A 576716-nucleotide genomic window follows, 5' to 3' on the forward strand; every position below is an offset into this window, starting at 1 on the left:
TTAAGCATTTAATGCGGCATTTAATTACACAAGTAAAGAACTGAGGAACAGTAATGTGCTGTTCAGATGTGAGGTGCTGTTTGCCCATGTTTTCTGCAGCAATTTTTCAAAATAGACAGCTCTTCTCAAACTGGAGACATATTTCACTCTCTTTAAGGAACTTTTACTCTTGTCTTGTGTTCACAGAGATATAAAAGTTTGGCATTCTTTTTTATAATGTCTGAGCTAGCAGGGTTTCTGAGACAAATCTAAAAATCCTTTCTTGTTATTACATTACATGCCTGAATTCCCACTGCTATATACCACAAGAAGTCATTTACCCTCTGTGAGTTGGTGTAAAATACTACTTCTGGTGCAGAATTCATATCTAGGCATGTTTTATTTTTGCCCAAGGTAAATGAGAATGTGGGTGCAGGTTGGAAAGGACAACTTTCTTCCCTGTTTTCTTCATTAACTTAAGCCGAACCTAGTGATTCTTCTGGCAATCGCCTCAGAGCTGGTAGTTATGGGAGGTTTACACAAGCATCTCTTTTTGCTTTGCAAAATTTTCTTTGCTCCCTGAGGTCATGGTTTCCCTCCTTCACTCTCCCTGCAGGTTTCCAGAGATCTCTGCTTCCCCAGGGGGTACGCTGGTCACAGAGCACTAGCCACGTGAAGTATCAGTGCTCCCTTTACATATAGACCCTCAAATAAATCAAAATATTTTGGGACAGAAAAGTTATTCGTAGTATCCCTGTTTCTTTGCCACAGCCACTGCGAGGAGCACTGACCGCTGTGCCATTAGACAGTTTTGATTGACAAGTCCCACTAAAAGACATGACTCCTCAAAGATGAAGCCAGGAAGTTACACATTTTAACAGATGCTCACCACCCCCTTCTTTTCTATAAACAGAGAAGACATCTTGGAGGGGCAGGCTGCAGATGGGATTGTTTGTCTCTTAGTGATACTCATATCCCAGGTTGAAGTTTCACGGGTAATTGTACCCAGGCCACTGGTAAGTCAATATCTCTGATGTGGCATCCATTTAAGGGGCTGCTTTCTAACTGCACTCTTGGGCAGAGGCCTAAGGTCTTGTGGCAGATCAGGGAAGACTCATATCTTGTGGTCTCATGTTCCCTAAAACTCTTCTGCTGGATTTCCCAGCCCATTACCCACACTTTCTGTCAAGGTTGTCCAGATTTCTAAGAGCTCTGAGCCAGATGATACTGGGATGATTTACTGAGGGTATGAGATGACAAACAGACTGGCAAGCATTTCCTTGTGGCCTTGGCCACTCAGACAGCTTGAAAAGTGCTTGGGGACTGAGAGAAGCTATGAAGCATGCACAGCACAAACTTCCAGTGCTCCAGCCTATTCCATCTATGTCTGCACAGAAATTCTCACAGAGCATACATATCGAAGAGAGAAGCAGATTTTTTTTTTCATATATTAAATAAACTCTTAGATATAAACTAGGACCAGAATCTCAGAGCTTGCCCACCCATTGATCTATACACTGCATCTATGCAATACAACTCTGTGTAGAAACTTGTATTTGAAACAAGTTTTTTTCTTTGCTTACCTTGCTTTCTGGAGTACCAGTGATTTTTTGTGTTCAGCCAGCGCTCTCCCCAGTACAGGAGATCAGCAAGGGCCTCTCCCAATTGAAAGGGTTGTGTTGTGTTTGTAAAGATCTTGGGAGCTCTGGTCTCTAAGTGCAAAATCATCACTTTCTTGCTCTCACTTCCAAGCACTACAGTTCTGTGGGCCAAATACAAGTTACTTTTACACATACAATCCAAGGGAAAGTAAAAGTATGGCTCAGATCTTCAAGCCCTTTTCTATACATACAGAGCCTTCCTGCTCTGGGGCTCTTCTGCAGGAGGGACTCGTATGGATCAAGCTATTGGGGCACCGAGGCTTTGGGGCCACCCGTCTTATGAAGGCACAGAGCAGCTATAAAACATCTACACTGAACACTTTATCCAACCTCCATCCTGGGCCATCAGTTCATCACAGGATGTACAGTTGCTGGTACCATTAAAACCATCTTTTTAAATGCAGAGTCCCCAGGGTCTCTTATGGCAGGATGAAAGGGGGCAGCCCAACCTTCCAGGAGCCAGGAAAATCCCCAAGTGCCCATGACTATGGCCAGACTATCCAAGTATAAGTCCAGGAGAAATGGAACTGGAAAATTACCTTCTAACACTCTCCTGTCTTCCAACTGCTGCCTCAGCATCTTTCCGCTTGCACCATGGCAAAAGGCATGCCATGAGACCAAGAAGCTTCTTTCACTGGTCTATCCCAGACATGCAATGAGCGAGGGGCAGAAGTAGAGTGATGTGCTGTGATGCCAGGCACTGAGAAGCTCGGAGTGGACATGGCCTTGCTGAAGCCAGGAGATGTTGGGAGGCAGAATCTGCCTCAGGAGGCTCCCACATTGCTTCCTAGACAGGGGTGAAAGACTGCAGAAAAGACAAGTGGAGGGCTGGGAGAGGGCCAGGCACGGTCCTGCAGTGGGACTGCAGCCTGAACCTCTTCAGCCATGTTAGCTTGCATGCTTGACCCTGGCTGATCAAAGCCTCAATAGGACATTGCCCTCATCTTCCTGCCCTGCCACTGCCAGCGGGAGCACAAGTTATTTGTCTTTTGTGTGTGAGGACCTCCTCCTGGGGACCTTGTCTTCCCTCTAATCAAATAATCAGATGTGTTTATTGTTGTGGAAATCATGCCCTCCCCTGATATGCCTGACCAGCAACAGCTTCCTGGCTTTGTCCGCAGGCATGCTGCCTGGATCCCACCTCTCTCCTGGTGTGGCCTGGGGGCTGCATGGGGGCAGCCAGCCACTTGCTCAGCCAGTCCTGTGTGTGCTGTGTCTCTGACAGAGGGCACCTCTGAGGGGACCCTCGCAGACAAAAGTAAAAATGCACCCACACCAGGGTTACCCTCTCCACGACCAACCTCTGCCAGGGGGAAAAGCAGCTACATCCCAAGAGGAGGTTTGCATTTGGAGCAGATACTATATCACTAGGACACATGGGTAGAGGATGCTCACAACCATGGAGCTTCCCCTGCCTGTGTGGAAGCTGGCTGAGGAGGCTGGAGGCTCTCCTTACCAGCCCACAGTGGCCATGGGGCATAACATGGCCATCCATCCCCTGCGTCCCTGACTGTGAGGGAAGCGGTCAGGAACTGTTTGCTCATGGCCATCGCACCCACCATGCGGGGCTGCCCCTGAGGCTGGCTGGCCCTGTGCCTGCGGGGCAGCAGCTCTGTGGTGCCATTGCCCACAGCTGCCCTGGCCCTGGCTGTGGGTGGCCCTGCAGTCCGGCCCAGCCTCACCTCAGCCAGGCCTGCGCGGCCTCCTGGCCCACCGGCAGCCATGGCTTCAGGGACACTGCTGGCACCTGCTGCTGAACTGTCTCCTCTCTCAGCCTCTCCTGCTCAGCCAACAATGGGCTTGATTTCTCTACTGACCCCCTTGCCCCCAACACACCTCTCATAATGCATATTTTTAAACTCTGATCCCATATCCTGTCAGGAAAAGGAACATCCTTACTGCACAGCACCAGTCTGAATTTTTGAGTGTTTTTTTTTCTAGTCGAGTTCTTTTCCTGTGTTTACACTCTTACAGAGCAGAATTTATTAATTTGAGGATAAGGATAACTTAAAACATCTTGGTTTATGAAGGCTGACAGCAGGGGTAAAAGTAAACTGAGCCCATGCTCTGCTTAACAATCTTCCAGTGCTGACACAAAGTGCCAGGGCGGCTCCATAGGCCTGGGACCCCACTGCTCTCCCCTGCACACAGACCTGGCAGGAGCCTGCATGTTTGTCTGCCTGCCGCTGAATCACTGTCTCTGGAGCCTGCCTGCCCTGTACAGGCACCCACTCAATGTGCCTGTCTGTGCTTGGCAGCTGTTGGGCCTATTTTATATTTTATATTTGCACCCTGACTGCTGTTCCGGCTTGTAAGCTGAGGCTTCTGCTATAGGACGTGTGGGAGAAGGGCAAGAAAGGAGCAGAGCGAACTAATTGGAAATGTGCAGTTTTTTAATAAATAAAGGATTTCTTAAAAATAAAAAGGCTTAGCAAATTAAAGCAGACAAGCAGGTTACTTGGCAGCTAGAGGATAAACTTGAACATCCTGGGCACACAAAGCATCAAAGCATTCCCCAATGCAGAGAGCCCCAAGAGCTGCCCTCTGGGCTTGGTACCCAGACCCATTCCAGTGAGGCTGTTTTACAAATTGTGTTTTCATTCCTGCTCCTGAGAGCACACTGACAGCAGGGTGTGCCCAGACCAGTGCTGTCCCCAGGCTCTCTCCGCATGGGGCTGCTGATGGGGGTATTTGTTGGCACTCGACACCTAAAGCACAAATCCAGCTGGACTCAAGCTCATTGAAGTCGGTGAGAGAACAAGTGCCTTTTGTTCAGCATAAACATCCAAGAGGAGACATGTAACCAAACAGCCAAAACAAAAGCTACACTCCTTGAAACACTGCCCCAAAACACCACCCGTGTGTGCCAAAGGTTCCTATTGTTCTCCCAGAGTTTGCAGGGCCAGGGAGGACCTGAAACTTAGCTGGCAGACATGCTCCCCTCTCATCTCCGAGGCTGGGGGAGCATTAGCTGAATGTCACTGCTGCTGGCCAGACCCATGACTGACACAAACCATGTTACAGGGTGACTTGAATCATTTGCTGGCATCCCTGAGCAGGTCCCTGCCAGCAGGAAAAAAAAGTCCTACAGAAAATCCACTGTGACAGAGTTGGGGCTGTGACAGTGAGCACCCTGACCACGCTTTGGGACCTGCTGGTTGCACCCTTGCCGACCCCTGTCCCCCTCTCACAGGAATCCTTGGGAGCAGCTGTCCTGAGCTGAGGAAGCCCAAGTACATGGAAACCTCAGTGTGCCCTCCATAACTGAGCCCATGACTGCCCTGCTTCCTGGGCACCCCTATTCCAGACCATGAAGGTGAGTGATGTGTGTGTTACCTCTGACCTGCAAGGGGTCCCAGGGCTCCCTGCTGCCTCCATGTGCAAGTAATCCCCAGGAAAGGGGAAAATCCACAACCTATGGGAAGCCTCAAGATTTCCCATATTTTCCTAATGCTAAACACAGAACAAAATCCACAAGAGAGAGCCTAAAGAAATCAAACTTGGTAAATGCTGCCTCTGCTGTCAGGAAATTTGGCCAAAAGTAAATGTGCAGAGGAATGTAACCCTTGCAGAAGACGGTGCTTGACTTATTAAATCCAAGCCCCTAATACACTGTGCTTTGGCTGTGACTTAGCATCCTCTCCTCTCCTCTCCTCTCCTCTCCTCTCCTCTCCTCTCCTCTCCTCTCCTCTCCTCTCCTCTCCTCTCCTCTCCTCTCCTCTCCTCTCCTCTCCTCTCCTCTCCTCTCCTCTCCTCTCCTCTCCTCTCCTCTCCTCTCCTCTCCTCTCCTCTCCTCTCCTCTCCTCTCCTCTCCTCTCCTCTCCTCTCCTCTCCTCTCCTCTCCTCTCCTCTCCTCTCCTCTCCTCTCCTCTCCTCTCCTCTCCTCTCCTCTCCTCTCCTCTCCTCTCCTCTCCTCTCCTCTCCTCTCCTCTCCTCTCCTCTCCTCTCCTCTCCTCTCCTCTCCTCTCTCCTCTCTCCTCTCTCCTCTCCTCCCCTTTCTTTTTCTTATTTTTCTTTTTTTTCTCTTTTTCTTTTTCTTTCTTCTTTTTCTTCTCTCTTTTTTATTTTCTTTTTTTCTTTCCCTTTTCTGTTTTGTAGCAACAGCAGCCTAACCACTCTCCAACCCATCCTGACCCCCAGCCTGGTTCCCTCACTGCTCTATCCACTCTGTTGTGCCATCAAAGTAATCTGAGGAACTGAGTTGGGAAATGATCCATGTCAAAAACAGCCCAGCAAAGAAAAAACAAATCAGTCTTTTTTTCAATAGCAGCTCAGTTTCCATTGTCCTTTCACAGCAATGAAAATCCCTACAATTGGAGAAGGAGAAAAGACTTGAGGATGGGGTGGGACCAAGTGGTAGGAGGGAGGGATGAGGCAGGAGTGCATTAAATGCACATTGGACTGAGGCCTGACTGTCCTCTTACTATATATAACGAAAAATGACTGGCCTGGAGGGCTTATTTTCAACAGAGGGGAGAGAGGCACAAAGAAGGAGGGTAGGAAAGACATCTTCCATGGTGAGGAGGATGTGTGCGTGAGCCTCTGTGAAGAGATAAGAAACACCCTTCTTGAACCTAACACTCCGCTAACTGAATTAGTTGTGATTAATTTGGCCAAATGTGAATACAGAGTGGAAACTGAGCATGCTTAGAGGGCCTTTGATTTCCTGTGCTTGCCAAATTAACCAATAGACTGTCAGGCAGCTTCAATCTTAAGAGCAGCCCCACAACTGCTCTAACTCATACTCTGGTTTCAATGTCCTGGAAGTGCCACCCACCCTGCCCATCCTGGCCGGGCTGTGAGCGCTGCGGCTGCCCCATGGCCCTGGTGCCCACCCAGGAGCCCTCACCCACTGCAGCAGCCTTGCCAATCCTTTCCACACCTGGGGCAGGGGCTGCCCTGCAAACACAGCCCACCTCTGCAAATTGTCACTTACAGGGATGCAGGCACTGGAGCGACAAGCAGCATGAGGAAATGCTGCTCTGGGAGCCGCCTCCTTGTTTTGCTTGCAGGGCTCAGCCCCTCTGCACATCCAACCACTCATGAACCAAGTGCTCACCATTTATACTGCCTTCCTCTCATGCATACATTGCTGTAAATACTGACTCCTTCAGGGAGAGGCTAGAAATAAGCTGTTAAAGTCAACTTGCTTTTAGATCAAAAGCAGCAATACCTAAGTGTGTGTACATATACATATACATTATGCATATCTATACCTAGGAGTAAGGGAGGGGAGGTTTATTTATTTTTATTTACCTATAAACAAATCTCTTCCTATTTGCTCTGTTTTTCCTTGTCTTTTTATTCCTAGAAAAAAAAAAAGGCAAATCAAACCTTTTAACATCATAGCTTGCTGGTTTGAAAATCTAGGTTGCAATTTTTAAGGTTTTTTTTTTTTCCTTTTGTACTCTGGATTGAAGGATGTGATACATGAAAACTCCAGTTTAACAGAGCCTAGAGACTAAATCAGATTGTGTAGGTAAGGTTTTGGCTGAGAAGCAGACACTTCCTAGTCAGTACCAGGAACTCAGAGAAGAACAGGGTAGGTTTTAATGTAAGTTTACTTTCCTTGCCATGAATTTTAATGACAGTTTTCACGACTGCTTCTGTGATTCGTAAGAGAAAATTAAAAACCTACACCTTGAAACTTATACGACAAAGCTGCTAACATCTCGCAGCTTCTGGCATTATCTTTGAGAACCCTTCAGTCCTTTATCTGTGCCACATTGTTTTCCACACAAATGTATTTTAAATATAAAACATTGAATGTTCATTGCTTCTTTATATAATTTGTATTCATTATCCACCAGAGGCAAAGGGCACAGCTTTATATAGAAGCCTCATTGAATGTCTCATTTTGCTATTTTACTGTACTGTACATATTTCCCAATAAATTATTTCTTTCAAATGCAGATATTCTTCTGGAAAAGCAAAGCAGGGCTGTTTCCTCTGCACAGAGGTTTCCTTTTACCATGAGCACAGCCAACTCATCTGGCTTGGGTTAGTTTGTCAGGCATATTTTGGGAACAGTTTGAGAATTAATTCTGCTTTAAAGACTATAATCACCTTTTTGGCCCTTGAAACTGGTTCAGGATTTTTGTACCACGCCAGCAATAAAATAGCTTTTGCACATGTCAAAGGTTTGTTCTAGACAAGCAAAAAAGCAGATGAAATATTTGTCTTACAATCTATACCCACAAAGCACTGACTCAGAAATGACTTGTCCCTGTATGTTATGAAGGCACAGTCCCACCCCATACCATGCGGGGTGGTCCTGGGGGCCACATACTTTGACTCTTTCAGGTGCCAGCAAAATTATTAGTGTTGGTTAGCTACGCTCACAGATGGCATGTGAGATTTCTCAGCAGCGAAGGCAAAAGTTGTACTGAAGGTCAATGTGGCTTTGGGGACATCAGTGATCAAAGGGAACCACTGGATGAAAGAGGCAGTCAGGAAAGGGGACTGTGATGTTGGTGGTACCCAGGGAGATAAAGGGGAGTGTGTGTGGAACAGGCTGTGAGATCTGGGTGCCAGCATGTGATCTAGGGAGGGAGCAGGGATGTGTGATGGGTGTCTCTCTCCCCACACTGATTGATGGGTTTCCTCACAATTCGTACTTGTTCTTTTGCCTTCTTGATAAGGCACAAGGTAGCTTTGTGCTGCTTTGTCCCAGGTCTTGACTCTGGAGGGATGTTACAAGTCTGGGATGCAAAACGGAAATTGGGGAGCATTATCAGAATTCCACCTTCCTTGTTGGTTTGTGAATTTCACACACCGGGGACAATCCCCTCTCCTTCCCACCTATTTCCTGTTCAGGTCTGACACACCCTGTACCCTTTTTCAATCTATTTTAATTCCTCATCCCCTTTCCTTTGCTCCAGTTGACTCTCCTTATACTTTCCCACTCTCCACTCCCTCACCTCTCCTTACCTATTCCCAGAGCAATCCTCTCTGGTGGCCTGTGTCAGATCATTCCCATCCAGCTCACTGAGAAAACCATCAGCCAAGATGTCCCCCCTGGAGCAGATCCCACACTTGGGAATTAGAATCCCTTCTGTCTTGTTTTCATCCATTCCAAGGCATGCCTCAGCACCTCCATATCTCCTCTGTAGGGATGAGCACACCAAGCAAAGGGAGTCTGAGTACCTTCCTGAGGAGACCTCCAGAGCCTTTGAGCCAGAATCCTCTGGGACTTACCAGAAGCCCTGAATGTTGTCTGGGAGGCTGCAGGAGCTGCTCAGCTCCACTTCAATCTTGATAATGGCACTTTGCTTCCTGAGAGCTTCCCAAGCAGCCCAGCTGCCACGTTCCTCATGCCTGAGAGGCTGTGATGCTCTGCTGTGGGTAGAGCACATTGCAGCAGGTCACTGCACTGCTGCTGGGGCAGCGCAGCTCCGAGAGCCTCCGTGCGGAAAGGCGCTGCATCCCACTCTGCTTACAGCGGATACCGGTCTCAGGAGGGCATGGTCTTGTTCATTACAATTAATGAACAGTCCAATGGCTCCACATACTTCTTTACACAGATAGAGCAGTCTGAAAAACAGATTTTAACTTGAGCCCAGGTCCCGGGGAGTGCTGTTGAGTGCTGTTGTGGGGAAACCACAGGAGACCACCAAGGCAGAAGGACTATGATCTCAAACTGTGGTCACCGAGTTTCCAGCTCTCAATACATTCTTACTTTGTCTTTTGCTACTCTGTACAGCTCCAGCAGGAGAAACTGAGGTATCCTTTTTATTTGTTCAGTTTTCAGCTGTGAGTGCAAGTTATGACCTGACTGGTTCAAAAAATGGCATCTATGTGGTTTATAATTTAATACATGCTAAAATTGACTGACAGTTATCCATGAGCTGTCTCGGCTGTAAATACTAAGACATGCATTCAAGATGTCTTGGAATGCAGTACACATGTATTTTTATTGACCATTCTGCCATTTCTATTACACCTTTCTGTCTATTTTGTTCTTTTATTCTTTCCTTTTTCTTCACAGTAACCTGTAATTTCCATCTTAAGCTTCATTATTCCTTCTCTCTGTACTAATGCCTTTTCACTGAAGTTTCTATTTTGAAAATTATTCCACCTAACATAACACTCTTGCCCAGATCTCACTGCAACCCACAGCCTGATCCTACAAAGATCTATCTTGCACATAATGTGTGAAAATAAGAGTTACCAGCTTCAGTTAAATGACCAACATACCTCATGTGAAGAGCCTGTGCAGAACTTTCAAGGCATCCTAAATCTCTGGCAGGGTCTCCAGCCCTCTCAGCCCTCTGGCAGCTGCTACAGGCTGCAGAACACCTCAGCTGGTACCAGCAGCAAGAGAAGAGCTCCATGTTGAGATGAAAGTGCCTGGGGAACTTCAGCAATGAACAAGCAGCTGCCTAAGATGAAATTTCTGAGCTGACAAGGGACTTTTTCTTGCTTCTCCTCTCAATTCTGGGGTATGGAATCAGGATTCAGGCAATACAGCTGAAGACAATGCAGATTTGAGACAGAATCAAGTTAAGCTCTGGGATGCCTTTTTTCCCCTACAAAGTAGCACATGGCTGCTGCGGTTTTGTTTTTTTGTTAAAAAAAGTCATTTTACCAATTCTAATCCAGCTTGATCATGTATCATCCTCTAATATCAAATCACATTCATGGCTGAGGATGACTTTGTAGACACAAAGAAGGGAAAAACTCTACATACAAGTACATAATCATATATAGTCTTAAAGCCTTTATTTTAATGCAAAATAAACCAGGTAAAATTTATATAGCCATATGTAACAAAAGATCAAAATCTCTGACGTGGTACTAGAAAAACCTGTCAAATTACGTGTTGAATTTCTCCCCCAAAACAATCACACATGATTTTTAAATCAGTTTTACTTAAACACACAGATATTGTCAGGATCACAAGTACCTCTCTCTCCCTCACAGTAACACAATAGTGTCTTCCAAAGCCTTCTTTCCTATGCAGAGATAGTGAATAGCACTTCTGATTTTGCATGTAAGGCTTAAGGATCCTGCAGGACAACTGTGATGGGGAGCACAGGTGTGGGGCCTTTTGAAAGTGCAAAGCAGCCCCTGCTCAGAGCAGTGTCAGGATGTGGCCCGGGCAGAGCAGTTGCTAGGATTCACTCACAGCACTGACTCTGATAAACAAATCTGTGATGGCTGGGAGGAAGAGGTAGCACAATTCATCTGTAAAAAAATTAGGCAGCATGTGAAGCTATTTCTAGATCAGGAAGCTGGAGTGAATTGGAATTCAGGACTGTATGCACTTTTTCAAGGCATGAGCCTTTTTTTTTTTCTTCTCTATGCTTAGTTTCCCCCACAAAGGGCAGTTGATGTTTCTTTACACATTTGAGGGGTGCCTAGAGACTTCTGCATCATAATATATCACAGTGGTAAAGTCAGCTCACAGGCCAAGATCATGGCTCACTAGTGGGTGGTCACTCAGAAAATCCACAGGCTCTTTTTTCTATCTCTTAATCTTTCAACTGCTGGGCCTGGCTGGCCCTGTGCCAGAGCCAGAAATGCAGGCTGCACGCCACCAGCTCAGGAAATCAAAGCTTCAGCTTCACGTGAGTGCGGGCCTCTCTCCCTCGGTCTCGATGCCTGCTCACACACACACACTCAGGGCTGCTCCCGTGGCAAACCCAACTCTCCCTTCACACCCACTACGTCAGGGACTCTGCTGCTGGACTGGCACATTTTGGATGAGGGAGTGCGAGGCAATTACGTGTCAAGAGCATTTCAGACTCATAATTTTCCCAAACATATGGACATATGGGAAAAGAACAACTTGTTACTTAACGGCTCTTTTGGATTTTGCAAGTGTGTATTTTCAACCGTCAGTTGTAGCACCTCGTGAATTCTGCACGGTACATATTTTTCCACAATATGGTGCTAAAATCATACATTTTATACTGCAGAAAAGCTGACTATATATACTGTAGTTACACATTATACTTTTGAAAATACTGTACCTCTACCAGATATTAAATCAGGAAATGGCAATTTTCTCCCAGAACAATGGCACCAGAGATTGATGAGATGCTCTGTAATACTTTTTGGTCTTGCTCCCCCAGTTAGGTCACACTGTTTTTCCTCCTTAGCTCCTTACCTGTAGGATGCATCCATATATTACACTTTTTTTTTTTTTTTTTTTTTTTTTTTTTTTTTTTTTATTGGAAGAAGCTCTCTACTGATTTCTGCTTACTGAGCAGAAGCATCATTTAATAACCTGTTGGGTAAGGTAAGATTAACAGCTCAGAAGGTGTTTGTTTGATTTGTCTGCCTCAACTGAGTGGAGCCAATACCATCAAGGGGAGCTCTTAAGGAAAGATTCAGGTTACGAGGAGACATTGGGCAGGTCCCTCAAAGGCTATAAATAATCTAGGAGCTGTTTCCATCCAGATTTTATTTGGCCCTGGCTCATGAAATACTGTAAATAAGTTCTGTTCACTGTGCTGTGATGCCATTTGAAGGGTTAGTTGAGAGTGATTTACAAAGGCAGTAGCTTATTTTCAGAGCTGTTTTTAATTGTGGCCTGGCTTGATAAAGCCACTGTCGCAAACATTAGTTTCTTTGCAGCTGGATCAAATGTATCAGGGGTTATATTTCAAGGAGGGAAAGGAAAGTATTTTAATTTGTTTTTGCTTCAATTTCAACAGGCCTTTATAACACCAGCGGCTATCCTGTGGCTGCCAAGTCCTGGCTGAGTATCCTACAGCATCTAAAGCTTTCTGAGAGAAGTACAGGGCTGTGCAGAGCACGTACATGACAGGCACAGTTTCCTTGGGGAACATGCCTTATTTATGGAAGGTACTTGGAGACATCCAGCTTTACACCCAACACTCCCTCCAGAGGTTTTTCCCTCCTACATTACTAGGGAAGCGAGCAGAAAGAAATGGAATAAGAAGCAAAGACTCTTGCTTCATAATCAGTTGCATTCCTCTTCCTCTCTCCCTCCCACCAATGCTTCCTCCTGACTGGATTTAGAGCTGTGCCTGCCCCTGCCCCAGGGAGTCCAGCCCCTTATGTGAATCATGGAGGTGCTCCTCTGCCATGGAAAGCTGTCTCCTCTCTCCTGCTTCCCAGCCTGTGGTGGGTGGAGGCTGATGGGAATGCAAGCACTAGAGCCTGCCAGCCACTCAGGCAGCTGCAAGTGCTTCTTGTGCCTGAGGGTTACGCCAGGCTCTAACCAGCACCATCAGCGGAGAAGAAAGTAGGCTGGGATTAAATGCTGCTTCTCATCAGGGCCATTACCTGCTAGCAGGACATACTCCTAGCAGAAACCCTCCTGATGGTATTTAACACCTGGGAAGTGATCTGTGTGATTTGATATGTTGCATACCAAATGTGTCAAAATGACATCAAAGAAATCCTTACGCTTAATCCTTGGCCAGGTCACAGTCTTTTCCTGATGAGGAAAGGAGGCCTAGTGGTTTAGTGACAGTTCCAAAAGGCAGAAGTCAAGGAATTAAGGACACTTGGAAATAACATATTTCTAGGTCACAATACTGCATGGTTTCCTCCTGACAAAATCCTTGAGACAGATCTCTAAATGCTCAGAGCCCTCCTGGGTCAGGTCGCACAGGTCCCTGTGGCTGGGGACACACATTTCTGACTGCAGAGCAAACCCAGGCTGTTTGGGGCAAATGACTGAGCATGTACCCCACCACCCTGTCCCCCCACCATGGCTCTGCTGTGCTGCTGACACCCCCTCCCCACCCACACCTTCTCTCTTCCTATGCACAGCTGCAAATAACTTGCTACAAACAGCTCTTCTCACATCTTCCTCCTGGGCCCCAGGGTCTTGAAGCCCTTCCTGTTACTTTCCTTGTCTTTTCCCTCACCCCTTGCTGTGAAAAGCGCCTTTCCTCACAGACCTCATGGCCTCTGGTTGCAGGAACTCGAGTAGTTTGGCACTTGGCACAGTGGGCCCGGTGCAGCCCAAGGCTGAGCTTCCCCTATGCATGGAAGGCAGCCCCCAGGAACAGGTGCCTTGTGGTGGCACTGGGCTGGCTGGGACAGACACGCTGCTGGCAGGCACTTGGCTCCAACACCGCCTGGAGTGGGCCAGGAATGGGCTGCCTCGATGGAGCCAAGGCAGCACCTGACACAGTAACGTAATATGAATTATGGAGTCCATGCCCATAGTCACCCCCCAGTCACTTCCCTATAGGCCAGCTTCACTGAAACCCCTCAAGCGACACTTCCTGACAGCAGCTGAGGATCTGGTCTCCAGGGTTTACATTTAAAGACTGCACACTTTATAACTAACCAACACTCACAAGCACGCACTCCCCCCTCTACAGACACAGTTCTCAGGTGGATGCCTGTCCTCTGACAGCCTGCCCAAGCATAGGGGATAAGGCTTTTTACCCTACTCCAACTGCAGCAGGTGCAATAAGAGAAGACTCTTGATACACAGACTGCAAAAAATGAAGGCTACAAGATAAATGCTGCCACCACCAAAAAGACAGAGGAAGACAGAGGCCAGATCACAAATCTGGAACTGCAGCATCCTTAAAGCAGAGCTGTTGGTCAGGACGTGCCTGGAATGTGGCCACCATCTCTGTGGCAGTCCCTTGTCATGATCACACACTAGATACACAAGATGCCCAGCTCTGCAAGAAGTCCGTACTGCATGCTGTGTTCTCACTTAAAAGGCTCTACAACAGCACTCTGAAGTAAACTCTGGTGACTCCGCTGCCCTTACACAGACAGCTATGTACTGTAAAGGTGTAACTGGATTCAGTAAATAGCCCTGAGGTGTATTAAGTGTTGTGTTTCATTCCCAGCAGCCACTTTCTATTTTTAAAAGGAATTAAAAAACACTCAACTGTCTGGTACCTCACATACTCAAAACACATCGTACCTCACGTGGCTTTAGTTCGCCTGTTAGAAAGCACCTAGGCTGAGCCCAGCTCAGTAAGAACGACTCCAGGTCTTGTGTGCCATTCTTACAGGCAGCTACGCTTAGGAACAACTCTACAAGGATGATGTGCCCAAGTCCAGTGCAGGGCTATACAGCTGCAGTCATGGGGTTCTTGTGCCTGGGATCCTGTTGCCTGTACTGGTACTGGTCTGGACTGGTCCCACGGTGTCGGACCATTTCACTGTAAGCTGGTGCTCGGTGGGACTGCGGAGGGGAGGGCGGCACGTCCTGCCGGAGGGGTCCTTTATGCTGGTTTGCCACGGGCTGGCCTGGGTAATACTGAGGGTACCTCAGTTCTGCCATTCTTGTGTCCGGCACACGGATGTAGTTCCCCTTGGATGGGTGGATAACAGGCTGTCCTCCGTGGTAGTAGGGAAGATCTCTCTCTTTGTACGTTACTCGTGGCCCTGTTAAATATTCTAGTGGCTCTGCAGGTCCACGCCTGAGGAAGAGAAAACATAATAAAGCACATAAAAAGGCGGTCTACTTGCTCAGTGATACATTATTGTACATACAATCTATGTTTACTTTGGGAGAGGAAATGCCACCTCAAGCATGACAAGTCCTGATGAATGAAAAGAACTTCTGAAGGATAACAAGCTTCCCACCTGCATGCTACAAAAGTCTGTAACGTCCAGGACACTTGAGGAAGGGTCCAGTACACATCACAGCCCTTTTACAATGGGGGAGCACTGGAGCCCTTCAGCTTCCAAAGTCAGTCTCCTGTGATCCATTTGCCATAATGGAAACAAAGCTCCTTTAAACAATGCATATTTGACTGAATCTTATCTAGCCTGAGGATAAACAGATGAGTTGGGTCTGCAAGTCTGCAAATCCCATAAGCTTTACATGCACAAATATTCACGCTTTCCAGGCCATTTCCCACTATTCTCTCCCAATATGTCAGCCTGTAAAACTTTCCAAACACCATAGTTGGAAAAACTGGGGAAGAACACTGGGGATGTCAGGCTACAATACCTGTGTTTAATGGGCAAGTTGCCAGTGAGGTTTCAAAAAATCTGTGATCTAAAAGGCCTGATATTACAACAGCCCTGTAACTTGTCTGCATCAGTATGGATCTCACAAGCCCTAGTTCACGTGAAAAGCAACATGTGAATGTGTCATCCCCGAGGATGTGCCATCCCCAAGAATGTGCCATGGAGTCCTCTCTGTAGCCTTCTGCATCTTAATTTCATGATTTGCATTAATGAAACATTGATATTTTTTCCTATTACAACTTCACTTGTGATACTTTTGAAATGGCAAAAATAATTGTTCTCACAGACATGTCACCAGAGCATCCCCAAAAGTTTAATTTAATTAGGAGTTTTTGCCAGTCTGACTGCAAATGTCTTTGCACTTTGGACAAAACCCCTCATTGACTGCACAGGAAGCTTCTCTCCAAATGAGAGCTTAGGGAACAAGACAGAGGTTTGACCCAAAACAGGGGCTGGAAGTTGATCAATTATATAGATCAATTACACCTGCTCTGTGTCTTTGGGACTGAACTCATCAACTGTTTAAATATTCTTTGCATAGATTATGAAAAAAGTAATCATTCTGGTACAACAGATCAGGTGTTCAAAATTTGTCAATGACTCTCTTGTTCACACAGAGATTTTACAAGCATGCTCCTTCTTTCTTAACCTGGGCTCCCAGACTCCGCTGGAACTTGTTTAACATGTAGTAAAACAAAACATGTGGTTTTCTGCTGCACTCGTTTAAGCCCATGGGGTAAATCATGGACATAGGCAATGAACAAACATTATCTGCCTTGAAATGAACCTACAATTCTCCTCCTGGAATAACTTAGTGCAAATGTTTCCTGTTTAAAATGGAAAGAGCAAAAGGAAGCATTCCAGGCCTTGGACTTTTAGGACCCTATGCTCCCCAGAGACTTTCTGCTTTAAAAACAGAACATTATAAAAGACAGGCACTCCCAGCTTCCCCCCACCTCCTGGTGAGACAGTCCAGACAAAGTGCTGAAGGGCCTGAAGCCACTCTCTGAGATACCAAACCACTCTTAACCGTACGTACTGAGACAATTACCATCACTGCTCACACACCTACACCTTGCAACAAAGCCTCATTTCCAGAGCAGCCCAAAGAGCTGCTCCACGATTTTTTCCACATGCATGAAGGCTTGTTCACTAGTCAGTCCCATCACACTCAGCTTTAATCTCTGTGCACAAAAATGTACTTCCAATCATAAAAGGTAGGAACTGCTTTGTGTCAAGCAGCACACCAAGAGGAACAAATGTCAAACCTACACCCATCACCTTTTAATATAAGGATCATGCTCAAAATCATGTACATTGGTTTTATAAGGTGTTCTCATTGGCAGCTATAATCAATGAAATTCTTGTGGATCACATTAAAAAAGGACTGAGCTTGGAACCTGACCCAGAATTCACTGAAAACCCAGTGGTAGCTTTTGGACAGAGTTTTAACTGCAAATTGTATTACTCTAAAAAACAAATTCAGGATGAATTGGCACCAAAATGATGGCTGAAAATGGGACTGAGCCACCAGCATGACATACTGAGCCTCCAGTACATAACTCATGCCTCAAGTGACACCAGAGTTCCGCAAGATGCAGGAAAAGAGGGGTGCTTTGCCATCCAGCCAAAAGAGCTGTTCCCAGGAAAACTCAGCCAGCCCAGTTTTAGGAATGAGTATTACACTGCTGCCACAGAAGCTGTGACTGTGCAGAGGGTTGTGCACTCAGGCTGCTCTGGCCCAGGACTGTGAAGATGTGCCTGGGCAATCAAAGTGTGCCAGACCTGAGAAATGGCCCCAGGCTGCCTGAGCTGATGCCATCAGATCTCCATTGCTGTTCCCTCTCCTAGCAAACTAAATCCACCATCGCTTCACTTACAGCTAACACCATCTGTGGCTGGGTAGACAAACTGCAGAACAACATGTGGGGAAGAGCAAAATCTTTCTTTAAAAGATAGAACCCCAAGTTGTTCACTGTCAGCACCAGTTTCCTTTCTCTGAGGGCAAAACACCCATAGCTGGTGTAATTCTTGAGTGTCCTGCCCAGTCATGACAGGTTGTACACAGAGACCTGACAGAAATCCACTTTGCACAAACCTTTTAGGAAAGCCCCAGGAAGACAAGGGTATGTGAGTTATTTTAGAAGCCTTGGGGATAATACAAGCAATAGTATAGCCAACAATTAGCAGAATTTTTGCCTGAGTAAAACCTTGGGAAACACTGGTAACTGTCCAAAAGGCTGACTCTGGGCAGCATGACTGAGGGAGATTTCACAGAAGATATCCTCATGGTTGCTCCACACTCTCCAGGTCACTTTCCGTAGCGATCCCAGTGAGTGTTACACTCACAGGTACACAAGCTACAATGACAACACTTTTTTTTCCCTTTTATGACCAGCACAGCATGTTGAAGCCAAATTATTTCCCAAAGATTCATTCTTCCTCACCTACCACCCAAGCCTGGTGAAGTTCATTCTCAGGAGCTGCTCACAGTGCAACCAACCAGCCTACAGAGTCTCCATGAACCTCTACCTGACCAGTCTTAAAAAACAGGAAAAAAATGCCCTTCCCTCCTCAAGTGTGACAAATTAAGCATCAGAAAGTTAATCTTTCTAAGGTAAAAGAAACAACTGCAAATACCAAGCTCTGCCTGCAGAAATGCTGTCACCATTAGCAGTAAGTCTGGGACACTGAGGGCAGTTCCCAGGAGGAAGAGGACAGCTCCTCTGAACCAACACCCTTCTCACTCGATAGCTCACGGTGTAAAAGTACATGCTGTTGTTTATCCTTAAAGAAATTGCCAAAACAAACCGAATCAAACACTTTCTACTTGGCAGTCCCTTGTAGATGCTGTGCTTGTTTCTGCAAGAAGGAAAACAACTCCTACCTTTTCCCTCAGCAGACACTACCACCTCTGAGGAGGTCCTAATGAAATTCTTCTCCTCTCTGCACTGTTTTTGTTGGCTTCTGATGAGTTCAGAGTTCACAGGGCCATATCACACCTCCCCAGTGACCCATGGTGTGGGGGTCAAAACAATAATCTCAAGTGGAAAATCAGTGACCCAGGGGAGTGATCAAAAATCCACAAATTGGGTCAAGCAGGTCCAGCCACTCAAAAGGACCAGGCCAGGACCGTGCCCTCTGAGAGGACATGCTGAGTAGGAGCTGCTCTGACTGTCAGCTGTTTTCCAGATTTTTGGCCATTTGTTTGACCTGGGGATACAGTGCAATTAATGGCAGGCAGAAGGCAGGGAAGCTGACACAACATCCTGGGAAGGAACTGATCTCAGAGCTCAAAACCTGGTTTTGCTGATAGTTCAGCTCTGCTGGGTCCCACTGGAAAGTGCATTATGGATGTGGGTCTAGCTAAAAGCAGCGGCTGCTGCTGCAGGAAGCAAATGAATGAAGGGAGAGAGAAGCACCAGGCTCCACAAAGGACTGAAACTGGTGGGGCAGAATGAAAACACTTGTCAAAAATGTCATGAGCAAGGTGTCCCTTAAAATGGTGCCCCTTCTGCTTTGAGGAAGCAAAGTCTCATCCTCCTTCCCCTGCAGAGAAATTACACATCACATACAGGCAGTTGTGAACATGTTTCACTTCATATGCTGGTTTGCAGCTCTACCGGTTTATCTTTTAAAACGATTCACCAGTTAACAACTGTGATCCATTTTGAGCATTAGGAGCACAAAGTAGACTTGTCCAAGAAAAGCAGATAATTTGTGACTGATATTCAATTAATGTGTTGTTATTTTCTCTATGACAGGTAAAGCCTAAAGCAGGTTTGTTTTTCTCTCCGTTTTATTTATCTTCCAAGCACAAAAAATAGAGTATCTTCTAGCTTCACTGCAGAATTTTTAAGAGCTTCTGGGTTTATTTAAAACTGAACCACAGGATTTGGAACACCTAGGAAAGACTTCCTTTACCCAAAATACTATTTAGTGACAGGTATCTGAAGGTTTCCTCTTTTTTTATTTTAACCCCCGTTTTAGCTATTCTTCAACTGTGGAAAATCTTACAGAGTAGACTGGCATAAATACCTGATGCTTCAAAAACCTAATCAGAAAAAAAAATTACATTTCAGGTTTACTGCATTTCATTGATAACCTCCATTTGCAGGTCACCTTTAACATCCTTGGAGACATGTGCTTGGGCTATCTGAAAGGAAAGGAAAGCAAAATGAAGGTCTAACTGCTTGTGCTGTGCCCCATCACGTTGGGGGTTTGGATTTCATTGTGACAAAGGGTTTTTCTTCCCTCTGTTCTATAGGGAAAGTCACAGAGGTCACCCTCTTAGTACCTGGTAAAAAGCAAGGAAGGGAATGCTCTCTTCTTACATCACTATCTCCTCCTTGCTGCTGAGGGAATATTTTGCAAGGGATATAATCTCACAAGAAAACCTGCCTTCTTACTTTGTTAGAGAGTACTTGAAATAAACTTCAAAGACAGCCACAGACTAAGTAGCAAATGGAAAGCCCACATTTGGCTGCAGTCTCTTTCATGTCTAAGCAAGACATACAGAGACTCTGGGTGATGGCATCAGACAGCCCAGGCTGTGATTAAAGAACAGGAGAAAGCAACAACATCCTATCTGTGTCCAAATTCTCAGTGAAGAACTCCACTGTATGCAGTGTGATTGTGTGATGTTTGTTCTCAGCCAGGAGGAACTACTTTTAAAGAAGAAAAGAGAAGCTGATGTAAGAATTAAATTATGCAAACAAACAATCTTGAAGTATCAAATACATTACACTGTGTCTTTATAAAGCTCTTCTCAACAAACACTAAAAACAATTAACTGAAAAGATCACGTAGTGCCTATCTCTCCAGATAAAGTATTAAAGATACTGCAGTGCTGTTTGTAGTCAGTGGCTCTAAGAACTCCTGTTGCTTAATATTCAACATGCATATAACATAAATAAATTAATGAAATTTCAAATCACTGCAGATTTCAAAGAAATCACTGAGATGCATTAAGGTGGGTCTCTGTATCTTAATAGGTGAGATAATCCTATAATAAATATTCTTTGCCCTTTCAGATCAATACTTCCCACAGCCAAATAAAGGGTTTGCATTTAAAATTCACTGGGAATCAAATTTGGTATCTTAGTGCTGGGAAGAATCTGCAGCACAAGGAAGTGCTCCGTGGCTGCTGTCTGTGAGAGAGGCTTGTACCCCACAGAAGAAGGCAGATGTCTTGCAATGTCATACTAACCTCTACCACACCATACACACTTTATTTATGGGCTGAGCTGGTGGAGGTGCTTCCTTCTCCTGTTCTTTTATCAACAATACAAGGCTGAAAAATCAGATAACATAAACGAATACAATCCCTGGCTCTCATGTAGCACATGCCATGCAGAGAGAGCTGTTTTTAGTTTGAGGACTGTGTTTGGAATTCCTTCAGTGTCAGGTTTCCAGTTACCAGACCCTCTTCCCTGGGCCAGGCACGACTGCGGTCGGACTGGATTAGCAGAACACTCTGCAATGTATATTACACAGCTCTGACTTCTACAGGCTTTGCAGACCCATAAAAATAATGATCTTTTAATGACCTGCATTTCAAGGTGGTGGGGGTGTGTGTGTGAGTGGGGGGTGCAAGAGTGGAAGAATCTCTCTTCCCTTTTTAAAGAATTCCTATTTGGTTTTGGTTTGGAGAAGGACGAGTCCAGATAAGTTTGTTTGAAATTCGAGCAATACACTCCAGATGCAATGCAGGCAGGCCTGATTCTCCTGTCTTGCATACACTTTTGCAAAGTCTAAAGTGGTGCCAACTGGCCCAAATATAAGAGTTTATAAGCACAGTTTCTCTCTCTCTTCAATATTACAGCTTAAAATATTTAGAAACAAACAGTTAAAGCACCACAATCCCAGCAGGTAAGTGCAGAGAAGTGTTTATATTTCTCTAGTTGAAGTCCAGCCTTAAAGCAGCTGGAGAACTGAGTCCTTTATTGTTTGCAGAGGGCCACACCACAGAGGTGTTGGGACCCAGCTGCTCCCTGGGCCATTTTTAGCAATTGGAGATATTCAGGTGTCACGCTTGCTTTTACATCTAAGGCCAAGTGTACAATTTAGTCACGTACCAGCTTTCCATGCAGGAGAGCAGACTGCAGAAACAACAGTAAGACAGGCAAGCAGTGTCTGACAGGTCTAAAACTTTTCTGTAAGATTAGGTATGACTTCTTATGACAGCACGAACAACTTATTTTGTCTGCCAGAAAATAGATTGTTCTCAATCCCTAATGGAGCAAACTCTGTCACAGATTGGTTAACATCAGAATTTAGAGTGCCATTAAATTAAACTCCCTCCCATCAGCAACCAAACCATAAGACAGCATTGCTGCTTTGCTCCAGCATTAGTTTAGTTTCCACAGGAAATCTCAGACCAGTTTCTGATAATCTCATCCTGCAGACAAAGCTCCCCTTTCTCTCCTTCCCTAAATCCAACCTACGAATAGAGGAACTGTGACAACCAGGATTAAAACTCTGAAATTAACAAAAACAAAACTTGAAATGTGCTAGCTGGTGCTCTATAAATGCCTAAAAAGCATTCACAACAACTAGTGCAATAATCCTTCCTACTCAAGTCCTCACTTGTTTTGTTCATATGCTCTCAGGCATGGTACATCTCTTCTACCAGAAGGCATAAAATAAAGTAGCACCTATTGAACAAGACATTGTTATTCTGTGATCTCTTCAAGCTTAAAGGGATCTTAAGTAGATTGGTACTTTAAGTAGCGAGTCATTACAACATGTGTCATTTCAGATGTTCCTCATTATTCAGCACAACATAATGCCGTGTGAGTCATTAACCTCTGGGCACTGGTAACCCACTCTCAATGCTAAGCAGTCATGCTTATTGCTCAGGAACCCCCATGCTCTGCTGGGGAGAGACCTGGCTGAGATTTCAAGGTCCCTTTGGTCTTTTGTTTTGCAGATCAGTGGGGACCAAAAGCTCTTCCTATAGACTAAAAGAGTTCTTGGCCTTTGGTCTTCTGAGTCACATTTCTGAGAAGATGCTAACCAAGTTACGTTGGAGGGGAGAAAACTTCTTTTTAAAGGACATATGCTTCTTAAGCCAGCAAGAGAAGCAACTGTTTAGGCTTCTCGATTGAATTTTGCATTTAAATGCAAATTCAAATGAATACAAAAAAGTACTGCCACTACAGGAGCAAGATGCTGAAGTGAAAGCTGTGCTGCGGTAATACTTGCCCTGTCTTACTGTGTAGCAACTCCCAACAGACAGGGGGACCCTGCTCCCCCTGCCCTGAGAACAGGCAGCTGCTTTCCTCAAGAGCAGGCAGTCTGGGAGAGGGGAGCGAGATGCAGAGGTGAGACCCCAACATGAGCTTCAGTGCAGCAGCAGCACAAGAGGCAGAAATACCACCCAGACCCCTTTGCCTCATCCCAACCCCTACTGGAGGTCTCTGCTTTTTTGAAGGCTATCTGAGTAGAAATTACGGAGTCTGTGGTGATTTAGGAGCTTTTAATTTGATTTAAAAGAAATTCTGTTGCCATAGTCAAAATTGCTTTTCAGAAGGAATTGATCACAGTCCAGAAGAGCTCCTCCCCAGCAGGGAAACCTCTGCCCTTTGCCTGCCCATTCAGAGCACAACTGTTATCCACGCTGGTTTTGTGGAGTGCTTTCAGAAATGCATAAACCCAAATTCTACCCTGTTCTCATTTTTCATTCAAAATGAATTTAAAGCATGGTGACCATTCAGCTGTACTATTCAAATGATTTTCAACTAATAACAGAAATCATTAAAAGAATCTTCCTAAGTAATAATAGCCTGGGCCCAGGTCTTTACTATTCAGCCACTGGGACCTTAACATGCTGTCTGATCTTTAGTGGGCTAGTAAAAACCTGTAAGAAGTGGTTATTAATGTTATTACCAAGCTTTTAGGCTTTTTTTTTCCTCTTAGAGCATTTCTCATTTAAATTAAAGCACTCCTTGCAGCACTTTCTCCCATTGCCATGATGAAGTATGGCTGTCAATTCTGCCTCCAATGGCACAAACTGGGTAGTAAAACCATGCTTCAGTAAAAAAGGAATACGTAGCTGGTTATTTTTTCCTTCAATGTTTCTTTCTGGTCCAGACATTCTGTAAAACTCACTGTGACAAATCATTCTTTTTTTTTTTTTTTTTTTTCCTTTTGTAACAAAGGCAAAGCTCAAGACCCAGAGAAGAAGGATGGCTGTTTGGGGGGGGAGCAAGAGGTACCTTAAAAACAAGCAGCTCTTATTTCTTTCTTCAGGCAGTATTTCAGTCCCCATTGTTTCCCTACTGCTCATGTACTGATTTTCTCCTAAATAGCACAAACAGCCTGTAAGTACATCCTCCCCCCAATATTTTCTTTTGTTAGAACCTTTCATTTCTATACAGGCATTAGATTATACATTTCCTGGCTTGCCGCACTCCATTAACACTCTGGTAACCACCCATTTTCCAGCTAGCCATTAAACACCACCTTTCATAATTGAGATTTAAAGGCTCGGGGCATGATAAACAGCTGAAGTTATAACTTTACAGCTGCCTCTATAGAAGTGTGTAAATCTCCAGATTTGGATAGGCAAATCAGTTAATCAGACTTGCATTAAGCCACAAACTTTGCGGGTGCTCTGACAGCAGATGTCCTGAAGTTGTGCTTTAAATAACAAGGGTCAAACCCTCAATCCCACAGGGCAGGGACAGACGGAAATGTCCCACCCGGAGCCCAGGAGCGGTAGCGCTGAGCGCAGCTGCTGTGACTCGCAGCCGGCCCCAGCGCCCATCCCAGCTGTGTTTGTGCTGGCTCCTTCCTGCAGAGCTCCTGCACTTACACCAGCAGCAGCAGCTCCCAGCTGGACCCGCTCTACCTGCTGCCTCTGCTGGAGGCAGCCCTGGGCTTATCACCCCACCTTTTCTGCCTGTCAGCTCACAGGCTGCTCTCAAAGCAGGACCCACGAGATTTGGGACTGAGCAGAGCTTCCCCCTGCCCCCACCTGCAGCTGAGGACACTTCACGTGCATGACCCTGAGTCACTGCTGGCCAGCAGAAGCTCAGAACTGGTGGCATTCGGAGCTGCAGCCACCAGTCTCTTTAGGGGCATGGGCAGTAAGAGGTTAAACTCCGGTCGTGAGGCCCAAGGGCCTGTGCCCCACCTCTGCACGAGTTATCTCCCTGTTGCTGCATTTAAAAATACTGTATGTAATTAACGGTTATCAGGTTGTTAAGCAGCGTGCTGAAGTGTGAACTTATCATTCAATTGTTTCCTTTATTTACAAAGCCCTGCCATTCTCTTAGGCAGCAGCCTGGGACAGGCTGTTGACTTGCTCAGGAGTTGATGAGGAGGGTTTGGCGCGCCAGATCCTGGGAGCAGAAGCAGATTCTGGAGAAGTGAGACACAGACGAGAATCTGCAAACACCCCCTCAAGATGTCCTGTAGAACAGCTGTGCTTGAAAGAGACACGCACGCATGGCACCACTGCCAAGTACATCACTGTGAGGTTGCTTTGAGACCTGAACCACTGAGTATGGAGGAAATGCAAAATACAGCTTCCAACTGCTTAATGGGCACAGGTGGAGTTTTTACTCATGTATATGGTATTAGCTCTAATGCCTATAGATATACATAAATATGTTCCATTCCCACATGAAAACAACATAACTGCTGACTTTCATACACATCTGAGCTCATTTCTTCCCTGTTTAATTTGCTGGATATTGTTTCCTTAAGCAAATCTGGAAGTCAGAGGTGATCGCATTAGACCACAAGATGGAGGCGGGTGGACAGGACAACAGCACAAGATGCCACAGCCCCCACTGTCCTCTCTGCCTCCTTCAGCAAGGACTAGGCTTGGATTCCTAGAACCCATCACATTTTTTACCACTATCCTCTCCTGGCCTGGCTACTGCTCTCTTCTTCACTTTCCTTGCCAGCAGCGCCAGCCCTGGCAGTGCCAGCCAGGTGTCCCAAATGACATGAGACATCATCAGATTTGTGTGATTTTCTTCCATGCATTCCTGGCCTGGGGCAGCACCATGCACCCACAGCCGGATTTATGCGTATGGTCCCTGGGCATGCAGCATCCTTTGCTCTTTGGGAACTGCTGTATTCACCAATGTCCCTGATCTACATGCATCCTCCCCAACACTTCCAATAAATGAGATGTGTAGCTTCTAAACAAACTTCCGTGCCATCTGCACACTGTGCTGCATGACAGACAACAAGATAAAATTTGCAACAGCAAAGATCTTAGAGCAAAACAACCTTTTAGAGAAAGCAAGTACAGGCTGTTGTAACAGTTCTATCAGCTTAGTTATGTATCTAGAACAGAAGACATCAGGTTCCTGAAGTTGAAAGAGGAGCACACAGCTGAAGAAAGAAAAAAAAAGGCTTTAAAGACACACCAAAACACTGCATCCTTGGCAAAGGAATGTCATTAGCTGGGAATTAGTGATACCTGAGAGAGGTGACAGTATAGCACTTGGAATACAGGGTAGAGGCAAGCCAGCATTGAGACAGAGAGAGGTTTTGGACAGCACTACCTGGTATAGACTTCAATTTATTTTGAAAGGACACATCTGCAACAAAGTCTTACGTGCAGGACTCTATGCTGGCAGCAGCTTCAGCTGACATTACAAGGAACAGCACCACAATCAAAGAGGCATCCCCACCCACCCAGGAAGGCTGCTGTGTGCCATCACTGAGAAACAGAGAAGCAAGAGTGCTTCCGGATATGAACCTGGTAAGAACCTGGCCAAGATTCTCGACAGCATATCTCAATTTGTCTGGGAGAAAAAAAATTAAATAAAACCACTCTCTAACTTGAAACAATCTTTTACATAATGAATCAATCAATTATCTGTGCTCTAGTATGTTCAAATCAAGGGAATCATCATTGAAAATAACAACCAATTTATATAGCTCATTTAAAGCCACAGTAAGCTAGGCTGCTGATTCACTAATGAACAATAAAGGTCACTACTATAATATCTCTCCAAGTATTTTCAGATTGCGTAGTGTGATAGACTTGAAGTGGCAAGCTCATAAAAAGCCCATCAAGATACTTTGCAGGGGGAAGTAAAGATGGAAAAACATCTGTGCTTTGCCTGGATACCAGACTGAGAAGAGGGAATAACTTTGATGCAGTGAAGAACTTTGTGCCCCAGCCAAAGCCTCTGGATGTCAATGGTAGCATTTCAATGATCTTTGGATTGGGCTTTTGTATAGAATGGTATCTGCAAGGGGAGGAAAGGGCAGGGAGAGAATGAAACATCTGTATCCTGGAATGAAATCAGGAAGTTAAGGCTTGACAGCCTTAGACAGCAAATAAATTGTACCTCGGGTACTAAACGTAGGTTGCTGAAATGCCTCACTTCAAGTGGAAACATTCCTTTTCAGTTGTGTCTTTCAGGTATTCAGAGAAAAGCCTGACCAGAATGCTGCTAATTTATGCTTTACTTTTTGAGTGCCCATGATCTAGAAAATGGTACATACATGCAATTACAAAGAAATAAGATATTCTGCCAAGATGAACAGCACACCTCTGCTCTGTGGATGTTAGATCCATGATCATTAACAGTGTGGCAACTGGGGCAATGTAGCAGAGTGTGCCCTAATCTGCAGCATCATGTCTGGACTATTACCAGAACCAGATGTTTCAGAGGAAGCTGCAATTCGTGGACAATTAATAGTTTGCAAAGGTCTTAGAGCATAAAAGAACCTCACCCTTCCTCCTCAGATGTTAACTCAAACAAAAGCAACTGTTGGTCTCAGCTTGGGTTTGCAGAAAGGTGAAGGTTTCAGAAACACAAAACACTTGATGACATTTCTGTACTTGCAGATGTTGATATTAAAAACCCCTAAACATGATCATATTTAACTTTGACAGACCTACTATTTGAAGCCTATAGGAAAAAAAGGACAATGGAGTAGAGAGAGCCTGTGGTGAGTTGAGAAAGATGTCTTTTCCAAATCCCAATGTTAAATCTTTAATGCTGACTTGGATTCCTCTTGAAAAAAAAAAAAAAAGAAAGAAAAAAAAAGTGTAATTCTACTGCCAGTAAAATAGGATTTTCTTGAAAAGAACTTTGCAACATTTCAAAGGCCCTGCTTTTTAATGAACAAAAAGTAAAAGAGAGAAACATCATATTATATCAAGCAGCTACAATATAATCCATTTCTCAAGAACATCATTACAATTTCTAAATCAGAAAAGCACAAAGTAGCAATGCCATTTTGAGGATGCAAAATAGTCTCTGTATACTAAAGTTCCTTGAAAAACTTATAAAACTTGTGGTATAAACTAGCACAACTGAAAATGAAATATCTAAGGAGGAAAAGACCAGGGTTAAGGGTTCTGTATTGATTTTTTCTCCCTCACATTGAGATTAAAGCGATTTCAGCTGGGACCCAGAATTACAGATGTAATTATAATTTCCATTTATATTTTTAGACTGTGTACAAAGAAGTGTAATAATGGACAGCTGAACATTTTCCATTGTTCCTTAAAAATGAAATGTTTCTGATGAAATCTCTGTAAGACCAAGTACCACTGCAGCAATCTCTCAGTAACAGATCTTGCTTCTGATGTTTGGTGAGGAGAGACAAGGGAGAGTTGCCACCCCCTCATACAAAGAAATCAAACCAAAATGACATTAGGTTGTTATTCCCCTCAATAATACTGAAGAGATTTTACGTTAAGATTAGTAACAAGTCTTTTCAAAGAAAAAGTCAAATTATCATTAAATAACCTTTCCTGACATTATTTACAGAGTAGGTAACACAAAGCATTGCATTAAGGAGGCATTATTTAAACCACATAAGGTGCAGGGAGTGAAAAAGAGGAATTTCTCTAAGATGGCCTGTCTGCCATCCTTCCTTCATCCTTTACAATGTCCATTTAAGCCCAGGTTTCCTGGAGCTCTCTGATAGCAAATAACAGCTATTGAAAAGCAAATTGTATTCAAGGTAAAGCAGGTGCTTAAGTGCTCTGATGGATCTGGGCCTAAAAATTCAAGTTGTAAACCCCAACTCAATTTCAAATGACTAATTGAATTTGCCTTTCTTTTTTTTTTTTTTTAATTCCCTTTTGTTTTAAACCGATCTGCTCTGTGCTTTCTGCCACAAAGCGTGGTGCAGTCAGTACCACAGCACAGCCCATCCCACCACGCTGCTCCCTCTTGCCATTCCAGAGGGGCGAGGAGATCCATACAGAAACACTCAAAGATGCTCAAACCCAGCACTGGCATGTTCAGGCAGCCTAAATTCAGCCCAATTCCCGAGTCAGTGAGAAACCCAGATGCCTTCAGAGACCTCTACAAAGCTAATTAGAAGACTACCAGAAGTCTACACACAGAGAAGCCACATGGGTTTTCTGAGCACGGCTACTGGGACCCTCAAAGCTTTTAACTGATTCTGGAAATCTTTAATGTACAGCTGTAAAGTGTGTTTGCTGTCTGAGCATCTTTGGAGGAAGCACTGTTAGCATCCTTTTTCCTACATGCTTTGTCCCAGCTATTGTGTTGGCTGGTTGAGTTCAGTTCAAGAGCGTATCACTATTATCTCCTTAAGAAAGCAAAACAAGGGAAGAAACTGTGGCCATACCATGCTTCTAAAAATACATTCTTTCTATACTGAAGACAAGTCAGTTCTCAGTAAACAAACATACCTTTTCTTTAAAGCACAGGATCTCAGATTGAACCAAAACTCATAGCAAAAGTGCTAAATGAGGGTCCAAAACCTGGAGACACATGGGTATATATACAGCAGTGCACTAACTAGCCCCTAGATCCAAGCAAGAAACCAGTCAAATGAATTTTCACTGTGAAATCATCCTGAGATTGGTTTTTCTTGCCAGATTTTGCCATGATCTACGACAGACTGCTCTCAAAGCATCTCCCCTCACCTGTAAAACAAGAGATATTTTTCTACTTTAAATGAAGGAAAGTGCCAGCTACTCAATATCTAAGGACCCCTGTTGGCTCGGGGTTTTGCTTGATAACCTGGGCTGGGTTTTGTTCACACATTTCCTGCCCTCTGGATGGAACTCTGACTGCCAATTTCCAAGGCACGGTCTCAGACTATCTAGTGCACAGATCCAATCTCCTTGCTGAATTACATCTGGGGTGGAACAAAAATGGCAGATAATTCACTTTCTATTACAGTTAACACTCTCCTCCACTTGCTTCCCACGTATGTTATACAGTAGATGTGTTTGCATGTTCTGCTCTATTTTTTCAGCTGTTGCAAGCACATAAGCTATCAATTACACTCTATGCAGAGAGAAGATAGTGATTTGAGGAACGGCTTCCCGTTTATATAACTCCTCACCTCATCACTGCTCAAACATTTAAATGAATGCTTTTGGGCAAGAGGCCTGAAGTAGAGAGATTCCTTAGGTGCTCTCTCCCCTGCCATTTCCCCCCTCATTGAATGGTTAATCAGAGCAGCATAATTCTTTAAAACTAATATTTATTCAAACAGCTGCAGGATCCCATCTGCTCACACAGAACAGAGGACAGAAGCAGCGGAGGCCACAGCAATACCAGGCAGAAGCCAGCAGAAGTTGTGTCAATATCTCTATATCCAGCCTAAGTTATGTTCAGCAGACAAAGATTTTGAGTAAAAACATTACCATTACCCTAAAGATGTGGTAAAGTTTTTAGCATATGCATGATGGTATTTAATATATTTTCAAAATAAAGCTTGCTGAAAGTCTGACTAGTGGCCTATGTGTTATTTAAGACCAACCACACGCCTACAAAGCTTTGCATATCCATGACATGCTCAATAGCTCATGCATATTTTTCCAAATAAGCATCCACAAAAGAACAGTATCACTGTGCATCTTATGCTTTGTTTATGCCATATTTGAAAGAACTGTTCCAGCAAAAAATTTTGCACAGGTGCTAAATGACAAAATCAGTGCTAATTTACATAACTATTAAATGCTAGAACAATGCAATCTTTTCCAAGCCTGGAAATGAGGATAAAGATTGTTAAGAAAGCAGGAATTAATCTTCTCTAACAGGGTAGAATAGGAGTTTTAGCTCTGTGCTTGCTGTTAACAAAGTGACTGTTCCATAACCACTAGTGATCTGAATGTTTGCAATTCTTCAACAACCTTGAATCACATTCATTTTTAAGGACTACTTTTATTTCACTTATATCTGTGATAAGATTGGATGGGCTGAAGAAGAACACATAGAGCAGGAAAAGATGTATTTCTTTTGCTAGGATATCCAAAATCTGGAGAGAAATTGCTAACATTGGTGGGCAGAATTCTGGGGGAAAACAACAAGTAGCCTAATCAGAGTTTGTCAAATTACTACCAGATTGACCCAGACAGCAAAGAAATCAAAAAGTATGCTTCAACAGTGGTTGCATTTCATCCTAAACTGACTGCAATCATTAGGAACACATCCACGGATTGCAGCGGTTCTGGACCAGGCTCATAACTAGCTTCTAGTAGTAAATTTCTGGCTGTTCTCAAGCTGGATCAACACATCCAAAGCATGACTTTCTAAAGCATCATACTTGAAGAGCAACAAAAAAGCCTTCGGTGAATGTGAGCAAAGGCATTTGGACAAAGCCCTCTAAAATTGTGCATTTTCTCCTGATATATTTAAGACTTCTGTGAAGAGAAATTAAATATGTCACCTACTTATGAAATGGAAGCAGTTTGGCTGCCAATTGTCTGAACTGTGTTGAAACAGCTGCTCTAGCAACTGTTTTTACTATTAAATTCTTCAGCAACTCTCTTAATACCAAATTAGATACCTCTTTCCTTTAATCACCAGTTTATATAAAAGCTCTTTCCTCACAAGGCAGGGTTTCAGCAAGGATAACAAACAAGGGCATGTCTGCTCAGTGCGCTGCCCTTGTGTTTCTGCACTCCTCACATCTCCCCCACCCTGCTTCTCATTTCTCGGTGGGTGGCACACAGAGTGCTCACGACTCTGTCCCCTACGTTTGTAAAAGAACACAGAACTAGATTTGAGGTCTTAGGATTTCACAGCTTGTCATTACCTTGCAGCATGCAATTAAGACTGTCCACATACAATCCACTTTCCTACTTCATCATAATCTTTCCTCTTTCCTAAACATGCCCACAATTCATACCTGTAACTGACTCTCTTTAAATGGCTTGCTATTAGAGGCTTGAAACTTGCCATTGTGCCAACACACTGTCATGTAGGGCTGTGATTCTGGTGTGGGTTTTTTTTCTGGTTGTTCTTTTTTTTATTTTCTTTTTCTTTTTTTCTGAGTCTGCTATGCAAAGCAAAGACTGGATGGAGACAAAGGAATTGAGACCTAACATGGAGAACTAAGTGCAGTCTGCCTCTGAGCAAAGGGTGCCACCGCAAAGCTGCTGTTTGCTCACAGGAGCATAGCTGAGCAATGACACAGCGTACAGGAGGTTCACACACAAAAATGAGAGCTGCAGGAAGCTTGCTCAAAAATTCCTAACCCAACATCCTCAAAAATAATACATATTTACACCTGATACTGTTGGCTTCCTACACTTTTCCTTTGTTAGGCGTTTTTAAAGCACGTTTGCTGACAGCCATCTTTCAGCTGCACCTCTGGACGTGTTTATCAAGGGAAAGCCTAAGCCAAGAACTGCAGCAGAGTTGTCTTATTTCACAATGCTCTTTCTCACCTTTGCAGCCTAGAGCCCACACTTTTTGATGAGTTCTGAATTACAACCCAGCATAAGCAGCAATATTTTTATTCCAAATATCCATACCTACAAAGCAGCCAGCTGAGCTTCCCAGTCTGGTGGTCTCCTGAGCCATTTCAATATCCATCTTAACAATGCAATGGATGTATTTGCATTTTGGAGCACACATCTTATTCCCCAGGTTTCACTCAGCACATCACTCTGTTGATGCATTCTACGGGATATATGCTTTTGGTTTTTAATTTAATCTTCTTCCTAATTTGCATTCACTTATCTTTTTTCCACAGATCCTTCATCTCAACCTAACCATTTTGTACTGACACTTTTTTTCTTTCATTAATATTTTGTTCCCTAACATTTGTTTTGTTCTTTTACTCACTGGAGGCATAGTTAATACAGCTTTCTTTTCTGAGGCAATGTCTCCAAGACTTCATTAAATTTTATAATATTAATTCAAGCCCTTTTGTTCAAATGCAATATTTTCCTCCATCTCCCATATTTTTAAGCATAATTTGGTGCCCTCAGTTTGAGTGGGAGGTCCTTATGCCTGATTATACACTAAAATTCATACCAGATCCATGTTTTCTGTAAATGTGACACTTGAAAGTATTTTTATTTAGTCGGCATAGTATCTCCTTGCAAAAAGGCTGGCTGCTTAGTTTCAAAATATTAATTGACTTTTAAACTATTCCATATTGCATTAACTGGCTTTTTGCTATGAGGAGTTGACTGACTTATTAGGAAAATTGACAAACCCCATCCCTGTCTGCCTCCTTCTACACTTCCAAAGTATTCTTCTGAGACATCTGGCTTTTAGTGGTTTTTTTTCAAGCTATGTCCCAGTTGTTACAGGCATTTTCTTTAGTCAATTTTCTTTAGTTATTCCCATGGAAATTATAGAGGTGGCCTGCCAGCTGCAATCCATGATTTGATGTCATGAACCTTGACCTTTCTGACTTTCTAAAGTATACTTTTTCATTATTTAGACTTAATTTGCTTGGGTGGAGGCATCATGTTCATTTCAAGTGATATTTCTATTTTATTAGAAAGCTGGAGGTATGGTTTACAACTAAATCTCCTTCCTTTTCTATTCACCGCAGAGATTTCTGAAATTGTGATCCTGTTTACAAATTTCTTTCCTCCTTTCAGTCAAGTCTTTAAAGACACATGACTATTTTTTGAAAGGTCTGTAGTACACTGACCCTTTTCCTACCTGTTCTGCCTTTTAATGCCTGAGATTCTCCCTGTAGAAGGTGTACACAGGTTATTTATGAACTCTCCACATTTTTGGACAAATGTATTTTGACATGATATATGAAATAAAGTCTTCACACTTCACACATGGCACTGAGGTGATATTAGGTACCATGGCACACCTGAGCAAAGGGATTGAAACTGAGGTGGAACAGAAAAAGCTGCAACAGAGCACTTCCAGCTCTCTGCTGCATGTATGTGCCACAGATCTGCTGTCCTGGCAGTGGTTTGGGCTCTGGCCTTGATGTACAACGATTTCCCTGACACCTCCTGGAGCCTGGGTAGATCTACAGCTATCAGTTATAGTACCTTCCAGCATTAAGAAAAATTAGTTAGCTAAATCTTAAAACTGTTTGAAACTGGATTTAAGCTAATCTTTTAACAAGCACATCAGCTTGGTTCCCAAGCTTGGGCTCTAGCATATAAGAATGATCTTTTTTCTTTGCCTGTATTTCATCCTGGCTGGTTTATTGCAACATATCTTGGAGGTCCTTGACCAGTATTTCCATTAAAACTGATTCTAAATTCACCTGCCAGCACTCAAAATCCAACTAAAACCATACATATATTTCATTTGTAATGAGATCACCACACTGGAAGATACAGATAGACAAGGTTTTGCTGCATTTTCAATAAAAGCACAGCTGTCAAGATAAAAATCATATTAAAAAATATCCCTGAATTCACTTTAGATGATTAAAACAGAAGAGAAAGTTAATAATCAAGTATACTGCAGAATATACTGTTTGAATATTATTTATATTTCACATGACTAGGGTGATGAAGTTAGTTGGGCCATTCATTTTAAGTTCACCCTACTTATTTCCAATCCTGTTTAAGACACCAAATTATTAAGTCTTCTTAGTTTTGAAGTTATGCCAGGGGAATATTAAAAAATATATGATTTATGTCAAAAATTAAAAAAGACCATTTACAATTGGTTCTCAAATATTCCCCTTGACCATCTCCTCTTATTTTAATCAGTGTAAGAAACAAGGGAGATACGGACTTTATTCAGGCACCTGGAACTACACTATATTTTCCCATCAACCTGTTTTTCACCCCTTTGGAAGGAAAATCCTGGGCATTACTAAAAATCCTGGGTATTATATTATGCACCAGAAGTTAACATGCTCACCTTGTAGTTGTGCAATGTATGTCCAGTAATGTGGTTTCACTGACAGACTAAGATGTGGGTGATTCTGGACAGGGTTGATAAATTATTTCACTGCTATTAAAGTTTTGGCATCCCTGGCCCCTTCCAAGAGAGTGTAACTGCAGATGCTCTTTTTAGCCAGGTGAACAATGCTCCAATTTAAGCAATACTGCAAGGCAGCAATGGTATTTATTCCCTGCAGTCTGCATCAGCATTGTCACTCTGCCTGCCATAAAGGACCATGTTGGGCCAATAAAACCTGGAGGGAATCACAGTTTCAGTAGAGCCATGTAATGAAGCCAGCTGGTGAGAGAACAGTGAGACAGAGAGCAAAGCTGCTACCAAGGAGTGTCCGAGCACCAAGAAGGGGTCTGGAAGACAGCTTGGCAGAACAGCAGCTGTGTGATGGGACAGAGCAACACTGTCACTGAGAACCCCTGTGCCATCACATGGCACTTGTCAACAGCAGCACCAATGGGACGTACCCCAGCTGATGGCCAGAACCATGGCTGCACTGCAGGGTCAATGCTGTGACACAAACTGCTGTATGCCAGGCAGGAACATAAATGAAGTATACAAAATAAGAAAGAGGACAGATTTTCAAGTGATGGAGTAGGTTCAATCAAAGGGATTCCAAGCAAAAAAAAAAAAAACCCCAAAAAATCCAAAACCCAACAACAACAAAACCACCAACAAAACCAAAAAACAAACAAACAAACAAAAACAAACAAAAAAAATTCCCCAAAACAAATAAATTCTCGTGATTTAAACCAGCATGCAGGGAATTTTGATTTAAATAATTAATTTTAAACCTTGCTTTTTTATCTGTGGTCCTTGGCTAGTCAATTCCCAGAGGCTGGGAATGCTCTGACAAGTTGATTTACAGCTAATTATAGTCTGCACTAAAACTGTGATTTCTTTTTTGTTAACCAAGAGAATACACTATATACATATTTAAGTAATGTCAGTATATTAATTTCAGATTCTGCTAGACAATGGTGAATGATGAGTCTTATTTAATAGACAATTAACTTTTTCTCGTGATTTGTGTCAAGTCACTTTCTGATGATGTTTTCAGGATTCAATTAAATTACAGAAATCTTGCATTTTGAAATAAACTCAGTAAAATAAGGCAAGAACATTCAAGTGCAAGAAGTAGCTAATGAAACATGCTAAGTAATCCATTTCTTCTGCTGGAGGAACCTTATCTGTTGAGGACACAGATATTACCAAAACTTTACTTTTGATTTGAAGGGCTCAAAATGTTTTTGCTCAATTCTAGAGTCTACCTCCTAAATTGACTGCACGGCTGCTCTGGCCCCATGAGCCAATGCTATTTTCTTGCTTTACAGTGTAAGACCTATGTGCTCAATCTATTTAATTTATTGAAAGGAAGGTGAAAACATAACATAAATGATCTCTGCACAGAAACACTCCAAGGAAGGAATTTTGCAGGCTTGGCTCTTAAAATCTAGCAGAAAAAATATTTACCACAGTATCTAGAAATTGAAATGGGGTAATGTCAGACTTTGAGGGAAAAAAAAGGGCATAATCTCTCTAAGCAGTAAAATAATTAACCTCCAAAGAATGTAATGAATTCTCCACAATGTGACATTCTAATTCCAGGTTAGATGCTTCTGTAAAGACATTTACAAAAGTAATGGGATGGATCAAAATTGAAATTTAGTTTGACGCAGAAATGTAGAAAGTCTTGGAGGGCTCAGACAAGGTGACCAAAAATGTGTGTCCTTTCTGGCATCATACCTAGAAATGGAGAGTGTTCTGATTTCAGCTACTGCTTTAAGAAGTGTGTTGGAAAATCCCAGCTCTACAGAGACAGGGCAAAAGAGAGGCACTTTAGAAGATTTTATTCTGTTATCAGAATAAAGGCTGAGACATAAGAGATGTAAAACTCAACGCCATTCTATCAGAAGCCAGCCTATTTCCTGGTTATAATACCTTATAAATGCTTTTCAGCCCATTAGCTTTTGCTTCACAATGCTGCTAACACTTCTTCCACCAATCCTCTAATATTTTACCCCACGTGGTCTTGCTACAATGCATCTTTAACAGTTCTAATTCTCCAAAATATCCAGTCTTTTTGCAAGGCCACCATTTAAAACTTGTTGCTAGTTCAATCTCTCTCTCAACAATGCCATTCCACAGCCTTTCCAAGTCAGCACACCTTAGAGTTTGCATACAAAGGTACAAGACTCTGACAGCTTTCAGACAGATTTTGAGAATCCTTCACAAATCTGTTTCTCACATCATGCAAGTTGCATGGTCAACCTGAAGAGAAGCTTCCAGCATGGGAAAACTACCCATTGCCATTGTATGGCAAGGCTGGCTCCTTAATCCATTTCCAAGCTTCCCAGTTTCAGGATGCATGTTACATTTAAGACAGACTTGCGAGCAAATTAGCAGTTTGCTCAGCAGTCTCGTCCCAGCCACAGCAACACAGCTGAACCCACCTACACAGCCTGAACTCATTTTTCCATGCTAGCAGTTATTTTCTAATGTTCTCAGAGCCTTTCTGGCTCTCCCTGTTTTCTTGACATAAATGTGTTCTTCAATAATACGATAATTCCAGAGAAAGTCTGAAGTACTACTTTTCCATTGGAATCAGCATTTCTTATTGGAAAGATGGCTGAGCTTTCTAATCCCCACTCATCTTGTCAACCACTGCTGTCCCAGTGCCTGTCAGTCTGCTTCTGGTCACAGCCAGCTTTTCCACCACCACAGAAAACAATGTGTCCTTCAACACGAGGCTTCTCCAAACAAGGCTGCCATTAGCAAAACTGTGATTTACATTAAGATAGACTTCCATAAATGCAAGCTCAAAAATAGAACTATGAACAAACAGAGCAGCTTCAGCTTCATATCTGCTCCATAGCTCCATCAGAAAAATATTCTGAATTACATCAAGAAAGTACGCATTAAAAATAGTTTAAAAGATACAAATGTTTTTCTGGCTCCCACAACCTGGCCCTGCTCTTGTTCCCAAAAGAAGAGGCTTAAGATGTGTAAGAATCAAGATGTTCTCCTAAGCAGGAGAATTTAATATTGCTTAATACTACTACTCAGCACTACTTAGCAATAGCCTCAGGGCAACACATAAGTATTGAGTGCAAAGAACTGTATCTCTCTTGCAAAGCCTCCCATTTCTGTCTCTCCCACTTTGCTGCTTTTCTGCAGACAGAACAGCACAATGCAATGAGAGATGAAGACCTGCCACTCTGCTGCCACAGCCACTTATCATTTAATTCAGATGTTTGCCTCTGTAGACATTTCCAAAGTGAGCCTACAGGCTGGCATTATTTTATGTAGAAACTTAACTATGTAGCTCAGCTCACCACTCCTTAGACCAGTCAGACAGAAAGCCTTTCTCCAAAGGCTGCTGCCTCCTGTTTCCCCTTTTAATTAAACATGTAACCTTACACAGGAACAGATCCTCCACTCAAAGGAAAAAAGGACATCACTTACTTCAGTGAGAGCAGGACAGTAATTTGCTGCTGCACCTACTGAAAAGACAAGCACACCTGACAGCTGAATTCCTCAAATTGTGTTGATACAGACTTGTATCACCTGAATTTGGCCCATAATATCTAGACTTAAATTAACAGCTTCAGAGAAAAAACAGAAAAAAGAAAAAAAAAAAAAAAAGACAAAGCCACAATGATGCTTCAAAGCTTAGAATTTTTCAAGCCAGCAGCAGGTATGATCAGATCTGACTTCATGCAGGATGCATGCCTTTGCAAAGGAACGGGACAGTGTCTTAGGGGCATCAAACACTGATCAAGATTTTGCTAGGTGAACATTCCTCCTTCTTGTCTGGTGGGGAGGAAGACCAAAGCTCTCTTACTTGATTTTTCCATGCCCACACACACTGGCATGAGTCCTGGTGTCTTTCAGGTGAGCAGAACAGTTTCACTGTGTTGGTCCCAGCTACTCCTGACATAGCACAGATCTCCTCATCCCGTGAAACTGGCTGCAGTCCAAGCGCTTTCCTCTCCCCCCTTGTGTGTGCCACACCAGAGCGGCAGGCAAAGGTCACATCCTCCTGGACTCAACATAATATTGCAACAGGAATTTGTTTCCAAGCATCTACAACCCTCATCTGAAGCCTCTGTAAGTATCTCTTATTAAACTGGGCTTAAATGGCTAAGTATGTAGACAGCTCCATATGGCATCTGTACCAATGTGGCTCAGTGGCCTCACCACAGTGAGGACAGCACAAAAGCAGGGGAATAAACTCAAGGGCAGGAAATGTGAACTAATACTAAAATGCTTGAGAGAAGAAAGCTATTCTTTTGAGGAAATACTACCTCTTCATTTCTTTCTACATTTCTGTCTCTTTCTCTTAATTTATTTTCCTTTTTTTTAATAATGCTGCTCATTACAGCAGTTTTCATAGATCCTCCACCGCCGAGAATTGGTTGGCAAATGGGTGGTTTTTACCTGGATTCCTCTATACTCCTGGGCAGTCAGCCATGAGAACAAAAGAAATCACTCATTTCCATTAGTGGCTGGCAATGAGACTGCATCCCCTTCATCTGGATTTAGACTTCACTGTACATTCGAGTCATTTGTGACTGCCAGGGCTTAATTACTGCAGTAACATGAAACTGCAAAACTTACAAAACTGAAGTATAAAAAGCAGCAGCCGATTGCTGAATTGTAGGCACGCCCAAGGGTGTGTGATATCCCAAAGCTCTGCTCCTGCCAGGGTGGAAACCCTCTGGAGACACAGCTTGGCTTGCGTGCAGCAGTGTAAATATTTGGGTTGAGCAGCACAAATGGCCCTGCTGAAGTGCAGGTCTTCTCACTCTCCAGCATAATCTCCTTAGGCACAGAGAGAAAGGACACTTTCACACTGATCTTCAAAAGCTTAGGGAATATTTGGATGACTTTTTCAATGGAGATTTCCCACTAGTTAAATACTCAAACCTGTTCTAAGAGCTGGAGAGTTGTGTTTCCAGCAAGTTAAATGGAGGTTTGGGGAACAATACTGTAAAATTCATGATCTTATTCAGATAAATCTACTTTAAAAAAATACCCAAAAAACCCCCAAAATAAAACCCCCAAAACCAACCAAACCCCACAAAAGCACAGGTTGTAGAGATGAGCAGTATATACACCTAGGGAGCATGCCGAGGACGCAGCAGTTTGGAAAAGAATAGGACAGAAGGGATACAGGGAATGCTTACTACATAAAACAAGGGCATGTCTACATCTGTAGTGCTCACTTCTGGTCATTCCCCTTGAAAGAAATACTGGGGAAATCAAAATAATTCTGGCTTATGGAAGTTACTTCACTGGGAAATTTTCAGTTTACAACACCTGAAAAAATATGGTTAATTTTCTTAAAGGGAAAATGAATAAAAGAAGACATATGAATATAAAAATTTCTGTAGAGAGTTACACTGAGCACCAATTATGAATTTACTTTCTTGTAATCCACAAGGAAGTATTCAACAAAATGGCAACAAAATAAATGTTCAAAATAAATAAAAAAGGAGTGTGCAAAATTAAAGTACACCTAACTAACATGCAAAAATCACTGCTAGAAACACGATGAGGAAACAGGAGTGTTGGAGGACTGTAAAAAAATGATGGCCATTTACCCAGAAGAGTAAACACCCACAGTCAGCCAGGAAATACATGCAAGACACACTGTTGGAAAGCAGGACTCTGTCAGAAAAGCCAGCTACTGCAGAGGATGAATGTCCAAGAAAAAATGGCTGATAAATATAATTTAAAGGCAGGAAGTAAACTGCAGACACATCCTTTGGTTTAGAAATCATATACATTAAAAATGCCTACAGACATCCAACAGTGCCTTGTGAGACAGCCTTTATATGCTGGTTAACAAAAGCAAAATATTCTTTGTATTTTTGTCTGGAATTGGACACAGCATTACATATTTATCAATCAATCTTTCAGTGTTCACCTTTGAATGTAAATGGCTGAGTAGGAAAAGAAGCAGCAAAAAGAAACAATTCACCGATTTCCTAAATGCCAGCACTACTTCACAATAAAAAAATCTCTTCTTTCTTATAGATACCTATTTTTGCTTTGCTTTTACAAATCAGCCTGCCTGTAGGTCCAAGAAGTGGATTGGACCATGTTTCCTAGGACTTGCCCAACCCTCTAATTCTAAATGGAGAATATTTTTCTGTTTTTGTTTTCTTCTCCCTGCTTCCCACTATCTCTTCTAGCATCCTCTCACTCCCCTTTCTGGCTTGATTTGTGTTATACTCTGCTATTAGAACTCCCATAGAAATGGGGCTGAAATCCCTGAAATGCTTCCTTTTTGTTATACCCCACTGGTTTCAGACTAGAATTACTCTTCATTCAGTTGATAAGGATTAAAAATTAAAAAAAGCCCTCAGAGAATTCACTCACATATCCAGAGCATTTAGTAAAAGCACAGAGATGTTCTCATGGAATAGACTGCAGTCAGACAGCCCTTGTAGCAACAGTGGGACTTCAGTAGCTGTGGCTGCTGTAGTGGAAGCTTTCCACAGCAATGTTCTGTCAATGCCAGCTGGGATTATATCACTACAAACTCAGTCATTTATGCCCTGCTACGACCTGTTATAACTCTTGCAGAGCCAGCTCCCTCAATGTCATGTTCTCTAGCTATGGATCATGACTCTTGCTGACATGTTCAATGAGAGACCTGTTTTTTAAAAATTCAAAAGTCCAAATTAATAGTACAGGTATAAAATGGCAGTAAATCAGCAGCAAAAGATGACAAGACAAAAGTGCAGAATAATCTCTCATGTTAGAGCTGGACATCAGCTGTGGGCTGCCCTCCCTCCCCATTGGAAGGAGGCTTGGTGCTGTACCTGGGTAAGGATGCATACTGCCTTTCCACCCCCTCGAAGTGAAGATTGTAGGAGCTCCCATCTGGACCTTTTCCAGGCACCTGTGGAGAGGAGAGTAATTAGAGATGAAGATCAATTATGCAGCCCAGCTACTAACAATGCATCTCAAAATGATAAGCAGAGAACACATGATGCTGCAACATGCCAAAATCAACAAAAGAAAGGCAGGGGCTCAAAGAAGCTTCAAATGCCATACATAATCTTATCACTGCTAACAAGAAAGGCTTCTGTATCAAAGAAGTGTTTAGAGCAGGTACAATCTTCATCACCTTTCCCTCATCTGCCTACTAGCTGGGATACTCTCTCTTCTTCCCTGGCTGGCCTTTTTCCTGGAATCCAGTAACATGAGGACATCATCTAACTAAGCACACCCCTTCTGATTACTGTGGCATAACTACCTGAATCAAAGCTAACATCTTAGTACCAAGTCTGCTTTTTTCCCCTCCACTAGCTTGTTTTGCTTTAGCATAAAATATGATACAAACAGGTTTTCTTTTATTCTTAACATGAATCCAGAAACTTTCCCTAACGCCCCTGCAAAGCTTAGTATCCAGCTGGGAGTTAAGTGCATTTATGATGCTCTGGTGCCATTTCAAAAGTGCAGCGTTAGTGCACTCAGCCAAAATGCCAGCGCTACTTGGTTTGTGTTCAAGATGGCAACGGGCATTGGCTGGGGAGCACAATTCTATCAGGAAGGCTCCAACCGGGTACAAACGGTGAACTTCAATGCTTTTAGCACACAGGAGCTCTCCCAATTTCACTCAATGCCTGCTGATGGCCCAAAGTGTTAAGAGCCTTGTTAAAATGGAGCTATTAGTCTTTTCTTCCATAAATGGAGGAGCCTCTGACTGCCTTCAGTGTTTCCTACATTAGTATGTATTCCTATTCTGGTGCTGCTAGAATCAGCAGTTTTATAAAGCAATATACTAAGAGGCCATTTAAAATCCCCTTCCCCTTTTACAGATTAATAGCAGAAAGGAAGATTTAATGCCTTTTCAAACATTTTTAACAATTCATTAAAAAGAAAGTAATAAATCACACCAAGCTTTTGGCAAATGCCTGATTAGAGAAAAGAGAAAACAAAAATTAACATGATTTTTGCATTCTACAGGTTAAAGTACATTTCTGTCAGTCCTGTAATTTATGCACAATACACCATTTTCACTGAACAGATGATAAACCACTGCAATGAGAAAAGTTGTGCATTCAGGTGTATTAAGTGTTATCTACCTTTACAAAGCATTTCTGTGTACATTACATAAACTGAGTCCTATACAAAGAGAGGAAGTATCATTTGCAGCTGCTAGGCAGGCTGAGAAATTATTCCAGACAAATTTTGTTAAGCACCTTGGCACTCATCAAACATGCAAGATACCTGTAAATGAAAAAAATTATTTAGCATAGGCCTCTTGCAAGCTTCCTTTATCTCATTCAAAACAGAAAGGCATCCTCACAGAACTGTTGGCCACAAGAAAGAAACGCCTCTGATTTGAAATGACCCATGCTTTAGCAGTGCCTGACTTTGGATGAGCAAAAACAACAATAATTGCCCTACATTTCAAAAAGAGGGCAGTAGGCTAAAGGGATCATTCATTCATTTTGTTCCACGAGAAAAAGTAACATGCAGAGAGACTTTATAGAGTCACTTAGGTGAAGTCACAGCCACTTTGGCTGCTCTTACACTACTAATTTCATCAGGTTCATAATTTCCCTTAAGTTCCCAGGTACACTGGTAAGAGAAGACCCTCCAGATTTCTCCTGTTTTATGAAGAAGAATGAAGGGAAAAGAAACAAATGTATAATCTGGTCTCTCACCACAAAAACATGCAGTTTTTGATGGTCTACCTGTGCAGCTCTAGATAGGTTATTAATTATGTGCACGAGTCTGGTAGTGGTGTGAGTTTCCTGCATTCTCACACCTAAAGGGAGTAACAGCAGCCAGGCAACATGAAAAAACACAAACACCCAGAATTGTGCCAGCATCAAGCAGTAATACCAAAACTTATACCAACCACCAAAAGTAAAAAATATTTACATCACAAGGCCTTTTTTCAGCCTGAAAACACCCCTTTTTTGATGATTTCCTGCAGACCAAATAGAAGGCAATAGCCCCTGCCAGGTCTGTTTGTATATATGATTTGAGAGACAGTTACCATAGAAACACCCTAGTGGCGGATACACAATTTTGCTAATTTGGATCCATCGAGCGGCTGAGTCTCCACACCCTATATAAAACCCCCATTGCACTGGAAAAACATGCTCTGGCTCTGCACAGCTAATTAAAGGCTCAGCCATTTCTTCTGATTTTCCTTCTCCATCTGTCCATGCAACAGTAAAAGCGTATCATCACTCAGCCTGGAGTGCCAAAATGGTGCCTGGAATAAAATACTACCCTGATGAGAAGAGAAATTGTGAAAATAGAAACACCTCCTCAGTAGAAGTTATTTATGTTTCAGAAAGAGTCAAAGCAAAGGGTTCCTTTGCTGCCTTCTACAACAAACTAAGCTAAAAATCGGTGTGAAATGTACTAATTAGTAAGATCAAAATATTCCAAGTTCTCCTCCTTTCCTAAAACAGGACATATGCAGCTGGCCCTCAGACCAGGTGTGAAAGTTTTAACACACAGTTAATAATCCCAACAATAATATTTAGGCGAAGAAACAGTTATCTTAATAAAACAGGATTAAAACCTGGAAGTGCTGTCAAAGCCAAATGGGTGGTGACCACAAGGTGACCAGCAAGGGAGCTGACAGAAGGTGCAGTGCTCAGCTGAGTCCCTACAGAGGCAGCTGGAAGAGCTTAGGAGACCAACACCCCAATCAATAGAGAACATAGCAGCAGGTGAAATACACATTTCACAAATGTATGGTGAGGCATAACAGAAAAAATGATCCAAAATATGCTCCTGTATTTTTAGGGTTTAAATAAACAACATCAACTTAAATAAGTGGCATCATTATGAACAGTTCATCTCTTAAGAGCGGCCTCAACTAACAAGCAAAACATGAATATGCAAAAGTAATGGGCAGAGATAAACACAGAAACAGCCATCATCTTATCAGTGCAATTAAAAGAGCAGCACGCTTAAATCGAGGAAAGAAAACACTATCTTCATCAAAAAACAACAGCAAACAATTCCTGAAATGTAACTGTTGCAAAGTATTGGTATGGCCAAGGCCCTTGTGGAATGTAAAACAAATAAATACAAATATGAATCAAACCAACTAACATCTGGTTAGCAGGAGACACTAAAGTCCTTGGCAGGTGGAAGAAAGGCAAGGCCTTGGAGAGCTGAATGGGAGAGCAGAACTTCTGCACCAGCAGGCTGTTCTCCTAATTGCACCTTTGGGAATCCCAGTCACAGCAGTGGCCACACTCAGAGACAAGATACCAGAAAAACTGGCAAGACACTGCCTCCATGTAACTCAACGCCTTAACAGTCAGGATTTTCTATGTGCCAGAGAGGTGGTTTTTACACAAGGCTAGTTTATGTTTCTGTTGTTTAAGCCTCTCTTTTTAGAAACAATAATTTTCACTAGCTAACAAGATTTCTGTGATAGAAAGGTATCTCTTCTCAGAAAATATCCTGTGACAACTCTGCATCCTTAATTAAAAACCCCTGACAGTTCCCAGCAGAAGAACCAGGCTGGTAGAAGTGTAGACTGAAGGACAGCATAGATCAAGCCAGAAACAAATATCTTAGAGCATTCAAACACCTGCAAATAAATTTTAAGCTATAAATAGAATATACCTGTGGGCAGGTGTCTTGAGTAAGTCTGGAATTTGCCTACAGGAGAATTCTGAGGTTGCAGAATAACAATTCTTTAAGGGAAGAGAAAGCTGTACAGAAAAGTGCATGTGACTGTTTTTTCCCTAGGAGATCCTGCATTTCATTCCCTCTCACCTATCTTGCACTGCCTTCCTCTTGGAGCATTTGCTGAAGGCTACAATTCTAGCTGCTAGCAGAAAAGCCTCCCTTGCCCCTTCCTTATGGGTCAAGGTGTTAGGGGCTGGACAGATGCTGTGGTACAAAAAATAACAACTATAGCAATCTTTTTTGAAGTTTAAACTTCATGAGACCAGAATTTACTTTTTCTTGTGCATCCACACACAGCTCAAGGTGAGAGCTACCACACTGCAAATAGAAATCAGCAACAACTCCTTGCCCCTACCAGCAGAATTCAGCAGGACAGTGTGTTTTTGCCTGGGGCTCTACTTCTTCTCACGAATTCCCACCTGACTCCCTGCTCAATGTCCATCCTGAGTGAAGCCAGCACAGTGAAAACCCAAGACCATGGATACTGCTTATAAGGAAAATAAATGATGCAGAGACATTTTTAGGTTGGCTGTCTCATACAGTTGCAGTTGCTGTTCCCTCTCCTGCAGGTATTCAGACTTGTATATAGAAAACTTCATCAGCATTGCAGAGGTCAGTTGGTTAAAAAACTTCTTAACCAGCTACTCCTCTGCTCAGAGTCAAAAGTTTCGTACTGTTAAAACAGAAAAATATTCAGTGGGTGCTGTATTCAGGAGTATTAATTATTCATATGCTAAGTATCATTATCCTTTTACTTTTCAGCCCTTTTTTTCCTAAATTCTGAACAATAAGCCTCCTTCAAACATTTCAATTATCACTAAGATCAGAAAGAAAATTTGGACAGTGTTCTGCTCACTAAGTAAGTAGCAATAATGTAACTTCCTCAAGGCTGATGGGATTTTAGCTACATGTTTGTGAATCCAGGGCAAAACACTGCTGACTCCACTTGAGCCACACCTGACTTATTTAAAATTATGGGATATCAGAAAAAGCTTATGAAGATTGGAGTCCTGGGACTCCTAGCTTTTTCACTTATTCACTCTGTATGCTCAGAAAAGTCACTTGAGCTTGTGCACTGTGGTTTTCTACCCATAAAAATGGCAGGATACTACCACTGTATTTTATAGGACTGACATGCACTATAAGACAGGAGACACCCCAGGAAGGCTGCAGATTGAAGCTTCTGCTCTGCCATCAATCCAAGTGCTTTGAAAATGCCACCCACTTCTGCTTTTTGCCTGAAAGTCTGTGTATAAACATGACACATAGAACTGCTGCATTGCTTAGTGCATTTTTCAATAGTCTTGTGATCATCTGCTAAAGGACTTGATTCAGATGCTGTTTTGACCTCTGTTCTCAAAGCTCTTCTTTTGTCTGTGAGCGTTTCTAATCACATGGGTTGAGATTCAGCATGCCAAAAAGAGCTGTGGTATAACGGAATTTGCCCTTTAACCCTCAGGTCTCCCCTCTGCTGAGACACAGTTGGTTTTTGTTTTCAATTAAGTGAAAACTGAAGAAAAATGGAGAGGTAAAAGTGGATTTATTCCCCACCCTGGTCTCAATGTTTCATACACAGGTGAAGCATCAAAATTAACTGACTTATTTTTTGCATTTCAACTCTTCCTGGTTCTGGGAACTGCAAGTGAAATTTAAGAGCACAATTTAACTTGCTAACTCTCTTTAGCTGCTGAAACAGAGGCAGGAGATGTAAGGCAGTGAACTGGATGGTCCATGTGAAATAGAGGAAATTGATTGATGGGGACTTCTTAATTCCTTACTGCTGTGAAATCCTCATTACCCCACCCTTGGAGAGTCCAGCATTTCCACAGAAAGCAAGGATTCTTCCATCCAGGTTTTTTTTTTGTTTTGCGTAAAAAGGTAAAGATTAAAAATTCTACCACTGTCTACAATTCAAAAGAATTTTCCTGATGTTTTCCATACATTCACAAAGAGGGATATATTTTGCTTTCCTAGTTTTGCAATGAAAGTTGAAACAGTGATTTCACGTTATTATAACACTCATCATTTCTCCCTCTAATTTAGATGGTTTTTAATAAAGCTCCATTGATTCCTCTGAAAGAAATCCCTCCTGGCAAAAGCAGAACACACACGCTGATTGCTAAATATGCAGCAATTATCATATTCAGCGGCGCACTTTAATATCTTATTTATAGATGTATCTATCTATAATTTGCTTTAATTAAGTTGCATTGATTTTAATGGCAGAAGTAGTCCTCGAAGAGGAGTCTAATGTTCTATGAGCCCATTGGTACGGCTTTACCATTGTTTGGATACAAGACAGCACCTTTAATACTTCTTTTTGATATTCTTAGTTGTGCTTTTCTTCTTAGCTGCGATAGCAAGCCAAGATGATGTTCCACAGGAGCTCTTAAAAGCACCTCCACCACTGAAGAGAAAGAGCACTTTCAACTTCTCTGTTACAAACTTGTTTGTTACAAACAAACTTATTCCCAAGAATAAGGAAGGAAGCAGTATCTTCCCAGCAGATCCTGAGACACCTGTTCCTGCTCCATTTTACAGATATCTCAGGACTACAATTGTCAGAGCTTCTCAAATCATGGTCCAATGTCTTCAAGTTTGTTTTGGGTAGTGTGGCAGATGAACTTTTTTATATTTGTGTCAACAGAAAACACAGGTTAAATAATTTGGAAAGGTGAATCAATGGATGGCTCTAGATGCCTGTTCATGGCCCAATTACCAAGTCATGACCTTGCAGTCTCCTAAAGTTCTGCTTTCTGGGCTCAGTCCCAGGGAATGTTGTGCTTTCTTTTTTTAAGCACACACTTACTTTAAGCATTTTACACTAATCTGGTTTTGAGATTATTCCAAAGAACACTTGATAGTATTAGAACCATGACAAAGTTCATCAAAAAACATCTTGAAGAACAAAAGCAAGGTGTTGCTCACTAGGAGAGTCACACAGCCTTGGTTTCTGCTGGATGCCACCACATACCCTGGCCATGATTCAGAAAAGCATGCTAAATACTGAGGGGAGTTTTGTTTTAACTTCAACAGCATCTGATTCCTCTTGGAGGCATTCCCAAAGCTAACATATACCTGCATGTCTTGGTGCCTCCATCTCCTTTTTGAGCAAAAATACACAGGAAAAACATTTATCTCTCTGTATCCTGAACATGTCTTCACACATTTGAATACAGCATTCCAGTGATGATTTTTGCATCTTCACCTCTTAAGTAAATCTGTAAGATATTATTGGTTCATATAAACTGAGACTCTATCTCAGAGACTACCAAGGTAGCTTTATAACATTACTTATGCAGATCTTAATATATCATTCCCTGTTAGTATTTTTTTTTCAAGTGAAAAGTAAGTGCTGGCTTTTTAAATCACTTCCTACTGGAATATATCAGCACTAATTTTATAAGAATTGTTCATGTTAAAATGCAAGAGCATGATCTCAAAGAAAAAGCACCGAAGTAGCTATGCAAGTACATTTTCAGTTTCTGGTCATCATTTTTCATTCACTGATTATCACTTAAGTGTTGATTAATAGTTATGTTCATGCTGCTAGAATGCATTTCCCTTGGATGAGAAAAACACCCTTGTCCAAAGGAAAAAAGAGATAGTAATCAAACCAACCTTCCTCTTCCCTATAAGAAACACAGACACACACTCCAGAGTCACTGATGATCTTGGTTTTGCTGTTGAATAGGTTTGAAGATTTTCACTTAGAAAATCAGCTGTATGCAATCAGAACACTACTTGGTTGGTCCGATTGCAAGGCAATTAAATTCTCCCCTTCTGCCTGTCTCTCTCTCAAGATACATACATATACATACACATGCTCACACACAAATGTACATACTCAGAGTCACTTGTCCCTTCTCCCTATGCAATGAACACCAGGAACACTGAAAACAGCAGTGTTCCATGGTGAAATTAAGCAGGGCTGATTATCTCAGGATTTACTTTTCCTCCTCAGTAATGCCCTACCTCTTGTTCAAGGAGGTGAAACTAATGGTTTAGATTTAGAGGGAGCAGAAAATTCTCTATAAAGGCAATAGACTGAGGGAAATACAAACACAGATGGGAACTTTAAAAGGGAAACAGGCTGTTCCCATAACAGTTTAAAAACATGGCAATTGCCTTAGTTTTGTAGAAAACAAGCTCTCAGCATTTGCTGTATCTTGCAACACTAAAGAGAGAGAAAACAGCAAAGATGGAGGTGAAGCCAGAACTGCAAAGTGTTTTTACACAGTCCCACCAAGAAAATACTCTGCTTTCTGAACCCTTGCCCCACGATCCCCCAATCCCTGGTGCTGGAGAACTACGGTTTCCTTTGACCAAGCAAAATGAGATAATTTCCTGGCCTGTGTCAGTCTCTGTGGGTGGCTTCCTTCTCCATTAGTTGTATAATATGTTTTGGTTAATTCTATCTCTTAATTGTCCTTAATGAGCACCAGATTTGCAACACCCTCACTTGCAAACCTATTCTCAAATTAGAGACAAACAGAAGTTTCCCTTGAGTTGAGAGAGAAACTTAAAAACAGCAGAACAAAAACCCAAAAAAACCCACAGCACCCATCAGCACTGATTCTTTCCTACTAGAAGGAGGCACTTCAATTGGTCTTACCCTGAACCAGGCCAAAGTAATTAATCTCTTCCCAGCCACTAAAGAGTGTAACTTAACCTGTCACGGAGATACACTTGTGAGGCAATATACAGCGTACCAATCCATATGTGTGGATACATTTCTAAAGCAGATCTCCTTTAGTTGTTCTACAATACTGTGTGTAATTCCTCTCCCTCCATGAAACCAGTCCCCTGCTTTACCCTGTTTGAAACTAAGCTGCTTCTTGTTCTTCCCAGTCTTGCATTCTTTGCTTCTCTTCTCACTGTAATTAGTTTACAAGACTACTTATCCAGATGATTACTGCTTTTAAATGACAGTCATCTTTTCTTTTACTCCAGTTCATTGTTGTGCATCATTTTGTCTTGCTATCTGAATATCCAGTTCTCTAAAGCATTTTCTCATTATGTTATCTCCTGATATAAGGCATTTTGAAATACTTCATGAGAGACATTGTATGAAGTGAATTGAATTGAATTTTCTCTCAAAGTCAGGCTTTCAGCATCTTTCTCTAGCTAAGTCAGCAGAGTTCTTGGCACCAATGCCAAGGTGTAATGGCCATGCTTTGCAGCTCAGCTATAAGCTTGTGCTCTTTTTAGGGAAAATGAAATGACAGTGTCAGTACCTGGAAAGCAAACAGAGGACAGATCAATATTTCCATTTAAGATGAGGATGGCAAAATGAAAATGTTTGCTGTATTTTTGAGCATTTTAACGCACACATTGAGATAACGCTATTTTGCTGTGTCTACCTACATGTGGTGTTGGTGCTGAATGTGTACGCAGGGGGTCTATGCATGTGTATGTCAGAGAAGAAAAGAGGGAGGGGAGGGGGAAATAGCAGGGCATGGAACTAAATTGCAGAGCAAGTAGTGGAAATAGACAGTGAAAAGCTTCCTGCAGGCAGGCGGCTTCACAGGGGAGAGCAAGCCTTTCATTGTCTATAAAATCATGCCTTGCTGGAGGTCCTCAAGAGTAGAAGGGGTAGCACCTAGAGGCACTAAATCTCTCACTGTTGTATTATTGCATTCTATGCACTTAGCTACTGTACAAACCAGCGCACTGCTTCAAGAAAAGAAAAGGAGGAAGAAGGGGGAAAATGACCAGAGGGAAGAAGAGGAAGATGGCAGTAAAATTGGAAAACGACCCCCTGCCACAGCTCTTCCCAAGAATACTTCACATCAAAGAAAAGCTGCAGAGTAAATCGTCACGGAGTTAAAAGTTAACTTCAACTCCTTCCATTGTGATTTGACACCACTATGGAACAGTACTCCTAGAATCTGAATGGTTAGTCTGTAGCACAGGGTATTAAATCCACCTTAATCCTGTTAAACACAGATGCCAATAAAGAGAGGCACTCTCTCAATGGCATCACGACAAAAGCTCTCCACACAGCAAATTCAATATGGTTAACAACAAAAAAAAAACCCAACCAAAAAAATCACACAAAAAACCACAAAGAAACCCTCCAAAAACAACAACCAAAAACCAACAAACCCAAAACCCCTCCCCAAATCTGGATTAATACTGAGCAAACAACATCAGCATAAGCAGGCTTAGAGACAGGAATTGCTTTCCATATGCTATGGCATCAGGTTCCTCCGGATCTTCAGATACCAGTCTGTAAATGTTACAGACATTGTTTCTCCTGCTTGCAACTGCTGTTGGGTGGTGACCTTCTTTGCTTGCTGATACCAATTTAGCAGTTGGTACAGTTTTTCTGTGATTTGGTACTGTCTGTTGTTTGCTGGTACCAGATGGATACCAGATGGGTAACTGTGGGCAATGGTTCCTCTGTGTTCCAATCCCAAAAATCACTGCCTATAGGGTCAGTCTTGTCAGTTGACTCCAAAGTGGCACTTCAAAGCAGCATTCTGAAAAACCTCAACATCTGTTCCTTACTCCTAATGACCTTAAAAAAAATGTTGCAGACATACTTTCCTTTAGCCAGGAGTTACTGTGCATCTGCAGGAAAAATACAACCTTACAGATGCTCACAGCCATCAAACTCACTCTTGCTAATGGCAGCTCCAGGAGCCACCACCTCAACTCTGAAAGTCAGCACCGAATGTGAAGTATAATCAATATATTTTTTTCCATGGTAGCTCCAAAATGTAGGAGTTCAGAGATATTTCAAGGCATTTTTCAAAGAAGTACTTTCAGCAGTGAAGTGAAAGAACAAGAAAAAATAAAAAAGTGGCTTTGAAAGGCAGCAGGGATACCTGAGGGCTAAGTTTAAAGCATGGAGGAAAAGCAAGAAAAGATAAAGTGATGGAAGAGATCTGTTAACTATTAATTTCTGATTGGTCTTTCAAAATGTTGACCTAGTTGTCAAACAATAGACAGGAGCTGAAAGGTCAGTTAATGGAGTTGAATACTGCCAATTGCAGTTACCTCCTGTTACCTCCTGTGTTATTCCATACAACTGCTTTTGTTTCTAAGAACAGAAAAAAAGTTCATTTAGGACAGTACGCAAGTATTTTGGTAAATTCTCTATATGTGCTAGAGCAGAATGCTGTCTGCGGAAAAATATAGCTGACATCAAAGCATGTTCCCCACCCCCTGTCTTGCTTCATGGAGAAGTTATGATAAACAGGTTATGTGTTCCCTAAGGTTACCATGGAAACTCATTCTTTTCAGGCCATCATTTGCAAAGGTAAAATTTGCATTAAAATGTGATGGAATTTGATTTTGTGCATGTGTGTGTGAAACTCAAGTGGGGTCATGCTACCACGCAGTATAGCTGTTATTGCAAACCCAGGAGCATACGCTTAAGAGAGAGATCTATTAATCTGTGTAAACACCTCAGTGACCAAATTACAGTTTAATTGCTAACTTGACAAGTATCTTCCTAGCAAATTAAGAGAAATACATTAAAAAGTAGCTTCAAACGCAAATGTAAATGTTCATACTGATCCACTGGTGGGTATCACTAGATAGCATTTTGCTAAATTCCCCTATAATCACTGCACAGGAAAGAGTGAATTTAGATTGTCAGAATGACTTTGTTTTGATGATGGCAGACCAGAGATGGAAGGCACAGGCAAGTACTTCAAATTATAAATTTTTATCTTATCTTGAAGAAGTTATCATCAAATTATGACCTATAGAATATAATTTAATATAACCATGCTTACTGCATTACCAGCAACTCTTGAATCCAAGTGACTCCCTTCATTTTGGGTCACACAGTAACTTCAAACTTTCACTCTAGGTATCTGCTACTCTGGCTTTTCTTGGAAAAGCTGATGGTGGAAAGCATAACCTGATCCAGGCTTCCCTAGGGTCGAGGTTCCCTCAGAGATCCTGCCATTGTTTCTTGTCACATGCAGCCCTGGCATTCCTAACACAGAAGGGCATTATTTGCAATCATAATGTTGACAATCATTATTCCAGCCTAGCAAGAGAATGGATGAATAGCCTAATCTAGAAAGATCTTATAATTGGTGACGAGACTGCATTGTGGAGGAGATACCTGCTGCTCAGTTGTATGCATTCACAACTTACATGCTAAATTTGATATAGTACTTTATGAAATCTATGCTACTCTGGGTTATTCACATATCATCTGTCCTGAGCAGCAGGACACCCCTGGAGGCAGCAACTCTTATTTCTACTTGCAAGGTAGACATTCCACTATCACCTGGATTACAGCAGAGTCAGTAACTCCTATCACACAGGATTATGACGCATGTTCAGCTGGAATGATGCTACTTAATATTGGGCAACATGACATTTAACACAACAGTCAGGCCATCTGATGAGGAAATGCAGCAAAAACACAGGCAGGAGTATGTGTCTTAGTGTTTAGCATCAAAACCACTTGTTTAACATAAAAAAACTCCTTGATTAGTGTCTCAAAAACACACCAAGAAAATCAAATCAAAATCAGCCCTTCAGATTAGGCTGCATGGTGCCATTCTGCATTGGGAAATTTCTGCTTGCAAATTCAGTTTACTAAACCAAGCAAGAACACTAAAGAAGTTTTAAAAAACCAAGCAAAAACACTAAAGAAGTTTTAAAAAAACAAATGCAAACAAAGATTAAATTGATTATTAACTTTTGCAGAACTTCTCAACACTAAGCACATCTCATAGGAGGAATATGTTCTAGTCAGATTCTGTACGGAGCAAGAAGGAAGATAGTAGTACTCCCTTTTCCAGTGATTTTTAAGAGCCAGACTTAGAGCTGAACATTGAAGAGAGCTGGCCATGAGCAGAACAGTCAAAATTATGTTCAGCACCAGCCTTATGGGGTAAATGCAGTTCTCTTTTTCCATATTTTGTACTTTATTTTAATGCAGTCTTGATATTAGATTAGGATCTGCACAACAGACCTTAGACTGGGAACTAATAAAGTTATCCACCCAATCTCTCCATGTCTGAGTCACTGACTTTCTTTTTCATTTTAAATAATTATAGCAATGTCGCCTGTTTGTTGAGAAAAATAGGGCCTTTATATATTCACAGATAATTGCAAACGCCCAACACCAGTGATACATTCTAATTACTTTTCACACCTTGGCTGTGAAAAAATCTTGAACTTTTTAGTGGTTTTCTAACTGCAAGACAACAATGTAGCCAGAGCACTGACACCCTGACTGCTGAAGCTGTACGGAGCAGTTCTGCTAATGCATTTTGCAGCAAGGAACTTCAGCAAAATTCAAGAAGAGCCAAGGCCTCCCTCAGATCTTGTACTGCAGGAATGAGAAGTGCTGCACAGTAATACAACAGAAGAACTCAATCCAGAAATCAAAAGTAATGAAAAGTCCATTATTTCAGTTGGCTTCTGTCACATACTTAACTATAACAAATACAAGATCTGGGCTCTCTAACAGCCTCAATGACATAGTTGTATTACTTGACCCAGCTTCTTTCAAGCTCAGCCTTTGACCCTCAAGTTCTGCACACACTGGGCAATCATTGCTGTTTGCCTCACTGAGGTCACTCTGCTTTCCCTGATGTTAAATGAACAAATTTTGCAGTCCTTTCTCCAAACCACTCTCTGATTTAGCAGGGTATTATCCCTAGCAGGCTGAGCTGGACAGTGACCGGCATCTTCAGGAAAGGGGGTGCTGTCTGGGACAGCAGTAGCCAGGCAACTCTTTGGATCATAGGTATGTTTTAGAGAGGAGATTTCTTTTTAATCTGCAACACTGAACATGAACATGACCCAGGGAAATTAAGTACTAAGAATTGAAAAAGAAGTCAACCATGACAGCATCTATTTGACAAATGCACCGGATACCTGGTAGTAAAGGCCAGAGCTTGTGCCTGAAGGGGATCGGGTTTGAGGCCTGATTTCAGGCCTGATCCAATAAATAGCTAAGTGCATGCTTAGCTTCAGACATGAATTTCAGTGGCATAACAGATTTGTCTTGTGATTAAAAAATGAGTGTTGTAACTGGGGCCCCCTTCCACAAGTTGAAGCAGGCCTCTTACTAATGGCCCGAGGAAGAGGAGGTCAGTTTAAAAGGAAGCCAACTTTCCCCCCTCCCCTGCAGCCCGGCCCAGGAGCAGCTGTATTTGATTCTATTGGTGTATGGGGCACTGAGCTGCTGGGGGCCGGGACTACGCTGTCACAGAGCAGGATCACTGAGGCTAAGTAAGGGAGGGAAGGCTCAAGGTGCAAAGTACTGGCTTTGGCAGCCCCATGTGAGAAGAGTCAGTGTTAAAATCAGTCCTCTTGCAGCTTTACCATGTGATGCTGGCCTGAGATTTGGCAGAGTGTGCACACATGCTCAGGGAAAGTGGCCACACAGCCCCTTGTCTACAGAGTGACAAACAAGGAGATAGAAACTTGCTGAAGCCTATACTGGCAGGAGCTTGCCAAAACCAAAGCAAAGACCCAGCCACTACTGAGAACTGCAGTCAAGCCAGATTACAGCTAGCTCCAAAAAGGCTATTTGTGCCCATTTTTCCTGCCCACATAATAAAAAGCCAACAGATAAAAGCTGCAGAGCTGTGGGCTATATGCTTAAACAGAGTAACTGTTCAGCATACTAAACTGCATGGATTACCTGCTCACAGGCTCCCCTCATCAATATAATTATCAGTTAGAGATTTGTTTCTTGCCTCCCTTAACATACTGGCAAATTAGGCAAAATGTATACAATGGAAAACCTCTAGGGCCCTTCATATCATATCAAGTTGATCTGTGGCAGCTGTCATGATCTCTGCAATGCCCCACTCTAATGCTCCATTTGGGCAATATCAGAAGAACCTGTCCTAACTGCAAGAGACATGATTGCTCTCACATTTTGAATCTCTCAAAGTACTGTGAGCCAGCAAAGACAGCCACAGCCTGGCAGCACTGCATGTTTTTGTCTGATTTCTTTCAGCAACTTGTATGAAATAAGAGAAATGCTTAGTGTTTGTCATCCTCAGAATCACCCCCCTGCATTGAAAAACAACAAAACCCAGCTGTATGCAGAAGCACCTTGTGGAATAGATGTCATGATGAATTTCTGGAATTCACAGAATTCACAGGGTATAAACAGCACCAATGAGCTTTGATAAGATCACATATGGTACCAGAACTGACTCCCCTGGTAAATGAGAGCATATAGAAAGTGCATGCCTGAAAACATGAGCACTTCAGACTGCCCTCTGGTTCAGATAATCTGCACCAAATCTAACCTTTGTATAAGTAGGAATGATTCCAAACAAGTTATAGAAGTCACTCTTTATTACTAGTATTAATGGAATTGAATTTGGCTCTCCTTGCATGTGCCATTTGGAATAGTTTATTTTTCACATGAGGTTTGGCGGGAATTTCTCCCAAATAATTTCCCCCCAAAACTACCCCCAAAAGCTGGCCTGTAAATTACAAAATCACTCTGCTTAGTTAGAACAGCTCTGTGTAATACATCCCAATCTGAAAACTTCATTAAGGAGAGATAATTTGGAATCAAAAAGTTCTTGATCAGTAAATTAATCATACATTCTAATAAAATGTTTTGAGTACTCTCTTAATTAGTATTCTAACAACAAATACTTCTGATCTGTATTTTTCAAAGCAGCCATACCTTAAATAAGTTATTGTATTTTTCTTCTTTTCTTTTTATTTAATGTTTTCTACTAATAGTCTGTGGACTCAGAAAGTCTGGGATTTGCATCAGTTTCTGCTATATGGTTTCACATAAAATTGTCAGCTTCTCCCATTGCGCTAGAAGACAGGAATGTTACTATTCTAGAAGTTGGAATTCTGGTTTCTAACCATAGTCCAACACAAACGTTTGCGTGTTTTAGGAACCTAACCTATTTGAAATGCAACATCCTGAACATGGAATTAATTGATCATGAAAAGTACAAACAGCTCCTTATTCATCCTAAAGGAAGCGCAGAACCCTTTGACACATTATGGAAAAATAATGCAGTTATTAATGCTCCTTTCTTTGTTCTCGTTGATTTTTAGGCTTGGAATGCTGCCAGGCACACAATAAAGTACGTGGCCTTTAACACACACAGGCATGATTCTTTTTTCCTACTCTCAACTGGGAACTGACAAAACTCAGTACATTACAGGTTTAGTTCAATTGAAATGTTCACAGCCAGGATCCAGAGACAGGTTTTCTTGTATCTTTAGGTTATTTACAAGCTTGCAAATCCTATCTGCAAATAAGGAAATGGCTTTTAGAAACAGTTAACCCGAGGTTCTTTACAGTGAAACTGCTGTGGTCACTAACAGGTGAAGAACTATTTGCAATGTGGCTGGTGTTACATGTAGTCCTTGAATGTACATTAAAAAGATAAAGTTTCAAGGATTTACTGCCATCCTGAAGGAAAGAATTGATGTTTTAGGTAACTGGATTTGTACAAAGTCTGTAAGACAATCCAAGTAAATCCTCAAATAGATGATTAATTCCTCATTATTTAAATGCCCTTAAATACAAGTGCAGATGCTAACTGCATGGCTTTCTCTTGACAGCTCCTTAGCTATTTCTCATGATCTGCTATTAGGCTGTGACTCTAAAGCTCTGAAAAAGACTGCCTGTGGAAAACCCTTCCAGCTCCTAGAGAGACTAAGTTCTTGCAGCTTATTCTTACACAGTTCTTTCAGAGTCTGACTGATACTGCAGCTATGATAATAGTACACAAACATCTGCCTCATTTGGGAGACCTGGATTAGGTTTTTATTGGGTATCTTCACGAGTGCTTTGAGTATCTGATGTCCCACTAAGACATGAGCATGTATGCACATGCCTAAACCCTTTTTAGAGCTGATTTATCCCAATATTCCCTAGCTGTCAGAAAATTTCAGGGTAATCTCATTTTACACTGACAACAAAAGGCATTCATTTTTCTAGACAATATTTATGCTTATTATCAGCCTGTCCTTTGGCTAACTAGCTGAGGTTTACTTTAAGTCTTGTGATCCACCATACAGAATTTGGTTTATCATTTATCCTAGTTATAAACCTGAAAGAGGGGGTGGGTGATGCAGAGGCAGAGGGGGGGAGTGTGGAGAAAGTCCAAAGGATTAAAAACTTGACAACAAACCAAAGCACAATGGAATTGGAAAAGAATTTTAAAGGGTCTGGCTCTATAGCAGAGAGACATTTTGTCTGTTTATGGAGACACACTAAACTGAATTATTCAGTTTCTTACAAAAAGAAAAGGAATAGACTGTGGGGAAGAGAAAGCAGAATGAAGGCGCAAGAGAGCAAAAAATTCATCCAGCAACAGATGAGAAGAACAGAGGAGAATTGGAAAATGGATGCAGGGGGGAGGAATGGATGATGAGAGAATAGCAGGCCTATTTAAAATGAATTTTTGACCTTATTTTTAAAACATTTATGGATCCCAATTGCCTGTCATGAGATCATTTTCCCTTACAATGCTAGCTTTTCAGTTGGCTCTGCTTTAACTTGATTTATCCCACTTAAAAAAAGTAGATTGTTAGAAATACCCCTTCTATTAGAAATTCTGTCCCATTACAGTGTCAGCTAAAGGCCACTTGTCAATGTCAGCTTTATCAGATAGAAATTTGCTTCATGAGTTCTCAGATACTATTTTGGAGGACAAGACCCAGGGTGCGTTTTTGAGGCTGCTGATTTGCGATGGGATAGTGTCTTCTCAAATTATCCTCTGCATTTCCCAATTTATCTGCATGTTTCAGGAGATGGTGGGAAGTGATTACAGCAGCTGCTGTACATTAGAAAGACATCTTATAGGAAAGTTGGCTTAGGTAAAACAGTTGACTGAGAAAAGTAAGGAAAGGACTAATTGAGTCTTAAAAATACAGAGACCCAGCATCTCTTTTCCAGCTGCAGCTTCCCTGGTGCCACAACGTCACTTGGGAAGCAAGAAAACTTCTACCAGAAGGTTTTCTCCCTCCTCAGCTGTCTGTTGTCTCTCTAAAGAAAGACCTGACATCCTGAATATTAGAGTAAGTTTTTATTTATTTGCAATTATGCAATTAGTCATCAACATGTCTCTTCACTGATAGGTAAAGGTGGAAGAAAACCAGCTGCTGTTCAATCTGGGTTACCCCAGTACTGCTGAGGGTCAGCTGCCCAAGGTGGGAATGATGACATTGCTTAAAAGCTAACTTGAGGCAGCATTCTAGCAAGATGCTTTGAGACATCTTTTATTCTTTTTAATATTTTGATTCCATTTTTGTTCCTTCTTTTCTGTCTCTGTAGATTGCAACACAGGTATTTTAAGGGTAGAACTACACGCAGAAGCAGAACTTCCAGCCATGAGTCAAAAGACAGCAAGCTGCGGCTGCGGTGTTTCCCAGACTAAAAGACAGTGCCTATGAAAGCACGGCTGGCTGGATCAATGGATGATATTGTTGCAATGAAGAGACCAGAAGTCTTTGAAGTTTATAAACCGCTTCAACAAGAAGAACTGTTGCAGCAACAAACTTCAGAGTACTAAAGCTCTCAAGGTAAACTCTGATTTTAAGCAGACTGCCATTCCTCATAACAAAACTGTTTACAAATATTCTGCACTGGAAGGACAAAACCCAGCAATCCTGGTGCCACTATTATGAATCATTTAATGATTAAGGTACTTTAAGCACCCTTTCAGGTGGTTTGATTAAGGACAACATGCCTCATGGGAAAAGCAAAGCTTTGGAAATCAGTAATCTCTGGGCATTATACTTAACAGGAAAGGCTTATAGAGGATTACCTAGAAGAAACCTTTGTGAATCTTGTGAAACTACACTGGATAACAAATCCCAACCTCATCTGAGCATTAATAAAGTTTTATCAGTTTAAGATAAGAGGTAGAAATCCTCAGGCTGCTGAAAAGGTAGCACTGACCCAGTCTAAGGCCTGTGAGGACACTTACCACAACACAGAATTTCAACAGGAAGACATATTTGATGCATATTCTTATTTTAGTTTACAAAAGCAATTCAGAAGAAGAATGGCAGGTACATTGACTCACAAATTTGGGTCACAAAATTTAAGGTAGTGGATTAAAGTTAACTGCTTTAAGGAAAGAATTATTTTGCTGAAGATGACACTTTTGGTAATTGAATAAGAATAATATACACAACAACAGTTTTGGAGTTAATGAACAAATATATATGATAATTTATGTAAAAATACCCCCTTTAACTCTGCATCTCTCTGTGGTTTCAATAAAGTCTACTCTTGCATAGGATTTTTTATAATATAGCAGTTATTGCAGATTTCACTTCAGCATTTGTACCGATAGTTTGGAGACATTAAAACCAAAGTTAGTTCAAACTTCAGAAGTATATGCATTCTTAAGATTTTCACACAATTCTGTATTTTTTAAACTATAATTTTAAATTTAGCATAAATTGCATTTTATCAAAACTACATTTTTGAATGCTGGTTGATTATAATTACCTCTAAGGAGACAGTGTCCAAGTTCAAAACTTGCTCAGGCAGACCTCTTGAGTACCCATAGACTATGGCTGTTGCATTTATTTAACAGATTAAAAAAGCTAGCACTGTTGATTCAATCTCTAGTTTTTCTATAGGTTATGGGTTACTCTGCAGTAGTGGGGTAGATAATATGTCTCTGTGTAGTGTGAGGCCTAGATGTAAAACAGGAAATACACCATATACACATGCATACAACAAATATAGTTCTATAGTGTTCATAGAATTTTAAGAAATTTGATGCAGGGGAGCAAATTATTAAATTTTTCACTTTAGAAAAGTTACAAAGGTTGTAACGTGGCCAGATTGCTACTGTCCCATGTGCAGAAGGAAGGGTAGGACAGATATACCTCTATTTCCTTTCTCTCACTTCGCAGCTAAGCACAGTGAGAGGCTGCTCTTCTAATGCTCTTGTTAACCCAGATAATCGCTGGATGAACAGCCAGAGTACCAAAAATCCATCTGAAAAGCCCTTGACGCTACCACACATGACAAAGTTTGGCAGTGACTCTCTGTCTTGGGCTCAATGGAGGAAACCTGGGCCTAAATCAGACACAGTGAATGGACAAGTTAATTTTAGCCAAGTTCTAATTATTAACATTTTCTCTTAAAAAGAGACATTTCATTGGCGTGTTGTCTCTTTGGTGGGCTGGCATCAGGGATTTCTCTGCTTCTATGAAGTCCCTAAATTCACGTTAAACCAATAGAGGATTTCTGTAAAACACAAACAAACCAGAATCTTCTGCTAACTCTGAGTGTTGCCAAAGCCCTAATGATCCCACTGAGGACTTACCCAGCGCTGGTCATAGTCTGGCAGGGGTGTCCTTCCCTCGTCGTCCTCGTAGAAGGGCAAGCCCTCCCGCCGGGCCTGCTGGTACTCCTTCCGCAGCCTCTGGATCCGATCAGCGTTCCCGCCACCTGTGCAGCCGCTGGGGGAAAAAACAGCTGAATGAAACTCCTATCAACACACATATCTGACACCAGGTACACACAGAGAATTGCCAGACCCGAGACAAAGGGATTGTGTTTGATTTTCCTGATTTGCGTAGTTCCCACTGGTCCCTATAAGCCTTATTTTTGCTTTCTTATATTGGCAAAGCTGCTAATTGTGAACTTGATTCCTGTTTTTAAAAAAGGCTGTCCCTGTCCAAAGAACTTAGCAATTCCAGTACAAGACAAGAGACAACAGATGGATGCAGACAGATGGGGGAGCACAAGAAAACTTTTAACATTCCTGTGAGCAGCTATAAATGACTATCATATTTTAATAATAATAATGATGATGATGATAAGCTGACAAAAATGTTTCCTTTTGCTCCCATGCTAAATGTGGAATTTCCCTAAAATTACATATGTTCTAGGTAAAGAATAAACTATTATTCACAGAGAAGCACAAAAAAGTTTTGTCTCATAAAAAAACCACGAACTCCCTCCCAATTTTACAAAGAACTCAAACATCAACCATGAAAATCCAGGGTAGGCAAGAGAGATGGGAAAGCACACTATTAAATTTTGACACTACAGTTTTAAAGTGGTAATTAAACAGTAATTCACTTAGTAATCCACAAAGACTCACTTGTATGCAGAACTGCATACACTGCAAATTGCTCTGGTAAATCCGGTGGAGTTGCTTAGTTTATCAAGTTGAACACATGCCTTTCTGTGGATTTTGACCCTAGTGAGCCTTCTAAAACCTTACAGCTGGGCTTGTACAACTGTAGAAGCTCAAGCTATAACCAGGAACTATTAAATAAAATCCTGAAAATGGCTAAGAATTCAAAAAATGTTGCTCATATTTTAAATGAAAAAATTAAAAGTTTCCAGCAGATATTTCCAGGCCTGCTGTAGTCAGCACTGGGGTGAGTACTGAGTGAAAAGTTAAGTAGCATTTACTGGCATTCTCAGGGAATTATTAATTATACAATTGATTTGTGGCTGCTCCTAAACTCAAACCATTGTTTTTGCAGCACTTCACTGTATATTCACTTAATCTATAACCTTAACTGTGCCTCACCATCAGTGGATTAGAGACAGAGATTTGCTTGCATGAACACAGAGTCAGTGGAGCATCTTGCTACATTACACTCCTCTATGAGTATGCCAGAATCTAGGGAAGCCCTTTATAGGATTTGCATAGCAAACAGAATTTGGACAGCACACACAAAATATTGGACATTAACCCATCAGTTCAATAATACTTAGTTTCTAGTATGTATCAGCAATCTAGACTGGTTGGAAATTAGCTACCAATTAAGAGAAATTCCACATAGGCTGCAAATGCAACTGAATATGCAGTTAGGATTGGAAATGGTTACTTGCAGCATCAGTATGTTGCCATGAAAAATCAAATGACTTCCTTCCCTGAAGCCTAAGTTATCCATCCATTCTATAAAGTCCCAGAGGTTTCAAGCTTCTCTGGCTGACTTACTGAAATCTTCCAGAGCACAAGAGATTTTTCTCATGATCTGCCAAGACAGTGCAGAAAGCTTGCACAAACTCTGTGGACTATTGATGGAAAAAAGATATATTCCCTCCTCACCTTTATTCCTTCCATAGATAACTGCCTCTGTTCTTTGCATTAATTCTTGTCAAATAGTGAAGAACCATTTCCAGTTTGCAAAACACTGAAACTGAGGTCTAGCTAATGGAAACTATCACTTAGAACAGTGAAGCCTGGTCCATAGCTCATGAGCACTACAATACCTGTGAAATCCCCTGACATTACTTGTGAATAAAGTGTTTAATGAGGGCTGCTAACATACAGATAAGCCCAAAGTATTGTCCCTGTTGCTTTGCCAACAACATAGCCCAAAGCAGCACTAGTTAAGAGGGAAACACTGAAATACAGGCAATAGGTCTAGTTTGATTCCAGCCAATCTGGTTTCCTGCAGCTCTCTGCAAACTGTACGGCACCTGTCACCAGGGGTCTAACCCATTTTCTACCACCAGGTACTTTGGCTGAAGAGACAATCTGAAAATACACATACATTGGGTTTCCCCCCACCTTTTAAAATTAAATCTGAGATTGATACATTGCAAGACAATCAGGAGCCTGTGCTCCACTGTCAGTCTCCTGTAGGTGAACTTCCTTCTGCTCAAACCCTTTGAGCCAGCGAGTGGGAGTGGTGCTGCTGATTATATTTATTACAAGACAGGGCCTGACAGATTTTGCTTTGGCAAACCTCTGCCACGCAGTATTAAAATACAAACCCTAGCCATGAGAATAAGTAGGAACATTTAAATGAAAGATAGCAGCACATGGAAAGTTATCCATCTGGATTAGTGTGAAAACACAAGCATAATCTCTGTGGAAACAAGCAGCTCCGTGAAGTCTGATTTCCTGTGCCTCTCTCCTGTGGGTTCTCTAGTGTCTGATAAGAGTTCACACTGCAGTGTTTCTCCCCAGCATGAGCATTCATCCCGGCCTCTCTAGCAGGCTGCTTGCTTACTTACTGAAACTTTGTGTTCCATTATCTCCTGAACATCAAGTCACCAGTCAAGTCTGGTCAAAAATGGTCAGCAGGTTCAAAATTTCTTAGAAAAGTGAAGGGAACAGGTAGGAAGAGAGTTGGTCAGTACATCCACTTCATATTTTCAGGATACAGTTAAAGCTCCACATTTTTTTTTCTCCATTGCTTACAGGCACAAATGTAAAAGATATTGGCTTTTGAAAGAGCTGCATTCTAGCTTACCATGGAAGTTTTACCCACTCCTGAGTAAAGTGAGATAAATATGATGCCCTGTGCAATGCTCATGAAACAGCTCTGAATTTCAACTTGGCTCCTGACAATTATGTGAATATATGAACCACATTCAAACTCACCAGATGAATTCAATCAGCACTGTGCAAATATCGCATACATAATCTATTAGTTTACCCCAAAGAAACTGAAGCATTGAATTCAAACAGAATGAAGTCATCAGTAATAAAAAAAAGAAACTGATAAGGCAATATTAAAAAAAACCCAACACAATATTCCAAGATTTGCAGAGAAGATCATACATTGACTGTAAACTATTCTCCCATCTGCCTATAAATACATAATTAAAAAATATTGGTTTGATCAGATAGCAGTTCTCAGACAGGGAAACAGCAGATGAATACCAGTTCAAATGTTTCAGATGCATGACTATTTATACTGTAAAGGAACCTGTGCTTACAGAAGAAATACAGAAACAATACTCCAATCAAAGTCAGCGTATATTAAGGACACTTTACTGAAGCTTTTCAGCAAGCCTGGTAAGTACAGCAGACAGATTTCTTTTACAGTAGCTTTACATTTAATGCAGGGCTCTCTCCTTGAGGAGATATAAATATTACAGTCTTTCTCATATGTACAGTTTTGTGCACACTTGCTTCCCTGACATGGCTCTGGAGCCATGCTACACATTCTTCAGAGAACCATGCAACTACACTTTTACCACTCCCCCCACCATCACATGTTCCCAGCATCCAAAATTTAATGTACTCACTGACTTCTCTCTGTCACAAGACTGAGAGAACTGTTCGCTCAGCATTTTCCAGTTGTTTTCAGAACAATTTCCTGAAATTGTGCTACATGTAAGGAGACTGATTCACAAGCAGCTGACACTGGGAAGTTCTAAAATAATGTCTATGTGCAGGAATGAATCTCTGAGAAACTTCAAAGAATTGTGAAGACTCAGGTACTGATTTCAAACAATAGTAACAAGCACGTCCAAAATCCCAAGCCATAAACAAACTTAAGAGAAGTTTAACAGTTCTTCCAGTAAGCTGCACACACTGCAATGTTTTGGTTTTTTTGGTTGAAACAGAAAAAAACCCAACAAACTTATGTGAACATTCAAAAGAGGAAAGCATACATTCCTGTAGTCATTCTGTAGTTCTGTTAAATACAGTCCTTATTGGAAGAATAAAGACTTTTTCTGGCTTGGGAGAAGGAGAAAACAAGTCTGTGCTATCGTTTGAACCAACACGATCGTTTTAGTCCAGCAGCTGGGGCTGTGCCACCAACTGCACAAACAATGGCCAGAACTCACCGTCCCTCCCTGTGCCTGCACCTGTTGGAAGCACCACACAGAACCCACCTTGCCCACTGCAAGGGACAAGCTTCCAAACGGCCTCTCAACCAATACAGCTGGAACAGACAGCCCAAGACAAAAGGGGAACCATAATGTAGCAGAGACTGAGCTTCCAGCTCACTGACGTTATGTAAAATATGACGGTGAAATTTCACCCCATCACCTCTGAAGAGAGAGATGAACAAGCGCCATAGCAATAATATTATATATGACAGACATATTGAATAATATTCAATATGACAGACTAGGGTTTTTTTCCAAAAAATTAGAGTACCATAATCAGTATTTAACATGTATGGCTCAGGTTTAACACAGTAAAATATCCTCTGTGTTCTTCCTCTAAATTGCTAATCTGTATTTCCATCATTCAAGTTCAAATGCCATTTTTTAAATTAGTGACTTCTTACTGCAGCTTTCTTGATAACACAAATTAAAAGCAAGTGTTGCACACATGAAGTAAGATGAACCACTTAAAGCTATATATAAACATACATTTAAAGAGGCAATAAACATTTTGTTTCCAGTGGTTTTCTTAAACACATTAATATTGCACAGGGCTTTTTTGCCAGCCGCTTCTTTCAAACACTGATTTCACCCAGCTGACTGTCAGTCCCCTAAGCAAACAACTGGTGCTTCCAAGTTAAAATAAAACAAAACAAGCAAACAAGAAAGAAGAAAAAGAAAAATTATTCTTTTAGAGAATTTTCCATTAACAAACAAATCCAAGACAAAACGTGATTCACAGACTCTAGAGAATGGACAATCTTCCATTCATGATCTGCTAAAAAACAAAACTAATTTTACATACTAAAAGGAACACAGTGGTCTACAAAGATACACAGTATAAGGGCGTCCAACAGAGCATGTAAGAGTATCTACCTTTCACTAAAGATAAAACTTCCATTTTGAAGTTATAACAAATAAATATTTGAGTAAGTTTCTTTTTCAGTTCCAGTCCTTGCATTTCTACCCTGTATGAAGATATTTTTGCAACCTCAATAGTAAGAAGAATAGTGGGAAGTGATAAAAAGAAAATCAATGGTAAGAACATAATTCTACTGTAATTCAGCTTTCATCTTTGTGACCACCAAGAAAAAGAGATTTTAGAGAGATACGAACATTTGCTCTTTTCATATGCACTTGAGTAAGAAAATGGTATTGCTAGGAAAGACTTGTCAGAAATGCCTTGCTGACATCCCTGATGTTGCCTTGGAGGTTCAGGAACCACCTGTGATGTTCAGCCAAAGCCAGCCTGGGTTTTGACTACACACACTGAGGACTCAAGTTAGGAATGACATCTTTCTAGGAACTGGAACTGTGCATATGGCTTTATTTGTCTCCATAACACCTGCTTTCTTGCTGTGGGCAGGAACATCCTTGATGCATGCACAACTACTGTCTTTCTCAATGGAGAGGGGCTTTATGAGGACAATTGATTTGGACTCTTGTGCAGAGTGACTGGTAGGTAGACTTGGAGCCCTGTTCCATTTAGGCAGGACTGTCTGAGAAGGTCTGCAGAGATGGACTGACTGTGAGACAGCATTAGATGGATGTATTTCTCTCTAGGTACATAAATACATATAAAGAAACATAAACAAACTGCAGAAAAACAAATTACACTGAAGAAGTCATTTACATGTAGTTGAACCTGTATATTAAAGTCCCTGAATCTTAATCTGTTTTACAATATTTTAAAAACTCATAACTGTGCTTCAGTGAAACATATGCTGTCACCTTTCAATTCTTTAGGTGAACATAAAAGCAGTACAATCACTTCTGTCCAAAAGGTCAAAGCCTCCTAGCGCAGCACATGACTACCATTTGTCTGGAGGTAAATTGAGTCCTATTGACCCTGTAACATCACTACTGACCTCTTGACATTAGGAGCTTAGTGGAAAGAGAGAAGATGATATTCTCAGGTTCCTACAGACTCATTAGGAAGAAAGAAGGAAAGAGAACCTTGCATGATATGAATTAGCAATGTCATTAACCTTTTCTTTCCCCAAATAGCTCACAATATGTTTACAAAAACCTCAAAAGAACCATTTGAAGATTGAGACCAACAGATTTGTATCACTTTCAGTTTTTCCAAACTGTTTATAAAATATCTCTCAGTGGCTTGACACAAGGCAACCTTTTATGTTTCCCTTCCTTCACATGACATACAACACCTTTTCCTGTTTGTCATGGCAGACAGCCTAGACATTCAAATGAGCATCATCTTTTCAAACCAGCCACTTCTCATCTCCATTACTCTCTTTATAATTTATAGTTGACTACAACTGGACAGGAATAATGGGAGGTATAGCCAAATTTGTTGTTTTATGAAAACAAAATTCGCACACTGAGGTTTAACTTCACTGTAAACAGATATGGTATATGCTACTCTAACAGAAACACATTATTTGCAATCAAGTAGAAAGGAAAGAAAAAAAGGCAGACATTTTCTTGTTTTTAGCCAGATTGTCATCTTTATTTCAAAGAGAGGTCATTTTTTTCCTTTTCTCTGCTCAATGTATTGTGCCTCATCAAAGAAGGCAATCACCAGATCTTAACTAATAGTAAAAAAAGATGCCTTTCCAGTTTGGGCTGGTTAATGGCAATGTCTGTTTCTGGCATGGGACCAGTTTACTGCTGTCTTGTTGATATGAGATGTGCACTTGTCTCTGAAGGGCTAGGAAAGCAGGGAGATTAGGGACTCGGCTGCTGACAACAACCCAACTCTCTATAAACAACACACAATGAAAATAATGAAAAACAGATTTTCCTGGTATTTTCAGTAGCCTCTAGACAATGCAACAGTTTCTGGTTTCTTCACTAAAGATGATATCAATTATGCCTTTTATCCATCATGCAGAAGTCACGTGTGAGGCATAATTGAAGGCCTTCTCTCCAAGGTAATTTCATCTGGATTTACGCGGCAAAGTACTTAAATTGCCTTTTTTGGCACTTTGTATTACAACACAGCTTGGGAAGGGGTATTTTACTTTACTGATGTAAAGCAGCTGGCATATTTACAATAGATAGGTCACATCAACACAGAGCAGATTTTCAGCCCTCCAAACTCCATTGACAGCAGCTTTAACAATCCAACAAAGCAAGTGCTGAATGCTAAACTCCAGTGTAGAAATGTAACTCTATTTCTTAAAGACTATCACACCTGCCTGGAACTGGCAGCTAGGTTTTTGTTCACATACAGGCTATTGCTTTTTGCACTATTGTTTATTAAACTAATCACTAAAGCTGAAATAATAACTACTTTACAAACTTCCAATGAATTAGCCATTCATGAGTCCCGCAGGAATTCTCTTTACCACACACAAAGCAAAAGCAGGAGGGAGAGAAGGTGACTATTCAGTGCAGTCTTAATTTCTGCACTCCCTTGTGAGAGAAGAATTGAGGATCTAAGAATTCCCTCACAGTAGATGCCACTGCCCATGTTCCAAAACATTGTTGAAAATTTCAAAGCCCAGAGTAACCATCTATTTTCTCAGAAATTACTTCTCCAAGTTTCACACTAGACTCTGTATCATCTGCTCTTTGTTACATACGTGCCAATCTACACCACTGGCAGAGTGGCACCAACTAATCCTCTATGTGGTTTGCTTTTTTAATACCTGGCTAAGCGAGAGAGGAGGTAGGCAACTTGACCTCAACTAAAAAACAAGTTCTCTGTGTCTGTAATTCTGCGGCAGATATAACTTAAATTTTAAAACTGAAAAAGAATTCACATCATGTGCAAAGCATCAGGGTAAAGCACAGCTCTCAGAGCCAAAACACATCCTTACTATAAAGCTGGATTTTTTTGGGGTATTTTTAATAAATGGTCACTACAAGAATAACATTAATCCAGTGTTAGGACTTTTACAGGAAAAAAAATACAAATGTAATTTATCTTTTTTAACTGTCAGCCGCATTTCTAATGCTTTCAAATCTGCAGCTTCCAGCGGCCTTTTGTCTTTCTGCCATGGCAGGAGTATCTTGGACAGCTGTAAGAGCTTTGTAAGCTATCTTTCTCAAAATCCATTAGCTAATTCAAGGAACCTAATTAGAGCTGCCATTTTGATGGAGCATATTGAATGCTCTGTATAAACTAGTAACACCATCAATGTTTATTAAAAATTGCAAGAACCAAAGCTCTCTGTTCCATATAAATATTAATGGACAGATACACAATACTTATTGAAATATAGACGGCATTATGAGCACAGAAATACACACAGGTATACTTACAACCCCGTGTGATGCATTTATTCACAAAGGCTGAAGTACAGAAGCAAAACCTAGGGACAATTTTACACAAACTGTTGAAAATTGACCAGCTTCCATTTACACTGTCCTTATGTGCATTAAGGCAAGCAAAGCACACTAAAGATGATTTGTTTCTTGTGTTTTTTCTGAGTAGTGTGCTGACAATTTGGAGTGCATTTTGAGCTTACCTCAAGAATGCACTCCAGCTGGAACCATTTTATAGCTCCTCTTAAACCAGCCACTCCAATCACTGTACTTTGTAGACATTTACACATACTCCAGTACTATACTGTTTAAGGGTATCCAAAGATTCAAAGGGAATTTGCTCTGTAGAGTTAAAACTCAAATTTTGCTGTAGACAGCAACAAAGTCGGTGAAAGGAGCCAGACATCTGGAGCAGTGCTTTCCTACTTTCTGCTGTGTAAAAGCCCAACCATAATGAAAAACCAGCTCGCAGACAATGATACAACCCATGAAATACTGACCATTCTAAGAATATATCGGGACCTAATTACGTTAAGCTGTACAAGCATATGCCTTTGGCTGCAGAAATAAAAAGTTTTCTGGCTACTTCACAGCTTTGTTTTTAACTTGATACTTCATAAATGGAACTGCAGAAAACCTCATATGTTACCATTTCAATCTGACGTTCACTTTCATATGCATCTAACAGTGCCTGGATTCTATTTATATGCACAACTAAATATATGTGCATAGAAAAATCATCAGATTTGCTACAGAGAGACAGCAGATGCTCTTATTAAGCCACTGGCACATGCAAGGTGAAGCATGTAAGCCCTACACAGAAAGCATTCAACGCTCCAACTACAAGCTAAGGAAAAGCAAAGACAACAAGTGAAAATTTTTCTAGCTCATTTTGCTAGATGCAAGTGCAAGGCACAGCAAAGCAGAAGCACCCCTGGGTGTGCTCGAATGACTCTTTTCACATATGGGGCTTCTTGCAGAGGGGTATAATCCATACACACTCTTCAGAACATCCTAACTCCAGTGCCACGATCTGAAGTTCACTTATTCACAATATATACTAAAATGACACATGAAACATTTAACAGATGTGCAAAAGAAATAGGCATAGTTATATTTTCTACACCCTAATACTGCAAAAGGCTAAAAATTGTACGACAATCTTACCATGGGGACAGCCCTGAAGGTAAATTCATTTTGGTTCTCTGATAGGGCAGTATTTCCCAACTACAACTGAGATTTGAGCAGTTTCACAGGAACACATTCAAAAATCAAAATATCAGTTACCACTGACTTCTCTCTGGAATTATATATGGCAAATTTAGCTTGTGGTTATTGCTCAACAAAAACCCAGACAGATGCTGAAGTGATAGATGGATTTTTGCAAAGTTCTGCTGCCTCCAAGGCCACCCTATCTACCCTTCCAGCAGCCTCGCCCCTCAGGCATTCCCTCAGTGCAGCTGGCTCCTGGGACCCCTGTTGTTTAGTTTGCATTCACAGACTGGGGAGCACACATTCCTTCAACCCACTTCCATCACAAGCCCAGCATAAATAGAATTGAACTCTTTACAAGCCAAACTGCATTTTGGAGAAGAATTTCTGGACTTGGAGGCCTCAAGTTAGCAGTGCAACTTTATTGCTTTGCATTATGCAGGCAATAGAAGCTCCTGGACTTACTGATGTACATTGTTTTTCTAGCTCCTTCTTACAGCTGCAACTGCACTTCTGACAGGAAATTACCCTTGCTTTTCCACTTGGAGAACAGAGGTGTTTAAGACTGAAAGTAAGCCCCCTACTCCTTCTTAGTAATTGCTTTGAAAAATGCTAAATTCAAATGTAAAAAAGTTAAATAATGGAATCTTCAAACTCTACAGAACCATTTTTTGGCATACCTTGCCTGGGAAAGGAAGATCAAACCAATCTCTCTGTGTTTGGGTGGGAGTCCCAGAAATGCTGGAGCAAGTGTTCTGGTTCAGGCTCACCTCTGCCTCTACAGAATGATTCTCATATGCTTTCAACTGCCATGTCTAAAAACACACTTTACAAATCCTTTCCCAGCTCTTTTTGTCTTGCTGCCTCAATTCTCTGTTCTCATCCTGATGCCTGGGAGTCTTTCCCTTCCTTATCTTTCAGCCACGGATGCCAATTTCCTCCACCCATTATTGGCTCCCCATACAAGCAAATCTCTGTCCCACAGGCAGCTGTAGTACAGAAACACCTCTCCTGATGCACCTAGGTCAGCATGTCTCCTTCCAGCACTCCTTGAGACCCATCTCCCAGAAGCACCTCCCAAAGCAGCTGCCAGTGAGGATGGGGCTGCAGGTGGCACGGGACATCCAACAGCACCTCTTCCTTTTGGCACTGGTTCAGATGAGGTGCTCATGCCTGACACACCAACAGAGCACCAAACCTGCAGTACTGGTACACTTCTCTCTACTTTGAAGCATCCACAAGTTGTCCACAGCTATGGCCTGGCCCAGCAATCCCCTTTATTCTCCCCATCCTCTAGCTGCTCCAGCCTCTCCTCTGTTCCGATTCTTGTCCTATTCCCCATGGCATTTTTTAAGGCATTCAAAGCAGCTCACCCTTTTTCATCCTGGAAGAAAAGGTGGTGTTAGGGCCTGGGAACACTGATCATCACTGAACACCCTGTTTACCTCATCCTTCATTCCCACAACAGGAGTCTATCTGGTCCCTGCAGCCAGAACCTGCTGCTGGAAAAACATGTATCAGCTCTGGCAGCTCAGGACAAGTACTTTTGGTGAATTAGCAGCCAAGTTTCTATCATGTGTGTGGGAAGTACTCTAAATCTTATAACTTAGTCAAATTGTCACTGTTCAAAGGGTGGCAAAAGCCAGAGTCTGGTGTAAGACTAGGCTGTGTTCCCTTCCAAAATGAAAAGACCCCATTCCAGCATATGGAAAGACTATAGATTCATGTTGAAAGAATATATGCTGCTGCTTTTTACTTTTTGCACAGACAAAACAACCCCTTGTCATCTTCTTCCAGCTACACCCCTTGCCCCCAAAAAACCCAGCTGTAATCTGATTCCATAAAAATTCAGCTTCAGCACACGTCATACATAGATGGTTTCAACCCAAATGGATGAAGATTGGTTATCAACACGTGGAAATACAGTTTTCCAATGGAAGTCAGGCCAGCAGCTCCCCAGGCACAAGTGGCACAGCCTGTTTCCATGGCTGTCTGCCTCCCTGCCATATAGGACTGCATTCTCCCTGGTCCAGCACGTTGCTCCTGGCATCTGTGGGATGAGCATTCCTTGACAACAACTGCAACACCTCTGAGGGTACAGCCTGGTACAGACCCAGTACTCCCGCATGTGCTCCAGATTAAGCTGTAGTCAGCTTAATGAGAGACTTAATTGATGACTGCTACTTCCTTCACTTGTCCATTAAGATAAGTACAGCACATGGACATTTCAACCCATCAAAGAAGAGAAAATGCATTAATTTTGGTTTTCTTAGAGCTGTTAATAAATCTGACACTGTCTGGCAGTTTTCTTCATTTCCTACCATTTGACAGATACTGTGATCACAAGTTACAGAAGATGTTTTTCCTCTGAAATTATCACTCTGGTAATACAAGCCAGAAGGAAATTTTATCAAGATACCAAGAAGCTGGGTATTGGTTTATTTTTAACTTTATGTGGCTGGTTTGTGAATATCTCAATGTGATAAAAAAATAAATTCCATCCGGTACTATTAAAAATCATACACACACACACAGACACTTTACAAATGGCTGTATTACAGCAAATAATCACACTCTGTATTTATCAGTAAAAGCCAGTATTACTCTCATATAATCAGCCTGGCTCTACTTAGACCCCTTTACTGTAAGAGCTCCTGCAACTGTTTTCTTCCTCTTTCTCTCTCACAAATTGACATTTGTATGGAATCAAGAAAAATCTTCCTTAATAATTTTTCCTTACTAATGGCTTTTTTTGGTATGTGTATTTGAGAGGAGGGAAGGCAAAGGGCAGGAAAAAGGAGCTTTAAGTGCTCTGCAAATTATCCTCCTGAATCTGGGCCTCATAAATCCTATCAAATGTTATATTTCATCAATAGGCTGGAAAAGCTTTTTTCTCTGCAATGATGAAGCCTGGGTTTAAAATTTATGGTTTCATTTTAGAAATGGACTATAAAAAGAGTCTGACTTGGCTGTCCATCAACTGCAGCTGACATTAGCAAGTTAGGTGTGGACTTTCAAAGTGCGATATATATTTTTTATTTATTATAGAGGTACATACATATATATACATATATGAGGACATGCATATCATTGTGGGTTTGTGCATGCATAAATACACAGCTGGATTTAAAAAGAAATTGTCTTAAACCCACATTTTCTTTCAATGCAAGAGGATCTGAGATATTCAGCAGATTAGATTGCAAAGTGATAAAAGTGTCCAGAACAGAGTTGGCTCAAGGACCTGCAGCAACACAAGCAAATTGCATTTTGCTGCACAAATGATCAAGATAAAGTAGTTTAATTTGTTCTCATTCATGGGGTGGCAAAATGCAATTCAGCAGCGGCAGAGTAATGTTCATAGGGAGGCAGGGAAGATTCCAACAGGCTGTGAGGAGAAAAGGGGAGGAGAGCAGGCAAGGACCAAAAGATTTTAGGCAGGGGAAGACAATTAGTAAAGGACTGATAGACTGGGGAAGAGTGGGTGCAGAGCTTCTGCACCTGTTGCGCCTGGAAAGGGTGGGAAGGAGACAGCCTGCCCCATCTCCGTGCAACTCTCCACCTCTACTGCCTTTCTCCTCTTTTTCCAAGCTCTGGAAACAATTCTGACTCCCCAAAGAGCTGCTCCTACTTGCTCTCCTGCATTGCTGGAGGTAGCAGAGCACTGGATTATGGCTCCTATTCCAGTTACTGCCACCACTGACAGGAGCCATGTGGGTGCCACAGCTGTCCTCTACAAGCCCAAAAGCTTCCTCTGTTGGCAGCCACAACAGCATTTTCTTCAGATGGAGGAGGAGGCAATCTGTGCATGCTGCTGAAACACCCACTCCTCTCTTCCCTTACCCTCAGAGCCGGAGGACTGTGGTCAGTGATTATTACTTAGTTCCACTCATGCTGAAAGGAAGCCCTAAAGACAACACCTCTAACAGAAGCATTACTGCTCCCCAGAATCCTCATACTTGTAAAATGAAACCACATTTAAAATAAAAGTCAGATAAATAAAGCGACATAACTGAAGTTGGAGAAAGTGAAGTTTCCTTCTGAATGTAGGGGAGCCCATTTCCCTCCATCTGCTACTAAAAAATGTCATTTTGTAACTCAAAGAATTAATGATGGATTATGTGAAAACAGCAAATCAGATCATGCTGTTGAGGCATTATATGAACTAAACAGAAGAGCAGTTAATCTAAATCGCATGTGGGATGGTTATTATTGTGTGCTGCCATCATTGCTTCTGAGTCTGGCTGTAATATTGGTTTTGGTGGCAACACATGGAAAAACCTGAACGTCCTGTTCCTCATTATAAAACGAGGAGAAATCTCACTCTGGGGAACATGGTCAAAGCTGACGAGTGAGCACTGCAGAAAAGGCTGGGCAGGGGCTGTGGTTAATAGCAAAGGTACTCTGAGTCAACACTAGGAAAGCAAATACCATCTTCTACCACCTCTATTTTGTAACATGAACAAGACAAACAAACAAAAGAACCCATCATCCGTGCTCAGGACACTTGTATAGGGTGGCTTCAGATCACTGTTGAGCTCGCTGCTGAGCGGATGCTTGGCAAGGCTCCTGTCAGCAGCACAGCCAGGGCCAGCGGGCGGAGGCTCTGCAGGGCAGGCCCCGGCTCAGCTCCCGCTGCAGGGACCTGCCCTGCTCACCCTGCACAGGAGGGGACAGGGCAGGGACAATCACTGACCTGCCGCTATCCAGCACGGAGGGGAAGCACCACCCATCCGCATTCTGCAAATCAGAATGTGCTCGCTTCTAGTGCTAAGTTTCCACTGGTATTCAGCAGTGTCACACCACACAAACATAAGTTACTTAGAAACATGAAAATCTTGAACTCTTTCAGATTAATACAAGTTAACCTCATTTGACAATGACATTCAGGACACTGAAGTGATACTTACATGGCAGCATTTTAAAGCACAAATGCCCTCACCCCACCACAGATCTAGCATATTTCTAGCAGTATATTATTTCCATGGTTTCTCTGCATGTATCTCCTTGAAGATAACAAAGAAATTCAACTTTCCCTGAAACTCTTGAAATTTTTCCAACCCAAGTTTATTCTTCTGCACAGATAAATATTTCCACCATTCTATAAGAGAATATCCTGTCACTGTTCAAATCCTTAATTTTTTCTCTTCTAAAATCTTTTAATCTGCTTTTGCCCTCCCCCCAAAGGATGTTTTGTTTATTTTTGTTATTCCTTCTTTCCTTGTCTCCTTATTTCCTCACCTCTTTCCTAAGATTCCAGGGGTTTAAGAATTTTTTTAAATATATGTATAATTTTTTTCCTTGAGCTCTTGTGAAACCCTGACCTGCTTACAGAGGGCAACTCACAGAGCGTAAGGGCTAATGTTTTACCCCCTGCTCACCATTGTGGATCTGGCTGCAGTCATCAGTAACTAGAATTCATCATCATCAATGGATTTTCAGTGACAGGCACTGTATTTACTCAGATAATGGCCCCATATATTGCCTTTGAAATGAGGGTGTGACCACTAAGGATATTCTCAGGAGTCAGTAAATGGCATTGCTGCCGGACATGTTTGCTTCATGTTTCGAAAGCAGAGCTGCAGAAAAGCAAACTTTGAAGTTTTGGGGTGCTTTGGATGGTACAGCGCTCTCAGGACACACCAATATTAACCAAAACACATCACTGTGGGACTGGAGCAGGCCACTGGCCAGCTGGTTTGACTGCAGGGGAAGAACCCGCAGAGGCTGCCTCTGAAACTGTCCTTGCATAGTCCATAGATGCATAGTCTATAGATGTATAGTCCATAGACAGTCCTGTTCCCACGCACAGCAGAGCAATGGAATCAGTAAAAGCAGGTGGGGGAGCACAAGATAATATGGAAACAACACTGGTCCAAGATGCCTGACAATGATACTTGATGTTTTAGGAAGGAGGCAAATATAACATGCCCACGCAGGCTGTGAAGACAAATCCAGAGTCTGTGAGGCCTCAATGCTGTTTAAAGTCACTGTGGACAGAATATACACTTCTTTATGAAGAAGAACTAACAACCTGATAGAGCTATTGGACAATAGGACCAAGCTGCTTTGGTGTCAGGTAAGTAACTGTAAAGAGTATGCACTGAACACCTGTGAGAATGCAGCCTGCAAAATTACTATTTCTGGTGTAGGATAAACATCCCTTCACTTCCCTAGTCCTCAACTTTATAAGCTTGTCAACCATCACAAATGGGGATCAGAGTCTCCATTCCTGGAGCAGCAGATAGTTGGGTGTGCTGAATCAAGTCCAGGTCTGTACACCTGTCCCACCAAGAGAGAGGAGAGAAAGCTAGCCCAATGAAAGAAAGAGTGCTTCCATCTGTTGCTTTTTTTCTGCCATGACCAAAGTTAAAACCCCATTAATGTGCTCTATCTCTAACTTAAGTACATTGACCATAAGATTTTTCCTTCCCTCATTTTTCTGCATTCAAGTATATCCTCCACTAATGCACCAAACTACCTTTTTTCCTCCCCATTTAATTCACTGCTCCCCATGGGATAGCCACTAAATTTGATTCATGAATACAGTACATTTATAGGCAAAACTGGGAACAGAGAAACCCCCTCCCCATCACATCACTCTCCAAGAGGGAGTTTGAGAGACATCGAACAAAGAAGCCTCAAATCTTCTGGCATACAGCTTAGAAATTGGAATGTGATTTCCATTCTGTATCTCTTGCTTCATTACAGACGATATGGTCCCTAAAACAGGCAATTTGCTTTGGCCAGTAATGTTTAAGGTGCTAGCTTTCAGGTTTGTTTTTCTGTAGATGCCACACCGCAGCAGGCAGTTTCCTTCCCTCCAGTCCTGCCCCCCAAGCCCAGCTGCAGAATGAAGATATCTAAAGGATTCATGCAGCTGCAGAAAATGCAGGACTCTGGCTCTTGGGCCTCATCTCTGTTTCACTCCTTTCACATCCATCTGGATTTGACAAAGTCATGCTTATCAGTCAGATCAGCAGATAGTCTCCTATCTGTGTTGTGGTGCAGAATTAGGTCAGAAGAGCATTCTGCCAGCTTGTGTTTTGCTGTTTAATCCGGCATAAGTAGTTGTGGAGACAGCAATAAAGAACATCTCATCACACAAACCAAATTCTTCACCCCCTAATCCTGGTCAATTTTCCAACTTTGTGAGGAAAATACCATAAAAATCACACACTACTTCTATTTAACTGCCTATTCCAAGAGCATAAATTTTTGAGAATGCAAGTGGGGCCAGGAGGCAAGTTTATTTTATGAAAATATATCACATTCAAAGGCAAATGGAATGTTATAAAAATAAAGTCTGAAGAATAGTAGTTCTTAAGTTTTAAGTCATCTTCTTCTGTGATGCCATAGCTGGGTCTTCCAGCCGGCCTCACCAGATGGCCACGTTGGCCACCGTCAGAATAGCAGTCTGGAAACAAGTGCCCTACAGCCTCGCCTGAGCATCTTGGCTGGGATACACTCTGAGGCACCAGTTCTCTACTCACAACTCAGAGATATTCCCAGCGCGCTTGCTTAAGAATTCTTGAAATTTGTGAAGAGATTAAAGCCAAACTTCTGGTCCAGGACAGGTCAGGGAAAATAACAGAATGTTGGCTACTAGCTTTTAAATTGTAATTGTCGCTATTCACACTAAAAACAACCCCTCCCTATACCAGCACACAGCATGAAAATCTGCTCAAAAATAGTAATCATAAAGTAAAAAAAAAGGATTTTTCTCTTAAATAGTAGGTAAGCTCAGCTGCAGAGTATTTCATCAGCTACATACAATTTTTTGTTTCATGGAAGCTGTACTACCATTCCTCCTCTTACATACAACTGTGCAAACCAGTGTGTTAGTGATGCTTTTGCAAAGAAGGTTTGACAACAATAGAGAGTCCCCAGCCTGCTAAATAAGAAGTGACAACTCCATTTGAAAGCTGTCTCTGGATGTGTTTTATGTGCAGAAATTATCTGTGACAGTTCAGATCAAAATAGAGTTTTCATTTCATGTGGGAGGTAAATGGACGATAGAATAGGTTACTTTAAATGCTGCAGTCTAGTCCAATTAATGTTTCAGACTTTTCTGTATTCTGTGCTCTAAACTTTGGGGTAAAAAAAAGTAAAAATCATTTGTCTATAGCATGATGTAAAGAACAGGCCAAAAGGTAATAAAAGCACTTAACAAAAACAGTCATGCAGACGTATGGCAGAAATGCTCAAATTTCAGTAACCTGGCTATGAAAATAATAAGTATAAAACAGAAAAGAAAATATCACTTCATTCTGCCAGGGAGAACCAGGTAGGGAAGTCAATTCTGATTTCCCATCTCAACCAGCGGAGATTTTGCCATTTAGTTTGATGGAAACAGGGCTTGCATATCAGTTTTTTCTCTGAGCAGCAGACGCAAATCCACATGCTATCATTTGCTTTTCAAATTGTGCAACATAAATTTACAATTTCTGGCTTATATAACTATACAAATGACAAAATTTGTACTTTAAAAAAATGTCAAATCCAAGGTGTTCACATTTGTTACCTGTAAATCTGTCAGTTGTTCTCTGACTCATTTTAAAGAAACATGTTTTCTTAAAGGTTTGGACCTACTGCTGTGTTACTCAAGCACACCAGTGGCCATGGTGGGAACTGTGCTAATATAGTGCCTGTTCCTTTCTAATTATCTTTCTCAAAGTTGGTGGGGAAAGCAGTAATTCACGCATGGCCTTTTAGATGTAAACCTTAAGTACTGTTAGTAGAAAAGGTATGGACCCAAAAGTGAGTGATCTCATCCCAAACAAGGGCCCACGATTCTTACATAATCTATGTTGTTTATGCCACGCTTTAAACAATGCATATTTTGATCTTTTCTGAGAAACAGCATTTTTCTTGGCACGATTTTAAATATCCACCCACTTGGAAGAGCAGGTGTCTTTGTGTATCATTGCTCAACATTTTAAAAACACGTTAAAATTGTTTTCCTAAAGTCAAGGAATATTAATTTAAGGTTCTACGGGCATTAAAAAAGAACAGACCAGTCACTTTAAATGCACTGAGCAAGTAGAAACACTAACTGAGACAAAGCATTCAAAAGATATGAGACCTTAGTATCTAGCGGCCAAAGACTGAACACTGGTAATCTTATTCCTCAGAGGCGAGTTTTAACACAAAAGAGAAATTAACATCTATCTATGCACTAGAGTCTGGAAAAGAAAAACAACAGAACAATGAAGCTGCTCAGACATCTGGTATATTTGCCACAGCTAATAGTAATGAGATAGTGGGCAGAGTGCAGATTAAAGGCAAAAAGGTATGAAAGAACACTTCTTTCAGAAGCCACACAGACATAGAAAAAAATGCCAGTAGTCAGACTAATGAGTCTAAATTTTGGGAGGAATTCTCAAGCCCTATCACGTTTAGATTGATAATATATTTGTTACAGCATTCAAAGAAAGAGAATGAGACTTCTGCTTATTCACTTTTGGAGCCAGAACATGTCACTTAGAGCACAAGACTTTTCAAGCTCTGTAGTAAGGAGGTCAAAGCATCACCACCGATGCAGACAGTGGTATTTACAGAGAAAAGGAGGAAAAGATCAATCCCTTCCCCCAGTCCCCTTTACTCTCCCTTTCCGAAGCAGCTGCTGCTTAAACATTGCCATTGTATACAGAGCCACAGAATAATTGTCTCCTGGTTTGTTTTTTGGTTTCCTTTTTTTCTTTTAATCAGGAACGGCAGATGATGTTAAAGGAAGAAAACAACACATTATTCAGGTGAAGGACTACAGACTGCTTGTCATTTGTGTACTACCAATCAATAACAACTAGAGAACAGGTTTATTGCTCTGATGCTGTTCCCCAACCCTCCTCCACAGCCTCACACCCTTTTGCCACATTATGGAAGTTTCTGCTGGCATGTAAAGCAGGGACTGCAGCCAGAAGAGGCCTCCTCTGACATGACCCGAGAGCAGAGCAGAAGCAGCCCAGGTCCCCCGGTCTGCAGCACACTTCCAGCACATAAGTGCTCAGTTAAAGCAATCCTTTCAGACAATTATTGAGCACTATGGTGACTCAGGCAGAGAAAACAGCTGCCCCCTCCCTGCCTCTCCACAAGACTCATCATGTTTTATTGTGCTTCCATTCCTCTGAAGATGCCTTGCTGCTTACTTTTCAATTGCCAGGCCATGTACAACACTTGCATTAGAAACATGTTCCACGCTTAAACTTACATGCCAGTCTCAAAATAATTGTTTTATATGCATTTATGTAAATACCATAATTATAATTTACAGTTTAGTCCCATTACAAGGTAATAACCATATGCAGGACTAAGCAGGCATCTAAGCCTAAGGGCAGAAGTGTTTATAACAGATAAACTCCATGGCTGAAGGACATGTTCTGGCTAATACTGGTTTGAGAAGAAATGCCCCTAAGATACTATTATGCTGAAAAATTTTATTTAAGATTAAAATTAAGTGATTGGAGGCATTAAACCATAAATATGGGTCAAAGACTGAATGATAAGATGTTGTTTGAAATTTTAAAACATTAGTTGTCACTTTCTTGCTCCTCCTTACTGCTAAGAAGTCACTGGAGGGAGGGGGCTAGCAACCTCCCAGAGTACATGTTCAGCATAGGACTGTGACACTGCAAAACTGTCACACTGACCTGCTGGTACACAGGAGAAAAATAAATTAAGAGAACATTTATTGCTCTACAAGCATGTTATATTTATTGCAAATTTAGCACTTCCTAGAGGTATCTCACACTTACTCCTCTTGCATCTTTTTTATTGTGGGCTGTTTCTTTGTTTGTCTCCACTTCACTTTAGTGGAAAGGAAAAATGACGGCAGCTACCTGTTTTGCAGGCAACTGAAGAGTATAAAATCTTTCATGCAATAACCCTTCACTGCTTGCTAAAAATGGCCTCCAGACATCAAGGACAAGTTAGTGATAAAAAGAGATAACCAGTGTGGCTATCTGAAACAACATGGTTTTCTCATGTCTCTGTCCTAATGAAAGACCTCTCAGGTGCAGACCACGGTGTAGTTGAAGACAAGTTGTTTCTTTCATTTTCTATGAGAGTCTAACATGACTCTCCACAAAGCAGTCACAATTCTCTTAGACCATCCCAAGATCAATACTGATACCTTGATCAATGTCAACAAATGCCCTGCTGCTGCATGACCTGCCAGAGAAGCAGCTCCTTAGCCACAGTACACGTGGGCTCCAGATGGTGCCAGGTCCCCTTGTGGGAATGCAAGGGCAGTCACAGGGGTTCAGAGTATATACCAACTTAACTACATCAGAAGACTTGAGCTGATGAAACAATAAACTATTTCTTGGCTTACTATGACCCCTTGGATTACTGTCTGTGCCAGTGGATTTGTGATCATGGATTGAAAAACAGCACGTTTTAGAGTTTGTCATTGACTGTACACTCTGCACAGCTGTCAGACAATAATCACAATTATTGTCTTTTTATTCAGCATCCTGTTGCCTATTAAGTAATTTCCATCACATCTCATCATTCTTCCCAATATTTCTGCTAGCACAATATTGAGCGATTTTCAGCTTTTCTAACAACATCAGTTTTTACAGTTTTCTGCTAATCAAAAGATCTGGTTCATGCTTTTGCCTATACTTTCTGTCAACAATGCTGCCAACTAAGCACTTGGGTAACTATTTGCCCCTGGCATCTCGACACAAACAGGGAACAAGATCATGGATAATTTTTAGGAGCAGTCATTTTATCCTGCAATTAGATGCTTCAAACTTCCAGGAGAAGATTCCCACTGATTCATTCTGAAGTCAGATCTGTGTCCCCTTTAGACCTTTTATATCTTATTATGCTGCAACTAGTAGTAAAATCTTAAAGATCTGCTGGTGTAAATTCCAGGTGAACTGTGACTGCAGAAGAATCAGTATACAGTAAGAATTTTCTACATCTTATGGATATGGATACATAGAGATGACAAAGATTTCTACTGTGAGGCTTTCACTACACAGTTAAGCTGTATGAGTACCACAGGGTGCTGAGCACTTCGCCTGGACATGCCATGTTGGAAAACCCTACCAGAGTTCCTGCATTGCTCCTGGTGGCAGCAGAACCTGGTAATGCTGGTGGGTCTGAGGAGCACCCCATGGCTCCTTGTGCTGCAGCCTTCTCACTGAGTGTAAGTAGCTTTCCTGGGGACCTAGGAAAACCAATTTATTTTGAGCATGTATGAGAAATTGTGAGATGCTGCTTGAAGACTCTCAGGGCTCTGTTATGCTTCTCACTGCTTAATTAGGAGGAAGGCTAGGAATCGCTTTAACTGTAGCTCAGGGGAACCTGTCAGCACAGGTCTCACTGACCTTACATAACCTCAAGCAGAAGTGAAGACACTGAAAAAAAATTCTCAGGGCTCCAGTGAGTACATTCTCCCTGTCACATACAAGAGTTACTTCTCCACCCTTACTGAACAGGTATCACTACTCTCTTAACTGGACCTACTCAGCATTTTGAAGCAGTCCAGCAATAACCCTTTTTTCTTCCTCTTTCAAATAAATGTAATCTTTTCTTCATACTTTCAGACTTGGGGGAAATTATTCTTTGTGTTCCACTAAACTTTGACTACTTTTCAGAATAGTTTGATCACTAATTTATCTCAATGAAATGGAAAGTCAAGAAAGAGCCTGCCGAGAGCTCACGCCCACCACCTGGAGTGTGAACATACAGGTGCTAATACACACGAACAGGCTCCTCATGGTCGAACTCTTACACCTCCAAAATAGACACATTCATTCACAGACTTAAAAGTCTAGCATAACAAAACCCACACCCTCACCTTCAGTTTTACTAAGCCAAGATTATCTCTACAATGAAAGAAAGAATCCCCTTTTTTCCCATTTAACTAGCAGCTAGGGAAAACTGTAGGAGAGGATTTTTCTGAAAGTCATGATTTTGGATAGAGTGTGAGGTCCCAGAGGTCAGCAACCTAGATTCATCTTACAGTGGGCTACACAGCAAAGCTTGCACAAGGCCAAGTCACCAGGGTTTTTCTCTGAACTACTTGCATATCCAGAAGCTAGGAGATCGTATGGCAAAATGAGTATGTCAAGAAGCTAGGGAGAAAACAGGAGATGGTTAATAAAAAAGATTGGGAACTGGGCTGAGAGGGAAAACAAAAGAAAAACAAACAGTTTCTTGGCAAAGGACTTGCTGGAAGGACAAGCCTCACAACTGTGAGAAGCATAATGACCTTCTGCTTGTTTCTCTTCAGTCAGGGAAATGGGACGAGGCTCTCATTCATCATTTAACCAGAACTGCGGTACAGAATAAACCTGACTGAAAGATACTTCCTTTTTTTTTTTCTCCTTAGCTAGAGCAACTCTGCAAGGCTAATGATGGGGCCAAAGAGACTCATTCTGACAGAAGACAACCTGGAGGAATGAAAAGCTGGGTATTTTGAAAACCCTGAAGTGTATGAAATACAACAGACTACTGGAGAGTAGGAAAAAAAAAAGGGAAAACAGAATCACATCAGACTTAATCATGTCCCCTACACTTTAATTAAAGTAAGACTTAACAATTTTATTTAAGATTACCAAATTCTCAGAGGAAATGCATTTCTCTCCATGTACTGCTACCAGACAACTGTTAACTTGGAAGAAGAAAACACAGTACACAATGCTACATCCATACTGTGTATCCACTAAGGTAGACCTCTCTGATCAAAGAAAATGTCTAGATACTTTGCTTGTCTACTAAACGGAAATACCAAATGCTATTAGGGTTTGCACTTTCAGTATGGAAGTGGCTGGCCTATAAACAAGATTTTAACAGCTTCTCTATTAAACAACTCAGTTTAATTAATCGTCAACCATTAACCATTAATTTAAAATGCCACTTACAAAATCTTAATTTTGCACATTATCAGCTGGTTCACAAACAGCTATCTATAAGCAGAAGTGTAACGATCTTCCTCTCTCTTTCTTGGAGCCTTATAGTCAACCTTACAGTCAATTCTGGCTTCTTAATTAACCACACACACATATTAGCATTTAAAATCAAATGGTGTTTTGTTAAAAAAATTGCACAGAGAAAAGTTAATGTACACATCATTCTGCTGCTGGTTAAAGAGGCAAGCATGAAGTTTTGGTCAAATTACATCCTGCATAAAACAGAATTTAGCATCTTCTGATCACAGTAGGAAATACACTATGGCAGGAACACATGCAAGGCCATATGATTTCATTCCAGCTGCATGGACGATCTCACTTTGTCTTTATTTGTACATTTAAGAGGCTGACAACACCATCTGCATTTCACTACATCCTCTGCTATGGTCTCATCTTCCCAGTAACAGACCTGGCTTTCTCTTCAGGGACCTATCTTTTGCATTTGCATCCAAACAGCTGAAAGAATGGGACATTACCAGTAAATATGCAGAATTAATGTAAAATAATTCCACAGAATAATATATCACATAAGAAAAGACAGGGCTGGAGGGAAAAGCCCCAACCTAAACCTGAATGCTTAACACAGCTGCCAAAACTCAGGCTCCCCAGCATCTGCAGCAGGACACTCACAAGGGAGTTGTGGGAGTGCAGTATATAAAATTTTACACATCTGTCAATAAGTGAGGTGATCCAAATGCAAGCCCTAGCAGGCAGGATGCACGCAGGCAGATTTGTGACTATTCCTGACAGAATTTATTTCTGCTGAAGAATGCATGGCCTCAAACAAGCATGCACACATTACATGGCAGCAGCAGCAGTTTGACAACTTCCTTCTCCTTAGACACGCTCCAAAGTGCTCAGGGTCACCTGAGTTCCATGAAATCTGGGTTTTCATGAGAAGTGACTGATAGGACTTGGGTGCCAAAGTTGGAAGATTTGGATGAGGAGTTCCTGGGAAAAAGCAGAGCGAACTCTAAACATTAAGTAATTTTGCTTGAATGTTATCCAGAGATTTTAAATTTTTTCCCCATATAGGTGGGAAATAAACCCAAGGCTTGTTTAAACACGTCTCCTCAGGCAGTCCAGTTACCCAACATTTCCCCTGATTGGCACAGTGAGTATGCAGCACCTATGAACCCTTTCTGAGGAAGAAAACAGCCAGTAGTATTAGGACCAAAATACACAATACAAGTCTAACTCCAGTGTCACAGCCTACACTGGAACTGGTGGCCAAAGGGCTTTCTGGACTACCCTGCTTCCACGAGCAGGACAGCTCTACTGAGAGCCCCCCAAAACCATGGAATTTCTGCTGTACTGCCAACGCCACTCTAAATTTAACTGCTGTCAGAAATTTATCAGCCAGGACAGACAGTAAGTTGCCCAACACTACATTTTCAGTTTTAACATTATGGGAAACAGTGATCAGATGGCAGCCAAAGGTTCAGAAGGCCCTGTGGTATGTTTCAGAAAGAATAAATTCCAGAGGAATCAGAGGAGAGTCTTAGGATGTTGAGTAGTACAAGACAAAGAAAAAGCACAGATGATTTTAGGACATCAAGCAGAAGAGGTTCTAAGGTAAGAGAAACTATATACCTTGCTTGTAACTTGTTAAACTTGGTAAATCAAAACATTCCAATGCATGACCATATTTCTCTTTCCACAGCAATGCAAGGTACAGTTGCAAAGGGCACATAGATATTACACAGCCTCATTCACTTTCCACCTTGCCTCCATGATATCCATCTGAAAGAACAATCTTCTCTGAGTAAAGGACCATCCATTCCTAGAGCAGTGGATTGCTTTTATGCTAGTCACTGAGGAAAGGTTTGTAAATGGATGCACGATGAGCAATGCCCATGGTGCTCTGAACTGAGAACAAGAAAACTTCAGCTTCTGGCCCATGAGACACACATGGCCAAGTGCCACAACTGGGCAACCCCAGCTCACCCTTTTTCAACAAATACTTTTCTGTGCAGCTCAGGATTCCTATGGATTGAACAGGGTGGGAATGGCCCATACCTGCCCAAAAGACAAGCATTTAGTCTAAGTAAAAAATGCTCTTTTTGCTAAATTTTAAAACTCTGAACCCTTTTAAACCCTCCTCTCTGGCTTACACATTGCTTACATTTGGCACTTGGTTCATCAGGACATGCACAGTAATATCTTCCTTTGATCCTTTAGAGGGAGAAGCAGATTGCTCAGCATCTCTCTCCTCTCTCTGTCTGTTGACTCAGGTCAGCTCTGAGAGTGAGATGTGAGGGACACAGAGGTATGGGCTTAATTTTCCCATTTTCAACTTTGCATATTGCTATACTGAGAATTCTGAAAGATTGCAAGTTGCCATAAGGGAACATTCACCCTGAAACAAGGAAGATTTATTTTTCAATTAATTAATTATCGTTATAGAAATTAGGATCTTCCACAGTTGGCCCCCAAACAGCATCTCCAAAAAAAAAAAAAAGCTGGATCAGACTTTGGGGCTTTGGACTTTACTCCTATGTAATAAAAGAGCTCTGTTTTTTATTGGTATTTTTTTAAAACTGCAACAAGATACAGCTCTGAATCTATTCTTGCTAAACAAAGGAAAACTGTATTCGTTTTTGTCAGACCAGCACTTTGAAATTCCCCAAGATAAGTCACATAAATAAGTGAAGAATTATACTTGGCAATGAGTTTGGCATCAGACTTTAATGTTTCATAGTTCTGGGCTGAGAAAATAAGTTGAGCAAAGTCTCTAGAACCTTTCCAGAGATGTACTTGGGGTGTTTGGATATACTTGACAGCACCATCTTCACGGGAAGAAAAAAGACGAAATTGTTTATTCGAAATGCGAGAAAGGGTTTCACCGTGTGACATGCCTGACATTTAAGTGATAATAGTGTTGTGCATCTGCTCTTTTGGCTTTGGTCTGACACCTAGGCTCTGCCACAGTGCAGCTTAGCACTGTCATGGCACAGCCTTGATGACTAAACTCAGAGATGTGACTTACCACCCATTTCAGGAACATATGGGCCACAGATCACTCAGCCTCTGCTGCAGGCTCGGAAATGCAAAGCGGCTCAGGCAAAGACCCTGTGAGTTCCCCAGCTGCACAAGGTGGCTGTGCAGGCTGCACTATCCTTAGGGATGCCATTTGCATTACAGAAATTGTGGCTAATTAGGAATAAACAGAAAAATGCTTGATTTATAAAGAAATGTGTGATTTTGCCAGCTAATTTTTTTTCCACTCTAACTTAACATTCACAGAATACACTGATCATGCTAATGCTTTCACTATATTCATTAATAAGGAAAATTTACATTTATATAGCACCTCTCTTAGTTAAGAATTCCAAAGCTTTCAGCAAAATATACACAAAAAATTACTTCTATTTCACTGAATATAGTCATCGTTGGAATGAAAGTCAACAATTGTGAAGCAGTGCAGAAGAACATTACACAACAGTTGTAAATAAGACACAAAGTAAAGCCCCCAAAAACCCAAAGCAAAAAGCCCCTGAGATGCCAGATGCAAGTGGAGGTAAATGGGACATTAGTGCACAAGGAGCGATGTGAAGCAGATCTCTGTGCGCCCTGAGGAGCAGTGTTGGAGGCAGCAAACATACTTCATCCTGATTACAGCAACAGAGTCCATACATGTGCAGCCTGTTGCTTTCCTGCACGCTGAGGGATATTCTCAGCTTAAACTGTGAATCTACAGCAAAGAATGAACCAGGAATACCCGATGGATTCCTGGATGAGAAAAGGGAAAGCATGTGCAAAATGTGAACAGCTCTTTTCTGTCCACTAAGTTTCATACTTTACAAATGGCCTCCCATTTTTAGAAGGCATTAATTATGCTAAGACATTATTCTGCAAAAATAACATAAAATAAAAATTAACTTCTTGTTTCAAACAATGCGTTTTAATTCTCAATCATAATGATACATAACTGGAGCTCTCAGACCGAAATGAAGTCATCTATTCACTCTGCGTTCAAATCCTCCTTCTATTCCTAGCCCCATTTACTTTAGTCACTGATCAAGTCTCCATGCACTATATTACAACTTGAGAGTCACATGTGGGAGAAAAAAGCATCCATCTGAAGTAAAATTAATAGCAAAACTCTGAGAGAAAGCATGCATGTGCTAGCAAAAGCAAAGCATGAGTGTTTATGTGACCAATGTGTTGATAAATGTTCAGCCCCACAAACACAAAATAACCGTGGCTTGGCTTACAACCATCCATTATAACCCTTTCCCATCATTCTGAGGCACACAAGGTAGTTTTCATACTTGACCCTTGGAAGCAGATTGTTTTCTTAATTAATGTGTTATCCAGGGATTTTTCTTTCCACATCTCTTTCTCTTTTCAATACTCTCCCTCTAGCACAGAAAGATTTCCTTGCCTGAAGTTGACACTTTATTCAACAACTGTTGGCTGAGACCTCACGACCCACTGCATAAATTCACATAGAATTATTCATGTTTGGCACATTTCTGCTGGTGAATAACAACACCATTTTGTCTCTCAGACAAAGAAAAGAAAGATTTAAAAAAAGAACAAAGACAGCCTAATAAGAATCTCACATTTCCTATTTTTTTCTTAATCTGGTTACAAGCCTGAGAAATTCAACAAAGCAAAGTTAAGGACTGCTGGTCTTTCAGTACAGATGGAACAGCATCTCAAGTGTGACTTCTGATCATGGGCTCAGCTATAAGGTAACTTTTCCTGCCTGCTTGATGTTTTGGGTTTAGTTTTTCCAAGTGAGTATCATGTTGCCGTGCAATTACAGCTAAATCCACACTAAAATCCAGGATCCCAATACCAAATCCAAACTTGGTTGGGAATTCAATCTTGTCCCCATAGCAAGTCAAGAGTTCATACAGTGTAGTCAAAACCACAATACAAACAAAGCACTAGAAGAAGGCATTTCTTTTTTCTGCAAGGAAAGACAATCTATAGGCCTCACTTCAAAACTGATGATATATTTAAAACTTAAAGGTATAAAATCCTGTTAAAACTGAAATTACAAAGCAACTTTTATAACAATGTCTTAGTCTAGCTGAGTTACACATGTATATGTTCATATTTGGAGGATACACACACCTGAATTTAGACATCTTCCACTGGGAATTCTCAGATCTTGGTTTATTGAGTCAGCACAAACTCAGTTTCTGATCCCTTTACTACATGCAACTTTCGTTTGACTTCAGTTACAACTGCCTCAAGACTTTTCTAGTAAAGTGAAGCCCCCTAGCTGGTAAAAAGCTGGGATCACTACCTCTTTTTTATGTAGTAGAGGAGGAGTTAATGAAATGGAAGAAAAAAACCACCCCGTCATTATGTTTGGAAAGAATTTTACCATACTGTATTTTGGTGAGAAAGAGAGAGATACATGGCCCATTCCCTGCTCTGAACTTAGATTTACGTCAGAAGTGTTTTATTATATTTATAAGTATTTATAACAATGACTCAGTAGATGTTTTTAAAGTACTATGATGCCACAAACTGGAAACACTCCTGTATCTGTGCTGACATATTTCTCCAAAATTAACGAGTGTGGTATTACATGGCACAGATTGAGGCTATGGGGAGACACTACAGATTGTAACATGAACTCACAGCATGTACAGCTCCTGAAGTCCCCCATGTCTGTCCTCTGTCTGTCCTCTTCCTTTCACACAGACTTGCCCACACACTTGTACTTTGGTTTGAAAAAGCCAAGACTGATATACTAATGCCACAAATGAAGTCTCATGTTCTTTTAGCCCCAAATTCCAGAAGCAACCAGTTTTAAAATCATTGTAATGGTGGGTACTTATCAACTCAAAGGAATTTTGGTTTCGCCTTTAACCCAGAAAAAAACTTGACCAGCTTTCTTTAATGCTGGAAGCTTGACAGTAAGGATTAAAAATTGTTCTTCCCTTCCCATTTAGTTATTGGAAAGGCTGTGAAAGGCAATCAGTCTTGTGGAGCCACACTTCACAGTCTGCATAAAAATGCCATGATTCTCAGTCCTCTCCCCAAACTAATTGAAAGTGTGTAATATCACGCAGCTGGGAAAATCTAAACCATAAACATATACAATATATCATGCTATCACACAAAACCTGTTACTAATAGACACTTGAGGATCTACAGGATTGAAAGAGATCTGAAAACTGAGATTATTTTTGCTGCAGGGTAAGAACTTTTCCCGATTGAAAGAGGAAAAAACACTCTTTCAGCAGTGCAGGAATTGGACTGCAGTCAGTTCATTCATTCTGTTTGTGAAATATGGACTTTTCTTTAATGATTTCTGTTTGACTGCTGTCTTGCTCAGATGCTCTGGGGTTACTGTGGCAGCAAATCTTGCTTTTGGTAAGAGGAAATTCATGGCTTTCTAGCCAGTAAATTCAGGGGTTTGGGCCATCAAAACAGTCCCATGTCGGACTCCCCTGCCAAGGCCCAGGCTCCCTCCCTACCCAGATGACATTTTTTGTAATGCCAGGTGGCAATATTACCTGTCACCAGAAGTCTGTGGGTAGTGCTGCTTGTTTATTTTTGCATACAGTCCTTCCAAGTGCTCCCTCTCCATTGGTGCTGAGGAAGAATCCCGCAGATAAACAAAGGTTTCTCCTACTGCAGGTGATGAGGGTCTGTAGATGCCTCCTGGGGGATAAGCCTCTCGGAAGTGGTTCACTCTGGCATAGTTTGGATCCACCTCATCATCATCAATGTCAGGTCCTCCAGGACCAGCAGAAAAATCACTCAGGCCCCTCAGTTGCTTTTGCCGTAACTCCTGATGCTTTGCACCAATCCTAAAAATGAAAAGCAAAGAACAAATGTAAAATGGGATCTGCTTCAACAGTAACCATCATGGAAATCTGAAACACCAACCCTGAACCCAACCATTTAGAGCTTTCAGTACACTGTGAAACTGGTGCCAGATAAAACAGAGTGGTTCATGCAGGAATTTTGTTCTTTATCTCTGGCAAATCACCTTTGTAAACAAGCTTGGTCCCCATTCTGATGAAAAAAATTAATGCTGAATATAGTGAGGCTTTTCACAAGTGTGGATGCATGAACAAATACAGGTTTAATTCTACACCTACCTTCCACATGGCAGCTGCACAGACCTAACCAAATCCTGGAACTTTTTATCTAAATTAGCCAGTAAAATTGTTACTGAACCCTGGTTACTTGACCCACCACGGTTCTCCTAAATAGATTAACTTGTGAAAAGTAGATTATATGTGAACATAAATGGAGAGATGGCACATTTGTCTCAAATCAAAGTACCTCAATTAATCTGCTGAAGATTTAATTTTTACAAAAATGTATTTTGGGTAAATAAATGTGAAAATCACGCCTTATATAGCAGATAGGGACAAAATAAAACAGCAAAGAAATTAACAGAAATTTGACAGAAATGAATTGGTATATATAAGTGAATTAAAAACTGTTACTGGCAGTATTCCACTTAAATCCTTAAGTGGTATTACAAAATGCTGCTGCTAATCAGGGCCATTGTGTAATCTCTTTGGAATAGTACAACATATTCAGGTAAATTTCAAGTTAAGATGATAGTCAATGATTCAACATTCCTGCTGGAGAAAAAAATGTACAGCAAGACTGCGAGCTCTTCTGTTAACTGCTCAGCTATTCTTCAACAGAGTGTAATTAAGTGCAGTGAGATGGATCTGGCAGAATGCTGACCACAGTATGTAATAAATAGGATTTACAGAAAATAGAAGAGCATGGAAGAAGAAACAAGGAACAGAAGAAAGATACAGAGATGCAATGCCTGACAGAAGTCAACATTTGCTTTTGACTGTAACTGGAAGTGCAACAGCAGTGTAGAAAGAACAGAATAATTTGTACCACAGCAGTAAAAGTGAAAAGGGTCTGGCAGACTTGGTTAACCAAGTAAGGCTTAATGGCCTCAGAACCCTGCATATTGAAAATTGAAGGTGTTCAGGAGAAAGTCTTTAAAAGGCATGGAGAAAAATGTTCCCTAGAAAAATGACGAGCACACTGGGAGCTTCCATCTGACAGACAGGAACTACTAAGTGCAGAATGGGATTCATACTAGTTATTTTGTTTCACTAGATTTGTATCATAAAACAAATGCTAATACTTTGGAAATAATGTGTAGATAAAAAGGTTCACAAATAATTCTAACAAGAACAACATGCCTTTCTAGACAAGTACTTGAGTACATCAATGTGTACCACTCATACTTTCCCGTTTCACATCTCCATTAACTGTGCTGGGTGATGCTGGTTTTCAACACTTAAAATGTAATCATACTTTACAGCAGGAGGAGTTTTCACAGATGATACAATTGTCAAGGGGATGGGTGCCTCCTATTCATTCTGCCTTCCCTCAGTGAAGCAGATGAGCTTTCTCCTCTCTGATACTCAAATCCTGTGTGCCCCACCTTGGGTAGCATGTGCTTTGGTTGAGCTTTGGGTGCCTCAACATAAAAAGGACATCAAAATGTTGGAGTGTGTCCAGAGGAGGGAAACCAAGATGATGAAAGGCCTCGAGGGCGAGACTTAGCAGTGCAGCTGAGGTCACTCATTTTGTTTAACCCGGGAAACTGTGGAGTGTTTCATCCTCAATTAGAGACCAAAACCCCCTAAACACAGAATTCAGTGCAGGAATATAAGGAATGAGATACAAGTCCTATGGCACACATGGGTACACATACACACAGTACACAGGCAGGAAAATGGGAGCACACTACATTTCAAGGAATGGTGGTATCACATGTCAGTTCAGAAGGCACAGCACAGACCCGAGATGAGTCACAGCAATTTCTCAGAAAATGATGAGCCTTCATGTTCTCTGGACCAGTACATCACTGGTCCCCCAGGTATTTGAGACTGCTTTGAAAGCAAGAGTAGTGCAGCCAGCAGCATCACGCTAATCTTGCTTTCATGTCTGATAGAAAGAGTAATTTGTCCTGCTATCAATACTGGTATATTCTGCACAACAAAAGCTGGAATTAGGTCACCACAATTTTCTTTTGTTCCCATGAATAAGCCTAGCTTCTTCAGCTTCTCCTTCTGAGCACAATCTTCAATTGCTGCCAGTATTATAAGTCAAATTTTCTCAAAAACAATTATTTCCATTCTATATTATATGGACCAGTCAATACCTGGCTATGTGAAATTCTTTATGATCAATGTTTCATCCTTTCAATACATCTATTACAACTACATTATATTTCTTGTTTTCTTTTTACTCTTCTGCACAAATCTATAAAATTTGCTCAGTGATCTCTTTTTCATTTCAATCCAAATGTTCAAATATAGGGAAACAAACTATCAGATTGCTGTTTTTTTTCTTTGTATTTACCTGTCCTTTTATGCCTTCTCACATGTTTTCACGTGTGAAATTTCTCACATTTTTGTGAAGTTTTAAATTTCCACACTGTATTTTGGCATCGTGTTTTCGCAGTTTTAAAGCAATCTTATCCATAGCACATACCAGCAGGTCCTCAGGAGTTCTTTAGTGAGGGGAAAAAAAATTGCTGTTCCTCCTATAACTTCTTTAATGCTCTGCCAACTCTACTAAGCAGGTCATTTCTCTGTATCCCCCTCTAGTCATTCACCATTTCTCCGCCTGCCTTTGAAATTCTCCCTATCAGAAACAGCAAAATCTTTATTCCCCATCCCAACCCCTGCCCCCCAAACCAACCTACCAACCTAAAAATCCAAGACTTTTAAATTAACACAACTGTAACTCCAAACAACTCATTGAACAGTTACTACAAGACAGCCCCCAACTTGCAGCACTGGATGGGTCTGGTTAAACAGCTGGTGTAAATTAGTGAAGAAAGATAAAATGCTCCTCAGCACTACGATGCTGGCAGTAAAACAAGAGCTGAGGAGAGGTACAGATCACCATCTCAACAATTCAGTAAGGCACTAAAGTTTCTACAAACTTCCTGATGAAAGGGAAAAGAAAAAGTCATACAGAATAAAGGGAAATTAACATATTTCCTTTTGTATCTCATGACCACCTGCACACTGTGCTCTGCAGTTAAACCCCTGCACAATGGCACCAACTCCCCTTAGCTGTGTTTCTGTAAAAACAGAGCCTTGGCACAGAAGCAGCCAGGACAGGCAACAGCAGTGCCATATCAGGAAATGCCCTTTCTTTTTTTTCTTGTAACCCATCTTTTTCTCAATAGCATTCAAACATGTATCCTACTCTAGTCATTCCCCACAACAAATAGGTTGGACTCCATGATCTCAAAGGTCTTTTCCAACCTAGTTGATTCTAGGTGAAATAATTTCAGAAAATATACAGTTTGATAAAAACATATATAACCTTAATAGAACTCCAGACAACTTTCTGAAAACATTGTATTTGTAGAAGTGAAATGAAGACAGAATCCCTATATATACTGTACTTCTGGAAGTAGGACACTGTATTTTGAAAACTTCTGTATATCTCATGTGCATTTCAGTAGCACACCCCCAAAGCTATAAATCAAGGAATGCTCTCATTTATCCTTCAGATACTCTTCCCATCTGACATAGCTGCTCAAATCATACATGGTCAGTTCTCATCTAGTAACACATGAAAAGATGCACACACCTAGAGTGCAGCAGCCAGGAAAGGGTTAACAGCCCAAACAGCTCCTTCCAGCTGCAGCTCAGACACACGATTGAGTTACTGTGGCTTAACAAGTTATTGTGTTTCTGCTGAGCTACTGTCAATGACCACATATGTATTCACCGCCTGTGACAAACACAATGTAAAGTGCTTTAGCCTGACATCGGTGACAGAGACACTGACAGGCAAAAGCTGGATTAAAAGACTGTAGAATACACAGTGAAGCAGCTGCAGCAAGGGATGTGAACTACCTCAAGAAAACTTCAGAAGAGCTGAGCAGAAGTGACTTTTGGAGAAGACCCAGAAATGCTTTTGGGAATGGAATGTGGGGGCTATGAAAAGCTGTAAGAGATACGTCTCATCTCTTGGCCCAGCAGTTGTAAGCTGGGTGGGTGGGTTGTGAGTGGGCAACAAGAAAATGCTGAAGCTTCTAAGACTCTGTGAAAATTAAAATACAGGACTTAATGTTACTAATTCAGCTGCCCAAAGAGGGCCAGGGTCATTAAAAGCTGTGGAGCCAAAGATGGCCTTCACTGGGAAATAAACTGCAAGACACCAGCTGCAGCCCAACCTGCACTTCTGGGAGCCCAGCAGCAGCCCCAGCTCAAAATGAGCTTTGCACACTGAGGCAGGGGCTGAGGGTCCCTGTGCATCAGCTCGAGAGTCGGACACTCCTGTCCTCCTGACTCCTGTCTACCAGGCTGGACACAGGGTGCCTGCTGCCCAACAGGAGACACCCGAAGCAACTCAGTGGCATTGACAGCCACCAGGTCTGACCAGAGTGAAAAACCTGCACGTGGCAAGCTTGGCCCAGGAGGGACCATGGCCTCTCTTACTTGGAGACCTGCAAGGCTGCATTTCACATCACAACAGCTGAATGCAGGGATAACCAAAACAAGCCCGCAACAAAAAGCACATTTTCGAAGGTGTTTGAACTCCTCCTCCATGGCACTCCCCATGAGCTCTGAGAAAACTCTGTTTCTTCTGACTTTCCAGTGAAAGAGTAAAAGCGATGTAACCTTTTTTTTTTTTTTAATTTACCATGCACTGACCATGTATTTAGTACTGAGCAGAGCACAAAGAATGACATGTTTTGAGCACTAAGGTGCATATCTAAGTAATCAAACACAGGACCCAAAAACCAAAATAATGTATAAACAAAGGGACTTCATTTATACTTCAGACGAATATAGCAAAATTGTTGATATGGTGGTGTAAAAGAACCAGTCTTTGTGGAAGCATGAGCAGCATGAATGAGCAAAATGCTGTTGAAGTCAATGAAACATGTCCCTGGGGGAGAAGAAAGAATAAAAGCAGAGACAAAACATGTAAAAGAAAACGGGCCACAGGTCTTTAGGATAATTTCTATTCCATTTGCAATAAGAGGAGCAGAATAAAAGCAGCGAATTAAGTGTGCATACCACCACTTTAAAGTATACCTAAACTTAAGAGGACCTAATCCTTAAAGTACTCTGAGATGACAGAGATGCTAAACATTCTACTCAGTTATTCCTTGAGAACAGCAGAATAAAAACTACTTTATAGCTTTTTTCTCCACTCATGTGACTCTCTCTGAGATCTACATACTCTAATGATTACTCAATTTACATCTGATTTAGTATCTGCTTTTGTGTCTCATTTACCTAATTCATACATATATTGAGTAACGGGTTGTCTAGGGGCACGCGGCCTATTTCTGCAGGAGGTCACTTAGATTTCCACTGGGTTTAATGTTTTAATTCCTTTTTAGCTGCTAGCAAAATATATTTTGGTAACTAAAATATTGTTTTTTCATTCATTTACATAATGGTGAAATGAATACATCTTTTCTTCAGACATTCATAAGCTATAATCACTGATGGGAATGGGTACATTTCAGTTGAGTATCAGAGAAGATAATTTCAGTACAGTGCTTTTAATTTTTTAAAATTTCATAATTGTTTTACAGACAGGCATGGCCTATAATGACATTAACAATTCTATTCAAACCTGCCTCTTTTATCAGGAGAACACTCATTTTTATTTTTTCAAACAACATCACCTAACAAAACTCAAGCGGCAGGTGAGCCTCACAGTTAAAAAAAAAAAATTAAAAAAAACACCTCTTGCCAGCAAATTGAGGACATCTGATATGGACTCACAAAGAATCAAGCAATATTTAATATTATCTTTCAGTGTATTCTACTGGATCCATATTTGTCAGAAACATCCTCCCTATAAGCTATGCAAATCTTTCTTCATTCCAGCTCATTCTATTGTGCTGGATTTGAACATCTCCCCCATAATTAGTATCTGTAATTGTAAATAAGAATAGAAACAGTCTCAGAAATAAAGAAAGACAAGCCACAAATTCAAGGGAGTTAGAGACTCAGGGTAACAAGATACAGCTCTTGTAGCATCATTAAATGCCCCAAAGACAAAAACCCACCAATCCATAAAATGTTGCCTGTTCCAGAAAACTATCCTGTGCCTGTAAAATACTGAACTGACCAAAGAAGCTGCCTTTGGAGAGTTGTAAGAAAAGAAAGGGAGAACAGAGAAACCTAAGGAGGAGATAGAGCAATGCCGATCTTAAAATTTAAGATTATGAGAAACCAAAGATGAAACATAGCCCTTTCCTACCACAAAATGAGGAATGGGAGCTTTGGATAGACAAGACTGAGGTCTTAATGTTCTTCCATTTATTTCAGAGGTGACAAGGAGTGATTACCAGCTTACACAGGATCCTGCCCTCTAAAGAAAATCCTGGCTCTAATGAGGTCAGTGTTTTCTCCTGTCCTATGAACTTCAATGAGAACATGATTTTTACCCTTGCTGTTAAATCAGAGAAAGCTTTTCTGCCTGTCCACATTAGTTGTACAGTGGGTATGAAATGCAGCAGATTAAGAAAGCCAACTATCAGATAAACCAAGTATTTTATAGTCTATAGTTTACTGCATTATATAATTTTCTTTATTCACAACTACCCTGGAGTTATCATCTTGAAGTGACAATATCAGTAAAATTTAGACCCTCTGAAGGTTATCCTGCTCAATCTCCTGCTGAAAACAAGGCTGACGGCACAGATCAGGTTTCTCAGTCTCCTGCAAATAGGATGTTCCTTGTTTTGTGACAATGGCAATTAAGGAGTGGAAACATTCCAGGTTTGTCGGAATTACTTTGACATCTTTCACCTGAGATGTTGTTACACCTTTAAGAGCTCCTCCCTGCAAAATGGCCTCGAGTCTGCAGAGACTTTGCACCCCTTAGCTGCAGTTGCAAGGCCCAGCTCCCAGTGGTGATTTAAAGGAAGTCTCGGGCTGCTGTCATTTGCACTTTGGTGTTAAGAAGATATGTAAGGTGCTGTGCATATCATACCTGAGTCCCTTTTGTGAACATTAACTCACTCTGGAACAAACAGGAAAAGAGAATTAAAATAACAATACTCTTGGAAAAGAAGACTTAATTTTGCATATGCTTTGGATACTGAGAACTTAATGTCAGGAAGGCACATAATACCAATTGCAGTCAAAGCCACATAATCCTCCCTCCAACCTCTCCAACTGACACATCAAACAAACTGTTTCAGAGAAGTTCATCAGATAAACAGAGAACAAGTATAAAGCAACCACAGTACACCTGCAGAAAAGCTATGGGGAGACAGAGACATCCACCTATGAACTGAATTGCTGCCAGTGACTGTCTTGGCTCCAGCAATTGCTGTAGCAGGTATCAATCAAAACTACAGAGGATTGGTAACACTGTCTTAAGAAAAATACCAGAGACATTGTCTTGACCATGGGAAGGCACAACATTGATCTGACACCTCATGAAAACCCAACATTCACATCCATATCCTGTAACACAACTCAGGACAGACCCAGGAAAACTGGCACCTGCTGAGTCCCCAGGGCCACCTCTGTCAGTAAGAGAGTATTCCTGGGACATCTCCTGAGCAGGTACTTGCAGCTCCACTTCCTAGTGACACCTTATGAGTTCCCACAACCATCTCTGCAACTGCATGAACATTATGCCTTCATGTGAATGAAATCCTAGCAGTGGAAGGAACAAGCCTAGCTTCATGTGATATGATACTCCATGCACATTTCTTTATACTACACATGACACTGAACCTAGAACGCATTGAACAGAATTTCTCAGTACAAGAACAGGAACAGCCTCCATCTGTTAGTCTGGGATTCACAGGTTGCTTCTAATTAACATGCCTTGATTTGAAAGCAAAACTCAGCTTTGCCTGAGCAGTCAAAGCTTTAAGACTTTCAGGTATCTTGGTTTAAGATCACTATGGAGATTTACACATGCAAACAGATTTCCTGCCAGTCTATCCCCACGAGTTGCATTCTCATTTTTATGCTGTAGTAGCTAAGGGAGTCTGAGAACAGGAATTCTGTGCTGTGGCACTACTTCAAAGTGCATGCCAACGATTTATGATAGACTGTCACAAATCACAAATGGAAGGGCAAGGAATGAAATGCTGCTTCCAAGTAATTCTTATTGATTCTGGAGTGGGCAAGAGCTGACCTACATTCAGTACTGCATCAAAGAAATCCCTAGGCCAGGACAGTCCATCTCCTAGAAAACACTCATTTAGCCTGGTTGGCCAGTACCTGGGCCTGTTTCACTTCATTAGTTTGGTCTGTAAGTTTCTCGAGCATTTCAGGTTTACAGAACCAAAACAACCATCAAGTAATAAAACTCTGATATATACAGAAGAGAACCATGCATTGGCCCATTTAAGCCCTTGCCCCTGAGCTGCTCTGACCTCTTAGGTGGACAGGTGGCACACCTTGTGAAAACGTGTCTCCAGATGACACCAGTATCTCAATGATGAGCAAAACAAGGATGCTCAATGGCTTGGATGAGACTTCCATGCTTAGATTCTGAGAGCACAGCTATGACACCGGGAAGTGCTATTTCCATCAGTGTGCAATGCCTGGAATCACGCTGTCACAGTTAAAGAAGAAGGCAAATTCCTTTGTTCCACTCTGTTATCATCAGTTCTTAACCTGCACAATCTGGGACCAACTGTAGACCTAGGGGGGCTGTCTTAAAAATGTCCTCCAGCAGTAAAAAAGCCACATGGAACAGCTCTGAAATTGCTGTCTGGCTCTAAATGTTGCAACAAAACCTGTGGAAGTAGGTGAGACCCATTCACCTCGGCTACTCAGAACCAAACATCCATCTCCCAGTGTTCCATGGTAGGTTTTTATTACATGTTCTGGTATGCAGAGCAGCAGCAGATCTAAAATGAGAATCATTCAGAATCAATGGGTTGGGATTAATCTGTCCTCCTGTCCAGTGCAAGTGCTGCCACAGTAATAAACAGAAATCTGATAACTTCATACTGTCAGCACAAAATGAAACTATGACCTTGACCTGTGCAACAGCATCCAGTAATTTTTTCATAACTTCAACATAGCATACTATATGGCTATGATCTAATAAGAATCTAAAAGTAATTAACTGGAATTTTTGAAAACTGAAGCCTTAATCAAATATGTATTCTTATCAGGGTTGCAAGCCAGCAATAAATTGGGACATTTAAAAAACTGGGATCCAATCCAATCTGTGATCTGATCAGGGTTCAATGGTTATAATAAATTGGGAGTATTAAAACTGGGATCACATCCAACACTTTATTTTGTCTAAACCACAGGACCTAGCTGTGCTGTAAAGTCAGGAATACTCAATGAACAGATATACCATGTTGGATTAACCCTTAATAAATAATGATGCACAAGCTCAGGTGTCCCAAAAACATGTGGTTTAGCACAGAGCTTAATGGTGAGAATAGCAATTATGAACATTTTATCAGAGATCAATATGGACTTTAAACAGCCATAATAATGCTTTTAGACTTGGCAGGTGGAATGCACAGGAACAAAAGCTACATGGGGTCGCCAACAATGTGCATGTGTATGAACGTGCTCTAAGATGCACTATGCATTTAAAAAAAATCTTACTTTGACTTTTGCAACAGTCTGAATTTCAACTTTTGATTCAAAGCAATTTGGCTTTTCTACCATACTGCCATATATCCATCTATTTTCATTTTCGTTTCCAGTAATGTACAAACTGTTTGTAATTAAATATAATAAAACAAATGCTGACAGAAAGAGAATGAAGTTTCACTCCCAAGTACTCTCTCCTCTCTAAGTGGACTCTAAATGTTTTTATTTCTGTAAGAGGTATCCCTTCGTGCAGGGATCTTGCAGCTGCAAAATTAAACTGTTGTTTGCCAAATACCAAAACCATATGTATTGATTTTTTAACTATGGGAAGAGGCAACAAGCATCAGGGCTGATAAGACAAGAGAAATGCTCTTCAGTTGCTGGAAGGTTTCTGAAAAGTAAAGGAAAGTGATCTTTAACATAAAAACTGAAACCATTTAGTTTTACCCCTATCTGAGATACAGTATAACTTAAGCATTCAGTTCATACACTGAGAAAGCAGGGGCCAAATACTCCTTCTGCTTCTCTAACACTCGACTCAAACCTCAATACTACTAAAAAATTTTCCTCAATTAACTCCAATGTGGACTACAAAACCAAGACTGTTTTAACAAAACTACTCCAACAAAAATATGCAGAGGATTATTTTTCACATGGAGTGCCTCCTCATTAACTAACTCTCATGCTACTTTAAAAAATCCTCCAATTTTCAACAAGGTGCTTCATTTTGTAAATTTTATTCTAATGTCAAGTAAGCGTTCAATTCTGTTGGAAGAGAAATTTAGGTCTCAGTAGGAAAATCACAGTAAAATAATACTAAAGAAACAGGAAAAAATATTTTTCTTTCAATTGATAGTCACTTTATTTGCATTTAAAAGGCAAACAAATTATGATGTGTAAAACTCATGCATGTAATATATTTATCCAGTTCATTTTACAATGACTTTCAAATGTTAGAAAATGAAAAGAACCCTAAATGAGTGGGAAAGAAATGGAGGAAGGGATGAAATCTTTTTTGAGGGAAGGAAAAGACAAGGCCTCTTCCAGTATTTAATAATGTAGCAAACGTCCTATCGTTAAAATGATAAATTCTGAGTAATTTACACTGAACACACTAAAAATACAGATTTGAGTCAGCTTGATCAAAATAACCCGCAGATATAGCATTTGTTTCTTCCTTTTATGGGCAGATTCTCGACCTTTGGAGCACATGCTTTATTACAGCCAAACTCTTTGAAGCATGAACAAAACAATGAGTTTATTTAAAATAAGGCCTCAGTCCAATGAAGCATGTGACTTGTGTCAGGAAGGACAAACCATCACCTCAAAGAACTGTACCCCCAGTTAAGTCAATACTCCTGAACTATCATGAGGCTCCTGTCTTTTCCCCACTCAAAATTCCCTGACATTGCATCACCTTGGCATAATGAAAACTAAAGGAGGTAGGGGGAGAAGAAAATAATTTAAAGGAGGTGCTGAATTCATATTCAATTTGACACAGATAAGGCTATTACTAAAGAAGGAATGCCTAACATCCAAAGTTCCTGTTCACTACTTGAAGCTTGCAGAAGTAGTAGTTGTATAATAAAGTATTGGCTTTGAAAAGAAAGGAAGCCTGGGGCTGAGATCTGGAATCAATTCTTAGCTTGACAGGGACTTTTCAGGAACCTGGACAAGCAGTTGCACTGCCTGCATGTCACATTCCCACCCAGAGGACACTTTTTTTCCTGTCAGATTTTCTCTCTTCCACCTCAACTGTAAGTGCTTGGAGTCAGGCCCAAGCTTCCCTAACAGCAATGAACACAATGAGACCTTCATCTTGCTGGGGATTGCTAGGGAATACAAGCAGTAAAAAAAAAAATAAAAAAGATATAAGCATTTAAGTGCAGGATGTGGGGCTGCTTCAGAGAACTGCAGCTACATGGCAGCACTGAGAGTTGTTCTGAAAATTGAGACCGGGACAATGTGCAATAGAAATTACTAGGCTAGCAAAATAGTAAATTTATTTTCACTTTCTGAGGTTCAAATCTGAAACTTAGCAGCCCATAAAAAGAGTTGCCAGGCAAATTTATGCTGAGGACCAAAGTGCAAGCAAATCCTCTCCTTTTGGGAATCATCTGCATTACAGAGTGAGCACTGAATACTCTGTCTGCATACGCCCACTAGCTCTAACACATTCTGGATGTGCCAGACTCGTTGCACATGCACTGTTCAATTCCTTCTCTGTGCAAGCAGGAAATCCAACCTGTTCCAGGCATGATGGGCTTACACTCATGCAGCACACCTACACAAGAACTGATGTCTCCCATCAGAACCAGTCACTGAGCTTGTACTGCACAGCGCTGTGCACTGAACACATCTGACAGTTTTGCATGTCTAAAGCTTGTCAAAATTTCTGGAAGAAGGCTGTAGTCTGTACAGCAAGCCTATCCCTGGGATTTTGTGAAATATTGTTATGCCTATCCCATACCAATCAAAAAACTGCAAAACTATGAGACACAGCCTAGTCCTGTAAACTGAAAATGCACTTCCTACCAAAAAATATTTCTCAGCTGAGATCTTGGAACAGTATTCTGTTTTTTGGAGAGCTGCCAAGCATATATTGCATGCAAAACCAATACCCAAAACCAAGCGAGTTCCCCAGCTGCTAAGATGCTGAAAAGCACTTGATCATTAATCCTGTCACACCCAGCCCAAAAAGCAACTACTCTAACCTCTTCCACTAGTGTCCAAAATGGACAACATGGCCTCTGAAAAAAAAAATAACAGTCAGATGACAAATCATAGTATCTTTTAGTGTGGTAGGCAGTCAGCATTTAAGAAAACTGTTTAAACAAAGAATCTGACTTTAGGATTGTAATAATTGAATTGAGGATCTGAACAAGAATTAGTTATATAGCTAATCTTGGAAAAGTAAAATTAGATGTGCATTTTGTTATTCTAGAAAGGCTAAATGTTAGAAAAGCAATTTTAGCTTGTTCAAGATAACAAATATAGGATTTGATCACAGGTATCAGGGGACAAAACTTGCTGAATTTCTCTAGTATTTTCTACTATTACATCCCCCATAATTTTAACATACGCTCATCTCAACCAACAAGAACATATCTGAAAATATGAATGTGCTCTACTAAGCTTCAGTTTTATAAATATGAGACCAAATATGCAGGATTGCAGCTAGTGAAGTCATAGAAGCAGATGATCTATGGTGTGAATGTGCCACAAAGGTTTTCTTTGCCAATATGTGCATTAAAATCTTGGACTTGAATTACATTATAGAATTACTAAATCTTGGGACGAAGCTATAAAACTTGTCTTTACTGTCTTATTGAGCATCATCATTAGGTGAACAGTCAACAACTAAGCAAAAGGACTGATCTACATTCAAGTCAGGTAATGCTTCCTTAGTGATTTTAATCAATTTCCCAAACAGTTTTTACCCATATTGGAGAAGTAGCTTCTTTATATAATTTTTCTCTAACTAAAATAGAGCCTCTTCTATTTTATGACCAGCTCAAGAAAGGTTCAATAGTAAGCCTGTAGGCAGTCTAATGTGGACAAACACACAGCCATGCTCTTACTTCATTTAGAAAGTTGAAGCAAATTGGTTGTTTTTATGGCACATGTTGCATACCTTTGAGGATAACATAGGGCAAATTTCTTCGCTATTTTTCTGGGCTTTTAAAAATTTTTAAATTTGAATCCCTCAGAGATATAAGATATACTACCTGATACAAAAGTGTGATATTCCTATTCTTGTGCCTTACAGAAGAAGAATCAAATAAGTGAGTTAAAAATATCATCTTGGTTCATCCACTTCTCAATACACCTGCTGTTCTCCATTTCAGTCACAAACTCTTCCAGGTCAAAACTGAAATTATTACTAGAGAAACCAGGATGATGAAGACATTGAGCTGCCAGTTTCTAATGCAGCCGTACCAAGTTACTGTCAATCAGTGACTGTAATTAAAAAAAAGCACACAACTCTAAAGAAATATTAAGAACAATTATCTTGTGTCCAATTGGAATGTTAGACCTCTAGACAGAAGGGTTCATTCCTTCCAGCCTGCCAACATTTTAGTAAATGACACTGGCCCTTTAACAGATGGGATACATGCTTCTTAGCTTGCCAGGATCCTAATAAAAGACACTGGCTTCTTTAAAATGAAGGACACATACCTCTCAAATTGCCAGTATCCAAATTGGGAGTCAGCAGTTTAATATAAAGGCACTCATCAATCTGGCAAAAATCAAGGACACGGCACAGAAATTTTAAAACAAATGGTACAAAGTTTCTCCTGACACAACTTAGATGAACGAAATACTTAAGCACTGGCTAAGCATATCCAGTAGCAGTGCTGTAGTAACTAGATACCTTGCTAGCTTTTAAAGTAGTAAAAATTAGCAGCAGACTTCAAGGGTTTGGACTGACTTTCTTCCCCAATCAAATCCATTAGTTACCACTTATAGGGCTGACCATGCACTGCATGACTCAAATGAAAGCAGGGTGTCTTTTCCCTGGGCACTAAGCAGTACCACAAAGGCTGACCCATGTGGAAACACTGCACAAAAGGAACCATGTCTGCTTCCATTCTCTCCCAGGAGCAGGACATTTCAGTAAAGGAGAGAGACCTCTGACAAGTTTTCTGCTTGCACTGACAAAATGTATTACTACAACTTGCAAAGTTTTACAACATCTGCAGATACTTCTTGAGAGCCAGAAACTATGGGCTCTTCAACTTTTCTGACAGCAGCCATCAGAGGGAAACAAAGACCTTTTTCAGCATATGAGGTACTTCTGGATGTGTTGGAGAAAGGGAAAGAGGAGATTTCTGAACCTTGCTGACACTGACAAACTGTTTCCGGTTCCTGAAGAGTAGACATGGGGAAAAGCAGAAAACTGTAAAATCTCTTAATCTGGAAAGATAAGGAATTCAATACGACAAGGCATAGAAAAGTGTATTTTATGAACAGGACAGACTCAGAAATACAACAACACCTAACAGGCACTCACCCAGATTCTTGCCTTGCCCCTCTTGCCTGCCACCCCACTGCTGGCAGACTCCTGCCTCTGCAGACTGATTTGAACCATCTGAACCTGCTTTCTTCCAGGTGTTTCCTCAGCATATTCAACATTTGTTGCATATGTAGTTCTGCAACACGAGGCTTATCAACAAACGCTGTGCAGAAAAGAACACACCAAAGTACAAAAACTACTATCTGATGGCACAGCCAGCTGAAGCCAAAGAGGTCTGAAGTGCTAGAAAACAATGGCAGAAACTGTCAGGAGAGAAGGGAGGAGGTTCTTGCTGTAGAGAAGCTAAAGAGAAAATTACTAAGTCAGCTGGCCTTGGGAATGGGCAGAGGTGAAACAGGATTTGAAGGAACTGATTTTCACCAGCTAAAGCAGAAGCTGGGATTTGAATGCAACAGTGAAGTTCACAGAAACTGCAGAACAACAAGCTCCTGTCACACAGCAGCTCTGTCTCGGCCAGGAGCAGCCCAATGCTCTGGTTTGCCTGGACCTGACTGCAGTGGGCATTGTCTGGGACAGGCTGGCTGTTCCTTCAGGAAACCCCTTGCTCTGAGGTTTCTCACCTGATGAACAAAGATGCTCCTGCCATTTACTCACCTTTCACGCTCATCTTTCATTTTCTCCAGCTCCTCCTCTTTAAGCATGCCTTGCTTTGGAGTCCCCTTCTGATCTGCCTTGCCACTTTTATCTTCTTTCTTCTTTCCAAATCTGTTAAAGATATCAAAGAAGGAGTCATGAGGAAATAATTACAGAAGAAAAAACAGTACTTATCTATCATAAACCACAGAAATTTTAGGCAATCAAAACACTGAGTTTTTATCTTAGTGACTCATAAATTTCCCACATTGGAAGATATGGTATCAGTATTACCTGGGCCATATGCAAGAGGAAGGACTGGTTACAAATTGATTTGGACTCTGTACTTTTGGAAGCTATTGCTTGAAACTTAGTTGAAAAGCCCTGTCAAACCTGAAGTGCAGGGCATTGCAGAGCTGAAATATTACATGGCACATTTTAAAGTGGCTGAAGGCTCCTCTTGCCACATGACAGCTCTCTGAAAGTCATCTGCAGTGGCTGTGGTGTCAGCACCCAGACTGGGCCACCATTTTGCTCTTACCAGTAACTACTGTCTCTCATTCATGATGCCCCAATTTTAGCATTTGTTCTTTGTTTAAATAAGGATGCAATCAGAAAGAATAAAATCTTGCTTTGTTCTAAGAGTATAAATCTAGACAGTTCATAAGAGCTCTTTTTTAAACTTCTGGGGTTTTCTTTCTGCCTACTAATATATCATCATGTAATATTTATGCTGTGAAAGTCCTCCAGAGGCCCCAGTGGGTTTGGGGCTTGCACTGTTGTTTTATACACTGTACAAATATGCATAACAAGTCTGCTTTACCCAGCCTACAAAAGGTGGCTGAACTGGGGAGCTGCATTTAATTTCTGGTGGAGTTAGACAGAATACTGGGGTCAACTATGCTCATGAATTATGGACCAAATAAAAAGTTTAAAAACCTCCCCTTCTCTGCACAAATTTAAAATTCTCAGTTTCACAAGTAAATGATCCATCTGTATCTTCCACTGCAAATTAATGTGTCCTTATATGCATGACAACAATGTAAAGAAAACTAATTACTTCTTGATTAAATATACAATATTTATAAATATCACAAACTAATTACTCTGACTCAAAATCTCAAACTCTTCTGTGAAAGTCTGCAGCATTGCCCCCGTGATCTTTCTTATACCCTTTTTATTTTTCATGTCAGCCCAAACTGCCTCAGGTGGAACAGCTGAACTACTGTGACTATACTTAAGCTGTAAATCATTGACTTTATGCTTCTCCACAGGCAAAAGCAGAAATTTTGCAAACAGTCAGGCTCATAAGATAATGATCCAAATTTTTTGTGAATTTAATTAATAATTCTGAGCTTGTAGTCAAATGAAGGGACTGGGAACTCTGCAGCAAGTTTTCCAGACAATAAGAACTTGGTTAGAAAGGGAATGATGGATGTGAGAGACAGACACATAGCATGTGGTACTAATCAAAAGGGCAAATACTACAGGTAGTAACATGAGATGCTTTATAGTGCCTCTGTCATGGACTGTGCTGGGGAGCAGAGAGCCTCCATGATTTTCTCTTTTTTCCTATGTGCTGCTGTAGAGATAGATGGTGTCTTGCATTCTTTGAGGGATCCTTTGCTCAAAACACACACCTTGTCTACAAACAATCTTCAGATCTTTTTTCATGGTCCCTACTCATTTCAGCACTTCTAGAAATACAGAATATACTTTCCATGCTTTTCCTGAGTGTAGAGCAGCAGACTGATTTCACTGCTTCTTTCTGAGTTCCAGCAGTTCCAAGAGATTGGAATCACACACCCCATGAGAAGGTGGTGGTGGCAGTGAAGGCAACAGTCAGGAAACACAAGAGAGACAGAGGTTGTACATAGAGTGAGGAGAAACAAAGTAAGGTGGGTGCACAGGTATGAAATTACCCAGGTGAAAAAGAAAAGCCAAATGAAACTCTGCATATATTACTCTCTACAGAGATGCTGGGCAGCCAAACAAGAAATCACCTGGGTATGAGCACCAGCAGGCTGCTCCTGAAACACCCCTGCTTTCTGACACTTGCTCATGCTGGGAAGATCTCATTGCAGTTCTCTCAGGAGGCCATATCAACACTTGCATCTTGGTCATAATCCAGCTCTGGTACTTTGTTTATATTCAGGCTGCCTGCTTTTCTCTCACAGTTTCAATTATAGGTTTGTGGAGTTTCATATTCGACTGTAGCATGTATTGATTTTGAAAACATTATTCTTGGGCATTTTGTATTGCTGCAGGGAGTTGAAGTTGGATATGCTGCATACTCAAGAGAAATGTAAAAAACCCAAGTCTTTAACACATGTCCCTTCAAGTCTAGATATTATTTCTTGCTTACTGGAGAAATACATTTGAAATAAAATAAAGTGACAAATTTGATTGCAAGAACTGCCAACATGACAAACCTTACAAAAACAGTGCTGTTTGTTGGTAGAATTGCTCCTGCCATAAATTTGGCAAGTTTCAGTGTAATTATAAACTGGGAATAATGAGTTGGTCTTGATGAAAACAACTTTTGTTGTTGTGCTGCATTGAAGGCAGTGTGGCCAGCAGGCTGAGGGAGGTGATTTTGCCCTTACACCCCACTCTCATGGGACCCCATCCTGAGTGCTGCATCCAGCTCTGGGGGCCTCCAATGTACAAAAGAATGTAGAGCTGCTGGAGTGAGTCCAGAGGAAGCAACAAAGATGGTCAGAGGGCTGAAGCACCTCTCCTATCAAGAAAGGCTGAGAAAGCTGGGGTTGTTCAGCCTGGAGAACAGAAAGTTCAATAAGGAGAGATCTTATTGCACCTTCCAGTACCTAAAGGGGGCTACAGAAGAGATGGACAGGGACTTTTCCCAAGGACAAGGAGCGATAGGACACAGGGGAATGGCTTTAAAGTGAAAAGGGGTAGGTTTAAATTAGATATTAGGAAGAAATTGCTCACTGAGCATGGTGAGGCACTGGAACAGGTTGTCCAGGGAAACTGGAGTTGCTGGAGGTGTTCAAGGACAGGTTGGATGGGGCTTTGAGTAACCTGGGACAGTGGAAAGTGTCCCTGCCCATGGCAAGGTGGAACTGGTGATCTTTCAGGTCACTTCCACCCAAACCATGATAGGATTCTGTGACTATTTCTTTGCAATTTTTTGCTTCAGATAGATTTGTTTGGGCTTAAAATTTTGACTTGTTACACTAAGTATGCAGCATGTAGCTTAAGGCTAGGGAAATATTCAGATGTAGCTTTTTTTTTTGGCCTGTTCTGCCCATTGCTAAACATCCATTCTCTTATTATTACTATTTTTCATTCCGTTCTCTTATTATGTTTTTCAGCTCAACAAAAATCTTCCACAAATATTAGAAAATAAATCCACCACAAAATTTAACAGCATTAAGAAAAGAAATATACACAGACAGCATTAAACCACAAAGAACCCAGTATTATGTCTGCCTGAATTTATACACCCTGTCCTAAAAGTTATGGTCTGCTCACTGAAGTGTTCTAATTGCCATAGGCTTCTGATGATAAAATTAACTTCCAGCCATTGTAATTTTGCATGGGTTTGTGAGGTTTAATAGTCTCTGCTGCTTATTGGAACAACAAAAAAAAAAAAGAGGTAGTAAGAGTACTTGCTGCATGATCAGATTAGGTTTGATCATATTATCAGTATGAGGGCCTCCACTGACTTCAACAAGAACAGGATAAAATCTATTGTCAAATTATACTATGGAATTAATCAAGTCCATATTAAAATTCTATAGAAACTGAATGGCTTTAGGATTTGAAAATGCCAATTCTCCAGGCAATGAATAATTGGACTGTGGTAAAATCTGCCTTCCATATTAATACTATTGTCAGCAGAACAAAAACATTACTGAAAAATTGTATGGTACACAAATTTTTAAAATGTCTGTTTTGCTATACTGTGCACAGTGAAATTTGCTTCAACTTAATATCGGATAGATTCATTACTCTGAAAAGCTTTTATAACAAATGGAGAAATATAACTAGAAGAGCTGAAAACAAATGGATCAGCTCTATTTTCTCATTCTATAGCCATCTATAATCAATTAAAGTCAAATGAAGCCACTGGTCATTGCAATGACAGTAAGGAAATAAATCCATGCCTTCCCAGGTTGAGTGAATGCCCCAGTTCTTTGATTAGTCACTGTAAATGCCTGGGAAGCACAGTTAAAGATGTTACAGCCCTGTTTACCTTAGTATACTTTTCAGTTGGGAAAGTTAATATTCCAACTACTCAGAGCAGAGCTCTCCTGTAAATAAAAACATAAAGGGTTTTTCTTTATGTGAACAGATATTTGAGCGCTTCGTGCTTTTGGGAAAAGCCCATATACAGCTGCTGAAAATATGCTGTGCAAGAGTGAGGCATTATCCTATTTCTATTAATTTCAAAGGGTGCCCTGCAAACAACTGAAATCATTCCCCTCCGAAACATTAAGGAAATAAAGTCTCTAAATACCAAAGGTATGTTGTCTTGCAGTATTTATTGCCATTCTATTTGCTGTAGCATTAAAGCATATGTATGCTTCTTTCCAAGGATTCTAAGAGATAAAAATGAAAACAAACCTACTACAGAACCTGCTCTGTTATTACTTGGGATAAATGTCTTGCATGCAAGACCTAAAGCTGTGGTCATAGCAACACTTTGTTTCCGTGTGGAGCCAGATCTCAAATGTGTTGATATTTGCTTCAAGGATTAAAAAGCAGGCAGGTCTATAGACCCAGACTTCTAAGCAGCAGAAACATCTGGTGGGTGGAACCTTGAAAGCTGCTTGCTGACTAAATTCAGCAATTTGGATTTCTTAGCTAATGCAGTTGCCCAAGATCAGGAGGTTCCACCACAGCTAACAAGGTACATAATGGAAGTACAAACATCTGTGGGAAAATAATTCAGAAGAGCCTACGACACAGTCAAGCAAGGCACAAATCCTAACACTGTCAGAAAATCTTGACATCTCCAGAAATTATTTGTAAAAAACCAGAGTGATTTGTAAAGTACATATAACAAAAGCTCTGACTCTAAGTCATTTCACAGCAAAATGGGGAAAAATGCTGAGATTATTAAAGCAGGTCCCTTATGAAACGCTAGAAATAACTCTTAAAATTAAATTTAAATGTGAGTAAGAATGAATAAGTGAGAAAGAAAGATAAAGATACTAATAAGGTATGATTTTCAGGTCCACACAGGGACTATAAAAAGCTTATTAACTGCCACTACTGCGGTGTGTTTTAAGTTATTTTATCACTCAGCTTTTACAGTAGAAGAAATACTCTAGAAGCAGCGCTGTGCTTTGATTAATTGCTTTCATACATACACTTTTACAGAGTATTAAACATTGCTGTAAAGATCCTTAGTGAATCAGACTTGATGGTGATTACAGGCCAGGCTCATTTCACATTTATGTTAATAGCAGCATTAATGAAATACATCTTTCACATTTTTAGCGGCTCTCTAAATACCTAAAAGGTTTGTTACTAAATGTTTATTTACTGGGCAGAAATGTGCCATTGAGCATTACACCATTGGGATCAGGAGCTTTGCAACAGCTAAAAAAACTACAGAAAGGAAAGAACCTGTTTTGGTAAAACATGGAAAAAGGGCAGCTGAGTGCTGGGGGGCTGTGGACAGGAGGGGTTAAGCATCTCCTTGCCTGGTCCTCTGCCAGCCCCTTGCTGCCACAGAGTGGATCCTATTCCCTCTGTGGAGGATTTAGCCCCAGCAACATGGAGATGCCCCTCCCAGTGTCCAACACACATTACAGCAGAACCTCCTCATAACAAAGCCTTGCCCAGGAACAGGTTTGGACCCAACCTCCCTGCTTTAGCAGGGTGAAAGGGAGGTGACAATAAGATGATGAACACAGGAGAGGGTTATTTCAGTCCCTGATGCTCCCTGCTCTGGGGTGGGGAGTGCCTCCAATTCCGGGACAGTGCTCCGTACAACACCAATACTGTTGGGTAAATTGGAAAGGGAATTGGAAAATAAAGAGGAAAAAAATGACTTCTAGTTTGATTTGGTGAGGCTTGCTTGCAGGAAAGACTTTTGCAGTTGGGCTGCTGCCTCCCTGTTCTCCCACTACTAGGGCTCACTCCCGGGGCAGCAACAAGGGGAGGCCAGCGAAAGCAGAAGCTTTCCATGGCAAACAACAGGGCAGCTTAGGCAACCAAAACCAGCTCCCCTGCAAAGGGAAAAAAGGACCTAACCTCTGATTTATTACATCAGTGGAAGCATGGAACAAATTGTCCAGGTGTGCTATTCTACAATTATTATTTGTGTTTCACAAATGCAGCTGAACTTCCTGAATGTGAGAATCCTCATATTTAGCGATCTTCAGATTATTTTCAGAGATATCCACATTATGCTAATGCTGTGATCAGAATTATTATGATCAGCAGGAAGAGAGAAGTTATGCAGAAGTTGCAAATATAAAAAAATCCACCTTATTATGCTCCTGTACATCAAAATTAAGCAAACAAGTGCCATTTTTGTATTTTTTAATTTATTTTTTATTTACTGTATCAGACTGCTGGAGCTAGACTAAAATGACTGAACTTCCAGAGCCAGTCTAATGGGAGTAAAGCTTATCTTTTAAGAACTCTGATTAAACACAACCTCCCCCCACCCGTTTATTTCTTTGATGCCCAAATTAGCATCTTTTCTGCAGCATGCTGAATTAATTAGTACAGTGACAAAGAATTAGTCCAGATAAGATCAAAGCTGAAACCATATTTATCTGGAATTTGAAATTAAGAGCAGAGAGTATTAACCCTCAGCACTTCAAGGAGCTTTCCACATGGCACACTTAGTAAGACTTCTGTGAGTTCATTCAAAATAAATCAACAGTGCAATTTTTTTCCCCACTGAAGTTTTGCTAAAAGGAAAATAAATTTGCCATAAATTCTGCTACAATGCAAAACTGCCTTTAATGCAGACCCTGTACATGCTACTCATTATGTAACTTGTAGGCATCAGTAGAACAAAGCAAACAAAGCTGAGAAAAGATACTTAATCACATTTGTATTAATGCATGGATCATCACATTGTTCACAGACTTAAGGGCTACTGAAAGAATTCCCAGCACGGAATCTGAAAAGCTGCCTGCTGTAACACCTCACAGGTAAATAATCTATAATCTTCAGTGGAGAGGGTCACACAGAGAAATGAAATGTCAAACAGAAGCCCTAAATTACACACTGAAGTTTAAAGTTTACTTTTAGAGTATCAACCATGTGGACAGCAATAAAGGAAAATCTTCATTTCTGGTATCACTGCCTGAATGTTATCTGTTTCAGTACCAGATAAGACTGGATGCTGTTTCCCATGTGACATGCAGGAGGCTGATCTTTTGCCTAGAAATTGCAAAATGGAAGCAATTTAAATAGCACCCCCAAAATCTTCTCACCCATCTTTCCAAAGCCTTTGAGCCCCCCATAACCTTATTTTTTAAACACAGAACTTGGTCATAAAAAGACAGAGGTGAGTTACTGTAACTCACTCTGATAATTAGGTACTAGGAAATTCTTACCAGCAGAGCACTCTTGCTCATCTGTACCATATGCAAAATCTTACTTGTGCAGTATAAAAAATGAACCAAAGACAAAACCCAAGGGAATGTGATGGCACCCTAAGACTTGGGCCACCTGAGCTCAAGTGTAAACAAAGTCCATCTACTGAACCAATGGAATAGAATAACTCTCATCAACTACTGTGTTAACCTAGACAACAGAAGGCAGCTGTGAAGAGTCATCCTTCATACTTCAAGGAGCTTATTTTTAGAAAACATGCTGAGGTAGTCTGAGTCCTGGAGGTAGCATTTATGAAAGGGGGTCACTTCCATTATCTGACCAGGAAAAATGGTAATGTTCAATGCCAGCTATACACCTGTTTCCATCAAATGATGTTTTAATCATCCAGTGACCACATTGCTAGTCTTTTTGGTCATGGGACCAAAAATTCAGCATCCTATGTTACATATATCACAAAAGAAAAGTCTGCAGTAAACAAGGACAGCTGTGATTTACAGCTTGATCAGAAGGAGGAAAAAAAAAAATCAATTTATGGTCTGTCCAATGCAACAAGCACTGCCCATTTGTCCACCAGACTGTGGAACTACCCTGTACCAAAGTAAGAAATTATTCCCATATATTCTTATTTGTCCCTGCTTGCATAGAGCAGCAGTTATTTCCCCCTTCTGGTTTCCCTTTACAAGCATGCAATTTCTTCTGAAGCAAATACTAATTCTGCTCCAAACTGTGCAGAGAACATTGCTGCACCTTCCCTGTAAGGGCTCTGTTAATGGCAACCTGCCAGGGGAACAAGACAATCCCATCCACGTCTTGGGCATGGGAACTCCACATTCAAGACAAAAGGAAAAAAACAGCCCTTGACTTTGCTTTCCTAATCTCCATTTCATAGTCTCAGGAAAGGGAAAGGGAAAAGAAGCAGGCAGGCTTGCTATTAAATTTTCTGGATATTTGTTATCCTTTTCCATGCAGCAAAATATATATGCAGTTTCTGACTGAGCTATTCCTCTAAGGGGCAGTCATGAAGGCAAAGTAGGAGACGCAGAGTGGCTGTGCAGTCTGCTGAAGCTGCCAGCAGCCCCTCCAGAACCACTTGCTGACTTTGTGGTCTTCAAAATCCTGCAGTCAAGTGAGAGCCAGCACACCTCTGCCCCAGCAACACCTGCAGCCCTCTGCAGGTAGCTGAGAACCACTTAAAGGTGGGACAGGGAAAAGATCAATTGAAGGGAGCTAAAGGGTAGCTCTCTGGGTGCCAAACTTGACAAAAACAGGCCACTGAATTTTATCTTTTGTTCCAGGTTTTCTTCTCTGCTGGGTATCTCTTTTGCTTATTACCAGCCACATGACCCCAGACTTCACTAAAGTATCAGCTACATGCGTATGTATATGTATTATGCATGTTTTTCAGAGAAGGACTTTTCATTTTTCTCATGTCATAACTCTCACGGTATTCAGTGCTTTTCTTAGCATTTTAGCTGCTCATGCACTTCATGAGAATCTCCAGTTGCACTACAAAACTTTTTGCTCAGCCCTCTTGGCTATGGAAAAACAACATAGAACTGTGACATTAACAGAACTGCAGATACAAAACTCATGAGGCAAATTAAATACACGACATTTGCAAAACGAAACTGAAAACCTGCTACGTTTGCACTCAGAGCCATGATATTTTGAGGTGTCAGACTTGCTAATCATCTCACCACTGCAGGGCTCACCTTCTCACAGGCCTTCCTCCCCTTACATGGCACAGCGGGGATTTGTTGGGGCTTATCTGACTTTCATGAAGCAAACCTGCACACTGCAGGTTCCAAAAAGATCTCCAAGGAAAAAATCCTTGGAAATAGCAGGAATACAGAAGACTCCCCTCCCTGTTACAATCGAGACAACATGCCAGTCTTCATGAAGGCTCCATTCTGTGGAATCTAGTGACTTTAATTAGTAGTTAATGTTGAGCATATATCATTATATCCATTCCAGTACGAAGAAATCGAGTCACAAAGGGTAAAAATTATGTGCTCAGTTTAAAAGGTCCTATTCTCTTCTGATCAGCTCAGAGTTATGATTCCATTACCACTGCATATCCACCTGCCTCACTTTCTAGCCCATTTGCTATGATGCTTTTCCCCTTGACTACATCCCCATCTCCTTTAAGTTCTTTCCTCATCCGTTTCCTTCTCCCCAACACACTTGCTCTCCTCCTCTTTGCTCCACACTCCTTTCATATGCTCTACTGCTGCACTGCTACAGAAACAGCTCTTTCTGGGGATTTCTGCTGGAGACTGCCCAAAAGGAATGAAGGAATGTCTTGGGGACCAGCACTCTTGCTTCCGAGACACTGAGCAGCAATCTGCAGTGAGGACATGCAGAGACCTCTCCAGGGGCTGAGAGATCTCTCCAGAGAGATCTCTACCACTCTTTCTCAGCAAGATGCATTAGCCTTATTTGAACTCAGGCCCAGAGTACTTGATAAACGCTGAACTAAGAGAATTCACCGTAAAGAGATGCTTTTGAAGGGAGATATAAGAGGGAGAGAATGGCTCTTGAATAGGCAAGGGAGGTTGTAAAGGCAAAAAAACCCCTACTTGTTTTTAGGTTTCGTAATGGACTTCTAAAGATAAAGCAACACAAATTCCACCTCTGTGCCTTAACTATATCTGGCATTTTTACAAAGCAGTAACATTCAAAACAATGCCAAAGTAAGAGAGGAGTTATGTATATGCTGTATTTTGAAAGATGTGTTTTGGCATAACAAATAATAGATGTTTTTGCATTTTTAAACTGTCAAAATCAGTTCTTCTGATAAATAATACCTTCCCTCCCTGGCCTTGGCTATTGTACATTACTAATTAGACATAGTAGTTTGTGGTTAATATCCTTCCCCACAGATTTATTATTAGCTTGTATATTCTTTTCAGTAGAATTGTGCTATTGGTGAGGTCTGCTGGAGGCCAACTGCTTGAAGCCACTGGGAGGAGAAATCTGTTTGCCTGTCAAAACAGTGGCTATCAATTAGAACTGTAAATGTGATTCCTTTAAGTGTCTTGGATGGTAGCAGAGACTTTCAGTGATGGATTAGGGGGCTGAATCACTTTCATATTGTACTGAAGGAAGCTTTGAAGCAAACAGATATCTGCATGAAACAAATTCACCTTTTTTCTTTTTTTTTTTGAGCAAGTCTGGAAGAACCTGTCTGACCTGCCAAAATTCCCCTCTGCTATTTTCCCAGAAATTCCCAGAAACACAGCACTTAATGTGGCATACTGACAAAAGTGATACTAGATTATTCTGTGGTTTTCTTAGGAAAACTTGGCTTAGGATAGCTACAGCAATAGAAGAGAAAACCAATGAAGCTGCTGAAAGACACGATCCATAACAAAGAAGCAGTGAGACAATGCAATCCCACCGTTCAGTGATTGGGGATGCAGTTCGGGCACACGGATTGCAATTTCCCCTCTGACACAAGCACCCAGCTCTCATTAGCATCACTAAGAGTTGTGTGGACATACTGATGGGAATATGTTCCCCTGTATTTTGCAGGAAATTAACACCACTCGGGGACTGAAGGAGGCACTGAAGGAGTCACTCAGACTTACCCTCTGCCAGTTAATTAAGCAAAAACCTGTGCCACAACTCTCAAGAGGAAGCTCTTCCCTATTCTCAGTACAGCAAACCTGACACAAAGCAAAACGTCAAGAGCAGGACCTAGGAAATGGGGATGTTCAGGGAAGGTGAACTTCAGCCTGCATTTGCCAAGCTCTTCTGCCACCAGGTGCTGGTGAATTTTGAAAACAGTTATTAGGAATCAAATTGATTAGTTATGGCTGAATTTAAGCTTTAAGAAAATATTTTCAGCTCTCATACATTTTGGCTTTTGGTTACTGGTTATTTTCAGCAAGAGTAATCCTACATAGCACATATAAAAACCAGGCAGCCAGACTAACCCTCCAGGACTCCACTGCTATTTTCACGCCAAGAGAGAGTGACTAACCAACACAGGAAAAAGCAAAAGACTCAAACATACTCACAAAATGTGGCTCTAGCAGCTGAAGGACAATGGTTCAGGATGGGGAAGGTTTCATTTGGCATCATCAGGCTGATTAGCTAAACTGAACCTACTAAAATCCTTTCCTTGATACCACTTTATAAATAAAAAAAAAAAAAATAAAATCAGAACTAAGTGACTAAAAGTTTAGTCAATTCTATGAACTACACAGCTCTGTCACATCTGTTTGCAATAGTATTGGTCATGAACTGTGAGCCAGAATATTTCTTTGGAAGGTTTCAATAAAAACCTACCTAGCACTCACTCCTGTTTCTTGACTCTTAGTAGAAGTAATTCTGGTGCAATCAGATAAAGAAGTACATTTTTCTGGACAAAGTCAGAGAAAATTGCCAGAAGAGTGTTTAAAACAATGAAGTACCTTTGCTGGCTACTAAAATCATGTACCTTGAAATTGCATGAACACCATCAACAGCCCAGATTCCAAAAACTTTTTCCTTCTTGCATATTTCTTGTCTTTCACATTGACTCCCAAACACAAATGTTCATAAAGTATTTTAAAAATGGTTATTTGTTATTGCTGTTTATATTGCCAGACAGGTAATTTTTGTGTGACAATGCAGAGAAAAATCTCTGCTTTCTTGTTCAGATACAGGAAGGCTTTGTTCACCTAACAAAGGCTTTGACTTCTTTTCTCACAGCTTCACAGCTCCATGTGAATAAGGTTACATTGACTCATTCAAGTATCTCCAATACCAAACCACTGGTGCTAATTCTACCAAGAGTCCAAAATGAGAACAGAGACCTTAAAAATTCTGCATGTTACCGTCTTAGCTCCAAGAAGTTACTCTAAAAAACATTTTCATTATGAGGGTGGTTAAAAAAAAGCTAAATTTAAAGCCCATAGTGGCATAGAAGGCTGAACAACACAGATGAAGTCTGTCTATCTCTCTCTTTCTCTAAAACTTCTGCCACGGGAGCTGCCAGTACCACTGCATGAATAAAATCTCAATGGTGTTGATAAAAAACTATTCCAGGCTGTGTAGTCATTCAGTGAACCTGAGTCTCTTTTGTTTCCAAACTGTGCTTGATACAATCACAGTTTCTCCTGAATGTATCAGACATTAGCTGTTGTCCATCAAACAATTCACAGGGAAAAATTCTGGCTTACAAGTTACCCATGAATTACTGAATACAATCAGCATTCAGTACCATGAACATTCTGCTTATTCATCATGAACTGCAACTGATCACATGCACTGTTTCTATTTCTTAACTTGATAAATCGTTGTTTAAAAGCTACCTTCACAAACACAGGGGAGGAGAAGCCACTCTGCACTTCCTGAAAAACATGTTTTGGCAACAGGCCCAAAAATTTACTGCATTAAAAACCCCCACAACCATATGAACACAAATTGCACCACACGAGCGATCACAATTGATGAATTACATTTAGCTGAAAGTATTTAATCTGTAAAACAAACTAGAGACCTGACTGTCTAACAACTTAAGCATCTGCATTTCCATTTCTTTGCTGCATGCTTGGTCTCCTATGATAGGAAACAGTGAAAAGAGTGCCTAATTTATCAACTATATATACCACTCATCATTTGATCTCTCTATACCACTATTTATTTTGATTTATTAGTTACAACATTTAAAACAATTTTTTGTCATGATAATTGAGTTGTCTTTGTAGTCTTATTGTTGTCTATCTAGACAACTGCATTAAAGATGTAGAGAATTTCAGACAAAGTTGCATTATCGATTTAGAGTGCCATGATGATGTTATTTTGTTGTGTTCTTATAACTAAAAAGCCCAGTTGTCTGGCTTCAGTTTTTCTTCCCATGTGGGGAAAATGAAATCCTTTTACCCCTCTCCCAGCAGTCATACATCTTCCTGCCACCTCCTGTCTCACTTATACCACTGTCTCTTTTCCAGCCGCTGCTGGAATGACAAGTATCATTACAAATACAGTCCAGTGATTCTGGGCGGGGGGAAAGAAAAAAGCAACAGGATACAGGAATGTAAAGCAGAAATCATGGTCAAATTCAAGATCCTGAATTTTCAATAACTGGAAAAAAAATAGCTGTACATGTGGAAAAAAACATTCCCCTCAAGTCCACTCACAATAGTTGGAATTAACAACTAGATCTTTTGTACTGTTAGGTATACTTCCTCTAGCAATTAGCTGGCATATTCTCTAAATAAGCAGAGCTGTAAAAACCAGCTAATGTCCTAGTGCTTCTATTGGAAATCTTTAACAAAAATCACTAGTATTTAACAGATTGGTTGAAAACTGGTTTCAAATAGGGTACTTTATTGTTTCACAGAGGACAGTAAGAATTTCATCTTTAGGTACCTAATGTGGCTAGTGGTGTTTGGATCAAATGAAAAAGGAAAAGTAAAGAAATGAAAGTGCCCAAAGGTTCTTATCTTGCTCAAGACATATCCAGAAGGTGAAATGGAGAGCCTAAAAAGCAAAAAGCTGTGCACTAAATATCTTGACCTGTGAGTTGATTTTATGTTTGTTACCAGCATTTTCTAAAAATATATTTAGTTGACAGCACATTCCAATTTGACTTACTAGCACAAATAGTCAAAGCCAGATATGAACAGGGACATGAACAGCACCCCACCTGGGCATTCCTTCTTTTTCTAGTAGCTGCTCCCTGAATTTGAGCATGGCCTAGGAGACAAGCTCAAGACACACTTTCCATGTCATTGTGATTCCAATCACAGCCTATCCTAAGGAATGTTCATTTTTCTGAAGCAAGGCCAAAAGAGAAAGGTCTATTTCATTCCAGTTCATCTTTTTATATCTCCCAGTAGATGCGGAGTTTACCATTTCACAGAACAGCAACACAGAACCAAACTCAAAAACTGACAGTTGAAATTTGCTTACGTGGCTGGATCCTCACAGCTCTGCCTTTTCTGCTGGTTCTACCTCATCCAGAACTGGTTACCCTCATCCAGAACAAATTAAATGCAAAAACTGCATGACCTTTCCATTCTGTTAACAAACCAAAGTTTAATCCATATAAATTAAGTTATTGTACCAATTTCCACAACTCTTTAAAGCTCACAAAAGTCTGCAAAGCTAGAAAAACTGATGTTTTCAATTGGTTTTTGCCAGTGGTGTGAAACACATCCCTTTCATCCCTTCTTAATTTTGTTTACATAGCATGATTTCCAAGGGCCCAAAGTGTGGCCTCCCCAAAGCTGCAGAACCTGTCAATTCTATCCTCATACTGTTCCACGTGTTTTTGCACCAAAGCAGGAATGATTTATTTCCCTCTGCAGTGTCTTACAAAAGTGATTAAGGACAGATGAGTGCTTCTGAACTGAAATGCATAGGATCCTATGCAAACAGATTCTTTTTGTATTTGAGAAGAAGCCTCATCAGCAAAAAGCCCAAAACTCAATGACAGATGAAACTTCTTTATCTGGCTGGATCCTCACAGTTCTGCCTTTCCTATGGTTTCTGCCTGTTACCCTCATCTAGAACAAATTGCAAAAAAAAGAAAACAGTTTTGTTGTGCACAAGGTCAGTCAGCAAGTCTCCTGATCACCAGGAGAATGGGATATCCCACAGGCTTCAGACAGCGACAAAGCCTAGAACTCCAGTCAGAATGCCGCAGCAAGGGCTGCCAAGGAAGCAGTAGGATGCAAGGAGTCTGTCCCATAGTTTTTCTTCCGGACAAAGGCTGGAGTCCTTGAGGTAATGCTAAGGTTGAGGTAACAACCTATATTAGCTACTCTGAGATTAACCAATTTTCAGCTCTGCTGTCTGCATTCTGATCCACCATTATCCACACCCCTCACCTCACCTCAGTATTGACAGAAGTCAGTCAGTATTGGAACAAGTGAAACTGAAATCAGAATACACAGAATTGTTGTAAAATCTAATAAATCTGACATTTAACTGTAGAGCAGACCTTGTTTTGTTCAATGAGAAAATCAGGCATACCAAAGTTGAAAAAAAAGTGAATATTGTAAATTTATTCAGAACATTTTTTGATCCAATCTACTTTTACTTCAAGAGCTCCTCAGAACTTCTCATCTGAACTCTTTAAAAAAATCCCCACTCATTCAAGACTGTATCTTGTACAACATGACACTGAAAAAAGATGTTGCAAGACTGCTATCCAATTTTCTTTTTCAACACCCTTCTTCTAGGCAGAATGTGTTCATAGCAAAAATGTCATCTCTCCACTTATATTCAATGCCAGAAATGTACCTATACAAATCGAGAAGATCATAATGCTCTGTTTGAGAGTGCCTGTAGAGCAGGCAGACTTGATTATATTCCCTAATCTAGCCTAGCTAGTATTTTTTCCTGTTAGCAACTCATTGATGGTGTAGATTGCTCAAGAGCTGCAGAGAATCAGTTGCAGTGGGATAGAGGGGACATCTCTCCCAAGGCTGTCCTATGAACACATTCCTCCCAGTTACCTCAGACATCACTGTGCTCTCTCACTGCTAGAGTTGCAAAAAAACCCCATCCAAATCTTTCCCATCCCAATAGTCCCAGTATCTTCTCCTTTACACCTTGGATCTGCAACCAGTAACCGTTACAAGTTCTAATTATGATTATCCTCTTATCGAAGCTTGCATTAGTACTTGACCTTCCCTTCAAAGAATTCAAACCACCACCTGCCCAACACATCTCAGCCATTCTGCACAGCTCCAACCATGGCCCAGCACTGCAGAAATCAGGGCTGGCACAGCAGCCCCTGCTGATGTGCAGGAGAGGAGAGGAGAGCAGGGCTGCAGCCAAGCTCACGGTGGGCTGTGGCCGCTGACCGGCACCATCGGCTCCAACCAGCGGCAGGGCACACACACAGGCACCTCCCACAGCCAGCTCTGCACACACAGCCAGCTGCAAACCTTCTCATCTCCCTTCTGAATTAAAAACAAACCAACCAGCTGAAAGCAGGCTCTGGGGAGAATACATCTGGAAAGTTGTCACTCCCAAGTGTCAGAAAGCAGCAAAACATCTATTTTTCAAAACATCATTATTATCTCTTAGGTAGTCAGTCCTGCCCAATAGACTGGGGAAGGATGGTAGACTGACTTGGAAATTTAAGGAGTCACTTCTAATTAAGAGACAATCAGTGATCACTTAAATGATGATCTCTCCTGATCCTCATAAATGCCAGGGTCAGGAGGTATGGGAAGTGAGCCATGGTTTCCTCACGGCTGGGAGCTGCCCTCTGGCTGGAGGTGCAGCAGGAAGCATCTCCATGACCAGGGCAACAGGGTCCTTGTGTAGACATGATGTAAATAAATGTGTGCCCAGTTAGCTATACATGTATTTAAATATGCACATAATCATATCCATATATAAACACACCACAGTTTGCAGCACATACTTAATTAAATATGTACCTACTTAAAGAATAGAAATCTAAGTGGGAGTCTAACTTCCTTCTTTCTCTCATCACTGTGGGCCCAGACCAATTCCTGATGAAGCAAATAAAAATTTATAAGTAGTCTTCACTGTACATTAGGCCTCAGAAGTCTCCTGTTGTTCTCTCCTGTATAAATACTATGAAAATTCTTTAACAGCTTAATATTTCCTGTGGCCACATATTACAGTGATCAGCTCAGACAAGGGAATATCAGGACACAGAGGCCTTGTGAGCAGAGAGGCCTGGGAGCTTCAGGCTAGTGAGAGAGGAGAGATTTCTGCCTGTGATCCTTTCAGCACATACTTTTTCATCAGATAAATATAAATAAGTAGTACAGCAGTTGTTTAGTGAGCAGCTTAGGGACATATTGCTCCCAGTGTCCTAATTTTCCTGACACAATTGGTAAATTTAGACATCTAATTAACAGTCTGCGCCATTTATCAGGTTACTTGTTGCTGATTTTTTTTAAGGCCGTCAATTAAGCCTTCCATACCTCTGACATATTCTTCATTTCCAGACTGAGTCCTAGGCCTCTCAGAATGATTATGAATGCTTCTAACACATCCCTATTCTGTTTATGTGGGCTTTACACAGTCCCAGGGAGATGAACCAGGGTCATCTCTACAACTAGTTTCAAAGTAATACTGTGACACCTGCATGTGTGGGATGGAGCAGCCCAAGAAGGAGAAAAAAAGGAAAGAATTTACAGCTCATCTCTAAAAAGTCAGCTGGGGTACAAGTTCATTCAGTAAGAGCCATTATAAAACATCTGCATATTTGTTGACATTTTCATAATTACATTTGCAACTCTCACATTTTAGGCCTTGCTGCTCTACATTTAAAAATGCACATTTTTACCTTTGCTTATTTACCCTCTTTTGTCTCAGTAGCTCTTGCCTCTAGCACATAAGCTTTTCCACAGTGCAATATTTAATCCAAGTGGTGACATTATTGGAACAGGAGGAGAAAAGTAAGAGAATTCAAACAAAAAGGAATATCTATTACAGATTCACTGCCACACACACACAGAAATGGCTTGGAATGCTATGACAGATACATGTTTTGTTGGCAAAGTAGAGTCTTTGACCTGATCAATGCTGCAGACCTGCCTTAACGTGAATCCTCTTTACAAGCAGTGTGGTTATTGTAATTTCTTTACCAAAGAGTAACTAACACCCATGTAGCACATAAAGCATATCTCTCGCTCTCTCCACACAGGTAAAGTAAAATGGGTCTTTAATTTTATGCTTAGCTAAGAAAATACAGCTAAATGTGCATAGGTATCAAGCCTCTATAATGATATTCCAGTCTGAGAAAGGTAGATACAGCATGAAAAAAAAAAAGGCCTGAGAGAAAATGAAGCTCTCTTCACCCCAGATATTTTGCTCCTGGACCATCCTGATAATTGTCAGAAAACCACTACCAGAAGCAGGCACAGGAAGAAAACCTCTGCAGAAGAAGTATCTATTTGTACCTGCTCAAATGAGATGTGTTGCTTTACTCTGTCAGTAGTAACAATCAATTAAGACCTCAAGGTAAATTACCTTCTGGATCCTGTGCTGACCACATGAACCCTGTTCACAGAAATACAGGACACTAGAATTCAAAAATGACTGCACTGAATGTTTAGTAGGAAAAGACAGTCCATACCATTATGCAATGCCAAAGAAAGCTCTGCTGCACCTTTCTTTTTTGCACATGCATTAAATGTTCAATTTTTAGGGTGAAGTTGCTGTTTGCTCTGGCGGGTTCTATGAAGCCCCCCACAGACCCCTGCAAAACTGGAAGAAGAAAAAAAATCTGACAAAGATTTGTAAGACATTTAACACCTTGTAATGAAAAAGCCTGTCTGACACCAATCTAACATCAAATATAAAAAGGCCTCCAACTGTGTTTCTTAGCAGATCACCTGACCTCCTGGAAGGAAGTCTGACCTTACAGCCTGCAGCTCCAGGGCAGACCAGCCCTTCTGCTCCCCGGCATCCCAGTCCCTTGGAAGGAGCCTTCCAGAGCATCCCCCGAGTAGCCTGCTGGGATGCTGCTGCCCAAGGAGATGGGAGGAAACCCAATCAGCCTCTCTCCCCCCCCTCGCCTGCTAGCGGCATTGCTGCTGCCCTGTGGCAGCTGCACCCTGCCGGAAGAAGCCAGGGCTTCCAGGGGCCTTAACTCTACAACTCAGCACTTCTGAGCACTCCAGCTCTCTAGAAAACTGTAAAACTGTCTCAGTGTCAAGGCTGGGTACTCAGGGCAACCAAACTGAGCTTTCAAAATCATCACTAATGCTTTTCATTGCCTTCCTCATCCCTCCTAGAAATAACTCTGGCTGGGTTCAAATTTCTGTATCGTGCTTGGAAATTAGGACTCTTGAACATAATTCAGTAATAATAAACTGGACAGCATATGAGTTTTAAGGCTTTAAGGTCTTCAATTCGTTTGGTAGCTCCTTCATGCTTTGGACAGATTTCTACAGGAAAAACTAACCCAAGTTTGCTGGAATTGTGTCACACACATGCTGGGAATACAGTCTGGCCTGATACAAAGAAATCTGTAGTATTTCCTATCAAAATATTCACATTGGAGATCATCACAGAACTCCAGAAGTTCAGGTCACAGAGAATTTATTTTTCTGAAAGGGATCAAACATTAGGACTAAAATAGAAAAAGCATCTTACAAATTTAAGCACAAGGTTGTGACCAGTGGCTAGTGAAAATCTACACAATGTCTGTGAAGAAAACAATTATTCCTGGTTGCCAAGGTGAAAGGTAGCACCTTTGATTGAAGAGTAACAACTAACCTGGGCTAGCAGAAACCTTGATTGAAACCATTCTGTTTTACTCACTCTCTGTGGCTGATCATGCCTAGGGAGACTTCCTTCATTATATAAAGCGTGTAGGAGATAAATGGAACAAAAATCTCTAGGATAGTTAGGTCAGACAACATACACCACAGTGACACATTTTCCTCTATGAAGCCAGAAATTTCCAGTCCTCAGATGTGACAGATGTGTCAAGTTTACTTTTCAAGGAGAAGAAAAAGGTGCTGTTATCGTTCTGCCTAACCTTTGTAAAAACCCCTAATTCACAGAACAAGTGTGGAATCTTGTTTGGGAAAAGCTGATCTCCTGCTTCATGCCTTGAAGCTACTACATGCCTTAAGTACCCTGACAAGATTTTGAATCAGACAATAAGGATGAAACAGAGGAAGAGAGTCTGTTGGGGCATTGAGAGGGAAGGGGGGGCAGGATGACAACAGCAGATGGTAACATTTGTTACATTTCACTTTTACAGTCCAAATAATTCTAAAACCCAAAGCAACTAAAGCTGCTCCAATGTAATTAAACACTTTACTAATGTGAAAAACCTTTCTTTATGACACACATCAGAGTACAGAAGAAAGTTGCCTCTGAATGGCCACTCCAAGAAAACTCATCCTAATCAAAGCCATTTGCCAGCCTTATCAAATACAGATGCACAAAGTTAGGGGTTGGAGAACATCTCTGTTAGCAACAAAAATTGGCAGCAAGTCTTGGGTAGATTCAAGTACCTTAAAACAGAATTTAACTCTTCATCATACGGAATTCTATATAGAATTGGAGGTTCTTCGAAGTCCAAACACATAGAATAATGCTGAACACAGGTCTGTCTTCAGTGTACTTTTAACTCAAACTCAAGCATTTAATCCAGACTAGCCCTCTCTAGTACATGAGGAATGAGTATGAAGTACTGAAGTTAGTGGTGTGGAGGGGGAAATGCAAAAGCTGCAGAGGATCCAGATGTGTTCTCTCCACAAAGAAGCGCCCAGCTTCCCCAGCTGGCTGTTATGACCTCGAGAACATCAGTTGTGTAGAGTTACAAGCACATTTCAAAAACTTACATGGCACTGCACTTACCTCCACAGTAAGAGAAACTACACTTTTCTTTGGAAAAGAAAACAAACTCAATTTTCTAAAACACATTACAGGCAAGACTTCATTCTATGTTATCTGTGAAGAATTAAGTACAGATACCCAGAGCACAAAATGTAACTCAAAGTAATGAGCTCTGTGATAAATTAAGACGTTCCTTTCATAGATTATAGTGCATTCCTGTCACATTAAGGCATTTTGAGCTAAAAAGCCAACCTAGAGATTGATTGGACTATTTTTTCAATAACTGAAGGGATTATATGCCAACATTTATATTCCAAACAGTTCCCTTAAACCTCATTGAGGATATTTTTCTGAATGTTAAAATGAAATAAAATAGATTTATGATTAAGTACTGCATTACAAAGTTAAACTTTGGAGTAATGCTACAAAGCATGAGGAACAGTGTGTGTAACTGACTCATACATTTGAAAAATAGTAAAAGTCCCACCACCATAAATGGTAATATTCAAACATTACCAAATATTCTCTGAATCCCTCTACCTCCCAGCAGTGTTTATTAATCTACAATCCATTTTATGTACCTATGCAGAAATTGAAATAAATAACCGGTATTTATAAATTGACATATAGATATTTTTCACTAAAATTATTACAACACTCCATCCAGAATAGACTAGCTAAATCTTAGATTGACTGCAACTGAAAAAACCCACAACAAAAAACTTACTACATATTTGTTTTGCTCCTCAGCCCAGTTCCTAATATTCACTAGGAAATTCAGCTGCCTGACCTCTGCTGCCCAAGTTCCCCGGACAAAAACTTGGAGAGGCAAATAAACAACATAAAACAGTAAAGCTAAAGAGATTACCAATTTCTCTCTTATTTCCTGCTGATCATTGCCAGACTATGTTTCTGTCCCAAAGTGCAGGCTTCATTATTAAAGATGGACAGAATACAAGCATATTCAGCGGAGGCCGGCTGTTCAGGAAATAGCTATAATTTGGTAAATAGCATAATAAACACTTGAGCATCCTTGATGCAATGGGTAATGAGCCAGTGCAGTCCTAAGTATGTACATAACAATGTTAAGATTATACTGCATTTCACATTATATATCTACATGCATATGTGTAGATGTCCATATAATATTTCAACTAATATATTTGTTTCCCTTCTCACATACATTTATTACTTTTTCCTCTGAACTCAACCAGTCATTTGTAAAAGAAAGCAACATTTTAGTTGCATTTTTGCTTTTTCTCTTTCATTTTACTCCTAGTATACCTACATAAACCATCAGAAGCTTTTGTTCATCATAGCAAGCGAATGCATTACACTCTGAAGCACCAGAGATCCTGGAACTAAATGTAATCTCACAGCAAGTCATCAGAATGTCTATAGCCCATGCAGAGGAAGGCGATTTAAATCCCCAGTCTGTTCTCCTTGCCACCATGGAGAATAATGACAAACCATAACATATCCCATTCATCTAACAGCTGAAAGGGTAATGAATTACAGAGACAGTTCAGCCACTCATTATTAAAAGATTACAACATTAAAAATGAAGTGTTTTTTTTTAAAAGGCAAATGATCATGTTTTCATATAATGCAAGTGAAACTATACAGTATTATGGATTCCCAGCTATATTGTAAAAGGCAGCTTGTAACAAAGCCTTCAAATTGAATTAGACTTAAAGTTAGAATTTCTCTAGCCTGAAACTCAATTCCAGTTCATACTGTTTTACTCTGAATACTGAAAACATCAATATTTTTTAATTGTAGTCTCTATAATTTCTTGGAATTTTTCCCTGATAGCATTACCCATTTTCAGTGTAACTGAATGCATACACAGGCAGTTTTGGTTAATACAATTCTTGGTTAGGATTTAAAAAAAATCCACAAAACAAAAAACCCATGAAAAAACCCCCAAACCACCACTAAAAATAAAAAGAGCCAAACCCCCTCTCCCCCCCAACAACAACTGCACCACAAAAAAAGAAACCCTGCCTCAAACCAGTCTACATTACATGGGGACAACGATGAAATACATAACTGGAACAAAGTCTCTACGTGACATGCTGGGCTTTTAAGCTATGCAGCCTATGGTTCCAAGAGAAATATCAGTGGCTTCATTTTAGAACAAATCTGTTAAGTTTTAGAATCAAAAAAAAGTTCTTTATCAAACAGCCCTCCCATCCCAGGGATCTGGTTACCCATAGACTTTTCAGGTTAATTCAGTGACAGATGAAATATGTACACAACTGAACCTGCTCAGAATGTACTATGGGTAAATGCATGTTTCCACAGGAGACTACTCAATTATTTGATGCAGGACACAGCATCATCTAATATAAAGAGACTTCTTAATATAGAACATCTGCAACCTTTCTTTCAGCTCCATCTAAATGCCTACCCAGGGTCAATTAAAAATACCTCCTAAGTTTGATTCATAACTTTTTCATTTTCCCAAATACATTTCTGCTGTTTGCATGGTAGAAATTGGGAGGTGGCGAGAGGTGGGAGGAGAGTGGAAGGTCTACAAGAAAAATTAGGTTGTCAGAAAATGTCAATAGTCACAGCAAATCTTCTGTAAATGATTTTTGAAAGTCTGTTTCAGTTTATGTACAGCTGAACAATAACAAGCATAATGCCAACTTTCATTTTGGAAACAAGCTGCAAAGGGCATCTGTATATGGACACAAACTGTAACCAGTTATGACATAGGAAAATCCTGCCCTGGGACTACTGTGGGGCAGTCTTTGAAGAAAATATATCCTTGGCTGGCATAGGCAGGGGAAACATGGAAAGCTACTACTTTGAGGCTCAAAGGAAAGGAATGAAAAGGGATTGTTTTATCCCTAACCGTATTTGCTTCATTCATTCATTCACATTACGTGGTAGATTTCTTTGCAGTGACTGGAAAAAGCTACTGGAGGGTAGATGCACTTCTCTCACTGTTTCTTACCCAGCAGAACAGGGCACTGGAGTCACTGTGAACACAGGGTGGGGCTCAGGGGTCCAGAGAGAAGAGCACTACTGAGGGAGCCTTAAATCAGTATTCCTCTTCTCTTTAAAGAAGACACACTGGGTCAGCCTCACTTTTAACAAAATAAGAGGCATAAAGGAGGGCAATGATATGCCTCAATTTTTGTATTTGGTATTCCCTCTCCACATCTGGAGAGTTGCCGTCATTTTTTAATACTCATTTTCATCTTATAACCTTTCAGTTAAATCTGCTGAGCGGCCTTCCATTGAGTATGTCAATTAGCCCATGATGTTTGGTTTTACTTTGAGCAGGTTTCTTACTTTCCTCAGAGCAGTCTGAATGCCACAGTAAATCCTACCAGACCCTCATGGGCTTCAGCTGGGTGTTGACTGGCAATCACCATCTGTTCCTCACAGCCATGAGTCAGTGCCTTATCAGAAGCTTATTATTACTACTATAGACATTTTTGGAATCAGGAGTTGATTTCACATAAAAATTCTTTTTAGCTCTTTTCCATGTTCTAGAAGTGTCACAGGCCAGATTTTTAAAAGTATTAGCAGCAATGACTATACAAAAGAAGTTACATTTTTCAGTCCAATCATGCACACTTCTTTATGATGTTAAAACTTGGGTACAATAATCACTCTATGGGCCTTTTCCTGAAGTACTATAAAATACCATTTCTCTTTCCTAGGATGGTACACTTTAGTAAGCAAGCAGGCTGTGAAGGTTACTAGGTGTTTGGAAAGCAATTTCTCTTTTTTCTTCAGTAATGTCACAAATGGATTTTTTAAATTGTCAAGTTTTCTTGTATTTTCACGGTAAGGGATTTTAAACGAAGTGGCTCTTCACATTAATATCCATCTCAGTCCTTATTAAAAGGCTCTAAAAACAAGAAGTGAGAACAAAAAAGCGTATTTTTAACTGACCCAATCTTTTTCAGAATTAACCCAATAGGAATATTTGAGTTTGGAAACAGTCTGAACACAGGGAAAATATTATAGGAATATCTAAAAATTCCTAGGGACAAAAAATCCCGTTTCCTCTCCTACCTAACACAGAGTGCTACACAGCGCAAATGGATCTGCTACTTCTGGGAAATCTGCCATCTATTAAGTAAATAAACCTACTTTCTCCCATTTTTTTTTTCAAATTTGAACCTTAACCCCAGCAAAGATAATATTCAAAACCCTACCTTTTGTTCTTTTTTTATGAATTACAAAGGCTAAATTCCATCTGTAATTATTCTTGTGAAACAAAAGTAGAAACAATGGGATTGTAAAGTTGCAAGTACAAGATTAATTTGGTCTCAGACATCTCTGTATATCAGTGAAAATAGATGAGTAGCAGAAATGGCTCTACATTTAGACTGCAGTTTTCAGGACTAGCAGTTAAAATATATTTTTGAAGGAAAAGAAATCTGATATTGAGTTATTGAAAGAAACAGAGAACTCCAATATACCGGTCATAGGTTGCCTGCTGAAGGAAGAAGTGGACCTTACAAGTTCTCAGTCTCAAGCTTGGATTTCCCCAGTAAGTCTGAAAAAATATTCATCACTCCGTCACTCCAAAGTCCACACAGAACTGGGACTAGAGTTAATTCTCCCACATCCTTATAAGCCAAAGGAAAAAAGCATTAATCACAACTTTATGCTGACTCATTTCAACCTCCCTCCTGTTCATATCCAGGAACACACTGTGGGTCTCATCCAGTACAAGACTTCCACAAAGTTCAGCAAGCTTTGACTGGAGAATTTTGCCACAAAGCCACTACATGTTTGTATTCCTGTGGCTTAAGACCAATCTATATCACTTTGGAACATCTGTTGTTATTTATTTCAGGAAGACTGACAGGCTGCAGGATGTTCTCCAGTATTTTGAAATGACTGTTGCTTTTTTAGGGTCCCCAACTCTTCCTTCAGATCACTCTGCTCTGCTTCACTTGGTATTTCTGCTGCACTTTCTGCAATCAGGTCTGATCACTTCTGCAGCTGATCCCTATTCCTCCTGCTTTTGCCAGAAACAGTAAACATTTCTACCTTAAATCTCACAGCTGGCTGTGCAAAATACAGTCTGACCACCTGGACTTTTTGTGCTGTCATTTAAATGCTCAAATGGTATCTCCACTAAAGTAAGAGGTTATAAAACCTCAGTGCTGTTGTACTTTTTTGTCTTTCTTTGTTCTGTGTTTGAGAACTGCTACTGTATATTGACTTTATTAAAGTTTTGTTTTTTCAAAGACCAATACAATTATTACAAATCCAAGTTCCAAAATGGACAGATACAAAACTGAAACCGCTGTATTAAAGGTCTGTAACGATCTTTCTTTGCTCTGCCAAATGGATTGTCATCTGTGTTGATTCAATGCAACTCCTCTGTGCCATTCAATACAATTGATCACAACATGCTTTTATAGAGCATTTGGTTATCCTTGAAATTTGGTACCCAGGGGTCCTGGAAAATGCCCACAGCTTGAGTTGTTTTTCAGTGAATACCTTTCTCTATAGCCAACAGTAAAACTGTTCTTTTTCTTATCTTGCTTCTAAAATTCCCCATATGCATTCAGAGAAGTTCTGTTTAAGTCTCACTGCCTCATTCTTGATAGCAACATCCACTTGGTAATTTTAATTAAATCTCATGGCTTCAATTATCTGTATACAGACACTGTATCAATTTAAGTTCCTTTCCAGCCTGGCATTTTTTCCTTCTTCCCTGATGTTTTATTTTGGTCTCACTCTTCTGTTTGGTCAGCCTTTGAAAGTGGGTCCTTGAGAAAGCTACCAACCACAATTTTTAATTTTTAATTGCTTTGTAAATCTAATTTTCAGTCAATATTTGCAAACAGAATGAAAACCTCATTGTGAATTAAGCACTGAAGTATGAGATTCTCCTACTTCAGGGCTTAATTCACAATCTTTTCCCTTTTGCCCATAAATTAGTGCAACATTTTATGCAACTAATTTAATCTAGTATTTTTTTCTCCTTCTCTGATCAGTGCTAAATATCAAATTTCCTCTGATTTATATTACAGATTTCCATATCAACCTTTATATTGTAGAGTTGGTTTAGGTCTATAGCTGCTCTGCATGGTGGATATTAAACAGAAACCTAGATGTTCAACATAATTTTCCATTTACTTATGTGGACACTTAAGGATGGAGCTGGTCTAAACATGGTTGGACAACATAAAATGTTAGTCCCTGTAGACAAGAACTTCTCTCTACAGAAATCATTCTCCTGGTTTCACTCTGACCTGCATTTTCTAAATACAATACATAAGATTCTCCACAAAGAAATCTGCATGAGTAAGGAGAGCCCAAACTGACCAAGGAATTTGTTGTTTTCTACCTGGAATGCTCGAACTTTCTATTGAGCTTTAATGATTGTGCAAAGTCATTACAATATTACTGCAGTAACTATGGTATCAAAGCCAGCAGACACCAGTGCTATCTCAGGCAAACAGCCTCAGGAGAGTGACTTAACCTTTGACCAGCAAATTTGATCTGTTATAGGCAATTTGTGTCCCAAGGTACACAGTGAATGGCTGACGTACACAAAATAAACAAAGACTGAGAAAGACAATAAACTGACAGCCAAGATCAACAAATGGTCTTGGTGTCCCATGAAGCCATTAATAACAATACTCTGTCAAACATGCTTTTTTCTAGGCATGGGCTGGTTCTGAGTGCCTATGTGACCTTGAGAAGATGAGGCAGATGTAGTGATGTGACAAGAATATTCTACTGCAAAGAAGCTCCTTTTAGCCTGTGTAGTCCCTAAGCATCTCCTTGCTCCCCTCCCCTAGAGTATTTATATTATGCAAACACATAAATCCATCACCTCTAATATTTTGCTGTTCTTAATAATAGAGACAGAAACAGTTAGTTTGTCAAAAAAAAAGAAAGATGGCCTTTTACTTGATACTCTGGAAACTAATACACAATAGTTTCAAAGATTTATGTGATAATACATGAGTTCCATATAAACAAAAGAATAAGCTAACAGGCTAAAATAGCAAAGGTAGAAAATTTTGAGTTTCTACATGTGATGAGTGAATTATTCTCTCACACACAATCTTTACAGACAACAAATACACTTCCCAAAAGAGTTATTTAAGTATTTCAACTTTAGCCCTCTACTGTATCCTTTTACTATGAATGTATTGTTTTAATAAAAATCTCGAAAAAAGAGGCAGAAGAACATATAATACACCTGTAGTTGATTGCTTTATTCTGCTGGATTGAGGCCTTAACACTCAGGTAAATCTTATCTACTCACTTATTCTGAACCTGAATTCTCATTTTTTTCTCCCCCCTACTCTAGAGGAATTGGTTACTTTTTTTTCCTTCTTTTTAATCTTCTCTAGTGAAAGATCATTTTGTCTGTGCTCCACTTTCAATTCCATACAAGTGCATGGACAGCAGTTTACAGTATAATGTAAGTTTTCCACAGGAGATCTAGGGCCAGCAGTGATCCTTCTTCCCACTATGACAGGAACATCATCTTTCAATTTCTTTAAACTCTAGCCTAAAACAAAAAAAGGATTAAACTCATTCTCTCCAATCTGAATATCCCCACAAGACAGAGGAAGCTGGTATTTAAACCAGAATAAATGTTAAGGATGAACTAAATAAATATATTTTTATTGGAATAAGTTTGTTAGCATATTTTAGACTGTCTAAAATTTGGTGTGTTTCCAATTAGATCACTAGAACATATATTTTGTATGAGTGTGGCTTCTTTCCCCCCCTCCAAGCATGCCATAAACATATAAGTCTTTGTAAAATACTCAAGTATCTCTAAGACACAGATTTTAAATAGTATTTTCCATGCAGGAGATGCAATAACCCAAAATTCGCTTTGTTTCAGCACTGGGGACTAAAGCCAGTTATCCACTCAGAATTAGCAAGCTCACATTGCCAAATCAGTTTTCCTTACTCACTGGGTGCACAGACTTCCCAGGCAAGTCAACAAACTGTGCAGTTTGGAGGAGCAGCACCACAGGATTTAGAGGTTCTCAGAGTGGCCTTAGAGACCAGGGTCAGCACTCAAATCACACGTAGGAAAAGACAACTTGCACTGTGCAGTTACTGAAATTAGCAAACATCTGACATGTAGGGAGAGAGCAGCTTACACCACTGCTACAGGCAGAGAGAACTGAAAGCAAATCTATACCTAGAAATTTCTCTTCCCATCTTCCCAAGCCATTTCAGCCCAGAGCTCCTGGAGCTCTGCCTGATCCTGCCTACAGCACCCTCCACTCCTGCAGATGACTGATGGTTTGGGAAGCTACAAATGACAAGCAAGCTAAAATAGCCTAAGTAGGAATTAATTACAAAAGAGATGAGGCAGAGGTCTTCAGAGATGAAGAGGTACATTAACCTATTGCAGCAGTTACAATCATGATAATCTGCTGTTTTAAAGGGAAGAAATATTTGCTAATTTATTTTTGAGTAACTAACTCTCTGGTGTATCCATACACACATATAGTCACTAAAATAATTCTGCAGCTGTATTGTGGAAATTTTTTCTCAGAAGCAGCACAGTTTGGTTTCGTGAAGTCTTCATTTTGACAAAGATTTATTTAAAAACTTGCATTTTACACTGTAGCCTGTATCAAACCAAACAGACAAAAATTAAAATCACTAATTTAAAAACATGAATTGCTAAAAAGACTAAATGAATAGAAGTGAGCTTCCTTGAGCGTCCTTCCTTGCTGTCTGTCAGGGAAGCTGTCTGTTTGGGAGGCTGAGCAATCCAAGAATGTGTGAGTGAAAACAAACACTTCCAACCACAGATGAGGATATGGAAAGTGTATTTGCAGGGGGTGGGGGTGGACATAAAAAGGAAAGCTAACTTCTTTGAATTGTTTATTTCCTCAATCTAATTTTAATTAAAACCAGAACATTAGGATGTCTGTTGTACTGAGCTACTGTAATACAGATTTCCACATTAGAGGATAAAAAGCTAAACACAAAGATGACAGAGGTAGAATGAACAGTGCCTGACTCATTACTCACTAGGTTTCTTTGGCTAGAAGGAAAATAGCAAACAACAATAGTGGCCTTCTGTCACCACATGATAGCTTTACAATTCTATTTACACATTTACTACCAACCAACCTGAAGATAATCTGGGGTTAGTGTGGGGCCAGGTATTCACTGCTTTCAAATAAGGGACAATGAATGGCACAGGCACACAGTTCATTACTTCAAACCCAATACTGCACTTAAATGCTAAAGAGCTGATACTCAGTGCCTCATGTATCTTGTCCTAAATAAACACAGAATTTTTAACACACAGAAGGGGAGAGGTTTTTTCATGTCAGCATTTGACTAAAACTTTATATTTACCCTGGTTGCTTTTTTATTCATTATTTACTGTTTCTTCTCCACAACAACAACAAAATAGAGCAAAAATGGGAAGTTGCAAGAACAGAAAGGGAAAAAGGAGAAGACCTCTTCATTTTCACTCCTAAGAATTATTCCAAGACCTCTTAAAGAGCAAGACCAAATTCTCTTACATGCATGAGGGCCAAGACAAGATCGTGGAGATGTCATTTTCACTGAATAAAGGCAGCAAGTGGGGAAGATTCTTCAAATGTAAATATTTTTGTGAGGGGAGAACTTGATAGCATAATTAAGTTGTATGGTAAATGCCAAACAGCATTGTGACAACTGAGAGATCAGAGCAGTTGCTGCTCATGACAAAGTGCAGAGTAGAAGCAGCTCACACTCAGGGCAGAGCCCAAACTAAGGAACTCTGCTGGGCTTATGGCTCAAGGCTCTGCATAAGCTGGGTGACAACCAGGGCAAGGGAGATCCCAGGCTGCAGAGTGGGGTAGAGGGAGGAGAAAGTAACAAAGGCAGAAACCTGGTGACAAACATACATTGTCCAGGATGAAGGGTGGGAGCTGATAGGAACACCAGTTACCTGCTAAGTTAACAGCTGAATGAGCTGGAACTGCTGGGTAAGGATCAACCTTTGCATTCACATCCAAGCAAATGAGGAGAGGTGGAGGTGAATGGGACACAGCCAAATGCAGTGCAGAGCAGGAAGCTGTGAAGAGCTTTTCTCACTGCTGTTGGACAGAGATGGAAAGCATGAACTGGGCAGAAAGGATGTAAAGACTTTGTTCATCCTTCATTTAGCTGTTCCAGTGCTCATGCACATGGATGGTTTGCAGCAGAAGCAACTCTCAGGGAAGTGGAAAGCTGTGTAAAACACTTTGTGCCCAGACTCACTGCAAATGTTGCAGTAGAAAGCAAAATGCTGCTGGGACAGGCTGGCTGTGAGTGCTTGCGGCTGCTCCCAGCAGGTGACCACACTGGCCAGGTAACACAGAGCAGCGTGGGAAGGGAACAGAGCTGGAGGTGGCACAGGTAGGTGGGAGCACTCAGAACCAGGAACCAGTGTGAGCCTCAAGACTCACATAATCTCGAAGCAACACAAGTCCAAGCAGAAAGGGAAGAAATTTCTGTGTGCTCATGTCTTCAGTGTGCTGTGTAGTAAGTCAGCAAATTTCAGACACTGCCCCACTGAATGGATTTAAGGTTCATGAAAAGATGACATCCCACATAGGACTTTTGTGAAAGGGGGAAGATGCTGCCAGTTCTTCATGATCACAGATGACAGAGTAAGGCCAACAAGAGGAATAATCTGCAGAGGAACAAATAGTTTGCTCATGGCAAATTTGAAACAACAATTTTTTAAATATTTTTTTAGCAAGACCACATAAAATCAGGGTAAAATATAGAAAGCCAACTTTAATTCTAAGGCATTATATTCCAAAAAACATTTCTGAAGGTGAGAGCATCTGTGGCTAGGAGGTAGTACAGAGAGAATGAAACCCCAGATCACCATCACATGCAGTAGCAGCAGCAGGAATGTGTATGGAGAGGAAAATTAGTTTAGAAAGTCATATGAAAGCTTACTACTTTTTCATTTTCTTAAGAATAAAACTATTTGCCTGCTACACTTTTATAGAAGTAACTAAACTGGTTTTTAAATGTATTTATAATTTTTAACAGGTTTAGCTGAACAATGACAATACAAAGCAGAGAAATGTTATTTTCATTTTTTACAAGCAGAGAGGATAATTTTTGTGTAAAAAGTAGGGCTCAGAGCAGTGGAGTTAACCAGTGATTCTTGAGAAATCAGTAGCAGAGCAGGCATTTGAAAGAAAGCCTCTCTCACAGTATCTCCTAAACCTTTTCCTATCTAACCCCAAACCTAAAACTTTTCCTATCTCCTAAACCATCTCTTCTTCATTTTCTTTCAAAAATCCCACGTGGAAATAAAAAAGGGAAGAAAGAGACAGAGTAGTTCAAGGGGTCAGGTTTTTTCTAAAGCTAGCATACTTCATATGCTCTGAAATTGTGACTACCCCAAAAGGAGCTTTGTTCCTTTTATATGTCAGCAAAACAAAAGGTCAGCCTATTGAAATATTGGTCAGGTCTGACTTTCTTCTATTAATAACAAGTAGAGACACATTTTTTAAAGTAATAGTTAAATAAATGACCACATGTCTGCAATCATTTCGACTTAAAATGTCAACTAGATTTGAGATGCCATGTGCATTTAATCAATGACTCTGCACTATAATATAAATATTACTTTAGTTTGACTGTGCTGTGTGCCATAAATCATAATTCAGTGAGATGAGTATATTCAATTTTCTCTACAGATGGCTGTTAATGGCAATACCTATTAAACCAGCACCCAGAAGCACTCTGTAGTTAAGGAATCTGTCAGGAGTCCCCTTTTGTATCATTTCTCTGCTAATTGTTGTCTCTCCTCCTAACCCCTCCATTTACCACGGTCATGTTACAAGAACTACTGATTCAGAAAATCAGCAAAATCTGTTGTTTCTTTTGGTAATAAGGCAGAACTTACACTCTACTTATATTCATGAGCAAAACTTTGTATTCATTGGTTAAATTACAGCACAGGAAGCCTCAATTCAAATATTTGTGGGCATGACTTCAAACCCTCTAGGACCTTAAACCACAATGCATCTGTACTACTACAGAAATACCCAATGTCCTACAATTTATATGGAAAACATGGAATTCAAACTTTATCCTCAGCTGGATTTTAGAGCAAGGAATGATTCACTAGCCAACTCTAGTGAATGATGGATAAACACAGTGCTGCAGTGTTCAGTATTCCCCAAGAATACACTTTGCTTTCTAGGACTCTTCTTGCAGAACACATTTCTTGAGAGATTAGAGACAGACACTTAGAAGAAATATGCTACCTCCAGAAAATACCTGGAGTTTGCTTTTAGCAATTGTAGCATGCACAGAGGTCAATATTAAATAGGCAAGTATCCATTAAAGACGAATTTCAAGTTAATCCTCACAGACAAAGCACGATGCCTTTTTTTTTCCTTTTGCTTAGTAATGACTTGAATAATGATATTTCAACTTGAAGTGAACATGCAAGTTTTTCACAAAAAGCATGCTCCTTGCAAACAGTTTGCAATTTCGAGTCCTTTTAAATAGTCAGAGGGAACTTTCTGCTCTGATCTGTTAAGTAAATATAAATCTTGTTATCCAAGTTCAGTAATGAGAGTGAGGGGTCTATTCTTCACTGCACTTGCATACATCTAACGTTAATGAGATTTATGCATGCGTATTAAGGGGAGAACAGATGCTTAATTAAACAAATCAGCCTTTAGTAGGCAGTCTGCATGATCATCTTTAGTACAAAACCCCCTTATTTTCTCTGCTTTAGTCTGACTATGAATGCAGCCAAGGAAGAATTAATATGGTGGAGGAAAAGCAGAAGTCATATATATAAAATGGAATGCTTGGTTTTTTAGTTTAAAATACTTGACAAATTTGCGCTAGATTAATTGACTAGCTATATCCTCTCTCTCATGTTCTTATGCTCTTTAAAGGAAAGTGGAGTTTTATTTACCAAATTACCTAAATGAAAATTTTATTGTGCAAAAGGAAATCAAGGCCTCTAAATAACTCATCTGCCTCATTAACTGATGCTGTCTTTCGAATACACATCATCCATCTCAGATAATTTTGCAACTGAGAACAAAAAATCTAAAATAACTTTAGCCTAATTAAAACATAATTTTAATCTAGTTGTGGGGTTTTTATCTATCAACGTCCATATTGATTTCCAGCATCATACACAGATAAATACATTAAGAAGTTATATACATCACCTCTCTCCAACAAGCCACATCTTTATTATTTGCTCCTTCTTCATGTACTGCTACCTTTTCTTCTCGAACACTCAACTTCTAAGGGCAACAGAGCAGAAAAAAAAATCTCTCCATAAGTTATCATAGTGCCACACTTAATGGAAGTCAATATCTGTATATTATGCTATCTACTCTGCAATACCATTACAGGCTCAACAGTGCTGGTTGTAAAAAGTATCATTCGGAGCACAAGGCCTATAATAGTAGTAATGAAAAAAGGGTCATTTCTGTCTTCCAACTAGAATGAAAAATTAAAATCACTAAGGCACTTAGCTCAAAGGAAAATTGGCAAATTAAAGGGACAAAAAATAAAATATTCATGGCTCATATTGTGAAATGGAAGGTAAATAATTTAAGATGAACTATTATGTGGAAAATTGCACTCTTTCTGAAGAGCAAAAAGCAAATCTAACTAATACACACATATATATTCCCGCTTCCTGGGCTTGCAGTTATACGTATATGTGCACAAATATGCAAGTCATGGCTGAAGTGCAATACTGCTGGGGGATAGACATTTTCTCACCTATACTAATTTTTAAAATATTTTATAGTGAAACAGTCGAGTTGACAAGCACTGCTTTATATGAACAAGGTTGGCTGTATTTTCTTCCTGAGTCCAGCCTAGAATTGAAGATGGAATGAGAGAGTGCTCTCCCACTGCACTCCGCTTCAGCACAACTCTTTAGTCCAAGTCACCAATTACATACTTGCTCTTAGATTTTTATGCCACACAAAAAAATTATGACTTCAGCCTCGTGGTCTCTGTCTGGGGGAGTTACCTATTAAAATGCCATTGGTGTGGCTGCAGTCCATTAGCTATCTTACCTTCATATCCATAAAACTGAAAGGGCTGCCCAGAATTTTTACAATCACTATTCTGGAAAAGGTAGAGAGAGCCATAGACTTATGTTTATTATACTCCAGCACTGTAACAACTGCTATGGGATTAGGATACAGAACTGCAGAGGTCACATTTCCCTGGTGATTTAAAGGTTCAGCCTTCTGCCAACTTAATTTAGAAACACAAAGTCTACCTTTGTTAGAAGACAGTATTTTGATAGTTTTTCAAAGCATGGCAATTCAATAAATATAGACCACAAACTTAAAATCTGGAATTCATCACCTAGCAAACTGAGGAATATTTTAAAAATTTATTTTATCAACCTCTTGGTTAGATCAGCTTTGCATTCTTGGTCCTAAGTGACAATACATTTTGCATTAGTGTTCAGCATCAGGGATTTCTAACATCCTGCACCAACAGGTTAATTAACCCTTCCAAACCGCCTACAGAGCCCTGCTCACAGAGCTTTTGACAGTTCTAAGCAATGACACCACACACTACCTTTTTTTCAAAGCCACAAATATGCTATTTCACTACAGTGTTTCTCCTGAAAATACTGAACACCTTCAAAAAGAAGTACAGGGAAGCTCATTTGATGCCCAGCAGTCTTCTAAGACTCACAGTGCCCGGAAGGAATCAGTCAGCTCAATGTGAGAAAAGGGATGAGCCAAGAATTAAATGTGGCATTGTGCAATCTTGCCGCTCTTCTCTTGCAGAGAACTCAGTATTATTTCTGTTCTGAAAAAGATTCAGTGTAGATGCTAGACTCTAGCCTGTCCCCGAGACTGAAGTATACCTTTAGTCACAGCTCCACTACTGAAAGTAATTAATGGACTTGTTTTCTTGATACACAGTATCAATTTACTGTTCAGTCTGTCGTCTAGTGATGGGTTATTAGTGAACAATGACAGCATGATGTGCCAGAAAACATCAAAATGTAAAATATGTAAAATGCCCCTTGGCCAATATTACACAAAACCAGTTGAGACTCAACTTCTGTTCTTTGGACAGCACATACACACCTTCAGAACTAAAGCAGGCACTACATGCATCAGAACCAACCGAGGAAACAAAGCCCTGTGCAGTCAGCACCACAGTGAAATTGTACTTTGGATTATAGAGACTTTAACCACTGTCATCTGCATTTCAAACCTCCAGTATATTAACCTACTTTGCCCAAATGCTACAGCCATTAATATGCTGCAGCCAAGAGTTTCAGTTAATACTGAGTGAAAAAACAGGTCTTTTAAAAAACAATGATTAAAAAAAAAAAAAAGCATGATTTCTTGATGGTCTCCCTGAATCACAGTCACCTAAATAAAGCTTCAATCAAGCCAAAGCTTAGCAGGAAAGCAATCATTCTTCTTTTTGTATGTGTAAAAAAAGACCAGGAACTACAAGTAAATAGCAGCTGAGCAACAGATGAGGCACTAAGTGAAATCTGTTAGCAACTGCTAACAGCTTTGCTATTTTCTGTTGTTAAATTAAAAAAAAAAGGCAAAAAACCAATGCAGTAGCAATTCCAATATGTTCAAAAATCTCAGATGCAAAAGACTAAAGCTCAACAATTCTTGTACTACAGCTGAATACTTGGATTTGGTTTTAATATCTTGAAATGCTTTGTTATTGATTATAAAGGAGAAGTCAGCCAATTCACACGGCCACTATATCAAGGTAAAATTTCTTATCACTGCATGTGTGACCCAGCAAGCATAGCACAAAAATCCCACTGAAGCCAAGTAGGACATTTCCAGCAGCTGTTTTAGCCTCACATTCTACTTTCTTTTGTCCTTTACACCTGACCCCACGTCATTCACCAGAAAATGCATGTGTCTTAATTAGCACTGAGCTTTCTGGCAAGATCTCTCATTTTCATTGTCCTTCTGGTCCTGGAGCTTTCACCACAGATGCTCAGTTCCTACTTATCTCAAGCCAATTTTGACATGGGTTCAATAAGTCTGTTTTTCTGTTTGGATGCATCCCATAGCACAGCAGAACCATGCAGGCACAGCTGAAATAGCTCTGAACAAAGCTGCCCAGGAACTACAAACAGCATGAATGTACCAAAGTGGGGGTTCCAGCTCCCAGCAGGATTTGTCACATGGCTGCAATCACCAGACCAGTTGAAAAAATTCATTACATTGCCTGGTCCCAGGAATAGATTTCCTCTTCTTACCCCTGCCACTTGCTCTAATAACTTTTTTCCCTTTCCCTTGGCTTTATCTCTCCTGTCAGACTAACAAGGGTTCTGTTCCTTCTTTTGGTGGTCTCATACATGGGGGATCGCAGCACAACCACTGCCGTACCTATAAAATACACACCACAGATTTCCTTCTCCACCAAGCTTTCTGCTCCACTACAGTGTTTACATTTCCAATGCCCCCTATGTGGCAGGTCCCCTTTCCAATTTAAAGTCATCATGTCCAAAACTGGGCTCATCTCAGTTTCTAAATACTTCTCCCTACTTTCTCTTAAGATACCAAGAATTAGCAGCCACCTTGCCTGCTGCAGAAACTCACAACTTTTGTCATATTAAACTTCTCTCTTTGCTTCCACAGATGTTCTACCAAAAAACCATGCCAGTTTCATTCCCACAACGTCATAAAAAAATCTGGATGTTTCTTTCCATTCATGTTGCTAAAATACTTATCATTCAAACCTCCTCCCCATCCCTCCTAACATTCACCTTCACATCAGTACAAGACTCCAGTTTGAAAAATACCCCTTGAATCTAATATTTAGTTGGTATTTGATCTGCTCTGAATTCCACTATTAGTTCCCTATTATTTCTTTTAAAAACATTCAGATCAATTGGTTTTGTTTTTCAAGTCATATGTGCCAGTTTCTGTCTGAAAAAATACCAGCCTGGATTTGCTCATCTTGCCCAGGACATATGGCCCCAATTATTTCATAAATGCACACTGGTTGCTCTTGTTCAAGCTCTACTTTACAGGTCTGCAGCCTTCTTTCACTTCTATCATGGCTAGTATTCCCTAATACTCTCACCTTTTCAGGAAGGAATTTCTTTTCAAGTTTTATAAATTCTGGAAAGATACATCAACAAGGACACAGAACCTCTAAAAACCTCTCAGCTGAACTGTTACTTCTTAACTACTTCTCCTTCTCTCTTTATTACAACATGATGCTTCCATCTTTGCTGTCTTGTAGAGATTTTCAGGGGTGTGGGATAGAAATTCCCATTCTGTGCTGCCATACAGACAAATATTATTAACACTGTCAGCTGGGAAGACTATCTAAATCAAAGACAAGATTATAGAAAGAGCAGATGTATAAACCTTGTGTACTACCAAAATGTGGAATATATTCTGAAAGAGGGAATCACAACAAATGGTAACCTGTTGTTCCCGGCTTTGCATATTGACCATTATCAGAATTTCTGTCAACTACAATAGCTTGTTTTGGATTCTAATGTCATCCCATGTTCTTTCTGGCTCAGATATAATATCCCTGTAAGACTTTACAATTCAAACTTGGAATCTGCTATGTATCTTTGATACATTAAGCAGTACTTATCCTTTTGTCAAACCTCTGTGCTACTCCCCTCCTCTTTCCTACTCATGCCAAAGAGTTGAAAAGAAGAATGAAAAGAGGTATAAAGCTTAAGACACACAAGAGAGTTTTTGAAGTCACTCTCCTAATTATTCAGTTTTTGACTACCCTTCCATGTTAAGTCAAATTTCTTTAAACAACATGAACACAAATGCATGTGTAATGCACAAGTGTGTGTACACACCTCCTCTGCTCCTGAAAAGCCCATTTGAAAGCAGACTGGTATAGCCAGGTATATCTTATGAACACTAACAACTGTTGAAATCATGCACATCTGGAATACAGGTATGCCTGAATATTTTTGACAGTGTCTCCACAGGGTTCAAAAGTTGTATAGGACAATTGCTGATACATGGAAGAAAGCTAAAACCTTCCATATTAATATAACACAAGTAATTTTACTCTAGAGAACATAGTGACACAAAGTTGAAAGGCAAGTTCATACATTATATGTCCTAATGAACACCATGATCAGTGAATGATCTTGCAGCTGCATTTCTTAGATTACTATTTAAATGCATCCTTGCCTAAGCAATGATTGTGGTTTTTGTATATATGAGTACTGTCTACAATACAGCACGACAAGAAACACCAACAGCATCCTAAAGCCAATGTTAAGTGCTCAGTGCCATGAGTAACCACATGTTCCTTTGGTTTAATCTCCTCCATGTGACCAAGATTTTTCATCACATACTCTGTATTAAATGCAAAGAGCTACTTCAACACTTAAATATTCTACAGAGCCAACAGGTACTGGAAGGAAGGGTGTCAGCAACCAGCACCTGAAGCACCAAAAGCTCCAGCAAGAGCAAGGAAACAGCCTGAACAACTCTGGCGACTCTGAGTTTACAGAGCCACAGAACAAATAGCCACAGCAGAAATCCAAACACTTGCATGCTGGGCAGGGAGGACAGTGAACTTTTGTTCACTGCAGGCAATGCCTGAAGCCATGAAGTAAAGATTTTATCATAGGTAGTGGCTTTCAGCAACTGCAAATGTTAGTAGACCTTTTGCAATAGCACAAGAATTCTGCTCTCCCTGCAGCTTGTGAAGGGAGCAGATAAGAAAGGGAAGAGAAAGCAAAGGTCTGAGTCTGGGAGCAGGATTTTGTTTTACTCAGAAATATTCCCCACAAATCCTTCCCTACTGATACATGCTTGCTTTAAGCCTAAAACCTTGAATCTTTTCTGACATATGGGAATGCATTTCAAAGGCACAAAAAGACATTTTGTCTGCCAAATGTCTTCTGCCGCAGTTACAAGTTTGGTGTAAAAGTATAAACTGCTTTCTTTTTGAATAACATAAACATTATTTGAGTCCAAGTGAAATAATTTTTCCACTACTTTATGAGAGCATCAGTTGTTTCCTATCTTATAACGAGACTGGGTGGCTGTTTTGCTTTGTAAAATGCCATACCTCAACATGACACCAAAGCCTTTCTTCTTTTTCTTTTCTGGATCTTCATTTTCTTCCTTCTTTTTCTTCTCTTTGATTTTAGACTTGCCCTTTTTCTTCTCTTTCTCCCTACTTTTTTTGTCCTTTTTTGCTTTGATTTCTGCATCTTCTAGTTCAGGGTTCCCCGGAGGGGCAGATTCCACATTTTGAGCTTCTTGACCACAGTGAGAGCTCTTATCAGAGCCACCATCTGCACAGAATGAAAAAGAAGCAGTGAGGATGGCTATGGGCCACTGAAATGCAAACATGTGAAATACAGCAAGAGTGTCTACAAAGAGCTCAAATGACTCACACACTTACTCATTTAATTGAATAATTTAAAAAGCAGACTAAGCAGATCTAGTGGATTCAAACAGATTTGTATTGTAAATTAAATGCAGAATTATTTTAATGAATTGTTTTCTAATCATTGTTCCTGATATAAAAATCCTGATACAGTAAAGCACTTGTTCTCTTTGAAATCTAGCTTGTTAACCATGTGCTGGGTTTCAAACACACAGCTTACTTCCACAAGAGATTCTGGTGACTGCAAAATCAACCTATGTAACAAAATTACTTCATTCACTCCCTGGAATCTTTCTATTTTAGTGGCGGAGCAAGAAATGGATAAAATGTACTGTCTGGCTGCAAAAGAGCCATATTCCTTCTGCGGGGGGGGCTCAGGATCCAAGCACTGTTTTACACCCCATACTAAAGGAGATGTATTTCCAGACTGGGGTCTATAAAACCCATAGTGAAAGAACGAGCAGCAGGGTGCTATCAATACACTGCCTTATCTACAACATGAAACAAATTTCCTGGCTGGAAAAGGGGGAATTGTAAAACAAGAGAGATAATTTTTAATGTAATCTGAAGAAAGCAGCTGCTTCTTGAAGTTGAAAAACATAATTATTTAAGGATTGAGTTCTAAATCCTCCAACCCACCCCTGCCCCAAAGGAGATCAGTGAAAGACTTTACACTAAACCCAGTCAAGGTTGGATGGGGTACTGCAAAGACAGCTCTATTCAGTGGAAGATGTGAACAGCTTTTAAAATGTGATCAGCTTCAGTGGGACTAAATCACTGGCTCATGGTGCTCCATCGAGCTGGCCCTCAGCAGTGCTAAGTGAAGGTGGCTCCCTCAGTCAGTGCCTTCAGCACAACATACCCTCTTCATCCTCAGGTCCATCGTAAGACTTGTCAATGGCAGCTCGGAAGCTCTCATTGCATCCCCGGCCCCGCACCACGTGAGGCCTGGGTCTGTGAAAAGGGAGTTCATTCTTCCTTACTTCAGCCACAGCAGTCTGAAGACTCTCAAGAGAACTGGATTTCTTTAACCCCAGAGTAGGACCAAAATCTTTGCCAGAGGAGTCTGGAAAAGAAATGGTTAAGGTTTTATTCCAAAAACCACACAGAGAAATTAAACTAGTCAGATACATTTAATTGTGTACTTTATTACTTGGGGCCTTTGAAATAGTATGCAATCAATGTAATTTGTTCTAAAAATAACATCAAGTTAAACCTAGTTCAGCAGATATCCCCATTCAGACTTGGAGGGAATGGCACAGAATGTACTGACGTGACAAAGTGATGGGCCATAGCTGGCTCGCTCTGTGCCACTGCAAAGCCCTCACCAGGGATGAGGATGGGGCTGCTTCCTCTACCTTTGCCAGTGATGTCCAACTGGACAGTGCTAACAGTCTCTGTTAGCATTATCACTAGCACTAAGGAGAGCATTATCGTTAGACTCACAAGAACAACCACTGCTACACAAGTGTTTTGCTTTTTAGAAGGAGATAGGTTGTATGAATGGTTGATATTTTCAAACACATTTCTTCTGAGAGAAGATACATCATTAGTTCTCTCTAAGTTTTACCCAACCTTTTCCTTCAAGCTGAAACTAGTGCTATGATACCAACACACACAGAGCTTTTTCAAGAAACAAGCAAAGCACAGGTTAACATAAATGATGTTGCTGTCGCTACCTCATTCCCTGATTACAGGCTTAAGAAAGCACTTCACAGAAAAACAGAGGAAATACTGAGTGTCCCAAACCTTCTCTCTCTTTAGATTGCTTGACTATATGACCTTAGAAAGGCTTTATTTTGTAGCAGCATTTGTGTTAATTAGTATTAAAAAATGATAGTGGAATAGGTAAAGAACAAAATTCAATGAATAGATGCACTCCAATCAATGAAGAAATTCACAGCTTAATTTAAAAGTCTCTGTAGCATCTACTTAGTTTTTATATGGCAGAACAGTAAATGTTCCTTAGAAACACTAAGAGACTGCGCCTTGCAATATGCCTTCTGTCTTTGAGAACTCAAGTGCTTTTGCTTTCAACTTTTAAGCAGTACTAACAAAAGGAACAGGATAACATAAGAGAAGCCCTTCACCTCCATGTCCATACTGTAATGCCTGAAGGGATTCAAGGGTCACAGAAAAGACAGATATGTTAGTATGATTTGCTGTGATTTTAGCAATTCTAGAGTGCAAGTAATTCTGAATAGCATGTTCAGTGAATTCTTAAAAGTAAAATAGCTGAGAATTGGCACCAAATAGAGACTTGGCAGTAGTGCCTACATAAAGCAATTTACACTTCCTTTACCTGCAGACTGATATGTAGCTGAAAACAAGTAGGGGATTGGGGGTGTGTGTGGAGACAAACAGGTTTAAGGGAACCCTGGTTGCTCCATCACCCAGTGCAACCTTCTTCTGTTCCCTAATTGCCTTTGTGGAGACTACCATTATTGACAAATTAGCAAGTGCTAAAGCAAAGTTAGAGGAAAGACCTGCATGAACAAAGAGGTGCTAAAAATCACTAAAATCTTGTGCATCAGTAGGAGGCACTGTGCTGCCTATCACAGGCTGAGAAGGAGAAAAACCAAGGGAAAAACAACGATAAGGAAAAAGGCCGAGTGAAAGGCATTGATGAGCAGAGGAAGCTCTCTCAAGTTTCAGTCACCAGCCAGCCTTGGTGGGCTGTTTGGCCAGACACAGAGCACAGCAACACACTGGCAGAGCTGCTGGCCCCGGGCAACCCAGCAGGCAGCCAGGCTGGGCTGCAAACCGAGGGGCTGCGGCTGTGGTCTGGGGGCCCTGCCGGCACTGGGTCCCCAGCACTCTGCTCCGAGCCTCCTGGGAGGAACAGCCACTGGGAACGGCTTCAGGCGACTGCAGAAGGGCTGGGCACGTCCCTGCCTCCAGCAGGGCCATGTGAGCCCAGGGATTTGGGAGGTCCAGCAGCCAACGCTGACCCCAGACTGCTGCTACAGTGGCCTGGCTGGCCAGAAAAGTACAGAAATGCTCACAAACACATCCCAGTGCAAGCTGTACTACACTCAATTACTGCTCTAAGCTCCATTAACTGGAAAAAGAGTCTCAAGTTAAATGCTGGTTACAGCCTGTTTTATACAAAGCTGAGCCAGTTCCTCAGACTGGAAGACTGCAAGGTATGAAGGCCATTCCTAAGAAAATCCAACCAACACCTGAAGTTTGGAGTGAGACACTCACAGGACACATAACAGACAGCAAGCTGTGTGCTCAGCCTCCCCACACACACTGGGACCCAGTCCTTAGACACCCGAGCACACTGAGGTGTCCTCATTTGTTCAAAAACTTACTGAGAACCCTCACTCACAGATTGGTATTGAGCATTCAGTTGACCCATTCTAAGACTGTAATAATTTGGTATGAAATGTCACTTTCTAATTTTTTTACAATTCAGCTTTTATTCCTTCCCCCCCCTTTCATTACAGAGCTGCAGTAATCACTTATTAGAGCACAGCTAAAGATACAGGAGCTAAAAAGCTTCCCTAAGCAGGGAGACCTGGCCCCTTGCTTTCTGAGCCAGCATCTATTACTGGATGCTTTCCAGAAAAATGCACAAAACTCCATAATGGACAAGGCTGCATCCCAAATTGGAAAATTGCCTTCCCCTGCCCACATCAGTACCTTTTTAATTTCAGCAGACCTTTAGAACTGCTGTAAGCCTGAAAATGTGTTTATTTATCTCATGGGTAAAAACACCCAAACCAACAAATGAACAACAAAACCTCTCTCTTATCTTTTACAAGTTATTAACAAGCATTTCTGGGGACACATGGTGTGTGTCTATATCTAGCCTTACCTGGACTTTTAATACAAAAACATAATTTGAGAATAAGAAACTCAGCTGCTCATTGTGTTAAAATGTTTCTTTTCATGGATTTGAAATTCTTGAGCTCTTTTACTGCTTCTTGTAGCACAATGATAAAAAGACAACTGAAGCATCCACTTTATTGTTTTTATAAATGGTGAATTACTTTATATATCTCTCCTGAATTTATAAGAGAAGACAACAGCTGACATCACTACCTGCCTAGACTGGCTGAAATCAAACTGCTGCTTCTAGGATGTTATCTGTAACTGATCATCCTTCCACTGAAAGACGGTGTTACACATGGTTTAATTTTCTGCTCGATGCCAACATGGCTAACACAGATTTTTAAATTCTTAATGTACCACTTTAAGTAAACCTGCTTTCTGCTCTTTTACTACTACTGTTATTAGTCAGGTCTTTCCAATATTTTCTTTTTCCCACATCTGCACATTCCTTTCTTTTTTTAATAGCCCAGCTGAAGAAAATATGCCAAAAGCAAAATGTCAGTCATGAAAATCAAAGGGAAACAAATGACACAGCATTGTGGGCGATGCAAGCCACCCCAAAGGCATGTACAGAGGGAATCCAAATGCAGAGAAGCCATGAATCACTGTCACTCTACATGAAATACAACTCCCAAGACACCCTACAGAGTAAACATTTTATATATTTATCATTAACTTTATTTTCTAGATAATGTTTCTTCTTGAAAACCAAAGCTACAGGAATAGGCCTAAAGGAGAATACTTAGAGGAAAATATTTATGTGAGCTAGACTAACTTACTATTTACATTTTGAAAGACAGCGAGGTAAAGAAAAACTATAAAGGAAAAGGGAAATCATCACGGAGACTGAGAAAATACAATAAACAAAAAGTTGAAACAAATTATAAATAATTTGATTCTGTTTTTGCCAGTTCCCTAAACACACCAAGTGCTGGTTCCTATTGCATTGCACATAGAGGAGGTTCATGTAGTCCTAGGGAAGAGAAAATAGTTCTGAAAACAGTGAGTGTTCCACCCTGTGGATGCTGGGAGGCTGGAGAGAACATGGGACTGCTTTCAGCAGGCAAACAACTGTTTGAGCATGAAGCACTGATGGTGGCTTCTTCAGTGGTAGCACTCAGAGGGAGATAATCCAACAGCTTTGAAGGAAGCAGGTACAGCTCAGTGCCTGCTCTGCTTTGGACACACACCTCCAGTAGTATCCATGATATTCAGCTTGGGCTCACGGAACTCAGGCCTACCCCAAACTAACAGACCAACTCCTTCCTCTACAAGATTGCAACATCATGTAGTGACTTAGATTACTTCATGTTCCATTCTTTCTTAACCATTTGTTTAATGTAGTTTCATTTATTTCTGGTAGGATTCACAGTATGCCTAACTACAAAGGATTTTTTCCTCTCACTTATATTTTTATATTCAGATACTCCTTCAATCATCCACCAATTCAATGCAAAGAATGATTCAGGAAGGAGGAATCTGAAAGCCATTACATCTTTTAGCTTGTGATTTTCAAATGAAGAGCTTTAATATAACATTTCTGTAGAAAAGTCTTAGATCACATGGTAGCTTTTTCTTCAACACTAATTTATACAGGTGACATAGAAAAGATTAAGGGTTTGATGAAAAGCAAGAGAAGAATCACTATCTTGCACTTATATATTAAAGACAAGATATCTAGTTTTTCTCATTTAATACCTCAATCTAAGCATTCCAGATAATAAGCAGAAATACTGAACACAGAACAACCCTGCAACTGACAGAGAAACAAAATCTAATAAAGAGAAATCAAAGCATAGGAGAATTTAACATGTTCTCTGATTGTAAGAGACAGCTACAGTCTTCAGATTTACAGATATTTCAATCTATTTTACTACATATAATGATTGCAATTTAGCCTGCATTTGCACAAACTGCAATTTCAGCTATGAATAATGACAGATCACAATTTGAGGCCCAGAAGATATGTTGAGCCTTAGCCAGCTGAAAAGGAAATGCTTGCAATAAGGCAGCCATTAGGCAAAAAGTGAAAATGCACTATTGTCATCTTAGAAACGCGAGTTGGTGTCGCTGTTTTCTACAGGCTTACCACTAACAAACAACAACGCTGCAATGGAACGTGCTACTATTTCAAAAAGAATATGTATGGCATTAAACATTTCAAAAATGCTGACAAGTTTCCCAGTGCAACAATATTAAAGCTAAGAATTAGAAGCAAAGGCAGAGGTTCAAGCGAAAGCCTCAGTGAAGGGGCACATGCACTTCCCAGGTTAGTGCTAATATCAGACAAAATGCAGCCAAGCCTGTCATTGCATAGAAACCCTGTGATCTTATCTGCTGAAATAATTATTTTTCTACATCTGGTTACAGAAGTCTACCCCTCACATAACCTTCCAGTTCACAGTATAGCCCTGCATCCAGTGCAGTTTTCCTAGACATCTGAATCCCTCTTTCTCCAGCAGATCCTGCCCTCCCTCTAGTTGGTGCAAACTGAAGCACTTGCCCTCCAAACAGGTCCCAATATAAATCAAGCTGCTTCTCTTGCACAAAGCTTCTCCTCAAGGATATTTATGTATAAACTGACTTGAGATATAGGTGTTACAACCCGGTAAAGGAAAACTGCAATAGGAGAAGCAATGCAGACAGGAAAAAGTCCAGTTTTTAGAAAACAGGATTCCCCAGTGGTTTCAGGCACCTTGTAAATTGATCAGTCTGGAACTGAGTAGTAGCAAAAAAATTCCAGTGCCCTGTGATTGCTTTATTTCTACTTCCACACCTGCCCTCTGAAAAGGTCAAACATTTAAATCCAGCTTTAAAAGATTGGGAAATGTGACACTTTCTGAGACTAATTGATATAAATTATGTTTCTCAAACTAAACCAACATTTTTGTTCCCAGGCCAAAGTTTAACATGAAGTAAAGAGTCCCTGCACTAATATTTAAACAAAGTCACTTCTGACAGTATGAGGCTAACATCTAGAGCATTACCTTTTGATCTGTGGGACAGATGGGGAAACTTCTTTAGTACTAAAACAGAAGAAAGCAAGCCAAAACGTACATTAAAATTATAGTTATGATTTATTTTGTTAAGTCTTAAGCCTACTTTGAAATAAACTCCTGAATTATTACTCAATCTTAGTCATCAAGCCTGAAATAATATTTTTTTAAATTAATAATTTAAATGAGAAGTAAATTAGAAGAATGCAAGAGGTTCATATTAAGCTTTGTGTTTACATCACTAATCTAAAGTTTTTTTGTGTTCTTTACATGTGAATGCAGAAAGAAATTTGAAACAATCATATTATTTATAATTCAAAGAGTGGTATGCCATTTTTATGCATCAATTTTTGGCCTGGGCACATTTTTATAAATACTTACATAAGCCCCACATTAAAGATTGCTTTAAGTGTTGTTTAGTGATTAATTTAGGCTAATGAAACAAGGAAGCTGATTATTGTTTAAAAAAACAAAAAGCCAAGGCAGCAAAGGAAACTACATTTCAATATCAGCAATTTAACTTGCAATTTAACAAAAAAATCTTCCTTATCTGTAAGCATCAAGACTAAGAAAAGAAAGATTTTTAACAAAATAACCAGAAAATAATACCTTTTGCTAATCATGGCATTGCTTCTGTACCTGCCCACACTTTGATCAGTGAATCCTACATGCCTGAGATATTTATGAGCTCTTCTTATTGCTAACCCCATCACCACCGAGCTGCCCAACAGCCGCTCTAATTTAAGATGCTCTAAATATTGTTGCCATGGGTGACACATGAACATGGAGTAAGGCAAAAGCTCTGCTAATAAAAAGGCTTTCACAGCATTTCAGTCCTTGCTCATAAGTAAAGTTAAAATTTATGGCTTTTAAAATACTGGATCTGAGAGAGGTCAGGTTAAATGGCTGCTAGTAATAAAAGGAATCAATATGCCACAGCATCTGAAGCAGCCAGCAAACTAAATAAACACTTCATCCAAATCCACTTGGCCCTGAATTAAAAGAACATAAAATACTGTATTTATTTTGTTTGCCCTCCACCAGCGTGTAGTTTGCATCACTACATCCGCTGGAATTCTACACAGAGAAAGCAACAAGCATATGTTGGCCAAATAACAATTAAACTGTGTGTCAAGGCTAGGAGCAATTAACTGGGCATTAACCTTATCAGGGAAGCACTTCTGGATTAGCCAGCTACAAACAGGCAAACATCTCAGTCTGGGAAGATTCTGCAACATGTATTTACAAAAGCTTCAGAGGACTCAGACTCTCTGTCTCAGGCCCTACAGAGTAAATGAGCCATTTCCAGTAATAACCCTTAATTCATAAGCCCTGAACAAAACCAGAATCACCTTTCCCAGTGATTAGTGTGTCCTGTTAGCATAGGAATGCAAAACAATTTGTTCCTTACAGCACTTTAAAATAAAGCAGACCAAATGAAGTAGTGAATTGCACCTTTCACTCCTCATCTACATTTGGTTTGGTTTATAGATTGAATTCCAGGAGAATTTATGAAAATCTATTTTCTTCTGTTGATCTATTTGTATTTCAAAGGAAAGTGCACAGGTTACTTCACAGTTTAAGAAACTAATGCATGTTTTGCTTGAAGTTACCAGCAGATAACCCATAAAGAAGGTAGACATACACCTGTAATCAATCTCTATTAAAACACAAAGGCCATTCAAAAAGTCATGCATATTTTTGAAATGGCTTTGTTTATGGATTCAATAATATTTGTCTTCAAACAGTTTTGAAAACTTCATTTAAAAAATTCAACTCTTAAATGGAAATATGCAGAATTTTGTCAAACCTACTATTAACTAAGAGAAAGAGTTATCCAACATCTGACATAGCTGAGACTCAAAATCCCTGCAGAATCTGAAAGGATTATGGAGGTTATCAGGAAAAGTCCTCAGCAAAGGTTCCCTTCTATTACCTACTGAGATTTTTAAGATCATTTGAATGCTTATAAAGTTGATAGCAGTTATTACAGATTCCTAAAAGCAGAATCCATAGTTGTACTGATACTGGGACTTCAACTAAGCTTCATTTTATATGCCTCAACTTTTTTCTCTTTTTTCCCCCTCAAACTATCCTCTGTACTGAAACTTCTTCACTTGCGCTCATTATGGAGATCAAGATTATTTTTAGAAAAACAAAAAGCCTCTTGCCACATCAGAAAAACTAAAGTGGGAAAAATTCTTCCATCTGGGTAATAATTTTTCCCCCCTCTATTCACCAATAACTCAAAATGGACTGAAAGGAAACCTTTCAAGCTTTGTGTGCAAGTACGCTGTGAACCAGATCCTTCACTGCAACTTTTAGGAAGGAAAGCTCACTTTTCACATCTACATTCCATGTTCTTCTAATATAAGCCAGATCTGGGCAAATTTGTATTTTGAAGGCTTTCTTCCACAAAATGAGTCCTTAGGAAAAACAAGTCTAATTCGTGGACCTAATGGCAAGGGAGTTTTCTTCTAAAGAGCTCCAGCAAAGGATTTTGCTAAACTGTACTGTAGTGTGCAGACACAGACTCACACCCAGTAACATCTGGCTGTCTTCTGAGTTTTTAACAGACATGAGTCACAAGTGGATTACACTATTACATTCCCAGCCTTGCTTAAGAAAACCCCAAAACCCAACAAAATACTGCTTTAGCCATACAGGTTAACTTTAAGGTCTAGTCTGTACAATTTACTGCATTACACTTTATATATGTTTCAGCATCTGTTAGAGGGTTGCAGCTCCCTTGCTAGGCATGTCATGATGTGTCATTTTAATGGAAAGGTTGAATTAAAAAAAAAGAATATTGACAAGGATACAAGATATTCTAAATAAAGACCATTTCATAAATCTGTGTTTTTTGAAAACTCGTTACAATCTTAGACATTTAACAAATGTACACTTAGCCTTTAATATCTCCCAGGGAAAAGGGAACCTCTCCAGACCTCTAAGTTTAGTTTTTCCTGCAGCAATTTTCAGTATTCTCAAGACAATACACTATTAATTACCAAGTTATGTATTTAGGATCTTTTCAATATTCAGTTCTGCATTGGTACAATGTGTTTAAATAGCAAATTAGAAAAAAACCAATAGAATTCCTGCATGGAGCAACTTAGAATATAATTTGAACAGCAAATCAATACAAACTTTTCTTACCCATTTGTCTCACCTGTGTACAAATGACATTCCTCTGTTCCCATTCAATAACCCAATAAATGGAGAGTACATGTGAAGTGTAATGCACACACATATGTGCCATGCATACACAAAACATGGCACCAGACTGCAGAAATGTTGTGTCAAAACAGAAGAAAGGGTCATTCCAATTCTTCTTGGTGATGGCCCTTATCAACCAAGGCAGACATTTCTGGAGAAATAACTCAACTTCCTATCCTAAATTATGATCAAAAATTCCAAATGTCTTCAAGATGGTAAGCAGCAGCCACAGTGATACTGCAACCAGGACAGCCTGGCTAAGCACAGTCAAATGACATTTCAATACAGACAAACCCATAGCATACCTTAGAAAAATAAAAGTTTCCTCTAAGCTGGGACTCAATATTACCAGAAAACACATCATTCTGCTCAGTGATCCCATACAATCTTGAAAAACAAACCAGAGTCTAGCTACAAGTAGATCAAGATAATCCAGTCCTTGGATAATCAGATGCTTAAACAACTCTGTCAGAAAATTGCTACAGTGCCATGGATCAGGTGCAAAACTCAGTGCCCAAATTCATCTCCTTCAGCTCCTTGCTGGTTGGATTCTTGAACGAAATTTCAAAATCTGGTATTTCAAAGGCAACTTTTCTACAGAAACAGACAGGTTTTTCAAATAGACAGCAATCCAATCAAAATGCATCAGTACAGTGAAATATCCTAAATTAACACTGAACTCTAATCTTCATGTGGAACAGTTGACAGCAACTGCAATTTTCAAGAGCCTTAATCCAAGATTGAGGCCTACCTATGCTTAAGGGATTCCAGAAGTAGGACAGGTAGGTCAATTTTCAGTCTGGTTCAAGCCTGGTGACCAAATCCTCAGCTGGAGTAAATGAGCACTTTTCCACTTTTGTCTGCTATCTTGTACCAGCCTGTATCTGTCTTTTGATCACTGTACTCAGCAAGAGCCACATGTTGGCATTACATCCCTGCCCACAGAGAGGCCTGCAACAATAACTCATTTTACCCAAGTTACAGCATGAGTGTCAGATGTTCGTAAGTTCAGCCTGCAGTGGATTCAAAGTAGTGAACTGTAGATTAAAAAAAGCTTTTTGTTATTTTAACAATCCAGAAAGCTATCCTTGGCTACACCCTGGTCTTGCTAAAAGAGTAAGAAGAAACAAACAGGTTCATGTGCCTTTCAAGAGAAACCTGTTCACTCTTTAAAAGTGCTGTTTTCACTTAGTTCAAGGAATCAAATGTCTGGAAAGAAGTTAATAGCTTCAGAAGTATAAAGAGCACAAAGATGCATCATCATAGATTACCAGCAATTTCGAAACATTACTTCATCCTTTAAACACATCATCATGTGTGCATTCTGAGGCAAAAGCATCTCTGCCAACTGTAGTTCACAAGAATAGTTTGTTGCAGTATTTCCCCTGGGTTATATTTTATCTTGTATGTCCATCTGGCGAGTACAGTCCAGTCAAAAAACAAAAAAAAAGTTAAAATAATTTGGAAGACATTTACCCACATTACAGCAGATTTTACTGTGTTCTTTTTCTAGCTCTACAGCATTTAAAAATTAAAAAATATTAACATATTTTAAAAACCCCCATGCTTTCCAACCAATGTGCTTTGATTTTTTCTTATATTAAGTAATGGTTTCTTCCTTTGCTGATGTTGTACTGGGTTTTTGGTCAAGATTGATGGAATCTATTGAAATATGCTAGATAATGCCAACTTCTGAAATAGGAATCTGCAAATCCTTAATCATAGCTTTGGTTTTCTTTGAGCCTGACAGTTTACTTTAGCAGGGCCTGACCTCTAGGCAGAGCACCTTCATGGAGTCAAAGCAGTGACATTAATGTGCCAGGCAGGAGTTACTGTTGATCATCACCCAACCAGGACATAAATGTGTGTTCAAGAAAATGCTGTGAGATATACAGCACAAATAAATAGAAAGAACTGATAAACCTTTTATAAACCTTTTCCTGTTAGCCTAATTTGAGATTTAGACAGTAAAAGGCTTTCAAATTCTAATATGATATTGCAGATGACATACTGCCATTTAATACCCTGAATCATTTGCAACAATATCTTCCTTTCTATAGTAATCTCATTTTGAATTTTATATTTTCTTTTTTTAATACTTGAAGGATAGCACATTGATGTCTCTGCCCTCAAAACACAGATATTGTCTGCAGTTTATTTACAAAGGAAGGCAAATATATTTGGCTGTATAGAGTCATACAACATAAAGCTATACAACTTCATTCTTTGCAAACACATCACTTCTCCACTCATGACTGCTGCTTGTGTTATTAGTCCAGTAGCTTTTTAAAACTAAATAACAAATATCACTTATATTCTTGAGATCATAAGCTTTTGCTCCAGCTACATTAAATGCCAGTTTCATAAACATCAAGAACAAACATTTTGAACAATGTCACAGATATTAAGCAGCTCTGCCAGATTTCTCTAGCATTTCCATGAGAATGCTGTGGGAGAGAGTGTCAAAGGCCTTGCTGAAGTCCAGGTACACAACATCCACAGCTTTTCCCATACCCACCAGGAGAGTCACCTGGTCATAAAAGGAGATCAGGTTGGTCAACACGACCTACCCCTCCTAAACCCATGCTGGCTGGGTCTGATATCATGGCCATCCTGTAAGTGTTGTGTGATTACACTCAATATAAACTGCTGCATTACTTACCAGGTACTGAGGTCAGGCTAACTGTCCTGTAGTTACCAGGATCCTCCTTCCTATCCTTGTTGTGAATGGGTGTCACATTGGCCAGCTTCCAGTCCTCTGGAACCTCACCAGTGAGCCAGGACTGCTGGTAAATGATAGAGAGTGGCTTTGCAAGTTCATCTGCCAACTCCCTCATCACCCTGGGATGGATCACATCTGGGCCTATAGATTTATGAACATGCATATGATCATGCTAATTTTTTCTTGTGTATCAAGAGTGAATACTTGCATGTGTATTCGGCCCTGTGTCCTATTTTTCATCAAATATTTTCTCTTTCTTTAGTCTTTTGACTGTGGACAAGTGTTTTCTCCACACTCAGAGGGAAAACTGGTTAATCTGTATAATGCATGCCATTCCGTATCCTCAAAAAAGATAATGCAGAACAAGCCATACTGTGGCTGAGTACACACTTATGGCAATCAATCACTAAAGTATTAACACAATTCTTAAAACTTCATGCATATTAGCACATGGTTAATCAGAGCAGTTTGACAGCCTCTTCTTCAGCTTCACAGTATACCAACTCTCACATTGGAAAGTGAAACATACTATGCAATTTACTTCAGAGCAAAAAGTTAAAATCAGATTTTGAAACACTGAGGCTAATGTTATTAGAATAAAAATGTAATGGCTGTTATACCAGATGCTTAATTGGCCCCCCTGCGAAAAAGCAGTCCCCCAGGAAGGAGCTGAAAGCTACTACTTGGGTTCAGATCTTGCTGAAAGAGTGAAAGAAAGAAATGGGTAATCAGTCATCATTTCTCTTCACAGCAACAACCCTGATAAACACTTATGTGAATAATTTTTTCTGTTGTTGTGGATACTAAGAGTTTACATATGCTAAAAGGGAAGTAAGAAAACTCAAGAGAAACAAGATCTGTTGAAGATTATCAGCTAAAAGGAAGCTATTTTTCCCTTCCGTCTTTAAGTCTCTGAATATCTGAAGGCAAGGAGAGCTCTTGGAGGAAAGGAAGACAAACTTGTCATATCTCTGTATTTCTCATTAGGCATTAGCATTTGATAATATCAGAAAGAGGACAGAGGCAGACTTTTTATCTGATCCAGTATGACTGTTAACCTCCTAGGATGTGCTACAGATGAAAGGCGTCCAGAACAACAACTCCACCAGCAAAAAGTGCTGCTGCTGCTTCCTGTTTCCATAAATTCCTCACTGCCTCCATTATGAAAACAGAACCATTAGCCAAAATCCCACTGCACTTGGTGTAATACCAACTCAAAAGAGAATTAATACTTAGCATCTGATAATTTCTGATCAAGACTACCCATATTCCTGCAATACTGGCTCACTTTTGAGTAGCAATACTATAGATTTCTGCACAGAATTTCACTATGTTCTCTTAAACTTTTTTTGCTATTTCTGTATTTCAGGTCAGTTCTAAGAAAATAGTCCCTTCTTGCATAGATGCTCTTCACAGAAGGGCTAATTTTTTTCAACACAGATAATGAAAAATCCAACAACCCTCAAAGCTGTTCTAGCACAGAAGCTCTCTGATTTGGAGTTGGTGTTTTGTGGCAGCTTTATTAGAGTCTTATTGCTATGTCACTCTTCAGTGTCTGTACTCTTAACTCTAGAGAAGACTTAGATGACATTCCTGCATGCTAAAGCATATTGCAAACATGCTTTCTATTTAATTCAGTTTGATCTAAACCAGCTACCCTGAGTAAAAACTAATATTGATATTGCCTGGTACCACATGACTTAAATTTTAATCACTAGGTTCTTATTCTGATTAAGCAATTAAATTGCTTAACTGAAAACTACAGGGCAATTGATTTATATGAAGTACTAAGAAATTCTGTTTGAAGTTTAAGAACAATTCCTTACTAAAGGTTACAAAGACATGAAAGCTCTAATTGCAAAAGTATATTTCAGTATTAGTCATTCTAGTATTGTTGGCCTTCTGATTGTTAATAGTTGCTATTTACTACAGGAGTTATTCCTGGCTTTCCTTTTCTAAAAATCACTACTGAAACAGGCACTCTCTTCTGCTAATGCAAATTACAGTGGAAGTGAAGACTCCTCATATGCTGTAAACTCATCACTCATCATTAAACTTGGAGAAGAATTATTGTTTCTGCTTCTTTAGCTGTAAAAACTTCCTTAAAATGTCTAATTTTCCTTCTTCTAATTTGAATCATAAAGCATTTGCTGTAACAAGATCAAAGATAGAAAGAAAGACGTGGAGCTTTTAATGCCCAGTTATATAAGGTCTAAAAGGAGTAATTGTTGCAGACGGTTGTTGTCACCAAGGTCTGAGGAAACTGAAATCAGCAGGGCTACCTGTGAGGTGAGAAACTGCTCAAACAAACAAGAGCAGAGTTCGCTCCACATTTTGATCATTTTACCACTTTTTTACTCTAGGTGAGAGGATTCCTCTGTCTAGGGTTGACATGAAGCACAACACACACAGAACAATGTCAAAACTTCCCCAAAACTCCCCTAAAACACCTCCCAAACCACCATGAAAACAAGGTTGTGTTGATCTGTACAAGTAGTGCTAGGAAGTTTTCTCCTATGATGCTGGGGTTTTCTCATCAAACAGAAGTTAAATGAACACATTATCTGGCTTGAAGAAATCAAGTACATACCCACATCTCTCCCCACTGATAACATTCACTACTACATATACTTTCTCTGTTGCTTTGGCATCTCATGGGGTGAAGGAGCAGTAAAAAGACAGGTAAGCTAATCACTGACACATAGCACTGTGCTGACTGCTGAGTGCTCAGGTCAGAATTTTAACAGATTACTGGTGAGCTCTGCCAGGAGAGGAAGAAGGGTGAAAAAGCAAAACTAAGCAAGCAGAGAACTCTGCGGGATTTTATAAAATATTAAGTACTTGCTCTCAGAAAATGAATGTTTTAAGGTTTTCAGATTCAATCTTGTGCCTCATAATTCGTGACATCCCCCCCACTTTATAATAGCTAAGATAATGAATCTTTTTATACTGTCACTCGGTACTGTTCCAAATCCAGAGGTTTGGTCCTGCACTAGCTACTTAAGCTCAAAGTGATTCTTTATAGCCTATGTGGTTTATAGACTGCAGCAGGATCTTTCAGCATAGTGTTTGTTATATTAATAAACATTTTTATTTGTTTACACATACAGTAATACTGTATCTACTACATACTAAATAAAATGCATAATTTATTTGCATTTTCCCATCTGATTTTCTGAAAAGGCTCATAAAATTTTAATGAAAGTAGTTAAAGCAACAGACTATGTATTAAAATCATATACAAAAAATGACCTTAAAAGAGTACTATTAAAATTGCAAAGTAAAGAGCTTAGGCTTGAAAAATGCTATACCAGAGGTGTCCAATTTCTCTCTCTCTGTGCACATTCTAATAGACTTCCATTTTACATCCCAAATATATCATGACAATTTTATTTACAAAACTCCAGTTTTTCTCTTTCAGGAAAGATCTAGTATTTTCTTCCACATGTAGAGCAATTCCCCTCCCCCATCTGAGCACAGACTTTGATATCTGACATCAGCAGTAAACAGCCTTCATGCCTCTTCATCAAAGCCTTGGTAGCAAGGGTTTTTCAATAAACACTAATGTGATGTCATTTTAAGACAAACATGCACAACCTGTGTCGCAGCGACAAGGAACTGAAACAGGAAGATGAAGATTCAGGTTCCCAAGCCTTCAAATTTATATTTTTCTAATGAACAGAGCTTTTGTATATATTTTTCTACATGTGGGGTGTTGGTGGGGTTTTTTGGTTGTCACTTTTTTTGGGTTGTTTTGTTTTTGTGGGGTTTTGTAGCTTTGTTTGTACATAAAAAGCAGTTTTCTGTCCTGCACAGCTGGTTGCCACCTTTCTCTTCCCCACTGTCCTAGATCAACACAAGCTTGTCTCCCCCTCTCTCTCAGTAATGTCACCCTTTCCCACACTGCATCTTCTCACCTGCTGACATGCCCAATCTCCCTTTCTGCCCCATTCCCAGCACCCTTTTCTAGCTCCCCTCCACTTCCCCGGTAGCTTCCTATCTTCCCAGCCTCTAGCTAGATATTCTTACCTTTTCCTCTCCTAAACAAAAACAAATATCAGAGTTATTTTAGGAGACAGTAAAAGAACAATCTCTGTCAAAGAAAAAGCAAATAAAACCCACGCTTCAGTTGACACTTGAATGGAAAGTTTTACTTCAAACGGCTCCAGTTTCATAGAATCTGTAATGGGATGTGTCACGCATGACACTTAACAGGTGATAACATAGCGACTATTGCATACTACACCCATACTCTCTACACAAAAAGAGAATGGAAAACCAAACCTGAGTAAAGGAGAGCAAAGGGCTTTCTTCTGAGACTTAATGAATTATCCATATTTCCTTACAGAATGGCAGAAAAAGAATGACTGCAATAAATTGTTTTCTCCTGTATGTTTTTTCTTTAATGTGTTTGCTCCTTCAGTCTAAACTCAGACTGAGAATTATTCTTTGCAGCTATTTTGTGATGGACATATTAGTCATAAGCAGTGAGTTATTCCATGCAACTGCTAGCAAAATTTAGTCCTTCATGTAAAGCTCATTTTTTGGTACCTTTAAAATTAAACTACTGTGCTATTTTTTAAAAAGGAATTAAACTCCAGAAGCTTCGATCAAACAATTTTATCATTTTACTTTCAGAATTAGGCATCTGAGAAGATTATAAAGCAATAAAAAAAGAGGCATCTGATTAACTACACTATACTGAATTTCTCTTTATAACATCTCTGTTTGTCAACAGCAGCATTACAACTGGCAACCAAAAATACAACTCCTTTTTCAAACACAGGAATTTATGCCAACTGCAGATAGCAACAAAAATTGTAATTACACGAAAGACCTAAACAAATCAATGCCAGATTCTCTGGTCTGGTCCTTCAACATAGAAACACTTGAAAACTGCCACAGCAAGGTAATAGAGGTTTTTATTTGCAATCTTTGAATGTGCAATCACCTTTCAGTAATGGCTGCAGACCTCTAGCACCAAGCACTAGTTCTGTTCCTGTTTGCCAGGTCCTGACCCCAGCACTGAGAGGGCCACAGTCCATAAAGCTGCCAGAGCAGCAGAGTCAGGATATTGCTGCTGTTATGGCTCTAAGGAAACCAGCACGTTGAAACTGGGCAAACTGCAGAACTAGAGTCTGACTCTCTCCATGGAATTCTCTGCTTTGCCCTGAGCCCACTGGTCTCACTGGATGAATGGTTCTTTCCTCCCTTTAGTCTGTGAACTGAGCAACTCTGGAACAGGAGAAGGTCTACTGAAAAATGCTCTGCAGCCACAGTTCCTGGGACTATGCTCCCCCCATCCTTCAGAACCTGCAGGTGAACCCTGCAGGTCACAGATGTGCTCTCCTCACAGACAGATATTCAGTCCAAAAAATTTGCTTTTAGATAAGAGAACCAAGTCAAAGATGGGGGAAGGATTAAGGTTATTTTTCACAACTGAAGGTGAATAATCAAAAAGGCAGGAATCAGATATAGATCAGCATCAGCATAGATGTCACACTACCTGGGGGAGGGAGGTATGGAGGGAAGGAACATTCCAATTTCTTTTAAAAATCCCAAGCAAACATAAATAAGTCTGATCTCATGTTAACAGGGATCTTCTGTACATTCATAGAGTTAAGGTACCAATCATTATGCTTATTACCTGTAGGCCAAATGAGAACCATGAGAAACTCCATCACCCATGCAAGACTAAATAAAAGCAAATGAAAACTTTCATCTATTTAAACATCAGGCAGAAAAATGGGTAAATACAAGAAGAGGTAGGTTTTGAAAGGGCAGCATGGGGCCATTGCCTGAGGCAAAGGGAAGGCACCTGCTGACAGTCAATGATATCTCAAGGAAGTGCTTTCTACTCTTCTCCAATATGCTTTCCATTTGTCACTGCTATGTACAGAAAAACTCTCCTGCTCTGCTCTTAGGCTTATCAGACACTTAATTAGGGATGATATTCTCAGTCCTTCTGGAGTGCTCTGTAGGTAAGTGCTAAGTAGCACTGCTGTATTGAAAGACCCACTAAAAATAATGCTATTTTATGAGCTATACAAATAGCAATGTAATTCTTTTCTTCAAAGTTAATTTCTGAACCATATTGCACTGCACATCTTTTATTACACAAAAATGTGTATTAATAAATAGCACCAGCAACCCATTTTATACAATAAAGGCTTATTTCAAATGTTATAGGAAGCAAACATTGTACAAGATACTATTCCAGAAGTGAGCTAGACTAGAAATATCAATTAACTTCAAAGTTCTTTTTGTTGACATGGCAACATGATGGGATTTCAAAATAAAAAATGAAGGCAAAGAATCATTCAAAGTGGAGAATTTAACATACTTCCCTCTCTATACTCAAGCCTTAGAAGATAATGCAACTGGCAAATACACAGTATAACAAAATTTTTAAAAACATAAACAAGCAAACTAACCTCAAAACCAAAATCCCAAAAAACCCCACAAGAGTAAATTTTATTTGGGACTACATAATTTTTAACTTTCAATCAACTAATTTAGAAAAAGAAAAGTGTACCCTTCCTCTCTTCAGCCAGGAGCTCATTTAGTTCAGTGCTCTTCTTTCTATATCTCATACTTCATGCTCCAAAATATAAGTTAGAGGGCCAGATGTATTATCTGGGAAGTTTTCCAAATTCATTAACTCCTTGGCATCAGTGACTTCAGGATACCCACTGCCAGCACTGAATATCATGCCCAGCAAAAAAACAGCTCCTGGAGGGAAAGGATTAATAAAATGAGGCATTCAGCAGTGGCTGCAGGTCTCTTCAGTCGCAACAAGCAACTGAAAGAATCACAGTAGCTGCCAGCACTGATCACAGCCAGCCTTCAGCACCTAATACTCTGAAGGTCTTTCCTGAATACCTGCAGATCATTCACCACAAATCTTGAAAAAAAGCAGAGGTATTGCTTAAAGGAACATGAAATCAATAGTCAGAGAAACACTGACAGGAAGGCTGTGACTCCAGTTCTAACTGCAGATGGTGGTAAATATTACGCAGTGGTGTAAGAATCACATCATCACTTTCTCCTCAATTACAGAAGACACAGACTGAGGGAATTTGTTTTGCTTTCTGAAAAGGATGCAGTCTGGCTGTCAACAGCTAAAGGACTGATGACTGAAGAACCTTACAGAGTCCTAAAAAGGCAGGAGACACGATGGATTCACTTGTTGTTCTCAGCTTTCTTCTTAGGGCCACGGAAGGAGCTCCATGATGGAAACCAGCTTACTATCAGTCATGTAGGCACTTTCATGAGCCATCTGTTCAGGCACCATCACCAGAGAAACTCTCTACTTTAAAGATCAACATACAGCAAGAGGCCCCTCGGATTTTAAACATTAAACTTGCTTTGCTGGCTGCTGTGCCTTCCTTTGAATCTTCACAGTTTTAATAAAAAGCACTGATTTATTTACATTCTTCAAATTTAAAATATACTGTTGCTTAACCTTTGCTTAGGCCTAATGCCTGTTTTCTTGGGGTTTTGCCATCTCCAGTCACTTAAAATTTAGTAATAATTCTTTCTGCATGTGATATTCCAGGATCCTGAGATACCAAGATGTCGTGTCCTAATGACCACATCTGGAGAACTGCAGTATCTATGACCCTGTGTGAAATTCTGCACTAACACAGTTACACTGCTTTTTCTTTCAGAAATAGCTTTATTTCTGCACTCCTCCTCTAGACACATCCACCATATTTACAAGCTCTCCTACGCTCATATGAGTCAGAAACAACCTGGAACACAAGGCAGCAGGAAGCTCCAACTCACAGCAGAAACTTTCAGCAAAGACAAGAAATGTGGCAGGCTCAGCACAGACAGTCACAGTGGAAAATGTTGCCAGGTCTCAGGAAGAGAACGCAAGCCCCAAACAGCCCACAGCTGGTAACTCCTGCCAGCACTGCGCCGTTTCCTAGAGAGGGAATTTCAGTGCACAACAGACAGAGCTCTGCAGGCACATTACTCCTTCAGCCCACTGCAGGCTGGCACACAACGGATTTACCAGAGACACATGACCACTTATTTCAAATACCAGCAGGCCTTATGTGGAGTGGATGCATTCATCACAACAATTAAAAAGTCTACACTTTATTTCATTTTACACTGCTTACACTGTCTGGATATTTTAATGCTCTCTTGACCTGCTTCACTGAATTCTGCACAGAGCAATATTCAGCAATACTGACCTAGGAGAGAAGTGGCAACTGTGGAATGTGAACATCAAAACCCACCTCCAAGCCTCAGTTAATACAACAATATGCCCAGAATCACTTCAGGAAATGAAAGAGGAGAAAAAAAAAAAGTAAAAAAGTAGAATTAGTATTAATGCATGGCTGGAAAAAATACCTGTGTGTCTGATTTTTCTTCCTAATCATTTTTCCTACTTCTGTATCATAATGGAGCTGTAACATTGAGGAACTGCTGAGCTTGAAATTTCCCATGTCACACTAAACAAAGCTCCTATCCTTTTCTCTGCTCCTAGAGGAAAGAATATCCCCAAAGGAAAAAAGGCTGTTGGTTTGCAACCCTTGGATGCCAATGATTCATACTAAGTAGTATATAATTCCCATATTATTGAGATGTGATCGAAAGGAAGCAAATCTTTCACCACTATTGTTTATTTTAGAACACTGCAGTTTGGATATCTGCCAGATCAGGCCTTCTCCTCTGGGAAAAGGCTGTCCTTTCTGTTATGCACTTGAAGTTTACTCACATTTAAAAACAAGGCATTCCTCACACACAGAATCCCTCTTCGACATCTTGCTCTAATAAACTCATGTCACAGCTTTAGCAGGCAGTTCCCTAGCTATGCATTCACAGGAGTACTTTCTAAAGTTCTTACCCACAGGAACTTTTAAGTTTTATTTCATGCTTGTTGAATGGAAATATCTTACTTTGGTCCCTATTCAGGGCACAAGATTCATTCACAGAGAAGTCCAAGTTCTTAAAGACCTACTCGGTAGATGCACATGCACTTTTGCTCTTGAAGTGAGAATATGAAAAGGGCTTTGCTGTTGAAGCCAAGGTTTGGTTTTATAGTACAGAAAATTTTCATTTTCTGGGTGAGACAGAATGAAATAAATGCTTCTGCATAACTTAGGCCTTTACAGTGTCATTGGTTCTCTGGTTCAGCAGCTTTCTGTTATCAGCTGGACTGAAAGAAACCTCACCTAGGGTAGGGAACCTACTCCCTGTGATTCTTAACAAAAACTTTTTTTCTGTCCAAGCTGCCTGTTCACTCCATCTGGCCCTTACAAAAGCATCTCCCTGCTTGTCAGACCCAGCCGCTTTCAAGGACTGCTCAATCTTCTCTTACTCCTTAGGACAGGACCAGACCCAGAGCACAGCAGCCCAAACAAAACTAAGAGACAGACACAGTACATTTAGAGCAAGTAACATCACACAGTCAAAAATACACAATAACAACTTTCACTGGCCATTGAGCAAACCTCTCAGAAACTCACTTTCAGTTTAGTCCTCAGGACAATAAAAGAGACTCAAACTTGCTCCCCCACTTCCTTTCTTTCAGCACAAAGACATCTCTGAAGATCTGCAAATCTTCTTTCATCCACACTTGCTCCCTCAGATGTGTCTGCCTACCCCCTCCACCCCAGTCAACTTCTTCAGTTTAGGCTGATCCCAGGATCAAAAAGTGTCAGCTACAAAATCATTCTTCTCTTCTCCTGAACTTCTTTTTTTCTTGCTCCCTTGACTAAATCAGAAAAATACCATTCTTTTTTGTAGAATTATTTTTCTGCTAGGTTAGCTTCCCACAACAGCTCATAATGGAATTATAGGAATAATAATGGTGGCATAGAGAGAAAGGGGGCAGAAACACATGGCTTGGCCTTTATAAATACAAGGCTATCGTGGGATAACTGGAAAATATTCAGTCAAGATGCGATTTTGTAAAAACTAAATTAGACCCTTGAATTTGCATCTGCATTGCTGTTGGTCTAAATTCAGTTTTGCTCTAGATCCTAAATCCCACACAAGAACATGGAGGGAAAACAGGTTTCTCCTGCAAGCTTGTTATTGTTCTCAGCAGATCAGATCTATTCACTTTAATAACTGTAATTCAAAGAAAGATCAACGGGCACTGATCTGTCGTATCTTAATACAAAGCATACTAAGAGTCACAGAACACAAAGCATTCATAAAATCAAAGTGAACAAGTGAATTTAGAAAAGATTCTTACATTCTACGGATGAGACACAGGGATGCTCTTGTTCACTTTGCAGAGGTTTACTGTCACTTTTTATTCCCTGGTCCTGCCACTGAGAAAGTGGCTTTATTCATGGCAAGTAAAGCAGTATTAAAAAAATTTAAAAATTAATGCAAGTTTGGCATTTGAATTCAATAAGGGTATCATTTGACATGGTAGATATAGTGATTTAGTAGACAGCTGCCTCATGGTTCTCATCCATCCACTTGCTGAATTTCCCTTCTTATGGCATGTAAGCTTGTCTCTCAAATGGGTGGTTCAAGGAGATAATCTCAGCACTATTCATTTCTGTCCTTCATGTTTGAATTTTTGGCTATCTAGTTCTCTCAACCATCTCACCAGCTAAGCTGTGAGACTGGAATAAAGAATGGAATAATGGAAACCATGCAGCTGCAGATAGGAGGCATGGTGCCCAAGACTGCTTTATTCAGCAGCAGCAAGCTTTTAGATCAACATCATAACATCAAACATCACCCTCAAGTGAGGAATTTTTATCTACAGATGACTTTCTCAAGACCTAACAAAAAAGGGGTCACAACAAATCATCACACAGCTAATAAAGTCTTAAAAAAAAAAACCACCAAAAAATGGAAAGAAATCTGTCAAAGAAATAGTTACAGCTGGTGAGTTACTGGGAGTATAAAATTATTCTTCTCAAGAGTAAAAATGAGTGGTTGTTTCCTTCCACAGAGGAGAACCATCTAACTATGTTATCTGAGAGCTGTTTATCAGCCACATAGACCTGGCAGGCATAGGGGATGGTAAAGACCCCTAGCCTGACATTCAGAAGGGATTTTGACTTACAGCCTGCTTTTCACTAAAATTCAATAATACAGTAAGTTCTGTTAATTTAGAATAATGGTTTGAATCACAGAACTCTAAGTGTCCAGCCTTCCTTTTCCTGAGTCAGTCACAAAGCAAACTTCTCATGCACCAATACATACAGTTTTTGTGAAATTAGCAACGTTAATCCTCCCCATACCCTCCAAGCTCTAACCAATGACAATAGCTACAACAACATATAGCATAATATATAACACTATTATACATGTTAAAAAATAAAGTTCATTTTAAAAGGGTAGCAAAGCCATTTTGCATTGAGTATTAAGTAAGTTCATGTATCCTCCTAGGTTCACTAGACAAGTTGTGCTTGAAGAAAAGAAAAAAAACAACAGCAGCAAGGGAGTCAATGGAAGCTGAGTGTTTTAATTTTTGGAGTAGAAATTGTTTTAAACTCCAACAATATAATACACTCAATGTAATATCCTTGACTTTATTCTTTGCCAGACATAAATAAAGGAGAAAACATTAACTCCACAAGTGACCTGCAGGAAAAGAGGAACCTTACTTTTTGCTTCTCAGCTGCATGAACTGATAGATATTCTCAGATGAGAATTAATGTGGAACTGTAAGTTCAAAGCAACACTTGGCTTGGAGAATCATAATCAAAGTTGATGATAATGATAATGTTGATAATAACATGAACAACAACACTATCACAAGAATATAATCATTCAGGAGAGATGCCCAACTGAATGTAACAGGGAAAGAGTGAAAAATCTTGCAAAAATATTCCCCACAATAAACCATCAAACATAACTCACAGCTTAATGATTCAAAGCTTACAGAGGCACGAGGTGTGGGTAATAGAGTCAACTGAAGCATTGTAGAAAGGTACTTGAGTTTGTTTTTGTGCCAGTCACACCGAAATATCACTAAGCATCACATGGGCTGAATGATGGGAAAAAAAAATCACATTGCACAGCTTCCAGTGACACCACAGTTTGCTTATATCCAGTATCCAAGCCAAGACACACAGGTCAGGCTACACTGCTATTGCTGAGGTACACTGCAGACTGTGAAATAGCCAAGTCCTGTTCACACTTGCAAGAATGATGGAAGCAGCCAAGTATTACATTTACAGGACATTACAATTACATTACAATTCTTATTCTCAGAGAAATAAAATAAACTAAAAACAACCTTTTCTCCTCTCAGAAATGCAAAGGGAAGGGTGAGATTCCATATGATACACACATTCAGTTAGTAGCAAGGCTGTTTGGACAGGCACTTCACTGCATATGTCAGGCAGCTCAGCCATTTACATGAGTCTTTTCTACTGTGGACCAAGTTACTATGTAAATCCTTATGAACTCAGTACTAAACCCAATGCTCCCCTTGAAAAGCCAAGCTTTAATGACATCTACAGCAGCAAGAAGGCTTATTTAATAAAATTATAAAGTCTGGCATCAGGAGAGGAGAACAGCACTTCCCTATCCACTTCTTCAACATAATTGTGTTACCTGCAAATGAAACTTATTGCAATGGCACCAGCCTCAAGCAAGCCCAGCAGCATGCACTAAGCTTTCAGTAGTCTTTCCTAAATCCACTATTATTCCCCACCAGATTCCTTGATTAAAAGGAAGCCTCTTGAGCTACAAAACTATGCATAAACCACTGGATTTTTCTGGTGTTCCAATAGCTCACACTTAGCTTTAACAAAACCTCAGTAAAATGTCCTTAATGCAGAGTACATCCTGGCATTAAAGAATGCAGAGATACACCAAGACCTTTAACCTAAATTATTCCAAACTATCTCCACTTTCCATGTGAATTGCAGTTTAACCACAACTCAGTCATCCACACATGAGGCAGTACAGCTGTGATGGCACTCGGGCCCCAGGACAGGCTGCCCTTGCAGGATTTAGCTGCACAGCTGCCTCTCCAGGCCTTCCTTCCCAGAACACCAACCCTACCCACAGGCTGAACAGCCATGTGGGAACTGCACTGGCAGCAAAATTAACAGTAAGGGGCAGAGCTTGACCGGAAGCATTCTTCCAACTATCCCAATGGGCCTTTTCCTACTCAAGTCTGAACCCTATCTCTTGCCACATGTTGTGGTTTTACCACACAGCGTTAATTCAAATTCAGCTTGGCAGCAGAACTACCCCCTATCACTCAGCCTTGCTGGTACTAAGCCATAGCCCAGTCACATGTTCCTCACATTGCAGCCAGCAAGAATATAAGATCTTACTCATCTTGTTTCAAGACTGTCTTGAAACACAAGCCCAGCCAAAAGCATGGTCTAGTGACATTAAAATAAAAATAAGAAAGCTTTTTTGACCATTTTGCTAATTAATATGTCAGAGCTCATAAAGAAAGACTCATCAGCTTTTCTCCAGCACTGCATCATCTGAAAGAGCTGTGTCAGCAGAGACCTCAGCAGATAGTCAATACATACTAAAGAGTTCTAAGCAGTAAATCAGAGCACAAAAAAGAATTTTAGAAAAAAAATTAAAATAGCTGCAAAAATATCAGTACTCAATTTCATTATTTGATACAAATCAGGTTATATTTGATATGCAATTCTTGCCCTTCTTTATAAGGGATATTCTCTTAACTGTCCTAGAACTGCTTTTACAAAAAGCTAGGAGTTTTATGAAAAACTAAGCTAAAGCTGCTGATTTTTCATCTTTGTGAATTTTCAAGGATCTTCTCTGCTTATACAACAGAGGCACTACTTGTCTGCTTCTCATTCTCATCATTGGTATTGGCATACCATTGCTGAGCACACAGGAAGGCAGGAAGGTTACAGAGGACAAATTCTTTCTTAGAGGATTCAGAGAACTTGTCTTGCATACACACACACACTCATACACACTGAAATCTGTTTTTTTTTCCAGAAAAGGACCAGGAGGCTGCATGAATACAGCACTCCAGTGCTTTTGCTGATGGCATTGCAGAAAATATTTTCAATAGTGTTCTTAGTATTTTCAATACTAAGAGCACCTGTAAGGACAGCAGGAGTCTTCCATCCAGTAGGATGAAATACAGGCCAGGTATGAGAACCAGAATTCACAGGTAGATTTCTGCAAGGGTCAGATATGTATTTGGAACAAAGCTCCAGCCACCTTTCCACAGAACATGCTTACAAGCTCAGGATATGTGTCGACATACTTCTGAAACCCAAGTCTAGAGAATTACTCTTTAAGTAAGGTGGGGGGGAAAGGAACTACTGCTTGTGGGTGCAATATACAAAATGACAAATGGGGCTAGAGCTACAGATCTTTCTAATGCCTCAGTCTTAGAGAATTGTGATAACCCTTTATGAAATTAATGCATGCCTCTAACTCCTGCTGCTGAGTAACATGTGATATGTGAGGGATAATGTAGCTGTTCCAAAAGCTGAGACTAAATGCTTGAAGAGCCACTTCCCCAGAAGAAATAGATAGGATATTTCCCTAGAGAGAATTACTCAGCTGTGTATTTTACAGAACAAGTCATGTTGAAGGAGAGATAGGATAATTGCATTGATTGTTAGTAGGTGATAATTAATTCTGTAGAGAAGTACATTTAGTTTCCTGAAGTCTAGAATAGGATGGAAACTCTCCATTCTGTAATGAGAAAAATACTGTGGTTTGCTCATAGCACAAGAAGCTGCAATGTCTCCCTTTAACGTTCTTAAGGTACATACATGAAGGCAGCACAATGAATGATGTGAAAACAGAAGTTTTGTGGTGGGACTAAATGCCAGACAATTGCACATATGACATATATTTCCAGAAAGCATAGAGTAAAAAGGGACCACAGAAAAAGAACACCATGTTCTTGAACAGACCTTTAAATTAAACATTTGAATGGAAAAATGTGGAAACCAAAATTGTAGCTTGATTTCCTTTATGAAGCGTTAGGAAGTGGAACATAGAAAGCAAGAGAAATGTTTTTCAATGGTATTTGAACAGTATTTAAAGAGGATAGAACCAATAAAAATAATTTACACACCAACTGTCTCAGAAGTTAGCTAAATTATTTAATTCTTACAGGGAAAAAAAAAGAAACAACTTGAGGAATCTTTGTATCTATTCCTTGGGTGATTTGTTGGCCACTGATTTCAGTTTATGAAAAAAGATCTTAGGTATATGTAAGAGATCTGTGAGGAATAAGTAAAGCAAACAAGTCAAAGTTCAATAAACATAGGTCCATACGTTCACATAAAATTTGTAGGTGTCTTCAAACAGAAAACTTTTCAAAGTGAGTTTTCAAGAATCTGCAGAAGTGTGCAGAAGAAAGATCAAATGCTACTAAAAATTATAAAAATTATAAAGCTTAATGTACCTAAAACAATTGACTACCAAAGAGTTATAATCTTACCCCTCAATATTCTTTGATAGCAGATGAATTCCATTGATCTTTGGTAAACTGCATGATGTTGCAATGTTTGTAGTAATTTTTCTGAACAGGGAAAAGCCCAAGGGCAACACCCTCAGCTTCTTCAAGTTGACAAGATCATTTCTTTGAAGCTTTCACATTCCCAAAAGGGAAAGTTGAAAGAATTTTTTTCTTCCCAGGAGTGATAATATTACAAGACATATGAACTATTCCCTGATTCAGAAAGAGAATCCAAGAACTTCACAAGCTTAGGAAAGAAGCCAAAAAATGTAATAAGAATTTGTCTACTAAGTTCAGGAAAAGGTCTTCAGATAAGGAAAATCCACACTAGAGAGGAAGGACACCCAGCCGTATAGAGAAAGAATACCATAAACAATCAGGAATCTCATAGCTGACCTCCTTTTGCATGAATTCAGCTTCTTAGACCTATCCATGGAGTGGGAAAGGGCAGTGTGCAATGTGCTACAAAGGGACAGTCTGAAACTTCAGGATTTTCTAACATCAGAAGGCACTGCTGAATGACTGAAGTTTTCTAGGAAGTTTAAGGTTTCTCATGTCTGCTTACCCAAAGCTCATGAAAAATTACCATCTTATGTGACAATGCCTTGCAAGTTTTTTAATACAACAGTTGCAAGTTGTACAATGTCCTGGCATGGTTGGTAGAACTTATTTAGTAAGCAGATAGAGTAATTGCAGCACTGTGGATTAATGTTTTTTATTATTATCGCCTGAAAAGTTTAAGAAAAAACAAATTATTTCTCTTGCACAAGCACGACAAAAGAAAAAGCTGTAACATTTTTTTTTACTCTGTAAATTATTTTAGGTTTGTCTTCAGTATTTCTGGAAATGAAGTGCAACTCTGAGCAATAAGAAAAAGCAAATAAATACTTGTATTTCTCAAAGTGTGTACAGTTTAAGTCTCTACACTCCACAAGAGCACACTTCTACTTATCTGCAAGTGCATTTTCTTCAATTTACAACACCTGGACTGAAAAATAAAGTTACAGCTCTTCCTGCAAATGACTTGCCTATGTACACTGCCTGGCTAAGAGCAACTCCTAATTCATCATCATTCAACTCGGAGTCAGTGCTTACAAAGTAAAGCCTCAATTTCAAGTGTCTTTGTCACCACAGTTGGTGGAAGCTGACTTCATTTACTGCCCATACTACTTTCAAATTGCTGACTTTTTCTCCAAAATAGGAGGACAGCTTACCCGATTTGTGTCCGGCCAACAAACCAACTTTGCTTTCATCTGCCACTGGAGAAATAAAAGAAAAGACACAAAGATCAGAAACTTATTTAAATTCACAAGCCTTTGAAACACTGTCAAATTACTTCAGACACAGTATCCTGAATCTTTAAATTATAATAATCTGAAAAAAAGTCTTTCTTTACCTAATCCACATGGGGTGCTTCAAAGTCCAAATATCTGAATCAAAGCCCTCTGAAACCAATAAAAGGACTACCAGCAGTCCTTGTGGATTACAGATCAGGACCTCAGAACTTACACACTCAAAACTGAGTTGTCAGAAGAGCAATTGCACTTGTAAATAACTCATCTTGCCAGACAAATCACAGGGCATAGGAGAGTTGTAACATTTTCAGATCAAAGACCTCAATTGTAAAAAGAATCCAGATGTGGAAACCTTCCCATCTGCAAGAATGACTCACAGGACCTCTGCAGATAATAAGGTCTCCCAAACCCTGATCTTTTTAAAGGCTTATGCATTTTTTTGTATGTTATATTTTATTTTGTCTATAAACTGTAACTTGGTAGTATTTCACAACATCTTCTAAAGAAAGATGCATGCAGTAGCAACAGTTTGCAGACAGTAGTGGAGGAGCAAATTCTGAATGTAACAGGAATTGGAAGTTCTGTTCAGTAACTTCAGTTTATTGTCATATCTCAAGAAACTAATGAAAATACTGTCCTGGAGGGCTGAGGGGAAGAATCAATCGCTATTTCTTAAAATGAATTCTATGCAAAGAAACAGCAGTAAATGTAATGTTAGGGATGATAAAACAAGAACAGGAAATGAATGTTAGGGTTGAAAGCTTATCCTTCAACTCTGCCTACCCAAGCACTCCCTTATAACTCACCTTAAAACATAATCTCTTTATATGATAAAATAAATTGTCAAGTCATACCAAAAATTCCATAAATGCAAACTTAAACAAGCTCTGTACAGCAGTCACTATCAAAAGTTTACATAGAGCGTTATCTGCCATAATACTAGAACCTGCAATTTTCTACCTAGGAGAGAGCAGTACAGTAGTTACTGACATTTAGGAACTGCTACTGGGAAAATAATGAGAGTAAATATTTTCTTATATTGCCTCTCCACATTTAGAGAAGCTTTTACCCTCAAAACTCAACATCAAATTCAGGACTGGGATTCACAACTGGAGTCATAAATCCACAAATGACCACTCTATCTCTTCTGTACTCCTGTGACCTAATTGCCACCTGATATCAGCAAATTGACATAGTGTATGGTTTTTATGGGATGTAGGTGCTAATAAAGGAAGACTAATTCTCCTTGCAGCATTATGTAGAGATTCTGCTAAACAAAATGGCAATAAGACTAGTCAAAATTAGAAGTGCAACCAGAACTCAAGTCCTTGATCTTTCAACTTTTTTTTTGTCCCTGGAAATGATAACTATCGGACTCCTTGCTATGCAGTTTGAGCCTATAATGCAAAATGACTGGACAAGGATTTACTTTATAACGATAGTTCAAACTCCTTTTCCTGCTCCCTCCTCCTAAATTTGTCTCTAAGCAAAACAACTGAGGAAAACTTTGGTCCTAAAGGTTAGTGTTTTGACAAGTTATGATTGTGTGAAAACAAGGGATTATAATGGAAACGGATTCACAGCCTTAATTATAGCAGTCACTAGTGGCAACCAGTATAATGTATGATAATTACTTAAAGCAGGTAATGTTACAGTACATAAAAACTTTAAAAAAAAAAGACAAAACCCAAGGTTCACAGTAAATTTTTAAAGCTATGCTGATGACTTGGTTTGCCTGAAACTAAGTTTTACATTATTAAAAGGGATAAATCCATTTAACTTAATCATACTTTACACACCAGCTTCACACACAAAAATTAGATTTTAATACTGGAGGGAAAAAAGGAAGAAAAAAATGATTAAAAAATGAAAAATAATCTTACCAAAATACAAGGTTAGCATTATGAGTTTAAGCACATACATGCACAAAACCTGGGAAAACGCAAATATTAAAGTTCTATATCAAAGTTTGAGCAAAATACGTGTGCACCTCCACAGGGTAGTTTTAATTTCATGAGTTATGGGTTATTATGCTTAGGCAGTGCCTTTTAGGCTGGCCATCTTTCATTAGACTGAACAGAAGTAGCCCAGAAAAGTCCATTGGATAAGAACCCCATTGCCTCCCTTGTTTCCCCTGGAACAAGGAGAAGACCACAGAAAAAAATCCAACAAAAACAAAACCAGAAAAAGGCCAACAGAAGATAAATACTTTGTATGCCAAGGTTGAAAACTTTGTAACTAAAGGTTTCATTTAAGAAGTACATGGGACATGCTGTTCCAGAAAATGACATTTGAAAACACTTCTTTGCATGTTGTTCAAAACTGATACAAACATTCAGTTATGACAAAAATAGTCTCTCTCTAGTTCTTGGCCTTTGAAAAAAGGCAAGAAGTAAGAGGAAATTTCTTTCCTAAAATTCTATTAGTTTTGGCCTGTCTTTGTAGAAAATCACATGAAAGATTTTAAACAAGAAATAAATACCATCTACTCTTAAAACTCAAGTAAAAAGAATTCTAATTATTTTTATATTGCAACATCAGAAAGTAATTACTTTGCAAATAACAGAAATATTTCAACTCAAGAAGACCACACTTGGGAATGCACAAGTAAATATTTTTATGAAGACACTAGAATTACTGTATATTCTTGAGCTAGAATTATTAAATGCATAACATCTCAAAAAAATAGAAACCAGTTATTTTGGGACTCCAAAGAAAAAACTCAAACAAAAATCTGGGAAGGAGTCAGACAAGAGAATAAATAGATTCACAAACAAGAAGATACTTCTCCTTTACTTGTAAATCAAATACTTCACATTTTGAAATGTCCCTGGAACCCCAGGGATTTGTTAGTTCATGAAGTTATTAATGTTTGCCCATCGAAATCACACCAGCTCTTTTTAAGTTACATCTATTATTTAGGAACCACATTTTCACCACAGAAACCAGTTATGCATTCACTGTCAGTACTCAAAGTAATTGCTGAAATAAAAGATGAAAGAAGTTCTGCAGCTACTTAATAAAAACATGGACATTTGGGGGCCCAGCAAGACCACAGATTTTGAAAGGAGGAATATTACTAAACCAAAAAAATCTGCCCAGCTGATAGCAAACCACTGATACTTTTTTTTAAACTATGCCAACAATCACAACAGAAAGTAAGAAATCCCATCTCTTTACGTCATGAGTTTTTTAGTATTTCCTATGGTAATACTCTGGAGTGCCCTTTTACTTCAAGGAAAATAGATGTTATTATTTAACAACAGTAGAGCTACCCAACATGCCTTTGTGTCCTTCTACATAAATGTTTTGACTGCCATTTCTGTGCCCTGCTCAAGGTAGCCATTTCATTTGAATTGCATGACTTCCAATGGTTTTTAGTACACAACAAACTTCTGTACTTCTCAAAGTCTGTGCAAATCCAGTCCAGGCTTACACACAGGTTAACAATCTAGCTCCAAACTGTGGTTTAGAGAAGCACAAATCAATGCTGCTGCCAATTGTCATAACCAATTTCCCCCTTTCTGCCCAGTTCAATTGCTGAACCATTGCATTATTTTTCCCCAAACCAAAGAGCTACTACCATTCACAAGATACAAGGTTCCCCTATTCAACTTAAGTGACTCTTTGATGAAGGATCAGTTTTGCACATTGACAAAGAGCTACTAAAAAATCTTCTAAACATGTGAGAGTCACGTGTTTCTGCTGGACAAACTGACACGTACCTTTGAAGACCGGCTGCAGTTCTGCACTCAGAAAAGAAGCAAACAAGGATTAAAATTACAATTAATGAGGAATAATAATATAAGACACTGAAACACAAAAGAATTTCCTAGAAAACAAATTTCCTAACAAATACCTTTGTTAATTAATAGGAAGCCAAATAGAAATTTCTTATTGTACAGTAATCAATTCACAAGGGCTGTATTCCTAAACTATATATATATATATAAATGATGCTTCCACACTTCTCAGAATCCATCAGTTTCTATGGTATAAACATATGATAAGAAAGCAAAGCCTCAAATGGGTCACTGTTTTTTCCTGGTGACCTTTATCTTTACTCAGCCCTTTCATCTCAATGAAGACAGTGTATCATCAATTAGTTTTAGTCAGTGATAGTGCCAGGGACATAATTCTCCTGCCGGTTTTATTTTCTGGGTGAAGCATTTCCCCATCCAGGAGTGGCATAAATCACTTGGAGAAATGGTGTCACTTGTCTCACAACCACCACTTTGGTGGTTGTTGCTTACTGTTCTAGGTTTGCCCCGAAGTGCTACCTACAAAGACCACAGGTTAAAATCCACACTAGTGGAAAAACGTGTGTATCAGGAAGGGTAAACTTGCACTGGCTTCAAATATTTTTGTTCAGTAATTCCCTCTCCTCACCTTTCTTCCACATAAGGGCATTTGTTCTGGGGAGACCTAGATATCCACCAGCTACTCCCTCTTGAAGGTTTAAGGGGTCCTTAATAGATTTCTGCTTTCTTCAGAGATTACCAAAAAGCTTGCAAAAGGGGCTGAGGAAAAATTATACTTATCAAGTAGGAAATAAAAAAAAACAGGTAAACCTTTTCCAAAATGGCATCTAAGACAACATTTGGGATTTCCTGTTCAGCACATCTAAAGATAGGAATAAATCAAATCCAAACCATGATTCTGGATTCTTTTTCTCTCCTGTACAAGGTTTTCTCTAATTAGATTTTTCAGAACAATTTTTGTTAGAACTGATTTAATACTTCAATTCAATTGTATTCAGAGAAGATCCTCGAGGGATATATCTCATATGTCAGCACATGAGAATGAAAATGCTTAAGCTTGCATTTGCTATTACTACTACTTGTGGAAGAACCAGAAGTACAGTTGAGGCTGTCCACTGAGCACATTTAGCTTTAAATGGAAGTTTTTCTCCTGGCAGAAAAAAATCACTGTTTTACAATTTCTCAGCCAGCATGATACGAATTTCTTCACTTTGTTGTAGAGTCATAACTACTCGTTCTTGAAGGTTACACTGTTAATTGAGGCCATTGTGGCTTCTTTTACTCTTTTGTTGTCTTTTGTAATTCTCTCTCACCTCTGTTCCAGAGAAACCACACTAGGCCAAAACTCCCCTGCTGCACGTCTTCCACATGTCATTAACACTTCTTCCAAATTCCTAGGGTTAAACTGCAAGTTCCTAATCTAATCTGTCATTCACTGATTGAAAACATTGATAGGGAACAGATTTAAGACAAAGTTTAGACAACATATTTATACCAGTGTTCTTAAGAGTTACTTCATTATCATCCTTACTTTCTTTCTTATACTAGCTATACATTAACTTAATAGCTATTTTCTCCCCCTAACACTTTAATAATCTAACTGAATTTACAGATCCACTCAAACTTACACTAAAACAGCCTAAAAAATACCACCTCAAGCATGTGTTACCACATTTTCAACTGTGTCACCATCACAACTTGAATAATGCTCTCAGTCTGCTCCACAATAAACTTCTTTGAGTCCTAAAGATTTCTACAGAACCAGTCCAAACAGTTGATATTCTCTTTTGCCTACGTCTGCCTTTATGCTAGGGGACAACTCACTGTCCCCTCAACTGCACTGATTTGGTGTAAAATTGAGTAACAAAATTAGCCTTGTTAAAAGCCTCTCTTTTCATACAGAAAAAAACCTAATTTCAGTCTCATTTCAATTCAGTTAACAGCATCCCTATCACTTAAGAAACGATTTTGTTTAATTCCTGAATTACAGATCTTAGAAATTTGAAACTCATTTAAACTACGAAAACGGCATTGTGCTCATTTGTAAAAACTGATTCTGCACAGAGCCTCAGAAAATATACATTTAATCTGACAGTACTAGAAAGCTACTCATGACGTAAGTTAGAATCATGTTAAAATCTCTTTTGGCCCTTGATGCCAAAGATAATCACAGCCATAAGTGATACAGTTTTTCCTTAACCCATAAAATTTTTGTTCTTGAAAAATCTCTCTTCCAAAGATGATTTTTTTAATTACTAAGCCATTAACATAGAAAAGACTCTTAGAATTCTGATCTGTCTTCTCCATTTCCTCATTAATGCCCTAACAAGCCTAACTAGCTCCTAAATGCAGTTCTGAAATTGGTTTCAAGTCAAAGCAAACAAATAATTGTATTCCACACACACAACATGGTTAACAAAACAATGACTTTAAAATACCAAACTACTTTTTGTCCCACTAATACCATAACTCTCACTAGGGAACTCCCAAATGTACTCTTTTAATTGTATCTGAATCCAAACATTGCTTGAAAGACCGATTGTCATTAGCTCTGTCTGGTCCTCATTTGCCTATGTTTTAAGATATTTATTTCAGTTTACAGAAATTACACCCAGAGTAAAAATAATCTGCTTCAGAGCAAACCATGAAGCAGCTAATGGCATCTTGACTGCATTTTCCACATCCTTCTGGATATGGGACGCGGGTTTCCCTTCATTTTGAGGCATTCTAAAAGTATGAACTGTAATTGAATGCATCCCTTCACTAAGAAAGAAATTAGCATTTAGTTTAATATTGGCTTCATTGCAGAATACTCCATACCTTATACCTTGCACATTTACTTGCTAATTATTCCTAAATAAGTAAGCTGCCCGATATTTTAATAAATATGCCCCAAGGTTAAGGGATTCCAAGTATGTCTAATGATGTTTCAGCAAACAATATTTCACTCACATTTAAAATCAAGTAAAGGACATATCCATTTCTTCAGGCTATAGAGCTTCATCAGTTAAAATTTATGGGGTTTTGCCTTTGATGAGGAAAAGAAGAGGGAATTAAACAGCACCTTGGGATAGTGGTCATGGGTTATTATACCAACATCCTCAAATATAAATCTACACAGTACTTCGCCTGAATTGATACCCAACAAAAATGCTATATATTCATATGATTCAATTTTACGTTGCTTCAGGTTAAAACAAGCCCCACTTTCATGTGTTTGCACACAATTCCCATGGCTGTAGTTTTTACAGTACATTTATGCAGAGTCTAAATCACTCCTGTGCATAAAGATTCATGGAAAGTAAGGGTGCTGGAGATAGATAATAACATACCTTCTTTCCTTTGGTTTTCATACAGCACCCTGATTTACACTTTCCAATGTAACATTAAAATACAATTTCACATTAACATTACAAAAAACTCCTTTTTAATATAGCTAAAAGAACAAACTATTGAAAATGAATACTGACAAAATATTATATAGAAATTCTAGAGAACTGTGGTAATGCAAGGGAAAATGTGTGTTGTACAGAAGGTTGTTAAAAGCAAGGAAAAATCATCCTTCCAATTACTTACTTAGAAGCCATTGATTTCTTAATTCTCAATCTGCTGTTAAGTTCCAAAAAAAGTGTTCCAGTTCAGTGTGAAGAGAAAACACAACATTTATTTCCACCATTTTTTGTTTTGTTTTGCTTATTTTTAACACTATTCTCTAAGCACAAGCCCAAGCTTTGAATGCAGTGAAACTCTGGTCAGTACCAAGTCAGACTTTGTTTGGCTCTGCATAAATTCTTGAAGTCACAGTTATAAGTGGGATCTTTGCTTTGCTAACATATGGATGACCATGGCTGAAGAATAAAAAAAAAACATGCAACTGAGAGGATGTGTCAAGTGCCAGAATCAGCAGAAGAAAACAGGGGGGCTGTGCTCTTTTTATCACCACCAGTTCAAAATAAAAGTAGGCAAGGCAAAGAAATATCTACCATAAGACACAGGATATGAACTCTGCCAGTGATCCAGAAAGTGCTGTCATTATCTCAACACAGCAGCAAGGAAGAACATTAAGACTTATGGCTGACATGGAACTAATCTGTAGCCTATTACTCTGAATGAAGCTGTAAATTTTGAGAAGCATTTGATCACTGTGGAAAAGATGGATGCCAAAACAGAGCACCAGTCACCCTGCCCCCATACACTCTGCACAAGGACATCTGTACAGATGAGGCAAGTTCTGCTCATCTCTGCAAAACAAAAAAAAATTATCATTACCACTACATGTGCTTTTTTCTTTTTTTATTTTCTACAACAGTAACTCAATAACATATGCCACTGATTTTTATTTTATTTTTTTAAAGTAGGTTCAAGTAAAAACTAATTCATCTGGAAAGAAACTGAGTTGTTGAAATACACTAACTTCAGGCAATGCTACTTTTGGGTTCATGCTATCTCTGAATTTGGCAGTTAAGACTTGTGCCAGTCCACAGGACTCACGGCATGGCAGCCCAAACAAGCAGGTGGCAGTGGTTCATACCCTCTGCTCCTGTCCAGCTGCCCAGCCAACAGTCCTGACATGCACCAAGTGTCAATAAACTCAACTCCAGCTGCCCCACTGGCAAGTAACCTACAGATGCATGTGCCAAGTTCCTTTCACTGTAGGCTTTGCTCTGGAGAGTGATAACAACAAACTGATGCACAGTTAGCAGTATTGAACACTTTTTCATCATCCATCCTTATTACCTCATACTATTCACCGAGGATATTAGTTTATAAAATTATTATTTTGTAAATTGCTATTACTGGAAAGCAGATTAAGTACTCAAAGGGTTCTGGGTTTAAATATGTATATAACTGAAAAAAGAAACATCAACGTTAAATGAGTCTTCATTTTGAACATGTGTAATTATAGACTAATCTTTCCTTTACAGATTTGCCTCTTGTATATACATCAGGCCTCATCAAAGCCAGGAAGACCCTTACTACACAATTTCACTAGCTCCCTAATTTAATGAATTTATTATTTTCACAAAGGTTCACAATCTACAGTGATATCTGGATTTTCTTCTGTTTAAATTGTTACCCCCCTTCAACGAGCCTTTGCATGGCGATGTCATTGAGCAATCCCAGCCTTTGTAACCTTGTAATTGAGCAATGGATGCATTACACACATTTCAAGGTGAAGTAGATTGTTTCCTAAGTGAGTAGCAGTACAGATTTCACATTCTTGCCCTGTATTAGACAAATTCTGTTGTCTGCTGAATTTGTGATTGTAATTCTGGGTCTCAAGACTCAATCTCTAGGTGGTTTCACAGATCTGTGGAGACACGTGATTGAAAGGCAACTTGGTTTAAAAAGAAAAGAACTGCATCTAAATCATGTGTTCTAAGGTCTCAGAGCTCTCCTCCTGGACTCCAGTTCTGTGCTTTTTTCTGTTTATCCTGTTAGATTTATTTTTGAGAGGACTGGCAGAACTTGAGAACAAAAGAAATGTACTAAGTGGACAGTGTGCCATGACTACTGGAAAAATAGGGCCCAGATCTTCTCAGAGAAAGGACATTTCTCCTTTCCTGCCAAATCTGCTGGAAGATTACTTCCCTATTTCTTTTTTTTTAGCAGTGCACTGAAATCAGTATGGGTACACAGCTGTATGCTGAGGTGAGAAGTTACTATTGGTCATGACTGCAGATAAGCAAGAAGCAAGTAAAAAAACCCTAAGAAATAACTTTGCTTTCCCAAAAATCCATCCTGGAAAGTCTATTATCTGAATGCTCTATTTGGAAGCACATTTTTTATATCAAACTATTGGTATTTTACTTGTATTTGAACCACTTTATGTTGCAGTTACTTCACTTGAGATTTTCATGTTTCTGTTCCATTTCTGTTCCCATTTTAGACAGCAGCTTCTGCCTTAAGTCTTTCAAAAGGCAGAAGGCCAAACATGGAACTTCACTGCTTGCTAGAGAATGACTGTAAAAGGTCCCAGCTTTCATCTTCCTCAGTTTCGTTAACTGCCAAGCTATGTACAAGGAATTTTACTTAATCTATTGTTATTTATAAAACAATATGGTGCAGATCTTTCATAGTCCCTCCAACTCCTTATATGCGTGTCTCAAGTAGATTTACCTTCACATATTCAATCAGACTGCTTATTGCCCTTTTTATTTTTTACTTTTATAACACAACGGGACTTTCCAACAGCTACCTTCAACAGGCAACATTTTTTGAAGACTCTAAAAGAGACATTTGTGTCTAATTTTTGTTTTATTTTTGCATCCAATTTTATTTTAGTTTTTAGCCACCATGATTTAATGACTCATGTATATTCTCAAAGCATTGCTCCTGGGTGTCAGGAATGGATTGTGTATAGAACTTGAAGTATGAGTTACCTGGCAGTTCTGAATATGCTGTCACACACAATGGACTAATTTTACACTAATGTTCATGAGCATTCTTTCCTGGGACTTCTGTGGGAGCTGGAAGCAAACCTTTCTAAAAGAAGGCTCAGTAAAGCTGAACATTCATTTTTCTAGTACACTACATAAAATATATGGTTTGACTCAAGTCTGTAAACCTAGTCATTTTTTGAGCACCATTTTCATTCTTTAAAAATATCTAATCCATAACTCTTCATTAAAACACAGGAACAGAAGAGCAAATTACATGTTTTGCCTGGTCATGCAGTAGTGTCACAATTCTGCCTTAAAACCTTTCTTCAATTAATTCACATCCATTCTTAGGCCATTTCATGCATTAATAACTGCCTGGCTTTCCTTACACGCCATTAGAGGAGTACACACATTTAATGTTACATCAAAACACCCTACTAAGACGACAATAAAAATCAACAATACAAAACCTAGGACCAGTGTGGAACACTTCATAGAAAAAAAAACCCTGCAAGTTAAGAAAAAGCTACCTTGAAACTGTATATAAAATGAATCGCTTTCTATTAATGGAGTAGCAAATCTGATCCAACAAAGCACACAAATCTATAATTGAAGATATCCTAACGATAGTCCTCCAAGTTTCCCCATCAACACTGGAATTCAAAAAAAAACCCAAAACCAACCAACAGATAAAGAGTGAGTGTGGCCAAGAAGAATTAAAAGGAAAAGAAAACCTTATTTGTTTTCTTTTGAGACTTAACAAGCTTTCTTGAACCCTCATTAAACCATGGCTTGGTTTTTCAGCTGCAATAACCCTTCAATCTTCCACCTGCAAAAGTTTTCCTGGTATTGAAAGAGCCTTTTACTTTCTACTTCACTCCCTCCCGCAAGATTTCCTGCACAGCACAGATGGGTAGAGAACCATAACCTTACACCCTTCAGGCATTCATAAAGACCTACTGCAACATTTTGCCTGTGTTTGTCATTGTCAATGAAGAAATAAACAACTTGTGTTAGGAATGTTACCCTTTGTCCAGTGTAGTTTTACAAAGATTTATATTTTATAAAAGAAATTATTTTTGTGATTGCTGGCTTTGCTTTATATTTCAGACATATAAAACTTGTACAGCATTCTTTGAGCTCATTTTTCCATCATTCCCCTTCTCCTCAGCTAGTATTTCAATACAATGGGCCTTTACAAAAAAATAAAAAAAAAAACCCCAACCAAACAAAAAACCAACAAACTTTCTTTAGCTCCAATAAAAGTGTATTTGCAAATAGCTGCTAGAGGAGGCTGACCATTGTCCCAATCTTCTGCAGAACTTACTCCCTGATGTTAAAGAAACAAAAGCAAGAAACAGAGCTGGTGCAGATGGGCTAAGGCTAAAAAGCTGATCTATGTGTCACCCCAGCCCTTCTTACCCAGATCCATGCTTTTTGAGGCTTTCAGATTAATTGATTCAGACTGCTTGGCTGGTGTCAAAGATCTGAAGTTGATGTGCTGATCTGTTAAATGCACTGCTGAATTTATGATAGGGCTGTAGGGAGGAAAAAAAAAAGTTATGTAAAATGTTAAGGTACCAGTTCAAACCACAAGTGAACTAATTAAAGAATGCACAAATATACGAGTTTCTTCAGTTGCTTACAGCATGCATTTTTCAAATCAGATATTGATCCTCAACTTCCTTTTGAGACTTAACACTTTCAGTCACTTGATTTCTCATCACAGACAGAAATATAAATGTAAGTGATCAGCACTAACTTTCTTTTCATTTTGCTTGTTCTATCTAACAACTGCATTTCCAAATAACATGCTACAGAATGCTGGAGAAATACTGCAATGTATCTGGATCAATTCTACTTCATCTGCTAATATAAAATTATTTTATAGCCTTATATCACTTAAGCAGAGGCTGGAGGTCTTATGGAGCATGCTACAACTGAAGAATTCCAGGGTATTGTGTTTGCTTGCTTTGAATTTTATTTTGCTTTGGTCTTTTTTTTTCAATTCTTTTACCTTAAGGCAACTTTCTAAACATTTCAAAATTGCAACCTGAGTGAAACTCCAAGTAACTTTTAGCTCAAAATGCAACAGCTCAATGCAATCTGAAATCCTACGTGTCTCTTTTTTGATTAGAAAGAGAAATTATTTTTTGAAGTATTCTTAAGCAAGAAAGGATTTGGAAAACCAAAAATATTTAGTTCGAAATAGCTCAAAGGGTTTTGTTTTGCAGTGTCAAAATACTTTCCTAAATATTTTCCTATTCATTTTGTTGAAATGCAATTTCAGTGAAATCTGTATGACTTGACACAGCAATTCAATTTCAGGAGAACTTTAGTTCTAAATGGAAAAACAATACAACACTGGAAAAATCAGGGTGAAACAAAGGACCTGTAAATTCATCACCATTTTAATACATCGTTAGCATTTAAGAGAATGTTTTTCTGTGAGCTTGCTGGAAAAATTAGGAACAGATTCTAACAACCAACTGCAGTTAAGAATGTAATGCTGAATTGCACTGATCTGTGTAGACTTATTTGTTTATCATGTCATATGTACCTGCCTAGGAGACCAGAAATAACAAAATTATTCTAGTGTAATTACTCTATGTTAGCAAAATGAAAATAGATATGCAAGTCTTGTATAAAGCATTCAAGGTATCCATAATAAAATATATCTACTCTTTGATGCAACCAATCACTTAAGGATAGTTTTTACTCACACCCCAGCACACAAGGACAGACACATGGCTACATTTCTAGCTGAAATGCATACTTCCTTAATAGCATTGCAGTAGATGCATGACTATCAAAATTGAACACACAGCAAATGAGGAAACAATGTTCAATGGTGCATTTCAGCATCATCATCAGGATTGGTTACATTCCTCATCATCAGGAGAGGCTGAAATTATGCCTTTCATTTGAATCCTGTGCTACTTGAGATAGAGAGAATGTGCCATTGTGAACTTCTACATATTTACTCTTTTTTCTGCACCTCCAAACTTCTGTATTTACTAAGGAAATTGGAGCTTATAGCTGCTATCAAGCATGGCAGGCTTTGCAGAAGTATCTGAAAAATCTACCCAATACCTTTACAACTGGTAAAGTGTTCATTAATTTTTCTCCTACACATTTCAATGTTCAGACTTACTGAAAATTCATTTTGTAATCTCAATAATAACTTCACGTGACATAAGGAGATTCAGTTTCTTACAAACTGTGTTTGGCTTGGACTTTTAAAGCTTTAAGAGACTTCACACAGCATTTACACATTGCACCCACAGTACAGTTTTAAATTAACTTTTTTTTAAATTGGAATTATGCTTTGAGATTTTTTTTTTGTTTCACTGAACACAAGTCGGGTATCATCTATCATGTATACCCAGCATACTGCAGCTTATGTACAACTGAAATAAACAACACACTAAATGCTAAAATAACATTCACAGCTTATGTTAAAAGACCTTAGAAGCGACTAAAAAAAGTGGTACAAATTAAAAAAACAAAAGAGGTTTTATAATCAGTTAGAACTATTATCACAACCACTACTGAGCAATTAGTGCTGTAACTATTAAGAAGTGCTAAAGTCCAACCTGTGATTATAATCCTCATTCAGCAGATCCTCACTAGGATGTGGTGGGAGAGGTGGAGGTGTTTCATTTTCACCATTGCCATGATCAGAAACTGGAAACTCTGAAACAAAATTTAGAAAGGAGTTAAATAACCTGCAGAAACAGCTACATTACACCAGTTCACTGACTGATGACTGGAAGGCCTCAAGCAGTGCTGAAGTAAATCACAAATTATTCAAATCCCTAAACTAACTAAACTAGAATTAAAATCACACCAAGCAGAAAATACACCCCTTGGGATTTTCCTGAAGAGCTGATTTTCAGATTTGCATATATATAATTAAAGGTAAATATAGGGAAACTTTGTGCTTATAGGAAGTTGAGTGTAAGGCACAAATTGCTTTACTCCATTTTAATGGAGTACTTTACTCCATTTCTCCATAGCTGCATTCAGACTGATTGCAGGTTCATTATTTCAGTCCCTTTGATGGGGAGCATTTGTCATCTTTGATGTACAGGAGAGAACCATATTCTCAGCAAAGAGACCAGAAGAAGAAAAATTTCTATTATTCCATAGCAAGAGAATAAAGAGGCATTTCTTAATTACAGACGTCACCTTCCTATTACTGCAACTCCTTCTTTACCTTTACAAACAACATCCAGCTAACACTAGAAAATTACTTTTTACAAAGACAAATATAAACTCAAACCATTCAGTGGTTTGCTAAGCAACAACACTTAAATACCTGCAATATTTAGTAAGACTGCTGTGCTCACTGTAGGCTAGCTCATTACTGTCCTATAAATCCACTTCTCATCCCAAAGGTACCATCTAAGAAAAAGTCCCCGCATTTTTCAATGTAGAATATGTCTTAACCCCTCCCAAACTTAATAGGAAACATGGACACTTCCTTGGGTTTCAATGGCAGGTAAGCAATCTAATAATAATGACATGCCACACTTTAACGTGACCTGCTCTGTTGCATGGGATGTTGGCAGTCTTTTTGTACAATCCTGTCTGAAAGCACTAACCTAACCTGAGAGAAAAAGGGTTGGCAAGAAGGGATCAAAGGAGAAAGCAACAGATTATATTTATGTGATAAGAGCACTTATTACAGCAAACAAAAATATTAGGGAAAAAAATTCCAACCGAAAACTCCCCAAAAAAACCAAACAAAAACCAACCCCCACAAGCCTACACTATTAGCTCAAGGATCCTATAAAATTCCTATTGGCTGGATAGCCTTCTAATATAAAATAGCTCAAACCCTGTATCTCAGGAAATGTGTAAGCATCATCAAAAGAAAGTGAGGATAAGCAGATGAGGAAGAAAGCTTTAATGAGACCTTAAAAGTGACTGTCAGTCTGATGTAAAGTACAGGTATGCTACCTTATATACACACGGACTTCTTGCACTGCAATGCCCATTCTTTCAGGTTTGAATATAAGAACAGGAAACAAATGACAAGTAAAAGGCAAGTCCTCACAGGAAAAACAACTTAGAACAAAAGAGAAACTCATATTGTTCAATGTGATACCAACTGTAATTACCAAAAGGAAGGAGACTATGAAGTTCTGCAAAAAGGCCGCAGGACACGAGTAAGAAATGCAAGTGAAATTCCCTGTCAGAGACTGCAAAGCGATGCACTCCTGAGACTTACATAAAGGCTCTTATGGCTCTGTAACAGTACATCAGATGTGCACTGGATTGTTCTTCCAACATATGCTTAGGGAAGTCAAAGGGAGGCAGTCATTTACAAGTGCAAAAAAGTTCAAACTTTTTTGCAGAACTCAATAGTTAATGGTCTGCCTCATTTTTAAACAGTGTCTAAGGTTTCATTCTTCCTGTCTGAAAAATTATATAGTATAATTCAGAAGCATACGAAAAAGCTAGCAAGGATAGTTGGACACAGGTACAAACGCTCCTAACAAGGAGCACAGATTAGGATTCTTTAGTTTAGAGAAAGAAGCAATAAAAGGAAATACAAGAGGGGTCTATGAAACTGTAACAGCTATGCTTAGAGTGACAAGGAAGCTCCCACTGTTTCATGCACAGTAAGAAGGAGGCAACCAGTTTAACTTTCTGGTAGCGCACCTAGGACAAACACAAAGTAGTGTTTTCCACAGAATTCACTGCCATGAAGATATTTTGGAAAAAACAATTTAAATAAGACTAAGAAGTGTACCAAAAGTTAGAGATGCACCCATGGCCCAATGGTCCAGACAGTACCTTTGACTTAGGAGGTCCCTAAACCACTGAGTATCAAAAGAAGGAAAGAGATGCTTGATGGAAAAAATTTAACACCTCCACCCAAAAAAAGAAAAGGGAAAAAAGCCCAACAAAATAAAATCCTGAAAAAAGGAAGAGACCCCTAAACCCACAAAACCTCAACCAACTAAAAAGAAATAGAACTACACCACACTTACACTGTGGTTAGCCTTTCTGAGCAGACTCACATAGCCATGGCAAGAGACTGAGTATATAATGTAGTTATACTAACTTAGATTCACAGTAATTGGTACATCATTTCACCAAGGCTGTTTGATCATGGGCTACCACTGGTATTTTTCTTACAGTAACAAAAGAATACACACAGAAAAACGTCAGACTTCCTCAGTGAATCGGAAATGATCACAAGGGATTACAGCTCCCAGCAAAATGGGAGCAGGAGCCAGAGAATGGGAGAATTTAATCTAAGGGGCAGTCACTGGCTCCATGTTCAAGACCTCAGGAAATGACCCTAACAGATCCAGATAAATCTAAGTACTGAACAAAATGCATTGAATTTTCAGATATTAAATAGACTAAGAGTAAAAAAGAGTAACTCAGGCGGAGTAAAAACTGAGTCTGTCTATAAGACATGCGCAGCATTTACAAGGAAAATCCAAATAATTAAAAATTTCACTTCTTAATTTTCTATGTTGATGTTACCACACATGTATGAAAACAGAGGTGCTTGTACAACCATAAGGATTCAGCAGTCTCTGGTAGTAGAGAAAGTTTGATTATTTTGCTACTTAACAGAGAGATGACAGCATTTTCCCTATAACTATTTATAATATAGGGTTATAAGAAATATATCAGAACCTCTAATGAAACATATTCCAGTAATCTTTCAACACCAGAAATGTAAAGCTCCTGGCACTGAAGTATCAATTCTCAAAGAGATTGTTCTAAAAAACACCGTGAAACAGCTTGGCAGCAAAAGAAGTGAGGACCTGAAGGCAGCAAGTGTTATTCATGCAAAAATAGAACAAACACTGGCATTTCAATATTGGATCACTATTCCCTCCCCCTTTATTTAAATATCCACAGGCAAGATAAAATTTAATGTTTTGGCTATAAGCACTTTTCCCTAGACATTAGTTTTTCTTGCTCATGTATAATAAAAAAGACTCTTAAAACAGACAGCAATATTAGCAGGCCAAGCTTCAGTGTATTTTTGCTGAGCTTTTATAAGAATTTTATTGGTAGGAGCAGTGAATGGTACTGGAAATAACTTATTAGAAAACATTGATTAAGAAAGTGACATTTTATGAAACATAATACGGCTCCTACATTAAATTCTTACATCAGATCCCATACTATGTTAAAAATCTCTGTTTTACTATTCTTTGCAAAAATGTACCAACTGCACTTCTATGTTCAAGATGTGGATAGCACACTGTGAGCATGTATAAGGATCTGTTCCTGCCTGACACAAGCAGCTCACTGGGTCTGTAGCTCAGGTCCTTAAACAGACACACAACCTCAAGTTCATAAAGGAGGGTTGTGCACAGGAAAAATGTTTCACCCTTACAGATGCTTTGAAACACTGAGGACAAAACTTTTTAAGAAACAAGGCAAAAAAATATTTAAACCAGTGATAGAAGGAAACAGGTGACAGGCTCATATGGAAAGCAGAATGAGCATGAGCTCAATAATAATTAATACTATGATTTCAAAATAAGATAAATTAGTGTCATACATTGCAGAAACGTGTAAAGCCCAAATTGTCTTTCACCAAAACAATTTCTTATCAGAGCTGTCCCGCAACCCTCCTGCTACAAGTGCCTGTACAGTGTTCCATTAAGATCACTGAAATTTTACTCAAACAACAAATCTTCAACAGAAATTGCAATACAACAATATCCTGAGCAAGTGGTAGCAACCTCTTTGTCATCTCTTGTCCACTGACACCAATTGCAGTCACTTCCCAAGCCATGATTGTGAAGACCCAGCCACGCCAAATTCTCCTTGTGCCAGCAGCACTCCAAAGCTTCCTTTTGACATCTCACATGTTCTCCTCTGAGGCCATCACTTTTTTTGCTATAATGCCTTCTTACCATAATTCTTTAATTAAAAAGATGCCTATTTAAAATAATTTTATGACTGAGCTGAAAACTAGCCATCCTGATTTCTGGATTGCACTTGAAGAATCCTTATCTGAAAGTACAACTCTTCCACATAGTTTGTTTGGAATTCAAGTGACAGGTTAGCAGTTGCCATTCAACTGCATCAATAGCTTCAGAGCATTTGCTTTTATGATTTTTAAGGAAGCATTTAAAGGTATTTGCTGCTCTCAGATACTATCTTTGGTAATGCCCAACTCTACAGAGCAGGCTAGTTCCAAGGATTGGACCCTTTTCTCCTGAAACTATAGAATGAGTGTAAATTCCATACAAGAAAAACATAAGGTAGATCTAAACAAAAGGATCTGATCTTTCAATGTTTACAGCGCTTCAGGCTATACCTAATTCTTTTCCTGGAGACACACTATGAAAATATTGAAGTCAACACAAATAAGTTACCCCTAAATTCCATAGGAGTTTCTCTTGAATTTTACAGATAAGGGCTCTTTGGTTTTGATTAAAAGTACCCCACACAGTCATCACAGCAGCCTATGATATTACTTTTTGCAGGCTACCATGATTCCACAGTTGTCTAGGAAAGTGGGAAAGATCATGCATAATTCAACTACATCAAAGAAAATCTTTTTTTCCTACTGAAAAGTATTTAGCTATGTGCTTGACTTGAAGAATGAGAGCACACTTAAAAGGATAGGGGTCAAGACTATCTCAAATACTTAAACTTTTCAAATAACTAGTACCTTGCTGAGTTAGGAGCAAATTGGACAGATAGTACAGTATGCCATTAGAAATGAAAAAAAGAAAAGAAAAGAAGTGGCCTTAAATGCTCTTACTGGTATGCTTCCATATGCTCGCACATGTAGGTTTTCTTTGCACAATTTACACAATTACCTAATGCTTTTTAATGAGTTCATTAATATAATTCCAATTTGTAAATTAAGGGAATGTTTCTAACCTTTGAACAAATTTTACCTTAAAGTCTAAAATAAGCAAGTGCACTTTCCGAACATCATGTTTTAGTATAAATTAATTAAGCTTATAATAACCTAGGACATAATCTAGAAATTAAATGTAAAAATCATTGCGCTCATTAAAGATATATAGAAAATAAACATTTTGACAACATATATTTTGCAGTCATCATTTGTTTTTTATCCAGCCTTACGTGTTGGGGCAGCAAGCTAGAAACTGTTACTTAAACTGGAATTTGTGCCAGGAATCTCATTCACAACTTCTGAATCAACTCTCCCACCCTCGCTGGATCTTCAAGCCTCAAAGTAACATAGTGTGCACTTACTCTAATTAACTGCTTTTGGTGGCTGTGGATTTCAGGAAACAAAACCACAAAGCACTCTCTCTCTCAGCAAAGAGATGGGTATGTAGAGACTACCTTTTATTCCTTCCTGAGGACCGCGTGTTACAAATTGCTGGAGAATGGTATCATTGCGTCGCGAAGCAGCTGCGAAGTTATGACTCCCATCAAAGGCTGATTTTTGAAAGACTCCCTGGTCTGACCGTTCCTAAGGGAAAAACAGAACCACACATTGCAACACAAAATTTGCATATTCAACAATGCAGAAGAGCATCCATCACTGCAGACGGCGCATGGACACTGTGATATAATGTGTTCACTGTATATTGCCTCCTCTCAAATGAGAAACTTGAGAGTTCTTCAAAACTGCAGGCTGATTTTGCTCACCATGAAATAACATCCAAGCAATAACAACCATTAAGAATGATGCACAAAAACAAAGATTTTTTTTATGACCCACAACTGGCTTCATTCAAATTCTCCATCTGGGAGGGCAGCTTGTGACATTGTCAACACAAGAACATGGGCAATGCCAATGGTATTTTTCTGCCAGCCAGCTGGTTCCCTTCTCCCCGAGACTGAGTGCATATGTTCTGATGATCACACACTAGAACAGTTTTGCAAGTAAGGAGTTACACCAAACTCCCAAACGCAGGTCTTCTGGCTAGCAGCTAAACAAACTCCTGTCACACCTCTAGTCAGCTTTTCTTTTGAGACATTTCCTACCCCCCACCCCCATACATGTCATAGTGCCTAATTTATTCTCCTGAGCAGTTGCTCAAAGGAAAAAAGTTGGGAAAAAAATAAAAATAAAAATCACAGTTTCTAAAGCTGGGACAGACCCAGAAAGACATTTCCGTAGTCATTATTCAGGGAAAACCAAAAACCCACACAGAGGAAATATTATGGCTAGCTTTCAAAGCAACCTTTAGATGTTCTGTGATTTTATATCTGTTTTTTTGAACTGAGATCCAACTGGCTTCTATTTTTAAACTGCATGTTCATTATGTCAGCAAATGTTATACTAAATATACATATTTTTAAATTCCATAGTCATATCTACAGAAGAAATGCATGTATCTAACCCATGTTATTTTTAAAATGATGCAAGAGGCTTGCTATATTGGCAAGTGATTGCCTGCAAACCAAGACATAAGGAAGGACAGCATGTTACACCTCCTTGCAACCTGTTTTTCAAGCTTAATAACAAAAATAAAATAATGTAAGTTCAAAAAATAAAATTGTAATAAAATAGTGAATGAATAAAAACAAATAAGCTTAATAAAATGGAAAATTTGCATGTCAGAACAGAAATCAGAGATTTCTGATACTCATGAGATACTCATGGTGACAATATGGCTTTAAATTTAAGCTTAGTGGACAGGCAGCATATGTAAAATTCTCTTTTCCGTATTGCAGAATGAGCCATTTGAAAAGGGTATTTTCAAGCTCCATACAGAATCACACACACACCATACAAACACTGACAGTTGTGTTTCCTCTTGAAACTGGAGTCTTCAGTTTACATCAGCTTCCTTAGGTTGTAAAGTCCACGTTTACTGCTTTTTTAAACTATCCACTGGAGACACAGTGGGATAAGGAGCCTTGAATTAACAGCAACAACAAATCTGCTTTTCCAGCTCTTTGATAAATGACACAATCAATATCCCAACAACTGATCAGTAACCAACTTAATTCGAGTATTCAGCTTATAAAACATAGCTGTCATGGAAGACCACCATTAGTGTCCTGCCCAATAAAAACAATAATGCATTTCTAAACATATTGTCCTTCTGCCAAGCTGCGCTGCAGTGCTCGGGTAGCTGTTTTGTGGAAAGGGAAGAATGGGCACCAACCCATTTCTGCTGCAGTCTCCAGACTCAAATGGAATTACAATTGAACACAAAGACTACCCTATAAAAATTAATTCCTGTCTAAAATGAATTTGATTCAATCAAGACCTCATTATGCATTCTTCATAGGGCATGAGTCAAGATTATTTACCTCCTTCATACATCTGGATAATATTCAAAACGATACACTTAACTATAAAAAGCAGCCTCATACTTTTACTAGGTCAGTCTGATGTTTGATTGGAAGCTTTTTAAAAAGAAGTAGCTTCAGCTTTAGCAGAACTGAAGTTTCTTTGAAGGTGGGCTATCTTTCTTATATCCCAAAAGTGCACAATAAATATAACATATACGTCATAATTCTTCCTTACAGCAGGATGCTGTCACATATAAAAGGAAAGCAAAAATGTGTTTTCCTCTAACATCTTCCAGAATAGCTGATGGATACTTTTCATATTTTCCTGGCACAATTGACATCATAAGGCTTTTCCAAAGCATCCTCCCAACAAAATAAGAGTGTAATATTTGGGAAGTCATATATTTCTAAATCCATTTCTCAATCAATAAATGATGCTAGTAAATTACATAGAAAGTTATCAGAAAAATATTTAAGAACCAATTAAATTACAAGACACCTGCATCCTCTTCCTTCCTCTGGAATTTTATGCAAATACAGCCAGAAACAAGATTGTTCTCAAAATGTTCCAGTAATGCTCATTACATAAGAAGGTTAAAATAACTTGGAATTCTATAATGAGATTTATTACAACCTTTTACACCCCAAATCTACTTGTATGTACTTTCATTTTAAAGAACACTACCAATATTTAAAGCTTTATAAAATATTTGCTCAAAGGTTAAAATTAAAACTGGAGTGACTAGAAAAGGCAGACAGTATACACGTATGTTATCTATGTAAAGATGAGAAAAGAGTGTGCATATGTGTGTGCACGCACGAATGAAAGAGAGAGCAAGGGAGATCATAAAATCAATCTTTTTTGAAATAAGTAGCGACTGGCAAACATCAATTTATATTATGTCTAGAAAACATAGTAGTAAAAAATGCCTTTCTTTTCTTATTTTGTTACCTTACTTAAATAGATTTTATCTTAATCAACTCAGAAACCCATCCTGAAGAAATGTTCATCTGACAAGGAAAAGTAAAATATTTCATACCTTGAAAGTCAAGAGAAAAAGGAAAATAAAAAAAAAAAAGCAAGTCCAGAAAAACACACACAAAAAGTACATTAAGTACTAATGAAAAAGAAAAAGCAAGAGTAAAGCAAAATCCTAGTCATACTAAGATATTCAGGTCTCTGATTATAGCAACAAATGAAATCAGAATAATTTAAATTGCCTGTATCCAAGCAATTGCCTTGAGGAAATAGCAGATAGTCAAAACTACATCAATACATTTATCCTAAATTAACTTGTTTTGGAATCATATTTTCTTTTGTTCCAATACCTGTTGAATCAAAATAAGAGGCAACTTTTAGTCTCAACAAGCACAGCAAGACGAGAAGATATCAACCAGAAACAATTTGTGAGTCCTCTCTCCAGAAGAGAATTAATTCTGCCAGGAGAAGCTCTCTGTGACCAAGACTTGAGCCATCCTCTCTGATGTGCAAAACCACTGGGACTGGAACAACATTGATCTAATAAATGCATATACTGCCTCACCTCTGTGTGCACCTCCAGCCTGCGGAGCACGACCAGCTGGATCCTGCCCCGAATGTTGCCCTCCATGGACATGGAGCGCCTGAGCGTCTCCATGGCCTCGTGGTTGGACTTGCCCAGGAGCGACTCCCCATTGACGGCAACCAGCTGATCATTCACTCGCAAACGACCGTCCTGCAAGCGACAAACAGAGACAATTTCAGAAACCCCAGGGATTATTAAGAAGAGGTGCTACATATGGGAAAGCACGATGCAGACAATCAGACATTGCTCCTGTAACTTAATAAATAAAAGAATGGACAGCGCCAGAAATAACTTTCTTTCCAGTAGTTGGCAATTGTCTCCCTCTATTCACAAAACTTTTGTAAAGAGTTCATACTGCAAATACAAACATAGCCATTCATACACAGACTGCTCCTTTTCTTGCATTTGCCATTTATTTGTATCAGTTAAAACAATAATTAAGAAAAAACCCAAACCAAACACGCAAAACCAAAATAGTACAAACCACACAAAAAACGACCCACCCACCCCATCCTCAAAAAAAGGGAAAAGCAGCTTTTAGTTAGTTTAATGGGCTCACACTATAACTATTAGTACCCACACTGCAACCACAAAGGAGTGCTACAATGTATTTTTCATGCATAATTATCTGCTATTAAGATCTGGTAAAACATAGCTCAAAAAATTTTGTCTTACTATCTTATTGGTGTGTATCTTGTCACAATTCTCATGCCATCACATGGGCCAGCGTCTTCAGTACAGAATGGTCACTAAAATTTAAGCATCCTTGCTAATTAACGCTATCCCTATTTTACAACATTCAAAACTGCTGCCAGTAATAAAATTAGGGTTGAGCCATATCAAGTAATCTATGCTTTGAAAAAGTAATTCAGCTTCATTTGCCAAGGTGACATTTGTGAGTGTAATAAAATTGTGGACCACTGCTATTTTGTGATTTAGGAGTCCTATTGCTGTTGTCATTATGATCTGTGATTTATTTCTTTTCATAAAACAGCATGCCATGGACATTTCTCTCTAACCAGAAAATAAGGTCTATTTAATTGAGACAGAGGAATTTCTTTCAAAGCTTGTCAAGTTTGCAATTATCAGGCTAGCATTAGACCTCAAACAAGGAGGAGAAAGAAACCAAAGATGTCTGATAGAAGGTGGTGAAGGAACCGTAACAGGGAAGATCCTGCACAGAAGTACAATGCTTAGTTGAATCTGATTCACAGGTTCAGCACAAACTCTCCATAAGGCACTCATCTGAACTGTTTACATATTTCATGCATCTGAGCAGTACAAAATTATATATACTGATTTCTATTTTTTTCTGTAACTAAGATGTTCAATTCACTATTCTGCTACTGCTGCCAAGTTGAAGTCATTTTTGAGTGAGTTACAGTAGCTGTGACACACCCAGATTTATTAAGTGTTATTTTTGTTGGAACTGCATATCATCATTACTACAGCAGAGTACAGATAACCACAAAGCTGAAAAAAACCAGTATATAACAAAATCCAAAATAAACTGGGACGGACAAGAAGATGGAAAGAAATAATTAGGAGACGAGCCACTCTGAGAAGGAAAATTAGGAGAAATAAAACATTTCTTGAGAGGGTGTGGGAATGGAGGATAGAAAAGGAGAGGCCATTTGGAAGATATACTGAAACCTCTCCCACCTCTCTGCTGAATATTTTATGCCAACTTAAATGTACATACAGCCAAAGTCAGTAAGTTAACCTCACACTCTTTCTCTATATACAAATGATCCCATCACAAGAGGGGAGACAAGGGTTAAAATTGCTGAACCCAAAATTTTATTATTTGCACATGTTTTAATTCCTCTGTGTCCAATCAAAATTTGCTGAAATGAATGGAGCTATTCAGAGCAACAGGAGTTTGAGGAAAACAAAATTTATTTTTTGTAAATTTCTGTAAAACGTTGAAAATTTTACAGGTCTTCATGTCCTCCCCCTATGGTCCTACAGTTTCTTGGATTACTGTCTTTCCTTTCTGGAGAAAATACTATAATGTATTAAATATCTGTTAAAGTCTGTTTCTAAAGTCTATACAAATACAATGCCAAATGCATCTTGTCACAACTACATCACTTAAGTATGCAACTGTCCTGAACACAGCACACATTTTTAAACTAATCACTGAGCCTCACAAAGTTCTGAATTGGCCCAATTTTCAATTTTTCTTGTAGTACTTCTGTATGAGACTTTATTTATATTTTAATTACATTACTTCTTAAAAGGCTTCTTTTGATACATCTGCCCTTCTTGCCCCTCTGTTATGTGCAGGATTTACATGAAAAATTCAACTTGAATTTGACACTTCAATTGTGATAGAAGAAAAAAAAAATGTGCATCATTCATAAATATTGATCAACCACACTTGCTAAGTCACCTATATAAGCCAGGCTGGAAGACAGCTGAATGCTGTTTTCATACAACAGGCAGAAGTTACTTCACAGAAAAACCTTTCGCCTCTTTAGAGACCAGGAAAAAAAAAATCCCCACGTCTAAACAGTTTCCAAACACAGATTTTCACATCCCTTGTGTTATGGCCTGGTTTGGAAGCCTGAACTGCATGAAAATCTGCTTGGCTCAAAACAAGCTAAATGTTGTTTTAACACGTTTCTTCTTTCATCTCTGAGAGGTAGGTTTCTTTGTGGCTTTTGAGCAGGAAAACAACATTTGGCATTTCAGCAGAACAGTTTTCAAATGCCATCTCTGGAACTGCGAGTGAGTTATTTAATAGAAGCTGATGTTACTCTTCCTCACTTATTAAAAAAATGCTGGGTTTTTTATGACAACTCACAGCAAGGGGCAGAATCCACTACCACATGGCTGCCATATTCTCACAATCATTCACAAGACTCCCACTATTTATAGTAGAACAGGAAGATATAATGCCATGATCTTCAGGGACTTATCTTTTTAATCAAGGCACAATAAGCTATTTCCCTTATCACACCAATGACATTTCTGTCAGAAATGCCCTAATGGCAATTATTGGAATTATCCAATTTCTCCATCCACTGCACATAACGAGCAACATTTATTGCAGCACTCAGAAGGACCAAGGATGTTTGAGTTACACATTTTCATTTGAACAAATGCACACATAGAAAATATTACATCATTTCCTGTAATGGCTCTGTTTCATTTCAGCTGCAGTGGACTGCAAGTACCTGATCCTCAGGAACGCATTGTAAATGAAAAGTGAAGATGTCTCGAGGTGAGCAAGGCTGAAATCCCCAAAGTTGGGGGAATAACAATGCATTTAAATTCAGTCAACTGTTTGTTTTCTTCACATGAAAGGCTCTGCCTAAGTAAAAATATCAAGTAATCCAGTAACCTCTTTATCTTAGAGATGTTAAAAAATAGATGCTAAGTAGGGACATAATGGTTCAATCAACAAAAGCAACTGGTTTTATTCCTGTGGGATACAGTGTTAGAAAACAAACCTGGAAGGTTTTTTAAGGCTTTTTTTTGTTTGATTTTGTAGGAAGAGCATTAAAGAGGACTGAGTCTTACTGTAGCAGGTATGATGCTACATGCATTGACATTTTCTAAAACCTTTAGCTAGGACAAAAGAATAATCATAAAAGATAGGATACTTCAGTTTTCCATTATGATTTTTAAAATGTCCCCTACTACACTTTACAATGCCACTAACACATTAGAGCTAGATTAATGTGTTTATATATCAAAAAAATTAAAAATATTAGCCTCTCTTCAGACCTTGGATCAAGCCAATAACAAGTAATGGTAACATAAAAAGATGGTGTGCATCTCACAGTCTACTCTTCATTCTAAGAAACACAGGGGTAAAGAAATTTAATATCTCAAAACCTTTATACAGCATTAGAAGGATTGAGCAATTACTTTTCAGTGAAACAAATGTGTTGAAATTCTATGAATTACATTTCTTCTTCTGAGGACAAACAGTGACTATAAAGACAAGGGGATAAAGTTCACACTTCTATTAGCATGATACACCAATATCGAAAAAAATTTAAATTCTGAATGCAGAAGTGATAAATAGTGAAAGAATTCTCATGTCAGTGAGATTAAGATTTCCGCCTGTGACAGTTTCCCAAGAAAGCACTGTACACTGAAAAGCAAATGCACATGTCTTAATCCATAATAATCCATTTCAGAGAATACCAATGAATAGCATGGGAAAAGGCTCTGGACAACTACCAGCTGGAAAGAAAGGCTTTTTATTTCAAAACTTGCTCCAAGAAGAGATTTAAAATACGGACAATAGGACAACATCTTTAAATATTTGTGCACAAATATGTGCACACTTTTAAACTTGATACAAGGAATTTTATTAATTGTTAATACCCACCGATTAGATTATGTTCTATATAAAGGTCATTAGACAGAAGAAAGCCAGCTGTTCTCCATGCATTACACAACAGTAGACTGCGAGTCTTAAAACACTGCCAAAAAGACTGCATTCTGTGAGCACTTGCACACAGGACAGAGTGTCTGAACAGTTCTGGTTGAAGCCAGAGCCTCAGCTACTGTCTCATTTGCTCTGGAGCCTACATTCAGATCCATTACCACAACACAGGTCTAATTGCTGGAAGGGTTATAATGAGGTAGAATAGAGAACAGGTCACAGGACTACAGGCCATCACAAGACAAAATAATCTCCCAGTCATGGTGCCTGTTCACTCAGGGGTGAGCACAGAAGTCCTGCTTTAATAGTCTGCAGACATCTCAAACCAAAATTAACTGCTCTGGAATGAGTCACTGTGGGGGAATAGAGAATAGTAAACGTACAGAAAAAGGTTGTCTTATGGGTCTGGGATGTGACAAGTAAGGCTGTGAGCCCACTAATACGAAATATGGCTCCAGAGCTTGGCTATCCAAAACAAGGAGTTTATCCATGGCAATGCACTGTCTTGCAACTTGCAACTGGTGTGGACACAGAGCTGGGAAAACAAAGAGGGCAGCCTCATTTCCACAGTAAAATGAGTCGTACTTTGCAGGAGACACCCACATGAATTGAGTTTATCCAGCCCTATTTTAGCCAAATGTGTGTTAACTCAGTTCTGGTGTAATGCAATCAGATGAAGATCCAAGCTTTTTGAAATAACTGTGAGACTAGGAAAGGTAAATAACAGAAGTAAGGAACTATTAAACATTCTTATGAAACCTAAAACCTTGATTATTGCTATTTACTAGCTGCTGTAAATAGATGAGGATTGAATTTTTAATGCTGTGTATTGTCTTACTCAGCAGGCTGATGTCAGTAGAGCAATTTACATAACACGGAATTAAAAAGTATTTTTACAGAAGAGAGAACTGCAAGGAATTCCTGAGATAAAAGAGAAAAATTACATTATGGTTCTACAGGTGTTTAACATACTAGCTCTAAAAAATTAAGTAATTTGTTTCCAATTCAGAGAAGTTACCTTTTCCAAGTTTTACCTGGGGCAAAAACATGCAGTCAACAGCTTTCCTAAAGATTTGACAATAAGTCAAATACTTTTTAATGATAAAATACACAACAGTCCTTGTACAGTGCTTAGAAAGAACAGAACAACTCATAATACTGTCATTTACCAATTTAATATTACCAATTCAATCCACCTCAGGAAAAACTGATAACTTCTGCACAACTGATATCAAGCTCTGCCAAGACATATTTTTAATACAGTAATAAAAATATTCTGAATAAAAAAAGAAGAAAATTATGAGAATTTTTTATTTATAGGCACAGTTGTAGGTACCAACTTCTCTGTCACTGAGCAATCAAACTTTTCCTGTAGGCCGTGGGGAGGCTGGAAGCATCCTCTACTCATATCTATCCTTATTCTTCTTCCCCTTCCCCATTTCCTGCAGCATCCAAATGTTCCCTAAGGTTTGCAACAATTCATTTTCACCTTGGCAGACTTTTTTGCTTTGCACACAACCCCAGAAACCACGAGACAGTGTTATATTTGTAGTTCACCCAAAGGAATGAGATACAAAGGTATTTATACCTAGAATGCTTCTCAAGTAAGATTCAGGCCTCACCATAGAAATGACAGTATTCTAACACATTCAGCTCCTGACGTGCTTCTTCCATACCTTAAAAGCAGCACCTCCGTGAATAACAGATTTGATGAAAATCCCAAGATCAGCTCCTGTCTCCCGAGACTTGTTGCCTTTCAAGCTCACACCAAGTCCAGCAGAGCCAGAATCATTCAGAGGAATCTCAAAGGTCAGCTGCTCTGTGGTTTCTGGAGAAAAAATACTGCAGTTTGGCTCTCCTTTCTGTTGGAGAAAACAAGCATGAAAACAGGGGTGATAAGTCAGTATGAGTGGTGTCCACAGAACTGTACAATAAGAAATAGTCCTCTTTTCCAGAAAATAGCTTGAAGAAACAGCTTTATAATCAACAGTGCATTTAGCTGACATTTTGTCACAAAATCTGGCTTAAAATGTTATTTTTAATGATACCTGGGAATATGCTTAAATAGAAGGTAAAATAGCTTAGTTCCACATGATATAGAACTAATGTTGCAGTAGAATGTAGAAAAGACGTTTATACACAGCTGCATTAAAAATGTAAGCCATAAAACTCTCAACATCTTTACATGCAGCTCACAAACTATAATGACAGTTATACTGTTAAATCCCATGCCCCTTTGAAAATTGAGTTTCATCCTTAAAAAATTATCCTTCCCTTAAACCTGTCTGCAGAGCAAAGCTGGTGTAACAAAAGCAAAGGTGAAAATTGAAAGCACAGTAACGTATTCTGCACTAACTCCCTTAGTACATACTCTGATTCCATAGAGGTGTGATTGCTCCTTTTTCTTTCTGGTATCAGTTAATCCCAAGATTTTCTCTAGATTAGAGAGCTGTTTACAAGACTGTTCAAGTCAAGCATACACAACTACAGAAGATCAGAAAGAACTTTCTTTTACTGTACAGTGCATCTGCAGTTTTGTAGGGCTTTCTGTTGCTGGGCAGAAGGGAAGAGGATTGGTTGTCTTATTAAAAGCAGGTTAGAATCATAAAATTAAATAAAATCAAAGTTTTCTTTGAAATATTTACATTGGCACACCTCAAAAATAAAACAAGGACAAGGAGACCTATTAGGGAATGAAGTGTGAAGTGTTCATGGAAAGTGTTAGTGCAGAATGTTATGCAACACATTCAATTTCATTCCATTTTTCCTTCTCCATATAACTCTAAGACAATAAGCTTTTGTTTTTTGTCATTGGGACATTTTCTATTCTTTGAAACAGTAGTATTAAAGAATTAATAGAAAAAAAAAACTATGAAAAGGAAGCAGATGATTACAAGTTGAAAGATGACTGACTGCTGCTTCCAAGGGTGTCAAATTCTTACATTACATTATCAAGCAGAGGTCACATGCAAGGAGTGCAGTAGCTGGGCCACTCCTCTTCCCCAGTGAGAGATCACCTCCAGGACCTAAGCTGTAGCACAGACAGTATCAATGCAATTGTCAGCAAAGGTGTCAGCAGTACAGATGTTTCCTCAGCAGTTGGAGTACACCTGTGCATTCAGCTATCATGCTGTCTGATCAACAAAAGTATGACCCCAGAACTAAGGGCAGAAATTAACATCCTGAAGAAACAGTAACACCTAAGTATACTTGCATTTATTTCAGATACCCTTTCACTGCTGAGGAGCAACCACTGGTTAGAGAGGAATCCCATCAGCCAGAAAACTATCAAACTCAATCACAATATGCACCATGTTTAAATTTTCCTGGAATGTAACTACATGACATTAAAGTCAATACAGTTTGCCTAACTGCCAAATATAAAAATGACAGCACCAACACTGACAATTGTCTTGATACCAGCATTCATCTCCAATACCAAAGTTACACATTTGTGCTTCTGTTTTTGTTCACCAGAAGTAAAGAGTTCTCGGCTACACATATCTGTCACTTTTATTTCTTAGTCTGGATATTGACATCCTGAACATAACCCCCTAAAACCTATAGATTTGTAACAACTGTAAGCAATACAGAATGATAACTTGTAAACACTCCTCCTCTGACTTCAGAAGAACCAGTGTAAGGAAAAAAAACACTACCAGCCTTCTAACATAACCATTTTGTATTTAACTTTCTCAAGGTTTTAGAGAAAAGATTTTCTGTCAAATCTTTTGATTTTTTCAACTTGCACATATTCTTGTCAATTGATTCTGAACTCTTAGATCAGAACTCTACTCAACTGGCACATCCTGTCAAGTATTGGACAGAAGCAATTCTTCTCAGGGTCTCAGACATGTGATGACTCCTGCCTTTAGGACAGGACTTGGTATTACTTTCCTGTTTCCTTAGGCAAGCAGTTCCTCTGTCTTTCTGCTCTCTTTCCACTTTAATCTGTGACATCTGCACTAGACTTGCCCCTTCTCCATGTCAATACTGTGGTTGTGTCTTGGCCTATATCCCAAGAAAGGCAGTGAGGGGGCGGTTAGCTCAGGACAAAGCTCTTGGTGCTCCTGCCTGTCTTAACCAGAGCAGTCACAAACTGCTTTATAGCACTACCTCAGTACAAACTAGGACTTCAATTAAAGCTGAATTTGGTCACCCAACAGAGTTGTTTAGTGTTCTCCATTTCCCAGCTTCCTCTAACATAATTATGCTGTGCACTGGAGCTTGTTAAGTAAGCTACCATATCGCTCTATGCATGACCAGGTGTGTTCAGCAGGACTCCACACAAGTACAGCAAACTTTTGTCAGTATTTCCTAAGTTTTCCTTAGCACTTAGATTGGAATCTGTGACATTTGTCTACCATTTTCCTTGCTATAAGATTTCTATGAAATAGATCACTTAATCATATCAAAATGCCTGTAAATTGAATGTAAGCTGCTTTTACCTATTACTGGAGAACCCAGTAATATTTTTTTAAGTCCTTCACAAGTTACTTGTTTAACATAGTCCAATCATCCCAACCATCTCTCCTTTTCATTATTTATATTCAGCTTTATCCAAAGATCCAGTAAAAGCTGATTTTAAAATAATGTTGAGCATTCAAAAATTTGTTACCCATGATGGAGGCTGAAAGTCAATTCAAAGATTTCACAGGATGGGTAAGAGGAAAGGAGATGCATATCTACAAGTCAGTGACTAATTCACTGTACAGAAAGTAAACTCTGTCTTTACTTCCTTAAAATTTTCCTCAGATAGTCATTGTACAGTATCAGATAGTAAATGCCTGGTAGTAAGTCTAGAACATCAAGACTATTTAGTGCAAATACAAAACTGAAAATTTTATTTGTTGGAGCATGTAAGAAGCAGCAGAAAGGAGGAAAACCAGAGGAGAAAAAAAGGATAAACAAAATCTAGAATCTTGATTTCATCCTATAATTTCTAAATATTTTCAAATAATTATCCTAATCATAATGCTCTTCCCAAGCAATACCTTTTCACTGATGACAAAAAGAGCTCCAGCCATCCTTAAGTTAACAGCTCATCAATTAACTGCTTCATTTGGGCAACTAATTAAATGAATGATGGCCTCTGTTCCTAGAATATGCAGGTATGAATATTAAATGCTGACAGTGACTCACAGAGCTGGATTCCTACTGCTTCTATTTCCCTGACTTTGCTAAAACATTACCCCAAGACATTAATACTTCACAATATAGCAACCACCACCAGCTGAATTATGGTCTGGTAAAGCAAACCCTCCCCAACACACTAAACCTTGAATTCTATTAGAAACACTTCTTACCCCAAGATCATCCTAGATTCTGAACTCACTCAAACACAGAATGAATGAAATGAGCTGCAACACAAATATGTTCCTAGCCCAGAAAAAACTTACAGCTTTATTTTATTTATTTAAATTGCCCAGTCAACAACAACATAATGTATTTTCCATAAGATATGTATCATACCCCAGCAGTTCAGGAATTAAATGATAGTAGCCACTGAAGCTATTCCCTACAGCAGACATAGGAAAGTAACTCAATTGTAGCAGGATAAACAAGAATTCTTCACATAAATCGAAGTCCAGATAGCTAAGAGTTGATCCCTCAGGATGGTTAGAGCTTTGAGGCCTGGCCTACAGACTCTAGGACTTTCACACAGACCAGGGTGAGTAAGGTTGGAAGGGAGAACAGTGGGTCATCAGGCCCAATGCCCCTGCACAAGTAGGGCCATCCTGGACCACACAGCACAGGACTGTGTCCAGATGGTTCTTCTCCAGTGAGGGAGGCTCCACAACCCTGAGCTCCCTCAGCCTTTCTTCATAATAGACATGCTCCAGTTCCTTGATCATCTTTGTTGCCACCCTCTGGGCTGGCTCCAGGGGCTCCCTGCCTCTCTTGTGCTGAGGAGCCCAGCACTGGACACAGCACTCCAGATGTGCCTCACCAGGGCTGAGCAGCGGGGCAGGATCACCTCCTGCGACCTGCTGGCAATGCTCTTCCTAATGCACCCAGGATCCCATTGCCCTTCTTGGCCACAGGGGCTCACTGATGGCTCAGGAACAGCTCACTGTCCACCAGGACCCCAAGGGCCTTTCCCACAGAGCTGCTCCAGCAGGCAGTCCCCAGCCTGTGCTGGTGTGTGGGGCTATTCCTCCCCAGATGTGGGTCCCTGCACTCACCTTTGCTCAATTTCAGAAGGCTCCTCCCTGCCCATCTCTCCACCCTGTCAGGGTCCTTCTGAAGGGCTGCACAGAATTGGGGGGGATCAGCCACTCCTCCTAGCAAACATGCTGAGGAGGCATCTGCCCCTTCATCCAAGTCACTGATGAATAATGGGCCCAGTATTGAACCTTGGGGGACACCAAGGCATCCAACGAGACCCTGTGCCACTGTTCAGCCAGTTCTCAATACTGTCCACTCACCCAGTCCACCCTTCCTGAGTTGGCCTGTGAGGCTGTGGTGAGAGGCATGGTGTCAGCCTTGCTGAAGTCGAGGTAGACAACGTCCCTCATCCATCCAGGTTCTTGTTTCATTGTAAAAGGCAATCAGGTTAGTCATGCATGATCTACCATTAGTGAGTCCATGCTGGCTACTCCTGATTACCTTCTTGTTATCCATATAAATAGAGTTCCCTGAATCCTCCTTCTTGCCCTTTCTGAAGACTGATATTTGTTTTCTTCCAGTCCTTGGGCACCACTCCTGACCTCCACAACCTTTCAAAGATGATTACTAATGGCCTCTACAGCTCTCTCAGCACTCATGGATGCATTGCATCAGGGTCTACGGAATTTTGGAGGTCAGGTTTGCCTAGGTGGTCTATAACCCAATCCTTCTTGACCAAGGGAAATTCTTTCCAACATTCCTTTACCCTTGTCTCCCAGGCCAGAGAATCCCAGAGAATCTCAGAGAACCCCTTGTCAATGAAGACTGATGCAAAAAAGGTGTTTGGTAAATCTGTTTTCTCTGCATCTTCTGCTACCACACTCCCTGTTACATTTAGTAGTGCCCCCACCATATTATCCTTGGTTTTCCTTTTGTTATGGAGGTATTTATATGAAGAACTCTTCTTGTTGTCCTCGACATCCTCGGCCAGATTTAATTCCAAGGCTCTGGCCTTCCTTATCTTGTTTTTAGTTACTCTGACAACCCCTCAATATTCATTCCAAGTGATCTGACTCTGTTTCTACCTCCTGTGTATTTCCTGCTCAGGCTTGAGTAATGACAGGAGTTCTCTATTCATCCACGCAGGTCTCTTGTTCCCTTTGCCCAATTTCTTGCTCATTTCTTTCCTTTAAGAGGGGTACATTGAGACAGGAACACTCTAAAGTACTAATAAAATTTACTCAGCAGAGACATAAGTCAAAACAAACACCCAAGAAACACAAAACTCCAACACAAAACTGAAAAACAACCCAACACTTCAAGAGTCAGTCTCCACTGCTGATTTTGTCCTTGCTAGGCAGGTCCTTCCTTCAGCTTTGCTAAATCTTAGCTGTCACCTTTCAATGGCTTCTACAGCTGCAACAAGCTCTGAACAGTCCCCTCCTGATAATCACATTCCTGCAGCCTAGTGATGTTTGTTCTCTAATTTTTATAGTAGACTGCCAGCCACAGTTGCCGCTCAAAGCTCCCTCCTGCCTGCACCATCCAGCACACTAGGCAGCTCCCCACCTCTCTCAATTGCTTGGGAAAGACAAAGACCTTCTCTCTCTTTCCTGAACCAGAAGGCAACAGAGAGAATTTATCTAAGAGGAAACCTTTTCACTTGCTGTCCAGATTTGGTGGTTAAACACAGCAGAGCAAACAACCAAATAGGTACTATCTCTCTCAAGGGAAATCAGGACAGAACTGTTTTAATCTTCTGATATACCTGCATGCAACTTCAGTAAAATCAATTCTGACATCACCAGAAACCAGACCGAAAAGTTCAGAGTAGAGTTTATATAAAGTGAGAGAACAGAGTTTGCTAGATATGAAAGCAGAAAGCCCTAATAACACAGTACTAAATAATATTCAGCAATGCAGACTAAAAACCTAAGGGTCTCATGATACATTTAATTAATCTCCTGCCAATGATTTTAATTTTTAGAAGCACATCTCTACCTCAGATATCTAATTTCTTAATTAAAATATTATAATAAAGGGTTATTAAAAAAATCTAAAATATTACTCATCTCACCAATAAATTCTCAGTATTTTAAACACCACAGAGAATATACTTTTAAGCCTTCTCCTACTCCCACAACACTCAACTGCTAAGTCACCAGAGCAGTACAATCATAACTATAACCTTTGAGAAAAGTACTGTGCATTTTATTCTTCCACTTTCTACTTAGTCCATGGTTATATCTACACAATATTGTGTCAATCTTCTGTCTACCATGGGACACCACTTTCAATTAGTCCTTTTATTTAATCTTACAATATCTGTTCTCATTGACCACAGCACTTTTAATCTGCGGATTTGTGATAACCTAATGCTAATCTCTCACTGGAAAGGTTGCCTTATATATCCTTATTGTGTTTTTTGCCAAAAGAGAAGCTTACAAAAAAATTAGCTCTCACTCAGGCAGGAAGGAAATAGCATTTGTTTGACACAACAAGAGACCTTTCAGTACCTGTCTGGTGCCCTTGACCAACACACTAATATGGCCTCTCAATATGCTGACTGCCCCTTGCCTGGCTGCTCATTTCTGATAAGAGATGTCAACTCCCTGGGGTGCCATTCAGAGCCGACAGCAAAAGGCAAAAGACCCAAGAGGGTTATTTTCAAAGGTTTATAAAGGAAATAAGACATTTGCATCCTTTTGCAATGACTTTCTGATAAAAATATTTACATTGTGGCACCACATAACTATAATTGGCAGAAAAGCTTGAAGAGAAGATATTCCCTATTTGCATTATGCTCCACATTCTTTCCAAGCACTTAGCCACAATTAAGAAATACATTGCTGACAGGTCAGTCATCCAGTCACTGCAAAATCTGCACTGTATTTTGCAATAGACATATTGTAACACTCTTAAAAGTAATACTCAAAGGTAATACACTGCTGTAATCTTGTCACAATCTAGTAAATAACTGAAATCATTGCTGCATGTATTCATCTTTAGCATTTCTGACATTTATATTGGCTTTAAAATTATCTGTACTCCATACTACAATAAAAACTAAATGGCCACTAATGGCACACCCTGCTAAGACAAGAAAGGCAGTATCAAATCCATGGAGATACATGATAGCATGCTTGGATAATTTTAATGTTAACACAGTACACTACAAATTTGTGTCACATTAGATAGAATGTGTCTGGTTTGAATTATGTAGACTTTCTGGAATTATAGCTTCAAAAATCGACAAAATTAGACTCAGCTCTTCATCCAAGGCAGATATAGTGCATTTCAGAAATGGAGATTCTTCAGTTTGCATGACTTGCCTATTGAAGAATCTACCAAGGAAATGGCTGACCCTTGCAAAAGTTTTGTATTTGTTACTTAGTGTGCACTGCTGCTCAACATTAAAAAAATGCAGTTTCACTTTACCTTTTAAGCTACATAACTGTAGCTTAAAAGGTAAAGTGAAAAAGTAGCTAGTTCAGTCCTCAGTCAAAGTCAGTCTCACTGTGAAAACACCCATTTTCAGCCCACGGATGGGGTAAGCCACGTGCTTATGTACCCTACTGAGCTGGAGCCCTGTGCAGTTAATACCCCTTGGCACCCAGAGCCTAAAATCTTACCACACATGAAGATGGAAGGCTGCATGGTATTTTCAGGGTGTATTTAAGGGTGCTGCTACTGTATCGTTTCAGAATTCATTTCAGGCACAGGTCACAACACGGTGACATACAAACCCAACTCTTCACTCATTTTAGTGCTTACTGTTTTAAAGGTATAGTAAACAAAGCAATAAGCAGGTTATAATTCTTTTACGTCTACTTCAAACACCACATGCGTACGTTTTACATTAAGTCAGCCTAGGAAAACTTTTAAGTTCTTTATGTATTCCAAGACAAAGATTTTAGAAATGTTCATATAGTATATGGAATAGAACTGGTGACCCTTGTAAATGGCAAGGCACTACATTTGTTAGCAGGATTTAAAAATTGCCCAAATACTCTGGTTTTATTAAATGCAAATGCTCTAGACCCGGGTAAATGCATCTAAAACATATGAAGACTCAATTTCTGTTAAGACCAGATTTTATATGCCTCTATTCTGATGAATATATACTTTTGATTTCATACATTAAAGTGGGTTTCCAAATAATTTCAGGCAACCTCAGAGCTAAGACTTACATTATCAAGTAAGTAGTTCTCACTTTGCAGTGCTCTGAAGCAGGGTTCCTAAATCTAGGAATTTTGGGCAGTAATCCAATAACACATCTTATGAATATATTAGCTCATAATGCAAGTAACATTATGCTTTTCTCTCCTTACTTGCATCCTCTCCGACTTATTCTTTACCAGCAGGCAGAACACCATCAGAGGATTTTGCAGGCAATGAAGGTTATGATCAGGTCTTTCAGACCCTCCTTTTAAGGTTCCTCATATTTGCTAGAATATAGGAACAGTGGGTTCTGAAAGGTAAATCATTGCTGGATCATAACACTCTGATGGGCCTGACAGAGAAAGCAACAGTAGACTAGATGCAATAAGGTCTCTGTGGCCTCAAAAAGGCTGACAACTGCTATCACATAGAAAAATCACGTTTGCTGTGCTGGTACCTTTATGGACACTTCACTGCATATAAGAGCTCAAAAAACAACCACTTTTTAAAGGTACATGGATTATCAAGCAATTTATTCTGCTTTGGTAAATTAGGGAGTCACACGCAAACCCTGGATAAAGAGATACTTTTCAATGTGACAGGAAAAATCGTCACATTCCTTCTTAACACTGATCTCTCACTGACTTTTGCAAAGAGCACAACTAATCAACAAACCTCAAAGTTTCCAATACTCTAAAAGATAATGAAATAGTAACCATCTTCTGAAATACATAATGAAGCTGAAAACCTCTGAGGAGTTGCAGCACACAATGTTTTGTCTTGAAAAATATATGTTTGTGTAGACACAACCTACATTCGCTTCACAACTATTCCAGATGAAGAGAATAGGTCAAAAATGAAGCTTTGCTTTAAAACCCTCAGGATATTAAAAAATCTACATAGTTTATAAATGAAGAAAGGTGCCACGTACATTCACAATATCCTTGTCTTCATTACACGGAACACCTTCTTGTGTACGCTAATAAAATTCAATATATACTACTTTTTTTTCCTATCCAATTCATCTCCTTTAGAACAGAGGTAACACAATAGAGAAATAATACTTGCTGGAATCACTTTCTGCCTGAAATTATTTGTCCATTTCTGGATAATTGAGCACTAGAATCATGGTTTTGAACTACAAAAACAGGTGCAAAAATGGTTAAGTCTAGGCTGTAATTTCACTTATTATTTCCTGCACATAAAAAGGCAAGCAACAATTAAAAGGAAGTAATAGAAATTAAGCTTTGAATATTAAAACAAATAGGCCAACTGGTTTTCCTTCAGGCATATAAGTTCAAGGCAGTGGAAGAAATTAACTGGGGGAAGACTAAAACATAAAAGTTAATCATATGGTAAGTAGAAAAAAATGCTTAATTGAACTTGCCACTCATCCTGCTTCCTTCCATCCTGTATAATACACATGTAAAAAAAGACTTACAGACCAATACCAAGTTAAGTACATTGTTGTTCATTTAGCTATTGTTATAAAAATTATGGTTTGTTTCCTTTCATTCCCCATTCTTCAGGCATCAGTTAATATGCCAAGAAACAACAGAAATAGCAATTACAGTTGCAACTGTAAGTCAAAGAGATTTTTAAAACAAAAAATAAAGGATATGCAAAAATTACAATGCATGTGCTCTAACTTAGAGAAAAATGCAAGCAAATTTTTTTTGTGCTATACTATTTCTGGCAATTGCAGAACAGTCACATTCCTCTGCTGCTGTGCATCATATGAAATAAAGAATTGTAAAGGATCATAGCACAGAATGGGTTGCACCAGAGCTGCTCTCACTCAAGCAATATTCCCTTTTTTACCAACGCAGGGACAAAGAAAGAAAAGGGGTAGTAAATAATTTTTTGCATCATTATTAAAAGAAATGGCACTTTCAGATCATACATTTTCCCTAGAGGAAAAAAACACGATGCAACAGACGCACATGATTAAAACACTATTTCCAAAACACAACAGAATGATGGCCATAATGTGCATTCCATTCACTTTGAGAAGAGCTGTAAAATCTAAACCTATTCAGTTCAACCAGGTTTTCTCTGTAATTTTCACCATCCTCTAGAAAAGAGTGTTACACAGTTTAAAACCCAAATGCACCTTAAAGAACACACTAATCACTGGACACTCCGTAGACTGTGGTAATTAAGTGAATCAAGATCTTCCCCTGGAGTTTTGGAATCAGCTCCTTACTTAGCTGCTACATTGTCAACAGCTGGCATGAATTACTGGGAACATTTGGCTAACTGGATAATAAGGAGGACAGCATGTGGTTGGTCCAAATCCTACTTCACTAATCTGTTTCAATATATATATTAAAATAATCTCATTAGAGCCTCCATATTTTTTTTAAGGAGTAACAACCCTACAAGTACTGGGTTTTCCATTCTTTTCCTTTGTTATGCACAAACACTGTAACTCTGTAACTCTCAGATGCTGCAAGAACCAGTGTAACCAAAGCCCCAATTGCCTAAAATTTAATAATACTTTTTTGCAACACTGATTCATCCTCATCCATATCATATCTTGGCTGCTGTGACAAAGGCTTGCTACTCTGAATATATTTTTCGACTGGCTAGCAATCCATAAGCACAGATCACAGTAACAAAACACCCAGACTCTGTTCCCATCTATCATACTGAAGAGAAAATGTTCGTGAGACCAAGCTATCCCCAAGCCGCAGCTTTATTACAAGGTAAAGTCAAATTATATTATTACAGACCCATGCAACAAAATGTAAACCAATGTGACTTTATTACATAATTTGCTTTGTGCCCATGCAGTTCTCAAATTCTCTCCAGCAAATCCACATAAAAATCCAGTTCTAGGGAACAACATGCTCAAAAGTGGTTTTTGTGCATGGGTTCCTAATGGGTCCAGCCTCCAGATGTATCTTTGCCACAGGAAACTGTGGGGAGTGGGTACATTTACCAGGTGGCCCTTCTCCTTTTTCTTTCAACAGGTAACAGGGAATCTAAAGAAAACAACTCAGATTACAGTCCCTGGAGACCTGCACAAAGCAAGAACAAGTCTGATAAAGCAATTACCATATTATTGCCAGGCATTAAAAAAATCCCCAAGTATTCAGGTAAATTCTGCATGCATGTTACACTGTCAGGGCACTCAGTTACAGCTGTCCTCGAAAAACATCGGATTATCCACCAGTTTTCCTTCCAAAAACAAACATTTAGAGTGCTGGCATTTTTTTGCTCTTTGATAAAACAGTACTGTAACTTTTGAGGTAGCAGAGGATTAGTCCAATGTAATATCATGGCTAAAACTGAAACCAAACAAAAAAGCTAAACCATTAAAAAAAAAAATCTTTGTTAAGACTATTCTCAGACACCTCATGAATTCTAACAAGCATTGTGTTAGCATGTTAGCATCAACATCTGGTAGCTTAGTGGGATGGTAACTCACACTTTTGCTGTAAGCTACCAGATGTTGCTGAAGGGCTTTTTAATTTAGATGGGCTGGTTCCATAAATTTATGTACTATATTTCAGTAATTCTTGTTTTTATTATGTTGTACTTGATTGAGATAATGAGGAACACAGAGCAGTATTAGAATTCCCCCATCCTCACTGTTACAGTCAGGGCCATCGCTTGTGCATCATTCTATCACAGAAAAAGCAATCTAAGAGAAGGTCAAGCCAGCAGGATAAATGTGGCTACTTCCTGGATTTCAATCATGCCAGTCATAAGTAAATCACCTATTGAAAGGTAGTTAATGCTTGCTGTAGAGACTAAAATTTATTATCACACAATTGTGGCAGGTAGAAATTATAAACTGCTTTTAGATTCTTCCAATCTTTTATACACACACACTGCTACAGTGATTTCCAGAAGAATTCAGACCATGACAATACATAATAAGTATAACATTGGGGGAACAGGAGAGAAAAGAGAAGAATGCATACTTTTTAACGTACATTTTTAAAGTAATGTGCTTTATAATAACTTAAAAAACCCAGAAAACACTATTAATGGCTAGTGATCTCAAAAAGTAAGATCTTATTTAGAAGAGCTGGTGAATGAAAAGAAATTCTACATAGAATAGATAATTTAGTACTTTGATACTCAAATTTCCCTCGATCCACACAGACACTGACTCTACAACTCAGGGCTTACTCAGCAGAGCAATTCAATGACCAACTTTGGTGCTTTGGCAATCACTGACAACAAAGGCCCAATTACAAGGCTGAAAACCACCATTATGCTCCTTAAAAATTACACAGTAAAAAGGAAAAATGGATACAAAAATAGTTTAGCTAAGACACTTCACAACTGCTCACAAGAAAAAGTGGGCAGCAGCAGCACAAGAGAAACGACTCACATGAGAGAACCTGAACACCCTTCCAGCTCCCTGTCCTGTCACGGGCAACCCTGACCTCAGCAAGGTCCTACTGGCAACAGGGAAACAAGAGGAAAACTGTCAGCAATGTTCTGTGAGGAAACATAACGGAGTACTTCTGTAGAAGATCCTGACAACAGTCTAAAGGAAAAGCAAGAAGGCAGCATCTTAAGGAAAGGATGAAGGCGGTTTGTGTTCTTTGAAGGAGATAAAATGAGACAAAAGCAGGAAATGCTGTCCTTCCCTTATCCTGAGGACTTAATGAAAGGTCAAGTATAGCCATCAATCAAGATAAGGAAGAGGGAACCAAAGAAATGACCTTCTCTGAGGGGAAACAAGCATGTATCAGATAGCACTTTTACTCTGATGCCGTTCCCTATGTGAGAGAAAAGAGAACAGAGTTTCATGGCAGTGTTAATAGAAAACAAAAGTGAAAATTAAGTACTTCAGAAGGAAAAAAGACAACCAAAAGCCTATTAAGTCAAAGGCTAGCAGCCAAGGAAAAGCTTGCTTCCAAAATTTGTAAGGAGTGCAGCAGAATTCTATTCCTCACCACTCCTGCAACTGGGCACCTGGCTTATGAGACATCTCCTGGGGGCAGCCACCCTCACTAGCTTGCCAGTGATAAGCTGCAAGCTAATTACATGCACTTTAAATTTCTGGTTTAGAGCTTGTTGCTTTTCTGAAAGAGAATAACCCATTTTTAGTTATGCTTGACCTCACGCTTGCAAAATTAATTTACAGTATTCCCCTGTGAGTTATGCTTATGCTGTCATTTTTGGGGATGAAAAATCAGATTGTGTGGAATTGCATCTATAGTAGACAAAAATCAAACACCCCCAAAATCAAATTTGAGTATAAATACTTCTTGGAAACAAGCCTTATGTGACTACCTCTTATTGTCATTTCTCAGCTGACAATTTCTATTTCCTGGGCTAGTATTTAACCATGGAATTGTTTCAAAGTCACACTTTGGGAAAGAATAACAAGTTTACCAGCTCTCGAGGTAGAAAGGCCTCCTCCTGACGAGCCACAATCAGACAGACAGTCTCGCCTTGCTTTGTGCTTCTCAGCATAGCTACAAGCTCTTCCTGGGTCCTGCCAGTGATGTCCCGTCCATTCACCTAACAGCCACAAAAGAACAGAGGGTGTCTTATCTCTGACTGCCTTTCAGCAGGTTTATTAGGTTCTCCTCACCTAACACAGGTGTCATTCAGCGACTGAGAGCAAAGAAGAATCAGCAACAGCTCCCATACTGCCTCCCCCTCTGGCCCTGCACAAATTACTTAACCTTTCTCCTCCTCATTTTCACCATCTGTTAAAGCAGCTCTGTAGTACTTACTCGCCTTGCAGGGGGTTTGTGAGACTTAATTAGTTTGTAAAGCACTTTGAAGATGAAAAGTGCAGAAACAAGACCTTAGTATTAAAACTGTTTACCTTAAGAGCTTTTTGAGGTTAGTAAGTAGAAATAACCCATTAGATAATAAGACTGTAAGTCACAAGATATCTGAAAATTTTCAACAGACCAATTTGAGCAAAATTGCCTTAAAATGAGCACTTTACCAGCTTGATATGAACTGGAGATTTTTGTATATGGCTTAAGAGGCTAGACATGTTTTGGTCCTAAATCAATACATTTATCTGTTTTAAAACCCAAGATTTTATCAGGTTCCCCTTGTTCAATCACCTCAAGGACCCTTGTGAAAAGAATCATTTTTCCACCTCATGGTGTAAAGCACTTGTTGACAAACAAGTGACACAGAAACTGTGAGCATGACTTTTTAAACCAAGGGCAAGGACTGTAGTTCCATACATCAATACTATGTATGAGGAAATAGAACATTTATGACAGAGCTAGCGATCAATTTTAAGCAATGCAAATACAAAGGATGTTTATCCTCACCTCCAGGATTCTGTCTCCTGACTGCAAACGACCATCTTTTACTGCTGCACCTTTTGGTAAAATATTCTTCACAAAGATTGGACCAGGACCATGTACTGAAGAGTCTCTGGTAACCACTGTGAAACCAAGTCCTTCTGGACCTAGAATGTCAGATGGGGAACACACAACATAAATTTCAACATGTAAACAATGATCATTAAAAGTAAGCAAACAATGTCAGCAAGATATCCCAGAGACTCATTCATGTTAACTCTTAAAAAAAGAAGGTAAACAAAAAGCTGTAAACACAAGCATGGTCTGGAGAAGTCTACTGATGTCCAAACATATACCCAGACAGTCTTAAAACAGCAAAAGATGCAAATACTTGGGTAGGCACATAATAATAAAAAACAGGAAAGAACTCTCTTTTTAAAGCATTTTCCTTTTCTATAGGTCACTACAATATTAATCTTCACTTTATGTCAATCATTTTTCATGGAATCAGAGCAATTTGAATTGTTTATTTATAAGCATAAATATAATTTAGCAGGTTTTACTGAAATTTGGTAAATGGGAAAAATATCACATGATTTGAATGGAAAACTTGATGTGCTGCTCAGAAAGGACAAAGTGGCATTTCTAACCTTCCATTAAGTGAAGTTGTTTGCTGCTTAGAAATAAACAACCTCAAGTGTTAACAGATATGCTATAACAAGTAATTAGGGAGTAAAATAAATATTAGCAGGTATTGCTTATAAGCCACTAAAATCACTGGGAATAGCAGAGGCCATAAAAATCTTTTTATATTGAGTGGTATTTCTACCCATGTAGTAGTTTTCAAAGATATCATGATGTCAGTATCACATTGATATAATTTCCAGAAATATAAATGTTTCAAAATCAAAAGCATTAGATCTAGAATAGGGACATTCTTAAATGGGTTTTATTAACACAAAGCTGAAGAGTACAGAAGTAAAAATGAGTGATTTAGGTAAAGAAACAACAAAAATTAAGAAATGAGAGCTTGATTACATTCATAACGTGTTGTGAGCATAAAGCTACAGTTTCAAAAGGGCCACTTGTAGGATCAAATTTTACTCCCAGCCAAATCAGAGACAGAAATCAAATAAAAAACACAAATGCTAATTGGAAATTTCTTAAGCACATTTTACTACATGTTCATAAACCTGTTATTCCATTCAAAGACACACAGCTGCATGGTGCAGCAATTAAAGTTATACACATACAAATTTGGCCTCCTGACAGCTGAATTAATATGAAAGAAAAAAAGAAAGGTTTGGAGAGAATAAAAAAGGGAAAGACAGGTAAATCTGTGGTCAAGCTCTTGGAAAACATGAAATGGCAGAATAGATTTTTAAACATATCTTTAAAAGAACGTCATAACATTGTTGAGGTCAATTAATTGATTAAATAAAATAACAAAGGTGACCAGCAAACAGTTCAAACTTTGATTCTATACATGTGAAAAGACTGAACTATCTCTTAAAACCACTTGTTGCTAATGAAATTGCTTCCACAGTGAGTAACAGAGATGTCCTAATCAGTAAATCTGGATAACACACCTCCAAAATTTATGAAAAAGCCCACTGTAGAAAACATTACTCTTTACATCGCTATACCTTTGGAAAGTTTTGGTACTTTTAAATGATAAATAACTTGTGTCTTCAACGTCACTTGTTAAATTAAAAGGCTAAGGTATTACTATAGAGAACATGATACCGAATTAATCATATCATCACAAAGACTTACCTTTTTTCAGGTCTATCTTTATTTTCTTTGCATTTCTCTTATTGCCAAATCCCATAAGTGGAGACAGTGAGGGAGAAGAAGGCTTTCTACCCAGACGTGGGAGGTTGGGGCTCTTAGCTTGTTGCAGTGCTCCCTGTACACCTGACTCCAAGATTGCTCCAGAAATATTAATAGTTTTCACAGCAGGTTTTGGATGAAGAGGAGGTGGAATTTTTGTTTTTGTAACTCCTTCTTCATTATTCAGAATACAAAGAGGAGCTATAGCAGACTTTTCATACTGCTCTCGGTTATACGGAGGAAGGACTTCCAAGATGACACTTTGAAATTTCATTGCTTGACGGAAGATGTCCTGAGCCCTTTAAAAGAAAGATAACAAAATTCGTATGACAAACTAGAAAACGTGGGCAAAATTTGAAGTTGTTTACAGTGAATAAGATGAAAGTTTACTTTATGTTTACATCTATAGCATCCCTTTTTTAGAAAAGTACACATGAAATAAGATTTCGAAACTACAGCATTGCCTTACATTTCAAGTAGGAGCAGCATATCTGTTGGAATTCCTAAGCTGCTATGAAAACATACCAGCCAGAATAAACTGATGAACAAATTTCTTCATGCAGAGCATCAGAAAGGGAAGGTCTGATGGCAAAAGACTGCTGAAGATAGAGCTTGCTGCTTTTTTGAAGTGCTTGTCTGTTATGTATTTTCTTGTTGGCATAGAGGCACACTGAGCACTCACCACCAATTGTTCTGGTGAATACATGTACTCCAAGCAAGCTCAACTCTCCATTTTTTCCAAATCCAGTCTAATTGCACCTCAGATTCCTTTGTAATCCCTAATGCAACTCCGGGCTGATTACACAGCAATAAAATAGGATGGGGGTATGGGATACATAGACACTAGGAAAAAAATCTGATGACCAAAGTGGTGCAATTATTTGTGTTTTTACATAAATAGGTCGATATTACATCTTTCAAGCAGTAACCTTTTGCAATGTGGATATGAAGATTTCACGTAATCCGTGTTTTTACAGATGTGCTCAAATGCAACACCAAAAACTGTGTTAGAGCATTTAATGGAACTATTCCCCTTGATACTGATAGGGCAATGGAGAATGGCTTTAAACAAAAAGAGAAAGATTTAAGCCAGACATTAAGAAGAAATTATCTACTCAGAGGGTAGTGAGGTACTTGAACAGGTTGCCCAGAGAAGCTCTGGATACCCCATCCTTGGCAATGTACAAGGCCAGGCTAGATGGGGCCCTGAACAATCTGATCTAGTATGTGACATCCCTGTCCATGCCTGTGGGGTTGGAATGAGATCATCTTTAAGGTCCCATCCAACCCAAACCATTCTATAATTATGTGAACTGATACCATGGTAACAACACCATGCTCAGATTCCCATGCACTCTAAGGGGGATTAAGACAAGTTGGCCAAAAGAACTGTTCATAAGGCCTTCCCTGGATTTTGAATAACCTGTAGATTTGGACAATCAAGCCATGTTACAAACCTTGGATTCTAAAGGAACAAAGGAGACTTTCCTCTTTCTATGCTTTTCTCTCCTACCTTCTGTTGAAAGTGATGGATTTTCTTCCATACTGCAGAAGACCACTTGAGTATGAACAGAAGTAGTAGCTCAAGTGCAGTTTGAGAATTAAAAACTGAAAACTTCTGCTTAGCTGAACTGAGGCAAGAGGGAAAGTAATGGCTACATTAAATTTTAAATAAATCATAGAGTCCTTCTAAGAACATTGCATTTATCTCCTACCCTTCTGTGGTACGTCAGTCTGAGTCACTATTTTGCTCAAGTCTTGGCTTTGGATTTACACTCAGTTAAGTAACAGGAATCAATGTTTAAAGTACTTCTGAATTTTTATTTTTTTTTTTACACTGACACAGGAAGGAAGGCACCGCAAATATAAATGTCTTGAAAACACACCTACTGCTTTCCCAGATGAACAGAGTTGCACAATATATCCACCTTGCAACTGCAGGTGGTGGAAAAGAGGCTGTTTTAAGAGGGTTTTCTGTAGCATGAAGACATTGAAGTCAGGGGTCAGTCCCAATGGGTACTGCTGTGGGAAAGAACCAGTCTTGCCACACTGACTGCAAAAGCATCAAGAATCAGAATAGCAACATTCACTGACAGGTGAAGCTGCCAGACAGAAATCTCAAATTTGGAAAAGAAACGTAGCAGGGAGAACGTTGTAGGGAGGCATTCTTTTAGTATCACCCTCAAGGGTTGTGTTTCAGAGCTGTAACAGACTGGGCTCCAGTGTCTCAGCAGAGATTACAGGTTATCCATTCACCTATAGCCTGTCAAAGTTGTCAAGGACAGACCTTACCCTGATAGTAGAAGCCATGGCACACTTCCAGCATAAAGGATGTAAAATGTTAACTCTGTTTCTTTCACACCCCATCTTTATCCTTGTAAGTAGCTGCTTGGTCTTATGTTACAAGGTAATTTAATAACTCAGTTTCAAAAGGTTAATATTTAAAATATATGCAAGAAAAAACATAAGATCTCCTTCAAACAAAAATTAGTGGAAATCACTCAAGACATCCTATGGGAAAGTCTAAACGCAGTCTTCAGGGGCAAAATAACTGGCTACACTTCAAAGGGAAAAACTAATGAATGGAGAAATTTATATTTCTTGAGACCCCAAGTGCATACTTTAAAGAAGTAAGCGAGTCAGTTAAAAGAGGTGCTAGAAACTCTGCAGCACAACAGAATGTAATTGAATAGATTAGCAGCAAATGAAAAAGTAGACCAACAGTCCCAATATATAGCTATTATAAACGTGGGAATACAGAAAGTAGGCTGCTGCTGCTACAGCTGCAGAAGAAGCAATTGTCAGGAGCAATACTAGAAAGTCTGCTGAAATTAGAAAGAGACACCATGTAACAGTCTAAGTGTTAAAACAGCTTTTACAAGGTTTATGAAGAAATGTCAATTTGAAACCAGCCAACAGATTTTCCTCTCTAAGGAGAATCAGATTGTTATTTCTGGGTCAACAGTCACTGGAACAACACTTTGTTGTAGCTTTTACAATTAGTGGATTTCTTTGACTTGGACTTCTGTCAGGTTAGCACAGTTACATCATGCAAGATGAAAACTAAAGGCATGCTCACGGAGATTAGCTTCAGCCTGGAAAGAGCCTTCAGCCAGTCTCCACAGCCAGGGAAGAGAGATGATGTAGAAAAGTATTTTGGAAAATAATTCAGCAGAACAATTCAAGATTTGGGAATATGTTAGAGCTCATCTAAAATGTTCTCCCCTGTCCCCAAACAGACATTAAGCCCTCAACACTCGTATTTTTTCCTCAATTGCCACTGCAACCACACTACCTGGTTTTGTAACATAAGGAAACTTAGCCCAACAAAATTAGGCTCTGCTCTGAGTCACCTTTAAGACATTTTTCACTCCCAATAACAGAGAGAGAGTCTAACAAGACCAATCTCTTTAAGCTAACTCTTAGGGTAAATAGTCCTTCCAACTCCCAAAACTTTACACAAGCTTTTAGAAAGTGTCCGGCATGTTGCATTTTGAAGGAAAGTCTGACAGAGAACTAGAAAATTTCCTGAAGTATTTCCTACTGCCCCACAATCTAGTAATCTTACAGAAAAACATGCAGAGTCCTCCACTCCACAAACACCTCACGGGCTGAAAGCCTTTGGAGATGTAGTTACACTCAGAAGAAAACACAGAAGAGACAACACATTGTAAAGAAAAGATCACACAGGATTTTGAAAAGAGAGGTTTTGATTCAAGCAAACCTTATTTGCAAAATTTCATTACCAAACTGCACAGTGGGGCAATGAATGTTTTAACAAGATACAGACAGACAATTATGTTCTGCTAAAATTGATATCTTATTTAGGAATTGCATGGATGGAAGAGAATGGCACGTATAGAGCCGTTCTGTAAAAGCAAAGTGCTTTTACCACCAAATATGCAGAAAGCTGTAGCTAAAAAGCTATCAGGTGGGAAAAAAGCAGTCTCAGAAACAAGAATACCTATGCTACAGAACGACACTGGTTTCGTGAAACTTATTTTGTAAATATTTATTCCTAACTGTGAAATTAATGTATTTGATTTTAGTCTAGAAGCCTTGAACATTTGGCTTACTGTTTAGAAAGTTAAGCCTCGACTCTCTTGACATCTCAGTAAGTTTTTGTTATACTATAAACAATCACTCAGTTGTCTGAACATATGGATTGAGAGCAAAAACAAATTACTATTTAATTACTACAGTAAATATCTGTGAAATTTGAGAGGCTATTCTTTTGAGCAACAATGCCACATTAATCCATAGATGATCAAAACAACCTGTTAGTTAAAAATTATTTGAGATAGATAATAAATGTCAACAGACTTTTAATAAAAGTCATAAGAAGTAAGACTTTCCATTTAGCTCAAGTAATCACAGTCTGACAGTAGAAGTATTTTTTAAAAAATTAATGCTTGAAAAGCTGCAGCACAATAAAAACATCTTATTTCATTTGCAAAAGAACATTAAACACCATGCTGTTATGTTGACTCATTCTGAAGGTCTTATGAAATAAAAAATTACAAAGAGAATATGGTAAAAGTAATAGAAGAACTAGAAAGGGAAGATAGCAAATATAAAACTTAATGCTATTAAATTAGGTAAGCACAGTAAGTTCAACTAAAACTCCTCAAATTACATCTTATTTGGAGGTTTCAGAAAGAAAATTATGAAGTTTCTGCCACATAGCAATTTTATAGGCATTTTTTTTCTGAAATCAGTATTAATCCCTTTACAAATCACTTAAACACAGCGCTGCATAATATCCTGGCTAGTTAAAATATAAACCAGCACTTACTGTGCAAAGGTTTTATCTGTAAGGTCCACATGGTTTATCTTCACAATGCATTCATTTTCATGGAAAAGACCATCACGCCTAGATCTGCTGTTTTCCTCAATACCACGGATGAAGAGTCCCAGCATCCTAAAAGGCAAAACATTAGTGCAAACTGTCCTTATTGTGCTGATACAAATTTAGAGAAGTAAAAATAGATATTAATCTCTACTGCGTATGAAATGATACAGTAGACTGACTCTCTGTGTAAGAAGTGCTTAACCTAGAGGAAGGTTTCAGCTGACTAATTAATGAAATAGGGGGGGATTCCAAATATACCATGAAAAATTGCAGCACACTAATGCTTTACAACTTGCAAGAACTTGGGGAGCATTAAGTCCTGTAGGTCATACTTGGAGAAACAGAGGAAAACACCTAGACCCCTCTCCAGTTAAAAATGTCAGTATAGCTTATGCCATATTTTTCTGCCACTGCTTCAAGTAAAAGCACAGATTAAAAGTAATTTTCTACCTTGACTACAATAAAATAAACAGGAGTTAGAATGAGATGAAAAAATAACTGACTTTTCTACTTCTGCAAACACCAAGTTTTCAGTTGCCAAAGCCCCTTGCTTTGATACAAGACAGCATTGCTACTCATTCTTGTGGCAGGACAGCAGCAGAACATCAACACCCAAGCTCTTTGTTAACAAATTAAGTGCAAGTGAAAATGGAGGTGCAGCACAGAATAATGCAATAAGTGTGCCAGTACGGATGGTGCAAAATTCCAGTGTTGCTAACTCTGCTAGGAGCACTTGGCTAATCCTGGCCTACCTGGAACACTGCTGTGTTGCAAACTATAATTCAACATAGCTATAGCCAATGATACACTACAGTGTGCAAAAATTCCTGACAACTGTGCGTTTGTAAAGAACTTCTATAATCAATCTTTGTCCACTAAATTTCCATACCACTTCAGCATCAAAGATGGTCATCAAGGATGACCTTTAGAGACCATTTTCTATTGGTTATACTTCATAAAATATTAATGTGCAATTTTCAATGTGCCAGCACTCCAATCACAAAGCAGAAGTCCTGTATTTTTGTCTCAGATTCATGACTGCCTCTCATATCTAAGTCCATTCAACAGATTCACAGTACACCATTAACTAATTCAAGTGACACTATATTCATTGAGCATTTGATTTTAGATTTACTGTCTAAGAACAATAAAAAAATTTGTACTTCTGTCCTATCAATTACTAAGTGAAAAACTAGTTTCTACAGAATATTAGTTCTTTGCAGTATCTAACAGAAAAAAGTGATTTCATAGCATAAAGATTCTCTTGTAACAAGTGTTATCCTTCCCAAAGGATTAAAAAGAGTAGTGATGGTGAGGGGCCACAGCCCTTTAGATGACATCCAACTAGTGGCAATCAAAAACCTTAACCCTAAGAACTAACTAAATACAACTAGAACTACCTAAATACAACTATGCTAAAATGCAAACCAGTAAAAGTACAGAAATAAATGAAATTACAAATTAAGTTGGTTGCTCACTAATCCTGTGTGCTTGGATACTGCATTCATATATGCAATAGGATGGCCTACTTGTCTGAAACTTGTGTGTGCTGTACTGCCCACGAGCCTTGAGTTATATAGACTGAGGCAGTTTGAATTCATTCCTCCATTACTTTCTTCCACAGCCTAAATTTTACCATTTTAATTCACTATTAAATTTTAATTTCCTGTTTTTAATGATATTTAAGTGCAAAAGAAAGGGGGAAAATTATTTCCATTACTTTTGTAGTTCCTGTATAAACTAAGACTTTGTAAATTAATATGATGTTTTAATGACCTGTAGAAAAATTTTGGCCTGCAGCAGCACTATGCTAAAGCCAGCATTACCTTATTAGCAGATAACTTTACAATTGAAATACCAGACCCAGCTAGTCAGAGCCAGCATGTCCTCATAAATTCTATCATGTCACCAAAAGAAATAAAATACACTCTTCTGTACTTTCTCATGTTATGATGAGTCACAATTTATACTCTGGTCTCAGAATAGATGAAAAAAAGAGGGTCAAGCCATTTAAGCCAGTCCAGTGCTTTAACAAAGGTATCAGTACAGTTCTGCTAAGAGGTGTCTTAAAATGTAAAGACAACTACCTAAACCAGTACCTCAATTGTCAAAGACCTCCTCTACTCCAGCAGATCCCCAAAAGCATTTCTAAGTAAGGACACATTAACATGAATACAATGTAGACCAAGAACTCTTCTTCTTGCAGGTCTTTAAAAGCAGCTCTCAACACAGCGATACTTAAGTACAAAACTGCATTTCAGTCACAACAATTACTGATTTTAATAGCTTGCAATTTCATCAAAATTGTTTTACTGAAAGATCTTGAAGTATGGTGTACCCACTACAGCCTTTATGGCATGCCTATATCAAGGAGCTCTGGTCTGGATCTCAGAATGGGTAACAAACACAGGTGGCTTTCTCAAGACCAACAGGCAGCCCAAAAAGCCAAGGACAGAACTTGGATCTCTGACAGTTGCCACTGAAGACCAACTTTCTTCTTGAGACAGTGATGCCATTTTACAGGCAGCAGATGGACATCTATTTTCCCTTTTGGTAAATAAAACAATCTGAATTAATTTGGGTCCACTTACAAATTCAGATCTTGCCAAGAAAACAGACCTTTACAAGGTAACTCAATCCTTCACATTCTCTGTCCTACATGAATTCTGACAAGTAAAGAAATATTCAAGAATTAGACAATTTTTACTTTTGCAATAATTGGCTTTGTGTAACCGGCAGACATTTTACTATAAAGCAGTGTCATTTATGGCTCTGGCAATTTCCCATCTCTTATTCACGGCTGTCAGTGTCAAATTAACTCTCTGGCTAAGCCTCTGTATGTCAAATTTCAGCCTAGATTTTTTTTTTAACACATCCTAGTTACATAGCTTGGAAAACAGCTATAATGAAAATGCTGACGCAGTCTTAACTACAGCACATCAGTATGAGCACGCTGCTATAATAGGCTTTTGTGATCTCGATGGACTTGGTTAAATCATTTATAATTAAAGTAATTGTATTGTGACAAAAAAGGGTTCATGGTATAGAGCACATTTTATAAATGCTATGCAATCAAATCTGAAAGATGGCTTGAAAAGTATGAGGTATAAGGAGGCAAGCAATTTCTTGACTCTTCTTGTCTGGTATGTCACTAAGGAAGAGACTATGCAGAGATATTCAATTTAGGAAAAACAAAACAAACAAAAACAAACAAGCCCACAAGAGCACAAGAAAACCAACCCAACACCACACAAAACTACTGAGTCCAGTTTACCATTCAGAGAATAAAAGCTGGGACAATTAAAAGGGCATATATGAATACAGATGATAGTACTGACTCAAAGCAATTGGACATGGCACTTCAGGCTGTGGTCTAGTCGACAAGATGGAGAGATCAGTCAATGGTTGGACTCAAGTATTTTTGAGGTCTTTTCTAACTTAAATGATTCTATGGTTGCCTTATACAGAACTTGGACTAGTAAATATTTTGGTAATGGATGAGCATCATAGACCAATTTTTGTCTTCCTTCAGGTAAACAAGCATTTTAAGATAAGCACAACTGAAATCCTTTCATTAATATACTTCTTGAGCAATGCAGAAACTATCTTACCTTCCACTCAAGGATGAAAAAAAGGGCACTACATGTATTCCCAAGGGTCCACCTTCTCCAGAAATCTCCACTGTTTTTGTCATTTCACTGAAAAAGAGCACATGGAAACAAATCTCATAAGCTTATTCAGAGAATTCTCCATAGTCTTCGAATATCTCTCTATCTCCATATATCAATAAAACAAATTCCTGATTGATCAGATAGCAGAAAGGGTAGAAAAAATATTTTACTCAGAGCTCACTAATATATGAAAATAAAATGAAAAGTAAAACAGCCATGAAATTCTTTAATTGTTTTAGATTAGCATTTCTGCTTTTTAAAAGGGAAAGAAATCAAATACTAGACATTTTCGTAAGTTAACCGTCAAGTAAATTAATTAGAATACTAAATAATAAGCTTTTATGTGAGGAGAGACTTAATCATCAAAAAAAAAAAAAGCAGAGGGGAGGGTTATTTTACATGTTCTTAATTTAAGCTCCATGTGAGTTGCTTCAATTTTCCCATGTGGCCACATTAAAACACAAAGATCACACAGAAAGGACATTGAGACTTTCAAGTCAAATCATATTTAAATATACTGATTTCTTCCCTCAGTTGCATAAAACCTCTGTGATGAACAAAGAACAAAAAAAATTGTGATCAGTAGTGCAACTCAGCTCATTTTATCAAGTTTCCTTCCTCTAACACTGTTATTAAAAACCTCTGTATTATCTCTGACAGACTTATGCTGTTTCATGGCATGTGCTGTTTCACTTCCTATTGACTATTGTACACTGTCAGCCTCACAGTGACCTTAACTCTATTCTGGGTGACATGACTGGAAAAGGAAGGTACTTGAACTGGCTAGAACGTAAAAAATTTAGCAATGTCTGTATTTCAGCAGACATGGTTCCTTCATTCCACAATAGTGTCCATCTTCCAAAATAGTCCCTCCCACAGCACTGAACACCCCCAGCACCCAGGATCGGTGGCCAGCAGTCAACTCCTGGGCACACCCATTCAGAACACTCCAGCTGTGAGCTGTGTTTGCCTGCCAATCCTTCAGTGTGCACAGAACACGTGGAACTGAACCAAATGGCCACTTCAGATGCTGCCCTGAGTTAAACACTCAGTCTAACTGATCAAGTGCAGACTGCTAGAGAGAAAGACTTCTGATCCTTCCCTGTGCACCAGGTCTAGAGAGCACACGTTCGCTAGATAAGACAACCAAGCAGATTCTTTACTACCACCCTGCCCTCCCTACCTCAGATGATTTTTCACAAGTACCACAACTTCCTCTGGCACCAGTTGACTGATCTTGCTGAACCATGGTTTTACGATCATTTGATTTGATGCAAGAATCTGCACTGAAACCCATCAGGAGTCTGATTGCCCTTGAAACGGCAGCACAGTCACACCACATTAGGTACAACATGAACCCAAGTGGCACAGCTGAGCCCTCTCACAAGGAGCACAATTACTCAAATGACCTTAGACAAAATCTGGCATTGCTTCCTAATAAAACAGGAATATTTTTTGTTGTTATGAACCTTTATCCAGTTGCACAATGATTAATGAGAAGCAATTTGCCCTAAATACAATAATTCTTAGCTTGATTGGCTAAATATAGAATAAGACTGAAAAGTAAGTTTATAATTTTTTTTTTAAATTAGGGAACAGAGTGAGTTTTGGGGAGCTTTTATTTTTTGTAAACTGTTCTTTAAAGAATGCTGGCACTGTAATGAACTGATGTTCTCTAGATATTAAATGGAAAGACCCTGAAAAACAAGCCATCACTGATCCCAAAGTAACAGATTTACATGTTACTGTATTTATAAAGCAGACACCATCAACAGGCATTTGTGGATTTTTCTTTCCTGTATTCACCACTTCATTAATCAAATGGGGAAATCCTGACAAAATCTTCCTGTAAGATTTTTTTTAATACATTTTTTTCTGGTGAGGCTGGTTAGAAAAGCTAATCAGTGTGGTTACCAAAAACCTCAAAAATGCATGCATAGGAAATTAACTCCTCTTTCAGTTCCATCTTTTACTTCCTCCAATTCTCTTAACACACAAAGAAAGATAATTAAAGGGCTACTTACATTGTCTTTTGAACTTCTACAAAATCAAAAAGCATAAGTAAATTAAGCAGCCAAGCCCTTTAGATTCAGAAAAAAATCAGAAGTAGTGAGTGGGCTTTCATTTGCACAGGGAAAATTTAAGTAAATTACAGCTGTCCCCAAATAACCCTGTGTGCTCTAGGGAGGAGTTGTCTTCCTAAGCAACTGTAAGAAAGAGCAGGAATTTTTTTGAGGGCTATTGCGACAGACAGGTGAGCTGTCATATTAAGTCAATGTAGTCACAGTTATAAGTAGGCCGAAAGCCAAAGAAAACATACAAACTTACTTTTAAACTGAACATGAAATGTACACACTAAGAAAAATAGGCTTCTTTGTGAAAACAAATAGCCCACGTGCACATTATATATTACTTTAAAAATTTTTGGTACATCCTAAAACTTACAGATGTTCTAGAGCACTAAACGTTCAGAATAAGAGCACACTGTATACACGTATTAAGAACTTTGAAATTATAATGTTAATTAAAAATCCATGAGTCTAAATAGACTTCTCCTTCTCAAACAAATGGGACTCTTAGTTACATCCAAGAAGAAAACAGCCTTTGACACCAACTTTCATGGACCTTTGAGGACCTGTTATTTTTTATGTTGTACCTATGCAAGCATGACAGTTAAAAAATTTTAAAACCAGAACATCTGGGATTTGATTTGGTTTTTTTCATTTAAGAACCTCCAAGATTAGCGATTCAGACACATTTGGTATCATTCACTTGTTCTGTCCCTCTTCAGGCAGGTTTAATCTGCCCACAAGGACAGCTGAACTCAGCACTGTACTATTTCATGCTGGCTTACAGTTTATACTGTACTGGACAAAGTATTCAGGAACAGGGCATGGCTGAGTGAGATTCTAAATAGGATGAGCTCTAGGAATACTAATTACTAAACTCCAAAGGCACATGGGGGACACAGGTGCTAGGACTCTTCAGATTGACAGAGCTAGGTTAAAAAAATTAAAGAAAGATGTAGGAGAAAGCAGAATTACTGTCTTACAGGCTGATAGCTGTGACAAAAGAATGTAATTTACAGAATTTTTGCAATATTCAACACATTTTAAAAACAAACAAATACATAAATAGGAAAAAAAAATTCGCGAAGTTAGTAACCTACTCGTGACCTACTGCCCTTTGAAATCTCCCATACAGATCTTAAATGCATTTTGCAGTAAAAGAAAACACATGTCTGGCCCATCAAATCAGTATTAAAAAACCAGAGGAAAATCCCTAGCTGGGGATCATAGGCTAGGAGCATTGGTAGGCTGAGTATCTCCTCCTTGCTCTTCAAGAAACAGGCAGAACTCCTACCTCAGGAAATCTTGAAGAATCTACTCTGTGGAATGCATACAGATACATTATTACAGGAGTCAAAAAGACCAAACTTTTTAAAAGTCTTTATGTCAGCAAAATTCCTCTGAAGTGCAGAGTTCACCCCAGCCAGAAACACAGCACTCAGCCTTCTTCCAACACATGCTGGCACCTCCCTCCCCCCTAGCTGCACTGAAGGTACCTCAGGTCTCACTCAGGGGAGAACACCTGTCCAGCATGACCTGATCCAAGATGCTATACTATTGATTTTTGACGGATTCTTTACCATCTATCACATTTGTCAACAAGGCTTGCCATGCATATTATTAAAAACACTGATAGGTACTGTTCAGCAAAGAGATAGAGAAAGTGTACACAGTAGTGAGCATGCACAGCACTGGCAACATGGAAAGATAAATTTAAACAGAGTGCTGCACATTTAGTGGTCATATTAAATTGCGAATCAATCTATTCCTCAGATTTGCAGTGTCCTGGCTGTGGAATATTATAGCTCCCTCTCCTGAAACCTGTATCAAGAATTAGCAGTTTGTGATTTACACAATGGGAAAAGATCTATTAGCGGAAAGCTTCTCTGCAGACAACCCAAGATCACTGAAGAACCCAACCCAACACTGAGCACACAGATGCTTTAAAGGGAACCCTCGCCAGAAAGAAATGTGTTGCTGCAGCAAGACTGAGTTCACTGAGGTGCTTTGAGCTTCCCCAGCTACAAAGGCTTGGTAGAATTACTCTTGAAGAATGCAGTAGGCACAGCCTAAAGCAGATTAATTGTTCTGCAACACAGTGAAGACAGTACCTCAGAAAAGCTGATTACTGCATGGGTTACTGGGCAAAACTTGTCATCATGTGTATGTCACAAGAACCTACTGCTTGAGTAAACACAAAGTATTTACCATTCCAGTAGCGTTTTCCTTCGCAATTTTAGTCATAGTCAACACTTTCTCAAGCATTTTTAAGAAAAGGTACCGATTAGTAAGGTGCCATAACTCAAAAAAATCTTTTAGTGCAGAATGTCAATGTTTCCCTTGCAAACAGAAAAGCACAGCTGATATTCTGAACATGCTATGTGGTGTTTTTATTGACCATAGCCAAGCAAAAGGCAAATTAAATGTCAGCCAGATGTAGAGAGCTCACAGATGCAGCTATTAAGCTGTATCTCCTTGCATGTTCTTCACTTGCACCTCCAGTTTCATGCCTCTTCCTCCAACACTGCCATTCCAGAAGAGAGAGCATCCATCAACAAAAGGTGTTGATGTCTGGTAGACAGCAAAGGCTTACAGGGCATGGCAAATTCCTACAGGGCATTTTAAAGAGGAAGCATGCACAGATTTATCCAAATAAAGAGTCTGATGACTGCTGTGTACTTTTTTCATATACTAAACCAATACAGGTACTGATGATAAAAAATTCATCCAAAGAAGGCTTTCAGAGTATTCATCTAAACTAAACCTGTCACACTTCTCATCCACCTCCTCCTTTTCCACATATTTCCTTCCCTGTTTTCAGCTAGGTGCTCAAGCCTTTGCTTAAAATGTCTTGAAAGTCCTGAAGAAGGAGCTGGAACTCAAGATGTTATGTAATGTGAACACACGCAAATGATGAAAATCAGAAAAATATCTAAATAGGGCTAGAAAGCGCCCTACAAGGAGGAGAGAAAGCAACACAATGTGCAGGCAAGGGTAAGTTTTCCAGGTACAGTTAAGGAAACTGGTCAATCTTTTGTAAGAGACAGGAACAGAGCAGCTGCTCCATCCTACACAACACTAAACAAACTATCCGTAAGTTCAAATATTTACTATGAAATAATGCCACAATCTTCCAGTTGCAGGTTTGAAGAGGAAACAAATCACCTTCTAACTAAAATGCATTAATCTAGTTGTTCCAGACTTTTTTTTTTCCCCCAGTAAAATTAGTTAGTTCTCACAAGATTAACCCTGAAATTTTAGAGAGAAATCAGATAGCTGGCAAGCACTGGAGCTTTGTGTCTTTTTTCTTTAAATCAAATGGTTCCAATTCTCTTTTGTTAGACTAATGAAAGACACAGTAGGTTAAAAATAGGAAAACACAGAGAAGGAAAAAATGCTTCAGCTACACTTTAATTATGTATCTACAGTGCTTAAACCAAGGAACTGACCCTGACCTCTGCTAAAAAGAAGTGGGAAGACAGCAAAAGCGAACATAATGAAAACACATAATGAATTATCTATGCATAAATTACCCTTTGCGTTCCAACTAATCCACTGCTATTAAGCTAAACATCCACTTCCAAGCAGATTCGTGTTTACTGTTCCTTAACACAGTAATTTTTACTGAGAAAAGCAAGCTTTTCAAAACCAGTATTCCCATGTACAGTGTGCTAAGGAATTCAGTGCTTAAAGTTGTGACAAGCACCTACCTAATCATCTACAGAGTATCAAGACACTGCTCTTACTATGAAAATCTTTCAGACCTAGTACAGACCATGAAAAAAGGCACAGAGAAATACAAAATTTTGTACACTGATGACACTAGCTTGGCTTCCTTTACCCTGAATATCATCTTTACTTGAAAATCAACAACAAAAAAAGCCACCTTCAGAATTTACAAGAGAATTGCCATTACTTAATCTATTGAAAAACATTCCAATGACCCAATGTTTTAAATCTCTCCTATAATAAAATTCAACTCGCAAAATGTCAAATCAAAATTTTCAGACTCCCAAGGGATACAGTCCTGAAAAGTTTCCCAGTACTTCTGTAGTGAAATGTTTTAAGAGAATCCAGGCAAAGGGACTTCCCATTAACTTCTAAGAAGAGAAGCCAAAACCCCTCCACATACTGACACTCATTTACTCCATGTGAAATTGATTTCCCCTACTTAAATCAGCGAATTGACTTTTTTAAAATCAAACCGTTTTCCTGCTTGAGTGAGGGATGTAAAACAATCCAAGTCTGGATCTTAAAGTTCAACTGACTAGGCTTCTTAATCATGCAATATTAATCATGACACTCTTTCTCTGCTTCCCTCTGAAATACCCGTTATTGGCTGCAGTTAGAAATGGACCCTGACCTCAGACAGGTTGGTGCTCTGATGAGAAGGCTCAGATCATTTTCTCAGATGAGAAGCTGATATTTTGCTCAAGCATTACAGGCCTTAAAGCTTACCAAACCCAGTGACAGGAAGGAAAGCAGGGAAAGCAGCAGAGCCAGTAGTAGTCTTCCTTCCTCCATAGCCCTTTGTCCACAGCATGGAGTAACTCACAATTATGCTGAAATATTACCTATATTAACATCTCTTGATGCGGCTTATTTAAATGAAGAGTTAATGACCTGGTGGTCCCTCATGGCCCTAACAACTTTAAAATTCAACAAGAAAAACACCTGAACAAAGCAGAGTTTTGAGTAACTCTTTCACATAGGAGACAATTTAGATATTAAGATACTTTTTTACTGCTTGTGAAAAAATAGCCTTATTATTTCATATTATTTTATTAATAAAACCTTCCTTACTTGCATTCAATCAAATAAAGATAATTGAGACAGACAGATGGTCTCTAGTGACTCATTATTTCCCTTTATAAACCTTCTACTCCTAATGAAAACACTTTTGGAAAAACAGTTTAAAAAACTTGACTCACAAGAAAAGCCAAACAAAAATCAAATCATTGCTACAAATTTTAAATTCATTGACTTTTGAAATTCCTGTGAATTTCACAGAGCTACGAACTAACTTTGCTTTACAAAATACTGCATTCAGAACCTCTCATGTTCATTGAAAAAGTGGAATATTTTAAAAATACTCCAATATAATTCACAATTTTGATGAAAAATTCCTTATAGTACCCATCTCAATTCTTGCAGGTAAAACAGTGTTTTTAAAAATCACCTCAGGACACAGCAACCACAAATAAGGCATATTATGGTTATTACTCTACTGTGACTATGTAAAACCGCTCCTTTCTCTCCATTGTGTTTTGATTTTTATTTACTTGGTTGGTTTTGGCCAATATTTTTCAGACAATGCAATCTCAATCAAGATTAAGACAATTCATCTCAAAAAAAGAAAATAACTATTACCAATGCAAAAAGATTCTTGGGAATACCCTGTTCCGGCCAGCTTTCCCTTTTCTCCCTGTCTGTTCAACACTTACTTGATTGATACCCTGGCATCAATCAAGTGGGCCCCAATCTATATTCTTTATCACTCTTCCTTCCACGTTCCTATGTCAAGATAGTTTGCAGAATTCAGCAAAAAATTGTAAGACATCTACAGAAACCTAAGCTTATTCTTGTCTGGTTTGTGACAGAGTAGACCTAGCCACTTGAGAAATCTGAATACCTCTGAAAAGTATCACAAGGGGTTTTGTCATTGTCAAGGTTTCCAAAAGCCACCGAATAATGAAGCAAACAAGTATCACAACCTCCTTCTGAAGAATCCCAAATGCAAGCAATGAATTGTTTAACTCGATAAACAATAATATGCTCTCAGAAAACTCCTAAGAGGACTTAGATAGCCTAAAACACCCTAGTAAAGGCATAAGGAAAACAGTAAATATGAACAGTGTGCACAGAGCTTGATTAATCCCCATTACAAATTAACGGATCAAGAGACAAATGAGTGCATATATTTGGTGATGCATAATAATTACCTCAGGTGAAACAAGCTGTAGAAATCTTTAGCAACATTCCACAAACAGAAAATACGCATTAGTGACTGAACTAAGTTCTATACCTGCATGATGAACACTAATCAGCAGGCGTGTAACTTAGAGGCCCAGCAGGTGCAGGGAAAGCTGGAAAAGCACTCCAGTTCCTTTTCATTATGACACCATTCTAAAAATATGCATCAGTATCAGCAGGCAGAAGGAATTACAAAATGGCATAGGAACTGGGTGACAAGGAGGCCTTCAAGAGAGAGCAAAAACCCCAGAGATTGAGTTGAAAAACACAACTGTACCAAGATGATGAAATTGCCCATGAAACTACAGAAATTATGACTCAAAGAACAAGAAAAACTGAGAAATTAATTCCCTTAAAGGGAAAGACAAATTTTTATTTGCCTTGAAATGCTGTGAAAGGAAAGGTGATCCTTCTCCACAAATCCTGGCATGGCCCAGATCACCAGCAATATTCAAAGACCCTGCTCTTGCTAACTTCCCCATAGGCATGGGGTACATATTCATGCCTCTTTCACAGACCCCTTGTAGGTAAAAAGGGAATATTAAGACTTGTTTTTCTCTCAGATGTTTGCAAGGATAAATGCTCTAAGATTAAGGCATACAGGTACTGTTTATTTCATGAGTTTTATCTTATACTGTTTTGACAAACAACTATAAGCTGCAGAATTATACCAAATGACTATCTGCCATCATTAAAATGGAAACAGATTAATTTTTCACATTTTAACTGTCACATAGAGGTTTGTCATGTAACACTTTTTAATTTAATTATACAACATGCTATATATATCTCAAGAGTTCTGCAACAAACATAAGATAATGGACAAAGTACTGAATTCCTCTACCTACTCAGAAAGCTGACTTCAACACAACCTGAATCACCAGTCAAAACTGAAATTTGAGCTTATGATTAGATAGAAAATCAGCAGCATGAAAACACTCCAACACTACCAAGGATCTGACCAACTTACTCTCTGAAATTAAGGCACCCTGGCTTGATAATTTGGTGTAACAAATGCTATCTACAAACCCATTATTTTTTCAATTTCATTTCAGCCATTTAGAATTTTCCCTTTGATTTCAGGAGTAATAAACATTGTTACTCATTACTGGACTACTTGAGAGCACCTAATTTCTTCTCCTCTAGTTTCCACTATGCAGCTCTCAAGTTTTATTCCACTGGTTTCCAATGGAGATTATATATTTAAGTGTTGTTTAAAATTTAGACTGGTTAAAATAAAAGTTATTTCCTAAAACGTCAATGGAACTATGACCACATTCAGATAGAACAGCACAGGCCATCTCTAGTTTGCTATAACTGCAGAGAAGAAAAGGATTTATTCCACCTGGCTTCTTTAGTGAAAGAATGCACAGGGAAATATTGCAAATATTAGCAATGGTTTACACTGTGTATTCACACAGATACAAAACCTATACAGGATATAGCAAAGTAATAACCTTACCACTCAATCCTGGAGATGACACTTAAAGGAGATAATTTTAGGATTATATAGTTCAGTTAAACAGTTATTTATTGAGATATATGATTACAAACATTCTCTATCCTAAGACATGAAACACTTGCAGGACTGAATAAAAACCAAAACCTAGATTTCCCCCCTACCTTTATACTACAAACAGCACAAAAATTCCTTCATATTCATCAATGAGTGCAAGACATAGTCATGCTCAAATATGTGCTCTGTTATGTGAATCAAATGCAGTTTTAGGGTGGGAAAGGCAGGAGGAGGAAGAGATCATGGTGATAAGAAGCACAGTGCAGAAGCAGAGGTGCAGCTGGAATGAGAAGTCAGTCTTGTATTGCATAAATTGACAAACCACACTTGAGCCAGCACCAAACAGATGTTCCTACCTGCTAGGGAGCCGGGCCCTCTGAGCCAACAGCAGTTCTGTGGGTCCAGTGAGGCTCATCTCCCCATCCTGAAAAGATGCCTGGGAAGCACCCTGTTGAGAGATTTCAAAGGGTATATTGAAACTATGTATATAATAATGCATAATAATAAAACATATATAATGCCGTGTTTGTGTTTTAAAATCTGTATTTGAAGAGAAATTCATTCTTGAAATTACATCATCTCACTGACAGTGAGGACTAAAAGACTCATTCTGGATGGATCACCTGTGACAGCATTTGGAGAAACAGGAAGGTATCTAAAGTCCTGCTCCTTGTGCCAATCCCACCGCCCTTCCACTGGAGAAGCTTAATGTCTTAAATTTGTACTGCTTTACCTTCTTCTCTGCCTATCTAACCTGAATGCCATTCTCTCCCACTCTGAGACACTTCCTTTCTCCCAAGAGATGACACAGACCCTGAGTAAACCAAACAGCTTTTTTTTGTGCTCTATCCCTTGGCAGTGTTTATCTAGCAAAGACATATTTTCAGAGTAGCTTCCCGGAAAAAGAAATTATGCAGCCATTTGGACAATCAGACACAAAAATACAGTGCACAGAGAGGGACAATGCTAAAGCTCTTGAAAACTACTATTTAACTTTCTTTTTGTGATCCTTGCACTCAATGTTTGCATTTTTTTCATACTGGGAGAGGGAAATAGTTACCAACGAGATAAGACCACTGTCAGCAGGTGATGTATTAGCTTTAACATACTGTACTTCATCCCAACCCTTATGGCAATAACGTAAACAGAGCAAAATCTGTAACAAAGACCTTTTTTGGAGAGGTCACTTCTGTCAACTGTGCAACAGGAATAGAGCTGGAAGACATAAATCTTCAGCTGTCAACACACTAAGAGAATTCAATTCAGAGCCTGATCCTAACTAGATAAAGGCTAAAGTTAATCATTATTTTTTTGTTGTTGCAGTGGTACAGTTTTCCAGTGTATACACTTGCCATATTAAGTTGTCTCAAGGCAAAAGGTAGCAATGCTATAAATTAATTTCAAAGAAAAAAGCCAACTGGATAGGTAATTTAATTTGCAATAAAAGTTCTGCACCAGTTATTAGAAGTTTCAGCTTCTCTCAAAATATGAGGTTCTAAAGATTTGGTGTTTCCAGTCCCTCAAAGATTTGTAGAACTTATTTTTAGTTTCTAAGTATCAAGAGAGTTGGGGGCAAATGTGGGTTGCCTTGTGCTTCAAAATCATGAGCAGCATTGTAAGCAAACCCTTGGGATACAAACCAAGCTGGACCCTTTTTGGTTTGCATGGCGCTTCTGAACCCAGAATACTGGTAGTGATGCTCCTTGTGTGTTAATTAGAGCAGAAGCCAATGGACTTGTCTTCAACTGCAAGACCAATATAGTTCACTCAAAGTCAACTTCCGTCACTAATAAAGAACCACTTAGAAAAGCTGCGTATTGAGTATGTGCCATCTCTTCCAATCACTTTCCACGGCGGAATCACATGTCAAGGAACAACTGTTGTTATATGAAGTATATTCCATACTAATCTCATAAATCAAGAGTTTGACCTCAAGCAGTGCATTACCAACAGAAATCAGACACACAGTCTTCCTATGTTAAAACTCCATCTTGACAAAAGCTTTAAAAAAAAGTCTTGGTAGCAGCAGATGTTGGAAGCAGACAAACCCTTAACAATAATGCTCACAACCATGCTAACCTCCGTTAGCCTGCCACTGAAAACACTGGTGCTACGAAGGCCCTTCTTTATGGAAAGTTAAACATAGTCACACCATGAGCAGATTCAGGGTTGTGAGTCACTAGACCCTTTTCTCCCAGACACTGACTGTAACACAGTACATGACACAGAACATGCTACTCATGCCTCAGAACTGTTTTGCCATCTGAAGCCTCCCTTGCAGTCTACACAAGCAACCTAAGATATGCTACTCCTCTGTCTCTGGGCTTTTGGTTACTGCTGTTTTTGCTGTGCTGAGATTACATCCATGCTTGTGCCCTATCTCCCACTTCTTGGGAAACAGATTTCCCAGCAATGATAAACACAGAGGTTCAGAACACAATCTTGTATCTTGTTTCTGTTGACTGATTCACAGATTTTTTTGACCAGAAAGAAAAAAAATTTAATCAACAAGTATAATCTCACACTTTAATTTGCTGTGTGGCACAGCACAACATTGCTAAGAGCACAGTAAGACTCCAAGATAAGCAAGAGGTCCTTAGAGAAAGATGGCAACAAACAGCTTTCTTTTCTGCTAAAGGCCAGACCAGGAGAAAGTATCTTGAAGTTTGATAAGAGGATTGTAATAGATACTAGAGGTATCAGACCTTTGGAAGAGATCTTCAAAAACAGATTTATAAACATGTCTCATGTTTGAAGGCATGATTGTTCCAGTGCCAGAAAATAATAGGGTAGCCTTGTGAGGCACCTGACAGTCATACACATCCACATTTTAATCTTTCCAAGAGATAAACCTTCTGTGAGGAATTACAGGATGAAATTTGGAGTCCATAACACTTACAGTTTGCATTGTTTATTTTATTTATGGGTTTTTTGGGTTGGTGTGTTTTTTTATTGTGGTGTGGAGGCTTTGCTTGTTTAAATTTAAGGGTAAAAGCTTCTAAAGAAAAAAGTTATCCTCTCCTAACTGGAGAGAAGTGTGCTGAAGGATGTCAGAAAAAGCTCAGTGTCAGAGGCCCCATCATGCACACCATTGCCTGTTTAGATTTGTAGGAGTATAGTGCTCCCACATATCACAGATTATCACATGCTCAAGTCAATAAACACAAAGCCAGATATATTTGAAGGCTTAACTGATCAAGGAAACATGAATCATAACACTGACATTCTAAGTGAGCTCTCTGAGAATGACATTAGAGCTCCAGTCACGTAACAATCACTATAAATGGACAAATTCCTTTCATACTTGAGCATTACATTAGAAGCACAGTAAATTTAAACAGATCATCTCCTGACAAATAAGCAGAATAATAGCAAACCAACAATGCACAATTAAAGACACTGTCAAAAGACAATGACCCAATACACATAAAAATGCTCAATCTCTCGTTCAATGTTTAAAGACTGATTGTCAGTTTCTCAATAGTAGCAGGATTAAGGACAAACTGACTAACAAACCTTGACTCAAATTCAGCTGACATTGTAACAGATTTACAGCGACAGAATTGCAGTATTCACTTAGGACACAGGAATAAAATGCAAAATCGTGTGGTAAAAACAAAAGCCAAGGAAGCATAAGCATCTAAGAACAGTGTAATTTTTAAATTTATTTACATAGGCATAATTTGAATTAAGCAATTTTTCTTAGTGCTACTAAAAGCACGTTCTTCAAATTAGGTGTAAGTAGAAGAGACTGATTCTATTAAATAGCCCTCTGCAAACAACTGCAACCCAAATGCCAGGAAGAGTCTTGTATTCCTTATGTGACAGCTCTCAAGTTAGGTAAAGAGGTACATGAGGCAGCAGGAGTGACAAGAGTATGTACCAGTAGTGACATTTTCTCCTTTGTGAACATCCACTCTTCTCAAGTCAGCATGGGCATATGTTTGCCCCAGCAATAAACATGATGAGTCAGTTATAGTCTTATTGAGCTTAGGGAGTATGACCAAGTCTACAGTCTTTTTCTTTAATTTTTGAAAAGGCTTTTTTCGTAAAACCCACAAAATATTCGAGGAGAAAAGCAATAGTGGCACTTTTTGACAGAGACATCAAAGTATCCATTTTTTTGCTAGAAAAAGAGACAGAGACAGAATTGACTGAAAATGGTCAAACCAATAATTTGTATTTAAAAGGATGCAGTCCTGAGCAGCCAACACAGCAGTAGTTGCATCGACATCCAGGCTGCCCACCAGTCCCACAGCTCTTTTTCCTCATTATCATAGCAACCCAAAAAATATGGATTTTGGTATCTCCAAAAAAAAAAAAGCTGTACTAGTTTGTTACCATTTGTTACCTAAACTCTGGCTAGAGTGTAGTTTTGAGTTCCATTTTAACTGAAATGAAATCTTTTGTTGAGGTTCTTCTGCAGCTGAAGTTTGCACATTCACTCAAGAACAGACTACACCACCTAGCTCAGCAAGAAAACTTCAGAAATATTCACAGGCCACCAGTCACTATAGAAAGGCCCTAAATCACCTCAAGTCTGTCTGGCAGGCTCAGAACACAATTCATTCTTAAGACAAGTAAGTTTTTGGATAGCATAAAATTGCCAACACATCATTTTTAGGAAAGCTGTGTAGCAAAAACCACCCTATCATTGAAAAAGCTTATTATACAATAGCCAACATGAGAAAAATCCCAAAATAGATAAATTTAGAGAAAGAGGACTCTAAATAAAGAACTGGAGAAAATTCTGAGTGCAGGATGCTCTTGAAAGTATAAAATGGTCATCAAACACTAGCAATAAACTTGAAGGATATAAGATCTATTAATAGAAGAAATAAACACATCTACTCAAATTAGGACTCAAACAGTCTGGTATACCCAAGGGAAAGTATCTTTATCTGAGACTTTCTTCTAATGACAAAGTTAAAAGTGAAAATGTATGTCTGAAGTTCCAGTTTCCAGTACTGTATTCCCTGAGGGCCTCAGCTCTTTAAAACAAAGGAAAAGTATCCAAATCAAAGAGCAGAAGGTCATGGAGCAGGGTGGCAGGCTGCAGAACTCCCTCTCCCTGCTTGGCCAACAGCAAACCTTCTTCCAAGAAGGTTCAGTAAGAGTTCAGATCTCACCAACATCAACAGTGAGATGCAAGGAAACCTGGGGGTGAAAGGGATGCTTAGTTTACAAATGCAGGAAATGTCTCATCTACTGCTCTCACAACAGACAATTTTAATTACTGTATTTAAAAATCGAACATTTTTAGCAACACTTTCAGGATCATGTGAGCATTTCTGACAGCCAGAATGAGTTTTAAAAGCCACAGCACTATACTTAGCTTTAAAAATCAACACTTTCATAAATATTCCCAAACCAATTAGCCTGTGTTATAAAGTTGTTTACCTTTACCTAGAACAACAAATGCAATACCTGACATTGCATAGAGAAGACCACATAACTCATGGAACACATACAGAAAGGCCCTTTGTTGTTCTGGAATAATGTAACCAAGCACAGGTTAAAATACGATAACCCTATCTGAAGCAAAGTTAGACATATCTTGCTGTAATGCCCAGCAGTAGCATTCTATGCTGTTTTCAAGTTCTGCCCAACTGTGCATAGCTTTTTAGGTCCAAAAGGCTTCTCTGTGGCTCACTTGGTCTGTTGGGACAAAATGTAAGTTGTGTATTCCTGAAACGGCTAAGAAACTTTGTTCAATCACAATAACCACTGCCCTTCATTCTGATACTCTTCAGCCTCAGTTTGCAAAACAAAGAATGCAGCACACCACAAGCTTTCAAAATATTCAGGATCAGCATCTCCTCCTCCATTTAGCATTAAATTCACAACAGGCCTGATTGAAGATGTGGCACTAAAACCCTTCATAGAGAAAACATTTGTTTTATCTTTACAGAGTCAGATTATCCCTAAGCCACGGAACAATCTGACAAGGGAAATACATAACAAGCTTCCAGTAAGTAGAAACCTGTACTATAATTGTAGCAGTAACACCTCTGTGTAGGAAAAAACTTTTGTAACTGAGGGATCTTGGTTTGGACTGGGACAGAATTAATTTTCTTCCTAGTACCTGGCACAGTACTATGTCTGGGATTTAGTAAGAGAATGATGTTGATAAACTACTGATATTTTGGTTGTTATTGAATAGTGCTAGCCCTAAGTCAAGGACTTCTCAGTTTCGCACACTCTGTCAGAGAGGGGGTGCACCAGAAGTCATAAGTGAGCACAGCTGGGACAGGTGAAGGGTTATTTCACAGCCTAGAACATTGTGGTCAGGACATAAACTGTGGGGAGCTGGCTGGGAGAGGCCAATCACTACTCAGTGATCAAGCTGAACATCAGTCAGGAGGTGGTGAGCAATTGTGTTGGGCACCACTTGTGGTTTTGGGTGTTGTTCACTCATTCAAGGATTAGATATGAAGTTGGTGTCAACATCTGCGTTTCATTTGCTTGGCTAATCTTTCATTACCAAGATAACAACAGACTAACTTCCAATCTTCCAGTCCACACATCTTTACATAAAAATCCAAAACTGCTTCCTAAAATATGTACAAGAATGGTTTAGTATTGCAAAGGCATGCATAACAATGCCTCAAAAAATTCCAGATTAATTTTTTAATTTAATATAACTTTCCTTTTTTTCCTCCTAAGTAAGAATAATAAAATAAAATTCACACTGCATTGCTAAAATCAATACATCAAGGGTGGAAACCAATGCTAAGGAGGCTAACAAAATGCTGCTAAACTGAAAGAAAAGTATTAATGTTTATTACTGTGTATTTCTTATTTTTCCAGTGGTCTGCTTGATTGAAATCACTGTGCCATAGAACGTGGGAAGTATTTCTAAACAGCTTACAATACTTCCATTTCACTTACTGATTAAACTACATCATCCTCTCAACTATTCAGAATGAAATTAATTTGAAATGGATAATTGATGCAATTGTGCTGTATCTACAAATGCAATTAATCACTTGCTAAAGATGATTTTTAGGCAGCCAACTATTATGAAAATAAGAATCACACAGCCTCTTTCAATCTTGTCAATTGAAACGTATTCAACTGGACTGGTAAAAGATATTTTTCAACATAAGAATAGCTGTATGTCTTCAGATATTTTTAATAACATCCAAGTGGATTCATGTTTAATTAGCAGAGCACAAAGAAAAGCCATAATATAGTACGGCTTTTAGCAATTACATGACAGTTTCAGGAACCACAACAGCAATATTTTTTCCCCTCAACTACCAATGGATTTCTTGAATATTGTAGTGAGTTGTGATCTTGGCATTTAAAACCAAGGGCATAAATGGACACTCTCCTGAGAATCAGTCTGGAGTAAGAAATTATTCCCCCAAATTGTTTGTAACAACTCTCTGCTGAGGGTCATCATTACAGCTGGACTGCACTGGTGGATTGCACACTGCTCAGTGCAAACACTGAGCTGCCTGAAATCCCAGCCCCCAGCATGTCCAAGTACTCTGGCTGAGCTGGCACTGAAGCAGATTCAGAGCCAGCTATCACATGTGTAGTCCAAGGGAGTGCCCAGTATCTTTAGGAACTATGGGACAGGAACATCATGCACACACAGACACACATTTTCAAAGTGATTGCTTCTGCTTTAGCTCAGTGGTCCACAACTTCAGTCAGAATAACATGAGGGAAAATTCTTAGTAGCACACAGGATGTGCTGAGCCATGACACCAGGGAAGGGTACCCATCTCCTGGGCTAAGTGTGGGAGGTAACCCCCTCTACCCTCCTAATTATTACTGGCCCTAAGCCAGCAGACACCTTGGACTCCCTGCCTTCTACATGGGGAAGATACTGTTAGTATCAAACATAGCTCCCAGGGAGCACCAGAATCAGCTGTAACCAACACCAGGGGAGCTTCAGTTCTTCAGGGACACAAGCTACACCAGCCAGGCTCCTTCTACTGCACTTCCACTGAGCTCTTCTGGACATGTTCAACTTCTGTATGTAAAACACACCTTGCCAACATCAACCTTCAAAATGCTCTCCCTGATCCTTCCTGCTATACCTACTCCCAATCTGTTTCATGCTAATCATTAAAAAATCTAGCGGAGAACCACTGTCTGCATGGAAAAAGCAATGCTCTGTTTCTTAAAGTCCTACATAAACAGTAAATTCTTCATTATTAAGAGAACCAAGGATTACTTTATGCCTGGGGTTCAAAATTGTTACACATGATTTTGGCACGAGAACTCCAAGAATCCTCATATTAAAAACTTCTCTATCACTGAGAAAAAAATTCACTAGTTATAACAGTGCTAGAGAGTTCACATCTTTCTTGCAAAAGTGAAGGGAAGGAAGAGGTGCAGCTAAAGTGCCTGAGTACTTCAATTTATGAAGGGCTGAGAAAAGGAGAAAAATGTAAAAAAATACCTCAGTTAAAAGTCTCCAGAAGAAGCTGTCATACACATAAAACTCTGGACTTAGGCTCAGCATTTTTAACAATTTCTAGACTGAGGTGTGAGCAATGCCTTTTCCAAAACAGGAAATTGTCATCTTATTGCAGGGGTTCCATACTTTTGTCTCCTTATCACAAAAGTTCCATACCTTCTTGGTGTTTTCTCATGGGCATCTCCTCAGAGCACTGACTCTTTCTTCTTCACAAAGCAGCCAACTGACTCCAGCTCCCTTCTCACCCAGCCACCCCACTCTTTTATAGCATCTGCTTCTCATGGCTTGCAGCTGTGGCCTGTTAAAGTCAGGCCTGTTCCTAATCTTTGCTAATTGGCCCAGCTGCAACTCCTTAGGGGTAAGATTACTTTCTACACTACCTTTATTTTCTTATATTCTGTCCTCCCTACAGCAGAAAGCTGCTTTTAAAAGAAGCATTGATAGTATATTGATAAATATTAGGATTTGGCACCTTCATTGGCCCAAAACCAATTCCTTAAATAAATGGAAATGCTCCAGTAAGGGTGAAAAAAACCTCCAAACCAAACAAGCCACACACACCAACCAAAAAACTACTGGAAACATAAGTAATATGGTATATGTTTACAATTTTAGGGAGCTGTCACTATTGGAATATTTACCTAAAGGATGCAGTTAACTGGCCAACCATATAATCACTGGCACCTTTAAAAAAGAGGATATGTTTATTAGCACTGTCCCCATTTATCATGCTGGTTTTAATTGCCTATGAGGTCTCTGCCTGCACTGCAAGCCTACAGAGTCACTACACAGCAGTATCAGGAGGACTTTCTGCCTGAGTCTGTAGTATTTGCATCTCAGCAAGATTATTAATTTGAACTAAACCATGCTTAGAGCACTTGAAATATTTTGGCTGACCTGCTATCTGCTAGGACATTAATATTTTCATTTTATTTACCTTGTGGTATTTTTATTCTAGTTTCATATTTTAAAGACTGTTGCTAAATTTCCTGTCCAGAAATACATGGGTGACCTTTTATTTATAAAGAATATTTAGCAGTGGTATCAACACTGCCAAGGCACCGAAGAAGCAGGTGTTTCCAAGCTAAAATTTGTGATTTTTTTTTTTGTATCATCCACTTAGAGACAAAAATATATATTTTTTTAAAAGTGTATATAAACTTTGGACATCTGAGTTACTACAGAAATTATTTGTAAGCAATTATTCCCATAGCAACAAGCATCATTTAAAAGTGTACTATCATTAGCTCCACAAATGCACACTAGTCCCTTATTTCGGTTGCAAACTGCCAGTAGGCAATTAACACTGCAAAAAACAGGAAAGAAATTAATGTTTCTACAAGAAAATCTACCAAATTTTCTCAGACCAAGAGAATACCAGCATGACCTTTCCTGGCTTGACTCACTGCTTGAAGCCTCCCAAGATTTAATTGACAAAACATTTTACAAGAGATTTGCCAACTACAAAGCTACATTTTGACTAATTCCTTTTTCATTTAGAGAGAATTCCTTTTTTAAAGTAAAGAAAAAAATCTCTTAACCCACTATGCATTACATCAGGATAACTTCTTCACGAAAGTAATACTTAGAGGACATCTAAATCTTATCTAGACAATATTATTATGATGCCACATCCCTACTTCTCCCACAAATAAAATTTGAATTTTATTCCAACCACATACTAATTCTGAACACTTAAAAACAAATCCCACAAACCTAACGCATAATAAAGGAAACTTAACATATGTAATTGCACTACTGAATCAAAACTTTCTGCTTTCATTACAACAATATGCCCTCAATATTATCTGAAAGGCTTCTAAAAAACATGTATTACCCAAGAGCTCAACGTACAAGTGATACTTTAACCTTGCATCTCTATTCCTTGCAATAAATTCTTTAATGACTTCACCTGTTTTTTCATCAAAATTAAATTACATGTGTCTTCCCCACCACCAGTGACAGTGGGGGTTTCCGAAATTTAAAAATCAAATCCATTTTCAAAGTTTAAATGGGTCTTCATTAAAGTTGCATTTGATACTTTGCTGTTAATTCCCTTTGTGAATGGCATGTATAATGAGATGCCTTAAACATGCTATGTTGGTCAGCAGGAATCCACAGATCCATTGATTCTGTAACAAAAAGGATAACCACATGGTTGCCAGCAGCCTACCAAGCACTGCTCACAGCCTGTGAGAACCAACGTTAAGCTCTGACTTGGATCAGAAATTTGTAGTCACTGCTTTGGAACAGCAACATCAGTAAGATGCTGCAAAGGTATAAAAATGCTTCTTCTCTCACTTCAACAGCTACAGCCATAGCCCTATTTAAGCCAAGAAGGCAGTCATCTCAGTAACCAGCATGAGAGGAAACTATGAAAAAGACTGCCATATCTTCTCAGACATGCCTTTTTGTAACACCCCACTCATCGGGGACAGCCTGGCATAGTCCCTGTGCCAGTAATCCCTGGGTCACACACACAAAGACCACTACAGTCCAGTCCACCTGGCCACTTCTCCCAAAAGACAGAGCTGTGCCAGGGAATGACAGGCCTGGCTGGGGCCATGCTCTGCTCCTGCTGATCTGCATTTGCCCTGTGCATGATGTATTATTATTACAGGGTATTATGTTAACTTTTCCTCAGTGTGCAATGTATGTTAGTAATTGCTAGTTATGTTACTTCTATTCCTCATATGGGATTATCACAGTGGAGCAACAGCACTGATTAATCAATTAGCATGGATTCATTAGAGATGAACGATAGGGCAATGTAATTGTGTTTACTGAACAATGGATGACAGTGTGCTTAAAGCCCAGGATTTCTAATAATGATATATACATAACATCATGAATATTTAGAGCATCTTCACTGCAAAGCTAGAGACACAATCAGGATGTGATTCTGTGTGCAAGTAATGCTGGAGCCTGAAGATTGCATAGATGGGAGAGCCACAAGACAGATGGCAGTTAGATGACTTTTTTTAGCTTTGACTAAATCTTTGTAGAACAGCTACAGCATTTCCTGTACTCAAGAATGCACAGGCACGTCTGCACAATGCAGTGGCCAACAGTATAATCAGTCAAAGCCCCAGGTGTCTCAGAAACATTAACCAAGCCATATTAAGCATAAAAACATGAAAAAACTGGCAGAGCCCACTCTATGAAATAAACAGAAGCATACAAGGGTAACTTAAAAACTTTTTCCGCAGATGTCTGAGGTGTACATCCCTTTTTGTGGGTCCTTATCAATGGCTGAACACTAAGCTTACAATAGCCAATATGAACACCAAACACTCAGATGCATCCCTCAATATCTAATTAGTGCCCTTTAGGTACTAATGCAATAGTCACAGACCAGACCCTTCTTCTGAGTGATGGTGGTATACAGACTCACCAGCAATTCACATGGATATCAAGAAGTGAGACATGAGAATGACTAATTTCGTGAAAATATGGTGCAAAGAAGAGATATTGAAATACAGCTTTTGCTGCACTCTGCCTAAAAGGAAAAAGCACTAAAAAGGAATGTAAAATGTTACAGGGGAAATACTTTGCTAAAAAGTTAAAGTAGAAAACATGCTCTCTATTATACTCCAGGAAATCGGAAATCTTCACCCAAGTCCAATAGCTGGGTCCCATGTGAGAGTCAATCTACAGCATGACAAGGACCTGAATACTCTCAGATCACTCATCCAGTATTTTCCCAAGATGCTTCCACATTGTCCCAGGGAACCACAGTCTGAGATTAGCATAGAGCTTCCTCAGCTGGGATCGCAGCCCTTGAATACAAGGTACTAAGAATTACTTTGCCTGTTTAGATCAAAGGCACTTTCATTCCTGCAGGGAGTTAAGTATTCCTCCTTAACTCTGTGGGCTGCAATTTTATTTACTTTGCTAAAGTTTCACATATTGAGTTAATTTAAAACTTATCAGTTTCCTCCAGTCTAAGGAACTTACTGAATCAGTGACTAACAGTATATTGTCCTGAATCAGTGACTAACAGTATATTACATTTAACCATTTGTTCCATATGCTTAGAGATGTTAAAATACCCATATGTACCCATATAAAAATACACCTCTGTGTGTGTGTCTGTGTACATATGGGAATGATAAAGTCGCGGATGAAGTTCTTCCAAAAATCTTAACTGGCCACAAAGATAATATGGAGGTCTCCCAGTATATCTCAGTACAGGAAGGAATTATCTTTAAAAATTCTCTCCTTGGCACTGGGCATTCTACAAACCAAACTGCCCATCTTTATTCTCAACAAAACCTCCTCAACACTGTAGCAAAGAAAATAAATGATAGCCTAAGGAAAATAGAACACAAATTTGTCTTGCCTCTATTTGACAGGCAACCCCTAAACTAGACATACTCCTAATTTCTCTGTTGCCACACTTTAAACCAAATTTTAAAATAGAATTTCTCAGAGAAAAAAACTAGCCATCTATTCTGAAGAGCACCAAAAAAGTAAATAAGGGTTAAAATGTCTGAATCTCTTCAAAGAATTGAGTTGCTTGCATCCAAATGGGAGAAAATACAATGTCCTACATAAACCCCTTGATCTCAATCCCAATTCTCAATGGAAATTAAGGCAACTCTGTAGCATTTTAATTCTGCTGAACTGTATACAAAACCTTGTTTTAGGATCTGAAAGCACAGGCACAATGTTATCCTGAATTTATGAGTGAAAATTCTTAATAAAACTGAGTTGACTCCTGTGAGCCAAGACATTACTATCACTGGCTTATCTTAAACCTAGCAGGCAATTTAGACTAGAGACACATCACCTGAGAGCATATTGTTATTTCCAATAAATCCTTATGAACCATAGTGGTATTTTCAACCTCTCCTAGGGTTTTTAAAAGTCATCATAAAAAACCCTTCATAAAATGATCTGGTTCCATGTTAATTATTAACTACATATTGAAACAACAGCACTGGTTAGTAAATAACTTGACAGCACTAAAAACTGCAGTGTAAAAAGACAAGATTTATCACACAATTGAAAGGAAGCTGGGTGAAGTAAATATCACAAGCAAAGATAGATCAGCATGTTTGCTGAGAATAAAATAGAACAACAATTATAAAACCTTACAGATTAATTAAGCTCAGGACATTTTAATGAGCACAGTTGTATCCACTAATCAGATTATGATGGGGACTCTCACAACCATGTTTTTTTTTTTAATTATTTGAAGAGAATAAGCAAACAAAATCTCATGGGTAATTTCAATTTCACACTACAAAGTTATCATCACCAGAAACAGCTTTTTTAAGGTTGCCTTAATTGTACTATAGTTGTTGACTAATAGCAACATCTCTAATTGCAAGAACAAAGGTCAGAGAAGACATTTTTGTTGCTTAGGTGAGCACAACAGGTGACATGGACAAATGAGTAACACTCCAAAAGGCAGAGAGCAGCAGGAGATACCAACTGTCCTATTTCTTGCATGTGCTCCTGGATAAACACACTATTTCAATTCAATGCCTGTTTCGTTGCTTTTGAGAAAAATACAGGGAAGGTGTACGAATAGAAGTATTGGTAATAAGAAGGCCTTTGAGTAAAAATCCCACTTTTTGTTAATTCTTATTTTAAAATTTAAAAAGGTGATTTCCTAAAACAAAATGTCACAGAGACATATTTAGTATGTGTTTGCCACAAAGTAGAAGGAAATAGCTATAACCCGTCTCCTTGTATGCTTTTGTGAAGCTCTACCATTTCCAACCCCTCCACACAAGATGCTCAAGATGGTTTCAGATACACAGAGAAACTACACTGAGACTTGTTCCCAGTTCCTCAGAACTTGGAAACTGAAAGTATGGCACCAACTCGCAGATTAAATCAAGTCTGGCTACCTGAGAGGGCCAAGGTCAGTTAAGACAAAGTGAGGAAGGTGACAGATGCACAAGTGACAACGTTCAGTACATCTCAGTTCTTTATGAGGCTTCTCAGCTAAGACATGTGAAGCCAGACTGATTTAAACATGAGTATTTCCTTAACTTACAGTTTCCTTAATTTTAAGAAATGTGTTAACAGAAAATCTGAGTGGCCTGAAAAGTTAACAAAGTTTTTATACATGTGAATTATTTAAACTTTAAAGCTTCAGTACAATATGCTTAGACACAAAGAACAGTTTTATGTACCAGTGAAATATTTCAAGTACTATTATTTATGAAGAAATTCAATGTTACTTATCCAGGTCAGATAGTAATTAAGAATACTTCGCAACCAGAAATGCAGGGAGACTGGCAGCATGCTGGGTATAAGGGTGTGGGTTGTGGTTTATAGATTTTTTTTACTTGTCTCACTGCTACTACCTATGCCAAGTTGATCAAAATTTACTATTTAGAAAAACAAATTTAAAAGCATTTTGTACAGTCGAGTTTCTTCTGCCATCACATAGAAAAGCAAAGCTTCTTTTCTGAAGATTTTATACTTGCATTATAACAGCCCTAAACACTAAGCTACAAGAGCTTGCTTGCATCTTTCTTATATTGAGCACTACTGATCTGCATACTTAGTGGCTCCTCATCACTGTAATGCATTCTGGGTACTCAAAAGTAAAGACATTACCTTTTCTTCTAGAAAGAAAAGGTAGAAAGGAATAGATTCAATGAGTTACTTTGTGAAGGCAAGAACAAGGTAGACTTCCTACAGAAAAGCCTCTCATTCAGAGATGAACTTTACCAAATTCAAAAGCAACTGAAGGAAGCATTCACTGCTTTCTTCTGAAAATGAGCTTAATAGTACAGGAGCTGATACATCCTGCAGGCAAGAGCAATACATCTTAGACAAAAGTTGCCCCCAGCAGAAAAGAAGATCATGGAGGGAATGGCATTTTTTCAAGTGCCTGTGCATAATCTCAAGCAGGGCTTTAAATTTCAACCAAAAAAACCCACTGTGAATTAGGTTTAAAATTTTAATAGAAACTACTGGATACATGAAACAAAACACTGAAATAACAGGGTAATACTGATCTGTGTTGCAAAACTGATGTACTGCTGCATTTTAAGCTACTCAGAGCTTCTGCAATTTACATTCACTCCTGTACAATGGTAATGAAGTGATCAAGCCTGAAGATCACAAATACAAGGGCCTGAGGAGCTGAACTCCTGCTCAGAACTTAGTCTGAACAGTTTCCTCAAGCGTGAACTGACTACAGCACAGTGTTGTGAGCACCGGAGTCCAGGTTCTAAGAGGACCAAGATAAGGCTTTCTGTTTGCTCTGTGGTCTCGCAGCAAATAATCCTTTCCAGTATAAATGGCTACAAATTCCAATAGAGACAAGTTCAGTCAGTGAATGTTCACCAGAACTTAAAACAGGAACCCAACCAGAACATTTTCAGGTATAATTACACTTAATCTGGACTAAAAATTAGTTAATTTCCTTTGTCCAAGTATCCCCATGGCTGTATCCAATACCAACAGCGGCAGTACCATCAAGTCTGGAAAACACAAATGGAAGGATTGAGGGGGCTGAGTGCAAACTGAAATAAAGTTTGAACAGTATATTTTTGCTTATTTTTTTTCCTTAAGCCTGAACTGCCTTACACACTGGTAACAATCAAACAGGAACTGTTTAGCATACGAAAGAAAATATTATTTCTGTTGTTATGGCTATTTGGACATCTGATAGCCTCAGGCAACCCAAAGGGGCCCCAACAACAACAGCTCAGCTTAAAAGACAAAGGGCAGATACCTTTGAAGTGAGAGATGACAAAGAAACAGCAGTAGACCTTGAAGTTTGGTCTGACAGAAAGAACCTGAACATTTCAGAGTAAATAAATTCTATTCATCCTCTCAATTCTCTTGAAGGCAAAAGAGGCACAATGATGCTGAATGCCAGAAAACCTAAGGGCAAAATGCTCTCCCCACAAAACCCTCCTGTATGGCAACAGGAAAGACAACCAGCATTTCAGGGGGGATCAGCAAACAGCACTGAGGAATGATTCTTGAAATTGTTAATATTTTGTGACCTGGCTTTAATTTTATTGTCTGGTAAATGTGAGTGACAGGAAACCCCTCTCAATAAAAAAAACCAATAGCAGAGTCTAGTAAGAGGATCCTTTTATTCTTTGACATCCAGGCTGAACAGGCATAAAAGTTTTTAGATAAGAATGTGTGAAGACTATTGCTCACAACCCTGCTCAAACTAGTGGAAAAGACAAGACTCGATTTCCAGCTCTGCAAGTGGACAGATTTTTAGAGACTTAAAACACAATTCAGGACACAGATAAGGTACAGTTTAGAAAATAAATGCTGGGTTCTAGAAGCAAGTAATTTCAAAGTGGAAGCTCACAGTTGTGTCTCCCAGACCTGCACCTGTGTCCTGCACTGGTGATGATACTGAACAGCACAGGGAAAACAAAATGGCAACTACCTTTCTGCTGGGAAAGGGGAATACAAGCCACTCCTGCACAGGTAAGACTGTGATGTTGGGAAAGGACCTCACCCTGCCGCTTTGGAGAAATCATGCTTGTTTGGGCAATTCCTGCGTCTCACCAGTGAGGAGAGGTGCATTAATGTGGATATGGATAAAAGGCTTCCATAGGCATGTAAAAGCTGTTACACATTACATCATTTCAAAGCTGGTCTAAGGACAACGATTTGTCATTCCCTTTAAATCAAAGATTAATAGTAACTGTGCACACAAGACTTATAACAGTAAGTGTGTACTTGCTACTGGCATTTTTATTTTATTGCCACAGACAATGACTTCAATTTGTGGTCAACAGACCTCTAAATTCCTTGACTACTTTTAGAACATCATAAAAAGAAACTCTGAAGATCCAGCACAAGATATGTCTTCACCAGAAAGTTTTTGGGAGTCAACAAACCAAAAAAAGTGAAGTTATAAGTCATACTTTAGATTATAAATTGGTTGGCATTTCTGACATTGACAAAGACAATTACTTTTTTGAGTGGGTATTTTTAGTGAAGGGACAGAAAATTCCTGGCTTTTGTTTTTCAGAGATAAAACTGAAATGTACCAAGGACTACTGATGGTTTTTCTCCTGGAATCACTTCTGATTTATTTATAGGAGGGCTTTCTACCTTTACCTGCAAATGTCACAACTGAGCTTGTGACTTTTATATAGTTTCTTGGTTTAATAACTATAGTAGGTACTGCACATGTTCTGCCTCTGCCCCTCTCCAAAAATAAACAAAACCTAATCACATCTAAAAACTAGTTTATATCTCACTGTTCATAGGAAATAGAAAGAGTTGGGCACAGATAACCTAATTTTCACCTGTTTCTGCTTACTCCATACACACTAACTCAATTTAGATTGATCTGCTAATGTTTGCAGACTTACTACAGTGGCACAAGGGTACTACACCCATTCAGCTTATGCTTAAAAAAAGAAAAACCAAGATGAAATGTTGTTCATACTCCTTTTTAATTTTATTTTAGCCCTTTGTTTATCGCTTCACTTCAAAGCGCTTCCAATATGAGGCAGTTTCAGTGTGACAACTTTGTAAAATTAAAATAGAAAAAATGTGCCAGCATCAATCTGCTTTACATTGGAAAGCACAACAGCCTTGAGACAGAAATGACGACTTGTGAGAGTAAGCTATAATGAACCCAGAAGTGCTATCTGTAGTAGGAAAAATATATTAGACTGGAGGCTGAACACTCCTGAAACAATTTGTCTTCCTCAATAGGAGTCTCCTATTCCCCACTTGCAGTGTACAGCCAAGTCTAACTCCAAAAGCAAGGAAAAATTATCAATATGAATCCCCACAATTCTGCTGGCTAACATTTCTTATTTGACTTGGAGCTACTTAAAGTCCAAATTAAAAAAAAATACAGCCCAGAATAAAGCTGAGTCTGCAAGGGACATCCCTGACATGACCTGTCAATGGCTGGGCAGGAAGGCAGGAAACCACCCTGGCAGCAGAAACCCCACAGGGCGATCCCACCAGCCCAGGGGCAGGTACCCAGCTAGGGCACAGGCCCAGAAGCTGGGAGCTGAGGCTGGGCAGCAGCTGCACAGATAACAGGGTAACAGATGAGGCTGAGCCAGCCTGTCTGCCCTAACCCCAGGCAGCTGCACCAACAGAACAGGGGAAACAGCCCAGCACACAGGAGGACACCAAACCTGCCAGCTCCATCCCCAGCTCAAAAAGCCCAAAGTCATGGCAGGACAATAAACAGTTAGTAAATATGGTCCCAGTTAAGAGGGAGGCTACAGAGGGTCAAGGGGCTGATCCCAACAGTACTAGTCAGGATCTGCGGCAGGTGCCCCCAGGTAGCCAGGCCCTTCTCAAATTTCAGTGTTGCTAGAAAATAAGTTTTACTGTCTAGTGAGCTGTACTGTCAGATTCCTTTGCACAGACATCTTTTCATTACCTGTGAACTGCAATATATTAGGGTCTAGTTCCTATTCTTTTCACAACAATGTACCTGAGGTACAAATTCATTTCTCTTAAAATACGTTCTTGGCAAAGGGCATCACATGAATATATATGCTACATATGGATGTATAGAATTAGTGGGTAGCATTAGTTTATATTGATTTCCCAAAGACACACTTTCATTCCAACCTCCTCCAATATGTACAGACATTTTTCGGTCTTCTGCTTGGAAATTACTTTTTTTCCTTAGAGAGCTGGTGAAAGCTATGAACTTGCTTTCTAACTTTAATGTGTACCTTTTAACATAATACCTGTTTATCAAAAGCCTAGCTATTTTAAGTACTTTAAAAGTAAAACAAACCTGTTATCAACTGCATATATTACACCAAAGAGTATTTTTCCATTTGGTTTTTGGTGCCCAGACTGAAGAGAGTTGCCAACCAGCCCTGAATGTGCATGTTTGGTTCTTACAGAACTAAATACTAGCAGCAATGGAAGAGAAAGCTAGACCTGAATTAATCTTGCTTATTAAACAAATAATAAAGAAGTGTTTATGTGGTAGCCACCATCACATTCATATGAATATAGAATGATGTGTAATAAATTCTAAATATCAAATTATTTCAAGAAGAAAACTTAAATCACTATAAACCTAGAGTTTGCAAGTTGCTTCTGACCTTAACAGGGAACCAACAGAGACACTAGAAGCCTGATTACTATAAAAGCAATTTTAACAGAACTAGCATCAATAATTAGACGTTTTAGACAATTGTGTAGTATTAAAAATACATGTAACTGGCAGCAGATTAATTTCCCAAAAGTCTTATAAACTTTTGGTATACTGCCAATATATATTTTTTAAAAAACATTTATTTATGAATGCATGCATCTGGTTCTAATGACTTAACTTTACCTGTAAACATCAGAGTTTGTGTAACTGATGACATTAAAACAATAAAGTTATCAACAGGCCTCTCAAAACAGCCTTGTGAATATGGCAAAAGTAGACAATGAAAGGTAAAAAGGCAGCAAATCATAGCCAGATATTAAGCAATCATCAGGTTCAGTGTTTTGTAAACTCAAGGATAGCTTTGTTATCATTAACATGGTAATCCCTAATCTTACAGTATTTCTTCTGTTCTGAATTGCTTCACAGAGAAAAAACATACCCCATAAATTCTCTTGCATGTAGTACCCAGACTATCAATTTGACCGTAGGACAGCATCCACCTCATACCATCCTGTTGTCAATGGATGGACTTGTCTATGGACAGCAATCCAATTTCCCTTCTCTTCTGGATGACAGGATGAACCATTTCTCAAGCTTAACAACAGCTAACCAGAGACAGAATTGTCTGAAGACTGAAGTGGAACTGATTTCTTTTACCCCACGTTAATTCTGCTATTAGAAATTTACAGTACAATTAATAAATAATAAAAATACTGTATAAAAACTTCTCTGTCCCATTCTATCTCTGCTCCCCTGAACCTCCTTGGTAGGAATATAAGGACTTATAATAAAGAATTTTGCATTTTTTCCACAAGGAGCAAAACACTTCGATTCTAAGTGTTCTCACCACTATCCATCAGACCACCTCAGTCACCAACATTTTCAGTGTACTTTCTGTAGAATATTCTTCCATCAGATATGCAACATTACTGAATTTGCTCTCTCAGATAAAAATCCCAGAACATCCAAACATGAAGGAAATACAGATACATTTTTACATCAGTCACACTATCTCATAGCTGGTATTTGTGCCACAGAATTTTCACCAATATCATTAATTAAAAACACCCACAGCTTTGCAGAAGCACACAGCAATATGTGATACCTAGGCAGCTATGGTGATGCTACACAAATCTGAGGAAAATATTCCTATGTTCTTTTAAAACAAATATACAGTTGAGACTATACTCCTTGGCTGAAAAGAATACCATTAAAATGTCTGAGCAACAAACACATCTGTCTGTAAGAACTGTGATATTTCACAGCCTTGACTGATGTATTTATTATCCATATTTTAGCTACATCTTTTAAAATCAAATTGAAGGGAATATCATTCTAGCTGCTGATAAAGAGATTGTTTTTTAATTTGCGACTTAAAATCCATTTAAATCTGGTTTTGTTCCCTGGCCTCTACTCCTTTTATCATGCTTACAATTTCTCATAGATATGTTTTATAAAATTCCCCTTGGAATATGCCGCATCTGCCTATTCTGAAAGAGAATTCATTTGGGCTTTTATGGAAAGTGTCAAAAAATGCTACAAAAAAGACTAACTAGCCCTTGCTCAGTAATGCTGCTTGCAGAACTTACTTTACCCCAAAACAATGTATTTCTGTTTGATTCTCATCCTGCTGCTTGAAGGACAGAAAAAGGTAAGCAGATCATAAAAGAAAGGGAGAATCAGGGCTGGAAGTGAACACCACGTCTGAGGAACCTTCACCATATTCTTTGACTGACGTGAAGCCAGGTGAAAAGAAGGGGGTTCCTTTTGTTTCTGTAAAGCTGACAGATGTACCATGAACTTGATTGTACTTGGTTATTCCAAAAGGCAGAGGAAAGAAAAAGGAGGAGGACAGTTTATCTCCCCAGGTGTAAAAACGTGTAATCATCTCAGATGTACCCAATTAGGTCGATGGAGCAAGCATGCTGCAAGAAACAGCAGCTCTTTCATTTCAGGTCCAAGTTCATGTCACTCCAAGACAGCTGCTACACAGACAACAGCACAAATACCAACCCAGAGAGTAATTCTAACTCTGAGATACCGTATATGCTCTCAAAGATATCACAAGATGCTTCAGTGCAGTCACATTACATGGTATGGTTCAAATACTCAAGTACAGAGAAGAGGGTATTATAGCCTCCCTTGGGACTGACACAAAAAGAAACTTTTTACTTGAATCTTAGAGAGAAGCTTGAGAATCTATATTGAAACCTATATTAAATCAAGATGAATTAAAGGCAAAACTTATTGTTACTAGTACTTTAAAGCAGACTATTAAAAAAGCACAAGTCACTACTCAAGTTCTTCAGAAAAAAAGCCCAAAATAATCTTACAGGAACAACTGTTCCTATAAGGTCTCTCTGGGGGGCATTTTTTTTTCCTTTATGATACTGCTTGGAATGTGTAACACTTGGAACTGAAAAATATGGTTCTTAGGATCTGAAAAATGTCATAAGAACAACTGTGCCAAGTGAGACCACAGGTATGTCCATCTTTGAATAGCAGGCTGCCTCACAAACTGCTAATTACTGTCCCTCATAGTAGAGACAAATAGTGGCAACAATTTGCTCTTGCATCAACACATTTATTCTAAAGTTTAATCACTTCCTCTTAGCTGAAAATTTGCATATTTGTTTTTTGCATACTGTTTGTTTTAATTTTAAAGTTATTTCAGAGAAATTACACCACTGACGTTACAACAAAAGGTCACATAAGAGGCCAGAAGCAATCACTGCAATTACTGACAAAAATCAAAAGTGGAATGTTTGTTCAAAATCCTGGAGCTCACTGACTCACCCTTACTATTTTAGTCTATATTCATACTGATCTTAGTTTATTATTCCTGACTCCAACAAGTCAGAACACCTGCAATAGCAAAAGGACACAGTACACAGAAGCACTAAAATATTCCTCCCTTCATTTCAGTTGTCAATGTCAGAAATTGTTTCACAGGCACGGACAAAAATCAGGACCTGCTGCCATAAAAAAATTCTGACACCATGTGCCAGTTTCAGAGAGACCTATATTATCACAGCTCAAAAACCTGTAAATCCAGATTAACTGAGACACTAGCTACACAGAAGAACAAATCTCCAGATTAAAGTGTCTCCAACAAGTTGGGTAATTTAGCGATGAAGAGGCCTCACCTAACAAAATAAAACCATAAAAAAGAAATGCCATCTTCTTAGAGTGTGAATACCTGTCAACCCTGTAAGAGAAACAAAGCCACACATCTGACTTTTGGAGAAACACAAATATTACCCAAACAAGAGTAGAACTTCATACATCTGCATTTCAGTGCACTGGAAGAATGACACATTAAAAAATCCAAAATCTTTTTTTTCCTAAAATCACAGCAACATTTGTGTCTAGGTAAGTATCAAAGATCTCTACCATTATTCCTAGTGGTCCATTAGATTACTATATTTATGCAAACAGTTACTTATTCAGAAGAACACTGACTGAGAACCTATTTTATTTTAGCTAAATGTTTCTAGAGTTTGACAGTAAATGATATGCATGAGCCATGTTGACTGTCATCTTCCACTTTTGACTGTCAGACATGGAAGTAACTTGCTAATGTTTCATTCCAATTTCAGCACCATGAGCCTGTTGCATACGCTGCCTGCTAAAAGCTGTTCCAGATGGAATGACAGTATTTTGTAGAACCCCAAAGATGTAGCTATAGAGATGAATATGTGTCAACAGCATTGACAGCATGACCTTTTTTCCCCTTTTTTGTCAACTGTTCTTATTTCCACGCTTTAATTTTTCTACATTCCCTGTAACACACGCAACTTAGGAAAACAAAGGGTTTCAGTCTCTCGGCCATCTTGGATCACCTACAATCTTACTGACCTGGCTGCACAAGGCAGAGGACAAGAGAGGAAGGTGTATAAACAATAAGGTATCTTCAAAATCACAGCCAAGGCCCAAAATTCATTTAAAAGAGGAAACAAAACTCACTCTCCTACTAACATAAGAACGATGACAAGCTTTGATGATTTTCCTAATGAATAGTCAGTAAAATGCCGGCAACTCCTCACATTGGAAACAACCTGTTAACAATGAATAACAACTTCTACTGATTACACCATTTTTACTGATAATTTATATACTATGTTAACATCACAGAACATTCATTATTAGCTCTTATTACAATAAATCACAAAAAATCTACTTTTATCCTGCTGAAATAAAAATATGGAAATTACACCCACTGCTCATTTTAAACAATACAGGTAAAACAATACCATTTCTCTGACACACAGGCTGTGCAAGGAACAAAAAGAACACCTCTCCACACACACACATATGCTGATCTGCACCCTCAAAAGAGGAAATGATCACAGGGCACTTCACTCCTTTTTCAGATACACAATTTAGTATTCTGACAAACATTTAATTTACATTTTTAGTTTTTTCTATACAATATAAAATAATTTCTTTTTGTCACAGAATGCCACAGCACACAGTACAAGAAGGGAAAAAAAAGCAGTGGAGGGCTGTAAGGCAGCAGAGAGTATTGAGAAGGAATGGCTTTTGTTATTTCGACAGCCCTCAGCTCGCTGCATAGTTGGGTTTATAATATGTTCTTTAAGAGCAGCAGTTTTCATGGTGTAAGAGTGCCACACAGCTCTGGTTCCTGCAGTGCTCACACCAATAACTTCAAAACTAACTCACTGCAGATGTCCCTATGATCATCTAATCAGACATCAAAAGCAATATACTGACAAGCTCCTGTGCTGATTAGAAGTGTTCTATATATGTTTCACAGCATAAACAGACACACAGTAGTTGCTTTATAAATGGATTCACCCACATCAGAATTCCCTTTAAAAAAATTCCAACTGTTTGGAACTCTCCAGCTGAATGACAGAAAATCCTTTTAAATCTCCCCAGATCTTCTCTTCAGTTCCAAATTGCAGTATTTCAAGAGCAAGAGTTAAATTATTAATAGGAAAACTTTTACCGGAAAAAAGTAAATGCCTTCCAGAATTAAAAAACCTTGCTTGTCTGAATGACAGCCTAAGACCACAACACATCAGGAAGGCAGCCTGGACTTTACCCTCCAACACACATGGTAATAGCTAAGATCTATTTCCAAATCTACTTTGATGTCTGATTATTACACATCAACAAGCATGGATTTAAAGCATTACAAGTGCACTAGCACTGCCAGCTCCTGAAAAAATCCTGTGTTTTTCCCAATATCTGGTCTCCCCAGAGTCCACTTCCTGCAACACTTAAAGAGGACCTGTATGAAAGATGGGGACAGACTTTTTAGTTGATAGGACAAGGGGTAATGGTTTTAAACTAAAAGAGGACATATTTAGACTAGACAAAAGAAAGATGTTTTTACAAAGTATGTAAAACACAAACAGGCTGCCCAGAGAGGTGGAAGATGCTCTGTCCCTGGAAGCATTCATGGTCAGGAAGGACAGGGCTCTCAGCAACCTGATCTAGTGAAAAATGTTCATGCTACAGTAGGAGGGATGAAACCAGATCACCTTTAAGGGTCCCTTCCAACCCAAAGTGTTGTATGACTCTACCACATAACTATGGGAGAATTTCATACTGGAATTCCAACATGTACAAAAAGATAAAATAAAACTATCTGACTTAGTCCAGTAACATAGTAGACAAAAGCTCTATCTTCTAAAATCAGACAATACAACCCTCATGGCAGTGCAGTCTCTTGGCTCAAGTCTTAGTATAAATCTGCTGAATCAAGTTATAAACTCTACGGAATTATTCCACCACTGTGCCAAAAAATATCTTTTCTGCCCTGCCCTACTTTTAAATAGCATGATATTTCTAATATTTCTGGGTGGTTTTTTACTAAAATACTCACACATTTTGTAAGTACTACTCACAGCCATAGCATATGCAGCATATCTTTACATTTACATTTGTATATAATATCAAATAGAAACAGAACAACTCATGAAGCTGCATCTTTACACATGTGGATGTTATGCTAATTCAGACTCCTAATCAGGAAGACTAATACACCACAACCACAATTAGCAGCCACAAGAATCAGAGGAGGTTTTGACCCTTTTTAACAAGAGCTTGAAACATAAAAATGTTCTAATTATATATCAACCTTATTCAAAATTGCAAATTACATGTCCACAATGCATAAAATACAGCCAATTTCAAGTCATATCTAGGCAAAAATTGAAACTGTATTGAGCCACTGGAGCAGCTCCTCAATTGATCCAGCATCTCATTGTACCTTTAAATATGGATAAATACAATTTAATCCACCAGTCCTATTGATTAACTCCAAGATAACCTAAGCATTTGTCCAGGAAAAATGTAACTATAAAAGAAAGTCATGCAGAAAACCACATACTATAATAATCAGCAAGTTAACAAGAGGGGGTGAAACCTTAGTCCCACGAGAATTAATGTGAAATTCCTATCAATTCAAATAGGATCACAATCCTCTGTCTAAAACTCATGACAAATCAAGTCTTATGATAATAGAGGAAGTCTGTCCCTAGGCAAAAACAGAAACAAGCTGAAGTAACAGCTCCAGAAACAAAAGTTCAGATGTTATATACATTATATACATTAGCAATTACTACCTGAATAAACTGGACTGAGCAGAAGCAGCAAAATGTATTTTTTTCCCCTAACACCAAACCAACAGAGCCATGCAATTCAGACTTCCTGCCTTGCTGCATCTCATCCCTACCATGTTGGGCAGAGGGAACTTCTGAAGAAAGTGAAGAAAATCTGAAACTGCAGCTCCACTCAGCTAACTGAGGACAAGTTTTGAGCAAGCCTTAAATTCCCCAAGAATGTTTGTTTCTTCTGGAAGGTTTAATCCATCTCAATCCTGCTGCACTCCAGAGCAGATCTCTAGCTGAGACCACTGCAAAACTCACTTTGTGAGGCCAAGCTATTTGCAGCCAGAAAGCAGATGGACCAGCCCTTGGCCTTTGCCAGAGCAAAGCTATGGGCACAGAGCTTTTCAGAGAAGTAGAACCACAGAATCCCAGAATGGCTTGGGTTGGATGGGGCCATAAATATCACCTAATCCCAACACCCCTGATACAGGCAGGGAAACCCTTCTCTAGACCAGGATGCTCAGAGCCCCATCCAACCTGACCTTGAAAACATCTAGGGATAGGCATCCAGTTTCTCCTGGCAACCTGAGCCAGTGTCTTACCACCCTCACCATAAAGAATTTCTTCCTCATATCTAACCTAAATGTCCCCTCGCAGTTTGCAACCATTATTCCTTGTCCTGTCACTACAGTTCTGGACAAGCCAGCTAATTGCAGGGGTTCCATACTGTTGTCTCTTTATCACAAAAGTTCCATACCTTCATGGTGTTTCTCATGGTCATCTCCTCAGAGCACTGACTCTTTCTTCTTCACAAAGCAGCCAACTGACTCCAGCTCCCTTCTCAACCAGACACCTCCCTCTCTTTTATAGCACTCTGCTTCTCATGCTTACAGCTGTGGCCTGTTCCTAATCTTTGATAATTGGCCCAGCTGCAACTCCTTAGGGGTAAGATTACTTTCTACACTATCTATTTTCTTATATTCTATCCCCCTACACAGTTCCTGATGAAAGTCCCTCTACAGCTTCCTTGCAGGTCCCCTTCAGATACTGGATGGTTCCATGATGTCTCCACACAACCTTCTCTTTTCCAAGCTGAACAGTCCTAACTTTCTCAGCCTGTCTTCAAAGAGGAGGTGCTCCAGGCCCCTTACCAGCTTCATGGCCCTCCTCTGGACTCACTGCAAGGACCACATCTTTCCTGTACTGGGGACCCCAGAGATGGATGCATCACTCCAGGTGGGGTCTCACCAGAATGGAGTCAAGAGGTGGAATCCCCTCTCTAGACCTGCCCGTCATGCTTTTTTGGCAGCCCAGGGCCCAGGTGACTTTCTGGGCTGCAAGTGCACACTGCTGGCTCACGTTGAGTTTTTCATCACTCATCACCCCTCCAGTCCTTCTCTGCAGGGCTGCTCTCAATCACTTCTCTGCCCAGCCCACAGGTGTCCATAAGCACATTAAACTAATTCTGTATCCCTGAAGTCCTCTCTGGATACCTAGGGAAGGAAGTTTTCATTCTTGAAAGCCTGGCCAGGGCTCCATGATCTTAACTAGGTGGAACAGCTAAAGAGTAGCTTTAATAAAGTAAAAACTTCATTAACAAATACTTTTTCTTCAACACAAAGAACAAATTCTGATGTGTGTTACCCCTATTTTTCCGTGATTACTGTCTCTAAATTTTCCAGTGGCAGCTATCACAATAAGGAAAGAGAGGTTTGGATGAAAAAAGAAACTCAAATTTTGTACCATCTGTTAAATGACTTCCAATCTGAGGGAACAGATGCTGGACTTCACTATCAGTTTTTGATTGATCTAGAAGTACTTTGTTAATTGGGGCTAAAACTACAGCTAAGATGTGTCAGAGAAAATAGGAAAGTATAGCTCAAATTCTCCTCAAACTACCTGGCCACTCGGAAAAGGTTTTGTTATTTTTGTATTTGTCATTTAGCATTAAAAAAATCAGATTTTCCTTTGAATAGATGGGACAACATCTGAAAAACAGTACACATGCCCTGGTTGAACACATACTCTGCCATAAATACTGTGAACAGCTCAAATGGCTCATCAGGTTCTACCAGTTCACCTGAATGGGATAGCAAAGTTCTTTTCTTGTATTATTGCATGTTTGCTGTCCTATTTCATGCATTACTCATTGTACTACTGAAGTGCACTTTCCAGAAGGTAAATCAGCATTGTCTTCAGAGAATCCCATGCTCGTCACCTCACAAAAATCTACTGAAGCACTGGTGTGTCAGTGTAAGGTATATGGGTATTGCTACACAGAGCCCACTGCCAGCTCCATGTGTACCAAACACCAAAACACCAGAAGTGCCAAAAAAGCTCAACTAATTATGAAAGTCAGTTTCAATTGCAAAATAATTGCTAAGATAATTGGGGCATAAATACAGAGACTTAATTTTCACTTACATGCACATGTTTCATCTAGCAACAGCTCTGGGTTTTCTAATTTGCATGTGACTAAAGGAAGCAGCTCAACATGAAAAAACTCTGGTTTGTGGCAAAGGAAATTCAGTATTAGTTTTAAATTTTCAGCAGCAATGTACAGAACAAATGAATTTTTTCTAAATAGTGTTTTAACACTTGAAAGACTACAGCTATTTTCAAAATGCAGTGTTCAGTTATTTCTGCCATGTTTTTTCATTTGTCAGATATTGATTTTTCTGCATGTTTTAAAACAATCTGTACCTAATTTAACCTATGTTTTTAAGCTTTCTGTGTTTCCCAGAACATTATGCCAAAGCATATTTTAGTATGATTGACAATGAGACTTTTAGAAATGGTACTGTTGCGAAAACAAGAGTTAGAATAACGTATTGTGCTGTAATAAATTTTTGCTTTCACAAAAAAACCAGAACAACACCAAACCACAACTTTGAACTTTCTGGGCCTCCCTCCACCTCCCCTTTACATGATATATTTTAAAAAGTCCTTCTCCACCCCTGTTACTAGTCCAGCTTTGACTGTCACCCCTGCAGCTGACAGATGAATGCTCTGATAAATGTATTTTAGCACAGGGAATTCCTTTAGGCTTAGAGGACTTTTTTGTACTGATGCAAGTCAGTGAAGCATGGTGATGTTTTAACCTCCAAGTATTAGTGCAATCCTCATATAATGGCATAAAATGCACTTGTCACCACTAAAATTACATAAAAACCCCAACTCAACAAAATGCTATTTTTTCCTTCTTGATGGTCTATAAAGCATTCAAAATACAGCCTGGAATGAAACAGATTTTAGTTATTTTTCCACCCTTTTTTGCCATTTTTATGGTTATAAAATACCAGGGGCGAGCATTACGTAATGACGTACTCACATTATAAGACTCTTGGCAAAGTTGAGAAACAAAGATCTGCATGGTTAACCAAGAATTCTTCTTTGTACTTTCATTTATGAGACTAAGTCAGTATTTCATTAATATGCAAATGCTTGCAACAAACATCAAGAAAAACATCTTAGCTCGAACAGGTCTAACAAATGATGCAGAACTTAGACAAAGTTCAGCCCCGTGTAACATCATAATCTACTTGGAGAGTCACTGAGACTTTTAAAATTGCACCACTTACCAAATAACACGAGCCATTGTAAAATAATGTGCACACAAAATATTTAGATGCACATGCATTTGGCCATGCAAAGAGAAACAATGAACAGTCAACTAAAATCCTGTGTTGGCCTTCAGAATCATAGTGTTAGAGTGAGACTCCTAGATCATTATTTGCATGCAAGTCAGCTGACTGTGTATTTACTTCCTTTATTCCTGTGAACTTAACTGAAAGTTTGGTCATAAATACACCTTCAGCTGAAAGGTTCCCACCTCCAGCACGTCACTGAACCCCAGCTCTCTCCCCCTATTCCCTGACGTGCCAACACAGCCATTTGTGGAACATTACTCTAAATTAGTTGTGATCTAGTCTGAAAGATCCCTCCTGCACCAAAGACCCAGGGTTTCTGGGTCTTTGCTTTGTTTTGAAATAAACCAGCAACAGATTGTTTTGCACAGCTGGGGACAGGGAGTGAACTGCAACATTGCATAGAGAATCTAGAGGGGAAAAGGCATATATATTACAAGCAAATGAAAACAGCAGCATCATTTAAGCCAGAATTCACGTGGTCTAAAGAACAGCAGATCCAACAGAGCTTTCTAGGCAGACACTAAAAAATAGCTTTATTCTGCTCGAGACGCTTATGTATCCCAGCTGACATTGAGAGGTTCTAAAGAATGTCATTAGTTTGTAAGTAATGTAGGAACACTTTCCCCACACACAAAGCTTCAGGTCTTAATACTGCAAAGTAAAACATGTGGCCCAAGTGTAACTAAGACAGCATCACTTTAAGATTAAAGACAGTCTGCAATATGAATATGTTTTTGTTTCATTTTCACTAATTGTGGCTTTGCAATAGAACTTAGTAATAACTATACTGAAAACAAATTTGTCCTCAAAAAGGAAGAGTCTGGTAAAACAGAAAAGTGAGATAAAGACGAGACCATGCAGGATAGTAGCAGGGTACCAAAGGTGACAGAAATGCCATTAGAAAACGAGAGAAGTCAAAAAGGATGCGAGACCAAAGAAGCAATGGTAAACGGGACAACATGACACTGAACAAATAAATAACTGCTGGAAGTTCAGTCCATATTCCAATGCCTTATGACACTATTGAACTTTATGTAAACCACTTATTTTAAAAAAAATATATATATACAGAACCACTGTTATTTGATTGTATCATCTAAAATAACTACTTTTTTCAGAGGAAATTCTCTACTTTACAGAAAATGAGTATGATGCATTTTGTTATAGATCCAAACACATACTACTATATACCAACAGGTAAGAAAGGTTTTGGTCTTAAAAAGGTGAGTTACATGACACCTACTGCCACAAGATGCTTGAGAGCGTGGTCACTGGGATGAGAAGCACTTGGGAAGTCAGGTGCACCCAAGGCTGGATCACTGCTCCTCCGTACCAGGAGTGGTGTGCCTGTGAGAAAAAACAGAATTCAAAGGTTCAGGGATGCTAAATTAGCACAAGGGAAAGCTTCATGTGGTTAAATAAGAGACGTGTGCAGCACTTAAATATAAGCTTATATGTGGTAATATCCACCTGTTAAATTACTAGATTCGATAGGGTTGTACCATTTCAGATTTACTTAGCTAAAGAAATTATAATATTTTTATGCACTGATGTAATAGACCTCCACCCATGAGCTACCTAAATTAGGTAAAAACTGCTGACAAACAGGAGAAAAAGTCACCTCCCCAAACAAACCAAATGACTGGTTGCATGTATCTGTGACCATCAAGTGAGCAAAACTGAGATTACAGCTGTCAGTTATAATACTAATTAGTTACTGGGGCTGATGGCAGCCATAATTACTAGATCTAGAAAAGAAGTTTGAACATGCAACAGTTTTCTTGTTAGATGCTAACAAAGCTGGAGAGATTCTACCACATTCACTTTCAGCAAAATGTTGTCAGTACAGCTGGAATAAATACCTCATGTCGATAAAGGGCAACCAGAGAACCCAGTGCTCTTAACCCTTCCTCATGGTAAGTTTTTATATGCAGGTAATCCTTTCTCTGCTCACTTCTGCAGGAAACCAGTAAGAAAAGCAGAAGTAAGACTTAAAATTGTGTCCTGGTATTAAGGGAATGCTTAAATATCAGAATGTGAATGTTGGTTTTTCTGCCAGGTGATTATCATCTTAGTACCAAGAGCTATCCATGCTATTACAAGGAGGTTGGGTAGAAATGGACTGATCACCAAATATTGTGTGATTTTCCAGAAGTGTCAATAGGTGAAAATGAACCAAATCTCTCCACCCAAATATGCTTGTTCTTCACATAAAGCTGAGGAGAAATTTGTTTCTCTGCTAGGCATATTTGGTACAAAGGTATACAAAAGCTAAATATAAGTTACTGCTTTCTTTAAGATAAATACCTACACCTGGTATATTTCTGGTGGCCTGTATCAGATTTTTTGTCTGTCTTCCATACAACAGTTTGAAAACAGATGCTGAAACATTTCTGTATGATTCAACACAACCTGGTGACTAACTCATTTTGACATAAACATGAACAGAGAAACTACTGAAAACCCTTTGCACTGGTACTTTTATTTGTAAAACCTGCACAACTCAATGAGCATGCGCTTTCTTATACTCTTCAAAGCCGTTATCCCAGCCCCCTTCCTCATTTCTGTCCTCTTTTTTCCAAGGTGAGAAATCCACAGTAACTCAAAGAGGTTACAAAAAATTCCCCACAGTCAACTTAAGAGGACAAAGATGGGAAGGGAGTGGGATGAGTGACCCCACACAGAAAGATCATTTATATCAAGCTCATCCTCCTCCCAAAGCCAACACTCTGAAATTAGATTTCTTTTTTCTGAGCTGTCTTCGACAACTAATTCCTCATTTCTCTGGCTGAGAGAAAGATGAAAGCTCCCAACCCTGTGACTGCTGATAGACAAGAGCCCTGCTTGTTCCAGAACCTTCCAGCAGCTACATTCCAGGTGAAGAGGTCTCCTGTACCACACCACTTCAGCACTTCTGTCTGCTGTCTGTAGTGACTGCTTCAAGATCCTCCTTCTTACCACATTCCCCATCCTCAGTTCAGAAGATCTCCTTTCACTTGTTTTTGTCAGTGTTTTCCAAAGAAACAGAAACAAAATTTACAACTGTCTAAATTTTGAAACCAACGTCTGCAGGAGCAGCAGGATTATAGAGAATATTGTTCTCCAGTTCGGGAAGATGGCCTTGCAGCTATTTTCTTTCCTTTTATTCCTGCAAATTTTTACTTATTGCCATGAAACAATGACATTTATGGTGATCATCTGGAATGCTTCCCTTCTTGTAGAAAAACAACTGGACTTTTTGGCTATTATATATAATGTTTTCTCTTTTCCCAGTATGTTGTAAATTTTAGGGTCCTACAGATCATTTTTTCCTTGAAGACAAAGCCAGAATCTATTTTCTTCATTTTTTAAATGCATTAACAGACATGTAACATAATTTCTTGTACAGAAATATCACACATCATAACATTTCTGTGAAACAAGTCAGCTGTAGTCTTTAGTTAAAAATTATACAAAACAGTCCCTCTGGCCCTTATTGTTTTACATGTGCACACCACAAAAACACAAAAGGAACCTTTTATTACACAAAGATAAACTGAACTTAAATGTTCTTGTTAATAGGAGAAAATCCATGGCAAAGAGGACAACTGGGTGAAAGAGATGAGAAGAAGCTGTACTGCCTCTCCTTTTCAGGAGAGTCCCTTATTCCCTTTCATGAGAGAGCAATTCTCCGCAGCTCCTGGAGCTAATGAACTCTGCTCCATCTCCCCTCATCTCCTGTGTGGCTCGGCTGTTCCCTGCCATAAGAACTCATTCCATGCTGCTCACTGCATTCCAGCCTGCGCCTCTCCCACAGGCTCCTTTCTTTTTCCAGCCTTCCCCCACCTCCTCTGCACTGCACACTCAGGTCTCTTGAAAGCAAGCACACTCCCTTGCATTCCCAAAGAGAAAACTTCCCACATCTACTGCCCCAGACTGAGCCTGATTCAGGAGCTGAACCACATCCACTATCCATACATACCTTGAATTCATTCATCTTCCTCAGCCATGAACAAAAAGTACTGAAAAACCATCAGCAATACTGCTTATTACAGACATGCTGTAGAAAATTGCACGTATTTTCTTAAGAGATTCTGTCATCCATTTTCTTCTGTCAGGAAACGGAATGCTGCCTTTTCCTTACAGCTTTCCTTTAGTCAGGCTGTGTTTCCACATTATTCTACTCACGCTCTTACATTTGTGCTGAACATTTATAACAACCAATGTAAGTTCAAGCACAAAATCCATCTTTCCATGCATGATGAGAGAGAAAGAAACTCCTTCCTGCATACCAAGTTTATCATAGAAACACATTTTTTAATAAACACTACTTTTTTGTGCCAGAGTAGCACTTTGTATTTTAAACTTAGGAACTCAGTTCTAAAAAATAGTTATCCTCATCTTGCAGCAATGCATCAGGAATTCGCAGACAACAAAAACTGAAACACATGTCCAAAATTTTTTCTCATAATGACAGCCTTTAACCTCCCATTCTTTAAAAATTTGCAGAGTACCTTTTATTATGGTACCATAGCACCTTCTAAGCACATGTGTCAGCCTTACTCACAACACATACTCTGAGACAAAGGTGATGAGGAAAAAGTCCTGCAGTTATCCTTGCTTAAAGTCTATCACTTATTTTCAACCTATGTAGATCAATCTTTTCTTTTTGCTAGCATCACCATCAAAAATTAGTATCTACACAGACTCATGGTTAACAGTGTATTTTCCCTGAACTCTTATGTTTTGGAAATATTTTTTTTAACTGCAAATATGGTTGAAACAAGCATATGGTAGAAACCACACTTAGATTTAAATTGGTTGCATTAGGGAAGGAAAAAAAAACAAACCAGAAGACAGATTTCTGCCATTTGTGTACAATTAGAAAGTGAAAATTTTCATAACACAATGGCAGAAGAAACATCTCCATACCAGATGTAACCCAATTGTCTTACTTTGTTTTGCTAGTCATTTAAATTTCACAAAAAAAGCTGTACACATACATTAACACATACCATGACCAGGAGAATGTGCTCTGCCTCACTGAAGCCCTCTGATAGTTCAAAAATCAGCATCTGAGGTTAGGGGGACCCTGACAAACCAGAAGTGATGTGTTCAAGAATACTGTGCAACTGCAGGTAAACAGTGCAAGATCTGGATTTCCAGACATGAACATGGTATGGGGAACTTGGGAGCTCCAGCTGCCCCTGCTGAGATCCCTCTAAGCTCTACAGGGTTTCCAGACTCTGAGTTCTAGCATCAGATTTCAGGCCTACATTTAGACAGTTGAATACCACTCAAGATGACCAATATCACAAAAAAAATATTATCCTTTTATCCTATCCTTTCTTTCCTTCATTTCATTCATTTGCTCTAACATCTCTTTGCTCAGGAAAACACAGTCTGCTTCCAGCCTGAAATCCCTTTATTCTTTGAGATTTAGGTTGTAGGTTGCTGAAAAATGCTGAAGACAACCAGACTTTATCACCCACGAGAATTTTTGGCAGGCTGAGCTATCTATGATGCAGTCAAATCAAGTACTAAAAACTGATTTTAGCAATGCTTTGGATGCAAACACACACAGATGACTTTTAGGTAAGCTGACAAACCAAGGAATGCAGGAAACACAAGCACAGGTGTATTGTGCTACTGCACAATCATGTTAGTGACAACTAACATGGTTGGTTGGTTTGTTTTTCTAGGTAACAGGGAAGGATTACTCTAGAGCCAAACTAAAGATACAGTTGGACAGAATTCTATAAGTGGGCAGAAAGAGATTTACAATAAATCACCTAGGCAGTTAAAGCCATAATTTAAAATTCTGCTCCTGAATATAAAAATGCTGACTACGATGGGAAAAGAGCTGTCCATCAAGTGTATATCAAACTATCAGCTACTGAAGGCCATACCAATGACAATTACTCTGCTGTCTGCTTCCCAATTACCCCTGCCTGGACAGAAAGAAATTATTTTCTTACCTGCAGATGCCTCCAAATATTTTTCCAGAGCTCCATCTGAGCAAATGACAATATTTCAAGCCAGTTGAAATAAAACACCTAAATACTATATGGATACACACACAAATGTAAAATTGCACCTCAGCATGGACAGTTCTTGGCTAGCAGAGCTCTGAACAGACACAAAACAAAACCATTTATATTGAAAAGCCAAAACTGCTTTTAAACTGGCCTTGTCATGAAACAGGTCTGGCTCTGGGAAAAAAGTTACAAGCAAGCTTTTAATTTATATTTAAATGCATAAATTATTAATATATGTGCCTATTTTTCTCCTTTTTATCAGACCATTTTCACATTAACAGGCATACAGACAATTCTTCCAATCAGCACTTTTTGAGAGCACTAAGCAATCAGTGAGTGTAAATTTGTTCACCCTCAGATATATTGCTTACCACCACCTGAGGCATTATGGAATAGTTCTGCCATGTAGTTCAAATGTAGCTGACACAGGCTTGTATGCTCTACCTTGTGTTGGTACTGCACAGCTTTTTCTATTTTTTAATATTCAGGGCTATGATGATGTGACTTCTATATTCAAAGCTAACTCAAATTCCTTATAATAGCACCTATCTATACAATTTCAAATCTACAGCTGTGCTTCCCAAAATGCACAGTACAATTGTTAACTTCCCATGGATAGAAGATTAATGAACTAGGATGGCATCACAGTTAAGACAATTGACTTAAATCTACAAAAAGGTGAAAAACCAGTTCCAGCAAGAGCTGTCTTTTACACGTCAACTCAGCAGAGAGTACTTCCTTATCACTCCAAATGAAGTGTAATTTTTCTTACAAAGAAAAACAAAAGCAATGGCCTACAAGTAAAATTCAGGAATGGCTTCAACAGGTGGTGTAGTGGGGTGATATTTTTCAGTGTCAGTTACTTTTAAAAAATTGTTTTCTCTGGTTGCATGTGCTATAATTTATTAAGTGAGGTTTCAGTTATGAAACAAGAACTGTTGTCTCAGTTTTTATGACCAGAATGCAATTTCTTTGGTGTTAACAGGGTCTAATGAAACAACTATGGAATATTTACATTTACAGCTTTGGCAGTTTCAAAGATGGACATGTAAGAATCACCTAAACATATTTTTTGAACTCTATAGATCCTGTTTTCAGGATCAAAATCCACATCCATACAATAAGAAGTAAATCACTTCTCAAGGCGCTAGCACATACCCATCTACAGAGACCGTACAAATAATTCTGGTACCTTCTTCCTATTTAAACAGTTTTCTCAAAAGAGCTTCCAGATAGACAGGACTTGAGTTTGGACCTTAACCAGGTATACTTTTCTTTCACTTAAGGTCATACCATATGCCAGATAGAGAGTAATTCAGGATCTTCTCACCTCTATAAGCACAGTGCTCCTCATCAGACAGACAGAAAGCACCCAGACTAACTGCAGTCCAGAGAACAACATGACTCTGCTCCAAAGGATCCTGGCTACAGGTGCCACATAGAAGAGACTGGGTAAAGGGGAGGGAGCTACAGCAGATTCCTGGAGCAAGGATCAATCAGCTCACAATAGGCAGTTGTGATTACTTCTCCCCCACCCCCTCCAACTCAAACTCAAGGAAAATGTGCAACTCCTTCCCTTACTGGGCAAACTGATCATGAGTTTTGTGAAAACACATTGGCTATTACAAAAAAGAAGCTGCATTTTCCAGTATGGGCCAGGCTTTCTCTTCTTCTTGTACAAATGAAGCGTCTTCATAAATCAAAGTATTTTCCATCTACTGACTGATGTACATCCCACGATTTCCATATTTAGACACAAGATTAAAAGTTACAGCCACTTCAAACATCCTATGTTTTTCAATTATTACTTTGAGGGGAACAAGTGTTGTGCTCCATTAGAATTTCCCTACACACATATACACAGTGTGTTTTGCTTTAGTTTTGATTGTTTGTTTGGGAGTTTTGTTTGGGTTTTTGCTTTGGTTGGTTATTTTTTAATATCCTTCCAATGGCATTCAGATGTCAAAAGAAACTGAACTCCAGATATACTTAAAACACAAGTTGTCTTAGTCATCCAATTTGCTGAACACAGCAAGAAGTATTCATCTTAATAAAGACATTGGGTTTTTAAGCAGCATATCACCTGTAGTTACTGAATTTAAATAAATCATTTTAGGGTAATATATCCTATAAGATTTTAAAACTAATAGATCTTAGACTCACACCTTATTTTTATTCACAGATTGAAAGGTGAAAATAAGTATTTCTTCTATTTCAATTCCCAGCCCATTTCTCAACTTCAAATGAAATACTTAATGAACTGTACTAGTTGAATAAACTGACACAAAGAAAATATTCTGTGCACCTGCAAAAGAAACCATGCTGCCAAAAGCTGGTTTAGCACTTCAGCAAACATCAGTTACAGGTGCTTATGCAGTCACTTTTCCATGGTTCAATGATTTAATTTTCTTTAAAACTTTGGCAGCTAAACAGTACAGCTTGAATATCACTTTGGCAGCATTTTATTGCAAGAAGTAGAGTTGCAAAGCAATTTTTTTGAGTATTTTAACTGTATTTTAAAGGATGATCACAAATTACAGCATTAGGATACATTTCTTCATAATTAAATATGACCGGTGTTTTACATATCTAATTTAAATTAAGAACCTTTTCTGTTTTGACGTTTTCATAAAAAGAGATGTCTTACTCTTGCAGGTACTATTTTCTATTCTGGTCATGGTAAATTAGTTTTAGTCTTAAATTTCCATCTTGTTCCTGACAATTTTCAAAGATAAAATAGTGAAACCTCCTGCATCTGAAACTTTCTGTGAGGTTGCAATGAATAAGAACATGAGAGGAGCTGTATTGGGTCTACCTCACCCAGTATCCTGAATCTAACAGTGGTAGCAAAGACTCAGGGACAAAGCCTAAGAGTGTTGTATCCTACCAGGCTGCAAAAAACAACCTTTGAAATATTTCCAAATCTAGACACTGTGGCATCTAGACAACCATATTTCAAGACACTGATGAGCCATGTCCAGTGAATTTGTCTAATCCTATTATAACTCATCAATCTTTGGTGTTTAAAATCAAATTTTATAGTTTAGTTGACTGCTTCATAAGAAAATCAGCGTAGGGTTGTTTTGCTTTGCAATTTGTTGAACAATAGTTGTGTTTGATACTCAAGTTTTTACATGGTGAGGAAACTGAATAATAACTTTTTATTGATCTAATACCTTCAGGCCTTTAGCTGGAGTCCCAATTGTTTTAACTTGAACAATTTAAACTATCCATCAGCCAGGCATAGCAGGCTCATTTTCTACCTGAAATACACATTTTGCCATATTGCCTCAGAGCTAATATACCACAAGTACTGTACAGAATTATAAACATACTCTCCTGTCTTGCTCAGCACCAAAGGGTACTGACAAAGACTGACCTACAGTTTTGAAGTATGATATCATACTACAGCCTCTCAAAACCCTCAGCTGCAAATACTTAGCTAAGTGGGTTAGTCTTTTTCTTTTTAAAAGATACTACCTCTAAAATCAGCTATGCATCATATTACAAAAAATACCAACAAAACCAGCAACATCACAAAATCCATAAAAACGGACAAAATCTGAGTAAAAGCACTGACATCACACAGAGTGTGTCAAAAAGCACCGTTGACTTTTATAACGGAATTTATTCCATCATTTTAAGTCCCATTCATTACCTTCCCCAAAACCTTCCCCAAGGCAATAAAAGGCCGGAAATCAACATCCCAGCTAGAGAGCTACTGCACAAAAGTGTCTAACTTGCGATGGAAAAATATTTTTCTCTCTAGTTAACATATTTTCATGGAGATACCCGTCTTACTCCATAGTAAGGCATATTAAACCAAGTCCAAAGGGAACAGAGACAGGCAGAATAATTGATGAGGAACAATCTTTTGGGAAATCAGAGACAGAAGGGCTATTAAAAAGAGAAGAGATACTTTAGTAACAAACTATGCACATAAATTTATTACCTACCCTAGCACTAAATTCCTGGTTACAGTGACAGGAAGGAAACACTGGCTTGTTTTGTAAACAGGCAGCTCAAAGACAGAAAAACACATGGAAATTTTATATACATCTTTACAGAAACCATTAATGTATTATTCTGCTGCAATACAAAGATAAAGCAAAACTCATTTCCATGAATCAAGGACAACTAAATAAGACCAAGCTTAAGTCATGAGGTCAAAATATACCAGACTTTCCCTCTGACTGAAATGAAAAGTTATCTTCAAACCTTTAGCTTGCCTGAGAACAGAAACAATTTGTTTTAGAAATGCAAGTAGACTTGAATTTATCATCACAATTCTTTTAAAGCAGATTACACTGGATGCCACAGAGGAAGAAAATCTATCAAGTACAGTGTCATCCTCACAACGCCTATGGCGAACAGCAGAGAACAATACTTGATATCATTACCATGAGAGGAGCCACCCAGTGCACTGAAAGAGAACACAGCCATATTTCCTTAAGGAAATCAGCAGTATTCCCTCAATCCACAGAAAACAGCATGTTCTTCCATAATGCATTTATTTTGAAAAGTACCAATTTCAAAATGTCAGTTTTTCCAGGAGATCTTACAGGACAGAATTGTGACTTGAGTACTGTACGCTCCAATGTACTGACAAACATCAGAATGCTCAGCCAATAAACTGACATTGCAAGATTAAGAAGAAAAGGGTGGCTTTCATGCAAGAAAAAGCATCTTTGCTATTTACTCTTGTATGCTATACATAAGGCATTAACAACATTTGGTTCATCAGGTTAATAGTTTCACATTGTATGTTTTCACAGATTTTAAAAATACATAATAATGTAGTTTTCTCTGTATTTAAAAACACGTATCTGTGTTTGTACAGATCTGCGTATCTGTAGTATCTCAACTTCAACTTGAAAGAGGACTAATCAAATAAATGTTGTTTAAAATGCCCCCAAGCCCCGTTACAATGCTTCCACTTCAAAGAAGATGAGAAAGAAAAGAAATTCCTTCCGAGCTCTGAAGTTACACAGAAATTGTCAACATCCATACCCTGGAGGTAACAATTTAATCCCTGTCAGGCCTATCAGGGCAGAAACTTCCAAAAACTCAGGGAAGAAACCTTCCCTTCAATTCCCTTAGACTTCAAACTAAGACAGTGTCAATGAAAGCACCTCTGCTGACTGACTTAGCAACCCAAACACACAGGGCAAACCAAAGTGTTTTAAACAATCCCATGAAGCAAAATTTAAACTAGAAAAACCCCAAAACCACAGGAAAACATTATGCTGAGTATATTCTCTGTCTGAAGCACCTTCAAGGCAATTCCATAACAGTGCAAAGTAACCTTTCCCAAATGTCAAAATGACACGGCCAGAACACCATCAATTGCATCAAAAATGGACCATGAAAACCTTCTAGGCTTCTACTCTTATTATCCCACACTAACTAACCCTTCTGTGGGTTGAAACATTCCCAGAAATCTCTGTCTTCAGGGGAAAAAATGTTCATTGAGAAGATGCTACATTAAATGTCCAAAACCGAAAGAACTGATTGCCCAAAAGCACAAATGCCTGCATGTAGCTTTTACTCCAACTACCATTAGCATTTGTAAGCTTATTTTAGGAGAGACTGTAATCAGTCATTCCAATCATTATTTTCACATAAGTCTTCCACTTGCCTGGACCACTGATCAGATGTGCAGACATGTACCTATAAAAGGAGAAAATCTCAGGGATTTGCTACAAAACAAAGTCATGCAAAATTTGAAATACTGAATTAAGACCTTTCAACGGCAAAATCAAGACACTGCCCGATTCAACAGTAAAAGTTTGCAAAGGGAGAAGTTAACTCCTGTAGTTTACAAGAGTATTTTTTAACCTGCTATCAGTAACTGAGGAATTATTTCTTTATCTAAACTCAACTTTAAATGAAGTTACTTGTTAACACTAGTAAAGGTATCAATCGATTAAGTGCATAATTTTATTGTAATTACCAACAAAGTAATTTAATTGTCTCTGCCAGACAGTACTCAGAAAACAGCTTCAGATTCTTCAAACCAATTCCCAAATAAAGGGAAAAAGAATAAATAAAGCAACTGACAAAAAACAAAAACAATCATGGAGATGCCCACTTTACCCTTACTTTTTCCACATCTTAGTTTTCAAAATCAACGAGCATCTTTGAATGCTGCATGTCTTCTTCTGGACAAAATCCTGACTACTTAACACCAAGGAGATGAGCAAGACAAAAGCAACAACTAATTTTGTGTGTACTCAACCATCATTTACCAAATGAAGCAAACAAAACACTGAGCCAGTCATGAGGGCATTTCCAGCTTAGAGTGACTTGCCCATAAAACGGATCCTCCATAAATAAATTAGTGTTCTCTCCTTCCTGCCCATATGGACTGAAAAGGAAAAAACAAATTGACATAATGAAAATAAGTCCCCCCCTTCCTGTTCCACAACCCACCATGTGGAGAAAACCACTAGAAAACAACAGTAAACTATGAGGTACAAAAGGGAAACAGGAGCACTACTGGCACGCTTACAGGTGCACGGAAAATTAAAAGCCAGTTAATGAGGGCCATAATCTCTTTCCCTGGGATGTGTGTTACCTTACACCCACCATGGGCTGAAGTCATGCAGCTACAACGTATTCAACACGCTGTGAATTTCACTGCTCATTGCAGGGTTTTGTCTATACACAGTTTTATAACTCAGAAACGTGGTACCAAAAAAAGACAGTGAAGAATTTGTAATGGTATTTGGGGTTAGAGATGTTGAAGTTTATCTCCAATACATTCTTCAAATGTACATCAGCTATTTCAGCATTTAGTTGCCTGTATCATTCTTTGAAAACTGTTGTCATGGCCACATCATTATTGTACTCTGGCAAATTCTGCTCACAAGAAACAATAATACAAGACAAGCTCTGCTGCCATCTTAGCAACTGTCTCAATGCTCTCCTCTCTACAGAAATAACTAAATCAGTAGATCAATTTCTTCCCTGTTTCAAACAGCTGCCTGAACACATTAAACAGTTGTGTGCTTCTCTAAATTTTGTCATATATATTAGCAGGTGCTTTATACCATTTGTATTGTAGCATGAAATGTTTTCTTTACCCGAGTGCAGATTCTGTCAAATTGGGATTTTCGCTTTTTCACTATTAAAAGACACTGTCAGCAACAGCAGCTGATAATCCAGTGATGTGTGGCAGGGAGGGAGGCACTTAAATCTGTTTGCACCTCCCCTCGTGTTATGGACGCAGAAGATGCCATGTCCAGGAACACTTGAAGTATTCCTGCAATTTTCTTAAATTAAACATAAGAACCCACTATTACACTTGTTTGGGAACAAAGCTAGCTTTAAAAGTAGAGCAGTGTTTATTTCAGGGAAAAGAAAACAAATAGCTGAATAATTTCCTGAACTGTTTTAAGGAAATACATACTAAGAAAGTAATTTGATATTAAGTAAATTAAATTTACTTTTTTTCTCTAAATTTTTGCCAATATATGAAAGCAATGTAAAATATAAGGTTATTTTAGCTTTTGAGTGAAATATAAGATTGTTTTTAGTCTGGCTTACTTTCAGAGTTACAGATGATAAAAGGAAAAATAAAAGGTAACCAACTACATTATGGAAAATCTATGATTTCAGACAGGCAAGCCGATTGCTATTCTAGAATAACAGACAGAAAAAAACCCTCAAAGAAGTAAACATACAATAAAAATACCAAAAAAGTAAAATTATTGCCATCTCTATCTAAACAAGAAGGGTTTTAAGATTTGGTATAATACACAGTTAACCTAACTAGGTCACATATACAATTTGTAAAAGACGGAAACGTTTTAAGGCAGTATCTCATGTGTCTGTTCTAATCCAGTGGCAATTCTCTCACATCTTACAACAGTAGTGTTTAGTTTCACGTGCTTATTAAGCACCAAGCACTAAGTATTACATAAGCAGATCATTAGCCAGGCATTGTTTCTACATAAAAACATGGATCTGATTTCATAAAATATAAAATATCCAACAGAAATTAACAGGCAAAATTGTTCCACAATCTGAGAATTCACATAACAATGCATTTCCCTCCTAAAAGCATTCTGGAAAAATACTCGGAAAGGTAAGTGCACAACAGTTCTTGAAGCACAGCTCTAACATGGAAAGCAACACTTTTTTCTACATATATATTCAATCACATCCTTGCTCCCAAAATAAGAATAGTTTTATAAATTAATATCATTTATTTCTGCTAGCAAGTGGGAGTCCATTCAATAATCAGACAGGAAGCCAGACTACTGCGGTTCATGCATCAATGATATTGATGCAACCAAATTGTCCTATTTCTTCATTTACTTTTCAATTTGCCTCTAATGGAAATAGTCACATAATTTAAGGACCAGGCACTTGCACACAAAAGACAAAGGCAAAAATTATGTCCAAAGAATTGTAAACCATGAAGTAAAATCCGGAAGAGAAAACAACTACATTTCAGAGTACAAACTAAGTTACAGGACTAACAGGTAGAGAATCTTTCACTTACCCTGTAAAATAAACCAATCTGGAACAGAACTGAGGAGACAAACCCACTACATTTATGATCTCTTATTTTAAGAGGGAAGCATCATTTTAACTTCAAATATATGTCAGCATTGCCCTGAAAACAAAAATAGAACCCTCTATGCTCTTTCCACATTATATTACATCTGCTTTATGCTCTCCAGCAGGATTTCATAACCACTAGCAAAATAACTATGTGGTAGCTTACTAAAGAGCTCAAGAGCTTGAGCCCTTAACTGCTTTACATGAAATTGTGTGAAGCTGAAGTACTCCTCTCTCCAAACCTCAACTTCTGTAACAATAGTATGCAAGACTAAACACGTGGCTTTTTTTAACTAGTGCTTACAGCTAGTTGGAGAACAACCTCTACTTTCTGAAACATGCTAAAATACGGTAACAGCACAATTTAAAAATATGCAAAAAATTAAGTGGCAAAACTTTTAACCACTGAACTTTAAGCTAAAAGCTATTCTGTATCTCACGCTTACCAAACACAGACAAATACATGCAAGTTATGTCAATAATAAGTCTTGTCTCAAGATATGAGTTCTGAGAAATTCCTGTGTGTCATTAAATATGGAAAAATATTTTTCTGTTTTAGAATATGGAAAAAAACAAGATACTATCCATTAACACAAATTTTACTCTAAAAATTCTCATGCAGCTTGAATTTTAGAATTTTCTAAAGTGGGCACAAAAATGAGCACAGACTTCTGTTAGAAGGTAAGTTACACAGCTTCATCCAGTGAACTTTATTTGGAATTTTATATTAGCTCACTGCTTTTTATAATCAGTGTTTTCTTTTAAAAATGTAATTCAAATAGACAAGTGAACATTCCATTTCTCAAGTAGTAATCAGACCACTCCATGAGAGTAGCACAACCAGAGATAGAACTTCTACCGTATCCCCAGATGCTTACACTCAGATTTTATTGCACAGCACTTGGAAACTGCCAGCAGCGCTCAGGAACACGGGCTGAGCTGGCAATGGGCACTGGTGGGATGCAGAGCAGGCTCTCCTGAGCAACATTCAGTTGCTTTACAGGCAGACAGTCACAGCTTTCACCTTCAATCTAGTTTTGAAAGCTTGTATTTTGAAGGTACTTAGGTGACAGCTCAGCCTACTCTCAATCCAAGAAAGTTTTTCAAACTGCTTTGTGCGGAACACACAAGACTCCAGTTGTTTACGACTGGAAACCAGTCTGAACTCCTGGCCATCCAGGCACACTTGAACAACACAGGGCACCAGAGCTGCAGCAGTTCATGCAGTACCCTCTGACATAAGAGGCAATCAAGCAGCAGCCTTTCCTAATCACATTCTGCTCACTTGTAGTCAGAAAGGCAAGGAAGCCCAGTTGTGCAACTTCTTCAAAGACAAAGAGCAGAACTGTTTGAAGCCAGCATAACCCTCTTCCCACCTCCCACACACAAAACAGGGCACTAGCTCAGCTAAGTGGTCAAAGTACTTGCACATAGCAGTTTTACACTCATTGAACCCAGGTTCCTCAAAAAAAACCCTGGGTTTTTTTTCAATGACTGTGGTATTTGAAAATACTTAGCAAAGGTTTCATCTTGTGCTCTTTCAGAGTACTATGATAGATTGTCAGCAATTCCTGGCCCAGCACAGGACATCCCCAAGAGTGCTAAGGAGCATTGTCTAAATGCTTCTTGAACTCAGGCTTGGTACTGGAGAATGTGTTCAAGTTCCCAACCACTCTCTGGGTGAAGAACCTTTTTCTACTACCTAACTTTAAACCTCTCCTGACTCAGCTTCATGTCATATTCCCTTGGGTCCTGTCACCAATCACCAGAAAGATCAGCACCTGGCTGTCCATGTCCTCCCCCAAGAAAGCCTTAGATCACAATGAGGTCTCCCTCAGTCTCCCCTTTCCCAGGCTGAACAGACCAAGTGACCTCAGACACTCCCCATATGGCTTCTCCTCAATGGCCCTCATTGAACTGCAAGGCAAACAATGGGACGCTAAAAAAAATCTTAAAATATATAAAATCAGATTACAGACATACAGAGATAAAGAAAAATGAAAGAAAAAAACCATACAAGATATACATACCCAGTTTTAGGGCAGAAGGAGTCACTTCAATCTCACCAATGGGCTGAAAGGCAGCCAGCTGAGTTGCTACCTCTGCCTCAAAGGAGTCTGGGCTGTTTCTGTCTGTCAAATTCCCATTGGTGCCATCAATCTTACGGGGACCTTCTTGTTCATCATAAATGGCAATCAGCTATCAAAACAAAAGATAATGTAGTTTATATAGAGTATTTCCAAACTTCGCTCTTTTAAAAAAACCCAAAATCTTATACTTCCTTTAAAGTACAAAATTAATGATCTTATTTCAGAACAGCTAACAACAAACACACAGATACCAGAAAGCACGGGCATTTGTGTTTAGATACATTGACTTCAATATGACTTAAGTATACGCTTCAGCACTGCCCTGTGCTGACATATTTCTCAGAGTTAGCATGCTACCATTAGTGTGCATTTTACATTATTTCAAAACACTTAGAGATGAACATGTTTAAAAACACAGAATAAAAACATAATTTAATTCTTGGGGGTAGAGGGTGTTATTAAGTCTAAAAAATTTTAGTGCTACTGACTGACAGGCTGCACAAAGGTAACACAACCACAGAAGCTGCACTGAGCAAGCAGATGCACGTTTTATTTGCAAGATCATAATAACTGCATTCCAAGGACAAGATTCATCTAGCACAATGACAGAGCATGAGGCCTCCCTAGCTGTCCAACCTATGTCTCTGTAAGGATGAAAGTTTCATGGTCCAGCACAGCACACACACACACATCCAGCACTTCTCTACCCGCCACATATCTGCCCCTTCCTCCCATCCTGCTCTGCAAGCCTGGACCAGGTACAAGTTTCTGAGAGCTGTCACTCAGTCACTGGCTCCTACACCACTCCAGGCTAATGGGAAGGCTCTGAAGTCTGCTGTCCAAGGTCACACCAGTGTGGCGGTGAAAATGATAAACACCAGATTAATTATTTTTTGCCTCTGTTAACCTAGTCTTTAACAAAGATTATCCTTCTGGTCTTTACTAATATAAAGTGACCAGACTGTGATTATGCAGCCTCATCAAGAAGTGACTCACACACATGTAGCTAGGTGTAAGTTGTATTAAAGTTCCAGTAAAACAGTTAAGCATGTTACAGCTCTGGGAAAACAAACCAAAATACAATTAAAACTAAATAGAAGATATGATGTTCTCAACTCTGGGATGCGTTGTACTCCAGAGTCCTCTCCAAAAGCAGGAGGAGGTAACAGTTCAAGTGTTTTCCCTACCCCACCACCTGACATGACCTAACTCTTGAGCCATTTAAATGGCAAACACTTTGCCTAAGGTGCTCATTTATTTTACTTTTTCTGCACTCCTTCAGATTATTCTATTGTTTTCCGAGCTAATCATGAAAAATACCACAACACACACAACTGGTTAGGCAACATCAAGATATACAGAGAAACAACTTTAAAGGATTGATTTACTACTTTTTATCTCTCTCTCTCTGTGTTATTTTAAGGTATACATATGCTCTCTCTTATGAATATATTAGTACATCAAATCTCCTCTGACACTTCCAGGAAGCGTCAACAATTATATCCTATGAAAAACAGTATACAGAAACAAACGTTAAAACAAACTCATTTGCCTAAGGAAAGAAACGAATGTACGAAGGAAAAGGAGAGAAAAATCCTGAAGTGCTTCTAAAAGGAAGAAACTGACATTTTCAGGTCTTCCACTCATTTATAATTTGGTTGCTAGAAATGTGTCAGCTCATATTTACCAAGACACATTTCAGAGACACACAAAAACCCTTATATAATTCGGTAGAAAACTTACTATCTTTTTCCATGTGGAGCCTGTTTCCTTTCCATGGCCATACAACTAAGTTTTCACAACACACAATTTGTTTTTTACTTGTCCAAAGCATACAGAGGATTCACTCCAGTAACAAGAACTCTCTTTGTAGTTTATTCCTGCACAAAATGTAAAGTACCCAAGTGTTCACACTGCATTAGTTATGTCCCAAAATTACATATAGCCAAAAAGGCTGACTGAGATTCAGATACGAACAGATCACAGCAATTTTCTCCAGAACCAAGAAGAAACAAATCAAAACCCCCATCTTAATGTATCTTTCATTTGTTTCTAAAATGACTATTCATGTTCCTGCTATTATGGCAGCTCATTCTGATTCAGTAAGTTCCACCAACCCTGTACATCAAAAGGTTTTCTCAGTCTCACTTTTGCAGTGGAAATTTAATTTCTGCAAAAGAGGCTGTTACTAATGAAGAGGAAATTGGAGATTGTGTAGGACTGTGGCACTGAAAGCACTTTGGGTAATAGCAGGATACAAAGTTCATTTGAGCATCCACAATGTAGAATGGACTAAATGGAACTCGGTTGTGATTTAATGGGAACAACTGAGTTCCTCAACCAGACCAAGATGAGTTTCCCCTTGGTTTCACACCATGGAAATCATACTAACTGCTATATTACTTCAGAATATTCTACACTTACTGCCCCACGATATTGCAGAGGCGAAACGTAGGAATGGGTTAAAAAACAATCAGACAAAGTCATGGAAAAGCAGGAAGAACAGTTAAATAGAGAGGTACAAGCACTTGCTCAGTCTTATAAATCTCCAAAACATGTAGTAGTATAAACCGGAAGGGCAAGCCAGGACAAACTGATGCTATAATCACTCTACCTCTATGTGCTTTCTGCAAGTATTTTCCACTGGTCACAGGCAGAGACCAGGGCAGCAGCCACGTGCTGTTGCATACTGTGGTTTCTAAGCACCACACCTTTCCTCTGTCCTCTAAAGTTCAAATGAATCTTGTGCAGAAATAATAATATAAAATTGTTTTAACAGGCAAGTCAGGTCACAGACTCCTGACACTGAGATATGGCAGACACCTTACCCATCTGCCAGCCCTGGGAGTCACACTGCCTCATGGCCACAGCACGGCCATTTCCCTGCACTCCCAGCAAGGTTGCTCCTGCTCCTCACCACGGTCACCTGTGACTTCCCCAGGGTGGGTGACCACATCCCCAGGCCTCCTTTTGAAGGGCCCCTCAGTGCAGGGACTCGGGTGGCTGGGCGCTGCCTCAAGGGCTGAGGGAGTCCTGCCTTCAAAGGCCCTGCACAAGGCCAAGGGCATTAGCAGTGCCCACCCCACCTGCAGAGGACCAGGTCAAAGTTTTGATTGCAATGACAAAATCCTCATGTCACTGAGGGTCCCTGAAGCACCTGCCCTAGCACTGGGTGACACTGCCCAAGAGCTGAGGTCACAAGTCAAACACCTTCCTGGGTACCTGCTCAGGAATGAGCCAGGTTGAGGGGCAGAAATCACAATGCCTGAGTGTGGGTAAAGCCCCTAGATCTTCACCTTATACAGAAGGATCACAAACACATGACTCGATGCTTCTGTCAGCTCTGCCTCTTGATGGACCTGCCACTCTGACACTCTCATTCACCAGGCAAGAAAGTTCAGCACATGGAGACGTGCTGGCTGCTCTCCTCCCAACTCCTGCAGCAGAGGCACGAGAAGAGATGACAACGCTACTTCCCAAGTGTACCCACGCCAGCACTCTATTTCCACACTCTGAGCCTGAGCACACAGGGCACAGCTGCAAGCCAACACCTGCAATACAGCCTGGCAAACAGCTGCAAAAAGATTGCACCTGAGCCAGACCACACAAGCCCAACACCTGCCTGAAAACAGGAAGCCTCTTACTGCTGACATTCTGTGAGTGACTTCTGAGAGAAACACACAGTTCCTTAGTCTACACCCAGGCACTATTTTGACAGACTAAAAGCAACAAAAAAACAAACCTATTTCTTTACAGTATGGAACACACCAGTAATTAAGTAACACAATCTAAACTCCCATTTTTTACAAAGTTCAGAAAGGAGATGCTACCATACTGCCTGTGGAGGTAGCAAAGATGTGACGCCTTTCCTCTCCAGTGAAATAAACTTTGTTTTCCAAAATTTTTGAGAGAGAACTACTCAGGACCACAGTTGCAGCAGCATCTTATCAGTAGCAATTCTAACACAAATGCACTGCTAATCAATCAAAGTATTATAAATATCTGCTTCAGCCTTGAAGGGAATTAATACAATTAGGGTTATGTAAATTAACAACTCAAAAATAATTCTCATAATTGACTTCTCATTTCCAGTACGGAAAATTCTTTAATTGGAACAGACTGCCAAAATCTTCTGATTGAAAAGAATTTCAGGATGCATTAAGAAATCCCCATAAACATATCAATAAAACAACACTACTGCTGGCAACACTAGTTTATTTTTACCAGTTCAATATTTTCAAATATTGAGAATTCAGAAGGTCAGCTGATTGGGGTTTTCTTAACACATCAAAATATTACTGTAGACATTTGTAAATTGAGCAATTTGTACAATTTTTTAAACTTGCTGTAGTCAGGCATATCTTTTTTAAAGGTTATTTAAGGAACACAAATATTTATCGTGAAAGGTATATACGTATTTCTGTATAGGTGAAATGGTTCTACAACCATTATTATTGTTATTGCAATATCTATTCATATCCTACCAGTTACACAAAATCAATAAATTAGCAAAATTTAGTACTTATCTATAATTTTTGATTACTGAACTCTCTTTACCAATACTGACAGTCACAACACAAGGCAGCAATAATCAACACTTCCACTTTATTAGCATTTTTTGTGGTATCTTATTACGAGACACAGTGATACAGCCAAATTATAACTTTGTATGCTGCCCTACAGTGCAGCTCTTCCAATACTTTATGGATATTCCAATTGCAAAGCTTGCAGAAAAGTAAAACAAGATTATGTACAAATTATGTGACTCCATTCCCCACCACAATCATTGGATTAAGATCCAGCAAAGGCACACTACAACCGTGCCTCCCTGGGCATGGGGAGGGACACCACACACACGAGAGGCATCACAAGTCCTTCCAAATTAATACTGCAACAGTTTTGTTTCAGTCCTCACTAATTAAACTTAATTAAACATAACTTCATGGAGTTTCAGAATTCTAAAGAAAAACATCCTCACCTTTGAAGAAATAGCAGCGATTTAAGGCACTTGTTTGTTAAGTCAGAAACAGCTGACTTTACACTGCCCTACACACCATTTTAAATAAAAGGTTTCATAATTATTTCTCTTCAAACTACACTTTTCACAACTAGATTATTGTTAATAAGGTTAAAACCTGTATATTTCACTAGCTTTTCTGTACTGAATTAGAAAATAGACACCACTAGTTCCCTTCTGACCCCAAACACCAGGCATTTACATGAAGAACTAAGGAAGAAATGGCAAAATACAAGCTTGTTTGCAATTAAATTAATCAGCTTTCAATTACTGTCAGTATAAAATCACTAAGAGAAGTTCTCCATCATAGGCTAGCATTTATACATAATGAAAAGATACAATTTTCAACAGCTGAAATTACATACTCAAAACCACAAAATGCAATTAAATTCTCAGCTTCTCTTAATTTTTTCATTAGGTTGGATGGAAGTTTTTCCTCCAAATTTCTTTTTTCCACATTCACTTTATCTAGATTCTTCTCTCACTTAGGGACAACCAGCAGCAGTAAAATTGTGGATTTATTCCAGACATGTTTGTTTCCTGCTCAGGTATTCTGTCCATGACTTCAAGTACCCATATAGGAAAAAAAAGACTTCTTTTAACCTTATCTTTGCTTCTGAAGGCCAGTGCTCCTGTGAGAATGGTTCTCAGTTGCTCATAAAATAATGTGGGTAAAACATGTTCCCTTTTTTGGGTTCATTAGCAAAAGACTTTTCACAGAAAGCACTGACTTTTAACAAAGAGCTGCCAGGAGTGAATGAAAAGCTCAGCGACTATTTCACTGAGCTTCATGGCATCAGGAGACGTGATGGCTTAAGCTACAGCAGAAACTGATGCTTGCCACAGGACCGACCACATTACCCTGTTGTCTGGTCCCTCAATTTGGGATCTGTAGGATTAATCTTGCATTTGTACCTCTGCATAGGTAACAAAGAGATACAAAGATACACAGTGTCCCCGTATGTGACACACTGATACCAGAACACAGCAATGTTCAAAATAACATTTAAAAATAATTTTTAAAATCAGAACTTCAATGAGCTATACTTTTAATTTATGCCCACAAGGGGACAAGAAGACTGAGTTACCATATGTTGAACCAAAAAAAGAAAAAAGTATTCACAAAACCACTGTAAAAGTTGCCACACTCTACAAACCAATTAATGTAAAATCAGATTTTATATATTACTTATGAAAGAATTCTGTTCAAATGGTTAAAAGATGAAAGCCTGGTAACAGTGCAACATAGAACTAAGGTAATTAGGGTACCTCAAAATGGATGAAAGCATTATTTAATTTTTCAATTTAAAACTTTCCTGGAGCTCTACAACCTTTCTTCAATATTCTTTCAAGGTATTCTTGTGGCATACAGTGATGAGTGTTTGAAATTATATTCTTCCATAATAGTATGCCTTGGAATTCCTTAAACTTAAAATAAAGGCTGTCAAGGAAAAACACCAATATACACACCATATGGCAAGCCTTCTTTCACACCTACATATGAAAACAAATTACAGATACATTACATAAAAGCTACAATGATTAGCTCATCTTGTTTATCTACATGCCAAAAAATGTACACCAAAGTGTCTTCCCAAAGACCACCTGACACTTCTCCTATCCTCATTATTCAGATTTTTTTGGTACTGTCCGAAAGCAGCCAAGAACAGAATCGTATTACACACATACAGACACTGGTAGCCTCTGCTCTGAAAAGTCTCCAAGAATGCAAAAATATTCAATAGGAAGAGAAGCAGCATGCCTAGCAGCTGCCAGGCCCAGCTACTTCAGGAAGAAGGGAAAGGAGTTTTTGAAAGGTTATTAAAAAAAAACCATTGCCTGATTGATAAGTCCTTCTATAATTCTTCTTCCTGTCCAACCTATTCCTTCGTGGGCACACGTGACTGTACTTCAAACAATGCAGCTGATTGGGTACTTAACGTTGATATTTGTGGCAAAGTTTGATGAGCCCTTCAAGCATGACTGAGATGTAATTTTTTAAGCCACTTAGTAACTACTTGAGAGCTGTTATGGAGATCCATAGTACAATACAGACATTCCTTGAAGGTTGACTTCGGGTAGCTTCCCTGGCAGATATAAATGCTAGTGCTAAAATGTCAAGGATTTATAATTATGATGGCGGATGCATAAAACACATAAAACAAGACTTATTAGGGTTGATTGAAGTAAATATACCAAAGGACATTTCTCCTTTCTTCTGTAAAAGATTCATGTTCAATGCTATTTGTAGCCTGTCACACTCATTATGCTTTCATGTGAAATAGCTTCAGAGTTTTGCTAGATAACAAATGCCCTTTGCTTTTATTCTTCCTCGATCCAAGTGAAAAAAAAAAACAAATTGAGGAAGGATTGTGGAATGCAAGACTGATTATTTCCTTTCTGCTTAACTTGAAACTGAGTACTTTCACCTATATGGACTCTACAGAAGATGAGCTAATTTTGGAGAGTCCATTTCAAATAGCACTACAAAAATGCAGATAATTAATACCAAAGACTGCATTATTTACTAGAACCATACTTGTCAAATGAACTTATTGGAATCCATCATCGAAAAGGAAAAATTTACTGCGCCATGAAACAAGCAAATACTTAAAAATAAAAGTGACATCTTAGTTACTATATTGTGAGTAAGCAGCAATGAATGTTCACTCTCATAATATTAATTATAGCAACTTCATAACATGAATTTTACCTTAGAATACTACTTCAATGCTAAATTAACTGCTTAGTTACACAGCAACACAAACTCCACCTGACAGAACAAGCATCTTTATTGAGAGAGAACCCACAGGAACTTTGGATACTCCAAGCCTCACACGGTCATATTGAGGCAGGGAGTGGAAAGCCAAATGAGGAAAGCTCAAGCTGCTTCCAGCTCCTACTGTGACACAGGCATTCCCACTCCTACTTTTAGCAGGCACCTTGCCTGGCATTCAGAAGAAATCTCACCAACCTCTTCCCATACCTTTCTACATGCTTATCAAGTCCTGAGCTGGCTTCAAATGACCTTTGGATTATATAGACATGTGAAAATCTTCAGAAATTTAAAGTAAACTGTGGTGAAGAGGCATTATACCACTTCAACTAAGACCAGAGGGCACAACTGAAATTTTTAGGAATTTGCATGGCTGTCCATACTCCCCACAATGATTTATGATGTTAAAAACAATTTGTATCGAGCACTTCAGCCTTCTTATATTTTCTAGATTACAATTTAATGAGGGTCCACAGAACAATTCAACTTGAAAGGGAAGTCACTGGTCTACTCTTTCACACAAACTAGGGTCATACTGGCACTTGGCTCAAACTTGAAGTTGTCTCTGGTTGCACAGAGCCAAACCAATTTTTATGCATCTGCAAGGATGAATATTTCACAAGTCTCTGGGCATCTGTTTCAGCGCTTGACCACTCTTGTAGTGCAAAAAAAAGTCTCATATGTTAACAGAATCTCCCTCATGACTATTTTATGTCCATGACCTCTTCTTTTCTCACTGTGGACTTGCGAGAAGGTAGGATGTAGTCTCCTCTACACTCTCTATTATCCTATGAAGTTCACTCATCCTTTCTCCCCAAGTCTCATGTTCAATCCCTGAGTTTTCTGGTGATCCTGTGCTGAGCTGGCTTCAAATATGTCAGTGTCTTTCTTGTACCAAAGGAGACCAAAACTAAATACAACAGTCCAGCTGTGGCCTCACAGGTGCCAGACAGATGGAATTGCTTCCCTTGGCTACTGTGTATATTTAGCTTTCTTAGATGCAAACCTCAGACAAACCTAGAACAAATTCTACCAAATTCACTTTCTTATTTTCTGTCTTGTTGACTTGACAATATGCATCATGTGCAAAAATACATTTTTGCTTTAGCCCTAGTGACTCAATGACAGCATATGAATTAGCTGTTGGTTTTGTTTAAACAGCTTTGATCTTTTTAGAGGACATTGCAGGATGGGGCAATGGAACTTTGGAAGTAGAAAAAAAAAGCAGTACAAAAAATGCTTGAATTGTAAAACCCATCAGAAAGTGTAAAACCATCTGTACAGCATAGCACACACAACAACTTCCATTAGTACAGACAGGCTTGATAAATCTTGGGATGTTGCCACACGTCACGCAGTTCTCACACTGTGTTTCTGTCTGTGCAGAAAAACATTTCAGTATTTACAACTGCCAAGAGTCCTATTCCTACTGATGCCTTGCTTAGTGAGACTGCATTATTTGCCCTGTCTCTGACAGTTTATATGTCAGGCTCTAGAAAGGCAAAAGTAAGCTTACAAAACTGGTTGTCACCTTGATGAGGAAAGGTCTGTCCCTAATGATAAACTAATGCTATCAGTCTCTTCTAGTTTGTTATTAATTCTGTCAATACACAGTATTCCTAGTGCACTTTCTAGTGCATTTTAATAAAGTATGCACAGCCCTTTGAAAAAACTAGAAAATAAATACTTTTTGCCTTTCACATAGTGACCTCATTTGCAGAAGTAGCATGACCCCATATGCTTCAGCACCAGAAGTCAGCTGACCTTCACCTCTAGCAATCATGTCTCCAAAGACAGCTCCTAAACAGCATCATGATGCTCTTATGCATAAAATTTGAGACAGAGGAACATGAGGAGAGGGGAGAGACGTTCAAAAGAAATGCAATGGAAGTATCACCAAATTTCTCAGAACGTATTTAGTAATTGGCTAGCTCACATGAATTGTTTCTCCACACTCATTAACAGAAGATTACAAAGTCAATCATTGTCACTCACAGAAGAATTGCGTATTCTTTTTCTTTTTTAAAGATGAACTAATTTATGAAGACTATAGAAACTGAAGAAGAAACCTACAAAGTTATGCAGTCTCAGAACATCAGTAACAGGCAAAATTGTGAAATATTTAGGAACTTTAGAAGCAGCGCAATGGTTCCAAACACAAATACATATTCCCAAATGAATTAACAGAACAGAAGGGCTAGAAAAAATTATTTTGACTTGACACTGTAATGCACCATTACTGTGAAAACAATGAAACTAAAAGTAACATTTCTAGAGATAGTCACATCCTTGGCAATAACAAAAACTCTTCAATAAGAATTACTCATTTCAGCAATCAGTTCGCAACAGACATCCGACTGCTGCCTTGCTCATTATACTCCTTAAAAGAATGATCTACATATTATAAATTTCAGTCATTTCTTTACCCTAACATTAGCTGCCCACAGCATAATTGCATAGATAAGTTTCTTAATTTCTTAATAAACAAACGAAATGTTGACATCATGTCCAAGATCCACAGTGAAATTAAACATATTTTTAAGCTTTTCTGAGCATTAAAATGTAGAATTCAACTGAGCAAAATGCTAATTGCAAAGTTAGTAGCAGCTATGTACATGCATATATCTGTTATGCACACCTTGGACATGAATGTGTTTGCAAGCAGACAAGACATCACGTAAATATCCTTCTACTACCCATGGAGTGATCCTTGTTATTCATATATGAACACATCCCATCAAAACAGAATGCACAATAAAAAAATAACACTCAAAAAATTACAATAGTAATCGACAATGTCCTTGGCCTTCCACAACAGGATAGGATCCAAAAGGTAAAACCAAAGGCTATTTTCTGTAAGTGATATTGTAATTGCTCATTTGGTGGATTTTGACACAAACCTCACTTCTAACGCTGAATTTCAATATCCTATTTAGTACACTGTTGAACATTTATGTGATCCAAAGTTTTGTGTAACATTTAGTTATAAAAATGTGGGCTGCAAGTCTAACCTCTGAGCAATGATTAAAATTATCTTAACATTTCTTAAGGAGACTTTTTCTGCAAGAAAAACATTGAAAGAACAGGGAACTTTTTTGTTGTACCGAATACACTGCAATATACTGAGCATTGTTTCTTACCTACCCTAATTAAACTAAAAATTTTTAGTAGATAATAAAAAACAGTGAAGAATTCATTTACCAAGATGTAGAATTCAATTAACAGAGTCCTATCACTCCAAATTACTGGTTTAATGTGATCCAAAGCTTTCCTTTTTGGGAAAAAATAATCTTCATGCTTAGGGCATAGTTTAATTTTGATTACACTAGTTTGAATATTCTGCAAAACAGTGATATGTCTTGGGAATAAATGATTTCAGACCATTCGGATCATTACTCAGAAATTTCAAACGTGATTTTTCAGAGAAAGCTTGTTCATCCATTTTCCACTCCTCATTACAAATCATTATATTATATTTATAAAGCAAAGCACTTTTATATAAAAACCCTCAAAGTGAATGATATACCAGGCTCCACTTTCAAAAGCAAGCTAAACTACTTAATAAACAACACAATGGGAAAGGCATAAAATACTTTCAGCTAATAGAAAATTCTCCTGAAATTTTTCAGTTGGCCTACAGCTTTCAAAATCTTGAACATCACAGAGTCATCAAAACTGAAGTCAAACAACCAGCTCAGTATTTTAAGCACCCACAAAAAGTGATCATGACTATTTCCTGACCTATCCATGCTGAGGTCTCAGCAGACCTTGTAACAAAGAATTTGTGTTTTTGCAGGTATACTGCTACTTGAAAGGATTCACAGGAGAAACACATTTGCCTTCCTCACTGCCACATCACCTTGTTACCCAGCATTATTCAAAGGGTCTGAAATACATGAATGTTTAAATTGTTAGAAAAGGCTAACAATATTGATTCCGTTCTTGGTCAACTTTCATGGAAGATATTTTTAACATTTTTCTTCCAGTGTGGGAAACAAAACCAATACCATATTACAAGAACGACACTGCTGCTCCTCTGACTCAGTTCTTGCATGCTGATGGCTTTCTGTTCTGCTGTGGCAATGCCACACTGAGCATTCAGTCCCCTCCAGGTAAGCCTCACCTTCATAATGATAGCACGCTGTTCTTTGAGGCTTTCTGAGGCTTTAGAAAACCCAAGGGGGGGGAAAAAATCCACATAGAAAAGTTCCAGACAAGTTAACAAATTTATTAATGCTGCCTTGAATCCTTATCCTCTAGTAAAATTATTTTCTGTCTGAGAGACTAAAAGAGTTTTTTCACCGTTAGCTGAAATCAAGTCTCAGGGGTTTCTATCCAATATAAGTTAAATAGCTTTTTATTAGTAATTCACCCCCACACACTGCAGAACTTGACACTGGTCTTCACGTAGATCCCTGAAAGTACCTTTACTTCTGATTTAAAGATCTATGTGCCTGTAAAAAAGAAACCAGTCCAAAAATCATACCTATAAACATACCAAAAAAAGTCCAAACCAAAATACAATACACTCCATTAGTAATGAATGGGAGCCACGGCTGGCAAAGCCCAGGATGTCCACTATTCACTTCAACACAAATTGGAGAAAGATGTTTAAGACAAAAAAATGGCACTCCTTTCTCTCCCAGGCTGTAATTCGATCTAGAAGTTAAATCAGGGTGCCACACAGGCTGATGCTGCAGCCTGGGCCCGAAGGCCAGGCTCAGTTTTGCTGTTCTCAGTGGGAGCTCCATGGTCTAACACTGACATCACACCAGAATGGCATTTCTGACAGCCTGCCCCAGAAGGCCAGTGCTCAGGAGAAATGCATCCCCCATGTATCCCTTGCATGGAGATCCAGAGATTTCAGAAAAGCTGAGAAATAGAAAACAACAGAAACTCATCTACTCTTCAAAGACATTACATGACAAAGCAAAATCTGCCGAGTATCTACTACATGGGATAAATCAAAACAGAACTGAACACTGTGCACAGACAAAAGACATTTTTTGCCTACATTTTAACTTGGAATTAATTTTAAGTAAGTTTGGCTAACACAAGTGAAACACAAAGACATTATAAAAAATGTGACAAAGGATACATACTCTAAACAGAAGTTCTGACCATATTTGTGACTAAGACTTTTTTTTGCTCTTCGCATTTTCCTATACATGGTACTTAGGTTACATGGGAATTGTACACAGTTTGGAATCAAAATGAAGCTGCAGAGTTGTGCTTCCAAGTCTGCTGAATCCTCCCTCTACCAGCAGCCTACTAATGACTCCTTAGTATTTGGCCACTTGGCCTTCAGAGCTTTAGTACAGGGAAGAGGCAAGGAGGGCAGCTCCATCCTCTACCCTGGGCTCCAGTCCAAAGTCATCACAGTAATTACAAGGATGCTTCATTTTGCCTCCTCTCTCATCCCATGCTTTCAGATTCTATCAGGAAAAACTACAGCTTCTCTTGACTCATCTGAGGCATCAGTCTTTGGACATGTCACCCCATTCCACCATTATTTCAACTACATGCTAATAGTTTCCAATCTACACTTCACCCACAGCTTGACAGCATGAGACAGGTAGGCTGCTGCATCATCTGTAAAGTAATGCAAATTAGACTAAAAAAATCTGAGGATTCCACAGTCAATTCCTACCCGCCAAAGACCTGCCCACAAGAAGCGTGCTCCTGTGCAACATTTGAAGGAAACTCACAAGGGGGGAAAGCACAGAGAAAGCCTCATGGAACTAGAGCTTTCTGAAGAGATAAAATGATGAGCTCCCAAGAGCAGGAGATGACAATTCTTGGCAAAGTGTATATTCTAATTTCAGTTTATCTAGGCAACTCAACTCAAGAAGAAGCACATTCAATTTGAAAAATCATCTGATCACTACAAAGCAGGGAAATTTACTAGTCCTACTCTTTTACAGCCTCTGAAAAACAACTGAATGCAAGAACTGAGCTCCATTTACTCCATGAGCCTCAGAAATTCCTCCTGGTCTCATCTCCTCTATCAGCTGCATAGTCTATCATGCATCACCTGCAAACTGCTTCTGTTCACTATATGAGCTTCAAATTTAAAACTCTTCCCAGTACACATACAGAATGTTTCCCATTTTTTATTAACTAAAATTCATTTTAGTTCTCCACAGCTTTAATTGAACTTCAATTACTGAAACTAGCCTGACACAAGCCATGAAGAAGGAATTAATAGTCTACTAAATAAGAACTGTCACTCAGCATTTCCTAAGCTAAATGTAAAAATTAAGACTGAATAAATGTATGCTAACTATCATTGCATAAATATGCATATAATGCATTTTCCTCTTTTTAAAGAAGTGTTAAATTCAATGTAAAGACATTTGATTGCACATCAACATTTTAGTGGGGATCAATCACTGAAAATCAATGATTCTTTTAAATAAATGTAGAAATATATTTAATGGAAATCCTATTACTTTAAATGCATTTTTGTTTACTTTTCAATCACTTAAGACTTCAGGCAGTTCACTCTATGGTTAGGAAACAGGATCTCAGGACATAACCCACTAACTACTAAAGCTTTTCTCCCTTCTGCAATCAACACAGTTGTTACACTGAGAAATACAACAGCAACCCAAATTTCTCATCCAAAAGTGCATCACTAAGGGTTTACCCACACTCAATCTCTTCACAGACTTTTTTGTGCCATTAAAAGATTCCAATCCTATTAGAATGCAAATATAAAAGGGTAGAGAGAGCATACATAATACCATTAACATTCAAAGATTTCTTGCTCCCCATTATCAGATATTAATTCTCACATTAACTGATGTTTTGTTAAAAGAAAAAACCGACAAAAAACCTTGAATCCATTAGCAGCTGCATTAAAAGCCAACAAAAGAGGCAACAACTGCTGATGTGATTATGCACCTAATCCTTTCTGAAAGTTTCCCTAAGAGCACCAAACAAGCACTGCTTCAACTTTCATTTCGCACCAGGTATGTAAGTACATGTTACTGAAAAACAACCTTAACAGGGTTTCCTGCATACCAGTATTTTTAGCTAGCTTTGAAAAACTATCACTCATTTTTAGAAGTCTCTAGATGGTTTCCTCTAAGCTCTTTTAAAGACACAATATGGCACGTCTGGGGGGAAGAAGAAAAAAGGCTTTTTTATCATATAAGCAGCATGTTTCATTTTCAACTGCACCAAGGTGGCAGCTGCCAGCCAGAAGCCTGCCAGCAGATGGAATAGCCCAGCTCAAGCAGGCACTTGGAACACTGTCAGCCACCAGACCTGGTGCACCCTTCCATTTACATGCTTCCCTCTACTGCATATGATGGCACGTGGTGCTGTTAGTGGGAACTGCCAGAGCAGCCTGACACTTCATATAAGAGAGAGGCCAGCAAATGCTACACTTCAGCTATCAGCAAATGAAAGGGGATCCTGGATGATACATCTTCATCACAACTCACATTCTCTCTTTGGAAATCCACAAGTACAAGACTCTCAGATCAGTACTATGTAAATAGGAATGATGTAAATTGACTGCACATCTCTACATTAGTAATATCCCCACTCACACCTGCAGGACTCAACCATTACTCTTCCTCATCTTCAACATGTGTTGACCAACCTGATTAGTCTACAAATCTCCCCAAAACAAGGTCACCCAAAACACTAGCAGAAATGCACAAGATGTATTGTACATCCAACCAGATCAGAGCTTCACCAACATGCTTTAGTTGAGTAAGTCACTCAACTAATATTTCCTCAGGCATTATTAAAAAACACAAGTTAAATCATCTGAGTCACTAACAGCAAGTGACTACTGTGGGTACTTTCTTCCACATCACATGAACATGAAGCCTACCAACCAGTCACAGCTCCTCTGAAAAGGCTGGCACTTCCACTATTCCCTCACAGATGTTCACATTACCAATTAATCATCACCACAGAGAGTCTCAGCACAGAGGCTAAGGGTTGAATATACTCACTTCAATCTTACTTTGGAACTCTTTCAGTATTTTCCAAATCAACAACAAAATATAAATTAAATAAATCAAAAAAATTCACATCTACACTCTAATATATAATGCAGTTCAATGAACTGCCCTATAATTTTACCTAAATGGGATGAAATTATTTTAAGGTACCAAAAATCCCATCTTCAGTTCTAGATCCACTGTCATGATATAGATTTAGATGCCTTTGACCATGTAAACTAATATTTCTGGAAATATAAATTAGATACAACTACGGTTGAAAAATTCTAAACAGGAACATGAACAGAAAGCCAGCAGCTCTGCTAATAAACAGGAATTGTTTTGCATTGTATTTGATTATTTAAAAAAAAACCCAAATCGTTGAATTCGTGTCCTACCAAAAGTGTAAGACAATATGAAGAACTTCCCCATATTTTCTCAGTGGATGATGTGTTTATGCCATTAAACATTTTCCATTTGCACAAACAAAAAAAAAATCTCAACAGCTACATTCCAGTTCCTTAATTTTAACTGAAGCAACTAACATCCAGAAAACTGCACTGGTTTCACTAAGCTTATTTGCTACTAACAGCACACTATCTATGCATTCACAATGGAAGGTCACAAAAATCACCAAATAGAACAAGTGCACAGATGTGTGTGGTACACGTATGATTGATGAAGACTTGTGAAGTACCACAGAATTATCCTTCCTACTCCACCAAGAGACATAAATGCACAAAGAAACTGATTTATCAAAGATCATACACAACATCCATGGCAAGCATGGACTTCAGCCTACTTCTTTCAAAAATATTTTTTCTCCTTACTAATGTATTCTGTTAACAGCTCACGTACTTCACAAAGGCTTGATCTTACTTTTCCATATAGAAAAACTGATGTGCTACATCAAATCATTTACCCACAACTGGCCACAAAATCAATGAAACATCTCAGAACTGAAGGTCCCACTCCCTGTGTCATCTATCAGGCCACAACAGCCCTGCAGGTAAGTATCAACAGTCTGACTGCAAAAAGCAGAAAAGAATTTTAACCTGTTCTTTTTACAAGAAAATAATGTCAACATCATGAGCCATGTTGCATGAAAGATAATTGAAATTAGAATTCTTTACTCAGGGGTTTCAGGTGAAGTTGCAGTTTTCAAGAATCCAGAGCTCTCAAAGAACAGACAAAATTGTCTGTATGACATAACTTTGATAGAAACCTCACTAGGTAATGACTTGCACTTTAATTACTTGCCAAGATGCTTTATTGGGAGCACATAAAGTCTGTCTGCAGAGACATGCAAATATTGCTAAGCAGAATTCACGTGCTCTCCATAAAGCTTGTTTTCCAGATTCTGATTTCTTTGTGTGGGAACAGAATTCCCATACCAAGAGATGGAAATTTTAGAACTGCTGATTCACTTCACAGAAACTCTTACTCCTAACATCCATATGTAATCTAAAATAAAGACTCTGAGCTGCAAGGCTCATCTGTAGACAGCACTGCTAAAAAAAAAAAAATCCTTGTCTACAGGACTGACAAGCACACATTAGTCACAATTTTTTCATAAACTATACATTTCTCAAAATTCATCCATTTTATGACAAATCAACACTACATCCTTTCCCAAATCTCGTATTTAAATCCACTCTTTCAAAGGGAGAATAGATTTGAATAGCCTCTAAAGCAGTTGGACCTTTCACAAGCCATCAGCCATCATCACTGTTTCTACACAGCAGCAGAGGAGTACACAGCAGGATTCTGGAGTAGACAAAAACATCCAGAAACCAAAGAACATGCGTAATTCAGTAGGTAAACAGTAGTAAACCCAAAATCCTGATATGCACTATGGGGACCTATGATTTCAAGGTGTTCCAAAAACATCAACTTTTCTTTGTTGGCAAAGAAGGACTTCAAAACATACCAATAAAAACCATTACCAGGTACCTGGGAAAAAACATATTATGAAGTATAGTTTCAATACAATTAAGCAAACGCATTGCAAACCTACCTTTTAGGAGTTAGGAGAGAACACCCACAGCATGCTCTAGTTTTCAATAACAGACTACTGTATCTTACTGAAATTTTAAATATTCAGGGCTCAGTTAATAGGAGCATCTGCAGAGAGGTATGAACAGTTTTAACAGGAAGTTGAAAATTTCCAAAGGAGTAACTGAAAGACTTGAACATTCCCACTAAAAGTCAGCATATATGAAGTGTGTCCCATGACTTGAACCAAAAAAAAACCCAAACCAAAGCAGGAAACACCTTTGTATTTAAAAAATGGGGAGTGGAGGGAAGAAGAGAAGCAGTTTCTCATAGTTGATCATAAAGAAGTAATTACATCTTAAGTGACACCATTTTAATGAAGCAAAACTGATAATAATCTTTTTTTAGGAAAAGGTATGCAAAACCAACAAATAAAATGCATCAGAGCTTGATAAAGATCACTGCTTTAGCCTTAATGTTATCTACTGCACATCTGCCACACCGCATTATCTTACTACTTGAGCATCATTTTTGCATTCTAATGTAGTAGCTTCATCAGATTAATGCCCAAGACATTTCAGCTGTGTTTCAAGTAAATAAGTGGACATACAGGAATATTATGCATGGCCTGTAACACTGACACTAAGCAAAGAAAATGTGATTAGCACCAAATTGCATCTGACAGGGGAACCGGAAAGCTGTCAAACACAATGACATGGATTCAGTATTTAGAAAGTAAAAGGGGAATAAAGAAGCTGGCCAGTCTGGCATCGAGACAGCAATAAAACACAACAGCTATGATAAATTAATTCATTTACTTATGAAAAATTAGAGGCTTCAACATGCAGCTCTCATTTATAATCTTGTCAATCTGGCGGAATAAATAAAAAAGCCTATACAATGCACAGTGGGATGGAGGGGGGAAAAAAACAAAAGAGGGCAGCAAAGAAAAACAGATTTTTGCATTTAGGCTAACAGAATAATTTCTTACATTAAATCACGCCGAATCAAGCCTTTGATAGCAGTGACTAATGCAAGGATACATTACAGCAGGGATTACTGCGTTAACAAGAGACACACAGTGCTAAAACAACAGGAAGGCTTGAGATCAAACACTCTGTAGCCACATAAAACAAAATTAATTTTTCACATGCAAGAGATGCAATGACTAATAGTCTATCAAAAGGATACCAGGAAGAGCTAACGGGCCAAAAGTGGAAGGAAACTCAAAGGACTGGTCCTTGGGATAAGAAGCAGCACTGGAAGGAGGCAATATCCTCCCAACAGCTGCCTCGTGTGGCCATTAACACCAGTCTGCCTTGGAAATCCCTTCCAGGTTAAACAAGCTCTGCAACATCCTGCAGCTCTGTCTCTGCAGCGCTTTCCAGGATGTTCTCCTGCGATCCCTAGGTAGACACAGCAGCTAATACCTCAATAGCAATATGGAGATGGTAACTTTTCCTACTGAGATAACTCTCACAACCAGGAGATGATCTTTCAGAGGAGTCTTTCAGTTGTGGCAACTGCCAGTAGGTGAGTTCAGACCAGAAAATGACAAATTTCCTTATAATGAAAAAACCCTATCCATACCTCAACAGAATATGATGGGTTGCCACCATGAAAGCAGCAGCAAGGTCAAATGTCACCACCAGCACAGAGGCTGGATTTTAACCTCCCATCTCACACTTTGATCACTGCAGATTATTCAAATCTTACCTATGCTGAGCCACATATCTGGACCATAAAGTGTTTAGGGTACAGTCTACCCATGCACAGCTCTGAATACTGGAGAGATTGCTCCAAAAGCCAGCCAAAAAAGCTGCCTCTACCACTTGCTAGACATTTACTCTGCAGCAGCCTAGAAGGATCCCAGGAGATCAGACAGCCACTGAGCCCCAGAAACCAGTTTTGATGCTCACTGCAAAGGCTGGCATCAGAAGACAAGCTAGTCATTAACAGCATCCTGCCACTATTAAAGACATGTCCAGCTTACAGGGGAGGGACAGACCAGGGCAGACAAGGCCCTTGCTGACAACCACACCAGAAGTCTGTGGCAGCACACATTCTGGGGCAGAACTGGAACTCTAGCCCATTCTCATTTAAGACTAGGACTGATGGCTCCAGAAACACCCTTCTCCCTCCAAGTGTAGTTCAATCTACTTAACTTTTATTTTCCATCAGCACATGTGTGGAGTGGTGGAAGAAAAGAATAAGAAAAAAAAATGTCACCTCTAAGTCAACAGACAGCCACAGAGAGCCAGGTCTGCGCACACAACAGTTCTGTCAGCCTTGTGAGTAATGCTAGTGTTACTGCTTGTGTCCTCACCGCCACAGTTAAAAACAATTAGTACTGGTACAGGGCTATTTTGAGATCCATGAGATACTTGAGAACAGATACTTTCTAGTGTGTTTAGGAGAATCAATTAAAAAACCTATTTTCATAAAACTATTGGCCCTCAAGGTTTTGACTTCTTTACCTTTGCCACATACCTCTAACCACTATGATGATTTTTTAAAATATGCATTATTTCAATTAAAGTGTTTTCAATTTGGTCTACAAAGTACTTTGTATCCAATTCAATATATATACAATTCAATGCACATATACATACTGTTTGACACCTTCTGTTGCAAATCCACAGATTACAAGTGTTGCAAGGCCAGCTGGGGCTTACTTGCGAATTTCTGCAAGATTCTGATTTTTTTCCCCCCCATCTAAACTTAAGTTTGCAGCCCTTATGTTTGAAGGACCAGCCCTCCAAATTCAGGCTTTATCCTGGTTATATAAAAAGATTAAGAAAACAAAGATGGCCACAGCTTAAACGCCTAAGACAAAAACGGTTAAGAAGGACTAGAGGCATAATTGATCTCCGGCCTGTTCACATTTAGAGGTCCAGTGAAAATAACATGTTATTGAAATAACCATTTATTTTCCCAGTGTTCTGCATCTCCACATCAAAACAAAACCAATCCTGTAGTATTCCTGTAGTGGAATAATTACCACATTATCATATGGAAATTGATTTTTTAATACAAGAGTACAAAGAGTAGGAGTTTAGAATCAGATGGTACTTCAGGTTCTCTGCCAATTTGTGGCCTGCTTTGCTTTTCCATTGCCAAATTTCACTCAACCTTTTGAGAAAGCCAATCTTCATGTACTTGATGATCCCAACACTCAAGGCCCAGAAGAGGGCACAAAGTGACCCTGAGGAAGCCATAGGTCAGGCTACCCAAGAACATTTATTAGCTGACCACTCAACCTTTCATCAGACAAATTCACAACCAAAACCTCAAATGAATTTTTAATTACTTCATATCTGATTTTTACAAAGCTTTGAGAGAGACCATTTAAAAGGCTGCACTGTATGTATTACTTGCAACACAACCAGAGGAAAAAAACCACAATTATTAAATGAATGCTACATCTAAAATTTTAACATCCAATTTCAAAATTTCAGCCAATTTTTAACCCTGAAGTAATGAAAAATGTGCATATATAGAAGTTTACATGGCCTACATGAACTCAGGGCATTACCAGAGTAGGGAGAAAGGGGAAAAAAACCCTACCTGATGCCTCTGTGTGACACAGAAGTTACAGAAAATACTTGGTGCACGGCTCAACTCCCATACCATGTAACTGCCCTTTAAAGCATGTTAGAAGTATACTTTTCAGCATAAATACCTTTTTATTTTGACACTACCTGCTCCACTATGAAAATGCTGTATTACAGCTCAGAACCATACCATAAAAGTCTGTCTTATGATTAAATGTCACGTACTGTAATCTGGAACAGAGTTTTTGTGTTGTTGTTGTTGTTGCTTTTAAGGCACACTGCTAAAGAAAATAAAATACCTTACTAAACAAGTATGGTAAAAAAAAACCTTCTCAAGACATCTATAGCTGCAATGGCAAGAAAGCATAGACCAGATCTGAGAGTTCACAGTTGGTAACGAAACAAAACATTACTAGCTATAATATCTTGTTTGAGCATTTGCTGCTCAATCAAGACAGATTTTGGAAACATTTTTCTATTTCCTTTTCATCTGCACTATTTCAGGAGAGCAATTTTAAGGCACAGGGCTGAGAGAAGAAGCAGATCATAGACAATACAGGAGTACTGGAACAAGCATTTGGTCTACAAATTCCAAGAGGGCTATGGATATTAAAGTGTGCTTCAAAGAAGCACTGTCAAAGAAGTACTACTTAGAATTGCAGTCTAAGTAACTTGTTTTCTAATTTCTAATCTACAAGTTGAAGTAACCTAAGCAAACATTTAAGTATTCTGAAATATTTAAATCTGAAAATGGTGTGAGCTCACAAATTTCTATGTTAGTCCAATGGGCACATGCTAGACCCCAGGTCCTGCAGTATTTGGCCTATTCAGCTACATTTGAGGAATTTGTCCTGACCTACAGGGGTGTAAGAATCCGTGTATCCATTTGGGGAACTGTCTACATCAAAAATGGCTGGGGATTGCAGCTTCTCAGAGTGCTGGCGAAACCACTGTAGCAAAAAGGGCTGTATAATTCCCAGTAAGATGTAGCACAGCACAGTCCATTGTCATACACAGCCCATTGCACACCCGCCAGCCCACAGGAGGAAAAGTAAAAGCACTTGGCAGGTGATTTTCTGCAGAGGGTCCGAGACCTTTGCCGCTCACCAGGAAGCAAAGTAGAGCTGCAGGTTGGAGCTGCTCACTGACGCTGTCAGAGGGCAAGAAGAGCATCCCTATGGCACAAATGCTCATCCAAGCTCCTCCGCACTTGAGCTGCAGCTGCAATCTGAAGGCCAGTGAGGGCAGAGAGGACTAATGGCATCACTAGGGCCCCAAACAGCTTTAACTTTGACTCAAAATAAATTTCTATATATTCATTCTAAGAACCACTTCTTACCCATCCTTGTCCATCACTGACTGCACCCACTGTCTTCCCTCATGTTTCCTCAGCACTTACACAATGATATTAAATAGATGCCACTGATGAGGACGGGGAAAGAGAAAACAAGGAGACTACAGGTGTATCTGAAACTGTAACTCAACATAATCCCTAGCAAATCCATGGAAGACTAAACAAAAGAGATGATCCCAGCTTTGGGCAACTCTGTAGGCTAATAAACACCTGGTACTCTAGAAGTTCAGGAGGTAAGGTGGGCTCAGTGGAGTATGAACATGGCACTATCTTTTTCTGCAGAACTCACACTATTTAAACATGCAATTTTCCCCATATTCCCTAATTGTTCCAATGTTAGGCATTATGGTACCAAGGGTGATCTGCACAGATTAATCACTTTGCCTTCAACATAAACATTTAAAATTTTTATTCCAGCAAAGAATTTAGAGTTTATTTTACTGAAGAAAGGCAATGTGACAGGTCTTTTTAGAAATGCACTAATACAGAAGTAATGACAAGGAAATTGTTTATCTTGTCTGGTTTGCAAACATTTCTTTATATCTAATACAATATTAGCTAAGAAATTACTGTGATAAAATTATTTTTCATTGAAATCACATGTATACAAAGTGACTGATAAAATGGCAGCCAAACCAAATATTTAGCTTCAAAGGTGAAACATTAGCTGACAAAAGAAAAAAAAAGAGAATGCTAAGTTAAGGCTCTCAACCTTCACTTTTCTAGTTACATCTAAACTTCAAGCAGAAAACAATGCTGCACCACTCTCCATTACAGTGACCATACCAAATACCTACAATAAAAAAATTGTGAGCAGACCATCAGCAGTACCTCTTCGTTTCTCTGCTTTTGTCAGCTTGCATCCAAAAAGCAGCACAACTTTGCTGTTAATTGGATCTATTTGTGCCTTCCAATGTCCCTCTACCACTGGACAGCACCTTCCCAGTTTTCTTAGGAGTGATGGAAAAAGTCCCATTTTCTGAGGAGCAGTTAACAACTGAAAGTAAGTGTTCCACAAAAGAGTAAAGAACCATCAAATAAAGAAAGAAAAAGTCTAATTGTTTTTAAGTAGATTTGAATACTCCAAAAACATAATTTAAAATGTGATTAATTTTTCCTAAAATAAGTCCACTTTGTCTTATATAAAAGCAAAATCTTTACCATGTTTTTTACCTACCTGGAGCAACTGAGCAGATGCAAACACCTTAATAATGATAATCATCCAATATATAATGCAAAGAAATTAACTTGAGAATATTTCCACATCACAAATCCGGAATACAGAAATATTTTGCAAACACATTCAGATATTAAACATCCTTTAAATGGACAAATCTGCCAAAAGTTATCCTTAATACAAATATAACTATCATAAAACTTAAATATCAACAAGAACAATTCACAAACAAGCAGTGAATTCTGGCTTGGGAATGGAACTGCAGATCAATCACTGCTGAGGGCACACTGGGCACCTGCAAACTTTGGATAAGCTGGTTTTCAACACCTATAACATTCACTGCAAACAAGCTAAAAAGTCTACATCAGAACATATACTGACCTTGCAGACAATAATGGTTAACTTAAAAAAATAAAACCATTATTGTAAAAATCTTTGAAGTTTAAGCTCTCTCTAAAAAGCTTTACTATAATTTATCAGAAAAAAATTGGCAAAACTATCAGTTATTTTCAGGTTTAGATAAAGTTTAAAAGACTAAGAACATAGCTGAGAAATCATAGGAAGCACCTGAAATATTTAAATTGTCAAAATCAAACCCCATACTGGTAGTAAGAGTCTTCTGTCAATCAGAAATTGTTGAAAAATATGCTGAACATATTGTAGTGCAGATGAATCACTTCACCATCTAAAGAAGTATTACCTACATATTTTCAGCAAGTTAAGTCACTTCTCAATCAGTCAACATCTGCCCAATCTCTACTGCTTAGGTAAAGCTACACATTTCTGTTTTGTCAAAGACTACCAATTTCAAGGGTTTTGGGAACTTGTTTTCTAGAACTCACTGGAAATCTGAGAAATTAGGAAGAGTTTTTAAAAAAAACCTGCCAACAACTGTTTCTATAGAAACAAATACTGAATCTGCAATAACAAGGTTAAAGTTATAGCTTAGTGGACTGTGAGAACTCTATTTAAAAAATAAAGTTCACAGGGTCCTAAAATCATCACTTCTCAAAACAGAAACTGAAATCCAGATAGTTCATTTAGATTTTCATTTGACTAAAAAAAAACAAGTGCACCTTAAGACATAAATCCCAAAGCTTTTCACAATAACAGGCTTACATACTAAATACAAGAAGCATTAAGAGATCTGATTTAAAAAAAAAAAAAAAAAAAAAAACCAAAAAAAACCACAACAATATAAAACTCTAAAACAAAACAAAAAAACCCCAACCAAACAAAAAAAGCCAACCAAACACCCTAACAAACCAAGCCAAATAAAACAATGTGGGATTTAGCCCTTGCACAGCCCATGAGCCCCAGCTGTGTGCACTGAGCTGGAGGCTGGAGCCACAGCCACAACCAGCCCTTCAAGGCAGCCCAGAAAGAATTAACACAATCCAGCACATTTTTAAACTACAGCTCCTGAAAATTTGCTCTTTAAAAATCTTAGTTCAATAAAGCCTAATCTCTACAGTAGCTCCCACAAATTATGGCATCTCTCCAGCATTCACCCTGGGAATTACAACATCTCAACTTGGTTTGACATCATAAATTTACACACCAATATAAGTTTTGGTGAGAAGGGAAATAGCAGCATAAGAACCTGGTTTGCAGAGTCAGTAGCAGATCCACAGAAAAGTTAATCCACACTTATATCTTTATTTTAGTACTTGGGGTCAAGCATAATTATTTGAAAGCAAACACACAAAGAAAATCGTGGTTTAGAAGCTCCCTTGCTTACAAAATCTGACAAATCTATGGCAAGCAAGGTACACCCAGTATTTCCCGTACAGAGTACTTTAGTAGTTCTTTGCACAAAATAAAAATCTGCTCTGAAACAAAGATTAATTGTACCAGCTGAAGAAAAATCTCAGACACACACCAAATATGCATTAGATCAAGCACCAAAACTATATTTAAAATAATTTAAAAATTTTCCCAGCAAATAAAAACATATTAGCTATGTTAGCTTTAAGTCATTAAACCACCAGACCAAATCTTGTGATGTGGGATGGTATGCAATCATCAAAAAACCAAAAATCATTATCTGGGTGGGGAAACGGTGAGTTAATGGAGAAATTGAATTTTCACTATTTAAAAGAGGACACAAACATTCTGCTTTGGCATCTGTTCCTAGGTTCTACTGCAGCAGACAACGAGAAAACCACCAGAATTTTAGCTGTCAAAACAAATCCTCAAATTAAAGAAAGGAGGAAGAAGTAAGCACTGAACAATTACACACTTCCAGCACCACAAGTCTAGCATTTAATCAGGAAAAAAAGTATGCAAGAAGGATGGATGCAGTCTTAACACTCAGCCAAATGCTAGGAGGATGACTAAATTGGAAAGGAACTCAGACACCACACGCCCAGTTTTACAACAAAGTGCTGAGATCTATGAAAAAACCTGGACTCAGACTCAAGCGTTACTTATCACTGCCAGGGCATCTAAACACATGCTCAGCTTCAGGCACTCCAACAAAATCCCCTTGGTCTGGAGACAAGGCCCCGTGCTGAGCACCTTCTTACACGGCTCTCTGGATCGGTCAGTGCAAGTCTACTCTTCTGATTTATAACACTGAAACAAGGCACCGATGCTGAAAAATGGTTACAGCAAAGCAATGAGACACTTCCACTGCAGGAAGGTACAGAATCCCTTTAAGAAATGTTCATTATATTGCTGAATTGAAAATCCAGCTTTATTTATCGCTAAATGCAATTATTTCTTCTACACAGAATTTAACATTTACATTCCTTTTCAGTTTCAGTTTTACATTCTGCATTGTAATCATCCCTTTATTTAAAGTGTTTGGCAAATTGCAATGTTATGACTTTGATTCTTTTATTTTAAAATAAAATTTTAAAAAGACACACACACTTAATGTAATTGCCTTCATGAACAATCCATATGTGGGTTTTAACAAGTTTCTTCAAGGGGAGAACCTGGGAAAAAGACACTTGTGGAAAGGCCACAGCACCATAAATGAATTGGGACATCAGTGCTTAACTATCATTTAATGTCGTAGTAAATACTGAACTGGGATGCAAATTACAAATGCATCTCACTCTCCTCAAAGCTTTTGACATCACAGAACCCAAGACCATCACACTGCCTTTGAAGACGGTCACTAGAGACCAATTTGAAAAGAACCCCACTGACTACAGCTTTAAACAGATTTTTCAACTTCAACAGGTGATGTTCCTGTCATCTGAACTGATCTGACTTCCAAAGAAGACAAGGACACCACTGCAGTAGCTACTACTAATGAAGAGTTCAGAGATTACAGAATCTACATGCAAGCAAACTAACAACAGTTTTGCAATCTGAGCCTGCATTCCAGCCTACCAAAAAAAACCCCACAGAAATAGAACCCAGATTTTCAAAATACTGTTCAAATCTTTCTTTTGATGTGTTGTAAACATTATTTTTAAAAGGAAACTGTCATAAATGTAACTGAAAGGAATTCAAGACATTGGAAAAACCCCTTCTCAAAGTTTTCTAGTTTTCAAGCAGCATGTAAGAACTGCATTTGGTGTCTGAGGAATACAGCATCAAGTCACATCAATATCAGGAACTCCATAAGGACACATGACTAATCAGACCATCTTGAAATTAATTTTTCCTTCTGTAGAGACTAAAGAAAGGAAACAGTTGTTGAAAGAACAGGCTCTTCTACCAGGGTCTATATTTTAGAAATAAAATACTTTCTGTTCATACGAATTATTAACTTCTTTGCATATATACACATCCTTTCATACATTTGCTATGAAATTGAAATTTCAATACTGTCATGTTATTAATACCCAGCAATACCTACAATCAGCAGTTACTACTGAATGTGTAAACAGGTGCAAGTTAGTGCATATTTTTCCATATTTTATGAAATACATTCCATGATACTAAGGCAGGTGGGTAAATCAACTGCTCTTCTTCACAAATTGAATTTGATACCAGACTGCTGGCACAAATTAGCTTGTGATCCGATCCAAAATGTTTCTTATTAAAAATGGAAAATTCCCAACAGTACTTCAGTTTTCTGTATAACTGAACCATACCAAGCAGACAGGGAAGAATGCTTTTCTGTTTAACTGAACAAATTAAACAGGCAAATTTAGTCTGAAAATAATAGCCTGAAAAGTGTAACAGCCATTCCTTTTTGCTTCACCATGCAACATGTCTTTGCCTATAAAAAGGGGAAAATTGACAATTAAGAAGCTGCAATTCTTGACCTTGAATATAGAAAGACCAGTCATTAAAAAGAAAGCTTATTTAATTTAAAATCAGGTTGCATTTACAAAGATCTCAAATGAGCATTGGACTCAACCATCTCTTTCTTCGCCATCTTCCATATAATGATCAATTTAGAAAACCTCTTCCAGATTCTAGGGCTAGTTCTACAGAACTTGCAACTTGCTGCTTTTTCCTCCCACCCCTCTTCTTCACTGTAGTCTTTTAAGAGCAAAGTTTTAGTCCACATCTGTTGTTTGGGTTGTTTGCTAGTGGCACGAGGAGTGACACAGAACAGACCTCGTGCAGCAGACAATGAGCCATGTCAGAAATCATCCTCGGTGGTCCCTGTGCTCTCCAGCTCTGCGAGCACATCTTCAGCACACCAAACACTGAGGGCATGTCCCTGGCTCCAGCACTGCCCTGCAGGTGGGAGCAGGCAGAGCCAGGTGGGATGGAGGCACAGCCAGAACCTCGTCCATAGGGACAAGCTCAGGACTGAAACGCAAGTAATTGCATTGGGCTTTGCTTTAAAGGTGCAAGTTGGTCTTTCAGCAGTGTGCTTCCAAACTAAGTGCCTGCTCCAAAACAGCTGCCAAAGATGGTGCTGGGCTCAGCACTGCCCAGGAAGCCCTGGCAGTGCATCAGCAGCAGCTCAGCCCCCTGCCCAGAGGGCACAGCTCCTCTCTGGTAACCTCCCTAGCAGGGGGGACATCACAGCTCAGCACCAACAGCCCACCTCTTACAAGGGCTGAGCCTTGCAGCTCTCCGCATGACACGCCTTAGGCGATCAAGGAGCCTGCACTAAAACAGATGCAGCCAAACAATTGTTTCTGAAGTGGGGGAAATTTGATTTAAGTACTTTTTTCCTTATGGAATTTTGATGCAGCATTCTACTCCCTCATTCATGGTAATTTCCTATCAGCCATTCACTTGAAAATCCAACAAAAACACTTTACTGCACTGACTTACATTTCTTCCCAAGTTACAGAAAATTGATAATTCACTATCAAGTCAAATTATCCAGAGATCAAGATTTTAATAATAGATGTTATATCAAAAACAAAATTGAAAAAAGTGTTTGTTTTCATGTCTAATAATACTGCAATCTTTACCACACTGTTGGAATTGACTCAACATAAAGCCGACTATGAAACCAAGATTCAGATCTGCCTTGGAGAAAAAGAGTAGTATTTCAAAAAACAACTAAAACAATTTATGTCAACCCATCTGACCATCCTCTTCAACACTGCAAAGTCAAACTACCCATAACTTGCTGTGAAATTTGGCAGAAAAATAACTTCGCTCAAAAATCTGCTGTATTTGCTGTTTTCATTATAGAGACCTTTCCCACAGCCTATGCAACATCTATGTTTACCCTGGGTGCCCATATTACTAAACATCAATACAATCTGTGTTTATATCATCTCCACACTAATCAGATCGATTACATCTGATATATTGCCCTGTCACACCATCATAATACTAATCAAACAAATGGAGCTGCAGGGAGATGAAGCTGATATATAGGTCTTTAATACTGCTTTTTTCTTGGTTTTATTTTTTTCATGCTCATGAGCACCACTGCCATAGGAAACAACTGTCACAGAGCTGCCAGCAAATCACAGGCACTACATAAGTAGCACTGCACAGCTTTGTTAGGGGACATCCAATCACAATATAATCCAGCACAGTACAACAAAAACAACCTTGAATGAGAAATGAGGCTGCTGGTCTCACTGCAGCTCTGAGAGAATTAGAACACGCTATTTGAGAACTCCCCATGAGTGCCTTAGGGTAACAGCAGGACACTGACTAACAGCCATTTGCCTGGTCAATCCTTAAAGAACTTTCTCAAAAGACATACAGAGATAACATTGCAATAAAAAATGTCTTTATAAACATTATAGCTTTGCAAATTTTTATTACAGCAAGACTCTTTCACAGTTAATCACTGTCTACTATAGTATTCCTGAACAAAGAAATTTAATTTACAGAAGTCATTATCTTTTGAATTCCCTTTCATCTCTAGAAGCAACCAATATTATTTCTAGAGCATTATTAATCTCATTTACAGCTAGCAAACCAAGATATAAACTGCATGTATCAGTGAAACATACTTTATCTATTACAGAGCTGTTAAAAGCATTCCAGTTCATTTCTAGGTCTACTGAAGCCATACTCCATCTTAACATATAGAATGAAAAACTAGACTACAAAAATTTCTTTCCATGGTCCAAAATGGACTGATAAAGATAACAGGGATGTAAATACATAATTGTTTTTGAATGCTCTCTGATCTAGCTTTTTCTTCTGTGTGTGGCAATACTGATTAATAATATTTTTTAAGAAATTGTTCTTTTCAAAGGTTTTTTGTTTGCTTTTTTTCTTTCAAACAAAAAGAGTTCTTTGTAATAAAATCAACATTTATACAGCATCGTCTGTACTCTTGACATCCTGTTTCTCTGATGGGAACTGTGTGAATTCTAACCACTGGGACTCTTGGAACTGTCCAAGAGTCCAAGTCACAGAGGCTAACAGCCTACCAGCCCATAATGACATAGAAATAGGTTATTCCATGCATACGTTAAAAAACTTTCATAACTTTCCTATCTTCCATAAAGACAGATGGGTGTTTTTCTTATGGAGCTACCAACAGAGCTGCTATGCAGACAGATTGGTCTCATCAAGCAGAGAGAATTGTTGACCAAGATGCCAGGACAGGTTGCTGTGTACTGCTGGCTCACGTTTCAGTCCTCTCTGAGCTGATGATCAGCATATCCACCACCTGAGCAGAACTAATAGCCAACTGCACTGCATAAGAAGGTCATTCAGAACAGGGCTGCCATGAACACACAGAAAAGAGAAGGGGTTGCTGGCCAGCATCTCATTTAAGTTCCAGGGAATGCAGGGGACTAACTCTATGCTGAATGACTTGTGTTCTGCGTATGTTAAAGTGGCTTCTTTAAATGAAAATGTAGCAAAAGGAGAAAAGAAAGATATTCTAAAACATGGACTAAAAAAGCCCTACTGTACCACCTCTAGGCAAGAGCCATAAATATCTAACATTTACTGAGTAGCTTACTCCATTCAAAAAAACAAAATATGGGGTTTTCATAAGCATTAGTAACATTAGTGCTGTTACAAAAGCGTTATTACTAATTTCAAAGTACTTGACTTACTCCATCTGAATAATCTTCCCAAAAAGCCCTCTAAGCAACCACAAAACCTGAAAAGATCAGTCTGGTTCTACTACTGCTTAAGCTAAATACAATATGACAATGAAAATTCAGAACATTATTCAGAAATTATATATAAAAGGTAACCTTGATTTCTTAAAAACACATCCACAGAAGCTTTAAATCAAAGAAACCCCTAGACTGTGTCCTTAACTTTTTTGCATAAATGCTTCCAAACTGCTGCAGCAGTCAACAAGCTGGCCAGACACTATTCATTTGGGCCAGAGGAGTAAAAAAAACTCCAGAATACTCCCAGACCTCAAAAGAGCAGTAATAAAGAGAAACCATTCAGATGAAGCCAATATGTATGTCTGAAATCATGAATTATTTTACTAAAGAGCTAATGAAAGCCAACTGCATCCTTTCTAATACATGTTTCTTAAAACGAGAAGGGACACAGGTCTGCTGTGAAAACCAGAGCCAAACATGGACAAACATGCTACAAAAAAGCCTGTAGAGGAAGAAGAAACCATAAAAATTCTGGGCTGCTAAGCCACATGCTTCAGACAAAGAATTAGTAAGAAATTAATATAACTGCATGAAAATTCTGCTACTCTGGATTGTATTTTAGCAGTGTGTTTCTGACTCTTCCCTCCCTTTTATTTTTAATACTGATCACTCCAGCATAATGAGACATTTGGTACTCAAGAGCTGATCTGCTCCTGCTGCTTATTCTTCACCTAATATCTCAGCCTACCACAGGACCATAATTAGGGCCATGGAGATGTTTAGGTTCAGTCATTAGGACTAGAGCAGGGCACTGCCTGACAGGCTGGGGGAGACAGAGGGAGCACTTTCTCATGAGTCGTCTGTTTACTGCGCTACATACAAAGCCCTCCTCTGTCCACAACACTTCATTTTGAATCTTGCCTCGGTTACATACCAAAACATGGATTAACACAAATTTGGTTTAAGATGATTAAACAGGGCCTGAAGTTTCAGGTTCACAGGAAAATCAAGCAAATTCCTTCTAGCTCCATTGTGCAAGTTGAACACCACTCTAATTACACTGTCAAGCTGAGGATTGTGAACTCTTAATACACAGAGACCTGTTTTCATGCAAATTTTGCTAGTAATAAAAGGATAGGAAGAAAAATACGTCAGCAGAATTGTTCCGGTAAGCAAAATGTTTTTCAAATGCTTTCCTGAGTTGTCAGCAGCTCTAAGTAAAAACAGCTACCAGGGTAAAGTTTTGCAGTAGCAGCTGAAAGTTTTCAGTCAAATGTTCTACTTGAGATCAGCACAGTGGAAAGCCAAAGGTAACAGCATAAACACAGCCACAGTGGTCTGCGTGCCAGACCCACACAGAAGTAACACTTACACACAAATGGCTTTATTCCCATTAAACTGCACAAACTGGGGCTGGAGGGGAGAGTACTTACAAACCCAATCCAGCACACACATTCCTTCATCTGTTACGTATCACCCACACTGAACACTTCCACGTTCTGCAGGACACAGCAGAGGGCAACACATCCAAATCCACTTCACAACATGTTCACCCAGCATTACTAATGAAGACAGGAGCTAAAGCAGAGTAAGTGCATTCTTAGAAGACAAGGGCAAGACTGCCATAGAGAAGTCTCATATTTATTCCAAATAATTCTCCCACTACCACAATGTAAACTGAGGATGCCGAAGCATCCAAAGAATAAGCAAAATAAATTTAATTCTTGCCTTCTAATATAATCTGTGGTATCTAGAACACACAGTGTTGCAGAAAGTAATGCAATAATAATCTAACAACAGTTTTGTTTTTACCCAGAATTAATAACAACTTAGCCTAATTTAACAAAGAACTGTACAAAATGTTGAGGTGCAGATCACCAAGTGGGACCCAGTGAGCCTGCAAGTCTCAGGGCTCCCAACTGCTCTAAAAAACAGCAGTGAAGAAAGCATTTACCTACTGCACAGGGGTGCAGTTCACAATTAATTAATGTTTGTAAAGTGCACTGAAGCTGAAAATTACTAGATACCATGCTAAATATTAATTACCACAACTACAACACAGAACCAGAACTGTCATAGTGCTCTCATTGTAAACTCCACTCATTAAACAAGCTGAAAAAAGTTTTCAGCGGCAATGTGAGGTGAGCACCATCTATACAGACATATGAACACCCTTGCTAAACATGCTGTGCATGGCACCTTCCCAGCCAGGTCCCCTCCTGAGCACACTGACACAGGCCCATGTGCACAGCACATGGACGCGCTCCTGGCAGCATGAACCGGCTGACGCACACAAACATCTGGGGCTACAGCTCCTCATCTGCGCCTTCTTCACGTCACTACGGAGTTACCAAGAGGCTGACAGCGGTTTTCCAGGATCCCAACAGCCAGAGCAGTCACCAGAGAGCACTGACTGCTCATGATCCCCTCTGCAGAGGAGTTTTGGGAAATAAGGTAACTTCTATAGACACAAGAGTTCTAAATCTGGTGGAAACTGTTTCATCATAGTTTTACAGCTTCATCATCTTTTTCCTTTCTGACATACAGCTCTTTCAAAGGGCCTAAAAAAAAATAATTTAAAAGTGAAGAAAATGACATCTTTAAAACAGATAATAAGCAAGTGATGCAAAACACATGGAAATAAAGCATCTACCAAAATATTTTGCACTGTCACCTGTTTGGAATACTTTAAACAAAACAAGTTCAAAGGAAAGATGAGAAATGCCCCCAGTCTGGATTGGTAGTTGCCACATGTGCTGCATAGAGAATGCAGATGATGATACTCAACAAATCTGAAAATTCTAATCAATACCACATCCATCTCATCACAAGCTCTCTGGACTGAAGGAAATGTTGCAAACTGTTATTTCTCAGCCAACCACAGGCATAAGTATAATCAATAACTTGCAGTGGTATGAGGTCAACTCATGCAGCAGAGATACTTACAAGTAGGGTTGAAAAAAACCACTTAACCATTCTTGTTGAGTAAGTGAACAGACTACTTTGCTTCTAGCTCAGTCACTGGGTATTTTTTTAAATAGGAAGATGATAATAAAACACTAATTGAATGTGTCATAAGAAGGATGTCACAAGAAGCATATCAATATGGAGAGACATTGCAGCACATGTGCTTTAAAGTAATTGCAGTATGCTGGCTCAGCTCCTAAGTAATTATTACATCAGTTATCTTATTCCCTATAGAGTTATGCAAATTTATTTATTTATTTTAAAAGACAACTTGCCCATGGGAAAGTAATTGCTGTGCAGCTACGCAACAGCGGCAAGTTTCTAAAAAATAATGATTTTTACTTCATTGGTTGTAAAACATGCATTTTGCTGTCTTCCAAAAATACTTCATGTAACACTCAGGCTACTAGTCAAAGAAGATCCAACTCCACTGATGTCCTATGACTACATTAAACATTTTAAAAATCTCCCCCAGGTCTCTCCCTCACAGTAAGAACAGCACTCTTCATTTATACACTCTTTTGAATGTCCTGTAATAAAGCAGAACGGGGCAATCAGAAAACTTCTCAGCTGGAAATGATAGAGAAGAGAAAAGGAAGCAGTTTGCTAAAGGGAGGTAATAGCCCACACCCTTCCTTTGTACAGAAAGAAGAATTTCTTTCCAGATGGGATTTTCTGCTCAACATAAGAAGTGAAATGCATCCAAATAGTTACACAATCACCACATCTTTTCCTATTAAGGCGAAGAAAACACTATGCAGTTTAACTGACTGTTGCAAGCAGACAGACTTGTCACTCCCTCTGCAAACCAAAATCCCAGCTCACATCAGTATGTGTCCAATTAAACATGCACTGTGCCTGGCCTTTGTATAGGGCTGGCACAGATCCCTCTCCAACTCGTCTGGTACTGGCAACCAAGAAGGCCATGACAGGCACGCTCCAGAGCTCAGGCTCCTGAGCCCCACCATGCACAGCAGCCTCTAGGCAGGTTTCTCTTTTTCCATCTCTTGCAAATTAGTAGGGGATGCTCTTCAACACAGACCCATGGATCATCAAGAGCGCATTGTAATCCTATCAGGACTTCATCAATTACAACTAACTGGCATACCTGGATACCTACCAGATGGTCTTCCTAGCCTTGTGACAAGGCAGTAATCCTTCCTTCTGCAGTGCGAGACGCATCCTGCAGGGAGAAACCTGTTCCGTACCTAAAGCAACTTGGTTGATCCATTCCCACAGATCTCTGATCACTCACCTCTCTTGAATGCCATTAGAAAAAATATATTTAAGCAAGCTATGAAACCACAAAGTACTTTTTATATGCACTTGAACAATACGCAGAGTCACTAAAAATGGGAACTAACACTAACATTCACATACAACTAACTAGAACCTAATAATCACAAGGGACAATGTTTGAAATTGTAAAAACTATGTGTTATTGAATAGTTTTTATTTCCCTTTTAGGATATTTCCCCAAATATTGGAAGCTTTTTTTAAATTCCATCCAGTTCTTCCCTCTAACTGGAATCTACCATAGGAGACAGAACAGAGTCTTTCACTCAGAGAGTTGCCAGCTCCCAAAACACATTAGTGCATATTTCACCATAAATGATCTTATCTCCAACTGCAGCTGAGCTGTAGGACACAGTTAAGGAGATGAAAGTTTCAGCTTTGACTTAAAGGAAGTTTATTACTTTTTGCAATCTGAAGAAATACTTCCAGTCATGACGGTACATTCCACCAACCAGCAAATTTACAAAGCAAATGAAGACACTGCTTTCTTCTTTTCATATCATTTGAAGGCACATCAATCTCATGGCCAAGGGATGGATTAATTGCTGAAAACAAAAAACTTTGAGAGTAGGTGACAATACATTTTCTAAGGATGGAAGTTAAGACAGCATTTGCAGGACACAGATGTACGTGTACATTCACATATGCATTAGAAAGACATTAGCAGATTTCTTCATCTCAGAAAGAAATAAACAGCACAAACAATCACAGTAACAATGCAGCTTGACAGTAGGAGTACACAAAATAAAAGCTAACTATTAATAAAGTATCATTAACTCTTCTTCTGAGCATCTTCCCAGCTCCAGACAGCACATTATCACTACATTAATCTAGGAGTACTCATGCAGCAGTAAATCACTTTGCTGATTATCCATTTTTATCTGTTCTCTATTATTTCTCTTCCACAATAGAAACAAATAGCCGATGAACAAATTCCAATTTCCTTCTTTTTAGCCTTTGTATTTAAAGAAAAACAAGCTTAAGTATCTTGTTAAAATGATACAATGAATTTCCTTCATCAATAGACATTAAAAGACCCACTGCCCACTTAACACACCAGCCTATCCACAAGTCTCTACCAGCATCTCAATCTTTCGGCTTTTTCAGACAATGCAATGACCAACCGTGCTCCTCTAAGCATCTGGGAAAGCTATCTGACATTGCACCATAAATTCTGCTCCAGTATGAAGAGAGCTAGCAAAAAACCAAGCTTCAGGATACCCAGACAGCATATGCACAAATGTATTAAATGACTGAAAAAAGGAGGAACATTAGGTCTGGCAAGTGCCATTAAAGATATTACTAAAGAAATAAGGAAATGTAGCCTCATTGCCTCTCTTTTTTATTTTGTGGCCAAAACACACATTTGCCCAGATTCTGCTGGTAGAAAACAGAGCAACAGTTGGCCTTCCTTACTTCACAGTTGCTACCGCCCCAGAGGTGGCTTTGTGCTGCACTTGCTCACAACCCAAGAGAAGGTGCTTAAGTAGGGACTCTGGCAGGTAAATTCAGTCAGCCATGTTCAAAAGGCTTGGCCAATCTTACTAAGGAAGATGCACTTTCCTGAGCATGTGAAAGTTAAAGACACGAGCGCATGCACAAAGTTATATGCCTCATAATATTAAAGGGAAAGAAAGAATTGTTTCCCTTTGTTACAAGCCTGTGAGGGAATCCACATAATCTACTTTATAATACCACATTTTAAATGCTAAGGTTAAGATCTCTGTCTAAAGTGACAAACTCTTCCAGCAATCCTTTCAGAGTACATAATTTACTAGGCTTCTAACACAGGCAAATAGAAAAACAGTCTCCCATGGATGTAAACACTTTTTCCCATAAGATAACACTGTAAGTACATTTTGAAGCAGATACAACCTTCAAATAACAGCAGATGGTGTCCATCCATTTCAGACATCTCAGTCTCTCTCTACAATTCAAGACAAATATATTAACAAAATACCCTGCTGCCCCTGGTCTTATCCACACACTTGGTCGGCTACAACACACCAACTAAAAATTTCATCTGTGAAAGAAAACTCTGATCTTATTTGTTGTTTGGATCAAGCTATTCAAAATGCACCTGTAGATACTACCATGTTGAAATTTACAGAGGAGCTTCTTGAATGGATTTTACTCACACTAGAGAAAACTAGGGGATTACCTGAAATTTCTCCTATATAAAAATTACAGCAAAGCTCTGTTCCAAATGAAGCAAAAGAAACATACATTAAAGATCCTCAGTGTTGTAATATCTCCATACAGTAATCAACCCATATACTGCAATTATGTATAACCTATAATACTTTAATGTTTAATATAGTGCTACAGAAATTTGTCAAATACCTTCGTAAGTTGAATCATTTTATAGTCCATTCATTACTGTAAATACTTTTAAAAAATCTAGCAGCCTAACTTCAAAGTGGAATATGCAATATGCAAAGATGAAAAGAACTGTGGTTCCATTGAAGAATGAAAACATGTAATGAATACTATGTTCGTTATGACATAAACCAAGCACTAGTTACAAAATTATTACTAATATCTTAATCTAAAACTAGGGAGAAAGAATTGCTTGATTAGGATCAGGATATAAAAAAAGATCCCAGAGTGCTGGCTTTTGTTCAGTGTCCTGTGACACAGTGTCCTATGCAACTCCAAGCCTCACTTCCTCAACAGCACTTCATGCCCATAAAATAAGAGCAATATGTTGCCACAGTGCAGCAGTGTCAGGGAAAAAATCATTAGAAACTGTACTCTTGTGAACACTATGTGTATTTTAAGAAATACAGGAACAAGAACAGGTAATCCAGAAAAGTAATTCCTATCTTCCAGAAAGAAACTGACCATTTCACATTCTAGATGAGCATAAACACAAAGATGCCAATGCTGATGGTTCTCTGCCAGCAGACCTACTGCAGACTGGAGACTGAGCCCCTCATTCAAGGTGGTCACTTCAGAGGTGATGAGCATCACCTGGAAAAGATATAACTGCACCACCATTCCCTGGAGTGCTGCCTGTTTTCTATAGATAGAAATGCAGCCTTTGGGCCTGTCAAGATAGCATCTTTTGCAACATTCAAACCTCATACATTTGGAATGCAGAAAGTATTTTTCTGTTCCTGTGTAGTCCCCAAGCCTGTCCCCAGCAAAGTCAAAATAACAGCCAGAAGCAAAAATTAAAATAAATAAAATGGAGACATTTTAAAGAGTTTAAGCAGTTAATAAACTACCTAATTGATTCCAGTGGTGTTTGAAAACTTAAAAATGGTGGTGCTCACCATCATGATAATCTGCATACGTTAACAGCTAAGGACCTGAGCAATCCTGCTAGAGTATCCAACACGCTAATTTATTGCAATTAACTACTTCAAAGGTGACCTTTATTGAACCATCTTACCAACACACGGGATTCTTACAGGAACAATAAACAAAAAAATTTAGCACTTAATCTTCTTTTCCTACCTATCATGCATTGGCAGCACAAAGCAACAGCGCAATTACAACAAGAGGAGAAAATAATGGGGAAAACATAAGATAAAATTCTCAGGCACTATTAAAATTTGGCTACTAGCTACCACATCCATGTATTTGTGCAGAACTCAATCCTGTAAGCTACACAACCTCTTCTTTGATTACAGGATTTTCAGTAGATTCACCCAGTTCATCACATTTGTGATCCTTTCCAGTATCATTGACACTTTATGCAGACTGTCTTCATGACACTTCAGCTGACAATTTTAATAGCACCTTGATGGCCCAGAGGAGCAAGTTTCAAATAAAATTTGTGCATTTCAAGTAAGGCAACAGTTGGCTACAGCCACAGTATGCTTAGATAAGCAGCCCTTGGTTAAACCGTGCCGCCTCCCTTACCGAGCATTTATGGGTTACATGTGCTCACACTCTGTAACTCCTCATGACAACAGCAGCCCAAAAGCTAATACAGAAACTTGAGAACTTGCAAGAGTCCCTAGCGCTGTACCTATTGACAGAAGATCTTATAGCTCCATCTAGCTCTGTATGGTGGAAATCACTGGGACACCTAAGAAAATGCAACCAAAAACCCAAGGAAACTCAGTCATCACACACACACACTGATGTGGGATAATTCTTGTGATTCTTTAGGATTGCCAAAAAGAGTTCCTATAGTATCTTACAGCTACAGTTTCTTTAGGATTCTCCATCACTATATCTCCATTACTACATCTCCATTCCAATATTTTCCCCTTCTTCTGTGTGCAGTATTTTGCTGAACAATCATGAAATTGCAGACATTAAAATGTTGTCAATTTTATTTAGGAAGGCCAGTACTTCTAAAAAAAAGGAAAATCTCCATCAGTATTTTGAATTTCACATAGACTACCTTACATGTACAGCATATTTACTCACTACCAGAGTAATATTCTTGTATGTTACAATACCAAGTATCTCTACCCCAATTGTGGAAAAGTTTTGATCACAGATTAAAGTGACAACATCTAACCACTGTGCTAGAATGACACATCAAATATTAAGAAGAATACACTTAAAATTAATAATCCTCAGGTGAAAATAAAAAAAGGCTTTTAGTACCTATTAGGTTCTCTTTTCTAGCATCCTTATGATTTGGATTGTTCTCATGCTTCACAGATGCTGTGCCTACAAGAAAAACAGTTCTGCTAAGCCCAACAAAGGAAATACTAATCTTCACAAATTCTGAGAATGAGCTGACACCACTGAATTTGGCTCCACTGTAAAGCCTACATCAAAATCCTTCAACATCCAAGAAGACAGTGCCTTTATCAATACAGACTGAGCTAAACAGCAGCAACTTGGCCACCACAAGACCCCTGCCTGTAAAAAAATGACTGTAAGTGCTACAGGAATCAACACTGAAAAAACTCCAGTGTCCCAGAGAAATTGCATGAGCACAGACATGTGACCAGTTCATCTTCATCTCACATTTCACAAAGTCTTAGCACAGATGAGAACAACTTATTTTGCACCACCAGTCCAAGCAAGACTGAGGAAAACTAAAGACCTACTGAAAACATAATCTGCTTTTATACCCAAAACTGCTGGCTTCTAGAATTTGATACTGCTGATGGTGCTGCTCTCAGTCACAGGACAAGGAAGCAGGGAAACGTGACCTCACATTACACTTAGCTCCCTTTGGAAGAAAGCCAGAACAGGAAGGAAACAGAAATCTACTGTTCCAAAAATTCTCATCTCTGACCATGTACTCCTGAGCCAATTACAGAAAACTCTCCCATAACATCTTTGTAGACCAGTTTCACACATTCACATGCAAAAAATCTTCACAAAATAAAGCACTCAGATTAGATTTAATTTTCCAGTCATCAATATTGCAAACACAAATACAACTTTCCTTTTAATCTTCTATATTTAGTTTCTGAAAGAACTGAAGCTACCTCAAGATGCTCATATGCTGTCACCATGCAGTGTGAAACAAGTCCTTCCATACTTTATCATCTCAGTTTTTGGGGTTTTTTTTCCCCATGAACTCCAGAAAGACAGTTATAGAGTAGCCTTTCACCCTTCTTTACTTGCAGGATTCCACATGTGTTAGCTAAGCTACTGCCCATCACCCACCATCCAGAGCTGAAGGTACTAGAAAAAATAATGAATATGTGCTTTCTGAACTGCATGTCTCTGCTTAGCATTAGAAGTGTTAAAACAAAATACTTTGACTAAATTGTTAATGTTTATTCTAGGTCATAGCTGATATTCTCAGACAGCTGGGTTTTGGTTTTTGTTCCTGATCTGTTAGCAGAGAAAAACAAACACACATCACTTGAAGTCATAAATAGCAGTGTGGACCTGCTCTACAACAAAACCTAACAGGACTCAGCAGAAGACATACAGGATAAACAAGGGAAGACACACACACACGATCATATTGTTTTCTTAAACACCAAGCAAAGTTCTTTGAGGGATAGAGTCACTACCTAAGTGGTAGCAATCCTTTATTTGCTAAAGCCTTCTCACTCTGTCTGGGTTTACATTGTAAGAACCAACACAATGTTGCAGTGAGCAAGCCCTGGCAGAACTTTCGGAGCAGAAGAGATTCACAACTGCTAACTGCATACCACTCAAAAAGCACCCTGGTGGTTCAGCTTGCTTTTCCCCAGCATCAGAAATGGGGCTGAAAAAAGATAAAATTGATACAACAACATCACTCAATAATCCATCAGCACTTTTTGTTTATAAACATTTACGTACAAGATTTAAACTAAATTACTTTTCCCTGCTACAATTCTCCTTATTTCAGTTTCTATTCTTATGACTCTTTGCAAGTCCTGTGTGCTGCAAGAGCACAAGTTAATTGCCTCAGTAAAATACATCCTTTTCTTCAACACATCCAGTGAGTTTTGCCCAACAGCCCACAGCATCCTGCTGCACTGCTCCCTTCTCCTAGTGCTATCTGCTAGTCCTTGCATTGCATAGTCCACTTCACCCTGAGACCACCTTGCCACTCTGAAAGCTAACTAAAAACCCTGCAGAGGTGGGAACACAGCCCAGAACAAGCAGACTTGTACCTGATTTTCAAAAAAATAAAACACTATAAACCACCACAATGAACAGAAAGTATGTTTGCTGTAAACCTTTAATAAAGATGTCAAAATAATTTAGACAGCTTTACTTTGCTGAGGGTTTTTTTACATAAGTTAAGGACAAATACTCGACTAAAACTAAAACTACCGCTGAGGTTTAATGCGTACATTTTAGCAAAACAAGTGACTTTTACCTAGACACTGACAACACCATAAAACCTGATTCAGGTTGAGCTCTGCTAGTCTTCATATTAATCTTCTTAAAATTCCTGACTTTTTAGAACAAACAATGGTCGCATTACAGGCTTAAAATAACATTAAGCTTGAGAAGTTCTATTAATACCCTTCCTAAGGCTACCAGAAAATTCCTTAAAGCAAGAGATTTTTTTGCTTTGCTGTGGATTATGCTCTAGGGTAGTTTATTGAAGCTCCCATAAAATGATGAGTTTATCTTATGTCTGCATCAGCAACCCATCTCTTTTCAGGGCTGAGATGCTCATCAGAAGTCACAGAATAAGTTAACAGAAAAATCTGGAATCTTGCCATATTCACTCTCTATATCCTGCACATAAATTAAGTTTTAACTGACTGTCAAGCATCTGATTCCTTTGTGAGAAATAACAGTTTCATCTGTCTCAACTCCAAATACCCAAGAGCTGAAGTCCTTAGGAAAAAAGTGGTGATCTGTTGTAATGGATCCATGATAAGTGTCTACACAGAGTTAATGCACTAACGCATTGCTCTAGTTTGAAAGGAGTAAAATCAGGGTCACCCCCCCTTAAGAAGTACTTCTTGCATTTATTTCTTTAATGCTTCTTCTCTACCACAACCATGACATTTGGAATTTTAATCAAAAAAGTTGCTATAGATATGCAACTCAAAATGCACCAGAAAACTGAGGTACCAGCTTACAATTAAATAAAATAAAACACATCCTTCTTTTCCATTGTTCAGATCACTGCCCGAATCTCATGGAGTTACTGAAAAACAGCTCCAAAACAATTTCTTTCAGCAGAGTTATTAGCAAAGTCCAGAGCAACCAAGAGAATAATCTCAAAAGCCTGTAAATAAAAAAACTGAGCAGAGCTTAACAGAGCCTGTCAGCTCAGCTGGACTGCGGAGACACCTTAGTGAGCAACACATCGCTATTTTAAGAAGTGCAATTCTGTGTATCCACAACTAGTAATTGTGTTGCCTTGTTCTGCCATCCAGAGGGGATGTCTGTAACTATTTAAAACAAAAGAATGGTTGTTGAAGTGCTGCAAAGGAGGGAAATTGGGTGTCTACAAATAAAGCAACATTTGCTTCTACTAAGTGATGAAAGTGAAGCGCAGCTGAGCAGCTCGCAGCATCAGAGATGGGAGTCAGCTTTCAGTCACATTCATAGCTCAAGAAGTAACCTGGAGAGAGAGAGGTTAGTGGTTGCTAGTTTGGGGCAGGGAGGATACTGAGGGTGGTGGTGTTTGTTTTTTAAACTAAACACTGCGTTTGTGACTTTCTCTGCCTAATTGTTTTGGTCCATCATATTAAAGAGTGCCTGTGATATGGCACTTTTAATAAAAACCCTGCTAGACTTAGTCATTAAAGCAATACAATCTGCATTAGCATTTTCCTTTTTTCCTCCCCCAGGAATAAAATGTTGGCACGTGCTAAACACTTGGCCATGATTCTTTGAAAAGCCATGGTGATATTAGAATTGTGTTCCCAATAGCATGAACTCACTGCTACAGACCACTGGCCTTAATTACTTAGTTGTGTAGACTTCCTAAGCAGTGTAGCAGTGTTCAATTAATCCACTGAAACACACTTCAAAAACATTTTTCCACAAGGGCTACTCATATAAACCATATACATTACAAATCTGCTCTAGCTATACTAAAGGTGTACCAAGTTTACCCAGGACACCTAATATTTTGTGTTGGTTTACTATTTGGAAGTCTGTCTTTTCCAATTAGAAATCAGTAAATACAGTAAAAGGGGATACTTTCCATGCTGAAACAGTAGTCTAAATACTCCAGTTAAGTATTGCTCTTTCTTCTTGCCTAGTAAATGCAGCGTTAACTAATGCATGTATGAAACTTATTACGATTGCCCAAAAGAATTCACTGTTTGTAGATAATGTCTGGCAAAGTTATAATCCAATCAAAACCCAAAGAGTCATCAGGCACTGTGTATTTTGTAATATTAACACTGTGTCAAGAAGTATCAACACTGCCAAAGCACAGACCATACTACAAAATATAATTTACTAATATATATATATTCCTGTTAAAGGAACATAGTACTGCTTTTTTCAATTTTTTGAAAAATTATTATTTTTACCCAAAGTTATTGTTTTCTTCTTAGAAGAGCAGCAGAGACACCATTTTTTTCAGTGATAGTTATTTCATCAATATTTCTATTTGTGGTAATTTTGGAAATTCTATTCAATTTAAGGCATGTCCAAGTAATTGTCAATTATTCCTCACTCAACACTGCTTTTTTAAGGTACCTTCTATATTTAAGCTGTTGATTACACAGTTTTAACCAAAGTGATGAAATTCTTAGTATGCCTGTTCTATTGGGAAGCAGTTACACAGGACACACTGCAAGAAAGCATCTCCAATATCCTTTTAAGCTAAATGTACATTCTACAGTTAATAACTAAAATTATTAGTGCCCTTTTTCTTTCATTAAGATTACCGTCATCATAAGCAGGTGCCAGAAAAACTTCAGACACCTCTGTTTTGAGTCTTTGAAGGCTTCTACCACCAGAACATCAATTTTGAGGCACATATAAGAGACAAGCCACTCCCCAAAAACAGCTTTCCACACAGACTCACACAAGAGCACATGTGGTGAGGGGAACACAAGCTTGCAATCATGACACCTCCCTTGGCCTCAGCTTTCACATTACTTCCAGCCTTTTATACCAGAGCAGGTACCAGAGGTCCTGACCAGCTATCAACAGCCAGATGACGACCTAAACACCTTACTCAAACATGATTTTCAACACCGAAGAGCATAATTTTGTTAAATTTTGTGTAATGTCCGCTGAAGTCTTGTGCAGTGACTCTTGATGCCATCTCAGGAGGAAAAGCACAGTACAGTAAGGGAACTTGCAAAAAATAAAAGCATTATTAAAAAAAACAACTATATTTCAGCAAGTGAAACACTTAATCTCTTGCTTTAGCATGTCCTTAATTCTGTCTTTTTAAGTAGCACTTGTGAGATTTATTTGCTTCATTTAGATTCATACAGGATGTTCATACTACAATTAAGTTATATGCACAACCTAAATAAGTTAGTACTTAAAAATGGAACAATTAGAACTTTTATACAATTAAGAATCAGGATCCTCTAGAGGACAATGTGTCTGCAAAACTACTACTTGTCACTGCTACATTAAGGCAGAAGCCAAAGGCAAATTGACTTCACCTTCTGGGAAATTTAACGATCCCCAGAAATTCTCTGCTTAGAGTTAAGTCAATTTTTGTTCATTATATCCTTATTCCTGAAAAGAGGTTCTGCTCCAGCTTCACCTTTCTCTTCTGTTCATATCATCTTCTGATGACAAATTAATTTCCAAGATTTCATTTCTTAAAACAATATGTGTGGGTCAGAGGTCTACGAAGATTTGCCAGGTTCAAAGAGTTTCATATTTAAAGGGACTTTTTATGGCACTTTAGTTGCTCTCTCACAGACATGGAGCAGTACATTCTGCAGTAAAGCAGAATGCTTTTACTTTTTAAGAACTGCATTCATAAAAACTAGTGACCCAGTTTTAGTGAAGCTTTGCACAATTGAACATAAATACTATATAAACTGCAGGGACAGTGATGTCAACTAAAAGCAGCACTAATGCGAAAGGAGAAACCCTGCTTTAAGTTTAAAGTAGCCAGTTTGACAGAATGCACAGCAGTCCAGCGCTTCCACAGAGCTGCAATGCTGAGAGCAGCATTCACTGCTGACAGCTCAGTATTTTCATAACTGTTCCATTTTATCACTGGGTAGAAAAATTAAGAAATATAGTTCAGGTTCATTGTCTAGTAAGCTGTTTCTGTCAGGCTGCCAAAAAGTATGTTGAATGTAATGGGAGGCAGAAAGCACACTGGGAACGCTTACACGGGAGCAACTGAACTGAAATTTTCAATTCATTTCTAACATAAATCTTTCTATTAAAAGTCAATCCAAATCAAAAACTGTTTCAAAACTAAGCTTAATGCTGCATTTTATGATTGCAGGTTCTATTCCACCTTTTGAAGGCAACATCATTAAAAATTACACAAATAATTTCATAATTTCTCTCTTTTACTGGCTTAATGGCACAAATAACAGTGATCCCTTTGCAACAAATCCTCTGTGGAAATGCACCCTCTCTTCATGACCCAAGATCACAAAAGTGATCTTCATCCTAACCAATAACTTGTCTTTCTGACTTGCAAAGTGGAGTTTGGTTTTGGAAAATGAAATGTAGGAGGATATTTGAAAGGTGTTGAACATGTCTAACACCACAGATTTCCATTTTATTGATTTAAGTAAGACTGTACTTTTTCGAGTTCCTTCTTACAATTTAGTTAGCTCTGGATGTGCTTCCCCAGTTTTGCCCTGAGTAAATCTGAATTATAAACAGGACACTTTACAAACTGCAGGGTGATGAGATCAGTCTAAAAGCATAATTACAAGTCGATTAGAAAAATTGTAATGATGCTCAAAAACTTGCCTCCACAGCAACTGCGCAGCTCAGGCCATCAGTGTGAGCTGAATGAATGGCTCTGGAGCCAAGGCACCAGGACATACTCAGCTCTGTCCCAGGGGACCCTGTGGTGCCAGCTGTCCCCGAGCCATCCTCCTGCCTGCACTCACACTGAAGGCATAGCAGGAACTGCCCCAATATCCACACACAGAGCACTGCTCTGAGCCACAAACCTTAAAAGCAAAATCTCCCATGAGCACACTGCTTCTCTTTAACCAAGCATACAGTCTATTGAAGCAATAATATTAGAATAAATTCTTCTCAAATCCAGATTTGCAACAGTTCTTATTATAGAATTACTAGATGAATTATTCTTATAAAAGTGTTTTAAGAACCTTTATTAATCTTTAATTACTTTTCATAAATTTTTAAATCTTTGCATTTACAATATGAAACACTGTTCCTTTTAGATCTACACAGATTATTACTTTTCTAAAATTTTTGCTTGTTTCAGCTAAAAAAGGAATTTGACTCTACTATCCCAAAAGTGATACCAATGAATGCTTCAATCAGTAAAAAGTAGCTTTGAGCTTCACCACTGCTGGAGATCCTCAATATTGTCATACAGAGTCCAAAAATTCGGCAGGGACAAGAGCATAGAAACAGTGAAGAGGTTATGAGACCTCTGGTTTAATCTCTCCATATCACATCCTGCTGCATGCAGATCACAAACTGCTCTCACCTTCCCACACATTAAACAAGAATATCTCCTACTGGAACGTGTCTTGAGTTCTCTTACTCTCAAGCTTCTAATGCATCTTATCATGATCTTATTTTCTTTTTACATTTCCATTACTCTGGTAAGTTGTTCTTCACACAAGAACACCACCAGATTCTCCTGGGGGTTTTGTTTGTTCTTCTTTTGGGAGAGTCTACAACTAAAAGCAGCATCAAAAGAAGTGGATTGTACACAGCATTGCTAAGCTACCTGGATAAATCACAGTATTATGAGGTTTTGTTATCTTCACATATGCAAAAGAAAAAAAGGCTTTTGTCCACAGCAAAGATTGACTCATTTGGTGAACAATTATCCTCTTTCATATTAATCAAATCATTAGTGAATTCAAAAGTACAGCATTGCATTCTTCACCTGATCTTGAGACCTTGATTTTGTTAGCTGGATTTTATTTTTTTTCCTAAACCTTGCATCAGCCATCCATCCTACAATTTAAAATAACTTCTACAAAAGACGTCAATAAACTGAACTCTCTCAAGCATTCCAATTAGATTCTGGCCATTTAAAAGAATATCACTTTTTTCAAAGAAAAAACTAGAAACCACTAGATCAGGTTTTAATTCCATAACATATAAAGCGAAGACAGATAAGCTTTCAGGCCTCTTCCTTCTCTGTTAATTCTATCAACATATTTAAAAATTAAGTAGCCACCCAGAGGTTCTGACTCCTGTTTTATAACTCCAAAAACTATGCTTAATAGGCAATGAGAAAAATAAATGGTCTATTATTTACATTTCTGAATTATGATCATCATAGCATGGAATCTCTCTGCAGCCTTCACAAATTACCATAAAACTTTCTGAAGTAATAATTTCTAAGTTTTTTTGTCTTCACAGTGAGTTATTCACATATTAAATTTCCTATGAAATTAACATGACTTCTGGAAATGCAGCATCTTAAACTATATTACTTCACTTATCTATATGCTTCACTGTGCTTTATGCATTATTCCTAACAACTTCAGAATATAAGGAAGTTAATTTCTAAAATTACTGCATTTTATTATTAATGTTGCTACACTAAAATCAAAAGTATTTAAGTGAAAATATGATTCTCTGTAGAGTTTTCTAACTTTCTGAATGAACTGCAGCCGATCAAATTAACTCTAAGGCTGTCTCTTTTACTTTAGCTGGCCTGGCAGCCTTTGAAAGGCAGGAGGGGACTGTCAGTCTGAAGCCAAGTGGAGTCAGACAGGTAACTCCAAGGAAGTAGATTCCAGCACACAGGGGACACAGGCAAACACATTCCCCAATTCCTGCTAGAAAGCTAAGACCTCACCTCAGGAAGCCCGGCCTCATATTCAAGCCATTTCTTCAGAAAAGGATTTGTGTGAAGAACTAGGCTCGTAAAACAAACCAACCAACACCCCAACCCTGAAATCCACAAAAAACAATCACAATCACAAAGAGTACTATCACCCCTACCCCTCGCCGGAACTATTCACACAATCATCATGGGAATATTCATGGGAACAGCTATGGCACCAACACCAACCATAACACCCTGTCTGGCACACACAAACTGCACGTGCATGCTGAGGCCACTGCTGCTACTGGTGGCATCCTGCAGCTACAGCAGGACTATTAAACTTACCAAAATTTTCCCAAGTAAAACTTCAAATGCCCACAGATGTTAAAATGTTCCTTATTGACAATACCTACAGTTGAGTACCAATCTTCCAAGCAGAAGCATTAGAGTGCAATCTAATGAGCAAGAGCTCATTGCCAGACAATGAATTCAGGAGTGACACTAATTTCAGGCTCAGCTCAGTTCTCTCATTGAAAAAAATGTGGCTTATCTCATGCTTTACACTGTGCAAACATGTCAGCAGGAAAAAGACAAAAGTTCAGAATTTTAGTAAATTTTAAGAATGAGTTCTGAAGCTGCTAACAAACATGCAAGGTTTACTTAATATTACCAAACAGCACTTCAAAGTTCAGTAGCGGACTATTTATTATAATTGTCTGTTCTGTAGCACGAGCATTGAGTTAATCCAAAAAAATAATGTAATTGCTTCAGTAAGATGTTCAAGACACATTCAGAAACTCAAGTTTAATTTAACACAAAATGCTTTTTGACCTTTCTTTTGAAAATGAAGCAGATACATTTTGAGATCAGGGTTTACTTTCTCCTTACCAAGCTTGGCACATATTTAACAAGTCTTAACCCAATTAGTTGGAAACTGATTTATCTATATAACATATAGGTGAAAAACAAAAGAAACCATTGCAGCAAAGGAACATGAAAGGCCTAGAAGGGATCTCAGCAAAATGTCCACTATTTAATTTTATTTACTTGCTTATGTAACAGCAAAGGACTTACCCACCAGCACTCCAAACCAATTGCTTCCTGTGCAGCCCTGCCCATCTTCAGATGTCAATTTTTATCACTCACTGTGTCTTAAACTCATACCCTTCACTGAAGCATTTAATTCAATGCAAGTGTTAACTCTGATCTAGAGAGAATAAGGGAGTTGGGGAAGTATCACTGGTAACACACCATGTTACTTATCAGTAGAAAAAGAAATGGAAACAGCTTATAACACAAGCAAGCTCTATGGTGTTCTGAAAACCTATTTCCTTGCCATTCTCTCCACACTTCAAACACAGACACACACAGGGAAGCTATGCCAGAATTCCTTTCCAAGGCAGCGCAAAGCTCCTCTATCCAACAAAAATTATATCTTTCTTTGCTCAGGTTTTTCACCTTTGCCCTCAGGGCAATATCATTTGATATGGCATAACAGAGCATAATATATATATATATTCAAATATCAGAATAATGCTACAGAATGAAATGCAGGACATATTACTTTAAAAATATCTTTAACAGGCTGTAAAAACCAGGTCCTGCACTGCAATAGTAAATTTGTCAATGGTGCCAAAATCTATCAATTCTGGGTCCATACTGTCCTCTAACAAAAAAAGAGCTCAGACTGTGAAGTCAAGACATTGTGCTGCTGCTCCGAGTAGATAACACACTACCTGGTGTCTTCCAGTTTGACAACACTCTCAATAACACTGCTTCAAGAAACTTTTGTCACAGATATGAGATATACATGAAAATCAGGACCAGGACCCTGAACTGGGAAAAGTAAAGACTGTTAGTATTACTTTACTGGCTTTCAAATTTTGATTTTAAAAAAATTTTGATGATTAGTGCAAAAAAAAAAACCAAAAAAAAAAAAACCAAAACCCAAAAAACAATCAGCAGTGAGAAAATTAGGAGCACTTGCAACCTACTCTTTTGACAGGAGCTGCTGACATAAACTCTATCACAACCTTGCTAACTCAGACATCCCACAAGACATCAACCTACCAGAATCACAAGCGTAAGAAACCAGTGTGCAGCAACTGGAAATAAGACAAAAAAAAGCCTTAAACATTTAAAGAGTTTGACACCTCCTCCTTTTCCCCTTTTCTTTCCTTCTCCACAGATTTTTTTTTAGATAAACAGCATCCTTTTGATAGCTGCATTTGCAAACTCCTCAGTCAAAGTCTCCAGAGCCAGGGGTTCACAATTCACCTGTGAATTCTCTGTATGCTCTGATCCAGCAGAGCACAAGTTTGTCCTGCTGAGGAAGCATACAGGCACAGCAAGGGATGACTGGCTTTATAGGAAACACCACACAGGCTGAGGAGTATCAGCAAGAAACTCTGAAGAGTCCTCAGCAGTGAGAAACAAACACACACCATCTTCTTACAGGCTGCCATATATACATGTCCATAAACTGATATTCACTGATGTTACCAGGAAAAGGCAAATGTAATGAAATTGTAGAAAAGAACTTCAAAGGCAGTTACAAACATTAAAAAGGAAGGAATCAACAAACTGAATATTCTTTCTATAATACTACAACCAAAAAAAGTGCCAGAACAGGATCCAATGGCACCAGACAAAACAAAACAATGTCTACTGTCATGACCATTCCATAAACCATGTAAAAGAAGCAGTTTATGGTATTTACTGTATCTGAATATCTACATCTCCTCATGCTAAACTTTGGGAGTGAAGAATTTCAATTGATTTCCTTTCATACTGTGATCCCAGAACCACAGAAGTCACTGGGCAAGAACAGCAGGTATGAGGAATTTGGCACCTCCATTACAGATGGTTTTACTACAGAACCCACAACCTGTTCCCACTGAGCAAAGAGCACAGGGACCACTAACATGCAAAAGAACACAGTTCAAAAATGGAGACTTGTTTCTTTTAAACTAATTTTATAAACTATACCCCCATGGAAGAGCAGGATACTTTCACCTAATAAAGCAGATACCTTTATGATCTGTCATAACAGACATTCGTGTTTGAACAACCATTGTTGTGAGGAGCCAAAGAACAGTGTACTGGAAGTACAGATTTGGACAGACTCCTTCAAAACGCTGTAAGGATGTATTAAGCCTAATACTTACAGGGGAAAGCAAAGCCTATAGTGATCTGTCATGTTAGATTTTTCTTTTAAGAGGTGAGAACATGACAGTTAAATTAACGAAACAAAAATATTTGTGAATATTCAAACATTTCAAATGATGTTCAAGGAGTACCTTAGACACACTGCAGAAAAAGAATATATTCAAAGACAGTATGAAGCTACAAATAAGCTTTAAAAACTAATATGTACCATTTGTCAAATTGACAGTCTAAAGTGGCTCACTTGTGAGAACTCATGCATACTGCACAAAAAGCCAGAATATTAAAAACCAGTGAAGAGTCAAACAATAAATTATAATGTATCTGCACATCATACTATTGCCCTTCCATCAAAGCATACTGTTATGCTTACTCCCCAGCCCTTACAACAACATTTTCAAGATAACATCTGTATATGATTAGGACTAGCCAAATGATTGACTACCAGTGGGAAGAAAAAGTTAAAAAAGAAAAAAAAGACAAGAAACTGGTATAATGGTATTTCATTTCCTAACCCAACAGTATTTTCCTACTCTGTGAAGCATTTGAGAAATTGAGCAATGCATTATCTGCACCAACTATGATATTGAACGTACCATGGGTCAACAATTTATTGGTTGAATGAAAATTTTGAGCATATATGTATCATGCATTTTATTTAGTCTAAAGACATTAATAATAAGAGTAAAAAAAATATAAAAGTACTTCGTACCAAGTGAAATAAAAGGAATTAATGGGGAGAGAGTATGGATTTTCAATCCACAAGGCAAGAACTTCACTGAATTCTTCTAAATCAAATGCCCAAAGACAACAGAGAGAAAGGAAAAGCTACCAAGTCTTAGCAGAAAGTTCCATTTACATTTCTAAGAACAGAAAATCAGAGCTTGTATACAGGTATTGTTTAGTTCCTGTACTACTGCTTTTCCTGTGAGCTGAAGATATATGTGAAATTTGCTACAAGGAAAATGTACCACTTAATGCTGATTCTAATAAGGAGACTCAGCTATTAGAATAAACCTGCTCTTGTGCTGATTACAGGCTTGTTTGGTCACCATGACAAATCCTTTTAAAAGAAATAACCTTTTAAAAGAAGTAACCTTTTAAAAGAAGTAATATTCTCAGCAGTGATGTCAGAATCAAATAAAAAGAAAGGGTGAGTTTCTTTTGGGGAATGATGACTTCATACCTAGAAAACTTCCTTGCCTAGCAATTCATGTGTTCTTATGTGCCACAGTATTTAACTTTGCTTTCATTGGAAAAAATAATGTCCCCTGTGTAGACAGAGTCCCAAAAGGCCTGCAAGACTCAGTGCCAGATTATAAATTTCTTAAATAGCACGTAAGCATGATCCTGAACTCGTTTTGTCTTGGGGAAAAACATCACTGGACAGAAAAGCTTTATTATTAATGAATTACAACTTTCCAACAACTGCTGGTTAATGCTTACTTGAGTGGGAAAGTATGAAGATGTACAAAACCCAGTATGTCTTTCCTTCACAAACAAAAGGTCTACTTAACTCTTCAAAAAAAGTATGAAATAAGTATGTGTCATGGCCTTTTGGCTGATTTGTGTTCTTAAAGCAATGTTTTGCTCCTTTCCCCTTTCTTCCACCCTTCACTGTCCCACTCCTTAATCCCCACTCCATCTTGACTATAAACTACATGTAATGGGAAGAAACTGATTGGAAGTGTCAAATTTTACCATTCCCAAACCAGCAAATCATCTCCTTCTTTGTAAAAACAGCAACCTTTTTCATAACACTCCAGGTATTTATGGGACCATGCCAACAATCCTTACTTGGGCCAGTCCTTACCAATAGTTTATATAGTGGCCAGCTAAAGTTACAATCTACTTGGGATGGTATCTGGGCAAACACAATGAAATCAAACATTCACACTGGAAGGCAGGAGCCATCATTTTAAATTTGTTTTCACAAACTCAAAGGGCTTAAAATTCTACCATAAATTCTTGAACTGGTTAGCATAAAAAAAGAGAGATAAAAATTACTCTTACAGCTATAAATACATGGGCAGGTATGAACTGAGTATTGTCTTACAAAGACCAGAACTTGGACTAACTCTAAGAGACCCTGCCTTGCTACGTGAGTGGCTATACATGGACAGATTGACAACACAAGAGACAGCACAAAGGTGGAAGCCACTTGTTCCATTTCCCATTAGGGGCAGAGGAGAAATCAAGGAAGCTGCAATGGTAGTAAAAGAATAACTAAAGCTTTTCTGTATTCAAGATATACTCCAAACTGCACTTCCTTCTATCAGGTTTTGAAAAACATTGCATAATGATATTATAAAGGAAGACTTTCGCACACATCACTGTTACATAATGCATTTTAAACAAACTAAAGTCCTTTAAAAAGTCTGCTGTTGACTTTTTCAAAATACAGCTATAATCAACTTGGAAATTATGTACTGGAGCACATGAAAAGTCTGTGACCAAAAAGTCTTCTGAAACAAATTGCAAAAGGAGAAAACATGGTCATTCTCAGGTTAAAAAATATCCAAACAACATTCTGAATCTGATTTGCTAAGCCATATGAAGTTTGAGTCACTTGTAATCTGAAAAATCAAAGTCATGTACAGCAAAGTATATTTTGAACAAGTTCATTATATTCTCCAGCTAATATACACACCCATTTTGACCAGATGGAATTCCACCATGCCTAGAAGTACCTGTACACAACTGTTTGCCAAGCATTCTGTTCTGAAAAAATACAAAGGCATAGAATTACTCAGAAGAGTGAGTAGAAACATTCTTAGTCAGAGCTGTCTCTTATTGCCACTCAAGTAAAAAAAAGTCAGTTCTGATCAATATGATCTTATATGTAAAATCTATATATAAAAATATAAGCACTACAAAGAGAGGTTTGCAACTTGCACCAACCCAATGTTTAGTAACCTCATTTCCTGTACAACAGTGAATACCTATTGGACTTCCCACATTCCATGTATTTATTCCAGCTACACAGAGAAGCCTCAAAAAATATTCTAAGACACCATTAACATCAGATTGCTTGCATTAGTTCTAGATACAGTAACTTCTAGGTAACAGCAAGCATGAATCATTGCTTCATTCATGACTTACTACTTTAATCTCATATTTGTTTCCAAGAAATAAACAACCACCTAAGATAGTTACTAGTAAAACTAGTGACCCAAGTATACAGACAAGGAAAGCTATAAGAACTGAGATTTGCACACAAACCAATCAAATATGAAATCCATCCCTTAAATTTCATTAAAGCATGTACACATTGTCACAACTGCTTGTGTGAGGAGGGTGGTTTTTCCCATTAATTCAGCAGGTTTCCTCCTTTGTATGAACAATGCCAGCTTTCTCACCCCCATCTCAGTGCCTCCTCACTCTACAGTTCTACTGCCTGGTACCAAATCTCTATTGTGCAGCTCTGAACATCTCCTGTCAACTGAACTAAGTTTCTCTGTGGTGCTGGAGCGTGTCCAGAGATGGGCAATGAAGCCGGTGAAAGGTCTGGAGCACAAGTTTTTTGAGGAGGAGGCGAGGGTGTTTAGCCTGGGGAAAAGGAGTCTCAGGGGAGGCCTTATCCCTCTACAACTGCCTGAAAGGAGGGTGTAGCCAGGTGGGAGGTTGTCTCATCTCTCAAGTGAGAAGCAACAGCACAAAAGGGAATGGTGTCAAGCTGTGCCAGGGAGGTTTAGATTGTAAGTTCGCATTGGATAACCACAAAAGAGTTACAAAGCATCAGAATATGCTGTTCAGGGAAACTGTGATGTTACCATCCCTGGAGGTATTTAAAAGCTGTGTAGATGTGGCATTTAGGGATGTGATTCAGTGGTGAACTTGGCAGTGCTGGGTTAATGGTTGGGCCCAACAAAGAGGGATCTTTTCCAGCCTAAACAATTCCATCATATTATGATCATCTATCTCATTCCAAAAAACACTTGCCTACATGACACATCTGCATTTAATATATCACAATTTAAGCCAGAGTCTGAATAGTGGAATACTTTATTAGAAGGAATACCAAAACTGCATTAATAAACCAATATAAGTATTTCTGCATCTTGTAAGTACAATGAAATTCTCAGAGCTATACAAACACATCAGTGAACCACCTCTCTCACCCAAGAAAGTGCTGACTACATAAGTTACAAACTGCAAAAGTTCAAAGAAAAACAGTCTATGGGGAAAACAGCCAAATTCAACATAAATTTAAAAATAAGGACTGAAAGAATAACTAGCTGGTGAGACACAGGCCATTTTCACATGATAGAAAACCCAATTAACAGTGTTTTTCATTTATTTCCAACATATAATTATACCATCTACTTACACTTTCTAACCTAGTTCTACATCTGTTTAGTAATAAAACTTTCCTCCAACAGAACACAGTTTTCCAAAAACTGTAATTTACATGGACAGGTACTTGTGACATTGTTTTTGACAGCTATTTAAACAGTTAAACTTTTCTTAATTGGCCATGAGCTTATTTTGTCAGAAGTCCAAAAATGAATTGAACAACACTAAGCAAGAAAGAAGAAAGGAAAAAATGTCTGTACTTTCCTGAGGGGAAAAAAAATCTGGACACTACCATGGCAAAAAACTGAACATAACAAATATATTCCAAGGTAGCAGTAAAATTAAAAGAACACTAAATAGACACAATATAGGCATATTGTCAACTTGAGTAAGTGATATAGTAGTTCCAAACAAAATTCAAGTGAAGCACACCAGCTATTAAATGTAAAGTTTTTTCTTATTATTTTAATGAAGGGAAAAGAAAAGCTCTCATATTTCACAGATGAAGCCATGTCTTAAGCAGCCTAATACATTGCAGAAGACTATTTGGTAGCAATTCATGGGATAAGGTCAATTCACATGTGCAGCTAATCTGATATCAATCTGTCACAGCCAGCTTTTCCACCCCAGGTTACCCCTTCAATGGATCAGGGAACCCAGCTATCACACAGCCAAGAAGTGCAACTATTTAAAACTGCCTTCTTAGAAGGAAAGCCTAGCAGAAATCCTTTGGTGTGTGGAAGCAATCCTGTGCTTCAGTCTTAGCCCTCAAAGATGCTGTGTTGGAACACACAAGTCTTTCAAAACCTCTGCATATGGCTTCCATCCATAGAGCAAGACGACTATCAAAATCAAACATTCCATGCAGCAATCAAGGATTTTTACAAAGGGAAGTCCTCATTAAAGCAGCAATCAGAAGTGGCTAACCCCTTCCCAAATCAAACTATGCATTAACCACAGCAGTCAGAGACATGACCTTTTTTCTTCACACGACATGGCTACTTCTCACTCTGCCTGATTCAAAAGCAGCAGAGGTGCTACCCTCCAATTGCAATATCCAACCTTGACTTGATATTTATCTCCAGGGAAGAAAATAATTGGATGTCACACCTGCTAACTCAATTTCATTCTGCTAATTATTCTTTAGTGAAATTTTTTTCTTTTTCTCCCTTCATCACTGCATTCTGAATAGGATTAACAAAGTCACTGGCAAAATTATTTTCAAGACTATTGATCACATACAGTAACTACCCCCTCAGTATCTCTTCAGAAACAAAGTAGTATATAAAAAACAGATCAGGTTTGATATTTATATTGTAGTCTTCAATAAAGAAAATCTTACACACCTCACTATCTAAATTTTTACTTTAAAAATGCTTAAGACATCATTATTATATTTTTACACCATTGCAAAAAAACCCCAAAAACCCAACTGTATAAACACCAATGAGCACACTTCAATTCAAGAAAGCCAGTCCTAGTTTCTGCACCACTCACTTCTTCACTGCAGCACAGGCTCCTCTGTAAGGCCTGGTTTTATTCAGTGTGGTTCTCCAAGAAACCCAGAGAATGAGTGCCAAAATCTTCAATGTCCTTTCTATTACTGAGAAAGTATGTTCACAGAGAAATACATCTATCAATAATGTTCTATGCCAAATATGTACTGGATTCAAGCTTTTAAAAGTAAGAATATGACTATTTTGTCAGTTAGCCTGATGATCCAAAGGCTGAACTGAGAACACAGAGCATGCCTTAAAGAAAAGATAAATTGTTGTTGTTTTGTTTTGGGTTTGGTTTTTGGGGTTTTTTTAAGTAAAGTTTTACAGAGGATTATAACATAAGTAAATCTTTGCAGAATTCTAATGATGATCCAATGCCTAAATGCTCTGGAATATTTAACATACACATGCAAGTGCTAATTAACTGCTGCAACCTTTAACTCCAGAAGGGCTGAAAGGCATAAAAAACAACAAAACAAAGGCTTGTTGTCCAGACAATGTGGACACGAGGAGGGCAGATTCAACAGTTAAAGGGTACATAAGAAATCAGTCTCCTGATTTTACAAGTTAGAAGTGTACACAAAACAAAACACACATGCATGTCACTGTGGATTTGCAATTACTGTATACCACTATCCCTCCCAAGGGTTTGACAGGTCAGTAGGATAAAAGGCTCCCAAGGTGGACTCTCCTGGCTGCTGCATTTCATTTTGGGCAGCCTGTAAACTCACTGAGCAGTGGGTGAGCTGTGCAGAGTGCAGGAGAGGGCAGGCAGCTGACACAGAAACTTCAACTCCCTCTCCCCTGTCCCCACAGAGTCTCCACCACGGGGCATCCAGAGGCTGAGCCTTCACAAGGAAAGCAGAGAGAACATACACACACAAACCTTGGAGGAAGCGTAAAAACTTTCCTTTGGCACTCGGGATCCAGAGTATTTAGCGTTACCCAAGAAGGCCTTAAGGGCTGTTGAACCAAAAACAAAGCTAAGAACTGGGTGCAGCAAAGTGGGGTTTAGGGAACTGCTCTACCAGCCTTCCTCACATTCTGCTATACTCCATGCCTATATTCATTCGTTTATATTCATTCCTTTTAAACACATTCACTATTCCAGGTTATGTTGTAATCAAAACAGTTTTTGAGATCAACAATTCTGATAAACAGATTTCCCTTAAAATGCTGGCAGTGATGAAAAATACTACCTGCAAACTTTGCCCAACTTCATATCCCATCTCTCACATTTATACATGTTCCAGTTATTAAAACATCACTATGAGAGTAACACATCCGTAAGAATTAAGTTTGTCTCTCTCAACATCAGTTCAGGAAGGCAATCATTTCATTGTACTTTCACACAAAGTATTTATGTGAAGGGACCCTGGAGACACAGCAGCTAAAGGGACAGCTTGTCAGCAGCCAGCCCTGTCTCAGTAAGTCAGTGGCATCCTGCCAGGAAAACACCTGCAGACTGAACAACCTGCAATATAATATGAGATACACAGAGAAGAGCAGAAAAACAAAACAATGACAGCATTAATTACTCAAACAGCTCAATGACTCACAAGTGGGACAGCATTTATGCCAAGTTAATGCAAGTGTTTCTTCCCACTGGCTAGTTTCAACATTCTGATCCTGCCATCAAAACAAGTTTTATTTCTGCCCACTGCCTTCCTCCCTCTATCCTAATTACTCACAAACAGAGAGGATAGTCTTGCCCAAATCATTTATCTGGTCCAAAGCACAATGGTTTGGGATTTATTTCTTTAACAACAACACCACTGCTGAAAAAAGTCAGTTTCTCTTTCTCTCAACTAGGACAAAATCCATCCTAAGAGGTTTGAGCAGCATCTTCATTTCCTGTTAGGATGTTGTGGTACACTCTCCCCTGCATTTCCCAGTTCTAGCAATACAGAAACCATCATGATTATCACCACTCTGTTCCAGTAACCTACCTCCCCACACAGGCTGTAAGTATCATGAAACAGTAATATCATCTTTGAATACTACCCTTTAAATCACACTTCCTTCTACACTTCAGCAATTTCAACATGTAGGACTGAGTTGGGTTCCCCTGCCACAAAGAAAGCGCCTTTATTTTTTCCAAAACTCAGGTTGGTAACAACTCCATCTCTCCAGCTACTCCTATTTTCAAACCTGCTATTCCTACAGGCCCTAATGTTGTATAACAATGTTCACATCTGACATTTCTTCTTTTCCCCTTCCATTTCAGCAGCACTTGCTCCTACCGCTGTTTTGCAAACTGACACAGAATTTATTTCAGTACCTCAATTACCAGTGTAAATCAAGTCTAACATTAAGAAATAACATATATTAGAAATGTACTGAAAGCAAAACAGAAACACTGAAGACATTTTATTTGCTGTCTCAGTAAATTTTACCTTTAAATTTTGAATCTGGCATAAAGGGCATGGGCATAATTTTTCTACACAAAAGCTTTGGAAAATGTGCAAGGTATCTAAGGACTTTTTTAGTGTTGTCTAGTAATTCATGCAAGTATTCTATAATTCTTGAACTTGCGTGAACTGATAGTCCTTTTATCACACTGCTACTCAAAATTAAATAACCAGAATTTTACAATATTCATCATTTTAGACACCAAAATTATTAGCCGCTGACTCTGGCCAATATTCATTTAAAAAATGAACTCCATAATTTAAGCTAATAACTGTGGTTGGTGAGGTTTCTATAGTTACTCGTGAAGGGGTCAGAGCTCTCTGAAATACATGCAGGCTCTAATAATAAGCTCCACCACAGTATGCTAACAACCTTTAATGATTAATTAGGCAAAGACCAAGTTCCAGGTAAAGCAGAGAATTCCTATATATTCATTACTTAGGGAAGCAGCAAACAAAACAACTTTATATTTCCAGATAAAACTGTGACTTTAGCTTGCATCTTTGCATTCTGGCAAGAGCAAAAGCCCCGGGTCCAAGAGCTGCCCAGTTTGCCAGAGCCCACAGCAGCAGCAGGCACAGCAGAACTCCCACCTGGGAGACACCTCCTTATTTTCTCATCCTTGCTCTCCCATGCCTCCATGGTGAGTGTGATCTTGCATTAGCCTCCCTAGAACTTTCCAGAAGAGATGACAAGCAAAATAAGTATCTGTACTGTGCAGAACACTTGGGAACAAACTGCTAGAGTAGCTAAAAACTGCAATTTATCAGCAGATCAAAGTCTGGGACAACACCTATCATGAGAGATAACACATTCAAAAAAAAAATACAATGCACTTGGTACCTCTCTAAATTGCTCCTCTCATGTTGGCATTGTGATTTTCTGTTTTTCTCTTATGTTTTTCTTTATTTTGCATTTAACTGAACATGTAAAATAATACATCACAGTAACTACCGTAAATCACTCCCAAGTATTATATGTTCCTATTGGCTTGGGAAGAAAATGGACGAGTATTGTAGAAAACATTTAAGTAGGTAGAAGTTTAAAAATGTTAAAATGCAGTCAGGCTTTAAAACTAACAAAATAATAATACACTAAATTTGAAGTCAACAACAGTTAAATAATTTCTTCAACTTTCTGGGATAAGGAAGTAAGTTTGCTTTGCCTATGAGTTACTCTAAACATTAATATTTTGCTACTGGGACTAAATCAAACGCAGTTAAAATGGTTACTGTGGTTACAGTGAAGGATAAAGGAAAAACAGAAAAAGTTACTTAACCCTCAAAATACAAATGAAAAGCCTGCAGAAAACAGGAAAGCACTACTGGCATTTACACAACAAAGAAAAATACAGATCCACACCTCATCAAATTTCAGAAAAACAAGGCTTGTGATCCCAAATCCCTGAGAGGTTGAAGTTTTTTTCTCCAATATTTACAAAATACAAAACATTTATACATCTTTTTCCAGAACACAAGCATAAATATACTATTACATCCTCTTTAGAATCGTTATAATGCAAAAAGAAATTGTTTATCCAGCTAGTGAGGGAGGGGAATTACAATGGCAAAAGGGCTACATATTCCTTTCAAAAGATAGAGGAATAATAGGGGAACAAGGAATATACAGTAGATACAGTTTTTGTGTAAACCTGCTGAAGGCAAAATATTCTTAGTAAAGTTTTCAAATGAAATGACACTGCAGCAAATAGTCCATATGAACAGTTCTGCACAATCAATGGTGTTGCACACACAAACAGCACTAAGGAAAACAGCACAAATCCACAGCTGAGGAGCAAGCACCGAAAAAACAAACCCCAGCACCCTTGAAATAGTTTCTTTATAAATGAAGCAGCAATATTAAATGGTTCTGTAACAAGCTGTAACTACCCAGTAACCCACACTTAGTAGTGGCAAGAGAACAACTCTCACAGCGGGCTGGTTTCCTAGCAGCAGCACTGGCTAAATCAAAGAGAGCATGTGCAGCACCACATAGCACAAGGGGCAAAGACACACCAGGGCTCCTGAAGTGCAGCCAATCCAACAAAACCAAAACAAGGGAAGAAGGAAAAACTGAGCTCATTTGAAATTTAAGAAATAAATCAATAAAACACTGTATCTATTTTAATAGGCGTTACAGCAGTGATACATAACTGGCTGGACTGTCACATGCATGCAGACTAAACTCCGCTACTCCTTGTGGCTATCTACAAACTCTACCTAATACTAGTTAATTACTTGACACTAATCTGGTTTACATAACTTCGTTTTTTTATCTATTGCATAGATCATTATTTTATTTCAAAATAAATGTCCTCAAAGAAGTATTACAGTTCACATTTTTAGTAAAATGCAAAAAAATACAGTGCCAAAAAACTGTAAAGCAGATTCTTTAATACAAAAATATTCCTGTTTTCTGTGATGCATTTTTGCTTCAATTCGCATGGTTCAAGAAGGGGAAGGTCAGCATCCAGTGCTTCTCATAGTAGAGTGTGCTAAAGAAATAATCACATTCATTACACTTCCAGAAAAAGCAGGAGGACCAAGGATCTAAGAGACATACAATAAGCATTAAATATGCTCGTGCATATCCATGCTCATGCAACCTCGTGCATATCCAAAGAATTTTCATAAAGCTTTGACATTATCTTCTATTGCATTTTGATTTCAGGGGTATTAGGGTAGGCATTCCCTGTCCCACTCTCCTGTAGAAGCAAAGAGTTTCAGCTAACACACATCTGAAGCTTGGCCAGCTTCTCAGACCAATCTTGCAGTTTCCGTGTACACATGGAACAAGACAGTCTGTGGAAGTAGAAATATTTCAGTAAACTCCAGTATTTCTAAATTATATGTATCAGTCTGTCATCCAAGGCTGGAGCTGCAGACAGCTATCTGCAAACCAGCTATCCTCAAATTTGAACAGAGGTTCATCTAGCTCCTATTAAAATTCTGTGTGTAATAATCCAAGAATGGTGTCAAGTGTCTGCTTGTGCCTTATCATCACAACATAGCCTCATGCATCATGAAGCTTAAAAAAATCTCAATCTGCTCTCAGAACTTTACCTACCTCATTAGTCTTTACATTTTGTCTCTACAGACTAACAGTGACAAAAATATAGATAAATTATTAAATGCATGCTATAGAGGCTGTGGAATTGCACATCAAGCCCACATTTTTTTACTGCCTGATTATATTGAGAAGACACTACTCTTAGACAGCTCTATATAGCTGTGTTTCTAATATTAACGTGCTTGTTTTGAAGATGAGCCTGCCTTCTCTTTTACTATTGTCTAAAGCAAATATTGGATATTGAAATAGAATCTAATAAATTATTTCTAGCTTGCTAATATGGAGAGAAGAACAGATCCAGAGTCTTTCACAAATAGGGAAACAACTCTAAATTCCAATAATACAATCTCTGTCCTGCTGCAGTTATATCTAAAACATTGTCTGTTTCCATCTGCCTAGGTACCATTTCAAGTACTTCTGAGAAAAGACCTGATGTCTTCAAGCAACTTGCCATGTTCTGAGTCACTGTGACAGAACATTCTATAGGAAAGGAAAATACCTAAATCACTTGGCATAATGTGTCTTTTTGCTTCCGAGTTCATTATTTGTTGCATATGCAAATGATGCTTATGTCTAACACTAAAATTAAGTTGTTCCCACTGCAGCAGTATCTACTATTCTTAGGTACCAGTTATCACCCACAACACTCACCAGTCTGCCAGAATTCCATTAACCAGCATATCTCCAAGAAGGGCAGAAGGATGTATTCATTTTAGAGCAGACATTTTACAGACACTGAACTGTTTCTTTCATTATTAGTTTTTCTGCTGCCTCAGGACAACTGTCAAGAGTTCTTTCCACCTCTCACTATTTCTTCTAGGAGTAAATATAACCTTTCAGTGCTTTTATTTTCAACAGAAATGGAAGTCTATGAAAAATGGAAAAATATAAAGGAGAACATCACCGCTGTCATTTTGAAGCAGCCCAGCAGCAGAAGCAGTAGCGAAGATGAAATTAGGTGCAACATGGCTGTTTGGGCCATCACTAGGGTAAGACATTTACTGTATTATAATGGGCAAAAACATCCCCCTTTTTCCTATTCTTCCTCTGCTAACACTGTACTTCAAAGCCCTAGCCACAAAGGAAAATTTCCTTTGTAATAACTGGCTATTTCATTCAATAGACAATAGCTTCACTTGGTACAACACACAATCTTCACTTTGTTCTCTAGTTGTAGAGAAAATCCAATGCGATTTCAACACAAGTGAACCCACAGCTCTGGGTTATGCAAAAGTCCTTTCCATTGTATTAATTTTTTAAATATAAATACAACATGGAACATTTGCACGTTTTTAATAGATTTTTCAAAGGTAAAGAAATCCTACCCAAAACACAGAAGTAAACAACTGCTTTTCTCAGGGAGCTATTTAAATGAAAAAGGAAATACGGTAACCAAACTATGTTAAAGTATTGGTTACACAAGTGCTGACTCAGTCTACTTGGTCCAAACCAAGCTCCTGTTGGGCTTTCCTTTATGATAAATTTAATTAACTGTAAGCAACCCAAGCGAAACGGAGAAAGCACACACATTGAGTGTACTAAAAGAAAAGCCCAGTTCACAGTCCAGCAATTTTGGACAGGTAGGACCAAACACTATTAAAAAAAATCTCCTCAGGGAGAGCAAAACCACACAAAACTTTCACCCTAAGATGCTGATTCAAGACAAGGAATAGGGCTAGCACAAGGATAATGTAATAAAAGAACTTTTAAAACTCACTTCATTTTGTTATTTAAAATACAATCCTAGGATTAAATATTCAGATTTATAACAGCTGCATCCAAGTTCATTTAAACAACAGTTTATAGTTTCATGAGATTTGAAATCTGAGTTCTCTTGCAAAAGGAGCAGATACGGAATTTGCAGGGTCTTTTGCCATTACTGTAAGGTTCCACAGGAATCAGTTGCCAACTTGTAACATAACAGTTTTAAAGGTGAGTCCAATGCTCTTGTCATTCATCATTCTGCAAATTATTTTAAACCAATTCATCTATAAACAGAATCAGTGAAGACTGTATAAACAAAAACTCTCTTATTTTTTCAAGGCAGTGTTCTTTAGACACACATATGCCTGCAGGCTGTGATAAACTACATAACACCTCTGTGAGCAGACACAAAGAGAAAAGTGCAAATGTCTCAGTGTAGTCACTAGGACACAGGGACACAGAGTGGCAACAATGGACAAGACCCAGAAAGCAACGCTGTTCCCAAGCCAGCTGACTCTTCCACCAAACAGCAACTGTGCTGCCCTCCCTCACAAACAGAATTTCCCCATGCTACAGCTATGACCAACACCCAATAGACCAGAGCTATGAACTACTGCAACACTAGTGATTTGGAAAGCTCATGAAAATTAATTTGAAGGATGAAATTAATTATGGGCAACCCAAACATCAGTTAACTTCTTTACAGAAGACATCAAAGACCTTCATTAGCTCCCTCATTTTCCTTGATTTTAAGAAATCTCTCAGGCAAATAACCACTGTTCAGCATAACACAAATCAGCTTTAGTAACACATTCCAATTAAGGGCTCTAAGTTCCCCCGATGACACTTGGAGTTTGGGCTGTGTTACAAGTGTTGAGCGTACAGAGTAACAGACTGGATCCTGCCAACAGCTTGTGATAACCCAGAGGAGAGGCAAGGAGAGATCAACTAATATTAGAGAGTCTAGAAGGAAGAAGAAAAGGCTTATGTTTGACTCAAAGGAGTCTGACATACCCCTCTCTTCACTGGCAACACTTTCTCCTTCTGATCTGCAGATGAAAGGAAAGTGTATACATAGCAGGAAGGGAAATCCAGAAGGAAGAAGAAAGAAATGAATCTACACAAGCAGTTGCCTTTACACTTCTTTAAGCAGTGACTCTGATTAGATGATCCTTCAAGAAACTGCTCCATTTTCCAGGCTTGGCAACATACAACAGCAGCTCTAAAAACAAAGGGTTCCTTGTGTCATACAAGAAAGTGAAAAATACTACTAATGTCAGACTCCAAAGAAAACAAGTCACCAGTTTCTTCAAATTCCTACCCCTGGTAGAAGATAAATTTGACCATGTCTACTTCAGCCTAGACACTGAGCAAAATTTATTTAAGGGAAAAAAGAATAAACTTTGAAATAAAGTTATTTAGCCAAAGTTATTACACCTTTAACTTCCTCCAAGACAAAAGAACACACATACAACAGTCCATTGCCTCAAAATTGAAAAAAAAAAATGCAATGACCATGAGACAACTGTACACAGCAGCTGGCAATAATACACCACAAAAAAAGCTTTTCCTATGAAAAATGAAGTCTTTTCCACTTTCCATAGGATTTTCTCTCCCAATTCTCTTCTCATTCCTGTCCTTAAAAATAACATTCAGTTAATAGACATTTCCACCATTACCAAACACTGACTAAATATTAAAACAAACTTCCTGCTATATCATTTCCAGAGTAAAACCCCTAAATGGTAGGTACCTTTCAGTCATGTATTCTTACATAAAATAAAGAAAACTTGCTTACAGAAAACATAGAAAATATCATCCTTCTTGTGGAAAAGACAATTCCTGGATTCACCAAGCATTTTATTACTTACATACATTGCTCCCATGGTAGAGAACTCCATATAGCATATAGCCAGATTTCACACTGTAGCTTTTTTTTTGTTTGCAAATACTCTCCTACCTATATCAAGTTTTCTACACCTATCCTGCAAAAGCATTTGAAAAACACGATGCATGAGGAATTAATTCTTTTCCTTCCTTTTTTAACATAACTTGTTTGTCTTGTCTGTGCTCAAAGAAAGATCTCACAGAAAACACAACTGAAAACTATTTCTGATTATAATAAACTCTACAAAAATTTCTGAGATTGTAGCTTTCATTGCAACTCTAAACATTCAAAAGTTGGGGAGTGAATAAAAATGAAAAATTAAAATTTCAAACCCATGGCCAAAGTAGGGAGATTGGACATTTCAGGAAATGTCTGTCTATAAAAACATCTTCAGCTTGTATTTATTTGTCATTCTCAATACCAAGGCACAGGGGTGGTTCAGGATACTTGAAGGGAAATGGAACAGACAAGACTTTACTTAAAACCTATCAACACATTTTACAGACCATCAACTCTGTTCCAGAAGACCCACATAACCTAAACAACATCATTATGATCTGGTAAATACAGGGGGTTTTGCATTAAAGCTAAGTGAGTAGCTACGAAATATGCAGAATAATTATGTTTATCATGTTACCTTGACAAAAGTTTTCTGAGAGGCTTTCAGCTTTTTCTGTCTTCTCTTGTTTGCTAAAAATATCTAGATATAATGGCATTTCTTTAGCAGTTCTCTCAGCAGGACAGCATTACAACCATAAACACTGGTTAGTTATTCTTCTAGGCAGGTCCACACACCTCTAGAATACTTATATTATACACAGTTATATATGGAAACTGCTGTTGACATTCAACAAAAGCTATGCCTTCAACCCTTTAGAGATGCTGCTTCTAGATTCTTACACAACTCATCTATAAAGAAACAAAAGAGCAGGATTTTCCTGTTTTGTCATAAAGTGCTGATTCTTGGAGGACAAAACCAGAAGAAAATGCCACACAAATGTGCCTCAGATGACAGAGTAAGGAACAGCACCCAAGACTTCCTATATTAGAGGGAGACAGAAGCCATTCCTAACTCATCACTTAGTTCTGTTTTCAACATGACTCCCATCTGACTTACTGTGAACTTGCAAAACTTGCAGAAGGGTAAAATCAGCATATTTAAGCACCATTCTCAAGGTGAAGACTCAAATGCTGAAGGCTAAGAGCAATGCTTGTATCAGGACGTACTGCATATTAAGAAAACTGTAATTCCTAAAACACATGGCATAAAGCAGACATTTTCCCTAAAAGGACAGAGATACCAGTACAAATCAGTCAAATATGGGCTCCATCACCTTCTCCCTCCCTCCAACAAGCTTTGCCTTTTCATTGCACAGTAAGATATGTATTCTCCATACTTCTGTTGTCTGAAATACTGATTTTTATTATATGTGCTTAACACCACAGCCTGCTGTCAGCAGAAATCAACACAGAACAGATCAACTTGTGCCTTCTGCAAGCCTGCTGCTTCTGAAAATAAGTTGTGACATGCCTCACGTGATTTTTTTTCTTTCTCTAAAACTGGCTTATGTGCAAAATTAGACTGATGTTTAAACAGTGTCAGGCTGTCAGAGGGAGAAAATGACAGTGCTACTGTGACACAAAACATGACAAGGAGAAAGATTAATCACTTACTCAGAAGTGAAAAGTTGACTAAAAACTCAAAACCGTGCGTCTCAAATTTGTTATAGCAGGTGAAAGACTGAATGCTGATCCCAAGATATGTTTCATAAATTCCAGTTAACTGAAAAAATGAGTTTATTATAACAGCAAACACACTTTGAAAACAAAGATGATGGAGTTGAAGGTAAAAGTTTCCTAGTGCAAAACCATTTGTTTCAGGGTTAAAATACATATAGATACACCTGAAGTAAGTTAGCTTCCTACTCCATACTGGAAAAGAATTTCCAAACAGGAAACAGTTGCACTGAGAACAGAGTGGATAAGAACTCAGCTGTAAATAAACTTAAAAAGAGAGTCACAGCTACAAATCAAAAAATTTCAACTGTTTATTCCACTATTTTACATCACTTGTGCTACAGCATAATACACACCTAAATGTGACCTCTTTTTCCATCACATTTCCATTTCTCCCTGAAATCCTGCATCCTTCTGTTGGGCACCTTTTGGAATAATTTCTCAGGCTTTGTGCATGTGGGTCCTGCATTAGTTTATAAATGAGACATGTTTGAAGCCTGAAGAGGTTAGTCAGCACAGCTGTTAGTGAATAGGTTGGCAAACTGCTAGGGAAACAAAAGGGAAATAGGAAAACTAATTAAAGTGTATTTGTAATGATGTGGTAAGTGGTAACCACAACTTGATGATTAAGGATTTTTAATTCTTCAGGTGAGAGAATATTTTGTTCCTAACTGCAGTACAGCTGAATTACTCCCTGGAGTGAGAGGCTTAAAAGCATGGAAATAGCAGATGACTTAGTCAAAACAATGAAGAAACCAATATCAAACTACTTTCCCTTTTAACATAAAGTTCCTGCCTCCCTGGCCCAAGCATATCTAACAACTTCTTTTTGCGCTCTGTAGTTGAACTACTCTCTGAAAAATAGTTCCCTATCAAACCTTTTTCCCTTTCACACATTTCAACCCAATTAAAGACAAGAAAGATTAGTGTGAAAGAGACAGTTAATTTTAGAAAATTTATGCATAGACCCAAATGTGTTTAATTACTTCACTATTTCCCACATGTAGGAAAAACGCTTTTAAGTAGGCTGCAAAACAGTGTTTTAAAAAGAAAAAGCTGTGTACTGGATTGCTCCTGTCATTGACATGAAGTGGATAACAAATGAAAATGTAGCTTCTTAAACACTTAGTTAGTTTTTCTTCAGATTTTTAAAGAAAATCGCAAAACATACCCCAAATTTTTCACTTTTGTCCTTATGATGAGGACTCCATAAAACTGTAAGGAGTTTTAAAATTGAATTATCTTCTTCTGTCCCTTTCTCTTCTCCCAGGAAACAAAACACAGACACCATCCTTGAGATTAAGCAAAAGCCTAGTTCAGCTTGCCCCCATCCATCTCAGCCAGAGCCCAGTTCCAGAGCCCACAAGTACCCTGGGACAGGAACACAGCAGAGGGGCTGAAGGATGCACAGAAACATTCAGACTTCTACAAAACAAGCCCAGACTGTGCATTGAACATCCAGAAAGTCAAGCACAATAAGATCTAAAAACTGACAACTTTAGGATCATTCAACAGCACTGGGTTTTTTTCCAGGAAAGGAATAAGAAAAAGAGGAATAGACAAAGAAGACTACATCCAAGCTCAAAGGGAAAATCCAGTACTTCTAAATAAGGTTTGCTGAACCAGAGGCTTGAAAGCTATGTATCCACACATTAGATTTCATATGGAACTGAGCATGTGAATGCCAAAATTAATGTTATCTGTACCTGGAGAACTCCACAAGTCTTGTCAATTTAATTACTCGTTTTCCCACAATTAAAATACATGTGTCATGTATTCTTGTACATGTAAGCATACACAACCCTTTGAAGTTGCCTCAACACTGTAGAAGAGAGAAAGAATACCTTAACAGCTGTTAAACACTTAAATAACCAGGCTTAAATTACTGGGATTCAGGTGCTAGAGCATTTGGAAGCCTACTTTTCAGCCATGTACCATTAAAACAATAGAATTACATCTTTTGTTCAAATATATCTTCATCTTTTGTTCCTTCACCACCAAAAGCACTTCCAAGGGTCTTAACTAGCACAAAGTCCCTCAAGTTACAACACAGTCCTTAAATACTTTGCAAGTCCTGCTGTGCACCCCTTCTTACAAATCTCAAAAACAGTATATTTAAAATCTATGGGGAAAGGAGCATGCGGTGAGGCACAATGCTCCTGCACAGCCCAGCAACTGTCCAGAATAATCCACAGCCATTACCCAAAGCCATCACACACAAGGGCCAAATGATTCCATGTTCTAATGGTATCAAATCTAAGAAACAAAATATTTCAATTCACCTTAGATTTTTCCTCCAAATGTTTCTGCATTTTTCAAAGACAAGTAATCTATTCATGTATCATCCAAAAAGCTCCCTTAGTTCAGCTTATTCAGTCCAAGCTTTAGCTGGAGCAGAGGCTTTCAACTGAGATATATAGCACAAACTCAAAACAATATGTAATTACATTGCAAGTCACTGCACACAGAACAGCCTTCTCCAAACACTGAAGTTTATCTAGATAAATAAATGAAGAGATGCTGCCTTGCTATAAAATCTAGTTTAAAAACCCCAAAATACATTATCCAAATTATAGAAAGTATGTGATCACACTGCTGAACTAGTAAGTTTATTTACATTTTGCACTGCTGAAAGCCAATGCATGCAGTAACAAACAACTGAACTAAATAGAAATTGTTTAAAGAGCCCTTTGCAATTAACAACTGAGAAGAACACATCAATATCTAATTAACAGAAGAGGCAATTCTTGTATAAGTTCAAAGACCTGTCTCTTAGATCCACTATAAAAAACTTTATTACAACTTTGTTTTTCACAGTACTAGCCAGCTAACAAAACACTAGCTACTAGAAATTTTAAGAAGTGCTACATGATTCCAATCTGACAGTTTCCTCTTCCTTCTCCTGAAGATGTTTAATTGCTTAAAATGTCAGTGCATTCAACATGATGATTAATATTCCACTGCTTTACTGGCTTTTCAAGGCTTCTTTCACAAAATTTTCTTTTTGACTATACTACATGTACAAAACCATTTTAAAATATGATGCACCACGCCTCTGCCAGAAGTACTACATAATCACTAACACTGTTAGCTAATGAATGAAAGGAGCAAGAGTTATGATTCCACCAGCATTCAAATGCCACACACCAGGTTACATAAGGATGGGAAGAGAACATGGGAGCAGCAATCTGCTAGAGAAAAAAGGAACAGTAGCACAAGTTGTGCCAGACTCACCACACACTTTTCACAAGGGGATTGACCACATAATCAGCAGCAGAGCTGATGCAGGTCAAAGACTTAAAATGATGGAGCAACAGACTCCAGCAGAATCCGCACTCTGCCCTTAGATGTACAAGAGGACAGGACCCTGCCACACAATTTAGTGCGCTCATCAGTCAGTAGCACACCATGGCCAAGCCCAGGTCCCACTGGGTGCTGCCCAGCCAGCTGGACACCCACCCACAGTACCACAATATCCTGTGCTGCCCAGAGCCCGGCCAGGGAGGCAGCCAGGGCAGGACAGAATTCCTCTGCAGGCAAGGTGGCAGTGCAAAGAGACACAACGTCCCAGGGACAAGCTGGGCTGGGGCAGGACTCATCCTAACCCAAGCACAGTTCCATGGTATGGAACACCCACAACCCTGCACACTGTATTTCTGGCAGATTTTTTCCACTCACAGTAAGTTTTATTATTACAAATGCTCTCAAAGTTATTTTGAATATTCTCAAAAACTCTCTGGCAATTGCAATTCATTCCACTCTACACCTACAGTCTTCCATAAAGCACAGGTGACAAGGTTTATTAAATCTGTTGTTTGTGAAGAGAAAATAATAAATATATATATATATATACACACACACATTTTTAAGAAGTCCCTTATGTGCTCCAGTACTTTGCCAAGTTTTAGAGGAGACTGCCAAAATAAAGCAATCTCAGCTTGGATAAGCAGTTGTTTGCCACTCTGACAGAGCCTCTCAGACTTTGTGTTAGACTTCATTAAAGAATTGGTCTTGTCTGCAATATGCTCATCCAACCAACTGTCCTGTATCTATTTTTCCTGGCAAGACAGCAGCTGGAAACAGGAGAATTAATAGGAAAAAGTTAAGATTCATAAGGAATATAATTTGCACATTTGGAAGTTCTCTGAAAAACATGATTTAAAGGGATTTAGCAAAGGTAACAGACCAGTCAATGAGATTACAGCTTGTACAGCTACTAGTTTATACCACAAAGACCATCTAATCCTTTAGCTGTATAGAAGAGCTGAATGCAGGTATCTGATGCAATGAATAGCATTTATACAATTAGTAAGATAAATACAAGTATAACACATGCAGTTCTGAATGTCACACTAAAATGTGTAGGTGTAAGCGTGTATGTAAATGCAATCAGACAGAATGAAGAAAGACATGGAAAATGGCTGCAGGTTAGGGTGAAGTGAGTAATCTGAGTTTAGCCCATTTAGCTTCTCCAAAAGTTCAGAGCTGATGACATTAACACATGTTTTCTCAGACCATTTAGACAATGTTTACTTATCAGAAAGGAATCAACATTGAAAAAGCTCACATTGGGCACATCCAAACAGGTAAGTACAGGAACCCACTTTAACAAGCGACTGTAGCCAGTCCTTTGCCCAGATTAACATACCCCTTTCTAAACCATGAATCAGGAATTGCCTAGTAATTGCACCCTGAACAGAATACTGGAGCTAGACGGGCAGGCAGAAACTGCAAAACACCTCTTGGGGTTGATTGCAAGATTATAATGCAGAGACAGAAAACACTGAAATCACTCAATCTGCAAACCACTGCTCCCTAGTCCAGCTAAACAAGTGTTGCTGCTACTACTATTTCCATAATGCAGTGGTGGTTTGGAGTTTTTCCTCGAGGCTCTTTGCTGTTGGCTTGGCTTCTTCTCTCACTTTTTGGAGAAAGGAACCTGGGGAGACAGGACATTTCCTAGATCTGATTCTGTTGGCACTTAATGTCAATCACTCTTCAAATCCTGCCTTATCCCAGATGACAAAAATGTTAGGTGCCTCTGCCTAACACAAGAACTAAGAGACAAAGAAAGGATCTGCTCTCATCCCTAAATAGTAAGGATATTCTGTTCACTACCCTCTCCACAGGAGGCCAAGTACTGCATCTTGTTCCTAATTTCCCGGAGAAAATACAGTACATTGTAGGTCAAATGGGAAGGGTAACATCCAGTTCCAACAATTAGAGGCAGCAAGCAACAGAACATAAAGACCATAGAGGGCTAAAAGATGCTTTGGTTTTTCTTGGGATAGAAGCACTCTAGGAATTATCTTTACAAATGTCTGCACTTACAGAACACTGTACCAGAAATAAACAGTTCCTCAGTTTTAAAAGATAGTTCAATTTTCTCTGCATCAGATTCAGTCAATAATGTGTCTTCCATTAACTGGATGAAACTATTTTCTACTACTCGAAACTCTTCTGCAGAAAAATTAAACAGGCAATTAAGATGGTGTTTATAATATGTTCACAGTACAAGTCTGGGTTTAGTGGGTTTTTTTTTCCTAAAAGTAAGGAATATACTGGGGAAAAAGCCAAGTACTGGAAGTCTCAATAACACCCACTGTTTATAATGCAATCAAATGCTAACTCAAGATAAAAATACTTCAAACCCTGTTTGTAATTCTTCCTCAATTCTATTCTATATTACTTGAAGATATTTAAACTATGTTTATATTTTCAGCTATCCTCCACAGAGTGGCTAGTGTTACTAAGCAGACAGCCAACAGCAAAAGGAACCATTGGAAGTATTTACTCATGTGCTTTAAGCATTTGGGACTATTTCAAAATTTCACTTTTGAAGAAATACATAAGCCACAAGAAACCACTTCTCACCTGAATTTTCAGCAGTTACACCACATTTTTATCTGCATTAATATAGGGGTACAGGTGTGCATGTAGGTCTAAACAGTCTGCCACCCTTTGCCTATCAGGAAGCTGTACATAATCATCCTCACCTTTCCTACTCTGAGGTTACCAGCCAGGTAGGTCTTATACAATATTGGCGCATATTAACTTCCAATCTGAGTTCTACTACCAAAATATGGTTAATTAAAGCAGAAAAGCAGGCAGCCCACAAACACCTGGTGCCCGATGTTTATAATGATCCAGAGCATTCTGAACCTTTTGACATAACTTTCCCAGTGCCTGCTGACAGGAATGTCCAAGTTTGGATTTTTGAAATAGTTGTTGATCAATTAAGTATCACAGCACAAGAACATGCTTTTCAGTCCACCCACAGTCTCTGTTTCCAGGTCTTGTACTGCTTTTCAGACCTCCAGACTGTAGAATTATTCATATCCTCATTAGTTTTAATGAAGGAAAGTTGAAGTTCCAACTGCTGCAATTATCAGGTTTTCCTCCCCTATATGGTGACCAATCATCAAGTTTTCTAAACTTTGAAGCAGCACAGCTAATCAGCATAGCTCCAAAGCTCTTTCTGCTGCAGCATAATTCTCCAAATCTTTTTTCTTTTGGTCCAAGGAGGTGAAAAATAAGTCCTCTGCAATATTTTTGACTTCATGAAACACAGCTTCTTGGTTGCCAAACTACATTTGGATGAAGCAGTACACAGATTTTTTTTTTTTTTAAATGCCCACACACCTGTCCTAAAACTTAATTCTAAAACCTCTTTAAGAGCCAGACCTGCAGGGCAGGATGAGAGGCTATGCCAGCAGATACCTTCTTCCAGGGGAACAGACAGAACTTCCAAACAATCTGGATACAAGAGCAACAGCCAGAACAGGAAGGTACATGAAGTGGTACAGGACAGTTCTTACTACATGTTCAGTCACAACTTCTAAGTCATTATAGAAATTATTCATATATTCTCTGCCTTCCAAGAAACAAATAGAATTTCCTTGATCAGAGGACAGTGGCAAAAATTAGAGTGTGAAATGGCAACAAAATTTCTGAAACCTGTGAGCTACTACAGCAAAGAAAGCCCAGCTCAACAAAGCAGCACAGTCAAAGGAGTGAAAGATGGTCCTGTTTTCTCAAGGACATCTATTGCCCAATTCTAGTGAATTATTGCTTAGCAACACAATTTGGAACTGAAGTTCTTCCTGTAGTGATTGCAAGCAAAGAACAGGACTCAACTCCCAATGTACCACAGCAGCATGAGCGCTTCATAAATGCTATCAGCCAACACCTTCCCTTACCCAGAACTGTGGCCTCTCACCACTTCTGGCAAAACCAGAGCCCACAAAAGTAATTAATTTGGAAAACTGTTCTGGGTAAAAACATTGGATTTTATGCCTGTGTCAAATTAGTTTAAATGTAGAACTGCTCTTGTATGGTTCAGAGGACAAGAGCATCAGGACTGGGTGGGGACATAAATTCAAAATCAAATGCACACTTAGGTTGGCTCAAGGCTGCCACCAAAGCACAGCTAAGGTAAAACTAAGCCTAAGAAACATTCACCGTCTATGAGTGCCTCTTCTGGAAAAGAAGCCTTCAGCTCCCATAAAAAGCCTCTTTTCCAGAGACAAAGGAAACTTAAAAGGCTATGGAAGCACAGCTGTACACAACTGCTGCCACCTTCACTTTGGCATGAGAAGACTAGGACAGCATTCTAAAATGGTTATAGAGAAATGGGAATGTGAATCACTTATGTAAGATGTAAAGAGACCCTATATAGCTGTAAGTCCCTTGCTGTATCTCAGGCTAGCTTTGTGAGGGCTGGATGATGCTGGGAAGGTTTTTGAGAAAGGGATTCTGAACACAAAAATGTTTTATCTTTGTAGGCTTTCATCTTCACAAAAAAAAAAAAGAATCTTATAGAGAAGAAAAAAGAACCAATCTTTGCTAAAGTGCACTTTGTATTTTATTTCTTGGATTAACTTATACTCTCTCCAAATAATTTATTTTCCCAGGTTGTGTTTATACATGAGACTCAATAGTATTCTAGCTGTGAAGGTGTTACTTAAATAGCCATTAAGTGAATGCTGCTACTATTCAGAATAACAAAATAGAAGCTGTTATCCAAAAGGAGAAATTGAAATTCTTCACTCCTTTATTTAACAGTTACTATAACCAGTTTGCAGGGAGGAGGCACAGAAATAAGAACTACAGTGCTATACAAGGATTACAAATAAAGCCAGGGGGTAGTTTTAGCTTCATACAAGATCTGGTAACTTGAAAACTAAATACACCACACATGGTGATCAAAGCTTCTTATATAATGCGTTTCATATCTACCTTCAGCAGTTTAACTGCAATGTCACAAAAGGACAGCAAAGTATCTTAAGACACCTAATTCCTGTTGCTGCATTGTTTGTCCATCTCACTATCCTTATTCTACACTGACCCACAGGAACTTCTTGATCATACACATTTTTTCCTTGAGGCTTTGACTGCTACAGGGAGATATTAGATATAAAGGAAAGTTTTGGAAAAACCTTCCTTAAAGGCTGAACATAAAAGGATGTAAGAAACATGTCTTCTAAGAAAAACTTTCAGAACTGTTAATATGAAATGCATTAGCGCCATATGAAAGATTCCTCGGATTTTAAACACGTAAAACATTAAGATCAGGAAAATCTCAGTTCTCTGAAATTCACTTCTTTGATTTCTTATCAGTCAGTAATCTTTGTGTAGTCCCAGGAAGGCAAGCAATCATAACTTGAAAGTGCCACTGGGTCAAGCTTCACCTAGCAGCTTAAGCTTAGGACCTCAATCAACAGCAAATGAAGACATTTCTTCAGCAAAAGAAGAACAAGTCTTCATCTTCTCTAACAGAAGTTCTTCCAAGAAAATTATTAGCAACTTGATTACATTAACTTGATTGCATGATCTACCATGGTGCATTTTATTATCCTTGAGAATTACACCTTAAAGTTAAAAATGCATTGGAAAAGGTGTACTTAAAAAAAAACCTAATTACTATAATTACTATAGCCTGCTAAATAGTTTCATAAGCATAGAACTTGAGTTCATCGAAAAGTTAGCTCTTATTTTGTTTGAAAAAGCAAAGACAACATGAAATGGCTCCATCAGGAAGATAATAACCAAAAAAATCCCCTATGAACTGAAAACTGTCTAGTTTTAATTAGTAAAAAATCACAAACCACAAAGAAATGCAACTCTGCAAAAACAATGGTATAACGCAATGTACTATTTGAATGCTGTTATAGAAAACCACATAATGCACATCTGTATTTGGCTAGCTGTTCATGCATTTTGACTATTGCTAGTCCTCAATTTTCAACAAAAAGCAACAGAAAAAAAGAAACTTCAACTAAGGTAAAAACAAATCAACTTCATTTTTAGAACTACCCTTTGCCATATATTGTTTGCAATTCTACATCCTTTTACAAACATAAATGTATTTTAAATAGCCGAGAAGTAAAAGCTACATTTTATTCAGCCACAATTATCCTGCAGTGCTTTATCAAATGTTTTTATCTTAAGGGTTCTTCTGGTACAGGAAGCCAGGAAGAACAAGCTAAAGGTAGCCTAGATGTCCTAAATTCTTTCCTCCAGTTCCAGCATTCTGTCCCGAAAGAGGGAACAGTACATGACAACCTCTCAGAAGTCAGCATTTCTGCAGCTGCTCTTTGGCCACAGGAGAAACTGTGTCACTGCTTTCTGCTGTTACCTTAGGTGGTAAAGTAACAGCAGAAAGCACCGGCACAGTTGCACTCACAGTTCTCAGGCTGGTCTTCCTCCAGGAGCCCAGACTTCTGACAGCCAGAAATGTCTGTCCTCCTCTGTGAGCTCAGTCCACCACCAGCTGTTCTGGAGATACATTGCTTCCTTCTCCATGACAGTCCCTGTCCTCAAAGGCAATGGGAAGCCTACTCTAAAAATCATGTTTAACATCTTTGCTCTTCACACCACTTCTTTCACACTTGTCCAAAATGGTTCTAAACAACAAGTAAATTCCAATTATTCTTAAGATTCAGCTATGCTTCAACCACAAAGCTGCCTCCTGAGCTGAAGTATGGAGCCAGTGCCCTTCTCTGACTTTTGAAGTTAAACTAGGATAGACTTGCTATTAAACTCCATATTGCATACCTCAAGAAGTTGGCACATGTGTGCAAGGTTCTATGTGTGCACTTTCATAGGCAATTTGCAATATATTTTCCTCAAACATGGCCACTATGCCCTAAATAAAATAAGGGTTGATGACTCAAACCCGCACATAAGAATTGAGCTGGTTTTGTTTTAATACTTATAGGACGTATTTGCTTTCACAATACCAGTGGAATTAGGCATCTCCCTAGTACACCACCCCCCATTACAAATTGTTTTCAACTGCTGAAATATAAGTCAGATTTCTACCAGTGTTTCAAAACTTTAAACAAGCTTTAACTTTCCAAAGAGAAGAGCCAGAGGACTTAAAAGAACCAAACTTGATACAGGAGTTGTGTACTGATATAAAATAAGGAAACCTTACTATACTGCGGCATTTTCCCAAAACTTCGGTACCCGGAACAACATCAATTGATTGGGCAGAGCACAGTCTAAAAAGGAATTAAATACCAGTACAAAACTTCTCCTTCACCACTGGGAAACAAAGCATTTCACAGTGGGTGTTTAATTCCTTGTACTGAAAGAATCTTTGGAGTCCCAACTGTAAAAGGGAACTAAAACCCATTCCCTCATTCAATCTCAATAGGATATTTGCTACAGTAGTATCATAAATAGTTTCTCTAGTGTTTTAACACCATTACTGTAAAAATTTTCTTCCTTCTCATCTACTCTAAATTGGCCTTCTTTCAGTTTAAAACCATCACCTCTTGTTCTATTATAACAGGCCTTGCTAAAAATTTTGTCCCCACCTTTCTTACAGGCCCCCTTAAAAGTACTGAACAGTTGCAATGAATCTCCTCGAAGTCACCTTTTCTCCAGGCTGAACAACCCCAATTCTCTCAGCTTCCAAAACATATTGTAATTAAACCCCTACGTAGAAGTATTTAAGAGCTCAGGTTACTTTATATAACAAGACAGTCCACCAAATTATCTTCCCACCACAAGGCTACAGCATTTTACAATGCATATTACTCCCTTGGTAAGCATTAACATGTGTGTGCTTAAAGACACTTAAGCATCAACACGTGTATACATAATTCCAAATATTTGTTACATCAATGAAAATCACTAAGAAGGAGTAACTCTTCCACCAGGTTATGCTTACACAAAGAGATATTAAGCTTCTTTTCATCAGGAAATCTGAATGTTCATTCAGTTCATTGTGGCCACATGCACTTAGAATGACCTCCCTCACTCCCTCCACCCGTTTCATTGTGCAAGGGACAGAAACCAGACAGCCTCACTTGTCAGACCACCAATTAGCTACAGTACTTAGCGCCCAGATGACAAAACACATTTTCAGGTCAAGAGAAAGTGTCATAGCTGTGCAGCTGAATACCCCCCAAAAACTAAGAGATCCAGGTCCCAAACTTTCTGCATTGCTCTGTGTTTTTAATATTCTGAAGAGCCAAAACACAGATCAGAGGGATCAAAAGAACACCAAACTAGAAAAGCACAAGTTTACATCAAGAGAAATTTACATGAAGAGAAATTTAACTCCCAAAACCTCCCACTTAGCATTTAAATGGGAAATCTTATTCCAAAACTATCAGGAATTTTATTAGTGTCACAGGTCTACTGTCACAGTTACTTAACTTTTTTAAAATCTGAAACAAGTAATGGAATACTTATCACTTTTGGAAAAAATCTGGTAGTTACAGATGTTCAGAGAAAGAGATCACAGTTCAGAATGTTCAAACACAAACATTCCACTGGAAAAAAATAAAACTGAGGTGTCCATCTGGTAGGAACCTTCACGCACACACTACTGCTGAAGTAGATAGAGCTGAAATAAGTAACCATTGCAAGATGTTACAAGATATCTATTTTCAGAAAAAATACATTATACATCACTAAATTTGTAAAAGCTTATAAATTCTTCTAGGATAAACAGGAGGCAAATTTATGCATACGGTCATCTTGCTAAGCTCTGAGTCTATAAAATTGAATTTTCTTTAACAATCTAAGCAACATCTGACCATGTATCTGTTCCTAAAGTTACGAACTTATCTTGAAGCATATTGCTAGACCTGAAGTTTATAACAAGAATGTTTCCAGTAACCAGAAGCACATGATAGTGTAATTGCACATCCCAGAATGTAATACCACACTTAAAAAACGGTTATTTCAATGATTACACTAATGAGTTCTGAACTTCCAACCCATGTGCATACAGTTTCATAATTACACAGCTTGAAATCCTCATCAGCAAATCCAAATGCTCCTGAAATCCAAATCATTTTATAATCTTGAATAATGCATGGCACCTCTGCAGCAATAAATTAAAACAAATTTCATAAAAATGCAAAGCTTCATAATCTGTATTCTAAAAGACAGTGCATTACTAAAATAAAGTGCTGCTTAGTAAGTACTAACAACAGTGGTTTGTTGACCCCTCCCCTTGGTATTTACAGTTCAGACCCTATGTCAGAAATAAACAGACCAACTCCTACCAAAATATCCTTTTTTGTATATATTTATATGTATATGGTGGCTTACAGCGTATCCTACTACAAAGAGTGAAATCAGACATCTGTTTCCTAAACAAGCACTGGCTCAAAATTGCATGAAACTTTTCCCTCCTCAAAAGTGTGAAAACATGTTTTTAAAAATAGGCTGCAGCTTGACTGGTTTACATATTATTTTGTCAATAGTAAAAACAAAACTCCATCTTAGTTCTTTGAAGGGCCAGCAAATCAAGGTCTACAGTTTCTCTATAAGAACAACCCCAACCCCAATGCCTTTCTTTTGTTTGATTGATTTTGAGCCATTGATAAACCCTAGACAAACTCAGTGGAAATTCTGAGCAAGCATCAGTGCTGTCCTTTTGAATGAGTCCAAAAGCCTTGTCAAGATGACAAGAAAAGTCATTATTACAATCAATGAAAAATCATACAATTGTTTTGGTTGGAAGGGACCATAAAGATCATCCAGTTCTATATGCCTGCCATGGGCACAGACTCCATCCACCAAATCAGGATGTGCTCAGAGCCCCATCCAGCCTAGCCTTGAACACTTCCAGGGATGGGGCATCCACAGCTTCTCTGAGGAACCTGTGCCAGTGCCTCACCACCCTCACATTGAAGAATTTGCTCCTGATATCTTATCTGTCTCCTCCTTTACTTTAGAAACATTTCCACTTGTCCTGTCACCAACTTCCCAAATAAAAAGTTTCTCTCTCTCATTTTTATCATCTTTTAGGCACTGGAAGGCTGCAATGAGGTCTCCCTGGAGTCTTCTCTTCTCCAGGCTGAACTATCCCAACTCTCTCACCCTGTGTTCACAGAATAGGTGCTCCTTCCCTCAAATCTACTTTGTGGGCCTCCTCTGGACCCTCTCCAACAGGCCCACATCTTTCTTGTGCTGAGCAATCCTGACCTGAACTCAGTATTCCAGACTGAGTCTCGTGAGAGCAGAATAGAGAGGGAGAAACACCTCCCCCAGCTTGCAATGCTTCCTTTAATGCAGCCCAAAAGGATTGACACCCCGTTTTGTTCTTGGATTTTCTTGCGTCCCACAGTTCCATACCGTTAGGGGCTACCAAGGATAAAGGTTATTTAAAGGTTATTTAAAATATGCCCTTTCTAATACTTCCCTTCCTTGTGGACATATGATCTATTGCTAACCATCAGACACCTGAAGAGTCTCTACTGGGACTCCCTTGACAGAACAGAAATGGCATGGAGCTTTTATTCACAATTCTGTTTTGTCTTTATAACTTCATCACTCAGAACTACATATGAATATTTAAATAAACAAATACTGTCAGCAATAAAAATTTCATATCCTAATAACCCTGATTATTGGATATAATAGCTGAAACATTACAAAGAATTTACACAATGAAGAAGTAGAGTACTGTAAACTTTGAGCAAATCTGTTCATACTGTATTACGCTTTTGGAGGTTGTAAACATGCTATTCAGAATAGAAGTTAAATCCATTCTCATTTTTACAATTAAGGATTTGAAAGAAGAAGGCATAATTAGTTATCCTTTTGCTAATAAAATTTTAAGATCTCTGGGTACCTGTAGTATCTCATTACTGAAATCACAAAATAGAAACATAAAACCAGAGGCAGTGAGGAAGAGTCACAAACAGCTACACATATTCTGGCAGAGACACTAATCATAACTTTACAATTATAATAAGGGGGGAAAAAAACCAAAAAGGCATTAAAGTCAAATCAAAGAACAGCAGGCCTTACACACAAGTTTTGCCAAATTTTTGCAAGTTTATTTTCCTCATATTGATCACAACAGGCTTTTTGATCTACTAATCCCTTGGTTTACCTCATTAACAGCAAGGAACTAAACATGAAAATTGGCCTCTTAATATCCATTTTCCCAAAAAGGCATTCAAATTTACAGAAGCATAACCAAGACACTGCCAGAAGCCCTAAGTGTCAGAAGTCTGAAGTGTGTATTCCCTGCAGCCAGCTCAACAGTCAGCAAGAGCACATGCATTAGAGCAATAACAGGACATGGTATTAACCAACTAAATGTCATAAAACATTGTGTCAAAGCCCTAGTCCAGAACAATATTAACCACTTTAAAAGGAAGAAAAGTTGTAATTTTTTTCTTCTTTGATTCCTCTTTCTTTTTGATTCAGGTTTTATGGAAGACACAAATCATCCAAGTTATAACACACCATTTTGAACTATCCTGTCCATTGCAGACTTCCAATGTTGCCTCCATATTACATGAAACTAACAGCACCAAACTGCTTTCTGTGCTAACAGACACATCTCCCACATTCTTATAAAAAAGGGATTTTTTAAACTTCTCCAAGGAAAACTTGCCCAATACGCAGTAATTTGTAGAGGAGTCTACATAAAAAAAACACTGCAGCATAAGCTTCCATAGGCAAAAATTTTCAGCTGTAATGAAGTCTCACATCTCTTCCAGTTTTTCCCACATAAATATAATATACTATTGTACAACAAACTGAAGAATAAAAACCCCTTTAGTCAATACCCCAGTTACCAGAAAGTTACAAAACCCTAGAGAGCTCAATTACACTCAATTACTTAGAAGTCTGGAGTTGGAACAGATTTTCTCTAACTCAAGTATGCATTATTTGCATACTATACTATATCATGTATTTGAGAATCATGTCATGCAACAAAAAAGCTGCAAAGCTTGACTTTCACAGGCTCTGCTGACACACTGGGAGGTAACTTAAAACAGTATTGAGGCCTCTGCCACCTGCATCCAGGGGAAGCTTTTAAAGCAGCAATGTTCCAAGTCCATGTGAGAAGAAACTGCCTCAGAACACCCCATCCTTTATTTAAAGTAGTGAGACTTTTCTATCGACTTGGCCCCTTGTCATATCTCACTTAATGTTGCCATTTTTCATCTTGAGGTAGAAATTTTCCTTATCACCTCACAGACTTGAGTTAGAGTTTCTATATTTACCTAAGGGTTACCGTGGCTCTGATTCACTTCTCTTTCATGAGGAATTTGATGGTTGAATAGAATAGAAACTGATCAAAGGTAGAATTAGCTCATTATAACTTAAATACACATTGCACATTAGAGTATGCCATCACTTCCACAGTCAAAATGACAACCCTCAAGGTCTACAGAGTCAAATCCAGGTCAAAAAATAACTGCTCTACAGTGCTAAACCCAGACACCCATCACTCCCAGTGACTAAACCTGCCTGCAAACAACAGAAAAGTTCCAAATCCACGGGCAGAAAACACGCCTGTCTGCATATTTTTCTACCTGGAAAAACATTTCTTTTGTATAATTATATCAGTCTTGAAGTTAACATCTGCTTCATTTTTATTGCTTTGTTGAAAAATCTTCTCCAAACCAGCCTCACACTTGCAAAATCATCACTGAAACTAAAGCTACCTGCAAAGGCTTCTGTCTGAAGTAGGGCTTCAAAGAGTTACTTAGCATTTGTGACAAAAGCTTCAGCCAGATCTAGAGCTTCTTATCAGGAGCATGCATGGGCCCAATAGCCATTTTGAACAGCCAGCAGCTGATTTCCCTAGCAGTAGGAGACCATCCAGGAGACATGTTTTTTCAATATTGCATTTCTGCTGTAGTGAGCTGCAAAGAAGAACTCATTGATTTTCCTATTTAATATTTCATTAAATGCTTAGCTAAAATAGGTATCTGAGCTACACTTAATTCATATCATTTACCTGATATCATCATTAGAAACACTTCAATGACAGTTGCAGTCACTACAAATGTTGATATAGTGTCACTATTTCAGCATTTCACTGACATTGCTTTGTGTCCTTCAAAAGCTTCTGCTGCTGTTAAAAATCCCTACTCATCTATATTTAACAAAGACACCCAAGAAAAAACTAAATTTCTAAGATCATACTGTTATCCTGCTATTTCAGTGGCAGCACACTGCCCATCACAATGACTTTTTTTATTTCTTCCACTTCTAAAAAAACCACCCCACACCACAGAACACCCCCCCACCGTTAGCAGCGGCACTGCCAACAAACAAGTCCCTGGAGAGCTTAAAGCCACATCACCTCCTGGGATGACATGCCTAATCTTTCACCATCAGCACTGATCAGAAAATGTACCTTCACAAAAATGTTCAGCAGCTTTGTTGGCTCAACTGTAGCTACTGCAATACTGCCCTTGCAAACACAGTCTTAGAAAACAACACCCAAAATATCCACAAAAACCGAAAAGTACCAAGCAACAAGAAAAAGACACAAAAGCAAACAGATGAAAAAACCCTACAAAAGAAAATCAAAACAACCCAAAAAAACCCCCAGCACCCTGGCAGCAGACCATCTCCTACTTCAGAAGGGCTCTGTTAAAAAAGCACACCTGTAAACATGCTTTGCTTGTATTTAATCCTGTCAAAATATGAACACATATATACATATAAAGTTTGATATAAAGTCTATTTTCCTTGTAGATCCCTACGTTTATTCAGAAAGCAGAACTGTTCTGATTGAGGAAGCTTGTTGTCCTATAAGCAAAGCAAGTTTTAACTTAACACAGGCTTTCATTGACATCGTCTTAGCCTCCCCAGGTGTTTGCTAGTATACAAAAACATGATTCCATATAAACATCAGCAGGAAGTTTAGATCGTTATATTAAGTTTATGCATTTCAGACATGTGCCAGGCACCTCCATGAACGGAAACATTTGGTACTCTATCTTTGACACAGTAAAGAAATTTTCTCAGAACATTTTCTTGCTGAAGAGTTCATTTCAAGTGGGAAATCTGCTAAGAACAGTATACAAAGAGGACTCTATTTATAACTTCAACATTAAAATCAGACAATTTAAATAGCACGTTCTTATTCAACTGACAAAATTTGGGGATTTTAATTAATTCATCATTCAGAATATCAGGACATGAACCAATTGATGGATAATGTGCTGAAGACAAGCTATTTTAAAGCTATTCTACAAAACTATGTCAACTAGCTTTGGACATGCAATTTAGGTCACAGATTATTGCTGAGGCAACAGCAGCAAGAAAGACTCTCGGCCAGCAGAATTTCCAAAGCATTTTCACATGACATGTTACCAAGCCTATGAAATACTAATTTAGATCTGTTTTATAGGCAATTAAAAAATGCCACTCTGTCCAGCATAACTGTGCAGTTGACAGCTGCACAGTTGAACTTTGATTAATCTGGAGTTCAAGAGGAAGTCAGGAAGTTAATGTAAGCAGAGCTCAAAACCACTGCCACTCCCAGTGATGGGCACTACACATTCCAGTGCCATTACTTCAGGGCTGAACTTCACCATTTACTCCGTTTTTTGGTTCCCTCCCATTCATTCACTAACCCACCACAGCACTTGCTGCTTACCTCATGAGTAGTTGTGCCTCCTTAACAGTCTATTGTTAAGGACTGTCAAAAGCTTTTGAAATTCCAAATAAATTCTATCTGATAGCACTCTGCCTGTTTTGTTGTCACAGTGAAAGAATTCAATAGATTAGCAAAGACATTTTCCTCTGAAGAAACTGTGCTAATTTACTGCTATCAAAGTACGATCTAGAGCAGATTATCTCTTCAAAAAGCAGCAGCATTTCCTCTGCCACTGAAGAAGAGTTTGATGGTAAGCAGTGCCAAACACACCTTTGGTTAAAGGCACTGAGGTTAAGTGCAAGCTTATTTTTATAGAGAGTGACTGATTTAATGTGAAACTCTGTCACTGGCTTGGATGAACAGCAAAGAATCACAAGGACAAGGGAGCAACAAACCTGTGGCCTATTCATTTACTGCATATACAGATAATCATAACCAAAGGCAAGCAGAGCACAGATAAATGTACCAAAAATTCCTTCATCTATTCAGGGACTTTAAACACCAAATAAGATAGCAGGCCAATCTGACCTGATCATCTCCTCCCCATTTTTGCAAAGCTTAAAAGATCCCCTAGTAGAGATTCTCAGTGTGAAATAACACTGGTGAAGGCTCAAAGACTAACAGGCACCAGTAAAGCTATCAAAACTATTTGTAAGCCTTTTATAGGGCTGGTTCTTTGGTATCAGATCATATCAAACTTTGTAAGTAGGTAGTATGGACAGCTCCTTACACATGCTATGGCCCAATTCCACTCTCAAATGAAAGAATTTTTCAACCTCTTAGACCAGCAGATCCCCTAAAACATTCTCCCTTACTTTAATCAAAAAAATCTGATTTTTCACTGCAGCTGCTCTGTTCAGCAAGTCTCTTATCCCTGTTTCACCAAGCTACTCTGAAGAAAATAAGATGACAGTGATACATCCCCTGTAATTGAGATATCAGAGGAAGAGAAATTGAGGCGTTTGCTGTACTCCTAAACCACACCAGACCACTTCAAATAGTAAGACTCAAGTTTCCCAGCGAGTTTTCCCTAAGGCAGCCTCAGAGCCTCACTTAGCACTGTCATAACTGAGGAAGCTTAGACCCACAGCTGTGACCTAGAAGCTTATTCAGCTACACAGTCAGTGACAGCCACTGACAAGGTATAGCACAGGCTCTGGTCGCAAGTTAAAAACTACATGGCATATCAAATATTCTGCACATTGATGCTCACATTTCCACAAGACCTCCTCTACCAGTACTTCAGAGAAAATCCTGGGTAAACGTGCTAATTTTCATTAACTAATGAGACCAGCAAAACATTTCTCTTTGATGTAATATCTCATTTTATGACATCTTATGCTTATGGTTTTATTCTTTATACACAGCTGTTCAATTTCAGAACTCAATCCTTTTGTCTCCAAACACTCCTAAAAAAAAGTCTTAAGGTGCTTTAAGTGTACTTTCAGTAAATATGGACAAGCAAGAAACACAAATATGATAAAAAGAAAATATAACAGTTCCACTGTTTTTAAAAATTCCCACACAAACCACCCTAAAATGACACTGAAGTACACCCTAAACAATTTTCTAAGATACAAAGAAGCAGCATCCCATTAATCATAAATAAAACGTTCTGCCTTAAGTCATTGAGGAATCAACACAGCATACAAAACTACCAATTCTGTTTGCAATATACTAAATTATTTTTTAAGTCATCAAGCATATGGCACTTTAAATAGACAAAGCAATTTATCTAAAAGCACAAGCATATCCCATATTTGGATCTTCAGTTTAAAGCCATTAATTTTTCTTCTTCTTATTTTATGAAAAAAAAAAGAAAGATAAAAGCAGCAAAGTTTTATAAATAATACCCCTCCTTCTCTATGCTGAATAAGTCACCAATAAGTTTCCTAAAACTAAATTTTTCTGACAACTAAAAAAAAGTTAAAAGAGATTTCTCTGCAATTACTACTACCCAGACAAGAAATTTGTCTTATTTTAATTGAAATTTAGAGACTCACAGCTTTTAAAATGAATCAGCGGCCTGCTCAGACTTTCAGTAGCAAATCATAGGAACTCCTCTCAAAATTTAACAGTTCAAGGAGCTGTTCTTGTCATCACAAGATTTGTCCATTTTGTCACTCTCAACCATGACATTTGAGTGATTCTCAACTTAATTCCATGCAAAGGCAGCGATTATAAAAGATATTTTACACGGCATTTATTTTTAAGTGGCATAAAAAAGAAAAAAATTCTTGTAAAACCCACATTTTTCACCATGGTATTTGAATATAGAAATAAAAGGAAACACAGAACTGCATTAAAAGGTTAAGCCCTAAGTGAACCCTGCCAGGCTTCTCTTCTCACTGCTTGGGTCATATTTCCCACTCCTCCATTCTGCTCCAAAAGGGGAGAGTTACAGCAGTTATGGGCAGACGTGTTTAAGAATATTTAACATCCATTTCACCTGCCATATATCCAAGAAACGAGAAAGCAGCATTTGTTACTTGAAAAGACACATAACATTTTCATACAAGCTTTACCTTATCTTTGTCTTCCACAACATCTGCCAGCACATCATCTGGGTCCAGGATTCCTCCATCTGTATACTCCAGGTGGTGAATATTTACCCAGGAAGCTGGATCCTGTAAGACAGATACAAGACTTCTTAACCTACCCTTGCATGATTTCAGTGCTAGCAGACATAGCAGTTGTGTGTCCCACTTATTTTCCACCTACTTCCCTCTATAATCACGAGGTAGAAGATTGGAGCCACTGCTCAAAATTGAAACTGAGAGCAAATGAAAACTGCAGATGAAAAACAAGGCAATACCTACAGAACACTACACAAAAAAAAAATCTTTAAAACATATATTTTGATTTCCTTATCAATCTTTATCTAATTTGAATAGTAAATTTAAAACAATAAAAAATTCTTTTTGTTTTACAATACTTTAAAGATAGAATATTTTGGTTATTATCAGCATAAACAAATACAAATATATGTATGTGTGTATATATATATATATATATATATGGATTGACATGCACCCCTCCTGACAGGTTGTGGAGAGGCATATCCATATATTTTTAGACATATAAAATACATCTATAATTTCTTTCTCTGAGGCAGATAATCCTATTGTGGCAAAAAAAAAAACGCCAATGAATAAGTAAATTCCAGTTTGCTTTCAGAAATAAATACTCTCAAATTCCAATGCAACACTGTGTACCATATTAACAGGGATCAGATTAATTCTCCAAAACTAATGCTTTCTCCATAGGTTATTAACTCCTTCAATAACCAGGAGTTCAGCCATCATTCCACTGACCCTGAAGCCAGAAGGCTCAGAGTGTACGGCTCAACAGCAAATTCTCCCTGACAGGAAATACAAAATGAGAGAGCAGAGACACAGCCTGTAGCCACTGCCCCAAACTATACCAGCTACCTGTGTACACAGCTTCCAAGTGGTATTTATGGCTGAACTGCCTTAGTTAAGACTTATCCTCCTAGGACCAGTTCTTGTGGTTTAATGAGCACATGGCAGCTCAGTGAGTCACAGTGATGTGTGTGAGTACTCTGAGCTATCAGCACTGATGAACACTGCATCTGCTACAGCAAATGAAGGAAGAAAACATGCCTGGTTAGGATTATAAAGCATATTTGAGTGCTCCATCAAATATTATGGAGAGTGGCCAGAATATGCTAAAATTAAGGGCCAGGAAAGGGGCATCCACACACATAGCTTTGAGAAATGTTTCAGAAATGGACAACCAAAGGATGACAACTGATGACCTGCAACTGAGGGTTAAGTGTAACTAGATACAGTACAGCTGTGTAACAACCACACAACTAAGCATCTAAAGTATGTCAATTTGTAACATGTCCATTTAATCTCTAATTTACCTCTTACTACAGTTATTTCATTTTGCAATGAAATCACCTGTTTGTGAAATAGCAAATGTTTGTTCATTCTAAGTATCACATGCTCAAAATTACAAAGTTTAAGAGTATCCATTAATATGCTTTTTTCCTCTGCAAAGTGATAAAGTGTGGAAAACTATTACAGCTCAAATTTCTATCTTTAGGCCCAGGGCTTAGGTTTTTTTACCATAACCATAAAACTCTAAGATGAAAAGGCAGAAAAGAAACATACCTTTATGCAATAAATAAGCACTTTAATTGAGATTATACAATTTACCTAATGCAGTTACCTTGGAAAATGAGTATTAGTTTGTCCCTAACAATAAAATTACAAAATATGATACTCTGAAACCAGAACACATCAGTAGCTACAGATGTTCCTCCTGAACCTTTTAACTAATGCAACCACAAAGCTTTTAATAGTTAACAGCATTAAAACAGCATAATTGAAAATCACTCCTGTTAACTGGACAAACTTCTGTGGCTAACCTATTTGGCTGAAGATGCATTAAAACCTGCTCTATTATGCTGCTGAAGAATTAAGAACATAGATGAAGTTTAAAAATACACAGCTGATTAGAATATTTTGCTTTCAGTGTTCACTTCTATTTGTGATTCAGTAACTGTACCAACACAGATCAGTCATTGAAACAGAAACAAAGAAAAAACAAGTGCAAAACCCTATTGTTCCAAAAGAATGATGCAAGTTGGCAGGACACAAGCTCAAGACACACAGCCACCCTAAACTACATTAAATTTAACAAATTCTTAACCCTCTTTTACTCTGGGCCACAGCAAAAACAGTAATTGAATTATTTTTATTAGTGGCAATATCAAGAGAAAATCTCTAAAAGTTTCAAAGAACAGAAGATGCCATTCCTCACCAATCTTTTGGAACAAGTGTGGCCTATGTAAGATTCTTTAAAAGAAAACAATGACAATTCACACTGAAATACAAGAGCTAAAACAGGGCAGGATTCACAGCTTGTTTTGAAGAAAAATACTTAATGGCTTAGCCACATACTGTGGCTCAGGTACACACAGTATGAACACACTACAACCTTCAGATATCAAGGACTCTCCAGTTACAATAACCACCACAGACTAGAGCAAGACTGAATGCTTGCTGCCTCAGAAACAAAAATGTGAATGGCTTCTATTAGCATATAAACTTCATCCTTGAAAGTTAAAAACCCATGCTGGGAACAGGGAGCTTTTCTTAAACTTGTTTGATGAAGCAAACAGTAACAACTGCTAGATAACCCAGCTTATCATTCACACAGTCACAAAAGTAACAATGGTTCATCTGACCAACTTGGCCATTCAAAAAGATTTTAAAGTCAGAGAACATTTCCTCTTCTTTCAATGAACTGCAAACACTGCCATGCATTGGATACAATGTATCCATACCAAAAAGACCAAAAAACCAACAACTAAAATCTATATATCCATTTCTTCTGTGTTTTCTTTGCTTGCACCAGTAGTCCAGACAGCTTCACTAAATAAAACATTAATATTTTAGAAAACTCATTACTTAAAACAACCTATTAACTGTTGTCCTCTTATTGCAAAGGTTCCCGTACCTTCTTGGTGATTTCTCATGGCCATCTCCTTGCAGCACTGACTCCTTCTTCACAGCACAACCAACAAACTCCATCTCTCTTCACTGCACAACCAACAAACTGCAACTCTTTTGCAGCACTCGTCTTCTTATTGGACACAGCTGTGGCCTGTTAAGGGCAGGCCTGTTCCTAATCTTTGGTAATTAGCACAGCTGCAACTCCTCAGGTGTGAGACTACCTTCTGCACTATTTTCTTACATGCTATCCCTCCACAATTAACCACCAGCAGACATAAAAGTTGAGTATCCAAAATTCCAAACAGCACCGCATCCACATGCATAAGCACAAACTCACATTTTGCACGTTATTTAGAGCTCAAGAGGAGTAAAACAGGTCCAAAATATAACCATGGTACACCCAAGAATCATTATCAGAGAAAGTGAAACTTGCTCAGGAAAAGGACTGTTGTATTTTAAGGTTCTTATGATTTACTATGATAGAACAATCAAAAGGGGCATCAAGAACACTTCAAGTTTCCATGTGTTTTAGAACTCCTAGGCAGGAGATAGATAGATAGATTTCCTTTCTAAAGTAACAGAGTAACTTTATAGTTCATAAAGTATATGAGTGAAAGCCTTGCAAAACATCTTGCTGATTCTACAGTGTCTCCTGAATGGTCCGAGTCAGAACCCCGTAACAGAGATGACAGGCTGTGCAAAGGTCAGTGCCAGACAGCTTCAACAAAATAACACTTCTCACCTGCTGAAAGCAGCAAATGCTGGATAACACCCCATTTTTGATCAGGGAAGAGATTGATTAAGAGCATACTTACTTAGCAGGTACTTACTGAGAACCTATGAATTATAAAGGAAAATAAGTCTAACAACTGTATTCTAAAATACTAGGACAAGTTTTGGGGTGGTTTTTTAGATGATTGATTGTTACTTCTCTAAGTTTTTTTAGCTTGAGATTGAAATTTTATTCTAATGAATGACAGTGTCTAGAATGATTCTTCACTGTATCTTTTTAGTCATCATCATTAAAACTTGATATGCTTAAAAAGAATTACTTAAGTTTTGAAAAATAAAAAAACTCTTGTAAAAATAAAACACTAATAGAGCCTGGAAGCTCTGGGCAGCAATCAGGTATGATTACCTGAATCTATTTGTGCTCCTAAACTCTCTCCTGTTAGGAAGTTCATCTTGAAGAAAACAAACTATGGTTCCAAAAAATCCTAGCATCACAAGTGGGGAGAAGCTGTCTTACTGCCCAGTACATAGCCCCTAGGCAGAAATTCAGCTGAGGTACAAACTTGTAACAATCTACATAAAGAAGACATATGACTAAGTTACCTGGTATAATTCATAACAGCACTTGGCAAATGAATATTGAACAGTTACTCTGATGTGCATTTTACCTTAGGGTGCAAGTCATGTTTGCGTTTAACATCAAGCCACTTAAAAGCTGTTTATCATCATTTCCTTTATGTGTGGGAGAACACTTGAGGAATTACTATGCAAATATTTACCAAATGTTAAATTAAAGCCAGGTCACACAAATGCACAAGTGCAATGTAGGCAGAGAAGTGACATAAATTTTAAAAAATGGGCTTGACATTCATTTTGTCACAGAATTCTGACTTAGCTGTTGTCACCTAATACAACACCATCACTGTTCAAATAGTGTAAAACAGGTTCAAGAATTCTACACATTTATTTTCAGTCAACATATTCACTCAAATGAAAAACCAATCCATTTATAATTGAAGCACTCTCATTTATTGTTAGCTTTTAAAATAAATCAATAAATCCACATTTTTTTGTATCAGAAAGCTGGACTGCATTCTTGATTATTTTTGTTCCCAACTCCAATAGAAAAGTATCAGTCTCCTTTTCTGAAAGCTAAGCAATGTAGCTGATATATGTTAGAATCCACACTGGGTATTTCTGACTGTTAATGAACAAGAGAATCCAAACAAGTTTAAATATGTTCCAGCTGACCATCAATAAAATAAACACCACCACTTAATGATTTCACAATTAATTATTGTTTGATGCTGTATTTTGTTCCACTGCGCAGAACGCATAAAATTAATAGCAAACCCTCTACTGGAATTTTTAATTAAATATAGTAACAATGGGATGCACTTAAAAAAATCAGAAATAGGACTGACTTAAAATTGCTCCTTGCGCTGGTATTTCTGAAGTACCTCCACATCAATGCTCCACTAGAGCAAACAGACTCCAATGCAATACAGCATTAAATTGGAAATCATATATGTCTGTTCCACATACATAACAAGGGAATAAATGTTAGGCCAAACTTGGCGGAAGGAGAGGCCTCTGGTCATATTGTTTTCTGCGACTTAGACAGTAAAAGTAAAACTAAAAATCCCATAATCATAAAATATTTTCTGATAAAGAGATATTTTAGGTTAAGGTCAGTAAAAGAGGTCTTCTACCCCTTATCATTTTTCAATTCTAAATTGTAATGTGATGCATTACCTCAATATACTAAGTAGTATTTAATGATTTCTATAAGCATTTTAAGGGTACACAGTGTAACCTCATTACACAGAGCCAAACAGCACTAAGTATTCGTTACTCTCAGACCACAGCTTGGGGAGCAGAGCACAAAAAGCAGCTAGGAGAGGAACATATGGATGAGATTGTTCACAGCCTCAAACCTGATCTCAAAATCCTTCTCAAAGTTTATCACCGAATTAGACGAGCCTTAAGCCACCTCCAAACAAGCCTGAAATGGTACTTTATTCAAATTTCATCTCAACTGCCACCAACAGGGATGTCATCTTCAACTGTAGTAGAGATGGGGCTCTGTTTTTACAGTGATATGAATACTGAGTTTCCAAAATCAAGAACGGATCACAAAGTAAACATTGCGCACTACAGACTATCACAGTCTGGAGCTGAACAGTTAGAACTCAGCAACAACATAACATGCATGCATTGATGTCCTTGTATAGCCTAAGACAAACCCAAAGGAAAAAACCAAACGCCCCAATATGCATCACACCCCATCCTTACAGCAGGCAAACAACCACCACTTCTACTCTCTTCATATGTACAAATGTAGAATTGTATCACTGCATACAAAATTGTAGGTTACAGACATAATTTTATGGAATAAAAGGAGCCACAAGAAGTTTCTGTAAGAATCAAAGATGAACAGCTATCTGCACAAGAGATTAAGTCCATTCCAGACATTACTGAATGCAGCAATTCCTGGCACAGACCTGACCTGAATAAGCCTCCCTATATGATGTCCATGAGTATACATCATACCCACATATATATATTTACACACACACTTGGAACTGAGTACAAATTGGGTCTCCTTTTCACAAACTTCGAAAAATAGTCATAAAGTAATATTTAGGTTTCATTGCTCAGGAAGCTTCCAGAGTTTAGTTTACATTACACATAACAGAGGACGTTACAAGCTGATATTTTTAGGTCTCACTGTTGAAAAAATAGATTCTTACCTCTAATTAATTACATTGTCTTTATAGCATAACATTAACCAACACATTTTTAACCCTTTCCAGTTAGAAATTCAAAAGCAGTAGAAATCTTTAAGATAATACAAGGAAGAGAAACATGCTACAACACAGTGAGATAGTAAAAAAAAATTCCTCATGTATTTCATAGTGCTATTGTTTTCCTTCACCAACACTCTGACTCTGCTTGTATTAGAAGCGAAAATGCTGCAAGATACTAGAGAGAAGATAAAACTTCTTTATAGCCTTCTACCAGCTGGAGTGACACATCTTCTCTCAAGTTATTAATATTAAAGAAAGATCTCTACTGAGTGAGCTCAAGGACAAATTATAACTGAGGCAAGGGCAAAGGACAAGGTAGTCTGCTCTGAGAGAAACTACTTTTAAGCATCCAGAAATAAAGCTAGAGAAAACACAGAAGGCCATACAGCAGAAATAGTCTTAGAAAGGTGACTGTAAGGGATGCTTCCTAATCTGTCCTCCAGATGAAATAAAGTACTATAAAAATAAAGCTGCACAGGAAAGATCTTCCGAGAGGAATTCACCCTTAACTGGAGGGGAGATGGGGAACAGAAAGAAGTTCACTGCAAGCAATCAAACTTGTGAGTACATGGAAGACAAAGCTCTTCCCTTTTCACAATAAATTTAGCAGGTCTAACTAGCTTTCAAACCTCATGCCAAAACATGATCACAAGAGGTAACGCCAGTCTAAGTTGTTATTCCCATGATGCTTTGCTTCTGACCAAAGCACACATTTTGATTTTTTTAGATCGGTTAGGAAGTTTTCTTCACACAGTAAGATAACACAGCAGAAGTTTTACTCCTAAAGGAATGAATTAAATATTCAAGTATGAGGTGAAATAAAGATTATTTTCTTCAAAAAAACCCAGTTTCTCCTACTATTTAGAAGGATCTCTTTTCGAACTATAGTGGAGGAAACTATTCCCTATAAACAAGCTATTTAAAAAATTAAATCTCATTCTATGTATTTTCACACATACTAAATTTTTGTTCAGAGTCATTCATTTTATCTATTAATACTAGTTGTGGAAAATATAATCTTCCCTCAAGCACTTCTTTTTTCCAATCATGATGAGATGTGATATAGCCAAATGGTAGAAAGTAGAAAAGGAGTTCTGAAAACACAATAATTTACATAAGATCACTTTAAATATTCAATTTTTAAAGTTTCTGTCTTTGAAGGCACTAAAAACCTGATGTCAAAAGGGGAACTAATCAGATTGGGTCAGCAGAGAAACATTCATCTTTGTCAGAAACATTGAGTTTATCTTAGAGCACTTATAGTTTTTGCACAGTCTGGTCCACACTGCCTTCCTGGCCCTTAAGGATGGCAAGAGCACAAAACAGACAACCAAACAACTCATGCATGAAGCCAGTGGACTACCACAAATTTGTGACAAAAGCAATCTGTTACCAATCCTGAAAAAAGCAGAAAAATCTTCTCTTGCTCTTCCCAGGCACAGTGAACAACTAAAAAGCACAGCTTCCTTTTAGTTTTTGAAATGAGGCCTAACACAGCACAAGTACAGCTCACCACTAGCTTCATCATTGATATGCTAAATGGTCCAAAATACCATTAGCCAATCCCTAGTCACCAGAGCGACACAGAATATTTCTTCATCTTTAGCCATCTTCAAATTATTATGCTCTGAGAAATTAACAGGACCAAGTATCACCATAACTAGAAGTCAAAACAGAACAGCAACAATTGATGATCACTTCTTTCTGTCTTCATCTGTTCTCTTCACACCACCATATACCAAACTTCATTTTGGAGGTATAAAACTGATCCTTTTTGCACTTTTTCCTTCTGATTCATTTTCATGTACAGTTAACACATTGTTTTCCCTGGGAAGACAGAAACTCAAACAGGTACTGGTTATAAGAGCCACCTCGTTACAGCAGGATGGGCTTAGACATCTAACAGAGAGCTCTCAAGTCAAGATGTGAGCTACAAGGAACCTGGTACACAGGTTATATACACAGTTGCATCTGTTAAAAATGTCCCAGATTACACTTGAAGATAAAGATCCTGACCTGAGACCCCAGTAGACAAACCACAGAACATGAATACAGCGGAAGTTCTTCACACAGGCTATAAAAACAAGGGGAGCACAGTGAAAAGGACCCTCCCACTTGAGTCACTTGATACTTGCATACTGCAAGTCACAGGAGAAGGAAGGACAGTGAGTCTCTTCTGGCTCTCAGAGATAGTTTTGGCAAAGAGGGAACTAGAGGATTTCTTGTCCTTTAGCCATCTTTAAATTATTATGTTTTGAGAAATGACTAGGACTATGTACTAATAATAAAGTCTTCATTTTCCACAAGGCAGAGAAGGTACTTCACTGTAATCAGAAAGGAAAACAAAGAGAGAGTTAGCTTATCCTGACAGTTGAATATGCAGGAGGGAAAAATACCTATCTCCCATATTCAGTCTGAGGAAGAAAACAGAAAAAGCTGCTCCTAATCTCCCTATCATGGAATTCTGTTTGTCAGAATCTAAAAAGATTTATATATCTGTACTCTGACAAACAGATGATTTCAATTGACACTCCAACTTGTCCTTGACTTGCAGCACTAGAACCCTTCAAAAATAAGAGCATTCTTATTTTACACTGAATCTGAATGAAAAAACACTCTCTGAACATAGCTGTCTGAATATTACCCGAATAAAGCAGGATGCAGAGAATATATCAGCAGAGGATCCCATAGCCCACCTTTACATTACACTCCAACATTTAAGAAGACCATATAAGCCTGTTTTAGCTTTACTAAGAAAACTGGAGATACACATGTAGACAGAGGTCTACACACTGCACTTGTAACAACCAGCCAAAACCTCCCCTTCAAAGCCTCAGTTAAAAGTGGAGCACACTGTATGCCAGGCACTGAATCCAAGACAACTACACAAATGTAAGCATATAAGTACAAACTGATCTTCAGTTATCAACTAAGAATATCCTTTAGCTTTTCAAGTCCATTAGATTAGACAGTTTCAACAATGCAGAAACACAGAAGACTCAACCTTGTGCAAATTAACACAAAAATTCCAGAACAAAGCACCTCTAGACAAACCTACAAGATTTGAGGGCTTACCTTTCATAACCGAAGTCCTCCATGTCAAATGTGATCTACAATATTCAGAGTAGTATTGTTATGTTAATAAGCAAACTGCTTCTCAGCTCCAGGCACCTGGTGAGTAATTAATTAGCACTGCATCTGGCTTTTTGTTTGATTGCCTAAAGGTAACACTGGGGGGGCTTAAAGACCACAGCCATGATTTCTTAAAATTCAACATTAAGTGGGCAGACAGAACTATAAAGTTATTCCTTCAAACCTCATTTTTCACATAAAAATGAGAAGGGGAAAAAAAAAGTAAGAAAGGCATGTGTGTACAAGCAGCGTATTTCAGAAGTGAAGTCCAGGTTAAGTGAGTGAACAATGCTGTTATTCTGCCAACAAAAACTGATAATCCTTTAAATTCAAATCATTCAGAACAGCTACAGATAGAAACAAGGCTGGCTGCAAATTAACATAATTCAAGTCTGTAACAAACTCAGCACTGAAGGATACCAGATCTTCAACAAAAAATGATAAATGATTCGCATCTCCAAGGGCAGCCAGCACTTCAGCACTGCATCTAGAAACCATCTAAGATTGTTTTATTTACAACTGTTGGGCCTTTCTTTGATAAAGTGATTAATGCATTTGCAGTTGACACAGGACTGCTTATCAGAAGCAGCTGAGAGCTTCAAAGATGAGATTGAGTAACACCAGACTCTAAACAAAACTGAATACAAATGCTTGTTAGACAATGCAGACCAAGCATGCTGGAATCCTGTCAAACTTTTAACATAAACTGAGCTTTAGATAAAGGTCAAGTGAGAAAATAATTGCAGTAAACTATAGGAGCATATCCTTAATTCCTCACAGAAAGCCATTGGGTATTTTCAGGAATTCCACAGAGAACGGCAAGACTTTTCCGCTGGAGTACCACCCTATTTCCTGCATGAGTCAATCACCAACCAGAGACTGGGGAGGAATTTTGCCAAAGACTGCCAGATTTGTAGTGTCAGTAGGAGGAGTCAGACTACCACTCCCTTCTCACACATCCAAAGCTGTTCCATTTCAGAAATGCCACTAATTCTCACTGGTACCACTGCCCATATCAACATCAACTCTCCCCATGGTACCTCCTAGCAGGCTCAGCTCACTGGTGTCCTTATAGAGGAGTTAAGTGTGAACCAAGGCTCTCTTTGCTCACTCAGAGAAAATACATAACTTTTCACAGTACATTCACTGACTGTCTTCCAAAACCAAGCCATAAGGAACAATCATAGATCCAGTGCTGTAAAGATGCTGAGACAGCCAGGGTAGTGTTAAATTTTCAAAGCATTAGAAGATGTAAGTAAGTGAGGGAGAAGTAAGTTACAAATGAAAACAAAAAGGGAAAAAAAAAAAAGAAAAATTGTAAAGGGTGGTAGTGAAAAGTAATAGACTCAAAATTGGTTGTGCAGGGAGGGAAACAGAGGAGTTAACTGTACAGGTGTTGGAGCAAGGTTTGCAGATCTGTAGTAGAGGATGCTGTAACCTATTTCCATCTCATGTGAAACACTAAATGAACCAGATTCTCTCTTCCCTTTACTTCTCAGGAGAAAACACAATTGGGTCAATAATATTCTGAAGGCACAACTAACAGTCAACCACTGCCTAACTCCATAAAGCCTAGTCAGCCTCAGTGGTTCTGACTATTGTTTGAAAGAAAATAATCTGGAAGTTTAAGAAATAATATAAATATTTAGCAGTTCAATATTACACTGTGGGGATTATTATACAACCTGCCATATTTTGTGCTGTATTAATAAAATTCATATTATCACAGTACAACATGGGTAAGTTTTAGTATTTGACTTCCAAGATAAAGCAAATATAACCTGGTAAACAGCTGAAACAACCTCTACCTTTAAAAATATTGCCAAAGCCAAGTGATGGAACTGGATGAAACGCAAACAAGGCTTCTGAGAACAACTTCCACCTTCACCTGACTGATATACAGAACATGCCAGAATAATTACATCATCAACACTAAATGCCATATGCCTAACCTCAACGCATGAAGGGGATTTTGGCCAGATAAAAAACAGTGAAGAGAGTGAGATTATCCACTTTTTCATTGAAATTTAATACTACTAATTAAGGGTGCATAAGGGTTTGCCCTGCCCTTATCCCAAAGGGCTGCTTTCTTCTGGTATTGTAAGTGTCTTCAGGAAAACAGAATCACACGAGCTGGGAAGAAACATCTTCACAGGTTTCAGAGGAAGAAAGAAGGCAGCACCAAAAAGTTACTGCAAAACAACTGACAGGTAGGTCTAAGTAGGTCAAGTACAACATTTAGCCCAAATGTGAAAAATGACACCCGAGGCACATGTTACTGTTTGGTAGCAACTTTCTCCAGCCCATAGGTTGCAAGGGGGCCACATGGAAAAAAACCCTCCTTACAGAAGTTTAATACAGCCAGTACAACCCCACAATAGAGTAAAAATGAAAACAGCTGGTAAGCAAACTTTTTTAAATGCTGTACTTGCATATATTTTGCATCCATCCTGAGATGCCATTACAACCTTCATTTTCATTTGCAGCTTGATGCCATCCATCATTGATGATGAGGCCAAGTTACTTTTCAGTCAGCTACCTCATTCATTCTCTTTGGGCTCCAGAACTGTACCCACATACATTAACTCCACATATTATGCCATGCTCAAGCACCAGCAGAAATAAGAAATAAAATAAAACTATACTGAAAATGCCTACAGCTAAGTGGACATAATATAGCCATTACTCACAAGAATGCTCAACCCTAAGCATGTTATAGGAACATTTTGCCACAATGCACTGTCAATAGGACTTGCAGAGTAACAGCCCCCTGCTCAGTCAGGGATGATCAGACCTGGCTCCCAACTCTCACACACAAAAACAGGTAGAGAGCTGGTTGGTGACAAGTTCGGCCACAAGATGCTGAAAGCTTTTCAGCAAAGTAATTTGATCTATTTCCACTAAATTTTATCACCATATGCAGTGCCTGAAAAGGAAACCAGCATATACAATGAAGCAGTTCATTCACTTATTTAAATGGTTACTAAGGACATTGCCAATGTCAGTTAATAAAAAAAAATATAACATCAGAATTTACTGGTCTAATGCTCACAAAGTAAGTGATTTGGACTCCTACAGAACCTGCAACAGTTTTGGCTGCATTATTAAAAAGGTATCTCTTACACTAACTATGACTTCAGGTTCAAAAACAAAAACACACAGAAAACTCCAAGAAAAACAGCCTGAAAATCCATTAAGTCTGCTTCAGCTTACAACACTATTTAAGAGTTTGATCATTAAACTGTAACTTGTATCTTTCACTATGAACTCAAGCATCATGAAAATACATGATTCAACCTCACCACTCACAAGTTAAATCTAGCTTTTTTCCTCTCAGTCAAAAGAAACTCCATTCCACAAAGCCTCCTTCATAAAACTTATTCTTGCCAGATTGCAGAATAGTATTTTTTCAGTAACAAGAACCACTAGCATGAAACTTATCACACATAAGATGTTTCAAAACTGAAGCAACAACATTTTGCAGAATGTTAATAGTCCACTACAATCTATTTCAAAACTACTTTGGTCTGCACCACAGCATGTGGAACTAAGACCCTCACCGTCAAGTCTGCTTATGAACATCATCATCCTGGATTTTGCTACATGATCAAGCTGGGTTTTTTCTACTCTAAAATCCATACTGATAAGCCAAATAGTTAATCTCTAAACAAACAATGCATAAAAGGGATCATTTCAAACCAGAAAAATGGAAGACACTTATAATCACCACAGCATTCACATTTGAATGACAGCTAAACATAAAGACACATCAAGCATTCAGCCATCTGGAAAGAAGATTTTTTTTTCATATTGTCTATTCTCAAAGCCTTAAGGCAAGAGTCAGAGGTTGACCAAGACTTCCATTTAGTGAGATGCTCATTTCCCATCTCCAGCCATTAACAAACTGCGCTACAAACAATAAGCCAGACCCCTCCACTTTCACTGCATTCAAAGACAGTTGTGTCACACCAGGACAAATAATGTGTGCATACTGCCAGATGTACTTTATATTTGGAACATAGAAAGTTACCAAAAAATCTACCTAGTGTTTTCCTAGTGTCTTTGAATACAGCTTATTTAATAAAATGACTATATCAATTAAGATGTTTTGTTACACTACACAAGAAAGAATATGATACATATATAACTGCAAAACTCCTGATACATAAATAAAAAGAACGAAAGTATGTATTCAGACACTATTAAGAGTTAAATGGTAGTGAATATTGCTGCAACAAAATAAACAAAAACAATCACACTGCAAGCACGGCTACCAGAGACCCGAAGTGACCAGAGGAAAATGCAGTACAGCTTTAGCATTACATTTTTAATAATACATGAAAGGCCTAATAAGAAAAAAGCACCCTGAATGTACAAACACAAACAATCTACTCCTTTCACATTCTCACTTGCAGCAATTACTTCCCCACAACACACAAAATTCAATTTAAACGGAAAACTACCTAAACCAGCATTTGCCAGACTCAGGGTATCAAGGTAACAGTAATCAAGGAAGAAAACACCCTTAGAAGTAATATATTTAAAATGCACAGGTCCTGAGTGTTCTTCTAAGCATTTATGAGATGTGAGTTTTTAGAGTAAAAATTAAGAATTCATTTTGCTCTTCAGGAAGTCAGTGAACTGGTTTCCATGAGGATTTCTCATGTAAAGTTAGTACCTCCCATCAGTCAGCAGCTGAATGAGAGCTATCCAAATAACTGCTCCTGAAACATTAATACACAAGTCTTCCCTGGATTTTTACATGCAAATTTTCTTGCCTCACAGAGAAGAGTCATAATTTATCATTGAAAAATCCTAACATTAAATTATTTTTTTCCACACACATGTACTTTTTTTCCTCAAAAAAAAAAAAAGCATCTCCCTTTTTTTATTGCAATCTAAACAACACCTGCATCATGACTACTACTATGCAAATGCTAGTCTTTATGTGCAATATTGAAATGTCAATGAACCTTCTCCTTTCTGTCACCCAAAACAACTATTTCAGGTTTCCAGCTCTTCAGGGAGTTTTCTTTTTGTATCTCATAATGCCAGGAACTCCTGAAACATTTGTTCAGGATACATTTATTACAGCCAGCAGGGGAAAATTAACTGTGAATTGGCAGCAGCTTGGTTTTTCAAACCAGCCTAATTCTGTAGAGGCTGAGCATGCTAACTCTCATCAGTCCTTGAAAAATTTCACCAAGTTCCTCCACCCTAAAAAAACATGGAAAAATCCAATTGAAGAGAGCAATTGCCTCTCCAATGTCCCATTCTTTGAGCAGATAAAGAACGGGTTGAGAGGCATCAGTAACAGAAGATGACAGTAAAATTTCCAACATTACTAACAAAAAAAAATATCTGCTAAATAAGGCAACTGTGAGAAACAGACTTTCAAAAAATATGCAAATTAAACAAATTTTATATATTAGTACACTGTTGTAACCCATTCTATAGAACAGAGAGGGTCAGGGGGGCAACCTGGAGAAAACACTGAATTTCTACAGAAATTGCAGTAGAGTGAGTAACCTAAAGAAAATACCATTAAAACTAGAGTCAAAGCAAAGTATTATACATTTTTGACACACCAGAACAGACCAGATATTTCCATAAATCAACTTCTACTCAGTAGTAAATAAACTACCTTGTAAAAATAAGCTAATAAATTGCTGACAACCCCCTACTGCAGACAATTATTTTATTTTTTCAAAAACATCATTATACCTTAAAAATCATTGTTACTGCAAATAACTTTTTAACTCAGTCGGAGTAGAAAGAACATAATTTGGAGGCAAACAGCATTTCACAGAGCTCCCAATATATAAACATTTGATTGATGTATTCAATATTTCCCTCTTTTTTTTTTTCCTGCAAGCTTAACAAGTACTGCACTTTTTTTTTTTCTTCTAAAAGCAAGCCCTCTGGAGTCTTTACTCAGCAAAATTCCTGTATGACTTCTGGCTTCCATACAGGCTTTCAAGTAGACTAACCCACAGTCCAAATATAAAACCAAGATAATGAAAAAAACTTCCTTAGAGAAATAACTTAAGCAGGAAATGGAAGACTTTGGGAGTATCTATTTCAAAAATAGAAGGTTGTTTCAGTTTAAAAAAATGTACAGGTGAGATGCAGCACCACCACCCAATTTACTGATGAAGTATGACACAAGCTAGAGGAAGCCATTTGGTTTGGCCCGGGATAGAGTGAGGCACAGTTTTCACTGCACAGCTGCAAGGCTCCAACTACTTGTGAAAGAAAAAGGCTACAATGAGCCATTCTAGACTGAAACTGCTGCAAAACAGCCACATTGCCTCAGTCAGATTTGCAGAACCCCTGAATTACTTCTATTTCTAGAAAAGCTGCAGACACACTGTCACAAGTAGCTTTCTTTATTGCTTACCCTACTCAGGCACCATTGTATTTCTGTCCTGCCCTTGTTGCGTTTAATATCTAGGACTGATCAAAAAAATTCTGAGATGAAACTTCTCCATGAAAATCCTTACTGAAATAGTTAAGAAAGCCTTATAGAAAAAGTTGCAGCTGGAAGAGAGAATTTTAATAGTTGTTCAACCAGGAATCCATAGGAAGGCTGCTCTGCAAGGAGCTGCAGGGTGAGATGGCACATGGAATTCTGACAAGCTCTGCCAGAAGAAGTTAGTTAAGCAGAGTTCTAGGCCACATTCTATCTTCTTTGTTCATGAAACTCATCGCTTACAAAGGGTCTGTATCCCAAGCAGCCTGCAGCCAACACTACCAATATGAGCAAAGCCTTTAGAGCTTCAAATTTGTAGTCTGGTTACACTTCTGGCTTGTGGTCAGAAATAAAAACTGCCAAGCAGAGCATGTCAGTGGAAATCTTTCTGACACTCAACATACTACCCACCAACAGAGTATCACAGAGGATTTAAAAATTATCATCATCATCATTTTAGGCAAACTGCACCACAATGAATTGCATTCAACAAAAAAATGCCCAACCTACACAAACTGACGTGAACAGTGCCTACATTTAGCAGTAATAAAACTCTTTAAAATATTGAAAAACCATGGAATTATCCTCAGATATTCACAATGAAATTCTGGTCTTATCACCATTAATGACATCCAGCATTGCAAGACTAAAAAAAAAATAAACAAAGGCTAGCAAACACTAAATGGCCTCAAAACCTGTAGTTGGAAGAGAAACATAAATAGGGAACTATTTTACTATGGACATCACCAAAACTTATAAAGACACACTGAAGTCTGCCTGTCCCCCTGGCACACCAGCCAAGAGGACAAGCTACAGAGTAGGTACAAAAAAATAACCCTTAATTGTAAAATGGCCTACAAATGGGTGCTCCAGGGTTTGGATACAGAATAAATACAGCATATACACAGGATATGTATGTAACAAATATATCATATACACAGGATTAACCCATTAACACCAGGATTTATGACTCATCTCTCCTTCAAAGGACCAAAGAGACCTGCTGGATTATAACTTCTTTTGAGCTGGAACTACTCTTACTTGAACAGTACATTGTCATTCAAAAGAAACAGGAGATTATTATGTAAAGGAATTTTTTGTGTCCTCTCAGAGAACCTATAATTCAGATGTTTAGGTTTGCCAATAAAGACCAGCTCAGCTGTTGATGGATTGATGAGAATGAGATAGTATCTTCCACAAAAACGTGAAGGTCTTTTTAGGTTTTAGGAATGAGATACCAGTAGAGAAACTGATTAATCAAAGTAAAAAAATAAAGCCACACTATTTTCAAGGAACGCAGGCCTCTGTTCTTTGGATTGCATGTAATTCTCCTTTAAGCATTAATTTTCTTCTACTGATTGAGGAATTACTGCATTTTTGTAAATGAAAATGATAGGGAGGGTGTGCATTATGATTTACCAACAGACAGTATTCTATTGGTAATCTGAAAAACATTCTATTCTACCAGACAAGCCGTACTGCAAAATCATTTGGCTCAATGGAGCCCCATCTTTGAGGTCAAAATCCTTAGCCAGGAAAAAGAGTGAGTCCAGTGCCGGCTGTTAGCTTCTATCCATCAGACAGCATTCTGTGATTCCAACCTCACTCTCTGTAGAGTACAATCATCCATCTTCCTCCCTACCTACCCTTCATTCCAACGCTATCCTTATTATAGGCCATAAGAAGCATGTTCATTCAAGCATTCTGTAGTTTTCTTTTTCACGCACACAACAGCCAACAAAGAAAAACACTGAGGTAAGAAGTCTCTCTGTGGCAACAAATGTTGCATTCTCGTGAAACCAAGGAGCAACTTGTCTGAGCCTCTCACCTCGGGAGCATTCCCGAGAGCGAGCCAAGCGCCCGAGCAGCGCTGCGGCACCTGCCGCAAGAACGCCAAGTCATCAGTTCTGAATGGATGTATTTAGTGGTGACATAACAATTGCAGGTTTACACTGGAAAGAAGAGACATTCTGATTACATTAAAACATTACAGTAGTTCCCTTAATGGAGATGTCTCTAGCATAATGATTAGGCATAAAGAGGAAAAAAACCCAAAACACTTAAAAAACCAAGTCTTACATACTTTCTCTTTAAAGTGAGGAAAACAGTCCAAAAAACTCCTATCCAGCGCAAACAGTAATTTGTTATAACACTAAGTTTCCCTTACAAATAAGTTATTGAAGTAATCCTATGGAAGTAATAAAGTACTGACAAGAGGGCTTACAGAACTACCACAGCAACATATAACCTGAGGGTAACAAAAAATGCTTTTATTAATCACAATATTACACAAATATTGCAGAGGCTTTTTTCCCAAAAGTTCTTGTAACATAGTGATTTTCTGAATTTCTCATATGAAGCAGCTTTCTCAGTTTAACAATGTATTCAGGGCACTGTCTACTCCATTGGAATTTACAAGACAATTTCTATGAATAAGCCATTCACATGAGCCTGTCATTTCTGTTCAGTCACTTCCCTGACATAAAATGGGTATACCCTTATGCCTAAGATTCAATAATGGAATATAAAAATACAAAGCAGAATCTGTTTTCAATGATACTAATTGCTCAAGACCTTTAGTGTTATCATATTCATTAAGGATGAAACACAGGCATGTTTATAGGGGGTTAGAGGGAGTTTATAATAATGAAGCAATAGGTCTTCATGCCTAGGAAAGCTGCAGCTCTGACATTCGAATCATTAGGAAAGCCTAAAGAATGTTTTGCTCAACGGGGGAGGAAATCTGCTGCTACAGTAGCAGGATGCCAGACAGCACAGTATGTTGCAATTCAACTGACCTATCATGATGAATGAGTAAAGAGGAAAGTAAAGTCACACAACATAAAACATTATGCCCACATGGTTGTATCTGCTAAACTAAAGACGTTATGTTTTTCAGAAAATATCAGTAAATCACAACCCTCAATTTTCAGATACTTAAACAAATAAAACAATTAAAACTGCATTTTATGCAGCAAGCAAAAGCACCTCCCAGTTCCAGCCCATGCCAGAAATACCACTTGAGGTTTGAATTCCTTCTTCACAAATTCCTACAAGTCTACTCAGAGTTCATCTTCAACTTGGCAAAGAGCAACAGCAAGCAGTCACTGCTTAGAACTCCGTACTGCTCTTTAGTGATTTCCTCCTATGGCTGATTTAACATTCAGTTACTACACAAATCTTTGCTGTATCTCAATAACAGCTGAACTGTGTTCAGAATTTGATAAATATGATCTGGGAGGAGAAAAAAATGGACACCCACTAGCATCACATACACTGCAGGTCAGGTTACTCTCATTTTGCCTGTTGAATTTCCAGCAGTTTTATCCAGCTCTACCTTCAGCTGAGCTCCCCTGAAACACATGATCATCAGCTAACTCGCTATTCAGCCAAAAACCCAATACTGGCAATAGTCAACTTCTTATAAGGAAAAAGGGGATCAAACTTTTTTCATGTTATGAAGGTACATAATGTCCTAGAAGACATTTTCTATGACAAATCTAAATTCAATGGCAGTTTTTCTGCAGAGATTATAAACATCTGTGAGGAAAGGAGCCTGAAAATCTACCAAAAATGTCATTACCTCAACACTAGTGGGTATGATACAACAAAGCAGCAGATACTTTACATAAAAGCGATTAAAAGGCAGGCACTTTTTAAGTCTTAATTTTTCTGGGTCCCTGTAAAAGTGATCCAGAAAATTTTTAAGGGACCCAAAGTTCTGTCACTTTGTTCCCAATCTCAATGAAATATCACCACTACTGTTTTTAGGTCAATAAGGAGTTTCTGAATTCATTTGTCTCCTTCCATTTTCTTTACTTTCCCTACTCATATAGCCTGTACTCCCATATATCAGTCAGTTACAAACTCATACAATAGTAATGAGAAAGCAGTGTAATCAAGTTTTATTCTCATTTTTTAGTGCAGTATCATAGTGACAACTCCGAAGGCTGAATGCAGAAATGATAATCAAGCTGTTCATTGAAATCTATCAGTTGCCAAAACAATGTATAAGCTCATTAACATACTGGAGCTGATTAAGCATACTAAGAAAAGTATGGAAATTATCAGTTAAAATAATTTCTAGAAAAAAAGTACTTGAAGACAGAGCTTAGAATTGTTTTGGTAAAACAAATTATGGATTCACCCCATCCCTATTAAAGCAAAAAAACCAAAATAAACTAAGACAAACTAGGATAGGGAAAAATACCAAACCTAGAGACCAAGTCCAAGACAAAAGTTCACAAGAGCCATACAAATACAACTCTATTACTCTGCCTTTATAAAGGACTAAATACTTAGAATTTGCCCAAAACAGAAAAAAATGTCATAAAAAAGGACTTTTTTCAAAACTTTTCACATATATCTTCTGAAAAAGTCTCCTGGTTTTGCAAACATCTTTTGTAAGCATTAGAGTAAAAAAATTGTCATTCTCCCTATCCCAAATATATTTAGAGAAACTACAAGAACATTTAGTTCTTCTGTTTGCTGGCTTATTTACAACAGCAATACCTAATTCCAGAACACTAATTGTCATGTGGTCGGCAAGCAGGAACAGAAAGAAACTGAGAAAGTATTTTATTAGTAGAACTCACAAAATTATATAAACAATCCACCTGCAGCATTAGCTCTCAAACTGTATCTAATTTGGGAAAGAGCATCAATACAACCCAAATCACCTATTTTTTCTCATTCTAATCAAAACCACCCCATTCTTGAATTTACCTACTCTTTTACTGCTTCCTGCTCACTCTGACTGTAAATCAAAATTCTCATCACTACTCCAGGATTAACTGGGTGCCCTCTGTATGTTCTCACGAATGGAAAGATACTCCTGTTGCAAGTGGAGATCAAGTTCCAGGAAGACAAGGCAACTAATATTGGTCTGTCTCCATCCCCATTCCCAAATGAGGCTCACAAAGGCTGTTAAGAGCAAGCCACTCAAGAATTTAACTGTGCCTAAAGTGACAAATTTTAAACCACAAATGCAGTGATTATTAATTTTGCTACATGACTTCCATGCCCCACTCATTCACCTGGCTTCCAAGAAGGAGACTGCAGACAGCCAAAGTAGTCACTTCAATCAAACCATGCAGGTAAGTGCCATACATGCAAACACTAGTAAATGAACACACAGATGATTACCACCACTTCCCTGTCTCTGGCTCCTCCAGAGAGATAAAGAACATCTGGAGCAGCAAGATGTTTTATACATTTTCCTCAGAAAAGTTTCACTGCAGCTTATGAAAAAGCCACAGTGGATTTCACTTTGCTAGCCTCATTTCCCTGGGCAGACATCACTTTCTGTACCAACAACATTCAAGGCCTCAGAGACAGCAAGCAAGGATCTCCAGCTGAGCCAGGACTCCACTGCAAAGCTGGCAATTCAACTGTTGCATCAAATGTGGGAGAACAGCATTTCCAAGGCGAGAGATGTGAGCACAACAGAGCATCTACCTTGAGTGCATTTAGCCCCATTTCATTTTAAGAAATTGCCTTCAACAGGACCACATAAATCCAAACATCACAAGAGCCCATGGAACCCTCCCATGCTGACCCAGAACTCCTCTTTTTCCTCTCATTCATATACTTGGGGAAAGGGGAAAAAAGTCTCTGACAACTGACTGAAAAACAATTGACAAGGACCTGCATCCAAGGCTAGGTCTTACAGCTACGGAGAAGCAAACAGGATCAGGCACAGCAACTCAAATCTTTTGCAGTACATCTGTTCTCACTCAAGCAAAGAATCCTAAATGCAACACATGACACACAACTGCTCCCCAAGGCACCAAAATATCAAGTTAGGGGCTGGGCTGATGATAAGGAATCATTAATCCTTCTGTATCTACCTGTCAGCAGGAAGCCTTAATGTACATTGCTAAACAGCAACAAGAGCAGATCCTGGGTCACAAGAATTCCAACAAACTTCATTCTGCTCAAGTCACTTTTCTGAAATGACAGTGACTTCCCTGAAAAAATATTTATAATCCTCATAAAGCAGCTGTTTGAGAAAATTTCTTAAACATCTATGAGTATTCACAACACAAAATCCTAGACCACAGAAATCTCTTGGTTGATACTGTAACAAAAAGTTCTTAATTCCAGGCAATAATTGTATCCTCCAGTGAATCAGACAGGATCTGCCCATTCAGGAACTACTCCAGTACCTCTAAAAGCCACTAAATTCAGTAGCATTGAGAAGTAATTATTGTCTGATTTCTCAACTGAAATTGGTCCAGTGTTCTGGTTCAGTTAACAAAGCAACTTCATTAACTGAGGCAACTGAGCCTTTGTGACCAAACCTTGCCAACACAGTCCCATCAAGAAACCAAATCAAATTTGCTAAGGAAACACAGGAGGCTACAATAAACAACTGCCCACCAAGTTCTCAGCTATCTACCAAAAGTCTCACAGAAACCAGAGACTTAATCATTTACTGCATCAACTTTCCTCTCACTACAAATATAAAGAAGTGCAAAGTAGTTTAAACCAATTCAAAAATGTTTGTTTGTATATGTGTATTCAAATATTTTACAGTATACATTAATTAATAGTCTAATGTTGTATTAATTAATAGTCTAATGTTGTACCTTCCCCTTTGCCACACAAGTGACTGTAGTGTAAGAGCAAAACTAGACTTCCAGGACAACTCCCAAAATGCAGAGCCTCTCAAACATTTTCGTGGTATTTGACAGGACCATAACTAATAAAAAGTTCCTAAAGTTTGTATCCTAGCTACCTTTTTCATTTTCCCTTCTACAACTATGAAAGATATTCCTTCTATCAATTCTCCCTCCCTCTCCAAATATTTCAGGCACCTTAACAATAAAATTTTCCACTTAGCTCTTTTAAAACATTTTAACACTTAAAAAAAACTTACAAAAAGAACACTTAACATGCCAAAAGAAAGAGCAGCATTCTGTCACAAAGTATTCCAAACATTCTAAATATTTTGAAAAGAAAAACAAATATTCGGTTATCTTTAGCACAAACCTGTTTATGCACACACCTCACAGCACATTTTAGCTGATTATCTTGAGATAATCCCATTCCCATTAAGATTCTACATTTAAGAAAGTTAATTTCAGAAAAAGGTAAGAGAAGGAAAGTGGCAAAACACCCAATCCATCATGTTACATCAGACAAAAAATACTCCAAAAGGTAATAAAATTAATTGTTTGAGACATCTGTATGATGTGTTTTAGCAACCCCAAATTTTCCCCCAGGAAAGCAATCTAATGCTGAATGATGCTTGTCAAGATAAGAAGAAATTTATCTTTTTGGCCAGTTGCACTGCAAACCTTGTAGATTGGAAGCCAGCTAATCAAAGTACTACAACAGAACTGTTTACATTTCCAGTGAGTAAGGGGGAGGGAGAGAGGGTGCACAAGGTACAAGACTTTTTTTAGTGACTTGAATGAAAACCTATTCTGCTTTTCAAGTCCTTAGGGTGCTCCCCCACTCTGCCTCTTTACACATCCTTGTATAAACTCTAGCTCTGAAGCTCCATTACTCAAAGTGATCAGCGATTTTTGAACAAACTGGCCCATACCACTTTGTCCACCTATGATGCAGAATAAGGAACTCAACATTTCTATAAGGAAATAAGCTAAAAAAACCCCACCAAGCTTATTTGCAAAGGAAGAAATACAAGGTCAGAAACATGAACTACAAGGTCAGAAACATGGACTCTGGCCTCTGGCTGTCCTATAAAGAAGGCTGATGTTTTTGACCTCACACCCAAAGGGCATAAGAGAACATAGGAGATTATTACTAGACATTAAAAAAAGATCTTAAGATACTAATTAATAGCAAATTGGTTACAAAAGCATGAGAACAGCAGTACACTTAAGTGTCTGGCATTATCTGAAGCTCTCACACTGTTGGAATTTCTATCCTATAGTTGCTTATTGAGCCTTCTAGAACAGTCAGGGCCTCACCTAGAAAGGCAGGCACCCTTCTACTTCTTTCTAAAGGGATAAAAAAAAGTAAATAAAGAGTAGAGAAGGAAAGGGATTTAAACTACTTATACAAAGGCTTCGTAGGCCACCTTTAAGCCATCATCATGAGACTAATTTCAATCTCATCACAAGCACAAATCAAGCTGAAATCAGTTTGTAAATTTCTACATTCAACACAGCTGAAAGTAATTCTGTTTCTGATAAAGCCAATCTCTTGAAGGCGTATTTCAGTAGTCTTAACCATGCTTCAGTGCAAAAGATCTCACTGACTGCTGACTCTAACAGTACCAAAAATTCTACAAGCATTTTGTAGTTATTACACAAAGCATCATTGGGAAAAACTACTTTTAAGAAAAAATATTTGTCAAGCTCTATGTGTCTTAAGGCAGGTTAGAGCCTGACACTTGCTCAGAGGGACCAACATGGAGACCATAGCAATCTCTACTAGATCAGTCTCAGCTGTTCAGGATGTATTTAACATAGTAGCAAGTTTTTCTCAAACTAAATCTGCAAGAACAAGAATTTACTTCCAGTTTTGCATTCAGGATATCAAACAGTTGACCAGGCCCATAAGAAATTAGCACATGTCACAAAACAGAGCCCTTAAGATGTTGGCTGTACTTATTACTCGGACGTTTTAGGAAGATGAACACAATACTGTAAGTCCTTAATTCATAGTTTGTAACTGGAATCTCTTTCACAGAGCAGTATTTGCAACACTAGGCCTTTAATCAACACTGAACAGTATCCCATTAGCCTTCAGCACCTGCCTCTTGGAGAAAAAAAAGAAAAATATTTTTATGCTCAATTAGTTACAGCCAAAGAAAAACTTGGAGCTCCTTTCATGTAAAGGAAATCACCTTCCCATGCAGATAGCACCTCACCGAGCAGCTGATGCCAGAAAACACAAGCTTGAACGAAACTGACTTATTGTTATGCTCTTGTCTGTTTCAAGTTTGTTAGTCAACACGCACAGCAGTAACAGCCATGCCGGCTGGGCAGCTGAGCGGGACACGCTCCCCGCCCGCCGGCATCAGCCGCTCACACAAAGTGTCTGCCAGGGGCACTCAGGCAGGGGGACAGTGTGCACAGTGTCCGTGTCCCCGCGGCCGCAGGGAGGGCCCGGAGCCCACCCGCCCCTCCAGCCCGGTCGCCCCCGCCGCGGCCCCGGGCCTTCCCCCCGCCGCCCCCCTCCCCGGGCCGGCTCCGCGCACGGCCCGGCCGCCCCTCACCTTCTCCTGGGCCTTGCGGTAGCGCTGCAGCGCCTGCTGGGTCAGGTCCCGCACGCGGAGCTGCCCGTCCTTGCAGGGCACCACGATGCCGGTCCGCCCGAAGCACACGGTCACTTTCATCTCAGCGCGCCGCCATGCCCGCCCTGCCCGCCCACGAACGGCGCCCGGCCGGGCCCGGCAGCGCCGGCAGGTGCGGCTCGGCGGCCCCACGGGGGCGGGCGGCAGGTGCTCCCGCGGGGCTGCGCCTCGGAGCGCGGGCAGCGCCGGCAGCGAGGCCCGGCCGCGGCCTCTCCTTCCGCCGTGCCCGCCCCGCCCCGCGCGGCGCTCCGGGAGGCGCGGGCCGGGCCGGGCCGGGCGGGGCGGCCGCGGGCGGCGGCGGCGCTCGCCCGGGGCACGGAGCGCCGGGCCGGGCTTAAAGGGGCCGCGGGTCAGCGCCCCGGGCAGCGGCGCCCTTACCGCGCGGCCGGAGGATGGGTGTCCCTTGCACGCCGCGCTGTGCGGAGCGGGCAGCCAGGATGCACCCGCGCCGCAGAACCCAGCCCGGTCCGCGGCTACGGCCACCGGCGTGAAATGCTGCGCTGAAGCGCGGGGCTCTGCCGGGCACGGAGAGTTGTGTGCCCCGCTGGCCGAGCAGCCCTCCCGCCAGCACGGCTCTGGGTTGGACCGCGGTAGGCACAGAGCATCCCTCGCGCTTCGAGCAGGCCCCGTGGCACACAAAATACACCTAAGAGAGAAATTGTGCCCAACCTGCTCGGCGGTGCAGCGACCGGGACCACAGCACAGACCTTGTCCCACGAAGCTGTGAAACACCTGCACACAGCTGCCCACCCGGAACTTCAGAGACTGACCCGAGACCTCACGCGCACCTTGTCACACTATACAGAGACCTTCAGGCACTGCCAAGCACCGCATCTGCTCTGCGGGACACACAGCACGCAGAGAAACCCATCACCCCCATACAGTGACAGCTCATACTCTTCAAGTCGTGATACAGCAAAGCCATACACCTGCATAATGGGGTGTGAGGCTCTGCAGCGCTCCCCAAACACCTGCTATTCTGCAAAGTACCCTTTTCTGTACTACTTGGTAACCAAATAGTGCTCCCTACACCTCACCTACCTCTAGACCACATACAACGTAGTACAAGTACTCAGTTTTCTCATAATCATAACAGATCAATCTACCCACCAAGATGCGTATTACTGAAAATCACTGCAAAGCAAAGGCAGTATAAAAATACCTCTAAACCACAGCATGACATCACACAGCACAAGGGGACTATTACTGCAGTAGAACTGCCCCACCAGTTCACATTAGCATTCAAATAGGCAGTCCAAGCCCTGTGCTGTGTGACGTAACCAAATGACAGTACCAGAGATGGTGCAGTGGAAGTGGGCCAGAATAGCATAAGCTGAAGGTTGACTGAATAGAGAGGTTTTGGGATGATATGAGGACAGAACCACAAACTCCAGCTAGTGGAAAGTTCATCCTGATTCCTCAGGAGCAGGCAACTGTGGTGTGTGGGACTGATGCAGGTAGTAAACAATTCCTCCTTGCCTTTTCAAACCCAGAAGTGTCCGCCACCAGCCTGCAGTGTTTCAGAGCAAATCACAGGGAAATAATCTATTAAGCCATATATAGAACTTTTCCTGGGTGTGTACGTGTGCTTGCATGTGTAAGTGAACAAATGTGCATCCCACATGCTTTGAGCCATAGAAAAGTTACTTTCTTTTTCCCTCCAGGAGCAAAGAAGCAATACAAAGAAACAGGAATTTTCTGTTTCTTCAGAAAACACCATGGGTACGGTAGCACAACTTGTAGGCCAGAAACACCTCCAGAGCAGCTAGGATGGGGCTGGGGACACCTGGTTCTCTGGCGTCAGCCCGTGTGGCCATTTCAGATCCACCACTGTGTTCCTGCCAACTCAGCCCAAAGCCAGCTCACTGCTGGCTCCCAATAGCAGAAGCTTCAATGGTTTCAATGGTGTCTTGTGGATCAGCACCACTTGTAAGCATTTTTCATGCTAAATGAGGATTCCTGCCAACTGCTGGAAGGACCAGCAAGTCAGATAGGCTACAAAAGTGTTACTAATGAAAAGTAATCAAGGAGGAGAAAAAGGGAAGCTTTGGTATAACTCCTAGCCAGTTCTGTAAACTGGGTTTTTAAGGAGGGAGAAACAGGAGTACCTGGGGTAGGGAGCAACAGCTCCTCACTTCCTTCTTTGCTCCTGAGCAATGATAAGGAGGAGCAGTCCCACACAGCGGCCTCAGAGCAAGCAGGAGACAGGAGGAGTTCAGCTGCTGATGTGCTGGTGGGAAGCCTGGGTCCCTGTGCTTGTATGGTTTTGGTTAGTTAGGTTAATAATTGACTGTGAATGTAAAGGCTTCTGTTTCTCTTTGTGTTTCTCTCTCCCTTTCTCCCTCTCTGTTTATAAGCAAGTCTGACACACTGAGGAAAAACTGTGGTATGATTTTATTTTTCCTCAAATTCTGAAAAGTGCAGGTGATTTGCACTGTAACTGGAGTTGGGTGGAGCTTGTTGACAGAGAAAGTGTGTTATACCAACTGGTATGTCTGAAAAAAATTAAAAACACTTTCCCCCAACACCATACCTGAAGCATAAGCAGCAGGTTTCAAAGTGTCTAGGACCTACAGCTATTCCAGAAAGAAAGGAAATAAAAGGTTGTCTTTAAATGTGTGTGCTTAGTATATTACAGAAACTGAGTTGTATTTAATTATCGCACATCAACAAGGGGGAGTGAGAAAAGGTTACAGAGCAATCACCAGTGTGTTTACTGTCTGCCCGTGTTTGTTTGAAAGTTATGCATGGTATTGCTAATAAGACATTGTGTTCTTCTGGGTGAATTACACATTTGTTTATGCTGAAACAGTCTGAAAGTCTTTGAAGCCATCTGGTAACAATTAACACCTACATATCAGGGGTTTACCTGTAACTATCCCTGAGACAACTTTCAGAAAAGAAAGCCTGTACAACTTTCTGAAAAGAAATCCTTTCTTCTATCAGAGAGTTGATGATTTTTTTCCTCAGGGATGGAGAACACTTCTCCAAAAGCAAGTTCCTCCAATGCAGGTAACAGCATAACAAGAAAAGCTGTCATATTTGGACAGCTAAGAAGCTAAATATGAGAAGACCAGGAGTGTTGAACTACAATTCAAAGAAAACACTTCTTAAGAAACTACAGTATGAGTTGCAATATAGTGAAAGACAGAAGAGTGTAATTTTTACTTATCAGACCCCTACACCATTTGCTCCTGAATGAGATCATCAGGAATCATGACCAAAAAATACTTTCCTGGAAAAATATACCTCACGGACCTCTGTGAGATGAAGGCTTCCAAATCCCAAAGTTCCAAACCCACTTCTTGTTGGGCACACAAAACCCCTAAGAATCAAGTCATCAGTATCTCATCTTTATGTCAAATTTACTTTACTCAGAGTAAAAACCAGCAGCTTTTAAAACTGACTAATTATGAGGTCTTGTTTTTACTATACTTGTGTGCATTTAAGAGGACATGCCTGCTTTTGTGACAGAAATCTAAACCATATTTCATTTGAAGTAGATCATCATCCAGCTAATGCTGTAAGCAGCATAAACTGGCTTTGCCCCCCAGAGGAGGACTTCTGCTCCCTCCTGGCCCCAGCTGTTTGTTCCCGTCCATTCCCTTTTGTGTGCCAGCACGCACAGTTGCAGGTCTGTGCATTGAGAAGCTGTGGAAATTAATTTTTTTGCCAGATTAGCTTTCAGCCAAATCAGTTCTGCAGAAACCAGAAAATCGAGATGAATCAGAACTCAGTTCTGTAATGGGGTTTAAAGCCTATGCTGGCCCAAGGGAGAACATGGCACAGCATGACAGCAGCCTTTTTCTTTTGATTTATATCAGGTTACAGTACTTTGCAGGCAGCCTGGTTCTGAGCTTCAGACACAAATACATATCCATGAGATAATATTCACAACATTCAGGTATCAGTTTCATGAGAGGGGATGAGCAGATTTAACAACTCATTCTCACTGAGGATTACTACTCTTGCCTTCCTCCCTTTCCTTCATCCTTTCCTACCTGATGCTCCTTGGATATCTCTCTGAGCCATTTCAATGCATCAGTCTGGCAGAAAATTAACACAGAAAAAGGGAAAACATTGTTTTCTGCTTTGTTGGCAAGCAAAGGCCACACAGGGAAGGTTCTGACACATCCCAGAGCACACTAGATGGCAAGAGCAGGGCCCAACAGCTAGGAGCAGAAGGGGAGTGGACAAGACCTCCACTTTCATCAACCACAGTAAGTTCTTTGCCCAAATGACTGCCTCAGCTAATTTCTTGCACTCTTCATGTGAGTTTGTCCTACAATTGACTGGTCTGCTATCCCATCTGCCTCCTCCCCACACAAGCTGTGGGCTGTCAGACCTGTACACTCAGTTCCTGAGCTCCTGAGCACTGAATAGGAAACTCTACAGACACCACATAAGGTGCTGAGCTGGTGTAAGCTCACTTAACAACATCATCATCCCTTACTCTGGGTCAGCCCTCCATGTGAAAGCACAGGGCTCCCTGCTGGCCTGTGATGTTTCACAGGTCAGCAGTGTGGTCACAGCTCCATGCCTGACCCAGGTCACATTGGTACTGCTGGCAATTTCCTGATGGGCAGATGCTGTGGCAGCAATACAGTGTTATCATGATACTGCAAGAGCTCTATTGTCATTAGACTGCAAAGATTCCATATTACTAGAGTTTCATACCTCCTTAATGTTTCTCATAGGCAGCTCCTCTGCCTATTGACTCTTCCTTGTCCTCACAGTAGCCAACTGGCTCCAGTTCCTCCTCAACAAACCAATCCACTCTTCTATAACAGTCTTCTTATTGGCTACAGGTGTGACCTGTTAAAATCAGGCCTGCTCCTAATCCTTAATAATTGGCTCAGCTGCAACTCTTTAGGGGGTAAGATTACATTCTATACTACCTTTATTTACTTATATTTTATCCCCCTACAATAGAGCCCCACTAACATTCCTGCCCTCCCTGCTGACCATTCCTTCCCACAGTGGCTTTAGCACAGTGCCAGCCAGAGGAGTAGAATTGTAAACTTCTGAAATCATCTTTTTCTACATTGAATGGCTCTTACACTTTCTCTACTACAACTGAAAATCGCAATAAAGATAATCAGCACTTTGCGTTTATATCTGTGAGGCTTCATCTAAAGATTCCAAAACAATCAGCAATTGTCAGTGAAGATTTGCAATCACTGTGCCAGCAGACATGGACTGGTTAAGCAACCTGCTTAAAAACACAAAGGAATTTTCCCTAGTTTTGCTGCTAACAAGCCAACACAAGTGCTGACCTTTAGTTTTTGGCTCTGAGCAGTGTCTCCTTCCTACACCATCACACATTAGACAATTAATTTTTTGACATCAGGAGCCAGGGTTGCCAAAGAAGATGCTTCTAGAGCGCTATTGGCTCAGCCCCATTAATATAGCATGTGAGAGGAATACATTCAGTCTGAGTTCAGGAACATGAAAAAGCCCTAAAAGAGCCTTAAGATGTTATTACTCAGGTATGATTTTTCTGGGGTTTCAGAGACTGGAATGGATTTGGAGATAAAGTTAAACCAGTTGAAAACAAACAAAAAAAAAAACCCTTTTTCATTTAAATCAGTCTCATAATCCCTGGAGATCTGGTTTGTGATTTTTCAAACTTTTTCTGGTAACACAGTAAAATGTATTTGTTTGCTCCCTACTGAATGTTGTTACCAGTAAACCCTTTGATTACTAAAGGCAAAAAGGGTCATAATTTCTGCTGGTTATATTTTGCATTTCTCCCAGCTTGAATAATGAAAATCAATAAAACCACTTTCACAGACAAGTCTCAGTGGTACAATGTTGGTGAATAAAGGGAAAGCAAACTAACAAATATTCTTGGAAAATGCAGTAGAATTTTTAAAAATACAATATAAAAGATCTGTTTACAATCTATATAAAATCAGGTTCTCACAAAAGTTTGAATTGGAACCTAATTTAAAGTTGAAATAATAAATAAAGAAATTGTGAGACTTTCAAAGCAAGATGATTCTCAGTTTCCATTCATGATGCCACTCCTAGTTCACCCTGGATTTTCTTTCTGCTCATATAACTATATTGATTTAGCTCAAGAAAAACATATTTTTTTAATATCTGTGCTCTATAAGGATATGAAAGAAGAGTGTGCTTGAATATCCAGTATTATACCCCCTATAATATCAAAATAAAAGTCTGGAACCAGATGGGAGAAATCCACTTTCAATTAGTCTAGGCAGAATTTGGATGAGCAGGGATCCCTGCTCCCTGCTGGCGCTGCAGGGCACTCCGGGAGCGCTGGGCAGCCAGCCGGGCTGTACCAGCCCCTGCCAGGCTGCACCAAGCCCTGCTGGCATCCTTCAGAACTGGGCATCCTTCAGCTGCCACGGGCAGCACGGGCTCCTGGCAGTGGGTGCACGCCTGCTGGAGTGCAGAAGAGATGAACACTGTGGGTCGAACCCCACCCCGCAGTGTGGAAAGGAATGTTTTGCTCATCGGATAATGATTTGTTTACAGTTAATTAAGCATAAGAGCTGTTGATAACAAGTTCTGTTTACAGTGTGGGGAAGAAATGGCTCTGTCTAAATAGGTCCAAAGGATATTAACATTCTTTAAAGTTTGGCAGGTGTAGAAATTAGTCCCTAAAAAAAACTAAAGGTATGTTCAGAGAAATCCAGAGGGGAAGGAAAATCTTAATAAAGCCCTAGGGGATATTTATGTATAAAAGTTACATGTTTAAAGACTTCTTCAAAATGGTCCTCAGCCACAAAGTTATGTTAACACCTTAGTGATACAATCTCTAGGACATCGAGAGAGAAAGAAAAGCCTTTTGAAGCTAACTTAAAAGCATAGGTGGATATAATCCTAGATTTCTTTTTTATTTGTGTTCACATATGTCAAAATAATCTTACTCACTGTTTTCATTATGACAACTAAATTCTGCTTCACTCCAATCTCCACCTCATTTGGCATGAAGGGTGATTTTGTGGTTCATGACCACAAAGTGATGGCACACTAAGGTCCTATTTATTACTTCATCAGAGTTTCATTCTTGCTCTGTGATGTATCTTGCCCAGGATCAACAAGATGTTTCTTCAGGACATCCAAGAAGGACCAAAGTCCTCTTCTGCTCTGCAGCAGCACGGAAAGACACAGCACTATGTGGAAGACTTGTTTTGTGACAGGGAATGTTATTGGGCAGTGAGATGGTAGAAAGCATGCCCAGCTCTGAACTATCCCTAATTCTCCACAGTCACCTAAACTCAAAGGAGAGGTTTATTAACCCTGTGATAATATCAGCTGTGTACTATCACCTGGGATTTTGTCTACATGGAGACACCTCTCCATGACAATCCTTGCTCATCCTCTAGGCAGCAAAATGTACAAACAGAGTATATGGTAAGTTGAGGTTATGCAGGAGCACATAGGCTGCCCTGAAAATCACTTTGGCTTAACCTTTTCCTCACAGGAATTTGTGGACAAAAAATCTTTAACAGTTGCACAGGAGGAATTCTCCTCTTGAGCTAGAGAAGAAAATGAAGGTTCAGCCCTTTACTACAGCATTGATCAAGAACATTTAGGTTAAGATCCTGGGGTCTGTCAAATTAGTTCTGACACCAAACATCTTGTGTTTAACGTGTTTTAGAGCCTGTGTCCATGGGATGCTCTCATGTCCCATGACAGCTTTATAGGTGATGATTTTCTCTTCTGACACCAACACTGTCACCCTCCTTAGGAGAGTGCTGCTCACTTCCCAGGGTGGCTTGGAACTGCTGCACAGCAGAGCTGCCTTTGCTTACTGATCTGAGCAAGGAGGTGTTACACGGGCTCTCTGTTCTTCCCACCCTAAGGCTACTCCTGTAGCAATGCAATTTATTCATCTATCCTTACTCAAAGCTGTGCCTAAAGGCACAATATGGCCTTTGATTATCCAAGAGAAAAAAGTGAGCTTTCAAGGGCCACCACCGGCTTCTATTTAAGAGTATGTAATTTCTAGATTGTGTTTACTTCTAGCTTTTAACACTAATTTATTTTCCTTTGGGTTTCATTAGTTGCTTTTTGTTTTGCTTTCTTTTTGTTTGCAGCCATTGTTTGTGACTGCTAATGGCAACATCTATATGGGTCGTAATCTGGCCAGTATCTATAATTTTAATTAATATATGTGATTTTTAAATGTCTTTTTCAGCACAAAATCCATGAGAAGACCATTTACATCACAGCTAAAAGTGCAGGCTTTTAAAAAGATTCTCATAAATTCTCAGCTTTCTGTTTACTTTCTCTTGCCTTTTCCCTTTCTTCCTTTCAGTCTGTTTTATAACTGTCCAGTCATATGAGCTACAGATGCTAGAAGTTTTTACCCATTCATTCCCCAAAGCTGAAAGATTTGCTTTAAACATGGAAAACCTATGGGCTCCCAGGCCAGATCAGCCTTGGGGGATCTCAAAGAGAAAGGAAATTTTGATCTCTGAGATCACAAATCAATCACTCTAGCAACAGGGCAGGGAGAAGAGAGGGCTCAGTGGAAAGAGATGCCGTGCCTGTTGCCAGCTGCATTACCTTCAGCTGCGGAAGGAGGAGGGTGTGTAAGTGTCTGTTCCCGTCCCCTGACCACAAAGGATTTATTTAAAATGCATGCCAGAAGGAGGATTAGAGCAGAGCCCTCCCTCCTTTCCTTTGTTCAGGAGGAGGAAGGGAGCATAGCCCTTGGCTACTGGAGTCTGGGCTCTCCTACTACTCACAGTCTACTTCTCTCTGCCTTCCTCTTGTACTTTGCCATCACTTTTGAAAAGGATTGCTCGATATTCCAAGAATGACATTGTGCTTTACAGGAGTATCAGTCTCCAGCCTGCTCCATAAATTGTGCTCTACTTACGTAGACTGTGCCTACCAAACTATCTGGGTCAGGCATGCACAGCAGCCTGCCTTTCCTTTAATGTTTTACCAGAGCCAGTCCCTCGCATGATCCTTTTACCAGATGGTCCCTAATCCTTGAACATATCCAAAATCCTTCAGCTATGATTTCTTGATCTCTTCTACAACAGATATTTTTCTTTAGTGTATACAGTACACAGTGTGCTTTCTGCTTCTACAGCATTTCACAGTATTTCCCAAAAGCATTTCAAAATCTTCATTCTTTTCCATTGTATTCCAGCTTTCACACCTAAGGCAACAGCTGAACACCAGCGAGCCAAGCCAACAGCATAACAGCCTGAATTATGGTAACTGATACACACCTTTCCTTCCAAGAAGCAATTCATTTATGCAGATGTTTTCTCCAGCTGTTTTTGGAATAATCACAGATTTATTAAGAGGAAAATCTAAACAACAGCAATGTTCTCTCTCTCTCCCATCATAATTAGCTTCTGCTGATGAAACCTGAGCTTCCCATTCGCCCCAGTGCAGCACATCTACAGCTCGAGCACTCCTAATGCCTCCATTACCAGGTATGGAAAGAGTGGCCTCCATCCATCAGCAGGGGTTTAAGCTGCCTCTGGAGTGTGTGAATCCACTTCCTGTGGCTCCAGCTGGGCCTGGGTAACCAGCATGGACATGCCTTTGTGACTGCAGAGCAGTGCTCTCCTTGGAGCTCCTGGGGCACCAGTGGAGGTAGCAGCCTATGGACAGTAGGACAAGTAATAAAGCAAATACCACTGAGACAGTTTGTACTCTCAGGACTGGGTTTGGATGGAGCATGGCCAGTAGACAGAAAAAAGCTTGTCCAGACATCATACTCAGTATTTTGGATGACAGATGAATCATCCTATTTAAAAAAAAGTCCTATCAATAGTTAAACTTGCTCTTATTTTCTCTAGGATTAGGATTCAGACTTGCATATTTACAGCTACTCAGCACTCTGGCTGCAAAGTGTATTTTTGTTGCTCTTTGTGTTGTATTCAATATCCTGTCTTTTTTATTCTCACCTCCTTCCCCTTTCTTTCCAAGAAGCCAAATAACATATTCTCCTAACAAGCATATAATTATTTAGTTATTGCACTGTTTTATGATTGCATTGTTGGTAATTGCTCAATATTGCAAGTGATTTATTAGTAATTGCAGAGTTTTTCAGATCTGTCTTCAGTAGGAGAACAAATAGCACCTTGCATCAATAGGCATCAAAGTCTTCAGGAGGGATTTTTCTTTAATGATCTTTTTTAAACTACCTTTCCTACTGCAGCCCTGAGGGCCAAAGTTTCTTTCTCTCTTTACACAATAACTCGAAGTTTCACTCCTGCCCTGCAGTGGAAAAATGCATTACATCAGTCTTTGAATAGGATTTTATTCTGTGGTCCAGCTATCACTGCCTTGTAATTTCATCTGCATCTAAAGGGATTTTGCTGTGGTGATATATATTCAGAGTGCATAACTCCTCCGCCACTCATACTTCTTCTTAGAGCTTTTTGACAATAATTAAACTGCAAGTGGTTTTCAGATATTCCTGCCATTTAGGCCTTCCCACATTGACTTCAGTTGGGATTCACAGGTGGAATAGATGAGAATTCAACTTTTCTCTCATTAATGTATGCCTTCTGGTTACAGCTTGCCAGCCTTTGTGTAAAACCCTCCATCATTTTATCACTCTCTTCCTCCTAAGGGATTTCTCAGCTTTCTACAAGCTGTAGCAAGAAACCCAGGTCATCTAAACTTGTCTGTGTGGAAATCAGGAGATTTTCCAGCTCCTCTCAGTGTGCCTGGAGCTGCACCCCTAGTTTTCCTCTGCCTCCCACTTACTGCTGCACCTTCTCCTGCCACTGGTGCCTGCTGCGCTGGAGCCCGGCCCTGACTGCACCCTGGGAGCACAGAGGCAGCAGGCAAGACAAACTCTCCCCGCTCCTCAACAGTCCACATGCACCCTCTCCTTGGTTATATCCACCCTAACCCCACCTCAGCTGTCTCAAGCCTTTCAGGATGAGCTGGCAGCTAGTACAGACTAGACTGAAGAGGCCATTCAAATCAGCCTCATCCCTGAACAGCCATTCCCATGCTTTATGGAAGATATGAGGAGTGGAGGGACACCATCGCCAGGAGTTACACTGTGCTTAACAGGAGGGCGGTGCACAGGGCTTGACTTAAACCTTCAACCCAGACTCCTGGCAATGACAAGAAGAATTTTGAGCTGGACAGAAGAAATGAACCCTTCACAGATGGCAGTACGGTATATTTCCTGATTAGCCAGTGTGGGTGGCTTTAAAAAAGCAGGTAGGCATGGGGATGGACAAAAGATAAATAAATAAATAGATGCAAGACATAAATACTTCTGCTGACAGTTTTCTCCCATCTCCCAGTAACAAACTGATCTTTCCTGTACTAGGGAAGAAAATAATTTCCTTTTGAATTCACTGGCTTCAAATGGAAATCATGTTTGTCATGGACTCTTCCAAAACTTCTTTGCAGAGAATCCCACACTGCTGACTCACCCTGTGTCTGCTGGGGACAAAGCTGCCCCAAGTCAGCCTCTGCAAGGCTTGAGGCAGCCAGCTTGGGCGCTGTACATAACAGAGAAGGCAATGGACCAGACCTAGACACCTGTGAGGAAAGGTACAAAAAAGGAAAAGAAACTAGAACAACAGTCCTCCACAAAGCAAACCTACTGTCCATTTTGGTAAATGTTACATTTGGGGCAAACAAGATTTTACCTTTCTTATCATTTAGTAGATGAAAAAGAGAAATCTGAAATTTGGAAGTTAAGTGCAAGTAATGTTCTTGTTAGCTACATGCAAAGCCAAAGGGTTTTTTCAGAAAACAAATGAAGATTGTACCTGTATAGATAATGTCAAGTATATACCAAGTGGATCTGTCCACAAAATAGAAAAACTACTCCTGTGCTACTATTCACTGCAAAGCTAATGCTGGAGGCCATAACATTGATATTTAAAGTAAGACACACTGTTTAATGATAAATAATATTTTTTCAGCTATAATTCCTTTTCCCCAACATATTTAGACACATTGCAAAGATCAATAAGGATCAAAAATAAAATCTTATACATTATTTAGATTAATTATATCTAAGCAGTAATTAAGGACATGGCAATTTAAGCAAATATTGTTTAGTGTTACCCATTAGCATCATGCTCCTTGGTTTCTTTTCTTTAATCTCACATGGAAGAGGCCTGATTTTCAGGAACCTCAAAGATTTGGGAAGCACGAATGCATATTTGCCACTTCCCCTTAGTGGCAGTTGGGTTTATCTGAGGCTTGAAATTTGGGGTTTAATTCAGGCTTGAAAATCTCGGTGATTTCTCCTGGGATGAGAACATTACCCTGGTAAACTCTGCAGTTAAACCCTGCACCATCCTCTGTGCACATATTGACAAACACAGAGGGCAAGTTTTCATGTTGGAATTAAGAACAGCTTCTCACCCCTCCAGAACTCAAATAGATGACAAAATGCTCTTTTTGCCCTCTACTAGGCTTTGGGAATGAAATACACCCACTAATTCCATAAGGAAAAAAGCAAACAAACAGACAAACACATGCTGATTTCTTTTCCTTGCTGTTTCAACAACTCATTCATATTTTTAAAAATAGATTATGATCTAGTCATACTAATTTTGTTTGTATTTGGGTTTACCATTAAATAACTTTGAACACTGAATAATCATTAATAATACTATGAAATAATGTTATTGGTGGCTTTAGATTCTTTCCAATTGATGCAACAAAGTGTGGAAATTCTTATTTTTCACTCTAACTGGCCCGTGAAATCTTTTGCTCCTTCTTCCTGTTTTCTACAGCATGGATTTTTCATTATAATGTTAACAGTAAGTTTTTCACTCCAATCTCCACCTCAACTGTTTCCACATTTTCCTGCAGCCGTTACAATTTTGGCCCCAAAGTTAATTTTATGGTCACATGAAAGTCTGTTCCTGCAAGGTCTGGGTGCTCCTTGCTCAGCAGAAGGATTACTAGGTGCTGTAGAACATAAGGGTAATTTGGGGTGATGGTTTGGTGCCGTTTTGCAGTAGCTCCAAGGGAAGGCATCCCAGAACCTGGGGCCCTGTGCCAAGAACTGCCACAGTCTTTGCAATGTACCGCAGGCACTCAGCGCCTCTGCAGCCCGGCTTAGAATCAAAGCTGCTTCTTCAGCAGGAAAACCAACTTCTTATCACTCTGCTCCTCAGCTTGTTTTCCCAATCCATGAAGGCACAAAGCATGAGGCGGGCTCTGGGACACAGTCGGGCCAGATGTGAGGCAGTGCTGCCTGCGCCGTCCGGATCCGCAGAGGCTTCCCCCCAGGTGGAAGGTGGGGAACGTGCCTGGCTGCCAGCAGCCTCTGCTGCCTCCTCGGCTCAGCTGAATTCCCGCAGCCTCCCAGCTCCCAGCCTGCCTCGGCAAGGCTTCTAATTAGAAACATCTTTTAGCTTCAAAACTCAGTCCTGCAGGGTGGAAATCACTGGCAGAGACAAACAGAGGCAGACCCTCTGTTGCCATTTCGAGAGTCAGGAACACCCTCCAGCCAAGAGCGAGCTTCTCCGGCAGCCTCCAGCCAGCTGCAGGGCTCAGGTAGTGATTTGCATTCCTGTGAGTGCAGCAAGGACAGGAGTTAAGGCGCAGAGACACGACTGAGGCTTTCTGCATTCTCCCCCACAGGACTTTAAGGAGGCTGAACTCGGTTTTGTTTGAACTTTTCCAAGCTGACAGCGAGAGATCAGCTCTGGAAAGCCCCAAAGCGTGGAAAATTCCAGCTCTGTTGTTTGCAGTTTTATTCAAGCTCAGGCTGTTTGGGAGCACTGGATTCTTTTTTCACTAAAAATTTTGCAACTTCGGTTACAACAGCTGTTACCAGGCAACAGACATAAATGGGAACACTTTGAGCCAATGAAAGAGAGAGTTTATTCGAGTTGCTTGGTGCCCAAATACCATAATCATGAGAACAGCATTAAATAGATAAATAAAACACTACAGGAGACAGGAGAGCCAAAGAGTCAATGTGAGGAATGGGTAAAAAAAAAAAAAGCAAACCTGACTGCAGGGGGGATAAGAGGTAGGAACCTACAAGCTCATGTGTAACACAGTAGGAATAAGAAGGGCAGGAGACCTCGAAAATAGCAAAAAACCTTGTGAAGGAATGACAGCCTGAGGAAGCTGCTAAGCCAAGCCATGTATGGCACCCTGGTGCAATGGTGCTTTGTCCCAGCTTTCTCTGCTTTTCCATTGATTATGTGGGACAGCAGCACCACAAATGTGTCCAGATGTGCTGTGAGAAAAGCCATTTTGAGCATATGACACAGGCAATGAATATTAGAGCTGGAGCCCTGCCCTGCTGTGACAACCCATGCGGTACATATTGCCCATTACCTGATGTTGGAGCAGCAGCAACATCACAGAGCCTCTCTCCCAGCTGTTTTCCTCAGGACTGGGATCTCACCTTGCCTGATGGCTGTGGTGAGAATGGTGTGAAGGGAGAAATGCTTGGGGCTGCAGCTGGGACAGACATATTGGAGACAGATTTAGTGCTAGACAATTTAGAATTTGCGGAAACCGTTACTTGAGCAGTGTGTCATGCTTTGGATGCCCACACTTCAAGGTGGCTGTTGAAAAGTGTAGAGGCTTTAGAGGAGAGCTCAGAAGGACTTCAGCAGTAAAAAATCTACATTGTTGTCAGAGACCATCTAAAGTCATTACACTGAAGAGGCAGGACCATAGTGATCTAGCACCTCTGTGGCAGAGAGAGACGAGACAGCTCTTTATTTGAGCTGGATGAAAGTATGACAGGACCCAGTGGGCAGAAGCGTCATAGCATGTTACCCATGAAATGCCAATAAAATAAAATAATGATTTCTCCATTAAACTTCAGCTCTCCTAATGGAATACATTACAGTAAAGTCACTTTTGCGTAAGAAAGCTGTAGGTGTTGTATTAGGAGGTTTCTCATGCGGTGCCTCACCACAGGGAGTTCACTTCAGAGTCTGATGACATTATTTAATTATGCCAGTGTGTCACTGTTCTCTGAATTACCTGAACAGAGTATTAATGTTCTGCCTCCCTGCAAAGGATGCTGTGCAGGGGAAATGGCACAGTTCAGAGTACAAGGGCAACTGCAAACAAATATTTTTAGCAGCGCTGTGTAGAAAAATGGTGTTAATGAGCAGTGATTAAGCACACAAATCATCAGAATATAATTATTAGAGATTTAGAAGCAAACATCAAAAGAACAAAAAGCAACATTTTATATTTTGGATGCTGCAAAATGTGAACAATAACTTTTCTGTGATTTTTTTCAGGTTTTTAATGTCTGCTACAACAAGTGAAATATGCCATGCAGATGGTTTACATTTTTCTAATTTATTTGATAGTTTAATAGGGAATTAATTTTTTTTAGTCATTAAGATTTTTGAGGGAATCTATAACTCCAATCAGATCATTTATGGTTCTTTGAATTCTTTTGTTGAAATTTTGACTTTACTTAATGAATTTTAAATAGGATATTTTGAATAAATTTAAAATATTTTACTTGAAGATTTTAAATCAGGTTACTCTCTTTTTATAAAGAATTTCCAGATTAACGGCTGGAAGCCTTAACAGACTTCTTAGTACTTTTCCACATAGGATTCTCTGTTTTCAAGAGATCCTTGGGAATAAGGGTTCAACCACAAAGTTGTCCTAACATACATGGGTCTTTCAGAGTGTCTCTGAAAGAAGGGTGCTACTACCAATTTGGTATTTTTATTGAAGATACTACAGAAAATTGTGCCAGAAAAGTAGTACTGGTCAGCAGTATGCAGTCTCAAGAGCTGTAATCTCATTGTTAAGTCTTGAAGGGAAATTTCTATTCAGATATGTCCATTTCCATAGCAGAGAGTTCAGTCCTGTATTCATCTGTCCCATCTGTTCTCCCTTTGGATCTATTACAGCATTTAGAACTGTGTCTTCTTTTACTATTCCTTGCATTTCTGGCAGAGGCAAAAGCTTATGAAGCCACAGGGAGAGCTTTAAAAATAAAGTATTCTTTTGCGATAGATGGTGTGTAGTGCTCCTGATCCAATGGGCATACTTGAGATGTTGTCAGGTAACGTTCTTTCCTTGACTTAGTCAGTTTTATGGTCCTGACCTCACAGCTAAAATAAACTTCTCCCCTGTTGGCTGATAAGCTCAATTTAAGATAAAACTGTGAATGGGCAAAACTGAATCTCGTGATACTTAATACCATCCTTAGAGCCCAGCAGATGGAGGCAACTTACACATAAACATTTCAGTTTTTGTTAAAAAAACAAGCAAGCAAGACCTGCATTTATTTGGGCCAAAGACTTCTTAAATCATATGTTGCCACTGTAAAGATTCAAAATCCAAAAGAACATATTTCTCTTTTTTTTTTTTTTTTTTTTGTTAATTTGAATTTTAGGACATTTTCCAATTGGGATCCTCTTGCTCAGTTTTAGAGTTGTAGCATTCTTTTGCTTGGCTGGGGGCTTTCTGGCTTGCTTTTATGTTTGTTTTTTTTTGATTGTTTGTTTAACTTCTGCATTTGTTTCAAAAGAATCATCATTTCAAGCAAGTCAGATAAAATCATGAGTTACTGTAGTCAGTGGTGATGTATAAATAAACCAATTTATGCATGCCTAGATGACAGCTAAGGGCTTTGCTGTAGAGCAGCATAACAGAACACCATCAGCAGCAGAGCATTTGCATCTGCCTCCTCCCCTGCCTGGAATTAACCTGTGCCAAGCCTTCTCATCCTTCTTCAGCTTTGGTCCTAGGCAAAAAGTCAGTGAAAGTCACTTCCCTTTCTCTACAGTGTAAATAAAGTTCAGTTTGTCAGAAATGAACCCCCTTTCCACCAAGCCTGTTCCTGGAATGGCTGCATCGACACAGGACATTTTTGGGGGCAAGGAGACTTCCACCCTTGCTGCCCTGGCCGTGCTTTGCTCTCCTGCCTCGGCTGGAAACAGCACAGGCTTTGGGACCAATCTGCCCGCAGGCCAAGTTCTCTTCAGCTGCAGCAAGGACATCACAAACTGCTCTGCTGTTACAAAAATCAGCAGCTTTGGCTTTTGAGGCCCTTTGACTTTGAAGGTAATTCTTGCAAATCCGTTTCCCCTCCATGGCACGCTGCAGTTCAAAGGGAAGAGAGGCAGAGTGCCTCGGAAAGCGCTGCATTACTGCCTCCCTGCTGCGGGTGAGGTCTCAGCCCTTGGCCTCCGGCAGCCTGCAGCAGCCACAGTGCCACGGCTGTGACCCCGCTGTGACCCCATTCCCACCGTGCAGATTAACTACATTTGCAGGTCTTGTTTTCCTGTGTGCTTGCATGCAAATGAGAGTAGAGCACCTAAACCTGAGCCCAGCACAATTAGCATTTTTACAAATGCAGCACGTCTCTCTGCTCCTGTCTGTGGGCCACGCTTCCAGGCTCTGGCAGAGCCCACAAAGGAAGTAGTGAAAAAGATTGCTCGTGTGCCTGTTTCCACAGATGTGGCAACAGCATGCACATGCCCCAAGTCAGACTGAAACTTCTGAGGAAGAGTTAGAAATGCATCCCACACCCAGCTGACATCCACAGCATAGCCAAAAGCAGAATTTTATTTGGTACACTGATGAATTTTCTGCTTTTGGGAGAGTATCATGAAAGCACAGTGACCCTTTTCCAAGTTCAGCCTTGGTTCTGCACCCTCTTCACTGTGACACACACCACTTTGAAAGGCTGACAGTGTTTGTCCTGCATTTCCACAAAGATTAGAATGTCATCACTTGTGGTTAAGAGCTTCAGGGACATGTTGAATTAGTTTTCTGGTTTTATCTTTACATTTTTTTAAAGCTTAGCATATTCCAGACATTCATCTTCTGTGCTGTCTTGAGACAATGTGACAGAAAATGCTTTGTCAGCTAAGGTTGTGGCAAAAACGCCAGGCATGACTTAAAAAAACAAATAAAGAGGAATCACTCCCTCTACAACTCTAATTTCCCATATATGCTTGATGTACCTGTTAGTTCAACCACAACACTTGCAGTCTTTACAGACATCTAGCAGAAGCCATTCATTCTTAGTAAAATAGGGCACCCATTGTAAATTTATAAAGACAGACACATGAAGCAGCTTCCCTCAAAGAACCCTCAATACACAGAGGGTACCTTTCATGAGCAGGGAGCACTCCAACGGGGTCAATGCCTCTGAAATTCAGACCCCACCCTGTTGCTGAGACTCGATTTGGGCTCAAGCAGGCACCACTCTGCAGGGCATCTCTAAGAACAATGCCAGGCTGAGGATGGCTGGCGTGCCAGAGACCACCTCACAGAGCAAAGGCAGGAGATGAAATGGTGTCATCATTACCTGCAGCCACCCTGCATCTCAGCTTCTGTCTGAGTGTAGAGTGGCAGCACCAGCAACAGAGGAACAGGAAACCAAAAGATTCCCCCGCTTCTGGTCCTGGACAATAGGCCCTTACAGGGGAACAGAAGGTGAGGACTTGTTAAAGTACCCCAGTAAAAATGCCAGGCCTCAGCAGAAGTGACCCAAATATGCATCTTGCTCCTGCTGTGTTTAGTGCTTTATATGTCAACATAGATATTGACAGTTCCTAAATCCTTCACACTGCAGACAGCAAACGTGAAGCATGTGCTCAACCAAGCAGAAAGAAGCAATCCTGAAGATTAACAGCCAAATCTGGCATTCCTTCAATGGCCATACTCTATCAAAGCTCCTATCAAAATCAATACTGTTTTTAAATGGGGACTCAATCATACTGCTGCTCAGAGTAAGGGGGCAGCTTATGATCAGAGTCCTGGAGCAGAGCAGAGCTGCTGTGAAAGTCCTGATGGCAGTTACTAGAGGTGGGAAGCTCCTGCATGTCAAAACCTGTGCATGCACACTCAGCCCTACACTGGCCTCCCTCAATTAGAGCACAGTATCACAAGCCTTTGTACTTACAGGCTTGTCCTAAGGAGCAGAGTGCAGGAACCATCATCCCTTTTGACTGTCTTGGGTATAAGATGCAAGTCTGTTTGAAATAATTGTGGCAGTTGCCCATTGTCACAAACAAAAATAGGATGTGTGGAAATTCTTGGGTGTAGCTTTTCCCACTGTGTTGCTACTTGTAGTCCAGGAAAGTGGTGATCAAGGCTAAGGGGGCTCTGTGCTTCCTAGTGCATCTATGCAAAGCACCATGTGACCTTGATGCAATGAAGGAAATGGAGGATCAAGGCCCTGTTCCATTCCCTGTGCTTCACAGGTTATTTTCCACGTTTCCTCAGGTGAGTTGAATTTTCTTGGAACGGCATGTAAAAAAATGCTCTGTTCAGAGGCTGTGGTACTGCACAGTGAATGGAGGTTACCATTGCAGACACTAATGCCACAGAAACTGTCACAAAGCCAGCATTTCAATGGGAGAAGAAGAAGGGACTCATTGCAGAAAAAGCCCAGGAAGATCAGTGCAGTCAGCTCAGGAGGTCCTAGAAGAGCAGCTGCACCTAGTGAGAAGGGGAAAGCTGCAGCTCTTTTCCAGAGATACACATCAGAATCTCACATTCCCACTCCTCTAACACCTGGGTAAGAAACTGTTAATTTAATATCTCAAGTTTTGGGTTAGAATAATATCATTCACTGGAGAATAGCTGACTTGGGATATAATCCCTGTGATTGAAATGCAATTGCAGGGAACAATTTCCAATAAGAAAATTATTTGTGCAATTTTGCACGTGTCACATTCAAACCTGAAGTAATCCAGACAATGTCAGGTGTTAAGCCAAATTCAGGGGTGTTTTCACTTAAACTTTGACTCTGAGTACCTCCTGGAAAGAAAATATAGACAGAAAGTCAACCATCTGCTAATGTGCACAGGTAGCTTTGAAAGTGAAATCATGAGAAAAAGGTAGACACTAAACAGAGGAAATGTCAGAGAAGTGAGTAGCACAAGCAAGAGTGACACCCACCTCCTGAGAACGCATCTGTTTCCTCTCATGTGCAGAGTGTGCATTCTTCTAGGAGAATCACACTTCCCTGCTTTTATATGCTTTAATGTTTTAGCAACTGACTGACCCCACTGGCATCTCTGCCAACAATTACAAATCCCTCCCTCCTTACTAGGGACTTAGCATGTCTAGGACACCTGCTAGTCCCAAGATTAAGGTGGAATCAGTGGGCAGGTATCAGCTATGATATCACTTTCTTTTCGTGTTTAATGTCCCTGAAACCACTGTGCAGGCTTTGCCTCAACAAACAGTAAAAGCACAGACATTCAGCATGTATAATTTAGAGACTGAGGTTTTGGCCTCCAGGGCCTTGCTTAGCTGATGATAATCCACTTGACAGGGTGATTTTTCCCCTAAATGATTCAGCATATCACATCCCTTTTGTCCAGCTTCTTCAAGGAGAAAATACCTAACTGCAACGAATAGCTTGTGGGGTGAGCCCAGAATGCCTGGTTTTGGTTCCCTCACAAGGAAAGGGACCTTGCACAGACTATCCAGTCCTGCAGAAAAGCTGTCTCCAGCCATGCTTATTTTACCTGGCATGGCCATGCCCTGCCCTTCTTTCAGGGCTGTAACTGACCCTGTGGCCAATCACAGCATTGCCACCCTCTGCCCTGGTGAGTAAAGGTTGAGGGGTGCCCTCCCCAGCCTGCCTACAGTGATTCTGAATGTACATGCTTTGGAATGCAGCTGGAGCCACATGGAAAAACCTAGTGGCTTTCAAGGCAGACAAGTGGAGGCAGCCCATGAGCAGTTGGAGTGGTTCTTGTGCCCTATTCCCCACTGTTCAACTGTGTCTAGAGAAGAACAACATCAGGCTGGCTCCATGGCAGCAGCTGAGCTGCTCACATTGTCCAAAATCAGCCCAGGAGCCTTGGATTTGTCTCTCCTATGCTGGTGCATTTCTAATAGTGAGCCCTGCCTTATTTTTCTCTGCCTTAGCATTCACACAGATTAAGCCTTCTGTAAAACTAACATTTCAAGAAAAAAACACTTTCCTCCATTTCTGTCCTCTCCCAAAAGACCAAAGCAGAATTACTGAGCAGGTTTAAGTGTAAAGATGTGTGCCTGTGAGCAGCCTCATCCAGCACTAAGCAACTCAGCCATTTTGAAGCCTGAGGCCCCTGGGAGACAAGCTCGGCTTTCTATTTTTGCAAACACTGCTTTCTAGGCTGTGTTTAATAATTTCTGTTAGATGTATCTCCACAGATGACCCAGATTCATTTGAAAAGCCTCTTTGTCTTAGATTGTTATGCACATATTTAAAGATGGGCGTAACAGCTTTCTCAGATCAGGGCCACATCAAAGAGTTTTGTTCCTGAACAAGTAATGATTGCCTGCATTTGATGTAGCTGTGCACGTCACATGAAGCTTGTCAACAAGGTGCAAATTCATCTAGGGATTCTCTTGGTTGCTTCTTTGCCACTTAAATCGTACATCTGACGTAACCAGTGCTTTTTTACTTTGAAAAATCCCTGTTGGAGCAAACATGAAACTTCGAAGGCTTCAGCTTTTCTCATGTGATTTGTCAGATGAAGGGACATCAGCATCCTCCTTCCATGGCAGCTTGCTCCTCACAGACACGGAGTTCCCAGCTTTGTCATGTTTCCTACAGTTTCAGATGACTGTGCCAGACTGAGGTGTCAACTACAAGAACTGGAGGAGGGATAGCTGTGTGCTGTTGCCTTATTATACATGTGAAGCTGAATCTGGATACTTTGCATTCAGTTTATTCTTGGAAATGGATGGCTCTTCCTCTTATATTCCTTCTGACTATTTTTCACCTTTATACAGTGGACTTGTTAGACAGTGATACTGCCATGCTCCAAATTCTTTCCCTTCATGTGATATTTCAGTTACACTTCTTACCTGGCCTTATGCCAGTTCTTAACTGTTTCAAGGTGTGGCTAGGAAACTTAACACATTCCCTAAAACAGTACATGTGAAAACTAAACAGCTAATATTCATGCCAAAATATTGCTATACCCATTGCTCATCTTTCCAAGGCTGCATTAAAATAGCTACCAGATATGCACTGGTGTGACAATTGGCTGCAGGGTGTGTTTTGGCAAGAAGGGTGATCTGTTAGTCAAGTTGGAAAAGGAGCAGCACAGTATCAGAACAGAGGGTCTTTACAACTCTGCTAATGAGTTGTAACATTGCTGAAAGTGTAGCTTCAGCCAGTCAGCATAAAGAGTGCCACTAAAAATACCTGATGAGAGAAGAGGAAGAGAGAGGAAAATCAGGATGAGAAAAAGATGAAGTTTTGGTCTTCCTTTTACAAAGGGATGCAAATGATGCAGAATACAAAATGTATTCTGTTCTTTGCCAGAAAAGACACCACAAATTCCACATCCCAAGGAAGGAATTGTCGCTGGAGAAGATAATTTTTTTGGCATAGTCCTTTTTCCAGTGATATTTTTACTATATTCAGCAGAAAAAAAATACTCTCTGGGGCAAGCCTCAGGCATGTGCTCTAACCAAGAGCCTGTGGAATCATCCTCCACATGAAACACTTCAGCAGTCACAAGTACAAAGTACAGCTGCAATCCCATGAGAAGGGACTGTGTTCATGTTCCAAGTACTTCTAGCCTAGTTAGAAAACCCACCTAAAAGAGGTTCCTGCTTAAAATTTAGCAGTTCTCAGAAGGATTTGAACCAGTCTCTTGACATTCAGGGAAGGGTTCTTAGGTACTGAGCTACTGAACAAGAGGAGAATAACAAAATCATTGCATCCTCAAGCAGTTTTCTGAATTGCAGTCTTTGTCTTCTCTTTTTACAGATTTTTTTAAATTTAACTAATCAAAATTTTGGGGAAGGGAAAAGAAATAATTTAGTTAAGCAGGACAATAAGTCTGATCTAAACCAATTATGAAAATTGGATGCCATCATTTTTAAAAAATCAATTATTCATGTGGCCCTAATCATGAAGACATTTTCTAAACTCATCATTTTCAACAGGTACATTGTTCCAATAAATTTGCAGGTGCAAATTTAACTGTCTAAATCAGCATTCTGATTCTTTGTCATGGCTACAGAGTTACTAAGAATGCTGTAACTTCTTTGGCAAATAGGATTAGATTTGGGGGCTAAAATATGTGAATGCAAACATTTAACTAAGTATGTAACTGAAAATATTAGCCTACAGGAACAAAAACTGCATTTGTGTGTTCCTTTATACATTTATTAAAAACAAACCATTTTTTCCATGCACATCTTTTGGCTTACTTGGAATATTCCCCAGTCAGAGCCTGGGGGCTGATGTGCAGAGAGGGAGGAATTATTGTGTTGTAGCTGTCCTTATGGGCTGGGTTCAAAACCACAACCACTTACACTTATCGATGCCAAGAAGCTTACAAAAGACATTTGAGATTGTAACAATTCGCTACAAAATTGGAAACACATTTGACTCCACCCCACAAGATAATCAAATAAAAACTTTAAATGTGAAAGCACTGGAAAATGTGATTCAAAGCTTCTTGCTATCCACTAGACCTACCTACCCTAAAATATTTAATGCAGGCAAAATGGAGAATAACTGATTTGTGTTGTTTTATCTGTAGGAAGGTATTAAACTTAAGACTTCAAAATAAGTCTGTAAAGTTATTCCTAAATAAATTACGGCACTGTATTGAAATGAGTTGCATATGCATGAAGCTAGATGAACTCATTGTAGAATAAGACCTAATAATTCTTTAATATTTCTCTCCAAAATGTTAATATCAGGTGATAGTTTATACTAATCTATGGGTTTTATATAATTTAATAACATTACTGCTATTTCTTCTTTAGAGAGGGTATAGATAAAACAAAAGGGTTTTATTTTGTTAAATCACAGTTATTTTTCTGTAATTTACATGTATCTTCTCATTCTACAAAGGTAATTTGATTTAATAATATTCCCAAATAGTAACATAAATCAGGACCTATTCTTGATAGAAAGACCTAACACACTAGTAAGATCTTTTTCACCTAAAGGCATTTTTGATCAGTTTTAATAACACAAGAAGGAATGACTACATAGCTACAAAGCAAGGAAGGAAACCTTATTGTACATATAAAAACCAGACAAAAGATATTTTAAGGAAAAACTAGTTAAAATTAAATTATTATACTATTTTTCCTCATTTCACAAAATATTCCCTTAGCTGGACTATGGAATAAAATAAAGATGAATCTCATTTTTATTATCAAACAAGCTTTCACCTCAGGAACTCATAAGTTCAGCAGTGACACAATATCATTGTGGCATTGCTAAGTGTTACTGTCCCAAGAGGCAAAGGGTCACACTGAGAACTAACCTGAAGCATCTCCTCTTTATTGAAATGGCCATAGAATGTCATCATGGAATCCACAAATTCCATGAAGTGGAAGGTATCTTAAAGATCATCCAGTTCCACCCCTCTGCCATGGGCACAGACACCTTTCACTAGACTAGGATGCTCAGAGCCCCAGCCAAGGTGGCCATGAACACCTCTAGAGGTGGGGCATCCACAGCTTCTCTGGGCAACCTGTGCCAGTACATAACTATCTATATAGGGAAGAATTTCTTCCTTCTATCTAATCTAAATATCTTTCAGCTTTTCCTTGTCCTATCACTACATGCCCTGGCAAAACTCCCTCTCTGACACCCTTCAGGCTCTAGAAGGTGCTATAAGGTCTCCCCAGAGCCTTCTCCAAGCTAAACAACCCCAACTCTCTCAGCATATCTTGATAGAAATGGTGCTCCTGCTCTCTCATCATCCCTGTGTCCCTCCTCTGGACCTGCTCCAACTCGTCTCTGTCCTGTTTTGGAGGCCCTAGAACTGGATGCAGTACTCCAGGTTAGGTTATTTTTGAAGCAGTTTTGTTTAAGCTCTTTACCACTTAATTTTAATTTATTGTTTTTCTAAGAATTTAAAGATATTGATTAATCACTTCTTTCCAGTCATCTTAAAAAACTCCAGTCCCAGTAATGGATATGGGCAGATCCAGGGCTAGACTAGATTCCTGTTTCCCCTGTAGCCTGTGGCAGCTGCTCACTATCAAGGCCAGCCCCATCGGTGTGGACCCATGGGCAGGGGAAGGAAGCTCTGCAGTGTGGCACGCAGCTTTGGAGAAAACCCCCCGCACAGAGAGAAACAGTGGGTGGGTGAGTGAGGCAAAACAAGGGCAAGGCTAAGGGCATGGCAAATCCTTTGTGGACACACTGTTCCAGTATTTCAGGTGTCACAAGCCTCAGACAAGGGCTGCTTTCCTCAATATCCATGAGAATTTTGCTTCAAAGACCACTAGAGAAAGTAGGAATTTACTCTAATTCACAGCTCTGTTTTATTTTCAATGCTCTGAAAAGAAATGCTGACAGCTACACACTATAAGGCCAAGGAAACTTCAACAAATACCTAACGAGATCTCCCACACAATCAAAAAATTCCTGCTGTGGGTACCCACCCCGAGCAATACATGAACTGTGCAACTTTCATAACAAGAGCTATATAGTGCATATTTTCTTTCAAGAGAGCCTTAAGGCAGACAGATTATGGATGTAGGCCTCAGAAACCTCTATGAGGTAGTTCTTACTTAAGAAAAAAGTAAAGAAAAAATGCCATTGGGCAGATCAGCACTTTGTCACCATTCACTATTAAATAAGGCAGGAACAGAAAATATTAAAATTGTCAAATCAGTCCTCTCCTAGTCCCAGTCAGATGCTTTATAGCTTCCTTGCACTCTGGTAGCCCTTGTATGGCTTGTTATGCTAATAGCTTTTAATTGAATTCTATCAGTGGCAATGCCAGCAAAGCGCTTGCTGCATACAATTGAGTTACCATGTTCTGCAGGTCCTTCAGATGTGACCAGATATGGTATCTTTTCCTGTTGTTCCCATCTGTAAACTTTAGGTTATCCATCAGTGGCAAAGCAGATAGATCTTTAATGTAGTCTGGGTGGAATCAGAGGTTTCTATTTCCTACTAGCCTCCAAGTGACCCTGTGCCCAGTGGCAGGCAGGCTGCAACCCACTCCAGACAGCACTCTTTCATCTAATAACACCCAGCACAGAAAATCCCAGACTAAAGAGGGTGTTCAGCCAACTGCTTTCTGTCACTGCAGAAGCAGGTCAAGTAATATGTCCCTGGGTGTGTTAGTTCATTGCCTTTCTCTTCCCTCAGCTTGCAAAAAATGTGGGCACAAAACGCCTGATGCAAAAGACCCTCTTCTGTCTGTGAGAGCCTTTACTGATTAAGCTACACTGCCTGCACCTCTCAGGCTCACAACTCAACCTGTGCCAGGGCCAAATTCAAACTTCTCAGGTGAGATAATAGGGAGAGCACAAATCATGCATTACATTGGTTCAGAGCATGGGCCCAAACTGCTTTTCCTGTAGTTTGAGCTATGTCCAAAGGAAGGGCTGGCTGTGCTGCAGGCTGTCCAACAGCTGAGACTTGTTTTCCTTGTGGGCACTGACAAACTATGTATGAATTACTGTGGGTTCACTACTACAGAACGTGGTCTGACATCCCTCATATTTAGGTTTATGTTGCAAACATCACCACCTACATGTAATAAACTAGGAGTTAAAATGTTAAAGTACAAGGAAATCAGTGAGGGCTATTTTCTTAAGACAAGTTCACCTTTTTCAGATTTCAGCTGCAGGCCATTTGAAAAAAAAGCTTTGCTTTCATTTTCTTGAAACCTTGGAGGGTTTCAGGGCAAAACCAAAGAAAAAACCACCCAAAATCTATAAAAAAAATGAAACTAGAGATGGAAGTATGTTTTACAGCACATTGAACCATGAGCAAATAGTGCAAATAAGGAAAAAATAAGGGACTACAGAGTGCTTATACAGACAAAGCATTGTTTTCCTAAGATCTGAAAAAAAAATCTGCCTAATAATAAATGACAACTTCCATCCCACAGCAAAGCAATAATTTAAAACTAAATTCACATTGTAATTAGCATTTCAAAAATGCAAAGAACTTCAATATAGATGTCCATTAATAATCTCAGTGCTGTTGGAAAGCCTTTTCCACCCACACACGATACTTAATTAAACTCAGAGTTCCGCATTCATACAAACAGACAGTTATGAAGAACAGGTGGTTCGTAATTTGAAGATAATGGATAAATGAATCTCAGTATAACTTCAGAGCCTCAGATTATCTCATTTCATGTTTTACTTGTACTTTTGAAAATTTTACTTTAAGCTCAGTTTTGTTTCTCTTACAGCGGTAACATAGCATATCTCTAACAGTTGATGTTCGTCTTTTAATAAAATGTCTCAGATCACTTTCAGAGCTATTAAAATTGCTTAAAATGAGCTCAGAAGTTACAGCTCAACCTTTAACATGCTGTGTTTTTGATATGACCACAGACTGTTGTTCACTCATTCATACATGGTAGATAAGTGCTTGGACATTGTGAAAGTGCTGAACATTTCTACCTCCTTTCCAGGCAGAAGAAACTTCTATTTCCAAAGAAAAACTTGCTAGGGTTGCCTTCTCACGCAGCAACAAGCCTAAAAAATGTCTTTGAGATGGATCTAAAGAAAAGACTTGAGGGCAGTTTCCTACCCTTATGTGGCCAGTCCCACACAGACTGGCCATTTGCAAGACAAGTTCCAGTTCCATCAAAGGCCTCTGTGCTGCAGATGATGTGTAGTGATGGCAAGGCTGGTGTACAGCAGAGGTTTCTAAGGCTGCTTGCAGCTGGAAAGTTCCCTGCTGCTCTGCAGGGGAACATATTGAGAGCATCCTCAAAAGAATCAGTAAAACTTTAGCTGGCAGGTGGGAGGGCTTTGTACTGCCAGAGGAGTAGTGAAGGCAAGAGAGAGGGGTCAGGAGAGAACAGATGTGGACAATGAACAAAGCAGTCCCCAGGCTCTGTGCTGGGTTGCCAGACCCACACTCAGCCAGCACGCTGCTCTGCAGGGATACCCAGGTGTGGTAAAATCCCGCACAGCACACTCAGCACTGCTCCCACTGCTTCGATGGCTCCCTTAAATGATGGCACAGTGTTGTGTCAAGGCAAGCAGCAATCTCAGGCCTCAGGCCATGCAAGTGCTGCTGAGCTGGCTCTGGACAGAATCACTAAGGATACCCCTTAATTAATTAGTATTCAGTCTAATTAATTAACCACATGATGGGTTGTCTGTGGGTTGATAATGTTCATAAGCTTCACAATATTTATGGGGAGTTCTTTGCCTGGCAGTTTCTATCTAGAGAGTGCACTCAAAACTGGAGGAATAGACTTGATTAAAGGGAGTTTTTACTGCCACCTGCAAATTTTAAAGCACTTTATGTGGGGTTTCACTATCTTCAGCTGACAGTGCATGAAATGCTGGAAGAAAGCAAGGCAGGGATGAGCTATGACTGAGACTCAGGTCTCCAGACACCCTGTTTATCTGATAAAAACTACTTCATTTGAGCTGAAGCCTTTTTGTTTGTCTCTGAGAATTTCTGGTGCTGCAGAAAGTTAAGTTGCATCTCTTACAAGAGGGTGACAGTTATAACTCCTTAAGTCTTTGTATAAGATTTGGAGGTTTGTTTGGAAGGCCATTAAATAAAGAGGAGAATGACTGAGTGAGATAACTCCCAAATATCACCCAGAAAGGCATCACATTTGGCATTTCAGCTGTGCAAACTGCAATGACTAATTCAAAACAATGAAGCATTTAAAGAAAGAGACTATCTATAGCAGAAACAAATGAGTCTTTTATAGCCAATTCTAACAGCTATTTAAAGAGAAAATATAATCACAGTATAATCAATGGAGTGAGTAATATTTACTGTTTGATGAATGTCTCTCTCTGGAAAAAGGAATATTTTTATGTTTGACTTCTGACAGCTAAGGTAGCTGTAAGATGTAGTCTGAAATAAACAGCTCTTATTTTAAGAAAGCAAATGATTCAAATAGTGTAGGCAAAGACACAGTAACTCACACCTCCACTAACAGTTTATTCACTAGCATACTGTTTCTCTTGTTAAATTCTTGTTCTACCTCCCACTGTTACTGACACAACTTTTATTTTTCAGTAAAACTTTATTACAGGCTTGCTTTTGAATAAAAAGGAGAAAGATGTTAAACCATAGTGTTAGAGGTTACCACCTGCCAGCCGTCAGCGTGCACAATGGTGGCTTGAACAGGAAGGAGTGCCCTCAGTTGCACTGCTGCTTTGCACAGCTTGGCTGAGCCAGGATCCTTCAGCACGGGCAGTTCAGCAACTACAGAGAAAGTGTCATTACTCAACTGTGTGCCAAGGCCAGCTCCACTAGAGTGGCTGATTTTTATGTGATGAGACTCCTCCTTACTTCCATTTATTCAGAGGAATATGCAGATAAATAATTTGTCATATTGAGTTTAAAGATGCTCTATCGAATAATTCAATCATGAGCAAGTGGAGAACACATATACTATAGAAACCACACACACCACACATGTGTGCAATATATCTGAGTTAAATGAAAGACTGGTGAAAGTTTTAGGGCTGGGGTTTTTTTCTTGGGGAAGAAAGACTGCTCAGAGGTATTTTTCTTAGTTATTGTACAAGCCCGTTGAAACAAGCACCACCTATTTCATGTCAACGATATGGAGGCCTTTACCACCATCCAGGCCTACACTATACTTCTATATCATCCATCTTTTAAAAAATCAAATAATCCTCCTACTATACAGTACTTGGAAGACAGATAAAAATATAACAGTTAATACTAGTACAGCAGATGTATATTCAAACTTCACTATTGAACTATAAGCGTATGGTAAAGGCATCAAGAGCAGATTGCCTCCTTCATCTTAAATTAGCTGTATGCTCCTCAGGTGATCTGTTCTCTGTTCCTTTATTCCTACTCACACTTTTCTTTTCCTCCTGATAGTCAGCCTCCTGTTTTCCCTCATAGTTTTATTTCTCCTATTTGTGTGGCCATACAACACAATAAGGATAGCTGGAAACCTCCAATTCAATTACTTAGAAATAAGAAAATAAAATTAGAGGTTTGGGTTTCAAGATCCTTTAAGCCCATTGTGATGTTTCTTGATGGAGACATGTCTGTTGCTATCACTGTCCTCTATCTAAACATACCTTCAACATTCCTCCAGAGTGCAAAATCCTCGTGTTCAAGTCTGTACTTTACAACAGTGGTACAAAGAGTAAGCAATTAATTTAAGGAAGTAAAGAGTTTAAAATGTATGAGAGTGGAAAGGTGTGGATTTGTTTTTCTTTCTGTCCAGATCTCTAAACAATGTTACTAAACAATGTTACTAAAGCTTTGGAGAAAAGTTCATGCGCTTGAAAGTTCATCTGCCCCCTCCCCACCAACAGAGGGTTTATTTAGTGAAAGGCAGCACCTCTCCCTGCAAGCCTTCTCACTCTGATAGCCTGTTTCTCCTGAACCTCTGGCATGAAAACCCTAATCTCCCACACATTTTATTACTTTGCTGACTTTGACCCTGCTGAACACAAACTATGAGGCCTCTTGTTCTCCTGCTCTTACATTCCTGTAGAGTCTGCCTTCTCATTGTGTCTTTATGTACATCTCCCTAAGGTCTATGTGCCCCAGCCCATCAGATGTCTAACTTCATGCTTAAACACTACCCTGAACAGAAACTCTGTCTTGAGTAGGGGCCTCATTTTGGAACAGCCCCAACTTGTAGTTCAACAAGCTCTTCTCTTTCCTTCACAACCCTCTTTCATCTAAGCGCTCATTTCATAAAGCTTTCTGCAATCAATTTCCTCCTCAATGTCATCTCCAGTTTCCCCTTTGTTTAAACTATTGCCCTCTTTTTGGCTTCTGTCAGATTTAGAGTGTAAGCACTGTGACCAGCTCTGCATGCCTTGATGGCACTAATAATGTATCATTATATATAATGATGTAATCAGAGAAAGTTCAAGAGGCAGTTCAAGCATGGGGAGGCTGGAACTAGCCCATCTTCAGATGTGTAGAGCCTGACATATGATTTGAGATAAAAGGAAAATATGTAAATAAACAGTTAAAACTATGTAGGGGAAAAGCAAGGGGAAAGCCATGATATTAACTTTATATTAACATCATATATATTGTGAGAAGAGAGAAAGGAAAGCAGTTCTGAAGTTTCAATTCCTCCAAGTAGTGCTGTATCACTGAAGATTTTGCATTACACTATTGTGTAATGGGAAAAGCTCCTGCTTGCAGGACACATTCCAGCAGCAGCCAGGAAGAAAGGCACATTGTTGATGGAAACTCCTTCTCTTGCCATATTCCCTGTTATTATTTTAGAATGGCACAATTACAGGCTCAAAATTTTCATAGTTTTTTTTGAAAAATGCCTCATTGATTAGATTTTACAAACTGCCCAGAAAAGGAACTCCAAAATTAATGGCAGGCTGACACAGTCTATATTAGTGAGTTCACAAAACCTCTTTGTAACTGTCAGCATGTGGACCCCATGGCTGCAGGATACACTGTCAGTTTCTTAGAAAGATGGAGGAACATTGCCAATTCATTTTTCTTTGTCAAACATTTCATTTATTATTGAGCCTGTATGCAAGTTAATGTCTCTCTCCTGTGCCAGAACTACTGCAACAATAACCATTTTTGTATTTCTCTTGCCAGCTAAGTTTGTGCTACCCATGCTCTAGTACAAAAAAAGATGTTCCTGGCAGTGTGCACTTAATGAATGAGCATAATTAGCATGAAGATGTCTCATCAGGCTGGTGAGGTGGCAGCACACTAAATTGCTACATAACTTGTAAAATGAAATACTCCCACACCTGGACCTGATGATAAATATGCTTGACACAACACAGTTGCTGGTCTCTTAACATGCCAGTTGTAGTTCACTTTGCTATGGACTGGAAACTGGGAGAAGCCATGCAGGTGCCCTTCATCCTGCATCCCTGGACTCTGTGGGCAGAGTTCCCTAATCAATGGTCTTGTAAGCAAAGGAGACTGTAAGGATGTCAGTGAACCCCAGTCCTTGACACAAAGGGCTCCCTTCCCTTGTAGTGGATTTGGGAGAGTGGAACAGACACTGAGTCTTCAGCAATTCCACCTCAGTGTTTGCCACCTGAGAACAAATCTCCTTTTGCTGATGATCCAAGGCAAGAAGCTGCAGGCAGCAGTGGCAGCCTGGGGAGCATTTACACTATTAAACCTGTCACATAGACAGTGACCTCTGGTGGGACAAATTGCTTGAAGAATAACCATCTTGCCCCCCAGAGGCAGGTAGGCTGGAGTCCCTGTGGTGCTGGTGATACTGGAAGATTAACTAAGAACAAGAAAGGTACACCTCTGCTACCATAAATCTTGCTAGCAAAGGGAAGACACCTTTATTTGCACTTGCAAACATTTCGGGGCTTCTACACCATGCCTGCTCCATGATTGTGCCTTCAGCGCCTATGACTCCAGCTTTGTTTATCTGTGCAAAGCTGAGCAAGAGGAGATTGATGTAAATGAAAAAAAAAAAAAAAAGGAAAAAATTAAAAGCTTTGCAAGTACTTAGGGACATGAGAACTGGCAAAACAGACACTGGGATCTCTTCATTCTTAAAGACAAAAGAGAGCTGAAATGAAATTAGAGACTGTGTTTCAATGAAGATCTGTATTTTGCAGTCTGGGACTGCACCCCAGTCATTGCAGGTTATTCAGTATGCAAAGGGATGTTCAAATAGCTTTAGGGCTGTCCAACCCGGACAGGTTATTCTGGGTTAGAAAGTCAGTGTGAGGGAGCTCTGTGAACACACCTATGAAAGAAAATAGCATGGGTGGGCATGTTGGCTCACAGCTGTGTCAGAGCATTTCCCTGTGTTGCTGTGCCCCCAGCTGCACCATGGGGGAATGAGCTGGATTGGATTTTGCATCTCGCAGACTCAATCACATCCACAGTCCTCGGTCTTTGTTACGAATGATGTTGTAATAAGCATAAAGAATGCAGCTAGCAGTTTGAGATCCCTGGATGAATTTGCAGTGCTGACAGCTAGAGAAATCATCTCTTGATATATAATCAGAGGGAATTTGATACAGGAGTCACTGTGAGAGGATAAATGTGTCATTTTTAGAGTTGATTTGACTATAGCCCCACTTTAATTGCAGAAAATACAAAATAAGTGCCAAATGGAAGTATGAGAAGCAATTTTTTCTGTTCATTACTGACACAAAATAAGCCATGAGCTTATCCTTTCAGACTCTGAAAATTCAAAACACCCTCTACATTTTAAGCCCTATTTCCCTAGAATGAGAAGTAAAGCATATTTGCATATTGTTATGATTATAAAGCTATAGGAAAAAATCTTTCCTTTCTATAAGTAAGATTGATAGGCATTTTCCACAAAACTTAATTTTGAATGAGAATATAAATTAGAATTTTTATGTATGCCATGCAGTATGAATATTTTTAGTCAGTATGGACATATTTCATATTGTTCAGGGGAGACAAAAGAAAACCACAGCCTCTAACAAGAGTTTTGCTAGATATTAGTTTTTCTAACTCTATTTTGGCAAGCAGCTACATCTTGCAGAAGTCAAGTAACCATGGTGTCTAGTCATCCTTACATCTTCTGAGATCAAATGCAGCTTAAATAACCACAGTTAAAACAACTTTCTTTGGAAAAATAGTAAAATTCAGGGAACACACGTTTCTTTCAAGACACCTTCTTGTATTTCTATATATCTATAAAGCTGCCACCTTTGACATCTGCTAGAGAATTTAAACTACAGGAACTATATATTGGATAAGATACTTTCTCTTTACATAAAGTATCCTACAGAAACTTTATCTTTGGTAAGATACTAAGTTACTGTAAGATACTGTCTTGACTACTCAAGTTTTACACTTGTTTGGATTCAGAAAACTGGAAGTGTATGGATCAATTAAGAATAAATTAATGTGATATTTTAGCATGAAAAGAGATGTTTGGAAACCAGTTGCAAAATAATCAGTTTAAAATGCCACAGTGGTTTAAAATTGCTCGTAAAAGTACGAGTGGTGAAACTTGGCCTTCAATGAAGTCAGGGAGATCCTTAAACCAATTTCAGGTTAGGGTCAGGTTTGCAACCATAAGTGTTTGGACATTTGCCCTAGGTTGCTCTCCACCATCCTTTGACCATCCTTTTCTTCCCTATTGTAGCTTCAAGAAAGCTCTGACCCTGGAAAAGGACACACATTTGCACCTTAAACTTTACAGATATGCTCACTAAGGCCAAACCATTGGTTAACCACACATACTCTTCCCTACTCCCATCCCACCTTTCCTCAGTTGTCTCTACACTTTCCTTCCTGACACTCTAATTGGGGGCTTTAAACTGTAAAGTATTCAGGATATAAATTATATCATCTTGCATGTTTGTACATTGCCAAGCACAAGAATAGTAACCGCTCGCCTTTGCTGGCAGTCCTATGACACCTTTGGTAAGGGGGTGGAAGCTCTGGAGGGCTAATTAAATTTCAGTGTGGGTGATCATATTCTGCTTTTCTAAATTCCTTCTGCTTATCTAAATTCCTCATGTAGTTACAACCTGATACAATATTTCTCTTCACTTCCCACTCCAGCTTGCTGTGTAGCGTGACTTTGTGTTTTTCAGCAGCTGCCGCAGTCCTTCCCTGAGCTGCCTTTCATTAGTGGCTAACACATCTTCTGGCTGTGTCGTCTGCAACGTGAAACACACAGCTCGCTGTGCCTGTGGATGTGTGTTTGAAAGAGACAGAGTATTTTATTAATATGGATTTCTTTAAAACACAGAAGACACTGATCTTTAAACTATGCTCCACGCAGTACTTGTGGATGGCCCATTACGAGCTGGTATGTCACATGGTGTTCATTTGCTCCTTGTTTCCAGCTGCTAAATTGCACTGTGACTCTCTTAAATATACGTTAAATGCTTTCCTAATGTTACTTAAGCAAGTAAATTGCTTCCCCTGCCTGAAGGAAATTCTGCAATTGCAAGCATGGGGGGAAAGGAATGGAAAGGGTGATCAACTAGAATCTCTCTTTAAAATGTCATCCCTTAGGTTAATGTGAACCACACAATAGTGGATTCCTGCTCTCAGACAGAAAACTGGCCCTTCTCTAGCAACATTTTGTGTGCTATTCAGGGCTGGATCCCACTAGCCAAACTGTGTTTTGGGCTAGGTCTCTGAGAAGTGCTAGTTCTCTGCTTTGCTTTTTATCAGACACACAAAGCTTTCCAGGATGCTTGGCACATAATTATCAAGTCTCTTCAGGGGAGTGGATCAAGATCTTAGCTATAGGCTGATGTACCTGGAGTGTGATGTGTTGCCTGGAAACCTCAGGCTATAGGGTAGAAGGGTCGTATAGTGACAGTCTGCAAGGACAAAAGTCTCACCATTTTACAGTAGACTGGGGAGCTGAAGCCAGAGGCTGTGCCCAGTGCTCAGAAAGTGAAGTGTGATATTGCAGTCTCTTGTAACACAGTGCTCACGGTACACGTCTATTTATTTAATGAATCTCAGCATTTCCAAGAACTGATGCCAGAGTCCATATGCCATTTTCTTTTTCTCTCTGTTTCTTTTTTTTCTTTTTCTTTTTTTAAAGCAAACGAACAGAATATAAAATTAGAGTTGCAACGCATGCTCTGCTTATATTGCTGTGACCCTGAAGATCACATGGAAAATGTCGACTAAAAATGTAATAAGTGAAAGCACTTCTACACACACCTTCCTTCCCACCCCACTTATATAAGGACTAGTCCGAGGCAGAAAACAAGGGACTTCTTGCTACTAGCCAGCCTATCATCTTTGCCCCCAGGCGAACTCACAGTATCTACAGGGAATTTCTACCATTGTGAACATAAGGCTGTGCAAACAGGTTGTTGGCTCCACAACTGTGCAAACACACGGACATGGAAACAGTTTAGCAGGGTCAGGCCATGGCAGCCAGGCTGTGCTAGTGGGCCACGTGTGCTTGGACAGAACACAGCAAATTTGGTTGACTTTGGCAGGCTTGTGCTGCTTTCTGCTTGCATTAGCATCAGAATATGTTACAGGCTGTTCAGAATAGCTGTAGAAGTCGTTGGTTTTAGATTTCTATTTCTAAGTGAGCAGTTGGGGTTTGTGTCCTGTTGCAGAACAAGGACCACAGATCAGTAACAAGAGTATTTGAAGCTTGTACACTTCCATTCTCATTATAGTGTTTGTCACAAAGATGAATTAATGTTGTGCCATTTTCAGTTCTCATTACAATCTTTGTCATGAGATGAAATATTAGACTCTTAAAGTCTCTATGAATCATAGCAGCTTGCTCTATTATGTTGACCTTTTCAATATTCTGTGTTTGGACTGGCTGGCAATTCCTCTCCTCTTCCTCTGCAATAGCCACACTAAACTTGTGGGCAGGCTGCACTGGGCTTACCAATGAAAATGCAGAATACCGATGAAGTCAACATTGCATGTCTGTATTTTGAGAATTTCAGAATTTGAATTCTTTTTACCATGCAGAAGGAGGGACTATATCATATTAAGAGGATAATGGCTGCCTGCAACTGCCTCCACCCCCCTGAAAGTATCTCACCCCAGCTGAGGGCAAAAAGTGGGAAATTTCTCCTTCCTGCAGGCTGCCACTATCCTTCTGGGGTACATTCAGCAACTGCAGTCTCAGTCTGAGCCAATGCTCAAGGGATGGAATCTTTAACCATTTTTTCCTGACCTCTGTTGAATTACCTTTTCCAATTAGGATGCAAGGCACTGACAAGAACTCTGGAACATGTGGAAGACAGCACCATCCTCTGCCTTACCATTTAATTTCTTGGTCCAGCAGTGTCATACAGTCCTGACCCTGGTGGTCTGACAGCACATATTCCCTTCAGGCAATCCTATTGTGAACTGCTGTGGTATAATAAGAGAGAACTTGAACATAAGAATCTCTTAAACCAGCCCATCTGACCACCATAAGTCACAGCATTTACTTCTTCCACTCATGACTTGCACACTGGCAGCAGAATGCAGAAACTGAATTAAACTGCAAAGCAACAGTAGCGAAGCAGTGCCACCAGATCCCCACGCAGATGAGACTGCTGCTTCCAGGTGCTGGCCCAGTCAGTCCAAGAGCTTTCACATTAGTTCCTTTTCGTGAAATAGTTACATCAATAAAACCTCTTCTATGCATAAATTCATATAATTCAGAGGTACCTTTTGTGGGCAGTGTATTCTCATTTTCATTTCCCCTTAGGGAAGTGTTCCTGTGTAACAGGTGCATCAATACATCCATATACCTGCCCAGGCAGAATCCTTGTTCTACATATCTAATTCACAAGTATGGACCACATTTTGAGAGCAAGGACGTTTTTGCTGATCTCACAGACTGTTTCTGTCTCCCAAAGAAGTCACTGCCTGGACTTCTTAGCAGTCACTGCTATTCACAGGACTGTGCTGAGAATCTGGGGGGCACTGGTTTTGAAGGGCATACATGGACACACATGACAAACATAAATGCCTAAATCAATACTCCATGTAGGAAATCTGTCTCATCCTACAGCTGTTAAAGCAGGCCAAATGCTGCTATTTGGTAGCCTGAGAGACTGGTTTTACAGAAGTTCCTTTTACAGAGAAAAGGGCACTGACTTCCATACCCACACACAAAGATAGTACAAAAGCTGAGCTCCTCCTCTACCTGTAGGACTAGCAATGGGAGCTCACACAAGGCCCCTCCAGCTCCACAGCAATATTTTTTATTTAAAATCTAAACACGCAGCACAGTGCAGCACTAGCTGTGAAATAATTCTTTCCCCTTAAGCAAGCTCCATTAGTGTTTTCCTTGTTTAGTGGTAACAGACCTGAACATATAAACAACCTCATGGCACACTCTGGGTTAGTCAGTGCCAGTCAGTAAGAGCCCCCCTCCGAGAAGACACTACAGAAAGGAATACTTCTAATTTAAAATCCTTCTAAGTGCTAGAGATGTTTAAAGCATTAAGCAGCAATTAATACAAATAAGAAACTCAATCTCTCACATCATTAATACTAATTATGCTTTATAGTTACATTTTCTGAGTAAGATGACAGACAACATGCATATGGAGGAGGCTGCTTGACAGAGGTGCAGAAATGAGAGGCAACTAAATTGATGCTGAAAGCAGTGTCAGACATATTTTAAAGGTCTTTGGCTTCCTCAAGCAGGGGAAACCATTTCTAAAAAAGCTGGAACTGGGCCCACAGAATGTTCAGGAATTCAGACAAAGTGCTATTCACATGCTGGGCAGCCATTCTTGACATGTAGTGGTTGGTGTTTGCAGTGGGATGGCTGCTGTGGATGTGGGTGTTTGACATCCCTGGGACTAAGACCCAAGGTATCTTCAGTTGGATACCCAGCTCTAGGGTCATTTGGGGAAAAGCTGAGCTCAGCTTTTGCCACAAGGAGTATGACACTGGTGACTCTGAGGACATAAGTGATGATGTTCAGGACAACTGGACTGAAACTGTGCCAGTATTTTCACACCCTGCCTCTTTAGCAATGTATTTCCTGTCCTATATGGTGGAAATCACCAAATACCACAATTCCCTGTAGAAAGAGTTGCTGTATTTTACTGGAAAGGTGAGAATTTTATTTCTCAGTATGTTTACATGTGAAATGATGTGCTACTGGAAAGATCAATCTGGAATTAATGTGCTTGCTGACAAAATTGTTGTATCCAGAGAATCAGGAGTCAATTTCTACTAAAGCAAACAAAACACATACTAAAGATTGCATGCACTTAGTCTGGTTTCTCAGATTAAAACTATTACCAAACTCAGCGTCACACCTTAGTGCTGTCAGCTGATCTCATTTTGCACCTTGTACTTTCCATGCAGTCATTACATACTCCTGTGCTACACCACGTAGCATGCAACTAAGCAAGGATGAAAGGTCCAGGCCTTAAATCAATTACAATTTGCATGAAACCTCAGCATACTAGTTAAAGGAAATCTGAACTGTGCTTATGACAAATGCTTTCTGTTTGAATTCCCTGTTGCCTCCTTTGACAGCTGTTTGTCCTATCAGGGGAAGACTTCATTCAGAAAATCAGCAAAGCTGGGGAAGTCATTAGCAGGGTTGTCCCTGTCCTGCCTAGTATTGTGCTAAATGATACTTGTGAGGCTACAGAGGTATTTGTCTTTATTTATTTTACTCCAACATGGAAGTCAGACCTGGATTAGTAGTGACAGGGCATCTTTACTACAAAGTCTTAAAAGATGGCCTTACAAAAACATATTTCAAGTTCCCATGTAGTCTCTGGACTTCCTGTGCAAAGGGAAGATACCCCTTATATCATGAATAAGATGCAATGAGTAAGAACAGCATAAGAATTTTGTCAATCAGTAAACCATAGCTAGCCTAGAGAAGAGGGAAGGAGAAAGCTCATCACTTTTCACTGTTGGCAAATACTGGCTAGTAGTGAAGATTTGAAGAACATTTCTTGTGCACACAGCCCCTGCTCTGCATCAGGATGTGCCTACCCCTCAGGGCTGCCAGATCAGTGCCGGGGTGGCCACACAAACTCTCGTTGCAGTGCCCTGTGCTTAAGCCCTGCCAGAGCCATGCTCGGTGCTCCCTTGCAGGAAGTACTAGCTGTTGTTCTATGGCACAGCTGCACTCTGCTACTGGCAGCAGCCCTTCAGAAGGCTGAGCATTTCAGCCTCAGAGAAATTCTGTACATAGCTTTAGGCAATGGACATCATGCTGGCAAGAAGTAGCAAGGCTTCTTATTCTTGGCTCCATCACTGACCCGCTGTGTGACCTCAGGCAAATCACTTCACTTCTGTGTGCTTCTTCTACTTTCCATCTTTCATCTGTCTTGTCTGTTCGACTGCAAGCTTTGGGAGGGGGATGAGTATGCAGCACCAACCACAGGAGAGCTTTAATCTCTGTTGGGACTCTGAGTACAGTACAAAACCTCCAGATATTCTGTAGTCCATACTGTCTACATTAGCTCTGTGCACGAAAGTATTGCAGAGTGGTCAAAACAGGCCACTACTGCAATATTTGTCACATCAGCACATCTGATATCACCTTGCACTCTGTCCACAGAGCAGGAAAGATATTCCACATAGCAGGCCTTCTATATTTTCATTTAGATTGTTGACTGCACATGAAAAGTGAGATTATAAATAGGGCTGCTTTGCCTTGAAGATACTCTTTGAATGTGTGCTTTTTGACAATGAAACAGGCATGCTATAAGAAAGTTGCTGCTTCTATAAATGAACATGTGAAGTGCAAGGAAATGGACTTTTATGTCTTGAAAATGATTATTAACAAACTAATGAGTAACGGTGCTAATGTGATGAAAACACCCCATATTTATAAGGTACAACAGAGATGCATAGGCCAAGGAAAGACCTGACTGGTTGATATCCTATTGGGATGGGTTTCATTGGCTGTAGAAGGCTCACACTCACCACCAGTTTAGTTCTGACTATAAATGAGTGTATGGATGTCTGTATATGTGTGTGTGTATGTGTGTGTGTATACAGAGATGAAACAAGAAAGAGAATGAGACTGAAGACAATGAAGTCAAACAATGGGATCCCACAGGTAGAATAATCCAGTTGCTTTGCAGACCTGTGCTTACCAAGTTTTTAAAATACATCATTCCTTGCAGAACCATAATCTTTTGGCATTCATTCTTCCAGTTTTCTAGGACAAAGAATATGTTATGCCTCCTGAAAATATTCCTTTATGATCTGGAGCTGACTGAAAGATCAGGTAGCCTGAATCAGCCCTGTGGCACTTAATAACACTCTCCCTGAAGAAACTCTCACAAGGCATAACTTTCTCCTCTTTCACTGCATGCTTTTTGGAATCTCTATACAAGGTACTCTTGTTCCAATTGTAAAGCAGCTTTGGTAGAACCTGTAAGGAGCAGCTGTCAGCAAAGACAGTGGATCATGTTATCACACAGCACGATACTCTGTAACATTATCATTTTGCAAGTTCTGCTGCTTCCTGTTGTCCCATTTGTAAAGGTGCTTTCTGGCTTTCTCTCCCTCTATTGTGACAGCTTTTGTCTTTGCACCACTGGTGCAAAACTAAAGAGATCTAACTGAACAAGGGAGCAGTTTTGTTCTCCTGCAATAGAGAGATATGTCAGGCTTTTTAGATGAAAAATAAAATATGGACATGTTTTTGAATCTCCTTTTGTTTTTCGAAGTTTTACAACCTTACTTATCTGTAAACAAAATCATCATATATTTTATTTTTCATAGCACACTGCATAAATACAACTTCATGCATCTGGGAAGGTGACAGCTGCCCTGTGAGATAGATTGTGACAGTTTAAAATCAAGGAATCAATCACTGAGATATAGTGCCTGGATGCCGTTCCCACCAGGATGTATTGCAGGATCCAGGAGCTCGCTATTTGAGATATGCCATCATAACTCTGATAGATTAAAGCACCACATCCAGGAAACAATTGTGTAAGAAAAAAATGGTGTCATAGATCTGCCAGGTTACAGCACAGACTCCAGGAGCCAACCAAGGGAGGGCAGGGCTGTATCTCTGCTCCCAGAAGCTGCCAGAGCAGCATGATGACAGTTCTGCTCTCAAACAGCCCCATTATGACCTAATTAGCATACATGAATTGCAGATTTAAAGCATTAAAGTGATGTACAAATCATTAATTTTTTGTCAAATCCATGTCAGCCTTGTGTATGCCTTCCTATTTTAATGTTGCATGACAGTGGAAAGAAGTCTAATCCTCTGTATATAAAGAAGAGAGATCTGGTGTAGCTGATATAATGAGATCTATTTAAACACTGGATGTTTTGCAGCTTTGAGTGTATCTGCTCAGAGAAGAAAAAAAAGCCACATATGTCCCATTAGGGTTAATTGTGAAAGGATGTAAATATATTCAAAGCCCCAAGGGCAGTTCTGCATGTTGTCTGTATGAAAGAAAAGATATAAAACTTGTTTTCCATCAAAACTTCTTTTTAGTTTTGCGACAAATAAAAGGAACCACCTGCTCACACAAGATGGACCTGATTTTCAGAGGAGATGAACACTCAGAAAAATCTAGCTCTCACTTTGGAAACAAAGTTTTAGACATAGTCTGAGGAATGGCATACAAAAAATTCAAACAGATATCAAAATTAAGTTCACATTAACTCCAATGCCTGTAGAGAATCATTGCAAAAAGGGAGGACAGCAGCTTTCAAGTGGGAATTCCTAAACTTCCTATTAGAGCTTCACAGGGATTCTGGGAAGGCTAGGTATCACCTGCAGGCTGTGGCTGGCTGTCTCAGCCATCACAAACTGTTCATATATCAGGATGGATCCCCATCTATTCTGGCCTCATGGGTTTACTATTTTCTTACCACCCCATTTCATATCTCTTGTTTTCCCTTCCTGGCTTTAAAGGGATCTCTTGCATCTCATGCTCAGAACAGAGGATACAGCTGCTGTTCTGAGCTGAGAGCACTATTCAACACCTTTGAGCAAACCCTTCTGCCATCTGATCAAAATGTCTTCCAAGTCCCCTTTCAATGAGCAAATTATTCCTCGACAAGTGGCATTTCACAGGCATGACCGAACATCACATTTCCATCAAACAGGCTTGCATATTGGACTGACTGAAATCCAGATGCATGAACAGAGAGGTCTTCTTTAACAGTCTACTCCATCTCTCACACAGCCTGGCCTGGGGATGGATTGAATTCCAGGGAGCTGCACAGGAGGTAGGTAAGAGGAATAGTCTTGACAGTTATGTTCAAGTATTTTATGCATCAGAGGAGAAGAATATTGGTGGCATAATTACAATGAAGTACATATTCCAGATGTACAATTCCAGATGTTGGCTGAGACTGTTATTAAAGACAATGTAATTAGGCACCCACTTCCAATTTCTTGTCCATGGGTACTGCAATCTTCACCCCTGCACCCCTTTGAAATCACTTTTAATCCCAAACCAGCAGGTTTGGTAAAGTTGTTTGTGTGTGTCTTTGTTTTAGACCTCTGTGCTTCTGCAGTCGACAGCACTCCTGGGCAGATGATTTCTCTCACAGTTCAGTAGAATGACTTTCCCAGCAGCAAATAATCAGCAGTGTAGCTCATCTTTTCTGACAGGAGTTGAACACAGAGATGGCTCTCCTCAGGCTAGGAAAACAAGGTTGTGGAGGAATGAAAGCGCCATTGAGAAACGTGTTGAACTGAGAGGCAGCCTGTGTGAGAGCCTTTCTGCTGCACACCTGGACAGGTGCTCAGCAGTTACCTCTTGAGTGTAATTTCAGTAGCTCAGAGGGTAAGTAGATAAGGAGTCAGCCATCAGCACACGGGAACCCCACACTTTAGATGAGTTTAAAAGGGTGTCTTACAGAGACACTTGGGTGCTCTCTTTCTGCCCAAGGGTATTAGCTTTGGGGTTAAGGAGGAAAAGAGCAGGTGAAAAGCTGCACTAGGAACAAGGTTTGGGAGGAAAACCTACGAATTTCATTTTCCCTTCAATTCTTGCCAGAATCTGGGGAGCCCCCAAATACACTACAACTGCCCTGGAATGATTCTATGATTCTATTCTATGATTTGCAGTCTTTACAGTAGTACTGTGTTTTAAAGTGAAATATGGGAATGAAAATTGCATGAATTTGGAGACTGCAGGGAGAGCAGACACCATCTCTGAGCAGAGTCAACATTCAGCAGTAGGCATAACTCCAGGGGCTGAAATGACAGAAGTCTCAAGGTCCTTGTGAAATTAATCCCTATGTGAAGGGGTAAGGCAACCCATCAAAAGTTTTTGCAAGAGCCTTCCTGAGATCCTTGAGGGACTCTGGGAGCATGTAGGGCTTGCTTTGGCCTTCTTTCACAACCTGGAGTCCAAGGGAATACAGTTGTAGGGACCTTCTCCCTGAAGACACAACAGCTTTGAAGTGTATTGGCAGAATGCAAATGAACTTCTGAGCCATGCAGACCCAGCTTTGGCCTTGCTCCTGCTGCTAAGGACAAGCTGCTTGGCTGCCACAGAGCAGTGCTTTCATTGCTTCTTGCTGAATTCTCTACCCTGCTCACCATTTTTTTTCTCTGCACTTGCACATGCAGAGCACAGTACAGGATCTAGCCAGATAACCTGGCAGAGCAGCTGCTAAGTCTTTCAGGTGCTTGCATTTCTGACCTGTCCTGCACCTACTCCAAAATTTCTGAGCTGAAATGGCTCCTTGGCTGCAAGCTCCTGAGTTCAGGCTCTTATGGAGCTATGGGAGAACAGTCTGAGCAAAAGGTCCACTAATGAAGCAGCAAAATCAGCTGGCTCCAGGGACTTGTTTAATTTCATTAACTTGAGACTTGATGCAATATCTCTTGCAGTAATTGGTATGTTGATCTTGTCCCTGTGCTATGAAAGAGGGAAGCATAAGATCTTCATTTCATCCCAGAGCTCAGATGAGCTAGCCCTACATTGCACTCTGTTAGTGATCTTCAAAAGGCATTATTTATAAAAGTAGCTTTCTGGGATGATGTTCAATCCATGCCCATTATCCATGCAAATTCCTCAAGCTGTATTGGGTTAGATAGCTGCTGGTATTGCTGGAAAACCAACCAACCTGCAGAAATCTTTGCTTAGTTCTTTATTGAGCACAATGTGGTCAGGATTAGTCAGTCATGGCATTGGATTAGCATTATTGGTAGCCATGGCAATTTCCATTTGTGTGACAATCCATGTAACCTTTCCCATTAAAATTCAGCTTAAAATACCTATGAGAATCCCACAGTTCTCACTGAATCCCAGGAATATCATATGGCATCATTCAAATTAGGATAAATCCAAATACATCTGAAGCTTTATTCAAATGAGCTGAAACCACACTAAGTTCAATTAAAGAATAAGAGCACGAAAAGCCTGAAAAATAGGCCGTGTACATTCTAATTCTGATCTGGGTCTTGCCATGATTAATTACACTTCTAAGTCTTATAGTTCCTTTAGACAAATATGGGAATTGTTCCCTCTGATTCTTGTTCACTCAGTAGTTAAGCCTGCGAGGTCAAGCTTTCACCTGAACAGAGGTGAAAATTTTTGGTGAGGTCAACTCCATGCCTGTTAAAAATGCTGCACACATCTGTTGAGGTACCAAACCTTGCTGTACAAGGCCACACCACTGATCCTGGCAACCCAGCTTGCCCACTCCCCATTCCACATTCAATTTGGAGATAGAAAGCAGGGTTTTCTTCACCTCAAGCCTGCCATGTTTTTCCTCATTTTGCATACTCACTAATGAATTATTATAACTGTGCTACCAGAATTATTTCTGCAGGGGCAGAATTTAAACTCACTGAATACACTGATTGTTAACAGCTTAAATATGGAAGTGGAATGGGAGATGTCATCCTTCTGCCCAGGCTCCAGCTCTCTGCTCCCTGCTTCCTGACCTCCACATGAAGGGCAGTAACAAGCAGCTGAAACCTACTCACATCTTGCACCACCACAGCTGTTTGCAGCTGACCTGCATGGCTGCATCTTTTTACAGCCAGGACCAGGTAGAGAAAAAAATAATGAATTCTCACTCTTGTGCTTCCCATTGAGATATATTGCTTTAACTCAGTGTGAAAGGCCTCTGGTTTTGAGTTCTGCCCAACCAAAAGATCTTGTTTTGAAATGCACCCTGCTAAATCTCTACACACAGTAGCTTCATTAAAAGATTGGAAGGAAAATAATAGGAGTAGTTAGATCAAAGTGTATAATAAGCAAACACAGTAACAGACATTTTTATTCCATTATTTTGAGTGCTATAATATCCCAGTTTTATACACTGGGTCTCTCTTAGGGAAGCAAGTGTTCTGCTTGGCAAATTTTTCCATGTGAAGGTGTACCCATTAAAATTTAAACTATGATTTTACATTTATTATCTATCCCTGAGTTATATCTTAGGTCAGCAGAGGGGAAGGCCTGAAAAATGAACTTTGCACACTGTTCCCTTTGTTGAGAAGATGTTGGATCATGGTGCTTAAAAATTCAACACGTCTGTAATAAAATGAAATAAAATGAAAAAAAAAAATAAAACTGTGTGTAAAAAGATATCTGTGCACATGAACAGTGAAATGATTTCACAGCTTAGCTGGGTGATCTTTTTTCCATGGCAGGGAATGTAAAGATGCTGCAAATAATGCTGAGGCCACTCATACCAAAGTCTAAATTTTTCCTAGGCACCTGAGAGCCAGGGGTACTCCCAGCGTTTCAGTCTGAAGCAAGTGAGGGTGTCCTGCTTTGAAGAGCTGTAAGCACCCTGTGTCATTCCTAGAAATATGGCAGGTTTAGTCCTAGATGTGAGATCACAAATTCAGCAGATTTTCAGGTGTCCATTTCAACACCTAGCCTGCTCATTTCTCATGCACAGCCAGTATCTGCCACACTGCAGTTTGTTCTTGGTTTAAGCCTTGAACTTCACTTCCCTGCCGCTGTGTCAATAGCCAGCCTTCACTTGTACAATCTGAACCTTTTATCACGTTGTGTCATTGCACATAAAACCCTTCTCATCCAGATCTTTTGTGAAGATGATTTTTGTGGTTCTGTTGCTAGAAAAGTCTTATGCTCAACTATAAGCTAAATAAAACAATTTTCTTGCCATCAAATATTTAAACCCGCTGTGCTGGCATGGACTCAAAGTGAGGGAGTGAAATATGCCTGAGAAAAAAATGGGAAAACTGAAACCTTTATCTTACAGATATTTCCATCAATAACCTAAATTATGCAGCTGTCCTCAGAATAGATCAGACTCACAAACAGCGCAGCTTTTAGATGCAGAGAATACCTGATGAATACACATTCATTTGAAAATATAATTTCTTTGAGTCTTTCTAGGTATTTTCTGAATCCTAGGACTGTCTGAATCACTGTGAGAGGTTAGAGAGCTGTGAATGCTTTTCTTAAGTTGCATGTGAGGTACTGGGGAAGTTGATGTTATGTACTCAAATGAAAGGCTTTTTTGAAACTGAACTCAAGTGAACTGCAAATTCAAGTCAGCAGGGTGCCAGTGCTCTCTGTGTTTGCTGTCTGTGTCTTTAAGAACACAGAGTTAAAGACTTCCAGCAGAGACATAGGAACATCATCTTCTCACTGCCTTCTGCACTAGCAAGGCATGGTGCCTAGTTGTAAAACCTGTGTGTGTCTTCCCGGGATGCTGGAACCCTCTGCAGGCAGCTCAGCTCCCTCCCCCAGCCCAGCTGCTGCCCAGGACCCTGGTGCACAGTGCTGTCAGCCCCAGCTGACAGCAGAGGGGCTGCACTGGGCATCTGCAGCTAAATGTTTCCAGGGAGTGCAGGGCAGCTCCCACCTGCAGGGAGGCCAAGATATCCTGGGTCACCTGAAGCTCTGCTCTAGGAAGAAGCTGGCCAGCAGTTATTGCTGGGCTGGCAAATTGTCCAGAGCTACAAGGAGTAGTGGGACTTATTCCCTTCATTGGATCTCATTCTGAGCGTGTCCCTGCTCTTTAAGGATAGGGGGTAGGTCTGATGACTCCTAACTACAGAAAAATTCTGGCAGGTGATGTGCAGGATTGGCTCTCCCCTGTCTGCATGTATTAAGGCTGTGAGCACAGAACAGAGCACACAAGTTATTTCTATACAGTTAAATGCAGATCAATGAAGCCCACTTGTGTCCATTCAGAAGCCACTGGGACACACTTGCTCAAGCTCTCAAGCTGTTCAACAACTACAATGCCTCTGGGCTTTTTCTCTGCAGTGTGCTAACTGTGGGACAGAAAGAAAGAGACCCAAATATCACAAGTCTTCTAAAACAATTACAAAGGCTGAGAATACGATGGGGGAATATAGATGCAACTCAAAGAGACAGAGGTGAGGGGATAAAAGAAAATTCCTGGTTTGCCTTCCAGTGTTTTGTCAGAGAAATGAATGTTGGACACACAAAATTGCACACTATGTCTGAGTTTAGCTTTATGATTCAAGAGCTTTTTTAGTGATGCCATATGTATAGTCTGAAAAAGAAAGGACTGGCAGAGCTACAGGAACAGTGTTTATTTTTTCTGCTGGGGGAAGGAGGGGCATCCTTAGATACTATTTTTGAACCTGGGTAAATTAAGCTATTTTATTCTGAAAATGGACAGGAGATTATATGCATTAGCTTAATTTGAAGCATCCATTTAGGCTTTTATAACAGAAAGCATTAGTTACTTCTTCAAGGAAGAGTTAGTCTACTAAAAGGACATAAGATCTCACCTATAACCATTCAGAGACTAAACCTGTCCAGAGCTAGTTTCACTAGCAAACACATTTTGGCTTTTACACCCCTACTATGGTGACATGAAGATACAAGAGTTTATGGCTGCCTTGTGTCACCGGCACAGCACATGCAACAGCACATGCCAGCACACAGACTGGTAAATCTGACATTCAGTGTGTACACAACAACACTTGGAAAAAAATTTTAAAATGAAAGACTATGCAAAAGTATCTTCTTTGTGGCATTATTAATATCTGTATAGTTATCAGACTGCAAGTAAGTTTGAATCAAATCAGCAGCACTTTATGAAAAGAGAGTGTATATATCAATGTACATTGTGTATAATTGGTGCCGTTTGAAATGATGAAGTGCTACTAACTGATCTTCATAAAATAATACTTTGCATTTATATAGTGCCTTCCATCTGAGATCTCAGAGATCTTCACAAACATTACTGAATTAACTCTCTCTGAGCCTTTCAATTTAGCTATTGCTCTCCTTAACCTACAGATGTGGAGAGCACAGGCAAAGAGAGATGAACATCACATGAGGAAACCAAGACACTAAGGGCAAGTACTTCTTGCCCTGTAAAGAAACTCACAGCCTTTCTTTTTTTGAACAGAAGCTGAAAGCTTTACATGCCTCTGAAAATCAAGCCACTTTAGTTGCACTTTTGGATACAAATGCCCAATTTAGCTTAAATGATTCCTTCAAAATCCTCAAGGAAATGTGTAGGAGAACTGACAAAAAGGATACAGAAAGCTTGGCTCAGGGCCCTGTGTTTTGGCTGAGGGACTGTTCTCTGCATACCTCCTGACCACTGTGACCACAACTTGTGAAACCTTGCTTTGTCTTCTCATGCTTTCTCTCCTTCCCACAGTTTCCAGCAAAGGAATAAAGGCAAAAGATATATGCAGCTTGCCAGAGTAGTGCTGAGTACACTTTAATGGCACAGGAGCCCAGGATCCATGGCAATAAGAGAAGGCTGACAGTTGCAAGCTCAGCAAACTGGTGATGAACTTCTGAAATCAGATCAAGTCAAATGGATTAATATAGTAAAATTAATTTCTCTGGCTAAAAACTCTCTCTGAAGAAACAATCAGACTGATCTGGGACAGTCTGAAAGAACAAGGCCAGATACCTCCTTGGTGGCATGAGGATGGGTATGGAAAAAGTAGCTGGAGGAGAGCTGGAGCAATACCAAACCCTTAATCTGTGTAAAATGCAGCCAAGGCAGTAAATTTGGCTTCACAAATAGCCTGGGACTTTGCCTTCAGGGCTGCATTCAGACATCAATGTCCTGACTTAATGCCTTCTACTCCCTAGCATACACTGCCTTATCCAGATCACTGGAGACTTTTGAGATGTGTCTCCTCTCTCATCAAACTGGATCAAGGACATAAAGCCACCACTTCATCTCAGACACTAAAATACAGTCCTGAGACCTCAAGGAGGCCTGTGGCTGGCTTCTCCCCTCTTTCCAGCACTGATATTGCTGTGACTGCAGAGACCTGAGTTTCCCCCACATCCTGCAAGAGAGGAGCTCTGTGATGGGAGTTTGCACTCTCAGGCCAGGACTTGAAGGCAGGCAAAGAGGCAAGCAAGCAGAGGAATGCTGATTAAGCCTCCAAAGGAAAATGCCAGATGCATCACTTGGTGAATCTCAGAACAAACTGAGTTGGAAGGGATTGTCAAGGATAATTGAGTCCAGCTCCTGGCCCTGCAGAGCAACATCCTGCATAGCATCCTGTATGGGAGTTACATGAATGGCTGTTACCATAATTTGCAGTGCTGCACTGGCACTTTGGCCTCAGCAAGGAATAATCCCCTCCTCACCAGAGTAAAGATAAATGACAAATTATCCCACTCCAGAGAGAACATGCACTCACACAGGGAATCAAGAGATAAAAGTAAAAAAAATAAAGTTAAGGATAAAAAATAGTAAAATAATATAAATGGGCATGTTCCATTCCACCTTGTATTAGGTATAGAGCTTGCCATTATTTCATGGGACCTAATGCATTGATCTGTGTCAAGTGATTTTGGCCTGTGGTTTTATTCTAACTTGCCTCTATTGTCTCCTTTCTTTTTTGAAAAGGATAGCAATGAAGGATGAGAATGCATTCTTTGTCTTGTTTCTCAATTTATTGTTTAAAAGAAATAATTATTAAGCAAATATGAAATGCTTCAGAATGCTTTGCAAAGCTGCCAAGAGGTCAAAGGTCTGGGATAAAAATGATGTTGAAACAATAATTAATTAGCTGACATTCTCTGAGAAAATTTGCTTTGGGAAAAGCTATAGTAAATCAAGACAACAAAGTGACAGAAAAAATGAATAATGAGGAAAAGACGGATAAGAAGAAAGAAAATCCGTATGGGTAGATTTATTCCCTTTTGAAAATGATCTGATTTTTCTCAGCTATTGTCCTGGCCCCCAAACAAAAATCTCCTCCAATAAATAACTTCAATCTGTTTTCAGTGACTAAGCCTCAAAATGTTCCATCCTGAGTACATTCTTATTTACTGCATGCAAAACTGAGTAACATCCCTCCAAGGCATTTGTAGGACTTCTGGTCTGTAGAGGCCATCTGTTTAGGGGAATTTTTGGAATAGTAGTGTCACCTCTCCAGTAGGGCTGCCAAGAGGCCTGAAATCTTCAGCATACTGTATACACAGCTGCATAGATTATTCAGGAGCTACTTGGGCAAAAGAGAACTCGTGCAACTCACTGGGTAAATATGTAATCTCTGCCTACATAGGAACCTTTTCTAAGTCTTTTATCCCACATCACCTGTTAATTTTTAATGTTACCCAAACCTGTCTGGAAACAGCATGTGCTAAAGCTCTGTGGGAATCTATTTGCTTTGCTCCTTAGAAACCTGTCTCACCTGCTTTCATACTCTATATACCCACCTTGGACAGAATGACAATTCTTGAGATCAGTAAATATACTGGGGGGGGGGAAAAGAGAGAAATGGTGTTTGTCCTTTAACTACTCACTGAGTTGGGATGAATTTGCATGAAATCCCTGCAGACAGACCAGAGGTTGTACTTTTCAAGGCAGAAACATGTCTAGACCTACTAAGGTTTCTGCCTCAAAGACCTCTCCAGATCTGCATGGTTTGTATGGTGATCAACATAAGACATACAGGACATAATGGCATCAGAGGGAAGGAAAGCAAAAGACAGGGCCATCAGTGAAGTGCTGATCTCAGGATATTTTGAAACCCCTAACTGTGTATCCTCCACAACAGCACATAATTCATTGGCCAGTCAGAAAATGAAAAAGGAAGGGGAGAATATTACAGCATTCCTTTGATGGCAGTACCCTCTTCCACTGCTACTGCCCCAAGGCCGAACTGTAAAGCACCAACTTGAAGGCAATAGACTGGCAGCAGGAGGGTGAATTTCCAACTATTGCTGTGGATGTATGCTGTTTGTGCCTAGGAAACTATTCAAGGTCAAGTTTTCTCCCTGCTGAGGAAAGCAGAGGGGTCCCATGAATAGTCTGGCTTCAGTCTATTCAAATTCCCCAGCTTTTCTTGAAAATGGAAACTCAGCAGCTCCTGGGGATGTTGGACCAATATGGTCAATTATTTATTTTTTTAACTTCCTCCTATGCTTTGCGACAGCAAATAGATATAATAAATACCATTCTGTGAAAGAAAAGCAAGGAATAGATACACTTGGATGACATTCTGCATGGATATACAAAAACCTACCATGATTTTGAAGCTTAAATATGCCTTAACATACTGTAATTATTAAGCCCCGGGTATTAGTGAAAACACATCTGCCTTTGTTGCACAGCTGAATTAGTGAGGCAGTTTTCATGTATTTTTTAGACTTACACATGCGTGTTGATACTTAAAAGCAAGTTGTCAAAAGCATTTTTTTCAAAGGTGGTATTTACAGCTAATAGCAGAAAAAATAATCCAGATATTGTAGGACTAAAGGATGAGGCTTACAAAGCTGTCTCAGAACTCTGTGACATCCTCTTCCTATTCAGGATGAATGTATGAATTGTAAAATGCAGCAAGGGCTTGAACTTCTTTAGATTAGGGGGATGATCCCCCATTTTAGCTCAAAGAAGTTTCCTCCAGAAGACAAGTGGAGTTCTGTGTGGATTAGGTGTGTGGAACCAGTCTGACAGGTTGGTTGTATACAACGGGTTTTAGGTTTTGATATCCTCCATATGGCAACTGCAGCTTTTCAGTCTCTCTCTCCATAAGGATTCCCAAAAGAAGACTATCTTCACCTGAGTAAATATTCTGCTTCTGCCTTTATTTTTATGTGAGCATTCCACTTTGTGCTAGAAACAAGCTACAGTAGCAGCACTCTGGGGATGCTGCTCTAATAGATTCACAAGGTTGACTTCTTTAAGTGGGATTTCATTGTATTACACAGAGGATTTTTTCCTAAGGATGTGATTATTCCAGGACTGATCCTACTGCTGTGATATGACCACTTTTGGCACTGTGCATGCATGGCATGGGATTAGTCTTCTAGCATGGTATAAAATGACTTAGATGTGTTGTCTTACTTATTAGCATGTGGCATTACAGATCATTTTACAAAGGCAACAGCTGCAACTATTACTCCTACAGTTAGGTCATAATTTGGTATGTCAAACACTTCTGGATAGTGCAGGCAAGAGGAACATTTATTCATCTCACTTGCCAATACATTTATTTCCGTCATCTTATGCTTCTCTTTTTTGCAGTAGTAAAACAATCCACTCTCCATACAGCTGGCTTTCCTAGGAGCTGATGAGAGGCTGCCGAAGGAAAGGTACTCAGGAGCCATGAAGACTAGCAACAGATTGATACCAGGTAACATTAGGAGCACTATTGCCCTCACTGCCATGAAAAGTACTTCAGCTTTTCTCTGTTCAGCAGAATTATTTTTGTGTTTGGTACACCACAGATATTTGGCCACATTTACCAGTCAATTGACTCTGACTCCAGCTTCAGGGAGCCAGGATCTCTGAGCATCTGACTCTGCCCAACAGGGCAGACTGAGGACAGAGGGGGAGGACTCAGCAGGGACTGGATGCTCAGTCTATAAGGGAGCAGCCCTGCTGGCTGGTGGGTTCCCCACCCAGTTAGTTCTGAACCAGGACACATTACTCCAAGCTTCAGCACATGCAAACCTTGACTAGTCCCAGGCAGATGGCTGCTGTTCAAATAGGAACAGTTTACTCAGACAAAAAGGCTCCTCTTTGGGGCTCCAAAAGTGCTGCATGATTCATGTCTGCAGGACATGAGCTAGACACTTCTGGCATTTACACCATGCCCTCAGGCTTTCTCAGAGCACCTTCTGCCCTACAGCACCAACCATCCAGAACCCAGACTTGCTGAGGGAAGGATAACCAGCTGGTAAACAGTGCCTGAGATAATACTTTCCTTCAATCTCTCTTCAAGTAATAAAATTGCATGTAGACACAGGTTCAGTGTGGCCCAGCTGGGTAGGAGACTAACACAAGATGATCTCAAGGAATGGGAAGTGGATATGAAGCTTTCCTCTGCCTTTCTATAAAATCAGATTTCTGCAGGAGGTTAGAAACAATCTTGCTGGACAAACTGATGTTGCCTTGTCCCAGTGCAACAAGCTGTCTCCACCACAATCCCAGACCTTCAGGGCCCTCTCCCTGCTGCTGGCGAGAAGCACACTAAGCTCGGCCAGATAAGCCTTTGGTGTGAGCACACCTTTGTCTGCATTGGGAATATGAGCTGTTCCCAGCGTAACCCATGTCAAAGCCTTCACCAAGGCAGCCAGCCCCCTTGAGCCTAAATGGGCAAGGAGCACTCACAGAAGACACACACTGGCAGATCCAAGGAGGGAGACTGGGTCAGAGCAAACCCCAGAGAAGCAGCTGGGGTTTGCCCCAAAGTGGCTGCCACTAGAAGAGACTGTGTTTTCAAGCCATCCATCCTCAAAAGGAAACTGCCCCAAAGTTGTATCTAGTGGAGCACTGCAAGAGACAAACACACTGACTTTGGAGGTGCTATTGAGAGAACAGAGATTCTGCCTTGAGCCCTCTCACAATTTATGTTAGCCCAACATAAATCAGCACAAGCTGGCATTTTGCAGCAGTCCTGTCCTTTGACACCCCCCTCCTCCCCATGACTTATCTATTTGCTTGGAAAATTGGAAGAAGGAAGGGAGATAAGGGGAGCGGAAGGAGATCCAGATTGCAACTTGCAGCAGCTGACGTTTTTATTGTCTTTTAATTAAATAAGCCTCAGACACAAGAGCACATGCAAATTCCCCTGTGTGCCCACTCCTCCTCCTCCTGTTCCTCTTAAAAACTCATTAAGTGAGGAGACCATAATCAAACCAGGAATGCAGGGTTACCTCTCCTACTTTCAGGACTTCATCTGCATTCTTTGCCTGGAACAAAGGTCACTGCAGAACAATGCAAGATGGCTATAGCTGTTTTTTTGTCCTGTCGCCAAAAGGCATCAGGAGAAATCCAGTATAAGCCTGCCTTGCCTCTGCAGTCAATGTGCAAGTGTGTGTGGGAAGCGCGCAAGTAGGGGAAACGTAGCTTGTGCTTTCTGACATCCCCCTTTCTTCTCCAGTTTGGTAATAGTCTAGAGTATCTCCCTAGATCCACTAGAAACCACAGCTGAATAACAGGGACTGTGGGTTTTTTTTGCAGTTTCCTCTCATGAATAGCTATGCCCAGAAGGACAGTGAGCACAGAAGCTGATGCCCACCTTACTCATATTTTCTAGACTACATCTGGATGACAGGTGGGATCCTGACTGTGAAAAACACCTTACTCCATTGCTTCATGGGCTGATATTTTGCTTCAAGACATTTTCTCTGTAGGTTCAAGGGCTTTGAAGTGTTTAAAGGCCTTCCCTTCCTCTACATACAAGTAAATGGGATCTCTAAGATCCAGCTCAAGAAGAGAAGAGCTCCATCTGTACAGACCCTGTAGAGGTATGTAGTTGTTAGTTACCTCCTCTTTGGAGGTAAGTTAGAGCAGTAGTTATGTTAAAATAAGGCTTGGAATATAAGTGTAAGCAGTTAGCTAATTTGATGGTGAACACACACAAATATGTGTGTGCATATTTGTGGTGCCCTTTCTATACCTTGGTTACTGTGACACCTCTGATTTTTAATCCTACATATGCTTTTGTCTCATGGAGGTTCTTGTGGGATTGGGCAGACACAAGAACTGCATCCAGTTCTCTCTGTTGACAGTTTATACCAAGGCTGCTCTCTGTCAACAGGTGTTGCTCTTGCATAAGGGAAAACCTCTCCCAGGAGAAGACTGACCAGAGGTAGAATAGAAGGATGACCTCTGAGGGGGCCCAGCACAGTTCCTGAAATGATCTGTCAGCATTTTTCTCTTCCCACCAAGGATCTCTGGGGAGAAGGCAGGGGGTCACTGCCTCACTGAGAGGCACTCTCCTGCCTGCCCTGCAGAAACACTTGAGGGCCAGGTGAATTTATTTGCTATTGCATCATTTTTCCTTGCAGATATGACAGCTCATAATACCTCTGGTGCCTGACAGCCCCACTCTTTTCCAATTGATAAATAATCTCTTCCTGATCTGAGCAACCAAGGAACATCTTGAGCCTGTCACACTGGAGAAGATCCATCAGGCTCTTGTGCCACAAGTGAGGTGTTTGAAAAATGGTGTTTGTGCAACTATTCTGGGGTATTAATTCCTGGCATCCCACTTGTATTTTGATTGCTTCTCAAAGAACAACAACGTATTTTAACTCTTTGCAAATGAAGCAGCATTCTGTTGTTATGGTAACTCAAATTCTAAAAATAATGTAAAGAAAAGACCACCTTTAATTGATATCACAAGAAGTTGTTATGGTAACTGGAATTTTAAAAGTAACTAGGTTAAACTCCATTTCTTTTTTATCCAGAGCTTTGCATAAACAAATTCTGATTAAAATATCAGGTTTAATTTAATCAGTTAATTAATGTCACTAAATGTCATTTATCTTGTAACTCTCATTTATATTCAGTGCAAAATTACCTAACTTGCTGAGTTCTAACTATTCAGCCATCCATCTGGTAGTCTGGAATAGGATGACTGTACAATTTATTTTTGGTCATGGAGTGGTTAAAATGGAATGCACTGCTTTTATATCATGTGAGGGGCCTGGTTTTTTCCTCAGTAGCATGGATGTAATGCCATCAGGTAAGCCTGTGATTAAAGTCAAGCACATGTTATATGAGCAAAGGCTCATGCTCTGCTGACTTCTGTATTCCTCAAAGCAAGTATCCTTCAAACTCTTCTCTACTGTCTGTCTCACTTCTCTTCCACAGGGTCCAGACTTTCTATCTCTGCACCCTCTCCCCCAAGGCTGTCTCACCTTTCTGCCCGAATTACTCTTTCTTCCCTTCTCTGTCAGAACTGGCAAATAATTTCTCACTGTAACCCCCTAAATCAGCAGTGACATTTCCTCCAGTGTGGACTCATTTTCCTCTTTCAAGATCTGCCTGTCACTCGATTACACAGTCTCTCCAATTTGCACCAGTAATAACCTCCCTGTCCTCTTAGAATGTCCCACATTGTTCCACAAGTTCTTCCACTGAGCTCTGAGTTACTGTAGCCAAGCCCACCTTTCTGCCCATTTTTCTGGCAGATTTCTTTGCAAATTCCTTTTACTTTTTCCAGCAAATTTAATAACCCCATTCTTGCTATCCTCAGTCTGAACTGCAGAGGACCTGGTTATCTGTCAATGGTCTGCTCATTTTTTTCACAGATTAATAGAGTGAAAGGCTAGGCAATGTTCATTATGAGCTTTTAGCCTAACAGGCGCAGAATTTCATCCAGGAATTTCGATGTTGAACCTTTAACTTCAGTTTGAACAATTAGTGTGTCTTTTACAGAGGCACCTAGTCTTGATTAAAAGACTGCAACTAATGGAGAACCTTCTACGTCCCTAGATAGCCTGACCTAAATATTTAACCCTCCCTGTTAAAAAGAAATGCATCATATCTTTAATCCAAATGTGGCTAGCCTCAGCTAACAGCCCTTGGACCTCTCTATGGACTTTAACATCTGAACAGTTCACCTCAAGGGAAAAAATTACTGTGGGTCAGCTTCCCTGAAGTAATCACTCAAATTCACATTCTTACCTACAGCAAACTACAGTAATGGTGAGGTTATATGGAAGGGGAGCCTGTCTCCCAGGGTAAGAGGTATAAACACACATGTGCATAGCTCCTGTAGAGCAACTAGTATAAGGCAATCTATTTTTTCTGGTACTTTGTATGCCTTCCTTTCTGCTGCAATTTCTTTCCCACAAGGAAGATCAGCATCAGAAATGCTATCATTATATTGATTCTTGAACATCTTAGTCAAATTACTTCTTAACCTTCCAGTGGATAAGTTAGAAAATAGTTTAAGTCTCTTATTGATGGATATAATTTACTTCAGTTGTTTTTGTAGTGCTGTTCCAGTTTTCTGTGTATTTTCTGTGTATCCGAGCATGAGCACTAACACTCTCTAGCCCTATTAAATCCTTTTATCTACCACAATCTATCACAAGGATTGCATCAGCCCCTGTAGCACCAGCCTCTCATGGGGAATTCACATTCATTTGTTCATCCAAAACAGCCCCTACACTGTTTCAAGAATTTCTGCTTTCTAGTTCCCAGTCTGAAACTGAAAATATAACTTGCATTCTTGGTTTGTGTGTGTGTGACCTTCCCAGAGGCTGTGTGTATACACCAGCTTTCTAAAAAAATCCAGCTTACCAAGCAGTCTAGATCTTGCCTCAGGAATGCTCTGTGCTTATTAACATCACTTATCATGCCAGAGAAGTTTATTTAATCTGCAAAGTTTACCAGCAGTGCCATGTTCTTCCACCTCAGTTGTAACTTCTTTTGCATTTTGCCTCCAAGCTTTCAACCTTGTTTCTTTCCCTGCTCTTACATCTCCAGCTCTCTAAATCACAACTCTGAAGCAATAATTTCCCAAAAGCAACAAGCCTGCCTCCAGAGCAGAGCAAGCAAATAATAAAATTGAAGAATCCCCTTAAAAAAAGAAATCTCAGAAATTACCATCTGAGGGAAGCACATGGAAAACTGCCCTGTCAGTCACAGCACAACCCAGTGTGCTGCATCCATTCTTTAATCAGTCCCTGACTATTCTCTAAACTGTTTCAGTCAGGTCCCTGTTTGCAAAGCTTTTGCATAGAGTTAATATTATCAGCATATTATTATAAATCATACTAACAGCAAATACACATGCAGTATGCGGTTTGTAAGCACAAGCATGCTAACAGCTATGAATCAATCTATTTGACTTTTTGATGTCCTGTAATCAATCTATAATCCACTTGTGGAAAAGACAGTGGTTTTTTCTTAAGAAATTAAAAATTTTCCAAGTTCAAGTGCTTTAACATTAAATGCTTCTCTAAAAAATAAGCTTTTAATTTAATAACATGAATTTAAAATTAAAAAAATCTTTCTTCCTCATAGCTGTCAGCTAAAGAAAAATATTTTTTATTTTAAATCTAAAAAAATCCCACAAACAACAACAACAACAAAAAAAGCTGCCTTGTCTTCCCTTTACATGTTTGATTGCCACTCATGACACAATTTGCTGTAACTGTCCTGCTTGGGTCCCTCATTGAAATGGACATTTCTAAATTTCTGGCGACCTCTCTACTCCTTGCTAATGTCAGTTCTGGTATTTAATTTTGCTTTCCCTGTATTTTATTTTGCTTTTCCCATGTATGGTCTTCAGTGAATACAGATGGTGTTACCTGCTTATACCAAGAGTAAAATATTTTTCACAGATAAAATTCACTGAATAGCTGAGGGGAAGATGTTAACTGGAGACCTACAAATCTACACACCAAGCTTTGTTTATTATTGTTGTGGAGTTCATGGAGAAACATCTTTGTGTTACTCTTAAAAACTGACCTGAAATCTTTAGTCACTGGATTTATGGAGAGGAATTTTCTTGTGTTAAATGACAGAGAAGGAGTCACCAGATATTACCAGTTAACACTAATGAGTAAAGAGTTTTGGAAAATCTCAGATCACCAGACTTTCTCAGAGGTCCAGCTAAAGGCTTCTATTTTCCACACCCACACACCCTGAGTGCCTAATTCTAGAAAATCCCTATGAGTTTAGAAAATGCAGATGATTTTTAATATTTTATGTTTGAGGTGCATATAGCAAAGCAATGTGCAATCCATTTTCTAAGCAGTAATTAGTTTAACAGAACATATTCATCATTTAATATAGTCATTAGATATGACTGAAATTAATCTTTTTCCTGTAGAAGCTTTTAAGAACTTTCCCCCTTTATCTTTTTCATAGAAATTACAAGTTTTTGGCAAAAAAATCAACCCCTGAGTATTTGCATTCTAAAATACCTCTTGGATATTTGTGGTATAAATATCTCCCACTCCCTTCCACTCTGCCCCTTCAGCACCATGGCTATATTCCAAGTCTCATGGTATCTGCCACCATTTTCCATGATAATCCTGCTGTGGGGATGTGGCTCTGCTGCTGTTACGAGCACAATCTCAGCCCAGGGCAAGCTAGAGAACAACAGGTTTGGTGTGGGGCATCACAATCTTGCAATTAAGACAGCTGGGACTTCTTTTTGACAAATAACAGGAACTTTCTGTTGAAAGCAGTCACCTTTCAGCTTTGTTTGAGTGTAATATTCTTTCATAAAGGAATTGTCAGGGAAAATTCATGAAGGAGTTTTGCCAGTCATCACATAAAAGTTGATAAATGCTGGTAGAAAAATGGTCTTCCTTCCTGGGCAAGCCAAGCCATGGAAGTATGAGATGAGGTACATATGAACCTGACACATGGGACTCTGGTTCCCACAGAAGCAGTTTGCTGACCCAGTGCTCTGAATGAAATCTTTAACTTACAGCTATTAAATGTTTGTTCATAGCAGAGTGTAGATAGTTACTATATATTTTTCCCAGTCCACAAAGGAAGAGGTTTGAAGTCCTGGCCCAGCCAGATTGTTATAGCAAAAAAATATTTGGAAGTATAGATCCAACTGAATGAAACTGCAGCCAGGCCTGTGTACAGCAATTGAAGTTACTAGGGGCATAACAGCTGGAGGACATGCAGGGGAAGCCAGAAACCACTCAGCTGAATCCTCTGCAGACCATGTTTGACACATTATTTATCTTCTTCTTTTACGGGTTTCTCCTGCCAAGTAAGTGGGGGAGAGAAGTATAGCTCAAAGAGATATTTACTTTCCTGTTGAATGAACAATGTTGAATGAGCAAGATCAGTCTATGAGGGTGAAAATGCAGCCCTGTCTTGCTAAAACAAATAGATAAGAAATTAGCTCTACAAAAGTTTTTCTAACTCCAGGAGAAGCAATGGAGCTTAATTCCCTGTCACTCACTCCCCTCTCAGGAGGGGACATTTTTTCAGCCACCAGACCAAGAGGCTCCACATCAGATGAAGCCACTATCTTCAGAAGTGACATGCATAGATGTGTGTGACTGCAGCATTCACAGACAACCCACAGCTTCTGAGCATCCTTCAAATTGGTTGTATAATGGCACAAAATATCTTCCTCCCTGTGCCAGCATGTACTGTGCATTAGTGGGCATGTGTGATGAGGACTAGCCAAGGTTCTGGCCTCTTTGTCTGTAATGCATTCCCTCTGCAGGGCCACATCGCCTCTGCAACCTCAATGCCTGAGGCAGTGCTAGCTCTGCCTCTTGGACATGGGCACTGGGAGAAGACAGAGGATACACTGGGCATGTGACTTACACTGGGACCCCAAAAGGTATGCTATATAAAAATTATACACACACACACACGCACACACACACAGACACACACACACATATATATATATAGTATAGCTATAAGAAGAGGACATACTATATTAGCTATTGTAATGCCTAATAATAATCTGTGTGAATATTTTGCAGTGTTTTGCAGTGTTCTCCAGGTGTTGAGATTATTCTTTCCCAAAATATCAAGGTTTAAAAAGATTCAATTTTGCTGTAGTTCAGCTTCCAGATTCCCTGGGAACCAGACAGTCCTAATTGCATATTGCAGCTCTGCTCAGAACATTTTGCCCAGCAGTTACATTCTGTTGGGAAAAGGTTCACAAAGTTCAAGGCAGACACAGTGCAGCTCCTGGACATACACTGGGAGCGTATGTGCTGGCTTCCTCAAGCCCAAAGCAATCCTAGAGCAAACTTCCTGCAAAATGGACTTCAGATTCCTTCTGGATTTGGGTTAAACTAATCTATCTTTTTCTTTGCTTCACTGGCAATTTCCAGCCAGCTCCCAACCCAATTGCAAATGTTGGGAAAACAACTCCTTGTATTTACAGGGAGTACTGTAAGCAAGAGAAGCATGAAGTTACATAAAGGGTTTCCATTCCTTCAGAAATGAATAATGAACAAGATAAGCTACCCAACAGAAAGAACCGCCCTTGATTCAGTGCATTAATTTGCTCAATAGCATGAAATAAGACAATTTAAAGGAAATCAGGATTAATATAAAACATTTGTCTTCAGATACGGTTAAAAAATAACATGGAAGACTAAATAGTCAATAGGATATAGAAAGACATTTAGATTGTAATACTGCAGACATCTTAAAAGAAAAAGTTTGATGCCAGACATTGCATCTGTTTTATTTTTATTATCACAACACAGTTGCTATATAGCTAGTGGTTAACTACACAAGCTTCTTATAGAGGCAGACTGACAAACATACTTCTGTTTATGATTTTACCTAACCTGTTAGGAGCCTTTGCTTTTGAGTAGCACCCAGGAAGACAGGTCATACAGAGACTGGCTTGCTATTCTGCTACACACAGACTACAAACACTGGTCTTGCCTATGGAGAGTTTACAGTGTGCTGTCTCTTCTCACTCTTCCATGAAGCTCTACATCTGAGGGGGAATATCCACAGAACCATTTCATTTTTTCTCAGGATGTTGCTTTTAAAATCCCACTGCTGCCTTTTTCATTGTTCTATTATGAGGGACAAATCTCTAAGTCATAGGTCTTGTCTCCTTTCTCAAGTCACTTTTCTTTGTTCTTTGCACCTGTTCTGTCACTTGGTCAGAGGATGGGCCTGCATACAAAGAGTGGTGGAAATAAAGCTCCAGGGTCTCTGGTGATGTGCAAGTTCACATTCCCACACAGGTAGGTGACCTGAATCCATAACTAGCCCGGCAGCAATGGGTGATGGATTGTCTTGAGTGCAATATTACCATGGTGCTTACAGTGCTTTTAACACTGTAAGCTGCTCTTTGGCCACTGTGAACATGGCAGAACTGCCAGTATGACCTCCTCCTGTGGAAATCAGGTCTGGGGATAAATCACTATGGGTGGGCTTTAATGAACTGCGTACATATTTAAAGTCCTGCTGCCTAGCAAGTGGTTGTCCCTGGGCATATTACCAGCAATATTTATGTATAGATGGACATGCTCCCTATAAATATCATTGTTCACGGTTAAGTGGGTAAATGTTAGAAATAATAATGATAAAGAAACCTATATGAAAAGATGACTCAGCCTAATCATATTCCAGACATTTGGGACTCAACATCTTAACGAAATGACTCTATGATGGCTCACAGAGTAAGAGAGTAGAAGAAAAAAAATATACATTGTTCCTACTAGCTTTAGCTCATATCCAGCATTTCAGCAGCAGGAGGATTCACAACCATGCACTGTGCTAAGGGCTGGTTTCAAAGAGGCCTTACACCACACCCAGAGGAGCTAACCTAAGTGATCCAGCTGACTGCAACTGGACAACAGATTAACAGATCAGACCTTGAATGGGGAAAGATATCATTTATGGGTTCATTCAGCATAGCTGAATATCATTTTTGAATGCAATCTCAGAGAAAATATGGAGTCACTCTGCCTGCAGCCCACATCTCCTGTATTACCCGAGATGGCTGGGGAAAACTGCTCAGAAGAGAACTGCAGGCTTGGCTCTTTCTGTTCCCCAAGTGCTCCATGACTGGCCATGACACAATGTGTTACACAACCCCCCCTACCTCGAGAGCTATCGGGGGGACACCCTACCTGGAAGCAGCCAGTCCTTCATAGCAGCCTGGATGGCTCAGGGTGGCAGGGACTTCTCACTCTCCTGGCTTTCTGTGTGCTGAACACTCGTGTCCTGGAGCTTACATCTCAAATTAGCACTGTAGAAAGGGGGCAAGCCTCTTCTGGGGTTTGAAAGAGGTGGTGTTGCAAGCATACACCCCTCTCTCCACTGCTAAATTAAACCAGTCCCCAGCTCCTTCCTAGTAAGATGGGGCTGCAGTGGAGGGATGTGACCCAGGCTTGAAGAGGGTTAAAAACAACTGATCTATGGCTGTCACTGGCTGTGCTTTGCTCTCCCAGCTGAGGGAATGCAGTCAGCAAAGAGATTTTTAAACTTCATTTTCTCTGTCTACAGGTGCCTGTCTTCCAGTATTAGTCTAGGGAACTGCACACCAATTACCTCATATATTCACTGAAAGTGCAGTACAATACAACTTATTGTTATATAGTGTCCTTGATAGAAAGCCCCATGAAATGCTTGACAGTACTATTGGGTCCATAAAAGTGTGCGTGGTCATGAATACATGTGAAGGTTCAGTCTTTTGCTCTTGATTCCTGTTCTCTGCTGGAAATCACTCTGTTACAATTCTCTCAATTTCAGCAGTTAGACAGGTGGAGGAAGGGAATATCACAGTTCTGTGTCACTGTCTGCAAATGCATTAGGACACAGAAAGGCCATCCTGTTAGACCTAAGATAAATGGACCTGAGGGACACATAAAGACATGCAAATACAGAGCCAGGAATGCTGACCCACAGCTGAGCACTGGTGCCTGGCCTGACCCTTGGCACCATTAGGCTCCCAAAGTGAGGAGCTGTGTGCTCAGTGCTGCAGCAGAAGGGACCAGATTTTCCGTGGCAGTGTTTTGGCTCAGTCACAAACACTGTACACAAGAAGCTTAATCTAATCTTTGCAGCACTCAAATGAAGAGCATAATGTTGCATCATGAATCACCTGTTTTCTCCAGCACTGAGCCCACAGGAAAAAAAAAAAAAAAGGATTCTGCTTTCCAAAGTTCAAATTATTTGTAACCATTTGACTAAATCTGCTTCTAAAAACACAATAAAATGTCAGTGTAGCAGTTCTATCACAAGACATCTGGGGCTGTATTTAAGCAGCCAACTGTGAGTTTGAAAACAAACTTACCTGCCTAATACAGCATCTATACTGAAAAAATCTGTAATATATTCATGGTGTGCCTGACTTTTAGGGCAGCTGGTTTTAGTCTCTCTGTACAGATAGTGGAGAGGGATAGGCATGAAAACTAACAAGCCATTGGAGGATCCTGAGGTGCATGAAGGCCCATTCAGCAGGGACAATACAGCCCACCCAAGGAGAGGTCACCCACTACCAGGGACTCATCCATGCCTGGGAACAACTATCCAGGTAGGGAAAGTCAAGACAACGTAGGGAAATGAGTTGCCCCTGCCCACTCAGAGAGCAGCTCCCTACCACATCCTAGACATAAACCTCAAAGTGACCCAGCAGTGACATTTTGTGGCTTCTGAGGGGCAGCTTCTTCTCTGGCTGTTTCAGAAACCATTTCAGGTCTGAAGAAGGTCAGTCAAAGTAATTCTTTCTGTTTCAGGTTAGCATAGCTGCAATTACACCCATGTGCCACTGCTCAGACTCAGGGATTTCCCTTGGGTTTGTGGGAACATTTTGCAGAATGAGACTGGTGAGTAGTTAGAAAAAGTACCCAAATACTTTGATTTCTTCTTAATCGGCTGTTCTCCCTTACAGCCCTTGAGTATTGTTTGCGATAATCAAGGCACAGACAGAAAAAAAAAATCCCAGACTTAATTAGGCCTGATTTTCATTAAAACCTTATAGAAATTCAAGAAAGACAGAACAAAAAACCAAGAAAGCTAAAACCACAAAAATTTTCCCATAACTAAGCTTCACATATTGTTATCCACGCAAATAGACAGTCATCTCTCAAATGTTTACACAAGCAGTAGTTAATGAACTGAATTGCAGAGCACTGACAAATCTCAGGTAGAATGATTTGATGTCATTTAAAAAGAAATCACAATTCTCTTTGTCCCTAGTACCAGGAGACATCCAGAAAGAGGGTCTGCCTTGATGATCTTATAAGACCCGAACCCTGCAAAGGGTTAGATGTCCTTCAGTGCCTGGGAGGTGCAGAAAGGAAGGGGCCACTGAAACTAGAGTTAAACATTGATGTATTAGCAGTTTCAGGGGAAAAAGATGGGGTGAAAATACTTTTAGGCTGACATTAAGTACAAAAACATTGCTGCGCTGACGATTGAAGGAAAGTTTGCTTTGGGTTGAGTAAAAATTTGTATTCAAGCAGTTTTACTGATCTGTACATAGTGTAAACAAAATCAAAATAAAATGGAGGTTCAAAAATAAAAATGTCATGCTGATAACTGAAAATCAAAATGTTTAATTAGGGATAAAATACCAAATGGAGATAATTTGAGCTTTGGGAATTTTTTTAAACACAGCTAGAAAAATCAAGATTTATTTGAAAACCACCTTGCTGCTGTGAAATCAGGTAATGTAATTCTCACTTCGGGAAATGTGTGGTCCTGTGTGACTCCAGTCTAGGGCTTACATCTCAGCAGCTGTGGGGATGGGAGATTAAGCATACCACTGCGCCTCCAGAGAGCCTTGCTTCTTCTGTTTCAATCCAGTTTGGTCCTTCCCAATGCCATCACAGCATTCTTTGAGTGGCTTGGAAATGGTTTGTTTGTCATGGAACCCTCTCACTTGTTTCTCTGGCTGCTGAGACTGGATCCAGCAGTTCTCAGCTGACCAACCTTCTCAACTTCAGCATGGAAAAAGCAAGGTTAGACTCTAATATCTACCCAGTGCCCTTTAATTTCACTAGTCTGGTGCTGATAATTGAAAAACGAGTATTAGACAGGCATGAGAGGGTGGTTGCAATGTACTGGATATAATCAGCATGTCCAAGTTAGTATTGTCTTATTTTAATTCTGGTAGTATTTCTGTTTAGAGCCAGCTCATTATGGGCATATATTCAAAGGCTGGAGACTACATCCAAAATGAAAGCAGAAAAAAAAAAATTAGCATAATGGCTTTTCACCTCCCTCTGCTTCCTTCCTTAACAAATTAACAGCAAAGACCTTTTAAACCACCTCACGTAGGCAACCTTGTTATCAAAAGTGTCCTGCTGGTGAGAATCAGGCCCTGGGCGCCGATGCAGGGAGGTGACTCCCAGTGCCGGATCGATAGCTGGCACGGCTCCTCGCTGAAGGAGCTGACAGCGCTCCTGCAGCTGCTGCTTGGAACCATCCGCATTCCAATTCCCTGCCGCATCAACCCCGGGACCAGGGAGATGGGGCACAGCGCAGCGCATTCCTCCCTTCCTCTGTTTCTGGAGCCCTTGTTTACATGCTGAGGTTCAACAGGAATTTCAAAATGTCGGGGAGCAGGAAAAGGAAAGGAAGGAGAGAGCATTATATCCTGCCTGCCTTTATTTTATAATGTATTTATGTGGGAATGGAAGGGGGGTCCTGGGGCATCACTTTGTATCTGGTTTGAATCGCCTTTTTTCCATAAACAGAAAGGTTTCAGGAGAATGCTAAGCAGAACAGAGAAATGACACACTATTTATCCAGGTTTTGTTAAATAATGAGCTAGATTCCTCTGCGATCAATCTCTCCCCTTCAATTAACAACAATAAATTCCTCATAAAATATTCTAAACAATGCCGGACTTTCTTCTAGCTTTACATTATTTATGCTGCATGTTTGCTATTCTTATCCTTAGAGCAATTTTATATATTATGTCTTGTTTCTCAGCCAGAAAAACAACTTGCCCCCGCGGAATGATGCCGGCAGTCGGTTCTCCCTGCCCGGCTGATCCCAGCCGCTCAATGCGCACACACACACTGCCCCTTAGAGGTGACATCCACGCATGGCCACCGGCAAAAAATCACAGCTATTGAGACGTGTTTTGATTGCAACGTGTTTGTGCAATTTTGGCCAGCTGTCTGGCTTAGCAGAAAGAACTCTTTTTTTGTTTTTTTCCATTTATAACGAATGTCCATATTTTGATCTCAGATAAGCACTGTGAATCTTGCATAGCTCCTTTGCTTCCAATACTGATTATTTGCAATGGACATATCTGATGTCAGGTTCCTGACCCCAGATCCTCTTCCTGAAAACTCCATTATGCAAAGATTGCAACTTCTGCCACTGTGCCTTTGCAGATGCTGCTGGACATGGCCATGCTTGAAATAAAAGAAGCCCCACAGTGACCAGAGGCAAATTGACATGTTGCCACCCACCTTAACAAATGAGTATGGAAGTGATGAGAAAGGAAACAGCAGGCTAAGCCTTTTATTTCATCGATTGCTGCAACAGCCACCAACCCTAATTCTGCTCTGCTCTTGTCCTCATGGAAAGCACGACTGTGACAACCCAGCCAGGCCTCAGACACCTCAAGGGACACTCTCTCATGTCAACTGCTTTGCTGTCTCCTGCCCTGATAGAATAATGAAGAAAATCTGTCTCGTTCTTTTCAGCTGCAGCTACCTCTGCCCTCCTGAGCCAGGCAGGGTTGCACATAGATAGACAGAGGAGGAAAGGAAGAGCAGCAAATGCTTTCTTGTGTCTGTCTGCCTGATCTGATGGTAATTTTCTAGCTAGAATTTTGTATTAAGCAAAGCAATGCGTACATGTCTCCAGTGCAGGGCTGGAGGTGGTGAATGAGCAGTGAACTGTGTGGGACACAAAGCCATCGTGTAAGCATGCTGGGAGATGAGGCATTTAATTTAAAATAAGCAGAACTAGGAGCTCCAGACAGGCAGGAATTGCAAGCCACTCCCCCAGAAAGAATTAGCAAAGCGTCAATGCTGAGTCCATCCCATCCATGCTGGGATGGATTCAGCATTGAAATTTCAGCCTGCCCTTTCACACACACTGGCAAGGAGAAAGCAGGAATACAGCAGAGGGTTGGGGTCACTCTTCACTGAAAGGGAAAAGATTCCACAAACATGACTTGCCCCTTTCCCCATTTGCTCCTTCTTTTGATACCTGGTAACTCCAAATGCTTGCATGCTTCATGATTTACCTGTGCTCTGCACAAATTGATTTGCATCCCAGGCAGAAGACTTCAGGAATGAGATGACCATTTCTCTGGGCTAGGGACCTGAAGCAGAAAGATGTATGAACTGAAATGGGGACAGTTCTAGGGCTAAAGGGTGATCCATCACAAAGTCATGATCCAAAGGCAGGAGAAAAACCATAGGTTTGTCCCTGCTGTATTTGGAGGGGGAGATAGATCTGCTGAGAGATGGGAGAAAGACTCTGAACCAAGCAGGAAGAGGGAAGACCTGGCTCAATCTTTGCACAGGAAGCCAGGAGGTGGGTGTGTAGGAAACTGAGCTGCAGTTTGTCTGTACTGGGATTTGGGCCACTCTGAAATGGAAAGGAAAAGTACAACCCCAACAAGGTGTGACACAGGTCTTCTGGCAATGAAAGTCAATGTCCTTGATCTACAAATTAAAATAATGACCATTTTGCAAATCATTATTGGAATTATTCTGCCTGGCTTCAGTGGAAAGAAGTGGGATTCATTAATTCCTGTCTGACATTCCCTTTTATCTGGTGACTGGGGTCAACCCACAAGATGAACACTCAGCCAGACATTGACAAAACAGGAGGTGTGCATGTGTTTGTAAGGGAAGAGTGAGCTATAAAAATGATATTTTCCTTTGGAGAGAAACTTGCTACAAGAGATTTTTATGAGTAATTTTGTTTTGGAGACTGTCCCTCTACACAGAATTAACCCAACTGTGCTAGAGATAGAGGTCAAGGAGAATTCCTCTCCACAGGTGTTCCCTTTCCCTCAATGGAGTGATCATGCTGGGTGGATGGTCATCCATCATGCCTATAGCTGGATCAAACTGGGGATCGGTGTGGCTGAGGATGTCCAGAGCCTAGAGTTCAGCAGACCAAGACAGTGCCACAATAGGTCCCTCTGTCCTTGTAACAAAGCCTCTACCAATCTTCCCTTATTCCATCACTGTGCTTTCCCTTGTCTTCTCCCTTTAAACTTCCTCTGTCTTCCCCCTTTAAACTTCCCCTGTAGGAAGTGTCTCTGGAGGTATACCCTACATACCCTGCAGAGACACTTCCTACAGAGATACACTGTGGGAGAAACCTTGTCCACATACACTCAGCTTCAACAGAAGGCCTGAGGTTTCTGAGCGAGATAATGCACTGTTGCCATGCACAGCATTCAACAGAGTTCCACACTGAGGGTTCTTCATCAGGCCTGACCAGAGGCAGGTATATTTCTTGGGCTGTTTTTTTGAGTGCCATCTGCATGTCCTCTTCTGAAAGCAGAACAGTAGTATGTGCACTATGGGACTACTTGAGAAGAAAGATCTCCCGACACCAGTGAGAGAATGAAAGAGCCAAGTCACTGACCTAAGCCCGTGTTTGCACAGGCAGCACCACTATACAGATCTCTCCACTAAATACATCAAACCATTTTAAAATTATAAAATTGTTTTCCAGTACCTCTTGTAAGGATGCAGAGTGTAGTACAAATACACCAGCTACCATCCAAACATCTCCCCTACAACAGCAGCTGCAAAATTTTCATTGTGTCTTGCAAAGGAGCAAAATACCCTCAAAGCTCCCTGTGAGGCTGTGCAGGTCACACCCCAATTCCCACCCTTCCTCCTCCTCCTCCTCCTGGGGAGAACAATGTGACTTTGTCAGCACCAGGAGTAGTGAGCACTAGCAAAGCACAATGGCCTTTTTAATCCTAGCTTCAAGGCATTCGTGGTTGGAAAAAGGAATGTATTCATCCTGTGAGACCAAGGAATATCTATGTTAGAATTGGGCTTTGCCCACAATTCTATATTTGATCTCCAGGGAATAGATCTGAACAACAATCACAGTCAAAATATTTTAGCCTACTCCTCTCTCTTTGCTTCTTTTTATTAATTTTGAGAGCCAAACTTGTTCCTTTACCTGTATGCTAATTGCAGTACTGATCTACTTTCTAATGTCTTTAATGTCCTCCCTAGCCTGGAGTACTTAGTAATGTCATCAGTAAGACAGGTAGAAACACAGGCTTGCTCACTGCTCATGAACAAACCCATCTTTAGTTCTTGAGGTCCACTTACATAGGAAAGAGTTAACATCCACACCTCCCATTCAACAAATTGACCCATCCAGGAAAAAAATCCCAGAAAATTGGATGTCAGTAGATTATCCTTCTGCAGATCCATGGATTAGTGTGCTTGGAGAGGGTATCCAAGTGGAAAAGAATGTAATAGCACTGTATGTGAAGGAAGAGGCTTCACCTCCACTCCAGCACAATTACATATTTCTCTTATCACAGGTATCACATGACACTTAACCTCATGCCTTTTCTTGCTTAAACCTATTCTTACATTTTTATAAATATTGGAAAGCCTCTTGAAATTGTGAAGTTTCTTGCTGCAATGGATCATATGCTAGCTAAATAATTTTGTTTCCTTGGTTGTCTCCCATTCTGCTCATCCAACATCACTTCCTTATTTGCCTAGCTCCTTGTGTTAAGTGATTGCAGCATCCATCTTCCCTTCATTTTTTCCATGATATACACACTTACAGGTTTCCAAATGCAGCTTAAGGCCAAACTCATCTCAGATTCTCTCTGGCCAGCCTAGAGCAAGTACCACAGGCACAAATACTTGAGAAACCAAATAAATGACTTTGGGCTTCCTGTAGGCTAAGGGCAGTTTGGAGTGCAGAGAGAAACCAGAAACCAATATAGCTGGTGCCAGCTGTGCCTCAAGGGCCTGGTGCTTTTCCATAGAAGAAAGGGTGAAGTCAAAGCCAGAGTGGCTGGATGGCAACATCTGAAGTGACAGCTCTTTAATTTATTACAAGTATTGTGTCAACGTGACATTTCTTGTCAGAGCCCTGGCCTTGGCCTCCAAGGGGTTGTCTCATATTGTCTTTTCTCTTTCTTCTCTGGGCTTTTCTAATTGTTTTTTTTTTCATTTCTTGTTCCCCCCCCCCCCCCCCCATTTATTCTTCGTTTTTATGAAAACAAGCTTTAAAATAAGAATCAAACAGATACAGTTTGAAAGTGAGAGGGTGATTAACACAAGGAGAGTATCTCTATCAGCTTGAGGGAGATGACCCTTCCCCTCTCCTCAGCACTGGTGAGACCACAGCTGTGCCCACTTCTAGGCTCCCCAGCACAGAGGGGTACACAGGCATAATGAGTGTGCCCAGCAAAGGGACAAAGAGATTAATTCAGGACATCTACCACACAAGGAGTGCCTGAGAGATCTTGGACTATTTAGCTGAGGGGTATCTTATCAATGTGTATAAACTCCAGAGGATGTGGAGTGGACTCTTCCCAGCTGTGCCCAGGGCAGAACAGGAGGCAGTGAGTACAAAATCAAATACAAGAAATTTCATTTAAACATAAGGAAATATACTGAGAACTGGCACAGACTATGCACAGAGGCTGTGGAGTCTGCATCCTTAGAGCTATTCAAAAACCTGATTGGGTATGTCCTGAAGCAGGCTGCTCCAGCTGACACAGCCTTCAGCAGGACTGGGGGATCTCCAGACATGCCTCCCAACCTCAGCTCTTCTGCAATGCTGTGATTCTCTAACAGGGTGCCAGAATTATGATTTTAAATATTAATTTCTGGCTTTGAAGACATTTACAATTCTGGGAGAAGGACCTCATCTGTTCCTTTTCAGGATCTTTGTTGGCAATGTTATGTTTTCCTTGAGCTCCAATCCTCCCACTTAAGTAGGTGGAAGCTCTATGACCAGCCCTGGACATAAACTGCAGGCATTAGACAATCAGCTAGAACTGATGTTCACATTCTCAGGTGAGATGTGAACATCCCTTTAAGCAAGCAAGGATGGAGCTGAAGATTCAACACTGAGATTGCAATCTAGGTAGTTTACAGTGTGTTTTGTATGTTTCCCTGTTTAAACAACCACACATGAAACTGAACCTAGAGGCAGAAAACAAGGAAGAATGCTAGACAGAAATTTGTTTGAAGTTTGTTCCAGAGATTTACAGGAGGATTTTCATCAGCACTATTGACTTTTAAGGGTTTTGCACTTAATTTTCAAAAGTATGATAAAATTAATTAGTACCTGTACTTATTCCTTTTCATTTTTTACCTGTCTGCTGCCAACTGAGATTCAAAAACCCCCCTTTCTAATATAAAACAAAAATTTAAAAGCACTAATAAGTCCCACAGAACTACTGCCAAAAAAGAAAAAAAAAATCAGACTTGCCTCTTCTTTTTGACCACAAAACTCTTTAAAAGACCACAAAACTCTTTAAAACTCACAAACTCTTTAAAAGAGGAAGTGGTAGAAAATATTGAGATGTTTAGGTTCTTTGTAGTCCAATGCAGAGAGATCAATCCCAGAATCATAGAATGGTTTGACTTGGAAGTAACCATAAAGATCTTTCAGTTCCAACCCCACAGGCATGTACAGGGGTGCTACTCACTAGATAAGGTTGCTCAGGGCCTGATCCAGACTGGCCTTGAACACTGACAGGAATGGGCATCCACAACCTCTCAGGATAATCCATTCTAGTGCCCCACCACCCTCACTGTAAAGAATTTCTTCCTGATACCTAATCTAAACATCTCATCTTCTATTTTAGAACTGTTCTTCTTTGTCCTATCATTACCTGCCCATGTTAAAAATCACTGTCCTTCATTTTTTTAGGTCCCCCTTAAGTACCGGACATCTGCAATGAGATCTCCCTGAAGATTTCTCTTCACCAGGTTGTTCAGCCCAGAGAACAGAATATTCAAAAATTGTAATGAAGCTGATCATGTTATGAATAATTGGGGAACTTAATCCTGTATTGGGTATTTTATTCAAAAGAAGAGGGAGAGGGACACTTTTAATTAAATAAGTATATAAACCTACAAAATTGGAAAAGTCTCCTGAGTTGAGATTGCTCAGTGCTCTGAGACACTGGTCTGATTTTGAAGAAATGATGATTTTTTCCTCTGAAAAACTGTCTTTAAGTGATGCAATCCAAGTGCAAGGATCAGCTGGAGAATACTGGCCACAGCAAAATAGGTATTGCTGGGGAATTGTCCTTTGAATACTTTATGCACTGAGTAACTGCAGAAGAATATTTCTCCCTCCAGACATGTGCAGAGTAATAATTTGCTCATAGACTTGAAATTGCATTTGGAAAAAATATTCTAAATGAGGGTAAGGATGGAAAATACTTTGGCTTCAATTAGAAGTTCAATACTGAGTGGACAGCTGTGATTATTATCCTATCTTAGCAATAAACTATTACTGTACACTAGAATTGGTTAAGAAAAATGTAAGGGCTTATGGAGTAAAAAGAAATTCAAATTTTCTTTCCTTTATTTAACCTTTTTTTTTTTTTTTGTGATCTCAGTAATTTTTCCTCTTTATATTTGATCTCAAGTTTGAGTAACATGATTCAACTGATCTCTCTTAAGACACTTAAAGTATAAGGAATGCCTGCGTTATAGGATACATTCTAGACTTGCTACAGGCACTAGAGAAGTTTACTGTAGAATTGAATGAAGTATCTTGAAAAGAAATGACACTATCTGGTAATCCCAGCCAGATTGTCAGAAAGAAGCTCAGGTAGGCTCAGGTATCTGTAGTCACTATTGACAGAAGTCACAAGCTTTTTTGGAAAAGAGGGACATTTCTCAACATCTGCAGCATACTAACTATGCTGTTTGCTCCCAGAAAACAGATAATTTGAATAAAAAATGGAATTGTTCTAAATATAAAGTTCCACAATGCTTACAGAGATGCCATCTGCTCTGTAAGGTAGAAAGCTGGAGCCTATAAAAACTTCCATGTATGCTTAATTTTACACCCTCTGCAGCCCCAGAGCCATTCAAGCACATTAAATTGAGCAGATACATAAACATTTGCAGAGCTCCATAACTGATAATTTTGCCAGCACTGTATTTTTCAAGGATCTGGAAAGTAGTTCAATGGCAGGTTCCTTAAGGCCTTAAGGGTCAACAGAGATAAGCTGTGGACAGCTCATTTCGTCTTTTATTCTAGTGCTTGGCTTAATTTGTCTGTCTCCAAAACTCACCCGTTTGCAGTGGAAGGATGGCACATTCCCAGCCCTCTGGCATCTGAGAAACATCTCACTCCTGCTTAGAGCTGGAAGTGAAAATAGAGTGTGAGGAATCCAAAAGGAAGTTGTTGAATGCGTGGCAGATGTTGTTACATTTGGCCTAGCAGTGCTCCATGTGGCGGGCACACGGCACGTGATCTTTGCCAGAGAGGTTAATAGCAACAGTGCTTCCACGGGAGGGCTTTCTTTCAAGGGAGAGTGGAACAAATGTTGTAAGTGAACTATTAATGGCAAGAATAATACAAACAAAATATTAAAATAAAGGGAAAGGCAGCTCATAAATAATGGCATGTCGGCTGGGAAAATAGTACACCAATAGCAAAGAAGAAACATAGAATCAAGATGATAATGTCATGGGAAAGTGGGTTGAAGAGACATCTTAAGGCCACTCTGTGTACCTCCATCCTGTTTCCCTGAGTGTGGCTGGCACCCACATCTCCTACAAACAAATTCAGAGTGAGGAAGTGATACACACTGGTATGAATCATGGATTTCTAGGCCATCATTCATAATAGGAGCCATGCCTGAGCAGAGGTGCATTACTTGCATATTGAAGATGATATATGTGAGTTTTACATAGCTTTTGGGCTTTAATTATTCACTTGATTATCAATAAAAAATAAGCAGTGAGCAGTACAGAATGTTAACATGTCTGAAAGGGACATGCAGCTACTTGTGTGAAACAAATGTGCTCATGCATGAAGGCATTCTTTCCTGTCAGTGCCAGGTATGAGGACAAATTCACAAGCAGGATTAGCACATTTATTTTCTTTCTCTTCCTTTTCACCATCCCCTCCCCACCCTTTTCACAAACAAAACCTGCCAACCTGTTCATCAGCTCTGTGATGGCAGACAAATGTTTCAGCAAAACATGTGCCAAATACCCATGATACTGGCTGAAATTCAATATGATGAAATGAATTGATGCTGGCATCCCATTTGGTGCAATGCAATATCTGATCAATAGCAAGTAATTGGACATCATTTTGTGTAGGATAGAAAGCTGGGGCTGCTACATCACTCTGAGTTATGGATCATATTAATCACTGCCTAACTGTTTCATCAATGTAATTTCTTTTCATTGACAATGCTGTGGCATTTAGAATGTTGGACATAAAACCTTGATACTGTATTAAGTAGAAATTAAAAGCTGTGCAGGCCAATGGAAAGGAACATCATTACCATGGGTGTGAACGGTGTTCTCACATCATAGCATGAAATTATACAATTGGCACCTTTAACAAGCAGAGTGAAGTGACACGGAAAAAAAATCAAATAGCAAGAACTCATCTGGACTGGGGAGCATATGCACTCATTTAAGTCTTACCTTCTTCCTCCTCTTAATTGCAGTCAATGCAAGACCATCAGGGAGAGAAATACAGGTTTCTTTTAAGCTGTTACTAGCTCATAGGTGTTCTTAAGTTGAGGACATATTAGCAGGGCAGGTCTGGCAGAGGATGAGGTACAGTCTCTCCATCCCCCTTCCTTGCATGGAAATATGCACACAGGTGTCACTGATCACTGGGATTCCTATTGTTCAATCTATGCTCTTTACATTTTAGCTTTCTTTAAGCCTTTCTTTGTACTCCACCAGAGGTACATTTGTGGAGAATGGTACCATCGCCTTCTGTCAGATGATTCAAAGTCACTTTTCTTTCCATTTCCACTCTAGCAGGCATCCATAGTCAGCCTTTGGCAGTAAAAGAAAGATTTTAGGCCAGTCAGTTGGAGAACTAGTGCCATTGGCTCTGCCACATCCAGAGAAGAGAGACCATGTCACAGTCCTGCTCTGAGTGACAAAAAAGCTTTTTGAGTGGTACACTTCAGACACCTGCTCAGGCTACTAACTGCAGTCTGGCACTCCACCACCGAGCCCAAACCTCATAACATATACTGCTGTTTGCAATAAAGTCATCACAGAAAACTAAAAGTAATTCTTCAGTCAGGTTCATCCTGGCTTTGTGATGGAGGAAGACATAGTCATACATATCCTCAGATACTCTGGTTTGTGTGGGAAATAGACTGGGAAAAGTAAAAAGGTGTTTAAGTTAGACCCCTCTTTCAGACCACAAACACAGAGCACTCAGTTTGTGTCTTTCCCAAGAGGCTGAATGACTCTGTCTAAGCCCATAGATGAAGCTGGCAGAGAACAGCCATGAGTCTCCATTATTATTATACGGAAAAGCAGTGGGACTGTGTTCTGAAGAGTGAACAAGAAGGCAAGTCAACAGCAGAAAAAAGCTGACGACTGGGTTTTATTCTTAGAGCACCTGCATTTCCCACTGATAGCAAATCTGCGGGTGCCTGGCACTTCTTAAAATGTAACCAGCTTATTCATCCTGTCTTAGGTGAGAGCATTTTCTCTGTTCTCTGTTTGGTGTGAAGCCTGTTGGGAAAGACAAGATGAGAGCAGATGATAATAATAATAGTGTTTCAACATCTCCAGCTCACAGTTTCTTGCCATATTTGGTGATTGTTTTCTTTAAATTCCAAACTCTAGGTCTGTGGGAATCTCAGCTTTCTCTTACAAAAATGCTTTCTGTTCCTTTTGATGGGGTAATGGAGAGCCTGAAAACCTGTCATCCAACAGAACTGCAAAATTATAAAGCTAAAAACAAGAACCTTCAGAGTGCATTACTCTTTAACATCTGGATTTTTAACAGTGACCTCTTGACTTTTAGGAAAGTTCTGTTACTAGGTTTTAAGTGGGGGGAAAAATTGACTCTCACTACGGTCTGCAGTTTGAATAAAAAGAAATACTTGTGAGTGCCACTTGTGGTCAGAAAAAGACCTGAATTGTGGCAAAATGGCTTTTATGTGACATTTTTTGTGCTTTGTCTTTTCCATACTTCCAGCTGAAATTAGAAACACAACAAACTTAGGTCAGGGTGGGGGCAAAAGGGAAACAGATATTTCTTTATCCCAACCCTGCTAAGGAAAATGGTTCCTTACATGATTAAATTTAAGTATGTACCAAGATCCTAGTACAACCTGACTTCATATTTCAAGTATGTCAATAGGAATGTTTTATTTATGTAGAGAAAAAGAAAATGGTGTGACTACTGCTTGCAGAGCTAAATTATGCTGGATCTCTAAATAAACCCTGTAAGGAAGTATGCGAGTCCAGCTTGGTCTTGCTTTTAGCTAAAGTCAGAAGCTCATGTTATTGTTGAGTTGAGACATTTCTTTTCTCTGCCCTCAGTGGCAAGCCTATACAGTATTGTGTACAGCAGGAGCCAGTCCCCTGTTGAGGGCACATCAGCCATTTCTTCACCGAGTCTGCATGTGAGACACTTTAAAAGTGTTGCAAGATCAGACAGTGCCTGTACAGACAAGAGCACAGGACTGTAAGGGAAAATAGCACAGTTTTTTTCTGTCTGTGATTCTTAGGAGGTTTAAGCACCTTTGACAAAATCTTCATTTCCCCTCTCCCCATTTCTGCTGCTGACCCTAGCTGTTCCTTCCTTCAATGACATATGCCAAATATGTAAATGTGTGCCTATGGTTTGTGGTTTTTTATTAATGGTGTTCCATTAAAGCTTAAAGTGATCCTGAAGCCACTCTTTAGGGAGCACTCCCTCTGAGCAAAGTCCATTGTAGTCACTGTCACAGAGCAAATCATCTGTGCATGCACATGCACTTACACACACAGCTATCTCTTAATTTTCCACCACCACTGCTGCCAGTAGCACCAGTAACTCTCTACTGGTATGTGTTGATGCATTGCAATCTAGATCTATTCATGACATTGGTAAAACGAGAAGATGCCTCTATAAGCCCCACAGAAAGTCAACCATAATTGTTTCATAGCTCCACCTACTTGGTTCAAACTCCCCCTCACCCTCTGTCTCTGCTTCCTTTAATCTGAAACCAGAGTTATTCAGAGTGCACAAACATTTGCTCCTTGTCTGTGGAAAATAACTCCTCATAACCCTTTTGTGTGTTCATGTCACTCAGATGATCAGCCACATCCTCTCTTCAGTGACAGCTCTCCAAGTGCACTTGCCTTCTGCTCCATTCTTTTACTCCTGCATTTAAGAATGACTTATCTTAGCAACTAATTATACTAACAGCCATACAAATATAGGCCCAAAACAATGTAAAACCACTAGGAGAAGGGAAGTGAAGACACTGTTATTTTAGAAAGAAGGAGTCCACTACTAAATCCATTGATGTTAGTCTGCTGGGGTTACCTGCCAGAAAAGGTCAAGATTTAATTATGATGGGTGTATTGAGTATATTGTATCCCTAATGCATTAGAATCTGTTAGGTCTAAGTATTTCAGCAGTACCCAAGACAGATTAAAACTCTTTGAGATATTAAAAGCAAAGTAAATGGCAAGGTCCTACCTAGGGGATGACGCTCAAATATTCTGCAGGGAGAGCACACCCTGGAGCTCTGAAGCAAGAATCTGGTGCCTTGAGATCTCCCCATTTCACAGTGTATTTACTCAGGAGTAGATGGGCAGCTGTACTACTCCGTGCTCAGCTCCTTACATAGAGATGTCATGATTATTTCATCCTACCAAATTCTTGGAAATCTAACAGTAGCTGTCACAATGTAAAAGACTACTGTGCTCTTTGTGTATTACTTACTTGTACAAAATGAGGCTTCCATACTGTAATATGGTATTTGTATAGCACTCATCACCAGGGTATTTGTGCTTCCTACAAAACCAGACATTCAACAACCTTTTTTCCCCTACAACCAACTAAACCATTTTTGCAGGCATTCAGAGAACTTGAACACTCCTGTAATTGTTTCCACATTGTCCCTGTCATTCTTTTGGTCATGATCGGAAGCACATACTTCTCCCAGTATTAATGAGTAATAAATAATTCATACAAAAAATAAAAGACGCCTAACAAAAGAGACATGAGCATACTTCATGTGGTGACTGCATTTTCTAGTCTGTGATGTCGATTTCTGTGGTAAAGCCCTGTAGAATCTAAGGGGAAATGATAACCTTTCCTTACATTTTGAACAGCCTATAGAATAGAATATAATTAACATCTTTGTCAAATAATATAATCTGGTAGGAAGGCTCGAAAAGCTTGCAGAAGACAGGACTCTATTTCAACTCCAGAATAGAGCACTGTTATACTTCTATAGACTGTTACAGATTTCATCCCTCTTAACTTCTGCAGGACTTTTCAGAAGGTTTGCACATGAAATGAGAATAATAATGGGAGAAAAATTACTGTAGAGAGACACAAAAATGTCTGGTCTAAATTTACTGCTGAAAGCTGTCTTGGGAGGCCTAAACATAGTGTGACTATTCAGCTTCATGATAAAGGGGTCAGGTGTGTTCCAAAGAGGGTCAATGGGATAAAACCAAACAACAGGGCAGGCCCCAGCAGATACACTGTTTAAGTGCTTTACCTGCCTAATTGTGAGAGGAGGAGTACAAAGTCTCTGGCTACGACAATTGCCCCTCAGCTCAGCAGAAGCAGCAATCAGCCATTCTGTGGAGCTGCCAGACTGATGATTTCATAGCCTGTGAAAAGCTCCCCCACCCTAGGGATTCAAAGGAAACCTTTTGTCCTTACATGAGACAATTGAATTATTTTGAGCGTGGAAGGAATCAGTCATTTTTGTTCAGTCAGCATGTATCTATCCAATGTAGAAGGGACCCTTCATCTATGTCCATGCCTGTACTAACCAAACCCTTCCCAGTCAATTGCTTTCTCATAACCACTCCTGTTTTGAAAGTATCTCCACATAAAGGATAGGACTGGATTTTGTGTTTTTCTGTGACTGCTCATCTTTAGCGTTGTTTTTCATGGGAGTGGCAAAATAAAACAGAAAATACTAAATTTTTGTTGTTCCTTTTCCTATATGCTGATGCTGTAGGGAGTTGATCATGACCTAAGCTCTAAGATGGATGCTGTGCTGTTGGGCAGGGGGGACTTCAATACAGTTAGGCAAGAGGGGTGAAATGAAAGTCTGGTGGGCATTGGAACACAAATACTTTTTTTGTTCTGACAGACCAACACGAAAGTTAAAAACAATCCCTTGAAAAACAGCAGGCAGCTAAGACAGCAAATTTAAAAAACACACAGATATGAGATGTCAGAGCAGTGCAACCTTAATTAACCCTCCTGTGTGCATGCATTATCTAATTGCATAAGCATATATTATTTCTCCCCAGAAGGCCTGTGTCTCACAACGCAAGGGACAGACTAAATCCACTGTGCGAGAAGCTGCTCAATATTTTTCATTCCCCTTCTGTTTGTGTGGTCCCAGGTTATTTACTGAACACTATTCACTTCACGCTGAAGTTAGGATTACTCATCTTATCATGGACATTCTTGTCACATTCCTGACTTTAGCAGCTGTGGACCTCACATAAATTAACACATTTGTTTTCATTTGTGTAAAAGCAGGGCTTGGCATCATCCCCATTTAGCTGAGGAGATCACTGATGAGCAATTTCTTTGAGAAATTCAATTGCTCTTTCTAAAATGCTTTAAAAAAGCTAAAGAAATATGGTTTCACCATGAAGAGAGCTGCTCAGTTTTAATAATAAGTGATTCTACCAGTCCTGCATTTTTATCCTAACCAATGTAAGCACAGATACCCTCATTATTCTTAACAATAATTAACCTGTTTTCAGAATCTCACCAACTCCTCTGATTGAACAGCCATTGTGAGATGGACCCAAACAACAGACTTGCCTTACTCTGCCACAGAATTATCAAGACTTCAGGGGACCTGAAACAAAGTCCTTTCCATCACTGAGGCTGACTGTCTTAAACTTTTGTTACCTAGCTCCTTGCCACACTAACTAGTTTTATTTGTCTTCTTCAGTGTCCCTTTCATGGCCTTACTTCAAGAGTTCTTCTATTTTGGGAATATGTGCCACAAGGGGAAAAATATTGTGTTCCTTTAATTTTAAAGCCCCACAGTTTTTAGAAACACCTGTCCCTGTTTCCATCTCTCCAATCAGTGAGCAGTGCGGGTGTCTCTCTCAGTGGGAGATGACAATTTGATGACACTTCATCAGTGTGGGACTCCTGCTGAGAAGAAGATTGAGACAAAGGAAATGCCTCTTGGCATTGGAACAAATAAGAAATCAGATTTTGCTAAGTTATTGTTCAGTAAGTTCAATTTCTTTTATTTTATGAAGGAAGTCTGCATGTGTGTGTACTGGCATTAGCATTGGCCAATTCACTCCTGTTTCTCTCTCTCAACTACACAGGCATTAATGCCACCAGCAAAATGACAGTCTTCAGAAAAAAACACCATGCTGAGTTTCAAGAGCAGTACTAAAATGCTGGCATCACCAGAGATTTTCTGCAGAGCTCAGGTAAGGTTTCTTTAAGGTCTCAATTCACTGAAGAATAGAAGCCTAGAGCAACAATCATTTCATCAGAAAGTTTATCGTGTTCCTGGTGGTATGTGTGTTCTGATTTGTATTTTCAAGGCTGTCTGCTTTATCAGAATGGACATATATACTTAAGAAAAAGAATAAAAGAAGGCCTTTATTAAATTGAAAAAAGAGTGTGTTAATACTGCAAAGCAGGGAATGTAAAATACAGGCCAAAAGATTTGGGGCGGGAGTGCAAATCCAACCGCCCTGAAATCAGTTGAAGATGACAAAGGGAGCCTTCTCACTCAATCTGTGGAACTGAATGCCCTATTGCCTCCTAGATTGCTCACAGAGAAGAGAGTCACAGGCTGTCTGCAGGTTGACAGGATATTCAGTGTATGAATGGCAACAAATGCCCAAACTCAGGCCATATTGAGAATAGCTATTTAATGGAAATGGTTGGAAATCCAACTATTTTAACCCCATCATTCAGTGTGTTGGGGTTCCCTTTTCTTGCATTATGGAGCTGTGTGAAGTTGCATAGCAGTGAGATTCCAGGCCCTCTGCAGCCAGCATCTGGAGAGTAAGCAATAAACAAGATGAGTGGTAGGAGTTGGTCATATGCAGGGTTACAGAAAGCAAGGTATTGTGCTCTTAGGGTGATACAAGTGCTCATTGTACTCCTACACACAGGGAATGAGCTGGGCCTGCCTCCTCTTCCCTACCAGGACAGTTTCTGTCCCTTTGGTCAGGCATTGGGCAGCCCTCAATAACCAGGACTAAGCTGGTACAGTGTAGGGAAGAAAAGCTATTTTTCTGGGAATTTACATACCACTGTGACTGATGGAAGTCCAAACTAGAGGGGGACTTTTTACAGGAGCTTGTAGTGATAGGACAAGGGGAAATTGATTAAACTACAAAGAGTAGGTTTAAATTAGATATTAGTAAAAAATTATTTACTCTGAGGGGGGTAAGACATTGGATCAGGTTACCCAGAGAAGTTGTGGATGCCTCATCCCTGGAAGTGTTCAGGGCCAGACTGGATGGAGCTCTGGTCTAGTGAAAGATGTCCCTACCTATGGCAGGGAGTTTGGAACTAGGTGATGTTTAAGTCCCTTCTAACCTAAACCATTCTATGATTCTATTTTAGCAATAACACCTGCCCACTTCTAGAGAGACTGTGCGCAGCCATTCCTGGGTCTTGTTGCAGGGAGGATGCAAAAAAGTCCTTCTCCTTTAAATGCATCTGCCTCCTTTCTTCCTTTTCTTAATTCTCCAACGTCCAGGGACTATTCTCTCCTGGTATCCCCACTCATTTCAACAATCTCATGTAAAGGATGAATAGAGGTGGTTTGCTTCTAGGCAGAAGCATAGTTCATGCAGTATTTCTTCTGCAGGCAGACGAGTCTCTCAGGACATCATAAGTGAACAGTGTAGTACTATTAGCATCAGTTTTACTGCACGGTAGAAACCTGTCCTGCACCTCCATGTTGTGATGTCTTGATCCTGCTGACCCACAGCCCACGCATTTACATTTTTCTGCAGCTTTGTTGTGCTCCCTTCAGGTCCCCCAGGGATGCCAGGTCTTTAACAGCCCACAATAAAAACTATAGCTCATGATGTCCAGCTGACTTTTACTGCCATAAACAGGCTGATATTTGTTTAATTTAGTGAAATAAATGCCTCTCCTAGTAGTTGGGAAAGCAAATCCCTCCTTACCCTCCAGCTGGTATTTGCTGTACTTGAGTGAGCCTGGTAAAAAGCTCAGGTTGTAATTTAATGCTGCTCTGTTTGTGCAGAACCAACAAGCCTCTCTTAAGGCCTCTTAGGGTTTTTTAAGCCAAGGAACTGCTCTTTTCCTTGACAGAGTTCTCTGGTGCCTTAACAGCATTGCACACAACACATCTTCAGTCAGGGGCAGCAAGAAAACAACACATTTCTTGCAGCAACACACACTGCTGAGAATAATAATATATTGATGTAGGGCCTTAATGAACTTTCAGAAGTTCCATGTGGAACAGGATCACACAGAACCCCTTTTTAATTATTTACTGTCATGGGTTTTCCCTGCCTGGATGCCAGGTGCCCACCAAAGCACTCTGTCATCCACCTCCTTATTTGGACAGAGGAGAGAAAATATAATGAAAAGACAGGTGTAGCACAGGGAGATAAGAACAAGGAGAGATTATTCACCTGTTACTCTCATGGGCAAAAAAGAATATATTTGGGGAAATTAGTTAAATTTATTAGTGATCAAATCAGAGTAGGATAATGAGAAAATAAAAACAAATCTTAAAACGTCTTTCCTCCTACTACCTCCTTCTTCCTAGACTCAATTTTACTCACGAATTCTCTGCTTTTTCTGCCTGAGTGGTGGAGAGTTATTCAGTCCCAGGGGCTACAGGGTGCAGCCCCTCAGGAATAGACTGCTCCTGCATGGGATCCTCTCTCCACAGGACGACAGGTCCTACCAGCCAATCTGCTTCAATGTGGGCTTCCCAAAGGGTCTCAGCCTCCTTTGAGCACCCACCTGCCTTGGCATGGAGTCCTCCATGGGCTGCAGGTGATTATTTGCTTCTCTGTAGATCTCTGTGGGCTGCAGGGGAACAGCAGCCTCCCCACAGTCTTTGACATGGGCTGCAGGGGAATCTCAGCTCTGGTGTGGGGAACACTTCCTCCTGGTTCTCTCACAGGTTCCCACTCCTCTATCCGACCGCAAATGCATCTGTGGGCTTTCTTTCCCTTCATTAAATACGTTAACCCATGGCATTACCACTGTCGTTTGCCCAGTGATGGATCCACCTCGGAGCCATCTGGCAGTGACACTGTTGGACATAGTGGAGGCCTCTGGCAGCTTCCCAGGGAAGCCACCCTGTAGTTCCCTAGTACCAAATGCTTGCCATGCAAACCCAATACATCTACTGACAATGAACTGCTTGTCAGCCTCCTAGGGTGGTGCTACTGAAGGGCAGGGGCTGTTGTTCTGTTCTTTTCCATGGATCGAATCCTGAGGTGAACAATTTGGACTTTACTGTAAGCAGACATCATCACACCTCTATTATCAAGACAAGTTATGGAGATAGAAGGTTAGTGTAGGTGGTGGTTAAATGAGTAGAAGCTTCCAAAGAGGATAAGACCTAAAATTTCAGATTTTTTAATATCTTCCCAATTAGCACTACAAGCTCAATTTATAGAAACACACATGTTTTGGAAAGTAGTATGTATTTCCTTCTTTCAAAATTTGTATTTGTCTACTAATTTATTATTTTCTATAATATCAAGAAGAATTCAGGTCAGCACTATACTGCATTAATCATTTGCTTTCCAAGAAAAATCTACGCTGGGGCCAAAATCTATTCCTCTGTTTATATATTCCCTAATCCTGGGTATAGTCAGTCCCATGTGCCCTCCACTCTCTTCTTCCTGTTCTTGTCTCCCCATTTCCCCCACCCTTCAGTGGCTCTTAGAAGTTGTCTGACCACGTGCCTAAATCAAAGAGGTTTCAACTAAATGACTGCTTTCATTCACAGTTCTCAGTTCATGTTAGTGAAGAAATGTACATACAGGAGTGAAAAATTAACTGAAAGGGAATGATTTGTAGCCACGGTCTCAAAAATACTAAGGTAATAGCTTTGACAAGGAACAAGCAGTGTTTGTGGTTTCTGGGGTGCCAGCCACCTGAGATAATTTGGAAGCAGGTGAAGTCCTCACCTAGAGTGTATAAACTGAAAGGGTACACATAAAACAGAAAATTATTGTTTCCTTTTACCCTTACATAGAATTTTCACAATACAAACCAAGAGGTGGGAAGACACAAAACACTGTGACTTTGCTTGAGAGTGAAGAAATCACTCACTCCTTTCATTTTAACCATTTTTCATTTAGGAAGTAAGAGTGCACACATGAAACAACAACAATAGTTTTGCAAAGAATTGTGTTGTTTATGTGTGAAGTATTATACTATAAATTAAAATTACTTCATTCTGAAGAACTCTCTTTGGAAATGAGTACAGCCTGCTGGGCACCCCAGTTGTTGAATGAAAACATTCCAGAAGACCACCACAACTTTGGCCAATATTTAACAACTCACTGTGCCTCCAGGATAGAACTCTGATATATATTCTAGAGAGCCCACTAGTGCCATATCAGAGAGTAAATCATGCTTTGATTATTCTGTCTTATAGCCCACTGCAGAACAAGGAACATGCTTTGCCAGGAGCTCTTATCAGTATTCTTGGAATTCTTGACTGAGATCATTGAAAGCCTAATATGAGAACAAAAAGCTACAAATTATATCCACAGTAGGTAAAAGTTAAGACAGAAAGCTGTAAAATAAAGAGAAATCTCTCTATTATATGGAGCTGTCTCAGAGTCACTTCTTCCTTTGGAAATCATGATCTACACAGTTTCATAAATTGATTAAAAGGTTTTGACCATTAAAGTTAATTGATACTGAATTTAAAGGCATGAACTTAAATAATTTTGCTATTTTCTTTGACAATTAATTTTTGGCATTGCATTTATCTCTAACACTGTGTGAAGCAAAAAATCACAAGTACTGAAGAAGCAAATTAGCATGTACAAAAGATGAAGCACTGTGGAAGCGACATCTGGGGCAATGCAAAAGATGTTTCAAGGAGTGTAAACAGGCAGAATTAAAAACAGAAAATAAAACCTGACTTTTAAGTAAAATTAGCAACAACTTGGATTTATATAGTGCTCCATATGTTCTGGCTGAATAACACCCAAGGCGTTTCAGAGTGAAGTAAGGTAAAAAGCATGCTTGAGGCGAGAAAGTAAGAAAATAATTAAATTTCTTGAAAATGTTTTCAGCTCTGAGTAGGTGCAATTCTTCCCTTTAGATGGCTGTGGTAATGGTGCCGAGGTGCTGTTGTTTTACATAATTGGCTTTGGATAGGAGCCATACTGCAGTGAAAGAGCAAAGACTGCTTGTAGTTGAAATGCTCATTTTATTTATTCTTATTTTTTTAATTTAGTGCTGCAGCAGAATTCTGATTGCTTAGAAAAATCTAGCTAGAGAAAAGCAAAACATACAGCTGTTTGGGAGTGTCATTAAGCTGGTTACAAAAGAAAATAGGTCTTGGATGGGAGAGGAAAGCAGAAACTGCACAATATGGATGGCTTTCCCCCCTGTTTTAGTGGGGTTTTACCACATCTATTCACACAGGGGTAGATTAAGAAAATGCTTCTTGATTGTGCCTAGGTGGATTTCTCCAGCTCTGAGTATACTGAAGATTACAGCAACATTGTTGTAATATCTCCAATAACAAGAGACAGCAACAAAAATAAATCTGGCACAACATAAACTGCTGTTTAACAGTCTTGAGCACCAAACATGTACACAAGAGATGCATGTTTTATCATTTTCCAGAACAAAGATTTGCACAACTATGATACAAAATAAAGTCTTCCCTTTAATAGTATTCACCAAGAACAGACCACCACATCAGCCAAAGCTTGTTGAAAGAGGTGCACAATTGCTACCCCTATCCCATTTCTTCAGAAGAAAAATGCCATGCTTGAATCACTCTTCCACCTTCACTTTACATTTTTCACAGGAGACAAACTCAGTGAGTCAGTAATTTGTTTGGCTCATCACTGGAAAAGTGCAGGTGGGTACATATTTTGGATATGGATATTTTCTTAATCTGAAACTCTCATTCTGTCTCCGCTATGAAATTTCCCCATGTTTTCTGGCATAAAAGTCATGCTCAAACACTGGGCCACTAATCCTGGAGGCCTGTATGGCTGGAACCTCAAACACAGGTCTCTGAATAAAATTTAGATTTGTCAGACTTTTGTGGAATTCCCAGAACAGTGGAACAGGCAACAATTTCACTTGTTGGCTACATGCCAACAGTTAAAGTTTTACAGCTTATTAAAGCAGTCATCATGATCATCACTTGAATTTATCAGCTGCATTGTCCTGAAGGCCCCAGTAAGAACTGAGGTCTTTCTCAGATTTGTTTTTTTGTGGACTGCCAGAAGATGAAGATCATTTTTCAAAGAGACGAAGATTTATGCTTGAAATAAGTTACCAATTTACTTCTGTCTTGGAATAGAACATTGATAACCAGTATTCAGATTGTCCAGCTGGCTCAAGGGTCCTTCCTGATTTGGAGGAAGGAAACTTGCCAGTTTTTGAAATTAATATATTATTATTACTGGTATCTTCTTTTTAAATCCTTCACTATAAACCAGAAGGGTGTGCACATGCTGCCAAAAGTTTGTTAGAAAAAAAATCCTTGGCTAAATTTTTCAAAGCTGCTTGAAAGAATTTCCTGCTGACTTCTGTCCTGTAAATGCACCCTTTGCTGCACAAAGATAAAGGAGAGGCTACTCGTCAGCATCGATTTCACTTTATGGCCAACTTTCATTTTCCCTTTAAACTGGGGAACTTTAGGGTCAGAGCTTCCTTTTTAGCAATGACTCAGGCTGCTGACTGGGCCTTTCTGTAAGAGTTAGAGCAAAGGCAAGTTCTATCCACAGCCCATTGTATAACAGAGACCTGCAGATTGTCACAATCCTCAAGGTTCATCTGATGGGCTGAGATCGTGCACCATAGTCCAGCTCCTAATGCCAAGGAAAAATTCACCATCAGTAAGTACACATCACATGAAATACGCAGCAAAAGGTGACTGAACTGTGTTTTAATTTCTCATACAAAATAATACACAGAGGAAGAGTAATGATGACAATCCAGATTAGGCCAGTAAGGCAGTGATTTTGTATTTATGTTTATTTAGTATGTGAAGCAGATAAAAGGTCAGTGAGAGGTAAATACTTGGGATGAACTGGAAGACTTCTAATTGCCTGTTTCACCTCTCCAAGGTATTTCTGTTGAGTCTCATATGCTAAATATTTCCATTAACATTTCTGGAAATTACTACTAAGTTATGAGTTCTGATCAAGATGCAAATGAAGCAAAAAAAGATTGTTCCTCAGGGCCATGAAGAGCTAAGAGAAAGACAGTCTTGGAAAAACCACCACAGATGAGCAAAGCACACAGAAAATGGTAACTTAGATTTATGTCACAATCTTATTTGTGATTCAATAATTAGGTGCTAGGAAGCATATGAGAATCTTGTTTTACTCCCCATCAACTTCTCTGAGGAGCATATCAGACTCCTAAGGCAGTTTATGATGTTCTGCTCTAAAACAGGCTTGGGCTCTTCTTATTCTGGCAAAGAACCAAAAAGCAGGGCACATTAGTTACAGAGTCAACAGTGATACTAAAAAATTAGCAACCTAAATTGCCACAAAGCAGCAAAACTGGGATTTCCAATAAGCCATAGACTTCAAATCAAATGCCACAAAACCTTCCCTGGAACATAAGCCCCTGCTCCTTAAGCTAGCTGGAAGAGAAGATGGAGTATGGTGTTGCATGGAGCCAGTGACTGTCAAAAAGGTAACTTCCATAATGCAAAAAGAACCACCATACACACCACCCTATAAAATGAACATTTTGAAAGCCAGGTTTTGTCCTAAGGGCATTCAGCACTGTACATATCCCTTATACTCCCTATCTCTCTTTTTTGGCTCAGTGGCTGCAGCCAGCTTTCTCTTTGTTCTTTTCCTGTGTGGTAAGCAAGGATAAAACAAATCCTCCTTTACAAAGAGAAACTTTTTTCTTTCTTCTACACACACTGTGACACTGACCATCCACTTTCACCCGCAATGCATAACCCAGAACAACAGAAATATCTCTGGAAATATTCTCCTGGTCTCCACTCCCTCCATCAGTTTTTCCTATTGCAGTTACCTGAGCTGTGAGAGAAGTTGTGGAAAAAGGGAAATGGTTTATGCTCTTTGGCTTCTTCTGTTCTAGCCAGCAACACACTGGCAGTAATCTTTTCACCCATGGAGATAAAGACAGATAATTAAGATAAACTAGACCTGCTGTTGTGCTCCCTGCTGGGAGGTATTAAGAAGGAAGACATGCTGGCCTCTTTCAAAAGATTTGTGAGGTACAGATCAGCTTTACCCTTTGGGGATGGAACAGAGGTTTTTGATGTATTTTACTTAGAATAATGCAACCAAATTATTTTAGGTTTTTGGGAGTTTTTGTTCCTTTGGTTTTTTTTTAGTTTTTTTCAGGGCTCAGTGATTGCACCTAGTGTTGAACTAAAAGCTTTATACTTGTGTGCTGGAAAAAGGGATCAGGGAAGGGCTACTTTAGTACCTCTGGAAGGAACAAAACCCATATGATATTAAATGCATTAGGAAATGTTAGGTAGTTTAAAACTTCTCCTGCTTTCCAAACTTGCTTCTTGTGAGATGTGATAATGCAGGGTTTTAAAATATTTAACAATTTGCATTTATCTAAAAAAAGAGGGAAATAATGTACAAAGAAAAACACAAACATGTTCAGAATGCCTACCGCCAGCAACATCTTGGCATTTGCCAGTACTTAAAGGTTATGTCTGTCATGTTTAGATGTGGCATAAAGTCTTTCACCCTTTCCCAAATAATTGGACATCATACTGATAGGTAAAATTGAATGTGTTATGAACAACTCTCCTATAGACTTGCAGGGCTTATTGACAGACAGTGCTTGGAGAGAAGGCCTAATTTTATGCATGAACATGTCATGCTGGAATAATTATGCAACTGCCTGCTTTCCTTGTGCAGTACATTGTGAAAGACCACGATGGTTCCTGGGAATTCATACCTTCTTCTGGTTTTGCATAAACACAACTGCTGTAGCTAAAACAAGGGGAAATACATTAATAAAGGTATTTAATCACGAATAAAGATCTGAATAATTTGTCTTGCTTTCAAAGTGTATGAAAGTGACATCAACCTACATACCTTTTGTAAAGAGCAGCAAATGCAAAACTGGCTCTTATTGGGGAACCTATGCTTATTGATTTTCTTCTCCTACTTTGTTGTCTGACTGATGTGTGCAAAAACTCAGGTAGTCTTTCACCTCTGGTAAGCCTAACTTGTGTTTTTTGGGTGTTTTTTTTTTTTGTTTTTTTTTTTGTTTTTTTTTTTTGTTTTGGTTGGTTTGGTTTTGGTATTTGGCTCATGACAAATTTAATCAGTATGAAGTATCCCTTCTTAGTTTAAAATAAGAAATCCTTGTGGATCATTGCTGAAAATTATTGACAGCTGACTATAACCTTGCTCTCACATGAACACAATAACTGAAAAATTACAATTCAGGGAGGAAAATGTTGGAATAGGGAGGACATCTCTTGAGCTGAAAAAAGGTGGGCGCTGGGAGGGTTGTATTAGGGGGGATGAATTAGTATCCTTATGCTTTCTCTGTTCCTATTCTCTTCAGGCATCTGGTCACTGTCACAGTGGTATCTACTTTGTTGTTTTTTTCTTAAACTGGTACACAGTGTTCATGTCTACATGTCACATTTGGAAATACATATTTAAAACAGCAATAAAAAGTATCTTTGAAGAATTTATAATCTCTAAAAAAATGACAGCACTATTGCTACTGTTTTCTTTCAAAATACAAATGTGACTGCCATATTGCTGCTTCTGTTTGTGTGGTGAGAAAAGTTAATTTTTTTGTGAGTAGCATGAATCATAGTCTCCCTCTTTTGATTTCTTTATCATTTAGCATTCTTAAGCTTGCAAACCTTTTGAAGAAAGATGCCATGAGTGCACAGCTGTCTCATGACATCCAGTCTAGGACAGAGCTAAAATGGTTTCTGTATCATTTAGAGCAGAGAGGAAGCCCTTGAGTTGCTGAGCGTGTGGGTCAAATAAGGTCTGCAACCCATTCTGTGCCTACGGCTGCCCTGGCCACCCTGCTGTTGGCATCTCTGTCCCTCTCTGTGGAGAGGCAAGTCTCTATTGTTAATTGTTAGCTGTCATGTGTTATCAATTGCTTGCTGCAGAAATATGTAGTACAGTGAACCCTTTGGCTCTTCACTTGGGATGAACAAATGTGTTTCCTAATCAGGATTTATCTGTGTTAAATTCCCTTCCTTCACCCTCTTCATAAGCAGATTTGTTAAATTTGGGATCATAGAGAGATTGCCTTTTCTCAGTGAGCTTGCTGCTACTTTTGACCAGGCTTTCTGCTGGTGCATTTACCCCTCCTCCCTAAGTGGCATGCTAGGCAGGCCACTTCATTCTTCCCTGCTGTTGAGGAGGCAGCGTGTTCTTGTGCTCCTTCTATGTGATTGCTTTGCTACATATTCTGTGTCCACGATAGTTCCAGTATTTTCTTGAGTCCCTGCTCCCAGCCATGCCAAATCTAGGTCTGACAGTGAACTGCACTGGAGGGACCTTCGGGTTGGAACACAAAGGTTGTTTTTATGTCCCTGTGACACAGCATACACCAAAAACTGCCTAGTTCCTGTGGTGTCTTTCTGCTGCAGGCAGAATGCTTAAAGCTGAGCTTTTCTTCTGCCATCAGTCTGCTTCAGCTGGCCTGAATTTTCCTTCCTTCTCTGGTACACTCCTTTGGATCCTCTCCAGCATGGCTGGCACCAGCAGCAGCACTGCCAGAACACAACTTCTTTAGTGTACCCAGCATGAAGCAAAACCACGTCCCCTATACAGCTGCAGCTCACCCTGTAAACGCTGATCACGGCCGGCAGACAAGCAGAGACAGCCGTGAATGCTCATGATGGGTACCTGCTCACAGTCATCTGCTGCTAAGCTGCCTGAGCAGCTCTGGGCATGTAGGACTGGGATTCCCCTTGTCTCTGTACATCCTGGTTCTGATCACATTCAACTTACCCTTAGCCTCAACTCCCTTGTTTTCAAATTTGGCATTTAGTCATTCTGGGCTCCAGGGTTGGGAGAAGGTTGGAGCAGCTCTAACTCCTGCTGCATGGTGCCTTGGCTCCAGTGAGTTCCACCCCAGAGGGGAACAGCTCCTTCAGGAGTCAGCCTGCAGCTGCACTTCCCAACTATGGCCCAGTGTTCAAAACCATATAATTTCCAGTTCAGCCAGACTCAAGATGCATTGATGATGACAGGAGTGAGCCTGTTCTTGCACAGTTTCCAACCAACAAGTGGCAGGTAAGTCTTTAAACTGAACCCCTAAAATAACAAGATTGTTTGTTTAGGGTAATCACTTGACCCTGCTTTCAAGTATCCTTCCAAGTGAGGCATCCCTAGTAGTGCAAGCTAAACAGCATAATGCTTGCTCCCTCCTTTTCCCATTAATTTTGAAGCACTGTCCACTTGTTGTGCATTCATTTTTTTCATTTTCTTATCCTATTTGCATTTACTCAGCAGCAGCCATATCAGATCAAATGGACCATATCCATTTTTGATGTTGGTTAAAAAATGCTGTTAGTTGATGACTATTAATCCTGCACAAATGCTTGCATAAGAAGATAAGTTTTCTCAAAGCTGTTTGCTCAGGGTAGAGGCTGTTCTAATGGTCTGTTTATTGAACAATGATTTATCTGTTGCAATTATTTGCCCTTTAGGGCTGGTGATATTATATTAGTAGGTTTGATCTCTACCAGCACCTGGATCCCTCCTTGCAATTAGCAAAGTGATACACTGTGTCTGCCATTCTGCTGCACACCCCCTCCTCTTTTACCACTTCCAAACAAAAGGATGAACATAGCAAATCTCACCCTAAAAGCAGTAAAAAGAAATAATGTTGCTCAGTACCTGCTTCTGGATTTAAAGGGAAGGACAGATTACTCAAAGAGAATGCAAGAACACTTTCCTTACATCAACAAATAATTCATGATGTGTATATGGGTATCCAGCAACTATATTATTGCAGTAGCCTGACAAATATTGTGAAGGGGGCAGCAAATGGGACATATCATTCTACTGTCTTGACAAGGATTATAACAGGAATGGGAAATGGGACAAATGTAACTCATCCTTGAGACAATCCCTGTGCTGTAATCTCATTTGTTCTTCAGCATGAATTATACAGCAGTGTAGAAGATGAGAAGGTGATTTTCACCATTTGTATACTTTAATCACTTTTCTTTGCTACTAAACAAATAACTCACTGTGAATTGCTAATAGATGGATAATATTAGTTTTTGAGCTATGGACTAAATGAGGAGAAGACAGCTGCAATATAGGATTTCTGCCAGTTGTATTGAAATTCAAAAAGTATCAAATTCATCTCAAGTTTGTACAAAACAAATTCCTGCAGATTTCTGAGAATCATCTGCCATGTCCCAGAGAGGAGCTGGACCCATGCCCTTGCCTTCCTAGGCTTGAGATTGAGTCTTTTGGAAATCATACCATAGCTGGAACCCACAAAAAATGGGTGGCTGCTTGGTGGGAAGTCTTGAGATGGAAGCTACAGTGGAAAAAATTATGATTGCTAAGTGCCATTGGACCTAATTCTTCTGGCAAGAAGAGAAGGCAGCTTGACTGTTGTTTATGCCAACAATTGATTTGGATGCTGTTTGGTGTGGAAACGCAACATTTGAAGCTTCCCTAGGTGTTTAATCCAAGGTTGAAATGTTTAAATAATCCATTCTGTAGCACAAGACAACTAGTAAGATCCCTTAGGCACCGATGGTTTTGCAGAGGTTGACTACTGGGTAAAGGTGACTTCCATGAAAATCTGTATTAGAGAGGAACTAACTACTAATTTGTGTGTAAGTTATTTTTAGTGTAACTTACTATCTCTTTAAAACCCCTCTGATTATAAAAAAATTCTCTAAGTCTCATAGGTCTGTTGTCCAGTGCCAGATTGAAGAATGTGTTTTCTTTTCTTCAGCATTGTGCTTGCTGCTTGTGACTCGAAAGCACCATGCGAGGGTGAAGGGTTGACGTTACCACCCATGAATTAGGCTGCTATGACAGCCAGCAAGAGCAGAGATACAACCTGGGCCCTGAATTTATGTAAATGGAATTTCCATGTTCCAGGTGGCTGGAGGGCTTGATGTGACAGCTAATCCTTCATTTAGGTAGATGAGAATATCAGGAGTCCCCTAGTGGGCAAGCAGTCATGGTATATGTGAGAATGCTGGAGACCAAGTTTTGATTTTGAATCTGAAGTGCGCTCTAATGACAGTGCAAGCAGCGGAGTGGTTTGTGTGCTTTACAAAGGAGGCATGCTAGCAGTGAGGAACAGTCTGAGCTGTTTCTGAATGTCAGAGGTCAGTGTGTTTAGTGACAGGAAATCACATTTGAAAGCCTTAGGAACTGAATGCTACTTTTGTCTGTCCTGTAAGAATGGGGACAAACCATGCCAAATATGAGTTTTACCTAAAGTTCAAACCTGATTTTAACTTTTAGGACTAGATTTTCAAAATCTGTTGAACATAATTGCATGCTATGTGCCAATGCTTCTGCACAAATCCAGGCTTTGTTGTAAATTCCTTCAAACTGTCCATCCAGTTTCTACTGCCTGGCTCATCCTGGATTTAGTGGAGTTGCTGTCAGGGTTAACTGAATAATGCTGTAAACCAGTTAATCCTTGCTAGGTAGCAACAGATTCTAACATGCTTGATGGGGATTGAGGGACAAGAGAATTCTTTTGGATGAGGCCTTTAGATGAATATGCTCAAGTTCTGCTGGAGATCCCAAGTTACACTTTTATTTCGTCAATTTTCCAAGACACCTTCTGAGACTGTGCCAGCAAAGGAAAGATGAGGAGAAGTTTTGCTCTCAAGTTGAAAGGTTTGGGGAGAAAATAGAATGTATTAAAACTGGACATCTTCTCCATCTTCTCCTATATTTTTTTTATTGTATTTTGAATTAACGAAAAGGATTTGGGCTAGGAGGAATGCTTCACTACACACAAATTTTCTGTCCAACTGTCCTTCCAGGAAAGAGGTCATGGACAAAGTTCAGTGTCTGAAACACCACAGTGGTTAGCTTCACATGAGTGAATTAAGAGAGGTTATTTGTGATTCATAGCTGCTCTAGGTCAGACCAAAATTTATTAGTCTAGAATTGTAATTCCCTTGTCTCAAGGCTTCAGTGATCTCAGTTTCTCAGAGGACAGATTTGAAAGCAGCATGGCTCAAATAGTGAAGTATTAAATTTCCCTTATTCAAAGAAAAAAAACCCAAACAGAACCAAACCCTCTTTCACTCACATGGCTGCCACAAGATGCATCTCTCTACCCTGTGCATAACAGCTGTACTTGATGGAGTCCATCAGGCCTGCACAGCCAGAAGTCACCTCCTTAGAGAGGAAACACCTTTCCCTTCAAGCAAAAGGCACAGAATCTATTTCCAGGGCAGTCTGCCACTCAGGCATGCCTGAAAGCAAGTAACAGAACTGAAATAAGCTCAACACCTTCCTGATGCGGAAGGTCTGGGAAAGGCTTCCATCTCTGAGCTAGAAGCAAGGAATAGATCAGGATACAGAAGACCACAGTGTGATGAGTGGCCTGAAGCCATCTTGTCGAAGAAACAACCCCTGGCTGGGAAGAGGGCAGTGGGAGTGGGTGTCATGCCAAAGAGCTGGCATGAGCCCATCTTTTTCAAGAGAAAGTATTCAGAACTCTTGAAGCCATTCTTTGATAGAAAAGTAACAATGTTACTTGTTTCCTGTCAAAGAGAAGAAATCATGAGAAAAGCTTCAATGAGGTTGATCACTTCAAATTTCATCTGAGTTCACAGCCATCAGGTATTGGATCAGGATTGCTTTACTTTCTCCATTGCCTAGTAAGTCAACTGATTCTAGGCTAGATTATGTATATGTATACATAATATGTATAGGGACACCTATGTATAGGGACAGTTTATACTGTCCTATGGTGCTTAAGTTTTTGCAACCATGACCAGGATCTGAATCTCAGTGGCTGGGACAAACACTAAGAACAGCATGGGATGGAAGAAGCAGCCACTGTGTTGCCTTTACAATGGCAACAGCCTTGTGTCTTAGCTCTGAAGCATTAGGGGTTTGGGTATATTGTTTGAGATAACCAGGGCTAATTTTTGGCTATCGCAGCAGAATACTATTTTTCCATTCAAAAAAAGGCTGATGAAAGGATGTTGTGTTAGAATAAGAAATCTGGCAATGGCCTGCCTGGTGTCCACATGTCCTCTGAAGGCAATGGTGAAACGAGATGATAGGGTAGAAACCATATTTTGTAATTGTGTTTTTCCATGTTTCAATTCCAAATCCTCTGATTTCACAGTCTGGCTGAAATTTGGACTCCAAAGAAGAAGAGCTCAGCATAGTGCTGGCAATGCATTCACTTTTCTCATTCCTTCCAAAATGTGTTCCCAGTGGGTCGTGATGAATGATCCATAGGCTCTTCACATCTCTGCTAAGCAGCCTCCCCAGATGCTAGCTGCTGCTCCTCCTCTGCCCCCAGGTCAAGGGCAAAAGCACTTGAGAGAGGTCTAAGATAAGAGAGGAGCACAGTCCCAACAAGCCAGGCTTCTGCTCAGCAGCAGACAGAGAGTGGTTTCTGCATTGCTATGTGCTGTTTTCACTCTCTAAAGCCTCTGTATTTGATATCAGGAGGATTTGGAGACTGCATAGATACATCAGTCCTTTCACCCTTCCTTGCTATCTGCTCCAACCTGCTTTTGGTCACTTTCATTCATCTGTCCATGGCTTGCTGCCTGGATTAATTTCTTCATTGACTACATTCCCTTGTGTGAACAACATATGTGACAAATAAGTAATGTGACTCATCAAGAAGCATGGGAATGCAATGTTCCAGCTACTGAAGGACATTTAGAATTCAGCAACTTGCCACCTTTGTGTCACTCTTAAAACGCTGTAAAATGTAAACAGATCTAAAAGGAGATGCAGGAGTACAAACTTGCACAGAACTCTGCTTGCTTTCTTTCTCAGCTTAAATAAGTAAACTGTAATGAAATCTACTTGACAGAGTTTTGGCAGTTTTGATTTACATTTTCTGTGAGGCCAAATAATTATTTCCTTGAGATCTTATGTGGGATTAAAAATATTTCTGTGTTTCAGCCCACATCTTTGAAAATGTCAAACACTTCATCCATGGTTTGTGCAAATATAGCTGGTTTTTTTCCTCTTTTATTACGAAGACCTTCTGAAAAGAGTATTCACATGTGACATTAATATCTTGTGAAGGGTGCTGAAGTATATTTTTTGGATAAATCACCTGTCCAGCCTAAATAGTGGGTCACTCTTCCAGCTACAGATGGGAAAACCCCTGGTTTTGAAAGGTAAAGCAGGATACCAAGTGAGCTGTGCTAATCCTGCAAGCATGACTTTTCCCTGCCTTATACACCATAACTCCTGGTTATGTACAACAAATATCCTGCAAAAATTCAGTTCATATTCTGCAAGTTTTGAAGGTAGCTAGCCTGAATTGCTTGCTGAGACACAGCCAGCATGCCAGCTAATTTGGCCAGAGTACTTCTTCAAGGAGCCAATGGGAGCTAATGGACCCAGGCCCAACGGAGAAAACTGCTTTCATCTCGCAAGGCACTGAAGAAGTGGGGAGAGGCTTCTTGTATCTGCATACACTTTATCATAGTCTGACCCTAACCTTTGTTTCTCACTACAAAATTTACCATGAAGCTCACAGATACACAAATTACCCTGAAAAATCAGAAGAAATTTGTAATTTGGCTTCCCTTCCAAACCAGCCACTCCAGCAAGAAAAACAACCAGTTTACTGAGACTCTCACAGATTCTTTCTGGGGATTTCTGATGTCCTCTAGAGAACTTGATTCCTGAAACAGAGTTTCTTCTTTGACATGGGCTGCAGAAATGGCTTTGGGGTGTGCAAAGCTCAGCTGTGATACCCTGTGACAGACTTCCTAACTGTAACTGGGCAAGCTGAAGACAGACTGTCATTTCATCATTTTTGGACAGAGATCCCCCCTTTAACACTTAAGTATTATCCACATACTGGTATTCTGGCAAGCCTGCTCTCATGCTAATCTGTTAGGATGGTCCTGTTCCCACTCATAATGTGGCACAGCATGTGAGCTTCAGGCAAGCAAGGATGCCAGCCTCAGTTGGATTGTGAATAGCCTGCAGAAGAGGCTCCTGCTGGTGGCAGAAGTGCCAAATTAGGCCACATGCTCTCTCATTGGGATGCATTGTGCCCAAAGCTGCTTTGGTATCAGTTATGGAGGAAGCAACACCTTTTTTCAGAAAAGAACCTGCTAACCCTTTCACTTTGTGTGCTCTGCCTCTCCTGCTCAATTTCTATCAATTATTTCTGGGATTTGCCTGTATAAAAAAAAATATATTCTTCCCTGACAGCTAAGGAAAAGGTCAGACATGGCTGTTCAGATTATGAACCCCAACTGTGTTTGTCGTTGAATGTGGAGTTGTCTCTTTCTGTTAAACCTTTACTGTTAAGACAACAGCACAGGGTGCTGCACAGACAGTAGTTCCTAAGAAATTTTTGCCCCCTGTAAGATTTCCATCTCACTGTTCAGCCCCTCCTTGCAGAAATCCAGGTGTCCTGTGTTCCTGAACATCTTGGCTCTCCCCAGAGTGCTGCTGAGTAGGTAAGAGACATGCTCTGGTACATATATCCCTCTGACCAGCCCTTTCAGGAATTGCCAGGATTCACAAGTGAAACATTATTTGGGACAGAAGAGCTTCTGCAACTGCCTTTTTCTAATCAGGATGATTTCTACAGCTTCTGGCAGGCAGCTGTGTAAGTAAGAATATCTTACCTATCAAACTTAATGCTGCCTGCCAGCCTCAGCATAACATCTCATCAACAGTCTTGCACTGGTGCTGAATTGTAACATTTTTTCTACAAACTCATGCTTCCTTCTGCCTTTCCAGCTATGATGCTGTTTGTCCTTTGTGTCAACACCCGCCTTTTTTGAAAGTAATATGAATGGGGAATAATATACCGCCAGCTAAAATGGCTGCCTTTCCACCCTCACTCACCACAGGAACTCTTTCATCAGCAATGTCAGCCAGGGACAGAAATCTCACAGTTGAGAAATAACAGTTATTTGCTGGCAACTTCTTGTATGATAAGCCAAACAACTGGGTGATTACACACTTTCTCAAATAACAGAAGAAAATGCCAACTACATTTCCAAAAATACACGTTGCAGCATCTGGAGGCTGCATAAGAATATTTTCAAGATATATTCTCCTATTTACTTTTTTGGTGCTCTGAAATCTGAATGTAATTTTTACATTCTCAAGCTATCCACTATCTTTTATTCAATGAAAGGCTTCATAAAGAGTATAAAATCAACTGTACAGACAAAGTGTAATTGATTAATAGCAGAGGATTTCTGCCATAACTAGGCTGCTTAAGGTCACAGTTGAACAATTTTTCATAGCTGCTTCATCCACTGAGCTGCACTTGCATGGTTGCACTGCTCGTTGAAAAGGAAATTAGTGGGTACATGCTGGTTGAGTTAATTATTAAAATACATACAATAGAGCAACACTTTTTCTGGGAAACCCTGCTAATGAAGAGACAATGCCTTTGCAACACTGAAATTAGTTTAAAGTAAACAGGCAAAAACAAAAGAATTTCTAAACTCTGACAGAGTGTTTTTAAGGTTTAGAGGAGAGATTTGTGAAATAATAAGGTTAATCTGAGTCCCTCCAAGTACTGTTCCTACAATGACATGTGTGGTGCACCTTTATAGCTATGTCATGCTATTTGGGCTGGTTTAAATGTGAACCTGTGTTTTCAGCTACTCTTGTGGTTCAAGCCAGCCCAATGGATGTTCTCAGACTTCTTTCAGTGTGAAACAACAGTTTTGGGGCTGTTGTAATGTGAAGGAGCATCTGACATGCTGTGCCTACCCCCAGGTCATATTGTCACTGGCTGTCATGCTAGGCAGCTGCAGGCACTGTTCTTGCATGCGGGAGATCAACTGCCTTTCCTCCATTACAACTGCACAGGATACAGCAGTCTGAAGAACACACAGACCTGAAGTGTCCCAAAATGAGGAAAGAAGCCACAGTACTGCTCTATCAGACTCTAAACACAGGTGAGAAGAGTGATGATTAGGATTTAGAAGAAGATCTTGTATTTCATGTACGGGACTTGAAGGATCTGTTGTTAATTTGGCTTCCTTTCCAAACCAGACACTACAAGAAGAAAATCAAACCAGTCTACTGAGACTCTCAGTACATCTCAGGGGTCTGAGATATTATTGAGATTTTTCATTTAACAAACGGACATCAGGTTAGTGAGCATGTAAACAGACATATTTCAGACTGGTTATCTGAGATCAAAATTTGACCTTACTGACATCTGATTACACAAGTATTTTCCTCCCTTCTATATACAGCTACTTGCTGTCTTATGTTATTTTATATGTTGAATGTTCATCTTCTCAATAGTAATTTTCAGAGGTTTTCACTTCAGAAGAATACTTGCCCTTAGCGATAGATTTTGAAGCACTATATGAGTAAGAAATTCTGTAAGAAAAACATGTGCTTGGCACATATCTTGCAGTTCTCAATAATGACTTTCCTTAAAAAAACCAACACTACAGTAACAGAAACCTTCCACTATAAAGTGACTTGTTTTTTAATAAGACTCAGAATGTGACTGAAATCTACATAATTTCTCAGTTTCTCATCCTTTCTCTCCATCTGTTAGCCTCTTGTCTCCTGAAGGACAATATCTTTGCCTTGTATGAATACTGCTCAAAGTTCTATAACTTAGTTGGGAATTGCTAGGTGCAATGTAATATCATTTAAAATTATTATCACGCAGTGTTTGGCTTGATTAATGTTTATGATTCACAGATAGAATTCCTACATAAGAGCTTTGAAATTGATCCTCACCAATTTCACAGAAAATTCAATAGGTGAAACATTGCAACTTAACCTGACATATGGAAGACTCGTGAGTTTGGAAATGAAGCAGAACATAGTCTGGAAATATTATTCTGTTTCTATGCCAATCAATATACTAGTCCTCTGAGTTAACATGGTGTAACTGGTACCTTTTCTGAGGTCCACTCACAGGCAGAACTGACATTCACGGAAGCATTAAGCTGACAAATGGTTTGTATGGGGAGAGCAGAGCTTATCTTTGCCAGAGAAATCACCCAGCAGGCACAAGAAGACTCGTACTTTGTTTGGTGTGTTGTTTGGTGTCTTCAGTGGACAGCCTACAGAACAACATGGTGTGGCAGAAAGGGTCATGTCATTCCAAAGTGTCCCATTTTTCTTGAGTGATACACAATTTGAGTACAGACATGTCTTATCTTCAGGTGGTGCCACAGCTCCTGCAACTATGCATTAAAATATGTGTCAGTAGCACATTGGGCTTTTTAAAGAGGTTATTTGAAGCACCTGAATATCATGGTGATAGTATTACTACTGTTATGAAAATTGAACAGCTCTGCTACTTCCATGAAAATGGTGACGCCAGTGAAGAGCTATAATTCAGGTAGACAGTTTGTGGCAATTGGGAGTGGGGCTGAGCCTGAGCCTCATCCCCAGTGGGCTACAGCTGTGTAGGTCAGGTGAGCAGCATTGACAGCAATGAGCCCTGGAGTGCCCAGGGGCACTGACCAATCACCAAAGGGAACAGAGGGCACACAGGTGCAATGCATCAACATGAGGGGATAAAAGGCTGGGCTAAAGCATAAGAGGGGTAGCAGCTTGAAGCCTGTTGAAGTAGTGTGGTGTTACTCTGTATGGGCTGAAACTTTCTGAAATTATGTCATGGTATTCTGTGTATTGTGGCTGTCTCAACTGTGGCACCTGCTGTGACCCTCAAAAGCAAGGTACTGGCTCTTTTTTTTGTTTTTGTTGTTTGATGCTAAATGGCTTGTGTGATTTACTGTGCTATGGCCAGCAGCCTGCAAGTTTGCCCAAAGAGGTGCAAGAGTGGTGAAGTTGTTCTGCTACAAGGGTTGTGATGTGCTGCAGAGCGGTCAGAAGACAAATAACTGCACAATGAATAAATTTGTGTGACAGATAGGTGTACATCAGGAATTATGCATGCTCTTATTTACCAAGGAATCTAGATATACACTTTCAGTTGCTGAAATATATATTGCAAATAGTGGTCTGACCTAGACAGGAATGCTGGTAATTCCCTACAGGAATGACCATCTTGGGCTCTAGCATGTTCCTTTTTTTCCCACCCATGTTTGCTGTGCTTCTAGCGTGGCAGGATATGTCTCTTACTGCTGACAAGTCTCCAGTGGAAAAGCTATTACCTCTGCCTGTTGGCACTGCCTTCCCCTAGATGTGCCAGAAGAGTAGCACACTTGCATGTGTGCTCTCTGACTTGTTCCAGACAAAACCAGCTCAGCTGACAGGAGCAGGGTGAGCACCATGGCACATTCCATGCAGATCAGGGAGCAGAGACCCACACTGTGGCAGAGGCACTGTCAGCGCCTTTCCAGTAAGGCTGTGGGCTGACAGCCATCTGGGGCATTAAATGCTTCCATTCTACAAAGAATGGTGGTAATTTTGCTGGACCACATCAGAATGTTGCAATGATCTCTAGCATCCTCCTATTTTGGCCATTGGGCTGCTTTGCTGCACCATGAGGCTGGGAAGGGTGTTAGGGTTGCTGCTGAATGGTCCATTAGGTGTCACTTGCCTAAGATAAACAGTCCCTGGGCAAAGCCGAAGGAAGAAACTGAGAAAAATTCTCACCTTTTCTTCTTTATCCTCTGCCCAACTGTTTGCAGCTCTATCTTCTACTACCTATCATGGTTGCTCATAGATCTGCTGGCCCTTTCTACCTCAAACAGATTGAAACATGTAGGGAGCCCTGATCATAGGCAGGGAATGATGACCTCCTGAGGCAGGCTCTGCCCACCTTGCTGCCTCCTTACACTAAGACAGATTGCCTTCTATCCCAGGACTTCACTGCACAGGATTTGCCCTGCAGCCCAGCCTGTGCTGGAAGAACTGCATTTTCAATGTGACAGCCTTGTTGTGTTGTCATTGCTTCTGCGCAGACATGTGTCAGACAGGAGAGCTTGCTGCCTTTCAATAGCCTTTTGTGGCTCTTCCACCTCTTCCTGTTGTGAAAAAAAACACCAAACCTCCCCAAATCTATTTCACTTCATGTGCTTGCAAGAAAGCATCTTGCTTTAACCCTCTCCTGGCTTTTTACAAATGTACATTCTTGGTGCTGAGTGGCTCATCCTCATGGAAGTGGCAGCTGTGTCCCTCCTTGTGGGTCTGTTGCTGCCCTGGTCTGTGCCTTTCTATGAAATGCTTACAGAATCCCACTTTCCTGGCACTTATGGCTCAATTTGTGCAGAGTGGAATTACACCAAGGCCTGTGAGTGAGAGATGCAACAGCAGAAGGCAAAGCTGGGAGTAGTGGGAGCAGGTGTCTGGCACCTCATAGAGTTGGAGCTAGTTCCCTGACATTTAGAAGGGATAATGGCTGTGCTGTTCCATGCCAAGAATTGGGAGCATGGGATTTATCCAGCCTATGCCCACCTACTTTCTGCATGTGGACATTTGTTCCCCCACCCACCTAATTAGGAAAATAGAGTGTAGAAAATGAAGGGGTGGATTTGTTATTTTGTTGTGGCTGTTTGAAAGCAAAGTTTGCTTTGCAACCTCATATTACTGTCCATGGAAGGACAGTATTGTCTCCAAACCTGGCATTAGTGTTGGCTTTCCTCAGGAAGTCTAATGGGAGGAAAAGCTATGCCACAGACTGTCATTGTGGCCGGAAAAAGGATCAGTCACTCCAACAAGCATCTATACTGATAGTGCATGCCTGGGAGAGAACTGCTATTGGAGAAATAACCCTGGGGCAAACATGGAAAATTGACACTTTGCAGAGTATTTCAAAACACAAAAAAAGCCAGGGAGATTTCAATGCACTATGCCGAAGTCCAGTTAACATTTAAAATTCAACTGCCTTAAAATGGAACTTTATATTCCTTTAGCCATTTCCCCTTATCCAGTAGTTACTTTGTTTGCGTCTTCTGTTATGGCGTCAGATAATTTGCTGCCTAATGGTAAGACAATCAGCTTATTTAGATGTCCAGGGAAAACCAATTTACATAATTTACCCTGCTAGCCATTGTCCTGTTTCCTTCATCCTTGGGTAACTTATTAGGCTGCACAAGCAAGTAGTAAATAGTGGGTTTGTTTCACCCAGGACTTCTTCAGCAGTCAGGATCACAGGATTGCAGAAAAAGGCTGGAAGGGATGCTGAGAAGGCCATCTCTTGCTCTAGGGCAGGATTTGCTGTAGCTACCTCATTACTGGCAGAAGACAGTCTAATTTACTGTGCAACAGAAGAGGCTAAGAGAGTGGTACATGGTGAAAGCCTCTGGGACATGAGATTACACACCAATTGATTTTTGACCTGAGGACTTCCCCCCTTTTTTTGGTGGCCCCTCCCATAGAAAGGGGCCTTGCCTACCAGACAATGGGTTATGTAGAAGTGGGGTATTTTTGGAATCTCTCCAGGAGATTGTGAATGTTTGTAGGTTCAGGGAGATCACAGCTTTCTAACCTAATGTACGAAACACTCAGCATGAAGCTGGGCTTTAATCTTTGCCCCCTTATTAATTAGTTTTTGAGGTATGACTGCCCAAATCTGGGGTAAGCTTGCCAGCCATTTCTGAGGCACCCTTACACTGGTGATAGTCTCTTCTCTCACCTTGCTGAATCTAATCTTCCATTTCTTTCTTTTCTCACAAATCCTTGAAAATAAAATATCCTATTTTGACCCTGATAGGGCACTAATACAACCCAAAAGAAGGATGACAGATTTAAAAACAAAAGCTTTGGTTCAATCCAAATAAAATAAAATATTTATGCCCTTTTTTTTTCTGGTTCAGTTGCTCAGCTGAGAAATCACTTTTTGCAAGCCCTCAATAACCACTGGCTGTCCCACTAAATTTGTGTCAGGTGGTTGCTCCTATTTCTCTTCCTACTCATAGAACTGATCTTGTCAGAGCAAAAGTGTTTTCTGCTTGCAATTCTGCAGAGCTGTTTTGGCCTAGTCATAGCAGCAAGGTAGAGAACAGGTAACTTATTAATACTTTGCTGATAATCTAGAGACTTGTGATAGAGCATGCATTGTAGCCTCTCAGCTTACTCAGCTTTAGGGTATGTTTATAAAGTCAATTTTTTTCTGCTGAGAGTAGAGTTATGTCAAGCACTGGTAGTTTGGCTGGCAGCATCTCTTTCTCAGGAGTGGCCCTCCAAACCTGAGCTTGTGAGGTATAAGCCATCAGTGTGTGGGTGAAAGATTGCCCCTTGAAGTACATAAGAGCACAGAATTGTGTCAGCATCTGGGACACAAAGATGTAAGAATTTACAGCTTGTAATATCACAAACCTCGCAGAGGTACCTATATTCTTTCTGCAGTATTCACTCAGAAAGAGGCATCCCAGAGAGCAACTCACAAAAGCCAGCAAGCTGGAGATAGATGTATTTAAATTTTTATACCTTTCTAGAACTGTGGTACCACATTCAGCACTGTTAGGTGAGAAGTCTGCCCACTTAGGCTTTTTGAGTCTGTCAGTTGTATTTTTTCCAGCAGCTTCTTAATATAATGTAAAGTAAATAATATAAAGTCTTAATGTAAAGCCTTTGGTGAAAGAATGAGGACTCATGTCTGCTATGTCTCAAGGAACTTCCCTGTTCCTCTGATCATATTCCTCACTGCTCATGGCAGTCCTGTAGTTTGAGCAAAGGTCTCTTCCTGGAATTAGCCTGATGGTTAAATCTGTTCCACCAGAGAGCTAAAGCCTAATGCCTCTCAGACAAGGATTGGAGTTGAATCCAGAGTCTCTACAACTTGTGTCAGTGCTTTGAACACTGAGAAAACAATTGATTTTTCTTCCATATAAAAGGAAGGCAACTTACAGCTACCTTTTCTGTGAAGCTGGTCCTGCAGTAATGCATACAAGTACTCTGGGGTGCTAGTGAGAGTGCTGTAAAATGGAGCACCAAGAGCCTGGAGGCAGTAACAGAGGGATTTCAGGTTCATGATTAGTGAGTTTGGGGGCCTAGGTGTCGGGAGTTTAGTTCAGGCATGGCTTAAAGAAAAAGGCCACGAAGCCATGCAATTGAGAGAAAAGTAAAAGGTAGTTGTGAAGCAGTTCCCAGCCTGACTTCTATAAACAATTAGACTCTTTCAGGCATCATTGTATAAACAATAAAGTTCTCAGGCAGTCTTCTCATAACAAGTGTAACACTCTCTCTGGGAAAAGATGGCACCCTGAGAACAGATGTGGAAGTTTTGGGAACCGTTCGCATCACAGTGAGAACACTGGTTTTGTTTTGTGTAAACAATCAACGGTGTAGTAAAACAAAAGGTGTGGTTAGAGTTTTCTCTGTTAGCCTATCATAAACCTGTATTACAGAATATGCATGAAGTTCGTTAACACTATTATTTAAGCTGACTGATCGATCAATAAAGCTGAGTTCGATGCATCACAGGATGGTCGTTCTCCCCTCGCTTCAACAAATGGTGACCACCCGGACGTGATAGCGGACACGACGATCGCGACCACCACGGGGATTGCGAACACCACGAGAAGTGAGGACTGGTTCAGGCTCCGAAGCAGCGGGAGCGGCAAATAAGCGCGAAACCAAAGCGGAGAAAAAAAAAAGCCGCCGATACGCGCCGTGCCCTGGCGACCATATTAGATGGGTCCAGCTGATACGTGTGGCCGATGCCTGGAAATCGCTGCTAGGTAAAAGTGCGCACTTAAAAAGAGGTATGGACAGACAAGCCGCATATGAACTTTTTATTACTTTTTTGCAAAAAAGGCAAATTAAGGGAATAGATTTACAGAAGGAATTGCAAGGTCTTTTGGCTTATGGTCTGGAATGGGGAGTCTTCGTGAATCCCCACACAGTTTACGAGTTAACGGAATTGCGTGAATTCGGTGATTTATTGTCAGAGGCTGCTTTAGAGAGTGGTAAAACTGCCAAGAAGCTAAGCAGGCCATGGCAAGTGATATATGGTGGACTGTTTTACTATCTCTCTGAGTGCAAGACAGCGGCCGCAGCCCGTGGAGCTTGCGGGGCTGTGCTACTCCGAACTCGGCACGGGCGCTCCGCCATGGCGAGCAGCCGCGGCGAGCGACGCGGGAGCGGAGGCAGCGGCGGGGAGAGCGGAGCCGCCGCCGCGGGAGCCGAGGCTCGCCGCCCCGGGAGAGAGCGAAGCCGCCGCGGGGGGAGCCGCCACGGGTGCAGCGGTGCCTGCAGCGGAGTCAGCCTGCCGGCGAGTAAACAGAGAGCCGAGCGCAGCGGGGGGGTTTTCGCCCGCTCCGACACACGCGCCGCGGGACTGGAGCGCTTTTTGCAGCGGGAGCGTTTCTCCCTCCCCCCACAGCCGGCAAAAACTTCAGTTTAAGACCTAACAGCCTAATGGATGCCTCGGTCTAGGACATAACAGCCTAATGGATGTAACTTTTGTCAGCAAAAGGAAAAGATCCCTGTTGAAATTAAGAAACAAGTGATGGTAAACAAGGAAAGTTAAAGGCACTTTTGTTCTTCCTGGCAGAGACTATGAAACAGGAATCAGCGTACTGTATGCATGGGTCAAATTTCGGCCGATTTGGCTCGGCATTGGTTATGCTGTTTTGAAATCACCTGCATTAACGTAGACTTTAACATCAGAAGCCCGGATGGTTCAGTCAGTGGAACATCAGACTCTGAAATTATATTTTGAAAAGTTTAAAAATGTTAAGATGTGTTGGATTGATTGTATGAGTGAGATGTTGTGAGTGTGCTTTTTGGTATAGAAATGCTATAGCAAACACATGAAGAAAGTTATTTTAGCTTAATATTTTAGAATCAGGCCTGTAAGTAAGTTATAGTAAATGCTATATTTTATTTCTATAGTAAGTTTTATCCGTTGCTAAGTAGTTTAAGTTGAATTATCTATTAAGTGCCGTTAAATGTTAAATACTGTTAAGGTTTAGTTTTGTTAAGTTGATCTCCTGTTAAGTTTAAGTGTTATTAAGTTTAAATAAAGCTAGATTCTGTTTAAATTATATTAGGTTTAGGTTAAGTTAGATTCTGTTAAGTTTGATCTTACATTATTTACAAATAAGTCTGTTATTTAAAGTCAGTTAAGTTTTGTTATAGTTAAGTTTTATTAGAATTAAGAGATTTTACATGTAAGTTCTGTTGATTTAAAAATCTGTTAAGTTTAAGTAAAGATAAGTTTAAGTAATGTTAAGATCTATTAAGTTTAAATATTTTAAGTTTAAGTATTTTAAGTATAAGTGCTATTAAGTTTAAGTGATGTTAGATAGATTTATGCTTTTACGATAGGCGTTTATTTTATGGCTTGTGTGCAAAGTGTTGTTGTGAACTTCAGAGAAACCTTGCTAGCTGAAAATACTATTTAACTATTAGAATTGCCTACTCTTATGTTGCAAAGAGTGTAATACAGCTAGCCCATAGAATTTTGAAGCCAGTTAAGTTCTGTTAATTTACAAATAAGTCTGCTAAGTTAAATATTTTAAGTGCTTTAAGTGTATACTATTTTCTCACCACTCCAAATCAACAAAGGACTGAGAATCGCCCAGCTGATGCCATTTCAGCCAAATGACTAAAGGATTACAGACTGTAAAACTGATTTTGAACTTTTCTGAGAGGCCCAGGGAAGGGGTGGATGTGAAAATCTCAAGGACAAAAAGGATTGTTTTCAGACTTGCCGTTCACCTCCTCTCCAGGTTCGCATGAATGAAAACAGCTAACAGCTGTCTTTTCTTAGTCCAATTACCACCTATCTTGCAATGCCTGATAAGGCAGGACATTGTGGCTCAGCTGAGGGTGGGTTTAACCCTTTGGGATAAAACGCCGTTGCTGGAGGACCAGAGAACTGATTGACATTATTGAATCATTATCATCTTTCCATATAAAAGGACCGGCAAAAGAGAACTGCCTTGAATGTCACAGCCCAAATTGTGCTGCTTGGGTTGCACTGTGTTGTGGGGGGTGTGACAGGACTTTTTGGGTGGACCAGTTGTCACTTTTTCATTTATGGTGTAATACTTGTAATTATAGACATAACTGGGAACATAATTGGGAGTGGGCACTACGGAATGAAACAGGACTAAACACTGCCTCAGCTTTAGATCTTTATGAATCGCATGAGCAGAAAATCTTGGCTTATTATCGGTGGGAGGTACAGTGTATTTTGAAAAGGATTAAAGCTCAAAGTGCATCATATATTACCTCTGTAAGGTGTAGAAAACTGGTGCCTTTAACACAACATTCCGTTGTAGGGCCTATAAAAGGAGATCCCAATCAGGCATTAGATAACTGCATTAGAAGGATACAAAGGTGTGGTCTTCAGGTCTCGGGAACAGTAAGGTTAAAAACTGATAAGAAGAAGGTCAAAGTAAAACCAGGAAAATGAGGTTTCCTTTTATTATATTACTTGGTGTAGTGGTAGCTGAAGAATTAAAAGTAACACATTTTAGTCAATCTAGAGATAATGTATGGTTAACACTTGCTAGGCAGATTAATCAGACATCGCTTTGTCTCAGCATTGAAGGAGTTACTAACCCCTTTCGCACATGTTTGGTAGGACTTCCAGTATGGTCTCCTCAAGAATTCTGCAGTTTTATTAACAACCGTGCCTTATGTATGAGCAGTATGGTAAATATTAAATTGCCTAAAGGGTATACTGCCAGTCAGAGTGACGGCTACCGCCAATGCCTGTTAATGCAATCACTTAATACTCCTTTGCATTCTCCACCTGAGGAGTTGGAGCTTTTCGGGAGTGCAAATGCTAGCATGACCAGCACTTCTGACGGTGGGTGGTTTAGCTTTGATTATTCTAATCCTCAAAAGATGAATCCACATACACAAACGTGGACTACTGTGGATTCAGCCCTAAAGCCAAACATAGTGTCTAAACAACTCTACAATCATTGTAAAGGCTCTAGCATCATAACACCTAAGAAACTACCTACGGGTATATTTCTAATTTGCGGAGATAGAGCCTGGAATGGTATACCTGCCCAGCCTCAGGGTGGACCTTGTTATTTAGGCAAGTTATCTCTATTCCACCCTAATATATCTGTGCTAATGCAATTAAGTCATAAGATAAGCAGGCAAAAGCGTAGCTTACATAATTTAGACTGTAGTCAAATAAGAGATCCATAGTTCTGGAGTAAATTTAAGCAAGTGATGGTTTCAGCTTTCCTACCATGGGGTGCTGCAAGCAAAGCATTGACTCTAGCAAAACAAATAGGGTGTTGGGCTAAAGGTGAACTGAATAAAACTTCACAGATATTAGATATGTTAACTTCAGATGTACAGAGTGTTAATCACGCTGTTCTACAAAATACAGCTGCTATAGATTTTTTATTATTTGCACAAGGCCATGGGTGTGAAGAATTTGAAGGAATGTGTTGCATGAACTTATCTGATCATTCTGTATCTATTCATGCTAAGTTAAAAGAGCTACGGCTAGGTTTTAACAAACTTAAGGAAGAAGGACTGGGAATTGATGAGTGGCTTAAAAGTTTCGGATTGGGCTAAGAAACCTTATAACATATGCTATAGGAGTATTGGGGGTACTCTTATTACTTTTACTTATATTACCTTGTTTCTGTAGCTGTATCCAAAAGATGGTTAATAAGATGATAGAGAAAACCTGGCAGGCTAACCTCCTTTCTCAAAAAGAAAAAAGCGGGGGAAATGTCGGGAGTTTAGTTCAGGCATGGCTTAAAGAAAAAGGCCACGAAGCCATGCAATTGAGAGAAAAGTAAAAGGTAGTTGTGAAGCAGTTCCCAGCCTGACTTCTATAAACAATTAGACTCTTTCAGGCATCATTGTATAAACAATAAAGTTCTCAGGCAGTCTTCTCATAACAAGTGTAACACTCTCTCTGGGAAAAGATGGCACCCTGAGAACAGATGTGGAAGTTTTGGGAACCGTTCGCATCACAGTGAGAACACTGGTTTTGTTTTGTGTAAACAATCAACGGTGTAGTAAAACAAAAGGTGTGGTTAGAGTTTTCTCTGTTAGCCTATCATAAACCTGTATTACAGAATATGCATGAAGTTCGTTAACACTATTATTTAAGCTGACTGATCGATCAATAAAGCTGAGTTCGATGCATCACAGGATGGTCGTTCTCCCCTCACTTCAACACCTAGGTCTAGGGAATTTTCTTTCACAGCCTGCAGGAATGTGCAGTTCCTGCTGCTCTCAGCTGTGGAAGCAGAGCTTTGTATTTATGCTGAAGAGAGCTTTCTTGGAGATAGAAGTTACATTAATATTAGCCTGGGTAACAAGCTTGCTTGTGGCTTGCCATAGTTTGAACTGAAGGATTTTGCAGTAGAAGGCCTTTTGTAGTATTTATCCTCCACCCATTTCTGAAATTAAATCCAGCCTGCATGAAACTAGTTGGCAGCGATTTCACACTTAGCAATAATCAGACCATATTGGGAAAAAATATTCAAAATATGTAGCAATGTGGGACTTGGGAAAATATCAGTACTAAAATCATGGTTTCCAGCAAACTGGTGGATGTGCTGGAGCTGAATACTGTGGTTTTTAATGAATGAGACTCTGGCTGCACTACTTGTTTGGCATTGGCCTGTCAAAGAGCATGGTCTTTCTTAACATCTTTTTGAAGGGGTTCAGTTGAATTTCTAGCTATTGGTTTAAAAGGATCATTAATAAATCAGACTATAAAAGTCTGACTGTAACCAACTCCTTCTGCAAATGTGCTGAATAAAGCAGATGTGCTCAGGTAATTGGCAAACAGGCCACATGTTGATTTTCTTGTCAGTGTTGTTGCTACCTGGAGTATGATTCCAGTCAAATAGAAAATAGGGTTCTTTTAATTAAAACAATTTGTGCAATGTCATTTCACTTAAAATCGATCATGGCTTTTAAAAGAAGATTGATAACTGTCTGATCAGGCCTTGATTTGGGTCCTACAGCAGGAGGAGAGAAGCAGATTATCAAAGGGGGTTTCATAGGCCATCTGTTAAAGAGCTAAAATATAGGTGTAAACCTTGGTAGTAGAAGTTAATGAGCAGCCTGATGCTCCAGAATGCTTCCTTTTCTGCAGCTGTAATTGCATGAGTGCTCAGAGCTGTTTCTTTCTGTGAGTCTGGGATGTGTGTCTGTGTTTCCCTTAAGTCTCCTGGAAATAGCAGCTGTAATCAGCAGCACCCAATTCCAGACGACCAGGTCCTTACTTATGTGTGCTCAGACATTTTCTACAGCCATTGCCTAGGTAACAGTACAAACCAGGAACTCCTGTCCAAAGGAGTGTTTGGTCTTCATGTAAATCCAACACTCTTCCCTAAATTCACAATAGAATGTAATTTGAACATGTTTGCAGAGAGCTTTCTGCAAAGAACAGTAATACTGTATGTGCATATAGCATTCTCAACTCCAACACATACCCACAAAACTGTCCCAAGGTAGCTACCCTGTGGTAACCTGACCGTGTTAGCAGTTAGATTCTAGGAAAGAAATGGAAAATGCAACAAAGTACATCAGTTAAAAAAGTAGGCCATAATGAGACATCAGGATGCAGTGATCAGCATTTCTGTCTTATAGTGTGGAACACTGCCAGCTTGAATTCAATGGTACCTCAATCGATAAAGGAACGTGAATCATGAATATTAAATCCAGGGCAACCATGAATATATTTATGTTCTCAGCCAATAGGGGAAGCAGGTGGGAACGTGAAAGCAGAATTACTCATAGCATCTAAAGTGAGTATACTTCAAACACCACTTAGCATCTAGTACAGACAAAGACTGGCATGTTTAAAATAGTCTTATCTTCTTGTGGTTAACCATGGTTGTTAATTGTGGGTTTTCCCAGTGCACACCTATTTACTGCTTTACTGGGTCTGGAAGGTGCCTTTGTAAAGGGACTGCAGCTTGAGAAAGGAAAACTTGACAAGGAAGATAATGATCAGTACTCATTGGTAAAATAACACCCAGTTTCTGCATCAGAAGGGGAGAGGATGCTTTGTAGCTCTCCCATTCTTGTGGAATGGATTTGAGAAGGCAAATGACATCATGGGAAGAGGAACTGTGTGCGATGGAGTGACATGAGAAAAACGAAAGCAGTTCAAGTGGAGGATTACTGAAGAATGGAGCCACCCAGGCAAAAGAAAGTCAGGAAGCTGGCAAACTGCAGGCACCTGAAATGCCGTACACAGAGACAATAGAAACAAATCAAATGCTCCCTTCTGTTGCCCCTTGTAATTTTCCAGAAATCTTCTGTAATTTTCCCTGGAGTTCCAAGCTGACAGCTGGCAGATGCTGAATGAGAGAGGGTCCCCAGAATGAATGATGGCAAGGTCACAGCTGGAATGCCTATGAAGATACTGATGTAGTGAATCATAAGCAACTTTTGCTGCCACATAGTGGCAGAGAGAAAAGCTGCCATATGACAGTTCCTCCTTTGTGGTCTCAGTCCAAGGGTTATGTCTTTATCTTATTAGCCTTGTTCTCTGCTAACAGGTGTGCTAACTCTAGGAAGGTAAAGAGAGAAGTTGGAAGATCTCAAGCAATACAACAGACTTTTAGTGTGCAAGTCACTCCTTATAAACCACATAGCATTCTCCTCTGTCACAGGTTTATCAACAAGTGTTGCTAAGAAGGTGCTTAAAAGCTTGTATTTCAGGGACTGTGCATGAATAGTACCTCTCACTGCTGTGGTTGCTATAGTAAACTCTTGTTCTTAATTGAATACTACAGTAAATAATACTTTAAAACTGGAGAGGAAAATAAAAAACAAGAACTTCATTAGGAGTTCCCTAAGCCACTTGAAATTACTGCTCCTTTTTTGTGTACTACAAGTATGGAATTCTTTGTGTGGAGGGTTATAGAATAGCAACACCTGCATAACTGTGATGCTTTCTCTGCACAATTTCTTGTTCCTCAAAACTTCACAGGATATGTGGTTCAGAGCACTTATGTCAAAAAGGAAAAGGGCAATTAGTAGGATTAAAATTAGTCATTTTTCCCTAAAATTTATATATATTTTAGACCAAGTTTTGAAGGAAAAGAGGATGCAAAAGGTTTAAATAATCCCTGAAACTATCTGTGCTGTAACTGTTGCCAGTGGAGTTAACCCTGGAGATAAATTCTCTCAAATTCCCCCTTGGTGTTAAACTGTAATAATCTGTAAGCATTGAAATTTGAGAGCTCCTGCTGATGGCAGGTTTAGAGCCACCACAGATAATGCTGTCCAGGAGACAAAGTACAGAGCATCTGTCAGGGGCTGTGTGTGGAGGGAAACAGGATGGAAGCTGGTGAGCAGCTGAGAACAGTGGGACTTCCTTGTGTACCTGAGGGCGAAGAGGAGCAGGAAGAACTTTGAAAGTCAGATGAACTCTTTGAAGGTTAAGAGAAACATCCCGTATGTCACAAAAATAGCTGAGAGGCAGAAGACTTACAGGGCCCTGAGGGGAAACAGAAGTAGCAGTGAGTTAATAGGAGACTATGCTATCACAGGGTAGTAAAGCAGTGAAAGTATTTCAGTGATATGCAAAGTGCTTCAGAGTTACTAGCATGAGGCAAACAATAGATTTGTACTTAAAACACTGGAGTTCAAATAAGCTGATTTGGGCCTATTTTATGCTTTGATCAGTTTTTTATATGTCCTTGGTCCTCTGCTGCATATTCCTACTTGTATATTTAGACTAGTGCTTTCCTCTCTTACAGAGCTTTTCTCAGAGGCAAACATATTATTTATGAGTTGTTCAGATGATATGGTAACATGAGTCATAGATATAAGACATCTTTTGTAGGCTATTGCTTACTCAAGGAGTGGAAGACACATTTATTCCTCACCAGCTAACATGCTTCTTATGGATCTGCATCCTCATTAACAGACAACAGCTGTTTCTTCTTGTAATTAGCTCACAGTTCAATAGGTAGCTCCAGACTCTTTTACACCTGGACTACAATCAATGTGGAAATCACAGAAGCACATATCTCTCCCCTCCCCACTTTAAAGCAGTCTGAGTTACACACATTGTTAAACACCTAATAGACAACAACTGTGTTAGAGTTGTCCAGCACATGTGTGAAATCATTTTTTTTTTTTTTCCCTTTCTTGATGAGCTTCAGTTCCAAATGTGCTAAGACTTCTCTGGCTTCTGTATTAGCCTCAACCCACCAGTCATGCATTAGGCCATAAAGAACTGTTTCCAGCCACCTGCACAATGGAAAGGGGAAGTGCAGTGAGGGGTGCTGAGGGGGGGAGTGTGCACCAGCTGGCCCTGCTCCTGAGGCATTATAACTGGATTCTTTGGGGTAGAAGGGTGTGAGGTCTCAGGTCATTTCCTGCCAGGTTTGCTCTGAATGGGAGAGGGATATGTAATTGCACTGTCTCCCTGTACCATTAGTGTCAAGACTCATTAGGAACCCAATCTACTCAGTGGCAGTAGGCATACAAAAGAAAGAACTAGCCAAAGTCTGCAGACTGCAGAGAGGGAGTTGGTGGAGGAAGCAATTGTAAAATTCCCGTCTGGGTAATTAGAGTCAGCAGGGAATCAGATTGGCTACGGCAGGGCTTTCATTTTTCCCCTTGCTGTTTTAACAGGATTGGCAGGTGCTGTTTTATTCCAAGGGTGAGGTGATGTGCCTGTGTCATAATTCACAATGAGAAATGATCATCAATTTGCTGCCATATTCCTGGAGTGAGCTGAGCAGGCAAACTGTGATTACTATTGTTATTAGTACCTTGTTAGCATGGAGCCGGAAGATTGTTGTGGGCAGTTGTCCCTGGAAGGGACCTGTGCACACAAAGCATATTCCTGGCAGCTTAGCTACATTTGGAAAGTTTGGCATTGCTGGCTATTTCATTCCCTTTACATTGGAATCTATTTATCAGTGAACAAAAAGAGGTAACGTCTTGAAAGATGGAAAATTTGTTCCATGCTTAAAAATGGCAGCATATTGGCATGCTTTATTATCAGGACAGTTTAATGGACACAAGAAAGCAAATGGACTTTCTTTGAATGTGCTGCATCCTATTTATTTGTTTACTCAGTGAGAGCTGGAAAGAGACATTAAAAAGCTATTCTGTCTGCACACAATGTAGTTATAGGCCTGCATCAAGGTGTTGCAAAATCAACAGAGATTATAACTGACTTCTGCAGATTCTGACTCAGCTCAGTGGGTTTGCGTTCTCTGATAATTGCCACAGTAGCTGAAGTACAGCAGCAAGGGATGTGCTGAGAAGTATGACTTCTGGGAAGTATTTACTTAACACAACACTTGTTTTATAAAACAAGTTTCTACAGAGAGGTTTCCATTTAAAAATGGCTACATTTCCAATCATAATAGAATTCTCTCAGCAGTTTCGCTTAGCTGAATTCCACATCTGAGAGTCAAACTGTCTTCTTCCTAGCTCCATCCACCAATAGCCAAATGAAAGTAAAACTTAGCAGATGAGTTTGTTGATGACATCAGCATAAAACGTGTTTCTCTTCCCTTCTCTGCAACTATGTAGTCAAGGTGCTAAGTTCTTAGGTTTTTATCAAAGGATGTAAGACTTAGTGTCTACTGTTGGCAAAAAAATTTTCACATTTCTGGTAGAACATACACAATTGGACAAGGAGGAAATAGGTGCAATGGAAAACTATACTGGTTTTAGAGGCACTCTGGTAAATTGTTGAATGGGAAGCCATATTTTTTTCCAGAGATATAGGCCAATACTGTAAAAAGGTTTTGCTCTCCATTAAATAAATCTGAGGCTTTTCAAAATTTGGACCCTGGTTGGAGATGTCCCTATTCTTCTTGTGTTCTTGTTTTCCTCTGTTCTGAGTCTGTATTATGCTGGCCAGGCTGGTCTGATGTGCTTCCTTGGCCTCTGACCACATTTTCCCAAGCCTAAGATGGAACTGTCTTACTGGAGGCCTAATGAAGCCAGTATGTACTCATGAAATTTTTCAGCTTTAGTAATTCCGTGTTTTCCCACTAAAGGAGAAATTTCTTTTAAAATCATAGTGGAAAATAAAAGAGATCCCTGCCAGCTCTATCCTTCAGACTGCAGCTATGTTTTAGGAACCTATTTCAAATGCAAACAATGAAAGATGTATGTTTCCCTTGGTGCCTTTCCTTTGAGCCTCTGTGCATCTCTTCAGCATGTTGGGTTATTTGTAAAATAAGAAACTATAGATGAAAACCATTCATTCCCCTCAGTTCCATATTCCTGGATGGAATGAATCAAACTCGGAGCTCTAAGATGCTTAGACCTTCCAAGCCCTATAAATGAAATGATGGCAATAGATGCTTTTCTAGCTCCTGATTTTATAGCTAGTTGTCTCTCAAGTCAGAAGCTGACCATCCATACAGATACATGTGTTTTTGCAGATTATTTCTCAGGTTTTGCATTTGGGTTGTGCATGGTAACTTGGAGTTTGACCGAGCCTATCCTCCCAAGGAAAAAAATGCATGCTTGCTTCTCTCTTATACTCCTCTCTCACTTAATTGACAACTACTTCTGTCAAAACTAGGCTCATGCTCTTCCCTCTTCCCCCTCACCCATCCTTGGCGGGTCCTTTGTCTAGATGGTTTTAAATCTGATTTGGGATTTGAGTGTTATTTGGATTAACTCATTAGCAGGTCTCCATTCTGGCAAGCCTGCTAATCTGTGGCAGTGGTGCATAGCACTGTGACAATATTACACTGAAAATGAGAAATCTAATGAGATTAGCATTTTATGCATTCAGACAGGGCTCGGGTGTTTGGATGGTCTGCAGACATTTGGTATGAATCACAGTAGGCCCAGAAGGAGACAAAGTAACTGGACTGCAACAGAGCACCCAAACACACAGAAGGAAGATTGCCAAGATGCACAGAACCATCAGTAGCTTTGTTGTGGAGAATTGAAACATCTCTGTCCCCAAGCGCTGACTTTGACAGGCACATGCATATATGCCTAACAGATGAATTTCTTTTCCTAGGGATGGAGGAGGGCTGGTCTTTGTGCAGGGGGTTGCCTTGTAAGTTACTCCTGCCCCTTACTAGTGGTGATGGAGGAAGATTTTGGTGGTTGCTTCCTTGGGGATGAAGGCTGCTGACTCTCAAGCTGTTTTTACACTGGGATGCAGTGCAAGGTACACCTGTTAATGTTTGTGACTACCAGACTGCTCCATTCTAAAATTACACCCGCAAAATTAGCTGCCTGGACAAATTCCAGTCCCACTTTTCCCTCTCAAAGACATTTTTACTTCAAGTTTAAAGAAACAAAAGGATGAGCTAGTATCTGCACCTTGCTTTGGCTGCAGGGATAGGGAGAACTCCACCTGATTTCTTGAGTACAGCAAGTAGGACTTGTGCTGGGTGCATGGGCTTCTGCTCTACCATCCAGCTAAAGCTTTTGTAGCCTTTTGTAGGTGACAAGGAGAGACTTTGGGAGAAGCTGAGAAGCGGTGCACCAGGGCTGGGAGTCACTGCTAAGTGCTGTCCTAGCCTGCCACCCAGTGCTGGTTTCTGGCACTCAGAGCTGCTCATGTGCTCCACTACTGCAGCTGGTACTTGGCATAGAACCTCCCATGTTCTTCCTGATATCTGCTGGAATATTCCCTTCTGAGTTACTGAAACAGATGCTCATGTCCTGCTAGAAATAAGCAATATTTTAAAATGGGCTGCTTTTGGAGAACCACATGACAACTTCCTCAAATTCCTTCTTGAGTACTGTGGACTTAACCAGTAGCTGGGGCCTCCTGGGTGGTGTGGGCAAGTGATGGACTATTGTCTGGTTTTAGTACCTCTTAAACAAGAGAGGTAGGTAATTCTCTCTGGGGTTTCCCCCCGCCCCCCCAGGACAGTTTAGAAATGATCAGTTTCACAATCACTTGGAATGGTGATGAATCCAAACCCAATACATCCACGAAAAGATGCTGAATTTGGCAATAGTCTTCAAATTTCTATTAGGGTGTCATCTGTATAAAAAGCAGGTAACAGAGCTAGGTAGAAGGATAATTCCTAAAGATACCACAAAAATACTTCAACCTAAGAAAAGTAGGGGAGGAAGGAATATTTTTTTGGGAAAGCAAGAATGGTTAACAGTACTGTGGGGCTGGTCTTTTCCTGGGAGAAACTGAAGTATGGTGGTGCAGAACATGGTTCCTTTACACAGCTTATGTCCACAAAATCACTCTCCTACCACAAAGTTAAAAGTGCTGTAGGGGGAAAAAACATTGTGTAAATTTCATAATATAAAGATATAAAATCTAATAATCATAAAATCTAGAGGAACAATCTAGAGAACTTAAAATTTTTTTGCAGTGTTTGGTTTCAATTTCTTAAAAAATATTTGTCACTTCACTATTGAATAGAAACTAGTAATTGTGTGCTGTCACCAGCAGAAAATATGTATGCACAATAGACTGCTTTAATTGGGTAAATTAGGTAAACATCTGGCACAGTCCTAGAAATTGCTGTTTGTCTGACTTTACAAACTACTGAATATGGCTTATTATGGCATGGACTAAAGCTATCACACCAGTGTTTTATCAGCTAAAGAATTTAATAGAGCAGCAGCCTTTGTGACTGTGGCCTGATATTCAGTCTTGACAATACTGCCAGGATTTATCTAGGTGAGCAGATATATTGAGATTTTTCTCTGCAGTGTAGGAGGTGGCAGATGGGATGAGTGGTCATTTTTCTTGAAGTAGTGAGATAGTTTTTGCTGCCAACTGAAAAGGAAGAGGCAGAGGAGAAAGAATGTGATAAGGTTGCCTTGTTTAAAGTGTGTGAGGCACAGAGAGCTGATATAATATAGGAAAAGGTAAGCATAGCTGGAGAGGATGAAAAACAAAGGGGTGTTTACTCTGAAGGGTGTTTAAATGCTATTAATATGTATCATAAATCTTTAAATGCTCTGTTATCCAAGCATTGTATTAAGCGGAAAGAAAAAACCCCACTGGTACTGATTTGCATTTTATTATTAATTCAGAGTAAAAGAGGAAAAATTGTCAGCAAGGTGCCTTAGTGAGTCTTTGTATAATAGTAACAATTTGTGTATGGGAAGCAAATACTTTAAAAATGAGTAAAATGAATAGAAATGTAATTCAAAGCAGCACTAGTATTTCATCTTCATGTAATGATATGGGCAAAGCCTGAATTCCAACATTTTGCACTGAATTATGGGACATGGTAGAGCTTGCAAGTCTGCAGAAATAATACATGGTCAGTTATAATATCCCATTAGGAAAAGGTGATGTAATAAATTCTTCTTTCATGGCCTAGCAATGACACATCTAATTTTCTACGTTATTTACCCCCTGGATAAGATTCATAATCACTCTCATAATATGAAAATATCTTAGATACATTTGTGGGCGATCTCATTAGAAGGGTTTGCTGAATGTATTTTTCTGTCAGTATTGAAAAGGCAGAGAGCTTCATTCACAGGGAAGCTGAACTAGGAGCCAGAAAACCTGTATTATATTCCTGATTCTGCTGCTGTATGATGCTGAGACAGCACCCTTGGCTGCTGAGACTCTTTCCTGTGACTCTTCCAAGTCACCTGTCATCCATCAGCTGACATAGTAAAGACTCATTTAAGATACTAAAGTCAATCCAGCTTATCTGTGTGAAATGTGCTGGGGTCACTTAACCTGTCTCTCAGGGAGGTAATCTTCATAGGGAAAGGTGATGCACAGCTGTGGAGGGGCCTGACTGTATCTTGGGTTGGGAGAGGACAGATGCCCAGAGCTGTAGGGTATCAGTTCCTGGGTGTTACTTGTGCAGGAAGGGGTAGGATCCCTCCCTGATTTCTGGATGCTTCAGAAAAGCTGTCACTTATGTGGTTGTTTTCTTTTTTGCTCAGAGCATAGGCTGAGCTGTTATAAAAAGACTGTCCTCTATGGGCCAAGTTCGGAGCTACTCTGCATGAGGAAATTATTCCTTAGTGTCTTGACTGACTTGTGTACTTTTCTGGACTAGGGAAGCAAGAATGAACAAGATACTGTTCAACAGAGAGAATTGTTTCTAAAGGAACGCTCTTTTAATTTGATTTTTAAGTCCTGAAAGGAGGCTTGAGAATTCTTAAAAAGTTCACATAGAAATGCAGTTGGCTTGCTGATCTAAAAAACCACATTGCAATCACTTTGTAATTTGATGTACTGTCTAGCCTATCTGTCTCTACTAACATGTATCCTCTAGCACAGCTCTACGGGTCTGTAAATATCCAAGATGTAGCTTTAATGAAAAATACAGTCCTTTTATATAAAGAAAACAACTATTAATATGCAAATGTTACAGTGCTATCTTTTTAGTTATCTCAGTTTTTTAAAATCAAGCCATGGCCTTCAGTCCTGTTTAAATGTAATAAAATAAAAAAAAAGCCTTTCTCTCCAGAGATCTGAAAAGCTGAATATATTTTCCTAGCTGATTGATGCTTTTCCATTTATTTTTAAATGTAATTTTCCCTGGGTAAGGAATTGTTCTCTTGAATGTCAAGAAGGAAATATTTCCCAAATCATAGGCTAGGATTGGCTGCCTTGAGACTAATGAGATAGCTCTGTTGAGAGGGGTGGGCTGGGGAAGCAGAGAACGGAGTGATTTGTCATGCTGGTTTTCCAGCAACTGCTAAGGAGCTGCTTTGTAATGCCAGCCTGCCGAATCTCCTGGCCACAATCAAATCACTCCCTCCACATGCACACACATCCACACCCTGGCCCTTTCGATCTATCACTGACAGAATAGTTATTAAACAAAAACTCAGCCCCGGGAATTATTAATCGCCAGGCTTCATTTCTTTATCAAATGTGGTGGCCCGAAGGGAGAGCTCTTTAAGCTTTCAGAAAGACTGTAGCACATTAATCACTGAAGGGAAGCCAAGTGTGGGCTAGGCATTTGTAATACTTGTCAGATCAGAAATAGGAGACACAGATCAAAAGAGATGTTTATGACTTGGAGGTGAAAGGGCTTCACTTGTTCTTCTTTGGGTCCTTTTTTTTTTTTTTTACTGTTTGTTTTGGGGTTTTGGTTTTGCTTTATTGATCTCATCCTAGAACTTATATTAACTCTGTGACTGTACCCTTGGCACACACACTGTCCAGGAAGACAAAGGCCATGAGTTCTGGATGCAGCTTGCTGTGTACCCATCAGCAAAACATTGGCCACTGTATTTGGATGCCAGCCTCTTGTAGTGCTGTGCTTGTCCAGGCACTGAGCAGGACTCAAACTACAGTCAGCATTGGGAGGTGGGGATACATGGGCTCTTTTCTGTGTAAATTGCTTAAATTAAGGTATCCAGCACTGAAGATCAGTCCTGAAAGAATGCCTGACTTCTTGAAAGTTTAATACTTGATTCACTATTATGTGCAACAAAATTTTATACACATACACTTAAAAAAAAATTATGACAATCATATTAGCTCCAGACCATAGGGCAGATTAAACCAGTGTTGTAGGCTGCCTGTGGCTGGAAGCACTTAACCTGTGATTAGTTAAAGCATTAATTAGCATTGACCTTGTTCACTCTAATCCTGAGACCTTTAGCCCTGGCAGTGTGTGGGGAGGTTGTTATTCCTGTCAGGGTACCCTGAGAGGAATGCAATGTAAGCTGCTGTTCAGTTGATAGGGTTTTCCTTATAAAAGGATGGTGTATCAGCTGAAGGAAGTAGACTTTATTGTAACTCTTCATCAACACAGCAATTAGCATTGCTGAATCTGTCACCTGAAGAGATTGCTCAAACTGCTGACTTTAGGAGCTGGGTTTGCTGGTACTAGTCATATCCATTTATATACGTAATCTTTATTGCACTGGAAAACTCCCTGGTTTCTTACTAACATCTTGGCTTGAAATATGTAACAATTTTAATATATATTGTAAACAAACATCCACTTCCTATATGACCTGGAGCTGACTATCCAAACAGCCTGCTTCTTCAAAATAATACAAATCTATATGAATATACCTAAAATAGAAATATTTTGAGAAAGAGAAGGAATATGACTGTATAGAATCACTGTATGAGCAGGTAAAATCAACTTAGAGATGTTGCAGATAAATGCCAGCTTTCCTTATGATAAGATTGCACCTTGAGTTTTGTCACACTAATTTCCTATTAGAGCTGTCCAGGGATTTGGCTGCAGCGAGAGCATGGCAGGTACATAGAACTTTCCTGTCTCACAGGAGCACTTGAAGGGGAAAAAAACTTTAATTCTGTTGTATATACAGGAGGCTGTAGTGAGCATCCCAAGCTCATTGGAAAATGGGCTGTATGTTAACAGACATTTGTACCATGGCACACAGCCTGATTTCATACAGTCCTGCAGTTAGCTGGAGCCTCTAAGCATCACTGTAATATAAATATTCTGGAAGAATAATAGGGCTATTTGTGGCTCTTGAGGGCAGCTAATGTATCTGGTATGCAGCATGTTTTTTGAGCCTTCATCTCTGATTTTTTTCAAGCATCCAGCAAGAGAGAAGAAACAAACCACATTTTCTGTGCACAGACAGGAGGAATGAAAGGAGGGATAGATCACATCAAATAGACTTTGAGAGAGCCACAAAACACTTGTTGCATGTTATCCTGACAATGCAATATGATATTTGCATTGTGATGTTGTATCATTGTGAGATGGTCTGTCTTCTTGGGAGCCTCATATCTGGCAAGGCTGTTCTTTACTCACAGGCTCACTTCTTTTCAAGGGTTTTTTGAAAAAAAAAAAAAAAAAAAAAACATGTGTAAACAGCAGCCAATTCTTTGGAATCTCCAGACCAATCCATGAAAGTTTAAGCACTGAAAAAGTTGAATGACCTACAATTCCACAGGCAAACAATTCAAATGATTAATTGCACTCTCAAGAATATCATATACTGAAAACCACGTCAGCACACTACTGTGAGTAATTGTCAGGCAGCCTTCCTAATGAATAGCATGGCAAAAGAGAGTGTATGGACTAAGAGCAATACTCAAGGAATCTGATTTGTCTGTCAAGAAGGGCCTGAAACCTCCATACCTTTGGAGAGGCTTTGCACAGCAGGAACTGTCTCTGTTCATTGTTAATTGAATCCAGCGCTGAAGGAATTGTTTCCGTGTCATTAAAGGGGTTACCCCCCCCATGTGAGATCTTGGGATTTTGACTGTTTTTTAGAAGAGAACCAAGTATGTTTTGCTCCCATTTTTATGCCCAGTTTGTAGTTTTGTAAGAAACAGCATGCAAATGTTATAATCCCCTGACTCCTGAAATACACTCCTATGAAGTGGTTTTGCTTTGATTATCAGGGTATATTGCAGCTAGTACTTGAACAATCTTTGAATCAGGGGCATTTGAGATAGAATTCTTCAGTAAAAGAGGAATTATTGGAAGGAAAACTCTGCATAATAAGTAGCACATTATCTTTTGTTCTATCAGAGCCCTTATTCTACTGTTCTGTGAGGAGCAGTGGGTGAATTTCTTCATGAGTGTCTGTAGTCAGGGTACACGTGCCTCCAACAGCTCAGATAACTAATAGAACACAGGAAGCTTTAGGGTTCAAACATGTATTTGGTCATGAATGTTTTTAATGAACAATGCCTTTTCTTCCTTTAGCTCTGTCATGGTTTGCTTTGTATCTGTAGAATCCAACAACAGGTTCCTTGCACTCAGTGCTTTCCTTGCATCACATTACCTCAGGTTAGCTGCTCCACCATGACTGTTCTCAGGCTATGTCTTGTTCCCCTGTGGCTGAGCTGAGGTACCTACTCTTTTCAGAGCAGAGTGTGTGACCTCAAGGCACTACAGTTATGGAACAATAAGATCTTGCACACTGGCTGTTCCTCCTGAATAGCTGATATACAGTAGGACAAATACAGGGCGCTTGGACAAACTTAGCAGTTCCCACAACGACAGTAGGATCTTTTCAGGTGAGGATGTGATGTGCCCCTTCAAGGTAGAGACAGTGGGTAGATGGCTGAACACAAGGAATTAGAGAAGACTTGGGACTGGGCAACAATTTCATTCTAAAGCATTTTTAAATATATAATTCATGAACACTGAAAGTTTTATCTCATCCTGCTCTGCATGTTTAATGGTAGTGGCTGTTATGTCTCAATACAGGCTTTGCTTCAGTCTTGGAAGAGCTTTCTTGGGGTTCCTAATGAAACTATCTGCCTTATATTAATCAGTTCCTGGTAGAACCAGGCTTGAGCTAAGTTAAAAGCAGGGTTGTGTCTGCATTTATTTTGTGCAGGTCTGTGGCATCCAAGCAAAATTATTAATCTTAATGATAGTGATTACTAGTAATTTTGCTGAGTTTTTTTCCTCTCAGAAGATATGTATTCTATATTGATATATATTAAAATATTTATATATCTTTATATTTATATAAAAATATTTATATATATATCTTTAATATCAATTGTGGGTATAAATGTATGCATGCATTGATTCTAAAGCATGAGCCACTTCACAGTGTAGAAGATAGGTAAAGATTCTTCTACCCTTAAAGATGCTACTCTGATGCAGAGGTAACATCCCACTGGGGTTTTTTTGACAGAAATATGCAGTCAGGAAGAATTCTCAACATTGTCTTCTATTCCTGCCTATTAGTTGTGTTATGGTAATGCTCAACAGGCTGACTTGACATGGAAACTGTGTTAGAATTAGTGCTGGACAGACACCTAGCAAGATTGTCCTTAGCCTTCAATGTAAACAGGACTTAGCAGAGGGCCGAGGCAGGAAGAGATCCATTAATATCCCCAAGCAGGTGGACAAGAGTCAGCAACCACCTTTCCTGGGACAGTGCATGCTCTCATGGAGCTATAGAGTACCACTGTGAGACACAGCTCTCTTCCCACTGACTTGGTACGACACCCAGGAGCCCTTTTTAGTTCTTCCATTATTCTGTGCTGGTACTGATTTATCATCAGCAACTGCAAGACCCTGTGTAAAGGCTGGAAGCTGCATGCCCTCAGCTGTGAACAGAGTGGAACACTGCTCAGCACATGGCAAGGAGATGGCTTGTGCAGAACCACAGGAAACTGGGAAAGAGTTCTTGAGTCTTCATAACCAGAACAGGATCTGCTCTGCCTAACTCACCCTGCCTGCCTTGCCTTTTATGAGGAACGGTGGAGGCTACCAGGCCTTTGCATTCAAGACTTCACACTACTCCTCCATTCCTAAAGTTAGAAAATTATACTCCTTTATTTAGTTTCCTTTTGCTTCAAGATGAACCATTACTGCTTGTCATACCTACCTTCTTTTTTCCTTGCCTTTTATAACTATTTTATCTGCTATCACAAGTCCTTTCTGTTTATTTTTCTGTTTTAACTAACATCAGCAATTCCTTGTTTTTCACTTATGCCCATGTATTTTTTCCCTCTGCTTATTCTCGTCACTCAACTCTGGAAGACTTCCAATTGAGCCACATTTTTCTTGACTTCTTGCTAATGCTCCCTGGCTGGGAGCTGAGACTGAGGGAGGGAATGGGAATCCTGTGTTGCAGAAATCCCTGATATCAAGTTTTGCAAAGCAGAGATGGGAGAGAAGGGAAGAAAAGCAGAAGCTGGAGAATGTGACCAGAGACTTGCTGTAAGTTTCAGGGCAATTTGCTGGTATAAGGTCTGAGGTTTTTACACTGAGAAGTGCAAAACAAAGCACTTTTCAAAGAACTACTTAAACTACCCACAAGTATTGGGGGTGCATGCATGCATGCACATGCAGGGATTGTTTTACTCTGCTACAGCTTCTGTGGGGGAAAAATAAAGGTGTCAACAAAGATATCATCTCTATGTGCCAAGCTGGTAAAAATTAAAAAACCCAGTAAAAATGTCAGCTTGTATGAGAGAGAGAAGAATAATGTAGAACATATTAAAATAAGATTATGTTGATAGGTTTTATAGGTCCAACTAAACCACTGCATTCAGTTCCGGTGGCTTAATTTCTAAATGGCCATTGCAGAGACCAAGGCAGACAAGACCCCAACAAAATTTTTAAAGACACAGCATGGAAGGAATGGAAGAGTCTATGCCAGATGAAGTTAAAAAGGACAAGGATTACTTAATTTGAAAAGCGCCAAGTAATAGAGAAGATAACAGATAAGAGATAATTAATTTCATTCTGTCCCATGGCCTAAATGCAAGTCATCTCTTGATGAAATAAAAAGGCACAAATTTAATATCAAGGGAATTTTGTTCCCAGTGCAGCATAATGGCCAGATACCTTGGCCTGACTTCTGAGTGTCTTGCACAGGTCCATGCAAGACAGAAATATGGCAGTATTTCTAAGCTATTTCTGATAAGAGTACCACTGCTGTGTCCTGTGCCAGATCTGCTGCTGCAGGCAGCCAGATACCTTAGTCCTTGCTGACCACTCTGCACCAGAAGGGCTTCATTTTCCATTAGCTCCTCTTGCAGATAATCCTGCTTTGTAGTGTCACTCTGTTAGATGCACAGTGTATTTCCCTAGTCATAGGTTTCTAGTACTCTCAAGTGTGTCTGAGCTAGTAATTGTCAACTTCAGCTGAATAAATAGATCCTTCAAGGGAAGTGTTTTTTTCATGTTGTGTTTATGTAGAGAGGTAAAAAGCATTTGTCACCTTTTGTTATTGTCTGGACAATGTAAGCACAAATATTGCGGAGGATCACAATGTCTGATGTATTCTGGGAATACATAATCTTTCAAAAATAAAACAGAGGTAGAAGGGAGAAAGCATTCTTAACAGTTACAACTCTTACTTATTTCATGACTTAGCAAAACTGCCTCCCTGCGAGTTAATCCCTGTAGCTCCATGTGACCAATGTCTCCAGGAGTTTATCTTGATTCAGCTAATACAGCTATTATCCAGAATATGCCAGCTGGTTTGAGAAAAGCTGAGGTCAAGAAAGTTAAACTTGATATTACACCAGTTCAAAGAAGAGGATAGTGAAATCAAGAGGAATTTGGACTTCCTTGAAGTTTCTCAATTTGCATTTACACTACTGTAATAATTCTGTGGTTGTTTGAAGCTCCTTTTCAATAAAAAAAATTCTTCCTGTCCTCTTGGGAGCATCTCTAAAGTTACCCAATTGGACTTTGGTTTAAATTAGGCACAAAAAAGGATTCTCTTAATTAAAGCTCCCAATTGAAGAGATCTAGGAGCATTCCACAACTGTTGAAAGAGAGAAGGAATAGGAAGGCATTAACTCCCAAAGTTCTGGTTTTCTGGCCATCTGTGTTACTCTGCCAGCATTCAGCACTAATTGCTTCATGAACTAAACAGATAGCATGGTGCTCTCTGGCACTGGTCCTTCCTTGTGTGTTCTGATCCCTCTGGAGAAAAGAACAGAATCTTTATTATCAGAGCATGGCTGGTTCTATCACCCTGACCTTGTCTGTGCACAGAAGTTATTGGCAGCGTCCAACAGTGTGAATTTGAATTGCATTAAGCAAATCTGCACCAGTGCATGCAATCAGAGGGCTGCCACCACACAAAAGCATGTGCTGTGCCTCAGGCACCAGAAGAGGAGTTGCAAAGTAGATTGTAATGGCTAAATTCCAGTCACGCATGGAATACCCCTCCCTGCATGGAGCTCCATCTCCACAGACATGAGAGGGCGGCTGGGGAAGTGTCTGTGGGGAGCTTGTGCGCCTGCTGTGAGTGGCCTGGCAAGGGGGATACAAGGCAACTCTGTAGATGGGACAAGGCACAAGGAAGGAAAGAAGAATCCAACGCAATTGTGGAACTGGGAAGAGTGGATTTCTTTACTGAGAGTAGTGCACACTGTTCATAAATTTGAAGACCTAGTGGTATGGGGAAGAAAAATACTTATGTGGTGAAAGTGTCAAGTATTTGGGGAACTGTACACTCAGATAATACTTTCTAAGAAATTAGTAACCTAAAAGAACTTTATTTAATCGCTTATAGAGAAAAAGGTTGAACTCTGTACTGTCAAAAACACAGGCTGAGGCCTTAAAGCTGCACTTTATAGAGGCAAAGCATTTTTGAATAAAAGAGTAGATTTTAAATGGTCATCCTTGAGCCACTTGTGACTATTCAGATAGAGGAAAGCATTTGAAGGAAAAAGAGTCAAAGTCCAATATCAGAGAATTAATGGATTTGTGGGTTTAATAGGCACCAAGATCATTCAAGTACATATGATACAAAAAAGTTATAAAGGGACCATGGCAATATAATAACTGAAGTTAAATATTAGAAAAATGCTAGCATCAAAATAATATTTTACATCTGTACATGGCTGGTACACATGGGGATGTGTTGGGTTGGTCACAAAAATGTATTTATATATTGGTCGATAAAATGTGTTTTATAATGGTATCATACCCTTAGAACTCAAAAGTTTGGGGTAGGGATTGGACTTGGAAATCACTTTAACTGAGGTTACTAAGCTTTCAAAAGAGGCAGGCACTGTTTTTAGTGTGGTTCAATCAGCAAATCTCTGTGCACTTTGTAACAGTCCTCGAAGTACAATTGAGTGAGGTGATTTTGCCTGGCTCACAAATCAAATTGCAGTGGCAGAACTGGGAGCAGGGTAGAAGAATTAAAACTCTCAGCACTCCTTATTCCTGCCACTAGATCAAACTCATGCTTCCACATTTCAGCACAGTGCAGCCTTCATTAGGAAAAACCACTTTAAACAAACAGATGAAGTGCACATAATATTTTTACTCTTCAAAATCTGGAATACTATATGCCATTAACACTGAGTCATTGAAATTGCTCCAAAATGAAATATTATAGTGTGTTGTGCCAATGCCTTGAAAGTCTTTGTGTTAAGATTTCAACAAGAGAAACAAAAACAAAATTCCAAACCTGAAATTTTCAGTCTAGGCATCACATTTCAGTCCTAATGTATGGAAAATATCAAAGTATTATGAGCCATCATGTCCACACAGTGAGGCGGATAAAAGTCTAAAGCTGACAAAGATCAGACTGCAAATAGGACACACATTTAACTGAAGATAATTAACCACTGGAACAGATGGTAAAGGGATGTGGTAAATTAATCGCCTAGAGTCTTTAAATCAGGATTGGATGTCCTTCCTTCTGAAAGAAATGGCGCAGTTCAGCTATAAATTACTGGGCTTGATGGTGGTATTGCTGGGTGAAATGCTCTGGACTGTGTCATGTACAGGAGGTCAGAGTGGATGAGCATCATCGTTCATCCCTCCAGACCTTGCTATCCATGAATCCATTTTGTTGGCTTGAAAAATTTTATATTTTAACAAAGCAGTTACAGAATGTTGGGCTCACTGTGTGTAGTTTTAGAAGTTTTTAAATACTCTTTCATTCTATATTCTAAAGGGTCTGAATTAATATTGTTAATATTGTTTAAAAGCATGCAAGTTTACAATATAACATACTTTCTTTTTAATACATTGATTTCCATATCTCACTAAAACATAAAGTGATCTTCAGGCAGCCTTGATTGTGTACTCCCCCATATGGTAATTGCAGCTCTTGGGCAGGTAGGTGGTAGAAAAAATTCTCCATCTCTCTTGAGTGATGTGAAGGAAGTGAAATATCCTAAAGTAAACAGGAACTCATCAATGGTATATCTCCACTTTGGATTGCTTGAAGAGTTATGTGGTAGAGGATGGCTCCATTGCTCATGGCTGTGAATAAACTGTGGTCAGCTGTTCCCTCCACTGTTCTTTTTCACTGAAGTACCAGACTACCCTGTAACAGCTCTTGTCTCTTCAGTGTTAGGTGAATGAATATGCTTTTAGTACCTTCTAGGTGAGACCTAGGCTGGGATTCAGAGGCCTGAACACAGGCATCTTGAACCTTCTAAGACATCCTTGAACATTCTGTCTGAACTTCAGCTGTTGCTGTGAAGGCTGTGTCTACACCTAGAGTCTTCTGGAACAATGGCTGGAAACTAGGTAGACAGCCTGATCACTCTGGAAATAATTTTGGTCATTAAAAATGCGGTGAGCTCTTGGTGAACTCTAAGAAAGTGATCTAATCAGGCTGCAATTTGGACTATTAATTTCTGCCACCCAAATTTCATCCTCACAGTTTTATTTGCTTACAATACCTCCTGTCCTTTGCTTCATGTCCTCAGCTACTTTGCTGTGGTGCTGAACATCTCTGTGTGGTTGCTGAATTTCAGAATGCATTTATCTGTGTTCATGCTTATTGACAGATACATTGTTTTGTAAAATGTTTTGGTATCAAAAGTATATCTTAGTATACTTTCAAAGTTTAAGATCCCACAAGAGTCTGTGAGAGCTATATAGAGAAAATAATGGGTTTTCCTCTATTATTACAGGAGAAGGTTTATGATATTTGGGGTTTCTGGTTTTTAACATTCAACTTCTCACTTGTCAGACACATTTGAAGGGTCAAAGAACAGACTGTGAGTCCTAAGGTAAACAATCCATGGTACAAACACCCCAAAATTATAATTTTCTTCTTAGAAATCTTGGACTTAGTGAATTTTCATTGTCATTCCATGCACATATTATTACCTTTTGTGATTATGAGAAACAGTCTTGCATGTCTACAAGGCAGTTTTTAGTCAAGCACCAGGGAAATAACATTTTTAATATCTAGTCCCCTAATGCTGCTTAAATTAAATCAGTTTCTCTCCTCTCCTTTCTCTTTTCTTAATTCCGATTGACCCTCCATACTCATTTGAATTACATTATTTTTCTGTCTTGGTCTATTCTCAAAGTTTATAGTCCCTTGGTTAGAAAACCATAAACATCCAGCTCCTCTCATATATAACCAAGATTAAAGCTGTGTATATAAATCTGGCAGCAGAGTTGTATTTTTGCCCACTCTTGAATTGCAGTTGTATTTCTTCAGTAATGACTGAACAATAATTCATCCTATTCACTTTTTCAATCCTCCATAAATAAGTAAACCAAAATTGCACGAATATTTTTGCTGACAGGTGGCTATTGCAATTAAACACCTGAGAAACTCAGGTTATATCTGTGAAAAATGGGATTATTGATTCTTTTCATGTTATTACAAGTAATTCTGTGTCACTTGCATCACAATTAGAAGTTGTACAGTAGATCACTGGAAAGAAAGGCTATTGAGTCAACTTCCCTCCACACTATGCTATATAGTATTGGCGATCTCTTGCTTAGGTATGCAGGAATCTAATCTGCCCTTTACTAGTTCAAACTCATTTATTTTCTGAATCCCACACATTCTCCTGTACATGTAACTGTGTTCAGCTTTATGGTGGATCCCACAGGTCTGCCTAGGCAAATCTGTGGACATATGAATACACATATTGTGGGTGATACATGAATGTGCTGTAAAGGTTGCTGTGTTCAAGCTCCCTGCACACCATTTCTAAAGCACAGCATTGCTAACTAGGGATGATAAACTTATCTCACCTGCTCATATTTTCAAGGCCATTGCTGGTTGCAACCCTTATTGCTACTTCAGGTCCTGTGGGAATGTGTGAAATCAAAGCTACAGATCCTTGCACAAGTTTTGCTGTGGGTCCTTTTTCGTTGATGGTGACCTACAGATTACAGCATGGCTCCTTGTGGCAGCCCTGGGAGAGAGGCACAAAGTCTAACACTGGTCAAACACTGCAGGCTTCAGGAGCAAAGCTCTCCCAACTTTGCTTGGAAGCACTGCACCAGTACTTGTTGTGGTCTGTAAGTAAGCAGATCTGTGACAGCTATCCAGACATCTCATACATGTGTAAGAGAATGCCCTATTTCTAGATGGCCCTCCTTTGAGAGTCTGCAGCAGCAGCTCTCTCCACGGCAGTCTTTCTCCTACTTCATTTCCTAGAGCTGCTTTGGCTCACTCTCCCTCCATTTCCTCCTTCCAAGCTGCACTTCCCTTTACAAGAATACCTCAGTAAGCTCTAGTCTCTAACCCACTTCAGACTGTAACAAGCTGCTCTTTACCTATAAAAACAAGGCACTGTCACTTGTGCTGCTTTCAAGTGCTTTGTATAGCACTCTTGTTCATGCTGCACATTAACTGCCTTTTACATTCCCTGCTGCACCTGCAACCCTCTCTCTGCCCCCAGTGCCCAGCCAGATGGGAAGCTGTATCCATCTCACACACACACACAGAGAAATCTGCAAGCAGAGTCTGGTCTTGCTGTCAGGTAGTTCCACCACAGAGGTCTTCACTTTAAGTTAGATTAAATGCCCAAGGGGTTTGGCAGACTCATAGCCTCTGTTTTCACCCACTCAGTCCAGTTTTAAAAATTCTGTACACCAAACACAAATAAAGAGTGATTGAAGCCAATCTCTGTTTTATCTAATTTTGGGGTACAGACTCTTCGTCTGCTGAATAAGCTTGGATGACCTATGTCCTAGAGAGAGTGCTTTCTCAACCTGAGCTTTCCCACAAATTAAGTTACAGCTTCCTGGTTGCTAAAAAAATGGATAAAATGATGAATATACTGTATTTTCAAGCCTAGATCTATAGGGAGAAGTATTGAGGTATTGTTTTGTACTGAGTCACACAAGATAGGCAAGGATTTGACACAAAAGTTTTATTCTGAATGTGCAGGTAGCCTGATCTGTATTTGAGCTGAAATTTCATCTGCACTGAGTATATTCATGATACTATATTAGCCTTAGCAGGAACTTCTTAATTTTAGTGACTGGAAGTTGTTACAAAGACAGAAAAATGCAGATTAGAGGGAAATGCCCTCGTAAAGGGTAGGGGCAAGACTGGGGTAGGGGTAGGGTGGAGAAAAGAAAGAAAATAGAGGATGGAGCAGTGATTGGGCCCAAGCACAGCAGTCTGGCAAGAGGAAGCTATTTTCCCTCTTATTCAAGTCAATAGTGAGATAAGCAACTTATAAATAATGGAATATCTACAAAAAGGCCACCTTTTCATCTTGTTGCAAACTTGCTGTCAACATGGGAGAGGGTCTGTAGAAAGCAAAAGAGCCCTTGATTATTCACACAGAGACCATGATTAGAATTAAGTTTCCTTATAAAAATTTGTCATATGTACTCCTCCATTAATGAACTGCTTCTCAGAATCAGTTCCTGACTATTCTTTCTGTGGTTTGCAGTAGCTGGATGTTCCTCAGATGACAGCTAGACCTGGCAAGTAGCATGATCTCTTTAGGGAAGTAATCCAGGTCAGTCCCTCAGGCAGTGCTTGAGGCTCAGGCAGTGTTTCAGACTCCGGATCCATATATAACACAATGTTCAGTGTGTGCAGCTTGGTTCAGACAGAGGAACTGGCTTTTGTCTGTTAAAGGATGACACCAGACAATTGAAAGACAATTCCTGAAACCTACCCTCAGGCACCACCAAGAAAGATCAAGTCTCATCTTCTGCTCAAGAAGAAAGAGAGGGATGAAGGTGGAGGCCAAACAACCAACTAAATCCTTTAATCTTAATAGTGTCTTGGTACTTGGGTAGTGCCTGATGCAGGTTCAGGACCTGCAGGTTACTTTGTTTTGTGCCTTGGCTAAAAGAAAATGAAGGTTGAGTTCCCAAGGGTGCTTAGGCCCACACATAACTCTCACTGAAGGCAAAAAGTCCTCCAGGTCAAGATACGCAGAATGTGTTTTTTAGGGAGATACTCTCTAGTGTTATAAAAAATGCACTTGCTTAAATTTAAAAAAGGAAAAGAAGCAGAATTAGTTCTCTTTACAATTTTTCTCTCCTAATTTTCACCCTGGATGTGTGGAAAAATATTTTAAAGTTGTGAATGAGAAAACCAATCCTCTCCTTCACCACAGTTGCTAATGACCAGGTCTGAGTTACAACCATATGATCCAGCAAGTACTGAGCTTTGCTGTCAATCAAGTTTTATTCCTAGTTTTGCCATGATTCATTGCTATGAGATCATCGTACTTCGTTTTCATGTTTGTTTTTCTTCCTATGCTAGAATTCAGGAATCCCTTATTAGATGCCTGGACCAAACTTAAAAAAGGAAGTGGGAAGTTATGTTGGAAGTTCTTTACTTGCTATTGTCAAGTGAGCAAATGCTATTAAGCAGCATTGCAGCTGTTTGTCCTGGAGTTGGGAATAGGAGTGATGGGAACAGCATGCTTGCATTTTGTTGCCAACTGGCCAGGGAAAAATAATATGTATGAAATATATGAATTGAAGGGTTATATGGGAAACATGGCCTGGTAACTAGAGACTTGGGATAGCTACACTAATGCAGGTTTTCATGTGACTTGTGGTGAGTTGGCTAACAAGCTTTAAATTGAAGACATTTTTATTTACACACCTTATGATGTTGTTAAGAATGTAACTAATTAAAAACTTAAGGCACCCAGAAGCTGGTAACAGAAGTGTTAGCTCAATGCCTACAGCACACACATTCGTGGTGAGCTGTGATAACCCTGCTCTGTGCTCATTCTTCTGAGAGTACAGAGAGTAAAGCTGTGAGAGGATGTAAGGACCAGGCTCACAACTGTGGTATTTATGGGCATTCAGAATTCACCCAAGACACTTTACATCACTCTGTTTACAGGGTGATGTCTTTACATGTTGTGCAGGCACAAGAAGGGAGAGAGCAAGGACAGCTAGCTGCTATATGAAATCTGGATCTAGGTTGTGCCTTCATTTCAAGTAGCTGCATTAAAGTGGTTTCCTTGCACGACAGCAATTGAAATAAGCATTTTTGTCTTTGACTTCGGATTGCTTAGAGAGCACTTGAGCATTGTGTATGGAGTAAACAATACATATTAAAGTATTTTGCATTATTTGCCTACTCCTGGGGTTGAGAACCTTGTGTTTGTAGACAAATCTGTGAAAAATAAAACCAAATGTGTCTTTGTGGCTTTTCCCCTTGACTTCTGAGTAATCAGGACCCTTGTATAAAAATTTTCTTCCTTTGTAATACCCCAAGATGCAGCTCCCTTTGGGAGTTCCCTAATCTGTATATCAGTGGCAATCCTATAATCCCATATAATTGTATTAGTCTCAATAGCAGATTAGCTCCAAGTGCCCCTACAGACAAGGAGATGTCAGCTCTGCTATTGTTTCCCACTTAATGTGATTCCAGACAGCAAAGAAGAAAAGCAGCTGAGAGCCCTCTGTCTCACATTACAGCCCACAGTTTCTAAACCAATTAAGAAAAAGGGATTTACAGTCAACTGGATTAAGGGCTCTGTTTATATTATCCCATATTTCTTTTTATAAAACCTTCCATTTTCTATCTAGCCTTGTAATCAACTACTCTTTTCTCTGCCTTTTGAAACACCCATCCGTGTCCTTACCTATTCATTTACCAATCCATCCCACATGTGGGATTTCAGCCATCTGTCTGGTTAACTTCACCAGCCCGCTTTAGTGCACATTTGTTTAGAGAACACATGGTGTATGAAGCATACCAAGTAATGCTGAGATTAAAACCAATGCCTGATTTCAGATCAGTTTCAAGATGACCTCACTAATGTAAGTACATTTGTGAGACAGTGTTTGGGCAAGTCTGTCCTTTCTGCTAAGTAAAACATTCTACCACCATCCTTATCAGAGCCAAACAATGCTGCTATGTAAACAGGATCATGGTCAATCATTATTCAGCAGGAAAATGGTACCTATAAAATCCTGCAACACTTATAGAGGAAGAGGTAAAATGAAACTCCAGCAGGATAATGTTAATAAGATGAAAGATGAGTGTGGTCCTTGGTCTGGTCAACTGAGCAGCAGATCAAGGATAGAAACTGACACTTCACTCTCACAGAGGTGTCTCTTCTGCTGTGACAAGAGGTAAAGGTTGCTGGAACATGTGGGCTAAAACACCACTTCACCTGAGAACAGTCAGCAGCTATCAAGACCCTGGGATTTGGTCGCCGCTATGGTTTCTGCTGCTGGAAATACATAGAAAAAGTCCTACATCACCTACCAACAGTAATTGTTTTCTTTTACTTGATCAAAATAAATCAATAAAATAAATTTTGCACAATTCATATTGCCCAAATCTGTTATCCTGGAGGCATGAGACCTTGCATTCCCTTGAATTCCTAATTCAGAATGAATTTACATTAGTGGGAGTTAACATGTTCAGGTGACTGTGATTTTATGTGCTTTCCTAGATGGAAGTTGCCCTGTGAATATGGTTTCTTAATGTTTTTTTTCTTATGACAAAATTAGTTTGGGGCTGTCTTTCTTCTGAATGGAAATTCTTTTACTATTGGATATCATTTCTCAAAATTATTTTTCCCAATCAGCTTAATATTTAAAGAGGTTTAAATTTTAAATCTTACTGTACAAATCGACTTAGATTTTCAAATTACAGTAATACTTCACCAGGTTTCATTTTTAAGGCAATGTAATATGTATAATTCATTCCATGAATCTTAGATCAGGTTGATATTATGCTACAGTGCAATTTGCTGCCTTGCAGTGAAGTTTTACAGCTGAGTTCTTCCACTTCAGGCTGTAGTTTTATTACAAAGGGCTCTAAAAGAAATAAAGATGAGAAATGAAGTGTTCCAGTAGCTGGAGAGCCCCATAACCAATGGCTCTTTTACCCCTTGTGCGTGTTTGTGGAGTGCTCATGGCAGAGTGCTCCTCCACCTCACAGTTTCCTTGGGGCAAAGAGAATCTTTCATTGAATGAGTTCCCTTCATTACACCTTTGAACCAGCTATGTTCAGAGAAAAGCTCAGGGAAAAGGATAAACAACTGAGGCTGTGAAAAGACTGATGATGTCCAAAAGAATAAAGCAAATACTCAAAGTTTTTAGAAGCTATGATTACTTTTCAGAACTTGAACAGTCAGGTCCCAAAAGTAATGCATTTAAAGATGGTACTCCTTTTTTTTTTTCCACTTTAATATTTCTTGCTCCTAAAGCCACCAACCAAAGCCAGTAAGAACAGGACAGAAGTGCCTGAGTTCCAAATAAGCCAATGAACTTCGTGCATGCAGACACTCTAGCTATTGTAACAATGTCTGCTCCAAGTCCTCTCTGCTGCTGAAACACTGACCTCAGTGAGTGCCACTACAGGGTTTGCTAAAGTTTCCCAGTATTCCAGAAAAACAACTGCTTGCAACCCCCTTTGATAACCAGTCAGCAAGGAGAATTACTCAAGCTGGGCACCTAAAAATGGATATCTCCCAAATAACAAATTAATTCTGACCCTGGACCAGCTGGGTGCTGCTTATATGACAGCAGTTGATTCAGGAGCCAGATGGCAAATGAACCTTATACTGTTACATGATGATGGAAAATCATTCAGAATCCAGATGGAGCTGGATTGCCAGTTTGACAGTCTTAATGCAGGCTACTTAGCACCTATTTTCCAATAGTGGGACAGCTCTCTCCAAGCCTCAGAAAGGCTTTTGAAGCACTAAGAGTGAACACTCTGGGCTGGCCTAAGGATGTAAGAAGGTATTAGCATTAAGGTGAACAGGTGCCAACACTTCAGCATTACTCAGGTTGTCAGGCTGTGGTTCTGGCCTGCCCTAGCAGAGCTGTTATAATCAGCACTGTTGCAAGCTACGTTTTTGCTCATAAACATTCACAAGATTTATTAGGGTAGGCACAAGTTGTAAGCACAGCTTCTGAAGCTTTCAGGCAGCAGCAATCTGGAAAAATTGATGTTTACAGAGAAATCCTGCACCGTTCATAATTTAAAGATGCTGCTGCCATGGTGTATTTCTGTCATCTTGCCCAGATTCAAATATCTCAGTGATAACCCAGAGATAGGAACATCCAACTCATCATGGCAAGGTGGAATCAACTGAATACAAATATTTTGTTGACAAAGAAAGGAGGGGTATTGGAGGCATTATTAAAGAGATCTGTATTCACCTTCAAAGACAGTTCCTCTCTCTATATACTCTTTTTTCTTTTTTTAAGGAAGACCAGTTGAAAATGTCCAGAATTTTGTAGCTGTTTGGAAGATTCTGGTCTTACCTTGTTTTCCTTGGTTTTGTGTAGGGGGGAAAAAAGTGGTATGGTGACATTAAAAGAGGTATGATCAACATCTTAAAACCAGTGAAGGGACATTTAATACAAGTTTACAAGGGACATATGCATGATTGTTAAAATCTTCTTTGCCCTTTTGTATAATGAAAGCCTGAAAGACTGTATAGGTTTTTAAGAATTAGCTAATTTCAACCTGCTTTTTACATTAGGAGTATCAGGACTGGCACCTCTTGTCTACTGCAGTTCTGTAAAAAGCCTTGCAAGGTGTTTAACATTGCATCTGTACTGACTCTTTAGCACTAACACTCAGTGTTTTTATGGGGAAAAACAAATTGCAATGAGTCTGCTTGCAAACAAGCTGAGGAGAAACTTCATCCCTTCTTACTGTTCCACTTCTGGTCTTGTGGGTTTTATACTGTGATGATTTTGGTAACCAGTAATTGTGTAATTTTCCTGGGATGAAAGCAGCTGACATTTTCACATATGAAAAAGCTTTGCTTTGAGGTAAGGATAACCCTTAAAGAAAGCAAACGTTTTTTCAGACAATTCTACTACATCATAAGAAACAACATGAAGCCACATCATTGTGCATTTTGTCTGATGCCATTAGCCTAATAACACAACAGAAAGAGCTCCTTGATAAATCAACTGTGTATCTGTCTGAGCTCCCCTCTGCAAAGTACTTCAGAGACTCACCTCTTATCCACCTTCTCTTAACAAAAAAAAGGAGGATTGATGTGGCTTACATTGCAAACATCATAAAACAACAATTTAAATATCTTTACATATAATACATGTGTAGGAGGTCTTCCTCTACTAACTTTTTTCCCTCACAGCATCCTTGGTTGCAGTTCCTTTCTGAAGAAGTCTCCTAATTATTAAATCCTGTTGGCAAAGCAGTGGGTTAAATGCATCCAAAAGGTTTTTGGGCAAGGTAGAGTTTTCTGCTGAGAAATAGTCTACTGTAGTGGTAATATCTGCATAATGAATTAAGCAAGAACCTGGAATGCAAACCCAACACTATTTTTCTAGTGTGAAAAAGTCAGTCACGAGAAATACACTCTCAGTTCATCTTCTGTATTGAGTTATATTGCCAATACACTGATACCTACTTTATAATGTTCCCTCTTGCATTTACTGTGGATGTTCTCCTGACTGCAAAGTTTTTCCTGGCTGAATTTAAACTTTTTGAACATACATAAATTTTATTTTTTTAGATCTAATAGTTACTATAAAATCTGTAGGTAATAAAAAACAGGCAACCATAAAAGCAGTTTTTTACCTTGATTGTGACGAAGATACAGCCTGCTTTTATGATTAATCTTTTATAGGTTGTAAAGCACACAGATTATATGGCATGAGCCCACAGCAAATACCACATAGCAGCAATCTAATACATATCACCAGAAAAAATTTAGCAGTAAATTGTTTCCTGTTAACTAACAAATGCCACAAATACCCACCTTATATATGAGTCTTGCTGGATATTTCAGGGCACACTGTCAAATTATTTGGGGACATGGATTGGATTGGGAAATAAAGGAATGTGAAAGACAAACAGGGTCAGACAATTCAAATCTGAAGATGCACAGGAGATTTTAATGTGTGGGTTTAGTTATATTTTCCATTTAAATTATCCTAAAAATACTGCATTTCAGTTTGCAACACCCTGTGCTAGTGCAAAACAATGAGAAAATGCCATGGACCCTGAAGAGGAGAATCACTGTTTCCCGACTTTAAAAAAGACAGTAGTGCAGAAGAGCATCAGAAATGAGCAGATTGCTGGATGCTTATGGTGCCCTACCTTTTAGCCAGCTGTTTTAAGATGCTTGGAATAGAATAGGTTTTAAAAACTAGATGGATACAAATTATGTTCCAACTACATTTAGGTAAGAAAAAGTACTCAAAAACTAAGTAACATGAATAGAAATGCTTGCAGTATGCGCCTTTACCATGATTTTTATTCCTTTAATGCTCTTCTTGTTCCAATAATTCAAATTACAAATATGGTCAGTAGAGTTTTCTCGTAATTAGGGGTGTATATTGATTGATTTAGCCAGACAGGTTTGTCTAGTAAGCACAGATAGTTTTAATTGCAATGCTTTTAAACGAACATACAGGTATTTAGAAATACATTAGTTTTAGGGTTTTCTAACAAATTCAGTCCATGGAGATACCTGGGCATGAGTGTGAACTGGCAGAATCTGTAAATTTTCAAGTTTGCTATTGCTCTGTCTGTATCTGAGAGCTTAGTGAGGTAACAAGGGACACAGGGCCTGATTCTCCAAAGACATTCACTGTCAGAAGCAATGGCATATTCTCTATGATTCAGCACCTGTTAAACTGAATTTTTCTCAGGCCTGTGCATTCAAAGGACCATTTCAAATTTTTTTTCTACTATTGCATTTAAGACAACGCACCAAGTCTGCAATTTCTCTAGTACTTGGGAGCTAGTACAAGGCTAGTGTCTGAGGAGGAAGCAAGACAAGAGCAGACTTACCTGCCTCCAGGCTTTTGGACATCTTCAGCTTTATCCTTCGCTATTCCTCTGGCAATTCCTCAGAAAGATGCATCCCAGCCATCAAATGTGCAAGGAAACAGCAGCACTGTCCCATTTCACCTGGCAGCTCACTGCATGAGGGTGCAGAGGACAAGTTCCAGGCCTCTCACACTGCAGCATGGCGTCGTCATTTTGTGTCAAATACTTTAAGGTCTATCACTCACACTGGGACAGCTCAGTCACCATGGCTTCTAGTATTTCACCTGCTGTGTGTCACTGTTGTCACCTAGAGAGCAGGGATGGGAGTAGACTCAAACCAGTCAGTGCATTCACTCCCTTTTGACACGTCGGCAGTGTCACTACAGTGACAGTCCAGACTGAGTCCACGAGATCAGCCCTCACAGACACACCTCGTACAGAGAAAGTTCTGGATGCCCTGCTCTGTGCCCATCTGCACACCTTACTGCCTCATCTGCTACTTGGGACTTTCCAAGCCAGGGCTCTGCTCCCCTCACGTGGGGATTGCCCATTGTGACTTGCCCTCATGTACGGCCCTGCCGCCATCCTGCAGCCTCTGTGGGCAGCAGACTGGACAACACACTGGTGTCCCTGCTGCCATCCTGCAGCCTCTGTGGGCAGCAGAAACTTGAGGAAACACTGTGAGTCCCCACCTTTTCCTGTGTCAGCTGCACTGCCCTGCTGCCTGATCCCAGCAGCCTTCCTCCCAGGCTGCCGTACCCGCCGCCTCAGGCACACAGTTCACCTGGCAGCGGGCAGCCATGTCATGTACCTCAGGGTCAGCGGCAGGGCCAGCAGCACGCTGATCCCCAGAGAGGCTGTTGGGAAGTGCCTGGCACACAGAGACAGGGAGTGGGCTCCACCTGAGGAGATGAGTGCCTGCATTTTGCTGAGGAGATGGCAGCCGGTGCTATCCTGAGGAGAGGGGTGCCAGGGCCTGCTACCAGCAGTCAGTGCCTGCTGAGGGGATGAGCGCTGCCTCAGTGAGAAAATGGCGGGCAGTGCCCTGCTGAGGAGATGGCCTCAGGTGCCTGCAAAGTTGACAGGTGCTGCCTTCCTAAGAAATGGATGACATCTTAGGATGTCTCTGAGAAGACAGATGGCCAACCCTTTGAAGAAATGGCTGCCAGTGCCTGCCAAGGAGATGTGTCCTGCCTTGCTGAGGAAATGGGTGTTGATGCCCCACTGAGGAGGCCGTTGGTGACAGAGCAGGAAGACACCAGGTAACTGCTGGGCACTGTGTGGCAGCCTCAGGGGAGGTCCAAACAGCAATCTTTTTTGGGGGGTCCCTCAGGAATAAAGCTTATCCACACAAGCTCTCTATGTTCACAGTATTGACAAAAAATGGGGAGAAGCTTGCATTTGTTGCTTTGCTGTGGATTTAAACAATTTTAGTAATTTTAATACCATTATAAATCCTTCATAAAGCAGTGAGCAACTGCATGGACACAGGTATTGGAGCCATCGCAGGCTACATAAACCAGAAGGCATAGGAAAGACCATGGTGACAAGCCATGCCAAACAGAAGCCCTTCTCAGGCAGAGCTGCATTCTTCAGATTGTGATTTACAGGAAGTAGTTGAACTATTTGAAATAATTAACCTATTTAATGAATTGAGCTTTATACTCACTTTTCAAATTGTCATTGAATACACTCTGAGTTTTGTAAACATACTTGCAATTATTTCAGAAGTGGCTGATAAGGGTTGTCATCCAATACATTTCTCATTAATTGTTTGCTGCTCTAGTTTGAGAGCAGACTGTCATATTGTATCTGTGTGCTTGATGGCCCAAGTTTTATAGCATTCCCCCAGAGCTCTCGTGCTTTTTTCAGCTTGTTTCTTGAACAGTTCCTCCACAAGTAGTCATGTAAATATGATATATCCATTTGCACATAGTGTTATAAGCCATTGTTGAGCATTTAAAATGTTTTTTTACAGGTACTAAGCAGCTAGTGTGGATGCTTTCAGACTAATGGGAGAGAATTAGGATGGAAGTGAGACTACCACTGAAAATAAGCCATTTTGTTCAAACAAATATGTTCCCCTTTCTCTCCCAGTTTTCATACAAATACATAGGTATTAGATACTTGGCCCTGCTCTATCGTAAAATAATTTTTACAGTGTTAAATAGATGCAACTCTAAAATTCAGCTGTGTGATCAAAATGTTTTTCATTTATGTAAACATAATGAGTAGCTGAAGAGTCTGTGGAACTCCTTGTGTCAGTACCACAAGGTTCTGGGAATGGCTTGTTGGGAGTGGGCAAAGTATGCCGAGACCCCATTGCTTCTCCTCCATGGGTGAATAGCATCAATCTGTATGTGACAAGCTGTGTGTGAGATTATGGGGGCTGCATTTTTCATTATACTCTGAAAAACTTGGAGAATCTAGAATCCTTCAGCATCACTTTGTGTGTTTATACACAAAAATAAGAAACAGACGATTCCTTTCTGTTAACTGTAGCTCCCAGATTGCAGATATATTTTTCATGCTAACTTCCTTTCCCAAACACTTTTTCTTTCAAAAATTAAAAGCATATGAATTCAAAAGTATCTCAGAGAAGCAGCCAAAAATCAGGTCATAGGCGCACTCAGATGGTGGAGTCTCTATTACCACTGTTGTTTGAGCTGAGGAGATAAAAATCTCTCTGAGTGACTTTGCATTCTCTGACTTCACACAATGCTGTTCAAATGTAGCACAATCCTTAGGACTCCTGAGCAAAGCAAGGTTTTGTCTCCATCCTCTGCATTAACTATTCTCTCCAAAGTCCTGGAGTTTTTGGGGTGTGGTATCTTATTTTACTGGTTGCTTTATACCAACGATAAAGTGTTTATGTTGCTGGAGTTAAATATCACTTAAGAACTTCAAAGCTGCTCCTTTGAGAGGAGGGTCTTTGACTTTACATCTGGGTGGAGGACACACATGGAAAGGGTTACCATGAGAAACAGTTTTTCCCAGCTGCTGCCTTTCTTAAATTACTATAGCAGCAGCAGCCACAGTTATTCACTTATGCCAAACATTGTTTTTTGGCATATTTCAGCCTGATCAGTTCCTTGCAGAAATTCCCACAAGGGTAGAATGGATATCCAGCTTGTTGAAGCCTCTTTTAAATAATTTAAGATGGCTCTGGCAGTTTCTGTAGCTTAAGTCAAGACTGGAAAATGGAATCTTCCAAAGTCAACAGCCATATTAAGTACGGAAAGGAACTTTTGTAAATAGTTGTTCCCACATTTTGAGTATCTCTGCATTTTCTGAAATGAGATACCTGCCTTTTGCATCAAATATCTATGTAGCTTAAATAATATGTAGTCATTGTTCTTTTGCCTTCTACTTTTGGCTTGTGTTATAATTGTTTTGTCAAGAATTAATCTTAGATTTTTCTTAACTTCAGCATCGCTATTTATCACAAATTCATTGGTCAGGTAGGGTGAAGAGAAAAGACCAAGCCTGGCTCCTCATTCTAACTATTTAGCAAAGAAAATGTGTCTTAATTATATTCAGTTCCTGCACAAAAGGCTTAGTCTCTCAAAGTTAATAAGATGTAATGGCTGCCCACCCCACAGAGTGCTCAACCTGCCACGCAGCTCCTGCTCTGAGGCAGCTGTGTGATGGACAGGGTTGAGAAAGGTAGCAGCAAGAGTGGCTCTGAAGATAATTGTTAGCAGATCTGAGCGCCTTAGATTTCACTTGCTCATTTAAAAACAACCAGGGCCCCTTTAACAGCACTCAGGAAAATTTCTCAGAAGAGCAGACTCCTGCTCCAGACAAAGATTAGCACCAAACCTTCATTGTGTCAGCTGCAATGACAGTTACAGCTCCTTTTGATGTGCTGCTGCACGGCCTGGCCTGGCCTGTGCATCCAGCACGCAGCTGGGTGCCAAGGTGGGCAACAGTCTGCTCTGTGATTCCTATAGACTTGCTAGTCTAGTTTGGGTCAAAACTCGAACAGAACAAGGCATGTCCCTCCCATATTTTAGACTCTTCCTGTGGAAGTACTGTGGTTCTGTCTGCTCACTGAAAGCCCAGCACAGCCCAGAAGAGACACAGGCAGCCAGTTGCCCATGGCAACTGTAGTCCCATGCTTTTGCTGGTTTGCAGTCCCCTGCAGAGCTATGGCTCTGACTGCTGATGGCTCCTGTTTTTCCTGAGAGAAGTGTGTATACGTGTGTGTGTGTGTTTGTGTGTGTGGAGATCTCTTTAATGTGGGATGGAGAGAAATGGGAGAGCAGAATTGGCTGTTTGGTCAGCAGTGTTTGTTGCCCAAGCTACTGTGCAGTCAGCAACAGTGAGAACAGCAAACCCAGATTGTCAGGTCTTTTCTGTCAGGCTTTACTATCCCACATTAGCAGCCTAAGAGAACCCACCTCCCTCTGTCTGTCCTTGGGTTGGGAGGGTTCGATTTCACATTTGTTACAGGGAAGCCTTGAATTTAATCTCAACTCAAGCATTTAATGAGCTGCATCTCCTTCTAGTCCAGGAAACTGATCTGAAATCTAGTTAAATTTAAATGTCTGACTGGTCTCTCACTTTCATTCTTAATCCTGAAAGGAAACAGGAGGAAATTGCTCTTGGAGTGTACAAGTCAGGGATTGCTGCAGGAAGTTCTTTTGGCTGGAATTCAGAAGGCCAGACTAGATAATCAGGGTAAGCCTGTTACAAATCTAAGAAACATCATGATGGAGGTGCTGGAAATGGGCTAAAGTTAAATCCTCTATAAGCCTATTCCTCTTTTAATTTCAGTTTTTATTTTTTGCTAAGTAAACCCTTTCTTGATCATAGTTAATGCCTTCTTAAGGGATCAAAAGAATTATTTTAAAGGACACTGCTTACTCACAAAATTCATTATGGTAATGCTCCATCACACTTGCCAAGCTGCTGTCTCTTTGATCTGCTGCTGTGGCCTTTTGTCTGTTTCTGCAGTTAATCTACATTTTGTTAGTGTCAGGGTTTTTTTCATCTTTTACATCTCTGTTTTATTCAATATAATAGTAACCCTATGGAATTCCACCATCTAGTTTTGAAGTTGATTTTGGTTGAAGATTTTAAAAATGCCTCCATTATGAAAAAATGATTGATTATTGATGAGAACATTTGCTATTTTTTAATTCAATAGTGTAACCTAGTAAACAGTTTCCTGTAATACAGGCTGCTGATCTCATAGCTGGGATTTATTTGTATATTTTAATGGATTCGGCTTATTTTGATGGGGAATCTTGTGACAATTTGTTCTTGTCAAACAGTTTGGGTCATGTTATGTGACACATTCCACATGAGTCAAATTTAACAGAAGCCTTTTTCTTCAATATCTTCACATTACAGTTTTCATTGTCACATCACTTTTGTTCTAATTTACTTTTAGTGGATGTTAGTACTTATGAATGGCAGTAAGATTGACAGCCCTAGACACTCCTGCTTACTATGAGAAGAGGACCTTGATAGCATAGACAATATTCCACAGACAGCTTGAAATACGAGGCAATGACAAAAATCAGCAAGATACTGTAATTCCTGGCTATGAAATATACCCAAAGGATAGCTTAGGTCACAGAGGTATGAGGAGAGTCCTGTAACTTTAAAGAAAGAAATTACTCTGAATAAACTGATGAGGTAAAATTTTAGTGAAATTCATGTGACAGTCTGTATAGATAGAAATCTCCCACAGTCTGATTAGAGATGGACTAACAGCTTGAGCAAACAGCTTTTTCCTCAATAAATAGATACTGCATACATGCTGCTGAGGGGGATTTTGGAAAAATCAGTCAATGAAGCAGTAATAACAAGGAATTGACACCAAACATACATGAACTGTTTTGGGTATAACAAAAGCACAGGGGTTTAGAGTGGCAGCTTCATAGGTTGTGAAGCAGTTCCAAGAGGATGGGTGACTCTATCAACATGAAAGATTCCTATGGGAGTTTGTTTGAGAAGGACCACATAAGTAATTTAAAAATCCTACAATAACTTGGAGTTAAGTGTCCTTAAGGATACCGACAACTTACTAGTTAGTGTTTCATTGTAAGAAGAGAATTCCCAGAAGCAGACAGTACCAGTCAAGAAAAGGCCTTTCACATAACAAAGGATCTGGCTGAAGAGTCAAAATGACATAGAGGGTCAAAATGTGTGAAAGCAGATGAAAGTGTGTTGGCAAACACAGAACAGAAAGAGCACTTGTGACTTTGCTTTTCCCTGTCACTGAAGTTTCTGGCCAGGATGTGTGACCAGAAATGAATAGAGTTCACACTGAAGCATACCATAATTTATAGAGTGATGTTACAAAAATATAGTTGTTTTTCTGTCCTCTTTCTCGTTCATCATTAATGTCCTTTCCTTTAAAAAAAAAAAAAAATAACCAGATGTTTTCCACTGAGGATGTCTCAAACATACTTAGGGGCTTGGGATGGTTTATTTTTTTTGCATTTCTGTGGGGGGCAGGGGGGGTAGTTTAGTTTTTTTTTTTTTTAGAGTAGTAAGAACTGATTTAGAACCCAGCTGTCATGTTAAACCTGCCAATGTCCTCATGTAACAGAACAAAAGTGTGTGCAAGATTCAAATCCTTTCTTCCCATTTCAAGTCTAGCTCATTTGAACACAGTGTTGGTGTTGGCTGACTGGAGTGCAGGGATAGGGTACTTTGACTTTCTCATTTAAGATCATGTAAGGGGAGTTACTCCAACCTAAACACATTCATAAGTCTTACAAGTTCTTTGACTGTAGGAAGAAATCTGGATAATCTAGAAAGTTACAAGTAAAGGAACGTGGGAAATAAGGAGCCTTTCTAGCAACTCAGCATCTCACCAGGATAAGCTAATATTTTGGAATTACTTCAGTGTTCTGGTAGACCACGTTTAATTATACACCAGACTGCCTTTTGCTGCTTTTGGAGGCATATGTATCTTTAGAAATCTATGGACAGTTTCAGCTACAAAGAACTTGAAGTAGTGCTAGTTTGAATTTTCATAATAAAACACAGGAATTTCATGAAGCCTCTCCCTTATTTTTATTCTTTTTTTTTTCCCCCTTATGAAGTTTCAGCTGAGTTTAATGCCTGAGGGCCTCACAGCATGATTACACAATAGACTTTTGCCACAGTTATTCTATTTGGAGACATCATCCTTGACAACATTAGCTAGTAACAATTTTCAGCCAAAACTTTGCTGGCCATTGGAACTTATTTCACAAGTGTGATCTACAGAAAGCTAATTTCTTATTGTAATATACAATGGTATTCCAATATATAGTAAAGATATAGACTTATATGAAGCAATAGACTAAGCTATTTGAAGCCTGATAAGGTATTTTTTAAAGAACTGTAATGTTGAGAGGAGGAGCAACTAAATAGCATTTAAATGTGCTCTGCTCCTTAGTATGCCAATAATATTAAATATTACTACTCTGGGAACACAACTTTATGTACCTACATCACTGTCTCAATCCTGTGAGTATGTTTAAGGATGTGGTATCACATTGTCCAGATTTCTGGAGCACATACCTCTGCAGTGCTACATGCATGATATTGTTTCATAAAACACACTGTAAATTTTTTCTTGTTCTCAGCAAGCCTGCTTATACCTGCAGGCTGCAAACAAGGATTCTGGGGAAGAAAAACAATGCACAAGTCCTTTAGCAGCATTAAAAGAGATTTGGAAGAGGTTTTGGGGGCAGAAAAACCACAGAAAAAAATGCTGTGTTACTGGCATGGGCATCTTCTGCTTAAGACAAGAGGTGAATATGTATTTTAGGCATCCACTCCAAAAGGTGTAAGTGTGATATGGGCCCAGTGTTTCCCTTTGATTTGTTTTAGAACTTTAGAAATTCTTAGCTGGAGTCAGTGATTTAATGAGCTTTGAGACTGACTGAAACTGGGCTTTCACATCTGTGGTACATCCTTTTCTATCTGCAGTCATGTTGTTACACAAGTTGGCTGGCAACTTGTCCTTAGCTCTTTGTGGGAGATATTTTCCTATGTAATCTACTGGTGAAGCTGCTTTTCTGAGTGCTGCCTATCACTTTTCACTCAGAATGAAGGGGATTAGTGAAAGCCTGACATTTAAGCTGTGTCAGCTCACCTGATGACTGTGGCCATACAGGGCAGGCTTACTCAACAGCTCAGTTGATCTGCGTGAGCTGGAGAAGGCAGCACTGCTGCACAGAGAGCATGGTGGGGAAGCACAGGTGGGAAAGGTAAACACGGCTTCCTCAGCTGCCATCCCAAGAGGACCTTTGTGTTTGGGACTTTCCTTCACACACCTGTGCAGGTCAAATAAGAAAGCTTGGAGTAGGACAGGAAAGCATAAAATGAGGTGCTATATTCTCCTACAGACTGCATGTGTACGGTAGACTCTCAGGGCTCATACACTCTGTTTCCTGTCTGAAGCAGAAGATGTAATTCTGAGTCTTTCCAAGCAATGAGGTGAGTTCCTGCTGCATTTGGCTCCGTGGCAACCCTCTGGCTACGGTATGCTACAGACAGATCTAGCACTACAGCTCTCTATCGTTTTGTTCAAGGAGCAGAGGCTGAAAAATCAGCAGCTTTAGTATGCATGTCACTGTCTCTAGAATTGGACACTGACTCTCTTTATTGTTACCAGTAAAATTAAAATGATGCAACAGACTTCCATGGCAGGTTTCCAGCCCTCTGCTCTTCTTGAGGTGGGGGGGAATTACCCTGTCCTTAGAGAGAAGAAGGACTGGATACTTTCCAGGAGGGAAGGAAAATCCTCCTGTGACCACTGTGAAACTGTAGATGAACCTACCTGCTTCTGAAAGAACAAACTTACTGTAAATACAGTCAGGTAGTGCTAGGAGAAATAAATCACAGATTATAATGGGGACATCCCCTCTCCTCTCCTCAACAAAGGTAGTATCTATGTTTCACCATAAAAAGCACGTATGCTTCTCTCCTGCATACTAAATAGGAATTGTCTGATTCATGTGTTTTTTAGAGTCAGAAGACTGATACATCCCTGCTCTTTGAATTCTAATTTTTTACCAAGCAATTCAGTGTATTAGCAGATGTGCCAAGAAAGATACATCCAGGTGGAAAGGGAAGACTGAGGCACTTGTGTTGCCCTAGGTCACAATATCACTTGGGAAAGATATTGTGTCATCAGGGTTTATCTGCAGTTGTGGTTTAACAGAGTTGACAGCATGTCTCTGTTTTCCTGTGTGATGGTTGGTTTTTAAAGTAGTAGCAGGTTTGGAAAGCCAGACATCGAGTCAGGGAGTTTTTTGTTTTTCTTGCAAGCTATTGCACTTAGGTACTTGGAGGCAGCTGCTCTGAGCTTGCTGGGGGTAGGAATGTGTTCTCTTTAGTATATCCAGAGGAAGGTCTTACCATGAAAACCTTATCAGAAGTTCCATTCTTGACTTTCTTCCAGCCCTGATGCAGCAGGGCTTTTGTTGACCTAGGTAGCCACAGCCCCTTGCTGGGACAGCATGAATTCCTGCAGGCCTACTCTAAGTCAAGGAGCAGCTAGAAACTTGCATACCAGCCAACCGCTTTCCAGAAATACTGGCCAGGAAAGCCTCTGAGCTTTTGGGTAAAGGAAACAAGCCAAAATGAGGATGAATACAAGGCAGTACTGGGCTTTTGTTCATACTCCGTTCTGTTTAATTGCAGCACGAGCATTGTGAATTGTGAATGGTAAACCACACACAGAGCTCATGTCATACAGAAACATACACGTATATATTTCTTGCCCCTCTTTTCCCTTCTGCCTGAGCAGTGAAGACCTTCAGATATGAAGTGCTTGGTTTCAACATCAGCATTTTTCACCAAAGCTGACTTCTGGTCATATTTGGCCTTGATGTCTCATTTAGTACTTCCTAAAAATCAGAATGGAAGCTTCTTAAGGAGCCATTTTTGAATAATGCTATTTGGCAATTTAAGCAGCAGAGGCAAGATAGGGAGGGGGGAAAGAGGCATTTTCTTCCAGTGTTAAGTGTTGCTTCTGTATTTTTATGGCTTCTGAAGTCAGGCAGACACTGTTGCTTGGTCCCAGCTGGACACTAATTCCTGCTGGGAATGCCTCGTGGCAGCTTTCAAAGTGCTCTGAAGCTGAATTTGTAATTGTAACTCAGAGCATATCAATTCCTTTCCTTTCTGCAGTGAAATTTGGGTTCTGTTACAGACATGAAGATGTCCCAATGAACTAGCAGCATTAAAACACCAGAACCTGCCAGGCACCAGAAAACAGCATGACACAGGATGGTAGCTGGAGTTTGGGTAGATATGTAAAAATAAAAGAAGTGCAAATAATAGAGCTTCAAATAGCTGAAACTCTCCTTTCTTCGTCTGATTGGTCTTATAGCAACAGCCATGAGGGCTTTCTTGTCCTTGGGATTATTAAGTCAAAGTTAAGAATAATTTCGAAATATTTCTCCTTTATTTTTAACTGTGTCCTGCTGCATTGTTGAAACATCCTATTCCTCTACTACTTGTTCTTGCTTAGCCATATAGCCTTAGATTATTCAAGAGTGGTCATCTGTAGCCTCTCAGATAGTGGTGTCTTTGGCATCCTGTGAGAGTCTGTCTGTCATGCAGCTTACCTATCAAAAATAAAACAGGATGATTTGTCTCTTATTAAATTCAGGGTCAACTAAAAAATACAGAAAAATAGGTCTAGGCTATAGGTCTACCCAGGACTCAGAGTGTACTGTCCAAGTATTTAAAAGCTAAACTGAGCAGAGTCAAAGTGCTACTCTATCTCTCTGCTCCATTACTGGACACCCTCTCCTAGTACTTCATTTCACACTTGTACTTCCTCTTCTTTTCAAAGGCTTTTGAGCAATGGAGCAGTTAGTAACACTGAAAGTATCCTGTTTGGACTCCAAACCGGATTGGACAGGAGCAATTCAAAGCTGGCATTTCAGGCTATATGCAGACTCAAGCAGATCTTTTAAGCAGTGATACTTAGGCTGCTTTCTCACAGTTCCCTTATCAATTGTTACACCTAGAAGTGTGCTTAAAAATGGAAAGTGTCTGGTGAGCAACCGAGACATCTGGCTGTGTGTGTCATGTCCCATTGCCCCTCCCCCACACCTCCACACCCACAAAAAAGAACTTGTCTGCTCCTTTCGGGAATTGAAATTTTATGTTTTATGATAATTGCAACCATTTTCTGGCCTGCTCAGTCTAAGAAGTGCTTTCATATTGATTTCAAAGGAGCCATGATTTAGGCTTCTTTTATACTAGAATGGATGATGTGTGCTTCCACTTCAAACTGATGACATTTGTGACTTCCGAAGCTCATATTCAATATTAAGGATTTTATTATCTGGTCAGTGCTGCATTAAAATAACTGAGGAAGCTAAACTGTGCAGCAGAATTCTTGTCAGGCAGATTCAGCTTATATTTCTCTTCCCAGTGCACAGAGCACGGTCCACTAAGCTTTTGAATATCAAAGCATGAGACACTGGTGTCTGTCATTTAAAAGCAGCTGTTCCCAGAGGAGAGCTAGGGGGTGGTGGACAGTAGTGTGGGGATCAGATGTGCTGTCATATTAATGGGTTGATTTTGCAGCATGGTGCAGTGTAACAGCCTGCAGAGATGCTCCTGATCATAGTCCCTGGAGAGTATTTGGAGGAGAAAAGTTTGAAGGGGAAGCAGAGTGTAAACAAGCCCCGTTGGATGTAAGCATAAAAGTCAAACAAAGTGGACAAGGCTTTATAGTTACAGACTATGCAAACTGTACACTGAATAATGCAAGATGTAGCATTATTCTTAGCCTGTCACTGAAAAAGTCTGTTGCACTGCAGTCATCTCCAAGCAAAATCTATCTCATTAATTTCAACTGGAGCCTTTACAGAGCAAGCTCATCTGCCAATGGATTTTTAACTCTCAAAAGCCTGACAAAAGCTAAAATTACCAAAGACCAGAGTACTCACCCCACCCTCATGTGCCCCTCCTGCCCCTCTTCCCTAATGCTTACAATGACAGTGAAATTACATTCCATTCCAGGCAAGGATCCCTTTGAAAATGTATATCCTCCTCCAAATGGTTTTGCTTTTCCTAAATGAGCTAGAGACACTGTCTCATGATCTGCAGTAATTATCTTGACAGGTCAATTATTAAAAAAGAAATTAAAAAATTAAATTTAAAACATGATATAATAGCTTGGCTGCTGGTTTTCCTTTTACTGCTGTTTCTCTGCAGAGTGCTTTTGGCACGAACTGACATGGGAAATGCATTGCACCAGAGAGGGAAGCTGTCTTCCCCTATTTTGATGCCAGATTAAAGATAACCTCTAGGCAGACATTTCTCTCTACATTTGTGGGTATTCAGAGCAGGAACAGCACCCATTGGCACATGGCTGATTAGAGTTCCTGGACTATTAATCTGAATACTCATATCATTTACTTTACTGGCCTGCCAGAGAGAGCTGCCTGTTTAGGAAAAGAAACTTGGCATGGTAAGAGAATGGATGGAGATAACCATTCTTGCTTTATTGAAAGGGCTTAAAGGAAGATGTGAAGTTCCCCCTAGCTGATATCTGAACAGTTTAACAATACTCACATATTAAACTTTACAAGGGTTTTTTTTTAAAGAATCCCTTTGAGCCTGTAGGTTGATAATATGTGAGTAGTATGTACCTACAAGATTCACACTAACAAGTAAATTCTTTGAGGCAAGCAGTGCATCTATTACTTCATTTTTCTTGCAAAATTGACATTAACATGCATTATTGCAAGATAAATACTTCAGCACATCATATAAACAGCTATTGAAAAAGGTACCAACTGGAGCCTTTAAGTTTCCATACCAGTGAAGGAATGCAACATAAGGAAGAAATTGGGTCCTCAAGGTGCCTTTCAAGGCTGATTGAGACACTAACTTGACAAAGAATCTCCTCAAATCTTGTTCTCTGCTCTGCTCTGCTCCTCTCCTGGGTCCTGGGATAATTTGTAATTCAAGCTTGGAAGGAATCCTATGCTATTTCCTTCAGACTTATTCCTTCCACATGTGAAATCTAGTAATTTAAACACCTCATCTCCTTTCATAACTGAGAAAAAAAAAAAAAAAAAGCCAATGATCACTGATTGAATCCATATTTCCACAAAGTTCCTGTTATTTTGTTTGATGCTTAAAAAATAAAATTAAATGAAGGTAGTTAAAGGTATAAGTACCCCTTTTAAAGAAATACAGATGGTTGTGGCAAATGAATCAGTACTAATCTGGACTTGCAAATAAATCCCTAAAAACCTGCTGGCCCTATTCCTGGGGTGTGATATCAAGCAATGAATTTGAAACCAGAGACAGGTTTAGTAGTAAGTGCTGGTTCAGCTTCATAGGATAGGAAGCAGCTCAGAATGAGTGATGATGTATTTTGGCTTAAAGCTTTAAGAAGAGTATGGGATAAAGATTGAAATAAGCTCCATTACCTAATTACTTGGAGCTCAGTGGGAATTGAGGATGCTTAGTATCTTGGAGAAATATTTTTCAAACTTTTAAGAGTTAGCTCTTCTTCACAAAACCCAATCATGGATCTCCTGTGCTGCCTCGTGGTTAAGGACCTAACCATAATCCAGATCTTCATAGTGCTATGCCTCTTAACCATTCTTACATGCCAAGGACTGTGGAGGAGCCAGTGGAATTGCTGGGTACCACAGTTCTAATGTGAACTGGCTTGCTTTGAAATGACAAGATCAGATCATGCATCTCAGAGTTGATGTTTCAGGCTCTCTGCAAACTCCAGCAGAAAATGAATTAATTGCATTTGAGCTGTGTTTCCACAGTTGTTTGGTTGGTGTAGTTCTCTTTTCACAAACACTAAAAAGCTATAGAAAAAAAAAAGAAGAATGCTGAAACTATAAAACAAGAAGGCCTGAGCATTCTTTACATCTTCCTTGAAAAATGGCAGCTGCGTGGCAAACTGGTTGTAAACTGAAGAACTTCTTGCTTTTGAGCTGCTTCCACTTTATACACAGAAACTTGTATCCCATTTGATGGATGAATTTTTTGTTGCAAGTGGTGTCACTAAAGTGCAGGAAACTGAGGAGAGCAACAGAAGTTTTCCCATGAAGTTCAAATCTGTGTTTCCTAGCCTCCTACCCAGATTTTGTGAAGCAGTATCATTGTTGACCAGGGACTTTTTAAAACCAGAGGGGACCCTGGCTCATTCTGTACAGCTTGTTGAAACAATGAAAACACCATAATTGCAGCCACATTGTAAAAGACAAATGGGTAACACTGGGGAGCTTAGTTTTAGCTCTCTTCCTCCACATGGCATGTTTTCTGCAGCAATTCCCAGCTGAGCCATCAGAGGAAGAACAAGATGCTTTTTCCTGCATCAGCAAAGCCATTTTGCATGTGCAAACTCCCAGGTTTAAAACAATCAATTTTTTAACTGTTGGCATTTGAGTTGGAAGGCACGTATTCCACCTGCCACCAGCTCTTCCCTTCCTTTCACACACTTGTAACTGTACACTGGCTTACTTGTTCTAGCAGGGAATACAACAGCAGAAGAGGTAAGTACAGTTCTGCTTCATAAAGCACTTCTAAATTATTTCTGCCTAATCCCAAAGCAACTGCCAAACCCAGCTCTCCAGACACGTTTAGTCAATGTGCAATGAGTGATGTGGGATTAGCCTGTGTTATGTGGTAAAGCTCAATGCCTGCTCTGGGAGAGGAGGAAGGACTGGGTGCTCCTGTACAGTAAGATAAGGAACCAAGCAGTGCTTGGGGAAGCTGCTCACTGCTCGTTTCTGTCATGACCCTCTCCAGCAGAACAAGAAAACAGAGATGGTATGTTGGCACAGCCCGGCTTTCTCAAGTCCCAAGGTAGCCCACAGAGAGGGTTTCCATGACACTGAGGCCTTGGTATTATACTAAAGAGATGCTGATTTTTTCATGACTGACACAAAACTGGGTGTGTGTAGCCCCAGATTTGCAGACATGTGAGTACTGCAGGTATTCCATATTCAGAGGGATTCCCAGATCTTCCCTAAAATGCAAAGGGTACTTTACTAAACACTAACAAGACCACATTGTGTTGTGTGTTCTTTTTCATTAGACAGCCACCTGGCTGTTCAGCAGAGTGCTGCTGGGTGACCAGGGATACCAGGGTCCCTCTGCAGATCCTAGCATTAGGTCCTCTCTAAGGATCACCTCTGTAAAACATAGGGGATTTTTCCCTGTCTGCCAGAGCTGCAGGGAAGATAAGTTTCTTGTGCCTGCAGAAGACCATTATTGATAAGCCTGCTAGGATTTATGTGGTGTCCTCTCATTTAAGGCTCTTACAAAGATAGAGGGGACAAGAGTTTCCACATACCAAATTCACATAGAGAAAACATCCAGAAAACCTTGCACGAGGCAAATCCTTATTCCACTAAACTAAACTGAAGGAAAGAAATTTATGAGCAGGAATATGGATGAAGCTGGCACATTATTTACCATTTAAAAAACCCAGTCTGCCTGCCTGTCTTACCTCTCTGAGATATTACTGCATTTTCAAATGCATGAAGACTATGCTGTAGAATCAGAGATCTCATCTCTACTTAGACCAGTCTTTCTAATGAGCTGTTTAACTAGTACAGAGTTCAGTCTACCTGATGTATGATAAAATTGAAAGCCTATTTAAGTTTTCATTAATTAAGACAGAAGAACAGAGACAGGAAAGGGCCATGCCTGAGAAGGTATCAAATCACAATTCACTTCAATAAAAGTTCAACTGTATCAGAGGTGTGTAGCTGTACACATTTCGTCTTTTACCTGAAAAAAGAAAACACATTCTAATAATAAAGAAATAAAACACTCCTTGTATTAATGCCTGACCACCCTGACCTTTCTGCAACGCATTATTGACAATTCCTTTAACATTTATTTAAACTTAATTTCCCAGAACAGGACATGACAGAAAGTGAAAAACATTCATTTCAATTGTAAAAGCTTTCACTTTAATGCATCTCTGAATTAATTGGGCACAGTCTTCATATCAAGTGAAATAAATGGGCTGATAATTGATTAGGACCTCAAGGAACAATAAGATCTGATTGGTTAGGAAAAAAGAAGTGACCTATAAAAGGTCGGGATTTTTCACAATTGCTTTTTTAATAAAGCATGTTGATGAAGAAATTATCTGCAAGGCTTAGATGAATTATTCTGATTTGATATATAACTTCTGTCAAAGTGAAAATGGGATGTGATGTAACTTAATTCTTGGAAAACTTGAAATCCCCTTTGAAGGAGATGAGTCCTCCCCTCAGTCGCAGTATTAGGCTTTGAAATGTTGGTAGCCCAGTATGGACTTCTTTAGCTTACCTTTGCATCTTTTTTCAAGAGAAATCTACCAGGTCTTCCCTTCTTCTGAGGAAATGAAAGAATCCAAAATGGATTTTGCTTGATTTTCTGCCTTGCCTATTATGGACAATGTGTTTCCCTTCTCAGATGTCTTTCCCCAACCCCCAGCTGACTCTTTAGTTGAGAAGCTGGGATGAGCAGATGGAATGTTGATGCTTATGGTGAGGCTGATGGTCTCACCTTCATCCATGGCCAGGTCACTTTTGAAGCAAACCCCTTTCCTCTTAGCTGGAGTGTTCAGCCAGTCCTCAATCCTTGTCCTTCTCTCAGCTTCCCTTTTGGACTGCCGTGCTTTCTCTCCACACTCTTGTGCTGACACAGCACCACAGCAATTTGGTGAATATGGGAGTATTACAAGTGTGTCACCAGAGGAAGGTGTGTTTCCTTCTCTTGTGCTGCTGGCTCAAATGTCTATCCCAAGATGACAGATTTTTGGTTCATCTTGACCTTCCTGCAAGATTCTGCCTCCCCATGAACAAAAACAGAGTACTCACCAGGCCTTGTGCTGCGCTGGTTAAATCAATTAGAGCTCACCACTCCAAGGCATCTCTTCCTTGGGCTGAATCCCAACTAATCAGTGCAGCAATAATAAAATGCTGATCCCTGTGTGATGGACAGCCTCCCTCTCATCCATGAAGGAGTTGCTGGAAACACTGTGTTTCTGGGAAGCCTTCCAGTGCTGATGGCCACATACCCACAGCAAATGCTTTTTTTGGCTGCTGTTTGTGTTGTAATGATGTGCATTGCACTCTTGCTGTAAGGTTTGTCAGCACTCAGGTTTATCAAGAGGAGGTGCAACAAGCCTTACACTTGATGAACACACAGTCAGCTCGGTCTGCCCCATGAAAATACATAGTTTTTGCAGAAGACTTAATTATGTTGCTGTTATTGTCATCCTCACCCCAGCACAAGATGATCTCATTGCCTGCACTGGGTTTACCCTTGCCTTTTCTCAGACATTCCTGCCTGCACCTCTGGTTTGCCTATTTGTGAAACATCTTAAGAATTGCTGTAAATTATAGCTCAAACTGTTCAGGAAACCCCAAGTGACTGCCAGGGGTTAGTTCCGAAGCAGAGCAGGAGTACCTGCTGTCAGAGCAGGAATCCCTGGGAGAATGACAGAGTGGATAGCTGGGAACCTCTTGACAGCTTTCCCAGAGTAAGGCATTTCCACAGACCCTCTTGTCTGTGGGATGGCAAAAGTATGTAATTGGCAGAAAAGGTGAAAAAAAGATTAAATAGAAATGAGCAACATTTGGACTTTCTGTCCTGTGGAAAACTTCAGCATGTCAGGAGATTTTTTATTACTGCTTAGGACAAAATGCTGATATGTCAACTATTGTTTTTTAAGAGAACAGAAATTATGCAGGAAACAAAATAAAATGTTGGAACATTGCATTTTAATTTTTGAAATTAAAAACATGGGCTTTTACCTCTGTGTGTTTTATAGCAAATTTTTTCCTTTTGAAATATCTTTCATTTTGTAGCAGCTGCTTTTCTTTTTTCCCTTGCTTTTCATTCCCTTTTACTTTTTGCTTTCCCCTTTTCCCTTTTAAAACTTCCCATATCTCCTCTCCTCTCCTCTCCTCTCCTCTCCTCTCCTCTCCTCTCCTCTCCTCTCCTCTCCTCTCCTCTCCTCTCCTCTCCTCTCCTCTCCTCTCCTCTCCTCTCCTCTCCTCTCCTCTCCTCTCCTCTCCTCTCCTCTCCTCTCCTCTCCTCTCCTCTCCTCTCCTCTCCTCTCCTCTCCTCTCCTCTCCTCTCCTCTCCTCTCCTCTCCTCTCCTCTCCTCTCCTCTCCTCTCCTCTCCTCTCCTCTCCTCTCCTCTCCTCTCCTCTCCTCTCCTCTCCTCTCTCTGCAGATTTGAAACCACAAGACTCTTCTGTATGAAACATGACCCATTTTGTTCTAGAGTGACCCCAAGCACCATGCTGAGGAGCGGGTTAAAAGCTTTGTTGAACACTTCCCCTAGCCCTTGGTTTTTCTTTGAAAGTCTCCTAGTTAAGTGTTAGCTGAGCTTAGTCCTAGTTTTAAGATCTAAGATCTCATCTTGCAATGATTTGACTCTAGGCATGAAACAAGTGTACTGATGTGTTAGCCACACTTAGAGCTGCACTCATACATCACAGGTTGAGAGTCTGTCCTGTTCCTTTCAACAGCACCTTAGAACTGCTGCTACACCAGAGCAATGTAATATGATTCTGTGTTAGAAGGAGTGTGGAAAAGGAGTTCAGTTTGCTGCACAGATGGATGCATGCCTCTCTTTCAGGAGAAAAAAGGGTTAAAATGCAATATCAAAAGGGTAACTGAACTGTGCTTTTGTTATTCTAACACAGAAACAACTCTGAACTTCATGTCTTACTGTCTAATGCAACACTGTGTAAATACAAGGGTTTGTTCCTGTGCAAACGGGGTGTAAATTCTTTAGTATAATAATGTTTGCCTTCATTTTGCATTTTGCATGTAGAAGAATACCTATGTAAAGTATACCATGGAGAAACAAAATCCTCCCTGATTACATCACAGTTTTAGGAAGCAGAAGCATTAGAACATTTGTGCTTTTGAACTTTGGGGTGAAGTTGGTCCAAAGCTGCACTATTTTTTCAATATGAAAGTGTAGTCCAGCTCCCTGTCCTAAGGCATTTGCACCTAAACCTATGTTGTTCTTTGAAAATATTTTATCTAACATTTTTAGAAACCTTTGGTGATTTGATAGCCTCCCTAGAAAATCTAGTTTTATGGTATACTGCTGTTATAATTTTTAATTATTAACCCGATGTTTGTGGTAGTTTCAGTCTATTACAACTCATCCTCTCCACCACCAGTGGAAAAGCAAACTCACTGCTTCCTCTGAAGCTGGTCTTTCTGCATTTCAGGACTCAGCACAGTTCCCCTCCTTTTATCATCATCACACCAAGCAACAATAGTTTATGCAGTCCTTATGCTGTCTTTTCTTGTCAGTCTCCTTTTGTCTCCCAGCTCGGTCTGGGTGTCTATTGCCTAGTTATTGCTCCAGGGGAGGCTTTAATAATAGGTTGAAAGCATTATTACATAAGATACACATCTTATTGTTTGTTGTTTGTATATATACATATGTTGTTTGTACAGGAAGATATGTGCCCTTTTTCCTTTTCCTTTTTCTTTCCCATAAGGAATGGTATGGTGCTGTCAGCTCATGTTCAGTTTGTGATCTTTTTTACAGACCTGCTGCCCAGCCTTGTTCTGTACAAACACAGCAGATTGTTTCTGGTTGATCTCTACCTCATTTGTAGCTTTGGTGTGTGTCTTTACTAATCTATCATCTAGGCCCAGTGAGAACATTAAATCATCCCTGTGGAACCTCACTAGGCCCATCTTTTTGCTTTGACAGTGAATGATTTTCCTACCAAGTCTGCACTGCCTGACCCTTGGAGTACTTTTGTCTGGCCCACATTTCCTCATTTGCTTTTTCAAAGTAAAATGTCAGTGTCAAAAACCTCACTGAAGTCAAGATACATGACATTTTCTCTTTTCCCCCTGCAGCTATTCCCCTGTTACAGAAAGAAGTTACACTAGTTTGACATGGTGTCTTTGTAACAAATCCATGTTGGCTATTACTCATTTTTTTGTTTCCTTCAAGTTATACGAGTAAATTTTTTACTTTTTCCAACATTTTTCTAGGAATTGAATTTTAGCTCTATTATTTCTTCTCAAGTATATTTTTTTTTCTTCAGATACAGGCATTCTTGCCCTTTTGGAGTTTTCTGAAGCATCACCTTTCTTTTTGGGGATCTTAGTGCTCAGAGACATCTTCGGCCAATTCTTGAAAGACACTGGGGTTTTCATTAAGCCCATCTGATCTGAAAATATGTGAATTATCCTACTACTCTGTACAGCAGCCTCAGCATGTGTTCAGGACAGTGTCGTGCTAAGTGCTGGACACCAGTAATAAAGACAGTCCTTTCACTGAAGACCCGATTAGCTGCACATACAAATACGTGAGACTGAGCAGAAGCCCCTGGCCAGGCAGAGAGGCAGCTGAAACAATGAAATATTCTTCATTAGCTTGAAAGATAAAAGTGTCCTCTTGTGCATGGCCTGGCTGTTACCAGATGTACTACAGGCATTTCAGCAGGGGAGGGTTTAAAGCAGGAGTCAGAAGAGGACAGTGTTTTAGCAAGCCTGCCCTTTTTACACAAATCTGCCAAAGCAATGGAAGAGGCAGGGATAAAAACTAGACAAAAGAATGAGCATTAGGAACAAATGGTGATGAAGAGATCACCTGGACTGCTGTGCTGGCCACTGTGCACAGAGCTGGAAGCACAAGTCATGGGCTGAGGTAAAATTGTTAAAACAAGTGGGGGATAGGCCTCCTGCCATCTGCTGTCTGCCAGCAGCTGGGGTCCACTGGTGTGTTTGGTGGTGTGTCACTGGCAGGTGTTTTCACTCAGCATGTCTGCCCTGGAGCCCACTCAGAACCCCTCCCATCCTGGTGCTACAGCTCTGGGGAAGCAGTGTGAGTGCAGCTGAGCCGTGGTTTAAGTGAAACCTTATTTTGCCTTTTGTTTTCTCCCTTGTTTGGCACAGGGTTAAGCTTTGCATGAAGGCACTAATGGGGTTCAGTGTGGACCGGGCACATTTGGCCTCTGATCTGTTCAGTGCTCAGCTGCAACTGCAGTCAGCTCATCGACCCAGGGGCCAGGTGGAGGTCTGACACTGAGAGCATGGCTGTAATTTTCTGCCTGGAATGCCTGATGTTATGGCACTGTGGCAGGGGAATGGGACGCAGATCCTGGTGAGAAGGATGACCAGAACAGGGAAGAAAGAGGAGGCTGTGAGAAGTCATAGGCCAAAGGTGTTTTTCACTCAGAAGTTTTGGAGAGCTCTGGGTCCTTGGCAGGGTCTGAAACACTCAACAGTTCAGAGGTATCATTCCTGGCTGCAGGAATAGCTGAATTCAACTTGGCCCAAAGTGGCTACAGACTAATTACCCCAGCCTTTTTTCTTCTGACACATCTGAGTCTGTTCTTGAAAATGACTATTTTAATAGTTGATTAATAAGTTGTGAGCCATAGGGGGTAATTAGTCTGCTAATCACCAGGTTCCACAACCTCACCAGCCGCTCAGATTGCTCTCAGTGGCAGCTCTTTTACCTCCATAATGCTAAACTGGCATTCAGGAGCACTGTTAATGCTGTGATGCTCCAGTTGAGCTCAGCCTTGCCAAATAGCAATAAGCTGCACATATACTCTTTCACACATGGGGCTCTTTGCTGTAGAGATTGTTTCTGCATTGGCCAGCTTCATTAATTCAGTCATTGCCTCTTGCCATCTAATGAGAGAGAAAAGTGCACTGGCTGAAGATTTCATCCTACTACCCAGAAGGTTTAAATAAACAACATAAAGACCAAAGCCCTCTAGCCCATGTGTTGTGCATAGCCCCAGCTGAGCTGGTTGGCTGTGCTTGCCAGACTGCTGCTGAGCCCTGCTGCAGGTGTTCTCTGTCACCACGACACATGTTTGAACCAGGTGCCCTGTGAAATCCAAAAAAGTGCACTTCCTCTGCTTTGTCAGCACAGCTCCCCTTTGCCTGCAAAGCTTTCAAAAGCATGAGGGAAATGACTCACCCAGCAGAATGTGGGAATTATCCTGTTTAGCTGCTCTGCTTTATCCTGTCAGAAACACACGATGAAAAACTCTAGTCACAAGAGACCGAGGGGGCTCCCATATAACTGACAGACACCAACTGTTTGAGAGCACTCAGATCCTGTTATCGAGAGCAGCCTGACCCCTGTGCTGCACCTCCATTTATCATCATTTTAATCCAATTGGAAGTCTTTTCAAAAGTCTCCATGTTCTTTCATCCTTCTCCCACTTTCTCTTACCCTAAATATTCTCTTTTTTCTCTTCTTTTTTTTTTTTTTTTTTTTTGTTGTGTGCTTTTAAACTCCCTGCCCTCCCAAATATTTTTTGTTCTTTTAACTTAGAAAAGTATACATTTTTAGACATGATCCCAGGCCAAAACTTCTCTGTTCAAGTGGTATAAAGAGAAGATTACTTCACCAAAATCAATGGAGTCAGTCCAGATTTGCTGTCGAACTGGGTAGAACTCATCTGGCTAAGTGACTTTTCTTTTTTTTTCTTTTTCATCTTCAAGGTGATCCTGAAAGGTTCCAGATAACAACTGAAAATAGTTTATTCCTACAAGCTAGGGCCCAAATTTCTCTATCCCCTGTTTGTCATTTAGGTAATGTTACTCTGACAGGTATTTTTTATATTCAGAGTGAAAGATGGTTCTTATCCTTGAGGTCTAAGCCTTTCTTCATGAAGACATTTAAATGCCTGAGCACTTTCAAAGTGCTCAGGGAAACTTTGTGTTTAACTTCCTATAAGTGTCTAAATGTATTCTGAAACACTGTCCAAAAGACTTGGGGAAAAAATGTTGCTTTTGCTATTCCAATTTTGTAGGAAGATGAATGACTCCAAATTATTCTGTTCCTTGAAAATAGTATCTTGCTGTTGATATGCTGACAGAGTCCTGACTGTATTGTTTACCCACAGCTGGACCTTAGTCAGGATCTGGCTGTGGTGACACTAGGATGTGGTTGTGGAATTTATTCTATTTTTGAGTCTCCATTCAGCACAGAGAAAGCTCCAGGAGGCTGTGGAAGTTTTGAGGGCATCATTCTCCTTTCTGCTACCTGGCTAGTAGGTAATGCTTACATGGTTGTCCTGTGTCTTGGAGCTAGCAAGAACCCTAGGATGCCTCAGAATGCAGCTCTGGGAAGGTGGGGAAAAATTGCTGACATCTACACTTAGAGCAGCAGGTTTGAGGGATAATAATGAGTACCTGCTAAGCAGGTACAGATATGTCCCTGGAGTATGGAACTAAGGTACTACCTAGTTCTATAAATAGCCTGGAGTAGTTATAATGCAGCATATAACCTGAAGAAATAGAGAGGAGACTGTAGTTTTCAAATTGTTTTGTTTTTTTCATTAGAGGGAAAAAATCAGCTGATAAAACTCCTTCAGAAATCAGGACCAGAAAGAGGAAGCTTAAGCTCAGAAATTTTTTACTTTGCCTCAAATCTGGCACAAGCTAGGTAAGGACTACAAGAAACATCTTGGTTTTCATAGTGTCAAACTCTAGTCACACTTTGTCCTTGTATGTACTATGATGCTAGCTAGACCCATCAGTTTTTTCCCAGTGCTTTTTTCCCCAGTGTTATTGTAAAGCTGTGGACAATAAAGTCATGCTTTCTGCAAACAAAACACCAAGACCAAATTGTTTTACCATGGTTTTGTGTCAAAGTATATATTATACATTTTATCTAAATCATAACTGCTCTTGCCACCAAAAAAAAAAAAAAAAAAAAAAAAAAAAAAAAAAAAAAAAAAAAAGAAGAAAGTAGTCAAAGTAGATTTCTCCTAAGGATTCCTGCCTCTCCTTCACCTCTTGGTGCCAATGAAGGTATCTGCAATCTGCATCTCTGATGCCTCAGCTCTTTGCACTTGCTGGTAGCACCTTTTGCTCTGTGGGTGGATGGTGTGGCTTGAATTGTCACAGCACAGCGCCCTTTTCTGTGAGTAAAGGTGCAGGAGAGCTGGCAAATGTGCAGAGCTCCTGGGGCACAGTACCTTCCTCTGTAAAGAAAGAATCCCCTTCCCTTCCCTTCCCTTCCCTTCCCTTCCCTTCCCTTCCCTTCCCTTCCCTTCCCTTCCCTTCCCTTCCCTTCCCTTCCCTTCCCTTCCCTTCCCTTCCCTTCCCTTCCCTTCCCTTCCCTTCCCTTCCCTTCCCTTCCCTTCCCTTCCCTTCCCTTCCCTTCCCTTCCCTTCCCTTCCCTTCCCTGTACTAGGTTTCTAGTGATTGTTTATCAGCCCTGGCATGAATAATAACCAGATGTGAAGTTTTTCAGATTCCCTAAAAACTTGATTGGGATACTTTATATCATTTTCTCAGTTAGTGTTGGGGAAGAAGAGATGGCAAAAATACATCTGAAACATGAAATACCAACATAAAGCAGGAAATTATGTTCAGTCAGACTGCTGAACAGAGGCTGATGTGAGGAAAGGAAGTCCACAACCACTCCCTCTCATGGGATTGTGGGAAGCCTGAAGTCTCCTCTTTGGTTCCCCTTGTATTTCCCTGGCTGAAACAAAGCTAATCTAATTTTTTAATATTAGAGATATTCAAATATCAAAAATCAAGGTCAAACACTGTGCCTGGCAATACTGCAGGTTTTCCAAAGCCAGCTGTAGGGAGAGGTTTATAACATCTGTCACTGCTAAGCCAGAGCATCCTGCTCTCCTCCTTATGCCTCTGTCTTTTACCTTCAGGTCAGGGTCTACTCCTCTCTATTTACTTATTTCACAATATACAGCTACACAAGTTTTCTATCAAGAGTCAATATGTAACACAGGTGAAAAAAAATTTTAAATCTGTAATAAGGAACATCTCCATTCAGCCTATTTTTTCAGGTAGTGAAAAAACAGAGTGCATAAATCAATTGTGCACTATAAATCAATTGTACACCGTCTTTAAAGCATTGCAAACACAGTTATGGATTTGAATTGTAAAAATTTCATCTTACAGGGACATTACAATTGTCAGTTACATGAGGATATTCTTAGAATGTAATGAAAAGGGAGAGCTTGAAATATTTATTCTAGTAGAGTTTAAATTATTTCCATGTGAACTCTTCTGAATTGATAAGACTGCCCTTTAAAGTAATGTTAATAGAAATGTATAATTTACAAGTGCTAAGCCCACAAAATGCATGAAAAGTTTTTGGTGTCATTTGAAACTTTATATTCATCTGACTCTGAAACGTCATTGGTTAAAACTGAAGTCTTGCTCTAATGATCTGGTCATTGTTTGCATTTGCTGACTTTTCTGGCAAAAATGTCTTGCATTGCTTGAGAGTCTCACTGCAATATTGGAATATCCAGGGAAGAGGATTGCCTCCAATTCCTTTCACTGTGTGACAAGAAAAATATTCTTGATAGTTCATTGTCGCTTTAGCACCTGTGCAAATCTACTTCATAAACTGGAGGCAGTGCGGCTCCCTGTGCTGTACAAAGGGCTGGAGAGCTTTCCTTGCTTTCTTGGATGCTGAAGAGATCCAAAGGACTCCAGCATGACTCTCTGATCCCAGGCTCAGTTTATAGTGCTGGTGGTTGTGAGGAGATTCGTACAATAACTGCCCTATCCAGAATCTGAACAGGTCCCTTCATCAGAAATAAACCTTGAGCCCCAGTAACATTAACAAACACTTCTACAGCTTCCCTTGCTAAGCTTCTAGAAGTCTGCTATGGAGTCAGAAAGGAATCATTCTTAATAAGGAATTCCTTTAACAATTCTTCTTTTTTTTCTTATTCACAAATAGTTGTGAAATTCTTACATTGAATCATCATTTGAAATTGTTTTCCAGTGAGTTTATGAATAAATACTAAGGTTTCAGATTCTGTCAGATGGAAATACTAGAATTAACTCTGCCTTCACACTGTGAAGAACATTACAAAGCTGAATTGCATAACTTGAGCTATACAAATAATCATGTATCTAATAACATGCAAATGTTGCAGTACAGACCTTTTTTGGAGTAGTCTGTGTTAGTTCTGTAAATCACCTGATCAAGCCTGGGAAATACAATCACAGTGGATAACCATTTATGATTTGGATTTTAGCTGGGAGGTAAGAGTTTCATAATGCTAACACATACTAAAAGCAGAGGTGTAGCTGCCAAATATGTGCTTGTAAGAACAGTGTAGGATACGTCTGGGACTTCCTGTGTACCCTGGTGTTTCTGTTTTACTTTTTCTTTTTTAATCTAAAGCATTAGAACTGTGCATACTGATATTTTAATGGTGATGTTTTAAGGGAGAGGAAACATATTCTCAAGCCACCTCTACCTTTAACTGCATTTTTCAGCATGGAATTCATTAGACTTTGTGCACACTGGGAGTGATAAAAGGGTTTTATTTTGTGGGGTTTTTCTCATGATTGTAACTCAGAAGAATTTCAGAATTTATTTTCTAGTCTATTTAAGAAGGGCATACTTTACCTTCAGTGCTCAGGGAGTGTGTAACTTTCATGACATCTCATAAGTAGACCCCAGGAGGATTGTAGAAGATTTGGTTTTGTTTCTTATATCAGTGTGAAAACAAATGTACCTGAGAATTTATTAAAGTTTTGAAAGTCCCCTGGATAAACTGGAGAGTTTATTGCAATAAATGATATTTATTTGCTCATGGTAACCATCTTAGCAGCTAACCAGTCGTTTGCAATCTTTTAAGCTGAGCTGTCACAGTCCCAGTTTTCTCTCTCAGGCAGGTATTTGAGCTGGAATCTTTCCCATGGTTGATGTAGACTGACAGCCAATCTCACAAAAACCGTGGGAATAAGAACTTCAGTAGACCATAACTGAGGTTGCCAGAGATGCTGAGTATCAAGAGTGCAGTGTTGGTTTCAGGGACATTTGCACCTGCTTACACCAGATTTGCACTTTTCTCCAGCAAAGAGGCTCTGCATGCGGCTGAGCTTCCAGCCACAGGGCTCTGTGGGATGTGGCTGTTCTGCCTGCTGGGAAGGCGCTCTGGGTAGGGCCCAATGAGCTGACCAAAACATGAACCAGACATCCCAGCTGTCTTGTAATGGTCCTGGTAATTCATGTTAAGGTAAACAACTTACTTGAAATCAGACATTTGCTGTAACATATGTTCCTACAGATTTGCCTACAGGCTGAAGTAGTGACAATACAGGGTCAGGTCCAGGGACTCTGTGCAGGGTAAGTCCCTGTGCTTTCAGCCTAACCAACTGCTCCTCTTCTCATTGTCTGGTTCACTGCTGCTGAATCATCAATGTAGCTGATAAAACAAAAATGGGGAGCTCATTTATCATTTTTTAGATATGTCTAGACATTCACTTCACTGCCTGGAGTAAGCCAATGGACTGGAAGAGTTCTGCGCACGTCCTCTTAACACATCTACTTGTAGGGGATATTTCAGCCTGTAATATTGTTGTTGCAAACTCTCTCCACTACAGACTATCTTGAGAGCCTTGAAGTTTTCTCACAAGCCTCTGCATGCACACAGCCCAGGTAACATGGCCTCCTGTGGTCAGCATTACACAGGTGACATCATTGTCACTGCTACTACTGTTTACACATGACTACTATTAAAGAGCTCTTCACTGGAGCACGCCATTATCTTCACTACTTGCTTCTTTTTGTTTTATCCAGCCTGTTCATTTTGTATAATAAGGAACAGAAACACAGAAGTTCCTTCTAAGAGGGCTCTTCTAATACCAAGCCTACAAACTGGAAACTCTTCATTCCAGAGACAGCTTTCACATAACCCGCCTGGGAGCAGTGTCAGACCTAAGCCACTGAGCAGGTGACTCCTTTCCATGCTATCTCCCATCAGTGTCTCTGAAGGATTCCCTGTTATCCAGCTGAGGTGATCTATCCTGTGCAATGCGCTTATTGCAGTAAATCTTGAAGAGGAATGAAGTGATGTGGTAGCAGAGCTGTGGTAGTGCATTCCTTTTGCTGATATTTGCTTTATGGCACTTTAGACCTGTTTTGGACTACATGAGGCATAAAATTCAGGCAAGAACTGCCCTCTAGAGGTTTGAGGATCTGTTGATGTTTGCATCTGTGAATTCTTGTAAGTGTGGGATGCATTACTTGCAAAGATATAAGTCCACTACTTGGCTTCTTGGCTGACCAGAATATTTATATTTCCTTCAAGTCTCATTCTGTTGAAGAGAAGCCCACATAGTAGGTCATCCTCTTGATCAAGAAACCTGCTTGAGAATAAAGTGGCGGCTGTAAGGCACCTAGAGAAGCTTTTCCTTCTGTCTGTGGGAAGAAGTGGCAATTCTGAGGTAAAAATAGACATGTGCTAGCACCTGAGCAGGCCAAGGGAGTCTCCCAGGCTTAATGTAGAGACTGGCATCTGGCCTTCTATAAATATTGCCATTGCCTCTCTTTGCAATGTGAGGCAATTTTGTAGAGTTTTCCCAGGATTGTCATGGCATCTATCCATTCCTCCTTCATTGCAAAGGAGTGGGCATGTGGCAGATGGAGGCTCCATGGCTATCACAGAGAGAAGCAGAGCCTCTCTCATGACTGCTCTCATATGCCACATCTCAGAAACAAGTAAGTCTCTCTTGCTGCTGTCTTCCTCCAGAACTGCAAGGCTGTCTTAGGTCAGATGCAGTGACATTTTGTCTGTCTCTGCTGTCTCCTTGAGCAGAAATTGTTGTATCCATCCTTTGCTCTCCCCTGCTCTCTCAACTGAAAATAAAGGAGTCTTTTTGTTCCTAGGTCCCACGGTCAACCCAAAAGGACCAGAACAGGCTCTTGTACCCCAGCCACTTCTCTGTGTCAACATGCTGATTTTTTTGTAGGTGTGTGCCTGTCAAAAGAGATCACAGGGTGATGCCTCCTGCTTAGCTATGAAATACTCTGAAAAACACCAGTATTGGTGTCCCTGTTGTATTTTTTTTTACAACTCTTAACCACAAGATGCATAGAAATCAGGAGAGGAATCTCCTTCATGAGAGCTTTCATGTTCCCTTAGCACCTCCTATGTGTCTCTCTTTTCACTTTTGGACAGAAATGGAGTACTTCAGATCTGTACTTTCAGGCTGAAAGTATGGTATGCTGTTTTCCAGTCTGTGAAAGAGGTTTTTTTTTCTGTGGGTTTTTTTGGTGTTCTGGTTGTTGTCGGGGTTTTGTTGTAGTTTTTTTTTGTTGTTGTTGTTTTTAAACCAGCATAACCAAACTTAGGAGGTACCTACAGAGGTTTGGTTTAAGGAGTCCAGAGTAAAAGCTGTGGTGTATGAAGGTGCATGCTAATGGTAGGTTCTGTCCAGCCTCTCAGGTTAGGGTGAGAAGTGAGAAGTGCCAGTTGGTGTTATTAAGTCTAGGTAACAGCACACAGAGTTTTTCTTATCTAATTGTCTTACATGTATAGCATGTAAGAGATGGAGCAAAGGGAATTCATACATTTACTTGGTAGAAGCATGGTGCTCTAATACAGTTCATAAAATGAACAATTGAACAGCCCTATTGGGATATGATTTATCTCCTCCCTCCCACGTGCAGACAACAGAATGAAACTTCATCTTTCAAAAAGAAGGTGGTCTCTAAGGACAGTGTTTTGCACAAGACAAGGCAAGCTCCCCCTGCCTGATCAGAAACACCAGCCTCTCTGAGAAGGTGGTAAACCACACAGCTGCAGCAAAGCGTAGGAGCCCCATTTTCCCACCAGCTTCCTTTTGTGAGGTGTTGCTGGTGGCTTTTCTTGTGGCAAAGGAGAGTGCAAGGTACTGTGTTGTGGTTCCCGGGCTGTTTCTCTGCTCCCTAGCTGCCATAACCTCTTAGGGGTTTTTTTCTGCATTGCTCTGTCTAAAGCAATGTCATGTTATGAGACACACACTTTGTATCTGCTGATATCAGCATGAAAAGAAGGAAATCTCTGCACTTAAAGTGTTGTAAATCAGCCCAGTAAACCAGACTATACATTATGCTTTTGTTACCAAGAGTTAAATTACCAGGAGAAGTGAATGGTGCAGAATAATTCCCAATGTCACTGAATTCTCCACTTCTCAGCAAAATAGTCTCTCACGCAAACAGATGCACTCTGCTCGTCCCATTGCTGGGGAGGAGGCGCGCTCTAGTGGCTTTTTGTCTGAAAAATTGCAGCTGGGTGGTGGCAGGGCTGCTCTAAATAGATTCATCTAAATGTGGAGAGGTTGCTTGTTAGAAGAAGTTAAGATAAGTCATATTATTCTAGTCCAAGATTATATTATATTTTGTGAAATAATATATTCACACAAATACTAAGGGGTTGTTTTGTATTTATTGAAGGCATTATTAGTTAAACTGTGAGCTCATGTTTATCATGTTTGCAGCCTTGTTCCAACAAGGACAACATGGTAACGAACATTTCCATTTTGAAAATAAGTGTTTATTTCAGTTCCAAATTGCATTTGGTGATAGACACCTCTAGGGCAGTGCTTGCTTCAGCTAAGTTTGGTGGCTGAAGACTGAAGAGCGAATGTGTACTGCTGGTGATCCCTAAAATTAAGCTTCAAAACAGACAAAAAGAGGTCCACATTTACGTACCTCAGGTGGTCATTTCTATGTGCAACATATATGCACAAATGTGTACAGCTAGGTATAACTAATCTTTCATGCCAGATTTACAAATACCTACAGCTACTGTTGTCAAAAAGAATCTTAAATAAGAACCCAATCATCTGGGACTGTCCCAGGAGAATGTCAGCTAAGAAAGGGGGATCTTTTGTAATTCATTCTCTGAGGTAGGAAGGCCACCCAGAAAAAGGGTTTTGTTTGTTTTCAGCATTCCTACCCTCCCTGCAACTTCATCTCCCTGCAGAACCAGGCTGTGCTCAGGCAGGGAGGCATGCATGTCACATCTTTTCAATCTCCAGAGCTTGAGCCTAGAAGGTGTCTGAAAATTCAGGAGACCTTTCTCTGATATGGGTCCTTTGAGAAGGATGACAACAAAGAGAAACTGAGGGGAAAGTTTAACTGGAAACAAAGGCAGGTATGGAAGCTCCAAGGCTCTGAGCTTTTTCCTTGTCCCTTAGAAATCCTGTGGCAACTGCTAGCTTTAGGCAGTTAGCTTTACAAGCCTGCTGTGTCCAGACAATTCAGTTAAGGGATGGTTTTGGCAACAATGTCCTGCTGCAGGATGATGGTATGAAGGCTATGAGCTGGTTTGTGGCTGCTAGCAAAGATGGTATTTGCTCAGTCCCTCTGAATTCAACATGATCACAATACTTGAAGACTGAGAAAAGCTGTGCTAGAGATGCATAACTTGCAGACCAAGTCAATGAAAGTACTATCCCTTTTCAACCTGCTTGCCTTCCTTGTCTTCATTTCCTACTAGAGTCTTAAAAGGGACATTACTTCAGAGCTTTTTTGTGGAAGATGGTGTCTGCATTGTAATTTAACTTTTGAAGCTGTGGGCTTCAGAATCTGATCTCCTAGAATGCAGTTCTTCCACCCCCACTGTCCACACCATGCTTGTATGAATCTAGCTGTATGGCCAACAAACTAATAACTTTAAAGACAACCAGTCAGGCTCAAAAGTACCACGCTTTCATCTTGGTGAAACATTTTAAGACCTTGACTCATAAGACTGATGCAGTTACTGGTTCCAAATGGTCTTTGGCCCCACTCCTGAGGGGTGCTGCTGTCTGTGGAATTGCATGTGAAACAACTCCTGCAATGCTCAGTTTTACAGCTCAGTGTTAATAACGAGATATTACCAGTGTGTTTAGGACATGAGAAATACACTGCAGCACTTTGGGTTCAGTTTCATTTCTATAGCTCAGCTGTTCCTGTCATAGAGGAGGAAGCCTCCAAGGGATATAGAAAGCAGGACAAAAGGGCTGCTACTCTTCAAATTTAATCCAGCCCTTCCATAAGGGCTGGATTAAATTCAACATCCTTCACTTCACACACTTCACACACTCCACTGTCTGTTGGAGTGTCCAGCCAGTACAAGCACAGGAAAATGTAATCAGGGTACTTGGTTGTCTAAGGATCTATTGTCTGTATTTTGCAAAAAGGTGAACATTCATAATGTGAGGAAATGAGAGATTAAAGGATGGCAATATATGAAGAATTGATTATCTGAGCTTCTAAGCAGAGGAAGAAATGGCTCTTCATTTGTAAATCTTTTATTCCCTCTAATAAACACTGTAAGACATCATTTTGTGTTAAAAACTAATGTATGTAGCTCCTTTTCTAAGGGTAAGAAAAGAAAGAAAGAAAGGAAATGCTTTGTTTCTCAGAGGCACCATATGCACCACATGCTGCAGTTGCTATGGTAATTATTCGCATTATTGAATAGCACTGCAAGGGGTTATACAGAAATGAATCTGACTGGCCAAAGTGCTTGTTAGAATGAGTATGTCCAGTTATTTATAAAAGCCTCCACCAAGCACTTGAGGAAATAAGAACTTGAGGGAGAAGGAGGGAGGGGAATAAGATGACAGGAGAAGACTTATAAAATCGAGACCAACACACTAACATAACATCTTTCTTCCTCAGTGGAAAGTGAAATTCCATAGGCCTTCTTGCAGAAGAAAATGCAGGACACTAACTTGTGTTTACTTAAGTTATTAAATTGTTAGTCAACAAAAAGTAGAGTAATTTCTTCACAAAAATACTAGTGGAGAGCCAAGTTTTGAGGTTCCAGTAGAACATAAAAGATCAACTTTGATTTGCCAGACTTGACTGTGTTTGTACGTTTACTTGTCCCTGGATTAGTCAGTCCTTGTGTGCTGGAAGAGTGACTTTTCAACTGGAGCACCTACCTCCTGAGCCAACTGAAATATGGAGAATCACCTGTGAGATAACAGTTTCCAGCATTTCAAGCCTGTAGAGTTCTCCAGCTTGTTTTCCAATGTTGGTCAAAGCTGATGTGATTTGAGATTGCAGTCTAAGCATGATCTACAACTGAACGACTACACTTTTGAGTTTCTCTGAAACGTAACATTGCAGTTAATGGAGCTATCCATAGAAGAAATATTCCTAGGCAATATAAATAAATTAGGAGGAATTAATTTAGCTAATTAATTTGATTGCTGTAAATTGATAGAATTTTACCAAATGCATAAATCATGCCTGTTATTTTCTGTAAGGAGATGATTAATGTGCCTTCATGCCAGAGGCATAGATATAGCTCAAGACCTTGTTGTACTTAAATCTAGAGAAATATTCACAGTGACTAGAGAAATTATGTCCTTGGACTGTGTGTAGTTAAAGGCATTTCTGTGTAGATTGGCTTTTGCAGTGACCAAATTTTGTAGACTTGGGAAGGAGGAAGGCCACTTACAGATCTGAGATACTAAAGTTCTAATTAACGATGGCAGCACATTTTTTTGGCAATTGCCACCAACTAGAACTCTGCCATGGTTTGCCAGATCTCTGGAGACTCATGGGTGCTTTGGGGGCTCACAGCAAAGGAGTACTGTCGATACAGCAGCAGCCAAAACACTATTTCTAGCTACCAATTCAAAGCACAGCCCTGTGGGGGTTGCTATAGGAAAATGAACTCCATCTCAGCTGGATCCAGTACTATGTCACAGGAGTACCTTGAGGCTTCAGGGCCCAGTGTCAGAGTGCTGCAGATGGGGTGAAGCCTAGCTTGAGATTTAAAAGTGTTAACAAGGCTAGCA

At 39.6% G+C, this 576716-nt stretch overlaps 1 protein-coding gene across 3 annotated transcripts; it reads right to left on the reverse strand.

Annotated features, from left to right (window-relative positions):
• Window positions 1-10356: 10356 nt before the first annotated feature.
• Window positions 10357-401681, reverse strand: PARD3B (par-3 family cell polarity regulator beta). Of its 3 annotated transcripts, XM_058028156.1 has the most exons (24): window positions 401562-401681; window positions 376262-376363; window positions 287241-287409; window positions 271869-271972; window positions 241219-241310; window positions 231245-231331; window positions 227577-227702; window positions 222725-223080; window positions 220976-221115; window positions 220068-220196; window positions 206114-206299; window positions 200012-200182; window positions 196560-196689; window positions 190841-190940; window positions 188667-188782; window positions 180826-180846; window positions 177020-177064; window positions 148479-148682; window positions 147293-147521; window positions 107438-107548; window positions 91747-92043; window positions 61624-61759; window positions 41497-41576; window positions 10357-15013 (listed from the first exon to the last, which is right to left on the reverse strand). In XM_058028156.1, exons 1-24 carry the CDS (start codon window positions 401679-401681, stop codon window positions 14659-14661), a joined length of 3606 nt encoding a protein of 1201 aa, XP_057884139.1. In that variant the 3' UTR covers window positions 10357-14658. The 3 variants fall into 3 exon arrangements, with proteins under 3 accessions (XP_057884139.1, XP_057884140.1, XP_057884141.1); XM_058028157.1 differs by lacking the exon at window positions 180826-180846; XM_058028158.1 differs by lacking the exons at window positions 177020-177064; window positions 180826-180846.
• Between the last annotated feature and the right edge of the window lie 175035 nt (window positions 401682-576716).

This window comes from Melospiza georgiana, chromosome 7, assembly GCF_028018845.1.
Source record: "Melospiza georgiana isolate bMelGeo1 chromosome 7, bMelGeo1.pri, whole genome shotgun sequence".
Classification (NCBI taxonomy): Eukaryota; Metazoa; Chordata; class Aves; order Passeriformes; family Passerellidae; genus Melospiza; species Melospiza georgiana.

Bases quoted from the DNA above. Each gene is read 5' to 3' on its own strand.
- PARD3B (XM_058028156.1), bottom strand. From the start codon at position 401,681: ATGAAAGTGACCGTGTGCTTCGGGCGGACCGGCATCGTGGTGCCCTGC. The intron at 227,703-231,244 runs GTAAGATAGTTT...TTTGCCTTTTAG, and splicing joins TTTTCATCCTTGAGTGGAAG to GATGCTGGGACTCTTCATCC. The intron at 92,044-107,437 runs GTGAGTAAATGG...TTTCATTTTTAG, and splicing joins ATGAAAGATGAGCGTGAAAG to GATTGGTGCAAAGCATCAGG.